The sequence below is a fragment of the Corvus moneduloides genome, chromosome 2, assembly GCF_009650955.1.
Source record: "Corvus moneduloides isolate bCorMon1 chromosome 2, bCorMon1.pri, whole genome shotgun sequence".
Classification (NCBI taxonomy): domain Eukaryota; kingdom Metazoa; phylum Chordata; class Aves; order Passeriformes; family Corvidae; genus Corvus; species Corvus moneduloides.
Genome location: NC_045477.1, coordinates 119,639,205 through 120,204,655, shown reverse-complemented (window position 1 = coordinate 120,204,655; position 565,451 = coordinate 119,639,205). Strand labels below are relative to the sequence as shown.

General features: G+C 41.9%; 3 protein-coding genes across 4 annotated transcripts; 1 reads left to right on the top strand and 2 right to left on the bottom strand.

Moving 5' to 3' along the window:
- The first annotated feature begins 9,310 nt into the window (after positions 1 to 9,310).
- PCP4 (Purkinje cell protein 4) lies at positions 9,311 to 58,203 on the top strand. The gene is made up of 3 exons (XM_032101090.1): positions 9,311 to 9,415; positions 27,476 to 27,527; positions 56,170 to 58,203. The coding sequence occupies exons 1-3, from the start codon at positions 9,407 to 9,409 to the stop codon at positions 56,295 to 56,297; spliced, it is 189 nt and encodes a 62-aa protein (XP_031956981.1). The 5' UTR covers positions 9,311 to 9,406; the 3' UTR covers positions 56,298 to 58,203.
- A 32,489-nt stretch (positions 58,204 to 90,692) lies between these two features.
- Positions 90,693 to 529,781, bottom strand: DSCAM (DS cell adhesion molecule). Of its 2 annotated transcripts, XM_032101087.1 has the most exons (33): positions 529,685 to 529,781; positions 467,534 to 467,851; positions 462,771 to 462,917; positions 268,616 to 268,762; positions 263,356 to 263,634; positions 259,665 to 259,940; positions 257,067 to 257,363; positions 255,977 to 256,252; positions 243,558 to 243,836; positions 233,959 to 234,078; positions 231,090 to 231,263; positions 198,991 to 199,187; positions 196,342 to 196,438; positions 194,862 to 194,990; positions 184,590 to 184,757; positions 181,015 to 181,085; positions 174,767 to 175,007; positions 172,984 to 173,130; positions 171,224 to 171,379; positions 163,286 to 163,419; positions 150,071 to 150,224; positions 142,477 to 142,594; positions 141,498 to 141,661; positions 138,552 to 138,650; positions 137,786 to 137,974; positions 136,759 to 137,049; positions 131,631 to 131,807; positions 124,662 to 124,692; positions 118,818 to 118,933; positions 116,312 to 116,461; positions 112,449 to 112,646; positions 108,760 to 109,062; positions 90,693 to 91,687 (listed from the first exon to the last, which is right to left on the bottom strand). In XM_032101087.1, the coding sequence occupies exons 1-33, from the start codon at positions 529,725 to 529,727 to the stop codon at positions 91,344 to 91,346; spliced, it is 6,030 nt and encodes a 2,009-aa protein (XP_031956978.1). In that variant the 5' UTR covers positions 529,728 to 529,781; the 3' UTR covers positions 90,693 to 91,343. The 2 variants fall into 2 exon arrangements, with proteins under 2 accessions (XP_031956978.1, XP_031956979.1); XM_032101088.1 differs by lacking the exons at positions 90,693 to 91,687; positions 108,760 to 109,062; positions 112,449 to 112,646; ... (5 more) ...; positions 137,786 to 137,974; positions 138,552 to 138,650 and having other exon boundaries at positions 141,579 to 141,665.
- On the bottom strand, positions 188,152 to 189,875 carry LOC116440379 (skin secretory protein xP2-like). The gene is made up of 2 exons (XM_032101089.1): positions 188,284 to 189,875; positions 188,152 to 188,180 (listed from the first exon to the last, which is right to left on the bottom strand). The coding sequence occupies exon 1, from the start codon at positions 189,837 to 189,839 to the stop codon at positions 188,319 to 188,321; it is 1,521 nt and encodes a 506-aa protein (XP_031956980.1). The 5' UTR covers positions 189,840 to 189,875; the 3' UTR covers positions 188,152 to 188,180; positions 188,284 to 188,318.
- Positions 529,782 to 565,451: the final 35,670 nt, after the last annotated feature.

The following is a 565,451-nucleotide window of genomic DNA, read 5'->3' as shown; positions in this document are numbered from 1 at the left end:
GGGTGTTTCTGTACTTGCACATTTCTTTGCTTGACATTAATAGAAAGTAGCAAGAAACATTCTGGCAATACTCCTGGTCACAGTCCAGAACTCAGCAGCAGTGAGGGAGGAAGGAGAACACGGGCAGGGAGGGAAGGACACATTTCAGCAGCAGCAAGAAGCTGCCTCTCGTGTCAGCTCTGCTGTTGTAGACCAAACCTCAGTCATTTGAAACTGTTTTCTTGAAAGACACTACACTGAAGAAGACTGAGACCAGATACTGGCCTGTTCTGCCAACAGCTCTCCTGAGAGCCAAGTCACCCAGTTCTACACTAATCACAAGCCTTTTCCCACCAAGCACCACCCATTGCACAGGTTAGTGACAGTACTTGTCACTGCTTTTTCATCCTGCGTTTAAATGTGGCCTAAGGAGATAAGAAACAAACTGTTTACAGATGTGGCACTGAGAGTGTAATTAACCATCCTGCTTAATGAGGTATTAGTGAGGATGTGTATACAGTGGGCATTCACCTCCTTCTCAGTCTTTGCCCTGATCAGTGCTCATCAAATTGAGCTCTCCAGAACAAACAACAACAGAAAATCCCATTAGGAAGTAAAGCTTCAGATACCACTAAATATCCCGAGTCACTTGTACCGGCTACAGCAGGACTGGCAGAGTTTTCCTCCTGCACCAGGGTAAGACAGGTCCAGCACTGGGCAGCCCTTGTCCTGGCCCTGGATTCAAAGATTTTCTGCCTCCCAAAATGTTGGCCATACTTCAAAGGAACTCCATAGTCTGGTTCTCTAACCGAGGAACAACTCCTGACCAGATGGCAGCAGGAACCTTGTGAGTGTGTGTTAGGGCTGCTGAAATCTCCTGCTGGAGTTTGGAACTACACTGAGTTCTCAAAGAAGCCCTCTTTACTCATCTGAAATTTGTATAAAAATACAGTCCCATACTGAATGCTACCTGGCAGCATAACAATGTGTTACTGACAAAATCAATACACACACAAACAAAAAAAAATCCAGGCTGTAGGTCAGGGTCACCCTTTTATGTCAGCCTTGCACATGGTGTCCAGAAATTTGTGTTAAACAATTGAACTATGTTTTCTTACTTGTATTCAGCATTTAATTGTTGTTCCACTGAGCTGGGGAACCTGATGACCTCCAGAAATCCCTTTTTGACCTAAATTTTTCTTTGATTCTATGAATTGTTTTGAATTCCATTGAATTGATTTGAAACATGAAACAAGGCAGATAAACGCTCAGAAAAATGGCAACGCACTCTGTAAAATAAGCCAGCAGGTTTTTGGTCTTTCCTTGGGTAAGAGCTATGTTATTTAACACCTTTCCCTTCCTCAATATCAGGTGAACTCATCTGTTTACAGTTGCATAACATCAGTAACGTTTCAGCTTCTGAAACTTTAAATACAAAGAGATGATAAACTAAATATTTAAGAGAACCTGGGATTAGATTCCTCTGACCTTCACAAACTCCTTCGAGTAATTCATATAAATGAACCTACTTATTATTCACACATATAAAATGCATGTAAAGAATGTAAATGCAAGACTGCTCCTGGTTTTTACAGCTGAGACCAGAGCTAGTTTGTCCAATAGGCTCATAGCCAGTGCTCCATCACACCGCCAAGGCCACTGTAGGGCCTGAACTGCTTCTAATTGAGTCAAAATTATTTTATTTCAGATCATTTGAGGGAGCATTGACTAGACTTTTGTTCTGGCCAGATCCTGGTGTAAATGTTGGACTCCTTTGTGCTTCAGGACACTTGAGGTGCACAGGGACAAACCAACTACCCAAGAATGCATTAAACCCAGCTGTGCTTTTTTCCTAGTCCCAGACAACACGGTGCAGCTATTTTTAATTTCTGTGCAGCAGCAAGTGTTAAACAAGCTCCACGTGACCTCACTTGCATTTTAAAGAGGTAACATCAGTAGAAAAAAGCTGTAGAAGCAGCACAGTGGCAGACATGCAGCCTGGGAGGTTGGAGTTGGGGGATCCCATAGCTTGGCCTTGTTCTCACCTTCTTCCAGTGCCATCCAGAGAAGGCTTGCATCTGTTAGGAGAAAGGTTTCTGTGTCAGCCCTTAGGGGTGTATCCACGATGGCCAAAAAATAGCTTTGGGTTCTTTTGTTTCCCTCACCTGAGTGGAAAGTTGAGGGAGAGGGAGGGAGTGGGAGATGCTCTTGGCAGGGCATAAATCAGGATGGTCAGTTACGTCCTGAAATAACCTTAGGGGAAGCTTTCCTTTCATGGTCTACAGAGAGATCCCCGAGAGCCCAGACCTTCCAAGCTCACCTTCTGATGGTGCTTTGGAAACACCACCATGGAAAACTCTGAATAAAATGGCACCACGGTGAACCAGGACAGAGAACCACTTCTCTTTTGTGAACATGAATCTATTTTAGAGTTATGCTGACCTTTGCAAGAACCTTCACTTAATAATACCTCAGATAAAGAGACTGGCTCAGAGAGAGCACTTTCTAGCAAGGAGAGGTGGGCAAGTGCCTCAGAAAAGTCATCAACCATTGAACTGAAATGTCACCATAAGCCCATAGGAAATAGCTAAATGAGGTGTTATTATTGGTAACACAGACATTGTAGAAGAAAGATGAAGGAAAGGGAACTAAGCATTTGTTTCTGTCAAAAGTGAGGGGTCATCCTTTTCCATCACTCAGCAGGGAGTTGCTGTTATTTCCACCTCCATTTTATCATTTTTAACATAAAAAATTACAAAGACTATCATTAAAAAAGATTCAGCCAAATTAGCTGCACCTATTAATCATCTTAGGTCTTTGGATGCTGAACAGGATCATTTTTTTTGGTAGCATACTTTATGTCTCCTTTCCTTTCCATGCCTCACACTCCTCTCAGCAAACCAACCATTGCTAAAAGGAGAGATTTAACTCAGTGGGACAGAACAGGCTGTGCTAAAGTGCCTGGTTTTGGGTCTCTGACTATGCCCATTGCTAAATGGGTATTTCTACAAGGCAGCCCAATCTGTTTCAGTCTGTTGTTGCACTTCACAGCTCAGAAATTAAAAAGTGCTGAGCTCACCTTTCCCTTGACTGGCTCAATTTCTGAATGTTGAGTAAATATCTTTACCTTGCTAAGTGGAAGAGATTCCACTTTGTGAATAAACTGAATGTAGAAAATAAGCCTAGATATGGCCTCTTGAAGCATCAAGCCCATTTCATGCTTCCTACCTCCGGCCAACATCGTATGTAACGATTCTAACTGGCTCCTTTCAAAAACCAGGTATGCAAGGGAAAAAAGGCTCCAGCAGCTGAGGCTGAGAACTGCAAAACTTCACTTATCAGTCCATAAATATATTTTAAAGAAGGTATTTAGCAAGAGAGGCTTTTCCTATGTGTGACCTTCCTATGCGTGTGTCCTTACATTGATAAGGGTTTTCCCTCTCCAGCAAACTGCTCTGTCGTGATCAATGCCCTGTCCCAGCCCATCCTGCACAGCAGAGACATTTTTTGTGCCCTCTGAGAATGTGAGGACCTCCAATGTGCATTTGCATGAGGGGAGAGCAGAGATGAAGTGAGCTCACACTTGTTTCCTCCTTTGGCAGCCACTAACTCTACATCACTTGACCTGGTGACTTTAGCTTCCTTTTACTGGAATATGTTATGGGTCATTACTGTCAACACAGCAATAAAAAGGTTTCTGGGGTAAGTGGAAAGAAGGGGTTTGGATGTCTCGACTCAGTATTTTTTTCCTGTAAAATGTCTGGCAAAATTTGGGACTGCTATGACACAAAGATCAGAGGCGGTTTGGGGGGCTCTGCTCTGTCTAAAAGATGAAAAGGCAAATAGGAGAGAAGCTCTTCTGAACCTCAGCTTTTTGCTGTTACAGAGACCAAGAAAAATAATAATCCAGCGGCTCCCCCAGCCGCAGCAGCCCTGCTCGGTGCTGCTTGGTGGAAGGGGTCTCATTTTTGGCCAAACCAGCTCTCTGCAGCTGGGGTAGGAGAAAATGCCGGGATCCCTGAGGCTCTCCCAGAGGCTGATACTGGCAGGAATGCTACCTCAGCCCTTTTGAAGCTGGGAGCCTTCTAAATCCATTATCTGAACAAGGATTTAGGGAAGAGACTCCCTGTGAATTTGCCCTTAACCTCCCCAAACTCACTGAAGTAAGGGAACCAATATACTTTAAACTTCCTTATCTCTCCATGTCACAAGTTATAATTGTGGATCTCCTAAATCACATCAATTCCTTTGCCTGTACAGAGATTGAAAATTGTTAACTGGTAATTATTATGTCTTTTTACCTTCTAATTAAGAGGGGAACTGCCACGGGTAAGCGCCAGGTAACATCTGAATGCTCCACATCTTCACATCCTCTGGCTTCTGCAGAGCTGAGCCAGTCAAAGAGTCAAACCCCAGAACATTCTTGAAAGTTTAGGGAGTTTGGCTTAAACTGAGGATGGCTTTCTTTATACCCAAGTTAAGGACACATCTCTGAATTAATCCATCAAAACTCTTTGGCCAGACAGGAGAACTGACACATATATTTGGGTGATTGGTTTTCAGGCTATATTTTTTTAGGATGGAAGATGACTCACACTGTACAGTAAGTCATGTCTTGTAACTCTCCTGAGAAAAGACTCAAATTTTCGAATTATATTTGATATCTCTGTGACACCGACAGTGATCAGATTTTGTTGGAACCATTGACTCATTCCTCTTGCATGGGAAAAAAAGATTAGGTTGTAACAAAGGAGCTCAGGCCCAGACCTTTAAAGGTATTTTGTTGATTAACTACCCACAGCCATTAGCTTCTTAATTTAAAGGTAAGAAGGCATACTAATGGGAGTTCAGCTGTGGAAACTGTCTCTTTAGATTTTTTTCTTGGGCAAATTAGCTGATATGTCTGAGATGACCAGTCATCCATCATCCAACATCTGAGGCTGTGCTTGTTAAATCTATTGCTGCCAAGGAACAAACCAAAGCCTATGATCACAGCACATTCTCTGTGATTAAGGTTGTATTCCAGACCTTCTCCTATTTTCTACGATTCAAAGGCACACATCTTTCTGAAACAAAAGCTTTCCATTTGAAATCAACATCCTTGATTTCAGCTTCAACATGAACTTTTTTCTCTTGTAGAAAGTTTGTGTGAAATCATTCCTTCTCTTTAAAAATTCATGGAGTGTAAAACCAGCAAGAGGCAGAGGTTTCACTTCACTGTACCAATTTCAAGCACTGGGAGACTTCAGTTTTTGCAGTCACAGTCAAAATTCAAATATATTCTACCAAACAGAGCAGTTCTGCTCTGATGGAATGTGGAACGCCGTTCAAGGCACAGCCGGATTTTCATTTTGATCTTTTTGGATTTGATTTGAATCAAATTTTGACTGAAAAATACAACAGCCTAAGGAATTATCCTCCCCTGCACTCTGTGGTACCTCCTGAAAGGAGTTTGGAGCCAGGTGGGGGTCAGGCTCTGCTCCCAGGTGACAAGTGACAGGATGAGAGGACATGGCCTCAGGCTGGGCCAGGAGAGGCTCAGGTTGGACATCAGGAAGAATTTCTCCATGGAAAGGGTGGTCAGGCCTTGGAAAGGGCTGCCCAGAGAGGTTTGGAGTGCCCATCCCTGGAGGTGTCCCAGGAAGGGCTGGAGGTGGCACTCAGTGCTCTGGGCTGGGGACAAGGTGGGCATCGGGCACAGCTGGGACTCAATGGGCTGGGAGGGCTTTTCCAACCGAAAGGATTCTGCGATTCTGTCTCTTCTGGAGCAATTCTGCAGCTCATTGTGCTTCTGATCAAACCACTTCACTTTGCAGACACCTTCAGAGGTGGGGTCTAAAGCAAAGCAAGACTGTGCAGTTGTGTGTCAGTGTCACTGACAAAGATTGAGCACACCATCAGCTCTCTCCTTTCACAAACACAACACCAGAGGAGCACCTCTCCTGTGAGGAAAGGTTGAGAAATTTGGGGTTGTTCATCCTGGAGAAGAGACTTTAGAGCCCCTTCCAGTGCCTAAAGGGGCTCCAAGAGAGCTGGAGAGGGATTTTTCATATGTAGTGCCTGGAGGAGGGGGAATGGCCTCAAGCTGGAGGAGGGCAGGTTTAGATTAGATATTCTGAAGAAATTCTTCCCTGTGAAGGTGATGAGACCCTGGCACAGGTTGCCCAAGAGGTTGTGGACTCCCCGCCCCTGGAACTGAAAGCTCTATGGGTCTCTGAGTAACCTGATCTAGTGGAAGATTCCCTGCCCATGGCAGGGGTTTGGAACAAGATGATCTTTAAGGTCCCTTCCAACCCAAATCATTGCAGGACTTTAACACACGGTTCTCCAATTATGGATTGCTCAGTCTGGCAGAGAAGAGCCATCTTCAGTTGCCTTAAACAGGTGAAGCTCCTTGGAAGCCTGAGAGCCTTTCTGTTCCAACATCCAGCTCAGATTCTCTTCTCTCTGCTGAATCTTGCAGGTAAGTGGGAGTAAAAGGCAGTAAAATTGCAGTCATATGCCAGCAGACAAGATTGAACACACACTGAGTGCAGACTTGATGAATAAGAAGGTGGTATTTTAATAGTCAATTTTCAGAATATAATGGCTCTTGAAAATAGATTGCTTAGAATATTTTCTCTACTTAGAAGTGCCACTGCTTAGCTGTGCACTTAAGTAAAAGCAGAACTTTGGGACCCCTTTAAATTGAGGGATTGCCATGGGTTAGAAAAGCTGACAGAGAAAGGGGGTACCTCAAAACTAAAATGTGATGCCATCAGACAGCATAAATGGCAGGGTATAAATAAAACAACTACTAGAGTTAACTTTATTGCAAGATCCTTTTGAAAAGCACAAGTTGCTGCTGCATTTCCAGAACTCAGGATTTGTCCATTTAAGATGGCTTAGACCCAGGATTTGGAGGTGTCTGTGTGTGTGCATTCAGGAGCTGTTGAGCAGGTCCACACTGAGAGGCAGGAGAGGCACAGAGCATTTCAGCCCACAGCTCATATTTGGCTTGCTTTGGTTGGCTATGGAAATTTGCTGCAATGCTCCCTGGGAGGCAGGGAACAAGATTCAGAAGGAGAGAGAGAGAGAGAACAGATGCATCTCTGCAGGTCAAAGGCTCTCCCTGGGGAGAGGGGAGTTCTGCGCTCACTCAGGAACCTGTCTGAGGGCAGATAATGCATTTTATACTGTGACTGCATGTTACCAAATGCGCAAGCTGTCCTCAGAGCAGTCACAGCGTGGAGGGCACTGTCACCACCATCAGCATCGCTCCTCTAGAAGAGACACCAGCCTGGGAACTGTGTTTCCAAAGAGTGCCACCTCCCAGACACAGCTCAGCGTGCCCTCCAGGGTGCCTCTCTTGGAAACTGTGAACTCCTCCAAGCAGGTCAGGAAGCAAGAATTTTGTATGTTCTCCTGCAGCATTTAGTGCAAAGAGCCTTCTTTGCTAACCTGCTTCTCAGGGCACACAGCCTGAATTATCACCAGGAGATTTTCTGCTTGGATTTGACACATTTATTTTGATGCTCAAGAGCGAGACCGATATGAGTCCTCTCAGAGTGAAAGGGACCTGAAAAGATTTCCTCTCAGAGGTCTGTGTCTCTTCACATGTGATTGGGAGCCCTTTGATCAGGAACACTCTGTTAATAATTCATGTTAGCATTGTGCCTTGTATCCATAAGCTGACAGACCAATGGCACTCCTGTCAGAATAGGAATAGTAATGCAATGCACCCGCAATTGCTCTTCACTGGAAAATGGTGTCACATGAAACACACCTTCTTCAGGGGCTTAACTGCATCATCTTTATTTTGGGTCCTTGCAGGGGAGCTCCTGAAGCTGCTCATGCAATGAGCTCTTACCATGTTTGTTACCTGCTTGGGCCACTCACAACAAAAACAGGGACAAATTATGTCGATTTTTAAAAATGCCAGATGCTGGTGGAGGTCCTGGGAATAATGGTACAGTGAAAGAGGCAAAAATTCTCTTCAGTACCCAAAATTTCCTGGGTTTTTTTCCTAGGAGGGTAAATTTTCTTTTCTCCTCCTTTTCTGGCTGGCACACCTGTGGAAACCCTTATTATTTTTCACATCCCTTGCCAAACTCAGCTCCAATTCTGCCTCAGCTTTCCTGATCCCATCCCTACATATTTGGCCAGCATCCCCAAAATACTCCCAGGACACACATCCCTGGTTCCACTGCCTGTGGAGCCTCCTCAGGTGAAGGAGCCCAGCCCCTCCTGCCTCTGCAGCTCAAAGAGAAAATGTGGTTTCTCATGAAATTTATTTCCCTGCCTCTATTAATACTGGCCCTGAAGACAGATGTTGGCGTAGAAAAGAGGCTGCTGCAAGGTAGTCCCTGGAAGTGGGAGGGCTTGTCAAGCTTCTTGGGCTCTCCAATATAATATTTTAACTTTTTTATTGATTTGAGAAAAATTTGAGGTAGTTAAGTGCATTCCCAAAGCTAATTGAACCTATATTTCTTCACAGATACGTGAGTCAGAGCATCTGAGTGCATATTGCCAAATATAGCAATTGTGCTCCATCAAAAGACGGATGCTGGAGCACAACAGCACACATCCCAAAGTTTTGCTTTAATTAACCATTCAGAGAAATGATCGAAAGGGCTGTTTTCCATGTATCTGTGGAAGAAATGCCATGTATTTTAACAGGAATGGCAGCAAGACTGATGAGACAGAGAGAAGAGCCAGGGGTGAGCAGAGCAGTGATTCTCTGCCTGGTTTATAGGATTGCAGAATGTTAAGGAGTTAGAAGGGATCTTAAAGACCATCCTGTCCCGTCCCTGCCATGGGACCCCTTCCACCAGACCGGGCTGCTCAGGGCTCTGACCTGGCTTTGAACACTGCCAAGGTTGAGGCACTCACAGCCTCCCCGGCCAACCTGTTCCAGTACCTCACCACCCTCACAGTAAAAAAAAAAAAAACAACGTTCTCCATGTCATTTATTCATCCGATCTGCCGCAATAATTCCCCATTCCCAGGCCGTCTCCAGCACACCTGGAGTTCGTGTCTCCACCCGTGCAAGGATGCCCGAAGCCGCCTCAAAGGGAAGCGCATGGTGCCGGGCATTCGGGGAAGTGCGGGGGGGTGGAGGAGGAGGAGGAAGAAGATTAAAAAGAGGAAGAAAAGGAGGAGGAGGATGATGAGGAGGAGGAAGAGGAGGATGAGGAGGACGCGAGAAGCGCTCCCGGCCGTGAGGGCCGTGAGGGCCGTGAGGGCCGTGAGGGCCGAGGGCCGCCAGGGGGCGCCGCGCGCTCTCGGGATGCGGGGAGCGCGGGGATTGGGTGGGGCCCGCGCGCGCGCGGCGCTGATTGGCTGGCGCGGGCCGGGCCGGGCGCGCGGCGCCGCTTCTTAACGCGCGTCGCGGGGCAGCGGGAGCGCTGAGCGCCGGCGGGGCCGCTGCCACTGTCACTGTCGCGACATGAGCGAGGTGAGCTGGGGCTGAGCGGGGCGGGGGGCACCGGACACGGGCAGCAGCAGCAGCAGCAGCGCCCTCGGAGGGTGAACGTCACCTTCGCCTCTCCGCGGGCGGCTGAGGAGGGAGCGGCGCATCCCGGGCTGGGGACGCGCGGAGGCTCCGGAGGTCCCGGGAGTGGGGGGGGGGGGGGGGGGGGGGGGGGGGGGGGGGGGGGGTCGGGTCTCAGCATCTCCTCTTAAGCTCTGATAAACACATCCCCACAGGTGTGTGTGTGCCTGCAGAGCATAAAGCAAGGTGGTATTTTTGCCCTTTGAAGGACCAGGCACGCCGCTGGAGAGTCCTAATTAAAAAACCCCAATAATTTCTTGTTCTACCCAACGCTTTCCTATGCAGAAAGGAGGATTTAGTAAGTTGTGGGAAAGTTGCCTGCTAGAGCTCATGGAAAAAACCGCCCTGTTTGTGTTTGGGTGTTGATGTAAACTTTTTAAGTAGTGTCCTGAGAAGGATTACAGTCGAGGGGAAAAAATGTAAATAGTGCCAAACATGTAAGGATCACTTGTACCCTTGTAAATAAATAAGCTGAAATTTTGCACTTGCGGGGTGTTTTGCTTGCCTTTTTTTTTTTTCTTTTCTCTCTGCAGTGGAAAAGTTCAAACTAGAATTTTTTTTAGTTAAAAGTACTGTTAGACAGAACGACTCCTTGTTGGTGTAGACCGTCAAATGCTGGGAGGTTCAGCTGAGAGATCCCACGTTCTCTAGTGCAGCTCATTCTGTGGGAATCAGCTGAGGTACCTGTAACTATGCCTTACCCAGCACCTATTTTTGGAGGCTGTTTGTTATAAAACACCTGCTACTCCATTGACAAATGGGATTTTCCTTTTTTAGAAGCAAAATTGAGTGACACCGGATAAGTTGTGACTACTTGCTGTGCAGGTGTTACACTCAGCTGTGGTTTTCCACGAGGTGTAAATCGGAGATGAAGAGCAGGAGCAGCCTGGTCTGTGGTGTGGGGATTTTTGAGGAGCAGCTCACATTTTGGCTTTCAGGTCATGCCAAGTGGGGAGAGGAAATCCTCATCACTGCTGCCTGCAGGGATCAGGCAGCCCAGGTGTGATGCACCAGGCTCTCCCTGACCTCTCCTCTGCTGCTGCCTGTGTTTCTGTCACCTGACTGGAGTTCGTGCAGTGTGGGTTTGGTTTTTTGTTGCTTTTATTCCCAGCCACTGTGACTTTCCACCCAGGCTGGCTGAAGTGTGCTGTGAGATGGCAGCAGCACTATTCCACCTTGTAAATTTATCATTTGGGGGAAAATCTTATGGAGAGGAATAATGTTTGGGTGCTGCTGCTGTACCTGCTATAACTACACGAGGCATTCTTGTCACAGCTTTGTGCTGGGTTGTATTTGCTCAGTAATTACCGTTCATAATTTGAATTAGACTGATTGCCTTTTGGATTTAAAGAGACCCAGTGAACATAAAGACCATCCCTGCTACCAGCACAGCGGTTCATTATTCAAAGTGCATTTATTTGTGCCTGACAGAGCTGTATTCCTGGCAAGCTCCTGGAGCTGGGAGATGTTCCTCTGGCGCAGAGCTGTGTCCTGTGCCACTGAGCACTGCACTCAGTGTCTTCAGTGCTACTGCCATTCCCCTGACAAAACTGGGGAGTTTATCGCTTACAGCTCCAGTGAAGTAAAGCCTCCCTGCTGTTCCCTGCTGTTCCCTGCTGTCAGCTCTTCCCCCAAAAGGCAGATGAAAGCAACTACACCACCCCAAACCACCTCACTGCAAAAGATTGTTGTTTAAAATGAGGCAAAAAACCCTGAGCAGAAGGGAAGCTCTTAAATAACTGTTTGCTGTTGGGGGGGTCTTGGTGGTTTTCACTTCCAATGCTGTAATTGAAAGATATTTGTATTTTTGGCTTAATCTGCTAAAAAATCTGTGGACAGGGTGATTGAAAAGAGGCTCAATTTGAGCCATCAAAAGATTATCCCACATACAACAGTGTTGGGAGGGTGGGAAGGGTTTTTTTTTTGTTCTGTTACCAATTGCCTGGATTTGAGCAGCACTGGAAATGTGGTCGCAGAAATCTCTGAAAAGTGCTTTCATCTCCCTGAGTTATTTACTGAGACTTTGCATGAATTCTCATTTTACTGCTTCAAGCAGAATTAACTTCTTCCCTGTTCATGGACAGTGATAAGGGTGATTTATGAGTGTGAGAGTGGTGAGGCACTTCAACAGGTTGCCCAGAGAACCTGTGGCTGCCCCATCCCTGGAAGTGTTCAAGGAGAGGTTGGATGTGGCTCTGAGCAACCTGGAATGGTGAGAGGTGTCCCTGCCCATGGCAGGGGGTGGAACAAGATGATCTTCAAGGTCTCTTCTAACCCAAACCATTCTGTGATTCTGTGATCACCAGTCTCTGGTAGGAAAAGCTGAAAAGGAAGCAGTCATTCATCGGACTGTAGTACTTTTCTATTTTCTAGCAGCTAGCTTATATTTTTTCAGGAAGGATAAGGACCTTTTCTACAGAAGAACACTACACTCCTTTCTCTGCAATATTTGTCTGAAAATGTGTTTAATGAGTTCTGTCTGCTGGGCAGAAACCTGGCCCCATAAGTAGTCAGTGGGAATGTGAGCTGTAAGAGTTCACCTGGTGACTTTGCAAATTGTGATTTGTGCTTCCTGCTGCCTGGTTTAGTGGCAGACAGGTCCCTTAGCTGTATGGGAACTCCTTGAGAATGTCAATGTACATTGAAATACATTTTTAGCTCTGAAAGTCTGTCCTCAGATAACTGAGGAGCCTTTTCTTTAGGTCTGTAGGTGTTCTCTGTTGTTTTTAATGAGCCTGGAGAGGAGAGCAGTGCTGAAAAATATCAGCTACTGTCAATGAGCAGCCATGAGATGCAGCCTGTCTTCCATTAAAGATCTCCAGTCACACAGGATGAACTGGGGGAAGAGATCTTGGGTAATGAGCCCACAGACCAATGCCAAATCTCTATTCAGAATCAGTAGTTGTACCAGTGAGCCTCTAGACTCACATCTGGCATAAACACGATTCACCACAGGGAATCCTGTCATCTGATCAGTCATTTAACTATCCTGACATGTTGCAGATGATGATAGGTCGTGGCATTCCCCTGCCATGAGGGTTCACAAGAAGCATTCAATCACACAGACATTTTTATGACGTTCACTCTTGCCTTCTGTGTGGAATGTTCCTGGATGTCATCAGGAGTCACGTCTGTGCTTGGGAAGGAGAACACTGAAACAATATGGTCCTGCAGCCCTGGGTGCTGTTCCAATGGCTCAGGGATGAGGAGTCTCTAGCAGAGATTGCCTTGGATGCATTTATTTCCTTTTGATTTTATAGGATCAGGGTGGTCTTGCTGGTGTAGGGGACAAGCTCAGCTTTAATAGGTGTTATTTAGGTGTCTGACTTTGGGGGAGCCATTTGGGAAATCTCTTTTTGATTGCCTGAGGCACCTGTGATTGACGAACTTGCATTGCAAGAGCCTCGTGCAATGTGAGTGAAGTGCAGCACTGATTGCCAGGGTGCTGATGTGCCCCCCCTTAAGTGGTGTGTGCTTTGAGCCAGCAGCTTTTTATGTTTGAGAATCAGCCTAATTACCAGACAGCAGCAAGAATATTCTGGCTTTCCTTTGGAAACAGGTGTCAAGCGATCAGGCACATGAAATTCAAAGAGCTGTTAGGGATCTGACTTGCTTAGTTGGGAAGGTGAAAAGCTGGGGACTTATCTCTGCATAAATGCAGAGTTTTTGGTCAGGCTTTGAAAGCAAAGAACACCGAATCTTGCTTCTGTGAGCTACAACAAGCTCTTTCCCTTTGCCTTAGGTTGGCTTTGGAATCCTGCAGCCACTGCTGTGCTGTGTCCACCTTCAAAGGGATCATGGAGAGTGTGTGTGTGTCCCGTAACTGGGAGGTGCAGGGCATTCCTGGGGGAATGAGCTGTCCTCATGGGTGTGCTCATGCAGACAGCTCTGCTCTGCAGCCTGGAGAGCTGAATCTTTGCTTTGGAACTCAGACCACCCTCGCTGGGAGGTGTCCAAGCAGCCAACTCAGCAAAGGTGGATGCTGACATGGGATAACTCTGGGGTCAAAGGTGCTCTCCTGAAAATGGAGCTTCCCCTGTGCTTGAGGTGTGTCTGTGAGACACCCATCACCAAGGCAGCCTCTGCTTTCCCAACAGGTGATACACATGGTGGTTTGGGCATGTCCCACAGCAGGCAGACTTCCAGAGGGTGCCCTTTTCCCTCAGGGTTGAGGGAGAACCTGGAACATGTCCTCATCCCTCTGGACAGGTGTGTTCAGCAGGAGGCTGTTGGAGGAGGACAGAGAATGTGTGAAATGTTAGGTGTAAGTGGAGGCTTTTGGCTGAAACTGTGGCTGCTTCAGGTGGCTAAATGATAAAACTGGGGTTCTTTCCTGGGTTGTTCTCCTGAATTCCCTTGAAACCATTCCATTGAAATGATATTTAGCATCTTGGAACCACATAAACACAAGTGAGGATTATACAACCATAATCCTGATGGCACTAAATCAAAGAACTGGTGTTTTTAAGGGAAGAACACACCATATTTGTTTAGAGCAGCTCCTGTTCTCTGCTCTGGTGTTTCCAGGCCTGGGGGGTGTCTGAACCAGCCCCTCACGGTAGGGGGGCCCTTCTGGTTGCATTTTTCAGATATTGCCATGACCCCAAGTGTTAATTATTTCCCTCGATGAGGTTCTACCCACAGTAGGCACAAAAACTGTGCAGCTCTAAAAACCCCAGCAAGAACATGGCAGAGTGGAGGAGGAAATTCTGCAGCTGTTACAGGATGGGGGTGGGATCAATAAGCACATGAACATCAGTTTTTAATTTTAACTCACATCTATTTATTAGCTGAGTGGTAAATTGCAGCTCAAAAGAGGAGGAAGAAGGGAGAACAATAAGTTTTACATCTGTCACTTTGCCTACTCTTTCCATCAGTGTGGTTTCAGTGGGATCAAGCATCTTCTAAAATAGCACTTAGAAGTGATGTTGGAAATTGATCTTAATTTGATGACACTGGCAGAAGCTCATGGGTTTTCTTCCCATGTATAGAATGCCAACATATTCAGGCAACACACTAAAAAAGGACATTTAGCTTTAATAGTATGCTTCAGATATCATGTTTCCTTGTGAAAGACAAACTTGCTCCAACCTTTGTGCTGCAGGACTTGACAATACAATATAATTTCAGGTTGCAAAGGAATATTAGTTTCTAGTCCAATATCTCTAAATTTGTAATGAATTGGCAGGCTTATAGGAGTTGTCATCCAGCAGTTATTACATTATCTAGATCATACTAATGATGAAATGTGGTGTAAAGTAGCAGTTAACTTCAGCAGGAACAGCAGTGGCATTTCTATCAAAGGTTTCTTTTTTTTTTTTTTTTAATTTGAATAAAATATTTGATTTCCAAACTTCCATTTGCTCTTGTCTGTCTCAGTTTTTTTGTAGGGAGAGCTTGAAAAATGTGTTTGCATGTTTTGCCTCTTTAACTCTGCTATGGAAGAGCTTGTAACAGAGTGGGCTTAACATGTGGTATGTAAATCCTGAGACAACCCCTTGGCTGAAGAGGATGGGAGAAGGCAGCAGGGGAAAGGAATACCTTCCTTCAGCCTCTTAGTTGCAACAGAGCCCTAAATTCCCTGAGCCATGTACCACGTTCTCTGCAAGGCACAGGATCTTCTCATGAAGACGAAAAACATACATTCCCTCTCTTTCTAAAGAAAGATATCCTGTTTCTTTAGTTGTTTGGATATTGGGTTTCTAAATAAATAAAAAAGTATGGTAGATACCTGTAAACTAGGTCAAATCATAAATAATCCTTTTTAAACTTTGGTTTACTGAATTAAAACTGGAGGACAATCTCTCTTACAGAAAGAGGTAGAAGACAGACTCTATGCATTTGTCTTACTAGGAAAATAAATGGCAAGCAACTGCAAAGGCTATCAATTGTGAAACATTATAAATGACAGGATTTGGGTCACAGTTTATCCCCACTCTCCATGTCCGCCTCCTCAGAGACCACACTAAGGCTACTTAGAGGTAAATTGGGCAAGTGTCACACAGACCAGGTCTTGGGCTGGTGCTGTCTCATCTCATCAATTCATACCAAGAGGGATAAAGCCTTATAGATGCACTAGCATGAAATTTGGGGGGAGAAGCACAAGTTTACTCAGAGACAAAATGAAAATTGTCTGCCTACATGACTTGTATATTAGTTTCAGCTGAACTGTCTTTCCTCTTAAAGAGAAAAGTATTGCTTTACAGACACTGAATGTTCTTGCATTACCACCTTAGCCTAGAGTGCATGAAATACGACCTTAACCAGTGCCGTAGCTGACACTGTGAGTGCTGTAACAGTAGACAGAATGATGTTAGGGAGCTCTTTTGTGAAAGATGAAAGTAAGGAACAAAAGGAGAAAGAAGAAAGGAAAAAAGCCTGCAAAATCTGGTGTCCTTCTGTCTGACCTTGGAGACCTCAGAGATCCGTGGACTGAGACAAAGAGCTGGTGAGAAGGGTGGCACCAGGTAGGAGGGCATCATATCTTGGAAACACAGACTAACACTGCCAGGAAGTCTGCAGGTGTGTATTTAATGTCTTTAACATTGAATTTTAGTGTCCAAATGCCTGACAGAAAGGACTGAGCTGCTTTGTCACCAGCCTTAAGTGGTGTTCCTTGGCTAGCAGTTGTATTCTTCGTGGGTTGTGGCACCACAGCTGCTGGATGGTGCCAGCAGACCTGGAAAGCTGCAGCAGCAGAACCAGAGAAACCTGAAGTGTGGTCAGGTTATGATGGTTTAAACTTGGAAAGGGCGTGCAGGGCTGTGGGAGGTCGTGTTGGATTGCTGCACAGCAGGAGTCTCCTGAAAGTGAAGGAGAGAGATCCATGTGGGGATCCTGGCTGGCTGCACACGCTGGTGGGGATGTAGCTGTAGGGATTTGGGGTACATCTGTTCTGGGAACGATGGAGCACTGGTCAGCAATGCCCAAGCTGTCACCTATTAGGGCTATCCTTGGAAATGGGACAAATCCCTGTCATGCTGAATCAGCTTGACAAGAGTTCGCAGGCTCTTCTGGAGTGAATCGGGGGTGGAAGAGATCTTAAAAGAAAACTTGGGATGTGCACAGCTTCAAAATCCCTGGGCACAGTGTTGGGAAGCAGACAGCACCCATTGCTAATATCTGGGCATGATTTGCATCTCCATGCGTCCACTGTGGCCAACAAAATAAGCCTTGTTACCCAGCAGGTGCCATGATCTCAACAGCCTTTTCCTCAAAATGCAAGTGTGTAACTAAGCAGATGAAGCAAAAATTAATACATCTGAGGACATACTTGATTTCTTAGGATTTTGATGATATTAGACATTTTCCTAGTGACACTCAGGACATGAAGGAAGACCAGTGATTTGTGAGAATGGTTTTCACAGACATCATAGCATTTCCCCATGAAATGGTTGCCTCACCAGGCAGTAGGGTGAGGTTGGGTTGATCAGGTGAGTATCAGGCTGTAATGCCTAGAGAAATAGGAAAACACGTTTTAAAAGGCTAAAGTCCAAGTTTAGGTGAGAGGTAAAGAGGCAGAAAAATAATCCTCATAAAAATCACAAGTGTGTTCTTCATCTGAATTTTAGTGATTTTCATTGTCTAGCCTTAATGTGTCAAGAAATTGGGTTCTTTTTTTCTCTTGGGGATTTTTCTTTCTCTTTTTCCCTTGGAGGAAATAGGCTTCTCTTTGCAATAACCAGCACTAAATTATTCTTGTATTAAAATACTGAGCACTCTGCACGTTGACTCTTAAGCACGTAATTTTAACTCTAATGGAAATGCTCTGAAGAATGACTTTTATTTGAACTTTTTCTTGTGGTGTTCCATGAGGAAATCTGAATGACATGGAAATCTGTTTCTTGGAATTCCAAAAGAGTACTTATAAAATGTGAGGTCGAGGAAGGCAGAAGATAAACTGCCAAAAATTAGAAGCATTAAGTTGATGGGAAGGAAGGAGGAGGAAGGATGGCTGGGCGGGCAGATGACATGGGGGGGAAAATGAGCCATGTGGCTTCATGGCTGCTTCACACATATCACTGCTCCAGTCAGAGCTGTCAGATCCACACCCCTGGAAGAGAGCAAACATATTGTGGGCTTGGCACGCTTCAGAGTGCATGTGCCAGCACACATGTGCTGCAGTTTAAGCAGGGCAGCCAAATGCCTAAGGCAGGCCAGCTTGATGCCAATTTTAATTTGCCAGTCAGACTTGGCTAGTTATCACTTCTTTCCTTCAGCATATTTTGCAAGCTACTGGAGAGCACTAACACCCAAACCAAGCTGAATGAACCTCTCAGGATAGATGACAGGAGATCCTCTCTTTCTCACAGGGCTTTTGTTCTGAGCACCACTTCATATTCCTTGTGTGGATCAAAAGCTTCATGCGCTTCCATCCTGGAATTGGACTTAAGGGATGGATCTGCAGGTGTGGGAACATTGGTGCCAAAGGATTGTCCTTAATATTATGAATTGGAGAGAACCCAAGCTGCAAATACCTGAATTCTAGTAACAGCTTTTGCAGTCATGCCATGTCAGTCTTTAATAGATGTTTTTGTCTGACTGCAGTGTGTCAGGTAGCACAGCTGGATCTAAATCTGTTTTCTGCATGAAACTTCTAAGGAAACTATTTTCTCTGTAATCACGGGATAAATAAGTGAGACTATTACCAAATGCATGACTTTTCTTGTAGGAGCACCTAAGGTCCATTTTTAATGGCATTGCAGGATGTTTTGCCATGTTCATTGTGAATAAGCTGGAAATGTTTAGATGGGTAGTGTTTTTTCTTTGTCTCCATCTGCAAGGCACAAAGTGCAGAATGGAGCCTGGTTCATAATGTGAGACTGAAGACAGAGGGAATGGAAGAGGACTACTGGGAGAAACTTGAAAGTTTTCATTGAACTTGAATTGGGAAACACAGTTCATAGAACCACCAAATGGTTTGGGGTGGAAAGGTCATTAAAGATCTTGTTCCACTCCCTGCCATGGGCAGGGACACCTTCCACTGTCCCAGGTTGCTCCAAGCCCCAGTGTCCAACCTGGCCTTGGACACTGCCAGGGATCCAGGGGCAGCCCCAGCTGCTCTGGGCGCCCTGTGCCAGGGCCTGCCCACCCTCCCAGGGAAGGATTTAGTCTTGGGACAGGTAACCTGGTGTGTCTCTGCTGGGGCCAGGGAGCCTGGGAACTCTTACAGCTTTCCTGTGAAAATTGCTTTATCTTCCCTTCGGCTGTTAGCAATGAAATGGATCGCAGCAACAATTTCCCCGAGCAGCTGCAGGGTCCTGGGAGTTTCTGATTTGTGGAAATCCCGATTTTCTGTCCATCTCTTGGACAGAGGTAGTGACCCGACTTGTCTTCTTCTTGCTACGTGTGAGCTTATTTGATTGCTGTCCCGATTCCTGGCGGTCAAGGTGACCTTGTGCCTCACCCTGCCCATTTTCCTTTCACTGTGGCAGGGTTGTTTCTAATCCCTTGGCTGTGGTTTTTCCTCCCAGTGCCAAGAGCTCTGCTCTGAACCACATCCCCCCCCTAACAAAGCAGCTCCCCTAAAGCCCTCAGCAGGTCATTCCTGATCCAGATTGGCACAATGCAGGACAAATCCTCTGCTGAGCGATGCCCCATGTCGAGGGCCGATTCTGGGTCCCCCTGGCAGGGATGTGCCCGTGGCACGGAGCCAGGGATGCCAGGTTTGCATCGCCTGGCTGTGCAGCCCCTGGGCAAGGCTGCGCTGCCAAGGCTGTGGCACACTCGCAGTCCAGTGATTCCCTGCCGCTGGAATGACCCTGGAGAAGTTCATGTCATCCCTGCAGATAGATGGCTGTGGGGCTGCTCCGAGTCACTCCCTGCGACCAGACGGGCTGCCTGGGGTGGGTGGAGCAGCGGAGTAAGTGATGCAGAAACATCCCTGCCACTTGGTCTTGCTCTTGTCTTGAAAATCAAAGGCTTTGCCCGAGGCTGAAGGCAGAAAGTTCCTTTGCATGGTGGCTTGAAACTGCCATAATTAATATTTTTGGAAAATCCTGGCTGGCCCAGTTACTAGAGCAGCCTAACTGACTATGATAATACCTGTTTACCTCTGAAATATGTAGGGAAACAGCAGGGAAATAAGAACAGATTATTTTTAATTGCATAACTGGAAATAAAAACATGCCAACGCAAAAAAAAAACAGCCACCAGAATTTTTGCAGTCTGGGAAGAAGCAGCCTGTTTTAATAATGATAGCCAATATGATCAGAGATGAAGCAATTTGTCAGCGCAGATTTTTGCTGTGAATAATCCAAGCTGTCCCTTGAAGACAACCTCTAACTCAATTACAGCTGGGTTTAGAGCTCAGCAAATTGCGTTACCCAAAACTTCACAAGGGCTTGGAAGAATGAAATATAAAGTAAATTTTTTGCTACAACACCACCATCCATAATCTGTTATATTATGCATAGGCAGGGACCCTGTAACTGGCTTAGGACACTCTTCCTATTGGAGATGCGGATATTAAAGGATACCCAGGATATTGCCTGAATCCAAATGATGTTTCCAGATCCCTAAGGTTCTCTTGCTCCTAATCAGGTGCCCTGCCTGTATTTCCCACACAGGGGACCAAGGTTTAGAATTTAGGTTGCCCTGGTACAACTGTTTGTGGATCAGAGACATCAACTACACGACTGAAATGATCAACAGAAACAGCTGAAATATGTATTTTTTTTTTTTTTTTAGCTGGATCATTTCAATGATTGTTTTCAACACAGCTCTGCTGAAGGGTTATTTTTAACTTGAATAATTTTAGTGCTCCTGTTTTCTGTGTGACCTTGCAAACAATTGTTTCCAAAGAAACGAGGCCTTGGGGATGGGAAGGTGTGGCTGGATTGGGCTCTAATGGGAAGTAGGAGTTCTTAAGGCAGGTTTCCTGCCCAAAAATGCCCTTTCTGAATCTGTAATGCCAGGTCTGGTGCTACCAATAGATAAGAAATAATAGGAGAAAAAAAAGGCTGAGTCCACCATAAGAACCACAGTTACTTTTTGTTTATGCCATCTAGCTTAATCAATTTTTATGTAATCGAATATTCTTCTTAGGTCACCTTGGAAATGGATAAAGAGGAAACCTCAGCGTCACTGGGATATGGGCTGGATCACCCATGTCCAAATGAGAATTGAGGTCATTTTTTGGCAAGTGGTGTGAGAAGGTTTTTTCTGTAGCTGATTTTACTCTCTTTGCCCTTTGCTAAACAAATCCCAACACGCAGTTTAGGGAAATTCCACAGTGCCACACTGAGGTTCCAGTTCCACTCTTAAAAGTACTTCTGCTGAGTTGAAGACAATTACTTGTCCATGTCTGAGTTAGCCCTGTAAATAAACCATGCTGGATCAAATCTTCCATTTCCTACAGGAAAAAAAAAGGGATTACTTCTTATGGCTGGCATGGTAATTAACAGGATTTGGGAAACACATTTTTGCAGCTGCTTTCAAAATTAACTTCAAAGATTCCATTAATCCCTGCCTCTGAAAAAAAAAAAAAGTGATTACAATGTCTTTGGAGAAATAATGTTTTAATTCAAAATATGCTAATAACCTAAATATTAAGCAAGCTACTGTTTGTGCTAATTACGTTGATTACATTTGGTGTTGGTGTAAATATTCCGTTTAGAACATTATATGGAATCTGAATACAAAATCAGCAGGTTCTCACTGTGCTGATTTATAAATTACAGCCCAGCATCAGCAAAAGTGGGGCACAGCTAAAGTTCTTTTCTATGCTATTAGAATATTTAAAATCAGCACTGTAAGTAGGTTCCATCCCAGACAGTGATTCCCTCAGTCCATTTTCATCAGATGCCTCCTAATTTATCCTCGGAGCTGCCTCCAGCCCTGGGGTCCCGGCACAGGAAGGACATGGAGCTGCTGGAGAGAGGCCAGAGGAGGCACCAGGATGAGCAGAGGGATGGAGCAGCTCTGCTGGGAGGAAAGGCTGCGAGAGCTGGGATTGTTCAGCCTGGAGAGGAGAAGCTTTGGGCTGAGCTCAGTGTGGCCTTGCAGGGCCTGAAGGAGCTGCAGGAAAGCTGGAGAGAGACAATTCCCAAGGCATGGAGGGCCAGGAGCCAGGGAATGGCTTCCCAGTGCCAGAGGGCAGGGCTGGATGGGAGATTGGGCAGGAATTGTTCCCTGGGAGGGTGGGCAGGCCCTGGCACAGGGTGCCCAGAGCAGCTGGGGCTGCCCCTGGATCCCTGGCAGTGCCCAAGGCCAGGCTGGACATTGGGGCTTGGAGCAGCCTGGGACAGTGGAAGGTATCCCTGCCCGTGGCAGGGGTGGAGCTGGCTTTAAGCTCCCTTCCAACCCAAGCCATTCCATGCTTCTAAGTGTGCTCAGTGCTGAAGGGCCTCCTGCTGTCTGTGTGCGCTCAGAAATTCCTGTTCTGAGGATTTACCTCAAGCCAGAAGTTCTGTCTGGACAAAAGTGAACAAATCACGTGTCTTAAACTGAAGCAAATGCCCTAAGCCTGTGAGCAACCCTTTGATTAAGGCACTCTGTGTGCATTTTGTGTAGACAGGTAAATAAAAATGTGTGTTTCACATGGGCAGTGACCACACTGCAAACCACACCGTTTGTAGTTATCAGAAACTTGTCAATTTTGGACAGATAATTCTGTGGTTTCCAGGATGACAATGGGCATTCATGTGCATGACCATGTGCCTTCAGTGACTAAAAAAGTCACAAAAACCCGTTGTCCCTCTGTCAGCTTTTAGCCACTGCAGTTTGAGTCCCATTGGCTCATCTCAGCCCACCTGTGTAGTTCTAATTTATTAAAATAGCTATAGGAAAGCCTTAATAAAATTAGGGACAATCCGGAGCCAGTCAAGTAGAAAACTGTCTGACCCACAAGGATAATTACAGGAATTGTCGAAGTGCCAGGGATCATTTAGCTTTGACAGCCAGAATGGAAAGATGGATTCTGGTGCTCTTCCTCTGGCAACATTGTGCTGCCCTGGCAGTACAGAACAGACAGAAAACTGGCTGTGGAGAACTCCCTCGGAGTAGAGGAGCATGCAGGGAGGAGGGGATACGTCGGTGAAGAAGTGCAAGTTGATAAATAATTTTTGTTTCTGTCAGGTTGCTCAAGAAATGCAGTCTGCGATTTCTCACAAAGTAAGACAGCAGTAACAGACATGTTACCAGATTTATCCGTCATTCCAACAAACTCCTGGCTAGATCTTCTGTACCTGGTGCAGTTCCCTTAAATGAGGCCTTTGAAGGACACTTTCATCTCATAAATATTCAGTACCACGTCTATAAAGATGTGGTGGAGGAGTGGAGGAGCTTGTAGAGGAGGCACAAGTAGACGAGTGAGGAAGGTTTATTTGTGTCGTTTCTTGCGCAATTTTCATTCCTTTATCCAAGCTTCTGTCTGGGGTTCTTCAGCTCTGTCTGCAGATGTTCTTTAGGTGACTGATGTGAGTGAACCTGTACGTCACAAAGTTGGTTTGGGATTTGCCATCTGTGCTGCAGACCAGTTTGGAGAAGAAATAATTAGAAGGAAATGAGTGAAATGATAGAAGTTGTGGCTGGCTCTCCAGCAGTGCACTTTATCTCTCCCAGCTGTTCATTTCCATGCTTTCTGATATATAATTCCGAAAAATACAGTGGTGCTAAAATTCCAGTCCCATTACTTAGAGGCCCTTGCAGCTTCAGCAAACAAAAAGCTTTTTTTATCACAGCAACATCGCTTTTCCTGCTCTTTTTATTTTAAGCATTGTCATTTATTTTGTCCATTTTTTAAACCAAATTATTACTGTGTTGTGGCTAAGAGAAATGTTTTTCACACATCAGCATGTGAAATGCTGAGTGCCATAGTTTCAAGTTGGTACATGACGTCAGAAAGAGGTAGTGACACAGAAATCTCCAGTAAAGGAGAACTTAACCTAAATAATCCTATTGAAATCCCAAGTTCTGCAGAGTGGACCCACTCATCCCAGGTCATAGCTGCTTGGTTCTTGCCCCTGCTTAAATTTTGGATCTTCATTTAGATTCTGATGTATCTCCTGATCATTCTGCTGTGATTAGGAAGCTTTCTTTGCTCGGAAAACATCACGAGTCCCTAAGCAGATATTTTCAGCGACATTTTTATTTGCAGAAAGATCATAAACTTCATAAATCTTTGAAATGTATTTTTTCAGTACTTTTTTTTCACGTTAAGGCTGAAACAGCTGAGGTTTTTTTTTAATTAAAGCAGAAGACTATAAAAAAATAAGGTCCTTATGAAATAGTTCTGTTTGATTCAATTTCTTAGAGGGAAATCTTTGTATGGAGAATGGGTGGTGGTGCAGAGGGAAGGCTTGCTTGGCACCGTGCTGGCAGAGCCACAGCTTTTTTTGTGTTGCTTAGTACCAATGTGTGTTTCCTCCTGTCACATCTTAGCATAGCAAAACAAAGCAAAAATTCCCTGCTGTCCTTCTTGCCAATACAGAACATCCTAATAACATTTCATATGTGTCGCCCCTGTCAGTCTACGCTGACTTCTGCTGCTGCTCACTTTACAGAAACTTTCCACCTGTTTCTATTCTTTTAATTCTGCTCTTGGATCTTTTTTTTCCCCATTCTTTTATGTAGAAACACGTCCTGTTGAAAATCTGCAGCCACTGCTTTCCTGGGATACAGCTCTGTGTACCTTGTTGACCCTGCACTGAGGCAAAGCATCAGGATGATGTTATTATCTGTAAGAGCCCATTTTTCAGAACATTCTGGCAGTTTCATGTCCCTGATCTTGGACTTTCTGTGGCTCACTATAAAACAAGCAACCCTTCTGCCCCCAAAAATTCTGTAATCAACACTGGCTGCAATCCCTAACACTGAGGTGCTAATTAAAAACGTAGCTGAAAAGGTCAGGCTATTTCAAGACAAGAACAGAATGTAAGATTAAAGGCAAAAATTAGGCTTGGGGGTGCAACAGGGCCTAGAAGAATGAGTAGAAAAGCTGCTGCAGTAATTTAACATTCTTCTTGAAATGTCCTCCTGGCTGCAAGTTCACTTTTAACCTTAGTTTGCTCGCCTTGGGGACTAATTTAGTACAGATTTTCATACCATGTTAACTGGCCTCTGCGTATAGCTCTGAGAATTTAACAGGAAAGCAAACCTGTTCTGTTCTTACTGGGATTTTGAGCATATGGCAGAAGTCTTTTTTACTTCCTCTGCTGACAAATTGGGAGTCACTTTGATTTTTGGAGACATTTTTAATTATATGCCTTGGTGTTTGTAAAACCACTGATGGTTAAAAATTAATATAGCCCGAAGCAGTCATAAACCTCTGTTTCCTCCTACGCAACATAGCAACAAAACTGTTTATCATGTTTTACTGTATAATCGTTATGGGTCTGCACTCGTTCATTTTAGCTCTGATGTTTCTTTGATGCCTGGTGGAAAGTTTATTCAATGCTTCTGTCCTGGTGCTTGCCTTAAAAAATGCTGTGGAATTTCAGAAGCAATCTCTGAATGAAGGGAGCTGGCTGCAAGTTATAGGGAATGGGAATCTTCTCATGAGGAAAGGCTGAGGGAGCTGGGGCTCTTCAGCCTATCCCAGAAATTAATACTACTTTTCCTGTATTTCAGTGATTTTAATTTCATCTGTTTTATCTATGGACAATATCTGCTATACCAGCATTTCATCCATTGCTTCTTGAAAATCCCCCCAGCAACTCCTCCTCGTGTTTAGTCCCCTTTTTCTCTGAACCACGTTAAAAAAACTCAGCTTTGTTCTGCAACCTGCAGTAGCATCATGAAAGGTGATGAAAGAAGAAAGAAATTCCAGCTGCTAATAATACCAACACCTTGAAAATGTTTTGAAAAGTAGGTCCACTGAATGTATTGAAATAAAAGACTAAAGGCTTTGCAGGAGGATGATCCCATTGTACCTGGCTTTTTCCTGAGTTTCAGTACCTTGTTGATGAGAAGCTGATTCTCACTTTCAAATCCATTGCAGTCACTTGGAAGACAGCACAGGACTTGTAGATCAAAATACATCTATAACTAAAGGAAAAGCTCTTAGAAGCTGGTTTGGCAGACTTTCAGGTTTCGTCTGTTTAAGTCCAGTGGTCACCAATCAAAAAAATGGCTGCAGAATATTGCAACTGATTTCAGACTTAAAGAAAAATACCATGACCTCATGAATAGAAAAACCTTCATTTACCAAACCCAAGTTTTTATTCTTTTTCTTTGACAACATTCTGCTCTCCCCGAGGGGAAATCTCGAGACACGAAATAAATGTGTGAATCCATATTCCAGCACTCCATCATAAGCAGACTGAACCTGACAGGTATAGCCTAGGGAGGAAAGAGAAGCTTTCATAAAGCCTAAGTAGCACAGCCTGAAATGCTCAGGAAATAAGACAACTTGAAAAAGCATTTAAAAATATGCAGGGGAGGAAAAAAGGAATATAGGTACCTTTTTATTGATAGAAAAAATAAGGTATTTTGTAAATGAACACAATAAAATCTTCTTTAAAGTGCTGTTTAGAATTGAAACATGGAAGTATTAACCAAACTTTAAATAAAGGCACAAGGCAAAACTGCTTGTTGGGTGGTTTTTTGATTTCTGGCTGTTGGTAACTTATGCTTTTATCAAAGGTGTTTATCCCTTTAGAATCCCATTCTCTGTTATTGGCCAAGTTTCTGTCTTGGCTCTGAGGCTCCAGGGAGAAAAAAAAAGTATTTTCATTGTCCATATCAGAGCTAAGAGCACACATGAAGATTTTGTACTTACCTCATTATTAGCTCTATATACAAAATACACCTTGGAAATACCACTGCTTGGGAAGGCAAAAGACAGAAGCCAAAGCAGAGAAGGTTTTAACCAGAAATTTTAAAGAAAATGCCTTCAGACAAGTGTATGGCTGTATGCATTTTCATAGGAGAATCCACATGACTGTCCAGATGCTGGTAAAAACCATTTGGTTTGCAGTGCTCCTGTACCTGTTCACTTCCCTGGTGCTTGAGGATGTGCTGCCTCTGATGGCTGAGTGCAGCTGGATTTATTCTCTGAGTTTTATACTCCCAGATTTTTACGTGGACAACCCTAGAGGACGATTTCTTCAGTTCTATTTCAGTAACACACACAAGTATGAATAATTTTGCATAAGGAATGTAAATTTGCCATAGGCTGAAGTACCTTAATCCACCTTGAGATGCTTTCTCTGGGGGATGCAGAATAATTTTCATAGAGTGACCATTCCTAAGCCAGAAAGTCCCCTACTATTGAGACCACTCCAGTACTCTGCCACTGTGACTATTTCGACTGCCCTGGTGTTTTGCCTCCTGTTAGTTGGCAGAGTGATTTAAATCAGTTCTTTTTCATGGAAATCAGGAGGCTATTCCTTGGACAGTGAGTTAAAGTGGAAGTTCCATCTTCTCTCGTGGCCAAAGCAGAAAATGGATCTTCTAGCCAAAGTCAAGTCAGGATGGAGATTCTCCCTAGCCCTCCTTTTGTTGCTAATGTATTTCTAGGGAACATTGTTATTGTGTCTTTTTTGTGGCATTGGCCACATTTACTTCAGGCTGGGCTTTGACCCTTATAATTTTGTCCCTGCAAAACCTCATGACTTCCCTGTAGTCCTCCTGCGTCATGGAAGGGGAGGCACAGCAGGGAGCTGAAGAAATGAAATGCTGCATTGTAGCTCTCATTCCCTTGCGCTGCTGGGAACCTGATTACACACATATATATCACTCATTGCTATAATTACATCCAGGGGCACACGTAGTGGTGCAGCTGGACCTAAATCAGAGCCTTTTATATTGGAAAAGAGCTCCAGGATCACAGAGTCCAACCTTTAAATGGAACTAAACATTCCTGTGTCACTGGCAGCGTCTCAAAACAACATTGCATGAGGGTGAATGGATAATCCAACATACTGAGGAGGAATCAGGCTGTAATTACCAGGAATTCCAAGGGGAAAATGCATGTTCAAGTGTGTCCTAACCTCTTGTTTTGTGTTTTTTTCCCCCTAACAGAGACAAGGAACCGGAGCTACAAATGGGAAAGACAAGACGTCTGGTGAGAATGGTAAGGGTTGACTTTATTTCTGGATGGAGAATACTGAGTAAAATGGAGCCAAAATACTTTTTACTCTAGTGACAGGTGTCCGTAGCGAAGGCTTTGGTGTCATAAATTACCTTCTGATTGTGTTTGAGAAACTGGAAGGACTTCAGAGGGTTTGTTTTCTTTTTACTTGTATGTTTAAACCCTTTGCTAAAGTAGAGTCTCTCTTCTGAGTGTGTAAGTGGTAAACTTAAGGACTTCAAAGAAGTCAGAGCAGAGACAAATGAGACTAAAACAAGATGAGATATGTGTGAAAAGGACACCAAAAAACAAGGTGAGGTATTATGAGCTGCTCCATGAATGAGGAAGGTGAAGAGAAATGGATTTGCTGATAGAGTTTCTGCAGTGTGATTAATCCCACCTAATTTTAGGCCCAGAACTAAGATACCAAAGTTAGAATCCACTTGTTTAGAGCTTATTTGAGTGTTGCTAGAGAGAAGCTATGGATGGAGCAGCTCCCATGGAAGGACCAGATGGCAAAGAGGCTCTGAATTTCGTCATTGGAGTGAGGCTGGACTCATCTCCACTCCTCCAAGGGGTGACTCATGGGGCTTTTTCAGACCTTAATAAAGGGGCTGGCAGAAACCAATTTCAGACCTTCAAGGGGCACAAACAATTCTAATTAAAAAACGTTGATTTTTTTTTTTTCCCCCAGAAGAATGCAAAACTGAATTTTCAGGAAAACAGTAATTGTTTGGGGTTTTTTTTAAGCTGAAATCTCATTTTATTTCCTACAGGAGCAGAAATGCTTTTCACACAAATGATAATTGATTAAAATCTGATTACCATCAGAAACATTTTTCAAGGGAAAAGATTAAACAATTTTGATTTTCTTTTTAATATACCCAGCTAAAATAGAGGGAGCATCAGAAGGAGGCTTGAACTATAAATATGCTCTCTGCTTTCTGTTTGCTCATCCAGTTCTAATTAAAAGAATGTGTTCTGTGTCCATCCCATCCCCTGAACAGCAGGAAGAATCCGAGTCCCTTCTCTGAAAAGCCAAGGCTTTTCCAAATGGGTCATTTGAGCAGTTATTTTGGATGTGTGTTTTGGCCTTTCACGTTGGTCAGAGTTAGAATTTTTGGGCCCTTTGAGGCAACACATCCTAGAGCATTAAGAGTCTTTCTTTATGAATAGTTTTTCCTATTACAGGGAGGTGACTTTCCCGTAAGGGCTGTTTGCATAATGTTTCAGTAAATGAAATCCGTAGATGATGCTCCCACTATGAGAAAACACAAATTGGAGTGGAAAAAAAAAAAACCCAAATAAATATTTTGGCTTGTTATAGTGTCTTGAATTAGTGGGAACAAATGTACCCTGACAGCAAAGCAATTTGCATTTTCAAGTTAACAGGGAAGGAAAGCAAGCAAAATTATGTCAGCCATTCGGGCAGCATGGGGAGCATGTTTTTCTCTTTTCTGTTTGAGCACATTATGAACTCAGCTCATTTGCCTTGAATTTCTTTCCCAAATAAAAATTTCTTCCCAAATAAAATAGTCCTGTTGTCAAGTTTAGCTTAGATTTACTGACCCCGCAGCCTTTTTAAAAGCAATTTTTTTTTTCTTAGTGGGGATTTTGAGTGAGCAAGGGCTGCATCATTAATTCAAAAATATATATGGTTCTAGTTGTGGCATAATTTTATGTGTAACATAAAGAGGCAGATGCACAGTTAATCTTGGCAAAGAGATACCAATTATTTTTTGTAATGAAATTATAGCAGAAAAGCTGTCACCTACATAAAACACAGGAGCAGCAGGGGAGAGGAATAGAGTCCTCTTGATCTCCCCAGCCCACATGCTTGCATAAAAATAAAGCAGAATCAGAACTTTGAACCTGAAATTGAATGCTAAATCAAAGAGGCAGAAATGTGTAACTCTTTGTCCTTATTAGCTCTGTGTGGTTAGAACCCAAGCAGTGATTTATTGCTCTGAAAATTGGGGTGTGCTGTAAACCTACATACACAATATAAATCCTCTGTTCCATGTTTTTTTGGCCAGAAGTCAGCAATATGTCCATGTCTTAAATGTTATTAGCCTCTTCTTCAAGTGTTTGTTTCCCTGTCAAAAGGAAACTTTCCCTCTTGTTTCCCTCTTGTTGAAAAGGAGGGAGGGTGGAGAAGCAAACAAACTCTTTCATCTTATAAAAAGAAAGCAAAAGAAAGAGAAGTCATGCTCTGACAATGTTTGCAAAGGCAAACTGGTCTGGTTGCCGTCTTTGCTCTGTTTACAGATTAGGAAAAGCTGCTGAAAACTGGCCCAAACAACAAATAAAGATGCTTGGCTTTTCTCAGGGTTTGATTCACACAGAGACACTGTGGGGTTGAGCTTTGTTCGTGCACTGCAGTAGAAATGAATTTTGGGCCCGCCTCTAGGTTAGGTTGAAACTGAAGAAAATAAAATAATGACCATGGCAATCAGCAGTCTCCCTCTTTGAAGACATCTATGGCCTTGCTGTCACCATGCAGCACTCAGGGAAATTCAGTCTCCGAGGATTCCTTTTTATAGCAGGGATAGTTTGGGTAGACACAAATGCATTTTCTTGTTTGACCCTCCTTAGACAGGAACAGTCTATCCTTAATTTTATTTAGCTCCTACCCCAGAGCAGCAGTGGCAGCTCTTAGCAAACCTCCCATCAGCAGCAGGGGCTGTGCTGCTGCACACACAGGATGGATGAGGATGGAAGGGACCACAGGGGGACATCTGGTGCCACCTCCCTGCTCCCAGAGCACAGGGTTGTGTCCAGATGGCTCTGGAATATCCCCAGGGGGGAGACCCCAGAGCCTCTGTGGCCAATCTGCTCAGGGCTGGCCCTGCCCAGGGCAGCAGTTCTGCCTCCTGTGCAGGGCAATTGCCGGGCTCAGGCCCTGCCCGTGGCTCTGGTGCCGCTGCCGGGCCCCGGAGCAGAGCCCGGGCCCTGCCCTGAGCCCTCCCTGCAGCCAGGGACAGCCAGGGCTGAGGGCCCCTCTCAGCTGGGGCTCCTCTCGAGGCTGAGCAGCCCCGGCTCCCTCAGCCTGTGCTGGGCACGGAGCTGCTCCAGGCCCTTCCTCAGCTGCGCAGCCTCCGCCGGCCCCGCTCCAGGAGCTCCCTGGCCCTGCTGGGCTGAGGAGCCAGAGCTGGGCACGGCACCCCAGAGGTGCCTCCAGGGCTGGGCACAGGGGCAGGATAACCCTGACCTGCTGGGAATGCTCTTCCCAGTGCACCCCAGGATCCCATTGGCCTTCCTGTCCCCCAGGACACTCTGCTGGCTCAGGGACAGCTCATTGTCCCTCAGGACTCCCAGATCCTTCTCCAGCAGGTCACCCCCAGCCTGTGCTGTGTTATTTATTCCCAGGTGCAGGAGCCTGTATTTGCCCTTGCTGAATTTCTGACAGTTCTCTGCCCATCCCTCCAACCTACTGAGATCCCTCTGAAGGGCTGCACAGCCCTCACGGGGATCAGCTGCTCCTCCAAGCTCTGTGTCATCATCAGACTTGCTGAGGAGGTTCTGCCCCTTCATCCAAGTCACTGATGAACAACTTAAACAATCTGGGCCCAGTATTGAACCCATAACCTCACTGGGACCTTGAAGGACCTCAGTCTACCTGAAACCCAAGAGATACTTATTTGTGAAACTGCAAACTTAGCTTGTAAACCTGTTACATAAACGCTGTTCTCTGTGGAAGAAAATCCAAAGGGAAGACAGCACTACTATTCCCACACAGCTCAGTGTGGGATAAGAAGCTGTAATTTCCTTTATGCCCACCTGGTTTGATTAGTCGGGACAATCATATTTGCAGATGCAAATATGCAAACAGAATGTTCCCCCCTGGCTATTAGTGAATAAATGATTCTTCTCTGTGACCTTGGCAATGTCACAAAGTTCCTTTGTAGGTTAACACTTGTCACTTCTTGTGTTTCACATTGCCCTGTGTTGTTTTTTTCTTGTGGTGCAATTTGCAAGCTGCTCTCATGCAATCTACTCCTTAATAGCCCAGCACAACTGCCAGGGAAACAATTGCATCAGAACCAATTATTTCTGTCTTCAAATTTAGAATCACTGTTTTTCCTATTAATAGATCTCGCCCTTTCTTCTCAAAATACATAAAGCATGTGATTATTAATTGGTATTATTAATTTTTCTTGGAAGATGAGATTTATCATTCAGTAACATGAATATTTATAATAACAAAATAAGTGTTTTCATGGGATGAATTCTATGCCTTCCTGGCTCTGAGTGAAATGAAAATGAGTAGGTTTTGCATGAACTGAGATGTCATGGTGGATTAATCCGATCACAGCAAGATGGTCAGTTGTATTTTCAGTTTCTTTTCATTCCCAAACACTTGTCAGTGTATGAGCTCTGCTTTGGGGCGTTCAGAAAATTATACATGAATAAATATTCTGTGTTTCATCCTGTCCATGGGATGCCTGTACATAAAGATGAAGAAACAGTAGAGTTAATAAAGTAAATTCTTATATTTTGCATCTAAAATGGAGTCACTTCAGTCTGAATGCTTCTAGAAAACATTTAGGGTAATGGTAAATAATTGTAAAGCAATCCTGTGTGGGAGAATAGAGATCTCTCTCTAGTAAGCTTTCCTGGTAGAGGGGTAGGCATCTTGCAGTATTATCAACAGTCCATTCACCCACTTCCTCTGCTCAAGAAATTTGGGAAATTCTGCTCACTGCACTCAGGAATAAAAAAAGAAATCTTGCCAGATCCGACAGAGTGAATAATAATCTTCATCGTTATTTATGTAGAGTGCTTAGCTTAATAGAGCTTCAGTTCCTGGCTAGAGGCCAGGATCTTTATTGTACTATGGGCTAATATAAATATCTCTTTAAGAACTCAAAATTAATTTTCCACTAATATTCTCCAATGACTGCGTAAAAAATGTGCTGTTTTTGGGAACAGCCCTGCAAATAAACTTACTGGTGGAAAAAAACGATTTTGAGGAAGGGAGGGGAACACATGAGGGTAATTTGTATAAATATTCAAAGAGCCTCATGGAACATGGTTTGCTGTATCTTCCTGGGCCTGGAGGTCACATTTTTTTTCCAAGGAAGGGACAGAGCCTGAACTGCTGCATTGCAATGCTCATACATTTTCTTTCCCACAAAACATTGCTTGTGCAGCAAAAGATGAATCTTAAGTATTGCAAGCAACTGCTGAATCAATGTGAAAAAAACCACCCTAACCCTTTCAAACTGCTGCTCTCTGATATTTCACCCCCACAGCACTAATCAGAAGTTAGGATGGGGAGTACTGGATGAAGGTATAATATTGAGTTTTCCTGGGTGATAGGTTGAGAGTGGGCGCAGAAATTAGCTTGCCTTGTTGTCTCTTTTCACTATGGTGAAAGTTCTCTCATCCCTTTTAAGTGGTGCTTCAAGGGATATGATCTCCCAGTAATGCAGTCTCTCTCATTCTACTTTCAGCCTATATCCAAAGCCAAATTCTGTCCTATCTCATCCAGTCTAGCCAGTACTAGTGGGGATTTGGGAAGTGAAATGAGAATGATTTGTTGTACCTCATCCTACATCTCTTAAAATAAAAAGTCTGTGCCTCAGCAACATTCCCAGACAAGTCTGCAACCACCAAATACCATAACACCTTCACAGAGCCTAAATACAAAAGTGTCTGAACCCTCAGCATGGTTACATAAGTTGTGTTCGGTCATGTACAGATCACTCAGGCTCAGAGGAAGGTGTAAAAATCCTGTGAGAACTCAACACTCTGATCTGTAGCTGAGGGTGGATCAGATGAGAGGAGAAAAAGTCCCAAGTGAACAGTTCTAGATGAATCCCATCTCAAGACATGGCAAAGACACTGCAGGAAACTGCTGAGTTTCAGTTTAGGAACTTGCCTGGGGACAGCTGCACAGAAAGTTTGCCCAGAACCAAACCAAAGATGTCTCAGGTCCCCTCCTCTTCCTTTGCCCAGCCTGGTGTGTGGAATCAAGGAATGTGCCCGTCCCTGCAGGCAGCCAGCAGGGCTCAGCTAAAGGCAGATTGAGCCTTTAATAACAAGGCTCTGGGATTGTTCACAGATCTTCCCTGGAGAGGATGCTGAAAGGAAGAGAAGGGAATTATACATGGACTTTATTTCCTCTCCTAGGTGAATTTCCATTTCTGGAGGCCAGGGATGGGCATGAGTCCTCTCCAGAGGGATACTGTGTGCTTCTTTATTTGGGGCAGTGATGGCAATGAAGGACTGTTCACAAACATTCTCTGACACACAATTTTTGGTGTTGATTCAGAAACAAAAACTTCTAAAGTGATGTTTTTTATGTGTGTTTGAGATAATGTGGGCACCTTCTGCACTGAAACTTCACCTATACCCATGTGTGCCTGTCCATGTGCAGTGATCATCTGGTTTCATGGAGAGGAGCCTCTGGAGGAGTTTAATCAATGTATCTGAACTAAACTGAAGAAATACTTCTAAAAGAGTAGATATTGTTCTTATTTTTCTGTTATCTGACAAGTTGGCTTTGACACTGTGCATTACAGCTTCACCTCATCTGCTAATGAGGAGCTTTCGTTTTTTACATGTTTAGGCAGAAGCATCTTAAAAAAAAAAGGATTTTATTAAACGTTTCATCAATTAACAGCTGTGCTCTTGTAGTCTGGCCTGTGTCTTGGCTCTGGAATTCCCCACAAGTTTTCATTTTGTGTATCATTTATAACCACTCTCGTGACTCCCAAATAAGTCCATCTTCCCACACAAAAAATATAGCACTATTCACATGAAGGGTGTCTGTCTGTATGTTGCTATATAATGTTAATTATGCAGCTTTTTCTTGCACATTTTGGGTTTCTTTTTTCTTTTTTTAGTGCAGAAGTCCCACAAGGAAAAAAAAAATACAGAGCAGAACAGCACAAGCATAGAATAACAATTTCAGCTTTTTAAACCTGCTCATTAAAGACTTAAAAAATGGGAAATGGGAAATTATTTCAAAAGAGATCTATCTTTTTTTTTTTTTTCCCCATAGAGGGAAAAGCTCCTATTAACTGGTACCTTTGACATGGAGAATCTTCACACTTAATACTCCTGCCACCAATGAATCTGTCTAGGTACTTATATGGTCCTCACCACCATAGTAACTGAGTGTCTTCCAAGTATTTAAAAATAGAGATAACAATAACAATTCTTGCCCTGGTCCACCTCTTACTTTCCAGCTTGCTAGGAGAGCAACTTGATTAATTTGTGGGACCTTTGTTTTGCACACAGTGCCTGCACACAGCTCGGGAAGCTTGTGTGCCTGCGTGGATGCGATGTTCTCAAACCGAGTGCATCCAAAAATCCGGCTGCATTTCTAAAAATGTGAGAGATGAACACATGTATAGGAGTTATATATATTTCTGTATGGTCCCTCACAGTCTGCTCCTTTGCAGGAGGTAGAAGTCAGTAGAACTGCAGCATTCCTGCAGTGCTGAGATCAGGAGCAGCCCAAGGAAATCATCATGAGGTGTCTCAGTAAGTGGGTATTTGAGCACCTGGAAGGTAGTGGTAGCCCATCTCCTTCCTGAGAAACTGGCTGGAAAATCAGCCAAGATCATTAGGGGGAAAAAAAAAAAAAGTGATTAGAAATGAAGAAAAAATCAAATTAAATGAAAGAAAATAAAGCTGTGGTGATGCTGGTGGATTTTGCCTTTTGGATGAGTCATAAATACACTGGAGTTCCCATCAAGTGTTAATGAGGAAAGACAGAATTGAAATGATGCCTTTGACAAGTGCCGTATTTCTTCTGGAAATCAGTCTGTAATTATCAGTGAGCTGCCTGACTGTGCACCAGGGAGAAGGAGCCTTCTTTCCATGACTGGCACATAACTGGCTGGCTGCCACAAATGTGCACTGCCTGGAAAATGGGCTCTCCTGGGAGAAGGAGCCTTTAGTTCTGCTTTGGTGCTGGTGGTGACCCAAAGGGAGGACACAGCTCAAGCCAGCCCCTCAATAACCCTATAAAATTTCCTCTGAAATGAATTTGCCCCTGCATCATCAGGGATGGTTTGGGGTGTGTCAGGATCAGAGTCAATGGGATGTGGGAGATGGAATATTTACATTGGGAATCCATGGAGCTGGGCAGACTGGCACAACTTGGAGATTCCTCTCTCCACGTTCCCCGACACTAACAACAGATGATTAAAAGGCTACAAGAGGTGCATATAGCTGAGCAGCATGTTTTTTTAATTTAGTGGAAGTGAAAAATGAAAGAGGAACACAATCAATGCCCAACAGTGGTTACCAGGATTTACTGTTGTGGAAACATCACTTTTCTTTTTGACTGTACACACACGACTGTACACAGACCTGCTTTACTTCACACCACAGGCTTTTGTTTCCTTCTGACTTGCGTTTGTAAATGGAATGAAAATACTTTTCTACTTACGAGTTCCTCCGTTAGAAATTCGGTAAATGATTAATCATTCGTTTTTTTTCTGAAGGTTTTTAAGATTTTAATTTGTAGCACACAGCTGTCTTGCGGCACTTAGCTCGATGCTCCAAAATTAGCTTGTAATTTGGTGTTATCAGGCTCCCTTGTGTAAGCAGGCACCAGAATTTAGAACAGCAGGAGTGTTACAGACATGATGAAAATGTGCTCCTTTGCTGAACTGGTGGCCAGAACAAAAAGCAGTCAGGGCTGCAGGAAGGAATTAGATGCTGCATCAGGAACCAGCACAACACTTCACCTTCAGTCCCCGTGCTCAGAGATTATTTCAGGACCTTATGTAAAATGCTTAGGTCGCCTGTCCGAGGGAAGAGAGGGGTGTCTCAAAGTCAGCCCCACACGTGTCTTGGGTTCTCTGCCTCTCTCTCTAAGTTTGGGGTGAAATTCTTCATGTCTGGCTCTCTGGGTGCACATCTCTGTGAGAGACCTAAAGCTCTGTTTGTTCTCAACAGAGAAAAATGTATTTTTTTGTGACGTGGTGCTTATCAGAATGAGCTCCTCTGGAGAGCCTGGTGTTCATAGATCTTAATCTGATTTAGGCTTCTAATTTGCTTAGCTCTCTCAAGGCTGAGGAATTTGTGGGTAATACTAACATTAAAAATAATAAAAATTACATAATAAATAATAAATAAAATAATTCTTTGTCTATCTCTGGAGTTAAGTGGATGCTCAGCAGGGTATTTCAGAATGTCTGGTTTGGACCTGGACATTTAATTTCTCCTTAAATCCATCTCAAGCAGCTCTATCCTTATTCAGGTTTGACTTATCCTGACCACCTCATGCCAGCTCTCACAGCCATTTTCTCAGTGGAAATACGGATGTGAAAACATCCAAATATTTTCTGGCTTGAGGATTTTGTTAGCCAGGATACTGGATTTGATGGAAGCATTTGCTTTAGCCAAGCACTCTTAGTATTGGTTCCTTTTTCCCCCAGCCCACAGTGGGTTATGAGTAGGAAAGACTGAGAAAAATACATATTTTCCAAGGAGGAATTTCCAAGAACAGAAGAAAGTTGGATAGCACCGGGTATGGAAAAGGCATTTTGAAAGTCACAGTGGAAAAAAAGTAGGGCAGGGTGCTCTGGCAGCTCCTGGGAGATGATGTGGGTATTCCAGAGCTGGAAATCAGCTCTCAGCACTTCTCCAAGGTCTCACAGTGACATTATTTAATCACCATTGATGAATGAGTTCTCTAACTGTATTTTGAGTATCTCATCTTTCATTCTAATTTATACCTAAAACCCCCTGAGACTGCTGGTTGACTCTAGGTGGAGAAAGCATTAATTATTCCTTAGGTTTTAGTGAAACACTGGCACTCCACAGTGACCAATTTGCTACTCCTGTAAAAGCTGCCAATAAAAAAGGACATGTACAAATATATTCATTAGCTCAAACTAATTAAAACCCAGGCTAATAGCCAGGAACACAACACGTTATTGCAGGATTTTGGAATTCATTATGTGCCTGTGCTGATCCAACAGTAACTATCCCTGCAGCTCCTAATCTAAGTTAAAGATCTGTGTACTGACAGACACCTAAAATGTATTTTACAGGGCCTACAGACACTGCAGAGTTTCTGACCCAGGTGTCTGACAGGAAACAGGGATTGGCCATGGAGATAATTCTGGGCAACAGGGATTAGCTGCGGAGAAAATTCTGGGCTACATCCTTTGTTGTGTAACAGAACCAAACAGAAGGATGGGAGAGGTGAGATTAATTAAGCTTGAAGAATTGTTTATTCTTGTGGCCTTTGATTTCAGAGTTGAGTGTAGGTTATCAGGTGTGGTACCTTTGAGGGAAGATGTGGATACACCTGTGTATATTCCAAATCTCCAGTTGCATTTGGGGCCCATCCTGGGGAATGTTGGGAGCACATAAACCCCCATCCTGGCTTATCCAGGGTCATACAGCACAGGTGAGGATCAGATAACCTCCTTCTTTTCACCTCAAATAACCAGGGGACAGAACCCACTGAGGGAAGGATGTTGAGACAGAGCTGGATCCAAGGCTGTTTGGTGTCCTGAAGCAGCCACCTCTGGGTCTAGCAGCCAGCAGAATAATTCCTAGCAGAAAACGTGCATTGTGGTCTCACCTAATGATTGTATTCATCAAGCAGGCAGCTGTATTTGTCACTGGCAGAAATTTCTTGGTGACCTTTCCAGTGAATCTGTTCCCAACAAAACTCTATGTCTCTGGTGAGAGCTCTGTGTCTCTCGTGTGAGGTCTGCCTCCGGCAGGCAAAGATGTGGAGAAAATGGGGGAAAAAGAATCCCTGGCTTATTTTAGCCAAGAAGGTAAGAAGACAAATGGAAGAAGTGTAGGTTTGGATCTTTTCTGTCAAAGGATGATGGATGCTGTCAGCAGAGGGCAAGACGTGGGCTTTGCCAGTCAATCATTCCCTCCATCAGCACCACTTGGTCTCGTCTCAGACAAACTTCTTTGGCTTAAATTCCTTCCTCTGTCAAATTAGAGAGAAAGAAATGGCTTTTCTAGACCCCAGTGGGAAGAAGTTTGGAGATTAATGATCCATAAACAATAGCATATATTCCTGTGTCATTTTCCCAGCGAGACCAGGTGTGGGAGGTTTGGTGGACGTTGTCTGCTCTGACTGCTGGACCTCTTTGAAGCTTTTCCCTGTGCCAGAGAAAAGGGTCACAATTCTTGTTTAAATATTTATGGTTTTCACAGGAGGGACCACAGAAATAAAGAGCAAAAGACTTAAGTCATGGGATGGCATCCTCTGGAGGTCGCTCAGCTCAGAACCATTCCAGTATGGAAGAACATCAAAAAGAAAATGTAATTTTTGGCAATTCCCCCCATTCCTGCCTGTGCCACAGGCAAACCTTGGGAACAACAGAGTCTAGAAGCTGTTCTCAGATGCAGCAGAATTAGTGTAGCTATTTGGTCTCTATTCATCATCTTAAGAAGATTACTGCAGCTAACATTAGCATTTTTGCTATTACATGGTGGACTGGCTGAAGTCCAGACTGGGTTAGTATTAGAATACTTATTTCTTTCCTTTTACTGTTCTTTTTCTTCTTGCAGTAGAAGATGATGGACACAAAAAAAGCCAGTGAAGAAAGCTGCATCAAGGGATACCAGTGCTTCTTTGTAGTTTCTCCCCACATATCTGTTTGTGTGAGCTTGTAATTCCAGCTCAGTTCGGTTCTAAGTTTCAAGTTTAAATGAAATTAAATATAAGCACATCCACAACTGCCATTATTTTTGAGTGGGTACTATGTGAGACCACTAAGAAGTTACTGTTTTCTATAAATTTCTATAACTATAAATAGATCCAAATGTACTTGAAACTTGGCATGGAAATGTTTTATAACTACCATGAATTTGACCCTTCGAGCTTCCCACAACTCTTTGGACATCACAGTGATTTTCTGTGGCTGTAAGTAGTTTTCTGCAGGACTCTGTAGTACTGTGATGCGTGTTTGAGGCTGAATTTCTTGACTGAACTTGCAGAGTAGAAAAACCAACAATTAACCTGAGCTGAGTTAGAGAGCAGCTGCTTCTCTTCTGCTGTGTGTTTGTGGGGTTTCTGGCCTGCCAGCAAAAGGCTGAGTTTACTTTTGTTTAGTTCAGTGTAATTGCTGAGATAGGGAGTGATGCAGCCCAGAGCTGCCAGCCTCCTTTGCTGGTGTCAGAGATACCTTTTGTTGTTGTAAGTGATGCTGTCTGAATGTGACAAAACACTTGATAAGCTTGGCCAAGCATGCCAGAAAACAAAACAAAACAAAAAGCAATGTGGACTTTTCAGTCCAGGCAGTTCAAAAAACTCCAGGGTGTTCTGCCCCCACCGTTGAGATGTTTCAGGAGAAAAACTGATCGATTTGGTTAAAAAAAAGGAAGTTTTGCTTTTTGCTAGTCAGGAGAGGCTGCACAGATTAAGGTAAGCACTAGAAAACACTCAGATCCTCGGTGCCCATTGGCAGAGCTCTTCTGGAAGTGGTTACTGCTGGTTTTTTCAAGGCCCAAGACACATTCACTCATGATATTGAAGGTCTTAACCAGTCACTGGCTTGTATAAGTTGATATTTTACTGCCACTGTGACTCCTTGTCACAAGCAACAAGGAGTGGTGCAGTGGGATGCTCCGGGGTGAATCCAAACTCCTGGTCCTTCCTACCAGGCAGGCCAGGCTTCCAGGATGGATCAAGTTAGTTATTTCTTACTTTCTTCATAAAACCTGTGGTTTTCCTTTCATCTTTTCCACAAGTAGGGTCTTCTCTGCCTCTCTTCCTGTCTCCCTCATTTCTTGTGTCTCACCTCTCATTCTTTCTCCTCCCCCCCCGAGAATTTTGTGTCTCCTCAGCACAGCTGGGTCAAGTGCTGCTTCTCCCTCTAACTACCTAATTTTCCCTCCTATTTTCCCAGGCAAATTTGCAGTCTGGGTCATTAGTAAAAAATATTCATTTGCCAAAAAGAAGGTTCCTGACTAATGCTCTAACTCGGGGTCATGGTGACCCTCAGCTGAACTTTTTCATTTTTCTCCAGTCTCACAAAACATTACCAAGACTAGGTTTATACAAGGGCCAGGTGAGGAGTCACCTGAAAGAAGAGAAACAGAAGTAAGAGACAGAACAGTTTTTAAAGGAGCAGACAGAAACAAGAAGGCTTTTAGTTGTTCTCTTTCTGGGAAGGAAGGGAAGAAGGGAGGGAGGAAGGAAGGGAGGGAGGAAGGAAGGAAAGGAAGGAAGGAATTTGGAAGGAATTCGGAAGGAAGAAAGGAATTCGGAAGGAATTCGGAAGGAATTTGGAAGGAAGGAATTTGGAAGGAATTTGGAAGGAAGGAAGGAAGGAAGGAAGGAAGGAAGGAAGGAAGGAAGGAAATAAATAATTGGGTTTCCTGACAAAAGAGGAGAAAAAAAAATAATTGGTTCTGTTTACGTGCAGATCTAAAATTTGAGCAGTAAAGATAATTAGGTGGGTTTTAGTGGAACAGGGAGTGGGCTGTGCTGTGTCCTGTGCATTCTGCACATGCCAGCACTTTGGAGGCGGTGAGGGATGTGAATCCCAACTTAGGTCCTTCCTTGCACCGACCCAGCTTGTGTTTCCTGAAGCAGAGGAAATGCATGAAAGGTTTAGTCCTTCTAGATGCTTGTAAGCTCGTGTCCTTGTAATCCTCAGAAACAGGGTGAGGAAGAATGGGTCTCTCTAGACCAGAAAATACAGGCTGGAGAGATGATCTGAGGTTGGCCAGCTGCGTGTGTCAGCCCAGATGCTGTTTCTGATCAGCTTTATTGACAATCTGACATGTCTGTAAATCCAGACAGACCTTAAAAGGTGCCTGTCAGGGTTTAAATTCACACAAGGGAAAATGTTTTCTAGAGAATTTTTAAATGAGTAGCAGAGATAAATGTGAGAGAAATCCTCACCATAGAATGTGTAAAGGACTACTCAGATTAATTTTTGTCTTCCATGTAATCATTTTAAGTGACTCGACTGTTTTCAATTTTTTTCCTGTGCTTAAATCTTCAAGAAATCATTGGCAACTCTCAAAACACCAGCAGAGTAACATTCACCCTCTGGTTTTGATCCCTTTTAACGATTTTCCAGCTATCCATAACTTTTATTTCATTTAGTTTACATTCCTTCACTGGTATTATATGCACTTACTTTGTTTATTGCAATCTGGACTGGTGGCAAGGCCGATTAACAGCTGCTGAACTCTGCTGGCTAAAAGCTCCCTTTTCAGTTGTACACAACCTTGCCAAAATCCAATGGCTTGGGCTGAAATTTGTTATTTTGATTGCTTGCCTCAAGCAGAATTATTTCGGAAGGGTTCAGCAAAGTCATTCTAGTAGTTTCCAAAAATGAGGCTTGAGCAAAATGTTAGCACATCAAGAAATTAAAAACAATTTCTGATGGCCTTTTGTCTGACTGCTTCGAGCCTTTGTCATTTTGAACAGAAATGTAAGATTTGTCATCTGGGATGTGACTTTTCTGTTTGTTATAGAGGCCAAGTTATAAATGTTTCGAAGGACAAGCCTTACGTTTGTGTGAGTTCAGTGAAGCAGTTAATTATTTTTTTTTTCCATGAAAACGCAACATCACTGGGCCAAATAGTAAACACGAAAGCAATTAAACCAACACTGTCTTTGAAAGGCTTAAGGAAATGATCATTTTCCTTAATTGCTGCTACATTCAGCGATGCTTTGGCCAGGAGCTGAAGGGTCGTGCCTTTTCTGTGCTCCTAAAACATCACAATTGCTTAGGGAAAAATGTGCCTCCTTCCTTGGAAGCAGAGGGTCCCAGAAGCTGGAGCGGGGAGGTCAAAGGATGGAATGACAAAGGAGTTCAGTAGGTCTCATCAGGAAGCTGGAACCACAGAGGATTAGGCAGGATTTGAAACTTATGGGATGGAAGCTGGGATGGGGAGGGAGGAATATGAGCAGGCATGTGAGAACTGGAGGAGAGCAGGAGTCAGCTGGTGTGGGAAGGGGCTGGGCTGGAATTTTGAGGTTAGGGAATGTCCTGGTGCAGTTTTGGGGAGCAGGAGTAGCAAAATAAAGACACAGCATTGTTGAGGTCTGCTGGCAGCCGTGGTGACCGTCTTGGCTGGGGGAGAGCTGGGGCTGGCCCTGAGCTGGGACAGAGGAGATGGAACAGGAGTAGCCACCACATCTGAAGGCATCAGAGTTTTCTGATTGTTCCCTTCCCATCAGCTTTATGAATCCCACCCAAAAAATCTGCAAGTCATTCCCTTTCCTGCTGATTCAGGAACAGGACAGCAGCCTCCCGCCTCTGCCTGTTACTCCATTAAAACTGGTGTTGGATTTAACAGTTCCAGGCAGCCGTGCTGAGGAGCCATGTGGGTGTCCATATGTTGTATCAAAATACCTTTTTTTTTTGCTTTAAATCTGGGAAACACTGCACTCCTAAGACCATGAAAGTTTCAATGTCAAAAATTAAAGTTGTCCACTCAGTGATTCAGTTAATTTTGCCTAATGGTATCGGTTCATTTTGTCATTTATTAACTTTCTCATGTTCAGCTTTGCAGCCTGAATGTTCTTTTAAGATAGCTTTATGCATGCAATAAACTTAGAGCTGAAGCAGGAGGGAAACCTTTATCCCCCAGCCTTGGTTAGATTTTCATGTCAATTAGTCTATCTGGCACTGGGTTTAATAACTTTCTAATTGCAATTGCAGCACTTACCTAAATCAATGGCCACCCCTCTGGATAAAACTGATTTTAAATAGCCGTTGTTAAAAGGCACCAGGTGAAAACTTAGTGAGGTGAAAAGCAAGATAACATGAATAGGAACCCTCCTTTTCTTCTAGACAGCTCATATTAATAAAGCTTGCTTTTTGTTTTGTTTTGCCTTAACATGTTTTTACATTAAAAAAAAAAAAAAAAATTGAATTTACAGAGGACACTTTCTGAGCTTCCTTTAAGATGTTGCAGGATAGGAGTCAGGGAATGCTCCAGGTAATAAAACGGATTTGTTCCAGCTCTGAGGACTGGAAGGCAGCAAGGCTGGAGGGCCAGTGTGGTACCTCACAAGCACCACTTGGCTGGCAGCTCGGAAATGCACCCGCTTCCAGCACGTACAACCTTCTTTGTGTCCTCAGCGTTCTGTGTGGGTTTGTTAAGTGCACCATCTGTCAGGATAATGAGAGCATTTTCACTTCCCTGCTCCATAACCTCCTGATGGTAGTGAAAGAGCTCAGAATATGGACCTGCTTTCTCCCTTCGCAGGGGCTTTATTGGAAAAGCATGCTTGCTTTTACCCACATTAAAAAAAATGAAAAGGTGTGTGGGTGTGAATAATCAATACACAGGCTATAAAAAGGTGGATACTCCTCCTTGCTACACACCTGAGAATAAGCCCACTGCAAGCCAGCCTTAATGATCTGCACATTAGTCAGCTGCTTGTCAGATGCTTGTCAGGGCTGCACTCTTAGGGGAGAACAACCCCTCCACCCTTTATCTGAAATGGCATCCAGTTCAAAAGAGGATGTTGCTGAGTCAGTGCCTAGGACCTAGAAGGTTTGGAATTTTATTTTCTTATGAGATGGGGGAAAGAGGAAAAAAAAATGCAGAAGCAGGATTTGAAGTACTGTGTAGTGGCTTTGGAGCTCGACCTTGCTCATTATCTTTGCTGCTTTGGAAAGGCTTGGAAAATTATATTACCCTACAACCATCAGTCGTCACTCAATAAATACAGAGGCTACAGGCAGGGACAAGAAATCCCACTGAGCTTTGGTATTGACTTGTTAGAATTCCAGGCTTTAGCCTCCCAGTACAGTAACTGCCTCTAAGTAATGAACAAGCTGCTCAGAAGGCCGCCTTGCCCTTCTGGATTAATTCCCCCCTCTTTTATAGGATCTATTCACTGCCATGTTTTACTCCCTTATGCTAAACAGTAAATTGTCCTATGTGACAGTAAGGTCTTTTCTATTACTCTGGGAGAGGAAATCAGTGGGAGAGCAGAGCTGTGCTCCAGTTGTGCCTCAGAGCCAATAGTCATGTCCACCTCAGCATCAGTTTCCACAGTAGGGGAGGGGAGAGAAAAAAAACATGTCAAGGATGTGTGGTGGGGTTGTATTTCTTCCATTAAGGAATGATGAAGCAGTAACTTTTGTGTGTAATGGTGCTGTAAAATCTGAATTCTCTGTTGAGTGCACCACATTGGGGAACTGCACTAGGAGGTGGTCACTTTGTTTTTCTGAGCTCTGCGTGCAGATTCCAGTCTCATGTCAGTGTTCCTTGGCTTGGACCAGCCACAAGAATCATGGAAATACCTTTTAAAGGGTTCTTATCTTCTACACATGGACGCCCAGCACATCTGACTCACACATTTTATTCTTCCTGCATTCTCAGCCCTGTTTTGGCTGCCTTTGTCACATGCTGGGTGCAGCAAGGTTCCTCGGAGCACCTCCACTCTTCAGGATGGCAGCAGCCATCACCTGGCTTGTTCTTAGCTAAATAGCAGAGCAGAGGTTTGGTGTTTGCAGTAGCTGGTGAATTCAATTACAGTTCTCACAGAAACTGTCATTTGGCTGCTTGTTCACATGAAGCATTTGATATTGCTTGTCTTGGTGTTAACTGTAATCCCTTATTAGAGGTGTATAAGGAATCTTATTGATGTGCACTTAAAGGCACACAGTGCACACAAAAATTCACTATCTTTGAATTAAATTGAAAGGAGAGCGAGAGGTGCTGATACAGTTTTTTTTGTCTGTTCAGCTATATTTCTATAAAAAGAAAAATGTATGCACACTGTTCAGTCAGCTCCTGAGGGAACGTGAGAGGATCCAGATCAGCTGCACAACTGGCAGCTTCCCTGGCCATCTCAGCAGAGGGAACAAATGTTCATTTTGACCCTCTACTGAAGGTGAGCCGTTCTCTCCCTCTCCATCCCATGGGATCAGAGCACACAGATGGAGTTGTGTGAGAAGGTGTGCCTACCTTTATTTTATTTTCTTCCTTCTTGGAGCAAACAAGATTTCTTAGCTGCTGCAGTTTCAGTGTAGTACCTTTCAGAAGGGCTAAATAATTCATTTGATGAGAAAGAATTTCTCATGAACTAGCAGATAAGTGTGTTCATCTGAAATTCTACAATGTGTAGTTCAGGCACCGCTCAGACTCAGGCAATGTAACTCACTTAAAGAACAATATCTACATCTGAACCAGTCCCTCTGAGCTGCCTTTATAACTAATAGAGAACTAAGCAGTATAGGAAGGGGATTCAAGGGTGAGATTTGTGCTGTCCACTAATGTTGGAATTGCACCCTTGGAGTCCTTGCTTTGCTCCATTGGTGTCTTTCTAAACACCTGCAAGTTTGGCTTCCTTTACAGCTGGACTTGATGATCTTAAAGATCTTTTCCAAACTAAATGATTTTATGATTCTAAGTTAGATTAAGAAATTTTTTTTTTTGCCTTAGGAATTGGCCAGAGCTTTTTACCTAGAATCTGGTTTTGAAATATTTGGCTTAATGAGCTTCTGCAGAACACGTAACATGGCTGAGTGGCTCTTGGGCAAGACAGCCTGGAGCACACTGACAATACCCTCCAGCATATAATTCCTTCTCATCCTCTTTCAGAGTCACATTGCCACTGGATCTTAATTTATCTTCCCAGTGCTGCTGTTTCAGTGTTATCCTACATTCTCCTGAGGAGCCCCTCCTCTCTTCCTAAGAAAGTTAAGCAAGCCAGCCTGCAGGGGAAATAAACACAGAATGTGGCTTTTTGCGTTCCGTGGAGACACGGTAAACTCAAATTAATGATTCTGTTCGGGTAACAGCCCAAGCAAAAAAAAGCAGTGGAAATTTCCTAGAACCAACCCTCCTGCAACAGGTTTTCTTTGCTTTACGGTGGAAAACTACAGCTGGGTGACTGCTTTCAGGAGTCAGAGATGTTAAAATTCCGTACCTTGTGTGAGAAAATTTCATTCTGTGGAACATTCAGTAAGACTTCTGGTCAGACCAAATCTATCCAGCACTCTGGCTGAACTTGTGGATGCTGGAGCAGAAGTTACAAAGCCAAGTGATGCAGGAGCATGTGAGACCCACTGGCAGGCCAAGTTTCATGGTAAATTGATTTCCTTTAGAGTATCCTGGTCTTTGCTCAGGGCGAACTACCTTGGAGCTGCTCCAGAAGCCTGCGTTTTATATCCATCACATCTCTAGGGCTCTCCTGAAGGGATGAATTTGGTGTTGTGGAGGGGTGACAAACTTTCTTTTGCCAAACAAAAGAATGTCTTAGAGCAGGTTTGTTCATCCTAGCCTGATTTTACCCTGTGACAATTCTGTTCTGTCACTAAAGGACTCCAAATACTTCCTTGGGCATTCTTAACCTCACAAGCTCCACTTCTACACAATAATTGCCCGGCTGCCTCCACAAACATTCCCAAACTGGCAGGTAGTGCAAGATGTCAAAAAAACATGGTGCATATATTAAAGCAGTGGCTTTTTTTGGGGATGTAATTGTGCTAAATTAACTATCCTATCACAGCACAGAGCAATGCCCATGGTTGTGCAAATAAAAGCTGCACTGTTTGGCCATTATTAATGTTGTTTGTTTCTTGCTCTTAATCTGTGCAGTAAAGTGAGTGCTTCATACTGATAATATTTACAAGGCTTAGGAGATACTGAAATAGAATCATAGAGTGGCTTGGATTGGAAGGGTTCTTCAAGCTCATCTCGTTCCAACCACCTCTTCCATAGGAAGGAAACATCCACTGTCCCAGGTTGCTCCAAGCCCTGTCCAACCCGGCCTTGGACACTTCCAGGGATGGTGCAGCCACAGCTTCTCTGGGCACCCTGTGCCAGGGCCTCACCACCCTCCCAAGGAACAATTTCTTCTATAATAACTCCTTTGCTTAAGAATGTGATATTGAATGGTAAAGCTCAGTTCCTGTACCTTATGCTCTGCACCTGTGAGTGTGGGATTTAGTCGTTTGTAATTAAAACCTGTGATGGATTTTACAAGAGGAGAGTGTTTTCTCACTGTGACTTTCCAAGTGCTCGTATAACAGTTTTTATTAAAATTACCCTGTAAACTTAAAATAGGCTCTCAGTAGTTGCTAACAGATCTGCTGGTATCCAGTGACTCCAAGAAAATGCCCTTATTTTCCACTTTGAAGATGAGCAGGGCAAAGTCTTGCTCTTTTTTGTGTGTGGAAAAAAACATCTTATGACTCCATATCATGGTGCTTTTGATTGACTCCTCTCCTTTTTGTGACTGACAGGCTTTGCTCTGTAACCCGTGCCACCTTCCCCAGCTCTTTTCACTTTGTCAGGCACGGATTTGATCCCCCTTTCCTGCCACTCCTGTGAGGCATGTTGTGATCGCTGCCACTTCTGCGAGCTTCTTCCCCAGCTGCTCTTTAGGGGGGTGGTGGGGTGAGGGAGCATCCCTGGAAAGCAAAGCCAAGGGAGACAGTGCCGCACTGGAAGGTAAAATCCTCTGTTTCGTGTTTTCCTGGTGAGTGCTCTCAGGTACCGTCCGTCATCCCACAATTAACAGCGAGTGCCAACTCATTTTGAGGCAGTTCCCTTGCAGTCTGGAGCAGCAAAATGTTTGGAAGTGATGGGGGCAGCATGTCTGTTGGAAAACAAAATGGGTTTAGAGCCTTTTATATGGTTTTGATGCAAAGTGGTGCAGCATGGCTTGAATCAAAAGGGCTAAACTCTCTTTCCCTCAACGCCCCAGGGGTCCCACACTCTGCCATCACAGTCCCTCGGCAGAGTCTGTCTGGAACAATCCCAGCCATGCCTGTGGCTGCACCGACTCTCACATATTTAGGGAAGCTGTGGATGATGCCTGAGCTGTGCTGGGGCCTCGGATAATGTGCTGGTGTCGAGGTAGCCCTGAGGAAGTTCTCCCGTTGTTATTTTAAACGTTATTGCTGAAGACACTTTTGCAAAGGTCAGAGCACTGAGGGGTGGTGGAAGGGAAAGAATTTATTGTTCTGCATTTGTAACCACATTAGGGCTCCCAGCTCGGGCTGGGAGTGCCTGGATGCTACCATAATAGGGAAATAACTGATCATATATTAATCAAGCAGTCAAGAAGCGAGTCAGGAGGGCAGCTTGCTTCATGCATTGCTGAAATGCAGCTCCTTCCACAGCAAAGCTGGTTAAAGGCACAGTGTTTAACTGGGGAAATGAGAACTGGAAATGGCAGAGGAAATTAAAACTGCGTCGTAACAGTTCCCATTTAAAACTTGGCTGGGGCGTTGGGGATCATGGGCAGCTGCAGAATGAGACTCCCATAACTCTGGGCTGAATTTGTGAGGAGGAGCTTGGCATCCTGACCTGGGGGAGAGGCTGGGCTAGGGCTGGGTGTGTTATCCCTGCTGGTGGGGCATCGTTCTGCAGGGACAGAGGGACCTGGCAGGAGCTGGACTCGATGGTCCTTGTGGGTCCTTTCCAACTCAGGACACTGAGATTCTGTGACAGTGCCAGCACTTGATCCCCAGCACCATTTCCTTTCAGCTCCCAGAGGCTCCCACTGAATTTGCCAGTTTAGCACTTCTCAGACGCAGCTTTAGCTGGTAAGAGATGAGATGATAGAGCTGAAATGGCCATTTTTATTTGCTAGGTTCCCAGTTAAACTCCAGAAAGTTTGATCTCCAAGTGGCAGTGTGAATTAGTTTCATTCCCAGAATACTTCCCATGAGTTATGTACCTACCTATGCATCAGTTACATGTTTGTAAACCATTTTAAAAGGCTGGCAGTGATCCATTAATTATTTTGAAGATGAGGAATGATTGCTTAAATAATATTAGCATTTAAGGAAAAACAATATTTGTCTCTATATTAATTGTTGAACAAAATCTATTCATCTGTAGTTGGCTACAGTCTACTGGAGAATGCAATTTCTGTAAACTGAATTTTATTGCTATTCCTTTCTGTTCCATTATGTTACCCCAATGTACATATTTTTTGTGCTACTTCGTTTATCTTGTGTCAGAAATAATATTCCTGTTCTCAAACATTATTACAACTAGGGAAAAAAAAAGATTAATCAGACATTTCAAAAGCCTCATGCTGAAATAACATTTCTAAAATTATAGAAGAACAACCATTATTTTCTACAGCAAAACTAATTTTTTGAGTTCGAGATAGCAACACCATATTCCAAAAGTAAAGGTCAATTTGAAAAATAAAAGATTCTGGTTGCCTAATAAGGTTATGTTCTTTATACCAAATTGTAATTTACAGTTGAATCAAATGATATTAATTATTCCTGGCTTGCTTTGAGTGATATTCTGGGGCCAGTTGGTGTAGTTCAGATAAAAACAGCTGTTACATTTAGTCTTACCATTAATGATAACCTTTATTTTTTTCCACATGGAGCTTTTGAAGTCTCAGGAGACTGCTGAGCTCCAGGGGTTGCTTTTCTGTTTCAGAGATGGTTCCCGTTTGGACTTTCCATTTCCCCAGCATCTTCTACCTTCAAATAACCGAAACCAAAAACCCCTTGTGGAAAGCTGTAATTCCCCACCATCGAGTGCATCTCTCCTGACAGAACAGGGAGCCTTGGACTCTGGAAGGTGGCCCTGGAATGTCTGGGTTTATTTTGGAGTGACAAAACGAGAACAGCTGTAGGGATGGAGTCCTTGTCACAAAACGAGCATCTCACCCTGCAGCACTTCTAATGAGCAGGAAGAAAAATTATTGTTGTTCCTAATCTAATTAGAGAAAAATTTTGTGCTTATTAATGAAGAAGCTGAGTGTTGGTGGCTAAGAAGGCTGATGGCCCCTGGGCTGGATCAGGAATTGTGTGTCCAGCAGGAGCAGGGCAGGGATTGTCCCTCTGTGCTGGGCACTGAGAGGCCCCTCGAGGGCTGTGCCCAGTTGTGGCTCCTGCAGGAGAGCCCTGGAGGGGCTGGAGCGTGTCCAGGGCAGGGAAGGGAGCTGGGAAGGGGCTGGAGCCCCAGGGGCGGCTGAGGGAGCTGGGAAAGGGGCTCAGCCTGGAGCAGAGGAGGCTCAGGGGGGACTTTGTGGCTCTGCACAAGTCCCTGCCAGGAGGGTGGTGGGGTTCTGCTGCCTCCAGCACAGGGAGGACGTGGAGCTGCTGGAGAGAGGCCAGAGGAGGCACCAGGATGAGCAGAGGGATGGAGCAGCTCTGCTGGGAGGAAAGGCTGCGAGAGCTGGGATTGTTCAGCCTGGAGAGGAGAAGCTTTGGGCTGAGCTCAGTGTGGCCTTGCAGGGCCTGAAGGAGCTGGGAAGAGAGAGATTATTTACAAGTACAAGGGGTAATGGCTTCAAACTGATAGAGAGTAGGTTTAGGTTAGATATTAGAAGAAATTCTTTACTGTGAGCACAGTGAGACCCCGGCACAGGGTGCCCAGAGCAGCTGTGGCTGCCCCTGGATCGCTGGCAGTGTCCAAGGCCGGGCTGGATGTGGCTTGGAGAAACCTGCTGTAGTGGAAGGTATCCCTGCCTGTGGCAGGGTGGAACTGGATGTCCTCTTAAGGCCTCTTCCAACCCAGGCCATTCTGTGATTCTATAACTCCCCTAGAAAACAAGTCTTTTACTTCCTCACCCTCAATTAGATACAGAGGGGAGGAATGGCCAACATCAACACAGAGGTTTTAAAACTATTGCTTGTGAGGAGTTAAGTGTGGCCTCCACACCTCTGAGCATCCACATTTTCTCGAGCTGGCTGGTTGCTCTGTGGACTCTGGTCAGATAAAATGACTCTTCCCATCACATAAAGATAATGCTCCACATGGATGTCAACATCCATGTGATTCCTGCCCAGTTTGGTCCTCTTTATTTCGGGGCTGTTCTGCCTCACTGGACAGGCTGTTGTAATAGCTTGGGATCCGAGCAGCAGCGTAAAGATTGTCACAGCTTGAAAAATCTTGGGAGCAGTGGGAGGTAATGATCCTGCCTGAGGCAAAATACCGCTTCTGGCCTGTTACAGGGCACTGTGATTCTGTCCCACACTCCATTTAATCTCCCCAAACGTTGCAGTTTAGCCCCTGAAAAATGCAGTATTTTTATAAGTGTATTCCATCTTCAGTCTGGTCCCATAATTCCTGTTCGATGTGAGCCAGGTGAGCAGGGGCAGAGGATGGCACCTGAGACAGGAAATGCCAGTTAGAGCCTTCAGCTCGTGCCATTTTTCATGCTGAATGGTTTTCCAGAATGTGATGAGCAATTTCTGTTTCATCTGGAAGATGGGGAATTTCTGAGAATAAAGACTGAGTCCCCTTTTCCACCCTGCTAACCTTTTTCCTTCCCTGAGCAGTTTTGGGAAAGACTAGTCTGTTTAGGCTGTGTTCAAATGTCACAAAAGACTGCTTTAGACTTTTGGCCCATATGGAATAAGCAGTGTTTCCTTTTCCCAGCATTGTCACAATTCATTTTACTTTATAGTTGAAAAGTAAATGAAAGAAATAGCTGGAGGCACATTTGTGAATAATTATATTTGCACCACATTTCTTCAGAGTTTGATGGGTAGATTGGTGTGTAAGTTTTTATTGTTTTCCTTCAGCTTCATTATCCATCCAGTGTTTGCCATGGGTCACGAGGTGCTGTAGCAGATCATGGAGACAGCATTCTGATGCTGAGTGTTTCATCTGGAAAGGGAATACACAGATCTTTTTTCAGTTGCAACAGTGCATAATGATGGTAGACTTGGAAAGCAGCTCATTAGTTGCTGTTTCAGGCTCTCCTGCTGGGATGAGTGCTGCCTGTGGTGAGGGAAAACCCGTACCCTGCAAATTGTCTCCGACTTCAGCCCTGCAGTGTAATGGTGCTGGGGTCTGGGGTGTCCCTTGTCAGCAAGCAGTTGATATTGTGCTCCAAGATTTGTCCCATCACTGATCAGATTTGCCTCAGTTGGCGCCAGAGCCCGTCCATGTTAGGTGATTTTGGAAAACTCATGGGATAATGTAGCCTTTTGTTATGGCCTACAGCTGTTGGTATGGGATTGTTCACCTCCGCTGTTGGCAGTGACCAGAACTCAGCAGGGACATGCACTCACTCCCCTTGTTTGTCAGGGTGTGTTCAGAAGAGTGGGAGTCCAGCAAAGTGTGAAGAAATCTTTCAAGAAAAGCCTTGAAATAGCTGAGTTTAGTGGGAAAGGTTAGGGGGGTTATTTATTATGGTGCTAATGAAACCAGATCCCTTCAGAAAGCAGAAAGTGCAGGCCAGGGCTTATCAACCATCTCTGAATCCTGTAAAATCACGAGAAGCTTGTGAGTTTAAGTCTACTGACACCAGTTTTGTTTTCCCTAGTTTCCTCATGTGGGTGGGTGTAGTGCAGGGATCCTCAGATATCCATGTGGAAGGAATCTTCATGTATTTTAAAAAGTGAAAATATCAACAAAAGGTTGTGTGTGACTGAGGATGGGGAGGGAATCCTGATCCACCTTTATTAGTACATAAAGGTAGCTTGGAAAAAGGTTATTTATTATCAGAATGGTTGGCCCCTGCCAGCAGGAATGAAAACAGCAAGTCCAGGAGTATAACCTGTGCTCTGGCCTGCTGAGAGCCAGAATTTCCTGGGTTTTCAGACCATTTCTGAGCTAAAGGAAAACCAGGAGTGGGAGACAGGGCATGAAAGAGGGACATTTCTACGGGCTTGCTTTCAGCTCTCTGCAGAAATTGAATGATTTGAGGATTCAAATCCAAGAGCCTGCACACTAGAGATACTTGAACAACTACTGACAGGTAAAAGGTACTGTGGCATGGGTGGATATGGAGCAGGAAAGGTGCAAAAAGGCTCTTAGTCCTTTTATCAGTGCAGTGAGGTGAGTTCTGGTCTGTGCAGGTCCTGAGCCCAGGCTGGCTTTTCATAGTAATTAATTGGTTAATTCTTAATTCATGGAATTGTAGAATGGTGTGGGTTGGAAGGGACCTTAAAGATCACCTGGTTTTGTCTCCCCTGTCACGAGGGAGTTGGAGCTCCTGCTCCTAACCAGTAAAATCATGTAGTTTGCAGGGTGTGATACTTTTTAAATCACTGGGCTGTTTTTAGGAGAGCTAAAATCAGGTAAAAACTAAAATCTTTCTCCCTTAGACAAAGCCCGAGCTGACACCCCACTGAATTTTCTCTCCAGATTGAAAATCCATCTGTTAAAGTATCTGTGTTGTGACAGGTATCAATAGAAAATGGTTTGGGGAGAACTCCAAGAAAATCCATTCCCGAAATTGGGGAAATACCCAATCCAGCTCTTTTCAGTTTAACATAGGACTTCAACTCTTTAAGCAAATACGTCTATGCAATTATATATATATATAAATATATATTCTCTATGTATTCAAATGTGGATGAACCATACATGTATAAAAAAAGTGAAATATGGACATAGGGAGAAAGAAAATGATACAGGTATGTCTATTACATTATATATAGATTCCACATGTTTTGTTTTATAATTTATATTATGCATATACGTGTAATCATTATATTTATATTTCCATACCATCTGCTAATGCTGAATTTCTTCATTATTCATGTAAATGTCTTGGACCTTTTGAACACTTCTAATTTCTTAATTACAAGTCTGTCATGGCTGAAAACTTCTCATCCTACCATTTCTCTGTGGTGATAGGAAAATAGGAATATAGAAAGAGTTCACATGGAATTTTGGTTTTGATCTCTCAACAAGAATGGGTCAAAAAAAGTAAAAGTCAAACCTTAAGATAATTGTAAATTATTGTATTACAGTTGATTTTAAGGCAGTGATGATGCCATCAAGCAAAAATTAAGGTGACCTGGAAATTCTAGAGACAAATTACTCTAAATGCTGCATTTTCTTAAGTCTTAATTTAACGTGAGATTGCTGAGTCACTGTTGCAAGTTAAGATAGTGCTAAAACTTGGCTGTAATAGGAAATGAGCTGTACAAGCCAGATTTCATCAAGAGGTACAAACCCAATTGTGTCTATTCATCCACCCATCTGGTTTTCCCAACTGGCATTTCCAAAGGACAGTAATTAATACACTGAAATCAATGGATAGACTCCACTTTTGCTGTTAGGTTGCCTTTAACCCATAAATACCAAATCAAAATCCATTCAGATTTCTCCTTGGCTGTGTCACTTCCAACCTTCACGTCCCTTTCCCCACGGAAAATCAACTACAATTGTATTTCTGTACTTAGGGTGGTTGTATTGCTTGAATAGTTACACAAACCGTGCAGATTCTTGGATTTAATGACATGATTCTGTGATTTAATGACATAAAGTTAATGGATTGATTGCCTCCACAAAAATCTTTGTTTTGATAGCTTAGCTTTTCATTAGCTTGTATAATCAAACTTTTGGTGAGCTCTCAAGCTGTTCTTCTCATCAAGATTTTCTCTTTCTTCTTCCATTCATCTTTCTTCTTCAATGTTCTTCTAAGTAAAACAAAATATTAAGTGAACATTTCCGTTACGTTAGCATAGCTGCATTTATTTGGTTGTAGTTAAATCAATATGGAATATTGCAAAACCTTCCCTTTAAATATTTGCTCAGTTTAGAGTGGTCCATGGGAAATGAACACAAAAGTTAAGTTCTGAGTAAGAGCAAGAAGCACAAGCAAGAACTACTGCAAGACTCATGCTGAAGTCATGGGATGGCATCCCTGTTCTCTGCTGTGAAGGACAGAGACAATGGGGGTTAAGTTTCTTTTCATTTTAATAATACATGGAAAGTGTTGCCTTTATTTGCATGAACAGTACTTGGGGATGAGCATCCTGGTGGTATTAATGTCAAGAATTAAAAGCAAAGTGGTTCAAAATGGGTGGATTCCCCCAACTGCTGTTAAGTAGAGCTCCCTGCAGACTCCTGGAGTGACGCTCACTGCAGGCTGGGACACAACAGTTACAGAAGTGAGTTTAACAAACAAGGTTATGGTGAAAAACTCCGTGCTGTGATGAGGTTAGTGGGGTAAATGTGTGTCCCCACTAACTCAGTCCAGGCAGTTTAGGGTTATCTTTGCAACAAGGGCAGGAATTTTCCCAGGCCTGCACTTTTAACTTGTAGGTGGGTGAAGGAAAATTCAGCAGTCAGCTAGGTTGTCCACGTGGAGGCTGAATGCAGCTGAAGGGAAAGCTGAGGCCTGGGAATAAAGGAAGGCAGAGAGCCAAGGATTGAGGATGAAAGACAACAGCAGGGCCTGGAGAGAAGTGAGGGAAGCAGTGCAGTGCTGGGGAGATTGGACATAAATGATTCAAAGAGGAAGAGCAGTGTGTGTTGGAAGGGATGAGGCAGGAAGCGAGTGAGAAGGATGGAAATTAGCCTTAGGAAGTATCTTAGGAAGTATTCTTCCTCTCATGTTGGAGGTGTGGTAAGAACAGGGTCTTAATCCCTCTACTTTAAAATATTTTAAGCTGCCTTTTTTTTTAGAGGAAACACAGAATCGTCGAATCATTTAAGTTGGAAAAGTCCTTTAAGTTCTCCCTGCAGGGTGGCACAGAAGAGTCCTTCCATCCCTCACCGTTGGCTCCCTGGGCTGGGGGGCACTTGCCCAGGTGCTGGATGAGTGCTGAGCAGCCTTGGGATGCCACTCCTTAGTGCCCAGCTCCCCACAGTCTGACACAAACTCCGTCACTGGGAGGGGTTTGATGAAACTTGTCCCAGGTTTTTTCCCTGAATCTGCTCCCTGTTGACATGGCTGTGTCTATGAAGAAACAGAATTTTCCACCTGTGCTGTCCAGTGATTATCCCTGTCTGAAAAACCTGCTGATGTTTTTGTTCTGTTTCTTTTGAGCAGATGGGCAAAAGAAGGTTCAAGAGGAGTTTGACATAGACATGGACGCGCCAGAGACAGAGCGGGCGGCCGTGGCGATACAGTCCCAGTTCAGAAAATTCCAGAAGAAAAAAGCGGGGTCCCAGTCCTAGTAGCTACCTCACAGCATAAAACAAAGTAATCCTGAGATGATTTATCAAGAATATCAGAAATAACACAAAGATGCATGTACAGAAATTATCAATATTTAAAACCCCATTGGCAGATAACAACCCATGAGCTTGTGTGCGACTTCATCCCAGATGTTTCACGCCCATTATCCTCTGTAACTCACCATTTTACTTGATGTTGTAATAAAAAGTTAGGGTGAAGTAATTAAAGTGTCTGCCTTCATCTGTCTTTCCATATTAATCCAGCAAGTGCAGCATTACAAATGATGAACCCAGCCCAGATGCCTGTTTCCCTCTCCATGTAAAGCTCGGAGTCATAACAGCACCGTATGTTGCAGGGATTTTTTGATGAGGGATGAGATAGATGCATCTCAGCCCTGCTTCCCTCATTTGGAGAATTCCAGCTGCCAGCAAAATGTGAAAATCAAACTACTTTCTCGTAATGAGCTGAAAGTTAAAAAAAAAAAGAAAAAGTTGCAGACAGAAGCTGGCATGAGGGGTGTAGGAAGCAGGGAGTGGTTTATTTCTGTCTTGCAAGAGTGTCAATAAAGTGGTTTGAGTGGGGAAATTGTCCTTCTTTGCATGATAACATTCAGAGATCTTGGACCACATTGACTGTTATGGAAAGAAAATAATAAACCAGACACAAAACACCTTTGGAAGTTTGGGATTGATTTTTGTCTGTAAAAATAGAAACTGACCATCTAAACTCTGTTTATGGATGCATTTTTTCAGTCCTCTGCATAATCAGCAACTATTTCTGTGCCATCTGTCTATTTCCATATTATTTTCCATATTTGAGGAGTAAATCCTAACAGGCTTCCTGTGCCCATTTGCCCTGTTCTGTATTCAACTGTGAGCCCCTTTATCACTGTGTTAGCCCAGCTTTGGATCAACAAAAAGCAGCTACAGCGATGTGTCCTAAATTGGGAAGTGAGTGGTGACAGCCTGCCTGCCTTTCCCTCCTTCAGGGGGAAGAGATCCAGGTGTCGTTCCCAGTTCTGCCCAGGGGGATTCTTTCCTTCCTCTCCCACCTTCCTCAGGAGTGTTTGATCACCAGGGCAAGGGACAAGTGCATCATTAGTCACCTTTAAGCAGAAAGCCATGAGCAGGGGGCAGGAATGGAGGGAAAGGAGGGATCTCCTGCCCTTCCCACGGGAGCCCACCAGAGCAGCAATGCTGGAGAGGTGCAGAGCTGTGGGATTACAAGGGAAAAGCCCTCATCCTTCTGCAGGTTAAGGCACTTGTGGTGCTGGGCATCATTTCCGTGGTGTTGTCAGGAGCTCTGGCCCTGTGCTGGTTATGGGCAGCCCTCAGGGATGCTGAGCAGGGGAAATCCTGTGGGCAGTGAAGAAAGCTGGTGCAAACATGACTTGTGAGGTGCTTGAGGCTGGGTGGGAAGGGACAGGGCATTTTAGAACCTACTTTGGGGGTAAACATCTACATGCTGCCCAGACCCTGCCTGTGGCACCTCTCTCTGTGTCAGGTCCTGGCCCTAGGCATTACTTTCCCACTCGTCACCTGCAAAGTCAGCATCATCCTCCAAGCTGCAGCTCAGTGCTTTCATTATTTTTTTTAAGCAGCACTGTTCCTTTGCATTTAAGAATTTCACAAATAAACCTCAAATAACAGCGCTGCTGTGCTCCAAGTGTGGTTTGTGGAGGCCCCAGTTCCCCCAATTGTGTTTCACAGCGACTGCTCACCATATAATAATAGCCTAAGCATAATAATCTAAAAATTGTCATGGCTTTGGGTTGTGTTGGTGCCATTTTGTTTAGATGAACATACATTTGTAATAAAAGACTGCATTTGTGTTCTGCATTATGTCATTTGAAACAGCATGAGCTCTGTAATGGCTACTTAATTGAATAAAAACTATGGGTAAGCACTAGGCTTTTATATTTGATCTGACATTCCTTGGACTTAAATTTCCTACACAACAGGAATAATCATATGGTTGGGATACAGAAAATGATTACATTATTGAAGCACAGCAGCAGGGGCTGTTAGTAAATGAATTGTGGCTCTTTCAGCAGCAGGGCTTCTCTTCAATGTGGAGTTCAGAGTGCATCTTACAGGCACAGCCCTAATGTACACTGAAACATAATGAGGAAACAGTGATCTGGCATGAAATTTGGAATAATCGTGACTGCCTCTGTCAGACAATTTCCTTTTTATGTAAATGTGTTTGCACACAGATTCACTTCGTGTTGCCAGGAGAGCTTTCTTGCTCCTGAGTCTTGCTCTTCACTCATCCTTTGCCCATATCCAAAGTGACAGCTGTTAATTTCTTGTCTTACCACTAACTCATGCTATCCCAAAGACCTTTCTGGGTTTCGTTGAGGTGAGGACAAAGAGTTTGATTTAACCTGGATGGATGCAAGAGAACAGTTAAATATTCCAGGTACAAGTGTGGTTTTTTTAAGTTCCAGACACTCATTGAGCTCGGCCTAACTGTGATTAACCAAGTCATGGAAAGGAAGATTTAAATTAGGGGGGTATCTGTGCTGGTAACCCCAAAATTCCCATAGGTAACACGGAAGAATATTCAGAGCAGTAGATTTTGCAGGAAACAGGGTTATTGCTCCCACCACCAACACCCACACCCTCCCCAGACATATTCACACTGCTTCTGCTCCAAACTGTTGCCAGATTATCCCAAAAGAGAGTAACCTTGAGTGATCAGAACAATTGCCTGAGCCTTTGAAATCCTTAGTTCACATCGATGCCTGGACCGTGAAATCACCTGTGGAAGTCAGCACAAGGGAGACCAATAGAAGGAACCAAAAGCCATCACAAAGCACAGGAATGCCCACATGAGGAAAACAGCAAAGAATGGGGAGTCTGTCAAGTTAAACAGAAAAACAAGCCAAAGCCAAATCTGTGGGGAAAGCGGGGAAGTGGAGGTTTTACGGAAAGTAGAAATGAGCCTTGGATTAATGCCCAGAGCAGAGGCTCCCACAACTCAGGCAGAGTTTGGAGCAACCTGGCAAAATCACAGAATCATAGAATAAAGCCATGGAATGGGTTGGGTTGGAAGGGTTCTTAAAGCTCATCTCCTTCCAACCTCCTCTTCCATAGGAAGGGAACATCCACTATCCCAGGCTGCTCCAAGCCCCAGTGTCCAGCCTGGCCTTGGACACTACCAGGGATCCAGGGGCAGCCCCAGCTGCTCTGGGCACCCTGTGCCAGGGCCTGCCCACCCTCCCTCCCAGGGAACAATTCCTGCCCAATATTCCATCTGAACTGACCCTCTTAGTAACAACAAATTAACAACAACAAATCACCAGGACTGCACGAGGGTCACCCAGAGCTGGTGGAGGAGCTCAGATACACATCTGCCTTCTTCAAACCATTGCTCCCACTGGCCTCAATGCCAGAGGAAATAATTAACATATTTTAGAAATGTTACTTAAAAGCGCTCTAGTAGTATTCAGAGATTTCCAAAGAGCAACTTCATTAAGGGTCTTGAGAGAGAAATGATGATATGATGTAACACAACCACAATACATCACTGCCAGCCACGTGGCAGCTGTGATTCACAAACCTGCTGCTGGTGAAGTAAGCAGGTGGGTGATGGTAACCCAGGGGCACCTGGATTTTCCAGAAGTTTAAACAGGACTGCCTTGAGTGCCTCTTGAAGAGCCTAAGAGGTGTGGGAACAAAGGGTCCCACAGAAAAACAAGTGAGGTGACAATTTATTATACAGGCTCCCCAGGGAATGGGCACGGCCCCGAGGCTGCCAGAGCTCCAGGAGTGTTTGGACAACACTCTCGGGCACAGGGTGTGATTTTGGGATGTCTGTGCAGGGCCAGGAGCTGGACTTTGATGATCCCTGTGGGTCTCTTCCCACTCAGGATATTCCATGATTCTGTAATTCTTTTTTCCAATATTCGCTCCACACAAGTGTTCAAAGCCTGATGGGAAAAAAGCAGAGTGTACTATCAATATGATTAAATTAATATTTAGACATCTATCTCCTGGAAGCATTTAAATGCAAATATCCTTCTCAGTCTGAAAACAGCAGAAATCCCTTGTATTGGTTTCTATGATCAAGACAATCTTCAGAGTGGAAAGATGCAGGAACTTCCCCTCAAAAGAGAAGCTATGCCACTTCTAATCCATTAAAGTCTAGTCACGAATGGGTTATTTAGCTCAACTCTTAAATTGTGGCAGTGCTTTTTTTCTGCCTCTTTTTTTTTAATCCCTAAACTCTCCCTGACAGATGGTCTCCTGCCTTTTAGTATATCTAGTGATGGTGAGGCTAAAACCTTCCTTGGCAGCTTGTTCCATGGCTGAACTTTTCTTAAAGCTATAAAGGTTGGTTTGTACTTAAAACCTAAATCCTCCCTCCTGCCCTTTAGATTAATTTGTTCCAGTCCAGCTATACCCAGTTTCCCTAATCTTATCTTGGAGGTCTCCTTTTCAACCCTTTTCATTATTTTTTGTTACTCTCCTTTGAACTCTGCCAATTTATCTGTGTGCCTGGAATGAAATGCAGCCAATCCAGATGAAATGTACCCAGTGCCAGGCACAGCAGCATAATTATCTCCACTATTTTACAAGTGACGAGCCCCTCACCACAAATTTACATGGCTTTTGGCATTTTTTGTGGCAGCATTATTTTGCTGGCTTGTAGTCAGAACATCATTTCTCATGAATATGGAGCCTCTCTGTGATCTCTCTGGCTGGTCAGGATTTCACCTTTTTTTTCTGCAAGGGACTACTCTGGCTGTAAAACACCTTTTTTAGTTTTACAGTCCCCTTGCACCTCTGCAGTATTGGGATGACACAGAAATCTGGGTAAATGTCTTTATCTGCAGCACTTTGTCCTTCAACTAACGCAGGAATTGTGATAGTTTCAATTATTTTTTTTGTGCTTTCCCATTTTGTTACTAAATAATTACAGTCAGGTGCAGAGGCTTCAATGATCTCTAAATCAACCTTTTTTGGAAACTCAGAAAAGGTTTCAATGACTTCCTATTTTATTCTGAAAAGTTAACTTGCCTTTACTGGTGATGACTAATTATTTGATAAGAAAAGTCTTCATATCCACGGCTAAAAATAGCTCTCGAAATAAGCCTGAGGACTCTTGTCCCTTCTCAGTGCGTTGTGATTTAATGATCTTTTCACAAAGGCCAAACTGATACTATTACTCACATTCAGTGGTAGTTTCCAGCATGAATATTCCTGTAGAAGTCTTCAGGACTAATGTGACAAAGGGAGGGGGTGTGAGCACATGATCTGTTGGCCTCATCAAGTACACAAAGTACAGTGACTTTCTGTGCTTGGTTTGCAGATCTTGGCAAAATTAAATCCCTGTATCCCTTGAACCATTGTAATTTCTTGTTGGGAGCCAAGCCTGCATTTAATAGAGTGAATTATTGGAAAAAAAAATATAACCAGCAGATGATGGTGATGATTAATAACAGAAACAATAATTACTACAGCAAGGGGAAAATTGTCAGGTTTCCAGAAGCCTGGCATCACGAGAGCAGCTGGTGACAGGACAAGGGGGAATGGCTTCAAACTGAAAGACAGCAGGTTTAGATTGGATAGTAGGAAAAAATTCTTCCCTATGAGAGTGGGGAGGCCCTGGCACAGGGTGCCCAGAGCAGCTGGGGCTGCCCCTGAATCCCTGGCAGTGTCCAAAGCTGGGATGGACGGGGCTGGGAGCAGCCTGGGACAGCAGAAGGTGTCCCTGCCCATGGCAGGAGTGGCACTGGATGAGCTTTAATGTCCCTTTCAACCCAAACCAGTCCATGACTCTGTGATCTCTCCAAAACACGTTAAGATGGTTCAGATCATACACACAAGCCACAGTGACACTTTCCTTTGTGTGCCATGGGCTGTCACCCTCCTCCTGCTGTGGCCAAACCCAGTTGTAGTGGCAGCAAATTGTCTCCCCTTGGCACCAGGGACATTTCTGGACATGTCCCTGCTGTGCCGTGCCCCTGCCCAGGGCTGGTGCCATCCCACTTTCCCACCTCTGCCCAGGGGATGGATGCAGTGTCTGGTCCCCACTTTAGGGTCACATGGGGATATACCAGTGCCCTTTGTAGGACTGTTCTGTTTGTGTCAAATCTCTCATTACCACCTATTTTGACAAAATTCAGACCAATCCTGCAAACCTTGAGGTGGAGCTATCTTTCAGAGGCTGATGGGGGCACACACCTGCCTGCCTGGCTGAGCTACCAGAACAGGCAAATCTCATTGCCGAAACACCAGCAAAAAAGGCCAAAAATAGGCATCAGCATTAGAGCTTTGAGCTGAGCAGGCACTGGGCTGTGGAGTCAACATCCTGCCCTAAAGCGCAGAGCCAGCCCCAGCATCGGGTACCACTTGTCAGGGAAGAGGATGGAGTGAATGGTGGGAGATGTCAGCAGAGCCTGGGAGCAGGGAAGGGGATTTCTGTAGTGGAAAGGGAAGGGTTTTAGAAAAGGTGAAGGGGACAGATGTAATAAGAGCGCTTTAAGGAGGAGGCAAAGGGTGTGGGCAGAGAACGCTGGCAGGAAGGGTGGGCGGAGCGGGAGGGGTGGCAGGGAAGGGCGGTGATTGCCTGATGCCGAGGAGCTGGAGCTCTTCATTTCCCACTCACTCTCGTGGTGATGGCATGAATTGCTTAGAGATTTCCCCTTCAGTTATGTAAAACCAGGCAGCGTGGTGCTGTCTTCAGGGATTCCTGGGCAGCAGTGCCAGCGCTGGGGCGCTGCAGCGAGCCCGAGTTATGCAAGGCTGGAGGCAGGCAGCTGAGGATCACAGCTGGGCCGTGTAAATTCTGGCAGAGTTAAAAATAAAAGTCTCACTGTTCGATCAGTCAGCCTACAGTTTGCCCTCTAGACTTCCCCCTGACATATGGTGCCTACTGGAGAGCACCCAAAACACCTCTTGCACCGAGGGCTTAAAAAGTGACTTGGGAGACATCATCTGTGGAGGAATTAAACGCGTTTTGTTCGCAGGGGAAGCAATTTTATTCCCCTGGAATTCCTGGGCCATCGATGTTGCTCTGTTCACAAAGGCCTTTTCTTTACAAAGGATAAGTCAAAGCAATCAATTGTTTTTATCTGGTAAATGAAAATGAATAAAATGCAATTTGGATGTAGGTAAACAGAGAAGTCATTTTCCACTCTGCATTAGCTCACATCTCAGTGGACATTAGCCCTGGGTTTATTGAAAGACAGGTTATTGCCTGGGACATTGGGATTTTAGTGGAATGGAACACAAACTCCAGTTTATTGACATCTACTGCATAGCAAAAAGATGGATGATTAGCTCCTCTATTTCTGCTCTTTTTCAGAACTGCTGTGTGGATGCCCACAAGGGGAAAGCATGGATTATGCATCATATTCTTCATACTTTTATACAGAAGAAGTTAATGGTCCTTTCATAGAAGCATTTTCCATTAATATAAGTTTCCTTGGCATCAGAGAGCTACCTGCTTTTGCTCTGCTCTCACAGATGTACACGAGTTCGTGCCTGTCATCTGAATTAAAAGTCCATTATCTTGATTCTATGCTGCACATTGAAACTGTAATCCTGCAAGCTTTGTAGGCAATAGTACTAATTTTTCATAGCATTTTTAGTTTAGAGCTGCCAAAGCTTCAAGGACTAGCAACAAAGCAAAAAGTAAAAGAATAAAGGAAATCCTGAAAGTATCCAGCGAGGAGGGAAATTCTCTCGATGACATTTTTTTTTTTTTGCCTGCACAGAAACAGTTAATTCTCCTTTGAGGAAACAAACCCCAAAATGGTAAACATCCCTTTTTTATCTGCACAGCATTTCCTTCGGTGCCAGTGCACAGTCAGAGCTCGGACTCACATGCACAGCACCCTGGGTGTACCAGCACCAAACACTTTGTTCCTGCCCAGGAATTTGATTTTCCTCAGGTGCCACCTCACTGCAGGGCTGCAGGGCTGCAGGGCTGCAGCACGAGGGAGGGTGTGCTCCATAAAGGTGAGATACAAGTCCTGGAGCTGCTTCCCCACTCCTGGTGCTCAGAGTTATCACCACAAAATTTATCACCCCGTGGCTGAGAGTTCACTGGAGCTCAGCTTCCCTTGCTGGGGAGTTCAGGGTGCTTCAAGCTGTGCCAGGGGAGGTTCAGGCTGGGCATCAGGAGGAATTTCCTCTGAAATTCAGGTCTTCCAACGGAAAGGATTGTTAAATATTGGAACAGGCTGTTCAGGGTGGCAGTGGAGTCCCCATCCCTGGAAGTGTCCAAGGATGTGGCACTCCGTGCTCTGGGCTGGTGACAAGGTGGGGATGGGTCACAAGGTGGACTCATTCTTGGAGGTTTTTCCAACCTAGATGATTCTGGGATTCTGTGACTCTGCAGGCACAGGGGGGAAGCCCTTGGGCTGCTTTGGTGAGTTGTGCAGTGTTCCCACCCAGCCAGACCTGAGAGAAATTGTGATATATGAACAAAGCAGGCCACGCTCTGTGGGTCTGGAAGGCACTGCTTCATCCAAAAGGATAATTCATCAGAAAACCTTGAAGACATCCCCTGCTTGCCACTTCTGGAGTGTCCTTCTACCTCTCTGCCCTGGAAATAGCTGACAATATGCAGGTGATGGATCTGGGACTTGCAAAACGCCACTGAAAAATGTTTTGCAGCTCAGGAATATAAAACCACATGGCCAGGGGAGGCTCATGTACACTGAAAGTTTGGTTTCTCAGCTCTTCCAGTCTTTCAGGGCATGCCTTAGTTATCGTGGCATGAGCAGGCACACACTTGGATTGCTTGTTCTTTGTCCTAGCAACCGAATTTCACTCTCAATTTTCCTGCTGCTTCTCGCTAAGGCATTCCCAGCTGAATGGCTTTTCTCCTGATACACTGCATAAGGCTCGATTGGGTTGCTGGAGTCAACATCAGTATTTTTAGACAATGGTCCACAGCCTCTGATGCAAATCAGCTTTAAAAGGTTACTTTTGTTTGTGTGCTTTAGGCTGTTCTGTTCCCTCTTGTAACTCCCTTTTCCTGTGCTCTGTCAGCAGCGATATTCTTTAGGTGAGATGATTAGTCAAGGCCACTTAATTCCTTTTGCCTGTCTGTTCTCTGACATAAAACCTGTTGATTCCCACCGAAAAAATACATCTGATCTGTTGGCTGTTAGGAACCTTTGTACCTGTGAGCCTAGGAGTTAAGTAAGCATTGTTATAAAACCTACTTTCCAGTCGATAGTTTCTTAAAAAAAAAAAAAAAAAAAAGCACTCATTTTTGTTTTCCCCTTAAAATAGTCAAATTAAAACAAAAACAAGACTTGCCAAGCTTATGTAAAGCTGGCTTTCACTTCAGACTGTATTTTTGTGCATTATTAGGTTTACTGAAGTCTCAGGGGATGAAATTTGCAAAAGCAAGTACCATTTAAAGTCATTGGCACTCGTGCACTTTAATCCCCTGGGTGCTTTTGCAAATCTTTCACAGACTGTGTAAATGTGCCATATTCAACTGCAGCAATTCCGTGATGGATGAGGCTTCTGCCAAGCAGGGAGATTTAGCAGAGCCTCTGTTCCTCGTGCATTTTGCTGTTATTAACAAGCTCTCACCTAAAGCAAAATAAATCTGACTTAATTTGCACCAGCTTCCAGTTATTAGCCATCCATTTGTAAATATAGCTGCAGTGACATCTGATTGTTTTTTGATCTGTCTGTTGCATCAGAAACACAGCCAAACAAATTCTGTCTGGTTACAGATCAGCATCTATTATCTGCTGGGCAGGAATTGCCTGCAAAGAGAGTTTGGAGGAACTCGGGAGGAACAGGACCTTTTCCTGGTGCTGAAATTCCCTTTTTTGGACAGCAGACCAAGCTGACCCACGCTTATTTAGGCCCTTCCTCAGGCTTTAATCTGGCTTCCAACCCTTGAAAGTGTCCAGCCTCCTTCTGCAGCAAAATCACCTCAGTTTGGTCCTGAGATAGAGAGGAGTTTATCCCATTCCCAGATGGAGCTGATCCAATCCACTGCTCCTTCTTTATTTATATAGAGCATCCACATTCACTGCAGCAGGGTTTATGTTAGAAATGCTCATGGGGTACCAGAGGCAAATAGTTAATAGACTGGAAAGTCACAGTTAATGGAGATTTGGAAGCACATCCAAGAAATCCCTCAAGGACAGGGGCCGGGTGCTGGAGGTGGGCTCCTTGCAAGGCAGTTTTCACCAGAGTTGGGAGAAAATGAGGAATTAGTAAATGACACTGAAGACATCACTTTTAATGAGGATATGAGGCTGTATTATATAACCCAGGGTATTTATGACTTCATGGCAATTTAGGGATTTTCATTCTGCAGTCAAAAATTAGTTGGGAATCATAATTGAGAAACTGACAATTTTTACAGGATCTTTCTTCCTCTAACCTGAAAAGAAGGAAAAGGAGCTCATTGCTACAGCCTGGCACTGCCACAGCCTGATCACTGATTTTCTGATTAAGGCCAAATATTTCAGAAAAATCTGTTTCTCGCCTACATACAGTCAACCAAATTAATTGATCTGAGAGAGATTTCTTTCTAAACACCCTATTCAGCAGAATAACCGTGCTATTTTCCCACTTAGTGCAACATGAGAGCCTCTGCATTCAGCTGAAGTTTTAGAAAAGTGCACTGCACCTCTGCTACCTACCTTGGTAAGAGCTGCATTGCTAAAATAAGAAGCAAGGTGCAATCTCTGGGGTTAAAAGCTCTTTTCCTCTCTTTTTTTTCCTGTTTGTGTGTTGTTGGGTTTGGGTTTTTTTTTAGTTTGTTTATTAGTTTCAAGAGTCATGTAGAAAGCACTGTTTCTCCTAGAAAAAAATGAGAAGCCACCTTTTAAAACTTTGTTGAGATGTGGATGGAAGTTGGCTTTGTTCTTCATTAACAAAACAATTGAAGTAGTTGGGATCTTTTTCTGGGTGCTGGGCAATGCCCCTTGTCTTTTGTCTTGGAACTGTGCACTTGGTAAAGTCAGAGTGAGGAGAAAACCAGGGGTAATACCTTTCCTTGGCTGTGGTATTTGACGTCAGACCTTGCAGGATTATCTAGTTAAGCTCATTAACTGAACTGTCAGTCAAAGCACAGGTTATTTTCAGCTCTTTTTTTCCGGACAATCAATCAATTAAAGATGATCCCAGCTCTGAGATATGAGGTGAGTTTATGGCCAGGGCATCCAATTGTTGTGTTCAGCTCCACATATTGCCCACGTGGGCACAAACACATGGACATTTTAAAAATTTTGGGAGATAAAAGCGTTTTGATTTGGTATTTTGATTCAGCTGACGTTTTAGGGAAACTAAGAGAGCTTCTGCCTTTCTTGGATGAAAAATAGGGGATCTTTGGTGGAGTATGTTTCCCTTAGCATCCCAGGATGAGCTTTTATGCTGAATTTTCCTATGGCAGTGACATCTAAAAGTCAGTTACTAAAACTTAACTTTCTTGTCTAAGATATTATGTAAGTTCAGTGTAGCTGTGATGTGTATTTGTATTTCATAATCATTTCTTGAAACTTCTTTGCATGTGTGAGCGAAGCCTAAGCCTTAAGGGATTTAATATTTAGCATATTTCTGCAATCTGGCAAGGTCATCTTTCTGCTGATATATTTGAGTTAGGAATTTACACAGCAAATGCCATAACTATTAAGTGTGAGAGAAAGCCAGAGTCCTGAAAAATTAGGATGTTTGAAAATAGAACCTGACCTTCTCTAATGCAGGATTCCTGACGCCCTCCCCACACCCTTTACTTAATATTTCAGTTCCCATCACACATGGTACGAACAAACATAAATCAATCAGGAGTTTTCCCCCATTTGCAGATGTCAACAGTTTTCAAAGTGACCTTTTTCTTTCCTTCAGAAACTACTCGGAACAGGGAATAAAAATCTCCCTGCCAGAAATCAAAATGTGAATTCAGCTACTGGAGAACAAATGTGCAGCAGTGAGTTAAATAATTTTACAAATTTTTTTAGAGAAGTTTTACTCTTCTGAACTTTTCAGGTGAACTTTGTTGTAATTTAACCTTCAGTAATGTGCTGTGTCAAACTTCAGCACGTACAAGATGAGGTTGTTCTAATTATAAGATTGTCATCATTTTTACTATTAAAAAAGCTGCATTCGCCCATCTGCATCTTCACCATCTTTACGAGGCTTAAGAGTTACAACTTAGCAAATACAAATTAATATTAAAGAGTCGCTTTATCTGCAGAATTTTCAGTTTCTTTGTGCTCTCCTGTGCAGAGCTGAGCACTCTGTGCCTCAAAGTTTCCCCTTCATCAAGGCTGACAGGAGCAATCTGCTGGCAGGAGGGAAGCGTGACAGAAACCTCCTGTCCTGTCTTCTTTAAAGTTGAACTGCTGTCTTAGAGAGAGCGTGGTTGCTGTTCCTGCAGTGCCTGAGCTAAACAAGCACTCAGTAATTCCCTTTTCCATTTGAAGGCTTTCCATTTGTTCCATCTCTCCAAAAGTTGACTTCAGTGCTCCCAGCTGCGCATCAGCACACGAGGCCCAACCAGGACAGCTCTCTGGTGCCACGGTGTTTGTGTTTGCAAGCACTGCTGACCATCCACTTCAGCCTTGGAAATATTTCTGCAAACCTATCCCCCCTTTGAAATAACTGTACACCAAACTTTGGAAACATTTGGATATGCTTTAACTTGAGTCATTGGGGACCACACCAAACCAAGCTCCACTCTCTTCAGCAAGCCTTTGCTACCTTCCTCTGCTGATACATTGCTGGTAATGCAAGAAATGCACTTCTTATCAAGGTTTTTGTTTTTTAAGGTGTGTAAAGTCTTGGGAAACAACCTTTTGTTATTGTCTAATTAGAAGATGAGCTCAAGCCTGGACAACACCAGGCTGTGTTTTTGATGGTACAGCAATCATGTTGCCTGCTGTATTCCCACATTTCTAGGCAACAAAAGTGGGTTTTAAATTGTTCTTCTCCCAAGCTCTGCTGGATTCCTGCTACTGGACTGCTCTGCAGGCTGCCTGGCAATCAGCCCCTCTGGTTCAGCAGCATGCCAAGGAGCTGTCAATGGCTTCAGCTGGAGCTGTGCTAAATCTCAGGGCAGTTCTCTGCTCTGCCGTGCAAACCTGGCCACTGCAGGAGCTGCAATGCCCTTTCTCCTTTCTGTTTGCCTCATTGATGGGCCATTACTGCTTTTAAAAGTTGTGCACCATAACTATAAAAGTTACTTTTGCAGTGCATGAAAGGATGTAGCTTGACCAGCTGACAGAAAATAAATAAATTCTAGCTTCAAAATTAGACCGTGGGTGTGCTGGCTGCTCTGCCATCCCTTGTGTGCTGGACTAACAAGTGGCTCCAGATGCTTTGCCACATACAGCGAGTATTTATTGCCTGAAAAAAAAATTATGGGATAAATTGATCATCAAACAGCAAGGCACAGTAAAATGCCAGAGCAATCCTAGCCTGGCCTGCCAGGATAAAGCTGGCAGGTGCTTGAGCAAACTGCAATCTTCTGGAACAGGATTAAAATGTTTGCTCTTTGGAGTTGCAGTCCTCGTGGTGGCTGAAGGCGTATTTATATAAATTAATGAAATACTGATGGCTCTTTGGTGGTAATATGTAAAATTTTTGTGATAACATCCTGGAATTTGTTCTCAAGCAATGACCTCATTTGGGGGAAACAGAGCAGCATGTGGCCACCTCAGACACTCAGTAGGTGGAGAGAAACCTTTTACAAGGACATTTAGTGGCAGAACAAGGGGAAATGGCTTTAGACTGAAAGAGGACAGGTTTAGATTGGATATTAGGAAGAAATTCTTCCCTGGGAGGGTGGGCAGGCCCTGGCACAGAGCAGCTGGGGCTGCCCCTGGATCCCTGGCAGTGCCCAAGGCCAGGCTGGACATTGGGGCTTGGAGCAGCCTGGGACAGTGGGAGGTGTCCCTGCCCATGGCAGGGGTGGCACTGGATGAGCTTTAAGGTCCCTTCCACCCCAAACCATTCCATGATTTTAGGGGAGGTGGGGGAAGCTCTCACCATCACTCTCTGGCTCATCCCAGGTCCCTGCCCCTCTCTGGCTGTTGTTCCCGTGCTCCATCAGCCCCAGGCTCATCAGCAGGGTATGGCAGAGGCCCCAGGAGCCATAAACTCACCACCCTTGTCCCCTGCTCCCTTCTGCCCAAGGATTTCTTGTCAGACAAGAAAATGGTTTCTTGTCAGAACCCATTTATCTAAAGTTAAATCTGGGGCAGGAAATCTGCTTCAACCATGGCAGAAAGCAGCTCTCCTTCTTTACCCCAGTCTGGGGCTCCAGTACATGATTCCTGGGGAAGCATAGGGTTCACCTATTTAAATAACTCCATTTCGAGCTTTTCCTTTGCTGCAGTACTTCTTTAGTCCCAATACTTGAAGCAATCCATGTTCCTCAGGGAGGAAGAAGAAAAAGAGGCAATTTGATATAAAATGACAGCAATTCCATACAGTTTGGACTTTCATAAAGGTGAGATTTTTCCTTTTCTCCTTCTCTCCTCATCTAACCCCCAACTCAGCTCAGCTTTTGGCACTGTTTTGTCCTGCCAGAAGAGCTCCTCCATCCCTTTTGTGCCTGCTTTTCACTGCGCCATTATCTGATACAGTCACGACATTAATTCCTGGGCAAAATCACGTTTCTCTCTATGGTGGGTAATTTCCAGAAAAACCTCTTTCTCTTGGTAGCAGGTATTTTTCTGCCACATATGTCCCTGCCTGTTTGAGACTCCAGGAAACCAGCCTGAGGCAGTGTTTAAAACCCTAATTCAGCTGTAATTTATATCTGCAGCTCCAGGTACTTAAAAGCAATTTTTGCTTCCATCAGCTGTGGAAGGAGTAGGATGATACGAGAAAACAGAGGTTTGTTCTGAATTTCACCAGAAATCCTGACAGAGGTTGTCTCGCTGTCCCTGCAGCCAGTGTTTCACACGAGCTCTCTGCTGAAGGACAACCAGAGGGAAAACCCTTAATTGCAATCCACGCTGGCTGGTTTCTGTCAGCAAACCTCCATCACTGCAGGCAGCAGCCAGGAGGGGGACCTGCTGCATCCCCAGCTGCTCCTTCCATCAGCTTATTAGCAAGGTTGCTTTGACATCCGTCCCCCATTTTGCCTTCCTTTGTTCTGTTTTGTGGAATCAGGGAATCATAGAATGGTTTGGGTTGGAAGGGAACTTAAAGATCATCTCATCCTAACATCCCTCCCACGGGCAGGGACATCTTCCACTAGACCAGAGCGCTGTCCAACCTGGCCTTGGACACTTCCAGTGTAGGGGCATCCACAAAATCTCTGGGCAACCTATTCCAGTGTTTCACCACGATCATAGGGAAGAATTTCTTCCCAATATCCTATCTAGCCCTGCACTCTGGCAGTGTGAATCCATTCCCCCTTGTCCTGTCCCTCCATCCCTTGGAAATTGTCTCTCTCCATGTTTCTTGTCAACTCCTTCAGGCACTAAAAAGCCATAATTAGGCAGCCCCAAAGCTTCTCCTCTCCAGGCTGAACAATGCCAGCTCTCGCAGCCTTTCCTCCCAGCAGAGCTGCTCCATCCCTCTGCTCATCCTGGTGCCTCCTCTGGCCTCTCTCCAGCAGCTCCACGTCCTCCCTGTGCTGGTCCCAGGGCTGGGGCAGCTCTGCAGGTGGGCTCTCACCTGAGCACAGGGGCACAGGGGCACCACCCCCTCCCCTCACCTCTGCCTACACTATGGGATCAGCCCAGGCCATGGGGTTTCTGGGCTTCCAGGCTGGGCCATGTCCACCCTCTCATCCACCAGCACCTCCAAGTCCTTCCTGGCCGGGCTGCTCTTGATTTTTCCATCCCCAGCCTGTGCCAATACTGAGTGTTGCCCCAATCCGTGTGCAGCACCTTGCACCTGGCCTTGTTAAACCACATGGAATTCCCATGAACCCACTGATTTCCCACCTTTAACCCTCTCTGGGAGGGTAAAACACTCTCTGAGCATCCTGAAGGCTCTCAGGAGCCCTGTCAGGAGAGGCGAGTGACGGCAGGGCCTGATGAGAGGCGGCAATCAGCCCTCAGCCATCAGACACCCTTCTGTCCACATCAGCAGGAAACTTCTCACAATTCGGGTTTGTTTATTGCCTGAGCTCGCTAAAGGCCACAAAATGCTAATGTTAACGCTACGAGCACACTACTGCCTCTTTAATTTATTTCAGCTAACTTCCATGGATGGCATTTGGATAAGCTAAACTGCCAGTTGAACTGAATTTGTTGTGCAGTTCGACGTAAAAACCGTGCTGGAAATAGATCTGTATTCAGAGGCATCTAATTAGGAAAGCATCATGATAGTCAATGCAAATGTTTTCCAAGGCACTGCATCTGTGCACCGTGCATCAGTTGTGCACTGAGGCTGCAATATCCCTTTTCCAAGCAGTAAAAGCCAGCTAACGAGGAAAACACGCGCTTCCAGCCTGCCTCGGTGAAGGAAAGAGCAAACCTCGTGTTTTAGTGCCTCAGCAGCCCTGTGTAAATTTCCTCAGCAAAATCAGGAGGAAAAGAAGGAGGAAATAGGAAGGAAAATTTGCAGGGTGCACCAGGAGTCTGTGCAATGTTTATTAGCTGAGAGCTGTGGTTTACAAATGCCCATAGCCTTTGGCTGCACGCAAACACTGTTGGATATGCAAGGGTACAACCCAAATGTATCATTTTTGCAGGCCAAAGCACTTTGAAGTGGTCTGAGGATGCTGACCTGGGCTCCCCTCTTCTTTTTTCTTGTTTTAACAACAGTTTTTGTATTACAGTACACATGGACATGTGAATATAAATACTCGTATATGTATATACAGATTTATAAAATCATGGAATGTCTTGGGTTGGAAAAGACCTTAAAGATCATCTAGTTCTACATTCCACTATCCCAGGTTGCTCCAAGCCCCATCCAACCTGGCCTAAGACACTTCCAGGGATCCAGGGGCAGCCACAACTTTTTCGTGCCTTTGTTCTTCCCACCCTCACCAGGAAGAATTTCTTCCCAATATCCCAATTAACCCCCCTCTCTGTCAGTTTGAAGCCATTCCCCCTTGTCCTGTCACTCCATCCCTTGTAAATAATCTCTCTCCATCTTTCTTGCATATTTCTTGTTTCTTGGTGAGATTTTGTCAAGTTTTTCATTAAAGCATTTTAAAATACTTTGAAAGCATCATAAGTGCAGTAAAATGCTTTTCCCTGTGCTTCTGAAGTGTTATAAAAATCCTTAAGGATCTGTGCAAACTCTCTAAAAAAACCTTAATTTGCTTCTAGCATCTAAACCTGACTAAAAATAACCAGTCCATCAAACTCAAAAGAACACAGAATTTTATTCAAGTTCACCTAGGGACTTGATTATTCTGTTGAAAATGGCAAAAAACAGCAATTCTGAAAATCCAGGCAGAAAACCAGATTGATCTCCTAGGTGTGTTTAGTCTCACTCTTTCAAAACAACAGATACCTCTCCTTTTCTGCGAGTGAGTAAATAATTTCTGGCCCCTCACATCTATAGAAAACTGCTTTTCTCAAGGAATTTATTCAAAAAGTCACTGCAGCTCTATTTGTAGAACAAATGGGTCTTTAATGGTTTGCAATCTCATTTGAATATTCATGTTAATGTGCATTTTTTTTTTCCCATTTAGGAAGTAATCATGTGGTAGCCAAGGACTCCCCATTAGCTGCAAAATGCAGTTCTTTAGGAAACTAATTTACCCTGATTCTTGACGAGGATCATTAGGGAAATTTAAAGCACCATATGTCTTCTACCTGTCCAAGGTTTAGTGTGCACAGCATCCCATGTACAGCTGTGGGGCTTCCCAAGGGCCTTCCTGCCCCTAGATGTTAAAAATCCTCACTGGCCATCATGGTTTGGAAAGGAACAGATGAGAATGGAATCATGGAATGGTTTGGGTTGGAAGGGAACTTAAAGATGGTCTTGTTCAAACTCCCTGCTCTGGGCAGGGACACCTTCCACTGTCCCAGGCTGCTCCAAGCCCCAATGTCCAGCCTGGCCTTGGGCACTGCCAGGGATCCAGGGGCAGCCCCAGCTGCTCTGGGCACCCTGTGCCAGGGCCTGCCCACCCTCCCAGGGAACAATTCCTGCCCAAGATCCCATCCAGCCCTGCCCTCTGGCACTGGGAAGCCATTCCCTGGCTCCTGGCCCTCCATGCCTTGGGAATTGTCTCTCTCCAGCTTTCCTGCAGCTCCTTCAGGCCCTGCAAGGCCACACTGAACTCAGCCCAAAGCTTCTCCTCTCCAGGCTGAACAATGCCAGCTCTCGCAGCCTTTCCTCCCAGCAGAGCTGCTCCATCCCTCTGCTCATCCTGGTGCCTCCTCTGGCCTCTCTCCAGCAGCTCCACGTCCTCCCTGTGCTGGTCCCAGGGCTGGGGCAGCTCTGCAGGTGGGCTCTCACCTGAGCACAGGGACACAGGAGCAGACCCCTCACCACAGATCCCATCACTTAGTGCTGTACAAAATGCTAATAAAATATGAGGAAAAACGAAGAAGAAAAGAGATGAAAATGGAGAATTTCAGCAGCTGTTCTCACTCAGCTGGTACAGAGCACCAGGATTTCTACAAATCCAGAGCCTTTTCCATGATTAGACTTACAGAGGTCAACAATTCACGTTAAAGATGCAACAGTTTTCCACAGACATTTTTTGGACTGTCCTGCTGGTGATGCCTTTTCCTGATCTTAAAATCAAGAGTCAGACATGGTTAGAAGGGGGAAAGGGATTTTACCTTGGTATTTATTTTAAGGATCCTTAGGTGCACTACATCCAGGTCATGTGCATCGAGATGCACCCCGCCGAGTGTGTGTGTGTCTCCCCCAACATCGGGTATAACATTATAGGTTTTACTAATTAGCAGATCTATCAAAGATTCCCCAAGGAGAGGCTCGAGTGAGCCCCCCTCCCCAAGGAACCTTCCCCTGGATGGTTCTCTCTTGGTTTACAGAATGTGTTCTGGAGAGGACCTTGGGGTCTGGGGCACACTGATCCCTGGCTACGAAGCTTCTAAAATGTTGAGTCTCTCAGCTTGACAAACAAGTCCAAGAATGTAGGCAAAAAGCACTAGGAGTACAGAAGTTGTAAAAAGGTATAACAGGGGTATAAAAGAAAAGGCATAAATCTTCATGGCATCACTGGGAATTAGAAGGAAACAAAAATTTGACAAATGTTTGTGGTAATAGTTTTTGACAGAGCCCTTTAAATCTTTAGTCAGATATGAACTTGGTATGGTTCTTTGCATATTTTACTTGTTTCCTGGTAGTAGCAGCAATGCAAAGTGTATTGGATCTGTCTTCAGGGATTGTGTATTTAAATTTTCTTTATTAAACAGTTCAGTTGGTAAAGTGTATTTACAGGGGTTTCTTTTTCTCTCTAACCAATTGTTTCAGAGATAGTTATTATTTTCTGTCATGTATTAAAGCACAGAAAAAGGCAAGGAGAGAAAAGAGGAGCCCTAAAGCCTTTCTGCATCATTATCCATTTATTAAAGCACTTAGGAGCGTGAGTTACCTGCACATTTTTATGTGAGATCCATTCCAAGATGTTCTGACCATCCTGAATTATCGGGAGCTTTGCCTTGGAGACTGAACTTCACAGCCTGGGTTTTAGGCACACCCTGGGTTTGTGCAGTGATCTGGGACTCGTGGCTGCAAAACCCAGAAGTGAAGAGCCCTGCTGACAAAGCTAATAAGGCTGTGAGAAATTGAACTACACAGAGGAACAACTGGAGAAAGTAAAAATTCTGCTGGAAGAACTCAGAAGAATCAGAGCAGCATTTTAGCAGATCCTGTTGCAATAGGACAAGGGGCAATGGTTTCAAACTCAGGGAAGATTTAGATTAGATAAAAGGAAGAAATTTTTTATGATGAGCGGGGTGAAACACTGGAACAGAGAGGTGGTGAATGCCTCATCCCTGGAAACATTGAAGGTCAGGTTGGATGGGACTCAAAGCAACCTGGTCTAGTGGGAGGTGTCCCTGCCCATGGCAGGGGGTGGAACTGGATGATATTTATGGTCACTCCCAACCAGAACCATTCTGTGATTCCCTGAATTCTGCCATGCATGTTACTGCCCAGTCAGCTGTTAAGTCAGATGGTGAAATAGGACTCATTAAAATACTGACCAGGGCAGAAGAGGGCAAAGGAGAGGGAGAATCTGATGTATGACACAAATATCGGAGAACACTTTTATCTACTGAGCCACTCAAAAATAAAATATTGCAGTTTTTAAATTTTTGTTTGTTTGTTTGTTTGCCAGGAGCTCCAATTTAACTCTCTTCTTCCTCCAAAGAGCATTTTCCTCTGTGTTCTTTTGTCCAGCAGACCTTTTTGCTGACAAACTCACATTTTTGTCCTCTAATAGGACACTTAGGGAAGTCAATAAGATTCAGGAAACCACTTTGCCCTGTCTGTACCCCAGCCAAATCACAGTGATGTTAAATGAACTGCTTTTAATAATTCATTGCAGCAGAATCTGGTTTACTTTTAGCCAGCTCTTAGAGAAGGAAAAAGGCTTCAGTTTCTGAGCTTCATCTTGCAGAGCTGATGAATTTCTCCCAGGCTGTTCCCAGATGCTTTTCCAAACTGGACAAATCCCCCAAATTTCCTCCCCTTTTCTCTCTGACTCCCAGAGGACAATTCCTCCTTGCCCTGTGCCTGCCAGCAGCCCTGATACAGGAGGTGACACATGGAAAGGCAATTACTTGTGTATCTTCCCATTATAAAAAACAGGGAAGGTTTTCACCTACTGATGGACAGATTTAATTAACCCTTCTCTCCTCAGTCACCACAGAAATTAGCAGATCTCAGGCCCCAGACAGTCCCCAGGCAGAGGAGCTCTGCTGTGCCTTGCAGCTTCTGGGATTGTGGGAGGACAAACAACCCAAACACAACCCCAGAAAGGTAAAAAAGAGAGGAAATGGGGGCTGTGTCAGGTCTGTGATGTGTCCAGGAGAAAGCAACAATTCGTGCTTAGCCCTGGGTAACCAGGATGGGTTCAGGCTATGAGATGAAACAAGGGTTGGGGGGTACAAATACAATTATTTTTAGCTTACCTAACATAAAAAAGGGAAGAAAGACAAGTGTGGGGGTACATGAGCCCTGAAAATGACCTGAAAAAAACTCCTCTGCCTTGAAACCTCTCTGTTTTTCCAGCCTTTGGTCTAACAAAAGTTATTCCCCGTGCCCTTCACCTCAATTATGTTTATGTATAAAGTAATATATTACCTAATAGCTGTGTTTGACCCGAAGCCTTGCTGTCTATATTGCAAGCACACATACATTTGAATGTGTGTGCATACACAGGTGCCTGTAACTTAAAAGAGTGTGTGTTGTACAGAGAAACAAAAATATTTCTGTTTCCCTAAAAAAAAAAGTAAAAGGAGAGGACTGGATTTATTCATAGTGTAAATCAATGAATTGTCCTCAGCTGGAAAAGAAGTGGTGTTCAGTTTTACCAGCTGGGGACTGGGCCTGTAGCCCAAGCTCCCATTTTATGGGTCACAGGGAAGGGAGGCAGGGATCTCTCTCTGCAGGAGCTGTTCAGGGGAAGCTTTCTTGCAGGAATTACAGCTTCTTTGGAAGCTAAATTTGGGACAGAACAGCTGTGAGCAGCCCCCTCCAAAGTGTAATGACAATTATTAAAGGTTTCATAAAACGTGGAATAGCCTCATGGGATGTTCTCTCATGATCACAGGGGTTTAAAAGCTGTACCTAAAACTCTGATTTTTGTTTGCTCTTCTCTTTGTTGGGAGCTGGTTTTTGCCATTTGACAGATGCTCTCTGGGTTGTGAGGGGTCCAATTCAGCATCCCATAGAGTTCAGCATCCTGTAGCACTTCTGAGCAGCCCCAGGAGCACTGCCCAGCTCTCAGAGGAAGCCAAGAAAACATGAGGACTTCAGAGAACAGTTATTGGAATCACACTTTGGCTCCAATTTCTCAGCTGCACCACCACCAGCAAGAACATAGACATGGAAATGTCACAGAGATGGTAACCTTTAAAATGTTTTTTGCATTTAAAAAAGAATAAAAGCCCCAAAGCACATGGCTGTAGCAGCCTGCAGCAGCATTTCCATGACTTCAGTGAGTTCCCCACCACAGCCATCAGCCCCTCTGCTCCTCTGTGTGCAGGGTGGCATCAGCCACTGCTCCTGGAGCATCCCCAGCAGGGACCAGCCAGTGCCACCAGCAGCAGGTTGGCACCACTGTCCCATCCACCATCCCTGGAGCTGAGTGCCCAGGAAAACCCAGCACAGCCCAGCCCATCTCTGCCAGCCAGGGACATTTTAATGCTGGAAATCCATCATAAATACAGATTTGTCTCTGCAACCGGAAGGCATTTGGCTGCATGTGTCAAAGAAATTTCTGTGTTTGTCCTTTAAATTTTCTTCTAAGGGGATTGCTCAGCCGTTTGAAGAATTAAGTTATACCTGAAATCTTCTGATGTGACCAATTGTTGAAAATGCTGGGATGTTTTCTGTATATGTGAAAATGTTATTTTGATAATGAAAAGTACTGGGATAAAAGTGTCCTGCAGTAAAAGCCTACTGAATGTATCCTGAATATGTTCACAATATATTCTGGTTATGTTCATATACTGAATGTTCTGAATATATTCAGACAGCATAAAAAATTACCTCCATAAGGCAAATAATGTCTGTAGAAATCATGTAGTAAATACTATAGCAAAAAAAGAGGGATAAATATCAACCTTTTCCTAGAACTACAGAAAATATTTCAATTTTTATAAATAAGTCAGGCTTGCAAGTTGTTCCCCAGAGTAACATACTTTGTTGATGTTTTGTTGAGATTTTTTTTTTTTTTTAACAAATGTATATATATGTATTGATATTTTCCAGCACTCTGGGGAATGTTGAGATGTAATTGGCATCCTTCACTGCTTTTTTAAAATGACACTTCTTCAGACAGAATATATTTAGGTGTGGACCCAAGACTACCCTGCTGGTTGGAAACCTCAGCTATAAAAAAGTTATCTGAAAGTCATTAAAATGCCATCAATGATCTTTTCAGGCAAGGTCATTGCTTAGGAACCCATCAGAAACTTTCTGCACACTATAAAGCACATCAAAAATAACTGGGTTGCAAAGGCAGCCATCTGAAGTGGAGAAAGGCCAGAATTAGATACCCCTGCAGTATTAATGGTTCTTGCTCTTCCATGATGGAATGTGTTATGACACAGGTTTTGACTCCACCACCCTCTGTCCCCCCTCCCCCAGCCCACTCCTATCATAGGAAAAGGGACATTTTTCTTCTCTACTACCTGTATTTTATTTCGAATTCACTGTTCAGAGGCTGAAATGAACATGAAATTATTCATTGTCTCCCTGGAGATTTCCTGATTCTAATTTCATTTCACAGATGCTGTCAGACAGTGCCCAAGTGTTCCACAAAGATCCCTGAGCTTCTCTGCACGGGGTCATGGTGAGATGAAGCAGCAAATGTCTGCACATGAAGGACAAAACCCCACCTGGCTTTTGGGACCTCACATTATGGTCATATCTGGAAAATACTTGGAGCATTCTGTATGTGAAAAGCCAAGGTGAATGGCTGTAATGTGTCAGCCAGGGCTGGCCAAGATCATGTCACTGTCAGACAGCAAAAAGAGTCCTGAGAACTGGCACGGGGAACTTCAGGAATCCCCAGCTGTGCTCTGGAAAACTGACATGGCAGAGGGGACATCCACCCTCCCTGACAGAACAGGCTTCCCCAGGTCTGCAAAGGGAGCCCCTTGCAGTCCTCTCCTCTCCTCCTCCTCTCCTCCTCCTCTCCTCCTCCTCTCCTCTCCTCTCCTCTCCTCTCCTCTCCTCCTCCTCTCCTCCTCCTCTCCTCCTCTCCTCTCCTCTCCTCTCCTCTCCTCTCCTCTCCTCTCCTCTCCTCTCCTCTCCTCTCCTCTCCTCTCCTCTCCTCTCCTCTCCTCTCCTCTCCTCTCCTCTCCTCTCCTCTCCTCTCCTCTCCTCTCCTCTCCTCTCCTCTCCTCTCCTCTCCTCTCCTCTCCTCTCCTCTCCCCCATTTCAATTCTCCTAGAAATGGAATCATAAAACCATTAAAGTTGGAAGAGACCTTTAGGATGATGAAGTCCAGCTGTTAACCCAGCACTGACACTGTAACCCCTAAACCACTAAATCACATCACCCAACACCTGATCCTGATGCCTCTTAAACACCTCCAGGGATGGTAACTCCACCGCCTTCCTGGGCAACTTATTTCCATGCCTGGCCACCCTAATGGTGAGTTTTTTGATTCTGATATGTGATCTGAATTTCCCCTGTCTCAGCTTAAGGCTCTTTCCTCTGGTCTTCTCCTCATTTATTAAGCAACTACTGGCACAGACGTGCCAGAGAAGCCGTGGCTGCCTCATCCCTGGAAGTGTCCAAGGCCAGGCTGATCTTTAAGAGATGATCTTTATGGTCCCTTCCAACTCAAACCATTCCAAGATCCTGATATTCTTTGAGCTACAACTTTTTTGGGCAACCTGCCACTGGATTCAGGCTGAGCCAAATCAAGCCCTTTGTGCAAAGCAATGAAGGTTGAAATCTCGTGTCTCCAGAACGACTTTGGAGAAATCATCTAATCCCTGCAGCTCTCCCTTCCACAATGGTGTTGGGGGGGGCCTATAAAGCACTCAGGCTCCTGAGTTATTTGGTTATGCTCCTGACAATGTCTTGTAGAAGTGCCAACAAAAACTTTACCAGCAGCTTCTCCCCTCTGAGGTCTGCAGCTCCGGAGCCTTTAGTACAGGAATTGTTGCTGTGCCTATACAGCAGGGAGTACCATCCTTTTCAGTGCAAATAAGACTAAATTAAAAGCTCAGAGACATCTGACTGTAGTGTTCTGCCATCTTTGAGGCTGCGTTGTGTCACTCTCGGAGTCACAATAATATTTAGCACTACCCCTGTTTCTAAATGCTGAATTTTTCAATTTTGCTTAAAACTGCAAAAGATAGAAGCTGTATTGTCAAGCCTGACCTGACACAGACATCAGCTGTGCACACCTTGGTGAATTTAAAGTTGTGGTGGATTTTGCCAGTGTCTTAACTCCTGGTCTCTGCCGGTTTTCTTCCCCAAGTGGGTCACTTTCTGTCTTTATTAACCACTTACCTGCCTGCTTCTCTCATCGTAAACCCCTACTAAAGACTTTGGGACTTCAGTGACTGTAAAAATAAGATGGATTTTGTCCTGTCAGAACTAGATGTGTGTTTTACTGGGAAGTAAAACTGGAAGTATGGAGGCTTTGGAGATGAGTTTCTGTCATGGAACCATGTAAGAAACAAGTCAATATATTGCTAGGTAATGGGCAAGAGTTGCTCTTTTCTTACATGATCCGGGCTAACGCTCTTTATTGAGCTGCAAACGCTGCTCCAGATCTCATGTGTTGGAAATGGTTTCATCCTCTTGCACATAATGTGCTGTTTTCCTCCAGGAACTCTGCTTTTTGTTTGTGTTTGGAGGTTGCCCCGGGGAGTGGGATGTACCCTGAGCTCTGTGGATCTCAATCTCCCTGCTGAGTTCAACCATGTCAGCACCAGCTCCAGCTCTGCTGGTTCAGCTGCCTGGTCACTTGGGCACTGTTTAAATTTGCATGGCAAAATTTCAAGCTTCTGTCAGGCCCAGCATGCACAGCTAAAAAAGTGCTGCTTGGGAACCCTCACTGAACTCCAGGAAAGTTGTTGGTACCCTGGGCTCAGAAAGGGCTGGTTTCACCAAGCCTGCTGAGCCCCAGTCCTTGTCCAGCCTTGTCCTGGCTGCTCTGGTTTCCAGACAAAGCAGCACAGAGAAAATCTGTCCATGTGATCATCACTGGATGTGGCCAAAACCACTTTCAGTTCTTAATGTGAGTGTTGGAAATCCTTTGTTTGCCTCTCAGGGAAAAGAGGTGTGCAGCTTCCCAGGAGAATGGAAATTCTGAAATTTGCCTTACTTCATTTTATAAGGAAAAAGCCTGCACAACCATAAACGCAAATGTTTATTTTCCGATCCTGGCCTGCTGTGGCTATAGATGGTGGCTTGGGCTGCTTTCTGGAAACTGAGGGAAGTTGCCAAGGTCACCCAAAGGGTGGAGATTTGCCCTGGCGTTGGGAAGGTACTCTCAAAGGCCCCCACCTAGCAACTGAATCCCCACAAGCCTCTGCTAGACCCCAAATCCAGGAGAAAGAGGCTACCGACAGGGAGATGCCCTGGAATGCCAGGAGATGGTTTGTTGGCCTCAGAGCCTCAGATGCAGATAACTCTCATTTATCTTGGGCCTGCTAATTGAACTGGCAGGAGACCAGGTTGTTTTTAAGCTGAAAATGAGAGACTGGCACGAAAATTTTGGGTCCACTGAGTGATCTTTTCCAGCAAAATCCCTAAACATCAGGCTATGCTGGAACAAACCTACTGAGAATAATCATAACTAGTAGCAGTAATTTTTGTGCCAAACACATTCTTCATGACATTGTCTTCTCTGGCATAAAGTTTTCTGCATGTTCCTGAGGAGGCAAGCACTGACCATCTCCATTTGCCACCTATGGGAATGGCTGTGGGGCTCCTGTTTGCTCTGGGAGGGATGGGACAGCTCTGAATGCAGCTCCCAGAGACCTGCTGGGTGCATGTGGGCTTGAGCAGTGGTTCACAGTTGTGAAGGGAAATCATGGGCTTGCTATACCTTTAAGATTTGATGCAGAGACTTTCTAGCACTCAGACTTCATCCAATTCTTTTCCTTCTCTTCTAGTTCTACTCAGTGTAAATTACTGCCTTCACCTTGCCCTGAGCTTTTGTCTCTAAAAGTCTTTGACTTGTGATCTTCCACCGAATGGATTAAGGAGCTCAACTTTTTGCTGTGAGGGGGAAAGAATAGAATAAAAATTTATAAAGATAACCAGAGGACATTGTCTCCTGGATAGGGCAATATTGGCTAAAGGGTGGGCCAGAAAAATTCCGATTTGCCTGTGCGCCCACACAGGGCTGAGACAAACCCTGGAGAGTGACATGGATGGAAGGAGCTGATGCTGTGGTCTCAGCATCTTTCCCTGCTCCCTGCCCCTACATGCCAGGCAGTGAAAGGGCTGTGATGGTCACTCTCACATGATCCTGGCCAAGGGCACGAGTGGGGGTGTGCGCACACCGGAATCACAGATGAGCCACTCACAGCAGCAGGGGACACCTGGCTCTGTAGTGCCACATTGACCACAAATAACCCACAGTCCCACCCCTTTCCAGAGAAGAAACTCCCCCTGTTTGCTCTGAAAACCACATCCAGCTGTGCCAGACTCCAGCCCTGGGCCAGGGGAGAGCAGCCCAAATCCCAAACCCACCCCGCGTGTTGCAAGCTGCTCAATCCCAAATCCTCCTCAAATAAAATCTGAAACGAGCTTCACCCTCTCTCTGGAGTGTTGTCTTGGCTCTCTTTGAAGTGACAAGGTAGCTGCAGAGTTATTTTTAGCAGCACCTCATCAATTCTGTGTTCCTGAGCGTGTTGGCTCCTCCACCTGAGGTGATTCTGCTTACAAATACTGGAGAGGGTTCACCTTCAGAGATGATATTTTAATTAGAGGTGCAAAGAGCTATGGCCCAATGTGTCAGAGACTAATGAACGAGCTTTTGTGGTTGGTAGAGAGCAGATTGCCAAGGTATCCATTCCTCCTGTACTGTGTAAGATGAAATGCAACTGAAGCTGTTGCCATTTTAAAAAGAAAATCTTATTAGAGCCCAGGCAAGGATATCAGAATAAAATAAATGGCTCCTGGTGCTTCTTCATCTATTTGTATGTAGGTTCAGCTGTGATTATATAGTCTGCTATCAACTTTAATTAAGCTTTCCCTTTGCTGCTGACCCTGGAGCTTAAATATAATTTGTTCTATAGGAAGAACAAGTGGTATGAGCTCAGTGTTTTAAAGTTCAAATTGATTTAGGTTACATTTGATTTAAATTTTCTTATGGAAGCATATAATTTTACTATTACTAATGTTGGAGCAATTACACAGAGGTGAAGAATCTGGTACAGAGCAGAGCCTTGCAGCTCTCTAATGCTTCTCTTCACGAGCAGAAATGTTCCTGCCTTGTCTTTTTGGTATAATTTTATTTAAATCCAACAGAGTCCCAGTGAGCTCCCACTTTTCCTGCACATCTCTGTGGCTCACCAGGCAGGCCAGAGGTGGCAGTGGGACACACTGGTGCACAGAGGCTCCAGCAGACCTGTCCCCACCTGGGGATAGAGGTGAAGCCTTTAATACTGCCAAGCTATTTATCCTCTCCAATAAAACAGGGGTGCTTTCCTTAGGAGGGCTGGGAGCTGCAGCTCTGGGCAAGGCAGGCGAGCCAGGCACTTCAGGCAGGGTGGCTGCTTGATTTCTAGCCTCTGGACTGACCCTTATCCATCAGAGCTGAGCTGTTTGTCCTTCTGTCTCCAGGATGTTTGGGAATGGTCTGAGACTTGTCCTGGACACAGGGGAGCCCCTGGCCCCACTTCTCTGCTTCTACAGAAGCAGGGTGGTGGGCACCAGGGCTGCAAGAGCTCAGCCTGGGGTGTGAGAAGGACTGGGAGATGCTGGAGATGCCAGCTGAGATGAAGGAAGATGTTCCCTAGGATCCAGAGGCAGCTGCACTGAGTTTCTTTAACACTCTGAAAGTTGAGGGCAGGATGGGATGGGGAGAAAGGATGACACCTGGAAGGGTGTGGGAGGAGAGATGATTGCCAAGCTGTTTGTGAACCCAGTGTGTTTTCCTCAGGGAAAATCTGCAGGATCAGCCACAGGCAAGGAAAATTTATGGCAATACATGTTTCAATATGTGCTCGTTACTTCCAAGCCCCTGCTGCAATGCTCCCTTCCCTCCCCACACCATCCAAAACAGCCATTGCACTACAGATAGCCCTGAAACATCTGCTTTCCCTGCCTAACTCTTGAATCAGTTAATTTTGCTACCCCACTGAGACTGAAGCCCCTAAAGAAAGGAGAAACTTCAGGTGCAAAGAAAAGGTGCAAAGATGTAGCTTGACTGAGCTTGGGCAATGTTCCAAAATCATATTACTGCTGTGATGACAAGGTGCCTTAATGACAGCATTTCTTCAGGTTTTCCACCTTTTCTTGCCATTGTGTTGTGGATTTCTCTCACCACTATGTGCTATCCTTTTATGAAACACCTATCTTTCTCACTTCCAATTAAGTAAAGAGTCCAAAGGTTTGAACTGTGGAGGGGGAGGGCTGTGCTTTCTGACAGGCTCAGAGGATGAAAACTTGATGGTTCCAATGTAAAACAAGTGACTTTGCCAATGTAACTCAAAGCAAGTTTTTCAGTTTAGGTGCTGTCAGAAATTGGTGTTGGCATTACTGTCCCATGGGCAAGGGCAGGGATCAGTTTCTCTCACACTCAGTCCCAGAGATTTCAAAATCTTTTATGTGCATATATTTCCCATTAATAAAAAACTCATTTAAAAAAACACTGGCTAGAAATTCTCTGTGTGTGCCCAGCAGCACCAGAACAAATACCTGCAGCAGCTTTCCCCCTGACAAGCACTTTGCAGAGGCAGGCCTGCATTTTATGCTCAGATGGCTGCTCCAACAGGAGGGAAATCTGTCCCCTCTCACCGTGGCTGTGCTGTGTTTGGTCAGCTGTCTCAGGGTCATCCCTGTCCCTTGTCCCCTTGCCCATCATCTGGCCTGAAAATCAGGTGCCTGTGAAGGGGAAAATCCTTCACCTGGGACAGCAGAGCCAAGAGGGAGGGTGCTGCAGGGTGTGGAGGTCCTGTGCCAAACTTTCCCATGCTGAATTCCTCCTGGGAAGTTTGCAGGGCCCTTGTCAACCCTAAAAATAGTTATAGAGCTTTTTTTTGTGTCCATTCTAGCACCTTCTGTCCTGAAACCCTGAAACAAATGAGCACAACACTCGCTGCGGAAAAAGGAGGAATAGTTTGGAAAGCACAACCCCATCCCCAGGGAGGAGCTCTGCATGACCCCCCAGCAGAGTGAGCAGCGTGTGCTGGGCTCCTGCAAAGGCATTTTCATTCTGGGGAGGGAGGGGAGCTTTCCCTTGGGAGGCTCAGGCAAGCTCAGAGAAAATTAATGGTGAAAAGCACTCTCTTTTTCCCTGCTGGAATGCTTCATAGTCAACCAAGAGAGCCCATTAAGCAACTGCTGTGACCTAAAATAACCTGTCTAGCACTAAAATTATGAACAGGCTGTATGGGTTTTTTTCCTTCTTTCTACCTTTCCTTCCTTTCAAAATAAAGCTTCCTTCTCTGGGAGAGTTTCTCAGCCTGCTCAGGAAGATGTGCTGGCAGAGTTTGCCCATCCAGCTGCCCCTTTATCCCACCTTTTTGCCATTCATATTTTCAGAATAAAAAAAACACCCCCCAAAATGAAAACTCAAGCTAAACCTCATCTTCATACACACCTGACTGTGCTGGCAAAGTGTGTTGGATGTCAAAGTCTGGAGGCTTTTACCCCTAATTACTGAATGAAAGGATTCAGGAAGAGACCTATTGCCCACCTGCAAGCCAGGGATGGGTATCATCCCTTCAGCTACCTGGGAAAATGGGAAATCAGGTTGCACAAAGCTCCTCTGGACTCTTTTTTATCCCAAATGGCAGCTCAGGGTTCTTTTGTTTGTTTTTCAACTACATTATTTGGTGTAATAAAACCTCACCTTGCTCATAACTCCTAACTCTTCATAGCTTTGGTACCACTGCTGTGGAACTCACCTGGGTAAAAAAATAAATGACCAAAAGATAAACATTTAAACTGTCAAAATTTCTTCGGTTCTGGTTAGGAAAAACAAGTTTCAACCTGAAAACAAGGAGAGGGGAAAAACTCTTCTGAGTTAAACTGCAGTTGTGTTAATCAGACAATTTAAATGAAACAGTAATGGAATAAAGGATAAAAGGGTTCTTAGAAAAGGCAGGAGTGAGGGAGTTGCTAACTCATTTGAGACAAAAAGGGAGACTTAATTGCTATCTGTGAGTCATTAAAGGGTTAGCTGAGGTTGGGGTATGAGGAAAAGTGTAACGTGAAATAGAGTGAGTCTCTCTCAGGAGGTATGATTTCTAGGAGATAGAAGACAGGGAAGAATTTTAGCTCTTAATTTCATCTTTTGAAGTGAAGTCTCCTATCGCCCTCGGGACCAAGATGGAGTCACAGTTTTGTGCAAGATGTGCTCGCACTGATACCTTGATGTTCTGATACCTTCAGGGCTTTTCTTTGGAAATCTCATGCTGATGCCAACTGCTGTTTTCACTTCTATGAATATTTTCCAAGTGGGCATTTGGTGCAATGGGGGAAGTGGCGAGCCCAGCAGTGTGCCCAGGTGGGCAAGAGGCTGATGGCCCCTGGGCTGGATCAGGAATTGTGTGTCCAGCAGGAGCAGGGCAGGGATTGTCCCTCTGTGCTGGGCACTGAGAGGCCCCTCGAGGGCTGTGCCCAGTTCTGGCTCCTGCAGGAGAGCCCTGGAGGGGCTGGAGCGTGTCCAGGGCAGGGAAGGGAGCTGGGAAGGGGCTGGAGCCCCAGGAGCGGCTGAGGGAGCTGGGAAAGGGGCTCAGGCTGGAGCAAAGGAGGCTCAGGGGGGACCTTGTGGCTCTGCACAAGTCCCTGACAGGAGGGGGCAGCCGGGGGGGTCGGGCTCTGCTGCCAGGGAACAGGGACAGGAGGAGAGGGAACGGCCTCAGGCTGGGCCAGGGCAGGCTCAGGGTGGACAGCAGCAGGAATTTCCCCATGGAAAGGGAGCTCAGGCCTTGGCAGGGGCTGCCCAGGGAGGTTTGGAGTGCCCATCCCTGGAGGTGTCCCAGGAAGGGCTGGAGGTGGCACTCAGAGCTCTGGGCTGGGGACAAGGTGGGCATCGGGCACAGCTGGGACTCCATGATCTTGAAGCTCTTTTCCCACCTTAATGACTCCATGATTCTAAGCATATCACGTGCCAGGATACAGGCATACAGGATCCATGGATATTGATGGTTCTCTTCCGGCATTTAAAATGATGCTGGCAGAGACACATCAGCACTCTTCCTGTCCCCTTGGTCCTGCGGATCAGTGCATCCAGCATGGGCTCGGCTGCTCCCGGCTGCACTGATCCAAGAAAAGATTCCTTCTACCTGGACTAGATGGGAGTAGGACAGGCAGTCCCTCAGAGCCCCTGTTCCATGTTTATCCAGTGCTGCTGGGAAGATGAAAAGCCAATAAAGCCCCAAGCCAAGGGGACCGTGCACATGTTTACAGTTGCACACACTGGAGATCCGTCGGGATGCAGGGCACAGAGCCAGGCTCCCCGCAGCTCCGAGCCTCCTGAGGGAAGCAGCAGCCTGGTTCCACTCTGATTTCAACCAGCAGGAGACTTGCAGCGAATTTATTTGAATATGGCCCAAAGGCATCCTCAGTTCATAAGGAGGATGGATATTACCAGGCACATTGAATACAGATGAGGAGGAAGTCTCATTAAGTCAAGGACGGTTGACACTTTACCAGATCATCAGCCAAATGTAGATGTAGGGAGATGTTGGAACATTTCCACTATCAGCAGGCACCAGGAGTTTAAAACGTGGCTCTTTCCTCCCTTCATCACTGGCTCATTCTTGCCTGTCACTGAAGTTTTGATGGGCAGCCACAGGACCCACCACCCCTGTGCTTGAGGGAAGCCAAGAGCCGCAGGAACAAATGCATCAAACCTCAGTTTTGTCCAAAAGCTTTTCACCTTTTTACAGAGGACAAGGAGGAAGCTTTGAATATAGAATATGAAAGTGTTTGGAGACTCAAAAGTCCTGAATGCTACTGCGTGAATCAATTTTTATTTCTGCATGCAGTGCTAATGCCCCATCCACCTCAAGCTGAGCACAGCAGAAAGACTTTTGAGGGAATAAAAAAGGACTGAATTGCCCCAAAATCTTCTATAAAAGTTTCATTTTCTGTGTTTTTTCAATGGGAAATAGTAGAAGACATTTCTATCTGCATGTTTTAATTAGGTTCTTATTAACATCATTTTTCTCTACAGTAAAAAGAAATAACACATCAAACCAAAGCAAATGAATAGCTTAATCTTTTTTTCATGGAGTCATTAAGCTTGGAAAAGACCTCCAGGATCATTGAGCCCAACCTTTGACTGAACACCCCCATATCAACTAAACCATAGTACTGACAGATAGTTACTTCATTCTGTTTGGAAATATTTCATGGGTAATTCTTAATGGTTTAGTTTTAATTTTTGGTTTGGAGGCGAAAGGTTGGGTGTTGATATTTTTTGGGGGGTGCTTTTTGGGCTTGTTTTGGTTTGGTTATTTGGTGGTGTCCTTTTTTAAAATTTTTAATGTTTTACGACCATATTGGTCAAACATGCAGACTAGATGGGAAATGATTCCTTAACTGAGTGACATCTCAGCAATCTGCAGGTCTAGAAGAAGTACATACCTTGAGGATGTCTTCATTTGGTCTCTTCTGTTGGGTTCTGTAGAACTTTAGCCCTTGAGCATTGCAAAGCTAAGGATGCAAGTGCAACCTGATTCGTTTCAAAACACTTAAAGCACTGTGCTCACTTAGTGCCCTTTTAACAGCATAATCCCATTAAAATCAGTGATGAAACAACCATGCATTGCTGCACTTTTCTATTTTGGAACAATTTGAGTTGAGCACGTGCAGAAATGTTTGCATCAGCAGTGCCCACAGCCGGGGAAATCGCAGGGAGCTCCCATCCTGCCCAAGCACTCCGAGCTCTGCTGCTGTCAGACCGCGGCTGGGACCTCCAGCCAGTGCTGAACAGCGTGTTGGCACTAATTTGGGATGCTCTGCTCCGTGTTCCCTTGGCTAGATGTGGCCAGGACACACACAAGGAGGCACTTAGCAAGGCGGCTGCAGGGCTGTTGTGTTAAAAACACCGACTGTAGTATTCAATCATTTATGCTTTGCATGAAACAAGCAATATTACTTCTCCCGGAATCAGAAGATGCAACAAAGTAATACGAGCTGACAGCTCCCACGTAACAAGCTTTTTTTTCCTCTAGAGAAAGACCTGGAATAACTTTTTCCCCCCATTTTTCCTACTATGGGAAAAGTTGGGTTTTTCCCTCCCCCGCCCCAGTCCTTACGTAAGCAATGGGATTTCCATAAGAGCTGCTCCCAAGTGGGCTAAAGATCCATTCCTAAGGAGGAAGTAAAGCAACGTCAGTGCATTTCTTCTGATCCAAAAAATATTGAAGCTGAACCAAAGCCTCCTGGCAGGAGATAGACCAAATGCTGAGAGTCCTGGGTGGGTTTGGTTCAGAGCACTCAGGGCTCTTTGCCCCACAGCAGCAAAAAAAGGTGAGTGAACCCCAATTTTTTTCCAAAAATGTGACCCCTGAGCTCCTTTTCTTTTTTCCCAAGGCACAAGAAGACATTGCTCAGAGGACAGCACAGACATGATTATCACTCTCAGGGAAAGCCACAGCAAAAGGTGATGGAAGCAGACATCACAAATAAAGGCAGAAGACCCTTTTATTTCGCATAGACAAAATGCAAAGAGTGTCTCATTAAATTAATATTAAAAAAAAAACCCAAATCAATCTCCTCACTCCACTGACACCACTCATCCTAATTAACAACAAAAAAAGAACAATCAAGGACCCATTGTCTAATTAAAAAAAAAAAGTGCAAACATGACAAAAGACTTTTTGTTTTTCCAAATCAATGTTCCTGTTGAATTCACAAACAGGGTGATTTTATTTTTTTTTTCTTTATTTCTTTTTTTTTTTTTTTTTTTTTGTGATTTTTTTCCCTTTTAAATCTTGTCTGATGGAACTTCTGGTTAAAATGTTTTTGTTAAGTCTCCATGCACTTCGTAGAAAATCAGTAAAAACACAAACGCTTGTGAAGATCAGAAAACTGGACTCTTTTACCCAAAAATTCAGATGTCCAGTCAGATGAAGCTCACACTCAGACAGAAAAAAAGCAAGAGAGTCTTTGCACTGTCTGTCGTTCATATTATTATTTTTTTTTTGTCAAATATTTTGGCAATCTTCTTCTTTAATTATAAATATTGGAATTCAATAAAAAAAAGGTAGCTTTCATTGGATTTTTTTGTTTTTCAGTGTAAATATTTACAGCCACTGTCCAGCCATGCTCTTTTCGTTATACCAGGGTGTAAGATTTTGCGTAGGGGTTGTTGCCTTTCAAGTGGCCCCGGGAGTCCAGCAGGGATTCTTGGGAGCTGCTCATTTTTGCTTGAGCCTGTCCTAGCTCAGCTCCTTCTCGCTGAGGTAACGTTGCCACAGCACCAGGTTGCCATGACTGGACATCTCTCGTGGAGGATGTCTCCATGGGGATCGGCTCCAGCACGGTGGGACGCTTCAAGGTTCGGCTTTTCTGTGGCTCCAAGCAGGCTTGCCCCAAACTCAGGTCTCTGCTCGTGCCCTGCACGCCACGGTTCAATAAAAAGTCCATCCTAAGGTAGGGTGGCAAATGCATGAGATCACCTGGGGAGGCAAAAGGGAGAAATGAGTCTTCATTTCGGGCCGTGTGTTGTGTGGCGCTCACCCGGGGGGAGCGACTCGAGATGGTTTGGCCATCAAAGGGGAGGATCTGTGATCAGAACTTATAATTGATAGATTATTTGTCAGCCATTTACCATGCTATGATCTTACAGAATCATGAAACAAACTCCTTTTGGGCAGATCCACAAGAATTCACTGTTAATGTTTAGTTTTCATGATGCCTTAAGAGGCCTCCTAGACACAGAGACTGGACAGGAGTAAAAGAATAAAATAGGTATTTATTTGAAAGGCCTTCAAAGGTACACCCTGGGAGCCAGAGGCTATTGCCAAAATGGACCCCAAGATGGACAACAGGTCACGAGTTCTTCACACTTTTATAGGTTTGGTTCATTTGCATATCAGGGTTAATTCTCCAATTAAAGCTTCAGTTCAATGATGTAATTCCCCTCCACTTGCCCCCCTTGAAGCTCTTTGGATTTTACTTTTTGGGCCTAGGATGGTCTGGGTGACCTTGGAGTGCAGGCCCAGAGAGGCTTGGTTATGTCTACCCAGCCTGAGAGAGCAGAAACCAACAGGCCACAAGAAACTTCAGAGTTACACTCTAAGCAGTACAGGATTTGAAAAACACAAAGGTCAAGATCTAAGGCATCATTTACAATAGAATGAGGAGTGCAATGTGCTTTACATGCACTCAAGGCATGGAGGAGATAAAATGAAAAAACCAACAACATTTTCTCAAAATCCTAAAAGAAAAGTCTTGGCTTTAATTTGTCAAAAAACTTGGAAAATGTGGAGGCTAAGTAAATTTCCAATTTTTATTTTACATTTTAAATGGAGACCTTCACAACTCCACTTAATGAGCCTCAATCTTGAGTAGAATGACAAAACTCTTTAAAATGGATGCAACTGTGTTAAGGTTGTAGTCTTAAAGAGATTTCTGAATAAAACAGAAACATTCTTGTCCTCATACAACAAAATTTAACTGTCAACCGTCATCACTGTGTTTAATTCACTACTAATTTTTTACCACTACCAAGATGCTGCTGGCTTTGTGGTAACAAAATGCACTGGGACTGGCACCCGGGCTCTTGCATCAACCCTTCCTTCTGCTCTGTATTGTCAAGAAAACCTCTTATTCATTATTTCCCCTGATTCCTGGGCCTGTTAGTCATTCATGACGTTCCTTCAAGGAAATGAGAAGCAATCAGGCACATAATGACATTCCCTTCTAAAAATATTTGATGGTGTAACCTCACCTATGTGTGAAAAAAAAGCACAGTTACAGGAGCACTCAGAACAGTAATTTCCTTTCTTTAGAGATCCCTGCAGGTATGGAGCTTCTTTTTTTATAGTTGATATCAAACCCAGAGTCTCATCTACAGATGGGATGCATCCTGAATGTTTAAAGTAGGAAACTTGGCACCACACCACCTGTGTAGCTCTCCATGAGCTATTTACAGCAGGAGAAATTAAAGCTGACCTGTGCCAGTGGCATAAACAACAGACCAGGAAAGCAGTTCTTTGTAATAAAACAATGTCTAACAATTTTGGTTTTTTCTAGCCCAGCTAAAAGCTGTCCCATGACCTAAAACAAAACAGGTCCTCTGCTTTCTCACGTCAGTCAAGGCACTGCAAGTCTTACCTAAAGGACCAACAGCATCTGCTCTATCCGTAATTCCAGGTCACAGACAGAGAATTGCTGAGGAGTTGCATTAGGCCAGAAACTGTGTTTATTCCTACAGAAATCCCTCAGGCACAGTCTGACACCATATGTTTTATTCTGGATGCATCTCCAGCACAGGCTCACGTCACGTGGTGTTTTACCCCCGTGGAGTAAGATGGGAGTATCTCAAGATGAGGCTGACACACACCGTGGAGTTGGAGGGAGAGGGGGAGGTTTGTGATGATAATCACGCTGATTGCCTCTTGAAAAAGGAGTCGTGTTAACTTCAATTGGTTTTACTCGTTGGTTTGCCTGATTCTCCTCCAGTACCTTTCATGCCAAGCACATTCTGCATGTCAGACCTGTTTCAGCTGAGACAGCAACGTTGCTGCTGCTGGGGTGAAGGACATCAGGACACGGACACAGGAGCAGGGAGGCACCAACTCACTGCACTTATCCGTTCAGCCAAGCTGCCCGTGCGTACACCTGTGCTGTCCAACACCTTCCCTGCCCCCTTGGCACCCAGGCCCCAACCCCCTGCTCACCTCAGTTCTGCTTTTGCATCCCCTTGTAGCCCAAGTCCTTCCAAAATGCAGTGGTGGGGTTGGTTTGCTCCAAAGAGCATTCCCCGTGTGGGGAGGAGACAGCCAGGATGGGAAGTGCTTGTGTCACTGCTCCCTGCGGCTGTGCTTTTGTGCAGCATTGCCGTATCCTGGAGAAGGAGCCCTGCTCCTACCCCTCTCCTCCCCAGTGGGAGAGAGACAGGAGTGTGGGAGTGAGTGTAAGGCCCCCCCAAACCTGTTCCTGCCCACTAATGAAGGTTTTGAGGAGCTTGGTTTGGCTGCCTGGGGTGTGGGGTTTCACTGCCAGGGCCCCAGCGAAGATGGGCAGCAAAATGCACCTCAGAGATCGCAACAGCAGAGAACTCTGTGAGTAATTACAATGCCAAAGTGATGACTTCCCTCTTGCCAGGCATGTTTAGAGACTGCTGGGGTCAGAAAGGGGTTTTTTTCCCCTACTCCTATGCTCCAGAGGGGTCCCTCAGCCCCAGCAGAAGAGGAAAAATTTTCTATGTTGAACCCAGTCCTGGAGCTTCTCTGCTGTGGAGATAGGATGGGAGAGCTGGGGTTGTTCAGCCTGGAGAAGGATCCAGGGAGACCTCAGAGCCACTTCCAGTGCCTAAAGGGGCTCTAAGAGAGCTGGAGAGGGACTTTTCACAAGGGTATGGGGTGATAGGATAAGGAATAATGGCTTTCAACTAAGAGTAGGGTTAGATCAGATATTAGGAAGGAATTGTTCCCTGGGAGGGTGGGCAGGCCCTGGCAGTGCCCAGAGCAGCTGTGGCTGCCCCTGGATCCCTGGCAGTGTCCAAGGCCAGGTCAGATGGGGCTTGGAGCAACCTGGGATAGTGGAAGATGTCCCTACCCATGGCAGGAGGGTTGGAACTGGATGATCTTTGCCATTCCTTCCAACCCAAACCACTCCATGAATCTATTTCCCTCAACAACCAGCCTTTTCCCAAAGGTGCTGTCACCCCAACGCTGCCTGTGAGGGGCTGCCATTGCTTTGTTAACACCAGCCAGGCCATTTTGCACTCACTCCCTCTTTCTGCTGCATTTTCTGCTTTTTTGGTTGACTTTCCAGGAAGGAGCTGGTGCAGAGCAGCAGCTGGAGCGTGGCTTATCAGCAGCTCCCCGTGGATACCTCACGGAGCTGCTTCTGTGCCTTGCCACATTTGCTGCTTCTTGAGAGCCACAGGTATGAGTGGACTATAAAAAAGACGAGCATTGAACCTTACAGAGATGGAGGCTGGTTTTCAAGCTGCTGTCTAGACATTTCTCAAGTGTATTGGAGAGCTTCGGGCTATGTAAAAAAGACCTTTTTTCCCTCTTCTTAAATCTACGTAAGAAGGCATAGTCAATAATCTGTGTAAACAATATGCAGTCACTTTACTGCAATTTTCTAAATGTCTAGGGGCAAAGTTCCAGTAGGATTTCAGTAATGAGAAACCACAGAGTGTAACTTGTTCTCCAAAGCTGGGTACTCAGAGCACAATCTCTGACATGGCTTCTGCAGAGCCCTCATTATTTGATGTGATGTACACATTTTCCCAGCATAAAAACTGCCAGTGCTCCTTCTTATCTGCGAGGAGCATCTCTCCCTGCAAATGCTTATACAACACAGCACATTATTAAAATCACTAGCAAAGAAAAATTTTGAGAATGCAACTCTTTCCTCTGTGCTAGGGTTGAAAGGGTCTTACAGGATGAAAAAAAAAGTCTTTGATTTAGAAGAACTAATGGGTTTCTGACTTCAAAACACAATCTTTGAATTATAACCACAGGGGTTCACCTTTGCCATTCCTACATCAATTCTTAAGGTACTTTTGAGTAGAAAAAATGCCTCTTGCTGTATCTCTGGAGTTACTTGGGAAGACTTTGGTTCTTATCCTCTGGACACAACAGTGTAGGCATTTTTTTGGGTTCTTGCTATTCAGCTGAATGATGTTTTTTTCGGGCAAAGCATTATGAAGTTTCAGGATGGTTCATTGCCTTTGATGCTCTAATTACCTCTTTTCAGCTATGTTTGTGCCTTATTAGTAATGAAAGCAAACCTTTCAAGTGCATGAGCACTGCAAATGAGCATGTTTAATAATTCATGCATTTTGGCTTAATTAGTACAAAAGACATTCTAAAACTATGGTTTTCTGATGCATTTTTAAAAATGGGGTTTGGACTGGACGATCTTCAGAGGTCCTTTCCCACCCTGGCCTTTCAGTGATTCTGCAATTTTTAAGAAAGGAGAATTTGCTGTTTAAGAACCTTGAGTTTGTACAGAAATAATAAAGATGCAGTCAAATCTGAATGCTGCAATTTAAGCCAGAGCTACCTCAGTCTTTCCTTTTACTTAATGGCCAAGCCTCTAATGAATTATTTAGTATAGTACATTTAAGAAAATGTTAGTTCAAATAAATATTTGTAAACAAATGCTAAAAATCATTTACTATGACATTTACCATAAGCAACACGTTCTACCAAAAAGGGTGTATTTTCTGAGGTAATGCAGCACCAAATAAAAATAATTTACTGTTATTTCAGTACAACTAAGCTGATATAAAGCGCTTTGCAAGAAAACAACAGACATTTTTAGCCGTATTCCAGAGGTCAGCTTCAGGTGTGGGAAGGGTTGGGATGAATTTGACAGGCTATATGCAGGGAAAAACATCACTGCTGAATTTTTCTTGGATTTTATTCAAGATTTTATTCTGCTGTCTCGTCTGCAGAACTAAACCAAGCTGAGAAGCACTCCTTTCTCCCAAAAGATTTACCTCATTCCTCTTTCAAATGCCAGAGAGCTTGCATGGGTTTTTGTTTTGCTTTCATCTACTCCAGAAAAAAAAATTCTAAGGATTTGTGCTATTTTCAATACAAGGATCATCACAGACTGCAAAAAAGATGCTCTTACCAAGTTTTTACATGAGAGCTCTGTGCATTTTCTCATGAATCAGAACCTCCACTAAAGCAAAAGCAATTTGTCTTCTCAACACTCCAACAGAGATAGCGTTAGTGACGGCGACAGCCTGAGGGTTTTCAAGTTCTGGTTGCCATGTGGAGGAAATTCCGTGCTATTTGAGAGATTATCTCAGGAAGTTTTGAGAAGTAGTGCTGGTGACTATGACAGGGTGTTTTATTTAACAAAGGTAAGGATAAGACAGTGTAGTGGTTTGGTCCAAGATACTCGTTACCTATGACAGACTGCTTCAATAGGCCATTCACACATCTTGCTTCAAGATCCAGTGGGCAAAAGAAAAGTTCTCAGAGATCTCTCTGGGATTATTCCATGGGATCAGAAACCATGCCAGGGTTGAATCCATAGAGCCCTGTTAGCTCAGGGAAGGTGCTGATGTAATTATGTTAATTTGGGAGCAGAGTACGACCTTGTGCAGTGCTGAGGGTAGGCAAGTGCTGTGCAGATGGACTCCCACTCTGTTGGGCATCCTTTGGCTTGTGCTGACTTTGGAAGGGGAAGCACTGATGTGATATTGTGTTTTCCTTTGAAAGGAAGCAAAGGAGACAGAGCTGCTGACATAGGTCTAAGCTCAGGTTTATGCTGATTAAAAAATTTAGTGGGGTTTTTCCAGCTCACTACTACAGTAAATAAATCAGTGAAGCCTTTGCTGCTACTCACAGGCTGTTTTTCAGGACTGCCTATAAGGGAAAAACAAGGAAAGAGTGCAGGGTTTGCAAGGACAGGGTGAGAGGTTTGCTAAAAAAAAAAAAAGAGTGTAAGTGATGCTTAGAGGTCTTTGTCACATTCAGAACTGACACACCATTAAAAACTTAGCAGGCAAAGCTTTCTTGGACAGCAGCAGCTTGGTCTGAAGCCAGGCTGATAGCAGCAGTAGCATTTCTCACAATTGCTGCTGTCAGTGTTGGAAACCTGCTGGTGCTCCCTCCCTGTCCATCTCGTGTCCGTGTACCGAGCCCGCAGAGCGTTCCGCACTGCGCCGAAATCACCCCCTCACCTGCAGGGCTCCCAGCACTCTGCAGCACCAGGGATAAACACACCTAATGAGCAATAAAACCAATTATTTGGTCACCTTGGTGCTGTGTCCTGCTCAGCCAAGCAGGGGTGTGGGGAGGTGGGTAAAGAGGATCAGTCCTGCACCTCCTTGCTCGGCTGATAAAGGTCCCAGGATCTGCTCAGTGTGGAACTGCCTTTCCAATTCGTTGGATAGTTGTTATTTTCTTGCAGTAACATGCCACAAGTGGAGAGTAAAAATTTCTGAAGGGTGCTTTGAATGCCAGGGCTCCACTCTCTAGAGCCAGTATTGAAATGCAGAGGGAATCTCCACATGCAAATTTCTGACTGGCCGAATGAATGAGAACCTCAGCTCACTCTCCGTCGACGGGAGCACACCATTATCAGCACATTCAGGAGCTTGAACATTCCTTCTGAGGCCACTTTTTCAAGACAAACACTGGATTTAATAATTCTCCAAGGTGGTCTAGAATAAATGGCAGAAGGTCTGAGAACTTAGATTACATTCTCAGGAGCAGGCAAGCAGCAGAAGTGGAAAGGAAGGAGGGAAGAGACAGGGCACAGCTTCCTCAATAATGAAAAAGCTGCTGTGAGAGCAGGCACATGTCCTTCCCTTCTCCACAACAGCTTCATCCTCTGCTCAGATGCCCTGGAAAAAAGATTGAAGTGCTCAGCATTTGGGGGGTACTTTACACTAACTGAATGCAGGGTGTTGGACAAGGCCAAGGACTCTGGATGCATTTCAGCTGCCAACCTGCCCTTCCTGGCTCTCTGACCCACAGCAACACATCCTCTGGGCCGCTCACTGTGTTTCAGCAGGCAGCAAAACACCCCACCCTTATGCTGTTTATATTTTTCACCTAAATAGGTGAAAAATGTTAGAGAAATAGCCAAGTTTCCCATTTCTCGATGGAGAAATCAGAATTCCCTGTCACCTCTTCAGGGTTGTACTTTAGAACTGGCATCTTTCTTCACAAAAACTGCGCCCTCATAGATGGTTTGGAGATCTATAACACCTAGTTAAATGTTTCACATTGCAGTCTACTAAAACTGGCATTTTTGTAAAAATACTCAAAATACCAGCTGTGATTCACAGAGCAAAATAAAAACAACAGTTGCTGTTGACTACAGTAGTTGGAGTTATCTCTTAAGGAACACCAGGGTATCAGTAAATCTGTAGTTCAGGAGCCAAATTTGCTACTGCTATAAATCAGTGACTCTATGGATTTCAGCAAGACTACAAATTGATTTCTACTTACTGGAGATTAGGTTTAAGTGACTGAAAATGAGGATTCCAAATAATGTGGATTTTTTTTCTTTTTTTTTTTTTTAAAGGTGATTCATTTTGTTATTTAGATTTAAGCCTTCTGATTCCAAGAAAAAGCCTTCGATCAAGATGTCTTAAAGTAAAAGCATGACTGCTGTAGCTGAACTGAAATCATCCATCTGAACTACATTGACATAACAGACTGTGCAGCTGCCTGAGAGGATGGCAGGAGCCTTGATTATCACATTGTTACCTCTTCCTGGAAGATCTAATGGAACAGGAATTGAAGCACGTTTTTGGTTTGCATTTCTCTAAGTAGAACTTGGATCTTTAATGCAGTGCTGCACATTCAAAAGACCTGTCAGATGCTTTGTCCCTTCCAGAAGTAACTTTAAGGAGAACTGACATATTTTTAAGGGCTTCTCTGAGCTGAGGAAGGAAGGAAAAATTGATTAACTCCAGGGGTCAGATAGATTTAGACCCTATGGATATGCCATGTGGATGTCCAGCCTCACAGGGCTGGTGCACCTGCACAACTGATGCCCTCCTGCTTGGATTTAATGGGGTGTCTAAGTTATAAAAACATGGAAAAAGGGCCTCACTGTGTAAATCAATACCCACTGCAGGACTAAAGTCAGCAAATTTGTCAATAAATACTGAAATGGTGATAGGAAAGGTAAGCCCAGGAGCGCTCCCTTTCCATCTGCGCCTTGTCACGCAAGAGACTTCATGCATTTTTAAGGATGTTCTGAGACAGCACTCTCTGGCCAGTGGCTGGGAAAACTTGGAAAACCATGCTGAAAACCTCGGTGAGGTGCCCCTGGTTAGCAAGGCTGGAGTTTTAAAACTCATTTGCTGGTCCTGAGTGCAGTGAACAGAAACTGTTCAATTATACATCACTTCAGCTGGGGGTTAAATCGATTGTGACTCCATGGAAACAGGTTTATTCCTGAGATATGTTGGGAGCCTGGATTCAGCACAGAGGCTGGAGAGGTGAGGAGTATCCAGGGTTCACTGGAACCAGCGGGAGCTGCTTTGTTGACCTCTCCAGGCTCTGAGCCATTCCTGTGAATTCAGGGATAAACCTGACCATGCCACGGCAACGGGAAAGTAAAACCAGAGCTGGGCAGGTCAGGCTGCAGCAGGGAAATCAGTACCAGCACTGCCCTGCTGCTCTGCTGAGTTAGGGGTGAATTAGTGTAACTTAGTGTCCCCATGTCCATGGTGAATCCCCTGAGTGGTGCATCATTGCATTTTTGTTAATGAATCCTCTGGGACCAGGGGTTCTCACAGCTGTCACATTTAAATTAGGGGTGCTGACACAATACTGAAATACATCTGCAGAGCTGTGCTTTAAAGGCCAGCACACAAAGCTCTTCCCTGGATGGCATGCACCATCACCACAGTCAGATTAGGACTGTTAAAACAGAAGTTTTTTCTCTAGTGATATGATTTCCTGCTTTAATTTCCAAGAAGAAAAAGAGCACAAGCATGACCTTTCTTGCAGGTGAGATTTGGTTTCCATTTTCAGGTGTCATAGTGCCAACTCTCCTGTAGAGCTCAGATTGCACTCAGGTCCTCTTGGCACAGGGGAAATAACAGAGCCTGAAGTCAGTTAAATCAGGAATGGCTATAAATGTCTGCAAGGACCTTACAGCAAGGCTGGATCAGTTCTTGTCTGTATGGAAAGCACTGCTGCAGGTTACCTTGGGCTGGCTGACAGCAAAAATCACATACACTGTGTCTCAACACTGTGAAGGTGAAATTATTTGGCATTTTCAAAATTAAGTATCTAGTTTTTGTAGGAGTGAGGTTCAAGTTAGGCACACAACAGAACTACTCTAAAATATCTGTTGTGTTAATTGAAGTGGACGCAGCATCTTGGGTTTGATTTGGAACTTTTGCTGGTAGTTTTAACAATTTAATATTGAAGTTATGACTGTAAGAACATGAAAGTAGCTGAAAATCTGCTGATAAATGTAATCCTTGCTTTAGGCATAAAACTCTTCAGTCACTACAGCTCAATCAAATGTCTCTAAAGCTACAGAAAACATGGGTAGCCTACTTTAATAGCTGCAGCCTATATATATATATATATATATATATATATATGTCTATGTATATGGACCACTAGGCAAATAATCTGCTTTAGAAAACCAAAATTAAATTAAAATTTTAAAACCCCACACTTCTAATAAGAAAGATTTTATTGCTAATCAAAAGATAGGAAATGGGCTTTCTTGGGGGGGAGGGGGAAGGAAGAGGGTTTTCTTAACATGCAACTTGTAGTCTAGAAGAAATAGAAAAAAAAACCCCGAGAGCATCCTGAATCAGAGCAGTTTGGGACACTGCATTTTTCTGAAGTCAGTGTTAATTTTCAAATCAAAATAAAGAATAAATTAGGAAGCAACAGGAAAAGGTAATTGTGCTGCTACACACTCCTCACAGGGTCTTTGAGGAATTGGTACCACCTGTTTCTCTGCTCTAATTAAAAAAATCTTCCTAACACCAGTATCACTAGTTAATGGATGACAATTGTAAAAATAATTTAGATTACTTTAATCATAGTCTCACAGAAGGCTTTGAGTTACATGTTAAAGATCACTTAGTTTCAAATCCTTCCACTATCCCAGGTTATTCCAAGCTGCGTCCAACCTGGCCCTGAACACTTTCAGGGATGAAGCAGCCACTACTTCTCTGGAAAACCTATTCCAGTGCCACCAATGACTTGAATTTAGCTTGCAGATGCCTTCTATAGCATCTAAAATGGAATTTTCACATCACAATTGCACAGAAACCTCGTAACTGAACAGCTGCCCTGTTTAAACTCAAGATTCACACCCATATAGTTTTCCTTTCTGATCTCAGAATATTTCAGCTTCTGATTTGAACCTGTTTAAGTTCATTTTTATTGTACTGGCAAGGTTAAAAAACTTGCAGTGGGAGCCTTCCTGTCTGTAAATCCACCAGAATAAAAATGAAAGCCAGTGATATCAAGTATGTAGTCACGTCAAATTAAATGCAGAATTAAATGGTTTTCATCCCTGCAGAACATTCTGCTTTTCTCAGCTGAAGGAGAAAAAGCTCCTGATACTCCACAGAAATAAAATCTGAGACAAGATAAAGGCAATTTCCTCTCATCACTGATGTGCCTTTTCCAGGATAAGCAGCAAATGGCACAGTCTGTCTCTTTGTGACATGCTCCTGCTCTTCCAACTGTGCAGTAGAAAATAAAAGGAAGGTGTTCCAGGCAAAGAAGGATTTAATATGGAAACATTAGAGATGCTCATCTAGGGGAGTAATTTCAGGATACATCACATAAGTGTAAGTTTATATACAAGTTAACAGTCACATTAAGAGTATTTACTACTGCTAAAAATGTAGTCTTAAAAATGGCAAGAAGGTTTTTTCCCCACTCTGTGGCTGTCCTTCTGTTTTTCCACCTGCTTATTTTGATTTGTCTCCTTATGTACTTCTCTCAAAACTGCATCTTGGTCTCCCACTGTGGAGTCAGGATGGTGATTTCTTTGCTCTGTACACACATTATATACAATGTATGCATACATATTCATATTTTTTAGTATATATTCTATTGTATTTGAAACCAGACAGTGCAAATATAAAACTAAGACAGAAAACAACACACATCTCAGCCTTTGTGTACTTTGCTGGTGGATTTCTGAACAACAACAACAACAACAACAGATACATAGATTACTCTGTATCTTCAAGAAATTCAGTTTTGGGTCTGGAAACTGTGGAATTACAGAATTAATGGAATAATTCTCCATTTTTGGTCAATACAGGATAATATAATAGGCATGGGAAAAGGAGGCTAAAGGTGAGCTGTCAAAAGTCCCAGCCTTTGCTGAATCCCCAGTGGCCGAATTTGTATCGGATTCAGTCACGGCCACTGTTGGTGGAGCTCTGTCAGCAGCTTTCCAACAGAAATCCTGTCCCTAAACAGACTCCAGTCACTGTGTCAGAGGCAAATAACTCCTTCACCCTTGAATTCACAGGGCAGTGGAAAAGAGTTCACATCTCGGGCTACAGGGCTGACACTGGAATAATACTGTGCCTTCTCTTGCTGTGTGGTTCTTATTTTTCTCATTATGCTAAGCGCCTTATTTTTAGCTGCAATAACTGAATTCTGGAAAAGAAGATTTGTTTCTTGTCTTGGGTGTTTAAAACAACATTTAGGCACTGCAGGTAATATCCAGACTGCATTTAAGGGACCCTTGTAAATCATTTCATAAAGGCTTGTCTATGTGTTAAGGCTTTGCTGTTCAATCATCAGGATTAGTCAAAGCTGTGAGAAACTTCTAAATTGGGTCAAGAATGCTAATTAAGGCATCTGAAATACTGAGAGAACCTGATCATTCAGCAAAGCTGGAGAGGTTAAATCAGTATTTTTTCCTAGTTAATATCCAGTAGCCTGAAGGGCTAGACTTGGGCTGCTTGACTCAGGTGCCCAGCTGTAAAAAACCAAGAAGTGTCCAAATTTGGATGGTGAGGGCTTGCTGAGAACAGGCCTGGCCTTGGGCTGCTGGCCAAATCTCCTCTGGGACATAGGGCCCAAGAGAAGGGCTGGAAGATGGAGAGGATGGAGCTCTGCCCTTGCCCTCCAACCAAGAACACAAGGACAGCAGGAGGAAAGTTCTTCCAGGGGAGCAGGGGCTTGGAGAAGGAGGGCTCCTGCTTTATACAGGTGTAAGGAACCAGGAAAGCATTCAGGTGCTCTTGACACCTTCATGGCTGTGAAATCAGCCCCTGGAAAATCTTTTTTTCAGAGTCTGCCTCTCCAAAAATGCCATTTCTCCCCACTCACGAGCAGGTTTCTTTCCAACCTGGTTCCTTTCACCAGGTGAAAGTTTGTGGAGGAAGTTCTGAGATATAAAATCTTGTGATGCTTTAAATGCATTTCCAAACCCTCTAGTCTGATACACCCCCTGAGTGATATTTCTTCTCTGGGATCATATTTGGGATGCTTTTGTCCTTCAGGGGTTTTATATTCATGTGATCTCTCCCCACATTCGAGGAGTTGGGAGGGTCAAAAATGACCTTGAACTTGTTTTGTGACATCAGGTAGAGAAATTCCTGATCCAAGTCAAACTAACTCTTAAGGACAATGTCATATATTAGCAAAGGTTCTTTTTACTGCTGATTAGCAGAAGAGAAAAATATAATTGGGAGTCTGAGTTTTGCAGTACCCCTGTGGAAAGAAGGTTTCTGAAAATTGCAAGAAGTTAAAATTTTCTAGATATTTCCCTTTCAAGCCCTTGTCAGATGTTATTTCTTCCAAGCACGAGCTCCATTGCCAGGGGATGCAAGTACGTGGTCTGTCCACAAAAAGCCCCCAGACATAAATAGCACTTGGGATGCAAAGAATATCAAAATATTTCCCAGTTAATAGCTGTTCTTTTCTCCAGCACAATAATTTAGGGGTAAAGAGAAGAAAAAACCCAACGGGCTTCTTGGCTGAGGCTATTACTGAGATTTAAAATTATAATAACAGGAATCTATTTTTAATAAACTGCTGCAGCAATGTTTATTGCAGTTAAGAATAATTGTTATGATAACTCAATTTGTGATTATTGTTCTTAAAACAGAAAAAAGGAACATTATTATAAAACTCTTTGAACCTCTACAATTATCTTCCATTTTTCTGCATTACAGACTCTTTGATGGCACAGTGGGAGGTAGGAAGAGAGTACATTTCTTTCCAATTTCTCTCCCTTTTTTTGGAGGATGAGGGGCTGACTCATTTGTCAACCTCACAGGTAAACTTGGGGTTACAACTGTTGAAATTTATGAATATTTATATGAAAAAATTGCCTCAGTTTTGCTCTACTTAAATGATTCCTTGAGGACCTGATCTTACTAACCAAACCTGTAGTTAATGACAGCTGTGGGGAGGAGAACAATAATCCCAATCCTAAACTTCTGGGAGTTTTGATGCTGAGAAAGATGCAACAAAAACAATGTGTTGCCATCATTTTTACAGCATGAAGAACTTTAACAGTGCACAGGAGTTAAGAAGACCTACTTTTGTAAAGGATGTGATTTATCCCACAGCTTTAAAATCCTGCTGTGCTGTTTTCACTGCTTCAATTTTCTCTTTTAAGGTGCCTTCTGGGACACACGACTATTCTGATGGCATCCTGAAAAATGTCACCATCTACAGTGGGTCACTTTCAAGGCCTGGGCAGATTAGGCCTGACAGCTCTGTGCAGTCCCCAAAACCTCATGTGCAGGTGTGCATCCATCCCTTCACTTTTTGGAAGCTGTACAGAGGCTGTTGTTAAGCAGCAATTCCAGTTTGCTGGGTGGTTTGTAATGTGATGCTACAAAAGGGAGAATAACGATGTGGTTGTTAGTGATGAAGCAGGAACTACAAATAGTCACAGAATCACAGGATGGTTTGGGTTGGAAGGGACCTTAAAGATCACCCAGTGCCACCCCAGGGACACCTTCCACTATCCCAGGTTTCTCCAAGCCCCATCCATCCTGGCTTTGGCCACTTCTAGGGATCCAGGGGAAGCAACAGTTTCTCTGGACAACCTGCTCTAATCTTATCTTTTTCCAAAAATCTGCTTGGGGAGTTGTAAAGCCAAAGCCCAGATGAAGTTGAATCTGGCCAGGGACGTCAAAGACAACAGGAAAGTCTTCTGTAAATTTATAGGAGACAACAGGAAGACCAGGGAAAATGTGGCCCCACTGCTGAATGGAACCTGGTGACACAGGACATGGAAAAGGTTGAGACCCTAAATGCCTTATCTGCCTCAGTCTTCATTAGCCAGACCAGCCTTCAGGAAGCCCAGGTCCAAGAGATCAGTGGAACAGTCTGGAGCAAGACACTTACCCCTGGTGGACAAGGATCAGGCCAGGGAATGCTTTAGCAAAGTGGATATGTGTAAATCCATGGGCTTTGCTGGAATGTGCCTACCAGTGCTGAGGGAACTGGCAGATGGCACCGAGGCCACTGTCAATGGTCTTTGATTGATCATGGCGATTGGGAGAAATGCCTGAGGACTGGAAAAGAGCTCCTGTCTTCAAGAAGGACAAAAACAAGGGTGCAGAAACCAAGAAGCCTCTTGGCCTCATCTCCATCCCTGGGAATTCAGCAGCAAACTCCACCATTTCCTTTTGTGAGTTAAGTTGCAGCTTTGCCATTGGGTGGATTCACTTCCAAGTGTCCCATTTATCAAAATACCTTTTTCTGAAAGTCTTTCTTCAGACTTTCTTATAATTGTTGGGGATTATTTTGAAAAACAGAGTATTCATTGCAAACTCTTGAACTTTACTGCAACTGTAATTTGCAACAGGCAGCAGTTTGAAAAGGGAGGTCAGAAATTAAGAAGGAGGAGAGAGAAGTGATTGAAAGTGATGTTTTCCCAGAAAGATTGAATTGGCTGAGAAGAAAACCAAAGCACCATGAAAACAGGTGAAAACTCTCTTGGAAGAAAAGATTTACTTCAAGGAAGAATAAAGCAGAACAGTGATTTATCTCAAACGTCCTCATCTACTGAAACCAAATACCTTAAGTTTTTTTATTTCTTCTCCATGTTCTGAAATGGAGAATGACTTTGATTAATTGTATTTGAATTACTAATTGCCTCTGGCAAATTTCTGAAGTGGTGGGTAAAAAAAGAAAGATGCCCAGTAAGTGTTTCCTCAACATCTTGAAAATTAAATATTGGTCTGTCTGCTACTGCTGAAAGTTCTTTTTATCCATATGTTTTGTTTAAAACCCTTCATAAAGTGACCTTTAAAAATGCATTATTCAATATTTATGGGCCAGCATTCAAATTGCCCCACTGGAACACTCAATTATGTTTTCAAGGTAATGAAGCTAATTATTAATTTTATAATATATTTGATTTCCTTGCTGCAAAGGAAAGCTAAAGCTAATCAAGAAAAGTAGGGGAAAAAAATAAAGCCATTAAAACTAACAGAGCTAAACATGACTACAAGTCTGTAAATCACTGGAGGGGCTCTAAGGTTGTTCCAACCCTGGAAGATTTTACTCAAGCACAGGGACCAAATTTTGGTTCTATATGCCCTAGAGAAAATCAGCTTTATATAGAATATATTAGAATATTTCCGAACACTAAATATGCATAAGTAATGTATTTGGAACATGAAAGGAAAGAGAGCAAGATGTTTGTTAAAGAAATGATAAAAAATATCTGTTGACTGCTTGGAAGGAAAGAGTTCAGTTTTGACTTAGCTGTGAATGGAGATGCTTCCCTTTAGCAGAACAGGGACAAATATTTATCTTCTTTGGAGTTAGAAATGAAAAGTAGTTCTATCTTGATCTATTTCTACAGCTCCTGGGTTTGTGGTTCTACCCTGTGACTACACAGAAATCAGCAATTTCTCCCACTATTTTATTTCCTACTTATTTTCCTCCTTATCTATCTGTGTGACACACTAATTTCCTGCCTTGAGTATTATAACTCTCTACCTTCTGCTTGGGCTTTTTCTTCCCACATTTTTCTTTTAGCTTTCTCTAGCCAAATCCTTGATGCTTTCTTTCCAGTGTTCCTGCTTTTGAATGACCCTTCCTCACCCCACTGCCTACCTTCTATTCCTCTGTCCTCACAACCACTGCTTGTTATGGTGAATATTAAGCAAAAGACCCTAAATAGATTATTAATTAATCTTTTTCACACAGATGAGCACCACTGATTACTTTCTGTGTGTCTGAGCGGCAGCACTCACACTGGCAAATGTATGTAACAAAATAAAATAAAATAAATCATGTTTTCAGAAAGCACACAAATATAATTATGCCTTTTTCCCATTTCAATCCTCCTCTGCAGTGCCATATCCTGTATCCTGTAACAAAGACTGACAAATCTTCTGAGATTTTATAACCTGCTTGATCTCAGAGTGCCACAATTAACTTGCCTGTGCTGTTAGGCAGAAAGGTATCAGTAGAAACAGCATCTTTGTGATCTAGAAATTTGATTGAGCCCTGGAGTTGGATGCCCCTCAAGTACCTTCAGTCAGCAAGGAGTTGGAGCCTTAAATTCTGCCTTTTTTTTATTCTCCCCCTGATTTAGATATCCCAAGTTTGATATTTAGGTGGTGTCAAAGAGAGAGTGTAACAGCTCCAGGATGTCACCAAAGGGTTGTTCCGTGTCTAACAAGCCACAAGGCAGAAGGGACAAGCACATCTCCTGCAATCTGTCTTTATGAGCAGTTACTGAGAGCGAACTTTCGCTCCCAAGCACGAAGCACAGCAGTGAGACATTTTATTAGAGACTGGTTTGAGCTGGAGATGGGCAGATGCACCCACATATGATCTTATTTATCCCAGAAGGGTCAATTGCCTGATGGCTGCAAGTGTGAGGAGTGGATTTAATGGCTCAGCCAGCCTCTTTTCTGCTCCTAAATTCCCATGTTTTCTATACATGGGAGAATATGCTCACACATTCTATTAACTGGAACAAACCCCAGTTATCTCCGTGAGTAGCTCCAGGAGATATTGTGATCTACCCTCTCCTGCTTCCCAGCCTCGGTGTGTGGGGTGAAACCCTCCCCAGAGTGACCACCACCTTCCTTCTGCTGCCTCACCTGGCCGATGTGCCTTGGGAACTGCCATGTTCATCACCCTCCCTCCGTCCTGAGGCTTGGGGGGGGACGCGGTGAACCTGCAGATGCCCGACTCGGACGGCGTGCTCGAGGTGAGGCTGTCCGTGTAGTCGTTGGTCCCTGCCGTGAGCTGCTCCGAGGAGGTGTCTGATATGAAGCATTCTGTGATGGTGAACTTGGCGTGCCTCAGCTGCTCTTCCATCTTGGCGTGCTCGTAGGCCCTCGCCAGCTCTTCGTACGTAGAGGAGGCACTTTCTGTGGAGACCATGCTGCTCCTCGCTCGATCTAAGCCATGGGAATGGGAACGAGGGGAGAGAGAAAACATCTGCACAGTCGTTTTTGGGAGGAAAGCCACGAGCATAGTATTTCAGAGTAAAGCAGAGAGCCCTTGAAATTATCAAGGTGATTTAAGTGAATCTGCTTCGCTGTAAATGCCTGCACAAGTGTTAGTTTAGTCAGGAACTCAACAATTACTGATAATCTAAAGTGAAGTCTTAGCCTGTGAGCAGCATTAGGTGCCTTAGCATTAAATTCATGTTTCTTTTATAAAAAATAACCTTTACTACATGAAAAATGCCACTTTAAAAAAACCCCAAACATTTCTCTAAATCTTAAATGCCTTCAAAAGGTTTCAAACCCACAAACCAGATTTAGCGAAGTAAGAAACATCTTCTTTACATTGTCTTTTTAATGCATCTCAGAAATATTTCACTGGGGTTATGTACAGGTGAGAAAGGACAGTCTTTTTGTCCTGTTTCCATCATACTTTTTTTTTTTTTTTTTTGGAAAGTCCTGAGAACAAAGGTCAAATAGAAAGGCAGTAGCTCTCAGATATTGTCTCTCTAGACACCAGGTAAAACACTAACTCATTTCATTTGGAACAAAGGTCTTAAGAAAGCAATATTTGGCAACTACAGCCTGCAGTCATTCAGGTGCCTTTTTTCAGTGCTGCTGAGGCTAATGGAATTCATACTTGACACACAGGTTATTACGACCTACAAGCTGTTCTTTTCTGCTGATGAGCTTCTGAGAATATCAATATTTCTTAAACAACACTATTATTGAAGATGTAAATGGCTACTGATACATTAAAAAGCACTCTGGAAATGCAGGACTCATTTCTGCAGGGATGGAACTGCTGGGCTCTTGCACCCACAATGTTTCTACTCCAGTGGCCTGGAAGAGCAGAGGACTTTTAAAAGTTCCGTGGGCAAAAGTCGTGTTTTATCACAAGATCTGTGCAATTTCAGACATTGTTGGTGATGTTCAATAAACAGGCACAGTGTAATAGCTAATTCATAAAAATGGACCTCATTTTAGCAGCCAGAGGCAAGTGGGTGTCGTTATTGCAAATCTTTATCTTTTTTATTGCGTGCCTGCACCCCTGCATCAGTTTTCATTGTGCACGAAGAACAGTACTCCTGCCACTTGTAAATATGGCCATCCATTATTTAAAATGACAAGTACTTCTGCAATATGCTGTAACTTGCTTAAGATTTTGAGCTGACCAGAACTTAACAGGGTTTCTTTTGATTTTTCTTTTTTTTTTCTTTTCTTTCCACCCACAGGAAATATCAATCTCCTTTTCACATTTGATTTGTAAATCAGACCACTGTGATGTCTTTCCAAATTTCTGATCAGCTGGAAGCTGCCAGGAGGCAGCAGTTGACCAGTGCCATAGAGCAGTGCATGTGAATATCATGGTCATGCAAAGGTCACAGCTTGGTCCATGAAGATCAGGACCTGCAGCTTCCCATATCCCATGCCAAGAGGGAGAATATTCCCGGACCAGTCTGCTTGGACATGTCCTTTAGATTTGATAAAAGTTTATCCAAGCCCAGAGTGAACTTTCTGAAACTTCTTGAACTTCACGAATATAGATTGATCAGGAAATTTCTAATGGCCTCGAGTTAGAACATTTGAACTTGGTCACAGCTATGAACTGCTGCCAGGCATTTCTCCTAAGCTCAAAAGCTGCTGCTCTGTAAGCCTGGAATGGTTTTGATAAGTGCTAAATTCTGCCAAATATCAACTGCATCAACCAGTTCCAGAAATCTGAACTCCAGATTGGAGAAGTGATCAAATGTGCACATTAGCTCAATTGATTCTTGAACACATAATTTGGCTACGTATGTTTATTTGAAAGTTTTAAACTTCTGAAGCACTTAAATTAAATGGACTCTACTCTTTTCCCAGAAACCAAGTGGTGTAATAGAGCTGCTTTTTTGGCACAAGAAAACCTTTCCTGAGCATGATCTAAAGCTTGCTATCCCTTACATAAATCACCATGAGCTCAAAGGTAGACACAGAGTAGAAAAGTAGGCTTGTTAAAATATAAATTATGAAGTGTGTTTACATAATTTTACATAGTTTGTCTACTAAACCACACAGCAAATTTAATTTCTATTGCCACACTCACTGGAAAATATCCTTGGGTGACAACAGGTTGGAGCACATCCAAATGCACCTGAAATCTGGAGTGTCTACAAAAAGGGTTTCTGAGAGGAGATTTGTAATTTATATTTTGATCTGTATATCTATTAGAGTTAATCTTAAAAATTTATGATAATTCTACCTGAAGGTTGTCAGCTGGCTGGGGGTATCTATTGACTGCCATTACCTTATGGAGAGAACATCGGGGTCTATGAGTTTAAGAGGGTGAATTATGAAACAATGAGAACTCCAGGCTGTAAATTCTTAAATCTAAGTGAAGTCAGATACTTGTTCCTATCCAGAGAACAAAACCAGTCATACTGGTTTTCATGGTGGAAGGCCAGTCACACCCACTGCTTTGTAGCTCTAACATGAACACCTTTCTCCTAAAATCAGGACAGACAGCAGGCAATTCCTTCTGAGGAAGCCAGAGCAAGCCTGAATTCACTTTGGTCAGACTTCCCTTTGGGAAATATTTTACCTTTCTTCTCATTTAATCTTTATTAGATTTCCTTCATGACTGTTCTTCTACTTAATCATTTACTCATTTATTTGCCTTTTTTGTTGCTTTTTCAGTGTAGGACAGTGGAGAAAGCAAGTTACAATTGCATTTATGATGTGAAGGCATCGAGAAGAGATGAGGACTGCAGGCAGAATATGTATTCAGTGTCTCCCCACTTGTCCTCTAGAGGAATAAACCCCAAGCTGTTTCTCAGGAAAATCCTGGCCAGCTGCTGCAGGATTCAGTGCTATGAATGGATTTTTACTTGGACTCTAATTCCAGAGTTTTCCCTCTTTTTTGTTTTTTTCCCTCCACTTAAAATGAACATATTAAATGAATGGGAAAATAAAAATACTTACCTGAATGTTGTTCAAATCCTAAAATCATTCCATATATGACTCAGGGATATTCTGGTTACTAATACTGTCCATTACTAGTCAAATTCTCCTACTTTTGCTTTTTGGTTGGGGAAGCTACAGGAAAATTTACCACCTTGTCTTTTAAAGGAAGGACATCTTTCAAAGGATGTGTGTGGAATGAGGAACCAGAAGCACAATATTTGTTATCATTATCTCTACAAGCATTTGTGGCACCCCTCATAAATCACCTACAGAAAAAACCCCCCTGGCAAGAGAAGAATAATGACACCCGAGCTCCAAACAAGGCACACCCAGGACCAGGAAGGTTCCTGCAGCTGCTGCTGTCCCGTTTTCCCTGCGGGGAGCCCTGTCCATACCTGTGTCCTGCGAGGGGCTGACGCTGTAGCTGTCACTTTCCTTGTCCACTGAGCCTGCTGGCCTGGGGGTGGGGAGCCTCCAGTCTGTGGTGAGGGTGTGAGCTGATATGGTGGGGTGGGGTCTGTTGAGGGTCCACTGGCTCGCGTAGCGGTTGCGCGCGGTGGGTCCGGTTTTGGCACTCCTCCTCGTGGTGGGATCTGTGAGGGATTGCAGGGAGGGATTGGGAAGGAAACCAGCCCTGTCAGAATCACAGAGTCCTAGAATGTCCTGAGCTTGAAGGGACCTACAGGGATCATTCAGTCCAACCCCTGGCCCTGCACAGACACCCCAACAACCCCACCCTGTGCATCCCTGAGAGTGTTGTCCAAACATTCAAGGAGTTCTGGCAGCCTTGGGGCCGCGACCATTTATCCAGCCACCTCTGGGTGAAGAACCTTTTCTTGATATCCAACCTAACCCTTCCCTGACACAGATCCAGCCATTTCCTCGGGTCACCAGAGACATCAGTGCCTGGCCCTTCACTTCCCCCTTCCAGAAGGGGATGGCCACTGAAATCATCTTGGTTAAAAAGACCCAAACTCAAGACATTCTTTTTGGGGGAAAAAAATGAACAGTGTTAATGCTGATCATTACCAAACCGCTGATGCTTCTCTAGAACTACTCTCTTTCTAATGAAACTCGACATTTTATCAAGGGTGGAACTGAAGAGCTGAAGGCCCCATCACTCTTCCATTGACACATTCATTATCCCTTTACTCCAAGACAACCAGTTCTCCGGTACCAAAACCACCCTGAGAACTGAAAGAGCACACGGCAACTAGATTTGGTCAGGGATTTCACACCACACCTCAAGTGAAGTGCAAGGTAAATTATCAGCATAGATGTGCCCTCAGAAACACCCTGCAGCAGGCATCTGCTCTCAGTTTTTAAATAGATGTGCTCAGAAATGTGGGGCTATAATTCCCTATTCTGGACATACTGTTACTATATTACAATATTGATCAGCTACATATTCCCAATTTTAACACATGGCCAAGACATAAAACATAAGCTAATAAGACATAAGTAGCAGTGCCATCGGAGTTTCAGTAGGAACAAGTTCATAAAGATTTGACTGCTTTGAAACAATTAGTAAATTAATACAATTTCTTAAACGTCAAAAATCATCTGCTACTGGTTTAAGGTCAGCAATGTTCTACTTGTTAAATTAACGTAGGGATAATGTAGTGACCAAGTTTGTAAAAGCAAACTGTGTGCCAAATTTGGCCTCCTTGAACTTATTAATAAAGCATTCTACCCTAAAAGTGAGTCTAACAAAGCAAGTGCAAGAGAAGAAATCATTATGTGGCAAACTGTGACTACATCAGTACTGAAGGATTTCTCTTCGAAGCTTCTGAAAGGATATCACTAACAATAGAAAGGGCATTAGAAATGAAAAATTCAAATCTATTCAAAATGTTCTTTGACATTCAAATGGTGAAGTTGTCAGTCTTTGAGGTAAGAGACTTCAGCAGAAGAAATTGAAAGAAAAAGCAATACCCAGATAATGACTCTGAGCACTGCTTCTGCCTAAGCATTCCCAGTGAGAATTTGTATTCTGCTCCTTCAAAGAAACAAGGCATTTATTTATAAATAATGATCTGATCCTTCTCCATTTTTTTCCCTACAACAGTGGAAAAATTAGAGCCCGGTGCCATTGATAATTGATCCTCCTGGTAGTGCAGCACAGAGCTGCCTCACACGGACAACATCCAAATCCGTGCTTGGTGTGGTGCAAACCACCCCTTGGGAATGTGGCACGTGGCTGTGGTGTGGCCAGGAGTAAGCCTCCTTCAAGGGGAAACATGGAGAACAGAAGGAAAGTGCTGGTGGGAACAGCTCTTGGCACAGTGCTGGGGCTGCCTGGTCTGGAGAAGAGAAGGTTTGGGGGGATGCCCTCAATGTACAGAAATACCTGAAGGGCAAGAGGGCAAGAGCCAAGTTTTTCTCCGTGGTGCACAAGGAGAAACTTGAGAGCTTTCCCCTGAACATCAGGAAACTCTGATGTGAGGGAGGCTGAGCAGGGGCACAGGCTGCCCACAGAGGTGGTGGAGTCCTCCATCCTTAGGGACATTCAGAAGTCATCTGGGGGTGTTCCTGAGCAACCAGCCCTTTAAGCAGAGGGGCAGGACTAACCCGTGCCCAGACATCCCTCTGGACCTCAAACTCTGATCCTGTGACCCCGAAGGATCTTGCCAGCAATAGGAACGAGTCAGGAGAGCCTCTGTCAGCACACAGAGCTCAGTCCTTGTCCTGATGAGCAGGAGCTCTGCTCCAGCTGTGCCTCTGTAAGGGGCTGTGCAGCACAGGCACAGCAACTCCAGAGCTGGCAGTGGGATGGAAACACAGCTGGTGCTCTGGTTATGCCAGCTCTGCTGTCAAACGTAACTGGAGAGAGCTGAGGTCAGCAAGGCAAAGGTTCACAGAGGATCTCATTCATAAACAGATAAATAAGGACAAGAGAACAATTCAAAAAATGCTGTAAAGGAGTATTTGTCACTCAGTGAATGTGAGTGGGCTTAGACAGGAGGGTCCATAACCTTCAAGCCACCCAGCTGGGCTCTACTCTCCTCTTCACAGCAGAAGTGGTGGCTCTAGACAAAATCCCATCACCCAGCCTGCAGCAGAGCTGGATTAGTGTCTTAAATCCAGAGAACATTACCTGGAAGTTTTTGACCCAGCCCTGTACACTGCTGCTATCAGATCTGTACTGCTTAATAAAAGCGATGGTGGATTTTTATTTCCAAAGCAGGGCTGGACACAGATCATATTCTTACACATGAGTTAAATCCACATTTGATTTGAAGGAATTCTCTCCCTGGCTGCAGAGGAATGAAGCACAGAACTGCACACAAAAAGCCATTAGTAAGCAAGGTGCCATAAACTTCTGTGGTATGACACAGGCAAGAGGGTTTGGCATGATGCCTCTCTCCTTAGAAAATCTAGTCCTCGAGGAATGACCTGAAAAAGCTGAAAGAACAAAAAAAGCACCAGGGCCAGGGCTACAACACCTATTATTTGTAAAGACTGGACTGAAAATGGGTTTTTCAAATAATCTGTGTCCTAGCAACTGAGCTTTCAGCATTTATGTTCACCAAAATCAACAATTAAATTCTGAAATGGTCAGGGCATAGAAGTAATCCAAGAGTTTTCAAAAATTGCACACTGCAATGAACTACACTTTGGTAACATTTCTAACTCATAAGTAATCATTCAAGCTAGTATTTTTTTTAATTTTTCCCCATTTACATAGATATGGAACATATTCATGAGAGGAATGAGAAGAATGGCTTGCATCAGTATATTAATTTATGATAGTATTTTAATCACTTGAAGAATAATTTGGCATGAATATATCCGGGAAAAGTAATTTACCATAATAACTAAAGCCAGAAATATAACTTCTTCAGAAAAAGTAATAATGAGAATTGCTTTTTTTTTGCCTGATGGAGAGGTAGGGAGGAATGTTGTTTTTGAAATACAATAAATATTGATCACAGAGGAAAAAAGAGTATATTAGACACTTAAAGCCATTAAGGTAATTTACCCAATAAATTCTGGAAATTAAAATCTAGCATGCAGTGTGTTTAATGAAGGCCAGGTATGAATTATTTCAAATTACACCTCCATTTCAGATGCATATGCAATTTCCCCCATATTGAATCACTTAAGTGCAATAGTTTAAGAAATGTCCTCTGCTGACCTAAATAGATTTCTCTCCACTCTCAGACAGAAGGATGAGGATGCAAATGCAGGAGCAGAGTATTTATTTTGTTATAGCTTTCTCCTCTCCAGATAAAAACTTATTTTCTGACGTGCTTACTTGTTCCTGGCCGGGCATCAGAGACATCCACTAGTGGCCCTGTGGCTTGTGACACTGACTGGTAATGGACCGTGTGGGTGACAGTCAGGGACTTCTGCTTGGATGTCTCTCCAAAGTCAGCATCAGTGAGCAGAACCGTTGATCTGTCATCTGTAAGTGGAAAAATAATCAGATAATGAGTACAGAGTGTTGGCTTTGCCTTCATTAGAGCTTTGGAGCGAGTCCCCAGGCACTCACAGCCCAGTGCCACCACGGGCAGAGGCAGCTGCCTGCTCTCTGCAGGGCTGAGGTGGCTTTGAAGGGAAGGAGCCTCTGGGTTTAAACTCAAAGCCCATATAAAACTAAAGAATAACTTTCATTTTTCCTGGTGATTTCACCTTAGAGATGTGCAACTGAGGCAGACTGTTAAACATCCTCCTGAAAAGCTGATTTGTGTATAATCATTTTTGGTCCTAGTTCCTTCATCCCCATCCTTTGAACACTGCCCTCTTCCTCTTCACTTTCAGAGAGCTCAGATGAGCTCTTCAACAACATATTCCATTTATTTCTTTTTATTAACGTGATTAGCAGTGTCCTCAGTGAAACCACCCCTATCTTCCCCAAAGGAGGTCGTTAGGGGGTGTTGCTAACTAACCCTCTCTCCCTTTTTTCTGCAGAGACAGAATATTGCAGAGGCAATGACCCTGACCTAGGACTGGCTTTTTTTGCAGCTTCAAATAAAGGTGTGAGATTAAGCCTGACCTTGGGAAGGAAGAAGGTGAGCACTGATATTTACTGCTGTGTGTTTCTGCTTCTATTTCTTCCCTGTGGGGTAGGATATACTCATCAAATTTCTACACAGACCTTGATCATTACAGGATACCAGTACAATAGAGCACTTGCTTACCTTTTTTTAAATTTTTTTTTTTCAGTTGTGATCTCTGTATCATACCTTTTTTTTTTGCTCCAAGGAGGAATCTTGTCCCATTGATCACAGATGGTTTCATAGTGATAAATCTTTCACTACCTTTGTGCTTGTAGAACAACTATTTGGTGTGCTATCAGACTTTCTTTTGCATTCTTTACAGTCTTTTATCCATTCAGAATTGCAATAAAAGCCTCAAGGATTTCCTGCTGTGCTGTGCTATATAGTTTGGTACATGTTCTAAGGGGACTGGCAGCAGTAGGACCTCTGGGCATTTACTAGTCAGCAGAGGTTGATCCACTTCTTTTAAGCATTCCTGGTTTTTGTTTTGGATTTTTTTTTTTTTTTAACTTGACAAGACACCATTAGGGAGGACAGTTCCGCACAATAACATAACGCGCATTTTTTACCCAAAGAAGGCTATAAATAGAATAACATTAGGAATCAAATCACTCTGGCAAAAGATGAGCTCTTATTCAGGTTGGGAATAAAGCCTCTTGGCAGCAAGCTCCATCAAACACTGCCAAAATCCCTGCTTATTCTGGGTGGAAAGCTGCCTCTTACCAAGGCCCTGATCTCATTGCTGCCATGCAGCCTCGAGGAGTATTTTCACTGTAACCCTCCCACTGCTCAGCAGCTGCCACTCAAAAGTTAAAGTAGTCTTTAGGATGAAGCCTGGCACAAAGGGCAGACTTTGGGAAGCTCAAATAATGATTTTAAAAAGTCCAAATTTAGGTAAAGAGTAGGTCTCTTTTTCAAACCTGGAACAGGCATGGACAGGAGGTGTAGAGATGCTGCTCTCAGCTTGCTGACTTTCCTCTGTGGCCACACCATCCCTGAAGGCTGTTACATTATCACCTTCTTTTACACAGATTTTTATCCAAAAAAAGTAAAGTTAGAAGTCTAACAAGGTCAGTCAGGAGTGTCTTGCCAGTGTGTGCCCATTCAGCCATGACATCAGGCTGCATTTCTATTTTGGGTTTCCAGACATCTTTAAATTATTTGGGGAAAAAACTCAACAACAAATATTTATATTTCTCGTGACAGCTCAGCTAAGTGCCAGCCCCATGAGAAATCGTGTTTTCTGTTGCATCAAACAGTTTAGATTTGAATTTTGCATGGATACACAGAAGTTGAAAACTGATCAAAATGTTGAAATACCATGTGCTATGAACAGGTGGATACAATATGCAACATGTAAGTTTTAAAAGTTGGCTGTAGCAAACCTTCATATACTGAGAGTGCAGTTTCAGAATTTCATTTTCCTTTCAAGTAATGTCAGTGATCCAACTGCCTCGTCAGAGCCAAATGGGAAATCAGAATGAAAATCATAAAACTGCCAGTCCTCAATTATATTTTCTTCAAGAAACTCTTTCCAACAGTTTCATTTTCCTAATGTCCTGCATTATTTTAGATTCTATACTGAGATTACTTTTAGTGGGAAATTACTCAAAGGGGAGAAAAAAAAAAAAACAGTTCAGTTTTCAAATTACTTTGTAGCTCTTTTTTCTTGATGTGTGCAGGGGGGAAAAGGTGTGGAGTAAAGGGATTCCATCTAGAAGAGCCTGTTACGTTAACCAGGGAAAAAAAGCTCAGCTTTACCAATGGTCTCCATCGTGTCCCTCTCCTCAATCAGCAGCTGTGCTCTGGGAATGTCTATGTGCATCCTCAGTGTTTGCTGCTGCTTATTAAGTGTGTCTGACGTCCTGGTGTTCTTGCTGAAAACAAAAGAGAAGTGAACACGTTAACAGTCAGCCTAAAGGAACAGATATTTGCAAACATCTTCGTTTTCAATCTGTCCAGCTCAAAAAAAAACCCAGTTCAACCATAATCAGCAAAAACCACTCCTACATCTGATTTTGCCCTCTTCAGAACAATGGTATTAATTTATTTTTTCATTATTAGATGAATGCACAGTGTAGAGGGATGGGGTCTGTCCTCTATCAGTAGGAATCTGAAAATTTCCCGCTGCTTTCTTCAAGTGTTGTCATAATGAAGTTAATAAAAACACTTTGGAAGGTGGACCTTTTCTTTTATTATTCATGAAGCTGAGTAAAGCAACACACAGCTGATCAAACAGGTTGGTAGGAAAATGATGCCTTGAGTAATTTCTAATTGTATTCTTATTTTTTCACTATTTTTAATTAGCTAGGTTGCAAATATCACTTCGACGGATAAATGAAAAAGCAAATTAATCACTAGGCAGACTATTAATAGATTGCATAAAATATATTAAGGCTTTAGTCCCACTGATGTTCCGAGACAAAAATTGCAAATCTTGTTTACATTCATGGATTATGTCTAATTGATTGATGCAATAATCTAAAAAAGAATATAAACCAATTATTCTATCATCATGCAAATTGAAACAACTTCATTTTTAAGTTTGTGTACCAGAAAATGACTTCTTAAATGAGCTGTCTACCAAAAGCAAATGAAAATGGATGGTAAAACCGAGTGCCACAGTCATTTCCAGCACAGAGCTTGCACCAAAAAACCTTCAGATTGTGCGAAAAACCCAGGAACGTTTTGCCCTTTTAGATGTAATTACTCTTTGGATGAAATGAAATATTTGCAAATACTTCATGCAGGGAGGCTGAGGAGAGTTGAGACAAATCAGCCAGTAGTGTGATCCAAGTGCTCAGGCTTCAAAGAGCTGTAAGATTCAAGTGGAGGCTCATTTTCTAGTGTGAAATAGCTGCAGATCACTCAGTTTAATTCTGCTTTGGCAGTGAATTACTGCTGTTAATGGAATCAGCAGAGAACTGTTAAAGTGATAAGCTCAGCTCCTCCACAAGTGGGGCCTCGATGCAGGAGATTAATCCACGTGTGATGAGCCCACATCACTAGGAAATTTGTGTTAACTTCCTGCTGTGTCTCCATGTCAGCAAGACCTGATTGCCTCAGGTTTGGAGATTCTCCTGGAGTCCTTTTTTGGAGGAATTTTCTATCCATGTGGTCAGGGATTCTGCTCCAAATCCAAGGGTGAGATCCACAAGGCACATGGGAGCACCTCTCTGATTTTCAGCTCCTGGCTTTCCCTGCTCTCGTGGTCCCCAGCATTAATACCATCCATACCTCCCAAATTTAATGTCTCTGTCTTCTCCTGGATGATTAGATGGTGCTGTTCCCACCACATACACATGGATATTTGAAATGCATTCAAACAGGCCACAACTGGTGCCTCATCATCATTCAATCATCATGGAATCAAAGTATCAGGAGAGCCTCCCAAGGCTTCCAGACTTTTCTCCATATATAATCAGTGGAGAATAGTCATCACAGGGTCTTACCAAGCACAGAAATTTTCAAAGACATTTAGTATTATCAAATGCAGATAAATTCTACACTGGTGTTCTCCAAGTCTCTGCACGGAGTGGATGCCACTCAAGTTGCTGAAATGTTAAGAGAATCAGAGAGTCATATTTTATCTGCATGCCAAATATGCTTGAATATGGGCCCTTGGAAAGTTGGACTGCTCTGGGCTTGCCCAAGGTCATAGAGCAAACAAAGATCACCTGTTCCAATGCCTTACTGCCCTCTGAGTAAAGAATTATTTCCTAATATTTAATCTAAACCTTCCCTCTTTCAGTTTCAAGTAGGAAAATGATTTTTTTAATGTCCAATTTCAATAATCCAATAGTTAAAGGATACACAGAGTCAGATACATATAGAATCTGTGCAGTGCATAACTGAGTCTGGCAAATGCATCACTGCACCCCTCTGCACTCATTAGGGATGCAGGAGACAAAGGGATGGAATCAGACTCCTGCTCAGAGAATGCAGATCCCAGAATCCCAGTCTGAGATAGGGCCTCTTCAGCAGGATGAATGCTCTGTATTTCCATTGTTAGAAAGTACTCAACCAACACAGGAAGCACTGTTTGCACCACAGGGAGCAGGAGGAGAGTTTCTCCCAGTTTGCAATTTTACTGCTCACCTGACAAGAGAGAATTCCTAATCCCAATCTTGACTCCATGTATAGCTTCTTGCAAAATACAGTTCCTTCAAGCCAGAACTGTAACACAGGCCTCTCTGTATTCAGGAATATTCCCTGCTGTGCTTGAGAGTCATTCCTTGGTTTGTGGGATGTCTCTCCTCCTCCTTGCTGATCTAATTAATTCCCCTGCATGCAGCACTACAGTGACATGGGGTGTCCAAACACAGCACAGGCAACTGGCAGAAGCAGGAGGCTTGTAGCTGATTAGGATGCTGTCTCGTTCTGGCTCAGGGTATTTTGAATTCTTTTTTGCAGACCACAACAGCTCCGCTTTCAAGTTATAAAAACCTAAAATGCCAACAGCAATGAAGCGCCTCTAGGGCTTGGAAACAGGGCAAAGTGTTTTAAGGTTTCAATTTTAAAGTTTGGTGTCCAAGTATTCTCTAACCTAAATTCAGGCAAAAAGATATTTTAATGGTCTGGTGGATGAGGGGTCCAATGATTCATTCTTTAAAGGGATGAAAGGTATCTGTCTTTATTTTTCTATATTTACAGACATAAAATTCCCAAACATAAGCATGTGCTTTTCTTTACTTGTCAGACCTTGTAAGGTTCTGTGTATAATAGAATTAATTCCCTCTGGTTCAAAGAATCTCTGAGCTCCAAATTGTCAGGAGACTGAGTCACAGAATCATAGAATCATGTCTTGGGTTGGAAAAGACCTTAAAGATCATCTCATTCCAACCCCCTGCCATGTGCAGGGACACCTCCCACTATCCCAGGTTGCTTCAAGCCCTGTCCAGCCTGGCCTTAGACACTTCCAGAGATGAGGAGTCCACAACTTCTCTGGGCAACCTGTTCCAGGGCCTCACTGCTCTCTGAGTAAAGAATTTCTTCCTGATATTTAATCTAAACCTGCCCTCTTTCAGTTTAAAACCCTTGCCCCTTGTCCTGTCACTGTCTGCCCATATTGAAAGTCCCTCTCCTTTTTCTAAGCCCTTTAAGGTACTGGAATTCCTTGATGAGACCTCCCCAAAGATTTCTCCATCCTGGAGCATCCCAGCTCTCTCAGTATTTTGCTATATTCTTTTACTCTACTAAAGTTTCTGCTTTGCCACTATTTAAAACAAGTATTTGGGCAGGTGGTCTTTTGGTCTGAGTACAACTTTTATGTTGAGTCTGTGGATAAAAGGGCCTTTTCCAGAGCAAGTACATTGTACAAGGCATTCTGAAAGAGTCCACAGTTTGTTGTAAAAACATATGGGAAACTAAATCAGAATATTTGGGCATAAAATATTCTTTACCTTGTGTTCAAAATTTAAAAATCCAGTGAACTGCTAGACTGATTCACAGTGAACTGTTACAAAGAGCACGGCTGGACTGATGCTTCACCCAAAAGAAACATTAAAAAGCTGTGCTTATACAGCAGCAGGGATTTTTATTTGTGAGTTTAAGGTATCAACACTGTGTTGTGCAGCTCCCATTAAACTGCTGACTTATCCTGCTCCACAGACATTCGACTTACACAGCCAAAGCCAGCAACTCTCAAAGCAAAGGCCAAAGCTCCATTTTTAATCCGCTTTACACATACTCATGAAAATCTCCTCAAAGGGAAAGATACACAAAGCCCTCTCCAGGCCTCACACCTTCCTACCAAGCAGGGAATCATCTTTTCTGCCCTCTCCCCAAATACCCCCTTTCTTGATATTTTTATCTTAGCAGATTTTGGTGGAATCTAAAAGATAAAAAATATCAGGGGCTTTATAATATGTGACTGTTGCTTTGGAGAGGGCTTATTATCCTTTGGTTATTCACATACTACATCTTCAGGGATATCTGGTGATTGTGGATAGCTCAGGTTTGGGTTGAAGTTATTTCACAGATTTGTCACAAATGAGATTTCCAAGCTCTGGCATGTCTGCAAATGTAATCCCCTACTTCCTCTGAAGTTCTGATTTAACAGTCATTTGCCTTTGTTCAAACTTTTAGAAAAGGAATATAAAATATGCCTATGTAATAAAACCAAGATTATTTGTTAATAAATGAGATGAATATGAGAGGACCTGGCTTGATGATCATAGTTCAATGCTGGTGAAAGGAAAAGCCAAATGAAATGATGGCAGATGAGTTACCTTGAAAAACAGCTCTGAACTAAAGACTGAGAGGAGACCTGGCTGTTCTCTGAGTACAAAACTTAGGGAGGACAAAAGTTTCTTAACTTGAAGGCCACCATCAGCAAAGCAAAAGGTGGGTAAAACCTGGGCACTTCTGCTGGAAGATTGGTGAGGTTCTCCAAGTGTCAGAGGAGTGGGACTCTGAAATGGCCTTGCAGAAGTGGCGACAAGGCTCTTGTGAAGCCAACCAGGGTTAGGGCAGAGCGTTACCAGTTTTGCAGAGGGGTTCTGAGTGGTTGTCACTGGGACTGAATGTCTCCATCCAGGGGTTTCAGCCAGTCCCTGCTGGGTTTCTTAAGGGAACAGAATTGCTGCGTGTGCTAATCCGTGCTGTCTTCTGTGGCACCAGAAACCACCAGGGCAAACGTTCCTGAAGCGGATTTAACAAATCCCACAATTTGCTGCCACGGGCAGACAGGGAGGGGATGACCTGGCCTGCATGACCAGTCCTGTTAACATCACTGGACTTATTCAGATATGATGGCATAGAGCTGAATTTACACCAAACCCATCTGTCACCATGCCTTTGCTGAGTATATTCTTACAACAGAAGCGAAGCTTATCAGGGGTGAGGAAGTTTGGAGTGTGGTTCAGGTGGTGAAATATCTGTGACATTCTCAAATTTGTTGCTTGAATATAAAAAATATTTTCTAGCAACCCAAAATTCATTTGAACTCAAAAATAATCCCTTGGCGATCCCAGTTTCAAATATATGCAGCGGTTCTAAAGTTCAATATTTTCCCTAGACAAAACAATAAACATCGAGGATATGAAATTTCCATCTTTGAAAAAATTGTGGTGCCAGAATAGTCATTATGATGCAATTCAACAACTGAATTAGATTTCTGAATGCTGAGCTGATGGAACAGAAGTGAAAAATAATAAATGGATTTACCTGCTCTTTTATACTTTTGGGTATAAGCAGCTAACAATAATGAATTACATAAACAGAGCTGCAAAGTTTAGAGACATTCACAGCCAGAAATGTATTGCCTTTAATCAGACAGTCTCTGAAGAGCAATTACTTTGATACATATTATGAAAATGTTTTTCAGAGTAGGAAAAATGTCCAGATGGACCTACATAGCTTCTATGATTTAATCTACTAACACAAGTTCTCAGTTTTTTTATCACTGTAGCCCCTCACACTGTCCACAAAGTGTCTTCTTTCTCCCATGTCTCACCATCATAGTTCTTAAATGGTGTGTTTTGGAAAAGGGTTTAGGAATAAAAAGTTTACTCCATTTGTCCCTCCAACAATTCTTAAATAGGATGCTATAGTTGACAGACATTTTTCAATCTCAAAAAATGATAAAATGAAATCTGTTCTTACCTCATAAGCATTTCGGCCAAACTCTTTGCATCTAGAAGAAAACAGAAGAAATGTCATCACAAATGAAAACCTATTTGATAGATGCATTATTAGCAAGTGATTTGAATCAGCCATGTGCAAGACCACTGTTGTTTCTCAGATCAGTGGAAAGAATCAAAGAGTGTCTAAAAGTCCCTACTTTTGCTAAAATTGCATTTTTGCCCCATACAGTCCTGTTTAGTTCCTCAGTAGCACCAAAGATGATTAGAGAAATGAAAGTTACCATTGGCTTAACTAGGAAAGACTACATAAATATATTAGAAGTAGGAACAATTTAACAAATAACGGGAATCTCAGTTCCTTCATGCCGTGGGTAGCAAATGAACAGGTAAAGGAAGAAGAAAATGCAAAAAAATAGGAATTTTGATATCCATCTCTAGGCAGGAGCCAAAGCCAGGCTGGGTGAGCAGTTGTCAACCTGTCATTTCCAAACCAAATGTAGTTGCATGGAGATCTGAGCAAGGGAGGTCTCCAAGGAGTCAATTTAGAATCCCAGAATCCCTGAGGTTGGAAAAGACCTCCAAGAGGCCCAGCTGTGCCCGATGCCCACCTTGTCCCCAGCCCGGAGCTCTGAGTGCCACATCCAGGCCTTCCTTGGACACCTCCAGGGATGGGCACTCCAAACCTCCCTGGGCAGCCCCTTCCAGTGTTTGACAACCTTTTCAGTGAAGAAATTCTTCCTCATGTCTAACCTGAGTCTTCCCTGGCACAAACTTGTTTAGTTGCACTCAAATATGAATATTTTCCCAGTAACAATAAAACAAAACTACTGCTGGGCCTTCAGAGTATGGTCTACACAACGAAACAGAGGATGGTTTATTCCCACATGGATCAGCCCTGCAAAGTGAGACATTCATGAAGGAAAAATACTCCTCCTGTTCTTGTCATTGCTGCTATTATTAGCAGAAAATCCTTTGGGGCTATAATTATTTCAATACTTATCAGTTCAAAAGACAGCTGAAGTTTGGTTTTTCAGGTAGGCTTCTGTAAAACTTTATCAACATAATGCACTAATTTCTGTGGTATCATCCGGCAAAACCAGGCAGCTCTGCTTTGTTCTCCTGCAGTCTGCTGCTAAACAAACTCACTTAAAATGCTGATTCCCAACTCCTTCAGTTTATCACACAGCAACAAAGCAGCCTTTTGTGCAACCAAGTGAAGCAAATCTGAGAAGAAAACAATTCCAAGTTCTAAGTCTTCAAATGACTCTCTTCTATGAAACTTTACATTTCTTCTTTTATCTGCTTCTTGTAAATCTACCAGCACCTGCCAAGACATTTACTGAATTTGTCTTTGTTTTCTCAATCCCACCTTTTTTATTCCTCAATCACCTCCAAGACCTACAACAATTTCCTTACTTGTGATCCTATTAAATGTCCTGCCTTTACAATTCCAAGGACACAGGCAGAAAAAAGCCACCATCTTAACACATCTCTATAGCTTGTGTTGTACTGATTTTTAAAAGGAATGGACAGAGAGCTCTTTTTATTCATTAAAAAAACACAACAAAACCCTTTTTATCCACTTTCTGCGTTGTATTTATCTGACACAGTGCCAGCTTGCCTTTCTTAAGCTTTATTCCTCACCTACCACTGGAGAAGCTGGAATTCTGTGCTCCCTCTAAGTCTGCTTGCTCCACTCCTCCATTTTTAACCTCCCTCCATCCCTTTCCAGAGCAAAGCATGGCAGATTCCTGGTGGAGGGAAGGATGGTTCATCTGAGGTGTCTCATCTGAACCAAACAGTGCTCCACTTGGGCACTCAGAATTCCTATTTTTCACTTGGAATGAGATTGTCTTTGCCATTAACCCTTGTAAGTGGCAGTACCTAGTAGATGACAATATCTTTGCCATCATTCATAAACCAAAAGACCAACACTGCTGCTCCCAAATGAGTTTTGTTACCGGCATCTAAAAACCCAGGAAGGGGACACAGTTCTGTTGAAGAATACAAAAAAGCCAAACAAACCCAAAAAATAATAATAATGACACTGGTTGCAAGTAATGCTTTTTTTTTTTTTTTTTTTCCCCAGCAAATTTTATGATGCTTTTGCTATTCTAGCAGCACCAGGATCATGAAGACACTGTGCACATGTTCTCCCTCTGGCACACATAATCAGGGTGGTTTAATATGCAGACATTGTTTTCATTCAGCCAGCAGGTTTTGAAGCAATTGCTGCCTCCTTAAGTCAAGTCTGTGGATATTTGTGCAAGGAATTCACAACTCAAGGAAAGCAGAAGGGCCAAAGTTGAAGATTATTACAATGTACTTCAGTTTGCTTTTCATAATTCTTTATCAGGTTTAAATGGAAGACAACCTCCCTCACATATTCTCAGGTGCTGCTGAGCACACAGATCATTTCCATGCTGCAGCTGGAAAAAAATTCACACCAATTCATGTATGTGGCACATAAATGCTCCTAAACACATGTTGATCCTTGGTTAAAGGGGTGCACAGGAGATTGTGCACCTACAGGCAAAAATAACATGAGGCATCAGCAACACCATGTTACGTATTGAAAGCTGAATGAAAAAGTACTGAAGGGAAAAAACTCCATCAGCTGAGATTAAATTTGCTAATTACCCAAGCAGATTGTTCAAAAGGTGAGCAGCACTGCTGGAGTTAATGATGGGCACACAGGTTGCTGTGGGATGGGACAAAGGTGGCAGGAATATAAAGGGCTCTTATGTGTCTGTCAGAGCAAAACCCAGAAGCCTAAAAGTAACTGAACATCACAGAATCATTGAATAGTTCCGGATGGAGGGCACCTTAAAGATCATCCAGTTCCAACCCTCCTGCCATGGCAGGGACACCTCCCACTGTCCCAGGCTGCTCCAAGCCCCAATGTCCAGCCTGGCCTTGGGCACTGCCAGGGATCCAGGGGCAGCCCCAGCTGCTCTGGGCACCCTGTGCCAGGGCCTGCCCACCCTCCCAGGGAACAATTCCTGCCCAATATCCTGTCTAACCCTACTCTGTCAGTCTGAAGCCATTCCCTCTTGTCCTGTCCCTCCAGCCCTTGGGAATTGTCTCTCTCCATCTTTCTTCTTGGCTCCTTCAGGCCCTGCAAGGCCACACTGAGCTCAGCCCAAAGCTTCTCCTCTCCAGGCTGAACAATCCCAGCTCTCGCAGCCTTTCCTCCCAGCAGAGCTGCTCCATCCCTCTGCTCATCCTGGTGCCTCCTCTGGCCTCTCTCCAGCAGCTCCACGTCCTCCCTATGCTGGGGACCTCACTATGACAACATCATGTGCCCAAAACTTCAGCTCCAGGAGAAATGTTATTGTCACAAACCAATGAACAGGGATTTTGATGTGCATTTCCTGCAGTACCATTTTGATCAGCAAATTGAGAACGCTTCCTAAAATGAGCCAGCGTCCCTGGCTGTGTCCTATCATCTCCCAGTTTTCAGGTGGTGAAAGCAGGGCTTGGGAAGGAGGCAGAGAGGACAGAGGGAAGGGGATGATCTCTGCTCCAGCCAAGCATCACTTCAGTGAAAAAGCCACAGCCATCACTTTCCTATGCTGGGGCAGCCACCTTTAAAATTCTTAACACACTTGGGTTTGCCCCCTGGGAAATCAGGGACAGTGACAGAGTTTTAAATTGCATCCTGCCACTCCTGAACTATCATGCTGCGCTGACCCTTTGTGCTTGCGTTAAGGTGAATTGGATTTAAAAACAAAGGGAAAACTATTACAGGAGTAGCAGAGCTGGGTTAATAGCCAGGAGAAGGAGCATTAAGCTATCAGGCTTCTCTTTGAGAATATCTGCTGACCTACTGAATGGCTGCATGAACCCCAGCAGCCAAGTGACCTTTTTTTGTGACCTGGCTGGTGGAACTACTAAACTGGGCAAAAATCAGGAGTTTGCTGAAGACTGCTATCTTTATAAAGGAGGAAGAAAAATGTTTAACTGTCCCTACATCCAGACAAGTGGTAAAAAGATCAAAACTGGAGACTTCTGTTCTTATGCTGCATTTGCCAACAGAGATGGAAGCTCAAACCCATTGTCCATAAGCAAAGATACAAACATTTGCATGCAGAGCACACTGCAAATAAACCTGCAATTCCCATTCCTCTTTGTTAAGCAGGTTCACAGAAACCACATCTGCAGCCACAAAAGCAAGATTTACATCTGCAACTTGCACAAATTATTTTAGAAGGTCCCACAGTGGAGATTATTCTTTCCGATGTAGACTAGAGGGAAGTTGGTAGGGGAATCCTGATTTAGGAAAAATGCATATTGTGCCTCAAAGAAGCCCCAGCAGATCATGGCCACCAAGTGAAAATGTGATATTTCACTTTCAAAAATTATATGAAAGTTAATTACAACAATTACTAGAGCAAACCATTTATGTTTTAGTTAGGAGATCAGAAAAACTTGCACACATTTGTTTTAGAGAACTTAGTGAGGAGTTCTCTGGAACAGAAATAATTGTCAGGAAAACTTTTAGAACACGAAGTAACTTCCAGAAGAGCAGAAAATGTCTAACATGGGATCAGTCTTCAAAAACAATGTGCAAAAAAATTCTGAATTACTGAAGTCCTATCAATCTGATCTTGGCAATGCAAAAAATAATTTAAAAAAATTGAATGAAGCTTAATGAAATGAATTAAAAGGATAATTGAGGCCAATCAATACAGACTTGTGGTCAAGCAGCCATGTCAAACAAAGTGGATTTTTTAAATGAGATTAAAATTTGCTGAGAATTAATGACATTGAAAAAAACTCTCACTGTGATATGATTAAATAACAGTAAAAGATCACATTTATATTTTTCTAAAATAAAGCTTTGGTAACTCAAAGCATTTTAACAGAAAGTAGCATGATGCAAGAATTACCACAGCAGCCATTTTACATGGAATTCAACATATTCAGACCCCAGTTTTAAGCAGGGAATCATTATACAGTATTTTTTGTCTGGAACATTTATCAGTGGTCTGGAGTAAATAAAATAACATCTGATAAAAGTTTGAAAATGACACAAGAATTTGGTGGCTAAAATATAAAGAAAGTGCCAGATCACTAAGAAAATAATCTGGATCATAAGGTCATATATCAAGAACACGAACCAGGGCTGTACAGCAGGGAATGTTTTGCTGCTGCAGAGCAATCAGAGAACTGGCAAATGATCTCAGTGGAGAAAATGTTAAGGATGTAAATGATGGGAAAACTACAGAGGAAAATTAAAATATATTAATCTGTTTCATTTACCAATTAAAACATTAAGAAATGACTTGGTTACCACCATGTGGAAAGAATATCCTCGGAGACTGAAAATGATGCAAAAAAGAACCTCTGTACTGTAGAGAAGTAAAACAGGACCAGATGGGGTGTCGAGCTGCAGCTTGACAAATTCAGATAAGTGAGACACAACTTTTACAAAAATGGTGGTTAAATACTGATTATTTTTATCAAAAGTACTGATGAAATCTTTACCACTGCCTATATTTAAGTGAAGCTCTGGTATTTTTCTAAATTCCTCATTTTTGAGAGGAAATAGTTCAGAGAAATTTTATGTTATGCAAAAGCCATCCTGGTCAGTGATCATCAGCCCTCCTTTAGGGACTGTAACTCAAGACAATGACTACTTGTAAATGAACCATGAAAAAATAATGTGCACAGACATCATTTTCTAGAGCCAAAGGGCTCGAGATGTCCTGCTCTTTACTGGATGGAATTCCACAGTATTTCCAAGAAGATAACACTTTCTTTTTCTTTGCCACACTTCTTTAATGAAAAAAAAAACCAAACCAACAATACTGGGGAGGTAAAGGGCTTACAAGGTTTTGAAGAAAAAGTGATTATACAAGCTAAAGCATCCAGATGTCCTGATTTCCAGGGCTGTGCATGAACCATAAGGTTTGTTTTCCTCTTTAATATATGAATTTGCCCATGCCCTCTGTCTTTTTTTTTTTTTTTTTAGAAACTCCAAAATACTGTTACAAAGGAAAAAATTAGACTCAAAAAAGAGATGAGTAGGAAGGTCAGGAGGAAAACATAGGCTTGGCCCTGATTCTAATAAATACCATGATCATATTTTGGTTAAAATACAAATAGCTAAACAATTTGGTGGCTCCTGGAAAAAAAATAGGCTTATTTTTGCAGATGGTAAATTGTTTCACTATTAATTCAGGTTTAGATTTGAAAGGTTTTTTCCCAAACACCTTCAGGGAAGGTTCTGCTGTAGTGTGCCATTGCAAAAGCTACAGGGCCACAGTGGCAGACTGCGAGGGTCAAAAACTTGGCTGTGGCTCAGCCAGGGGTATTTACTAGAAAAATGATAAATGAATATAATAATAATGAATGATATAATATAATGAATATAACAATAATGAAAAATATAATAATAATGAATTCACAGATCTAAATCTTATTCACATAACAAACAACTGAATTTGAATAAAGTTTAGAGGAAAATAGGGATCAGTGACAATGAAAGGTCAGTGAACAATGAAGTGTTGTATAAGTTCCATTTTAAAAACCATGGGAAAAAACGTGGTAACAAAGCTGAGAATATCTGGTTGTGTTTTCTAGCCTACCAACATCTGGCTACTTTCATTTTATAACTTGGAAATCATGGTTAACATCTGCTGGAAAACTGAGATTCCCTCCTCTTCAGAACATCTGATTTCACCCTTCAAACCAAATCCACTTTTAGATTTTTGAGGGAAACAAACAAACAACAAAAAAAGGAAAGCAAACCAATGAGAAGCACTTTCCTTTCCCCCACGCAAAATAATAATGGATATATTAATAATTTTTCTTTAGAAACTTATGACCAAGTGAAAGAGAAGGAATTTCTGTAGAAAACACACACACTTTGTTCTGTATTGCAGGAAATGATCCCAACTGGGGATTGAACAGTTTGGTCACATGCAGCCCCACTCCTATTTTCTTGTTCAGGTAGACAGAAGTTCCACAGACATCATCCTACCTCGCAGCCTCTTCAGCCTCTGCTCCCTCCTCCTCCTCCTCACGATCAGCAGCATCACAAACAGCACCAAGACCCCAACCAAGATACAGGAGATGGTCACCAGCATCTTCAGCCCTTCGTTGGTTCCCAGGCCTTCCTCACTTTGCACAACCGACTTAATGAGAGGAGGGATTGTACCTGCAAACAGGGTCATGGTATTAGAGGCCTATTAACGAGGACAAAAGATTGAGTTCTCAGGGAATGAGGCACCTTGTCGCTTCAGCTGCAGGCAGAACATTCCCAAGGATTTTTCTGTTTGGGGTGGATGCTACATTTGTGTCTCTAACGGCCATGAACACGTAACCAGGCTCACAGTAATGAGGGACTGACTGCAGAGACTCAGAGGTTATCAGAAATCCAGAAGAGTTGCATTCATTGATTGAGGAAAACCATGTCTGTTACACAGTTAAATACTATGATTAATTTTGAGCCCTATTAAATTATTAAAAAGCTGTAAGAGACCTCAGAATTCCTCCCTGTGTTTATTATTCCTTATTATGGGGAAATAGCACTGCTGTGACATTTTTGCAGGGCTTTCCTGTGCAAGGAATGCATTTGACAAAGCTCATTTTGTGCCACATACATCAGAATAATCCTCTGCACAGAAACATTCTGCTATCAATTCTAAGGGTGCAGCAGTGATAGTGATCTGAAATTCAGACAGCCAACCTGATACTAATCTGCTAAAGACTGTCTGACATTATACTCATCAGTAAAACAAGAGAGTAATGCTGGATAGAAACAATCAAATTTTGAGAGGGAAATGAGGGAAATGAATCTACCAACTACTGGCAGGCAGCTCACTTTTTCATTCTGGGACATATTTGCATTTTGAATATACCTGGCTTCCTGGTGATATATAATACTTGAACTTTTCAATTCTTTTCTTCTTTACCTCTAAGGGACGTGAGAAGAATGCTGCACCTTCTGTGGAAGGCTGTTTAGTCATGGAAGACTTCTCACGCATTTCCTGATTACTATCAAACTGCTGAATGCAACCACAAATGAGGCTAGAAAATGCAGATTTGCTTGAAATGTGTAGAAACACATAAGTATTGTGAACTGTGATGACTTTGGATGGAAGCTATTAAATTTTAACCAGCTACTGAAACATAAAAGTGGCTACTTACTTGCTAAAAGGAAAGGAGGGTGAGAGAGAAAAACAGGTACATCCTTTTTTACATTTTAATTGCTGCATTAAGTGATGTATCTCATTATGTGCCATACAGTATCAGAATAAAAAACTGAGGTCTGGTGCAGTACAGTGTGAGTGCCATAACCACAGTGAAAATGTAGAATCCTAAGTCCTGTTTTTTTCAGAACTGTTTCAGCTGCATATAAAGAGAAGAGCAGCTCCCTAAAGGGACAAAGATTAAAGGAAAAGCTACAACCATCCAAACCGATATTAGGCACTTTGGAAAATTTGTTTTCTTACAATTGCATTTGGAATATTTTTCTAATGTTCCACTGCAGTTCTTCCCCATAATTTTCTCCTTTTTTTTTTCTAATTTTCCATTTCTTGAACACACAGCAGGATATTTTCTTCTTGCCCTGAGACACAAACTTTGCACTAGTTTAAAGGCAAATAAAATTATTAGATGAAGAAATGGAAAGAACTTCAAGCTCCTGAAGGTAATACGAATAACTGTCCCTAAATCCTCCTAAACCCTTCTGGATACTAAAGGGCCAAAATTTTCTCTGAATTAGTCACAGAGACCATCAGGTTAAAGAGTGCCTACAACTATGTCTTGCTTTCCTTAATACTTTGATGAAAATCAAATGATGAGTGGCCTTTATTTCACTTAAACCTGAAGATACGTGATTAGATATGTGATTATCACTATCCATACCTCTTCCTAGGCAAATCTAAACCTCATGACATTATATACAGGCAGTTAGAGCTCAATTAAAAAATTGTACTGCACGTTTTCACATCATCCATTCGTTGCTTTTCAGCAATTGCATTAGAAATTGCCAAAAATTAATCCTACTATCTATTGAGAAAACACCGTTTCAACATTTGTTGTCATTCTAGGTGCTGGCTGGGAGTGGAATAGTCAAAGGTTTTTTCAGGACTAAGAGCCAGACAAACGGGGAGGGTTTGTTTGGTTTTCCAGGTCGGTTCACCATCACCCTTTGTTAGCCTGATTGGTGCCTCGCAGAAGTTGTAATTTGAATGTCTCTGACCCCCTTTTCCCCTTTGTTGCAGCATCTCCCACTGCACCCTGTGAATTCAGGAGTGTTCTCCTGTGTCCTTCACGGCAGGGAGCGCCTGAGTGGGTCAGAATCAATTAGCAGAGTTTAGAGCTGATCTGAATTAATGCCAGGGCTACTGAGTAGTTGAGCCGGCAAGCTCCTTTGCAGCGCTCCACAACTGCAGCTGCACAGGGCTAAAAATATCTCCTTATGGATTGCGTGCTTCTGAAAAACAAGGGGCAGGGAGGTCAGCAAACCTGTAAGCTGGAAATCGTTACTGAAATGCCCACGAATAGGGAGCAAAAAGCTGCACGTAGGTTGGTCATTAACCTTCTGACCTAATTCAGCACGGAGAGATTTGAGGGGAAGGATGCTTAGCCATGATATTCCTCAGGAGCTTTCCCACACACAGCAATTGGCTGCTGCAGCCCAAAGTGACCCAAACCCATGCAACTCCGGGATTTCTGCAAACTTTACAAAGGCTTTATCTTAAGGCTGCTAAAGCTTCTAAGCTTGTTCTTAGCATTCGGCATCCCACAACTTTCATACTCGGTATTATCTAATCGTCAAAGTGCTACCCTTGTATCTGCTTTATCCGAAGGGCAGCTGTGACTCCTGGAAGCTGGAAGGGGCTAATCTCATCTCATCTCACATCACAGGGTGAATCAAAGGTAGACGCACGGCACTGAAAAGGGGACCTGGCCAAGAAGTTTCCACTGCCGTGTTTTCTGCAAACAAACTATTCCCTGTCTGTGGAAGCAAAAATTCCTGCATCAAATACTGATATGAATGATAATAACGAAAATTATCATCATCATCATCAGTTTATAATTTCAGTTCGGAGCCAAACCTAACAAATCTAGAAAATCTGAAAACTGAAATTTGCTTTTCCATCCATGTTCTCCTCTCATAAGCTCGGGGTCAGTATTTGAGCTCGCTCTGCCTCTCAAAGGCACAATACAGTCCTGGCAAAGCACGCTTCACAAACAAAACCAGCAATATCACAAATGGGAATTTTTCTAGCTGACCAGAAGCAGTGGCCCAGGAAATGTAATGCTGCAAATATTTTTTACTGTTTCATTTTCTCCCTTTCAAAGATGCCATACAGCAAAATACAAAAATCAAAGGGTGTGCAGGTCACAATGTGTGCAACCAGGGTAAGTATCATCACCCAATCATGGAGCAGAGCCTGACAACATTTCCAATCAGATCACTGTAAGAATAGTTTAGATTTCAGTGTTACCAGTGGAAATTTAAGGCTCTGGATCTACACTTTGATATAATCTCATTTAAAGGTATGGCTTAAGACTGTTTGCCCCCATCAGTCTTAATGTAATGACAACTGAACAACTGAAAGTTGGGTGCTGCTTGTACAGAGATACTGGAAAACAAAACCAAAACAGGTTTGGTTAAGTAAAATGACAAGAAATTAACTCCTAATACTTGAAAGAGTTATTATTGACAACAGCTACACTTCTCAGTAGAACAAGTCCCTCATCTGCCTGGAAAGACCTGGAGCATTTGTGTAGTAACTGCTTAGATCCTGGTTTCCTGTGGGCCTCTGCAGTGCTGAGGAAAGATCTTTTTCCTAATTTTCCAGACTGTCAGAAATAACACGAGGACTGTGTGGCAGGTTACCAAAAATGATATTTTTCCAAATGATGAGGGCACACGTGATTAATTATCTGCAAGAACTGCTGAGTACCCAGCACAAAGGTTGGCATAGCAGTAGAGGATGTGTCAGGTGCTGAGGTTTAAACCCTGCTTAAGTCATATCCCACATTTCTGCCTGGGAATGGACCCTGCTCTGCCCTGAGCTGTACATGAGTGGTGATGTTCATGTGGAGGCGTGTTACCAACACAGAGTTATGAACAATTACCAATTTGGTGCTGTCACAACCATTAGCTCTTGACTGAACTTGCTCACCAGGGCTGTAGTTTAATTTAACAGTACAGATGTTGCCAAGTGGTTGCACAATACAGCACAACATCCCTGGCAACACAGCAAGATTTTACATGGATGTCTCCAGAAGAGCTCTGGCAATTCGCACTAGAGCAATTCAAGAGGCTGCCATCTGGAGCCATCTGTGCTGCCTTTTTGCCAGGAACGCAGCCGTTTCCCACTACGGAGCCACCAGGACCGCACATGTGCCACCATCCCTTCCAATCAGCCTGGCAGGACCTGAGCTGGGGTGAGTGACAAACTGGCACATTTGCTCTTGCCCTTGTGCCCTGGGTTCTGCAGGGTGGGCAGTAACCCCTGGCAGAAGGGTGGGATGTAACAACTCCCTCATCGTCCATGCCCTGCTGCTGGGCACAACAGAGCCATCTGTCATGGCCATTAGTTTCACTGTCCCCTGTCTGCAAGCAGGGACAATTGCACTGCCATTGCTCTGCCCTTGGAGGATGTTATCCAGAGGCTTTCCCAGAGGACAACCTGCTTGGCTGCTCTGATGTGTCCCATAATGGGTTTTGGGCTGTGTTATAGGGAATGGCAATGAGGCCAGACATCGCCGTGAATGGCTGCAGGAACCAATTCCATGGGAGACAAAAATTTCATGGAAAAGGTGCATGAAACACTAGGAAAGGCCCCTGTAACCACTGGAACTAATGACTCTTAATGTGCTGTGGTTATGTGTCTTATGGCTGATTGACTTTGGTGCTGGAGTTTTTCCGATGTGAGGACAAATAAACAATTCCTCTTTTCTGCCTGGCAGCCTATTGTCAGGAGCTATTTTACAACTTTGAGACTTTTACCTCTCTGACAGCATGGTTGGCAGATTCAAAATGGGGTTTACGAGGGGGAAAAATGGAAGGTGAGCAAAAAGAAAAAAAATCACATAAGAGACTCAATGAGTGAGTATCTGAGGTGTAAATTAAAGGAAATACTTACTGCCATCATAATTGAGCGTGGCGAATTTGGCTTGTTTCTCTGCACAGCCAGCACTGTTGCACACTCTCATTTGCAGCTCGTACCAGGTGGCCTCCTGGAGGTCATACAGGATGTAGGACTTGGACAGGGATGTCCTCTGGGCCGTTGTCCAGACTGTGGTCCCAAAGGGCCGGTACTCCAGAGTGAAGGAGGTGATGGGGCAGCCACCATCGTTCCAGCCGATCAGGTTCAGCCTCACTCGCGTGGTGTTGATGCTGGCAAAGAGCTCCTGCTCCTTGGAAAACTGTGGCTCTAGAGGGAATGGGATATTCCAGATAAAATGCTTAAATATTGCAGGTAAAAGGCTCCCAAAATATAAAATTAAGAGAATAATTTTTAGGGCAATCTTTAGTTTTAACTCAGTATCTATATATTCAACTTCTCCCCCTCCTCCTTCTTGAATGTTTTTTCCCGCTTTGTGCCAGAGTCACAAACCCAGATTTTCAAATCAATATGAGGAACAAAAAATCCGTACATCCACTCAAAAAATGTTTTTTGTTTTGCCTTGCAGAACTTTGCGCAGACTTTTCCTTTATTTTTCACACTTCTCCTGTTCAGAGGATGCTGCTTGCACAGCTCCTGCAATGCTGCCTTGGAGCAGAAATAAGACACTGGCTCCATTTCTGTTCTACATAAATCTATTCCTTGTCTTCATTGAACATCCAGACAAATAAACCCCTGAATTTTTACAAGAAGAGAAGAGACAATTTCCTCATGGCAATGAAGTAGTTGGAATTGCTATAGTCTGTGATAGTGGAGACACCCAACCCATCTTAGAAAAAAATTATTAGAGAAATAAGGACAGCACATCAGCTCGTGTGGGCTTCATGTCTCACAGCGACAGCCTTTTTTGTCACAGCATGGACAGAGCTGGAAATGTTTCCAAAGCCAGTAATATTAAAATATCCAAGCCTGTTTTCTCATCAAACCAAGACCTACAGCAGAATGCAGGAGCTTTAGGAGGGTGAAGGGGATGGAACCAACATACCTTTGCCGAGCGTCTTGGCCTCGATGATCTCGCTGATGCGTCCTGGCCCCACCCCGTTCTGAGCAGTCAGAGTGAACTTGTACCAGGTGCCACATTTCAGTGTTTCCAGCCTGTAGGACCTCTCACTGGGGCTGATGGGGAAACTGCCCCACTGCTCACTGTTGTCCTCTGAGTACTGCAAAATATAACCTGGAGGGAAAGCGCGGATGGCAACGGTAAGCCAGGCACAAAGCACAAACCCTTCAGGTAATCCAAGGAGGCATTTTAAAGACCTAATAAAACTGAAAAAAAATCCCACATGCAGGGAAATATACAGCTCTCCCCTGACTAAAATATACCCGGCAATGCATTTTGCCTACTCTGACAACAGCTTAAATACAATTTTTTATGATCGCTTCAAGGGGAAAAGAAAAGGATGGATATTTCTAAGGACCCTTCAATCAGCAACAACCAGATGATGAACCTGGACCCTCCAAAATGAGTGGTTAGAGATTACACTTCTGGAAAATCAGATAGAGCAACTGTCATAACAGCTGAGGCTATGCTGGGAGAAAGTGATTAAATGTATGAATAAACCACCACAAAGACAAACTGCAATTCACTGAAAGCTGTTATCACCATGATAGTGCACATTAAGGGTTGACAGCAATACAGATTGGGTTGTTTTCTTTTTTTTTTTTTTTTTGGAGCCATTCATAATTGTATACTAATTCTATCAACATATGATAATTTACTAGGAAGTAGCAATTAACCTGAATTACATTACCTCGGATAGAACTGCCACCATTGTCTCCAGGTATCCAGGAAAGAGTGATAGAGGAAGATGTAGTTTTGGATACAGTGAGTCTTGGCTGGTCTGGTGGAACTAGATGGGAAATAGTTAAAAATAGAAAATGCAATCAAATGGTTTGACACGATCTTAATCACTTCTAACAGGCATTTATCAAATAGCTGTTTTGAGTTGCAAAAAATGCAAATTATTTCTGTCAAAGTGTCTGTTTAGCTGACATCCTTGCTTAAGACAAGAACAGACAAGCTCACACTTTTTTATTTAATTTTATGCACAATTTTGTCTTTCAATTCTTAACCTTTGCTTTTCTCTGAATTTTTTTGTGTCTGTCCTGATAGACCTCAATGGCACATGAGCTACCCAGCCATTAATTTTCATTGTTTTTGATATCTGTTTTAGGAAGAAGATGAAATTTTAGTGGCAGGAAGCAGATGTGTGGTTGCAAATGATGCTGCACTCATTCCTGTGTTTGCAGCCTATTATGGTAAAAATGAAAAATGTGCATATCAAGAGCTTCTTCCAGTGCAACTCTGAGTGTTAATTAGGTAGCACAGGTAGATCTGTGACTGGAGGCACATCCATGACCTCTTCCAGACCACTGAGGCTTTTGGTATAAGGAATTCCCAACTCTGTCAGCAAAGACTGGAAACACTTCAGCTCTGCTGCTCCCCATAAACATTATGGTTGTGTCTAATCTGTGGGGTAAAAAAACAAGGTTCCAGGGACCAGCTGCTGACTGAGTGCAGGAATAAAACAGAGGTTTCAACTCTCATCCACTTCACAGTTCCTGGTTTTCTTTGGAAGAAAACCATAGAATGGTTTGAGTTGGAAAAGACCTTAAAGATCGTCTTGTTCCAATCCACTGTCCTGGGCAGGGACACCTTCCACTAGACCAGATTGCTCTGAGTCCCATCCAGCCTGGCCTTGGACACTTCCAGGGATGGGGCAGCCACAGCTTCTCTGGGCAACCTGTGCCAGAGCCTCACCACCCTCCCTGGAGGAATTTCTTCCAGCATGAAAGGGCAGAGAAGGAGCCATGCCACATCCCAACAAATTGCATGGGGTAGGGCAAACTGGGACTGGGAATTGACACAGGGAACTGGGACTGGAAATGGACTGGGAACTGTCATAAACATAGACAAAACTGAGCTTTGCTGCCTCAAGAACAAGCAGTGAGGTATGGACAGTCCGTGCTGGGGAAGGATCGAGAAACAGTGGCAAAGATAGGATGGAAAGCTGGGGAGGAGAGACAACAGGATGGCCACAGCTCCTCTGGCATGGGAGAGAAGAGGGTGGTGGTGTCAGTGACTGGTGCTGGCAGGAGCTGCCCTTGTCCTGACACTCACTGCTCAACAAAGACCAGCCCATGAGCCAGACAGGACAGAAGTCCCAAATGCTCTGCTGTGTCCAGCACTCTGCTGTCAGAGGACATTGCTTGCTTTGTTTATGTTTAAGGGCCAGCTCTTCCTGCAGAGTGAAACTCCAGGAAAAGCTCCCCACTGCAGTTCATGTTCAAGTCATCAGATTGCAGAATAATGTGTGCTGATATAAGGCAGAGTCTGCTGGTTTGCAGCTATGGATTAGTTCAAAGAGAAGTTGATTTTTCTGCCCTCACAGGGCCAAAGAGTGCTGAAGAAAACAAAAGAGACAGTTTATACTCTAAAGGAAAATTCTCTGTGTGAGATGGATTTGTTCTGTTATTCTGAGGGACTTGGCTAATTCCATGGAGAGAGACTGCACACACTGTGTTGGGAAAGATTTATCGTAAAAGCTTTCATCACAGCTTCACCCTATCTACAAAAAATGGTGGTCCCACATATTAAAAGCCACTCTTTGTCTGTCCCTCAGGGAAGTAATATTGATTTGCTTTTAGTTGCTGCAGTTCAATAACAGCGAAGATATGCAATTACAAAAGTACTTAGTGAAATATAAACATAAGGTTTCCATTTGCTGGTGTCTTCTCTCCCTACTTCCTGTTGTGGTCATGCTTCAGACATTGCTGCAGAGCACCTTTAGTTTCTGTTGGGTTGTAGGTAAGCCGATATATGCCAATATCTGCCATGATTGTTCCAAGGCTTAGTGGAAAGGTTTATGCAGGGAGAAGGGGACTGCACTGGAAACAACCTCTCGCTGTGCTCTCATATGTTTGTACTGGAAGTGTAGATGCCACATCCAGTACCACTCTGGTACAAAAATTTGCAGTCAGTTGAAGCATTTGTAGGATCTGCTTTAGTGCAAGTGAGCAAAGAATTCTGCACAGTGAATTCTTGGTATGTGAATACACAGGCTTCACATTACTCTTACTTTATATTCTTATATTGTCCCTGCTTTTGTACATATCAACACCATCCTGGATGCACTTTGTGCTTTTCAACATGAATATAAAATATAAAATGTAGCTGGAGAAATGCATTAGCTGAAGGGGTACTGAGGTTTCATTTCCAATGCTTCCTCATATTCACCTCATAATAAATTTCTGCGCCTACATAATGAAGTTTTTGTGCAAGGTCTCAGTACGGAGGCAAATTTCTGCTGATAGCTTTTCTGGAGCTAAATTAAAGGGCTTCAGGTCTTTCTGAATTTTGTAATATTGAAATGATACATGTGATATTTGTAAGGAGAAGGCAGAAGCTGATACTTTCTCTGTGAAGAGCTAGAAGATAACCAAACGTAAACACATGGTTGTCAATCTTATAAAAACTCACATAGAGACTTAACTGAGAGTGTGTGAATTGTTTCACCAAAAGCACCATTTCCTAGATCACAAAATGCCCACATCTGAGTCAGAATGACTTATTTATTAATTTGGAAGGATTAGATTTGCATTAATACACATAAATTTGCATTTCAGACACATCTCTGCATTACCAGTAGCACTTTAAAGCTTTGGTAACAATTCCAAGGTAGATCCAACAGCCTTACCTTGTACCTGCAAATTCAAAATTATTTCATCTGATCCCCAGTTGTTGCTGGCCACACAGCTATAGTACCCAGAGTCTTCTGCTTTCACAGTCCTGATGACAAAGCTGCCGTTGCTGAAGATGCTCCTTCGCCCATCAATCATCACTAGACTGGGTGTCCCGTTACTACCTCACAGGAAACAAAGTGCATACATTAAAGAAGTTACAATCAAAATTACTCAGAAGTGGATTTTTTTTAAGCAACTAAGAATGGAAAGAGAGGGAAAGGTGCGGGGTGAGGTGCGTCCCTATAATAAGGCAGCAAAGGAGCATTTTCTGTTGGGAAACACCTATTATTTGCTTAAAAATGCACTTTTCCTGGGCCCAGCATGAGTGAAAACAGAAATTCACTCCTTCCTTAACTTGTTATTTCAAAAAAATGCTGAAATAAGGGTATAGGCAGTTCCTGGCTATGAAGTTCATTCCTGTAAAATCATAGGTATTTATATCAATTCACAAGATGGTTCCATAGCACTGTAGTTTCCCTGCTTACACAGTGCTTGGATGAAAATTATTGTCCATGTGGGTTTCCAAGTGGCTCTGTCAGACTGTGAAACTAAAACAGAATAATGGAAAATTAAATATGTGCAAGGCATTTACTGCCCACCTCAGCACAAATCACTGTATCAGGCACTTTGCTCTCTCAGAATAAAACCTTTCTGTCGGCCTCAGGATAAAACAAAAAAGACTCCTCTAAGTTTTGCATTTTGAATGTTTACCTTTACCTCTTCTTCATTATTTTTTCTCCCTTTGATGCCTTGTAATCACCCCAGCCAATTAGTTGAAGGAATTTCTAAACTCCTCATCTACTGTGACCATGTGCAAATAACCATGAATAGTCCTTCTCCTTCCTGTCAGTGACCCAGGATCACCCTCTCCACAACCCTCAGGATTTTAAGCAAATGGGCTTTATCTGAGCTATACATTTAGTTGCTGGTTACCTATCCTTCATCCATTTGACTGTTGGAGCTGGGTCCCCCACGGCTTTGCAAGGGAGGACAATGTCCTTCATCCAGGGGGTTGTCACCGTCCCGCTGAACGTCAGAATCCTGGCAGGAGCTGGGTGGGAGAGAGCAAGAGAGACTGAAGTGAGGTGTCTGTTCATACAGCCCTGGAAGGGAAATAGAGACACCCACAATTAAAGGGGGAAAAGCAACCCAATCCAAAAACTGTGGTTTTAGGATAGTAATTCCTTTTAACTCACAGTATTAGCTATTTATTCAAGCACAACTATCAGTTTCAGTACCTGGATGACAAGTAACTAAAAGAGACATGAGGTATGGGATTGGAAAATTCTTTGTAGAGAAAAAGAGAAAACCCAGTTATTTATCATCTTTACTCAATTTTATATATTTTGTAGCAGAAATTGGGGATGAAAATTGTGTCCAAGGGATGCTTTTCTCCAAAATTCCAGCAAGAGGTGTCCACAGTAGATGGGTGTCTTATAACAGCTAAATTATTGCTACATCTCTTCTACAATAATTTTGGTATTAAGCAAAATAAACCTTCATGTATGTATCTATTAGTACATTGCAGTGTCTATCTGAAGTCCACAAACGTGAACAAACTAAAATCAGTTTGTATCAGCTCTCAGGTCACCTAAATACATGACAAAAAATATCACTCCTGTACTTTCCATTTATAGGTTGTGTTAGAACTTCATTTGTTATTCCTCAAGAATGACCCTTGATAGAAATAGACTTGCTGTTGGCCTCCAAATATACATTTTAAAGGCACATACTGAATACAGATAGAAAAAATACTGTCTTCTTAGTCCTGATCTACTTTAGTCGTGCACACTGATCGGAATTTGTACTTAATAATCCATTTTGCACCAATTAGGAAAACATGAAAATGAGACCCAGCATCAAATATAACTGGGACAGTTAATCTCAAAAAAAGAATCATGCATAAAAGAACAGGCCTTGAAAAATTAAGCAAAATTACTTGAGTAGGCTGCAATGGGACTTGAGATATTCACAAAAAGAAAAGATTTCACAGATTATACAATCAGTTTGGACTGTGTTGCCTATGTTATCTTCAAGCACTGTTGAAGCCCAAGCTTCTAAAGAGATTTTTTTCCTCTGGTCAAAATTTTAACTAAAACACAAGTAGCTGTTTAAAGATTTATGCAACAGACAAAGTGAAGGTTGGGTAATGGGACAGCATTACTTTCCTAACAGCCAAGCATCAACATGTCCTGTCCTGGCTAAACAGCAGCTGGAGATCCCTGGCTCCATCCTTCCAGAGCTCTGAGGTTTAACCCTGTCAGGAGAGAGCCAGGGTTTGTGCTGCCCTGGGGAGGTCAGACACCAGAGTGATGCAAAGACACTGAGCAGCCAGAAGCTCTCATGGATCAGGCTGGTTTTCCACCTGGGCACTCCTAATGCTAGAAAAGATTTACACAGGGCTGCACTGCCACAAGCCATCTGTGTTGGGTTTGCATGGCCAGGTTTTGGTAGTGGGGAGGTTACAGGTTGCCAGAAGCTTCCCCCATGTCCAGCAGATGTGATGAACTGATTGCAACCCCGCTTCCCATCTTCCTGTGTTGCTGGGGAGGAGGAGGTCTAGCTGAGAAGGAGGGAGGGGTGTGGGGAAGGTATTTTTAAGATTTATTTTTCTTCTCATTATCATGCTCTGATTTTGTTGGTAATAAATGCAATTAATATCTCTAATTTGAGTCTGTTTTGCTTGGGATGGCATTTGGTGAGTGATCTCTCTCTGTTCTCATCTCAACCCATGAACCTTTGTTATATTTTCCCTCGGCTGTCCAGCTGCAGAGGGGAGTGATAGAGAGGCTCTGGTGGGTGTCTGGCATCCAGCCTGGGTCAACCCACCACACCACGGGCTAATTAACCAAAGTAACTCAAACAGAAAAACGTTCAGTGCACCCTGAGACACAGAGAGAAAAGCTGACTCTGCTGAAGTTGGTGCTAGAAATCACATTTGTCTTCAGTGGTGCCAGGTTTTTGCTGCAGGAGGTGCTTCATGGCTCTCATGCCATCTTTGAAAAGCAGCAGGAGGTGCTGTCAGCTCTATCTACAAAACACACCTGTAAGCATCTGGTCTGCTCAAATTCCTGTCCCGTGCAAAAATTGCCTCTGCAACATGAAGTCTGAAAATGCATTTAAAATTAAATATAAATAATTTTCTGCCTGGACTTCCCACATTTTCAATGTTTCCTGAAATACCCAGGTACTTCCAACTGTTGCCAGTTCCTGTAGGAGAAAGGACGTGGAAGACAGGAATCCTGCTGAAGCCTTCAGCGTGGTGTGGCAGCACTGTTAGCAAACTTTCTGTGTTATCCCTTTGTTTTTAATAGTTATTTCAACATGAATTCTCCCTTAAGAAGCCATAAGCTGGACATCAGATGTTGAAAGCGCAACATTTATGTTGTAGCTGCTGGTTTTCAATATCCTGTATCCCTCATTTTACCAAGATGTGTGGAAGCAACATAAACCTCACAGGAGCCTTAGACAGTGGTAAGATGATAGAACATAACTCAGAAAATTATCAGAAAAGCACAAGGTAACTGTCCACAGCTTTCTATGGATTTTCTTATTCCTTCCAAGTACTGAGTGCTTTTAAAAGAAATGGTAAAACAACAGGAAATTTTTCAAGCCCGATTTTCTTTATAGCTGAACTTCTAATGATGTCCTGAGACTGCTAAAAGGTGCACAAACAAAACTAGAAACAAAATAAATGTCAAGTGAAATCCACCTCAGAGCAATGGGTTTGAAAATCTAACAGGCATTCATGAGGTAAAAAAGCCTGGAATCTCACAGACCTCTTCTTTTTGAGCCAAGGGAGTTTCTGGAACCACATGGGTTATAAGCATGGGTTTACTTCTTTGTTATCAAAGCTACCCACATGGCTACTCACTTCCCTCTAGCCTTACATTTGATGGCATGGCACTGGATTAGGGTTCTGTCTGTTCCTATTTTTTTTACAAATTACCCAGTTATTAATTGAAGATAAAGAGGTTCCTTCACAGAACAGTGCACCCTCTTATGCTAATGCAATTTTCTGCATGTTTGTTTGTTTAAATTACAAATCCTCTAACCTACATTTACTGTCACAGAAATAGAAATGGGCAGAAATTCTTTGCAAGAGGCTGTAAAAACACGTGGTTTTTCTTCCTCCTAGAGGACACAACTGTGTTTTAAAGGTGAACTGTAGAGGGAAGCTGAACAAGAGCTATGACAGTTCACTGCCATTCACCTTAAAACAAATAAAAGATCCAACAGTGAATACCCTGGGTCAGGAGATTCTTTCATTTGCTTTCTCACAGAAGAGGGTGATGAGGCCCTGGCACAGATTGCCCAGAGAAGCTGTGGCTGCCCCTGGATCCCTGGCAGTGTCCAAGGACAGGTCAGATGGGGCTTGGAGCAGCCTGGGATAGTGGAAGGTGTCCCTGCCCATGGCAAGGGTGGAACTGGATGAGTTTTAAGGTCCCTTCCAACCCAAACCGTTCCATGATTCTCTGTTTCTAATACCCCCTGTATTCCAGTCTGATGAACCATCAAAGAAACAAACCAGTGTGTACTGCCATGCGAGCCCCACATGTTAGTTATAAACATTTAACACACAAAGCAACATAGACTAGGGGGAAAAATCTGTTCAAAATTAATGCTCAGGTAGTTTAAAAAACCAGGGGAATCTCAAAAGTCAGAGAGTTGTCCCCAGAGGATCAGATTGCCAGGGGTCTGGACCTGTTATTGTCATACAGCAAATGCCATTCCCCATCAGTCAGGGGCAGTAAATCAGAGGAACAAGTGCATGCAAGGTTTTTTCTCTTCTAAATATAATTGATAGGCTAAATGCACATCCTTCAAGTCAGCAATGAAGAATAATTCGAGGGACAGGAGCACAGCTTGCTTATGTGGAGGCTGAACTTTCATTGCCACGATTATTTTCTGTTTGTTGGGGATTTTTTTTATTATTTCTGTCAGTTAATTACAGAGAATAACAATCTGTTCTGAGAAATGAAGACACTAAAGAAAGAAAGAAATGTTAACTTGAATTAAGCTTTCATTTAAATTGGACTATCCATTTCACATCAAACCCCTATCTAGACATTCTCATTGTTCTCAAAGGAGTTCTTAAAGGGGTTATAATTAAGTTGACATAATTCAATTCAAAGTTAACTCTCATTAGCTGTCATGATGGTATTATTACTTGGACAGTTACTGTGCAGTAAGAGGAGCAAAAAAAAGAAGCAAACAACTACAAAATAATGGCCCACGGGATGTTTTTGCATTGGGAACTTATGGCAAAATCAGGCTATAACTGCTTCTAACCCCAGGATGTGCTGTTTGCTACAGATATTTTGGGGAGTGAAAAAGGTCTTTGAGGTTTTGAGCTCTGCCCATCCCTCTTCATTGTTCAGCCACTGCCCTCAGCACTGATCACCACTTTCTCCCACCTCCCTAAAAAGCCCTGTGATGCATCCATAAAGGAAATTTTGTATGTGATACAATAATTTCTAACCTAGCTACCTCCAAAGTTCATAAAATTGCTATCTATTGGTATTCCTAGTGCCCATCAAACCCTCCACAAATGGATTATTCATTACTTTTACAATCCTAAGTGCATGTAAGAGGCTTTTCCTGAGCATCGTCTAATGCAGACTTTATATTGGAGTATCACTACAAACTCTAGGGTTGGCTGGATGCATTCTACTGTCCTTCGAAATAAAGTCTTCTTCAGACTGACCTGTCTATATTGAAGTAATTAATTATTGTTTCTTTTAAGTCATCTTGCCTTTTCATAAAAGTTATTTTTAAGTTCACTTATTTGTCATCGTGGATTATGTTACATAAGCTTCAGAGGAGCAGATTTAATTCTGGTAAGCTGGATCAGTTTGAGTACATGTGGGTCAAGTCACAACTTCTTGATTTTTGGCAAACAGAGCAATTACACACTGCAATTCCTCATAATGTGAGGTTCTGAATATTGGTGCCCGCAAAGCCTGAACTGATCTGTGTTCATCTTCGAACATTTCCCTCTTTTTAAAATGCATAGGGCATGGAAAAAGAGAACTTCTAGTGCATTTTATGCAGGGTTTGCCTGCAGCTTCAATCTATTAGCATAGCACCATGTCTAATTATTTTTGCTCTTATTTGAGCATCTATTTTTATGCCTATTTTTGCTTCCCTTTTTCTTTCCATCACCACACATCCATTACAACCAGGTGACAGCAAAGGAGGAGCACACTGAAACCTTTGCCCTGTTTCCCTGAGTTCTTTCACGATCTTCCTTCACTGGTATCCTTTACACTCCTCATCCCCCTTTTAAGATCTCAGCTTTGGTCTCACTGATGTTCATAGTGCAGTGTGCAGTTATCCTACAATGGAAGAACTCCAGATTTTTCAGATCCTTCAGACTTTTCATTCAGGGCCCTTCAGACATCCCTCAGGTCTTTCCACTAATGCTATGTAGCTACTAAGAGAAAGGATCTTCTGAAAGACTGAAAAAAAAAAATGGCAGAAAGAAGCAGAATGTAAAGGTAACTCACTTGGAAGAAAAAACCCTGTGAGCACTGGTATGGGGAGCAAGAATTTCCCAGCTTATTCCAAGGCCTCCTTCCCTTGTTAGGCCCTCCCTGTATTGACACTGGTAAATCTTCCATTGTCATGTAGAGTAGTGATTCCATAGTTACTACAGGCTTCTCACAGCAGAACTGAAAATATTCATTTCACATAATAGAATCATTAGCCTGGAGAAGCCTGACAGAGGAAAAACATGAAAGTTCCCATCACAAGCCTGAGGAACCCTGTTTGCAGCTTCTCTGCATTGGGAAGCTGCCATGTGTCCAAACAGTACCCTCCAAAACCAGCACGACCATCCATGACAATCACAGAACTCCAGAAGGGTTTAGGTTGGAAGGGAACTTAGAGAACACCCAGTGTCACCCCTGCTCTGGGCAGGGACACCTTCCACTGTGCCAGGCTGCTCCAAGCCCCAATGTCCAGCCTGGCCTTGGGCACTGCCAGGGATCCAGGGGCAGCCCCAGCTGCTCTGGGCACCCTGTGCCAGGGCCTGCCCACCCTCCCAGGGAACAATTCCTGCCCAATCTCCCATCCAGCCCTGCCCTCTGGCACTGGGAAGCCATTCCCTGGCTCCTGGCCCTCCAGCCCTTGGGAATTGTCTCTCTCCAGCTTTCCTGCAGCTCCTTCAGGCCCTGCAAGGCCACACTGAGCTCAGCCCAAAGCTTCTCCTCTCCAGGCTGAACAATCCCAGCTCTCGCAGCCTTTCCTCCCAGCAGAGCTGCTCCATCCCTCTGCTCATCCTGGTGCCTCCTCTGGCCTCTCTCCAGCAGCTCCACGTCCTCCCTGTGCTGGGCCCAGGGCTGGGGCAGCTCTGCAGGTGGGCTCTCACCTGAGCACAGGGACACAGGGGCACAATCCCCTCCCTCAGCCCTCTGCCTAAACTGCTTTTGATGCAGCCCAGGATAACAGCTCTGATGTTAATCTACCATCACCAAACTGGTGATCTACCAGCTAGACAGGCAGGAACAGGAAGATTTCCCACAGTGACGGAGTTTGCTCTCCCATGCAGAAAGTGCTTTCATGTTGGTGGCACTAGGCTGAATTTCAGCAAAACCTTTTCAGAAAGAACCTGTCATCATAATGCACTAGACACTTTATTTTACATCTTTACATCATTAAACACCCAAGTGAAGCATTAGCAGGCTTGTAAATCTGTAAAGTCAATTAAATGTATCTAATTTTGCAGCTCTAGGGATCTGTGCATTACTCTGCCCATCCTGGCACAGGCTGTGATGGTACCAAGTTTAGTGTTAAAAAAAAATACAATCTGAAGACCCCATGTAGAGATTGAGTGGGATGGGACTCTTCTCACTTTTCTGTTCAAAATGTTAGGCCTCCATTTCCAAGCCAAGGTGCTCTAATGTTGCAAGCATCACATCTCACAAGGCAGAATTCATAGGCCCCAGCACTATCTTTTAATAGAACAACTAATACAGCTGGAAATAAATATTCAGGATTTGAGGCACATTATCCTTTCATCATATCTGAAATAGAAGCAGCAAACTTCAAAGCTAATGCAAGTAGAGAACAATTGTTCAGAGTTTAGATATGTTAATCAGACCATTTTATACAGAAGATGGTACTTGTGGAGTACACAAGAGATATTACTAAGGAATGGAATGATAAAGAAGTTACCTTGTACAGCAAGGAAAAGAAACATATTCAGAGGGGGAGAGGCACCATCTGCAAACCCCCTGTACCCAACAACTGAAGATAAAAATTGCTCCAAAAAGCAATCTATTCCCTTCTAAGGTAGGTTGGATGAGTTACCCCCTGGAGGAGCACGTCATCCCCTCTCTGCTGACTCCAGCAAAAGCTTGAGCAATTAGCTGCGAGTTGTCACCTGGCTTTTTGCAGGGAACTGAAGTTGCTCCTGACAAAGCCCACCCTCAGTGAGCAGTGAGGCACAGAGAGGCCATGTGCCAATTCTGGCACTAATTGGCATTGCAGAGGCCTGGCTGGCTCTGAGCAGCTGTCACTGTACCTTTGGCCAGCGGCTCCACGGTGATGATCTCGCTGCTGTTGCCTCTTCCCGCAGCCGTCACGGCCACCACCCACACGCTGTACTGGCGATTCCGGCTCAGGTTGGGGATTCTGTAGGAAAATGAGTCGGGAGAGGCTTCAAACTCGCTGATCACCTGTGGTGGGAGAGACAAATGTTTCCAGGCTAAAATAAGCCGTATTTGAAGAAAATGTGAGTGCTACAAAGCCTGTTACTTCAGGGCTCTTCGGATGAGTATCAATCGCTCCAAACAGATGGCAGATGGCAATAAACAGAGCAGACACAGTAACTTGTTGCAGTCCATTCATATTCAGTGAATTTGTGTCTGTGCCTCGTTTACAGATTGGTTTTATTCAGATTAGGACTTTTATGTGCCATTTATTTTTACAGGGTTGGATAAACCATGGAAGTGAACAAATATGGCTAAATTTTACCATCAATAGTTCTGACAAACTGATTTAGCTGCACGCAAAACTTTCCCAACGGAGGATCCAGTCCTGCATTTGCTGTGAAATAAGGAGTTCACTATTTTTATCACCTAGAACCTTTGGTGTTCCTTATTCCTGGGTTTTGGTGGCTTTTTCCTTCAGCAGTGGAGCAAACCAAGTAATAAAACTGTGTTCTGTAGTAGACTGTTCAAGCTTCCCCCAAGTCTAGTTTTGTTTAATAACGAAATTACTTCCATTCAAAGACTCCCAGCTGAAGGTCATCTCAGCCAGTTGGCTGCATTAGCAGGGAAGGACAAGTGCTGGAAGAAATGCCTGTTCAGTCTCTCCTCTGTCACTCAAGTGCCTCAGCCCAAGGGCTGCAGCAGAGCCAACCAGCTGCTCTGCAGTCCCTGCTCATCCATGAGAGGTTCTGCATCCTGCTCGCAGCAACCTGCGCAGGGAAAGGTGAGGAGGAATGTATAGATCTCTCCAGAGGGCTTTGTGAGCCTCAGCACATCCTCCACAGGAAGTCTGAGAAGGGAAACCTCAGCTCTGAACAGTGTTAGAGTGCTCAGTATTGCCACTTTTATTTCTGACACGGGCTTTGTGATGCCTGCACGTAAAAATAGAGGGGTAATGAACCATTGGAATGAATAATACTCACTTCCCTGTGCAGTGCTGAGCCTGGTAATGGCTAACTAACACTAGGCTAAAAATAATTAGAAGGTTAATGATGTAGAAAAGAAGATTTTAGCAGGAATCAGCATTAAAAATAATACATCAATGTAATATAAACTTGGTTCAGACCGACAAAGTGTGCAAAGAATCTCTTTGATATACAAATATCAGCTTGTGGTAAAGGCCAATTCCACCTGATTAGCATTTCAAAAGGCACATTGACCTGAAAATATTGGAATATGTAGTCCTTCAAAGTGAATTCCAAATAAATAAGAGATATTTCTGAGATACCATTAAACACCTCTCCATGTGAACTGGCAGACAGTTTCAGCTGCTGAATGGGTCACTGCACTTCTCCGTTCTTGAGCTGGCCTCTCCTACAGCCAGGGGAAGAGGGCAGTTCATCTCCTCTCACATTTGGATTCCAGAGTGAAGACATCTGTCTCTAAGCCAGGCACCTCGACTCGCTTTGGAGACCACACAAAGGCTTCTACAAGAACACATTTTGTTCCTTCCATGGAGAGTGACTTTTCTGGGAAGACTGGCCTGCTCCAGCTAAGTGACCCCAGGCTCAGAACAAGTCCAAAGGGGAACCTTGCCATATTTTCTAGCCAAACTCCTTGCCCCTTTGCTTGTCAAAATGCCAAATTAGTTTGTCCCATTTAGCCAGCATTTGCTTGGGTTCCACTTCTGAGGTGAAGAGGTCAGTGCAGCCAAACACCTTTATTATTATGTGAAATATTGCAGCAGGTTTTGAGAACCATCTGCCTTGACATTTACACAAGAATATTGGACAAATGCCCGTAGCTTGACAGGCTGGATCTTTGTGAGGTCATACATAAAAATTAATGTATTGATCATGGCAGAGGGAGGCTGAAATTTAATATTCATGAGGCAGCATTTCCTATGGTTAATTTGAAAGTCAAACAGGCCAGGCTGTCTCTGGCACCTGGGCTCCACTCATTAATGCAGTTACCTAGCACAGTTCTTTCTAAACCACCTATTGACATGGGACATGGATACAGCATTTAGGAACAGCTAAACATCACAGAATTCCTTATTGCTAACTTTCATTCCAGCAACCGTCAGCTCTTTCTCACTGGAACTCCAAAGATGGACATACAGCAGAATTTTCTGCTCCAAAGCTTTTAAAATGCTGTGTTTTCAATTCCTTTCTTTCTCCCAGCATCATTCACCTATTTGCATCTGTGGCTATTTCAAATGTAAAATCAATTATTCTCAGAATTAATTTATTAATTGAATCTGGTAAATGCATCTTTACTAAATTAACAACTCTTATTTTCTTTAAACAAACTGCTGTAGTAAAAATTTTGGTTTCTAACTGGTTAACACACATCTTGTGTTTCCTCAGCTCACGTTCCCTTTTAAACACTTGGGGATGCTTCAGTGACAAATAATCGATTTTACTTTAAACTTTTGCCTGTCATTTCAATTAGCCTAACATGCCAGAGACTTTGATTACACAAGAAGAAGAAAAAGTCAGCTTTGTCAGCAAAGAGAAGATTAAACAATTGAAATAAGAAATATTTAAAGGAATGTCACCTTGTCACATATTGGCCTGTGCATGTGCCAGTATAAAACATAAACTGCTGTTCAATCTCAGAAGCAGTAACATGCTGGCTCAAGGGATTTTTTTTCCTAACTGCTATTTTTCTTCAGCTTATAGATGATGGGTTAATTTTTCTTCTGTCTTTAGCTCATTATCTAAGGACAGACAGAGATCATTCCCTGAAAAGCCTGTCTGAAAAGGGCTGTGAAGAATAAAATTAATCAAAGTCCTTTATCAGGATGCAGTCAATCTACTTCCCAAACCAGGCAGTGGCAAGAGATGCTGATGAACAGCTGATGCAGGGAACATAATTTTCCTCTGCAACTTCAGCCGTATTGGTGTGCATTCCTTCGCACACTTTGAAGCAGCATGCCATCTCCTGGCATTGCTGACTCCTTTAAATCACAATTTCAATAGGTAATGTGCATCAACTCTGATCCCTCTGGCTTCTATTTTTGATTGTTTCTTCTATTTGTTGGTTTGTTTGTTGTGTTTTTTAACACAACCTGGGAAAAATTCAAAATAGTGCTATAGAAAAAAAATAAATTTCTAACAGTTTTCCAAGCAGCCAGGGAGTTTCTCAAGCAGGGAGTTAAGACAACAGATGGCATTTACTGTGGGCTGGAAGGCTATTTAGTGAAAGGCAGCCTGCACCTTGCTTACAACTGGCTCTACACAACTTCTGATTAGATAAGTGAACTACAGATCTCTATCTCTATTCTCTGCAAGTTGTAGGAAACCTGGAAGTGAACTGGGAAAGCCATACAGAGACTTTAAGGGCATGAGTGAAAAGGAAGAAACAGCCCAGGCTTGTGGTGTGTGTTGTGAAGTAAGAGCATATACAAGTTGGTTACCTGTGGATTGGCTGCCTTATGCTGAAAATTAAATAAATATAAATGCAAATGTAAATGCAAATGTAAATGCAAATGTAAATATAAATATAAATATAAATATAAATATAAATATAAATATAAATATAAATATAAATATAAATATGCCTAGAGTGGGATGTATATTTTCACTCCAATTTTAGGTAGAAAATATGGCATAATCTAAAAACAGAGCTGTAAAGACTATGAGAGATCACCTGGGTCTATCTTTCTTCTTCAAACCAGGTTCACCTGTGTCTGCACAATTTCGAAGAGATGTTTCCCTCCACCTGATTTAGAAGACTTACAGTAAAAGGAGATTTTGTAACTCCCTAGGCTGCGCAACCTATTCCCTTGCTTAACTAATCTCATGATTAGAAATCGTTTTTTTTAATCTAGCTTGAGTTTCCTGCTGCAGTTTCAACCCATAGCTTCTTTTCCAGTCTATTAGGAGCATGAAGAATAGATTATTACCTTGATCTTTGCACCGGTCTTTAATCTACATGAAGTTTTATCATTCCTTTCCCCACCAGTACCCTTATCTTTTTACAACTAAATAACACTAGTGCTTTCGACATTGTCCAGAAATCCCATTTTCTCTATCAGTTTCTCTAATAATATCTGCTGTTATCCTTCAGACTGTCTAAAGATGGTCCATAGCTTTCTCACAGTTTCCAAACTTGTATTCAACAATTCCAGGGATTCTCATTTGGCTTTTCAGATAGGATTACAAAGACTGTTAATGTTCGTCTTGGGAGGTACAATAACCTCAAAATCCTCTTCTGAAGAATCAAGACAATTGCTCTCTACACAGTACTTCTGCAGCTGGTTATTCAGCGTACCCATTTTCTTGCTAAATTTTATCCAACTTTTTCCAGACCAATTTCCCAGTTCATCAAGACCTGCCTGAATTCTATCTGTGTCTGCTGTGTACGTGCAATCCCTCCCAGCCTTATATCTCCTGCTAATTTAATAGGCAGCCTCTCTATTTCATTATCCAGGTCAGTAATGGAACCACTGAACAGAAGTGGGCTCAGGAGAGACACTTAGGCCGCTCCCTCCTGCCCACAACAATGAGCCACTGGTTTTGCAGCCTCCCACAGAACAGCACTGAGTTTGTTAAATCTGGCCTGAGCTCAATCAGTGAAATGGTGTTTGCATAGCTGGGTTTCTCTCAACAAACATCCATCCTCTGGGCTTAGTTTCCCTGCAAGATGGGAGAGAGCCAGGCGGTGAGTTGAGCACTCCATCCCAGTGATCCACACTGAGTTCGAGCTTGGTTTCTAGCCCAGTTTTGTGCTGCTCCAAATAGCTCTTTTCAAAATAATTCTGCTTCAGAGGGGCTCATGATAAGCGGTGTAGACTGACATCAGTCACCATCACATCCTCCTGGGGCTGGGTGCTGCTCCTTGGGCCCTCTTTAATCACCAGTACAGATGAGGCCTAGAACAAGCACTGAACCTCATTAGTGATTAAAGTCTTCAATTATCCATGGTAAAAACACAAAGACCTTCATCTCTTTGCACAACTCCATCCCAGAATTGTCTACCCTGCCTTACCTCAGGCATTTGCTGCTCCTGGAAACCACAGAATCATCAAGGCTGGAAGAGAACTTCAAGACCATCCAGCCCCACCATCACCCCAAACCCCGTCCCCAAAGCCTACATCCAGACTCCTCCTGAACACTTCCAGAGACAGTAACTCCACCACCTCCCTAAGCAACTCATTCTAATGCCTGACCACTCTTTCAGTGAAACTTCCATTTCTAATATCTAATCTGAACCTCCTCAGGTGCAACTTCAGGCCATTTCTGCTCATCTTTTCGCTTGAGACACGGCAGAAGAGACTGACCCCCACCTCACTGAAACCTCCTTTCAGGGAGTTGTAGAGAAAATGAGATCCCTCCTGAACCTTCTTTTCTCCAGACTGAAGAACCCCAGTTCCCTCAGCTATTGCTCCTAAGACTTGTTTTCCAGACCCTTCCCCAGCTCTATTCCCTTCTCAGGATGTGCTCCACCACTTCAAGGTCCTTTTGTGAAGTGAGAGGCCCAAAACTCAACACAGAACTCGAGGGACAGAGTACTGAGATGTTTTATTCTAAACCTCACATTTTAGAGTCTCCTGGACTCACAAGTTATCCAGTACTGGGGGCTACATGAAGTTGTTTCTACCTGGAAGCAAACTGGGGTAACAAAAAATCAATACATCTCTGTATTTATAGTGAATGAACTCCAAGTTCTGCATCCCTGAGCAGAGCAGACAGACCACTGATGTGCCCTCAGTGAACTCCCTAAGGATGTGAAAATCTGCCTGAGGTCACAAATTGTACTTTTCCTGAGGACTGCTGGCTTTTGCCTTCCTTTCACAGATGGACGGATTCTCAGAGCTCCAAATAATCACCAATCCTGGACCATGGTCTCCAGTAGGGCTCTTGGCTGCCACTCTGGTCTAACAATGCTTTCTGCTCAGGTGTTGGCTCATGTTTTGAAATGTGGCCTCTGTTCTTCACTCAGTGTTATTGAAGGTAACTCTTGGAAACAGAAGCTGTGCACAAAAGTGAATGCAGCTGCCATACAACATTGTAACTTTTCTTTTTCCCCCTTAATTGTGGAACTAAAGTGTTAGAAAGTTTCAGATGGAAATTTTGGAAAGAACAGAGGCAGCTCCCTGCCTTCCCAATGACAGAAAAATCCTGCCAATCCAAAGAATCAAAGAACCACAGAATCCCTGAGGTTGGAAGTGACCTCCCAGACCATTGAGTCCAAGCTGTGACCCATCCCCACCTTGTCACCAGCCCAGAGCAGTGAGTGCCACATCCAGGCCTTCCTGGGACACCTCCAGGGATGGGCACTCCAAACCTCCCTGGGCAGCCCCTTCTAATGTCTGACCACCCTTTCCAGGGAGAAATTCTTCCTGATGTCCAGCCTGAACCTCCCCTGGTGAAGTTTGAGGCCATTTCCTCTTGTCCTAGGAGCAGAGCCCGACCCCCACCTGGCTGCCCCATCCTGTTAGGGTGTTGTGGAGAGCCAGAAAGTCCCCCCTGACCCTCCTTTTCTCCAGGATAAACACCCCCAGATCCCTCAGCTATTCCTGAATTCTCATTTCCAGGAATTATACTTGGAAGAAAACCCACTGTCTGGACTTTGAGGTAGCCCACTCAGGGTCCAGCACCTGCCTGTCCCTTTGGAGCACCTCCTGGAGAGTCCATCAGCCTCCTGATGAGGGAAGCAGCATGTGGTGTCATGGGCTGGTGACCACAGGAAGGTCAGGACACCAAGGACTTATTGTCAGACTGTATTGATATCCCTGGTGTGAGACAAGGTTTATGAAAAATCAATATCAAATTTGTTTTGGTAGGGCTTTACAAGGAGACCTTTTAAAAATCATATAAAACCAGCACATCATCAGAATCAATTTATACTCTGTCACATCTCTCCTGAGGTCTGCTCTGTGACAAAAATAAGATAGGCAAAATAATGTAAAGTTGACAAAGCAATTAAAATAATGAATGTACTATGTTCGGGAGCTGGCATCAAAGATGTGAAACAACTACCAAAAGGCTAAAAATAGAACATGTGGTATATTAAAAAAGACACATTTTAAATACCATCCAATATAAGGTTTTAAAATAACCCCCAAATTATGCACTATTTCTATGCTAAATAAAGCACGCAGGAATTAATAAGCATAAATATCTTCATGCTGTAAAAAGTGCTATATAGATACAGTGATAAATACTGCTTGTAATACACAAATCAATGAACATATATTTAAAATTCATCCTTACAGAATCTGCTGACTCTAAATAAAATTCTGTTCAACAGTAATTTTATCTACTTAGCCAACTTCTGCCAGCTACTTCTCCCTTTTTTCCCTGAGATTTTCAGCATGCTTTTTATCACTGAAAGTTCTACAGTATGCAACAACAAATCATTTGTGCCTTATAATTGCTTCAACTCTATTTTCCAAAGTTTCCTTTTATTCAAGTCTTTAATCTGGAGAGGAAATGAGGATCAGAAAGTGTGACGCAAACCCAAAGTTAGAATTTGGACAGATCCTATGCAAAATCAAGACAAAACTTGTTTCTGCCTGAAAGAATTGAGTGGAAAACACCTGGATGATGAGAATTTATGACAGCTAATAGTTTAAGGATCTAGGTTAAGAGCTGTATATACTTCCAGATCTAGGTTATGTTGCAGATCATCTGGTTTAAGATAAGCATGTCTACTTTCTCTAGAGTAAACAAAGAGATTTCAGAATATCTATCCAGCTTTTCCCAGACATTTAGCTTCTTTCCTTTAATCAAAGGAAATCCTTGGTGACTCTAGAATAAGCACTTGTGTCTCTATTCCAGGTGTCTGAAGTCAGACGAATTAAATCCCACTTAGAGTCTATGGATTACAGACAGAGAACAGCAATCACTCTCTTCTTCCACAGAGTAACCCCAGAGTCTCCTGTGTATGCTGGTTAAATCACATATTTTATTTTCCCCTTAGTGGTTTAAATAAAAGCAAAAAAATGAAACAAATATAGAGCTCTAACAGGCTTAAGAGTATGTTTCTCACAGTAAAATAAGAAAATCAAAAGATCAGTAACTGTCTGCCTCAGATGTTGGTCAGTTTCCAGTATTGATTATATTTCCAAGTAAATTGACTTGGGCTTTGGCCAAATACGAGATTATTTCCCTCTTCTCCGTCACTACTTTGCACCTCTTCATCTACCACCTATCCCAAACCCAGCTGTTTCACAGAAACATTTCCAGGCCAACCTGAATCTTAGCTGGGCTTTCAGCTTCTGGGTTTTTCTACATCCTTTGGAGAAGTCCAGAAATGTAGATGACAGTTTTCAGAGATACTTTCCAACAAAGGTACTCGGGGCTGGTTGTAGGGTTTGCACTATGAGATGATTCCTAATCATCACCCCTATTTCAGCATTGGGGTTGGCTTTGTGTTCTGGTTCCTCATCCAGCTCATCCAGTTTATCATGACAGCATCGTCTGGGATCTTTGCAGGAATATTCTCACTGCATTCATCTGGTTTGACAGTTCTGGAATTTCTTCTTCCAGACCTCAGACTCCTGGTCTTTTGGGACCTCAGTCAAGGTGGGTTTAAGGGACAAATCATCTCTTAGCAGAATCCTACAGCTAAGCAACAGTTTCATCAACCAATATTTCAAAACTGCTTGCAGGATTAAAGACCAGAGAATAAACTGGTTCTCCTTATCTGAAATCTAGGAGTTTAAATATGTACCTGTATGTTTTGCAAGCTTCTCATCATATTTGCCAATCTTTGGGTACTTGTGCTATAAAGTGAGGTGAAGAGCTGAGAAAATACAGACCAATAAAATCATTTGGGTGTCAATGAACAGTATGACATCACCCAGTCAGAAATAACACATATTAAAGTCTATTCTGACTTGTTGATTAGAAAAGTGTAGTCATTGTGGTTGTTGTTGCTGTTTGGGTTTTGCTGATCTGCTGGTGGGTCACTCACTAATAGGAGCAAATATATTAAACAGGATTTTCCTGCTGTTTCCAGCGAAGTGGGTCATTAATTTGTGCGTCACTCTATGCTTTCTCCACAGAAAGCCTGGAGATTAATGGAAAGGAGTCATGTGAGTAGAACTGCACTATATAAGGATAATAAATGGAGACCACTCTCCTTTCTTGGTGATTTTCCTTTTCAGAACACAGTCAGTTGGTTCTCGTCTTTCCTCCACTCGTGTGGAACTCACTTAAGATGTGAAATAAGATGACCTCATTCCCACTCTCTGATTTCCTGATAGTGAGAGCTAAAAGCAGGACTTGTTTGGGAGACTGGCATAGAACATGTTCAGATGGGAAAGACAAGCAGTCCTGCCAGCAGCCTAAGATGTCATATGAGTTTTATTGGAGAATTTTAACTAATGAGATATCTTGGTGTCAATTTAATGTGTCTCTTTTCCTCCATGAGGTGCATATTAACTCTACCACTGTCTGCTTTCACGTGTTGTATACATATTTTGACCAAATTTCCAGTTTTAGACTTCAATATAATTAAAGAACTGAGGTTGGAAGGTTCCTCTGGAGGTCAGCCAGTCCAACCCCCTTCTCAAAGCAAGTTTAATTGCATCAAGTTGCTCAGGGAGTGAAGTCTTGAAGATTTCCATGTGTGGAGATCCCACAGTCTGGGCCTCAGCTTCAGTATTTGACCAGGATGTCATGGTGATTTTTTCCCCCAGCTGAGCAGAATTTCCCATGTCAAAAATTCCCTGTCCTTGTGCATAGGCACTTTCTCATCCCTTCCTGCACCAGGAAATCCTGATCCTTACCCTTCTTTCTCCTGCCCTCAGCTCTCCTGCTTCTTTAGGAGATGTTTTTTACCTGCTCTGAGATCAAAGTTTCCCAGGCTGGCTGACCTGTGTGTCACAGTGACCTTTTCCAGACACTTTCTGCCATCTAAATTTTATTTAATCTAATCCCACTGATTCTTCCTTAAGCATTGTACTGACCTGAATGCAACAAGAGGTTGTTGGCGGTTTTCTTTTGGGAGGGTTTTTTTCTTTGTTGTTTTTTTTTTTTGTTATTTTTTCTTCAGAAAACCCCCAAATCTCTTTTTCTGTTGCACTTTCAAAAGCCCTGGCAATGCACATCTTACAGCCCAAGGCAGCAGGTGCTGGAGAAGCCAAATCCTACAAATCCAAAAAGTTGGACATAAATGTGGTAGGAAGTGGGGAGAAGCAAGAGTGGAGGCTATGAGTTAGCACAAAGGATAATTTTTCCAACTTAAATTCTGGCATGTTCTGTTTCCTTTATTTGAAGAATGAAAGACCCATGAAGTCTTATATTTCTGTATTTTCCCCTACCTTTTCAGAATAAAAAAGAGAAAGTTTTGTCTAATTATGCCTGCAGAATACTCCAGACACAACAATTAAATGGTGTGAAATTGGATCCTTGCTTGCCCTTTATCTTGGCCAGAGAATAGACTGCAATGGAGAATCTTTTCCATTTTTCACACATTAATCATATTTGTGGTTTGAAACATCCCAGGCAAATACTGTCCTTAGGCCTCAAAATACTTAAAGAGGAATTTCCCTTTGTTCTACACATGAGCAGCAGAAGTTTTAAAAGCTTCTGCCTTTGCAAAGCAAACTGAACAGTGCAAGAGGCAGCAAATCTTCATTTTATAGTGTCAGGGTTGTGTTTGTAATAAAAATATGCACAATACAACCAACAGAGTTAATTTTTTTTCCCTGTTGGTGACTTAAACACCAAAGCAGTGTTCTTGTGTAAAGGACTGTTCTTAACCTGTCTGAAGTATATTGTATTGGCTTGTTCTCAGCAATAAAATACAATCTGCAAAGAATGCAGCCTCCCCATCAGTTTAACTTTATCCCTGTCCTTTTCTCTTTCTTCTCACTGATGCCTGAAAACTGAGTTTGCCTTTCTGCTTGAATAGCAGACTTTTAACAAAGTTATTTTGCAGCCAGGGCTGTGACTGATGGATGAAGTTTTTAGGGCTCCATACCTGCAGCTACAGCGCTTGCTACTAATGGTGGCAGAAGGGACGATAAAGACACAGGTCTTTTATTTATTCTCCTCCTCACCCTAATTTAAGACCTATTCCTCTGTCAGCTACTTGTCTCTGCCAGCAGTGAATCAAACAAGAACTTCCCTGGATATATTAAGTGTATCTGCACAGCAGTGTTGGCATTTGAGCAGCTCTGCAGCAGGCTGGTTTCACTGCAAAGCAGCTCTGAATAAAACAGCTTTTTAGCTCACAATGCATTTCAGAATAAAAGATAACAAAGCATATTGTTAGAAATAAAGCTGAGGGAGTGTGTCCTATATTAAATATGTCCTGATGGCTTGCATTTGTTTAAAAATGTCCAACTTGGCTCCTGGAAACTGAGCCCCCGGTGTGATCTCTGCCTCCCTCAGCACATAGGGCTGATACAGAAGCTCTCTGCAAGCCACAGCTCCTGCTGATCTGCAGAACATTGGTACAAGAACTCATAGATCCATGTACATATTTACACACACACACACGTGTGGATATACCTATTTATACAAACACACACCTGCATGAAGGTAACAGCAGGATCATGGAATCACAGAAGCGTTTGGGCTGGAAGGGACATTAAAGGTCATCTGTCCTGGGGGCAGGGACACCTTTCAGAACTCTACATGTACACATCAGCAATTAATAAAAAGCACAAACACCTCCAAGTGACTCAGCCTGGAGCTAAGGTATAGTTCCATGATGGTTCATACATAACCCTGCATAATGAACACGGCAACAATACAGCAGTAAAACTCAGTTCAGGCCAAGAGCAGCAAAAAAAGCAACTGTTCTTGTCATTGTCCATCTCTGAGGTGCTCCAAAAGGTAACCACAAAATAGGAAGATTTGTATGTGAGAGATTCTCATGGTAAAGAAAAATATTTTTAGCTGAGGATGTTTATTTTCTTGGGGATGTGAATACAGGAAAAAAACGTCGCTAGCAAAGCCCCAGGAAGAAGCACTGCAGCTTTGTGCATGGAAAGTAGCTGGAGAAGGCAGCAGCACCATCTGGTGTTCTCTCCAAGCCCCCAGAGAAGTGCCTGGTCCCCACTCACAGCTGTCCTTTAAACTCTGACCTCTTTAACTCACTGAGTGCCATAGAAATGTTTGAATTGTGATGGGAAAGCTCCAGCTAGTTTACACTTAGAGGTGTGCTGAAGATAGGGTTTTTTTGCTACAATTATGAAATTAATGGACTTAGGAGACAGTAATCCCGAAACATAAATCATAGAATCATACAATGGTTTGGGTTGGAAGGGACCTAAAAGATCACCTCGTTCCAACCCTCTCCCATAGGGGGGGGAAATTTCCACAAGCCTGATGCACTTTTGGAAATTTCTGGAACAATATTTTCCTTGCCTATTAAACCAAGATTGCATTTTGTACCCTTGGTGGGAAGTCCTGCTTAAAACCAAAATGCAAACCTTGGATAAAACCTAAATCCAAACCTCAGATCTAGAACAAGTAAGTATTTTTTTCAATCCAAATGAAAATAAATATGCCTCGGTATTTCGAGAGAGCAATTGGCCCTTGTGTTTAAAGATTCCTGAATTTCTTTGTGATTTAGAAAGGAAGAAAGATAACCTGACAGTCAATTCAAATTTCCTCCTGTCATTTTCTCAGCAAGTAATAGCATGTAGAGCTAGAGTGGACAAATACTCCAGGCATAAATAAGCCTATTCACAAGCAAATATGCTTGTTTATAAGTTGTTATGCTCCTTCACACATGAATACTGAAGCCAAAAAGGCAGGAACTTAGATGAAAACAGGGTATATAAATACATGCCTCCAGCTGCAACAGGGCTCGTGCAGCTGGTCCTGGAAAATGTAACTTGGTACATTCTAAACTAACCAAACCTTGAAAAATACTCCACTTCAGCTGCATATTTTGAAATTATTTGTGAGTTAGTGCCCTGCAATAGGTTTTAAACAAAAAATTTGATGGGTGGAATAAACCAAACTCAACCCTCACTTCTCTCTGTAGCTCCAGGACCTCCCTTTGGCCTTGCTCAGGGTAAGCAAAGGGCAGGAGAGGAAGTGGCAGGGAGAGCATCAAGGATGGGTGTCTGCAAATCCTCTGTGTCAGCCCTACACAGAGGCTGTGGGACTTACTGTGGGGTAGGGCTGTGAGCAGAACACGGTGTATTTCCGGATAATGCCGTTCAGCTTCAGGGGAGGCAGCCAGGAGACAAAAACCGTGGAGGCTGAAGCAGCAGCTGCTTTAACTCCAGCGGGAGGACCTGGAACTGGAAAAGCAAAGTGTGTTAGAGTGGCCCAAGGCAGATATGCAATCACCCCAGTGTAATAGAGCAGCTAAGAGGAAAAGAGGAGCGTGCTGCTTTGGTGGCTGTGTCCCCATGGCCTGAGATGGACGCTATGTGTCAGGGAGCAGCCTCCACACTGCCCATGCCAGGGAGAAGGTTTGCGGAGTGTGACCCCATCCTTAAGAGGGAAGAGGATCCTCTTCAGAGGGTCTCAAAGCAGAACCTGCCACTGATGGTTAAACTACTGTGAAGTATCCCCTCCAGCCTGCATAAAATCATAGAATGAACCTGAGAACGGTTTGGGTTGGAAGGGAACTTAAATACCGTCCAATCCCCACCCCCAGCATGTGCAGGGACACCTTCCACAAGACCAGGTTGCTCAGAGCTCCATCCAACCTGGTCTTGGACACTTCCAGGGATGGGGCATCCACTGAGAAACTTGTGCCAGGGCCTCATGACCCTCACAGTAAAAAATTTCTTCCCTAGATCTAACCTAAATTTCCCCTTTCAGTTGGAATCCAAATGCACACGTGAAAATATTTAGTCTGTGGTCACTGAAATTGCCAAACAACACATTATTATAAATTACCAGCTTTGAACAGACAACCCATGCCAAACTGTTATAAATAATACATGCGTGGACACTTTAATGGACATCCAGAGCAGAGCTGTGAATTTAATGAAGTGGAGTGTAAACGAGCACTGCCTGATGTGACCCACGGCCAGCAAGCGCCACGATGTGTGAGCAGACATCTGCCCACACAGAAGCTCTGTCCCTCACCCTGCCCTTCACAGCTCAGACCTCTCTCTGGCCCTGCAATATGAACACATAGCTATTTCTCTAATTACAGCAGCTATCTATATAAGCCATCAAAAATTATCACAGAGAAAGAGCTAAAACCCCCCCAAACCTCCTATCAAAAGCCACGTGGAAAAAGCTTCAGCTCAGAAATACCAAAATCTTGCTGTGTAATCTCAACTACATCCCTTTGCAGCCTTGCATTTTGGGAAAGGTTTTAATTTCATGAGCATATGTTGTTTTTCAAACACACATTACACTGTACAGTGTTCTCCAACTTTGGAAACACTCTTTCACTAATGTGCAAAATTGCTAGATTTTTTTTTTTCCCTGCATGCTGGAATATCACATTACACACAAGCTTGTACTTAAACAAAACAAGGGCTTCATTTAACATCAGAATAAATGGGTTTAAAATTTCCTGAAAAACACAACTTTTGTCAAAATATTTAAAAATATTTTAAAACCCAGGAAAATAAATGATTTGAAAGATATTTTAGCACTGCATGTGGTCAATATTCAAGTCAAATTATTAAAATAGATATGTTGTATTGATAATTGCTGCATAGGTTATGAAAGACAAAATGAAACTGTTCTCTGGACTCTTCTCTACAGAACTACTGCTTCATGAGAAATCTGATATTTTTGTCTGATTTCAAGTAAAACTACCAAAATGTTAAAATTTCCAGTGAAATTACCATTGCAATGCCTGATCAGCTTTATTTTCACAGAAAACAGTTACTGTGCAGTTCAGATGCAAAGTCCCTTGTCCAGCAAGCTGATATTCATATATAAATTCTGAATCTTTGTTGTGCCTCAATTAAGCAAGCAGAAATTTTGGTGCTACAGAACTTTGCCCATAAAGAGAAGCCAGCCAGCCAGCCTGGGATCTAAATTTGCTCAGCTTTGTGTAAAAAAAATGTGAGGTGACCCTCAATTTTATATCTGCATAGGTGCTTCTGGAAGACGTGAGAAAACTGACAGGCACCACTCAGTGCAACGTCTCTGGATGTGCATTTTCTATTTATAGTGTGCTGAGAGAGCTAATTAGGCAGCAAGTGAGAACGTCATGATGATAATGGCATGCAAACCCGGCCCCTCGCTGCAAAGGGGCTAATTCAGTTAGCAGCTCTATCCAATGCAGAGTAAATATTGATGCTTGACAGCATCCAACTTGTTATTTATACCCAGCTCATTAGAAATGCTATTTGCTCCTGCTGCTGAAGAGTGAAAGCTGGCTCTCCAGGGTAATTACCTAACCCACAGGAGGATTCCTTTATGGATAGCAATGTTTTCTGGAAATCACTGCAAATAGATGGATGAGGTTAATGCAATTTATTGTTAAATTAGGGTGTGATCTATAGGGACAGGTTCTGATGGTAATTGGTCGTGGCTGTCGACTGTTGAGGGATTAACTCAGAATCCATCTGGCATTTTCCAGTCATTGGGCCTATGTGGGAAACATTCCTTGTCATTGCTGTGTCGCTGTCTGGTGTGAGACCAGCAGAAAGAGGGGCCAGAGAGAAAGTCAGGAAGAGATATAAAAATGAAATTTCCAACCGAAGGACCCCTCCATCTCCTTGGGTTGGAACCAGGCAGCAGTTTTACAGTGGTGCAAAAATTATTCTGAAAATTCATTTATTGGTCCTCTTTTTGCTGCACTGCTTGGTTGTGCACATGAAAGCTGTGTGTCCTTCCACTGTGGGTGTGGAAGTGTTTATATTTCCTCAGCCAGAATCCTGCAGAATCTCATCTGTTGCCTTACAGACCACCACTGTCCTCTATCCAGAGGGTAAAGTCACTGGTTAAACCCATCCCCTGGACCTCATATGAGTTATCTCAGCATTAATTGAAACATTTCTTACTAGACTGGGTTCCTTGAGCATCTGAAGGAGTTGTGGTTGGGGAATGTGGTGCCTGTCTTATCCTGGAGAGGAAAACCCTGAGTCTTGCCAAGCAAACTTAAGGTATTTCCCTCACTGCCATTGCATCCCCAGACTTACAGGCTTCAGTCATTATAAACCAGCAGTATCAGGAGACCTGAGCTGTCTTACTGAATTCTCCATGGACCTTTATTTTCAGGACACTGATTCCCACAGAAAGACAAACTAAATGTGCACAATGCCATTGATCCTTTTTTTTTTTTTTCCCATGGTCACCAGGGGTAAAATTACGGTGAGAAGCCAGAGGACAGCCTGGGCTGAGCACAGAGAAGCTGAGGACTGCTTCTAAACAACTTTGCAGCCTTCCAGGGAGCAGATGTGGAAAATTTAAGATCAAAGATGGCCTCATTCTCCAGCTAGCAAGGCTTTGAAAAACATGGAAATAGCATCCTGCTTTCATGTGGAGGAGAACACTTTGTATTCCTGACAGTGCAAGTGAAATGCTAAAGCAGAGCAGGCAATTATCCTGATACGACAGGGCTGGGAAACAGCATTTAGATGTGCCAGATAATGGGGAGGAGCTCCAGGAATTTTCTCATTCTCCTCTTCATAAACAGAGAGATTATCACCATTTTTCTTCACAGTACTGAGCATCAAGGAGGCAAATGCACAGATTGTGGTGCATTTAAGAGTGATATCACCCATAAATCAGAAATCTGAGCCCTGTTCTGTAAGAGGCATTTAATTCTGCCCACCACAGGACCACTCCATTGCTGGTTGCACTTAGAAAAATCAAAATAAAATCAACTCCTGACTGCTGCTTGTTTGTTCATGTAGATATCCCACCTCCAATGTACATCTATGCCAGCCAAAACACATCCACATGTGAATTTACTCTGAACTGGCCTCATACTAAGCACATGATTTCTATCAAATCCTGCCAGTTTCCCAAGGGGAACATTTATTATTCTGCGCCTTTTGCTTCATAGTCAAGAAGATAAAATTGGAGATCTTTGACTCTAGGAAAAAAAAAAAGCATTAAGGGGTCATCAAGGACAATTTTCCATCACAGAGCCCAGTCACCATCATCAGCTGAACAAGTCCAAGCAGAGCTCTGCTCCAAGGAGTACTGAACATGAACCTGATTGGATTTATGCTTAATCATTTTGGAATAAATGCAAAGCTTGTCAGATGCTGTCTGTGCCTCTCATGCCAATGGCCAGGAAGCCTGGTGTCCAGGGAGAGAAAGGAGAGGAGGAAAATCTCTCTGGATTCAGGCAGAATGGGGCTGGCAGAGGGATTTGCTGCTATTTTTCCTTCCTCCTTGCTGCAGCTTTTCCCTGGCTCTGAATGCCAGAAAGCTGGAAGCACAGCACTGCTGCAAAGCCTGTGGCACACAAACAGCTTGCTGTGCACAGGAATGCATTTTCTCCCAAAAAAAAAAGAAAAAAGATACAAGAGAGAAATGTGCATCTAAATGTGTCACAGAGAGCCCAGATGCCACCTCTGACAGACCCAGACCAAATTCCCAACTACAGGAAGCTTTCCTGGGATGGGGGCTCTGGGCTCTGTGTCATCCCATGGTCTGCTCAAGGTCAGGGCACTGCTGCCAGCCAAGGTGCTGTGTCATGTTTCAGGCTTGTTCAGGCAGCAAATTCCTTGTTTCAGCTGTGGTTTTCTCATATTGCATTTGCAGCACAGGAGCAGAGAGGAAATTTGTCACGCACACTCCCTCTTGCTACAAAATGGAGAAGCTTTTCAAACTGCATTTTGATCTCAGTGGGGAAAAGAACTGGAAGAGCTACTTTAATTTATAATGGTTTATTAAATCAAGTCTCTGGGTGAAGAGGATGAGCAGCTTATTAGAAACTGTAAAGTGGAAAAGGAAAGGGACAAAACCACAATGAGTTTTTAAAAATTGGACTTTTCTGCTTGGCTTGTTTTTCTACCAGGAGGAACTCCTAAAGGAGCAGCATCTTTTTCTGAAGTCAGCTTTCAGAAAGGGGGGGGGGGAGGTAGATAAAACCCACAAACATGATCACATTGAAAGGAAAGCTCATTTCTTGAAAGCTCATTTCCTATTACTTGCTCGAGTTGCTCCCATTTCCTTCGCTGATCAGCAGCAGTGTCTGACCTCTGGTGTCTAAAATCAGTATCAAACATTACAAGAAATCAAAGCATCAACTCATTCCATCCATGATGAGTGCTTCCCTCCCTGGGTTACCCTTATTTTGCCCCACTGGAGATTTCAAGCCTGCTAAAGAAGTTTTGGGCTGATGTCTTTAGCTGAACACCAACAGAGAAGTCACAGGAGGCCACAGCTGGCTTTTCCAGCAGCAGTGGAAAATGCTGCACCATTGATTTTACAAAGAAAAGTTTCCTCTCATGTAAAAAATAATGAAAAAAAGGGAATGGAATTAATGATGTGATTTGGCCTCATAGCAATAATGATGTGGAGGGTTTGGCAGCCACTGAAAAATATCCCAGATTTACAGATTTTATTAGAGGAGGGTGGAATATCTTGTGTCATAATTTTAGCCAGATAAGGTCTGGGAGCAGAGAAAGAAGGTTTCCAGTTCTAGGCTCTGTTAAGATTCCCATTAATTTACTTCACATGCCAAGAGAGTGCTTAAACTCACTTCAGGGCAGGATCTTTTAGGTGCACTGGAACTGGTCCAACTGAATAATCCTCTACAGGACACTTTTCCTTAGAAAATTACAGTAGAAATATCCCTTCTTCTGAGGAACGAGACACCTGTTTGGTGCATGGAGTTTGGCAATGTGAATGCTCTTTCCCTCTTTAACTTCCACACCCTTCAGGAGGTTTAGATCCAGGATTTTGGGTTTGGCTTATGCTTAACTGCAGGTCTCTGTATATTCCACTCAAGACTGTTCCTGCCCTTAATAAAAAGTTGTGAAGCTGAAGATGAACATGAAATCACTGTATTTTCTGGAACACCTTTCCATTTAGTTTTCTGGACAAAAGATTTAATGAATGGAACCAGTGTGAGGCATGAGGAAATCTCTGAAAAGGTTAGTCAGGCTGCCTCAGGGCAAGTTATTGCCGAGCTGCCAGGAGGATTAAAGATGAGAGATGAGCCTTTGCACAGCTGCCAAACACAGTCTGAGGCAATGTACTCCCCTCATCAGGGCCTGTCTGATTCCAGAGATGGAGAGAGCAAAAGAGCCACCACCAAGAATTAAGGATGAGCAAATGAGGAAGAGATAGGCTAAGGGAAAAAAAACAAAAAAACAAAAAAAGAAAAGAAGAAATATTTGAGGCTTCTGACATGAACCAGATGTCCCCAAGACCAGCCTGTCCCCAAGCTCCTGGAGCAATGTGGGACATTACCCCTGGCTCCTGGTGGTGTAAATCCCACTTCAAAGGCTCAGGGCTGAGAGCCTTTGTGTTCAGAGAGAGTTCAGGGAAGGTTTGCTATGCTGGGATCTACTTGACAAAAAGTAACTTGAAAATGCAGCATGTGTTTGACAGTTCTCTTACATTTTAGATTTTTTCATGGAAATAAAACCCTCTACTTCCAAGCACTGGGTGTCCCAAGAGCATCTGACTCAGGACTTGGGTGCTTCAAAGTAGTTACTAAAGGACTTTAGGCTGGGATCAGAACATTCAGTGTTTGAGACACTCAAGTCTAGAGCTCAGCAATTTTCATTTACTGCATCCCCTGCATACAACCACAGCTGGGGGCACATGACCTTAGAATGCATGTAAATTTTAGAATGAGCCCCTTAATACTTTATTGGAAAAAAACTGGTAACTTTCATCAAGTAATCTTTTATTGGCAAAAAACTACCAAAAGTTCATCAAGCCAGTTAATCTACTGAACATGATCCCTTGTCACTTTTGTAAATCTCATTACAAATAAAAAAGTTGGCAAATATATTCATTCATTCACAAGTGACGAATAAAGTGGATAAATAAGAATAAAAAATCCATTGACTAATTTCCTTGAAAACATATTGCATAACTCATAGGAGAATTTACCAATCAAACATTATTCAAGTAACCTCAATTGATAGGACTGTGGGCACTTTCATCTGTGCCACGAAAATTCTTGATCCAGATTTCCAAAAGCATTTAGGGGATCCAAAAATATGTATGTACATCTCATAGTGTTTTCAAGGCATTAAAAAGGTTAGGGACAAAACCTCCCCTGAATTTGAAATTCTAGTCCTTCAGAAATAGATCAGTGCATGGCATCCTACGGAGCGACCTGAATTGATTATAATAGTTACAATTACAAGAAAGCGATTATGGAATCTCACGTGTCTGTACCTGTGTATGATTAAAAGTTTCTTTAACTTTCAGCATTAGGAATTGAATTTTCCATGCTTTGGTCTAGGAACAAAGGTAAGACATTTTTGCTCTTTATTTTGCTTTTGAGAGAAGGTGTATTTGGAGGACTTTTATATATATATACTGAGAAAATATTCTTAGTGGGATATAAGTTATATAAATAGTCCCAGAATTGTCTCTCCTCACTTCTTCATTTTCACAGAATCACCAAGTGGCCTGGATAGGAAGGGACCTTAAAGATTATCTGTTCCATCCTCCTGCCATGGGCAGGGACACCTCCCACTGTCCCAGGCTGCTCCAAGCCCCAATGTCCAGCCTGGCCTTGGGCACTGCCAGGGATCCAGGGGCAGCCCCAGCTGCTCTGGGCACCCTGTGCCAGGGCCTGCCCACCCTGCCAGGGAACAATTCCTGCCCAATCTCCCATCCAGCCCTGCTCTCTGGCACTGGGAAGCCATTCCCTGGCTCCTGGCCCTCCATGCCTTGGGAATTGTCTCTCTCCAGGTTTCCTGCAGCTCCTTCAGGCCCTGCAAGGCCACACTGAGCTCAGCCCAAAGCTTCTCCTCTCCAGGCTGAACAATCCCAGCTCTCGCAGCCTTTCCTCCCAGCAGAGCTGCTCCATCCCTCTGCTCATCCTGGTGCCTCCTCTGGCCTCTCTCCAGCAGCTCCACGTCCTCCCTGTGCTGGGCCCCAGGGCTGGGTTCTCAATCTCTGCGTGTCTGTGTACAGTATCTGCCTGAGACATATGAACATCTCCTGGAAGTGAGAATGGAAAATGCTTTTACTCCTTACCATCCTCTTTAGTGCGGGTGAAGATCTGCTCGCTCCTCACTCCATCCCCAGCTCGGGTAAAAGCCAGCACCTGGATGCTGTAGTTGGTATATTTTTCCAGGCCATCCAGCTCCAGGGATGGCTGGGTAGTAGTGACATTCTTTATCTCTCCCAGCTCTATAAAATAAAATAAAAAGGAAGTGGAGTTATTGCCAAGTGCACTCTTCTCCCAGGTGTTGATACCTGCAGTGGAAATATTGGGTGTATCAGACAAGTAACACTTCATTATTACAGAACAGCAATGAATTATAATGAATTAAAATGGATTCATTTATGTCCTGACTTCTTACCACTTGAAGAAGACCCACTTTTCATTTTCAAACTCTTTTTTTTTGTTGCAATTTTTTAAAAAATATGATGAAGAGAATTGAAGAAATTCTACAAGCAATGAGATTTTTCATAAAGAGCAGATAACAAGAGGAGATTATTGCGAAACATCCCCTAGAGAAAAAAAATGAGAACGTCGGTTATCTTCATAAAGATTTTCTGGTTATGAGAAAGACCATTTCTCATAAGGAAAATGAAGAAAAAGTCCCCTTTATTTTAAAATATGCAGCAAGTGCTGCTGCAAAACACTTGACAACAGCAATACTGGCTAACAATAGATCTGAACAGTAAAATCAGATTTACTTGCAGGAAGATGATGCATTTCATAGGATTCTTTTTTTTGCAGCAAGCTAAGAAGTACAACCCATATGGCAAAAAACCTTTAAACATATTTAGGGCAGCAAATAAAGCTGAATAAATGAAGAAAATCCAGTTTTAAGCATGGCGTCACTGTAAACATTTAATTTTATACCCTACATGTCTACATTTTTCTGTTTGCTTCTCATGCATTTTTCATCTGTATTTTTAAAGAAATTGGTGGTGATTTCCAAATATTTTTGAGTCTACCACTACCAGCAGTGACAATGGGCCTCTGGGTTACATTTCCACTCTGAATTCCCCTGTCCACACTAACAGAGGCCAGGATTTGCACAATTGCAGGTTAGACTGAACTGTGGTTCTGGTGGATGAAAGAAAAAGAAGGGAGAGAGCTGTGAAAAATCCACAGGGCAAGTAGGAATAAAGTCACATGCATCTCAAACCTACTAATTTGTTTAATTTACAAGAAAGGGCCATACGTGCAATTATCATCACACAATAAATTAAGATTAGTAAGGCATCACATTTCTCCTTTGATCCTTTCACTCAGTCTCTGCTCTGGAGCCTATTTCCCCAGGAATTATGCTAAGAGTACAAAACAACAGAAGAGACTGGCATAGAAATAATGAGATTTTCCTGAAAACATTTCCTTCTTTTGCCCTCAGCTATGGAGATGAAAAGTGTCCTATCAAAAAATAAGCAATAGTGTATCGAGTAGGCAAAGAGATAACCAACCAAATAAGAGTGAAAACCAGGTTTGGGTTGGTTTTTTCTAGATCCATGTCACCATTCTTATAAAAAAACCCCAATTTTGGACTCTGCAACTGAGGTGAAATTTGCTCAGGTGATGTTGGGTACCACGGGAGTGTTGCAAACCCATGGTGGGAGCCTTCCCTGAGGTTCCTCCAGGCAGTTTTGCTGCTCTGTTAAATTACGAAAAATTATTGCTTCCTCACAGGTAGACAAAGTTTTCTCTAAACCAAAGAGAAAGGGAGTAAAATGCCTTCACAGCAGAGAGAAAATTATATAAAGGCCACATACAGCTTTTTACTTGGTAATGGATTGGTTCCTCTCACCTCCATCCAAGAGGTTGGCCCAGTAGATAACCCTGAATCCCTGCAGGATCCCATTCAGGGTTTCCTTTGCCAGCGTTGACCAGGAAATGGAGATGGTTTCTGGGGACGTGGCAGTGGCTTGCACATTCCCTGGAGGGCAACTGGGCACTGGAATAAGAGATTCACCATTTTAATACACTGGATACAACTCAATATTCATCTTTTAGCTACCCTTTATTTTCACTGCTATCCCACCACTCAATATTTAATAGCCATTACACACTTCTAACAATGCAAAACCTTTATTCTTGCTATAATCCACGTTTCTGCAAGTGCAGCTGTTTTCCCTGGAATGACTTTTGATGTACTATTTCCCCACTTGATGACTTGTCTTTTAAAAGGCTTTTTGTTGCTTCTTTTGAAAGATAAACGTGGAACTGAAATGTGCAGAACATTCTGTAAGTAATTTACACATATTTTTTAAAGTTTACAGCCAAATTTGTATCTTTGTGGACAATTCTAACGTCCTTCTAAATTTGGTGGAGGGAGAAAGAAAGTGAGCACTTCTTTAAAAAACATAGCAAAAATGGTCATAAAATATTTTAATGGACATTTGGAAAAACTGGAAAAAGTCAACCAAATCTAAGGCATTTTCTGTTGGCCATTTATTGTCAAAGCAATACAGCAGAATTAGTAACTGGCATTGCTTTTAAAGCTTGTGGCATCTTTAACTCTAAGAGGGACCCAAAACTGAGTGACAACCAAAAAAAATTCCAGGAACATCAAGGAAGCTGGATTCTGAGGAAAAAAAAAAATCCCATTTTTATAATATAAAATATATGCCTGTGTGAGCATACTTCCTTGTGAGGTCTGGCAGTGAGCTATGCCTAGAAATGTTTAGAGTAAATAACACCCATCAGCCTTTCACGAAAAGCCTGCCTCAAAATCTGTGCCTCTTGAGGATTTTAGATGTCTGATATTCCATTTTGTCCATTGAAAAGTCACATTCCAAGCTGGCACTGGTTTCAGGATATTGGTGTTGCTTTACAGTAGCTGAAAATCTTGCACTGCCTTTAGGATTATTATCTGCTGTTATACTCCTCTAAAATACAGAACCCTTTTTTTTTGGTCTGGGATCATTCTCTTTTTCCACTAGAGGACTCCCTCTCATTGTTTGAGAAGTACTTTTTATGCAGTTTGAAAAAAAAAGATCTATATTGTTCCTTGGATTAGACAGGGTGAATTTTGCCTGAAATAGGAATGATTTTTCTGTCAGTGGTCTGGATAGCCTTAGTTAAACACACATCTCTTTTAATACTGACAAGACTGTGCAGTGCAAGAGCTCTGCTTACACAGCAGATTCATCAGAAAACAAAAGAAATCCAACAAAAATAACAATATTGCTTCACCTTTCAGAGGTTCACTTCTCAAAACTATGATGAGATGACTCTGGAGCAATGATGAGATCACAAAATTTGCAAATATGTGAACACCAAAGCATTTGGCTTCTTAATGAAAGTTTTGGTCTCAGTCAACGTCATTCACAGCAGGATATATCACATTAGTACAGTTTTTATTTACCTGGCAAAATAAATTCACTCTTGCAATGAAAATCAGACAAGCTCCAGGACCAGACTCTTCTCTTGCACCTTTCTATCTAATGTTTGGTCTTTTATCATCCCTACTTTGATCATCACCAATCAAACAACAAATGCAACAAGGTAAAAAGACAGAAAATAGTAATAATAATAATAATAATAATAATAATGATGTGTCCCATGAGAGTTGTTTGCCAAGGACCTACCGTCCTCAAGAGTTGTGGTGATGATTTCCTGAGAAGAAGGTCCGATGCCAGCCCGGTTACAGGCCTGCACCACCATGCCATACTGGGTGAACTTTTTCAGGTTATTCAGTGTATAAACCTCACTGTCCCCGGTGGTGTCGATGCTGATGATGTTGAACTGGAAGTTCCCCCCCGCGCTGTACTCCCGATAACCTATCTGGTACCCACGGATAATTCCATTCTGCAAATGCTTCTTTGGAGCCTAAACAGAAAATGGAAAGTTACACATTGAGTGCACACATCCAAAGTTATGCTGTTCCCCCTAAAATTTTTGAAAAATGGACAAGTTTAACCTTTTTTTTTCTTACTGAATGCAAATCTATTTCTAGGTAAAAATTCAAAAATACTCCCTGCACATGAAGAAGCTGCTTTTATCAATGATATAAATTTCAGGTGTGATTCTTTCAAATCTGTGCTAAAAGACCTTTAAATGGTTCATGCACAAAAAATCCGATTAAGAGACACTCTTGAGTTTGAATTTATGATGTTTTGTTCTCTTATCAGGTGAATCAATCCAAGCTGAGTTGATAAGGGTATATTTGCATTCCAGGCCACCATTCACTACTAATTGTGTTTTTGTCAGGAGCCCCCACCATTCACTGAACCTTTAGGAGGGCATTTATTGATCTGTGCAAGGCAGTCACGGGAGTTTATTCAGTCCCACGTATTAGGAAAATTTTATGCTGTGCTTTGAAATGTGCTTCTGTTCATTCAGTGTGTAGTGGAGAAAGATGATTAGATAACGAGTGCTGGAGGCAACAATGATTTGGAAAGCAGGGATTTGCATACTGAATAGCTGCAATATAGCTGGCATTCAGGGATATGGACAGCACAAAATGGTTGGGCCATAATTATGTGCCACATTTCTCAGTCACAGTGGAGGATTCCCTGGTCCTGACTAGTGGAAATCATTTGTGTGCTCTGCAATATAAAAGGTGATCTAGTGCAAAGCAGGGGTTTTCAGCTCAGGGAAAAAGCTTGTTATTGACAACAATACCTATTAAAATTCTATTTAAATAATATTGGACTAATTTCAATATATGATAATGTTCCTGATTTTCTATGTATACGAGGCATAATTAGTATAAGCATTTTAAGGTACAGTTTGTAATACAGGAGCAAAAAACTCTTTCCAATCCTCCAAACCTCTTTCATATTCCCAACAGATGCCCACAAGCTCATCTATCCCACTGCCCCATAAAAAGGTCTTTGTGACACAGTTTATCTGCAAAGGGTTGGACTGGCAGAGGCAGCAACTTAGTCTACTCCCATTAAATCTCCTGAGGAACAGATTCTCAAGAAAAACTCATTTCTGCCACAGGACCTGCCTGTTTTGGGGAGTTTATAGTCCACTGGCCAAAAGTCTCACTGGAGATAATAAAACCAGGGCGGGATTTGCCTTCATCCACTATCCTTGAATCATTTCTCTGCAAAAGCCAGCACCCTTTCAAATTTAAAATGTGTGTCACTGTATGGAACTGACTGATTGAATGATCTCTTCAGATGGTTTTTTTTCTCCGTCCTGCCTTGAGAAACAGACATAGAACTCAAAGTGAGGATACAATGCCTGTAGGAACCCAGAGTGCAGAGAATGTTTCTCTGCCTGTTTTGAAGGGTTCTACCCCCTGGACAACACTGTTTTTGACCTTCATCCTTGGAGAAAATGCCTACCCTCTGGGAAGAATTAGAATCTACACTGGTGTGAACTAGGTGATAGAATACTAGGTAAGATTGTCACAGGGTAAAAAATTTACAAGATTTGAGTTTGTTAATATAGTAAATAGATAAAAGCAAAAAACTTCAAAATGGAGGATTGTTGTTGTTCTCCAGACCTTCTTCTTCATCTATTACTCCATATTCTGCAGTAGAAGCAGTTTGGAATGACTGGATAAAGAATTCCGCAGTTCCTGTCTATGTGACTAGATGATTTCTTATACATTGGTGGAAATGTAAAAATAATGTACACTTTTAGTGCCCATTGGTTAATTTACCTTTAAAAGACTGTGTAAATCTTGATAATTGGGCATTGTCCTGCATTCTCTGCTCTGTGCTATGTCTGGGTCACGTTAACTGGCTCTATTTCTCTGATAAGATTTCATAAACAACTATCTGAAAGCACAGAAGGCTGATAGCACCGTTCATGTATTGAACTCCTGGGAAAGACTCTCAAATTCTCCCCCAGCAGGGGAGGCGTAGTCAGGGCACGGTCAGTGTCAAATGCCCATTGTATTACTTGGATCAGATGTAGCTGACCAAATCACCAGATTCAGTTCTTGAGATCCTTGTAAGTCACACTGCAGGGATAAGGATGGGGTTTTGGGAATCTAAGAGTATAATTGTTTCCTGTTTGAATATTTCTCTGGTTCTTTTTGTCAAACCCTCCCTAACTTCTTTAGAAACACAGAGGTTGTTTTAATATCAGAGCTCTTTGTGTGTAACTTATTCTGGACAATTCCATGGCTTTGTGATCTTTAAATGTTTGGAGAAGGAGGTATTTTTAGGTGGGTCTGTGGGGTGGAAACTAAGGTCAGATTTTTGTCTTTGACTTCAGATATCTTCATAGAATCACTGAATGGCTTGGGTGGGAAGGGACCTTAAAGCCCACCCAGTGCCACCCCTGCCATGGCAGGGACACCTTCCACTGTCCCAGGCTGCTCCAAGCCCCAATGTCCAACCTGGCCTTGGGCACTGCCAGGGATCCAGGGGCAGCCCCAGCTGCTCTGGGCACCCTGTGCCAGGGCCTGCCCACCCTCCCAGGGAACAATTCCTGCCCAATCTCCCATCCAGCCCTGCCCTCTGGCACTGGGAAGCCATTCCCTGGCTCCTGGCCCTTCAGCCCTTGGGAATTGTCTCTCCCCAGCTTTCCTGCAGCTCCTTCAGGCCCTGCAAGGCCACACTGAGCTCAGCCCAAAGCTTCTCCTCTCCAGGCTGAACAATGCCAGCTCTCGCAGCCTTTCCTCCCAGCAGAGCTGCTCCATCCCTCTGCTCATCTTGATTGACAACAAATTGACTTCCAGACAAACAGTTTGAACAAAGCAGCCACAACAGCCTCTTCACTGAGAATTCTGCAATTATACTTTTTCACTTTGAATGGGGATAAAATGAAAAACTGAATTTTTCACAAACTTCTTCATAATTGTTTTAAGTCAAGGAATTGTTTTTCTTTAAATTAAATATTAACATTTTACCTTTTTTTTTTTCCTTTTTTTTTTCTTTTTTTCCACTTTGAAACATTACACAGTATAAAACAAACTTCTAGTCACTTCAGGGCAAAGCACTGGAATGTTCTGCTTCACAACAAATCCAATGTTCCTTACTATTATGACCTGAATACTTCATTTTCAGTTGACTTTTTGCACACATAACTCATTTGATAAATAATCCTTCTGATGTATAGACATATTTTTGGTAGAAAATTGAGTGAAGCAACTTAGTGTTCTTGGGGAAAAATATTGTAAACCTTGTCAGTAGCCATAGAACATTAGGAAAAAATAAGTTTCAGTCCATGACCTTACTTTTTTTCTCACAAAATTCAATATTTTGTAAAACAGGATATCAATAACTTTTGTAAAGTATGACACTCCATAGTTTTGTGTGTGTGTAAATAGGAATAAAGAGGAGAAGGAATTAGGCCATGTCTAAATTTAATGGGTTCATTTACCTAATGTAAAATACTACATGAAAAAGATAATGAATATTATCATGCTCTTTTCTAAATGAGAATTCCTGTTTAATTCCCATTATCTCTCCACCAGTTTAAACTACCAAAAAGTGGTGAGTTTTATTTAACAGCTCAGTCTGAAACCCAATGTTCTGTGTGGACACACAGAAATTGGATCAAATAAATCACAGACCAATACAACTTTGCTTAACTAGGATTTTCTAAGAGTGGGCTAAGACAAAACTTTAAATGAAGATTTACAGCTGAAGCAAGCTGCAGAACTGGCATTTCATACAAGATGAAAGATAATCAATGTGTTACTCCCTGCCCCTTTTGCCATTATTGACACTGTATTTTAATAAAGTTTGCCAGCTTTAAATATAACCACGGTTTTCAGCACAATCCCTTTTGTACAATTGCATCATAGCCTTTCGTGGCTGAAGCTCCACATGCCTCCAAAATAAAAATTACCAAGGTCAGGTTTTTTTCTTGTTTTTTGGCTTCCAAGACAACATAGGATTGATCTCATGGGGTATTTCTTTATTCTTAATTACAATGTATTGCTCACTCAATGAGTGCCTTCTGCACAGCATCGTAGGGACCTACCCCCAAAGTTAGGATTCAGCATGGAGCCAAACTGGATTATGTCTGTGGGACCATCTTAAAATAACCTTTTTGAGTAATGGACTAAAGCTGCTCTGACCTGGAGAAAACTGCAAAAAATCAATGGAAATAAACAGCTCACTCCTGGTTTGGGACTTCCTAATAGGGAAGAGAAGATTTTTTCATCAGCTTACAAATTGTCATTCAGGAAATCACTCTTCCAATAAATCAGGACTACACAAGCTCTTACCCAGCCCAGTGACTTCACCTTAAGCTTATTTCAAAATGTGAAAATCCATCTCTCCCTTCAGCTCACGAGACCAGGCTAATGAAGTGTATATTCAATATATAACTCATTTCTGTGAATATCTTGTTGTATTAGATACTGATCTTTGCTTGACAAGAATTCACAAACCAAATTCCCAACATGATCTTGAGAACACAACCCCAGCTGCTCATTTGATATCCTTCAATCTCAGACAACACCCAGAGACCAGGACGTGCTCAGTTGTACTTGAAGTGTCCTTGAAGTACAAATTGAACCATATTTTAGGCAGTTATTGAAATGTAGGTGTGGGAATTCTGCTTGTCCTGTAGCTGCCTGTTCACATCTGTGTCTATAAAATTTAATGGCAAACCTTCAGAACCACAGACAGCAGCTATAAACTCCAGCAGTGAGCCAGTGGTGCCCATCTTCTCTTGCTGCTTTTAAAAACATCCCCCAAAGTGAACTTTCTAAAAAAAAAAAAAATCAAGCAAAGCCTTTCAATCTGCCTGCCCATAAACCCACAAAAACAAGTTCAGGCATAGAAACTTGAAGGTTATAGTTGACCTGAGCAGATACTCACAGTTCTTAAGTGGTTTACAAAAGAAAAAACCTATTAAGCATTTGTTTCAGTTGTTGAGAATCACTGTACACCCTTACATGGCTTCAAAAGCTGCTCCTTCTTTTGCTCCACAAGTCTGTGACTAGTGACAAATATCTTCTGGTTTTGGAAACCATTTGATGAAAAGCAATGCTGATATAAATTTAAGATGTGGACAAGATCCAAGAACCAGCATTGCACTTTTTGTGACCTGTGCAGAACCTGCCTTTTAAGGAACTGGCTTAAAACTAGAATATATTCATTACTGTGCAGTAAATAACCAATCACTCAGAGATATTTGGTTAATAAGCAGAACCTCACTGCTCCTGACCTTCTGAATGATCCATATAGACAAAAGTCACATCATCTACATTTGCAGGAGTAATTAACATCAAGATAGAAATTAATCATTATTATTATGCCACCATACCACTCCAGCACTTTATACTACATATTTCTGAATTGTAAATATATGGAATTACCAATGCAATATACAAGCAGTAGATATCACAAAGCCATTTAAAACATGGTTTAAGTACCTCTGGTATCATACCAAAGCATTTAAAACATTCTGTCATTGTCAAAATACTGTGAAAAACCTAGAAAAATTGAGTCACATGACATGCCAGATTTTTAAATGATACTAGTTGATTATATTTTTATATTAATTGCTCTTCATCCGTTCTCATGGACCATATTGAGACACTCATACTGCTCTCCCTGTGCAGTAAGGATCTGTCCCAAAATCCAGTGGAAAAAAAAAAAAAATCACACTGGTTCCAATGGTCTGGGGAAGTTTTGCCCAGAACCACAGTGAAATTTTGTGAGTGTTCATTTTCTAAACATGTGACCTTATCTCTGAAATCAGAAAAAAGAAGGAAATGCGAGCAGCTGCTACTTTTCTCTCCAGTGGAAGGCTGATGCTCCCCTCAGTGGCAAATATTTTAAGATTTGTTGGCAAAGGCATCTGCAATGTCTCTCCTAAATAAAATAACTAAGGCACAGTTGTTATAATACTCCCCTGAATGCACCCAAATACTGACAGAGCCTATCTTGTCCATAGATGTATGAGTATTTACCTTCCAGGTGACTCTGATGCTTTGTGAGGATATAGGCTCAAGCTGGACATCCTGAGGTGGACCGTCAGGGGCTGGAAAGAGAAGGGAAATGCATCAAACTGGCCCTCATGGCCCAAGGAATTCAGCATTTCACATAAAATGTCACCACCTTAACACCCCAGTGTCACAGAGGTTGGAGGCAGTGTCACATGGAAAACTTCACCAAACAAAAGCAGGGCCAGGAATCTTCTGCATTCAGGTGTCATCTCTGGCCAACAGCAAAATACGATGTGTGCCAAAACGTAGCAAGCTGGCACATAAAATGAATAGAATAGAATGAATAATAGTGATTTTCTTGGCTGGAGATACTCTCACAGTGCTGTTTCAGCATACCTGGAGATAGGCAAGACAAATTCTCAGCAGTCACAATCCTGTGGGTGATAGAAAAGCAGCAGAATTCATTTAAAGCAGGTGAGCCAGAAGCTCCTAATCCAGCCTTCAACCTGTTGCAAACTTTCCAGTAGGATCCCCTTTGCTCACCACATTCAGTCCAATATCAGATATTTTACACAAAACCCTGCACACTTTACACTCTCCCCAGTAAGAATTCCAGCTTGGAAATCAGACCAAAAACATTTGGTAGATGGGAAAAGCTTCTTGCAGCTCCTGCCTGAGCCAGGAGAAGTTTCATGGACCATCAACACGGTGCCAAAGCTGTGCAGGAGGCTTTAAAGATGGGTGAAAAAAGAAGGAACCTCCTTGTCAGCTGGGCAGCTACAAAGCAGATCAGGATCAGCTGGGATTGAACAGAGAGAAGTGAAGTAAATTGCTTGCTCAGCGAGGTAAATCACTGTAAAGGAAAGATCTGAGGAGAGGGCTGGAGCCATCTCGAGCTGCTGCAGAGGGTTCCCTCGATGCAGAATATGGCCCCAGTAAAAGGTATTAAATTAAGTTTAATAGCATGACAAAGGAAGGAAAGCAATAAAAAGGGTGAGATGGGGTTGTTAGAGGTGGAGCAGCAATAAATGACAGCTGTGGTGAAAGGAACCAGAACATTTTGCTTTACTGATGAAAGCAGAGACACAGAATACAGTCTATAATATGTTTAAGTTATTAAATGTGCCCTATTCTCTGCCATTCTTGACTGTCCTTCAAATTTCCAAAGCTTGAAAGAACTTTATTTCCATTCTTCTTGCACTAATACAAAGGAAGGAGAAGAGGAAAAAGTCCACTAGCAAAAATGAGATATCTGAGTTTTTTGAAGCCTGACCTTGATTCTGTCCCCCTGTTGACAAAAATGAATGCCACTTCTCCAGGGTACATTATAATGTAGTGGAATTTGAGAGAAGCATTTGATGCTAAAAATGGGTTTTAAAATGTGCCCCTTAACATGCTGACTTTTCCAAGAAAGACCCCAAATTTTTTTCACAGGCCTGAATAGTTAAGTGCTCCAAGCACACCATGGTGAAATGCTAAATAAGAAGTTATTTGTTTTACATACTTAATGTCATACAGAGTTTGTGGCAAGGGCATAAAGAAAACCCAGATATCCCCGTTTCCTCTATCGATTTCAGTATTAGGCAACGGCCATAATGCTGCTTTTTTTCTGACAGGCATTAGTGCAAGTGTGTACTGGCATCTATTTTCCAACACATGAGCTAATTGGGGTTGTATGGAAAGAAAGATATGGTCTGCAAGCTTGGAAATCATTCCATCCTTAACTATCCTTTTGCCACAGAGACCTTTTACAGTTTTCTTTTTAACAGAGAGATTTCTTTGCAATACGTGATACAGAATCTGCGCCCCCTTTCCAATAGCATGGTTGGAGTTGCTTGGTTTTTATCTCGTATTTCTAGGACCTTTATTTTGCTCCCTGCTCATTACCTTCTCTCTGATCCCCTGCACCCATGCTGTTCTCCATTGCCTGCTGTAAAAGCAGAGAGCAGAAGTAAACAGTGATCAAAAAAATTGTGTTCCCACACTATGTGCATCCCCTGAAATAAAAACCCAGGAGAAAAACATCACAAACTCTGCCTAAGCCTGACCTCCTCTCTCCCAAATCTTCCCTAGGTAGATCAGTGACTTTTGAATACAGTTCCACTCTGCTGGTCTTTTTCTCCCAACAAACGGCTCCTCAAAAGACAGTGACAAAAGGATCATTTATTCTGAAATGTGATTACAAAGAGCCAAATAAAATGTGATGTTAAGGTTCCACCCTGCTCATGGGGAAGCTGGTTTTTTATTCCAAGGCCAGCTGCTGATCCTGACAACTTAATTACCAGTCAGGAAAAACTTGGCAAGTAAAAAACATTCTGAGCATGGGTGAATAAGAGAGCACGAGAGAGCTGATCCAAGACCCACCCCTCTATTTTCCACAAGGAAAGATGGGCATTTTGGGGTTACAGATGACTCTGGCTAGAAGAATGAATAGTCTGTTTTCTCTAGTGATTTCACATTTTCTTTGCACAAAGGAAGGGAAAATCTCTGATCAAAAAGTAAATATTTTTCAAATAAACTATTCACTGTTAAATCCATTCACTGCATGCTTTTCTTCCACTAGAATGATAAAAGAAATGCAACTTATGTTGTTTCCAGCTTATTCTGCTTTCCACTGTGAGCCCTTGTGTCCTGTTCCTACTCAGAAAGTCCCTCAGAACCAAAACCATGTTCTCCTGACAAGGGCTGTGTTTTCACTGTAGGAAAATCACAGAGAAATTAAGTGGGAATTCCACAGTTGTGTTCATAGGAGCTGAACTGAAAATCAGTCTCTGGGTGTTCAAATCCAAGACCAACATAAATCTTGAAAGAGAAAGGGAATTTTCACTGCCAGGACACTGTCACCTGGTTGTCCTCTCTATACCCCCAAAGAAGGAAGCAGGGCTGACTGAGCATAAGGTAAAGGAAGGCAGAAATTCCATGACACGAGTGGCTCCAGCCACTCTTTTCCACAAAAGGGAAAAATTCCCACACAGCCCTCCTGGTGCTGATGGAGGAGAATAAAAGGTTAAAGGTAAAAATAAAGGTCAGATTTAATGATCTTGGAGGTCTTGTCCAACCTAAACGATTCTGTCATTCTGCAATACAATGCAACAAAGAAGAGGGGGATAACATTAACAAGTGACAGCCAAGAGACTTAAACAGAGACCAGAAATATAAATGGTGGGTGGGTTGAGTGAGGGAATATTCAAATGAAGAGTTGATTTATGTGGACTAACATTCTCAAAAGGGAGTAACTTAAATTAGTTACCTGCATTAATATCTAATAAGGAAAGCCACAATACCCACAGGGGAGGCACCACCACTAAAAATCGGATGTTGCTGATTGAGTTGCCTCACTGTAGATACAGGTGTGTTATTCCCACCAGCACAAGCTGAAAATTTGGAGCACAATGTCTTCTTTGACCACTAGATGCCACTGAACAGCTTTAATTACAGCCCTGCACGATGAAGTTGCAAAAGTCACAACATTTCATTGGAATAACTCAGTACTCCTTTTGATGCAGCTGCAGCCACATAAGCAGCATTTCATGCAACGATTCCTGACATCAAAGAGAGATAATTCCCACAGAATTTAGAGGCTGCAAAGCCGGGCATACCTGCTTCATCAGTGGTGATGGTGAGCTCATTGCTGGCCTCGCTCTTGCCGATGCGGTTCTTGGCGTACATGCGGATGTTGTAGGTGGAGGATGGGTGCAGGTCAATGATGGTGGCTTGGTTTAGCTGAGGGGAAACGTCTCTGGTTCTCTGGACAGAATCCCAAGAGTCTGTTTGATAAGAAACATCAATAGAAACAGACAAAGAAATGGTGGCGTTAATGTGGGTAATGCAAGCATGAAGTTAAACCATCGCTGTGTTAATCCAGAAAACACACTTTGCTACAGGCAAATCCAGTGATCCCCTTCCTTGACAGCACTCCTGACTGCTCCAGGAGTGCTGCTGAGAACAGTGGGATTTTAGCTCTGGGGTCATCAGCAAATCCACGGAAATGGCTACTCTTTGAGGAGGTGGTGAGCACAGCAAAGACCCCCAGTTTCGTGAGGGTGGTTTCTTACCATTGGGACGTTGGAACTACTGCACAAAAATGGGACCTGCTGCCTCAAAGGGATCCTCACTCAGTGAGAAAGTTGGTTGTGCTCAAAAAAAAGGGAGGGAAGGGAGTTAACAGGAATGGCCCAGGGGAGACCTCACTGCTCTCCACAACTCCCTGACAGGAGGGTGAAGCCAGGTGGGGATTGGCCTGTTTTCCTTGGCAACAAGTGACAGGATGAGAGGACACAGGCTCAGCCTGTGCCAGGAGAGGGTCAGGTTGGACATCAGCAGGAATTTTTTAATGAAAAGGGTGCTTAAGCACTGGAAGGGGCTGCCCAAGGAGGTGGTGGAGTCCCCATCCCCGGAGGTGTCCAAGAAGGTCTGGATGTGGCACTCAGTGCTCTGGGCTAGTGACAAAGTGGGCATTGGGCACAGCTTGGACTTGATGGGCTGGGAGGGCTTTTCCAACCTCAGTGATCCTGGGATTCTATGAAAGTTATCCCAGAGGAAGGAAAAATTAATCCCAGAGGAAGCCCTTGCCCTGGAGAAGCACAGGAGCAGCCCCGAGGCTGGACGTGCCAACACCGGGCTCCAGCCACAGCTGCTCGGCACTGAGCCCTGCGGGGCTGCCCAGGAAGAGCAGAACAGCCCCAGTGCTCCGCTGCTGCTCCATTGCTGGGTGGGCGGCGATTTGGGGTCTTTGGCTGCACAGCCCTGTCCAGCTGCTCCCACAGGGATGTGTCAGGAACAACACAGAGCTGCTGCTGCCTCAGCTGCGGCTGCACCGGGGGAACCCCTCCCGCCCGGCACAAGGCTGCTCAGGGCAGGCAGGACTGGTGAGGAACACACCCAGCCTGGCTCCAGGGACTGAACTCTGAGGGGGTTTTCGGAAGGAATTCTTCCCTCTGAGGGAGGAGAGGCCCTCACCCAGCTTGCCTCGAGAAGTTGTGGCTGCCCCTGGATCCCTGGAAGTGTCCCAGGCCAGCTTGGACAGTGGGGCTTGGAGCCACCTGGGACAGTGGAAGGTGTCCCTGCCCACATGTCACAATCCTATGAGGGAGAGATGCCTCTGCCCCAGTTAAGGAGCAAATAGGACGGCAACAATGGGATTTTATTCAACAACATGGATTTGATTTCACAAGAAGTGTGAGGTAGGGAGAGAGAAAGAAAGAGGAAACACCTGTCATAGAGAGGGACACAGAGCAGGAGATAATCAGCTGGAACTACATGAGCTTCAAGGTCCCTGCCAACCCCACCCATTCTGTTGGTGTAGAAGTTACTCCAAAAGTGACCCCACAGCTGCTTTCTGCTGAGCAGGCCCTGGGCCAGGACAGGGGAGCAGAGGGGCGAGGCTTTAGGCACAGGGGCACCTGCAAGTTCTTTCCGGCGGATCCTTTGTGTGCAGAAGAGAAGTGCGAATGGTGAGAAGAGCCTTCCCAGCACTTTCCAGGCGCAGCGAGCCTGGGCAGCAGCAGCAGCCGTTCCTCCCTGCCCACGCCACACTCGCGCTCCTTCCTAAGGCAGCTCGGCTCCCTGGCCGTGCTCAGCGCCGGAGCGCGGCTGCGGCGGCTCCGCTGTCCCGGCTGCGCAGCCCCGCTGCAAAGGCGTTCCCAGCACAGCTCTCTGCCAGCCGGGCTCCGCGGGCGGCTTTCGTTCGCCTTGGGCGAGCAGGGACAGCCCTGCCCTGCCGGCCCGGCCGGGAGCTCTCCCGCTGCCGCTGGGGCTGAGCAGCCGCTGCTCGCAGGGACTCCCTGGGGCTGAGTGTGAGAATGCATCGGTACCTCTGAGAGACGAGAAATGAAATCCATAGACTCTTTTCTTTCGTCTTACAAACTTTATTAGAAAAGACACAAATTCTTCAGTAATCGGAGCCTTGTTCTCTTTTTCTTTGGTTATTTTCGGGGAAATTGAAATGTTTCATAAGTACAACATATTGTATATTCACGATTTTATATAATAGACTGTAATATAAATATATAATATGTAATTAAAATAAATTATTTGCTAGTTTTACTTATTCACTGAATTTTATCTTCATTTTTCTATTCTTAAATTCTTCTTCTTAGTCTTATTCTCCTTGTTCTAACTACACTTCTTCTTTGCTATTCTAACTACTCTTCTTCTCTGCTTCTTCTATGTACTTCTAAATTCTCCTTATTCCTATCACTCTTCTACTTCTATGTATTTTAAAATTCTTATTCTTATTACTCTTCTTCTTATATATATATATTTTTTTAAATTCTTATTACTATTCTTCTATGTATTTTTAAATTCTTCTTCTTTGTATTCTCCACCTTCTTAGTCTTCATCGTCGTCTTCATCATCTTCGTCATCTTCGTCTGCTTTTTCGTCATCATCGTCTCCATCTTCATCTTCATCGTCTTCGTCTGCTTTGTCATTGTCATCATCGTCTTCATCTTCATCTTTGTCTTCGTCGTCTTCTTCATCATCTTCGTCATCTTCTTCTTCTTTGTCTTGTCTTCGTCTTCTTTGCCGTTGTCTTGGAGTGATTTATGCCGACAGTCTATTCCGGATCCTCTGCTCTATGCCCAAGAAATGGTTGCTGTATCTTCCAGGCCCAGGGCCGGGTGTGTGCCGGGCTGTCCTGTTCCAGCCCCAAGCCTCAGGGAGCCGAGGCAGGCAGAGAAAGCACACCAAGAGATTCCGTCTGAGCTGCTTCGTCTGCCCCACAGAGAAGGTCGATGCCAGACAGACGCCAGGGCTTTGCCTCCTGCTGGAGCTCCTCTGTGGAAGCTCCACTTCCCTCAGTGCAAAAGCCGGCGACATCTTGCATCCCTTGTCAGGACGGGGGATTTCTTCAACGTTGGCCCCGTTCTCGAGGAACTGTTGGGTCTTTGTTCAGGTGTCAGTGTGGTGCAGGCGGGTGAATTCTTTGAGCATTCCGTTGTTAATTAACTGTTGGTTTTGGTTTTTTTCATTTTCCTCTACTGGCATTCATTTTCTATTGGTGGAGAGGGATTGCTGAAACACTTTAGAGGAGACTATTCATTGTGGAGTGTCCTCTCTTAAATTGGTCTCAAAACTGAGACAGTCATCTTCATCTTCTTCATCTTCTTCATCTTCTTCATCTTCTTCATCTTCTTCATCTTCATCCTCTTCATCTTCTTCATCTTCTTTATCTTCTTCATCTTCTTCATCTTCTTCATCTTCATCCTCTTCCTCATCTTCATCTTCTTCATCTTCTTTGTCTTCATCTTCATTGTCTGTCTTCATCATCATCTTCATCTTCTTTGTCTTCACCTTCATCATCTTCCTCATCTTCTTCCTCGTCTGTTTCAGTCCTCGGGCTGTGGCGCCAGGCAGGGGCACCGGAACAGCCCCCGCAGCGCCGGCCTGAAATGCGAGGGACGTTTCCTGGGGGCAGGCACCGGGCTCTCTGTCCCTGCCTCAAGCACCGGCTCCTCGAAGGCAGGAGAAGCCGCGTGTCCCACAGGGGCTCGGCCTTGCAGGGCCGTGGGCGAGGCACAGAGCGGCCCTGGGCTGCACGGCTCCGGTGCCGGGCCCTCAACCCAGGCCTCACGGGGGACAGGCACTGGGAGCCCGTCTGCCGCAAAAGCTCTGCGTTTTTGCTCTTTGTCTTCTGCGGGCAGCTCCAGGACACTGACCTCGTCCCATTCATCCTCTGAGTGCAAGGGCTTGTTCCAGATGCCATGGTCGGTCTCATCTTCCCAGCTCTCCTGCACGAGCTCTGGGATCCCCTCTCCCAAAGGAATGCTCTGGCCTGGCAGTGACTCCTGGGACTGCTCTGGGTCTCTCACCAGGAAAGGCTCCAGATCATCTAAGAGTTGCCAAAATTTCATTTCTTCATCAGAGTCCTCCATCCTCCCCTGCACTGGCACCACTGACCCTGCTGCTGCCTCCTCCTGCTGCTCCCTGAGGGCCTGGGCTCCTAGCTGGGCAGGCGAGGGGCTGGGAGGGCTGTGTGGGGCAGGCACCGAGCTCTCTTCCCTTTGGGCTGTAGCTGCTGCTACTACAGCCATCCACTGCTGGATTGCATACTCTTTCTCATACTGCTGCCTCAGTTCCAGCATCTCCAGCAGCGCCTGGCTCAGCATCTCCCCGGTGATGTTTGGCTCCTGGTACCCTGAAGCCTGGCTGCTGGCTGGGGTGTTGAAAGGGACACAGGGTGGGCTCCGTGTCCCTATTGATGGCAGCTCCTCACTGGTGACAGGCGGAGCTGCTGCAGTTTCTTCTTCTGGAACAAGAGGCTTGGGGGGCTTCTCCTTCTCATCATCTCCGGATGGGGCAGCAGCTGCCGGCTCAGTCTCCATGGCAGTGCCCGGGGCAGGAGAGGCGCTGCGCAGGGCAGGCGCTGCCTCTGCTTCCACCTCTGTGCCCACGGGGCTGGGAGAACGCGGCTGTGCTGTTTCTAAAGCCATCCATTGCTGTAGCGCATATTCTTCCTCCCGCTGCTGCCTCAGTTGCAGCATCTCCAGCAGCGCCTGGCTCAGCATTTCCCCGGTGATGTTCTGCTCCAGGTAGAGTGAAGCCTGGCTGCTGGCTGGGGTGTTGAAGGGGACACTGGGTGGGCTCCGTGTCCCTATTGATGGCAGCTCCTCACTGGTGACAGACGGAGCTGCTGCCTTTTCTTCATCCGGAACAAGAGGCTTGGGGGGCTCCTCCTCCTCAGCATCTCCGGATGGGGCAGCAGCTGCCGGCTCAGCCTCCATGGCAGTGCCCGGGGCAGGAGAGGCGCTGCGCAGGGCAGGCGCTGCCTCTGCTTCCACCTCTGTGCCCACGGGGCTGGGAGAGCTGGGCCCCACGGGGGGACAAGTCTGGGGCCCCTCATTGCTCATGGGGTGCAAGGGTCTGTCCCAGATCTCGGAGCTGATTTCATGGCCTCATTGGAACACCTCTTGGGTTGTCACACGTTCTTCCCATTCACGCACCTCTTCGTATGTCTTACCATCTTCCTCCCACTGATACAGCTCCTGGACTCTGACAGTTTCTTCCCGTTCATAAAACTCTTGGTGTGTCTCAGCTCTGTACCGGGAAACCTCTCGAACACTCACACACACCCGGCATTGGTACAGGCTCCTCCTGGCTCCCCATTGGGAAATTTCTTGGACACACAGTACCTCTTGCTCTTGGTATGTCTCTTGTACTGTGATGTCTCCGTGGGAAAGCCCCTGGTCACAAGCACCTTCCCTCTGGGAAAACTCTCGGTCCGTGTCGGCAAAGGGCCTCTCCTCCTCCTCAGTCTCTGACAGTGGCAGGGCTGACCTGCACACTGCCCCTGTCCACTGCCCGCTGGGGGCCTGGGCTTCCAGCCAGCTGGGCTGGGGGACCGGGAGTTGGAGTTGGCTCTGTCCTTGTCACTATATTCATCTACTGCTAATGTCGTCTAGCGCTATTGTCGTCTAGCGCTATTGACATATAGAGCAGACGAGCGCAGGGAGCTGCTTCCTACTCAGAGAGCGGCTCTCCTGTGATGGGCACCGCAGGGCTCTGCGTCCCTTAGATACCCTCAGCCAGGGCCGGGCTCCCTGATGTCACAAGGGTCTCTGGCCACCACCATGTCCCACATCACAAAGGACTCTGACACCACGTGCCTGGGTCACAAAGGGCCACCCCTGGCACCCCAACAACAGTGGAGCAGACGGGAACGGGCATGGAGAAGCCCTGCCTCAAGCTGTGCTAGGGGAGGGTCAAGTTGGACACCAGGAGGAATTTCTCCATGGAAAGGGAGCTCAGGCCTTGGAAAGAGCTGCCCAGGGAGGTTTGGAGTCCCCATCCCTGGAGGTGTCCCAGGAAGGCCTGGATGTGGCACTCAGTGCCCTGGGCTGATGACAAGCTAGGCACTGGGCACAGCTGGGACTCGATGGGCTGGGAGGGCTTTTCCAACCTCAGTGATCCTGGGATTCTGATGGAGGGTTCTTAGACTAGCAGGGATCACTCAGAAAGTTTTGTCCCAAATTCACACTGAGCACAAGCTTGGAGCACTCAGAGCTGGGGGCTCAGCACTCTCCAGGACTGGTGCCGTTTCCCTGACTCCTGTTAGAATAAAGGAGCTGTTTGATGCCAGGGGAATGTAGAACCCTCTTCGCTGTCTGTCTGTAAAAGGAGTAGCTCCCTGTTTTTATTCATGCTTACTTTTCATCTGCCTGTTGTGTTTTTAATAAATTATCCAGACATATAATAGGAAAAGGGATGGAAATCAGCTAAACACAGTAGCCCCTCTTTTTCAACCAAGCATTGAATTGCTGCAAATAAAATAAAGGAATTTATCAATTTAAAGCATTTTGATGTCTTTTGTGAGTTGGCATCCTTCATTTCCGCCTTACTGCTGGCCCTTTTAACCTCTGCAGCATCCTGGGGGGATGTCCCTGGAGGCTCTCAGGGTGTTTTACAGATGGGTCACTGTGGGCAGGGCTGCAGAAATCTCAACAGATAACAAAGATGAGCTTGAAAATAGAAAGCTCACCCAGATACAAAATATTTGCCCAAACTGTGAATTCTTTTTTAAGGGCTTTCTGGAGGAGGCACAAGTTGTCACAGTGACACCTGCACTTGGCTGGTTGCAGCGCCTGTTTGCTTACCCAGGAGGTTTTATTTGAACAGAAAATATTTAGGAATCAGACATTTTAGTGCTAACCAAATTCACTTGAATGTGTTTTACCGTGGCAACTGAGTTTGTCACAGCTTCCTCTGTGGGGTACTTTCTGGAAAGGAATTTCAAAAAAGACCTGCTTGGTATGGAGATTGTGTTAAATTTCCCATGAGGATGATGAGAAATTTTTTTTAATATAGTCTGCTTACCAAATTGCTTTAGTTTTCACTTGGTTGTTTCAAATACTGACCTCTGAGTGGCAGGACTCTGTAGTCCATATTAGCTACTGAAATTAAAGAAATATATTTGAAAAATTCTGGTGATTTCAGAGCACCATAAAGAAGGAAAGAGGTGAAAACTGACAGTCTCTGGTACTTCTAAACATAGATTTTCAGTTTTTATTTATTACATATGTGGACTTCAGGATCTTCTTTTGATACCTGTACCCCTTTTTTTGAAGGGTAAAATAAACCAAGTGCAGTCCTTTTAAAATGAAGTCAGATCAGAGAGAAAATTATTTCTCTCCACTTTTTAAAAAAAATATGTGTTAATAAGAAATAAGAAAAGTTAATTTTATTTTCTTGTGGCAAACCCTAAAAATGTTGTGTCCACATGGTAAGTAACAGAGCTGTTAAGACTGACTATTGACTCGTCTGGTTTTTATTCTCAGTTCAGGAAAGACTGAAAAAGCATAGAAAACAAACAGCAATGGGCTACAAGAAAGAAAGAAAAAGAAAAGAGAAGGAAGGGAAGGGAAGGGAAGGGAAGGGAAGGGAAGGGAAGGGAAGGGAAGGGAAGGGAAGGGAAGGGAAGGGAAGGGAAGGGAAGGGAAGGGAAGGGAAGGGAAGGGAAGGGAAGGGAAGGGAAGGGAAGGGAAGGGAAGGGAAGGGAAGGGAAGGGAAGGGAAGGAAGAAGAGAAAGAAGAACTTTTAGACTCTATTCTTTATTCCACTCATAAAATATTACGCCCTGGCATCGCTCAGTGGTATACAAAACACGTGCTTACAGAATGATGTATTTAAAAAATCACATGTTAATGAAAACTAGCCGCTTCCCGCCCGTTCCCAGAAGAAAGGACGAAGCTTTGGGCTCTTCCAGGAGGATTTGAGGAATGTGGGGATTTGGGGAAGCGGCGGCCGCTCGCAGGCCCGGTCTGGCGCTGCCACCCAGTGGCCATTGCTGGTACTGCACCGGCCCCGCGCCCGGCCGGACCCCCGCGGCTCCCGGGGAAGATTTTGGGAAACCCCAGCCCTGAGAAAGCCTCGGCGACCCGGGGGATGCCCAGCTCCCACCAGAGCACAAGAACGCGAAATTAAGCAGAACTGATTCAAAGTTTGTCCCTAAGATTGCCCTAATGACGCAAAAAATTAAAAAGGGTGCGGAGAGAGGCGCAAAGGAGGACCCACCCCCCTGTTCTTGTCTCCAGACCTCTTTGCGCACCTCCCATGGAAAGGTCTGGAGCCTGCACAGGACTGGCCTCTATGGAGGACCAGGTCTGAGAGCCACAGGTACATTTCTGTACAGACAGGTGATGTGTTTATGTACCAAAACATCCTGAAACACCAAGCTCCTGCTATTCGTAGTGCTCTGGGATGGCAACTGGACCCTACAGGACAGGCAACCTCACGGTCCTTCCGTGGAGTAACTAATTCCATTAGGGTAGTTAATGCACCTTTTGTGTCTGATGGAGTAGGTATCAGCAGTGCTGAGCTAACTTTGGACTTGACGATCTTAATAGTCTTTTCCAACCTAAATTCTATGACTTTGTGATGGGATATGTGAGGGCTGCATATACAGTGAAGTCCATGCTTGCTTTGTGGTCACCTGCACATTCTGTGAAACTGAAGCTTTCCTTCTTGAGAAGCCTCCATGATGCATCTGATCGAAAACAGTTTCTGAGTCCTCAGAAAAAGGCAACAGAGGTGGAAAATTCTCACTAAACACAACTGTGCAGTTTACAGGTTTACTTTGGTCTTGGCAGGATGTTCCTGGAACATGTAATCTAAATTTTGTTCCAAACCTTTAATACCTGGAAACTGAGAAGTTTTCTTAATTCTTCCTCTTTGTTCTAAATTCCTCCAACTACCCCCATGCAAGTTCTTAATTTTTGCTATTTCGTCTTCTTGATGGTTTAATTAATGACAAAATTCATGTGCAAGAATTCAAAAACCTGATCTGAGTTTCTTCAAACAGTCACCCTCATACTTTAAAAAATGACATTTCTGTTGTTTGCAGTGAGAAGATAATCTGCTCTTGTTAGGACATGACCTCCAGGACTTGTCTTCAGATACAGACAAATATTTCTTTGACACCAATTCTGCCACCCTCTTCTTTTCCTTTAATTTTTTAACCTTTATCAATATATTGTATCTTGATGTTTCCATCCAATCTGATGATGCTTCATTTTCTGTCTGGCTCTTGATTTATCATTCCACTGGTTAATTTCTAATCCAATGGTTAGAGAGACATCATTTTTCAATGCAGGTTCATGGTGACCCCCACTTAATCTCTGCCTACATTCTGCATTATCACTTGAAAACATCAAACTAAATCTAACAAAGACATTTTAGAGCTCTGGAATCCCTTTCTGTCCCTGCTTCAATCAAAGGGAAGCACCTCAGTTGTCCTAAATGGGGTTGTGCTGAGTTACATCATTCTTAAATATTTATTCTTGTATTTGAGAAATACAAGAGATGTTTTAGGGTGAGAAAGGAGAGTGACTTTCAAAAACTTTTCTGGAGCGGGTGGGTGGTTGGAAAGAAATTAAAACAATCAAAAAGAAAACAGAGCCCAGAAACTTTTAGGTGTGCATATCCCTTGAAGGCATCTTTTCCCAATTTACATCTCCAAACCTGCCATTCCTGACTTCAGCCTCAGTGAAGAATTTCCACTCCTCATCTTTCAGGTACATTATCAATCTCTCCTGTACATTATTGATTTCATTTACAAAGCAGGGCTAAAATGATGACTAATGATTCAACATACTTGAAAATATTTTATCTACTAATGAAAACATCACAAAAATTTCTGCCTCAGTAAATATAGCATGAAGTGGTAAAAGGGAAAAGCAGCAATTGCTAAATTTAACATCTTTACCACAAAACAAATTAAAAAAAGGACAGAAAATGAAGATAAATCTTCCTGTGGAAGATTAAACAAACCATGATAAAGAATTCCATCAGGCACTTTCAATTTATGAATTACCTTTTACAACACAAACTCACTGCTGGAATGACCAGCAATGGGGATTACTGAGATTGTTCCTTACCTGACTTGTTCTTGCACTCGATGTCGTAGCCAGTAATGGGGCTGTTGCCGTCGAAGCCCATGGTCCACCGGAGGGCGATGCTCCGGGCTCTCACCTCGCGGATCTCTATCTCGGGGGGGTCGGGGGGTTCTGGGCAAACACACACACACAGCTCTGCTCAGAACAGACCCCATCCTCTTAACAGTGTCACACCAACCAGCGTGGCACTGGCTCAGCCTTCCTGGCATTTCTCTGGGCACTCACTGGGACCCTGATCCTATTAATTACCTGCTGGAAGCACTCAACACTTTTCAGTTCAGAGTCACTGGTGTCATCTTGAATACTGGCTCCTCTTTAACATTCTTGGTTGCATTTCCTTAAAATCCCTCCAGCTCGCACTTTCATTCCAGGAAAGATGTTTTACCCCAAACACCACCTTTCACTGATACTGCTATCAGTGATTTTACACAAAACATGATCGTAGAAATATGAGTACTAAACTCAAAAGTGCTAAATTTGGTGGGGAGAGGGAGTAAAATTTCTATCTCTTTGAGTGTGTTTAAAAGTCTTAGTTCAATAACAGAATAATTTGATAAAATCACTCTAAAAGCCTCTTTCTGCCTCTAAAGATAATGTTATAAATAACCAGCACTTAGACCCATTCTAATGTCCCTTTAAATTGTCATGGCAGCTTCGATGAGCAGTGGTGGAGCTGCGAACATGTCCCCAAACTCCACCTGAATTTTTCAACAGGGCTGCCCTAGGCATCCACTGGAATCTGCTGCTACTTAGAATCAAGGGCACTGAGAGCCAAATCTGCAAGTTGTAGGAATTTGCTGTGTGCAGGCTCGGAGAGGCACAGGAGGAAGCAGCACCACACGGGAACGAGCAGTGGCCAGTGGCTGAGTCCTGCCCGTGCCCTGCATCTCAAATATTGTCACCTTTCCAAGACTTGCTGTTTCTGCCCTGTGGAAGGGGAACCCCAGCTCCAGGCAACATAAATTCCTAGAATTTGGATCATGCAAACTGCTCACAATTTATTTTGACTGATTAAACATGAAATATTTTGCTTGAAGTTCCACAGTAGGTTTAATGTTTCTCTAGAGATTAAGTAAGATCACTTTTGCTTTATTTCAGACCTGGGTTTGAAGCACATTTGTTCTTTAAAATCAAATGCAACCTGCTCCCCCTCAATCCTCCATATCCACAGTCCTCACTGAAGATACTGGTTTTAAGTATCCTTACCAATTGTCAACTATTGTAATTAAGAAAAAAAATCTAATTAATTCTTGCACATCTAGAAAGACTCAAGCTTATCTTTTATTTTGATTTAATTTGTGATGCTGGAAAAGGAAAGACTGAAAATTTTAATGCAGCTGCTCATTTCTTTGACAATGAGGAACACAATTAGGAATCTGAACCTCCCTCCCCCCAACAGATTTCTACACTTCCTGTCCTACAATAGCTGTGGGTTTTTTTCCTTGTGTTGTCCTCTCCCTACCTTGCACAGTGAGCTGAATTATTCCACGATCCTCCCCGTAAGAATTGATGGCATGGCAGGAAAAGAAGCCAGAATCTTCACGCACAGTTGGCAGAATCTATAGGAGGTCGGAAAAGAAGTGATGGATTGAACAGCACGCAGAGAAAATAAACCAACAGCTTGTCTGTGTGGCTCAAGAAAAATCGTGCAGACTGTTCTCCTCGACAGCAATAAATAGATATTGCAGGTTACACACATCCATTTGCATAGGAAAACTTCCAAAATACTGAGATTATCAAAGCCAGCAGCACCTGGGCTGAGGACACAGGCTACCAGCTCTACATGTGTAGTCAGGAGCTGGAGCTCCACCTATTCCTGCTGCTTCTCCTTAGGAGCCTTGTTTCCAGTTCCTCACAAGTTTGCCAAGTGTTTAACTGTTGGCTGAAATTTGCCATACAAAATGGTGCTTCCTGCTGCCTCCAAATTTTTCCAGCTATTTCTGAAAATAACTCAAGTGGCTGAAGTCTGTGTGGAGGAAATAAAGGTTCAAACACTGGTGGTGAGCCCTGTAGTGTTCAGCATGGTGCCTCGTAATAAAGTTTCGTGTGGTCTTTCTTTTCAATTTGTTGTTTAATAGAGAGGAAATTTATATATAATATTTACAAACGTGGTCATAATAGTATTTTTCTACAGGGCCACTGCTTCATTCCAGGTACAATAAAGAAGGAATTTTTTTTAAACGAGCAGATATTTGAAATAGCATTTCTTTCTCATTGTTCAGTGTGCTGCTCCGCAATTTATTTACTGCACATGGTTCAAACTGTGCCCTGAAAACAGACGTTCATTTTCTCACACCATTTTCTGTGAATTCACCCATTGCAGAAACACGAGTGAATTTATTTTCATCAGCCCTGACACCATGAAGAGCATTGCCACCATTTCATGTTAGGAATTAAGGAAGCAGATGTATGACAACGTTTGTGGCTGCTTGACAAGTTGCCACATATTAGCTGAGCCATGGAAACTCCACGTGCTCTTTATTCCTCAGCAAGACCCAGGTGATGTGAGTACAACTCCCAGTCACCACTGGTTAAGATAAATGGATTAATTTCCCACTTGCTGTAAGGAAATTGGAGAATTGTCTGAGATGCAGCAACTTGTCAAGCTGTGTTCACTTGCACGTGTGGCTGAGCTTGGAGACAGGGAAACAAAAATTTCCAGAGCCCAATTTGAGACATGTAGGGCCTTTCTCCTTCCCCCTCAGAGTCCTGAGCAATAAATAGCCTTTCACGTGTTCATAACAGCTTCCACTGAGTTAAACTGCAGCTGGGAGGGCTTCGTACTTCTGCAAATCAGACTCCAAGGGCTCAAGTCAAGTGGCCAGAAAACAAAGAACACACAATTATTGGCCACCTGTGAAAAGTTTGGTCTCAAAGATCAGCTTTGCATCACACAGTGCCATTCATTACTCAACCCTAATTCAGCCCCAGAGAAAATCCAAGTCCAGCCTCACTGAGGCAGGGGCCCTGCCGAAAGAATAAAAGCTGAGTACACAACTAAAGATCACATCATCATGCAAAAGCACTGAACTCAGAGCTTCAGAGACAGCCTTAATCTGGCATTTTCTACTTTTTGGCTCATTTTGTCTCTCAGAAGTGAAAGGATTTGTATGTAACACATGCATGGGTGTAGAACGCCCCTGCTGTACCCAACTGCCTCAGAAGAGAACTCTCCAAGCAGGTCTCCAGCCCTCCAAATAGAAATATGGTTGTGTATTCAGGGGTTATCTTATTAAAGTCAACAAGAAGAATGATGGCAGAGAGGCCTAGGGGTCTATCCTATAACTAAATATTATCAGTATCACAAAAATACTAATAGGAACAAAGTCACACATAGAATTTATTCTTCCTCATGGAAATCAATGACAAAGGTCTCTCACAGAAAGCAAACCCAGAATTTTATTGGATACGATCCAACACAGTTTTTGGCTGGAAAAGAAAGAAATTTTTCATAGGAGTTACACTAGAATTTAGACAATAATCAGACAGATAATTAGTTCCTTAGGCCTGATAAATAATTTTTAAAAATGTGACTGAAAATTGATAATCAAGATTTTTAAGTGAGAATATAAATGATTTTTTTCTTGAAAGATTCTTTTAGATTTCACAGTGGCACATGTAAAATAACACCCTGAATCCAGTGACTCACCTGACTTTATAAAGTGGTCTCACAAGCCCCAGCAAGTGAAAAGGAGGGAGAAGAACACTTTAAAAAGGCAGCAGTTTTATCTCAAAGCGGTTTAGTGATTTTGGTGAGGGTAAGTGTGACACACATCAGAAGTTGGGGTCAGATATTTGCCAGAGCTCATCAGCAGTTTACTGAAAATGATCTGGGGAATGACAGGCTAAGGCATGAGGCATGCTGCTCCTGAGACAGAAAGGATGCAGGGCTGAGCCTGTCTCACTCTCCTGCTGCCTCTGGAGTTTTGGAAGAGGGAATCTTTCATTTGGGATGGATTGCAGAAGTTTCCTATCCCTCGTCTTGCTGCCAGCTCTCCAAGCCACAGGCTGGGGCTCTGGTGTTGTCAGGCTGGCCCTGCACCTGAATCAAAACCAAACCCAGCACGCCTTGACATATCTGGATGATTTGGGGGCCAATTTGTTTTCTTACCTGCAGGGTAGAGATCACTTCATCCCCAACTTCCTTGGTGGAAACAAGGTAACGGGACATTTCAGGGTTAATGATCCGGTCTTCCTTCTCCCAGCGGACTATGATGGGTTTCTCTCCATGAGCTGTGCAGCTCATCTCCTTCTTTTGGCCTTGAGTTGCCAGGGTGGTGTTTGGGTAGGAAGTTATCATAGCTGGAACTAGAAACAGACAAAACAAAACAAGGTTGTTCCTCAGTGAGCTGGAAGGTCTGATGATTCAAGGTTGGCTCTTCAATCTGTGTCTCACTCAGCTTGTCTGTATTGACATAAATGTGAAAAAGTATTTTACTTTCATTCCTGTGTAAGAGAACTGATGGACCTCAAAGGGAACTGAGCAGAAAGGAGTTGGAAATGGACAATGGAAGATGTGAATTCAAAGGAAGCCTGTCTTCATTTGTTTTGCTGCTCACAGGGTGACTTGCAACATAATTCAATATTCAATATTCACAGCACATAAAGGGACTTCAACTAATAAGCATTCAGATATGTGGACAATAAAGAACTGATGAAAATGTCTGCTTCCTTCTGATGAGCTGCTGTTCTACTTGCTGACTGTTATATGTTTTACCAGTGTGTGTGACAGTAATGATCTATCAAAATGAGGGCTCAATTAAACCAGGAGCTGCACAAAATTAAAAGAAAGGCTCTGCACCAAGGAGCTTACAGACCATGGATGTGCTGAGTGCGTAGCTGAACTGTACTGAACTGAAAGTATAATTAAACTGACAATAAACCTAGCTAGATTCGAGTTTTTATTGTACTCAGAAGGTATTTGCAGAACAGTTTGGACATATCTGTCAACTTCATTAACCATTCTTTAAAAAAGGGCTTAAATTTTAATGTTGAAAAAAGTGCTCTCTTTCTAGCAAGAATAGTCTTAAACCCTAAGTATTTTCATGTTTTGGAATTCAAATTTCCTGCAAATAGGAATAAAAAAACTCCTTGGAGTGTTTTACTGCAAACCCCAAACATGGCATCTTTGAAACAGGAGGGTCTCTTTGGTGGCCTTTGCTGTCCTTTCTTCCCCACATGGTTTGTCCACCAATGAATGGCATCTGGATTTCTGTCTCTAGAAAGAATCAAAGCCCATGAGTCTTCTAGTTCAGGCCCAGAAGAAGCTGGAAGGCTGGACAGGACACAGAGCTGTTCTTTCTGAATGAATCTGTCCACTCCTCTAAAGCATATGAGGCATTAGCAATGAATCCCTTCCCTAAGCTCCTGCCCTCCAGGGCTGCCTCCTGCAGTAGCCCCAGTCCCTTGTTCTTATGCATGAACAGTTGCCTCTTCTTATCAGAACAACTCACTCCTTCCATCTGAGCTTCTCTGGGCCGTGTTTTAATCAGATGACACTGGCAGAAGATCTGATTTGATCAGTCTTTCCCCCTGCTTAGATTGTGTTTGTTGCCGCCCAGCAGAATAAAAGTCCTTATTTAAATGAATTACTTTAATTGCCATCCCATAATGTTAATACTTGGTGGCATGACCTTTTAACATGCCAGAGCTGTTAATGCTTGCACATGACAATATGTCAGGATGCAGCCCTTTCTGTTCAAAGGCTTCCTGAACCAAACCAAACCGATCTGGAGATTAAAAGCGCCTGTGGAGCCGTGGGTTTGAGTTTCCAATGGGATCTAATTCCAGGAGCAACTCTGAGAAAGGTCTTGTGTGAGGCAGGAGGCTCCACATGCACTAGTGATGAGGTACATCTCATTTAACTGTTTGGGTATTAGGTACTCATCAATTTTGTTCAAGAGGAGCATTTGAAGAGAAAGAATCATCAATAATCAAAATAGAAAATTAGGATGAGTCTGATTCCATATTCCAGAGGATGAAAATAGCCTCAGTTTCACCTGGTGTGTGCCCATGTACCCACAAGGAAGTTACTTTCAGAAAGCTGGGTTTTTGTGCCCATCTGCTTGTTCCTCCAAACCCAGAACAACCAGGGCTATGCAGGATCACAGAATCATTTAGACTGAAAAAGACCTCCAAGACCATCGAGTCCAGCCTGTGCCTGATGTCCACCTTGTCCCCAGCCCAGAGCACTGAGTGCCACCTCCAGGCCTTCCTTGGACGCCTCCAGGAATGGGGGGCTCCACCACCTCCCAATGCTTGACAAGCCTTTCCATGAAGAAATTCTTCCTGAATTTCTTCCTGAAGTAGTCCCATACAACCTTTTATGCATTTTATTCAATAAGAGACCCAGTTCAAAAGAGTGCCAGGCTATTAAGGAGTCCACACTACCATCATTAGCTTGTGCCACCACCTTTCTTCCTTCCACAATGTCCCCAGCCTCCCACATGTCCCTTCCTCTGCACATCTCTCTCCCCTCAACACAACATGCTCCAGTCCCCTTCACCTGTCCCTCTTTCTTCCTGCTGCAACCTCCTTGGGTTCTCACAGGTCACCTAATCCCTAATTTTCCTCCTCCAGCCTCATTTCCCATCCCTAATTAAATCAGCCAACCTCCCACGCCACCTAAGGGGTTTTCCCTACAGATGTAGTCCTCCTTCCCATCAGTATCTCCTGCTTGGAGTTTCCCTGGTGATGGTGAAAATGTTCTGAGCCCACGCAGGAGATGAGGGGTGAGGGGTTTGTGCCTCCCCACGAGGTACCAGAGCTCCTGTGCAGGTGAGCCTTGCCCTGGCAGGTCCACCCTCCTTGTGCTTCATGACCAGGAGCACACAGCAAATGGGACATCTGGGCTTGGATTGAAATCCCACAGACATCCAGGAGCCTGTCCCAGAGACTCCTGCCTCACTTTCAGGTCCTGTGCTGGGTGACAGGGTCAAACCAAACACCACGAATCCCTATTTTGCTTTTAAAAACCAGAGGCTACCTTGTAAATCTCATTTTCCCCCCCACCCCCAACAAACTTTCTTAATACAAGCAGCAAAAAACATGTAAAGAAAGATGACTTTATTCCTGATACAGCTTTATCCCTGCTTATCCTTTGCTTCTTCTCACATAATCTTCCACACAGATTCCTTATTGCCATAGCAATGCCTCACAGCTAAGTATTTCCCCTTCCTCCAAAGCTGATTTTTTACTCTTCACAATTTATCTCCAATGATCCTAAACTATAAGCTCTTCCTTTTATCTTCCTCTATGTCAAAAGAGTTCTGGTAACAAAGCCACGTTCCCAAGGATATTTTAGGCAACATATTTCTTCATCCTCCAACTATCTTTAATCAAATTACTGATGCAAATAACTGAGATAAGTATGCTGGTTCTTTACTGACAAAATAATCTAGAAAACTGTAAATAAGCAAGCTAAATCTGCACTACATATGCATGAGATATTCTCTTAGGATGTCTTAAAAATAAATAAGGGCATTTAGAAATGTATCAAGATGATTCAGATGCCATATTAAGTGTGTCTATGCCTTATATCTCTTCAAATGTGCATTATATACAGACACATAATTATATTTTTATATATATATTTATATAAGAGAATTTTGGCAGGGAAAGGCATGATGCTCTGCAGGTTCAAGGAAGGGATCTTGTCATGTTCCACAATTTTGGAGTAGTTTCACCATGGGACCAATAAATCAAATTCTGTTTTCTCTGGGGTTCTCCATTTCTTTGAGGCCATGTGGTGCTGGGCACAGTTAGAGATCTATTGGTCAAAACTGGACAAAGTAGATGCCACAATTTATAAATAGTGACAATTTCCATTTTCAAGGTATGCATATCTCTGCCAGCAGCATTAATCCAGGAGTTTTCTCTGTTTAGAGTTGGGCTTTCTTTTGGAAAGCTGATTTATTAGCTGCTTTTCACAGGTCAGCTCATCATTTTCCCCTTTCTCCATGGCAACCCAGCAAGAAATAATTTAAGAAATATTTAATTTTATTATTATTATATTAAACCATTATTTATTAAAGTATTAAATATTATTTCTATACTAATGCATATCAAAATATTAGATTATATAATCACATTAATTAGAAATTATATTGCTTGTTAATATAATGATTGCTTTATAGTATTAACAACTTTATCATTAAAATTGAAGTGCAAAATTCAGTAGTCAGGGTTATACTTAAGAATTGTGGGAGTGGCTCAGAAAAAACAAGAACTTTTTGTCCTACTCTTGAAGAAAACTGAATTGGGGCCTTTCCTAATATTCAGTAAAAATTCCTTGATCTGACTTATTTTTCTCTGCCACTGCTGTGGGTTTCATCAGGAACTGAGTGCAAATAAAAGTGAAAACATTTAATTACCTTGATAAAGACCAATCTTATTATCCAGAGTAATGAGGCTATAGGAAGTTGGGTAAAGCTTGTGAAAGGTATCAGAAACTTTTGAATCCTTTTAGAATAAATCTTTATGAATTAATAGAAAACAAAAATCCACATCCATTTAAGAAAATTATGTAGAGAGCTGGGAGGGAAGGAGGGAGGGAGGTATTTTTTCTCTCTTTCAGCTCATAGATGGAAATAGCCACATTGGAAAAAGCAAATTAAAAATCTCCCTGTCTTTCAATTTGTAATTAAACACTAAATATCCATGTATCATTCAAAAATGATTGTAAGACTGACTAAAATTCTCAGTATTTTTAAGAATTATGGTCCTTTCCAACCTCAAACCATTCTGGGATTCTGTGATTCCCCTGGTCTGAAGATCTCTGCCCTGGCAGGGTGTTCTCATGATTTGGCTCCATCACTGGATCATGCTCGAACTGGCTGGTTTGGGGAAATGTCTGTGACCATGAGGGATTCATCTTGCAAACATTGAAAAAATATTGAAAAAATGAATTGAAATTCCAGTTTAACATTTAAGCCAAATTCAGCTGTCCTTTCATTTTGGTCAGCCACAGTGAGAACACTCTTCTCTCCATGACAAATGGGATTTTCCTACCTCAAAAATTCCCTCTTCCTCCATCCACTTTTGCTCAGGCAAAAAAAGCCATGCAAATACATTACTTACATTTAAGGGAGCCCAGCTATCACAATTTGATTTGTTGATATATATAGTTGTTAATTTACTTTCAAATTTAGTAGACTTCCAGGAGTCAGTGAGAGCTTTGCTAAAATTCATAACTTCATTTTTCCCTTTCTGATAAAAAACATTTGGGTTTACTTAAATAACATCTCTCTGGAATTCAAATGGTGAAGAAAAGAGAATTTTAAATCAATAGAATTTCCCAAACACTTCAATTTAAACCCATAGTTCCTTGGTAAAATTCTAGCCTGTTCAGCAGATGAAAATCATGCTCAGTTCTCTTCTTCAAGAGATGCCCAAGATTAGGGAAAAAATTCTGTGTCTCAGAGGGTCAAAAACATTTTAACACAAAAATAAACATCCCATTTTTATGTATACAAGTTATGTGTTATTATAGTGGGCATATAGTTAATGACAGCTTCTTTCTACCAATATTCACTGATTTTGAAAATAACTTCACATTTGGGACCTACTTGTGTTTGTTGTGAAAACCTCCTCAGAGACATGTTCTCTTAGGATAAATATTTTAAAAATTCAATTTGGATTGTTTAATCATTTCATGAAGGTGATTTTAGAATAGAATATTTTACTCTATTGCTTGGAATTAGTAAAGAATTTGCTGTGCATGCAATACAACTCTTAGGTAGAAACAATACAGGCTGAATTGTGCCAGTAATCAATATGGCATGAATTTCAAATTTTAAAAGCTAGTGTTTTGAAATTAATAGCCATTGATGTTTCAGATTAGAAAAAAATAATTTCAAACATGTAAACCTGAGAAATTCGAGGAGAAAAGTAAAGATTTGATGAATTCATGTGACGGACTGAATTATTTATTCAGCTTTAGTTTCAGGAGTCTGTAGTGTATAGGAAATAAATTTAGAAAATTTGTTGATAAATATATTCCTGAAAATATTTTCGAAATACAAATGGAGAAATCAAATTACCTTCTACCCCTAACCTGCCCTAAAAGGAAGACTAGGAGCTTTTTATATGTTTTTGTATGAATGGATTTCTGCACAATAGGCAAGAGATTCAATAGGCAAGCAGTTCTATAAGCAAAATAATTTTCTGACAGAAAAATATAAACACCAGCACTGCTGTGTAAAAATAGAGAAATTAAACACAGACATGACAGGTCCTGTCCCAGCTTCATAAGTTTGCATCATAAATCCCACATCAAAACAGGAGACTCAGTGGTTTGTAAAAACTGCATTATTAGAACACCCACAAAGGCAATCCTTGGGGAGAAAAAATCTAAAAATAAATAAATACTGTGTGGGGATGAATATGGATTCTGTCCTTCCTAAAATACCATTTCAGCCAGCTATTCCCCTGGTCTAAATGAAGTTACTTTGATTATAAGTATTATTCCAACGTGTTTCCAAGCTTGAACAGGTCTTGTTTGATGCTGAGCTTTAATAAAATGACAATGATGTCTTGAGTCCTTGGCAGCTCCACCAGCACCTCCTGATCTGATTGAATGTGTCAGGGCAAAGGCTGTGAACATTTAGGGTTCATATCTTATTCACTCAGAAGTGGTTTCAGGTCACATTAGAGGAAGAGAGGTTGATTTATTTTGCATGACAACTATGAATTTTAACCAAAAGACACATTAATAAAATAAAAAAGGGCTTTTCTCTCCAATCACAAAGGCAATTCTTTCCTCTTCCTGAGGTCTTTTCTTGCATTAGTTCTGTGTTTGTACAGTGCAAACTGATGGCTTCAGATGATACACAGGAGACCTGCAGCTGCTGCTATTTCTTGGTCTTTCCTTTGACTTTGACATGGTTCTAAAATGAATGTGACTTTCTCTTGCTTTGCCACACAGCTTCAATTCCCATTTTGTCTAACAGTGCTTCCCAGTAACCAAGGGAAGAGAATGGGGGATGATAAGCTGACAGCTTTGTCCCCTGCAGTCAGCTGTAGTAAGAGCCTGTGGAAATTTGTGACAAACTATGGGAACTCACACGAGGCTCTGGGAAATCAGTCTCATCAAAGCTTGGCTAATTGTCAAAACAAAAATTAGTGATCAAAAATATTACCACATATGTAATTGTGATTAGACAAAGACCATCTTTCCACACAAGAAATTAATGGACAATATTAGTTTTACCATCACTGACATTGTTGGGAAGTGTGGATGTCTAAAAATTAGCACCAGAGACATGTTTCTATTAATTACAAATTCCTTGGACCACTTTCTATTCCAAATCAATTATGATCTTTCATCAGCCTGTTATAAAAGCCAGGCTGGAAAGAGCAGGAATGTTAAATAGTTAAAACTAGCCATACATAATTTTAGATAACTTCTCCAATGCTTTGATCTTAAATTGAATTCAGTCTGCCATCAAGATGGCATCAAGTTTTAATGCAAAGTGAGAGGGTTACTGCTATCATAATTGTAAAGCACAGCGCTCTAATTTTTGGTGACTTACTGAATGCAAATCAGTTAAAAACAGAGACTGTGGAATCACATGGGAGAGTACTTTTTATTTATTTATTTTTTAACAGGTTTTTATGCTTTAAACTCTCTATTTGTGTCTTTTCATTAAAATCACCTGAACAGCTTACAAGTTTAAATGAAAAAAAAAAAAAAAAAAGGCAGAAAGTCACTGGAAAGCACAAGCTTTAATCAGAATGTATTTTATGACCCAGCAGCTCCCATAAGTCTTTTAGATTTTGGAGGCTGTGAAGTGACATGTGTAAATGTCCCTCCCAGGGGAAGAGAAGCAAACACTAATTGGGGTATTGACAGGTTTAAATGAAGCAGAAACACAAGAAGAAACTCTGGCTCCAACAAAAATGAGTATTGGGGAGCAGGGCATGCCGGGACATTAATGGTTTTCATTCACTGCTCACTCATGCAAGTAAATATACTTTTAAGCACGATGACCTGGGTCTATAACAGCTCAGTTCTGAGCTAAAAAGCCATGAAATACTATCTGCTGATGCATAGGAAAGAGAGCTCTGGTAGAACCAGTCTCCTCTAGCTGTTCAGAGGGAATTATACTTTTATTTTCTACATAGATGCAGATAGAGCAATATCACCTGATACTGTGATGGCAGGAACAGAACTCAAATATGTTTAAATCAGCAAGAATAAACTCTAAATGTATTTAGTAGCCAACTCTATACAAGTACATGAACACAAGCAATGTAAATATATATATTTTATGCCTATTAATGCTGACAGAGAGGTGTTATTGCACTGCATGAATATTCAAAAGCATTCACCTGGGCACGGGGGTCAAGCATGGTCATAAAACCCATCAGTGCTTCACCACAACCTGTCTTCAGGTGGCTAAAAATTAGCCACTGAGGTTAGTCAAATAAGGAGTTTTTCTGTTGTGGACATTGAGGGGGGGCAAAAAAAAGACCTTCCAGAGGGTCATTGGTCTTGTCCTGAAGATGACAAACACCTTCTTATTGATGATAAAATGACCACAGGGGGAGCTGCTCAGACTCCTGCAACAAACCTTCAGAAGTCCAGCTTAAAGTCAGGGAAATCAGGTGCTAAAGGTCTGATGTCAAACTCTACATTGTCTTAACTGATGCCTTTTCCTGGTCTTAAAATCAAGAGTCATACACGGTTAGAAGGGGAAAAGGGATTTTACCTTGGTGTTTATTTTAAGGATCCTTAGGTCCAGGTCATGTGCATCGAGATGCACCCCGCCGAGTCTGTCTCCCCAACATCGGGTATAACATTATGGGTTTTACTAATTAGCAGATCTATCAAAGATTCCCCAATGAGAGGCTCGAGTGAGCCCCCCTCCCCAAGGAACCTTCCCCTGGATGGTTCTATCTTGGTTTACAGAATATGTTCTGGAGAGGACCTTGAGCTCTGGGGCACACTGATCCCTGGCTACGAAGCTTCTAAGATGTTGAGTCTCTTAGCTTGACAAACAAGTCCAAGAATGTAGGGAAAAAGCACTAGGAGTACAGAAGTTGTAAAAAGGTACAACAGGGGTATAAAAGAAAAGGCAAAAATCTTCATGGCATCATAACTAAGGAGATTCAGGATGTTAATAACTGCTACAATCCCAGGAAATACAGGAAATGAGAGGGAGAATAAGATCCTAATAAAAAGCTCTGAAGATACTTATTTTAATTTTATCTGGTTTATCCAGTAAAAATTCTGCCTCTCTTTAGAGAGACCATCTGGGAATAGTTTGGGAATGGTCTGACCACCTTGGTCTGCTTGTTTCTGCAAAACCAAAACCTTAATTCTCCATCTATTTTATCTTTTATTTTCCTCTCTAAGGTCTAGTTTCTACTTTTACTGCTCAGCACGCCAGGAGTTTCTAGAGGGAAAGTAAATCTCAATAAAAGCAGAGCATTTCCAGAAGAGTGGGGAAGCATCTTAAAGGCTGCACAGCCTAGGAAAAGCTGATGGGTAACTGGTGTGTTTAACAATTTTTTATTACCTATCTCATGGAAAGAGGGAATTACTAGCTAAGAGAAACAAAGAGGGCTTAGAGAAGCACAATATTTATAAAGATATTCAGTATAATACTTATGTGAGATACAATCACCCATAAATTAGAAGCAGCTCCTACAGCAAAAAAAAAAAAAAAATCAGAAAGGAAAACACTCACTTTTATTAAAATCTAAAATTAGGACCCTTCCTTGGGAATTTGTTGTGATTTTTACATTCATTGTTATCATGTCTGTGCAGTGTTTTATCAAATCTGAAGGCTAGGCCTTTGTACTGAGTATTTTGGGACTGTTTCACTGAGCAGTTAATACACTTCCAGACAAAAGCAGTGGCTGACAATTTGGCTCCAGTGCCCAAACGTCTGAGGCCAGAGGAAGAGGACCCTAATTTGAACCTGGATTATAGTTATTTTGGCTCATTCAGAGCTGCCAATGTGCTCATCCAGCTGTGAGCCAGAGAACAGCTGAAAAGAAGTTTTAAAGCTAAATTTTACAGTGTTGATGTTGACAGTACTTTGCAGTACAGGGGCCCTAGAGATTTATCACCTCTATAACTTAGGTCAAGGTGTTTTTGTGCCTGCATGTGCACAAGCATGTGTGTGTGAGTGAGTAAAAAAAGGGGGAAAAACCCCAGTAAATATTTTCCACAAAGGCAAACAAGGAGAATTATTTCATTACCTGGAAAAAAAAAAAAAGGGTGAAGCAACCCTCATCACCTTCTTCCCTTGACTTTCAGCTGCCCTGTGAGCATCCCTTTTTTCAATATGCTCTAAAAAGAAATGTTTCTGTTTCTCTGGAGACTGTTTTTACCCCTCAGCCAAGGGAAGGGACCATAAATACTCGTGTTTGAGGCAGGAGTAAATTATAGCCATCCATCTCGTGGACAAAGCGTGTGGCACAGGGCTGAGGGTCACTTTCCTCCACGGTCCCTTCCCACAGCGGCAAGCGTACAAGGAGTTCAAAGGACTTGGTTGATATATTTTTTTTCCACTTTAAATTGTGTTCCAAGGGAATAGAAACTCCCATTACCTCTTCCACGTGCCCAAAAGCAGAGGCCAAAATGGCACTGCTGATAATCTAACCACCAGGAAAGCAAGAAGGAAGTCGTGTTTCTAAGCAAGGTTTGACATATTGTAGATGACAAATGCTGAATGTGATAAATGAAGCAGCTGGTTACAAGGGCAATATGAAAATGCTTCTTTGATTTTTTTTTTTTAATCAGATTGTCAACTGTTTCTTTTTTAATCAGATCCTTGAAACACACAAACACAAAAGCTGTGCTTAGATCTAAGCTTTCTCCCTAAATTATTAAATTATCTTCATTTGGCTTTAGGAAATCCAGGATGTTGTTTAAGGGCTGATTTGGTCATTTTGGGTTTTGATGGTTTTAAATTAGATTTCATTATAAAAAGAATAATCACAAAGATATAGTGTGAGTTTATAGACTGTATACCAACCTTATTAGTCACATACCCAGGGGGATTTTATGTTCAAGTTTTATTGCTTTTTCTATGATACATTTTAGAGTTTCTTGTAAGTTGGTAGGATGGCTTTTAGAACCACTCCTGTTGGGGCTTTGGACTCTAATTTATTTTTTTTTAAAGAACAGCTAATTTCTTTGACCCAAAACTTTTTATGAGAACGTGGTCTCTTTGACGAAAGGTGTTTCTGAGAAGTGTTTATTAGCTCAGCATTCAAAAACCAGGCCAACATGCTCACATCACCTTCAAAATGCAAATTCTGGCAGAAAAGGAAAAAAAAAAGCTACAGAAATTCATAAGAATTCTCAAAACTGAGTCTTTTTTTCAGCCAAATAATACTGGCAAAATCACCCAAATTCATGAAGCTAAAATCACTGTAAGGGACATGGATTTCCTGGTGGTCACCTGGGAATACATTCCCACCTTTTTAATTCTATGAGCAACTGAAAGAATAGTTTTGAAAAATGAAATATAAAACACAAGGTTATGGTGTTACTGAATGAGAGGTAGAAACTTTCTTATTCATCATGAAACAAAGTTATCATTAATTTCTAGTTATCTTTTAGTCAGCTTCTTATTTAATGGATGAATTTTCCTGTTTCTTGCCAAAAAGAGACTGCAGGAGTGCTGGGCAGGACAGTCTCCTGTTGTAGATCCACGCTCCTTCTCCTCTGCAAATAACTGCTCTAACCAAGCCCTTTTTGGTAGCTGTAACTAAAAATGTATCATATTACCTAAGATCCTGGAAAAAACATCCTGAGATTTCATTTTGAGAAATTCTTGCATTTCTGCTCTCTGTTAACTGATGGAAAATCTGTCTGTTCTTTGGAATCTAACATGAAAAATCCCTCACTGTTGAAGTGCTACACCTTTATCCCACAGTGTTTCACTGGGAATTCACAATGGAAAGATGCTGGAAAATGATGTGACTTTTTAGCTTTCCTTACCAGTAAGATAAATTGCAGTAATAACAGTATCAGCAGGATGCCAAACTAATAACTGGATATGAATGTTCTAAAAAGGAAGATGCTGCCACTGTCAAAGCAGCTGCAACTACAACTCCAAAGTGGGACAAACCCAGTGGATTCCCAGCATTTCAACCACTTATGCAAAGAAAAGGGTGATAAAAGAAGATTGTTTCTCCAGCCCAATTTATTTTCTTTTCCTTCTTTTCCCTCCAATAAATGGGTCATTGATAACACTGAGCAACTTCAGGATATCTTGTGGACATCAGGTTTTGCCCCCTCAGTTCCTAGGAAAGAAAATGGGGCAGTGTTCAACCAGGCTGCTTTGTCCGAGTTTCCAGATGCAGCAAGTCTCTAAAAAAGTTTGTTCCATCTTCCTTTAGTATGGAATTCTGCAACTTGAATTACAGAAGTCTATTTTGAGGAGTAACTATTGAGACTCTACTGCATCACTTAATCATTGGAAAAAAATTCCAATCAAATCTCTAATCTACAGGTTGCAGACTTAAAAAATATGTAAAACTATATATATATATATATATATATATATATATATATATATAAAAGATATCTCCTCTGGATTAACTTTGTATGGATTAAAATTTAAATGGCAAGTTCAAGCATCCAAAGCATCAATAAAGAAAATAGCTGAGACATCCAGGCAGTCTCCAGTGAGACTGTTGTGATCATGTTTGATGATACATTAATTACACAAACAGTGTTTCCCCACAAGATAAGTTCTTTAGTAGAGAGAGGACATGGTGCTCAGGGTTATGAAGTTGGTGAATGATACTACTTCTATCTTTGCCTTATTTTTGATCATGCACTTGATTAGAAAATAGTAAATGAAATGAAAATAAGTCCTTTGGCTAGTCCTTGCTGAATGCCACGTTGGATACTCTCATTTTACACTTTTTCTGAGGCAAAATAAAGGATTTCTACTCTGTTAACTCCCACCTTCTTTGACAGATGTTGTTGTGATCCTTCACTTATTTCTAGGTGTTCAAGTGGCTTTGCAGAATTGCTGAACATCGCTGAGTGCAATTGAGATCTTCCTAAAAGTGTGCCCTGATTGTCTAGGCAGCAAATTACTCCTCAGATATGGGGTACGTTTGCTGTCTCTTGAGTCAGCTGTATATCCAGAAAAGATTTAAACTAATACTTCACAAAGGTTTTCCAAGGATAACTTGGAAGCTTCTTAACGTTGTGTGGTTCCCGAAATACTCCTATATTTATGCTGTGTACTTGACTCAGTTGCTCTGTATGAGCAGCATCAACAAAGTGCCCAGAACTGGTCTTAAAATGAACAGCTCATTAAGAAGCTGAACTCCAGTGAACGTTAAAAAAAAAAAAACAACTATATCTATCTAGATCTAGATCTGTATCTATCTCTCTCTCTCTCTCTATATATATATAAAAATGCAACAAAATCTGCAGCACTGAAGAAAGGAAAAGCCTTCCAGCCTTCTGTCAGTTAAATGCATTTTTAATACTGCTGCTAACAAATAATAATCCATTGATTTTCCATCCCAAAGCTTGCAAAGTTGCTGGCAGCTCCAGTAACTCTTCCAATTTCTACTGCCAGCTCTGCAAGTCTCTCATAAATCTCACTGGTCTCTTTCACCTCTCTCTCCAGGCTGTTCCTTGCCTCAGATTTTGGCAGAATAAATTCTGGTAATGTCACAAAGCATCCCCTGCTCCTGCCTGAGAAGGCCCCTGTTGTGGTGTTTAATTAGATGATGTTCTTTGCAGGAGTGGGACTTCGAGGCAAAGAGGTGAAGAAAGGGTCACAGGTAATTTATTGTGTGTACCAGGGCTGAGCAAGCTGGTAACTGCAACACTGTAAGCCTGAATAATGAGTTTTGTAGGGAGCATTGGAAGGTTTGGTACTCCAGGTGAAAAAGAGGAATCTGAATCCTTATCTTGATCTTATTGAACCCTCTCAAGAAGTGTAAAACCAGGTCATCTGTCAAGAATTCCCATGTCATTATTTTACTGCTAAGGAAAGTTATAATTCAAAATCAGTCTCTGAGACAGTTTTCTCTTTCTCCTTTGGGATCACTTAGAACCACAGAGTCCAAACATATAAACTCAGATGTTACTCTAGGAACTTTCAGCTTTAAATTTTCTAAAATATTTGCATGTCAGCTCTCTTGGACTGGCTTCAGGGAAGCTGATTGGCTCATATGTATCTTTCATAGAAAGGAACATCAGCATCAGGAGCACATGGTTTCGAAATTATCATTGAATTATAGAATGGTTTAGGTTGGAAGGGACCTTAAAGATTACTTAGTTCCACGCCCCTGCCATGGGTAGGGACACCTTCCACTATCCCACATGGGTCCAAGCCCCATCCAACCTGGCCTTGGACACTGTCAGGGATCCAGGGGCAGCCACAGCTGCTCTGGGCACTCTGTGCCAGGGCCTGCCCACCCTGCCAGGGAACAATTCCTGCCCAATCTCCCATCCAGCCCTGCCCTCTGGCACTGGGAAGCCATTCCCTGGGTCCTGGCCCTCCAGCCCTTGGGAATTGTCTCTCTCCAGCTTTCCTGCAGCTCCTTCAGGCCCTGCAAGGCCACACTGAGCTCAGCCCAAAGCTTCTCCTCTCCAGGCTGAACAATGCCAGCTCTCGCAGCCTTTCCTCCCAGCAGAGCTGCTCCATCCCTCTGCTCATCCTGGTGCCTCCTCTGGCCTCTCTCCAGCAGCTCCACGTCCTCCCTGTGCTGGTCCCAGGGCTGGGTTTTCAATCTTTGCAGATGGGGTCTCACCTGAGCAGGGCACAGGGGCAGAATCTTGATGGGGGAGCAAAGTTCGGGTATCACCCTTTGTCTGCCTTGTTACCGATGGCTAATTACTAAATTACTAATTACTGCATGACTAAAGCAGTGTTACTGTTACCATCAGAGCATCTGAAAACAGATTCTTGTGGATTACAAAAAGCACAGCTCTGGAGATGAGGGTATTGATGGGTCTTTGAGGAGGCTGTGTGCCAGCAGGTCCCACATAACCCTACAGAGGAGGCAGCATAGGAGGAAGAAAACTTCTGGCATCTCTGTAACAAGCAGCCTTTGCAGTCCTGGGGAACTGTTCCACCTTTCTGTGCCTGCAGAACCCCATGGCTCTGGGCAAGGATTTTGCACAGCTTCCTCCCAGCAGGAGAATAATCATGTTTTGCAGTTCGGTGGTGAAAGAAAAACAGGAAAACCAAAAATATATAGCCCAATAAATCGCCACTTGCAGAGCTCAGGAGGAAAACTGCAGAAGATGGTAACACTGCCAGAATCCATGGATGGCAAAAAAGGGGGAGTTCAGTCCTTGTTAGTGAATACTCTGCCCTCAGGAATGTCAGCAGCAAAACCCACAGGTTGGCCATGGGCTTGAAATTTTTTGCTGCATCGTGGCAAGGATGAAACTGAGATTGCTCAAGTGAAGCCTCATGGTTGAAATTCTGGTCCCACAGAAATCTTGAGGAACTTTGGCACTGACTTTCGCTTGAGCAGGATTTAATTTGCTAAAATAAGAGTTATACTGGCAAGTTTCTTACCATCTTAATACCCAGCCCTCATAGAAGCTAAGAGGGAGTTGCTAAAAGAGAACTAAACTGTAGAATGTTAAAAGGACTAATTCCTTTCTGTTTATGTTTAATAAACAGAAGAAAATAAAAATCTCCCAAGGTGCTTAATATTGCCTATTACTGTGCATATCCTGAATTCATGACTAATGCACTTTAATTCAGTCACAGGATATGCTTTAAACAGTTCAGTGCTGCATTATGTGCTGCACTTGAGATGTTCAAGATCTTAATTATTTGTTCTCTTCAGCATCCCTCACCCAAGAGCTAATGAAAAATTCTGTCGTGATGGTATTTTTTATGACACACATTGCTGTGACACGTGATAATTTCACAATCATTTTCAGACACCATGTGGTTTCTTTTGACATTTTGTGACAGGCTGTGTTATCAAGCACAATTGTTTGCACAGGAAACAACTGTAACACGTGGTCCCCGGGACATTATGCTATCTCCTGATAATGATGTCATTAACATGTGTATACTATAATTAAGGACTACAAGAGCGATTCATTTGAGTAAGGCTTATGAATCCATTTCATCTAAAAAGGGAAAGAAAACCTATAATCATTTGGGCTCAGATCCTGAAAGCTACTTACTTGCAACCTGCTGCAGCTACGCTGGGTGACCCATTAATTGAGGCATATTAACCAAGAAGCATTTATTTCTCAGTTATATTACAGAAGCTTGGATTAGAATCATTATCATAATGATTGTTCTAATAGAGATCAGTGGGAGAAACAGGAACCTAGCAGTGCTCCAAACCCCTTTGTCACCCGATCTCCTACCAAGGGGAGCCAGGAAACAATTACAGTTCATCAGTGTGCACAGTAAAATAATGAAGCTGGAGACATGGAGAGCAAACCCACTGCAGCTCAGGCTGTCCCATTCTGCTCCTGCAGCCCCAAGACAGAAAACACTCTGCTTACATCCTTGTCTGCATGGAAAGCAGACTCTCATAAAGGCAGCTCAGACATCTGGAGCATTTTTATGTAAGAATCACAGAATCACAGAGTGGTTTTGTTGGAAGGGAACTGAAAGATCATCCACTACCACCCCTGCCATGGGCAGGGACACCTTCCACTATCCCAGGTTGCTCCAAGCCCTGTCCAACCCGGCCTTGGACACTTCCAGGGCCTCCCCACCCTCACAGTAAAAAATTTCTTCCAAAAATCTAACGTAATTTTTCCCTTTTCCAGTTTGAAGCTGTTCCCCCTTGTCCTGTCATTCCAGTTCCTGATGAATTGTTCCTCTCTGGCTTCCTCACAGATTTTTGCCATCATATTTTTGCCAATATATTTGGTGGTTCAATGTCTTGATATAAGTCCTGCCATGTCATGACGTAATGTCACCACAAACTCAATCCTGCTTTTCACTGCTTAGAGCTTCCTAAGAAAAAAGGATATTTTCGGACTTCCAAAATTTGCTTTCAAGCCTGATAATCCACTCTTCTCCCTCGAGGCTACACAAATTGCACAGAGATGTTTTTGTGTTATTTGGATTTTCAGAAGGTTCTGTTTGGGCATGCAAAATATTTTCACGGGGATGTTTTCATGCAAGAGCATCCACACAAAAATAGTTGTGGGTGAATGAAATTTCGAACCTGCCACAGATACAGTCCTCAGGAAAGCTGCCTACAGTGTGTCTAAAGAAATTAGGATGAGACTGGATCCCTGGGAAGATGTTTGAAAATTGTCTCTGTGCAGAAAAGCTACAACTGATGAAAGCTGGATCATGCTGGATCCTCCAGAAACATTAAAAAAAGGACAGGAGGGAGCCAGGGAACCGAGAGCTGATCTGCTCTTCTCTAAGCCTAAATTCTGAATGGGGTTCAAAGATGCACAAAGCACCAGCTGGGCTTTTCCAGAATAGAGGTGGTGGGATATTTTCTTGCAAAACAAAATCAACAAACTCTTTTTTCTTTAAGAGATGCTGCTGCATTCTGTTGGTTCCTTCTCTCTTTTGTGGACAGCACTCCAGAGGACCCAAGCACACCCCTCCTGTCCAGGTGTTTGGGAACTATGCAAAGTCAATCTCTTTTACTTTAATTACCTCTTACATATTGTTTCCATAGAGGGATCCATGGATTAGGAGTATATTGCACAAATAATTATTTATATGCACCATTTACTTTGCTCTGAGGCTTGAAATACTAAACACATGTGTACTTAGTAGCCCTTTTCACATTGTACCTCCAGAATAATCATCACTGGATCAGCTTCTAGACTTTTTTTAGTTAAAGTGAATAAAATAACAACATTTATTCTCATGATGTAAGCTAAAAATATTTTAAAAGTCAAGAAGTGCAAAATCAGAATTTCAGGAGTAGTAAACTAGAGCAATAATTTCAGGAGTAGTAAATTAGAGCAATATTAACACCAGCTGATGTAAGAGACATAACAAAGGAGTTAACACACAGAAATCATTCTCTCTACCTTACAAAGATGTTTTATCTGTATTTGTATATGCATATTCCATACCTGTACTGTTGGATCTAAAAACATACTGTGATTATATTAAAGGTAAGCAAAGTATGATTATTCCTCCAAAACAAAGCTCCTGCTTCAGAACCAAATATGCTTTTTCTTCCATGCGAAACATAAGAATTGGAAAACCTAATCTTGGTCTACAGGAACCCTACATGAGTCAAAGTCTACAATTCAGATATTATTTAATTCAGATATTATTTAATTATTTAATTTTTAATTGCATTATTTTTATCATTGTTGATTATAACATCCTTTATAACAACACCTGAAAAGAAAGTGCTTTCTAAAGGAGAAATAAAACCTCTATACCCCTAAAAAATGTGTGGGGTTGTAGACCCAATCAAGGAATATGTATTAAGTGCTTCTATTGCAAGTATGTCACAGGCTTCATTTTGGAAAAGCAAACAACTGAAAAACTTGCACATATTCAAACCAGGGATATCAGAGCTTTCTGTAAATTTAGAACCTTATCTTGATTCAACAGTTGGAGGCAAAAATGCTGATAAAAGATTATTCCCAGCAGAGATAAGGTCTTTACCTTTTAAATGCTAAGCAGATTGGCCTAACATGGAATGGTGGTCAAAATTTAGCTGGAAAACATATTTTTCCTAAATATATTCAATGGAAACAATATGTCCAGTGGTGCTATGAAGTTATTTCCTATGGGAAAGGGAAGGGAAGGGAAGGGAAGGGAAGGGAAGGGAAGGGAAGGGAAGGGAAGGGAAGGGAAGGGAAGGGAAGGGAAGGGAAGGGAAGGGAAGGGAAGGGAAGGGAAGGGAAGGGAAGGGAAGGGAAGGGAAGGGAAGGGAAGGGAAGGAAAGGAAAGGAAAGGAAAGGAAAGGAAAGGAAAGGAAAGGAAAGGAAAGGAAAGGAAAGGAAAGGAAAGGAAAGGAAAGGAAAGGAAAGGAAAGGAAAGGAAAGGAAAGGAAAGGAAAGGAAAGGAAAGGAAAGGAAAGGAAAGGAAAGGAAAGGAAAGGAAAGGAAAGGAAAGGAAAGGAAAGGAAAGGAAAGGAAAGGAAAGGAAAGGAAAGGAAAGGAAAGGAAAGGAAAGGAAAGGAAAGGAAAGGAAAGGAAAGGAAAGGAAAGGAAAGGAAAGGAAAGGAAAGGAAAGGAAAGGAAAGGAAAGGAAAGGAAAGGAAAGGAAAGGAAAGGAAAGGAAAGGAAGGGAAAGGAAAGGAAAGGAAGGGAAAGGAAAGGAAAGGAAAGGAAAGGAAAGGAAAGGAAAGGAAAGGAAAGGAAAGGAAAGGAAAGGAAAGGAAAGGAAAGGAAAGGAAAGGAAAGGAAAGGAAAGGAAAGGAAAGGAAAGGAAAGGAAAGGAAAGGAAAGGAAAGGAAAGGAAAGGAAAGGAAAGGAAAGGAAAGGAAAGGAAAGGAAAGGAAAGGAAAGGAAAGGAAAGGAAAGGAAAGGAAAGGAAAGGAAAGGAAAGGAAAGGAAAGGAAAGGAAAGGAAAGGAAAGGAAAGGAAAGGAAAGGAAAGGAAAGGAAAGGAAAGGAAAGGAAAGGAAAGGAAAGGAAAGGAGTTGAACAACTAAATAGGATTTAAATCAAACAGGCAATTTTTTCCTCCAGATCATCATTTCCATAGTAATAACTGTGTCTTTTTAGGTATCCAGTGGTACTTGGGGGAAAAAAATCCACTTGTTTTATGGGGAGAGACAAAAAAGAGCACAGATTCCCCTGACTTAAACCAGCTGGATGGTTTATAACACTTGATACAGTCTGACTTCCCCTTTTCTGGGTATGAAAGCAATTTATGTTCGTGTGAGAGTGCAACTCCTCAAGGTCACTCACATTTCTGCATCTTTGAAACGCTCCCCTGGGTTAGTTTACATCACTCTGCATGAGAAATAGGCTAATGCACTGTTAAGCTGAGCTGCTTTGGTATAAGCAAGCTGGAAGTATGTGACAGATCCCTTAAAAGTACTCAAACTGCTGTGCATTCCAAGCTAAAATATCCCTGGATGGCCCCAAGTTGAATCCCTGGTGCTTCCAAGCTCCTACATTTCACAGGTTCAGCTCGCTCAAACGCAAGAGGTGAAGCAAAATTTGCTTCAGGTTTATGTTTTGGGCTTCATCTGTCCTGTTGTCCCCTGCTTTTGAAAGTAATTGTAACTAAGCTGCAAAAGCCAACTCTTGCTCCAGAAAGTGTCCATGTGAGAGGTTTATAATTGTACAGCTAAGCCATGATGCCATTGGAATATGCTGGAATAATCAGCAAAGGAAGAAATAATCTTGAATATGGACAAGATCTAAGGAACTTCCTGGGAAATGCAGAAGACCAAATGTGCATATTCATATACAAATTCACATTTGCAACATCTGAAGGACTTGCTGGGTGTCAGCAAGGCCATGGTAACTGCCCAGGTCGAGGGCCTTCCCCACAGCGAATGGGAGGAAATTCAACCTCTTTAATTGTCAGGTACTCTCCACATTCCCCGTGCTCGGCAGACACTGGGACACCCAGCACAGCCCAGCAGCTGCCAAGCCACTGGATTGCACATCCCTCATTCAGAAGAGAGGCTGACTTATTCTGCTCCTGGGCCTTGACAGGTGAAATAAGCAGATAACAGGCAGTCGAAGCAGAAAAAGTCATCCTAGCCAAGCAAAATAGTGCTTGTGCCAGCCTCCTCCTTCTGGCCACGTTGTTCTCTCCTTTCTCAGTTTTTGAATACCTCTTTAAGCATTTTTGGGAGGTCTTCCACACTGGAAGGTTTAAGAGCCCAAAGGGAGAGAGTTAGCACCTCTGTGCAATGCATTATTTTCATTATATATATGAATAAAACTGAGGAGTCCTCATTCACAGCTGTCTCTCCACTGGTGGGTTCCTGAAATACTACTGGGAACAGCCATGGATGCTACAGGGAATCAGCAAAACTCCTGAGGGCACCCAGGGATTACTGTGCTCTCCTGTAATGGTCCTCCTCACTGTTTAGGTGCATTCCCATTTTCCTTAAAAGCCAGGCACTTCATTTAGCTCTTATTTAAATCTCAGACCTGGGCATTTAGCAAGTGGTAATTGGATTTTCCACAACAATATGCAACCACTTATGGAAGGTCTGTTCTCCCTTATTTCAGCTCGGCAAGTGACCACTTAAAAATCTGATAGCAGGAGATTTGCCTTGCTTGAGTGTGGGTTTACGGCTGTAAGTGCATGGCAAGGAGCCAGCTCGTACCAGTTATAAATGCAACATCTAGGTTGCATTGCAAAGTAAGACAAAAATCCAGCAGAGTGCTGCTTTCTTGCACAGCACTTACAGTAATAGGCACTTATTTTAAAAGCCAGTTTTGAGATAAGATGGCAGAAGTGAGATCCTGCTGCACTGTTGTGTAGGTACATGTGGGCAATTACCCAAATCAACGGCTAGTAATTAAAGGCCAGGAAAAATAATCATCTAACAGATGCTCTTTCTACTGCTCTGATGATTTGCAGCAAAATGGACTTATGCAACAGCTCTATTTTCTGTCTCTGTCTGATTTTGTGATCACAAGTTTATACCATCTCACTTTCAGAAGTGACATTTGATCCTGCGAATCCTTTGCCCTTTGCAAGGAAAGAAATGGAAGCAAGAGAACAGGATTGTTTCTCAGGTACTTATCTATCAATATGGCAAGTCTATTAGTAGAGAAAATGTTCTTATTAGGCCACTGATGATGTGATTTTGGAGTTTATTTTAACTGATATGAGAAAAGTTCAGGATGAGGGAACAGAACTGAGAACTTGCAGTGCTGACTGAAAGCCAGGTCACTGACATCAGCTGCTGCTTTACCATTCACTCCCAAAGGATAAAAACATTTGCTGGAGGACTTTTTCTTAAAGTTTAAGACAAATGTTAAGGCAACAACAACAAAACCCCCAAACCCAACCCAAATCTAAGCAACATATGTTAAATTTCCTAAATAGCCATCCCCTTTGCTAAACATCCTTCAGCACATCCCTGATTACATGAAAGACAACTGTGCACACACTACTTCTACAAATTCAATCTTCTGATGAAGAAATGGCTGTGGGAACAGAACATTGAAGATGCAATTTTTTTTTTGGTTGATGTAACTTTAGGAATTAAATTTCACAGAATCACCCACAGAACCCAAACCATTTGATGACTTTGTGTTTCTATGATGTGAGTAGCCACATGTTCATGCACATGGACACAGGAATATTGGTAATTGAGGCCTTTAAGTTCCATAGATCAAACAGAGCAAGAGATCTTTTACAGCCTAATAGCATTTTTTGCAAAATGAAGTATAGGAAATTTCACCTGAAGTTTCATTTGTAAAAGCAGAGAAGCAGAGAGTTTAAATGTCATTGCCACTGGGCTGCTCCCACCATTGCCTGAGAACACATCACCTTGTACAAGGGAATTTTAAAGGAAAAAACTCTTTCACAAGTCAAGAAAGGTGGTTAGAGCTACAAGATGTACTCCCTCCCTGAAGGATCATTTCCCCTTTCTGAATTTGGTGCTGTGCTCACCTACATCCATACAATTACACCACATTGCTTTCCCAGGGGCATTTGGAAATTGTCCAAAGGAATTTGTCTGGGTGGAACCTCACACCAAATAACTGATGATAGAGAATCTAAAATTATTGTCACAAAGACACATAACTGCCTGCACAACACAGTTCCTGTGTGATCAAATATTCCAACTCAGAATTGGAAAAGAAAACAAAAATTGGATGTAAGACTAATTATTCAGTGGCCTGATGGAGACAGTTTAAAAAAAAATGGATGGGGTTAGATTAATCATAAGTAATTACGCCAACAGTAAGAGCTCATTCTTTCATTATCTCCTGGTTTGACAGACCAAATCGATTCATTCCTCAGCCCTGCAGGATTCTAATAAGATTTATCTAAAAATGGAGCCATGCTTCTTTAGTTATCTGTACTGTGAAGACACTCAGAAATCAATTGTTGTGGCCATAAGTGGACATTTCCTTTTTTTTTTTTTTTTCTCAAGAAAGATAAAAGCAACATATTCAGATTTGTTCAGCATCCCATTCCAGACAAATATTTGAATGTACAGTGTGGATGGGAGCTCACACGCTGATGCAGTGGGCGAATCCTAATGCTTAGGGAGGGTTATGGGGTGAAGGAAACCTGTTTCCCACAAAGCAAACAGATTGCTGAAAGAAAATCTGCATTTGCAAATCCTTTCTTCTGATTGTACCTGACATGCACAGCAGGAAGAGGTGTAGGAAGCAGTGCCTTAAATTGCCCTGCGTGCAGGCAGCTCTTCTTCCTACCTTGCATTTTCTGCTCCTTTTGTGAGCCCTCTGGATAGAAATTTAATTTTTGCTTATGTCGATTACCACGGACTCTATCCACTGTGCTCACACTGAGCACCACCGTACGATTTTCAGAGGGATGTGAACAAAACCACCAGGCAATTTTTGAAAAACTATTTTGAAGATGAAAAGAAGGTACTACGAAAATAATAAAAAGCCAACTCTTTATGTTTGAAGGCAAAATTGCTTTCCTTAAAAAAAAGCTCCAAATTGCAGTGATGGAAGCAGTTGTAAAAGATCATCTATGGCTAATAGTGACATGTGATATTTTATTTTTAAAGAAATAAACTCTTATCCAAGGCATAAAATATTTGCATATAAACTACCAGTTTTTTACAGTTTTCTTTTGCTGCAGGAGAATTATACAGAAAAATGTAACTGATTTGGCACCTGTGTCACTTGATACTCAAATGTAGTTTATATCCTACATATTTCTTCACATATTGTGAAATAATTTTTGTTATTTTTGTCATTACAATACAGTTTTGGTTTTCTTACTTAAAAGTAAAGATAGTGATAAAGGATATTAATAAATTAACAAGCAAAATGAAAAATTATAAAGAATCATGATGCAGTTCCTATTACAGCATTCAATAATTTAGAAAAAGAGTGAATAACCTTTTGAAATGCAGGCTTTTTACTGAGAAAGACAGTGATTAAGTCATTCAAAGTGCAGAAGAAGCTGATATATAAGAAATATAATTTAAGACTCTGCCCTCTATTTTGGCTGTTCAGAGAGAATTCTGCAAGTCCTAAACTCATATAAAATAATAATGGGGAGCTCTGAGGCTTTGTCCTGCTGGAACAGGGTTACTTTCTAAATGAGATGTACGTTAAAGCTGTCAAGACTGACATAGACAAAAAAAGATGAGGGGAAAGGGAAAGGGAAAACGAAAGGGAAAAGCACAGTACTGCAAGAGCTGCCTTTTCTGAAGTGGAAATAGGCACGTGTACTGCATACACACACTAAATTAATTTACATCCCACTACTGCTTTACAATTCTCTCTTGATATAAGTTTATTTAATCTTTGTTAGCAAGACATAGACCCAACTTTTGATGACATTGCAGATATAAAAATAAGCTGCAATAGATCCTGCATTCACTTCCTCCCCCAGAAGCCAATATTAAACCCATCAAACACACTGCAAACAACTCCCACCTCACAAATGAAACTAATGTATTCACAGCAGCATTTGTATTTTAAAATGTTACTCAGAAAAATTAGTAACTTTAATAGCATGAAAATCCATGTAAATGTAGAGATCTAAGCATTAAATGCCCCTGAAGGTAAATATTCCAGAAAAATCAAGTCTGTGTATCTATATCCATGCTGCATTTGAAAATAGTTTGATTCAGATAAACCAGTAAACATCACTACTGGATTTGGGCATGGTTAGTGGTCAGTCATTACTCCTGTACCACAAGGACTGATGGAAAAAAAGAAATAACTTATGAGGACACTATTTGTATTCGGACACATCTTGTGCGGCTGACTTGGAGATTTTGAACCATTTTGTAATTTCAAGAAAACATCAGAAATGAATATATTCAAAGAATTTTTATTCTATAAGAGAGATGTGTTCTGACAAGAACTTCTGGGATAAATGTCCAAGTGTAATTCCTGTGTTTTCCTCAGCCCAGCAGGGCCAGGGAGCTCCTGGAGCGGGGCCGGCGGAGGCTGCGCAGCTGAGGAAGGGCCTGGAGCAGCTCCGTGCCCAGCACAGGCTGAGGGAGCCGGGGCTGCTCAGCCTCGAGAGGAGCCCCAGCTGAGAGGGGCCCTCAGCCCTGGCTGTCCCTGGCTGCAGGGAGGGCTCAGGGCAGGGCCCGGGCTCTGCTCCGGGGCCCGGCAGCGGCACCAGAGCCACGGGCAGGGCCTGAGCCCGGCAATTGCCCTGCACAGGAGGCAGAACTGCTGCCCTGGGCAGTGAGGATGCTGTGAAGAGGGACAAGACTCAAGGAAAATGCCTGAAGCTGAGCCAGGGGAGGTTTAGACTGGAGATCAGGGAAAGGTTCTTCCCCCAGCGGGTGCTGGGGCACTGGAACAGGCTCCTCAGGGCAGTGGTCATGGCCCCAAGCCTGCCAAGAAGCTCAAGAAGCATTTGGACAACGCTCTCAGGCACATGGTGTGACTCTTGGGGTGTCCTGTGCAGGGCCAGGGGTTGGACTGGATGATCCTTGTGGGTCCCTTCCAGCTCAGGATATTCTGTGATTCTATGATTCTAAACCGCCAGTAAGAATAATTTCCGGAATATTTCCTCCCAGCTAAAACATTTCGGGATTACTGTTTATTCCATTTGAGCAGAGTAGGGTTTGATGAATCATGCCAAATACAAGATACTGAAATTTGTACTTTCTCAGTGATGGTTATTAGGAATGGATTATCTGTCTAGCTGGTATCAATCCCTGCCACATCACCATCTCAGCAGAAGGAATAGATCAGATGTTATTTTCTAGTCTTGTTTCAGCAGTGTTCAGAGACAGAGGAGCCGCAGCCCTGGATCTGAAATGATCTCTGTGGCACAGTTTTCCAACCACAGTTGGCCAAACCTGGACACAGAGTTCATTGCCATCTGAGAGCCGCATAACACCTCTGAATAAAGTGATAATTTGACAGGACACAAGAAATATTAATATTGAGGAAGGAGAACATGTTGAAATACCTGTGGTATATATATTACTAATCTGTTCAGTAAAGAGAGAAAATAAAACAGCAGCTAGAGTACATATATTTGTGAATCCCATCCTTTATGAGGCTTTCTAAAAAACATGATGGTGTGAAGGCATTTGAAAGACTAAATTGTCACAACTTTCTTAAACTGATTATTTTTCAGGAAAGCCTCAATAGTGTGTATCCACTATGAAAATTTCCACAGAAAGGAAACTTCTGAAAATAAACCTCACCCATGCTTCCTTTTCAATGTTGCCATTTGGGCATCAAAAAACTGAGAGAGACAGGCTTTAAAAAAATAAAAAAAGCAATAAATATGATACTGTTGATACAGCAAAGTCTGTATGCACTTCTGGGAGAAAAATCTGCTTCCCCTTTCTGCTGGAAACATTGCTGTGCACCCAACCTTGAAGAAGAGAAAAAGGGCTGCTATATTCTTGTTCGAAAAATATTTCTTTAAAAAAAAAAAAAAAGAAAAAGAAAGAGAGAGTGGGTCTTACCTCTCCTCCTTAAATGAGAGCATTGCAAAGATTTGCATACAAACCCACCTGAGTATTTGTGCTGCAGCACATCTGGCAATTATCTTACAAGAGAATTGCCACAGGCTTGGCGCTGCCGAGAGGAGCGGGAGCATTTGAAGGCATGGAAGAAAAGGGATATTCCAGCCTTCTACCAGCTACCTTGAACATACTTCATGTTTAATTTCCCTCTGTTGCCAGAGGCGCTGTGTTGTTATGACAGCTGATCTGCCATGGAATAGCTGTAAAGGAAAATCAACAAAGGATCGCTCCAGCGATTCTCGGCGCAATTTATCGGTGCTCGTGTCTGGCGGCTGCTGCCGCCTGTCGGGGTAATGACACATGATGGGTGATTAAAGTGCAAGTCCCTAAATCAAAGCTGCGCCAGCAGTTTGAAGAGGCAGAAAACAGCATTTAGACCCTTGTTCCTTTCTCATTGTGGGAGGACCTCATTAGGAAAAAAATGGGCTGCTTTGCTAACTAGAGGGAGCGCTTGGATCCACAGGGATCCCTTGTGTTTCCAAGATTCACTCACGGCATCTTTTAGACTCTGCATTTCATGAAAATAAACAATCAGAGTCATAGAATCATGGGACAGCTTGGGTTGGAATGGACCTTAAAGATCATCTAGTTCTAAACCCCCTGCCAGGGGCAAGGACACAAAATTAAAACATAGCATTACAGTTCCTCACCACTGTCTTGGAGTTGGACAGTTTATTCAAAACCTCATATTTAACACAGTTTTTGCCTTTTTTTTTTTTTTTTTGCCAAGAAATAGGGGGTAAAAGAGAGAGGGAGCTGCCTGTCATGAGGGCAAGGGCAAAGGTGGGCAAGGGCAGCTCACCAGCTCAGCAGAAAGGACTGTTTGGGACATGGAAGTAGTTTCAATTCAAGGAAATCACTTTTTTTTTCTTTGTCTGTGCCACACTCTTTCATTCTCAGGACACATGCAAGCCATCCAGCTAGAGATTTTTACCAATTTTGGCCAAATCTGTCCATTTCACAAAAGTGAAATACCTGAGATAACCGCAAAATAAGGATGAAGAATCAAATAAATGAAAAAGCCTTTTTTTAAAAAAAAAAAGATGGTAGAAATGTCAGAAGAAGAAAACAGTAAATCAGGGCAAAAGAGAAGGGAACTTTCGTCTTGTTTTGTTTTTCCATGGAAAGTAGTATTTACAGACCATGAGACTGTGAGAAAAATGGAGCAAAGAAAGATTAAGAAATATCAAAATAACGGGGCTCAGGTGAATTTGCCATAGCATTATTGCTGTCCTTCTTATACATGTTTTTTGGAGGTATTAGAGACAGTGATTTTAAGCTTCCTTTACCACATATCATGGATAATCTATCTTTGCAAATGTAGAACAGGCAATGCCACCCTTACTGACACCTTGTGGGATACATGCATTTTAATGAGAAATTGGCTTTTCATACACAAGGAAAAGTAGCAATCGGGCAGATCTCAACGTTCCTGTGCTCTCAGCAAGGAATTCTTTTCCTAAAGACTAAAATGAGCATTTAGAGGCACCCTGGTGAGCAGAGCACAGTGAGTTCTCCATCACAGCTTGCTGGCTTTGCTGCTGGTGTCGCAGCAGAGCAAACTCATTTGCCTGGTCACATGGAAATTGTCCCTTTATCCTGCCTGGATAAAGCTTCACAGGCAGAGCTTTCCATCCATCTCAATAAACAAATGCTGCAGTGCTTCAGCCATATGGTGGAACTACTGCTAGCTTGCAGTGGAGAAAAGAGCTCCACGCCATTCAGGCTCCATCCACAAGCATCTTCTGGGTTTATTTGTGTTTGTAACTACTGGTATATTTTATTTCTTCTGCAGTAGCAGTTAGTTATGTGATTGAGGTCTCTTTGCTCCATGAGTTGTCTGAAGATGGTGAGAAACAAATCTGGCCTGGAAGAAGTCATGGTCAACATGGACAAGCAGCACTGTAAGAGAGGCAGGGGCAGCAGAAACATGACATGGTGCAGGAACAGGGCATCAGTTTTACCAGGCTCCCTTTCCCAACCAGCTCCTTCTCCTGTTATTCCACCAACTCTTGTCGTAGGCAACAATTTATTTTTTTTTTTTTCTTTAAAAAAATGTCTGAGTGGTGAAACTTGGCATTAAGAATTAGCTGGGATTAGCATGTTCCTGCTGGAAGGAGCTGTGGATCTGACTGACAGCTTTAGGTTTATGCATTAAACACATATAATGCCAATAGCTCAGAAGCATATTTGAGGGGAAAGTGAATGAAGCAATTCTGTTTTCTTGGCAGACAGGATTTGTTGGAAATGTTTTGATGATCAGATTAAAACTTGTCAGGCTCCACACTGACATGAAAAGAAGTGATAGATTTAAGAAGGGGCAGGGCTAATGTGGTTGCCTCCAACAGACTATTTACACATGAAGATGCATGCCTTAATGCAAGCTTGCTTTTCAGGAGGTAATTTTTTCAGGATACCATTCTATCATGTTATATATAGCCTCTAAAGTGGAATTAGGAAGTGTGACATTTATTCAGATGAAGGCAGGCAGGCAGTCTGTTTTAAGTACTCGTCTCCTCCTCTGTGACTCCCAGGCAACCTTTAAATAATTTTAGTTCTTCCCTTCATGTTAAAGGCTCATTATCCTTTATAGAAATTCTTCAGAAGTCTTCTCATCCCAAGCACCAAGAGTCATTTCTCAAGACAGCACCAGATTCCTTGTTCCAGATCTCTCATAACTTTCTAATATTGTGTGTCTTAGTGAACACGGAATTTGGGAACTACTTATCCTTGAATCACAAGAAGAGAAAAATTCACTGATCATGATTTTTATGTCCATTCCTTGAAAAGAAAGGGAGAAGGATAATAGCTGCTAAATGAAAATTTTCTGCCCCGTGGTTCCCGATTCAGCATTGATGCTGGCAGCTTGCTCTTTTCACATTTTCTGATGGTATTCCTGATTCCTCTTTCTTTTCCTCTTCTTCTTTTCTGTTTTCTTTTCCTTTTTTCTTTTCTTTTCCTCTTTCTTTTCATTCCCTTCTCATGCAATTTCCCTTCAACCAGGAAGCTGGATCAGCTCCTCTGACATGAAGGTGTCACTCAACAAACACTGAGGCACTAAATAAATGTATATTTGGAATTATTACAACTTCCCCCTTAGCACTAAGAGTTTGTTAAGCAAGCCAAGCTGGTTTATAGCTTGACATGGGTTTTCACTAAGAAAAAATCCATCAGTTTTAGAGGAAGTCATGGAAATACATTAAATCAATTTTCATCCAGTCCACTCATGAACTACCAAAACAAAGATTTTCCTACTCTTTTCTGACAGCAAAGGTCAACATCTTTTTTGTTTAGATACAAGTGACAATGACAATTCAGGAGGAGTAAAGCATCAGCTCATTTACGAGGTTTTTTAATAAGATCTATGAAAGGTAAAACTTTATCCAGCAGTGTTACTGGCAGAGCAGGTAAAAACTTCTATCAAACATGGAGAAGAATCTCCTGTGCACAAGAGGGTTTATTTTGAAATTGTGATGCTATCAGTGGTTAGCACCTGCATGCATGAGGTATCTGTGGCACAAGGAACAAGAAGTGAAGGAATTAGGTGTAAAGGGACTGCTGCCATGTTTTTCTTTCTGAGGACCAGTCTAGTTTCATGATCAGTGACCAAATCCATCTAAGCCACTCTGCTTTCTTCTATCAGGTGATTTGAGCTACTGCTCATGGATAGACTGAAGGAAGGTGGGAAGGCAATTTGCCACAAGAAAATGCATCAATGCTAATCCTTGTTTATGTTTTGGAGTCTGTTTCTTACCAACTCTGTCACCCAGAAACAACTGCATGGGCCAGGTCTCACCTGCTGCCTCTGCCTAGGGAAGGCATTTAGGGCGACCTCATGGAGAAGGACCAACTAATGGAGAACACTGTGAGTTTCATGAAGGAAGGCCAAGGTTTTTACCTAGAGGAGGACTTAACTTGAGAACCAGGGTCCAGGAATGGGCTTGTGAGGAGAATAAAGTATCCAGAATAACCACACAGAAAAAGGAAACAGTGAATGACAAGAGAGGCTAAAGGCAAATCCAGGCCCTCACTTTGGAGTCAGTCCACCTGACCAGGTGCAAATATTATGAGCCACAACCACACCACAAGAACAGGGGATCCAGCCATACCTGAAGACCATTTCCCCAGAGCATCTTGTCCTTAATGAGTGTTTGATGGAAGCTAAAGCTCTGCCTCTTCCATGCTCACACCAACACCCTCCCAGTGCTCTCTCCAGCAGCCGCGCTGGAGCTGGACTGGTGTCAGTGTGGGTGTTGAGGGGCACAGGCTTCTATCTCAGAGCCAGAGGGGTTTTCATTAGATTCAAGCAGCAACTGGCTCCCCAGGGAAGCTCCTGCTCTTATTTGATAAGGGATGCTCTTTTATCACACATGAAACTGCATGCAGTGATCAGACAGGCAGCGTGCACGGCTGCCAAGCAGAGGGAAGCTGACTCTTGGTAGAGTATTACAGCAGTGCCTTACTCCTGCAATTGAAGATTGGCCCAAAAATGGCCAGTTCTGCAAACCACAGAAGCTGGAACTTCTACCAACCCACAGAAAAAGTGTTCAATTAATAAATTTGCTGGAGAGGCCGTCATGCTGGTTTTTAGGAGATGAAGTCACTATGGTAAATTAGAGTGGAGAGAACGTCTAAGGTATTTGGGCTTGCAGATTTTTGACACTCTTAAAAGAACTTAGTTATTAATTCTCAGCAACAAACAACACCCCGAAACCTAAACATTAATGGTCTAAAGTGCACTCTCCAACAGAAAAGAAATTGGATTTTTCTTCCTTTCTGGAAAAAAAAAATTCTCTTTACTTTCAAGGGCAAAACTTTTTCAAGCTAATTGGCATCCCAGAACATCAAAGCATTCTGTAAATCTTCAAAAATCCTACAAATGCAAAAATACATAGTGTGGTGACCTCTTTCAGTACTGGTCTGACAGGTCATCCAGGAACATTTGGCATGCTGATGTGTCAATAGTCTCTTTTTTTCTCTATCTCTAAACCTCTCTTTCTCTATCTCTAAACCTTTTTATCCCATACTATTTCCTCTATTTTCTAAACTGTGTTGATGTTTCAAGGAATTACAGCTGACATGCACTTGAAAACTGGATTGCTTTTGTCTCGTGTGCCTGGAAAGTACAGACAGGTTGAGCTTTTGCAATTAGATGGATTTTCTGAAAATTATCGGGCTAAGTGAAAATAACTACTGTGGCTGTATCTATAAAATCTTAGAGCATGTTGTAATATCTTGTGGTATCTACCTGTAGTAATTGTACCTAGAGTTTCCATCCATGATATATTGAGAATTGATTAAGTGTCTTTTGAATCCCTATTTCCTTCAGCTTCTGACATTTATGACAATTGCTGTAGGTATTTCTCCTTTGTTATTATTTTTTGCTCCTGACCAACAAATTTTCTTACTTTTCCTTCATGACTCAGGGATAGCTTCCAGACTTGGTACAACTTTTCTTTTTTTCCTCTGCCAAACAAGGGTTTTCACTACCCATCCTAACTTCCAGATGCTACCACACGCAGCTGAAAGCCAAAATTAAATCAAAGCCAACAAATCCAACCTCTCCCCTCCCAACCCACTTCCCTTCCCTCCAAACTAAGGATGCAGTAAAGACTTTTTTCACTCAATCTGGATCACAGAGAAGCGTTTCAGTTCTTACTTTTAACAGTGAGGTACATGGACTTGCTGACGTCTGCTCCCACATCATTGCTGACCTTGCAGAGGTAGTATCCACTGTCTTCTTCCAGCACATGTTTAATCAGCAAGGAGCCGTTTGTGAGCAGCTGGATCCGACCGTTCAACGCGATCGGCTGGAACTGGGGAACCCCGGCACCTGAAGCAAGAAACCATGGAAAAATGTCAGCAACCATCTCATGTTTTTATTTTTAATAAGGCACAAACGATAGATTCCTGTTCTTAGAGGCTCAATGCAGCTGAAGTGGCTTCTGACGTGATCACAACAAACAGAATTTATCCAAACTGAATTCACTACACCAAAAGGAAGAAGACTTTTGGAAGGCACCAGCAGCAATAATTTGCCCATATTAAAGGAGCACAAAGCCAAAGAACCAGGAAGAGGGAGAGAGGAAATGAAGATTTCCAGCCCGTTCATGGGTGAAAAGGCACATTTGTTGTACATTTAGGGGCTGATGAATTATTGACAATTACAGCTGAACAGTCATAGCAGTATGCATCCCTAATGCATACAGCAAATGAATTTCTTATGACTGAGAGGGATGTCTGTTGTAGTAAACATGGCACACTCAGGGGACCTCTAGGACCTTGTTTATGAAACCCTGGATAACATGGAAAACCACATCAGTGACTGTTTCTCTTGTTTCCTGCTACAGCTGATGGACTGGTGACACACAAAATCTCTGTTCTGCCATGTTTGCAGCCAGTATTTACTGAGACTGTTGAAAAAACCTACAAAAAACCCACCCAAAAAAAATCAAAATAAAATAAAGAAAACAACAAAAAGCTCAGATGACTGATCAGACATTTTTGGCAGCACTGTAAAAATGGAAGGCCCATAAAAACAGGAAGCCAAAGATTTTTGTATCAAGTTTGGTTTTAAGAAAGAACCTACTTTTCATTGGAAATAAGATACTGGGTGATTTAGGGAACAGGAAACAGGATCCTGCTGTACTGTCACCACAAGTTTGGGTTCCTCCAGCATTAGGGACTCTCTAAATGTATATTAAGACAAGTTTCTTGCAACAAAGGGGTTAAAAACCTACTTCAGCAGCAGGACATGGGATTTTTCGGGGAAGTCAAAAGGTTCTTTTCTTCAATGGAATTCTCTTACACCACTTTCTGTACACAAAGTTAATATCTGTCAGCATTAATTACTATAAACTGTTGGCTGAGTCAACCCAGGAGGAAATATGATGAATAAATATTATGGGGAATTATTTAGTACAACACAGCAAGCTAGAACAACCTATGAATACAACATCTAGAATATTAAAAAAGATCAGACATGCATATCAAAAATATTTCTAGTCCTACAAGAGTTTGCTTTGGGAATTTACACCTACACTGAAGGCCTGGTGAGCAATACTACGAACTTAAAAATGTTAAAATTATAATTTTTTTAGAAAAATTCAGTTGCCATTGATGATTTTTCACCTATTTTAGTCATATGCATGTCCCACTTTTCCTTGTGTCAATTTTTTTTCTTTACCAAGCCATTTTTCCTGTCATTTAGTTGGAATGCTCATTTATGCTTTACTAACTGTAGATGTCTGCCATTGATTGCCCACTCACTTCCTGTGTTTGTTCACACGAAAAATTGTGGGAAGAATTTAGTGTTCACAGAAAGGAAAGGGCTGATACTCCTGAGGACAGCTACTGGAAAAAACCTGGAAAAACTGTAGCAGTTTGTAAAGTTTTCTGAATCTTCACACATGTTTTTAATGCTGTTACAGCCCAAGTCCTTCCTGAGCAGGAGAGAATCTTATCCCACACATCTGTGTGGATGAGTCTGAAACAGGACTTTTCCAACTATTCTGTCATTCCAAGGTGGGTTATTTATCTCCTCACAGTTAATTACAACTCATCTAGCTCGGCTTGGCACCCTCCTTCAGCACACAAACACTGCAAACCAGAATTACTTCTTTGTTTCCTACACTCAGAATGAAAATCCCATATACCACTGAGATAAATGGAATTTGAAACTCTGCACCCTTCTTGCAACAAACCATAATTTATCAATAAGAGCACAAATAGTCTTTAACGTGAACTTTTCTCTCACCTGTTTTTTTTTTCAATATAATTTGAACTTAGATCCTAAGGAAACCAAAAATGACATGAAGCATTACATAAAGATTTCTTCTCAACAGCACCTCATTTTGATTTTAAAAGGGTAAATTCGTTTAGATTGGGTACAGAGTTTGGAGAATGTGGTTTTTTTGCTAAAACTTATCAGAAGACAACTGGCCAGGAGGTGCAATCTACCAGGTAGCACATTTTAATTAAAAAGCTGTCGATTTCCTATGGTTACTGAGGGTCAAGTGGGCCACTTTTAATGCTCTGTTACTCGAGAAGAAAATGTTAAAGCATTATGTAAAGTGCATACTGAATTGCTGCTGATGGTAATGCTACCTGACCTTCCTTCTTTGCTGAAAAGACGTGATTGGCCATGTTATCACGAATTTTGAAGGAGGGAAAAAAAAATCAGCCAAATGCTGCCAGTGAGCCTTGTGCTGAGGTTGTTTCAATTAAAGCTGTGTCTCTTTTCTCCCAGCCATTCCTTTCATCCCTCACCTGCTGAGGCCACAGCTGAAACCACCTCATAGGCACAGCCAGGACATCTCCAGGGCAGAGCAAAAGTCCATCCAGCTCAGCCTTGTGTGGGACAGTGGCCAGCTCTTTGCTTGGGGAGATGATTTATGAGCTATAAAATGTGACTGGTACGCACCCTGCCACTACCTGGCAATTTGAAGATTAAAACAGCAACTTACAAGTGAGTGGGATGTTATTAAGCCAGAATTAGCCTGTCCCCAGTGGTCACCACTCAATCCTACCTTTTGAGTACTTCCAGACAATGGTTGGAACAGGATAACCCTCGGCAGAGCAGTTGAGGATGACAGCTTTTCCGTAGATCCCGTCCTGGTCGCTGGGCTGGACCACAAACCTGGGGGGCACTGTGGGAAGGGAGCAGAGGGAGCCATGAGAATTTGGGCAATTTACTGGGTATCTCAAAATGGCACAGCAGTCACACACACAGTTGTAACATTTCATGCAAAAAGCAAAAATTAAAACCAGTTTTTTGCTGATCCAGTAACACACTAAGCTCAGTCGTAGCAGACAATTCACTTTCTGTGCACAATCTCGATGTGTTTCTTGCCAGGCATGACAAAAACACTGGCCTTTACAGGATACCAAAATAAGTTTATAAGATGTCTCCATGGGAGAGGTTAAAAATGGAGTAATAGATAAATCATGTTATTGTGGACAGAAAAGAAATGCTTTCTACCAAAGGTGGATTTGTCAGAGGTCTAAGAACAACTTTTGTCTGTGTTTGCTTTTTATACCATTGAACTAGCAAGCTTTAGAAAAAAAAAATTAAATTATTTAGTACAAATAACCTTAGCAAATAATGCTTTTAATACCATCAAATCACTTAATATTAAAATGAAGCTGTCTGAACCATAACTTCTGATGGGACTTTGCTTTCCAAACAGCCAGAGAGAGGTTCAACCCAATTTGCTTGAATTAAGTTGACAAGGAGAAGTCTTGTTTCAGTGCATCAATGTACACATATTATTAAACTTATCCCAAAGCAGCATAAAACCACTGCAGTGAGCCTTCCACACATACTTATTTATACATAAATAAAATAAGAGCTGCTTGTCTCAAGGAAAAGCTGTACATATTCCAAATACAGGTACCCAGTGAAGAAAACCCCTTGTGACAATGTTAAGTCCAGCAATTTGCCATGAAAGCCTAATTCTAAATGTCAAAGTCTCACTAAAACCTACACATTTGACAAAAACATGAAAAAGAGACTGAAAGCTGTGAAGATTGTGGAAAATCCCACAAAAAATTGAATATTAGAAGTGTTTAATGGTTGTATTAAGGTCAGTTAAGGTCATAGAATTTTGTTGACCTCCTGTTCTTTGGTTCAGAACATGAAGGTGTAAATATCCAAGAAAAAAACAGAAGTAAACTAATTGTGTCTTTATCCTACATGTTTTTCATTTTGTCATTTCTCACAGGACCACAGAGAGTGACTGAACATGTGACAGATTTTTTTCATCTCAAATAAATTTGGTTTTTTTAACTTGAGTTCAGCAACACACTGAGATCTAAGGCAGCACAGGAGAAATCCTAATAGTTCCTTGCTCTCCTCATCCCACTGCAAAATTTGAAGCCTCATGGATTCTCCAGGCAGTGCTGACTTTGTCTGAAAATTGAGGGAGACAGAACAAAAGACCCAACCATCCACCCTTGCTCTGATCCACCCCATGAGCTGCCTCTCCAGAAGTGCCAGAAATGAAGGAAGGAAGTCTGGCAGAAGGTTGTAGCACAAGAAAATGCAAGGGAGCACAGAGGGGGACCTCAGTACTGTAAATATTTTCCCTGGGGCCTGAAATAGTTATTAATGTCCATGAATATGGGACTAATTATCCATTGAGAAAATCTGTGCAGCAGAAACACAGCAGAAGCACCAATGTTCTAATATATGACCCTCAAGGTTTTTTTCCTTATAAACACTATTGTAATTCATGCAAACAGCTCTCGTGGTGCCAGAGCATCCTAAGTTTTCCTAAAGGACAAACTGGAGCTGCCAGTGTTGGAGTTGAAGGTCTGTGGACATTCTCTCTGCAGGTTCAAAGACCCTTCCTCACAGCAGCTTGAGCCTTTCTCCCTGGGCCTCCACAATCCAGACTCCCCTCTGATTTTCTCTTTCCACATTCATAGATAGAACTGTTTTTTAAAAAAAGACAACAATGCTCTGGAGGGCAAATAATCCCCTTAACTGGACTTTTTCCTCACTGAATCCTATAGCCAAAATGCAAAGCTGTTTATTGCCTAACTACTGAAAAGCTGTTTGGAACGTGGCTACAAGAAACAGAAGGAACCAACAGTGTCAGAGGCAAGAGATACCTCTGTGCTAGAAAATATATTTACTGCTGACAAATGCTTTGGCTTTCCAAATGGCCACCACGCTGACAAACATTCATTGTAGGTTACATTAATTCACTATAGGTAAACATCAAACATGAAATCCCAGCAGCAACAGCTCTGGGCAATCACCCACCCTGTTCTAATTATCTACTTATAGAAGACATTTGCTTCAGTAGCTCCTTTCTCACTGTTCTGTGCTCATTGTATCCCCAAACACACAATGAGGTGTTTTCCAAGGCAGGTGAAAAGCACAGTTAGCTGCACAAATAGATTTGATTTCCTACGACTTGGCACGGTGGCATCAGCTTGTTTCACCTCGGTAGCTGTGAGTAAATTTGTGTTCGCAGCTTCTGAAAAATCAATTACAAGCTGCTTATCCATAAAGAGAGAGAAAAAACCAACGCAAAACATGAACCTACCATTCCTACAGGTGAATGATTACAAAAGATGCAATGGAGTGACTGATTATTACTGTCCTTCTCTACCACTGAAGAGTGTGAAGACTAGAACGTCTTTTAAAATCTGTCTTCCAAGACAAAACTTCTGTAATTTGTTTTATTTCCCTTCTCTTTGAAAAACAGTGTTTTATATTCTTCATTTGCTACGGATGACACCGGCAAGAAGTGCTAATTTTTTCAGGAAATAATTTCTTATATTAAATGAGCAGACATATGCAGAAAGTTCTGGAAAAAGTTAAGCAAGATTTCTTAGTACAGAAAAAATGCAATCACTCCTTAAAATCCTATTTGCATTAAAGTTACCTGCTAAAATACACTTTTTGTGTAACCCCACTGGGCATATATATATAGAAAAAAAAAGAATGGATGCCAAGTGGAAATATTCTTTCAGCATTTCAATGGAAATTCTGCCACATTCTTCCATATCTTTTAAGAACTCACAGAGATATCCTTGATGTGTGGTGCCTTTAATGCTGACAAGCTCTGAACAGGGCTTTTCATCGCCTTGATATCATGGTATTTTGGGTATATATGGAAACATAAGTTTTTGCTCAGACATCCTTGATATTCTCAATTTTAATTATTATTTTCAACAGAGAACAATACTAGAATAGTAACTGCAGAAATTAAATTTTTCTCTGTAGCTCCAGGACCAGGTGTATGGTTAGAAATCAGAAAATTTCCTTGTTTGGATCCATAAACCAAACTTGAAAAAACTCAGCCCACACTCAGCAATAGAAACAGTTTCCATGTTCAGTAAAGCTTTGGCCTTCCTTTAGGACTGCTTATGAAAATGCCAACTGCTGCTCTGGTTTTGAAGATGCAAACCCTTGACACTCAGTTTTAAGACTGACAATAGAAATCAGAGGAGATGCTACAGCAAAATAAAATTACTCATTCAATGACCTTTCAATTGTTTCTGTATTGCTGTCTAGGTAAAGCCACGGGATTTTTCTTCTTATATAAATGATTAAAAAGCAAACAGAGCAGACCTTTACATTTTTCTTCCTCCTTGCTCATTTGCTTCTCAATTTCATTTCAATTCAATAACTTGTTCTGTGCTATGTGCTGCCATAGTTCAGAACACAGTGGTGTTAAACACTTGATCTAGATTTTGATACTTAGCTTTAGATGATAAACCTACATTCACTTTTTCATTATCTCTCAGGTCATTAGTCCTTAAAGAAAATATGCTTATCAAGAATTTAACCGAGGTTAATTTGTCTGATATATTTGAGTTAATAGAAGAAAGTAAACAATCAGTTCTCCTCTCTCTTTAGTTGTAAAGGTGTGAGACTCCTCTGCTCCTTTAGAAGTGAAACGCTCTGAAATAGCTCATGAATGTGACTGAACAGTTCTACTTTTATCAACCACCTTGTCTCAGCAGCACAGTTCCTTGAGCCTGGAAAGGAGGGCATTTAAAATTGCTTTAACAGTGAGTTTCTGGTAGGCTCTCGTTTAATGCAGCCCACAGGTGTGTGATGAGAAAGGAGCTGTTGAATTGTTCAGGGTAAGAGCCATAAGTTGACAGATGCAAACTCTTCAATGGCTGAACTCAAAGGGCTGAACTTTTTTTACTAAAAAAAGTATTTTCAGTCAATATTATGATTAGCAGTCTCAGGCTCTCACTGAGGGAAAACAAAGGATGAGAGCAATCAGAACAGGATCCACCAGCACCCCCAAATCCTTCTCCCAGGATTGTTCCATCTGCTCATCCCCGGCCTGGATCGATCCCGGGGATTGCCCTGACCCAGGTGCAGCACCAGCCCTTGGCCTTGTTAACCCTGAGATCCCCATGGTCCCACATCAGCTCCCTGATTTGAGTTTGCTCTGTGTAAATCCAAGAATCCCTTCTGACTGTGCCAGGGATCAGATGCCAAACTCACTCATTCCTTTCCAGACTTCAAATCCATGCAAGCACTCCTGGCTCCCAAGCACAGTGATCAGTGAGTCACTCTGGAGAGCAATTCTGAAGGCTCCTAACCCGAGCTCCTCTGGTGGGCTACTGCAGTGAGTTAAGAAATAATCTACGACATTGGCCTGGAATGCAATGTTTCATTTTCACATGGAATATTTGTACTTCACATTTAGATCACACTGTCAAAATGATGGAAGAAATTTAATCAGCCAAAGCAACCATTGATGTATTAATGAATGAGATCATTAAACACTGTACTTTAGCAAAGATGAACAGTTATTAAATTTGGTCATTGGACCTAAGGGGTCGATTTAGCTGGTTAGTGAAACCATTTGCTCTGCAGTTCAAGAAAAAAGATGTACTTTTGCAAAATGAGACCGTGTCTAGTGGTTTGTGTTGACCAGGTTTGTCTAATGAGAACATTAAATAAGTGAACCTTTTAGGAGTCATCTTCAAAGCCACAATGTACATAGCAGCAAAGAAAGTCAATGGGTTTTGACACCAGCTCTGACCTTAAACCTTCCCTCCCTGCTTTTCTGTCCCAAACTCCTTTTGCTGCATCACCCTAGCACCAAACATGACAAAGAAGGTGAAACTCTCTTACTATTTGGAAAAATCAGGGGCTCCTCATTGGGTGCCTAACTATCTAATGATATTCATTTGCTGGAAAGTGCAAAATGAAAACATATTTAATGCTCTAAATGCATTATGGGGGGTTATTAGGTCTCTAAAGACCTTATCTCAATTTTAACTTACGATGTGTTCACTAACAGCAGATATGAAATCATGATTTATGCATCCATTACTATCTTTGAATTCCCTTTTCTGGTAGTATCAGAAAAATTTTGAACTCATAATACATTTATCAGCTTTTTCTTTTTGCTTACCCATTAGAATTCCTTTCACTGCTTTTTATTTCATAAGTACTTCATTTTAGAAAACTCTACAGAAATGAATAACACATGATAAAGTGATTATAGATTTTTAATCACTCTTTAGAAGACAGCCTTAATGAGTAAAGTCTTGATTAATTCGTCGTGATGATTTAAGTAGTTGACAGAGAAGATATTTTCCTAATTTCTATCTATGGCTCTCATGACAGGATCCTATCCTTTCCTTTTTCTTAATAGCATGACTAGCAAACCAAGAGTGTGCCAAGAAATAAAATCATCAAAATAGTAATAGTAATAATAATAATAATAATAATAATAATAATAGATGAGGTTTTGAGAAACCCTTTTAGCTGCCAAGTTTTTAGTGCATTTCCAGAGGATCTGCAGTCCAGGATCTGGAAGAGCACACGATTTAGAGAAGGAAAGCCCTGTTTTCACTCACCTTCACTTCCTACCTGAAGCCCCTAAATGCAGTGAACAGGGCAGGCTTCTCCCAGTGGCTAACTAATGAGCTTTTAACAGATATTCCATAAACATTGGGACTAATCAAGCCTGCTTCTCTGTGGATTTGTATCTCATGTTTGAGAAGAGATCCCATTGGAACATTTCTTGTGTTGGCAGAAGGTTTTGCCTATTTAGATTCTCTGGTGTTACACCCAGTGTTTCTTACCAATCACCTCTTAATATGAAGTTTGGAGGCTTTCAGCTCCACTAGAGGTGTTTTCCCCTCTTCCAGTTAGTCTAAAATTGGCCAATAATTTGTGGAGGCAAGCACTGACAGCCCCATGTCCAGAGCATTTGGCTCTGCCTCATTTCTAGGTTCTGACCAAGGAACTCGTGGCAGAGAGAAATGAGATTGCCCTGAGATCTTCTTACCCGGATGCTCCAGAGCTTTATTGTCTCACTTTCTCTCAGCTGGTGCCTTCCATCTCCTGTGTGATGCTGTGGAAGCTGGCCATCATCTTCCTCTGATATTTAAGACAGGGAAAATCCAGCCTTGCTGGCCATGTGTTTTTAGGGCTCCTCATCACCACTTGGTTGCTTTTATAAAGCACAAAATAATTGGAATTGTGAAGATTTGCTATGAAGTGCCCACAGAGTTTAAGAAACCAGTGCTCTTTTTCCTTTTGCCATTTAACACCCCTGGCAAAATGGCAGTGCAGCTTAGATATGAAAAATAATATTTGTAGGAAGAATATAGGAAATCTATTTAACAGACTTAAAACTTCACAGGAATATAGAATGATAAAAAATGTCAGATCTATGTGATCTGATAGAAAATGTTGAGGAAAAAAATACCTGAAGCTGAAAGGTGATGAATTTATGTTTGTGTATGGAATCTGCAGAAGTTTGTGTATTCACTAGTAATTCAAATGAAGCCATGAGCAGTTGGCCTTCTTCATTCACCTTAGGAATGTATTGTCTTTAGATTCTACTTCTAGTTCTACCCATGTATTGTAAAACGATGTGGATTACCAATTCTTTTGGAAACATGATGGCCTGCACTGTTTTAATGTCTACTTTTGAAATGAATACAAGGACAGTCTAGATAAGGAAAAAGGAATTGTGTGGGTTAACAGTCATATTTCACTTAATTTTCCTTTCCCACTCACTGTCTGCTCTCATATCAAAATGCACCTTGTGCACATAAATAAGGTATTCCCAGAACACATCTTCCAGCATTTAGGATAGCCAACTTTTAAGTTTAAAGCACACTTCTGAGAAACCCTCAAACAATGGGGATTAGAAACAAGAGGAGTTAAAGCACCACTTCTCCCAGTATTTGGAGATAAACCACTTAATTTAGAAAAATATATGTTTCAGTTTTACAGCACCTATGAATAAAAAAGATGAGGAGGGATCAGAAAGCCTGAAGAATAAAAAGGCAGCAGGAAAACAAATCTTAATTTAAATGTGTACAGGTCAGGTTGGATGCAGAGGAGAAGTGATCACAGTGACCCTCTGGTGCCTGTTTGAATTCTGACCTTTGTGCAATGAGGCAGCTGAAGAAGTTCAGTGTGAGGGAAAGAGGCCAGGGTAGGGTTTTTGGCAGAGATTTCAGGTCAAACATGATATTGTACTTTCCCCTTTTCCTCTGAGAGCTATTATCTCAGATGCATATCAAAAACTGATTCAAACATTATCATTTAAAGTGACAGCGAGAGAGAGGAGAGAGGAGAGGATTTAAGGAAGCTCTGCAGAGCATCAGCTGGGCAGAAAGATAAGCAAGGGGGAAAAATGATGTAGCCTTCATAACCTCCTAAAAAATTGCAGGATCCAGAATTCTTCTCCAAGTCCTTGGGCAAAAGAGCGAAAAGCTCTCCTCTATCATGCCCATGGATTTATGAAGACAGAACCCTCCCCAGGAGGTGTAATTAGAGCAGAAAGCACACGAGGGGGAACTGAAGGTGAAAATGGAGCTGTTTGGGATCAGGGACATGTGAAGGGCTCCCCAAAACTCTTCTGCTGGGCAGGAAGGGAAAACTGATTAATACCTGAAAAGGCAGCAGTAGGCAGACGTGTCCAGGGAACAGAGTTCAGGGGAGGAATTACCCACAGACAGCAGGAGGCAGGGAAAGTGCAGCTCAGGAAAAACCAGGAGAAGTGAGGGCAAGGCAGGGCATGTCCCCATCAGTGGGGGACAGAACAGAAATCCCTACAAAGAGCAGAAATCCCTACACTCGTGGGTCTCAGTGCTGGCAGGGACAGACAGTGGTTGCAGAGAACCTGTTCTCAGATGGTAAAACCATCCTGGGTGTGAGAAATGCCTGTAGGAACCCACACAGAGAAGCTGCAGATTCATTCCCATCACTTCCAGAGCTGAATAACAGCTGAAAATCGGGAAAAATCCCAGCTGGCTTTAGATGCAGCATTTCTGAGCAGGGCACACACAGGCAGTGATGTGAGGTTTTCAATCTTCCTTTCTCCAGCAAAAGAGAAGGTGAGGAAAAACTCTCATTATTAGAATGAGGAATAGGATTAAAATCTAGCAGAATTTAAGAAAGGAATAATTAAAGGCATGTATTTAATTAGATTACTTCTTTTAAGAATAACTAAATAAATGAGGAAAGTAATAAACACCTGTACTGAATAATTTTAAGTAAGATTAAAATCAGTGAAATTAAAAGAAAATAATGAAATATTTATATCAAAACTAGTGGAAAAGTAATGGATCTGTTTGTCACTGAGTTTTGGGAATACTAGCATAAAAAAAGTAAGCATATTAGAAAACTAGGGAATAATTCCTTAAGCATAGCATTAGGACACTGGGAACATTTGACTTAAAAGCGTTCTTCAGAATTTGGGGTGGGAAAAACCCCTGGGAAAGACTGCAAAAGCCCCCTTAAGATTTTAAGGTTTATCTTGGCAAACTTACAGGGGGGAATATAAAATGTAGTGACCTGCAGTAGGCAGAAATTACTGAGGTTCCTTGTCGGATTACTCTGTGTGCCCTCCTTCTCTGAGGAGCCCAGTGGCTTGGTAGCAAGAATGGGATGGTGGAGAGGGAAGAGTCTGACACTGATTTTTTAAAAATGAAAATTTGAAACACTTTGAAAAACTGCAAGAAAGAAAAGGAAGTCATGTGCTTTTGTTGAAGTTGTGTACGTTAAGTTTGAAAATACATCATAAGGTATAATTTCTAGGTACCTTGGCTAAGGTGTCACTAGAAAGGTCTTTTCCACATAAAATGTTTGCTTACTGAATGTAAATTCATTTCAAATATCTATTTCAAGGCAAAATGTTGTGAAGTCATCATGAGTGCATGAATCCTGCTAATTGCATAATAAACACAGATCAGGAAAAGAGCAAGGTAACATCAGAGAGTCTTTTCCCCATGAACTCAACATCAATGTTCTGCTTTTTTACATACATAATGTTGTAGGAGAGAGCGGTCTAAATAAAAAATGTGTCTAATCAGACTAAAACAATAGCAGAGAATAATTTGCTACTGTTTCAAAGGCTTTATCCCAATCACAAAATTTTCCAGGAAGTCACTCCTGAGGCTCCCCCACCCACCCCATACACTCCAGGGTTTTTGATTAGTTTCAAGACTTTTAGATAGGAAAACCATATCACTTTCTGTGCCTCACTGCTCTGTGTGCTCTCTGTCATGAAGACAGGGATTACCATATTTTTTACACTTCCCATCAAAGAGCTGTCATTGCAAAATACTGATGAATCCCGCTTAATTAGCGCCCTTCAAAGTAATTACACCTCCTCACCTCTCACGATTAATTGGCTTTGGTGCTCCACAGCTGCTGCATCGTTCCTGGCTATGCAGGTATAGTTCCCGTTGTGCAGCAGTGAGAGGTTGGAGATCCTCAAGGAGCTGGTGAAGTCGATGTTGTCGATGGTGACCCCGAGGCTGGCGGGGATGGGCCGGCCGTCCTTCTGCCAGGTGATGGTGATGGGCAGGTCCCCCGAGACCACCACGCAGGGGATGAAGACCCTCTGCCCGATGGAGAAGCGTGGGAACTCGAAAGGCTGGATGAAAGGTGGGACTGCAAAAAGAGAGGGAAAGAGGGAGCTGTTGAAGGCCTTGCTTTGGAAAAGAACGTAACGGGGCAGATGTGCAGTGTGGAATGTGCAGGATTTACACCTCCAACAGCTGTAAAGCATTGCTCAGCAGGAAAAACCACATTTTTGAAAATACCTTTTCATTTCTTGGCTACCCAGTGCATAAGCAGAGATGACAAGCAGGGCTTCTAGAGACACCTGACTTCACTGGCAGACCCTTGCAAGAGGATCAAGCCCCTCTTCCAGAAATCTCCCCACCACCAGCTCGAGCCTCTCCAGGGCTGCCAGCAGTGACATTGCCAGGAAGAACTCAGCAGCTTTCAAGGTCTGGTGCAAGGGCCTTGCTTAGGGTCATGACATAGACCTAGAAGAGGCTCCAGCTCTGGTTCTAGGATGTGATGAAAGGGAATGTGAGCTTCCTTGACTGCTTCTAGCACTCTTTTCTTAGTGTTTCAAGTCACAATTCTCATTAAGATTGCAGGAAGGGAGAGACATGTACAGTACTTGTAGGACAGCAAATTAAGGTAAAACTTATTTCTGATCAGAGGGATGGTACAAGGCACAAATGTTCAAGCTGGCATTTAATTCCTGCTAAGCATATTTGGCCTGGAAGATCTTTTTTTTCTTTTCTTTTCTTTTTTCCCCATATTACTCTCTGGATGAACCAAAAAAACCATGAACGAATTTGCCTTCTTTTCTGCCAAAGTAAAGAATTCTACTTCTTAAAATCATTTTGTTTTCAGGTATTTTTAATTAAAAAAAAGAAACAGCCAGTTAGATTAAATAAACATAGAACAATAATGGGGATGCCTTGTTTTCTTTGGGTTGTGGTTGGAATGTTTACTAAAAGATTGGTAAATTGAGACTCAACTACTTGTCCAGATGAAGGAATCAAAATCTTCTGTCCTTCTCAGGGGAGCATTCAAACAGCCAGGGCATTGATCTCAGGCAGGTTTTTATCAATCATTCCTGAAAGGGCTGCACAACCAACTTTGCAAGCAGTACTCAAATACTCATTTATCAAAAGAGAAGGTTCCTAGAGGTTATGCACCTCAGATAGGAGTGCTTGGGAGATCAATTACACATCATCTGTACTACATTTGAACAGGAAAGATGGAAGGATACCCAGAGCAGAACATTTATAGTGATCTATATGTTTGAGCTCCAGAAGAAAATGAAGTTGGTGTCTTTATCTAATTGTATTTCTCTTGTCCTTTTTCCCTTCAGAAATTATAAGGTTGTGGTTTCCCCAGAATTGAAGCAGAAAAAAAATCTCTCAAGTGGTTGCAGTGTATGCCCATGGACTTCCCCAACGGCACTTTTCCTCCTCTGCCACTGTCCTGTTTCTGGGATGCAGGGACAAGTATTGGTGACCACTGTGCCAGCTCCAAGCATTTCCTTTGATCCATATGTTGGGTCCTCCATCAGGAGTAAGAAAGTTTATCAAGCATGGCCAGCAGGTCAAGGGAGGGGATGGTGCCCCTGTGCCCCTGTGCTCAGGTGAGAGCCCACCTGCAGAGCTGCCCCAGCCCTGGGACCAGCACAGGGAGGACGTGGAGCTGCTGGAGAGAGGCCAGAGGAGGCACCAGGATGAGCAGAGGGATGGAGCAGCTCTGCTGGGAGGAAAGGCTGCGAGAGCTGGGATTGTTCAGCCTGGAGAGGAGAAGCTTTGGGCTGAGCTCAGTGTGGCCTTGCAGGGCCTGAAGGAGCTGCAGGAAAGCTGGAGAGAGACAATTCCCAAGGCATGGAGGGCCAGGAGCCAGGGAATGGCTTCCCAGTGCCAGAGGGCAGGGCTGGATGGGAGATTGGGCAGGAATTGTTCCCTGGCAGGGTGGGCAGGCCCTGGCACAGGGTGCCCAGAGCAGCTGGGGCTGCCCCTGGATCCCTGGCAGTGTCCAAGGCCAGGCTGGACATTGGGGCTTGGAGCAGCCTGGGACAGTGGGAGGTGTCCCTGCCCATGGCAGGGGTGGAGCTGGATGGGCTTTAAGGTTCCTTCCAACCCAAGCCATTCTGTGATCTATAATTCCATGATTACAAAGTCCCAAAGGACTAAGGCCTTGCTCAAAGCCATGTTCAAATGCTTGTGCACATGCACCTCATGGTGCAAGAGGCTGACACAAATCTGGTATTAACTCCACAGTTGCCAGCACAGCCATGGTGCCATTTCATGAGGAGAGGTTATGACCATGCTCAGCTGCCACAGAGAGGTGACATCAGGGACAGGATAACACCATTCATCCTTCCAGGCCTTCACTGGCTTTCCCAGGAGTGTCTCACTGTCTGTGTTTGGGAAAAGTGCCGCTGCCATCCATTTTGCTCATAGGCTGTAAGACTTTTTCCTGGCTACCATCTCTCTAGCTGCTAAAACCTGTCCTGTGGCATTCTGAAAATCTGGTAGATCAGGCACAGAGAAAAAAGGAAGTTGGTATAAATTACTGTGTTTATTTGAACTTTGAGCACTGGAAATTACCTGCTTGTTCACTTGGGGATTTTTGCTGTCACAAAGTGAGCCTGTCTCTTCAAATTTCTTTAGTCCAGCTAATTCATTCACATGAGACTGCTCAGATTCTTTGTACATCAGCAGAAAAAGGTTGAATTTCTCTTACCATTTATTGACAAGCAGTTCATAGTATAAAAGGGAATGAGGAATTAACTGAATGTGTCTTTCAAAAGGTTTTGCCATAAACTTTCCCCTTGATGAGTGCAAATACCAGCCAAGTGCCAAGTCCCTCCCTCACCATGCTGCCCAGCACATTTCTGCCCAAAGACTGCTCTTATTCTCAGACATCATTACTGAAAAATATGCTAAAATTCACAACAGGGTGGAAAATTGCTTCTGTATTTTCTGCTGAGTGTGTAACAAATTTGAGCCAATCTTTCACAGACAAAATGATATCAAAAGTCAGACAAAATGTTGCCCAAGGATTATAATGTGCATCTTCACTCTCCATCTCCCTGATGAAGAAAACAGGGAGCAAGATCATTAGGTGACATTGAAGTGTTTTTCAGAAAACATTGATTTGCAAGGCTGCATTTACCAGCTCTAAAATATAAGTAGCAGCCTGCAGAGTATTTCAGAAATTGGCTAAAATATTTATAGGCAGCACATTTTCCTTCTACTCAGGTTTTTAAGATACAGAGGAAACCAACATTTCTGCTTCATAAAATATAATGTATATTCAACCTGCACCAGCTTGCAGTCCTGACAAGGAGCTTATTTTAAAAGCCAGTGTGTAATTTAAAATCAGTACTTAGAAGAAAGTGAATAGTCTTGCAAAAACTTTGAAGTATTGAAGAATGTTTTTCAACTACAGTATTCACCAGTTTGGGTTGATAAAGGAAGTTTCTGGTGAGCTATCATAGGAGATAAACTTTCTTTCTGCTCATTTGAAGAAAGAAATGACCACAAAAAATAGCATTTATTAAAAATATATTATGAAATCTGGCAAATAATTTCTGAAATGTAAAAGTTTCCATTTGTATTGATACCTGCAGTAAAAAGTTGAGACATATGCTTGACAGAAGAAAATATCAATCTTGATTAACCAACACGTGGAGGGTTTTTCTCAAACTAAAGCTGTACCATTGCCAAGCAGCACTAAAAAGATAAGAAGTGTATATAGTACTTTGAGAGAGAAAGTTTACAGTAGTACAGATGTATTTAAAATCTGTTTAAAATACTTCAAGGTGTGTTTATGTGTTTTCCTTCCCTATACGCAGCTTTAGTTTCACCACATTTCAGAGCTTGTATTGGATTTTTGGTGAAATTATGCTAGTGTATGTATAAATTGTTCATCTTAACTACAGAGAGAATAGTCTGTGTGCTTGTGTACATGGAAGGGATGTTTTTTTCTCTACACACAATGGGCAGAAGAGGGAAAATCTCTGCTTCATGCCACCAAGTGCTGTGTCCTGGGAATGCTTTATTGATGAGACCTTGAATTAAGTGTCTATTTAAAAAGAGGAGCATGGGCCAGCCTCATTAGTGCTAATACAGGAAGATTTAAATTATGTTTTTGTGCCCTAGCAAGGTCTTCTGTACCTCTGGGGGACTGCTGGAAAAGAGGGCAAGGAGGGCTTCCACGCTGCTCTCCATTAGCAGAGGAACATCCTTAATTTCTTGCCCTCCCTTCCATGGCACTTGCGCTGGGAGGAGCTGCTGAGATGATTCACTCAGAGAGAGTATCCTGCAGATCTCCTGTTTCCTGCAGCAGCCTGCTGAACATTGTGTTCTGCACAGCAAAATGGAAGTCATCCCCTGCTTTATCATCATAAACAGTTCCCTGATGGATTTTCTTGCAACAGCACTGTTGCAGGGGCTGTGTCTACAATATAAAATACTTTTGGCAATGAATATTTAGGGCTGATGCAAAATAATAACTACCAAGCTATGCAGTCTCTTAGGGCAGCCATGTGACCCCAGATTTCATGCACTGGGAGTGAAAAAGCCAAAATTATTTTGTCTCTGCACAAACCCTAGACATGGTCTAGCAACTTTTAAGTTTTCGCAGTCATCACAGTCCCCACTTCGCTTTCCTGCCACCCAACGCTCACAGGCTGCCTGATGCTGTAGTGGGAGCTTCTCCACAAGGAAAGAGGGCTCAAAATGTTGTGTAGAAACCAAAAGTGGTTTTATGTCACGTCTCATCCATCTCTGGAACCACCTCCTTTCAGCCTCCTTTGTGAGGGGAAAAGTGCAAGCCCTTATCATAACGAGACACCCTGCAAACCTGGGGTGGTGGGGAGCTCAGTTCCCTGCCCAAGGGGATGCATTTGCTATCTATTTTTCTCTGTCACAAATAAGATAAGAAGAAGCAGCTGCAGGAGTGTATTCATGCAACAAGCTGTTACCTTCATTGGTAAAGTGCCTCCTGATTAAAGGCCTCACTTTTGGAACCTGCTCCAGAGCTATTGCCCTTTCTCAGCCCCTACCTGATCTAAAGTGATCTTTGTCCTCAGGTATCACTGTGCAAAGTCGAGACCAACTAAATCACTGGAGCCAAAAGTTCTGGATTGAGATGAGAGAGGGCTTTAACAGAATGATCTTTGTCTCTGAAAATCATTACCTTGAGTTGTTTGGTTCCACACTAGTCTTCTTTTCACCTTCATCCCAGGACTGTGCATAAGCAGCGGATTTTATAGCACCCTTCTCTTTCCACTGGGTTGATACTGTAGGGTTTTTTGCAAGCTATGTATTATATACATTGATTTAAAATTAGGCCAGCAGGATCCAGACCTGCACTATCACAGTCTTGCTTTCTGTATTTACTACATGTCCTAACACACACACTGCTAATAGCTCACGCTAAATTGGTGCAATAAAGTGCTTAAAATGTTAACAGCAATTTTAATGAATATGTAAGGAAGCAATTAAAATATAATTGACAAAATAAACGCAAAAAAGAGTGAGAACATGCCTTCTTCCAAATCTTTAGTAAATAAATCTGCATGGTAAGAGAGAGAAGAGGGACAGCTTCTGATAAACCAATATATAATATACAGATTCTCTTGACCTCTTTAACTGAGACACTTACTGAAGTATTAAGGCTCATTTCACATTGTTTGCATAAATCATAAATAAAAACATCCATACACAGACATAAATTGGGTTTGAAAGCTGTAAGGCTGTGCACAAACCCAGGGAGGTTAAATTTAGATTTAAGTGAAAAGCTTTAGATTTGTACATATTAATTCCTCACCATGAAGACTGGCATAGGGTGAAACAACTTTAACAGACATTTTTGGGTGACCATTTTCTGCACTGTCAGAAGTGAAGTAATTACAGAAGTTGTATTAGGAGTGTACTGGTGCAAAGTAAGACATGACAGCATTGTCCACATGACACTTGTAGGATTTTAAAGAATGTAAGTCAGGTATTTTAATGCAAGGCTAACCTTGAGCTGCTGTATGTTGAATGGCAAAAAAAAATTTACACAGAGCTGTCAAGAATATCAGCCTATTTCAGTCTTATCTTCAGGAACTTCTACAGGTTAGACACACTGGAGACATTCCTATCAAAGTGCACATTCCTTTAAATCAGGCTCTGCCACCACTTGCTCCCCAAAACTACTCCCCATGCCCATTATGTGACCTGAGAGGAATTTCCAAGTGCATTTTCCAGGATATTTTGCACAATGGCACATTCTCATTCACTCTGACCACACGGCCCTGGTGTGATTCCTGTACGTGACAACTTCAGTCACTTCCAGAGATCTGAGCATTTCTTCCCAAGGAAGTTGTGACAAGTTTGAAGGGATCCAAACCCATATAGCATGGAGGAGTGGGAAAAAGGTCAAAGTGATATAATGAAAGAAATATCTGAAAGATGTCAAGGCCAGAAGTTTTTTCTGACTCAATCTATTGGCAAAGTCAGTCAGTAGGACAGATAAGATCTGAGATATGTACACGAAGGTGAACTCCCATTTGCCATAATCCAGGCTTCCAGGCTGGAGCACGCACAGATTAGCAGATTGGTTGATGACAGAATGCACCACAGTCCCAAGAACCCTGCAAAGATTTCTCCTGATGTTTTTTCCCTTTTGTGTCTGCGTATTTTTCACTACCTAAACCATCCCTCCCTGAACTGATCTGCAATGCAAATTCACCAATACTATTTCAGATATTAGAAAAAGCTAAACACTTCCCAGGAAAGATGAGAGAACCTATTCAAACAGTTGCAACATGAAGTTATTTAGAAGTAGCCCCTGTTTGGTTTGCTTGTATTCTAACATGAAGCAAGGCTGGTACAACTCCTTCTCGTGGTTCACAACAGGTGAGGTACTCACTTTATATAAGGCAACAAGAACTCTTCTAAATCAATGAAATACATAAGCTCTACAAGATCAGAAACAGCCCTTTTGAACACCACACATTTTATTTTAATGATGCTGAACCCTTCCCTCTCAGGGGCTTCTTTTTCAATTAATTCCTGTTGGAGAAGTGTGAATAGCAGCAGACTGTTTACATGAGAATGTGTCCCATGAGCCTGATGACAAGAAAATAATCACTTACTACTGATGGCTTTTACTGTAGCTGGGAAAACTATTACTATAAATTGCATAATAAAAAAATGGAGATAATAACTCACTCTTGTTCTTAAAATGCTCTGAGATCGACTCAAACACTGTAGAAGAGATGCTGCTATTATTTTAATATTTTTCCACTTTAATGTGGGGTTTTTTCCAATGGAAATACGAAAATTAGAGATAGCATGGTAATATAACTCCTTTCTTTGTTTGCCAACACTTCCCATGATAAGACTATTTTCATTTGCTTGCAGCTTGACTTTTATTTGGGTACCAGTTTTCCAGGCCAGGTGTCTGCCTCAGTCTGAGTCATTTCAGCTGGAAGGTTTCAGCTAGAATTCTTGGCCATTTCCAAGAATAAGGTGGGAGAGGGGGAAAACTGAGACATGGTAAACCTCAAACAAACAAAAAAAAAAGGTATTGTGAGAACCTGAGAAGTCCTACCTGCCCCATGGATTTAGAAGCATGGATTTCAAGGTCAGGTGATGGCACCAGCCTCAGATGTTCTTGCTATCCCTATAAAAAGTCATCACAACAGTGCCCAAATTTGCAGTCTGAGCAAAACCAAGTCAGTAAATAAACAAAACCCCCTCATGATCATATCCTGAGAGGACATTTTCCAGTGACAAACAGGGTCCAAGCAGAACTGAACACATCCTAGCTCTACCTTCAGTGGCTGAGTCAGTTCCAGCCACTGGGGCAGGTGCAGTCTGGTGGGATTCCAGAAATCAGGGCAGATTTGTCACTCTGGTGCTTGAACTTGAAGGCTGGCAGAGAAGACTGAAACTGGAGGCTGGGAAAAATGTTGGGGTATCCAAAGGGAAAGGGCAGTTTCGAGTCTTGAGAACAAGGCAGTGTGGAAATGAGAACTGAGATGACAAAGACTTTGAGTTCAGATTGGTTTTGGGACTCAGAGGAGAAGAGCCAGGACTTGGGCAAGGATGAGCTGGAGAAAACTGAGGCGGATGGGTCATTCTGAGAAGGAATGAACAGAAAACCTGCATCTTCTACAGAATCTTATTCTCCTTAAGATCTCTGACTTCAACAGTGCTCTGCCATTGGCAAATGTATCCAAACCCCTCTGGCAAACCACGAGAGCTGGGCTGAACACAGAGCAAAAACTGGTGCTGCTAAGAATAATTCTGTTCTTGGCAAGGACCTGTGCAGTATCCTTAGCAAGGCTTATCTCAATTACTTCTGATGACGTCAGTAACTTCTGTTCCCACTTTGCAGGAGGGAGGGGAAAGGGGGTCAGTTTATTTTACAAAAACAAAGCGAAAAACATAGCCAAACATAGCCAACTTTAGCCTTAGCATAGGCCAAAGCAAAATGTGCTGAAAAGGTGTTATTGAAGTTGCAAAGGTGAGTGGTCAGCAGGTATGGAATACAGAAATTAAGTGTGTAAGTACAGTTGTAATCTCCCTCTGTTACTTGAGCATTGCAGGGTGGGGAGTTTTCCTGGCTTTTTGTCAGAACTCAGAACTGGCCAAATCATTTGTCTAAATACAAAAAAAATAATGCCAAGATGGCTCGATTTCCAAAAAAGCTCTGTTAGGCCTCAGGCACGGTTCCATGGGAGTTATATCTGCCAAGCAGAAACCTGCATGTTTTCCTGCCAGCTCATCCACTCAGCTCCCAGCAGCCAGCTCAGGGGACTGCTGCCTTCCAAATCCAGACTTTGGGACAGAGACAAGGGGCAGGCGAGGTCTGGGGGGAAAGGGCAGGGAAGGAATGACAAGCCACATTTCTGTGGGACAGAGTTAGCTGGAGTCTGCAGACAAGGGCAGCAGTTTTTTCTAAAAAATGGGACAACGGATTTCATGTGGTGTGTCATTGATTCTTCTGTTCAGCAGGGAAAAAAAGTAGAGGATCTAAGGTCAAATAGCACAGAAGTGCCCAGATCCCAAGCTTTTGGTGTTCCCAGAGCCTGCCAGGTGGGAGGATGCACAGCAAGGCTCTGAAAGCCCCACTCAGGTTCTCTGGCAGCCAGGAGTTCATTTAAAATTATTGCCAAGAAAAGTTCTGTTCTCCTATCTGTGACCTTATCATGATTTCTGAAGTATGATTTCACTTTCATTTGGATGTTTGTAAACCTCAAATTTAAGAGTGGACAGCACTCTTGTATTTGATGACATGCTCATGGTGTTGAGGGTTTTTATTTAAATGCTGGTTTAAGAAAGTCTTCATCCAAGACAGAATCAGGATGCTTCCCATACTGGAGGATCTAGAAAGTGAAAAGTAAATGTGGCCGAGAGCTGCCAACTTTGAAAACCAGTTGTTTGCCTAATGCAGATAAATGCTGCCCCATAGAGCCAAATTCTGAATTTACTTTTGCCACAGATCTGCCAGATAAAGCTAATTAAATTACTTAAGTCTGTCCTTCCCATGGGGTTGCTAAGCTGGGTGACGTGACTGCTCTGAAGGAGGAAACAGAACTCTCAGGAGCAACTTCATTTCAATGGGAGCAGAGCTTTGAACATATAAATGCTACATAATGGCAGGTGAACTGGAAAAATTAAGCTGTAAGTTTCTGAAATTGAACATACAAAAAAATTGTGGATATTTTTGAGTTCAGTCTGTGCCTTATTGACATTTTTTCCTGGTGACTCACGTGGCTTTTGAAAATGAACACATTGTTTCTGAAACATTTTGATACAATGGAGATGATAAACTCATGAGGAAATTAATAATTTAAGTCCTCCAAACAGAACATGGAGGGGAAAAAACCCCAATAAGTAACAGTTCATCAAGTGTCTTCTATTCTGAATCACCCTTCAGGTGACTGGTTTGAGGTCACCCAGGAAGCTTGTAGCAGAATTGAGAGCAAAGCAAAGGGCTTGTGATGTTGAAGATGGACAATAATTCTCCCTCTGTTTCTCTCTAGAAAAAATAGTTGTTCTGATGGTAGGAGAAGCTGAACTGTAAATAAGGATATTTAAGCACCGATATTAACTGCCCTTACAGTGTCATATTTCAGAGTGCTTTTAATCTCTACGCAAGCTGGGCCATATTTTGTATTTTTTTGGTAGCAAATAAAAGTGCTTAAAAACTCAAGCCATTAACTCTGGAATCTATAAAATGAAAAGGTAGCACACACAATAATATTTTAAAGCACCAGGCCACTTTTGACTCCCCACTAATATGTTAAATAAAATCCACTGTGGCACTTCTGACCTCAAGCTACAACAGCAAAACATTGAGAACTGTTCAGGTCTGACCTAAAAACCTCACCTGTGACATTTTGGGCTTAGCAGATGAGGTCAGGCTATTAACCTTGTTTTCAAATTACAGTGTCTCGTCAAGGCTTGGAGCAAACTGGTCTAGTGGGAGGTGTCCCTGCCCATGGCAGGGGCTGGAGTGAGGTGATTTTTAAGGTCTCTTCCAACCCAAGCCATTCTGTGATTCTGTGATCACAGAGACAGCTCAGCCCTCTGTCACTCCTCAAATGTGCTGCATGTCTGTCAAAGTTATGCAGGGTGTCTTTAGTCACAGTTTGAGATTTCTGACCAGCAGCTGAATATCCAGAGGTGCAGCAGAACACCATCAAGAAAGTAAAATCATTGACAAAAGTTACAGCTCAATCCAAATTGATAGAGCTGGCAATCTGCTTTCTGGGGGAGGAATTGTCAACTTGGAAACTGTAACCTAGGAAGAAAAAGCAGTATTACACCTGAGATAATGGCTATAGTGACTAGTAGTGTTTTGATCTCAATGCCTGAGCTGCAAGGATAGACAGCTGGATATGTTTTGTCTGGCTATTTTCATTTTGACAGTCATTCGAAAAATGGTATCATTTAAGAGGCAGCTCTCTCCACCAGAATTTCCATGGTGGCCTGTTAGTGTAGCAGAAGCATAGTGACTGATTTGTCATTCAGTTCCTAAACTCTATCAACAGATCTGTAATATCATTATAATGTTAAGCAAGGCACAACACACATGAAAACCAAAGGTGACAGTAGCTTTTTATGCCACAGCTTGTGACCAGTGCCCCTGATGGTCTCAGGTGTGTGAAATGTCTTGCCTTTCAAAGTCCAAATTGCTCATGGCTTAAAGCTAATCCCCTAAACTCTTGAAAAAAAAAAAAAAATAGAAATTGCATCCCTCCAGACTGCTAAGGGCAAAACTAACTGAGCAGAAGGAAGTTAAGAGATCAGATGTCTATAACAAAGTCATTTTACCTTACTGCTCTCTGCATCTTATCTGAGAATGGATACAAGATTCAACCTCCCTTCCTTCTTCTCCTCTCCCTCCAAAAAAAAAGCCCAGGAAAAGTTTCCAATAACTTCAGGAACAGTGAAATTATACCCCAATTCTTCCTACAGGCTCACATGAAGTGCAGTATTCAGTGGCCCCATTGCTCAAAACTAGGTGCTACTGCAATCACGTCTTCTGTCCTTTGTATCCTCATGAATAGGTCTGAACATTGCCAATGTCAGAACAGTGGGGACACAATGCTAAAAAATTCCTATTCTCAATCTGTTGCTGAAGTCTTTCAGGGCCATCTGAACATCCTTATTTTGGACTATTTGAATAGATTTGAAGCATCCTATTAGAATTTCAAGTCACATTTATTTAAAGTGTTACCTTCCTAAGCATGAAGAGCACTCAGATAGATAATCACTTAATAAGAGGAAAGCAAGGTTAATGCTTTTAGTTCCTGTCTCTGCTTAGTGGCAAAAATACAGACATTAAAATTCTCATCTCATGTTTTAAAAGCTGGGAAGTCACTGACTAAATGAAAATTTGAACTTTGTTATCCAGTAGAGAAACAGTCACCAGTGGAACATAGGCGACAAACCATTAATTTTCTGATTTAGTTGTAGAGAAAAGTGCTCAAAGAGAACTTGAGCTGCCACTCCCCCACTTAGAGGCAACAACAACAACAAGGTAATATTTTGCCAGTTGAGCCGAGGAGGGTAAAAGTCAGGCGAGAACAAGACACAATGACTGATTAGCTCTGCGTCATCATTAAAAATAAACACAAATCTGGATTAACCTCCTCAAGCACTCATTATCCAACTGCCAGGACAATCCTACGTGTGCAACCCCACAGATGACCCAGGAATTAACCGGGCTCTGCTTTTCCCAGCTGTCCTCACCTTTCACTGTCACATGCACACTCTGGCTGGTGGACAGCTGGGGCTGGACCAGGACGTTGCAGGTGTACTCGCCCTCGTCCACCTCCTTCTGCACGTCCGAGAGCTTCAGCGTTCCATTGTTCTCGAACGCCACTTGGCGATGGTTGAAGGGGAGCAGGTTGGAGTTCTTGTACCACTTGATGGAGTAGTAGGGGTACCCAATGACGCGGCAGTGGATGTAGGTGTCCCGCCCAGCGATGGCTGTGATGTTCTTCATCGGCCGAATGCTCGCTGGCCCTGAGAAGGCAAAAGAAAGAAACTCTTCAAGACAATTTAAAGGCATGTTTGCTCGAGGGAATGTCTGAATTATTTCTGGATATACAAATGTTAACGGATGCGGCTCACACCACACTTCTTTAGCATTTGACAGATTTTTCCTTTTAAGAGCTACTTAAGCAGTTTCCCTAATCTTTGTATGCTCTAGTTTTTCCTTACCCTGCAGCATCCATACTAATTATGTGGGAATATATATCTGTTATCCAACACTTGCCTGATAAAATCTTTGCTGCGTTACAAATTAAAAGGCTGAGTGTGATTTAATTAATGTGAAATACTAACACTGATACGAAGCTAGAATCCTGTTACACATGAGAACACTGACACAGTTAGCTTTTTTGTTTGCTATGTATATAAAGTATAATACCATGAGGATGGGTATTATGCCATGTAGAGCTGGAAATTCAAGCTAAAGTTCTGTATACATGAATAATTACAATGGATGTTGGACAAGTAAAGGAGGAAAGGAAAAGAAAAACAGAACATGCACAGCAGGATTAAAGCAAAGAGACTGTGAACTATTAAAGATGAGTATAGGAAAAATAGACTAAAGGACACAAGCCAAAGGGTTCTTCCAACATTTAACCATACCATACACTTTCTAGATGGGGCTGGAGAGGCAGGGTGGGGAAAGAGAGCGGGGGAGAAAAGGAGAGGAAAAAACAGTAAGTTGGTTTTTTGGCATTCCAAGAATCATCTCATCACATGCAACAATCTTCTTCTCCACTACAATGAGTAATGTGTGTTTTTTTTGAGGAGCTGATTTGACAAGCACCTCTTACGTTTATTCGAGCCTGGTACAGGATGACTCCCGCAGAGTTGTTGGCAGTGCAGCGATAAACGCCCCCGTCCCGGACCTGAGTGTTGGAGATGTTCAGGTAACTGACCACGTTGCCCTCAGATGTGATGATCTGGCTGATCCGGTGGCTGCCGTCCTTCACGATGGGATCCTCGTCCAGTGTCCAGGTGATCGTGGGCAGGGGAGTCCCCTTCACGTTGCACATGAGGGACACTGGCTCTCCTGGGCTCACCACCTTCTCGCTGAAGGCAGAGATGATTTTGGGAGTTCCGTCTACCGAGGGAAAGAAAAGCAGGAACACAGTGCTTACATGGTATAAAGCTTGTCCCCTCTATCCTGGACTATATCCCATGAGCCAAGATCTTTTTTAGAAGCAACACAAACAATTTTTTTCCAGGATGTCACCCTAATTATTGAGAATGAAAAAAGAAAAATTATGCCAGTAGAGGACTTAAATGACCCTTTGCTTATGGCAAGTTTCTTTTTCATCTTCTGAGAAACCTGGTAGTGGCTCTGCTGTAGGAAAAACACTTGAATAGATGGATCAGGCATCTCTATGAACTGCCGGGTTCCTGCAGTAAAGTTTTAAAACCATATGCAGTTCATTATAAAAGACACACAGCAAAACTTCAACACATTTGGACATTCTCTTCTCCTGGTAGATTTTAGCTCTTTGGGAAGTTAAGGCTGAATCCTGTTGCCAAGATCCAGGCACAACTTGCATAGGCTGATTTCACACAGCAGTTTAGTCCTGACACACAATGTCCCATTTAGGAAAGTATTAAATTAAGCTTTTCTGAATACACATTGCCAGCAATAGCAGTGATGCCACTTTCTTTCTGTGGTCATTTTGTGCTACAGAGAAATATTTCTCTGATTGAGAGCATTCAGATGCTTTATCTTGTGAGCTGTCTCCCAAAATACTCAGCCTCTACCAGACAAATAAATAAAGAAAATGGGTGGGCACAGAAACTTTGTAAGCAGGGAGCAGGATTAAGTACCCACCTCTCCAGAGTGTTCAGTGGGGTAACATTTAAGAGTGCTGACACCCTGGTATTAGTTAGGAGGTTCCTTCTGCGATCATGCAATGCAGGTTTGTTTTCCTTTGAAAATGTTACTTTAAAATTCCCTTGTTTTCCACATGGTAAAAAGGTAAGCACTGGCATTCTCAGAATGCTGAAAGGCCTCAGCATCCCTGGAAGAGCGGTTTTTTTTTTTTTATTATTTCTTTTTTTTTCCCTTTGCCCTCTCTCTCTTTCATTTCTGTCCCATTGGTTAGGAGACAGAGTTTCTAATTTATTTCTTTATTTTGATTCCTGACTCTCTTCCTTTCCTTTGTGGTGTACTGGATACTGTCACCCCTCAGAAGACAGAACAGCAGCAACAAAAAAAAGGCTTTTTATCCTGAAAGGGAGCTGACACAGGACCAATAAATCTGTGAGTGTGCACACTATGTACCTCTGCCACCCCTCCTCCTCTTTTTTCCCCCCTTTTTTTAATTCAAGTGACAGGCTTTTTTTGAGATGAAAGCAGACATTATTTTCCCAGTGAGACCTGAGTGTCTTTGAAATCTTCCCTGCTGTTGCTCTCTGATAACCTGCACTCTCCCGACACCATGATAGATTATCAATATGCTCTTTAGGCTTTCCTAGTCACGGGAGATGGTTGCCGAGGTAACTTGGTCCAGGCAGGTAATCTCTTCTTCTTCTATAGAGACTCTAAAAATAATGTCCATGCCATGCCTGCACCACGGCCTCATTAGTGAGCTGCCTCTGTGCAAATTGATGACTTTCCTCACTTGATTAGCACGTAGAACATTGTATCAGTTATTTAAGATGATCTCCAAGCCTCCAGCCAACACGACCAAACAGAAGAGCAATGTTTGGATTTTTAATAGAGACCTGCTTGGGAAGGATTTTTGTTTTTAAATCAATTTTTCCATTCTGTTATGAGTGGGACACAATAAATCCCATGGACATTTCATAAGTACCCTCTCTTTTTTAAGCTCCACTAATGTCAAAATGATTTTTGCTTTTATATATTCTTCATATATATTCATAACTGTAGACTATTACTGTATACGTACATAGTTCCTAGATAACCTCAGTAATTTTCCTACCCTGATAGAGAGACAGAACACATTCCAAAAGCCCCAATCCCATCTTGCTTTTTCCTGGGAACCAAGGATGAGCTACCCCTCCAAGACACTTTCCCATAAACGAAGTTCAGCTAGTACAGCTGGCAGCAAAAAAGAAGGGCTCCAGAAGAGGTGGAACCAAGGGGGAGAATTACCTCATTACTTGTGGTTCTAATTGGGAATTCTTGTCAATTATGCTAATTTGCTAAATTTATGAAATGCATTCGCCCTATGTGGGGTGGGAATTTTTCCTTATCTGCCCCTGGAGCCCTCCAACTGAAGACCAGCTTTGATATTACCTCCTATACTAATATTGTCTCAAAAGTGTTTTGTTTCATTTCCAGATCTTTAAGGCATCGCCACTCTAAAATGATAGCACCGAAGATGACTTGTGCGATATTTTGGAAACCGAAATTGCTAGACAGGTAGAGACTGACCTTCCAGTACCACCTGGACATAGTCTTGAGCTGACATCTTGTCCTTGCGCACAAAGCACTGGTAGGCCCCGCCATCACTCTTGGCCATGCCATCCATGATCAGGTTCTCCCGGTTGACGCCGGTGATGCGGACGTTGTTGCCAGGGTTGATGATTTCCCCGTTGCGGTACCAGGACAGCTCCTGGTCCTCAGTTCCCGTCACACTGCAGGACAAGGACACTTGGCTACCAACACTGCTTTTGACTTTGCGCGGGCTGATGGTGGCTTTTAGTGGTTCTGGAGGTTTGAGTCAAAGTAAGGGAGAGAGAAAGGGAAATAGAGCATATTGAGTATAAATGTGCATTTATGTGCAAGTGGCAAATCAACACTCAATTAAGGAGAAAAATAAAAATCACAGCCATATCCTTCTTAAAAGACAAAACAAAACCAAGTAACAGATGACAGCATTACTTAAAAAAAAAATTTTTGCCACTGAGATCCATGACAGAAAAAAATAGGTCTATAGGCATAACCCATTCCTCACGTAGTCCCATGCTCAGGTAAGCAGTAGGATCAGACCTACACGTAACACCATTAGTGCCGAGGGCTTTAACGTGGCACTACACATGTTTTGGGAGGGCAGGATGTTATTTCACCTTAGTTCAGAATGGATCTTTGAAACTGGTGCATTAAGTGTGTTCCTGAAACTCATTGTCTGGTTTAATTTCCTGCAAAAGGAACCAAATTTACAATTTCCCAAACCACTCCCTGATGTGAACAAGTGCAGCAAATGCCAGTGACAAGATTAGCTTTGGAGGGTGGAAGATGTTAACACAGGTACACCCATGGATATCCATCTGATCTTTCCACACGGAAATGTTCTAGTGTGTGGGCTCACCAGATTTTCTGCTTTGATATGGGAGGACTACAGTATTTTCAAGTCAGCCTTAAGAAACAGTAGGACAGGAAAATGCGAGTTTTACATTGCAAGAAAAAGAGGATGAACAGCACTGAAGAAAAGTCATAAATGTAAATGCAAGGGAAACAATCTTTATCCTGCCACCTAGGAGTTATCAGCACTGCAGAACACAGATTTCACCTCATGCTTTGTATATATTGGTTTGACTTCCTTATAAAGATAAGGGACTACTATCACCACAGATACTATCTCTGACACTAAATACAGACCCGCCTATTTTCTCTTTTGGCAGCTTGCATACAAACATACACACACATGCACACAGACACACTTAAAAAAGAAAAGCAACTTGTTCACTTTATTAAATATTTTATAACATAAAAGTTGGAATAAATCTATAGTGGCTAATTAGTGACAGAGGCCTGGAAAAAAACACACAGTGGCATCAGACATTCTGGATTACAGACATGTACATAACAAAACTTTTCTCTACAATGGTACTGGCAATAGTTAATCTTCACATTCATATTAATGTTAAAAGTCACTGAATATCTCTCTGTTTCCTAAAAAAAGACCACAAAGGCTCAAACCTGGCAATGACCCACTAAACAAAATAGTTGCACAAAATAGTCACACTCAAGTGCATCACCGATATCCCAGAGCCATGATGATGCAAGTAAGCCACATCCTCCATTGCAGAGGAGGGTAAAATTTCTTTGCACAGCTTTTGTTTCCTGCCAACCTGATCCAGGGAATTTCTACGGGCTGGCTGAGTGCAGAGTCATTACGAAAAGCACATCACCAGGCACTGGGGATGCTTTGGGTATCACCAGCAATACAATTACATCATGTCTCTGCAAGTTTTGACTTTTCATCATAAAAGACAGATGGCATGAAATGCATTTTTATGAGTATTTTTATGTATTTTGATGAACACATTTAGAACCAAAGTTCCTCAGTTATAACTCATGAATGGCAGATTTTTCACCTTGGTTTTATTTTGCCCAAAAACATTATGTGCAATTATTTGTGAGGATGCTTTTATGGCCTGAACTACTCACAAACTTCTCCCTTTTCAGCTTGCTAGTCATGCTGTCTAGGTGGAAACATTAGTTCACAGAGCATTATTTCTATCCCAGGAAATAATTTTGGGTTTTTTTCAAAAGTAGTAGAATAACACTTTTCCAGTGTGGTGCTCCTGAAGTAATAATTATCTTTGTAGAATTTGTGAAACATTCAGAATATTCACACATGAATACTCGACTTGAGGGGAGGTATGAGTATTCAATATTACTGAGCACCGTGAGTCATGGCAATGAGAGTTTGGCAGCTTTATTTATGAGAACATTTGCAATTTCTTTTTCAGCACCCAATTCATGCTTCTAAATTACATATCCTCCATGTGATAAATTATAGAGCTACACTGGAAATTGCATCCATTTGCACTTCTGATCGCTCAATTGCCCAACTAACTCATCTCCACAGAGCCTGCCTTGTGTCCTTCCACGACTTTGAAGACTTTAATCATCGCTAAGATAAATTAAGGAAACAGAAGGTACAGCAAGGTAAGGCAACAACTTCATGCTGATGCCTAAAAAGTTTTGGTTTTTTGTATTTTTCACATATTCGTGGCTCCGTAGAATACTATTACATATTTATATAGCTCCTAGTGTTTTTCCTACCCTTTCTCTTAGATTCTAGAACAATATGCTAACCTTCTAACACATTCCTGAAATACTGTTTTGTCTTATTTTCAAGTAGAGGACCCATGAGAAGAAAATTCTGTTTTCCGACCAGAATCTGAGAAGACATAACAAGAAGTGGGGCAAAGAAGCTGTGGACCAACTCCAAAAATAACCTTACCAACAGCTCTTCACATTGGACGATATTTGTAAAGAATGCTAATTTGTTAAATTTATAAAATTGTAGAGATCCAGTACCCAGTGAGCCCATGACTGTTGGGACACCTGGAAGCTTCCAACAAAGGTTTGCTTTTTATTTTACTATTTCAACACTGGTGCAAGGGCTCTTCTCTTTCGATATCAGGCAACAACACCAACAGTCAACTGTGACAGGACTTTCCATCCCCTGACACAACAAAAGACTTAGCTACTTCCCCCATGGCTAAACTAGGCTGGAATGGTTTGTCCTGTGATGAATTATCTCGGTTGAAAACACCCTTAGCCAGCAATAAACATCCTGCCTTGAATGCATGGGAAAAGGATAAGCAGAAGTAAGTGACTGACAGACAAGCACTTCTGAACTATAAAAGACCACTTGATTTTCATAAAATCAGAAATGTCTTATACACTCTCTGAGTGTGTGGAGAGTTCTCCTCGATCCTGAGACGTTGGCATTGACATACTTCCCTGAGATTGAGAGAAATTAGGAGAACATGATTCTCCTAATCTCAATCTGCACACCACTATCTGCACACCACTATCATGCACTGGTAAGTGACATTGGCTCCTAATCTATACGATTTCTTCGCCAGCTGTAACATAGGTACCTTAATTATCATGCACTGTATTTTTATCTCCTAGTAGTTCTTTCTGTGTTATCCTGTGTGGTAAGTCTGTTTAAAGTCTTATGTCTGTTTTCCTTGTGTTTATTTAATAAATAATTCATGTTGTAATAGACCTGATCGGTCGTTATTAAGGACCTGCGAGTGAGAGTGGGTTTTGGGGTGCTGGCCTCCTCAATAAAAGCTGCTGTCCACTGCCAGAAACCTGCCAAAGGCAGGGACTTGTCTAAGCTCTCCCCTCTCATTCATAGCATCAACCCACGACCTACGTTTGACGTAGAGGCGCCCGATCATCTCGGCGGTGCCGTAGTTGTTCCACACCTCGCAGACGTAGCTGCCCGAGTCCGAGGGCCGTGTGTTCTCGATGAGCAGCCCCGTGACCGTTTGCCGGAAGCGGCTGTCAGGCTCCCAGGGGACGTTGTCCTTCAGCCAGCGGTACTTTGGTGCCGGGTGCCCTGATGCTTTGCAAGGCAGCTCCACTCGCTGTCCTGCCATGGCTTTGCGGTGGTCAAACCCATCTAGGATAGATGGAGCTGAATTCGCTGGGTCTGAAACAGAAAACAAAGAGGAACTCTTTTCAGTGAGAGCCTTAAAATTAATCCACTAACCAATATGTCAATATATTTTCTCCTGCATTTCCTGACTCGCCAGCCCGGTGTTTTGGGCACTACGGTTTGCTTCTCTGACCCAGCCACCAGTCTGAGTCATGGTGGCTGGGATCCAGCAGCACATGCTGCTGAAGCAACTCATCACTGCTTGGAAATCCTCTCACTGGATTTTTTCCAGATGGCAAATGTTTCACTGGTCATCTTTCATGTTCCCTGTGAGAGGCATGGAGAGCCAGAAATGTGTTGCCTTAACAATTATCGCTACTTTTAGACTAGATTGAAGCCAGCACATTGTCCCTTCTTCTCGGTGGTCTAAAGGCTTTGAATTAAAGGAGCAATTTATTCCCTTGTCAGGAGAGAAATGGGCAAAGGCACAGGGATTTCTATCTGCAGTCTAACTGACAGACAAGTCTTTTCTTCTTCTCTGGAAAAAGAACTTAACGTGACAAGACCAACTTACAGCTTAATAGTGCATCTTTCTGTGCTCAATTTGCTGACAATGGCAGCTCTCATTTGTGCAGCACCTGGCATGGATTTATGTATCTCACACAAGTCTGGCAGGATTGCCTTCACCAGAGGTGCATGTACCCATCAGAAATAGTGCTTTGTTTGTGATCTCAAGTTTGAAAACTTTTGGAGACAGAGGTTGACACAATTTAAAATTTTGTGCAGCCCATCCTAGAGCTATTGCAACAAAAACACTAAGCAAATATTCATCAAAGTATTTTCTCATCACACTCACCCACTTGCTAAGATTTTGGTCTCACAAAGAAACTCCACTTGCTGACCAGCTCCTACCTGACACACTGACCTCTTTTTGGGTATATCTAATCATAGCTGACTGAATGTAGGTGTGATTGCCACAATTCTGGCATTTTCAAGTGGCATTTTAACTTAGCAAACTCAGGTGTTGCTCACAGGGCAGCTGCAGCAGGTCCCTGTAAGGAACTGGAGAGATTAGAGGAGCAGTTCATGCGGAATTCAAGCTATTCCAAAAGTAATCAGTACCTGAGCCAGCTGGTTTAAAACTAGCTTAGATATATCTCCATGAACTGCAGCCACACCTGGGACGGTACCCATGACAGCAAACAGCTTAAGGCTACTCAAGTTAAACTATCAATCCAGAAACCAAAACTGTGATATTAAAAAAATGGACTAAATAATATTTTTTTTTGGTGACTATATCTAGATAAAGCCCCCAAAATGCCAAGTCCAGTGAAAGGTGACAACAGAGGTTTTTCTGCTTTCCAGGTGCCAGGAAAACACTGAGCCACTGAGGGCAAAGCCACCTTCAGCTTGCTGAGTGTCTCATTAAGAAGGAGGCGGCAGTGGTTAAATGAGTGATTTTGGATGAATCAGTGGCCTCGAGGTCTGTATTTGGCACCAAGATGGGACATATTTTGAGCTTGCCATGCTGTTTATGTCCGGCTCAGTGAAAGCACAATCTGCCAGCATGCTGCTGGGAAAGCCAATGTCAATTTGACTAATTGATCAGCCAGCTCCTCTCTCGCCGTTTGGGTCATCAGGTGTCCCTGTTTCCAGGGCACAGATTCTTTTGTGGGGAATTAACTGACAGTAAAACCACAAGCAGGCAAGAAATTAAAGCTTCGGGCTCTTAAGAAGGTTACATTTACAGGAAATCAGTTTCTTCAGTTGCAAATAATGATTAAATATTTAAGTAATAAAAAAGTAGAACTGTCTTTTAGAGGCATTGTCTGTGCATTCCTACTCAAGCAGCACAGCAGCCCCTGGATTCTCTATCCCAGGGTCACTTCACTTTTTTCCTTCTCAACTTGAGCCTTTGTCAGGAGCAGCACAGCCTGGAGTCCCAGCTGCAGGACAGCTAAACTAGGATTTGCCTACATACTGAAGAAGATTTCACCCTGCTGGTATAGAGGAGGTTTTTAAAATATATTCAGGGATACACAAGATGTGATTCCAGTGACCTGCTTTCTTCAACTCTGTGCTTATATATTTAAATGGACAGTAAAAACATTTCTTTGGGCTGTCCCTGGAACAGACTCCTATTTAGAGCTCCTACAGTGCATATATTCCAGTTAGGGGAAAAAAAAACCCCAAATAAAAAACCAAACAAAGCACAAAACAGAATCCCAGCATTCATTCGCAATCACCTGCAATGAGGCAAAAAATAGCAAAGTAACAAAACCCAGTTCCAATATGTGTTTAGGGTCTTTTGAATTATTACTTTGCTGTGCTTTAAGTCAGCTGCAAATGACTTCCAGCAAGGACAATGGTGAAAAACTGAGGCAAAATACCGTTCTAAAATATTCTACTTCGGACCTTCTTTGAAGGACAGAAGAAGGAAATTGTTATGCTTTAAAAATCATAAGGATTTTTCGGAGTGTTGGGGTTAAGAAGCAGTAATGATTTTGGGAGCTGGGATTCACGGCAGGACAAATTTGCTATTGGAAAAGCACATTATAATGGTTCTTAGAAGGTTCTGTTGCATGTTAATGGCTTTGATTTTAATTTTATTTAAAAAGGCCATGTGATTTCAAGGAGGTGTTCTTACTCCAAATGAAATTTGGAACTTCATTTTGGTCATAAGCATATTAACTATTCACTATTTTTGCTATTTTTTTTAAATTTGCTATTATCGGCACATTACCATTCTCACTCTTTCAAAACAATAATGAAGCTTAACTTGTATTAAATGTGGCCAGGAAACATGAGAAATTTCCACCACAAACTATTTCATGCCCAAAAGAGTGAAGAACATATATAGATGGAAAAGGCAGGCAAAATTGTACGTCTCATGCAAGTAGACCTTTCAGAACTGTGTACATGGATTCCCTGATCCCAGTTCTTAAAGGACTCACTCTCTTAAAATATAAATTCCAGTTAAAACAAAGAAAAACCCTTTGGAGAAATAAAAAAGGACAAACTCTGCCTTTGATTGCTGCATTTGTTCAGTAGAGTAACAGGACTGGAAATCAGAGCCCACTCTAGCCCTGATCAAGAATAATTAACCCTGTTGGATTAAAAAAGTCACTTATAGCATATAGGTAAAATTTGCTCTTTCAGTTTGGTCTGTGGAGGAGAACTCAAAAGGCAACTCCAGACAGAGCACAGCTTTTAGGGTGTTTGTCCTAAATTTCAAACAAGACAGAGCTTTCATTTTCCCCCTTTTGTTCGGTGAGATAACCAGAATTTTTCCTGTGGTAACCAAGATACAACCCTGATTTTATTTGTTCCCACTGGCTCAGCCTTAGCATGATTTCACATGGAAGCAGACCATATTATGGAGCCAGTTGGAAGGGTAGAACCCTTCCTGTTCCTAGAAGACCACAGCAGGCAGATTATTGTGCAGGAGAATTTCTTCATGTGGCAGGGGAAAGCAAAGGCAAGAATTCTACCCGCAGGGGACACCTATCAAAGGGAGAAACTCCGGGATCTGACTGGTAAGTTATTCTAACCTGAACAATCCCACTATTTCTTTTTAATCATTACTATATTTAAGAACTGGCCTGTGTGTTCAGAGGGCTCCAAAATACTTCAACATCCATTTTGGAGGAGAGAAGGAAGTATGTCAATAATGGAAAACTTTGTGCTCACCTCTGTGTCCCTTAGGGCTCTCAAACAGAGGACTGGAGAGCTGAGAAGTCACCACTGACAAAAGGACCAAATGAGGAGAGGACAGGGTCAAAAGGGGAACGATCGCACTGACTGTTAGATTGGGAAAGTCACCAAATCCTGACTGACCTTTAGGGCAGCTTAGCAGCAGGGAAAAGGAGAAAAAGGAATGTGGGGCTTTCAGTGGGATGGTGGGCATGATTTATGTAGGGTAAGGATATGGGGAGACAGTCTGGGATACAGCCCCAGTGAGCTCTGTGGATGTAGGAAAACCCCTCTGGATTTGCTCACGTGCAAACACAGGGTGCAGTTACAGACAAGCAGCAAATGAGGGACAGGAAGGGGAGGTGGAGAAGCGCTAATCCTACACAGACATATTTGAGAGCAAGTTCCAGACCCAGTCTTGGGATCAGCTCCTCCTTCACTTCAACCTCAACTGGCACTGCCTCCCACAGAGGAAAAATGGGGGAAAAGCTGGATTGGAGCAGCACCGTATTGAGAGCCCTGAGTGTGTGATGACTGTGTGTGGGGAACCCAAGCATCCATCATACACACAGCAATCAGGAGACAATTTAAAACTACAAGGAAAAGTTAAAATAGCCCATCCACCTTCCCATTTTCCCATCTGCTGCACAAATTACCCTGGGACTCAGCCCTGAGCATGGAGAGCCTCCAGCCAGCCCCTCTGGTGCCTGCAGCACCCCTGGATGCATTGGCACAGGTCATGTGCTCCTTACGGCTGGAAATCCCTCCTGGAATCAGGGGAACATGCTGTTTTCCCCAGGGTAGGAGTGAGATGAATGAAAAGGAAGGCTGAAAGGCACCTCAGTTAACCTGAGACTCCTGAAGCGGAAATATCTACAGCTGAGTGAAATGTCCTGAGCTCCTGCTGTGGTCAACAGAGAGAAATAGGCACCATGGGGCAGTTCAGATCACCCCAAAGTAGGACAGGTACACTACCCCTAAAAGTGTCCCTCTTCTTTGGTTACACAGGGAAGTTAAGGCAATTAAATCCTTTCCCTGCATAAGTCTACTTTTGAAGGGATGAATCCCATCTGCAGTCCTTTTATAAAGTACTCTAAACCTGCTAAAAATCACCGTGCTGAATGCAGGTGAACCCTACAGGCCTTCAGGAAATAGCGACTAAGAGGCGAAAAACAAATGAAAAATAAAGGATTTTAAAATGGCCCATTTGATTTTGCAGCAGCTCCCCACTTCCATTTGATAGAAAGGTGGCTGTTGCACACAAGAACGTGTCTTGCCAGCTGAGCACACTAGAGAGAGACATGTGCAGCATTTCATTTAGCAGGATACAGAAAAGGAGCACCTGATACAAAAAGTCTTGCGCTGTTGCTTTGTCGCGTTTCTCCAGTGTATCTGTGCCTTGTGATACATCGGTAGTTGTACAGTCCATCTTCATTCTGTACGTCTAAAATATACAAGGCTCCCGTGGATGTGATGAGAAATCTAGGTCCTGAAAGACACAAGAATTTGCAGGGCTTAAAATATATGCAGGTTGTTACTCTCACACTGAAGGATGGATGACAAAGGTCCTGAAGATTTTTTTTTTTTGCCAGGTTTGAAGCTGCCAGTTCCAAGCTTACCAAGTGCTTGCTGTAAATGCATAAAAGGTATCAATTCATGTATATTTTATATGCACTTCATGTGCAAAAAGAAGGGATCTTTAAGGAAAATGTGAGGAAAGAAGGAAAGAAATGTGCCATGGTCTGTATCAAAATTAATAACCATACAAGAGGGATCTGAAGTAAAATATGGGGAAAAGAACCAATGCATTAATCCAGTTTAATTCACTATTGCAGGATGATACGATGCAATTCAGCAGCAGAACTGTGGGTGTTAGAAAGGCAGTGAAGCTGCTCACACCTGCAGTGCTTGCAAGTTAAACAGGGTTAGGAGCAGTCCCAACCCACCCCACCCAGCAAAGCAACAAACAAAAACCAAACAAGACGGACATGTTCAAGGTCAGAGTTTCTCCCATTATTCTCTCAAAATAAAAGTATTACAGGTTAAATTTTCTTCAAATATGAATTTTTTATGCTTAGCTCTAGAATATGCGGAAAATACCGTGGTGGATATGGTCATGTGCAGTTTTGATCATTTGACACCTGCAGAAGTGCCTCTGTTCTTTTTTATGCCCACTTTAAAAGCAAGGACACAAAACCACCTAAAATCTACACTGTACATGTTTACTCTATAGTGCTTCTCACAATGCAATAAATTAAAATAGCATGTTTAGAACACATTTCAAACTTAAGCCTCACCCAGTTAATATTTCCACTTAAAAAATACTGTAGTCTAAGCTGTGTGCGCTTTTCCAAAACTTTTACACTGAGGTAAACAATATCTTTTCTTTTTCATGTCTGCTAAATTTCTCTAGTAGATGGTAGCTCTTACAATATATGTACCTGTATCTATGTATTATAAAATATATCAGGCTCCAGAATTAGGGTAGAAATACACAGGGTTGAAACCCATTATGAACTAGTATTCAGTAATATGCAGCAAGAAATAACTCCTTTTCTTCCGAGTCCTATTTGAACAATGACTTTTTAATAATTAAGTGTAGTCAGGATGCTTGCTCCCACATGCATCAGTGGGAAAGCAATCCAACAGAGAGAAGACAGAAAGGAAATAGTTTCATTACAGAGGGCAATATCCTTCAAATCATAATATAAAAGAAATGGAGAAAAAAATTAACAACCACTTAATGCCACAGGACAGGTCTGACGCTTAGAGCAGATAACATTAAATAAAAAATCAGCCCACCTCTCCCATCCATGCAAGTATCAAGAATTATTAAATAACCACACCAGGGTTAAATAAGTGGTGGGGTTGCTTAGCCTGAAGAAAATTTTGGAGGGTCAGGGGTGATATTATTGCTCTCTAAATATCCATGACAGGAAGGTGCACCCGGGGGGGTCAGCCCGTGCTCCCAGGGAACAAAGCACAGGAGGAGAGGGAATGGCCTCAAGCTGTGCCAGGGAAGGGTCGAGTTGGACAGCAGCAGGAATTTCTCCATGGAAAGGGTGGTCAGGCCTTGGAAAGAGCTGCCCAGGGAGGTTTGGAGTCCCCATCCCTGGAGGTGCCCACGGAAGGCCTGGATGTGGCACTCAGTGCTCTGGGCTGGGGACAAGGTGGGCATCGGGCAGAGCTTGGACTCAATGGGCTGGGAGGGCTTTTCCAACCTCAGGAATTGTGAAAATAAATCACCATAATGGAGGCATAGAAGGTATTGAGCTCCTTTGCTAACAAAGAAGAAGCGCTGAGCAAGGGAAAGTGTAAAGGGGAGGGAGACCTGGATGGGAAGTTCTCTCTCCTCAACCATGAGCAACACTGTTCCAGCTTAGGTGGATTTACAGATTTATGGGCTAGAGAGGTTCTTTCTTACACAGAACCCATACTGACTTCATATGCCTCTGAAAACTTAATTGTTTGCACAGAGAAGACTTAGGAACAAAGGTACTGTAGAGTGTAGTCGGAAATCACCTAAATGGGCAATATTTCAGTTTCACACCCAGGTGTCTGAAACATGGCATTGAAAAGCTTACATGAAAAAAGCAAAGCTGTTTTACATCTTACATGGGGAGTAGAGGGTGCAAGGTTTTAGGCATAGGGGCACCTGCAAGTTCCTTCTGGTGGATGTTTTGTGTGCAGAAGAGAAGTGCAAAGGGTGAGAAGAGCCTTCCCAGCACTTTCCAGGCGCAGCGAGCCTGGGCAGCAGCAGCAGCCGTTCCTCCCTGCCCACGCCACACTCGCGCTCCTTCCTAAGGCAGCTCGGCTCCCTGGCCGTGCTCAGCGCCGGAGCGCGGCTGCGGCGGCTCCGCTGTCCCGGCTGCGCAGCCCCGCTGCAAAGGCGTTCCCAGCACAGCTCTCTGCCAGCCGGGCTCCGCGGGCGGCTTTCGTTCGCCTTGGGCGAGCAGGGACAGCCCTGCCCTGCCGGCCCGGCCGGGAGCTCTCCCGCTGCCGCTGGGGCTGAGCAGCCGCTGCTCGCAGGGACTCCCTGGGGCTGAGTGTGAGAATGCATCGGTACCTCTGAGAGACGAGAAATGAAATCCATAGACTCTTTTCTTTCGTCTTACAAACTTTATTAGAAAAGACACAAATTCTTCAGTAATCGGAGCCTTGTTCTCTTTTTCTTTGGTTATTTTCGGGGAAATTGAAATGTTTCATAAGTACAACATATTGTATATTCACGATTTTATATAATAGACTGTAATATAAATATATAATATGTAATTAAAATAAATTATTTGCTAGTTTTACTTATTCACTGAATTTTATCTTCATTTTTCTATTCTTAAATTCTTCTTCTTAGACTTATTCTCCTTGTTCTAACTACTCTTCTTCTTTGCTATTCTAACTACTCTTCTTCTCTGCTTCTTCTATGTATTTCTAAATTCTCCTTATTCCTATTACTCTTCTTCTTCTATGTATTTTAAAATTCTTATTCTTATTACTCTTCTTCTTATATATATATATTTAAATTCTTATTACTATTCTTCTTCTTCTATGTATTTTTAAATTCTTCTTCTTTGTCTTCTCCACCTTCTTAGTCTTCATCTCCTTCATCTGCTTTGTTGTCATCATTGTCTTCATCTTCATCTTTGTCTTCTTCGTCTGCTTTGTTGTCGTCATTGTCATCGTCGTTGTTGTTGTCATCATCTTCATCTTTGTCTTTGTCTTCTTCTTCCTTGTCTTCGTCTTCTTCATCTTCTTCGTCTTGTCTTCGTCTTCTTTGCCGTTGTCTTGGAGTGATTTATGCCGACAGTCTATTCCGGATCCTCTGCTCTGTGCCCAAGAAATGGTTGCTGTATCTTCCAGGCCCAGGGCCGGGTGTGTGCCGGGCTGTCCTGTTCCAGCCCCAAGCCTCAGGGAGCCGAGGCAGGCAGAGAAAGCACACCAAGAGATTCCGTCTGAGCTGCTTCGTCTGCCCCACAGAGAAGGTCGATGCCAGACAGACGCCAGGGCTTTGCCTCCTGCTGGAGCTCCTCTGTGGAAGCTCCACTTCCCTCAGTGCAACAGCCGGCGACATCTTGCATCCCTTGTCAGGACGGGGGATTTCTTCAACGTTGGCCCCGTTCTCGAGGAACTGTTGGGTCTTTGTTCAGGTGTCAGTGTGGTGCAGGCGGGTGAATTCTTTGAGCATTCCATTGTTAATTAACTGTTGGTTTTGGTTTTTTTCATTTTCCTCTACTGGCATTCATTTTCTATTGGTGGAGAGGGATTGCTGAAACACTTTAGAGGAGACTATTCATTGTGGAGTGTCCTCTCTTAAATTGGTCTCAAAACTGAGACAGTCATCTTCATCTTCTTCATCTTCTTCATCTTCTTCATCTTCTTCATCTTCATCCTCTTCATCTTCTTCATCTTCTTCATCTTCTTTGTCTTCGTCTTCATTGTCTTCTCTGTCTTCATCATCATCTTCATCTTCTTTGTCTTCACCTTCATCATCTTCCTCATCTTCTTCCTCGTCTGTTTCAGTCCTCGGGCTGTGGCGCCAGGCAGGGGCACCGGAACAGCCCCCGCAGCGCCGGCCTGAAATGCGAGGGACGTTTCCTGGGGGCAGGCACCGGGCTCTCTGTCCCTGCCTCAAGCACCGGCTCCTCGAAGGCAGGAGAAGCCGCGTGTCCCACAGGGGCTCGGCCTTGCAGGGCCGTGGGCGAGGCACAGAGCGGCCCTGGGCTGCACGGCTCCGGTGCCGGGCCCTCAACCCAGGCCTCACGGGGGACAGGCACTGGGAGCCCGTCTGCCGCAAAAGCTCTGCGTTTTTGCTCTTTGTCTTCTGCGGGCAGCTCCAGGACACTGACCTCGTCCCATTCATCCTCTGAGTGCAAGGGCTTGTTCCAGATGCCATGGTCGGTCTCATCTTCCCAGTTCTCCTGCACGAGCTCTGGGATCCCCTCTCCCAAAGGAATGCTCTGGCCTGGCAGTGACTCCTGGGACTGCTCTGGGTCTCTCACCAGGAAAGGCTCCAGATCATCTAAGAGTTGCCAAAATTTCATTTCTTCATCAGAGTCCTCCATCCTCCCCTGCACTGGCACCACTGACCCTGCTGCTGCCTCCTCCTGCTGCTCCCTGAGGGCCTGGGCTCCTAGCTGGGCAGGCGAGGGGCTGGGAGGGCTGTGTGGGGCAGGCACCGAGCTCTCTTCCCTTTGGGCTGTAGCTGCTGCTACTACAGCCATCCACTGCTGGATTGCATACTCTTTCTCATACTGCTGCCTCAGTTCCAGCATCTCCAGCAGTGCCTGGCTCAGCATCTCCCCGGTGATGTTCAGCTCCTGGTACCCTGACGCCTGGCTGCTGGCTGGGGTGTTGAAAGGGACACAGGGTGGGCTCCGTGTCCCTATTGATGGCAGCTCCTCACTGGTGACAGACGGAGCTGCTGCAGTTTCTTCTTCTGGAACAAGAGGCTTGGGGGGCTTCTCCTTCTCATCATCTCCGGATGGGGCAGCAGCTGCCGGCTCAGTCTCCATGGCAGTGCCCGGGGCAGGAGAGGCGCTGCGCAGGGCAGGCGCTGCCTCTGCTTCCACCTCTGTGCCCACGGGGCTGGGAGAACGCGGCTGTGCTGTTTCTAAAGCCATCCATTGCTGTAGCGCATATTCTTCCTCCCGCTGCTGCCTCAGTTGCAGCATCTCCAGCAGCGCCTGGCTCAGCATTTCCCCGGTGATGTTCTGCTCCAGGTAGAGTGAAGCCTGGCTGCTGGCTGGGGTGTTGAAGGGGACACTGGGTGGGCTCCGTGTCACTATTGATGGCAGCTCCTCACTGGTGACAGACGGAGCTGCTGCCTTTTCTTCATCCGGAACAAGAGGCTTGGGGGGCTCCTCCTCCTCAGCATCTCCGGATGGGGCAGCAGCTGCCGGCTCAGCCTCCATGGCAGTGCCCGGGGCAGGAGAGGCGCTGCGCAGGGCAGGCGCTGCCTCTGCTTCCACCTCTGTGCCCACGGGGCTGGGAGAGCTGGGCCCCACGGGGGGACAAGTCTGGGGCCCCTCATTGCTCATGGGGTGCAAGGGTCTGTCCCAGATCTCGGAGCTGATTTCATGGCCCCATTGGAACACCTCTTGGGTTGTCACACGTTCTTCCCATTCACGCACCTCTTCGTATGTCTCACCATCTTCCTCCCACTGATACAGCTCCTGGACTCTGACAGTTTCTTCCCGTTCATAAAACTCTTGGTGTGTCTCAGCTCTGTACCGGGAAACCTCTCGAACACTCACACACACCCGGCATTGGTACAGGCTCCTCCTGGCTCCCCATTGGGAAATTTCTTGGACACACAGTACCTCTTGCTCTTGGTATGTCTCTTGTACTGTGATGTCTCCGTGGGAAAGCCCCTGGTCACAAGCACCTTCCCTCTGGGAAAACTCTCGGTCCATGTCGGCAAAGGGCCTCTCCTCCTCCTCAGTCTCTGACAGTGGCAGGGCTGACCTGCACACTGCCCCTGTCCACTGCCCGCTGGGGGCCTGGGCTTCCAGCCAGCTGGGCTGGGGGACCGGGAGTTGGAGTTGGCTCTGTCCTTGTCACTATATTCGTCTACTGCTAATGTCGTCTAGCGCTATTGTCATCTAGCGCTATTGACATATAGAGCAGACGAGCGCAGGGAGCTGCTTCCTACTCAGAGAGCGGCTCTCCTGTGATGGGCACCGCAGGGCTCTGCGTCCCTTAGATACCCTCAGCCAGGGCCGGGCTCCCTGATGTCACAAGGATCTCTGGCCACCACCATGTCCCACATCACAAAGGACTCTGACACCACGTGCCTGGGTCACAAAGGGCCACCCCTGGCACCCCAACAACAGTGGAGCCGACAGGAACTGGCATGGAGAAGCCCCTGGACTTGTGGCCTTGCGGCCCCTGCTGTGCCCAGAGCCCTGAGGGCCTTTGGCCACGCTCCCACACGACAGCCCCAGCCCCACGCTGCAGAGCCCTGCGTTTGCAGGCTGCGCTGTGCAGGGCACGAGGAATTGGCCGCACGGACGTGCCAGGGACTCGTGGGCAGCGGCTCCGCGTCCCGCGGGAGGCCGGGGACCAGGGCTGTCCCTCAGGGCTCTGCCTGGGCACCGGGGCTCGCCAGCGCCTTTAGCAATGGCACCCGGCGGCTCCGAGCGCACCCTCGGCGCCTTTGCAGGGGACGGGAAGCTGAGCGGGGCAGGGGCACCGCGCAAGGACGGGGCCATCCACAGGCACCTGGACAAGCTTGAGAAGTGGGAGCACGAGAAGCTCGCACAGTCCCACAAGGCCAGGGGCCAGGTGCCGCCCCAGGGCCGGGGCAATGCCTCAGGCACCGACTCTTGCAGGTCTCCCCTTGCCTGTGCGGCGCCTCGGGGACAGAGCCTGAGGTGAAACACAGAATTTTAAAAGAAACATAAAGATTTAGTTAGAAGGTTTGCTGTGCTGAATTTAGTTAAAATAGAATGAGTGTAATCAATTAATAGTTAGTTAAGAAGAGCTCAACCTTAAATGAGATTTCAAGATGCAAGTAACTGATTACTAAATAACTGATTACCTGTCATTTCTATGTTTTTTTAGCTGTGCTTAGAATGAGAAACAGAAATATTGATAAGTAGATCTAGGGTACAGTAAACAACTATCAATTTCCTCCTCATCTGAGAATCTAGCCAAAGTAACACAAGAAGGAACTGGAAGGTCACCAAAAGTAATTTGTATTGTCAAAACCCAGGAAGGCAGAAAGGTCAAAGCGAGGAAGACAACTTTTACTTCATCTTCGTGACCACCGACCCAATTTAGGGAGCATACCACGCATAATGAAATTTAAGCTAATTTCCAGACGAAGCGGAGAATGGGAGGTGTTAATGTTATACATTTGCTTTGGTATTTTGGATATTCATAACTTTTGTAGATAAATAGACTTTGTATTGGCTTGTATCTTGCACCACGTATCAGGGAATTATCCCATCCAGCTGCCCAGCACTGGAATAAACATACACTTTCTAACTCTAAACAGGTAGAGAGTCTTTGCCTGTCTCATTTGGATATAGATATCAGATCAATACCCATATTTTGGTAATTCAGGGCCTCAGTCCCAGCTGCCACCAGGGCGCTGCCGAGCGCTCCCCGCCCGCCGGGGCAGGGCCCGGGCGCTGAGGGAGCGGCGCCGCCATTGCTGCCGCCCTCAGGGGCTCTGAGGGGAGCGCGGCTCCCGCCGGCCCCGCTCCGCCCGCACAGGCAACAGGAACATGAAGCACAAAGCCGGACGGGGCTGGGAATTGTGTCCGTGCGCTTCCAAATGCACACGGACAGCGGCCCCAAGGGCTGGGCTCGGCTGCGCCAGCATCGCCACACGGCTGCCCCAGGCCCTAAAGGCCCTGTGCAGATACCGGCGCCGGGCTGTGCGATGGCACACGAAACACACGGGGTTCCGCCTCTTCGGCAGAAAGAAACGAGTGTTTGAGTCTCCTTTGGGGGAGAACACTACTTTCGATGGCACCCGTCTGTTGTACCTGGGGTTCAAAAAGCAGAATAAATAATAAAAATAAATAATTATGAACGTCTGGTTCAAAAGTCATAAGGAGGTTGTTAGGAGCAACATCTCTATGACAAAAGATTGAATAAAAGAAAAACTGTGCTATAAAAAACTTACACAGTTTTGTCTCTTGTTGTTCTTGTCCTTTTAAACTTTTGTTTCCTGTGATCGACTTTATTTTGGAAATACGAAAGCAAAACTGAGCAAGATCAGGGAAAAATGAACAGCTGGATACAAAGATTCAGAATCAATGTGGAACTCATGGACGATTCAGACCTGTGTGTGCACACGTGCACAAAAGCATCTCTCCTTTCCGAGGCTGCATTGCAGCACACAAGGAGTAAAATCAGAGTTGCTCCTGATTTCACAGGCCTGCCGTGCATCATTTATCCAGCACCTCCTGCAGGTCTGGTGAGTGAGAGGAGACAGATCAAGTGTGGTTCTGGATAATCAATTTTCAAATTTCCCCACTCCTGGCACTGCTTTGAAGTGCCAACCTGCAGGTGGGACCACACCTGACATCCCCCAAGCCTCTCGTGTAGGCTGGAGCCCAGCAGGGCAGCTCCACCAAGAGCAACTGCTCGTCCAATGGCAGGGGTCTCCTTTGGTGTGGAAAAGAAAGAAAGAAAGGAGAATTCCTGCCTTCCCTCCCTCAGGGCTGCATAAGTCCTCAAACTTCCCTCCTGGTGGTCCCACAGAGAGGAACGCTGGCCCAGGGACTGTCTGCTGTTGGATATTGGGCAAGGGAGGAGGGAGACACTTGGTTGTCCCTGTGGACAGAAGAAATGGGTGAACAAGCAGTCCCAAATACTCATGTGGGATTTCTTTGCCATCCTTCAGTGATTCTTATTTGCTTTTGGAAAGCACAGAGGAGGAGGAGAGGGCCTAAGAAGGGAACAATCCTTAGTACCTGCTGACAGGAGGGTGAAGCCGGGGGGGTCGGGCTCTGCTCCCAGGGAATAGGGACAAGAGGAGAGGAGAGGATATGGCCTCAAGCTGTGCTAGGGGAGGGTCGAGTTGGACAGGAGGAGCAATTTCTCCATGGAAAGGGTGGTCAGGCCTTGGAAAGAGCTGCCCAGGGAGGTTTGGAGTCCCCATCCCTGGAGGTGCCCACGGAAGGCCTGGACATGGCACTCAGTGCTCTGGGCTGGGGACAAGGTGGGCATTGGGCACAGCTTGGACTCAATGGGCTGGGAGGGCTTTTCCAACCTCAGGGATTCTGGGATTCTGTGAAAATAAATCACCATAATGGAGGCATAGAAGGTATTGAGCTCCTTTGCTAACAAAGAAGAAGCGCTGAGCAAGGGAAAGTGTAAAGGGGAGGGAGACCTGGATGGGAAGTACTCTCTCCTCAACCATGAGCAACACTGTTCCAGCCTAGGTAGATTTACAGATTTATGGGCTAGAGAGGTTCTTTCTTACACAGAACCCACACTGACTTCATATGCCTCTGAAAACTTAATTGTTTGCACAGAGAAGACTTAGGAACAAAGGTACTGTAGAGTGTAGTCGGAAATCACCTAAATGGGCAATATTTCAGTTTCACACCCAGGTGTCTGAAACATGGCATTGAAAAGCTTACATGAAAAAAGCAAAGCTGTCTTACAACTTACATTTTAATATGTTAGTTGTAATTTTTGGATGAACATAGTAGCTATAAGTTAAATCAATAAAATATACTGTAACTCCCTGATATAATATATTTTCCTGTGCTGTTTCTTCCTTTGCCTTTCACATTCCCAATTACTCAGAACACTGTCTGAGTGTTTACATTACTCAAAAACACTTGTGCCCGTAAAATTCTTTATAGAGAATCTCTCTGAGATAGCTTCTCATCACGCAGTGGTTCTCAGCCTCTGTACCCTTTAACAAGGTTTGCCTTTACCCCTAAATTGAGGTTAAGATATTTAGAATTTTGGTGTGAAAACCACGGGCTTCTTGATTTCGGTTCACAAGCAGTTTCCACGATCCTGAAATATTTGTAAAGCAAATCTACCTTTGCCAGGGAATATGTTATAAGAACTACAGGTAATCGGGGCACAGTTGTGTCCCTTATGCTCCGTCGGCAGCACAAAATGACACCTTCAGGAGATGGGAATCACATTCATGGGCTTGGCTTGGGGGATGCAGCGAAGACAACCCCGCCTTGCTTTTGTTTCCACTATGTGAGCATCAACCAGCTCTGCATTCAGACAGCACAGCAGGTTTAGCTGTGTGCCTGCCCGTAACAATGCCCCTCAGCCCTGCCTGCTCCATGCAGGCACATCCTCTGCAGCCCAGTCAAGGCTTACATTGGATTTTTCCAGCTGGGATGTGACTCTGGTACCAAACTGTACTGGGGTGGATGTCAGTGGAGAGGCTGCAGTCACATCACAGGCCCAGGAACACATAAAAAGGTGCTAATGGGATGGTTGGGACTGTTTTGGTCCCTCCAGTAAATCTGCACATACTGTGCATTTGTATCAAGTGAGTGGAGCCTAAACAGCTGAGAGGCAGAAATGTGCCCCTTGTGCCAGGGCTTCCTGTAGCTTTCTCTTTCTGGGGTCCATTTTCACCTTTGCTAAATACACATAATTCCATTTCTCTTCATAGTTCCATTTCTCCATAATTCCACTTCCCACCTTTGGACACGACTAGTATGCACAAGTTTAAGATCACACATATGTGGCCAAAGTCTAAAAATAAATTCCTTCCTCTGTGCTCTTCTAAAGCTCTCACTATTTTCAGACGTTCTGCACAGTTTTGAGAGATGGTCTACAGAGAGCATCATTAATAATCAAATTTGTCTCTCAAGATAAGCATGAAAAAAACTGCCACAGAAATTAAAGTGAGAAGATCAAACTCAGAGCTTCCCTTAAAACTCTAGAGAGCAGTTCTGGAATCACAGCTGGGGTGTGGATTGTGGATGTGGAGTGGCTGGCTGATGAATATAATAATTTGTGGGCTATTTCCAGATCTCGTAGTACTGACTGATACTTGCAGGTGAAGCCTTCCCTGCTTAGCCCTGGCAGTGAGTTTCCTCAGATGCAGTTACACTTTTGGCTCTGTGAGAGCAGACACACTTATTAAAAGCCTGCCACTTAATAAAAGAGGAATGTGAAAGCTGTGCAGAGCCAAGAGATTGTTCAGTGTTATCTTGCTGTATTTTCTGGAGAAGTTATGAACACGCTCAAGCTATCTAACACTGCTTAGATCATCTTCCTGTTGGAAATTACTCAGGCAATCGTATAATAAAACCTTCACTTAAAGCATTAGCTAGAGATTTTTGCCTCACCCTCTTCAAAGATAACTAAAAGTAAATAGTTATTGCCACACATCAGATGTTATCCCACATTTCCCACCAACAGACATTGTGTATAATTGCAGGGCTAAAAATTTTCCTTTTCCTCTTTTCTTTTTAACATATTTTGCATACTTATGTAATGCTTTTAATAACCAACCCCTCCTTCTCCTGTAGAAATGCGAGACAGAAAAGATGACAGAGAAATAAAAGGGGAAATGCATGTAATTTCTGTCATCTTCTAAACGGAGAGCATTTTCATTAAACCCGACAGCCTGTCAGCTGTGACAAAGCTGAAGTGTTGAGTGTTCTGCCTTCTGTACTTCAAAAAGTGTTTAGAAAGGCACCAGGATGGGACAGACAAGCTCCCACTGCCCTGTTGATCCAGGGGAGGGCTTTCTTCTTGAGGCACATTTAATTTAATCGCCCCTGCTTTGCTTAATGAAGTCTAATTTTTTTGATTCACCTACTTAACAAGCCAAATAAAGATTTTTCTAAAGTGAAAAATCCTTTCAGATCAACTGAAGCTTTTTGTTTGTTTGGCTGTTAGCAGGCTTCAAGAGAGGAAGACAGAGAAGCTTCCTTCACAACAATTAAAAAAACCACTGTCAAAATATAGCTCATAATTCCCATTTATTATTCCTCCTCAGTAGTGTTTGCATTAATGCCTTGAATACTTGATTATAATAATTCCGGCATCCGATTTTCAGAGATGTTGAAATCTCTTTTGGCTTTCAATGCTGGATGCCTTTGAAAACCTGGTTCAATATCTGGAATATGTGTCTCATTCAAAGACTTCAAAGACTTTCAGGAACCCTCACTATCTCTTGCCTTGGTAATGTGGGCAAGCATAGTAATATATTATCATTCAACATAGTATTTAAACTTATTTAAAAGTAGAATTTAAACCCAAGGCCAAGTTGGATGGGGCTCTGAGCAACCTGGTCTCAGGTGTCCCTGCCCATGGCAGGGGGTTTGAATTAGTTGTTCTTTAATGCCCTTTCCATGCCAAAGCATTCTATGATTTTATGAAAATTTAAATTCTTTAATGAGAAGCTCTCTGAGATACATGGATTCACACAATTCGTACAAGTCAGTGGAAAAACAGGGAATGGAACCCATAACTCTTTCCCCGACATCCAACATAATACATAACTTTGCCTCACTGGGAGACTGAAAACAAAATATATAGATCCAAGAACTAGAAAGACCATTAGAGTAATTTATTTTCACCTTCCCTCCTTTTGCCATTAACTCCTGCCCAAGACCATATCCAGAAGTTACACTAAAGGTTTTTTTAAAAAGACATTAGTTATGATTAAAGATTTCTTGTAAGTGGAGAGCATGTGGTAGCCCTGGGTAAATTATTCCAATTATTCTTACTTTTGAAAATTAGTGTATTGTTTGGGTCCACCTGTCTTTGCCCCAGTTATTGGATCTTACTGTGCCTTCATTAAAGATTTCCTCCGCAGTCAGAAATCTTCTGCCTATTTAAGTACTTACAGAACACAAGGAAATTACCTCTTATACCATCTCTCTCCTTAATTAGTTATACAGATTGAACTTCCTAAATCATTTACTGTGAATTATTCATATCTTGAAATATTCCTGTAGTTTTTTTGTTCAACACCTTAACAACTTTTTGAAGCTCCTTTTCAAGCTTGGATCATGCACATAAATTCAGTGACAGTTCTGGTTGTAGTGAATGCAAAATGTCACCATTTTCCTCTGTACAGATTTTTTTCCACAAACCCATCCAGTAATTTAACCCATCATGGAAAATTGTGATCTCCTTTCCAGAGTCATGAATTCAGGAAAGAGATTTCCCTTCTTCTCTAGATGTGATCTCTCACCTGTCTGTCCTAAAACTGTAAATAATGGTATGAAAACCTCAATGTTCAAATCAAACCTCTTTAACACAACTCACCAAGCCGTGTCATCCTTCACCATTACACCAATATTTTAACAGTTGGCATATTTTGCCAACAGCTTTCCTTAACAAAATTTTCTTCCATAATTGAAACTCTAAACTCGTATCTTCATCTGAGATATTAGCAACCACTTGGTTTGGAGACAAAGAGATGGACCCCAAAGAGATGGGTCCTACTCTCCTAGAGAAAACAAACAAGGAAGAGGTGGAGGAAACTGGGTCATATCTAGGCTTGACCAAGGGTCCCAAATCCCACGACATTTTTGAAACACACCCCTCATTTCACTATCTGCTGACCAGTCCCCTAAATAACCTTCTGACTTCATTAAAATTGAATGGCGTTAGCAAATCATGTGTTTGTTTCTCTAAGTGAGGTCACATTAACAATTATGAAATTCCTCTTATGTAAGGTTTTAATGCTTTTCTTTAGACTGTATAATATTAGACATTAAAATAAAATTCTGTTTAGGTTTCCTGTGTGAGATTGTTCTCATGTATAATTCATATGAAAATCTGAACACTTTCCCGTCGAATTAGCGCATCATATTCTTGTATGAAAATGAGAATATTTTAAAATCACAATGTTAATTATTCTTTTATCATGCCCTTTTCCCCCAGCATGCTGGTAGTCTTTAAATAGGGGTAATGTTACCCTCAAGATGATTTAAAAAATCATATTTGATTTTTCTTTCGTTGGAAACACATCTAACAGCGTTGTGTTACTGCAGCCTAAATTGGGTTGATCGAAATTAAGAGAACAGATGGCTGTTCTAATCATGTGCCAAATGATAATATAGAACAAATAAACTCTTGTCAGTGGTACTTGTCACCTCCACTGGATAGAATCACTTCTGCTAAGCAAGTTTCCAGTATGACCCGTGCATGAAAGGGAGAGAACTCCCCACAAAGCCAAAGGGGACAGAAACCTATAACTCAGTTTTATGGCACTGCTACAACATCATCCTCAAACAAACCAATCTGCTGCTCAGGGCATGGGAAGTGTGCTAGAACCTGCTTAAACTGTGCCCTGCAGTCACAGTCCTGAAAATGCTTTTGATACCCAACCCAAAGATTAGGTAAGGAAAGAAGATGTGGAGGGAAAGGTAAGGATTTCACTTTTCCAAGCATCCCTCATTCAATATACCCAGCCTTCATGAGATAACTTGAGAGGCCACCATGACTCATTTCCTGGCAGAAAAATTCAGTGGCAAAGCTTCTGAAGTGCCACCATAGTACGATGTTACTCATGAGGAATTGAGGCATTTGATATTCCCATTTTTTCCTGACACGAGGAAAGAAAAAGTCATAAAATCCATAGGAAATGTTGTCCAAGGTGAGGGAGGCTGCTGTCATATTCGATCTGTTACCCAAGGCTCCTCAAAGCTCACAGACATGTGTCTTATCATAAGACCAAGCTTACAGATCTGAAGTTTCCTTCAGTCCCAAAGCACTGGGTTTTCCTTTTCCCTCAGAATTAAATCTGAGAATTTATAAAATTAGACAGCAGCCTTACATGAGATGTTTTCCATTTTATTTAGACACATAATCTGTTTAGACTTCAGTAAAGAATAACTGAGATTATCTCTCTTCAAAACTCTCTGCAGAGAGCTAAGGACATTCATAAATATTTCCAGTCCTATGACCTGATATGGTTCCTGCTGTAACAGAGATGGATTCACAAGTAGGCAAAATTTGTGCAGAATGGACAGCTCAAAACCAAGACATTATTTCTTATATCATCATTCTTTACCTGCCCTCACCTCATCTACCTCAGTTAGGGATAGAAGCACCTGTTTTGGTGGCAGCTCAGACTGAATCAGGGTAAATTATAATTAAACCTGTTACTAATCAATCACTCTGCCCTTCAGTCAGTGGAATTCAGAGCTGCTCAAAGTGCAGGAGGCCCAACCCAGCCACCATAATTATGATTCTAAAACACCAAGCAAAGTCATGGAATATTTTCCACTCGATTCTTCAAAGTAGGAAATATTAAAGAGGAAAACAGTCAACAAAATATGGCTGTTATTTTGGCATCTCTGTCTCCAAGGAATATCAAGGACCAGCAATGTCCTTCTGCATCTTTCCAAAGAAAATGGATCTAGAGAAATTTAGATGCTGTTGTGTTTGCTCCATCCCAAAATGTCTCTCTGTTTCATAAATAGGGATTTTGCCATAGCTATAGTTTTCCAGATTTCTCTTGATGTTTGGCATGAATTTTTACTACCTAAGACAATAAACCTGCCTGTTTCTTGCCTATAGAACCATAAGGTGAATACAAATGGAAGACAAGAGGAGACAGGAAGAAAGAGAAATAAAGAAAGAAAAAAGGGAAGAAAACAATGAAAAAAGTAAAAAAGGAAAAAAGTAAAAAAGAAAAAAAAAGAAAATAAAGGAAAGAAGAAAAAAAGAAAGTGGAAGAGGAGACTGATCAAAATAAAGTTCCAGTTTTGGCTTTGTAAATTGAGCTGAGAGAGATTATCTGCTGAGTCAGTTACAGCTTTAAATAGGAACAAGAGTTGTGGTTCCCTGTTGGTTTTTCATTGAGACAGGATGAGTGAGGTCTGAGCCCAGTGCTCCAAAATCAGGAAGGTTCTGAATGCTGGTGGTCACTGCAGTCATGGTTTCAGCTGCTTTAAATTTAACAGTACCATGAGTTTATTTGTGCTTCTGTAATCTCAGAATAAGGAAAGACATTATGCTCTCATATGTGCAGTGCTATAATTTTCTGAATGAGTTTGGCCATTTTGAAAATGAGACTGTAAATTACCCAAATCAGAACATATTTTATTGCCCCCTCTGTGTTTCTTAGACTGCAAACATGTATTTCCAATTACTAATGCCAATTGTCCACACCAATTCCACTTATGTTACATATGCAATCCTCAAGTTTTATAAAGGAGGAATAAACATGTTTGTTTGTTTTGGTTGTGTGGGGTTTTTTTCAGATAAGGCATAACTAGATGCAGGAGTTGTGTTTGTGTGTACACAGACTAGGTTATGTTCATGGTTACTGTTCTATGATTGAATAGTACAGACCTGGCTGATCACACAATATTTTCATTTAATTGTTCCCTCTCTTAATCCTTGATGAATTTATTAGGCGTGAGCAGCTACACTTCTCTACCTGCTGCTGTTAACTCTCCTCCTCGAGGATATTAAATAAAACTGCCATAATCTTTAATACCTCAGTTTTAGATTATTTGAGTGCTTGCATATGTTGCTGTAGAAGCTGCTTTCCTCATTTCAGCTAGGGAAGCAAGCAGATAATTTTAAATCACCAGCTAGTTTTAGGGGCTCTGATTAAAGAGGATTCAGCTTTGCCCATGATATATGGAGCTGTCTGGAGGATTACAATCTTTTTCCTCAGGCTTTTACTGGTGCCTCCCACATAAATAAATAGCCTGGAGCTGACCAGTGGCTTAGCACAAATATATGCTCTGCTCTTTATATCATCAAGGAACATAACCCATCCCCTCTTCTATCTACATGCAAATTCAACCACAAGTACATTAGTTAAAGAGAAAACCTCCATCTCCTCTGGCCTGAACAGCAGCTGCTTTATGTCACCAACATCAAATGTGCACCTTAATAGTCTTGGAGCTTTGAAGTCATTGTGTTTCCAGAATATAAACTGTTATGGACAATATGATCAGAATAAATCATAGCCCTGCAGACACAGAATTCCAACAACAGCAGAATTATTTTGACTAAGTGCAAACAGCCAATATTATCCCACAGTAATTACAGCAGCTGCAAGTCTCTGGCCCCACATGTTTAACCACGTTTATTCTGCAGGCAACTGGGAAGGTAATGGAGCATCTCAATCTGAAGGAACAGTTTTATGAGAAATTTATCATGGTACCCACTCCCTTCCATGAGAAGATCTATTCAAAGCTTCCCAAGACACCTGAGCAGTCGGAATTTTTATTTAAAGCATGTGCAGTAGCAGAGACAAAGCTTCACATGGTACATTCTAGTGTAGTATTTTTATTTGGAGAGTGCAAAATGAGGGAAAGTGAAACAGGTTAATTGGGTTTTAGAGTAATGACATAAGAAGGAATTAATATCTTCCTCGCTCAATTTGAAAAAGCAAACCTATGTTTGGATAAAAAATTATTCAGAATATTCACTGCGGGAGGAAGTACTTCCACTAGGAATTAGAGGTAAAATGAATAATTTCCCCTGGAGACTCTTGGCCAGTCTACTGGGAAAAGAATTCAATGTTCAGTGAATAATTTTAAAAATGAAGAAGAAAACCTGCTAACGATGTACATTTCCATCTTTTTGAACAATACAATAGTGTTAAGTCTACGGTGTTGCTTTTCAACAGCTCTATAAAAATTAAAATATTTTTTACAATTTCCCCTCACTATACCCATTTTTCCTCTACTTTTCCCTCTCTCATGCACACTAATTTCTACTCGCAACATAACCAGCTGTTATATGATGGGACCCTACTTCTGTCTCTGCTTTACCCTTCCACACAGGCACAGAACTCCATGTCGTGAATTTTATGTGTTTAGCTTCTTTCAGCTCTCACTACCACTCACACACCTACCATTTTTTTTAAAAAATTGTCTCCTGATGAGCAATTCCCATACTTTGGGACTCAGTACAAGTTTTCCTCAGTATGGAAGCATACAAAACCATTTGTACTCAGTGCTGCTTCAGAACAACTGATGAAGCTGAAAAAATAACAATAGTAAGAGCAGATGTAAAGACTGTTCTATACCATAAAATAAAACAAAAGAAATCCTGCAGCCCCTGATCCAATGAAATTATTCTATAAAGGAATATTAGAAAAACAGCATTTAAATATTACACAAGTCACATGTATTATCAACATTGCTGGAAGAAAAAAAATAACCTACACTGATTTTAAATTGAAATAACTGCAAGCAATTCCTGGGAATCTGTTTGCAGACTGAATTCCATCAGCATGTGAAGATTTAGCAGACCTCATTTTTTTATAGGTTACAAAGTTTTGTAATTCTTGCAACTTCTCAATAAACAGAAACACTTTGAACAAGAGTTATATTCCAACAGTGTGAATAGATGTGGCTATCACACTATTAATTTTCTGTTTGCTGACATCTTTGTCAAACTTTATAACAATGAAAAGGGTTCAGTAAATATGACTTTTCAGCAAGGGGTAAATTCACAGTGTGATTTATGCTCAGCATCAACTCAAGATTATGGGATATTTCAATCCAACTTCATTTTGAAGATCTATGTGAGATAAAACTAGGAAGGATGTGTAATTCCATACCATCTCATAGATTGCTGTGATTCTGTACTATTACTTTCCTTGGACTGGAAGCACAAAGAAAATATCATTATAGACACAACAAGCATCAATCTGTTAGAATAAATGTGGGTATTTTAAGGGTTTTTTATTTCCTTCTCTGAACTGCTCAAAGAATCATGACTTGGAAGCCTGTCCAAATATCAGGATGATTATGCAAATATGCCTAAATACATTCCTAAGATAATTTTTATCATTTGCCAATTTCTGTTTGATTGGGAAATTGAGGCACAGTGAAGCAAATCAATTTGCCTAACTTTATCTTGCGAGTTTGTGGCAGACTTGGGAATCTCAGTTCTGGGTTTTGAGCACCCACACACCCTTTCTTACGCCTCGTTTTACATGCTGTGCCTGAAGACCTGCAGACTGGATTCATTCCTTTATGGAGGTGCACAACAAGGGCACAGTTTGGATGTGCAAATCTCTGTGTATGAGTTAAATAATGTTATTGTTGTTCTCTTTCCGCTGTCAGAGTGTTCACCAGTGGGCTGGACAGGTTTTGTTTGCACCAGTGCTCACTTTCTGTGATGACCTCAGAATAAATTATTTTTAAAATTCAGCCTTTGGCCAGATTAATGTTTCAGGCAAGCTGTGTTAATTTCTGCTTTTCCTGAGCTTCCCATGTACTTACAGATGCAATTAGCTCTACAAATGATTTAAAGCATCTATTTTGTTAATGCTTAGGTTTGTTTTAGGGTTACATTGCAGCATTTGTTAAGCAACTAGAGTCTATAATGTGTTCTGTTGTCTTTCAAATTATGAATGTTAAGGAAACAGAGGTGCTTTAGGAAAAAAAGGGTCAAACTCATATTCTACATATGGCACTTTAGGCTGAAAGTCGCACAAAGCATTTTTTCCACTTCCAAAACTTATTTTTTTCAGGAAGCATAGCACTAGATTACAAAAACCAACAAAATAAATATGTCCAAGCAGACACAGACCTGCACTGCCTGGACCCTAAGCACTTTCCCTGAGCAGTCAAACTCTCTTTTTTTCTCTCCACAGGCCATCAAAGAACGTGTTGAGTCCATTAAAGAATGTGTTGAGTCACAGAGTGACCTTGCCATCACCATATGACATTAACACATTTGGCCTTGACCATGCTAATGACATTTCCATATGAAGATCCGTATCATTGACATTTCTTGCAATCCCAGAAATTGCAAGCAGCATGAAATTGTCTAAACAGGACTGACCTGACAGAAAAGCCTCCACATGAACAGCACGTTCTGGCCACCCAAGACATTCAGAGTAGCATTCCCAGCTTAAGTTAGACACATCCACATCCTCTGGCACCACTGGAGATGGAGAACGATGGCCAAATGTGTGCATGGAGTCACCACCAGGATCATCCAAAGCACTGTGGGAAGCAGGTCCAGGGAGGTGGACCTCTCTACTCTGTTCTCATAGGATCCCACCCGGAGCACTACATTTAGTTCTGTTATCCCAGGATAAGAAGGACGTGGAACTGTTGGAGCAAGTCCAGAGGAAGCCACGAGGTTGATAAAGGGACTGGGGCACCTCCCCAGTGAAGACAGGCTGAGAAAGTTGTGACTCTTCAGCCTTGAGAAGGTTGTGTGGAGACCTCAGAGCAACTTCCAGTGTCTGAGGGGGGTACAAGGAAGCTGGAGAGGGACAATTCATCAGGAACTGGAGTGACAGGACAAGGGGGAATGGGTTCAAACTGAAAGGGGGAAATTTAGGACAGGTATTAGGAAGAAATGTTTTGCTGTGAGGGTGGTGAGGCCCTGGCACAGGTTGCCCAGAGAAGCTGTGGCTGCCACATCCCTGGAAGTGTCCAAGGCCAGGCTGGACAGGTCTTGGAGCAACCTGGGATGGTGGAAGGTGTCCCTGCCCAAGTAGTAGGTGGATTGAGATGATCTTTCAGATCCCTTACAACCCGAACCATTCCATGAGTACCACAAGGGCATAAAATACACCTTAAAGCAGAGGATCACTATGAAACCGGTAAACCACGTATGTGTGTCTTGTTTAAGCCATCAGACCGTGGCCTCAAAGGGATTGAAAACCATATTCCAGTGGTCTGTTCTTCTTATCTGTGTTTGTCAGATCCCTAGAAAGAGATGTGACTCTCTGCAAGTGGTGCTTCCAATGCATAAGGTCTGTAAGTACTCTTTTGGACAAATTAATCTAAAGTAAGGATATTCACCCAATTCGCTTCGATGTACTTCTTTCTCCTGAGAAAACACAGCAGAGTTTTGACATTTTACATGAGCGTTCAAAAAATGCTGGTGTCACTTAGATAAGAACATTTAAAAATAATAATCCCTATTTTTCAAAACTAGGCAGCGGAAAAGTAATGAAGAAAAAGCTCTGAACTAAAACTACTTTTCTTCTCTTTCCCTGATACTCAGCCTTAATCTGGGTATACTCTTTTATGCAGTCAATGGCTTAGGGATGTGAACAGCCATAAATGAATCTTAAAAAAGAAAATTAACGTGGCAGAATCTGACAGCTGTATGGCATTTATTGTAAGCAAATTCTGCATTGGTTCAATCTCTTGAGCAACTGTTATTTGGGTCAACATTATTGCTTTCATAGTTCACAGTCTTTATCTCCTGGGAGAAAGCCAATTTTTTTCTTCACTCCAATCCTCTTAGGCAGACCCCAAGAGTCTGTATCACTGACCTGAGGATTTGCATTCTACACCATGTCCATGATCGGGACACACTATCTCCCTCCCTGGAGCATTTCCATTAAGAAGGTGGAACACACATCCAATCCCTGTAAATTGAGCCTCGTGGACTTTTTTAGTTCTTTGTGGAGCAAAGGGAGCATTGTACAAAGCGCAGCACACTCCAGAGCAAAGACCACAGAAGAGAGGAAGAAATAAATAAATAAATAATGTCCCAAAGATCCAAAAGTCAATACAACGTGTTTCATTTCTTTTTCTTTCTGACAGGAGCTCTGGCCCCAGAGCCTGGTCAGAGGCAGCTCAATAATAACGATCTAAGGCTGGTCTTCAATAGAGACTCAACAGCTGACAGCTCTTCTGTTCAAATTGACAAGGGCACAAAGAAAGGCTTGAATAATTAATTGTGAATGGTTGGATGTGATTTGATTGTGTGGCCAACCTGTTACATCTACTTGCTTTCACCTAATCTTTCAAAATGAGATATTAAAGCTGAAACTTTACTCTGCTTTTTTCTTATTATCTGGTTGTCTCTTCGTCTGTGGCAGAGCCTGTAGAATGTGCCCTCCATGAGATGGAAGGTGGTGAAGGAGAGCCCTGAACTCGTTTGGGTGTCTAGGACTGCACTACAAGCCTGACTGGTCTCTATAAAAAGTACTTCTAATTTCTATTATGCAGATGCATCCACCAAAAAAAAAAATAAAAAGCAGGGATGGGAAAAGAAAGTGGCATCAGGAAAGGTGAGAGGTATTCACTAATTAACTTATTCCTCCTGTAAAAACACCCACAACCAAGCAAAAAAAACCAAAAACCAAGAAGACCCAAACCAAACCAAAACTAAAAACACCCTACAAAACCAACCAATCAAAAAAACCATGACCTAAAAACCAAATCTAACCCCAACACCTTTCTCACTTAACTTCTGAGACACTTTTTAGCTAACTTTTCCAAGAGCAGTTTCCCACTTAAATAGAAACTGCAGACACTTGAACATTCAAAACCAAGTTATACAGTGAATACCATCTCAAACATGATCTGCACTTTTTTTTAAATAGGGACATAATCTGTTAACATGCATGGCTTCAGCATTGTCTTCTAGCCCAGATGCTGCTTTCTCAGCAGCCCTCAAGTATAGGTGGCACAATAATCTTTGTGTAACTCATTCAGCACGCTTGGGTGACAGAAAAAGTGGGGGACCAATAATTGCTGGTTGCTAAAGTTCTTTGAATGAGAGAAGGAAAGATCACCATTTTAAGCTGCCCAAGGTCTGCAAATGTGCAGTTAAGTGCTGATTCTGTTTTAAAGGAGTATTTACAGCAGTGAACTGTGGTTACAGTGATAAACTGCACCTTGGGACACTGAGAATCTCCCAGTGATTAATAAAAAGTATTTTCTGTGAGACCCAAGCTTTTCTCTCCCCTTATTCAGAAAAAAATTTTCACAGAGTTTCACTCTGTATGGAAAGACTGACCGACTAAGGAGTGCCTATTTCAAAGGTTGTTTGATTGCTCATCTTCTCAACAACAGACATCACTTGAAAGAATCTGATTGTTCAGGGCAGTCCTGATCATCTCACTGTGCTCTAATCCCAGCTCATGGTCTATAGAACTGGAAGAGTCTCCAGTGCTTAATTATAAGAAAAAACCTGTCTCTGTAATATATGACATAAGGTCAGCACTAGCTCTTAAAACACAGTAAGTTTTGAAGACGAAACTGGGATGCATAGAAGTAGAACATTAATAAGATGATAAAATTTTAAATTATCTTTATTCTTCCTTTCAAACAAATAAGACTCTGAGGAGAGGCATCACCTGTGTCCTATCAGACTGTACCCTCTGGTACATATTAGGGTTGCTGAAAAAAGTGTTTTCCAACACTTTTAGGAGCAATATTTCCTTAGACTATAAGCTCTGTTAAATATTTATACATTAATCTCTATTTTTATGTAGGAAAATATCCCATATATGCATGTGTGCACATGCATGTCCTCATCCTGCAGGTGATAAATAATAGAAGGTCCCTCTTTATGGTAAATTATGGATGAGATGTATAATATATGAATTAAAGTTAACAGTGGGAAAAATCATTTGCACACAAGAAGTTGGGGGAGGAACTAAATGCTGCAAGAGAGAGGTGGAAAACAAGTAATGTTTTAGTTCAGAAAAATAGATCTGAGGAGTCCATAACTGTGCAGCTTTCTCTGCTCTGTTTATGGAAACACTTTCCACCGAAGAAACTGGGAAAAAATAAATATGAAAAAATTAAATATCACTTGACTGAAATTCTATTGAGAATTTGGCAGGTTCAAGGAAGAGCTGCAGAAAGGATTCAAGAGATGGAAGCCCACTTTTATAGTGGTGGTCTAAGGAGACAAAGACCTTCAGTTATGAAAAAGGAGCTGATAAAGAGAAATAAAAACTGCCTGAAAGATGAGGTAGAAGACTTTTAAATTATCGGGTCAGTTAATAACTTCATACCCTATCAGGAAGTGAAAACAGGATTGATTGAGCATAGGCAGAAGATGGAAAATTCAAGCAACAGGGTATTCACAAAAAAATATCACAGTTCATGCAGAAATTACAAATAAAGGAACTCTCTGGTAGATTCCAAGCAGAAATGTGGAAGGTCAAAACAGATTAAAAGGTTCTATAAAAAGTAAAAAAAGCAGGACATTTGTCTTTCCTATGGGAATTTCCACACAGTGACAAACTTGCACAGAACAAGAATTGTTCTCAACAGGTGCTGGTAGCCTGGTTCAAGCATCCTATGAACAAACCTCCAAAAAATTTGAGATTTAGAGGAATCAGGATAGGAAATGTATGGAAATTTTAGATCTAGATCAGTCTTCCTCCTAATTCCTGAAATTCCTGGTTTCAGTCTGGATTAGGACCTAATCTATGTCAGAAAACTAGTAGAGGTACTTATGATTTCCTACAATTTCATCTTTCAGAATTACAAAAGCATAAATTTTCTTCAACTTAAAAGTCATTTGCACGTTAATATAAAGTTATATTGTGCTCATTTTTTCCCACTGGTTCACTTCACTTTTTTTTTTGTGAAGTGGTCACAGATGTCTCTTCGAGAATGTATGCAAAACCTCAATAAAAAAAAGAAGTGCTTTGTGCTTAATTCCTTTTCTCGAAAGCATCCTTGATGTTTTCTGTGAATATTAATTCCTAGCATTGACCCAGAATGTGGGAAATTTTAATTTTGAAACCATGAAATCACTCCTTTAATTTTGGTCCTTGTTCTGGTGTCAAAATCTGGTGTCATAAATCTGAGAAGGAAAACATTTTGTAATACTGTTTCTATCTCAGAGGTTAAAATTAGTCTAAAATTCAGCTTACTATCTATCTCAAGTAACTGACTGTTCAGTGACCATTTTTAAAAATGATATAAAAGTCCATCAATTTGAAGGAATACAGAAAGAGAGGACTATGGATATTTTGATGAATGGTGGGATAACTCTGAGCTACCAGTGAGACACAGCCATGAAAGCACCTAATAGGATTCTAAGATAAAACATAAAGCAGTAGCACCATTGAATAAGGTAAGAGCTCATCTAGGATATCATCTGTAATCCAAGATGATTTTGTTCACACAAGAGATATCAAATAGGAATTAAAAATCAGATATATAAGTGCTTACAGAAAGAAAAAAAAGAGCCTATTTCTTAGGGAGACCTTTAAAAATTTGGTTTATTGCTGCTGCCAAAATAAATGTAGCAATAAATGTGTCAATAATAATATTACAGTGAATAACAAAATACATATGTTTGGGCGCATATGCCAGGGAGAGAGAAAATTCTTCCATTTAAAGAGCATTACTGGAATGAGGTTTAATGGCTTTGAGTTATCCATTAATAAAACTTAGTCTAGACAATTGGAGGAGATTAGAAGATTGGAAGATGGAGAATATCCCAAACAGAGCACAGGGAAATCTGCTTGTTCCAAGACGGAGCCTGGGACAGAATTTGCCATGACTATGTAACACAATCTGTGAGTTTGGGAAGTTTTGGGCATTGAATTCAAGTGAAATAAAATTGTATTTGTTAAGATGTCTTGGAATTTATCATATTTTGTTGATTCAATGATTAAGATCATTAATTGTAGAGTTTAGGAAATTTTTTGGCCACCAGGCTCTTCTTTGGTGTGACTATTTTCTTCTGAGCATAGAGCAGGCTGCTTCCCTTTGCTGCCAGGTGATGGGCAGAAAACAGCAACATTCTAAGTGCAAAGGCTTAGAAAGACCTAAAGTGCTTAATTGGCATCTGTTGTTTGCATGGTCAGGATTATGAACCATGTCCTAATTTGGGAATAATAAAGAATTATGGTACCAACCAGGCTGGCAAGGTCCAGGGGCTATTTTACTTTCCCCTGGGTCACTTGGGAGTTTATTTATGAGAGCCGTCCTGCCATGGAATTTATAGGATATCAGCTTTTCATCCCTCCTCTTCACTGTGCCATATTTTTTTCAGCAGGTTGTTTTGGTTTGCTGTTTCTTGGGTGTTGGTTTGGGTTTTTTTTTTTTTCCCTAAATTTAGATTCGGTACAGCAAAAGTTTCAAGATTAGTTGAGGGAGAGCTTAGGGAGGGCTTTCAGTTTTGTGGATTTTTTTGGAGATTAAGAATAGATGTTCTGTGAACTCTACAGAGTATATATTTATGTTCATGGAACTGAACTTGATGACCTAGGTCACCCTTTTCCTAAATTCTAATGGAAGCTGCAGTTATTTGTTGCTTTTATGTCCCCATTTCAACTGAGTTTCTGAAAGTTTCACAGCTGGGAATAAAGCAAAAGATCAATTTATTTTTTTCTTGTGAGGTTTTTCTTTTTTTTTTTTTTTTCCTCCCCAGTTCTGTGCAAGGAATCACAAGGACAAAACCCTTTTGGAACCTGGTTGGGGAGCTTCACTTCCTCACAGAAAAACTGAATGTCTAATTTGGCATAGTTCTTGCATTTATTTGCAGTAGGTTAACAGTGGTGCACTCTGAAGATACAAAATTAAACCATTTGGTACTTCTTGAAAATAAGATCTTCACATGAAGATTGTACTGTGAAGTCTATGCACAAGGAGGATTATAAAAATCTCTGTTCCTGCCTTCCATCATGCTTTGCTAAACTACAGGATTTGTCAATGCACCAAAAAAAAAGCCTGTGCACAGTGAAAACCGCTGGGGTTTTTTTCGAATTTACACCTTGGATACTGTGGTTATTTTTGTCACAGTGTCACTGAACAAAATAGCCACCACAATATTTCTGCTGGTCATTGTTCTTGGCACAGGTGTCTTGATTTTCTTTAGTGATGACTGATGCCACTGCATTGCTGGAAGTGCAGGCAAACACCAGATGAAGCAGAAATTAATGAATCTCATCACCAAAATGTAAGTGTGAACCTCAGGAAAATACAAATGCAACAAAACAAAGGTTTGTTATTCAAGTTTTGTTGGAGCTGCAGAGACATAGAGCATGTGTAAAATAATATCATATTTAACCAATGACATCAAGAGTTGGCATGGGTAATTCTGAAGTTTCATAAAGGATTCCTGGACAATATTTGTTAGTTTGGTCTCACACCCAAAAAAATATTCACAATCAATTCCCCGAGAACTGAAATCTACAGTGGACCCAGGGAATCTACAGGAGGCCTTTCCTCTGGAAGAAGACAGCCCTGCATTCCCAGAATCATCAGAACAAAGTTGCAAAATACACAAAATGAATGATGATAAAAGGATTTGAATCCTGTAAGGTGCTGGACAGAATTAATATGTGATGTCCATCACATATTAATGTGATAGTCCATCCTCTAAATAAATTGGGGACAATAATGACTCAGAGAGCTCAGTCATCTCCTGCTGATTTTAAAGACAGAAAATGGGCACAACTGTTCACAGGTGAGAGAATAATAGACCTCACTCAAAGACAATGCTCTGATTTGCTGACCACTTAGAAAATCCTGAATATTAGAAATGAAAATGTTATTACCTGTTGTATAGAATCCCAAAGCTCCTTTGTGCTGGGAGCCTGAGCACTGTTCCCCAAACTATTCCCTACGTGTCACAAAGTACCTGCAAATCTCTAATGTTGCTCCTGGCAACAGGGAACATAAAAAGTTAAAGCTAAGACTGTGAGAGCAAAGCAAGCTATGAAATAGTCATAATGCATACAATTAATTGTTATCCTGTTGAGCATTATGACTTCTAAAAATCTTGTTTTGAGTATTACAAGGCATCCTGAAGCAGAGGCATTCAGAAGTCATTAATATTTTAAATACTCTTGACCTTGGATTTCTGGAGAAGCCACTGACCTAGTTCAGTCTGGTTTTTCAGCTACTCCAAGAAGTTTTGTAACTGAATAGAAAAAGAGAAAAAGCTCTTTCCAGATCTCAGGAGAGAGAAGAGAGAGGGTGTGGATCCTTTTAAGGGGTGATGGACGCACACAAGCTGTACCACCTGTCTCTGGCGGAGAAGGACATGAAAAATCTTACAAATTTTGTATCCACAGACAAGAAGCAGAAACTGGAGTCTATTCCTCAACACCCTTCTGTGGGTAACACTACTTTGATTGTACATTCTTGAATATTAGTCATGAATTAGGATTTAGCATGTAATTATAAACAGAATTGGATCCTAGAAGAATCCATAGTAAAAACAATAACAAGTAAAAAATAACAATTATTCCTTGTCTAGATCAAGTCTATTCCTTAAATCTGACCTTTTGTTTCTCTTTCTTCTGGGCACTGGGATTATCTTCACTAAGTCTGCGATCCTGTGATTGCTTTTGAGTTTGGGTTTTTTTCCTATGCTTTGCACTTACTGGGAAGGGGAGAAAGAATATTGGCATCTGCAAAGCGATTGACTGTGCAGCCTGATCATTTGCTAAGCATTATTAAAAGCTCCCTGAAATCACTCCAGTGCTTTGCCCTTTACAAGCCATCAGCCATCAATTCAGACCGTCAAATGCGATTACCAGCACTGCTCCTGAAGCTACTTCCAAGCCATTAGTCTGATCGAAAAGCTGTGTCTTTCTTTTCCTCCCAAGTGCATGTAAATCCACCAGACCAGTGCTCCTGTGTTTGTGTGGTGATTCATTACACCTCTGAAGAGCATTTGTGGTGTTAAAAATCCAAGACGAGCCAGAATTCATTAAATTTTCAAAAATCGTCCTTATTTAAGGGAACTTTTTCAGAGATAGGCTCACATGTTCCTCTCTCTTCTCTGTGCCTCCATCCATTATGTATCTAAAATGTTCTGCTGGTCTCTGCAAATGAGATTTGTTTGGAAAAGTACAATTAGACTGAAATCAAACTGTGCTATGAGTATCTACCAAACATCCTTTTTTAAGGAGTATATTGTGGCTATTTGGCACTTCTGTCTGAGCAGGAGTGGATGAGATGACTCCTAGGTAAGATTCATCCATGGCCTTTTGAAATATTTTGTAGGAAAGTGGTAAATGCTTTATGTTTGCCGCAGATTGATTCTGGGAACTCAAGCTCAGCACACGGATGATTTTCTGCACAGAGTTATAATTGAACTGAGGTGTTGCCTCCTCCTTCCACCCCAGCCTTCACTCCAAGAAAATTACACACAAAATTACAAACATGACCATCTCACAGAGAAATATCAACAACTATTGAGCTGAAATAGTCAGGACTAGGCACCAAACATAAATGTGAAAAGCTCAACAGCCTGTGTCTCCTTAATTTCATCCTGACTAAAAATGGAGGAAACTGAACATGACATGAATATTCCAGTAGAAATTCAGCTCTCAGGCATGTTACCATCTCCTCCTATTGTAAACTGAGCAAATGACCAACTTCTCATTCATTTGTGTGGGCCATGTCTTTCACGTGGTTTCTCATTCTATAATTGGAACACAGCGTGTCCAGATTATTTATCTTCACCTGATTGAGAAAACACAACAAATCCTCACAAAAGGAACAGGTCCTGCATCAACAAAAGCAGAAAAAAAGTCATTATAAATGCAAGACAGCAAGATAAGACAGGTAACTAGAAGATGCACCATTCCCTGCAAATAATTTATAACAAATCATTTATTTATCCAATTTCACTGTTTTTTCTGCTCACAATGCATTAGCAAGATCCCAGAGTCCTAGAACTGACTTTTTACTTGAAATTATTCATGATTTTTCCCCTTTAAAGATAAAAAGGTTTGTCTTCTCCTTTCTTTTCAAAAAGATTTTACAAGGTTTGAAAATTATGTAGAGTTAAACTAGACAACTTTATTTGAGTTTTAGAGTGCTGAAAACTAACTAGATCTTAATTTTGTGGCACAATTATGCTTAGCCACTTTTTTTTTTTTAAGGATACTTTTCAAGCAGAATGCTTCAGTAATGCTAAGGAAGTAATTAAGATTTATTGCCCTTTGATTTTAAGCAAATCAGGTGTTTAAGTACCACGTATGTCTAAGTCAGTCCCATTACTCCTTGTCCTATGACTGCACTTCCTGGTGAAAAGTGCCTCTCCACTGAAAGTTGAAATCCAGTGATTTTTTCCCCCTGTTACCAACAACTTTTGCATCTGGTTTGACCAGAAGCTTGTCATTTTTACTGAATTCCTTTCCTAATGAGAATGATAATCTCTTCTGCATGTGAATTTTCCCTTGCACAGTGGAATGGCTCTGAGAAACCAAACAGCAAGGTGTCTTCACTTTTGTTCTACAGCACAGATGTTTTCCTGAAAGGCATATTTCAAATAAGTAGGAATGGTTTTGGGAATCGTTTGGAAGGACTTTGGACATTTGGAATATCCCCAGGGAGGAGACCCCAGAGCCTCTGTGGCCAATCTGCTCAGGGCTGGCCCTGCCCAGGGCAGCAGTTCTGCCTCCTGTGCAGGGCAATTGCCGGGCTCAGGCCCTGCCCGTGGCTCTGGTGCCGCTGCCGGGCCCCGGAGCAGAGCCCGGGCCCTGCCCTGAGCCCTCCCTGCAGCCAGGGACAGCCAGGGCTGAGGGCCCCTCTCAGCCGGGGCTCCTCTCGAGGCTGAGCAGCCCCGGCTCCCTCAGCCTGTGCTGGGCACGGAGATGCTCCAGGCCCTTCCTCAGCTGCGCAGCCTCCGCCGGCCCCGCTCCAGGAGCTCCCTGGCCCTGCTGGGCTGAGGAGCCAGAGCTGGGCACGGCACCCCAGAGGTGCCCCCAGGGCTGGGCACAGGGGCAGGATAACCCTGACCTGCTGGGAATGCTCTTCCCACTGCACCCAATCCATATTTTTAACTTTCTTCAGCTGCATAGTGTCAGACCCAAGTGACAGTCCAGTAAACACCTGGTTAGGTGATGACTTAAAGCAGTATATGGATACGAATCCCTAAATTTATTATTTGAGAACTCATTTAAACACCACCTTTCATGGGAGCAGCTATCATAGCTGGACCATGGAGCACAGAACAGGCATCACAGAGCCTGAAACAAAAGGTTCCCCTGTTCTGAAGATTCTCCTGAGAGCTGTGTAATAAAAATGACAAGGGCCGAGGACCTTTAGCAAAAGCTTAATCAGCTGTTTCTTTTATGAAGTAGTGTTAAAATCTGTTGCAAAATTAATGATTTTAGTTCCTCAACAATAGGATACCTTTAATCCTGCCTGTGGCATAAAATACTGCTTTTAACATTTTGACTTTCTGTCAGTATTAGAATACATATCAAATGACAGATAATTCGTTATGTGTTGCAATATAAATTAAGGGCAAAACCCCATACAGATCAGCCACCTTGTTCACTCAGAAAGCAGACAGCATATTCAGAAGTATTTCTGATATGATTTTCCATTTTTTTCATCTACCCTTGATGCTTTCCTTTTTCTACTACATATACTAAGCTACGTACATTTTACAAAGTACATATTTGCCAAACTTAATGCCTTTTCCTCAGAAATGCTGCTCATAAAGAGAAGGTGTATAAAACACATATTAAATTGACATATGCCACCAAAGGGAAAGAGAAGAGGAAAGCCAGAAGGTCTTCTGAATTTTTACAGTCCTCCATAATTTTTCATTTATTAGTTACCAAGACAATATAGGTTTTAAAGAAGCTAACCATTTCTACAACATTTAAGACACCCAAGGATCACATTTTTACAGAACTGGTACCCCAAAATTACTTATTTTTCTGTCATAAAAAGACTGTCAGGTCTGGTTTAGAGATTGTATCCTGAAAAGCAGCAGTAAAGGTATGCAGCATGAATTGCTTTTATCTCCTACCAAAAATACTATCATATTCCAAGTAAACAACAATTCAAAATCTCAGAAAAAAAAAATTCACAGTCTTAGCACTGCACATAGTTAAGCAGAAATACATAAGAAATGGGATGCTGTGGGAATTTCAGAAGCTTAATATTTTAATTAGAGAAGGTTTAGTTTTTGGTACAAATATTTCTGAAGCCATTGCACTGGTGGGAAGACTGAAGCATTAACATGGCACAACTAGACAATCCATTTTGTTGTTGGAACTGAAAATAAATTATTGATTTATTGATTATTATCTTTTGCAAAAGGATCAAGCTAGTTTTTATACTGTTTTATCCACTGCTATGCCATATTTCCATCCATAAAAGAATTTATGAGCAATTGGAAGAATTTGCTATTTCAGTGCCTAACAGCTGGAACGGCCCTCCTGTTTTAAAATCAAAGTTTTAAAACCAAAGGCTGTAGTATTTCACTTACAATAGTCCTAAACTTGAAATACACACTTATATGTTGCATGTTTCATACTTGAGGGACTTCAAAGGTGATGTCAGAGCTGTTTTCAGAGCTGGATTGAAACACAAACCAACTAAATGACTTCAGGACTAGCAGTGCACCTGCACATTAAAGTATTACCTATAGTTTAAGACATCTGGACTTCCACTGCCTTTGAACTTGTAGCTGTGCAATTTTGCTGAGCCTGGAGATGAAGTTTTGCTGAGTGGTGAAGGATTTTAAATTAGACTCAGCACATATGAACACAGTAGGTTGTTGGCTTGTGCACAAGTACTCAACTGCACAATGCCCAAAGCGCAGGAAAAGCAAAGCCTGGACTACTTAGAATGATGCAGTGGTTTGGGTGGAAAGGGACATTAAAGATCATCCAGTGCCACCCCCTGCCATGGGCAGGGACACCTTCCACTGTCCCAGGGGGGTTCCAAGCCCCATCCAGCCTGGCCTTGGACACTTCCAGCGATCCAGGGGCAGCCACAGCATCTCTGAGCAATCTGTGCCAGCGCCTCCCAAACCTCACAGAAAATAATTTCTTCCTAATATTTAATCTAAAACTACTTTCTGTCTGTTCAGAGCCATCCCCCCTTTGTCCTGTCCCTCCATCCCTTGGAAATTGTCTCTCTCCAGCTTTCTTGTCAGCTCCTTCAGGCCCTGCAAGGCCACACTGAGCTCAGCCCAAAGCTTCTCCTCTCCAGGCTGAACAATCCCAGCTCTCGCAGCCTTTCCTCCCAGCAGAGCTGCTCCATCCCTCTGCTCATCCTGGTGCCTCCTCTGGCCTCTCTCCAGCAGCTCCACGTCCTCCCTGTGCTGGGCCCCAGGGCTGGGGCAGCTCTGCAGGTGGGCTCTCACCTGGGCACAGGGGCACAGGGGCAGAATCACCTCCCTATACTCCAGTTTAGGCAAATGTATATATTTTGGTTTATGTGTGTGTGTACATATTTTCTGCACTAGTTGAGCTCCCCTTTTCTCTAGGGACAAGGAGAACTTTGTGATTCCCTTATTTAAAACTGAACCTTTCATTGTGCTCTAAGATATACCCCAAAGAGTGTTGCTCTGTTTACACTGAGTGTGTAAAGCTGCAGAGCTTCTTTCTCACTCAAGACATTTTTGCAAAATTCTAGGTTCATTTCCATGATGAAAATGAGTCCTCTAAGCACGTACAAGCCTGCAAAACACTGCATCTACCTAAATGCAGCACTGCACTTGGCAATCCCTGCAACCTCATTCATAATTCCAGGTGACATAACCAGTGTTCCTAGGTTGATGTATTTCTGATTAATGAGGCATTAGTTCTGTATCAGGTAGCAATTTTGGAATAGTCTATTTCCAATGAGTTATGAATATGACTTGATTATTACCATTTGACCTACTCTTGTGTTGAGATGATTTGTGGCTGCGTTTTCCCAGAGGACCCACCAAATGTCACTGCCTTGAAAAACCACCATTATGTTCCAGTAATTAAATGGAGATTAAAAAAATTGCATGGTAACCCTGGAATCTGTGCTTGGTATTCAGCAATCTGGCATATTTGTACACTTCCTTATAAGAGAATTTCCTTAACTTGAATGAAAATGAGCCACATAAAAATTCCACATTTGTTGACCCAATACAAAATACAGCTGCTTCTGTCTCCAGATGTTTGGAAAAATCAAGTTCTGCGCCTTTCCCAATTTACACATGGCAGTTAAAAAATAAAGCAATCATCAGGCATAGTCACCATGGGCTCACAAAGTCTATTCTATTCTCAGTCTAGGAAGACACCTAACCCCAATATAATTTTAAAAAAACCCCAAAACCCAACCAACAACAAAACAAGCAAGCAGCTTAATCCTTTAACCTTTACATGGGAATCAGACACAGGTAATTTATTATCCTGAGGCCAACTAAACAATTTCCAACTGTCCCAAACTATAACTTGGCTAAAAGGTCTCTGATAAAAGTTGAAATAAGCAACAACAGACTTATCTACACCCTGGGAAGGAATTCTTCTGTCATCTCCCACTTCTTGCTAGCTGGGACATAAACTAGTTACCACAATTTTAATGACTTGCTCTGCTTTTTGTGATGATGAGGGGAATGGATTTGTTATCCTTTATTTATTATATAATAACAAAATTAACATTGTTATCCCTTAAGGAGATATTCAGAGGCTGGAAAAACACAGAAGTCTTGAATTATGTGGTCAATTAATGGGAAGACCAAGAAGTAACACCAGTAGCAGTCTTGAATTTTTTGTAGAATGCCAAGGTGCCAAATCATAGTTGACCATAAATTGTCATGTGCCATCTGTTAAAGAGAAGTCATTCTCCTTTTTAAAATGGTGACAGAAATGAAGGATACCTCGATTTAAAATTCTCTCTGCTCTGTAACTTGCTGTGCCACTTGTCACACTATTTTTCAGAGTAATCTTTTTTCAAAAGAGTGTGAGAGCTTGAGTGCTAACTTGGGTGCTACTGAACTTCCCTTTCCTGCCAGTTTGATTATTCCACAACAGAAGACCATCCTTCAATTCACTGCTCAGTTTATTCTCAAGCAGACAGGCATCAAATGAAAACCTGGCACCCCAACTTCAGGAAAAATCAAGTGAACCTGCAAGCTAGAAAGAGACAATTTCCTCAGACAGCACCAGGCAGAGTAGGAAAACTGTAAAGCCAATTTAAATTCAAACATCTTCAGGGGCAAAGCACATTTTATTGAATTTGTTTGTGACAAGGGGGTCCTGATCACAGAATCACAGAATAGAATCACAGAATCACTGAGGTTGGAAAAGACTTCCAAGATCACCAAGTCCCAGCTGTGCCCGATGCCCACCTTGTCACCAGAGCACTGAGTGCCATGTCCAGCCCTTCCTGGGACACCTCCAGGGATGGGCACTCCAAACCTCCCTGGGCAGCTCTTTCCAAGGCCTGAGCTCCCTTTCCATGGGGAAATTCCTGCTGCTGTCCACCCTGAGCCTCCCCTGGCCCAGCCTGAGGCCGTTCCCTCTCCTCCTGTCCCTGTTCCCTGGCAGCAGAGCCCGACCCCCCCGGCTGCCCCCTCCTGTCAGGGACTTGTGCAGAGCCACAAGGGCCCCCCTGAGCCTCCTCTGCTCCAGCCTGAGCCCCTTTCCCAGCTCCCTCAGGGCTCTCTAGTAGGAGAGTGGAGCTTCTCAATCAGCTCTGAGAATCACTACCTTCACTGCACAGGACTTCCCAGACTGGGAGAGCTCTTGTGTGTTGTCCTGAGCTGTAGAGGAAAGTAATACACCCAACACCAGCCTGCAGGTCGGTGGCAGAGAATGGTTTGCATCCTCTGCATTTCCAGTCTAATTTCCTCCTCCCTAGATGATTTTTCTGTAATTATTTCTCTGCACTCGTGTAAAGTCTTTCATTAAACCTGAAATATCAAGTAGTGCAATAAGAGGATAACTGCAGCCATGTGCTCTCCAAAGGATGCAGTTAGCCTAACGTAGAGTTAGGCTACTTTCCACAAACAAACAGGCAAGTGATTTTACTCTTTTTTTTGGTTTATTTTTTATGTTTTTTTTAGCAAGGGCTGTGCAGTTCCAAACACATTTAACAGCTTTGCTTCACGTGCTCTGAAGGTCTCAAGTTTTCACATATATTAAAATACAGAAACCAGAAGCATCTTCCTCCCCATCACATGCACTGTCCCTGAACGAAGCAAAATACCACTGCCTTGGGATAGGGAGTGTGCCCCCGGGGGCAGCCAGGAGCATCACCAAAAATAGGGAAAGAGGGAAAGTGATAAGCTTGGGCATGAGACAAGGCAATGAGTAAGGAGCACTGTCATTTAATAAGGTCTGTTCTCAGTAATTACAGCGACACAATTTGATCAGCAAGGACTAAGTATCTTCATCTGAAAAGGATCAGATGAAATTAGTGCTGATGTAATAAGTACCATTTGTCACTATTAGGGAGAGAGGTGTTGACAGGGCCCTGCCGTTGCCGTGGCAACGCGGCAGCGCCGTTTCTCCCGGCGTGGGCTCCGACTCCAGAGAGTGGCACAAGTCTGGGAGGCAGAGGATGCTCCGCTGTGATAACCCAGTTACCCTCTTCCCCAGCTGGGTCAGGCAGGATCCCCTAATGCTAATGATGCAGGGATTCCTGGGGCTCGATTTGGGGCTCTGGTCTGGACCACGATGCTCTGCTCAGATGTGCCATTCCCCAGACTCAAGCCTGCCTCAGTTTCCCTGCTACCAGCGACCTCAAAGCCTCCTCAGGGATGTTCTCCCTGGATCATTCCACCTTTCTGCCAGTCTCTTGCAGCCAGCTCTCACACAGGCCCCGTGGCAGGTGGGAAATACCTGCATTTTCTGGTTATTTTGACAGCATCCCTACACACTTGCTGGGTGATTTTCTCCCACACAGCCTTAATGTGAGATTTAGAAACGCTGAGGGCTTTGTGTTGGCCAAACTCGAGCTGAAAGGTGTCCTTTCCAGGCAACCATTTTCCACCAGGCAGCCCCATAAAGGAAATTTTCATTGCAGGCAGAAGCTGAGCTTTCTCTGACACTGGAAGTCCAGCAGTGAGGTTATTCACAGGTAGATTACATATTGTTACAATATTTTCCACTGACGGGTTCCATGATGCAAAATAAAAAAGGAAGATTTGCTGCCAGCAAGGTAAAATGCTAAGTGTGAAATACCACATGAAAGGAAAAAAAAGGGATTCTCTTGATCAGATACTCATAATCAATGCACATAGCCAAAACACAATCTTAATTACTATCAGTGGGTGGAAGTTTCCTGAATGTTAAATTACCTGCAGTAATTATGAACTACTGAGTAACCTGTTTACAGCTTCCTGAAATTATCATCACATAATTTGGCAATCTGCCATATTTTATTTCATTAAAAACTTAATGTACCATAACATAATAGCCATAATAAAGCTGTCAAGATCCACTCATTGCTATTTACTTCGATATTCTCTGTTTATTATCTCAAAACCAAAAGCCAAACAGAAAGGAAACCTGGAAACTCACAGATCACACAAGAAAAGGAAAATATGAAGAGCTCCCTCTTTCTGCTGTACAGCCCCAGCATCCACCTCTATCCCATTTCTCTCACAGTCAAAACCATGTACAGAAAATACCTAATAACCTGGTTTTGAAGACCTGAACTGCTTGCTAAAGTATGATGCACGTAGATGGGACAAAACCTAATTTGCCAGAACCCAGCAATAATAATCAGTATTTTACACTATAGCTAGCATTAGCAACGCCAATAAAATCATCATGATTTTCAAGTTATCATCTGGAAGAAGTGCTTCCTCTGCCAGGATATCTTTAAAATTAAACACTGAAGCATTTGAGAAAACTGCATGTAAAATTAAGAAGTCAGTGACTGTCACAAAATGCAAATCTGTTGGATGAGGAGTTAATCCCTTCAATTAGGGCCCAACAGCTTCAGCCAAAATGAGGAGAGCTTGTGGCTGTGCTCTGGCCAGGCTCTGCTTCCACTGAGTTTTCATGGTTCAGATGGAGTGTAGGTCTGGAAACTCGAGTATTTATGAGCCATTGAGAAACCCAACTGCTCTACTTGCAGCACAAGTGTTGATTTGCTTCCCCCGCTCCCTCCTCACCACACCTGCTGAGGGTTTGAAGCAGATGAAGCGCTAAGAGATGCAGGCTTTGGGAAGAAATAAAAGTGCATTGCTACCTTCAGGTGGGATAACAGTGACAACAACAGGAGTTGTGCAGGTGAGTAGCAAGAGACCAGCACTAACAGAGCTGAGGTATTCCAAAAAAACCCCACACTTAGTGAATCTTTTGCACTAATTTCTACTTTGTTAATAACAAATACTATAATAGTTTAACCTGCTTACATGTATGATAAAAATAGACTTACTGAGTAGCGCATTGGTTGGTTTATTTTGCCCACTTGGTTTTTGGTTTTTTGGGTTTTTTTCCTGGCTTACAAATCAAGAAAATAGATAAAATTCCATTAAGTTTCTGTGCATCACTAAGATACTGAAATCACAATGACAGAGCATTTTATTTGCAAAACATTCGAAGACAATTTCACAAATGGGGCAAATAAACCAAGACAATGCATTAAGTTTTCAAGTAGTGAGGGATAAATTAACACTGTGTTTCAGGGCCCATAGACAGCTAAAAGAAGCATTAGTTGATATTATTTAGGTAATTCACAGTTTTAATCTTCGAGTTTTCAAGCAAGGGAAGAACTGCTCGATATATTCAATTTACAGGCAGTATTTCTCTGAGTTTTAGATTAATGCATCAAATAGAAAACAGTCAACACATACATATGTACTGAAGAAATCTGAAGGGAACCTGTAATAAAATAAAACCCTTGCAGAGAAAAAAAAAAGAACTTTTCATTAAAACAATTCTGCTGACATCATTTTACCCCTGGGTTGGGCATTAACTGTAAGCATGAATTACAGTGAGCATTTCTTCTGCTTACAAATGCTGCATTTCCAAGGGTGAGCTGAAAAATGAGTACATTTTCCTCCGTTTCATGCTCAGAACAACTGCCTATGCTGTGGCATCTTTATCACAGGATATTAGCAAAAAATGAAAAGCAAATAGTTATTTGACTTTCAAATTTGTATCCAGATGTATCCTCTCAGAAAAAAAACCCTGTCACAACACTTATACTAAAACCTCCTCGCTGCTTCAGTTGCACTATGAGATCATGGAACCATTAGGGTTGGAAAGACCTTCAAGATCATCAAGTCCAAACACAATCCTCACCAGTGGTATCTCAGATTTTTCTGCAGGTTTTCCCCTCTTTACCTCTGGGTGCACCTGGAAAGTGCAAGGGAAGGGGGAAGAGCAGAGGCTCTGCTCTTATCCTCAATTTGAGCACCCCACAGACAGAATAAACAACTAGGAATAGCAAAAATCAAGAGTACTACACTCGAATTAGGGAACAAAATCTGAAAAGTAAAATTTGAGGTTTATGCTACACCAAGTTATAAGCTAAAATAAGTATAGAAGGGACCTTAAATGCTAGTTCTCAAGAGTCACTGGTATTGCTGGAATGACTCAAATTCAGTCAAATGGATTTGAAATAAGAAAAATTGTCTGGTTACCCAAGTGGGAATTAGGCAATGACAACACTTTGCCACAGCTGAATCCAATTACTTGGTTATAGTTTTCAACTAAAATAAAGCATTAAACCTGAAATTTACCTGACTCATATTAGAGGCTTGAATTCTCTCTTTTTTTTAAAATATATTTCCTCTTCTGCCTAAATGGACCCATTGTGATCCATGTTACTGCATTTATAAAATGTAAATAGTCTCTGTCCATCTTTCTTGTAGCTCCCTTCAGGTCCTGGAAGGCGACCATGAGGTCACCCCAAAGCCTTCTCTTCTCCAGGCTGGACAATCCCAATTCTCTCAGCTTTTCCTCCCAGCAGCACTGTTCCATTCACCATCATCCATCAGAGATCTTCATGACAGATGATTTCTTCGGTGTGGGCAAGGCCAGGAGGCCTCAAATGCACCAATGCCACCAGAACTGTATGACAATTGCTGTGCCAACCTTAATTTCTCTGCTTTTGCTGTTATTTGTTATGTTGGTGATGCCACAAGTAACAGGACTCCTTGAGAGGTTTTCAAAACACTTCTTCAAGATTTGCTTTATTATTTTCAGTTATTAATTGTGGAGTTTTTTCAACAAAAGGTTTGTAACCAATTTATTGAAATTCATCCTCAGAGTGAGTTCAGGAATGGTTACATCCTTCTGCCCTTCATGCTGTTATCGTTAGAAGGGCTGTGCTATCATTACTGCCTGAAATTTTTAAAAAGGCTTTAAAAAAACCCCAAAACCACCACAAAAGCACATCAACACTGCTGAACATGGTCTGGCAATAATTTGAGCTTTTACAAAGGCTTTATTTAATCTGAAACTTGTACTTAAAGGGAAAAGGCCCAAAATAGTAGCTGCTCACAGCACAGCAGATGGTCCAGACAATAATAAAGGCAGAACTATTTGAGGAACGTGAGTTGTTCACTGATATAGATAGAGCCAGTTAGCAAGTGTGCAGTGAAAATGGCATTTCACTGGAATAAAGTGATTTGTAAAAAAAAAAAAGGCAAAAAAGAAAAAAAATGTTTTGAACCTGCCCAAATAATCAATTTTTAACAGAAATCTATGTTTCAAAATGCTAGATCATTTAGAAACCTCGGATAACTGCAGTAACTCCTTCAAATATTGTGTGAGGAAAACTTGGGATGGTAGACACATTTCAAGCCAGGGTAGTTTCAGATCTATCCTACAGGCACCTTACTGCAGGATGAGAGAAGAAATTTTAAATTGTAGTTTTCCTAGGACATGAAAGTTATTTCCTATTTCAAATGAGGGTTTCAAGTGACCAAGGAAAGGGGAGGGTAACAACCATGACAAAGAGCAAAATACCTAACTGGGAAATCATAGTTAAATATTGAAATTACTTGATTAACAACTTGGGGGTTTATTAGCACACAAAGCTATAATCCATGTCAGTGAGTCCTTTAAAAAGCCACCTCAAGGTGGAAACATTAAAGTCATTTCCTAAATTTGCAGTAGCTGTAGAGTTCACTCATTAATTAATGATATAATTTACATGTACCAAGTTTCCAACTATTTCATTACTTTCAGTAGTAAATTAACTCTTGAACTTTACCATGTTCCTCCTTGCAGTTAAAATGAAGAAAATGTGCTATTTAACCTGAAATGCCTTTGGTCACCTTACTGTGCACTTCCATTCAGGTCACGCAGGAGTTCTTCAAGGATTATTTGGAAGAAAGTGGAAGTTGAAGGGATTTTCTTGCATGGACCACCACTGATTTCTGCTTTAGCAGGAAAACAAGATGTAGACTTTTTAATAGACCCGGGAAGCACCACACAGGTCTCTTCTGCATCCACACCGCTCTCTCTTGAAAGGCAGTCTTAGAACTTAGTTTCTGCTGATGCCTGGGAGCTTTCTTCCATTTTCCAGGTTAAATGTGTTTGGGATCAATTGATATTGATCTTTCCCTTTAATAGCTTTTCACTCTCTCTGACATTTTATATTATTTTCTTTAGAGAAGGCAATGGTATTTCCCCAATATATTTATTCTAATTAATTGAACCAACCACAATATTTTAGCACTGCTTCCTAGGAAATATTCTTTATCCCTGATTCCTGTCAGCCAGCCTTCTCTACACTTGCTCCAGTGTGAATTTATCTCTCTGAATGACCATCCAGGAGGAAAACACTCCAAATGAAGGGTTAAATTTGTTTGCTTAACAATCCTAATCCTTCCACCTCTTTTGTAGAAATACAGCCCCTACCAACTATTCCATTTGGGTGGTACTTTATTGACTTTATGGATGTCCAGCAACTTAGGCTATCCAATGCTTGGAATTCACAGGATTTCTGAAGAAAAAAAGATTTATTTTTACTGGAATATTATTCCCTATGGAGTTGAAGAGCCTTGTGCCATCAGAAGCCTGGAAATTGTTTTCACTTCTCCTTTCTAGTGACTGCCTGTTTGTCACTGGAAAATACTTTTATTCCTTCTACAAATCTAAATCCTGTGACAGAAGTCACCCATTTCCACAATTTTAAAGGAAACTTCAGTGTCCCATGGCTCCCGAGCTTTGGCTAGCAGCTAAAACACCCCATAATTCACGCTGCTAATGAGAAAGCAATCACTGGGACAACGAATTTCAATGCTTCCACATTAGCAGTTACCATTATATGCTAATCACATTTTAATTGCTAACCAGCCGACACCAAAAAAGAACAGGCTACAAAAGCAGAAAATAAAATTCATGAAACAGAAGCTTCAGTTTGTCTCTGCTTTCATGTTTAATTTCCATTAGTTACTATCTGACCTGCATCTCTGGGAACTACATTAGTTTACAGGAAGCTCAGAGCCCTTGGATCAGGTAATTCCATGAAAAATTAATCTGACAAGTATTTCTTTTTCAGTGAGTCTAAGCCAAAATTTTGGATTTTCACACTTCCAATCAGGTTTGAGGTGGATTAAAAAAAAATTTGTTGCTTACTGCTCTCAGCTTAAGGCCTCCAAAGTTCGCTATGTCCAACCTGGGCTTGTTTTCACAGCTAAACCACCAAATCAGTGCCACTGCATGACTTCCAGATCTGGTGAAGGAGAGGCTTTTGAGCCCTGGCACAGCACTAAGCCCTAAGCACCAGGAATTAACCCCTCTGTGCTTTGGAAAGCTGGGGAACCCCCTGCTCTCAGTAATCCTACAGAGGGAAGAAGTTTTCAGGAGAATAAAGTAGAACTATCAATAAAACAGCAACCCTGTCCTTTTTAGCTAGTTGCAAGTTATTTCTACCCAAATACATGTTATATGTGTTATGTCTGAACCCTTGAGAGTTCCTCCCTTGGAAAGGAGTTTCACTTCATCCTGTTAGCAAGCTCAGAAATCTTTCTATTTAAGTGCTGAGCAAAAAGCAGGGTGCAGAGCAGCCACAACGTGGGGGCCCGGCCGCGACATCGGAGTTGGCGAGGCAGCAGCCACATGGGACCAGCAGCCACGACAAACACACAAACGTGATAGGAGAAGCTGTAGCAACGAAAGTCACAGGAACTGTGAAATGGTACAATGTAAAAAACAACTATGGATTTATAACACGAGATGATACAGGGGAAGATTTATTCATCCATAGAACTGCCATTAAAAGGAATAACCCTAAAAATTACCTGCAAAGTGTAGGAGATAGGGAAGTTGTACAATTTGATATAGTGCAAGGAAAGAAGGGTTTACAAGCAGCAAATGTTACTGGGCCTGGAGGTATTCCCGTCAAAGGCAGCCGTTGTGCACAAAATTATAAACAATATCCATCCCAGCAACTTCCCTACCCACAGCCTACTTCCCCCTTTTACCCTATACCCAATATGAACCCTTTCCTGAGTTTACCCCATCCTCAGTTTATTCCTAATCCGTTTTTCACCCCATGGCTTCCCCATACAATTCCCTTTCCCTACAATTCCTCTCTGATGCCGAGGGAGGAATTAAAAGGGGGAGGGAAGAAATTAAACTCTCTCCTGCCTCAGTTTCCCCACAAAGCATGCTCAGGGAGTCCTGTCTCCCTTCTGTCAGCCTTAAGATGTTCCACAGAATCTGTTTGGACATTTAAAGACTCAGGAGGGTGGCTTGTATTGTTTTAAAACTGTTCTTGTTATGTTTATCCAGTTGTTTTCAATGTTAAATTTTAAATCTCTTTTTGTTAAAAATAAAACCGGTGAAATATTGGGGCCCTCCCCCTGCCGTGGGGTCCTGGGAGAGGGGCCCTGAGGGGACAGACACGGGCTTTCCCTGTCCCTGGTCAGCCTCGTTCCCCGTTGGTTGGTTTGTGTTCCCCTGTGCGGGCAAGGACCCTCGGGTCCCGTGACTGCCTCAGCTCCTCGGCAGAGCCCGGCCATGCGGCTGGAGAAATAAACATCTCTGAAACATCTATCAAGAATCTGTCCATATAGATTTCTTTTCCACGGGCCTCGTTGTCTGATACACGTGTTGCAGTATCCACACTGTAAAGCAGGGAACAACAATTACTCAAGAGGCACATGGGGAGAAAATTCCTCTGGTCCCTCAGGAGATGGAGAAAACCCTTCAGGACAAAGGACCCTACTAGGGGAGGCTTGAGGTAGGTGGTGGAGGACAGAGGTTGACCTCACTGCAGGTGCTGCACCAGAGGACCTTCAGGTTGGACACCAGGAGGAATTTCTTCCTAGAAAATGTTGTGAAACATTGGAAGGGGCTGCCGGGGGAGGTTGGGAGTCCCCATCCCTGGAGGTGCCCAGGGAAGGCCTGGATGTGGCACTCAGTGCTCTGGGCTGGGTGATGGGGTGGGGGATGGGTCACAGCTTGGACTGGATGGTCTTGGAGATTTTCCAACCTTAATTTTTCTGTGTTCCTATGATTTCACTGAGGGCATAGGGCCTTTGGGTTTCTTATTGCCACTACCCTGAAGGAAAGAGAAATAAAAGACTCAGACATTCTACAGGAAACAGACTGGCAAAAGACAGTCCCAATCAACACATTTACTTGCCTTTGACCCATAACTTTTCAATTTTTTATATTCATCTAGTATTTTTCCATCAGGAGGGATTTTTCCAAGCCTCGTTGCTTTTGCCAATAAAGATCTCACTTACAGTAAGAGTCTGACGTCTTTATTTTAGATTTAAAAAATTTCCAAATCTAATTGCTGCAAAAGTTAGTAATGCTAAAAATCACTTACAGCTACACTGGTCTGGGGAGGAGACACAGCAGTTGAGCTATGAACTTTTTGCTGTGGTTCTTAATGTTCTATGATTTTTTGAAATACAACTTCATAGAAAAACTGAAACAAAGTCAAGAGGAAAAACACCAAAACCTGAAGTTATTTGAGTTATTTTGATATGAAAGCACATCCTATAAAATTACTGATTTCTTGCTACTAGTTACAGCCTAATTAGCATTGGTAATTGTTCTTAAATAGTATCCCTGTGAAGCAGAGATACAACAACACTCTCAGGCACAGGGCGGGATTTTGGGGTGTCCTGTGCACGGCCAGGAGTTGGACTCTGATGATCCTTGTAGGTCCCTTCCAGCTCAGGATATTCCATGACTCTCTGAACACCTCTGCCTTGTCATCTTCCCCTGGCAATTGCCACCAAATGTCCATTCCACTCATCTATTAGGTGGGATTTGAGCGCATTTTTTAACTTCTACAAAACAAAAAGGAATTTTGCCCACATCAACAATGGGCACATTGTGACCAAGCAACAAAAAACCTGAAAACAGCTTTTCACCCACTTGGCCAGGAGAGAATCTCCTACTAACAGATATCAGGAGTCAAACTACATGCTCCCTTCGTCTTTCACTGGCTGCAAAACCAGCCTCACACTTGTATTTATTGGCAACATTTCTGTGGCATTTTCAGGTTCAGTTGTGCTGGAAGAGGACAGAAACAATTATCTCAGGACCATATTCAAGAAGTTTTTAAAATTTCACTTGTAAGATGTCCATCTCCCTCTCTCTCTGATTCTTACTGGCATCTAGTGGTGCAGTAGGATTTTTGTAGAAAAAAAGCAAATTCTTTGCTGGTCAAAAGAGGAATTGCCCGGAAACCAGATCCAGCAGATCCTGGCCTCTAGAGGGTTAAGAGAACTGGGGTTTATAGGTCTGACGGTGTCACTAGGCAACAAGTAACTTGCTGCAGCCAGCTCTCTTCAACCTCCTTGCTCCCTAATGAAGTCTGGTCTGCAGGCTGGTTTAGAGACAATAATAACAAAAACCAGGTTTATTCCTTCTTCTTCTCCCTTCCCACCAATCAGTTAAACAAATCAACCCCCCTCGAATTCAAGACTAATGCTGGAATTGCAGGTGCACCATGGTGGAAGCAGTTAAAAACACTGATTTTTCTTTTTTTTTTTTTTTTTTAAGGTAAGGATGGTTGTGGAGCTCCTGTGTTTTAGGCATGTTTCAAGGAAGGGCTGTAGCTGTAAGTCCAACAAAAAAAAAAGGGTGAAAAAATGAAAGAAAATGCCATTTAACTATTTTGAACAGTTTTGAGCTTGTAATTACAAAACAGTGCTTTTTCAAAGACCCATTAAAATACAAATCAAAACATTTTTTGTCTTTTTAAATTGGAAATTTAGCTACAGTATTTTTTTCCGTGGCTTGCCTCATTGTGTCAGGCATTCTTACCTGTTCTAAGGGATTAAAACATGAGCCAAATTTAAACAGATAATTCTGTACTGTTGTCTTGTAGACGTTACATTATTTTCAATAAAACAGAAGTATTCAAGACACTGTGATAAACTGAAGGAAATCTCATGATAGGTTGTTTTGCAAACCAGTTGTTTAACTAAACAAAACTTCCTACAAGCAAGGAAAGAACAAATGATGCTCAAATCCCACAGGAATTTTACACAATTTGAATATAAAGCAAGGAAAATAAATCAGTTCTATGCAATAATGAGGGCATATTTTGGTTTCTGCATTTAAACAAAATAATATCACATATGTGTTTTATTTATGTGGTCCAAGAGATGACACGTTCTTGCATTCAACACTTTCAGTTTTTATCATAAATCTGAATTCAGCACCTCTACAACAGGAACATTTTTGACAAGCTGAGCTACTTGTTTTATTTGAAGATGGATCCTTGTACATTTGGCAAACTTAGCATGTCCTGGCAAATACAAAAATAGAAGCATATTGCATTATACTGCCAGAACAGCAGCCCTGTGTAGTTTGGAATCCACACACGATGACCTGTGCCCTACTAACTTGCAATTGCAGCACATTTCCCCCAGAGGTAAAATTCAGACACACTAAACCTAATTTCACACTTCATGTAAAAACTAGTCACTCTGTTGGCCTGGCTGAGATACAACATGATTCTTTTTGGTTTTTACAAAGCATATGATGGATTTAATTAATATGACTGCTCTCAGAATAGAGATTGAAAGCTTTTTCCACCGAGGTCCTAATTCTGCTCCCTGTTCAGTGTTTCCTGCAGGCTTTGCATTGCAGAGCGAGCTCAGAACTGCAGGGGTTTTACTGCAAGTGGGTTTTAATTTTTGCAGATTATAAGCCTTATTTCCTCCTTTGAAATAACTTTTCAGATAGTCCCCTTCATGCACACTGTCTTTCAGGTTTATTGCCCTCCCTTCTTGTTCTGCACATGCAGCAAGTTCTGAGTCTTCATCTGCTCCCTACAATAAGTGCCCACACACTCAGTTAAAATTAATTTCAGACACAGACCTGTCCCCAGACTGGTGATCCCTGTTGACAGCTAGAAAACAAGTAATCATGCAATCATGGAATCAAAGAATCATGGAATGGTTTGGGTTGGAAGGAATCTGAAAGATCATCTCATTCCACTCCCCACCATGGGCAGGGACACCTTCCACTATCCCAGGCTTCTCCAAGCCCCAGTGTCCAGCCTGGCCTTGGATATTTCCAGGGATCCAGGGCCAGCCACAGCTGCTGTGGGCACCCTGTGCCAGGGCCTCTCCACCCTCCCAAGGAAAAATTTCTTCTTAATATCCAATCTAAACCTACTCTAACCTAGTCAGGTTCAGAGAGAATGAATAATTAAACTGATTTATTAAGGAAGGGGTTACACACAGCTCTCCAATCTCCTTTTAAGATCAAGGGAGGACATGAAGTCAAATTCCTAGGTTCTAGATCAGGCATCCACCTAAAAATCTTGGGTAACTCCTTGAGAGAAATCTAGAAAAGAAATCAAACCTTTTCTCAGAGGTACAGTTTCTAATCAGGGCAGCTCATCCCCTGCAGGAGTCAGGCCACCTATTTTCAGAGCAGCAGAAAGCCTTTCAGTGGCCATCCATAAATCTGAGCCCAAGGAGAGCATATCATAAGAATACAACACTCAGATGTCATAAACTGGAGGTGCTAGGGCTGTGCTTTGCCAAGGAATGGCAACAACATCCCACATGTGCCATGCTGGAAGAAAAGGAACCTGCTCTGGCAAGGAGAACATCCGAGACCATGGAGCTCTCTGTGTTTCAGTCTCAGCTGGCTCATCCTCACCTGGAGCTCCAGTTCAAAGAGCCATCAGGAAACCAGGGGAAGTGATTTACAGTCGGAACATCACAGTGTGGCCAGCCCAGCTCTCAGTTTTCCTCATAACATTCACTTATCCCAAGAGAAGGGGAGATGCAATGCCTCCCACCTCACGTACCAGCTACAGGGCCTGCAAAAACTGGGTCGAGGATGGAACTAAGCTTCTCAGACAGAGGGGCCCAGCATGTGAGTAAATCTCTTCCTGGGCACTGGTGCTTGCATAGCCACTGTTGTAAAGGATGACAGTGGTTTTTAATGCCCTGCAACATCAGGCAGCTGTGGTTGTTCTTCCGAGTTATCCCTGGGCTGACAATTTAGCAGGTACAGCCCCACCCCACCGTGCGAAGGAAGGGGGGATCAGAGGGAGAGTGCTACAGGCCACTCCATTTCCTCCCCAGCTCAATTAGGAAACAACTGTCTGCTCTTCTCAGCATGTTCCTTTTATCTTGTCTTGCTTCTGAGTGATTTACCCCCCACAGCCCCTTCCCTTTCCCACTCCAACTCTGGCTCTGAATGCTGATGAGACACCGTGTGTCACCCCAGGTGGGGGCTTTGGGACCTCAGGGTGCCCCACAAACACCCAGGGAACAGTCAATCCTATAACCTGAGAGAGCCTCAGGGCCCACGCTGGGGCTGCCCACAGCACAACAAAAAATCTACACGTTGCACACAAACACAACCCCTGTGCAGCTGGAGGGGAGCAACAACACCAAACTCACAGGTTTTTTAATGAAACAAAGGCTAAGGAAAGATATTTGCTTTTGAAATGCAACATCTCTTGCTTCTCAGAGACCTGCAGTAATTAAGGATAAACAGCAACTTAGATGTGTCTTATTTTATTTGCTACATTGAAAGCTTCAATTTTCTTTCACTGAGGGGGAACAATGTGTTTCTTTCCAGTAGGAAGAAAATTGTTCTGTGATTATAATGACATCATGCTGCCTCTCACGGATTGCTGCAAGTCTAAAAGCTTGAAAAAAGGAAGGGCACATGAAGTACAGTACAGCCTTTCAGCTGTTTAAGTACAAATTCCTATACATATGCATGCACAAAAAGTAAGGAGTAAGGGAACTTTTCTTTTCCTTGACTCTGAACTCTCTTTGCTTTAGCTAAAACACTTATAAAAATTGAGTTTGGAAGAAATGCATGTGATTTTCAGTTTTATTTTCCTCTGTAAAGAGCAATAAGCAAAAATGAGGATCCAAATACCTTTGACAGCAAATGAGAATTGCAGTTATGTTCAAATTTTACGGCGCAATTTCATTGCCATATTTTTTTCCACATTTTATACTAAAACATATTTGATCAGCCCAAGCTATGTTATAATGAGTGAAAACTGCCTTCGTGTCACTTGTAGAATTAAAATACTGAAGTGACAAAGCATGAATTTGTTTCCAACAACTTAAGTCTGCTCCATGGAAAACTAGAATTGTGAAATGCAACTCTGCTTCATGCTTGAGCACTAATATCAGTAAAGTCTATTTACATCTTCGGATTTTAGAACCAAGACCATAATATTCACATATATTAAGTCCTGTTTAATGTAAAACAGTGGCTGTTCATAACTTTTGCTGCCAATCCTCATGTTGGGGAGTGCAGGGAGACCACTCACAGGGAAACCTCAGTGGTGCACAGACCAACCTTGTTCTGCCTCCTCCCCTGATGCAGCCAGATCTGTTTTATGACCTTCTAAGGTCACCTGTCCCTTTCTTCTACCTCTTATCACTTCTTGTGATTCAGGCCCCTCATCTTTAAGCAGCAGAATTCAGTTCTGCTTGCTTTACTGCCGTGCCTAAAGCTTCCTCCAAGCTATGGCAATACACAAAGGAGTGGCTGCTTTGAGTTCTTTCTTCCTGTGCGTCTGGCAGCCTTGTTGTCATTCTCAAACTTGGAGCATAAAACTCCCTTACAAAAGACTGAAGCAAAGCCTCAGCCACTGAGGAATTGCTGGATATCATTACTCAAAACAACACTGCAGAAAGCAGCACATTGCTTCTTTGCACATCACTGTTATTTGGGAAATGCTTTTATTACAGGGAAATGGAACAGTACATATGTATTTTGTGAAGCTCTGCTTATGCAGGACCAAAGAGATTACTTTCATGACTGAAATTTTAACATTTGTGAGGAAAAAAAAAAAAAAAGAGTTTTGTCTGGTAGTAGCTGCCTAGCACTTGTGGATAAAGGAAAATAGATCCACACAGACCCCTGAGAGCATTGGAAGGTTATTATTGGCCAGGAAGTGCTTTTGCAGAATTCATGATGCAATGGCAGTTCTTTATTCCAATTTCTATCATGAGTTTTACAACTGCACACACTGTCCTGGTAGGAATCCCAGACATGCCATAGGACACTGAGCTCACCTTCATTTTATAGCTCCCCCTTGCCCAAACTCAGAAATCTGCCAGGGAAAATCTCTGCTTTATGAACTTCAATGCAAATGTAGCATTTTATTCTTAAGGCTGAGAGAATTGGGATTGTTCTGCCTGGAAAGGAGAACTCTTTGATGTCACCTGATTGTGGCCTTCCAGAACCTGGAGGGAGCCTATAGGAAAGATGGAGAGAGAGATTTCACATCAGCCTCGAGTGACAGAACAAGGGGATTGGCTTCACACTGAAAGGGAGCAGGTTTAGATGGGATATTAGGAAGTTTTTGCCTGTGAGGGTGGGGAGGCCCTGGCACAGGGTGTTCAGGGAAGCTGTGGCTGCCCCTGGATCCCTGGAAATGTCCAAGGCCAGGTTGGACATTGGGGCTTGGAGAAGCCTGGGACAGTGGAAGGTGTCCCTGCCCATGGCAGGGGTGGAACTGGATGATTTTTTAGGTCTCTTCCAACCCAAACCATTCCATGACTCCATGATTGTTCAAACAAAGCTGAGGGAGTAGTGACTGACAACACCTTACAGGCACTTTCAAGACCCTTGCCCATGTCAGTGAATTCCAACTGAGCTGGTATCACTGGAAGAGGGCAGTAACCCCTCAAATCACCAAGAAATGAATGATTTGGCTGCGGAAACAATCTAGGAACAGACTGGAACTGACACAAAAACTGGAAAAACTGGCATTGCCTTTTCTAACCAAGCAAGCAGGAAGCTACAACTCCATCAGCCATTTGAGATCCCAAATCCTGCTCAAGCAAAATTCCTATCCAAGCCCTGAGGCAGCTGAGGCTTAGATGAACACAGAGAGGCTGAATTAGGAGGGAAAGTCAGACCCCTCTCACCAGGCAGAGGTTTGAGGACATGGGTCTGGCTGCAACTGGTTCTTATGAATCATCCCAGGCTCTAATCAAACCCTGAACTTGCAAATCTAACATTCAGAGTGCTGCTGGGCTTGTGCACCGGGGGTTACAAACACCTTTTCAGTCCTGCTTTGGGCTACCAGGGCTGTTGGGGTTGTGTGATTTAGGGCTTGGTTTGCTCATCTTCCAAGGGCAAGTGTGCACTGAATTAATGGTGCTGGAAAACACAGGATTTATTCAGCCCTGCTCTGAGGGCCTGATGAAAATGATCAGGGAGAGGCGTTGTTTGAACATGTGAGCTCCTTGCAGGCACCAATGTAAATACATATTTTTAAATGGTATTTCTGCAACCTGTCCTACAAATACCCTTATCCAGAGCATGACCATCTGCAAAGGGTGTGATAAAAAATTCCTGGAATGGTTTCTTGATGGTCCTGACAGGCATGAAATTTCTTAACAAACTGGAGAGAACATACCTATGGATACCCAAGCTATTAAATTATATTAGCTTTTCTGCACACTGTTGCAAGCACAGAAAGAAAGAAAAAAATAATAAATCACCTCAAGAAGCTCTTCCTGGCAATGATTCCTACCAGTCTTTTCTCATCTGCAGCTCAGGCTGTGGCATCCAATGGACTGAGATCAGTCAGCCCACTGAGATCTGCCTTCAGGATCCCAGAACATCTATTCCCGAAATCAAATTTTTGAAAGCAGATCCAGCCTTCTGTGACTTCCTGCTGAGCCACTGCTGAATAATTTCAGTTCAGTGCAATTTTTTATGAACATGGTGGCTTTTCTGTTTCTCTGGAGCGTACCATTGATTTCAAAATAAAGCAGAATCTCTACTGAAATGCAGATGCTGAAGGTAAAATACAGAAAAACAAAGGACGTATTTTAAAAACTGGATCTAGCCAAGCCTACTTCAAATAAGGCAAATTATTCAACTTGTAAACCTACTCAAATTCTCTATATTTCTGAGGTTTTTATTGTAAACTACCATTCCACAATTCAAATTCCAATCAAGATCATTAAACCTACTCCCTTTAAGGCCTGCGAATTATTTGCTACACTTGTAAAGGGTTCTTTTTGGTGTTTTTAAAAGCTCCTCTAGTCAGTCTGCTCTAATTACAGGATGAATAAGGATGAACATGTAGGAAGGCACCCCTCCTTGCAAAGCAGCTGGAAGCCAGTTGTTATGATTTAAAAACATTTCCATGCTTCTGCTCTGGCAATGTTTAAGCATTTGCAAATATCCCAAAATGCTGTGTAGGAAAGGAAGTGATAGCAGGTACATGGAACAGGGAATGAAAATTTCAGTCAAAAACGGGTGAAAAGAAGTTGGGGGTTGGACTAGAGGATCTTCAAAGGTCTCTTCCAACCCAAACCATTCAATGGTTCCATGAAAATGGAATTACTGTACACTTCAGAGAGATTCTTGGAATTTTCTTACTGCTGTCACTCCCTGCTGTGGCTATAACTTGATCATAGAATGCCTTGCTCCTCTCTTCTCAAAATAAAGGTGTGCTGGGATTTTTTAAAATAAAAAATATTAATAAAATAAATATCCTGATAATATTTTGAACATAAACCAGTGCTATACAGAATTAATATATTGAGTTAATACTGAACATGATAATTCTAGGTTTTTTCCTAATTCTATACTCTATTAGTCTTCACAATTGCTGGGCTCTAATTTCCTCCTATAGCATCAAGACCACGTAAGCCCAACTTCCAGAAGCTTTAATCAAGACACATCTCACCAAAGGGCTTTCCAAACAAGCAGAACACAAACCAGATAGAATCAGGGGAAAGATAAATTCCCTGCTAGCTTGACTTCGTTTGTTTTGTTGTTCTTTCATCTTTTATTATTCTTTATTATTTCATTATTATTTATTGTATTTTATTAGTATATATTTTTAAAAAATATTTTATCTTTTTATTATTGGGTCAGTCAGGACCATTGAGGTACTGAGGTCACACCCAGCCCCTCTGACATTCTGGTTAACTAGCAGCTGCCACCCAGGTGATTTCCTGCTCTCTGGATTCCTTCTCTACTTCTCCTGAGGGTTCCATGCCTCCAGGTAGCGATGAGCCCATGGCACAGAAGTTGGAACAAGATGATCTTTGATGTCCCTTCCAACCCAAACCATTCTATGATTCTACGAAATGGGCACTGATGAAAACACCAGCAACAAGATCAGACAGTTCTTGTTTTCTTTGGAAGCTAATCTTTAAATATTTATCTTTGGTTTTTTGTTTTGGTTTTTTTTTGTGTGGACTAGGATGAGTTTTCTTCTTGGTGAGAAAAATTAATTTAATAGTCTGGGCTAAGTTTGGAAAAAGTAGCAAACAGTATCAAGCTATCTCTGCTTTATCTGTTTGTGTCCAGACATTTGACAACACACATTTAAGAGGCATCTGTGCATGAATTATGAACTACCTTTGTATTAACTAAAGAAATGGCCATATTGATAATAGCAATCATGGATAAAAATGACTGTGTGCCCGTTTCATTTAGAGCATGAATAATTTATTATAACTTTTTTAATTTAACCCTGTTCTGCTGGGCATTAGTTTGAGATGAACAACATGAAAAATGAAGTACCAAATCAAGGGTCCTCTTCATGTCATGGTTTCAGTACTACTGTTTTAAAAAGAAGAACAAAAAGATTTGAAAAATCATCAACTGAATTTCTTGTAATCTGTTATCTGTGATTCTATTCAGTGCCAATGGTGGCACGTATGAAAGCTGATTTCATGGAATAATAGAAACATGGAATGGGTTGGGTTGGAAGGGACCTTAAAGTCTAATTCCAACGTCCCTGCCATGGAGGGGGACACCTCCACTAGACCAAGCTTGCCCATTTTATGATCATTTTAGCCATCCTGGGTGCCTCTGAAAAGGAATCTGTTATTTGCACAGTCCATGTCCTGTGTTCCCACAGTCACCAGCTGCAAACTGGAGCTGGAATGGGGCGCTTGCATTTAGTTTGCATTTATCAGAGGCACAGTGATAACTGCATAAAGCATCTGAGTGGCATCCCAAACCAGCTCTGACATTTCAAGTTTGTGCTTGTCACCTAATGTTAAAGCACCACTACTTGTTTTGCCACTTAATTTTATAGTTGTGGGGTTTTTTTTTTTTTTAAAAAAAAAAATTATAACGCACAAGCTGCTTTGCTGTGTGACCTTTCTCTTTAGAGTGGTCACTGAATCATCAAGCAATGAATATCCCATACCCCCATTTTCTTCCTTAGGATGCCAGCACTTTTGAGAAGGTGAAATGGAAGCATTAGAAAAGCTTGGCTCTGTCCTGTCATGTTGTCTTAGTGTGACATGAAATTCTGTGACATGTGACATTAAAAAAGGTCACTTTGACAACCTGACTAATGGAATGCCAGCATATTGTTCACTACTTCTGGTAAATGAATGGAAAATCATGCAATATCTGCCATTGAAAATAAAAAGATTCCCTTTTTCCCTTTAATTTTATCCAGTTTTATGACCTTGTGGAGTTTTAAAACTGTGGACCTCCTCCAGCTTCCGTCCAGTTTTCTCATTTCTTCCTTATGAAATTTCCTTAGATGCAATGAGGTTTGTTTTGTTTATTTTTAGAGGATTTATTCAATCTTTGGATGATTTACATATTCCTTCTTACTACCTTGCCCAGACAAAGAAGTAAAATTGCATTTTTAGTACCATGTTTCAAATTTAAAAGAGGGAGAAAGCCAAGAATAGATGTGAGAAAGGCCCAGATCTTGCCTTTGAAGAATTATCAGTATTTTCATATATCAGCTGGAAGCCATTCTGATCTGACAGAGGCTCTAATCAATACCACAGAAGCCAAATAGATATATTAAATATATATACATATATATATACAGTGAGAGAGAGAGGGAATATAACTGGCATTGTAACTTTGTCATGAACATTAATAGAAGATCATAAAACCCAAAAGATGTAGGTTCTGGCTGGCAATAACAGTCCAGTTTTCCTATCCCAAACATCTTAGGGGTGTGCACAAGCTGATTATCAGACACAAAGACAAATGAAGGGTTAGTTAAATTTTGACATGCTCAAAAATCAAAGTATCATAATTTAATTTTTTTTTTACATGTTGTTATTAAATATCTTAACTGGATTCTCAGAGATGTAAAACAGGAAAACACTGATGCTCAGCCACCATTCTAGGGAATGAAAGTAACAATTTCCCTGCACGCCCTGTTCAGCAACCAATCTGAGAGAAAAGTTTGTACTAAGATGTGTCCAAGAAGGGATGTTTCTGAAAGAATTGAGCCAAATGGAAATGCAAGCCCCAAAAGGAAAAACTTAGTGATTTCCAGAATCTGTTCCTCACATTTATATTCAGCTCACTCCTCCAGCACATTTTTTAATCTGTTCCTTAGACTTTCACCAAGACAATTCATAATTGTTAACATAACTGCCTAAAGCCTTTTAGGTGTAAATCAGTAAGCAGTGAAGTGAGGTGGAAAAGCAGCTTCCCTGCAACAGATGCGTGCTTGAAAATGAGGTGATAATAGGTAAAAAGGTATTAGGAAGACTAATGACATACAATAACAAGCCTGTCTAATTGTGAAGATTTAATTAAAGCAGAGCTGCTGTGATGCTGATGCAGTTGTTAAGAGACTGGATTTCTGTGTCAGACCGAGATGCTGTCTCCCAATATAATCTAGACCTTTAGAAAATCTTTAAAAAGGTCTAGATCCCAGCACGTCATAAAAATGTTTTAATCTATGTGTTTACCTCAGCTTGGAGTTGAGAAAAAAAAAGGTATTTCTGAGGTGCTTCAGCAGCACATTATTTGTTAAATCCTTGCTATTCTGCAACACATTTATTGTCTGAGATTTTTGTAAACAAGATCGCATGAACGATGAAAAAGCTGGATGAGTGACAAGCTGCAAAACACACAACAGCATCTTATTATAAGGTTAGGTGCCTTGTGACAACTCCAAAGGTGCTCTCAGCTCTTTCTCACTGAATTATATTTGCAACTGTAGCTAGTACCATATGCTATTCGGCATTAGCCAAGGTGTGTTAGACACCAGAACCAGACTTCTGAGAGCGGAATGGAGAGAGGAGATTTCTCCTGAGGCTCCTTGAACCATCAGTGAAAACCTAAAAACTCCTTCCAATAAATCCTAATAATTTAGAGCGGGTTCCATGGTAAAGGGTCTGGAGAGTCAGTCCTACGAGGGGCAGCTGAGAGAGCTGGGAAAGGGGCTCAGGCTGGAGCAAAGGAGGCTCAGGGGGGACCTTGTGGCTCTGCACAAGTCCCTGACAGGAGGGGGCAGCCGGGGGGGTCGGGCTCTGCTGCCAGGGAACAGGGACAGGAGGAGAGGGAACGGCCTCAGGCTGGGCCAGGGCAGGCTCAGGGTGGACACCAGGAAGGACTTTTCATTATAAAGGTTGTCAGGCCTTGGTAGGGGCTGCCCAGGGAGGTTTGGAGTGCCCATCCCTGGAGGTGTCCCAGGAAGGGCTGGATGTGGCACTCAGTGCTCTGGGCTGGGTGACAAGGTGGGGATTAGTCCCAGGATGGACTCAATGGTCTGGGAGGTCTTTTCCAACCCAAATGATTCTGTGATTCTATTCTGTGATATTATCCTAGGAAACCGTGATCTAGAACCTGAGGTAGATGGTCAGAATTCCTCATTGTTCCTCCTTCAATCTAGTCCCAATGTCCAATTTTCCCCGGGGGGTTCACATGGGATTGGAAGAAGAGATAAATGGCTGACCTCAATCCCCAGAAATTTTTGTTTGAAATCTGTTAGCCAAGTCACACAGAGCATTTTTCTTGTATCTGCTGTCACCTTGTCATGTCTACTCCAGCACTTGTGCTTTCTCCTTTTCATCCCCTTTTCAATATCCATTTACTGCCTTGGTTTCGTCTTCATGCTGAACTTAGTAACTGCTGTGGTCAAGGAACTCAGTCAGCATCTCTCTTTGGGAAGTGTTAAAACATGCAAGATCCACTTCCTGGGACTCAGAAGTCCTAACCTTTCCTTTCCCTCCGCCAATTTCCCTATTCACAGCGAGTAAATTTTTGCACCCTGTCCAAGCCCATCAATACCATTCTGCCATGGGGGGGTTTTGACTGCAAATCAAATCCTTGCTCATGATTCTGAAAAATGGGGTAATGCAGGAATAACTGAGACAGGCAGCTCTGCACTCCTCCACAACAGGACAGCCCAATACTTGGTCCAAAAATCTTCCATCATCTGCACAGATTGCCGGTGGAAGAGCAAACACAGCACAGCCAACCATGTCATATCCTCTTTTTAATAATCTTATAAATTATATCTTCATCTTGAGATTTTTTCTACAGGTGGACTATCAGCAAAAAATATGGAAAGGAGGCAGAATCATGGGGAACAACAGGTCTGTGCCCACACTCAATCCTGCTAGTCGCTTTCTAAGGCAGGGGCACCTTCTCTGCCTTGCTTTGCAGTATTTCATTGAATGGCTCAGAAACTTGAAGGACAAAATAGGGATTTATGGAAAACATCTCAGAGGGACTGATTAATGTATCCCTTTAGAGGTAATATAAATTCTATCGCTGTCTAATTCAAATTAGGCAAAATTCAAGTTGAAGGAAATCTTTTCCCTTGTCCCTCCACAAAGCAACAACAAAAATTAACAGCAGATGGTTTGCAAACTATTAGTCATTTCAATAGTCATTCAAAGTCTATTTTAATCCTTTCACATATGATTTTCATCCTTTTTCCTTCCAGTCACAGTTACATCTTTCCTAGTTATTTCAGCATTTCCCATTCCAGCCAATAGCCAGAAGTGAACGTACAGCTGTGGTCCTGACTTGTACAGAAGGTTTGGCTCAGATTGGTTGCTATGAAAACAATATTCATAGCCAAGGAGGGAAACAGAAAAACACAACATTTTACTTAGGCCAGAGAAGTAATTTAAAACTGGTTTTCTATATTTAGAGTTACAGGCTTAAGATAGCAGCCTACAGGTATTCATGCCGCCTAACCAGTGATTTTTCCAGGGATTCCACCCCAACAAATGGGTTTGATATTTTCTGTTTACTTTATGTTTTGTATTAATTGATTCCCCACATTAGAAAGAACATCCCCCTAAGGTTTCCTCCATTTTCAGCTTGTCAAACGTTGTTCTGCCTTCACGCACACTCTCCTCACCCCTTCAACACTTCGCACCAGGCCTGTACATCCCAATTTATTCTAGCACTGTGTAATGTTAAAACATCTTGTTTTCAGCATCAGTAATGATATCTCCAAGGAGAACAAGATTTAAAGGCTGTTTTGTGCATGAAAAGATTGCGCAAATTAAGTTTCATGAGTCTCAGAAAAGCGGAATTAGTTTTCAACAGCTGAATTAAACAGAACTTACAAAAAAGGAGTCCTTAATTGCTCATGTTTTACAAAAATTTTCATCTTGCACTGCTTAGTGTCTTTTAAACATGTACACTCCAAAGCTGAATGAAATCTCAATGTGTTCACCCTCAAACTTTCTTTCTTCATCTCGCTTTCCTCCTTTCCAGCTCACTAGCTCTTCTGGAAACAGGTCTGAGATCTTTCCAAATGAAAAATATTATTGAAAATATTGGAAGTTATCAAAACTCCCAGAAGACATCACTGGCAAACCATGAATCCAGAAAGGGCTGGTGGATTCACAAAGACTTTACAACTTACTTGATGTCAGAGGGCATCGAAATCCAGAACATCTCTAATGGGAAGCAATTTTTTTTACTCCCCTAAGAGCTGAGGAGGGAAGTTGGTCATGATTTGATTAAGCCAAAGGAAAACAGGGAACTCTTAGAAAACTTTTGGGTTTACCTCTGTTGTATTTGCAGAAAGAAGATGTCTTTTAAAAAACCCATTTCTCCTTACAGGTGAAATCACAATGGAATTTAAAATTTCAAAGAGAATTCAGAATGAAAATAAAAACTTTCCTGTTTCAGAAGACTGAAAAAAATTCCTGTCACTTTACTCCCCTCTTCCAAGTGCAAGTGGCTGTGTTTCCAGGTAAAGAAAGGAAAGAATCACCTCTGTACAGTCTGCCACACCCTCACCCCAGGAACTATTTAAAAAAAGCAGAACAGCTATAGGGGATAGATACAACCATGAAATGAAATGATGAAACAAATAGTCTTCTATGTAAATATGGACATCCTGTCTATCTCAGACAACACTTCCACATGGAAAACAGAAAAACAGAATTAGGTAGATGGAAATAAATCTGGACATGGAAAAAATTAGGGATGCAAAATAAGTTAATAGAGAAATCACAGAATTGCAGTTGTATCTTCTTCTTGTTGTTTGTTTGGTTTTTTGGGGGTTTTGGGGGGCTTTGGGGGTTTTTTGGGGTTTGGGGGTTTTTTTTTGTTGGTTGGTTGGTTTGGTCTTTTTGTGTGGGTGCGAAACAAACTGCTTGGTTTTATCAAAGGATAATTTGCCCAAACACAACTTTTACCAAATTTGCTCCACTGCATTCTTTATCTGTAAGACAAGTGATGCACACAGGATGTGCTTGTACTGTCAATGGCTTCTATTTGCAAGGTAGAATTAGGGCCTCATTGATATAAATGACTAAACTCCCAATAAATTTAGAAGGATGAGTCTTCATCCAAAATTTTACTGCTTCTTCCAGTATTCAGCTGGAGTTAAGCTAATTCAGGAAGAAATTCTTTACGGAAAGGCTTGTCAGGCAGGTGGAGTCACCACCCCTGGAGGTCAGTCAAAGATGATCTTTGAGGTCTTTTCCAACCTAAATGATTCTGTGATTCTGTAATGGCTTGATCTTGTGAATTTTTGTGTGGATGAGTGGCTGTACTCACTGCGAGATCTCTCACTGAAAAATAATGATCCCATTTGTAGGATGTGAAACCAGGAGGCAAAATGCAGCTTGGGGCAACATTACCATGGTAGGAAACCATCCTACAACTTGTATTACTTGTGAGCTCTGCAGTCTTAGAGCCCTGTCTGACATTTGACCCTGGAGAGGGCTCTGTTCCAAAGGGCAGCCCTGGAGGCCTCTGGTGTAAAAACAAAATTACGGAAAATGCAGCAGAGGAGAGAAATCTTTGCATGCGTTCACAGCTTCCAATTACAGCTCTGGGACATAGTCAGCTGGGATCTTTGCCAAGTGACCAACCAAAGGCAAAATTCAAATTTAGATCTCTGTGAAACTCATGGATGGCCCACACCACAGGAAAGTCTGGGTACGTTTTAATTTGGCCACATTAGACATAAGTCATTAAAGCATTGCTGCCTACAGAACAATGGCCTTTTATTTCTGTGCCATGTCAGTACTTTGGGTTTGTTTTCTTTCTTCCAGCCTGATGGTGAATCATCTCTTTTTATTCAAAAGACATTTCTAAAGTAACATTTATTGCTGTCATACTTTATCAATAAATGAAAATTTAGACCAGTCTTGATCTGTTATTAATTTCTGCACATTCTTAAATGACTGGAATCAGAATAGAGACTCCAACATAAAAACCACCCAACCTATAAAGACATCAGATGCATTAAAGTTTTGTACAAAGTCTAATTTTCTTTCACAGTTGCATTATGTACTGGTGATTACTCTGTAGTTGCTGAATAAAATCCAGTGATGGAAAGAAAATAATTTATTGCCAAGTATAAAACCCTCTTAGAATTCAAGAAGTTCAAGCTCTAGCTTTAAGAGGAGAAATTATTTCTTTGCCTTGCCTTCTGCTGGAGTATCTCCTGCTTCTCCACATCTATCCCAACAGCTGTGTTCCAGCTGTGACCTCACCAGCACCAGCTAGAGGAGTAAAATAACTTCCCTCCCTCAGCTGACCATGATCTTCCTACCACAACTCACAATTTGCTTTTCTTTATTCCCAGTGGAAGTTCAATTTGGAGTTCAAGGTTTTTTTGTTAGGAAAGAACACATTTCACTGTGTCCACTTCAGTAAATGCTGTCTGGTTAAAAGTCATACAATGTAAAAGCTTTTTCATACTTCCTTTTCATTAAATTATGATGATTATTTTTAGTTTTTCATCATTGGAGTTGATTTAGAAACATGATTATTGGGAATGGTGGTTTCCCTGGCACAGAGACGCTGCTGGGCACCATAACTCAGCTTTAACAGACCCTGTGCAAGCACCAAACAAAAAATTGTGTCCATAATAGAATTCAATTGAACTTCAGGAAGCAATTCTGCTTTACAGTACCATGCTGGCCATTCTCAATCACCTTCTTCTGGCTTTTCATGCCCAGATTCACTGATTCTCTGTAATATGATGGCCTGTAACATCAGCTTTAACACAAGGTCTTTCCTTTTAGACTCAGAGTTTATGGTTTCAGTTCATTGGTCATTTGTACCACTTAGGAGTCTGTTTGCTTCAGTAAAATTACTCCTCATTTAAGAAAAAAAATTAATAGCAGAGTAGTGCATCACTGGACCAGGTTTTCCAAGCAGGTTATGAAATCTCAACATTCAATTATCAGCCATTTGTAATTTATTCCTTTGGAAAAATGTCCTTAGGGTTCTTTGCAGTAAGCACAATAAAAATAATTCTCGTTTTCTTATAAGTCTGTACAATTCCCTTTTATGGCATATAAAATTTCAGTGTTCAAGAACCATTTTGCAGAAAACTAGTTTGCAATTATAATTTATCCCCATATTGCCATCCAAGATTGCACTTAGGAAGACAAATAGAACAGAATGAACTATAAATTTCCCTCCTCGTTATGAATGATCAGGATCCTGCAAAGACATTATGCTCGATATGAATATGTGAAATATGGTCTTTCACTAGTGAATTTATGTAAGTTTGGTTTTATAAAAAGTGAGTTGAAAATATTTTTGTGATCATGGAAGATCTCAAATTTTCCTGTGAGGGAGAAAATGGCCAAGACGGAAAAAAATTATAGGAGTAACAGCACTTCTTGAGAGGTATTGTTGAGTTCCTGTAATCCTGAATGGATGAGAAACAAGCTATAAAAAAGTCAACATATTTCACACTTGTTTCTGTTTGGGCCTTTCTTCTTCTTTTAATTTCCCCAAATGAAGGGAAATGGAACATGCTACAAGAACATTTAAACTACCAAAAAATAATTATGGCCTCTGAAAAATTGAGGTAATTGCTTTGTATGACCTGCTGATGACTGTGATTCTACTCAGGCTTTTTCCTCAAAATATTTTGTTACTCTATTGCGGGGTTTTGGTTCAACACATGTCAAAATCTTTAAGCATTTTATTTTATAAGTACTGAGCTTATCTCACCATTGTTACTGAATCAAGAACAGTGACATGTTGTTTAATCACATTTTTACATGAAAGTTGAAGGTGAGTGATTCCCACCCCCTTCCTTTACAGAAGGATATTCTGGCTATGTTCTTTCCAAGGAGGACTCTCTGAGGTTCGTGTATATGAATTTAACAAGCATTTCCCTTTGGACAGATACCCTACAAATATTTTCAAAAACAGAGTTTAAAAGCTTTTCTTTATAAGTGTTTTAAAGATAAGTTAGAGTGAGTTATCCAGAGAGGGACTGGCCAAGGGGTGACAGGCCAAGGGGGAATGGCTTCACACTGCCAGAAAGTAGGGCTAGATTGGATATTGGGAAGAATTTCTTTACTGGGAGGGTGGGCAGGCCCTGGCACAGGGTGCCCAGAGCAGCTGGGGCTGCCCCTGGATCCCTGGCAGTGCCCAAGGCCAGGCTGGACATTGGGGCTTGGAGCAGCCTGGGACAGTGGGAGGTGTCCCTGCCCATGGCAGGGGGTGGAACGAGATGAAGTTCCAACCCAGAATATTCTACCTAAACCAACTGGGATTTCTTTCGCTTGTCGTAAGCCAAAGGATGAACAATCCCTTCTATACAAAAACCCCTTCTACACATTCACAGCACAGTTTTGTCCCTGCCAAAATAATTTGACTTTCTAATCTCTTCCCAATATTCCACCTGAAGACAGAGCTGTTGCACCAGTACAGTTCTAGTTTGACTGAAATTTATGCATGAGAAATTTGCTCTCTACATCAAGGCAGCTGGGTTTTCATCATTAGGAATACATTTATGAAATGAAAAAAATTAAAATAATCCAGGCTGCAGATAAATAAAAGGCTGCAGAAACTTATGCTACACAGGGTGCTAGAAGGTTTTAGGACCCCCATGATTTCATATACCTGTAGATACATCAAGTGGCACAGGAGAGTGTGCCATGACCATTAAGTTTGCCACTTGCCTTTTTTTCTCTTCCTGTGCCTTAGACATTATTACTTTGGGCCTCAAAAAAACTATTTATTCTCTCCTTAGTTTTTACTACATCCAGAACAGTTGCATTGTAGCAGCTTTTTGAGGGGGGAAAAAAAATATCAGCTCACACTTATTTTTGTAAATTCTAAAAACATAGGAAAGCAAAACATTGGCATTTATAACAGGATGGCTCCCAGGCATTGCAGGAGCCGTGCAGGGCACTGTTACCATCCACATTGTATAAATATACACTCAGCCTGTCACAGAACCTTATCCAGAGCCTCTAAATGGACAATATAAATGGACAGGACAGAGGGAAATAGAGAGAAAACCGAATTACCCAGAAGAAGACCTGTCCAAGGTCACACCGCAGCTGCCTGAAGTCACTGTGTTGACACAACAGAGCCACAGTGGCAGCACTACTCAAAGTTCTCATCTTTTTTAACCTTGAACTACAACTCTATCCATGGCACCACACTGCTTGTCAACTTTTAAATTCACTGAAAGTAGCAACAGAGAGTAGGTTTAGTCACTGGAAGAGAAGATAGGAGGATTCTTGCAATTTAAGTATTATTATTGCAGTCTGAGAAGTTACTGAAAAAACAGGAGGTGTTAAAATGCTACAGAACAGCAGTAACTTTCTCAGAACTCATATTCAAAAACTGACTTATTTCAAGCAATAAGAGACTCCTAGAGTTGTTGTCAACATTAAAACAGTCTCATGAATGGCCTTCTTTTATTCCTTATTACACCTTCATTCACAACTCTGAGGAAGACTCAAAAGATTGGAAAGGGTAGGAATAAAGGAAAAGCAGTAGAAATCTTTCTGTCTCCAATACCTAATGGTCAAAGGAGTGAAACAGCCAAAACATCTAAATATGCTGCAAGAAAGCTGATAGCAACTGCAACATGAGAGCAAGCTGCAGGGGTGTGTAAAAGTGATCATTTTTATATTATTATAATCATCACATGAGATAGTCAGAGCCCTGAACTAACACATTTTAGATGGAATATGATTTCTAGCCAAATACTTTTACAAAAATGTGTTGAAATAACCACAATGCTACGATATCAAACTGAGGTCAATTAAACAGAACTAGAAATTCTTTATTATGACAATAAAAAAAGTTACTTCAGAATAATTGCTTCTGACATATTCTGCTAGTTATCTAAAGAAGATGGAAGTGTGGATTATGAAACACGATTTGTCCCCTCAAGTCTATAAAAGCAAGAGGAAACAACATTGTCAGCCTTGTGATTTGAGATAACACCATACAATAAACCCATGGGAAGCATTAATAGATTGAGAAAGGGAAAAGAATTGTATCTGTTGTCTAGAAAAGTTACTGCAAACGTAAAAATTCACATATAAAACAGCAACAACAGCATTTAGAAAAGGTTTTTCTGTTACAGATCAACAGCATGAGCAGAGAAGGAAAGCCCTTGTTTTATGGAAGGTTGTAGATAAGGTTCATGTATCTGTTCTGGTTTAAGATGAAAAAGCCAACCTCTTAATTAGAGGAATGTCCTGCCTGTTACAATTAATTTCTAATAAATGTGGCCCATGCTTTGGAATACCCAGGTCATAGATATTATCACTTCAGTTTCTGAAAAAGCTTCAAACATGCCATCATTCTCTCTGACTTCAAATATATCAGGTTTCTTCTCTGAATACTACAATGGGAAATGCAACTTCACATGAGAACCAAAAGGAATATTTATCTAGAGGGAATTTATGGTCACTATTATTTCCCCAGGTTACAGAAACTGCAGTTTAAGACAGCTCCTGTACAGAATGCATGAGAATTCAAACATGTCCTTTCCAATGAAAAGGAATTAATTTTCTCTTCCCCACCAACCTTCCCCACCTTCCTCTTTCTGAGGAAAAACGACTTTTCAGATTGGTGTGGGCGATCTAAGCTTGCATGTCCGTGTTTTCATCCAGCTGGAGATGAACTGGGTACAGTTTGGGGGATGTCTACCCATGTTAAGTGTAAAATAGTGAACAAGAGGTTTTGACAGGGACTTGGGATGCAGATCTCTTTAGTGTCTTATCCAGGAAAGCAGACTTTAAAGATGAAGCTTAAAAGGAATGTTTTGGAAAAAAAACCTCTCTCTGCATCTGTTAAAAGGCATAGTGCCCAAGCCTGGGCTAAAGCAAAGTACAGAGCTTCTCAACAGCTTAAGAACTTACAACATCAGATAATTTAGTCCATCTGGAGGTACATAAATACTAGAAATTGCCAAACTATTGCTCCTAATTTGTATTTCTTTAAATGTGGAGGTTTGTCACCTGTCAATGTCAAAACCGAGGTACTGTCTACCACAAACACGATTCTGAATATCTCAAACTCTTTAATTAGAGCCACACTGAAAAAATTTAACTTCTGTGCATGGCATAATATCCTCTGCTATTTGTGCTACTCTGTTCCGTGAAATGGTCATTCCAAGGTCATGATATTGTTCCTGCCATCCATAGAGCAATGCCACATAAAAGTACTAGATGGTGTCCAAAAATTTGCTGTGCTGGTACTTCCATCTTCTCACTAGTAAATACTTAGTGCAGTACATCTCTATTAAGGCAAGGCCTTAAGCATCATTTATAAAGAAACACTGATTTTGCTTCTTAATCCTATGACCAGATGTAAAAGTCAGATCTTGCAAACAGAAATTAGATCACCTGTTAACTCTTTATCCTTTTTCTACCACAGCCTAATGACTTGTTTGCATTGTTCCCTACTGCTGGGCACTGTCTTGATTATTTCAGTGATTTCTCCACAATAATCAACACTTATTTCCTCATCAGTGTGCTGGATGATTGGTTTCCTTTTCCCAGACTAATTATTTTACATATTTCTATACCACACTCTTTACCATCTGTTGACCCAATTACCTAAATGATCCAAATCCTTCTCAGTCTGGTTGCAGTTTCTCATTATTCCTTTTAAATTCCATTTCAGTAACATCCATAAGCCGTGAGGGCTTTTTTTCCATTCTTTCTCTGTGTCAGTAGATCTTAAGATTGTAATCTAGGGGGTTAGATCCCACTGGAGAATATTCCAAATCTGATGCACAGGACACTTATTTCTTCAAATGATATAAAAGGTGATTCTAACCAAGATGGAGAGGGTCTATTCACAAGAGGATGTAGTGACAGGACAAGGGGGAATGGTTTCAAACTGATAGAAGGTAGGGTTAGATTAAATATTAGAAAAAAATTCTTCCCTGTGAGGGTAGGGAGGCCCTAGCACAAATTTCCCAGAGAAGCTGTAGATGTCTCATCCCTGGAAGTGTTCAAAACTAGGCTGGATGGGCTTTGGAGCAACCTGGGATAGTGGAAGGTCTCCCTGCCCATGGCATAGGGTGGAATGGGATGATCTTTAAGGTCCCTTCCAACCCAAACCATTCTGTGATTCTATATATGAAACTCCTGGCTTACTGTCAAGTTTAGGTCCAAATGTTCATTAGTCTGCTCAGCCTATTCCGAATTTCTGAGGATTTTAGAGATACTTCAGAAGTATGGAGCTATCACTGCACACATAAATCATTTGCTTCTCAGCTTTGCTGGGTTTGTCTAACACTAACTAACCACTAACCAACAGAAAGGAGGCCAACACACCACCGGCTGCTCACGTCCTCAGATGCTCCTGACAACTTGAGTTGTTTTTCTGATATTCTGCAAGGATTAAACCTTGCACTTTCCACACATGAAAGTGCATTTCTGAATTATATCTCACATTTCATATGAGCGTGGCTGTGATACCAGCTCAAGATGCTACAGGAAGCTTCAGTAAGCAGCAGTGGCTTTGAATTTTGCAAGAGAAGATACCAATACTGTTTGTTTCTGAGAAGGAGAAGGATGGAGGAGGGTTTCTCAGAGATGGTTAAAAGCCTTTTCTCACAGTGATTTTTAAGTAAATGGGAGAAATCAGAAGGGAATGGCAGATGCACAGAGAGAGTTAAAATGCTGGAGGGTTTTTAGGGCAAGGGATTTGCAGTTTGCTCTAATTGCCTGCTTATTCCTTCATTATGGTTGAAGGGTTCTGGTAATTCACCATTATTAAATATTCAAGGTCTGGTCTGGAGGAAGCATTCTTCAGGGATTGCTCTCATCACTCCAGTGCCAGTTAAAAATCCTGCTTTGTGCCTGCCCATGTGTGCAAATAAAGCTCTGCTTTTTCTGTTCTATTGACTCCCTTTACTAAAAAGACTCCAAGCATTGTGGTAATGTGAGATTATTTAGGAAATTAGTGCTTGTGCATCTTTCATGGAACTTTCCTCATATTAGCAAGAACAGTGTGCTGGCTTTTTGGGAGAAAAGAGTAAAAGTGTTCCTTTCCCTGAGTAGAACTTTCCTATGTCCACACTCCCTCCACTCCCACCACGCTTTTACACTCTCCTGCCTTCATCTTCCTCACCTACAGACCTCATGGCATGAAGAGTCCTTTCTCTTACTTCCTTGTCAAGGTGAACCAGTATGAAAACACAATTATAAGTTACACAGTAGTTTCAAGTCCCTTGAAGAACAAAATGTCAGTCGTGCTGTGGAAATGTTGCATTACTGGACGGGCTCCATCAGTACCAGGATCCTGCCATAACAGGGAGCATTTACATGTGCAGGGATCAAGTGTCCTTTTTTCGAAGTCTTCAAAACAAAGAGGCACAAAATACCTTCTTCTACTGGGCAGGGACAAATACAACTATAAAAAGCCTGGGAAGAGTGTTTGGCTGCTGCAGAGTTTTGGTAATGTTCTCACTGAGGTCTGAGTGCTGTGGTGGGAGTGAAAGAGAAAGTCATAGAGTCATGGAATGGCTGGGTTTGGAAGAGATCTGAAAGTTCATCCAGTTCCAACCCTCCTGCCATGGGCAGGGACACCTTCCACTGTCCCAGGTTGCTCCAAACCCCATCCAGCCTCACCTTGGACACTTCCAGGGATCCCAGCTTCTCTGGGCAGCCTGTGCCAGGTCCTCACCACCCTCACAGGGAAGAATTTCTTCCTAATAGGCCATCTAAACTCTCTTTCACTTTGAATCCATTCCCCCTTGTCCTGTCACTCCAGTTCCTGATTAATTGTCCCTCTGCAGCTTCCTTGTAGCCCCTCCAGACACCGGAAGGTGCTGTGAGGTCTCCACACAACCTTCTCTTCTCCAGGCTGAACAATCACAACTTTCTCACCCTCTCTCCAAAGGGGAGGTGCTCCAATCCTTTTATCAACTTCGTGGCCTCCTCTGGACTTGCTCCAACAGCTCCATGTCCTTCCTATGTTTGGGACCCCAGGGCTGGAGGCAGCTCTGCAGGTAGGGTCTCACCTGAGCGGAGCAGAGGGGCAGAATTCCCCCCTTGACCTGCTTTCCACTCTGCTTTGGATGCAGAAGTTCTTCAAATAGTACAGGAATTTTATCAACAGCAAGCACCTTCTAAGAAGTCTGAAAGCTCCCCCTGGAATTGCCATGACATGATTTGACACTTCAATGTCCAGCTCTGTAAATGAGTTTTCAGTTTAGCAGTTTCTAGTGAGCACATAACATAATTCCAAATTCAAACATTATCCTTTGCTACCAAAAAAAAAAAAAAAAAAAAAAAAAAATAGAGAGGAATGGAATATCCTTTCTCAGATCCCTGTGTATGATTCCATACCCAACTTGGCATGGATTGTCCTGGATTTTATTTCAGTTAATCTTGGAGAGTCAAAGCAGCTATGGATGGACAATGTTCAATGTCCTGGATTATGATGAGATATTTTCATTAAAAATCACATGTAATTTATCCTCTGCCTGAAGACAAATTCTGCTTTCATTTAAATTTCAATAACCTAAGACAAAATCTGAAGAAAACAAAGGAGGAAAACCTTGCATTGATCATACAGAAATGAACAAAAAGCACTCAACAAGCTGATGGCAAATTTCAAACTGTGAAATCAGTATTAAAGCAGTAATTTACAATTCTGAGGATTGCTCACTCCCCGTTTATATCTTTGAAAATTTTAGATGCAAATTTTCTGTGTCATTATTGTGTCAAACTCCAGTTGACACAACTTTGTTTTGGAATTCCTGACAGAAATGGGAAAACTTAGATTTGCACTCTAATCCTAATAAATTGAGATTTTTTTTCTTCCTGGAACCACCAAATAAGAAAATTCTGAATAGATCTAAGCAAGGATTTTCTGAAAATGCTAATTTTGCCAAAGACAAGACAACCTGGTCAGACTCAACCTAGTTGCAAATTTGCTTGCAATTCACCAAAGATTTTCACCTAAATGAAAAAAAGAGTGTTAAAAGCTGATTTTTACAAAACTGTGGTTTAGTGGTTTGAGCACTTCAATACACAGATGATCAATTTCTATTCTGCCTAAATAAGCTCAAAACACAAACCTTCCCCTCCTTGGAGAATACCCTGACTAGCAGCCTGTAAGCATATTTGGGGTTTTTTCTCTGCTTTGCATAACTGATTGAATGAAGTTGATAATTCTTTCACATCTGCAATAAGCATCCTGTCCACTGCTGTTGGCTTTTTTTGTGGTGGTATTTTTTTTTTTAAGGTGGCTCTGACTTCACACTCACCTTAAAATATTAAAGTAGCAACTGAAGCAGAGAAGTGGAGAGGGAAGGTGTTACAGTGGTTTCAAAAATCATTTAAGAGGATTCCATGATTCCAGAATGTGCCTTACTGAACATTTCCTTATTTGCATAAAATGAGAGTGTCAACAGGAGAGATAAAAAGTGTACTTTGCATTCCTATGAACTTAAATAACCTATACCTGTGACTGTGGGTTTCCTCCTGAACAGGTAAACAATATGGGATTGATTCTCTTCTGACAGGAAACTGGACCTTGTTTTATATTTGATCTACTGCACAAAAGGGCACCTTTTCTCAGCAATTTTGAAAAAAAAATTAAAAATCATAATAAAAATCAGACTTTTCATTAAAATATATTTATATATCTATTAAAAAGAGGCAGCCAGACTGCATCAGACCATCCACTCCCTGATGGTGAACAGTGGTGGATGGCCAAATAAAGACTAAGAACAGGTCAAGCACATACTGATTATTTCAGAATCCTTTCCCATTTTCTAGCAGTCTGTAGCTTAGAGCCCTCCTCTGATGGCATATCTGCATTCAACAGTCCCCAATGGGATGCTTCCTGCCATGAATTTGTCCAAGCACTTTCTAAATCCATGTAAATTTGTAGTGTCCGTGACAATCTGTGCAATAAGGTTCTCAGCTTCATTATGCGAGGTGTGAGGACGTGCATCCCATTGCTCATTCCAGTCTTCCACCAGATAATGCAGTCTGATAGCTCATTCTTTTGGGGGAGAAAAGGAAGGAGGAGAGAGAAAGAGAATATTAATTTGTTACCACATCTTCTCTGGCACCTGGGATTTTGTCGTCTCCTGTCTACACTACATAATAATTAAGTTTTACACTATAGGATAATTCTGCACAAGCAGATCCATAAGAACAAATTGTGTCACCTTTCTCTGAATCTATCATGAGCCTCTGTCACCTCACCTTTCACACCTTTCACACTCTGGCTGGTGACTTCCCAAAGAACTCTCTTAAAACTGTGACCTGCTTCTTAGACAGGTTTTTATACAGGTGCAGAACTCTTCTTCCTCAACAGTTCTGGGTTTCTCCTGGTGCCTTTTGGCACTTCTTATGTCATCTTGGTTGGGTTTTTTTCTGATATTTGAGTGCTTTTGACTGTCTGGTGCTAGCAATTTGCAAACATTCATTTTGCGTCTTTGTTCCATAGACCTCTTTTTTTGCAACTGATCCTTTTTGGTTTTTTTGGTATACCCTTATCTTCTCTTAGCAGCCCTTTCACACATTCCTCACCTACTGGCCCTCTGTACACTCTGGCAGAAGTTTTATTTTTATTGTGCCCATAAATAAATGTATTCTTTCCTCAATACCTTTTCAAGTTGTTCCTAAAAATCTTTGTGCCCTGACATGTTTCCACACAATAAAAACTACCAGAGGTTGAGTTATTCCCTGTTTTCTGGTTTTGGACATAACATTACGTTTCTGAAGGATGATTTCTTTGTTTTGTTATCCTTCTTTATCCTCTTGTTTGACCATAGCAGCATTTGATAGATGATAGCTTTTTAACAGATGACATTGCCTCCAATACCTGATCTTTCAGCTGTAGCCATGACACCTGCAAAGATTTTGTGCTCTCAGATAACCCTTTTGGTTTCCTTTTTAAAAATGCTTCTTCATTTTTCTTAGGAGTTCCCTTTTTGCCATCAAGTGTATGCAAAGTGATCGCTGGCATCTCTCACTCCTGTCCTGCTCTTCTTGACCCTAGCAAGGCCACAGCTCAAGCCCGGTTTTAGGCCCCTCATTTCTAAAAGGGTGTTGAGGTCTTCAAGTGTATCCAGAGAAGGAAATAGAGCTGGGGAAGGGTTGGAAAACACATCCTGTGAGGAGCAGCTGAGGGAGCTGGGAAAGGGGCTCAGGCTGGAGCAGAGGAGGCTCAGGGGGGACCTCACTGCTCCCCACAAGTCCCTGCCAGGAGGGGCAGTGAGGGGGGGTCGGGCTCTGCTGCCGTGTGCCAAGGGAAAGGAGGAGAGGAAATGGCCTCAAATGGCACCAGGGGAGGCTCAGGTTGGAGACTGGAAAAAAAATATCACTGCAGGAGTGCCAGGAATAAGTTTGCCCAGGGAGGTGGTGGAGTCACTGTCTCTGGAAGTGCTCAGGAGGAGTCTGGATGTGGCCCTTGGGTGCTGGGGTGATGATGGAACCGGATAATGCTGAAGGTGCCTCCCGACTTTGATGATTCTGGGACTCTGTAACACGTGGAAGGGCCACATGGCCACTCCAAGGGAGCCCCTCAGTGCCCACAGCATTTTGTGCAGGGCCTGTGCACCCCTCGGGACCAAGGCAAGGCTGGCACTTCCCCTCCCTGGTTTTCCTCCATGAATTTGTTGTCTCTCTGCAGTAGGGAAGCCTCTTCATTCCTGTCCAGGATGAGATTCCCATCTGCCCGTTGTTTCACATATTTTAGTGATGTCAATTAACACTAAAGTTTCCCTAACGCTCATACCAACCTGACCTATATTATAACATCATGATTCAAAGGGTTTGAATACTCTGCTACTCCAGTATAAGTCCAGCAGATCATTTTCTGAGTTGCATTTCAATTGGGGATTTTTTTCCTCTCCCATTTTGCAGCCAAGCTAAGAGACAGCTATTCCCCAGCCCAAATTTCAGCCGTTTTCATGGAAGAAACTAAAATTTTTCCTCCTTTCAGTGTTTTTCCACTTGATCATTATTTATCACTGTAAGATAGATTTGGGTATATTTGCATATATATGCATTGAACAGAAAATGTAAATTCAAACTTAATTACACTGAAATATGAGGTGAAATATAGTTATTATCTCAACTTTTATAGTGTCAAGGAAACAAACATATTTTAATACTTGAGTTAAACTGCAGTTATCAAGATCTGCATTAAATTATATGGTTTATGCTAACCAGAAGGGCAAATTGGGTAATAATTTATTCCTTCCACCTTTACTATTTCTGCAAGTCCTCTCACATCTCATAATATCTAATTGCTTTTTCTCATTCTTTTTTTTTTACTTTCTCTGTCTTTTTTGGCCCTGAAGGCTTACATCAGAACATCAATAAATTGCTACATGAATTATTTTGACTTGATCTACCTCTGTGTTACTGCAGACACAGCAGCCTTGGCTGGAGCTACAACTTTGACAGGCAAATTCCAGTTACTTTAGTCATCAACCATTCTGAATTATCAAAGGAAAACTATTAACAAATTTCTGACATGAAAGTGCTGCCTCTTATCACTGTCATGCAATAATTAGAATAAGCAAGCAAGCAAGTGCTCATTTTCTCATTGAGCTGACACATCTTTAGTCTTACCCAGCAGAGCTTTGATACTTAGCATGTCACAAACCTACAAAAACCATGAAATTTAAAGTGGAAAACTTTTCCAAAGAAGGTTCCAGTTCAGTTTAAAACCCTGTGATGTTCTACACTTGCAGAAATGGCATTTTGGAGGTTGCAGACACCTAATAGGTGTAGAAGAAGGAACTTTTTTTGGTAGAACCACTTGTCCTTTAATTACAGCTCCAAAACTGAAAGCTAATCAAAGCTTGAGACATTGCAAGGCTTGAGACATCACAATTCAAATAAAAACGATGTCAACAGAAGAACTTCCCCAGAGAATTTTATCCAGACACAGTGAAGTGCTCCTGGTTTTGCCTAAGTTTACTTATGTAATGTCAAGGATGTCCCTTTAAAGCAATGAGCTTTTCTTCAGCCTGATTCAAGGACTTTGTTTCATTTTGGGTGAATCTGTAAATCAGTGAAGGGAAAGGAAGGCAGGTGCTCATTTTTCATAATATGAGGATGGCCTGCTTGTCTTTCACTGTGTTTTTCTAATCTCCTCATCCCTAATTTCCAAAAGTTGTCTCATTCATCCAGCTACAAACTAAACGTATTTTCTTATTACAGAACTTTTTCTCTGTCCTGCCCATGATGAACATAATAGCAACAATTTATGTCTGCATGCACAGGAGTTCCCCAAATAATGTCAATAGTGGCAGAGCTGATTTGGTGATAAACCTGGCTGCATATTTTTACATTATCTGTCAACTCTAGTAAAGAGACCAGAGTTTTCCTGCTCTTGTTGTTTTGAAAACACTCTTTTGGAGTGATATTCATTGGTGATAAGTGAAGGTTTGAGTATATAACAGCAGTGATTGGATCAGCATTCTTTCTGAAATGACCTTCTTTTCAAAAGAAGAAAAATCACATCTTTGAGCAACAAAAAAATCCTGTTGAACTGGCATTATATATATATATATATATTATCTTTAAAGCTAGGTAGAGAGTTTGGGTAGAATCAGCAAGTCAAATCCCTTAGAAACCATGGAAAATATTGAACTTCAATTAAAGTTGTGGAGAATTCACCTCTCTAATGTTTAAAAGTTGCTTACTGCTACGATACTTTGCAGAAATCCTTTGGGCCAAAAAAGTGGTGTAGCTGTTTCCCCCAGCTGTTAATGAATTTCACACTAAATACTTTGTAATCTTTAGAAACAAGGGACATAACCTAAATTGCTTTTCCATCATTTTGAAAAGATGGCAGTCTTCCCAACTATAACATCTGCTTTTTTCTTTTTACTGGCACTCTAATTCACAGCACTAAAATCTGACTCTGATGGTGTTGTCCTGGTTGAGCTTCCCTCATTTCAAACCTCCTCGCAGCACTCACAGTGGCCTATGCTGGTGATCAACCAGCCCAAAGCACAGATGGTGGGCAGAGAGTAACTTTCAGTTTCCAGGACTCCAATTAAACTCTTTCCCTGGGACTTCCACCCACCAAACAAGGTCACTTGGGGCCTGCCCAGTGACAGTGACAAACAGTGCTTCCAATCACAGAAACCCAAACTCTCTTAGTGCCATTTGCTGCTTCTCAGGGACCAATGAGAAAAATATGTTAACACCACACTTGGATGATTATTAAGAGATAAACATATATTTGCAATTAATGAGACTAAGCAATAATAAACATTTGGCCTTAATTTCATTCAAGAGCATGGTAACACACGGTGATATAAATTAGGAGCACTGGTGGCAGGTTTTCAGGGTGGATGGAAACAACCACACTCAGAGGACTTGTGCTGCAGCAAAGCATCTTTTCAGGCTGCTGGAGGAACATTCATTACCATGTACCACACTCGTGTTTCATTAATACATAACCAACGTGCAGAATTGCTCCGTTAATCTTGAAGACGAATTACTCCTGTCAGGGCTTTGTTACAGACTTATCTCTACCACCAACACTTGTGCACTGAGACAATAACAGCAACACTCCACTTGCTCTCGAGTAAGGGGAGAACAAATATTCCAAGTAATTAAGAATACTCAATTTAGACAGTTGATCTTATGTTCCAGGAGCTGGTCCTGTAGGTTTCACTAATGAGACACTGCGAGTGCCAAACGCCAGTGCTAACCTGCACATTCTTAACCTGAAGGAAAAGCAATTAATGAAACTGTGTGATTGTGGGACTTTAACCAGCTTCTTTAGATTCTTGCTTTCAGCCAGAAAAAAATGTACAAAAATGTCAAGAGATAAAAAGTTCAAAGGTCAAGGAAGATTCAGCTGTAATTAACTTCTGAGTGCAGTGCTCTGCAGAGAACTTGGTTTAATGGCCATGTTCTTATGCTTGGGCTTTTTTTGTTTTCAGTTCGACTCCTTGTCAGATCAGATTAATGTGCTCCTAAAATGATGCTTCTGCAAAACAGGGAAAAAAGAAAAGGAGTCTTGCAGACTGCATTTGAATTCTTGTGATTGTCCTGTCACAAACTTGCACTCCTCTGTTTCAGTCTCCACCAGGGATGTGTCAAAGTCCAGGATGGGCTGGGCCAACACCAAAATGCGCTCTGTTCACCCTCACAGGAAAGAAGCTCCCTTAGATCCATCCCCAGGCTCTCTCTGCTGGGAATGCAGGGAAGTGAAACCTTCAGGGAATATATTTCATAGTCTACAGGTCCAGCCTTGCTTCACAGTGAGGAAAAGTTATCAACCTCTCATAGACTGACCTCTACCAACACAAATTTTAATGTGGGATGTGTCCACATCAGGTGAGCACTTGGGTGAGATGGGTGGAATTGGGTCCAAGAAACACTAAGTGACAAATTACCAGGATATTTATTTTATAAAAGAAAGTCACCTTTTCACTTCTTCTGCAGTCAAAAAGGGAAGGAAAAGTACATTCCAAAGAAAAATATATTTCATTCTGTTAAGGAAAAGGATGGCTATATTGGAAAGTGTATTGAATAGAAACAACATTAAATCAGTTACACAGCCAGTGTTTTTCCTATAAATCCAATACATTACTGCAATTACATTTTCAGTTGATTTTTTTTTTAAAGTCTACTTTTTGTTAATAGACAATGCTGTAGTTCACTACATTTTACTTCATCTTCCCTATGATCACTCTTCCTATGTTCAAATTAAACTGTGCTCTTGTTTTGCAGAACGTGGATCATTATCATGATTTTGCTATGATCATTTTATTATATCCCATGGGAAAAATGTGACATGTTAGTTTGGCAACAATTAGGCTGTCCCTGAAAAAAAAATTCAACTTTAAACACCAGCCAAAATTTAATGTTTTCTGAAAGGAAATGAGAGGCTTGGTAGAGAATAGACTATAGAACACTAAGCATTTGGGGTTTCTAAGACTTTTGCACTTAAAATTGCTGTTAAAGCTTATTAAGGCAAACATATTTACGTTTGCTGCTTGGGTTTATTTCTCAAGCAAATGGCACATTTGCTGGGACAGTTCTTTATGGAGCAAGTTCCTGTCTCTATGTATGTCCATTCTATCTTATGACTAGTATCTTACTACCTGAGACAAAATTTTATTTTTATGTATTGCTAAATTTTACCCCTTTACCCATCAGTTAAGCCTTGTCTCTAATCCATTAATTCCATGAAAACAATTTACAAGTTTCAAAGTACATCGACCTGGGATGTTTATTTTCTTGCCTGTATTTGGAGGAGACAGAACTACACAGAAACAAGGAGATAAAAATGGCTTTGAGAAGTTGTGGGTTGGAGATTAGAGAAATTCAGACCGACTTTCTGCCTCAGAGAGGATGGGATCTGTGGCCTGGGGAGGGAGGATGAGGTTACAGCCTTTAAGCCACGCCATGCAGGAAGATCCACAAGAGAATCTGGGTCAGTCACTCACTGAAGATTGCCAACTGCTCAGCAGTAGTGGCAATCTATATTTGGCCTTTGTGTGAGAGAGAGGCAGGAGAGGATCCTCACTCGACCCCAGCACAGCACCAGCCAAGGGGTGAATGTGTTAGAGGGCTAAATCTCCATCAGGTGCCCCACTTCCAAGTATTCCAGATGTGAACTCCTTCCTACAGGGTTTCTGCTGATTTAATTCCTATTCCTGGTAGCTGGTAACAGAGAGCTCTTTTCCTTTCTTTTATTTGTTTTTAAATGCATTTTAATATCTGCAGTTGATGACCATTTTGAATTGCTTGAACATTTATGAAGAAAATTTCCAGCAGAGTTCACGGCTCACCTCTACTTCTCAGAACACTGGGAGGATAAATCAAGTACCTAATACACAACATATAGTAAGGTCCCTCAAATAGTACTGGTAGGATATAAAAATTTCTACAGAAAAATTTCTACAGAAAACAGGAATGAAACGGGTCAGAACAATAAGCAGATTTTGGGGTTGCAGAAACCAGAAAGAGAGGCTGCAACTTTCTGAGCACTGTGCAGAATTAAATTTGCTTCTGCTTGATGAGGGAGGCACCAACATTTTCCTTGACAAGGTTGTTTTTCCTCAGAATGACCAGAGATGCAGCACATTGTGTTTCCTAACGAAAATGAGGTGAATGAATGGCCCTGCTGTTTTCCCTATTATTCTTCTTTCTGCCTTTTAATGGCACATTACCAAAATGTGAGCTGCCTTCTCTGAATTGCTCCTGTATTTACAGATCCCATTAAAACCATCCAGGTTGCACTGATGTGTGTTCTAATGGTTGATGGCAGCATCTAATGGTGTGAACAAGATGGGAACTGCCTGATGTTCCTTTAAATGACAGAAGAGTGTCGAGTTACAGGTCATGGAAACAAGGACTGCCAGCAGTCAGGATTCCCTGGAAATGTTTATGCCTTCTCTGCATACCATTCTCACATGCTGTGTTTGTGGGTTTGGTAAAAGCTAATCACCCTTTCCTAACGGGAAGAGCATTCCAGGACCATCCGTGTGGATTGCCCGCGGGAAGGGCTGTGTTGAAGGCACACCTGTGGGTCCCCTCGGCATAAAAGATCCATGACACACTCCCTGGAACGCAGGCCACAAGTAAACCACATAATAATCATTTTTAAACACACAGTCATTGTGTATATTAGCTCTAAAAACAAATTAAGCCACACTAATACTGCTGGATGCAGGTGTGAGGAGTTTTGAAGGCAGTATTCCCAAAGGAATACACTCACTGAAAGATAATGCCAGGGCAGAAGACTCCCCAGGGAATCTGGTGGCATTTGGGTGGCAATATTTGCATCTTCAAAGCATCAAAGTAGGCATCCTACCATTTTCTGTGTTATAGGCAAAAGTCCAAATAAACACAAATTGACCAAAAGTGAAAGGCATTAGATTAATCATTATTACAAATGAAAACTTCCCTTATCAAAAACATCAAACATTATCAGAAAATTAGTGAGAAATCAAGAGACTAAGGTGAAAAACACATTACTAGAAGTCATTCCTGGTCGTTTAAATACATTACACAGTATTGTAATATCATCCAACAGTGGTGATGAACCCCTAATAAAAGAAAAATAACATGGGGCTAGTTTTTTATGCCTATGCATAAACAATCTTTTCTTCTGAGGCTTTGGAACATTTCAGTCAGTGAATGTGGCCTTTTAACTACCTGAGCATACTCGTGGTGCTTAGAAAGGCAAGGAAGGATGATGCATAAATCTGTTAAAATCAGCAGAGAGGTTTTAAAACCCTAATTCCAACATAACCCTAAATTAGCTTGTTTTTTGGGCCTAAATCTAACTTATACCCAAATCTAACTCACCTGGCAGGTCAGCTACTTCATTAAGCAACAACCCACCAGTAAAGTCAACTGGACCACTGGTTTGCAGAGGTTTGATGATAAACAAAGGCAGAATCTCTCTGAGAAAAAAATTACTATCATTAATTTAAATTAGTTCATTTCTTAATTTAAATTATACTGATTGTAACCACTGGCCTTCAGGAATCCCTTCATTTCTACCCAGGTTTAAGTGGTAAAATGCACATTTTTTTCCTCCAGCTTGAGTTGATTTTAACTTTCCCAAGACAACCATTAAAAAAACCATCACACCTACTCCTTCCTGACGGCCTATTTGCACAGGTTTCTAAAAAATCAGCTCAGGATTGTCTGTCTCAGTTTTTAATTAAGTTAATCAGTTGTAATTACAGGTCTAAACACTTCCTCTGCACTTGCCAAAAAAAGCCTTACTTTTTTTCCCCACTGCCTCCTATCAAATACTCCCATGAAGAGCTCGAGCAACACCTGCTCCACATTAAGATCTAAAGACAGGTAACAGTGATACCAATTTTAGTATCGGGTGGTAATATCTAATTACTGACAGAACATCATCATAAAATGGTTATGAAAGTAATAATTTTGTTCTTCCTCAGCAAACACTGCCACAAAATCTAAGAGAAACTGATTTACTTCCATTAGAATTAATTTCAAGGAGCTGCCTAGATTTGTCACCATAACTTCAAAAAAATGCTAATTAATTCTAAATCAGAAAGTGTGTAATTATAACGGTTTTCTGCTGAAAAACAAATTACCTGGTGCCCTTGTGGTGAACGAAACAGAAGATATTTCATATTCCTTTCAACAGCATAAATATTTTACATTTTAGGCCATGAAAATAATGTGCCAACCATAAACATCCCATCTTTTCCCTCTCAAATGTTTAGAGACTGTTTTCTTCCTCCTAGCATGAAGACACTAAACGAGTTGACAGTCTGCTTGCCAGTCAGTTTAATCTCACTCTCTCTCTGGGTTTGTGGGAAAACTGTGGCATGCCAAGTTATTTTTGGCCAAATGTTACAGTATAAAGAGCCTTCAGGAGCTGCCGTTCAGTGAGTGGACTAACTGGCAGCTGTTTTACCTGCAGAATGGGAATTGATGTTGCCATGGAAATAGAATAACTTTTTTTTTTTTTTTTCCTCCTGTCTTTGCATATTTGGGTTTGCCCAAGCACAGAAATCAGTTCAAGAACAATCTCCAAAAGTGGAATTGAAGACAAAGATAATGCTTAGAGGGAGCTCAAGAGCTGTTTGCATCTATTTCAGACAGTGGTCATTTATGGACAAACCACTTGAGTTTCTCTTCCTAAATGGGAAGTAGGTGAAAAATAAAATTCCACATTTCATCCTTGTCTCTTGTTGACAGCCATATTTTTTCTGTTAATGTTTCACACCAATCAAACTTCCCAAAAATGGGCCTCTTTCAAAAGGCAGCAGGGACAGTTCTGTTTGCCTTCATCAACATTTTCATTGACACAATCTATAGCACAAAAGAACACCATAAATGCAGATAAGCCTTACAAATATGCAATAAAGGAATTTATGCTTTTGCACATGCTGCAGGACATACGGTAGGGCTCTCCAGCTGCATGACAACAGGAGCCCAAGCCATGAAATTTGTGTGCCCTGAGATGATGCAGTTCCCAGAGAGACCTCCCCACCCCAGCCTGTCTCCATCTTTAAAAAAATCAAGGAGACGTTTCCATCCAGTCATGTAATCATTGTCCTTTCATGAGACAGTGCCTGAACCCTGGACTTTCAAATTGTCCAAGTATGAAGTCACTGGAAGTGCTGCAAATCATGTTTTCACAGAGGGAGGATTTCACAAAAGGGTGGCATCACTGACACAGTCAGTCATGCTGATTTGCTGTGCTCCTTTAAAGACTTCACCCAAAAGCAAAGGAGCTGAAAACCTCAGAATTTACCTCAGTTTGGGAAAAAAGCCAAGAACTTGCAATGTCTGTGAAGTAGGACCCTGCTCCTTGCAGACAGACAAACCACAGTAAGAAGTTAAAAACACACGGGTTAAGTACAAGTGATTTCTGCACTAAGAGGGATGTTGGTGAGAGACAAATCCACAGCAGGTTGGGATTTTCATCAGCACAGATTAGAAGCACGAGCCTTACCAGAAGCCAGTAGGGTTTGTGTCCTTTGTATAAGAACTTAAAAACTGATAAGCGCTTTGTGGCACAGCATGTAGGATTTTTGGGGGCTTGTTGGTCTGGATTTTTTATTATGGCAGTTAAATAGACTGGTTTTTATATTGGGGTAATTTCATCTCCTACTCAAAACCTCAGGGGAGAGGCAAGATCTTCCAATTTACTGTAACAGTTACACTTAAACAGCTACACACCAATCAAGGAAGAAAAAAATGAGGCTTTTTCTTCTTGCTGAAGTTCTTCAGATTTAGATAAATGTAAACACCATTGCCCCTCTAGGTCTTCACATTTCCTTTACCTTTCCTCATTTAGTTCCACATCTACTTTAATAAATATTTAACCACATGCACCAGCACTTCCCATTTACTCTCTCCTTAGCTTAAAGATTAATGGAGATATCTGAGGAAACATCTTAGCTTAAAACCATGGAAAAAGCATTTTGTTCATACATGCATTTAGGCAGACCCATGTTTACCTGATTTGCTTAATGGGATAGAAGATTTCACAACTGCATATCATCCTGAGAGTCAGGAAATATTGAAAGAAAGATGAGGAAAGGCTATTTCCCTGTGAAAACTTTTTATGGACTCATTTGTGATTCTGATTGAAATTTTTTCACACTGGAATCAACAGGAAAACAGCCACAGTCTGCAGCAGAACAAGAATTTCATTCCTGTTCTAATTATTGCTTTTATTTTTTCCTCATAAATGAGCATTCCTGCTGGGTTCTATAATTTTCTTTTATATTCCCAGTGCAAAGTATGAAACCCCAGTCTGACATGCGAATGAGGCCTAAATTTCTATCAGACACATCAAGGACAAAGAAATTGCATTGTACCTGCATTTACCCTGCACAAACTCACAGTTTAAGGGTTTTTTCTACTCTAATACTGCAGATAAAAGGTTTTGCTTTCTACAAAGGCTGACGAGGGGTCATATCTGTATGATATGACCACTGCTGATCTGACCTTGCAGGATCCTGGGCCACTTCAGCACATTATGTACAATAAGAAATTGCATTTATCACATCTATAGAATATTCAGATTATTTCAGGCCTTGACAGTAATCATACTACCTCCAATTAATTTATCCAGAAGGTCACTTTTTTCCCCAGATCAGCCTAAATGTTTTGCTTTGGTTCTAGACTTGTGGCCTGTAAACTCGAGCTGCCATTTACCACACCCCTTGTTGCTTTTGAATGATTCAGGGCCAAAATAATCTTATGGTAAATTCACCAGTTTTTGTGGGCTCTGTGGTGATGAACTTCAATCCAGCTTCCTGTTTTTAATACAATATGAACATGAATTAATAATAAACAGCAAGAAGCCCCTCAGAGCAAACTGTATTTCAAACATCCTGCTTGTATTTAATGACTTCTAGCCCTGTATTTTTAAATGGCACTGTATTTAGGCTGTGGAATTGCATCCACAAATGCAATGGAGTGCCAATAAATATTTCTCTGTTGACACTCAGTGCAGAACTCTCACCACAGCCATACATCACACTTTGTCAATCCAGCAGCCTGTCTGACTACAAGTTAATACTTAATACATCTGTTCCTGCTTGCATTTATAACCCTAGAAGAGTCCAACTTGGGCTTTGCTTATTCTGAATTAATCCCTTGGATTTTGTGAAAATTGTCATGTATTTTCATCTAGGGTATCTATCAGCTCTAGATATTTAACACATGCAATTAAAATGAAGAGTAACTCCAATAATGGCTATTTTTCTTCTTTCTTCTCATTTTAACAACTTCATATTTCCTTATCCCACTTCATTCTGTTGTGAGTTCTCCTGCTGCCATCAGCCAGATACATCAACCAGTTGAAGCTACATCGAACACTTCAATTTGAGTTGAGAAAAGATCTTGGATTAGAGCAAACTTGAGTTTCAAATCCTCCTCATCCACTGCAGAGGACACAAGGGAAGGAGAAAAACAGGACATAAATGCCCACTTTTTTAGCTCCTTAAGATATGTTTAGAAATTTTGGGCCAGTAACAAACGAAGGCAGGACTGCAGAAGCTGGCTGTGACCATGAGGGAGGACAGTCACTCCCACAGCTGTGGGCACTGTCAGCACCTGCATATTCACCGTGCACAGAACAGCACAAAGTCACAGCCAACAGCAAATGCTCTTTCTGAAATGTCATTTCAGAACCCTTCCTCAAATTTCACTGATTTTTGTACCCTCCATCTAATGATCAGTATGAAATAACTCTTATTTTAATCCTTATTTATAAATATCTAAGGATAATTCTCCAATCCCACACAGCATCACTAATGCTGGATGCAGGCTGCTTGAGGAGCCTAGCAAAATAAACAAGTTGTGAATCACAGATCCTTGAAGATTATTCATTTTTACTTTAAAAAGAAAAGATGAACGAAATAAAAAATGAGGAAATACCAATAATTTGTAAATGTCAATATTTCATTAATTTACTGCCTGCTGTTCTTCCAACAGCATCTCTTCCTCTGGGAAAGACATGCCATAAAATGCTTAAAGGATATTCTTTTTTAACCCAGAAAGGCTGCTTCCCAAACCTCCTTGAATGCCACTTCCCAACAAGCTTTCCAACACCATTCCCCAGGCCTGACTCAAAGCCAGTGAAGCCAGTACACAGCCACTGCTTCTAATGACCAGAGATGCCTCTGCCAGAGGACTTTACTGCACAAGCAGATATCCAGATAGGGAAAATTAAAAAGCAATCATCTCCTGCTGAGACTAGCACAGGTTCCAAACTTCAGCCAAGGTTTTTTTTGGGATTTTTTCAGTGGATGTGTGCAGGCTTTGTAGATGAAGTGCCAAAAGCAGAGAATCTGATTGCAGTGACCTTATTATTGCTCTAAAGATCCTTCAGTGGACAGCAAATGTGATGAGCTGCTAAATAATTGATTATTTCAAGAACTTAATGCTGAGTGCTTTCATGCATCAGTACAACATATTATTTTATAGGTGTTGGTGTGTCAGCAAAACTCTGAACCACTCACCTACACCTCTTGCTGAGTAGAAAAAAAGGAGAGAAGTGGGAGTCCCTTGAAAGCTGGAAAGCATGGATTGCCATCAGCCTCAAAGCTGAGCTGCAGTGAAGTTTTGCTTCACCTCTTTGCACCTAAATGCAAAGTCCTGATACCAGTATTGCTGTGCAGGAGATGTTATTTGTTTATGGCAATAAAGCAGCAAATTCTCATATGCTTGGAGGATTTAATGGAAATTTTCCCAGCAGGTAGAAAGCTTTACTCCACCGACACATAGTACGTTGCTGTGTGGCAATAGATTTTACTCCTGGACATGGAGCAAATATAATGCAGCTTATCTTAATTTTTCCTTCTCAGATGACCTTGTAACTTGGCAGGTCAGTGAAAGTGCAGCGAGGTCCCCAAAGTGTTAGGAAAGAGGGCAGGAACAGATGTCTACGATCAGAGAATACATAGACACTGGAGCTCTGTGTTTTTGGAGGTGTGCTGTGGTAAGACCATTTTTTTGTTGTTGTTGGTTTTTTTCATGATGATGGTAAAATACTGGAAGAGAGGCCCAGAGAAGTTGTGGGACCTCTGCCCTCAGAAGCGTTCCAGATTTGACCAGTCATGGCCTTGAGAAACCTGATCTAAATTAGATCTTTTCTGAACAGGGTGTTGAATTGGATTGGCTTCTGGATGAGCCTTTAAATGTAATTTATGGTACTGTGAGACATGAGTAGGAGGGAAACACTTGGCATCTCTAACCTAATTTCCAAACTAATAGAGAGATAGAGAGATCTCTATCTAAAATATTACCCATTTAAAAATAAATGCACTTTGTCAGGACGATAAAACCTCTGGTTCAAAGTTCGAAGCTGTTATGAACATTAGCATTTCTAACAGGTACTTGCACATAAAACCATCTTGAATACTTAAACTAAATGAACAGAAATTCAAACAAAATCTGAACAGGAAAAGAGGGAATAAATAGGTAGTTGACCTGGTTTCTTCCCCCTAATCTTAGCCGTCTTTACTGGCACCAGTTCTAAGGGAAATCTTCCCCTCCTCTGCAACAAGCTTCATTTTTCCCAAAATGCCATCATATCTGGGAGGCATTTAGGAGCAAGCCTGACATTCTGAAACCATATGCATTCACAAGTGAAAGAGAAACAAATAATAGTGACAACCAAGCTGTGAATAGCTATTAACATCTCTGGATATTGTGAACTCTCTTCAGACAAGCCTGAACGAGAATACGTTTGGTGTTTCAGTTATTTAGTTGCTCTCAGTTTTCCACAATTCTGGCACTGATACACCCCAGTGATATCACTTGACTCTGAATAAAGCAAATTTGCTGTAATTCGCACCTATAGCAAAAATGACTGGTTTTGGCTCCCATTAAAACATGTAATTTAAAAGAAAAATCGGAGCTAAACAGGATGCCTGAAGATATCCATGTATAGTCTAATAAAGGCATCTTAGAGATCCAGGTGCAAAACACAGCCTTGGTGCAAATTAATTATCAATGTTTTACACAACAGATTTGCTGATAGGAACCATTTCCTTTTTTAATCTCCCTCCTGCCTAGTTTCTTTGACTCTCCTTTTCTTGACATCCTTCTTTGTTTAATATGACTGGATGGCCTAAAATGAGAGTTACTCTGAGAACCAAAGGCAATTAGGACAGCAAGACATCAGCAACAAGACCAGAATGCAGGAACAAAGAAATTAGAATGGAAGAACGTAAGGTTTGGTTCAACTCATCGTTCTCTCCCTCTCTGATTTGTGTCTCTCTTATTTCTACAAGATAATACATACCTCTCACATACTCTCTTGATAAGCTTTGAAGCAGCAGGTAACTCCATGACTGAATATTTTTGTATATGCAACAACAAAGCAAGAAAATATCCTGAAATGGTTTTTTGCTTTGTTTTTTTTTTTACGTCTTTCTGTGTGCTGTGCACATGTCTTTACCAATGTGCCAACAAATATGGAGCAGCAGCACCACAAGGAAACAAAAAGATGTTTTTAGGTTGTTGAAACACAGCAATAACTTCTCTGCAAATATAAAAACTCCCTGAAAACAAAGAGTAATTTTCAATACAATTACTGCTGGATTACTATTTACAGTTATGCTTCTGTCACCAAAAATAAATTTTTGCTATTCTGTACTCAAATCAAAGTAGAGATATCTGTGGTCAACAGAAGTTAGTGACAAACTAACTCCAGCACTCAAAATATCCTGGGAGTTCTGTAATCCTGGGGCAAACAGAGAATTCCTGTGGCTGCTCCTCCATGGGTGTCAGCAGAGTTTGTGTCCCTGATATTCCTCCGTGCTCCCATTCCGGAGATGTGGAAGCAAAGGGAAGAACACCCGACCTGGATAAAGAAGTCTGGGGAACAGAAGGTCTCATAGCAGGTGGATCATGTAAAAGGCACCAGCAAAAAGACAAAAAAAAGACAAAATGCAGCAAAAATTAGAAAATAAAAAGGGATGGAAAATGTCTAAAACTGGTTAAGAAAGGTCTTTCTCTAAACTTGAATATACCTTTGGATTCTTCTCTGAAATGATAGATACACAGAATTTTCCTAAAATCCAGATATTGCTGAAGCCCAAAAAAGAAAAATATCCTTTTCCTGCCACCCTTTCCTCCAAGGACAATGCTGTTGTCCAAAACCCAACTGAGAATTCATAGGGGACCTAAAGACATGCATATGAAAAAGATATTATTTAAGCATTCTTTCTATGTAGGAAAATTGCCATAAAATTTTATATTGACAATTTATTTGTATTACAAAAGTAAGCAGGCAACCAGAGGTTGGACAATGCCAGACAAAATAGGTGGTGAGAAATTGTTCTTTCTCTTTTAACCATGTCCAAGTTCTAAAAAGCAAGGATCTAATAGTAATATCTGTGTATTTTCCTCCACCACATCCTATTTTCTGTGGCTGTTAGTGGCTGGAAGAAGCCAGTCTCTGTCTCCTTGGAATGTGTGCCTCATTTAAATGCAGAATAAAGGAGATGTTTCGTGTTTTCTTTCTTGCATGTTAATTGCACTGATTGATATGACACTGGTCTTCATGCTTTGTACTTTCTTTTATTACCTCCTATAATCAGTGGAACTCCTTTTAAAAAGCCCTGAGATGAGGCCATGGTGAGATCATAGAGAACAAAAAACCTGCAAATAATACCCTGTCTCTGGGCAAAAGGTGGTGGGAGTTTTTTATTTCAGTGTGACTACTTGTTCAGTCTAGTCCAGACATTCCTGATAATAATAAGTATTCTGCTGTATTTCATCTTTAGTCAATGTGAAATAGAAAATATGTTGATGTATCTTCATGCAGAAATCTTGGTTATTAGATAAAGCCAATATCCTCATTACTATTAAGAATAGTATTAGGTATTATCAGTAGGATGAAATAATCAACAACATTTGAAAAGTAAGATTTTTTTTTTCCTGTGAATATATTCCATTTCCCTTTTATTTTATATATAACCTTATGTACATGCATAATGCATATGTCTAGAACTTTTTTATTTGATGGTTTGTCTAAAAATTCAAGAGATTCTTGAATTTTTAGATTCTGGCAAAGATTCAGCAAATCAGGAATTTGTATTCATATTTATCTGAGATTACATACAACATTTTGCTGTGCAGAAGGCTCCCTAATGCCTTTAAGACTTTTGTATTCCTCTCCTCCTGTACCCTTAATTTTCATTTAAAGGCAGGCACGAAAACTGGGGATGTAAACTGTTTCTGCCCCCTGATTTCATAGGAAAACTTTAAGCACCTGTTGGAAAATATGATCCCAACTAAAAGCTGGATGAAAAGCTGGCTCTACAATCTGACAGTAGACAATTTTTTAGCTCCCACACTCTTGAGAAGCTCCATTGCAGTGATGCCTTTTCCTGGTCTTAAAATCAAGAGTCAGACACAGTTAGAAGGGGAAAAGGGATTTTACCTTGGTATTTATTTTAAGGATCCTTAGGTGCACACATCCAGGTCAAATGCACTGAAATGCACACAACAATGCACAGCCCCAAAAGATCAGGTATAACATTATAGACTTTACTAATTAGCAGATCTATCAAAGATTCCCCAACGAGAGGCTCGAGTGAGCCCCCCTCCCCAAGGAACCTTCCCCTGGATGGTTCTCTCTTGGTTTACAGAATGTGCTCTGGAGAGGACCTTGGGGTCTGGGGCACACTGATCCCTGGCTACGAAGCTTCTAAAATGTTGAGTCTCTTAGCTTGACAAACAAGTCCAAGAATGTAGGCAAAAAGCACTAGGAGTACAGAAGTTGTAAAAAGGTGTAACGGGTATAAAAGAAAAGGCAAAAAATCTTCATGGCATCAGCAGGACTGTGCCTCTGAAAGCCAATGGCCCAAAGCTTATTCACCCTAATTGGAGACTATTCAGAGATTCCACTGCATTATTGGATTGGGCTCAGAAAGCTTAATTTAAAGGTCTTTCATGACAGAATGTCACTCTAGTGACAGCATTATCCCAAATTCTGCTGTTCCCCAAAGCATTAAGGCAATACACATTTAAACACCTGAGCTGATGTTAACTGCTTCAAATTTCAATTCCAGAGTATGGGGATTGTCCCACCTGGCAAATGCTGATTATTATTCTCATCTCTAAAGAAAAATTCTATCAGTAGAAAGGGAAAACAGTTATTTTCACACTGACTATTGAGTCATGGTAAATACATTTCACATGGGAAATACTTCATGTCTAATTCAGGTTGTGAACAATTATGTGCACCATGCCAATTATTAGTTAGGATGTGCATCATTTGGGATGGGCTCCTGATGCATCACACACTTCGTATAGACATATTTAAACCAAAAAAAAAAAAAAAAAAAGAAATCTATTAAGAAATATCCCACTTTGGATGATAAGCAAAATACTGAATTTTCAGATCATGAGAAATTATTACATTTCAGCATCTGTTAATTTTGTATGCTGGATAAAAGCTGATGTGTCAACGTTCTTCAAAGAAAGTAAGTTCCACATTCTGAAATATATAATTTTAATGTTCCAATCAAAATGAAACATTTTAACATTCCCAAAGCATTTTTTGAGGAGAATGATGCTAAACTCCTGTTTTCTGTCTGTTCAAAAAATATGGGTGCTGAGGTTTGGATCATCTTTTTCACCAACAGACCAAACCTTGAAGGTTTGCTCTTCCCAGGGGTACTGTAACTATTGTCCTAGCAGGGCCCACATATTGCCTTGTGGGAACTGAAATTTTAGAGCTGGATGGCTGCACTATTATTATTATTATTATTATCATTATTGTTATTTTTATTGTTATTGTTATTATTTCCTGTGCACAGCTTTCTATTCCAGCTGTACCTGCTCCAATGCAAAAAGCTGACCAAAATAAATCTTTTCTGTCTTCTGAGAAATGTGGGTGTCAAACAAACCTGACCTGTGGGGAAACACCGAGGCTGTGATTCCAATAAGGCTGTGCTGAGCTGGGGAACTGTGTCTTACTTAACTGCTTTGCAAAACAAAAAATATTTCAGGGAAAAAGTAATAGAATGTAACTGAAAGTTATTTCAGGGGAACCAGCCTCAAAAGTCAAACCTGCACACAGAGAGTTGGAGGGAAGGGGAATCCTGGGATTTGCTGACATGCCATATCCATGATTTAGTCCAACAGTTAGGGCCATAATCACTCCTCGAGGCTGTGGCAGGGCATGCTGGGCAGCTGAGAAATGCAAAAAATGAGAAGAAGCTCATCTTTAGATTGCCTTCCCTTGGGCCAGTTTGCCAGGCTAGGTTAGATCACTCGCTGGTGACAGATGGCTGCAACCCCTGGAGGGCCAAGAACCCGAGCCAGAAGTTCACAGAAGTCCAGGGGAGGGCTTGCGCCGCATCGCGTGCCGCGGGTTCGGGCAGCTGCACTCTGGAGGGACACCGAGAGCAAGGAGCCTGAAAACAGCTTCCAAGAGTTCCAGGATGAGGAACTGCCTTCCCTGCATCCCAAAATCCAGCCCTAACGGGAGCTCTAAGAGTTTAGAAGAATTACCGCCGTGAAAGAGGAAAATGACCGTTTATTTCTGCAGACTATTGATTGCCACCCTGTGACCAAGTCTAGACCTACACACCAGCTGAATCCAAAATATGCCTGGTGTCTTACAGGAGATGCTCTTTCCATCCTGTGTTCCACATCCTGTTCAGCTGGGTTTTGGCAGTTTTCAATATAAATGATTATAAGTGTGACAAATTAATGGTTTAGGGAAGCAGAAGATTGCCTCCATTTGGGACACACCCATCAAGAAAGAGAAAAGGAAAGACGTCTCCTTGTGGGATTCTTGTTAAATTCCCAGTCACTCCACAGTTTCTGAAAGCTGCAGTAATTTTTCTGCTGCTGCTTCTAGAAATCTATGCCACTCCAGTGGCAGTTCGTATCGTCTGACATTGGCACAGATACATCTGGTAATGCTGCCTGGCCAAAATCAACACCCACACGGAAACACCCCTCCAAAGACAGCAGTGACAGGCATGTATGGCCAAAATACCACCACAGAGAGGCAAGGAGGAAATACCTACAACAATCATTTGGATCAACTGTTTCCCAAGAGTGTCTTGCAAATGTGTATCAACAATTCTGTGCTTGCCAATAAGTGCTGAGAGGAATTGCCTGAAAACCTTTCAGAAAAGAAAGGACATAATTTCATTATTTGAAAAGATATGTGGTAGCTCAACAGAATATGCAGGGAAAAACTAATAAAAGGAACACTCAGCACAACATTGACATAATTATCATTTGCTTTTTAATACTGTAAACCCACATAAACACAGCATGTTCTCAGCTAAGTACAGAAGTTTGCTGAGAATAAAAGTACAACTGATTTCCTAATAAATTAGAAGAATAAGGAACTCCTTTAGAAAAAAAAAACAACCAACATAAAAAAGACCTTGCAGTCACTCTTAGATGTCAAATACCATTAAATACAACTTTGTCTGTTGCTTGAGAAGATAAAAGCTGTATTTAAAAGCCTTGCCAAAAATGTCCTTTTCAGTACTAATTAGCATCAACGGTCAAAGCCGCTAGAGCAAAAGAAGAACAGAGAAAGGGAGGACAAGAGAAAAAAGTACCATCACTGACACTAACAGGATTTTTTTAAGCTTTGTCTCATGATACATTAAAGGATATTTTTCTTTTAATATACTGTCCGAAGCTTACAAGTGCTACGAGCAGATGCCCTTCTCAATCTGCATTAAAATCAAGTCTAAAGGCACACAAAGAAGAGCCACAGCAGAAAGTGCCTCTTCCCACTGTTTACCCAGTGAGAAATTAGCAGTTCTAGAGCGTAAAATGAAGCTGAGACCTCCTTGTCACATTTGAGAGCACTTTTGCTTCCTACTTCAGGATTTTTCAGCCCATTCTCTGGATCAACAGGAAAAGACTGGAGCACAGTTAAAGAGAGCAGGTCCACCTGACTCTGTGGATTTTGTCTTAATGATTTTTACAGTCACATGAGTTTTACAGAGTCTCAAAATGGGCAATTTTACTGTTGCAGCAATGAAATTCATTGGGAATTGCAATGGGTTTGCCTTTTCCAGCTTTGGCTGTGCAAAACAGCCCATTGTTGACAACGAAAGCATCAGAGGTCAAGAGATGCAGGAGTTTCTCATGTATCAAAGTGGAAAGTAGGTCATCAGGTCTGTTCTGCCACGGTGCCAAAAACAGCTTTCAAAGTGCTAGGGGCCAAGCTGTGCATTTGTCTTCCCTGCTACCTTCAATGCATCTGGCACAGCTGAAAAAATAAACATAACAAACCCAAAAAAAACCCCAAAACACCCCAACCAAACAAAACAAAAAAATCTCCAAACCCCTGAGTCTTTTCACTTCCATGATCACCTGAATTTCATTCATTTCCACAGCATCATTTCTTTCAAACATACTGTCCCTGCTCACTTCTCATCCACACAGAGTTAAGTCTGGAGCAACTGTGGGAGTGCTGCAGCTCCATGGGTATAATCAGACATGAGAAGTCCTATATTTCATAATTACTGCTAACTCAAAATATGGGTCAGAGCCTAAAAACTGATGAGCCCCTTGAGCTTTTCATGTCTCTTCTTGTCATGAGTGGCATGACAGGGGAAGGAGAATAAATAACCCTCCCCCTCACACGCCAGCCTGGGGCACTGAACCCTTGATGCACAGGCTGGGAGCAGCATTGCCATAATAGATACACTGGCTTCCCAAATCTAACCTGTCATTCTGCTTCAGTCCTTCTCATGAGGGGATCTTCTTTCACATTCCTTTCAGACTGACCGTGCCCCAAATTCTCTGAATCGGTGCTAAATGCTTGAACCAAACTTCCCTATGTCAAAAGCCTGGTTTGCCCTCAGCATCCTGCCAATATCTGATTTATCACTGGAAAAATCATCTCAAGTACAAGCCTACAAGTGGTAGATCTTAGACTTGGGAGTCTTTTCATTATGGACAGGATCATTTTACACTGATCACCTCATGCTGAACAGATGGAAATGCTTTTTCTCCCTATCAGTCTTGCATGAGAATCAATGAGTTAATGATGAGTTGTTCAACTATTGAGTCACTCTGTTGTTTGGGTTTCCAGCTGCAGGGATGTTCATGCAAAGAAAAGAGGGGTTTTCTTTGTATTCTGAAAAAAGGTGTTCCAAAGGCCTGAGGAACTGGTTTTTTTAGGAAATTATTGTCAGTGTATGAAGAGCAACAAAGCCAATCTCTTTCCACGTAATGAAAACTAGAAGTGAACAACATCAGCATTTCCACAGCAAACAGGCACCGTGAAATAGCAAACAGGCACAACAAAAATTTTTAGAATGCATTATATTTCTGAAGAGAAAGTGTACTTAGTACATATACTAATGAAATCTTCCACTCAACACCAGACATGAAAATCTAAATGCTGAGAAAAAAAAAAAAAGTAGGGTTTTGGTAAGACAGAAAAAGGGACTTTTACCTCAAAACAGAAAACTGCCACTTGAACGAAAGTTTATGGTATTCCTTTTTTGCATTTATTTTAATTATTGACCTCTGCAACTGCCATGACAGGAAATGATATTACTGCTTGGCATTCTTTTCTTTCTAATTATTAATGCCATTCCATTGGACACCCCCTCCTTGTCCCTGGAGGCACAGATACAAGGAACCCAAATTGCTGCTTAGCAAAGTGAATGCCCCATCCAGATCTCCATGGAAATCAAGCTTCTCTATTGGAAGTAGAGCCTCAAATTGCTTCAGGTTAGTTTGTATAAGCAATTCCAACCCACATGGGGTGAAGAGAAGATGAAAGTCAGCAAAGAATCCCCAGTTCTTCCTGTGTAAACGCGTTTTGCTTCACATCTGAAGTTCACTAGGAAGGGCTTGACGCAACACAAGAGGAGGAATCAGGAAGGCAACACGAGATTTTCCTTTCCAGCGTGTCTCATGCAGCCTCAGAAATGCTTTCTGACAGCTCCTCATGTGTTGAAGAGGAATTCTTCGATGTGCAATCAGCAAGGGGGTCTCTGTAGATGCAGGTTGGCATATGGTATCTCAAATTTCTCAGTGACAAGTGGCATGTTAGCAGAGCAACAGAGTAGCAGGGAAAAAGACGTTTTGCTAATCACTCCCTGTTGCCCACACCCTCAGGCAGAATCATATTGCTTTATGCAGATGAGCTCATAACAGTTTCTTCAATTTAGCTTTTATATAAAAAAGTGCCAGCTCCTAACGCTGTGTCAACAGGCACCCGAGGGCCTTCCACTTTACATTGCAAGTGTATTACTATTTAAAGATGAGCTTTTAGGTTAACATCATTGCTTGCCTTCGGAGTTTAATTACCGCCCTCCCCATGAGGCCCAGTGAACCATCCACTCCTCCCACGGGAGTTCTGTCTGGCAATGATCTTTAACTAAATAAGTAAATGCCAAATAAGCACTTCTTAAAGATGCAGTGGCTTGTTCCCTGCCCAGCTCTGATGCTGCAGAAGCCAGGCTCTGTTTTGGATCTCCCTGGCAGCAAGCCATGTAGAATTCAGAGCTCTCAGTTATAAATCTCATCTCGCTGATAAGAACTAGAAAGGGGGATTTTGAAAAAATGGAAAACTGTTTTTCCTTTTGCTGTGTCTTGTGCTCAATTATCCCACCCCATTACCTATCAGCAGACATAAATCACTGAAACAAGAGACTCTGGTACCCAGTTACACCAACTGTGCATCACAAGGCTCTATACAACCTGCATTTCTTCTTTTATTATTCCTATATTCCCCAAATTATTTTCCCACATTTCTTTCCACCACCTCTATCCTGCAGGATTAGAATACTAGTATTGCAGAACAACTCATTCCAAGACTTAAAATAGGTCAACACAGATGCAGTTAATTCTGTAACAATTCAAGCTACTGGGCAAGAGAGAGGCTAAAAACTCAACAGTGTCCATAGAAAGAGGAATTTAAACAGATTTTTTTTTTTTTTTTTTTTTTTTTTTTTTTTTTTTTTTAATTTTAGGAAAAGGAAATAACAAAAATTGTCACAACCAGGTGTGGTTTCAGAGATGTGGGAGTGTTACAAAGCAGCTACAGTAAAGATGATTCCAGATCTTAGAAACCCTATAGAAACCCAAATAGTACCAGTCTGTACTTCAGGACAGCACACACAGCTCTGACTGAGCTGGAAAGGAGCAGAGCAGGGGATCTGTCTTGCCTGACTTCTCTGCTAACAGGAAAATAAACCCACTTTGGGCATATCCCACCAGAGCAGTCATCACACCATCAGACACTGGCTGTGCTTTCTGGGGCACTGTTCAGCACACATTGCAAATGATCATAAAATCACATTGTGAATGTCCCTCTTGGACCTGTCCCTGGCTTGAGAAACAAAATTCAGGCCAGAGTGGCTTTAAAGAACTTTGGGTCTGAAATGAAAATGAAGCTTTCCATCATATAATTACATCAACATAATGGGGGTTTTTTTGTAGAGTTGCAAGAAATCACTTTCTTCCTCTGTGTTTCAGAACATAAAATCTCTAATCATAATGTTCTGGACCAAATAAAAGTACTTCCATTTAACCTAGAGAGGGCAAAATACTGTTTTGTTTGTGCATCAGGTTGGAAAAACATCAAGTAAACGGAGTGCACAACATCACCATCTTCAGAAGAGAGCAAAAAGCTGCAGTTTCTTGCAGGCTCTCTATGAATTATGGATGTGGCAGCAGGCCTCTGGCAACATTTTGCTATAATGTTAATTTTTCTCTTTTTTGATTTTCTGTTATTTGTATTTATAAGGAAAGCTGTCAAACATCAAAACCCAGGAAAGTTCTTAAAATATTTACTTGGTCTCTAAAGGTGTGAACTGCAGTTGAATAAAACTGGTGCTTCCTCATCTTTAAGCTTTTATTTTGATATTGTTTTCCTCACCAGGGCATTTGAGTGTTTTACAAACATGACCACTCCTTCCTTTGAAAACACTAACTAAAATGAAAACGAATCACAGCTTTCTCCACCGGTCAACTCCTGTGCACGTTGCAGGGTTTGTTTAGCTGCTGTGGAAAAGCCAAGCCAGGTAAGTGATTTCTCTTTTTTTCTTTCTTTTTCTGTAGACAAAATAATTCAGAATAATTGAAATGGACATGGCTACCACTCTCTGTATGCATTTTAAGCTCTGACTGTGCTTATTTACAAGAATTATGTCTAAACACTGACTTTGCCCATTTCTTTGAGAAGATCCTTCCCTGGCAGATTTGGAGAAGGGTATCACGACAGGGGCTATGCTGCCAGCACCTTTCTTTGAACAAGGCTGCAAATACTGACAAAGATATCCAGGTACAGGGATCCTGGACTCAGATCAGCCATTGCTCCTCTCCTCCCTGATATTCAGCTTTTGAATACTAAATAAAAAATAAGATAAAAACAATTCTTCCTCAGCACATTGTCACTTAGGGCTTCTCTTTGATTCTGTTCCCAAGGCATTTATTTCTGTGGGTTTTGTCTCTGATGGTTTACCCATGGCTGGAATAAAAGGCTCTTAAAGCCTGCACTCAGTACTTCAAGACCAGAGTGAAAGGCTCAAAAACCTGCTGGAAGGGAGGAGTAAGTAGATGCTTGTGGAGACAGAAGTGACAGACATCACTACCTGGCTGATTCTGAAGGGAAAGGTGACTTCCCTCACTTTGCACGTGTTCACAGCTGGAGCTGAGGAACAGGCAGGAACACTGCAGCCAGCAGGAATGCCCAAAGCAGAAGGGAAGCCAGGAACAGACCTCAAACCTGCAAACCTAAAGAGTGCCACGATGGATGGCTGCTGCTGCAGAGCAGCACTGAAAGCTTCTGTATTTTCTGGCCTTTTAAGCACCTGCCAGTGCAGAGAGATGCCAGGAGAGGGCAGGGAGCAGGGGTCCCCAGCACTGCTTGTTCACAGTGGTCTTGGCTGTTTATCTATGGACTATCCTCTGCTGACTCCTTTCCTAAGCAACTCCCTGCTCCTCTCATGCAGGAGCACTCAAAGGGCTAATTGGGTTTTACATGTTATTGAATCACTGATGTCAGAGAACCTGGAAAAGCACCACAAAATTCCCCTTGGATCAAGGCTGCAAGTTAACAAAGAAAAGTAAATTCACATCAAATAGCCCCTTAAATTTTGATGTGCAAGCATTAAATAGGATCTTCAATTATTAATAAACAGCATTGCTCTCTTTAACTGAAAAAGGCTTTTGCTTCATCAAAAAAAACAGCTTTCCACACCTGTACCAAAGGGCACCAAAAGAACTTTTTGAAGAGGAGAATTAGTTCAGCAGCAGCTTTTACTATCTTAGGTAGTTTATATCTTCTCACATGGTACCCATCAGGCCCAAGCAAAACACCAGCTCAGCTACAAATAAAGACCAAGAGTACTTGTTGAAAGAGGTGAAGGAGGACAGGATTATCTACAGGTAGAGGAGCAAATAAGTGCTATAGAAGTACTGTAGTTAATAAAAATGAACTTCTTTTACCAGCTTAAAATGTCTAATTTATAGACTCATGGCAAAGGGGATTTTTGAACCCCACCAGGACTTCCCATCCTGCTTTGACAGAGCTAAAAGCATTTCACAGCCTTGTGACTTCTACATTTGCTCATGTCTGTGTTTTCAGAACAGGAAGACAGAACTTCCTAAAAAGATGTTGGCAAGTGAATCATTCTGGGATTCTTCAGCTATTTTCTCCACATTAAATAATCATACTGAAGAGTTTCCCACATGTTACCCAATTCCTTGACAGTGCTGTTCCATCTGTAAAATCAAACCTCCCCTGTGTCACAAGACCCTTCTTGCATGGTTAAATGAAAGCAGCAAGTTATGCCATAAGTAGCACAGATTGAAGAGCTGGATGCTGCTAGGGAGCCTTCCCACAGATTTATCCCTGCTTTAAATATGATAATAGCATTATTTCATGCACATACTGTAATCACTGAAATATGTCAGCGATCTGTAAACGAGCATTAAAGATCAGATAAAACCAGATTTCTTATGTTTCAGACATGGATTACTATTAAAATCCAACCCGGAAATTGAAGCAATCCTAAGCTTTTTTTTCCTTTCTTTCTTTCTTTTTTTTTTTATCAGCATTACAGCTCCAAACCATCTGTACTTAATTGTAAGACAACAAATTGTCTAAAAACCAGCGAGGATTAAGAGGACAAAGCTTCTTATGGACTGTTTATATTAGAGAAATTTAAAGACTTCTGAGATCACAGCTCTTCTTCTGCACTTGTTTTATTTCGGTCGAGCCCCTGTGTTTATCTTCCAAAATGGAAATACATAGAGCACGTTGATCACTGCCACAGCAGCAGTAAGAGGTTTATCAGGGTCTTAAACTTTGATGAGAAATCCACTGATAGCTTAAGAGCTGGCTGACATTTACCCCTAAAGGTCATGCAGGGCAAGAAGACCAACTGCTGAGCTCCAGTGCTCCACTGACTCCCAGAACTGGAGAAACTGGGCCAGTGGAGTAGGGTGGGAGACATTTTGCATGTCACACTTCACGTGTAGCAGAGAAAATCATTTCATGTTTGTGGAATGAGGGACAGAGATTTGGCTGCAGCTGTGTGAAAGGGAGAAATGGAAGTGTCAGTCACCAAAAGGGTCACCCAAGAGTCTTTGGTGTGGATGGCATTATGTCCATCTCCTCCTGATGAACAACTTCAGTGTCCTGAGCACCTCCAAAGTGTTTTGGAGTGCGGTGCTCATTCAGCTGTGCTTGCATTCTTTTTAATTTATTCCCTTTGCCAGCTGTGATTTGCTTCAATCACTGGCTAGAAAGTAATATTGTGCAATTAAATAACAATTCATGAGATGAAGAACCAACATCGACCTGTCAAAGTCAGCACTTTGCCCACCTGCCAACTACAGCTCTCTTCATTAAAGCAGCACTTGGTGTATCTCCCAAAAAAATCTCCCAAAAATATCTGAAGAAGGGGAAAAACTTGCACATCTGCCAACAGAAACTTACTTTTAGGGCTCTTTCTTCTTGTCTTTAAGCTCCGCTTTAAATTCTTTTATTGTCTTAGATCTCTTAGAAAAGAAATTCTTAAAGAAAAAAAAGGAATTCAAGCTTGCTCTAAAACACATCAAAAACTCCAAAAAAGCTCTTAGTGCCGTTTCTCCTGGGACTTCTTATGCACTAAATTAAATGCAAATGATTTAAAAATAACTGGTAAAATATTTAAAGTTGAGTGAGATGTTACAACTAATAATCTACTCTTTAGAACAAACATGGACATTTTTAAATACAGTAATAAAGAATTGTCTGCCTGGCACACAGACTGCTCTAAATGGTTTCTTCATCTTTGAAAAGCTGGATGATATTGGCTGAGTCCAGATTGCAAGTTTGTCTTCAACACTTTTTTGGTTTTTAGGGGTGAATTTTTTATTTCTAATACAAAAATGTCAAATCTCATCTAGGACAGTCAGTAAACACCACCATCTCTATATTTTCTCAGTTAAAAAATATATTTAAGGTCACTTTCTTAGAGGTTCATGCAAATGAAGATTACATTCTTTTTTCCCTCCTCAAATTCTTTCATTACCAGTTATTGTTAACATCTCCATTTTCATTTTAGTCACCTGCTTTTCAATAAATTAGCAAAGAATAGAGAAGAACCATTTCTTTTTTTTTTTTAAGCAGAAGTAGCTCTACAACCTTACACTTTAATGTTATTTTACTTATAATTTGAAAAGATGACGAAATGAAAAGTTCCAGGCGTCCAGTCTCATGTATCCCTCTGTCTCGAGATGAAGATTATTTCAGAATTAGTGCTGTCTTTAAGTCCACTGCCTTACTGGCTTTGCCAGCTCATAAATCCAATTAAGATTCCAGGCTGCATTTTAAAATCTAAAGAGTCAATGTGTAAACCTACAAACAGCACATCCTCCAGGGCAAACGACTGTGGCCTCATAACCTCCTTGTCTCTTTTTTATCCTCTTTTATGTCTATACACATGCCCAGCTGTTGTTAGAAGTAATCTTTTTAAAGCAAATTCATATAGATGTGCTAAAAAAGTGCATTATGTCCATACCTCTTGGGCAAGATGGGACTTTCTGAATGGGACATCTCAGGAGAATCATTCAAATATTTAAAATCTTAATTTTATACTTCCAGACATTTAAACAAGATCCTATTCCATCATGAATAGAGAAGGTGAAAATTTTGTACCTAGGAGTGTTTTCAAGAAAAAAAAATTAAAATTGTGTTTGTTTAGGAAACAAAACAAACCAAAAAGAAGCTCTAATGGTGTGTAGGGTGTTTATTCTAATAATTAATTTCGTTTTTCACACCTGCTAGACATTGTAACAAAATGAAACAGTTACAAATACAAAGTAGGTTTTTTTCAGGTATTTTTTCAGTGCTGATAATTAGTTCCAGTCTGTACTTCTAACTGAACTTCACTGACTAATTTTAATTAGGCAAGATCTGGTCAAATGAACAGCTTTTTTATCTATTTCTTGGAACAATTTTTTTCATTTTATTACCTTTCTTTATCATTTTAAATCACAAGACAGACTGTTTGTATGAGTTAGTGGTAAAAACCAATTTAAATATCTGCCTAATAAAACCCAGCTCACAAATTTATTCTGCTCACATAAATCCACACAGCAACTTCTCTCTTGTCCATATTTGAAGGCTTGTTCTACACAGACCATCCCAAATAATGTTATAATTCCCTTATGTGCACACCACACTTCTGTCAGTGAAGTTATTGCAACCCACAGGGGGAAAGAGAAAATAAAAAATTAAAGAAAAAAATATGAGGGTCACAACACCAAACTGAGTTTGGCTTCCAACCTCTAATTGTTGAGATTCCTCTCAAGCCCTCTTGGAAAAGCAAATAGAAATACCAGTGAATGCAGTCTTGCACATCCGCTCATTATGTTCAAAATCAAGGATATCCCAGATTTTCTAGATTGCCTAAAGTGGGTCAGGAAGTCCAGGAATAACTGGTAAATCCCATCTTCTCTAGGATTCAGTGCAGATGCACAGTGACCACTGGGAAAAATCCTCTTTTATTCCAAAGGAGTTACTCCAGGACTGTTGGACATCCCCAAAATTCAGATACACATTGACTTCTGATCAAAGACTGCAGAATAACAGACTGTAAACCAGAAAACTCTCCAAGGGAAAAAACCAACACCTAAACCCCCCAAAATTTCTGTTCATTAAAGATCCTCGAAATGAAAGATTTGCTCGAATTTTCAATAGAAAAAAAACCCAAGCCAAAGCTAAGTCCACTGAACCATCCTTGTCAAAGCAAAGTGCTTTGTTCAGGGCATGTTTGAGCTGCTCTGAGGTTGTTCAAGGTTTTTCCTGACCTTTTCTTCCCCTTCCAAGCCAGCAGCTGCAGTCCTGGATGTCTCCCAGGATGAGCCAGGCTCACTCATGGCCACGTGCTTCCCTCCTGCCTTATCCAAGGGAGGAAAGTTGGTCCTCCAAAGACGGGTGTGGCACTTTGAAAGGGTTAAACTATTGCAGTTAAATTTTGTAATAACTAAGTATTGTCATAATCTTATAATCTTTATAATTACTAGCTCTGCCAGCCAGATCCTGTTCTGTTTTCTGCTATGCAAAGACACAGACATTTGAGGTCATGAAATGACTGATCTTGTAGACCCAAGGGAATAAAGCCACTATTTATGTGTGGAAGGATAACAGCACAGAATTCCTAAAAATATACAAATCTGTGAAGTTTGAGACAGATAGGGAAGTATTTATTAGTATGGTTAAAATATGACGTTGCAATGAAAGCTTTGCAGGTATTGCTTAAGAGCACCATAATAACACTAATATTAATTTAATTATTAGAATATTTATATAGTATTCTTTCTAACTCTATCCTTTAGATTCTTAAATTCAATGCAACAGAGCAATTAAGTTGATCTTAATAAAAATTAAGAGATGAGATCTCTTTCTGACTAGAAACTCATGAAATAACACCAGAAAAAAGCTCAGAAAGCAGCACAAATGGCACAACGAACATACAGCTCATCTTTTTAACAATTATGAAGAAAATTACCTGATTGTACTACAACTCCAATGTAAATACCACCCCCAGAAACTGGGATTACTTCCTAATCTGAATTTACAATCCCGAAACAACAGCTGGGATATTTTTCATGAGTCACAGCTCATATCTTCAAATCGCCTCTGCCCTCACAAATTAAAAAAAAAAAAAGAAAAAATAAACAAACCAAAAAGAGGCTCCAGATTTATAAAAGTCATCATCTCCTGGTTGGCCTTAAACAATCAACCTAAGCATAAAACTATCAGCCTGGAGGAAGCTAAAGCCTGGATATAATGCACCTGTCCCCTAAATTGGCTCCCTGCTGGATATTATGTCAAGTGTAGGAGCTCAGTCTGGACTTCGTGCTGGGAATGTTGCACAACTGGGATCCCTAAAAGGCTTCCAAAAGCTTGAGGGCTGCCTTTGCTTCTCTGCCACTGAGGATTAGCAGAGTGCTCTTGTCTCGGAAACTTTTAACGGCATTTTGTCAAGACACTGAAATGTGTTAATACAGATTTCAAGGTATTACAAATTGTTGGCATTAACTGCTCCAGCAAATTAGAAAGTCACCTTTTAATTTCATTCCTTTCTCCTTTCCACTTAGGATGTGTTTTGGTGAGCCTTCCCTCCTTTTTATAGGAGATACCTTACACTTAGGTTAGTTTCTCCTCAGTTTAGGAACTTGTAGCGCTATCCTGCAACTCTTATTTCCTCCAAGGTGTTTCTCCTCCTTGAAACTCTTCCTTTCCCTACCAGCTCCTTCTGGCCTTACTTACCTCAGATTTTGTCTCCCACTTCTCTGTTTTTCCCAAATAATATTTTCCTATTTTTTTTCCACTCATTCACCACCACTCCTTTCTCCCCTGTACTCCTGCATTTTCTTCCAATGCCCTGAATTCCCTCCCCCACATATATTTACTCACAGTTCTGCTCCCAATAACTCTCCCTGTCTCTCCCTGGCCCTGCCACATCTGTCAAACAAATATCATATTCCCTAAATGGGATATGGATCTCTGATGATATAAATCTCTGAGCAGTGTTGTTCAGTTGCCCTCAGGAGCTGCTCATTACTGAGGTGGAGAAAAGAAGAATGGCTGTTCTTCCCCATTCCTTTCCATCCATCCACGGAGGAATTCGCGGAACCAAAGGGGTTGTTAATGTTACTTGCCAAAATGGAAGGACAGCCAGCCTAAATAACAGGACTAAGGGACACCAGGGCACAGACCTCTGTTTGTTTACTCTGACAGCAGACCAAAGGCAACCAAAAAATGACATCAGGAGCTGGGCCAGCTGAATATCCCGAAGGAAGGCCAAAATCCCTGTGGAACAGTTGCCCCATTAACACCAGTCAAGGACCGCACTGCAGACACAGAAAACACCAGCAAAGTGGTTCAGACCAAAGTCTTCCAAATGGAGTTACATCAGAGATGCACCTCAAACACATGGAAATCTAGAATGAGATCCACCTTGTCCAGATTTCTGAGCTGATCAGGTGGGCACCGTCTTATCAATGGAGGGAGTAGGACCTTTCCAGAAGGGAGTGTACGATTTTCTAAGGAAGGTGCCTCAGATCGGGGAGGTGAAATTAGTCACATATTTCTATAGTTCATGTGAGAGAGGAGACCAAGACAGCTCTTTTTGGAGGAGATGGAGCCTTTCCATGACAGACAGGGTGTCACTTCCTTCCCTGACCCACTACCCCAGTACAGCAAGCACCCCTCCCTTCCAATATTTCCAAGGGAAGCAGAAATCAGTTGTCTAAGGTGGAAAAACACTGTAGAAAGCATTAAAAGAAATTTATATGTTGTTTTTACTCAATAAACCTTCAGGCAATGACAGTGAGGACCCTCTGAGCTCAGTTTACACTGCTGAGAACCCTACAAGAACTTTGAGGGAGAGGCAGCCCTGCTTGGCCACGTTTTAACTGCGTCCTTAAAAAACACCGTGTTCGGAGTCGGAGCAATATGGTTTTATGGAATCTGAATTGACACATTACTTAGAAATCTGATTTAGCAGCAGTCATAACTGCTCCAGGAAAGTGGTTTCTCTGCTGCAATAAACCAGGTTTATTGAATAGTTGTCTGGTAATCAGCCTGCAGTATGATTATTATTATTTACTATCACCTGATTTCACCCTTCGTTTAGTAATGGCTGAGGTTATTCGTCATTCCCCGACGAATTAAATTGCCAAAAGACTTTCATCTGTCTTGCACAGGGAAATTATTTCCTAAAATATTTTGAGAAGGATTGCTCTTTCATGTGCACACACATTTATTTATATATGTATGCACACACACACGGGGCTTTATGTTTCATTTCAGAAGACATCATGGCAAGATAAAGGCTTGGCTGCTAAGTCTGCTGTGGTTTTACCTGTTCTAGTCAGTTCTTCTCTGTTAATTCTGGTGCCTACAGTTGTTTGTTTCATAATTCACCACGTGAGTACCTGCTGGAAGGAATTTTAATACCTGATTGCTCTTGGCTTCCAGTGAAGGAATGTCCTTCATCAGGGACAAGATGGGGCTGGTGAGAATTTATGAAGCAATGGCTGGATATGACTACTGGGTAGAAATCACTTTTATTATGTGCATAAAATGGTGTTTGGATTAAAGGACAACTGCATTTCTCAAGATGACAGCCAATCCAACACCTCAGACAAGAGAAGAAAGCCTGCAGTTTGGAGTTTGATTTTAGTGACTTTTATGGAGGTTTTCACTTTGACTGACCTGAGAATTTAAGGGATAACTTAAACACAATGGGTATTCAGTTTTCATGTTTCATAAAAAGGCAGAGCTGACAAAAGTATTTTCTGCAAAATAAACATTGAAACCTGTTTAGGTGCTGAAGGTAAGACTCAAAAATAACCCAGAGTCACAGGAGTTTTCTTGATGACTTTCCTTCCATGTTTCTAATCAAGGTAGTCCCAAAGGTGTCATTATTACAGCTGTTAATAAAGATAGCTGATATTTTCTTCCAAAATGTATGCTTGTGACAATTAATATGCCTTGCTGCTGCCCTAAAGGTATGGTTTGATTCATCAGCTGGTGGATGCATCCCAAAATAATTCCTTTAACTATTACAGTTCTTGTGCGTGTTGCTGTGTGAACAAACCACACGGGTTTTCCTGTGATTATTTTATAATAATATTGCGAAGAATAGAGAGGAATATAAGGGGAATAGAGAGGAAAATAAAAATGTAAACTCTCCACAAAAAACTTTCACAGAGAGAAGGAATTTGGGGAAATTTTAACAAAAAACACAATCACGTCAGCAATGAGGGAGAAAAAAGAGATGACCTGGAAGCTTAAAATGTTCTTACCACCCCACTCCCACACTTATCAAATGCCATTTCTACCTTACAGTTCCTCTGCTGGTAGATCCAGTTTACTAAACCCTCCCATCTAAAAACCATCAGACCTCCCAACTAAAACCATCAGACGGTTTTATGCTCTCCCTGCCATGTCCATGAGGAATTCTACTGACTGTCACATCCCAAAGAAAACTAGTGCCAAATCAACCCTTTTTTATTACTGCTTAAAAGGAAACATTCCATATTCAGAGTCTCATCATTCAAAGCTGATCACACAACAGAGTGACCATATCCTCCTGTGAAGTGAGAGGTGTGATCAGGTGAGAGAATAAACCTAACCTGGATATACAGCTCTAGATATTTCAGGGAGTGATTTCATTACTCTCATCTTATCAATCATACAAGAGAAACAGTTAATCTCCAAAATTGTTCAGCTGGCATGATGGCAGGATTGGCATTTGATCATCTCTGGGACCTGGACCTTCTCAATTCTTGCTTTATTGCCAGTTTTGGTTGAGCAGCCTTTCACCAGGTAATGAATAATTTCCTTTTGCTAAAGTAACCAGCTGTTCACAAGAAATTGTGTCAGATGAAGTCTGACTCAGGACAAATTTGAAGTGTAAGATGAACCTAAACATTTACTGAAGACAAGAACAACAAACTGGAGATGTATTCTGAGAACATTACTGCTGTTTCATAGTCCTACCACTGAGTGCTTCTCTTTCCCACATAGATGTTTCTCAACCTTCTCTGAACAGCTGAAGGACATCACAAAAGAACACAAAAATTTAAGAAGAAAAATTTTGTCTGCCTGCTCAGAATGTCCACCTGAAAACTCAAAGGCTGTTCTTAGGAAACCACTGGGAACACAGGGAAGCAGAACAAAGTTATCATATTCATTGTTGAGGTGTCAAAGATGCAGTTAAAGAAGAGTTAAGTGTTTCTGGAAATACCACTGTGTTCAAGGCACCTACTCCCCCCCCCCCCAGATCTCTCCTACAGTCTCAGCAGTGCTAAGATTTCACTTGAGAGCACTGTCTGTATCAGAATTGCACAATCCTCCCTCCACAATTGTACATGAAATGTGCTGTGGGACAGGCAGAGAGGCTGTGATCTGACTAAAAGGCATCTGATGGTATTTTCTGGTTTATGGGCTTCCCTGTCTTCTCATTGTTGCTGTTTGCCAATAGCTCCAAATAAATAAATAAATGAAATTAGTCCAATGTGAAAAGAAACGTGCCAGGGAGAACAAAATTATGCCAGCTGGTCTTTGCCTTATGTTCTTTTGCTATTAGACCTGAAGTTTTTGAACCCAAAAATTCATACCATAATTATTCAGTTAAGGTCTTGGAACAGATTTTGTGCTGGTTTTATTTAGACACAGTCAAGAAAACATTTCTTGACTGCTTTTTTCCAGCTCTCACAAAAAAAAAAAAAAGCTATGTCACAATTTATTTTCCCCAGATTTTTTAATAACAAATCCAATTTAGTATAATAAAATTCCTCATCATGGATAATCAGCCACCTTCTGCTCCAGTAGGAGGTATTATACTTTCTTCCTGTGCTACTGCTCTTTCCCTCCTAGACTATTTCCCAGGAATTTAGATATCATTTAACTGTTGTTTCCATAACTAAATACTGTTATTTCTGTTTGTTTAAATGAGACTATAGTTTAATATTAATATTATTTTACATTTTCCTCCTTTCTCCAGTAAATAACCCCTCACGGCTGAGTGCTTTAGACTCGCTGATTTCTGAGGAAACTTCAAAATTCCCAGGAGCCCATTTAAAAGGATTTCTAGTCCTCCTATACAACTTGACTTTTCTCCCCTCAGCAGATATTTTGCTGTGGAAGTCCAAATAAGAACGTGGAAAAGTGGAATATGGTGGGGACATGTATAAAATTGGATTCCTTGCTGATTCTCAACAGGCAACACAAAGGAAACTGATTTAATCCAACCAGGAAGCTGGAACTGAGGTTCCAGCAGAGGTGCAAACTTCACATGAACTTCTAATGGATTTGCTATTCAAGATGGTAAAAAACCCCCAGTCAGTAACTGCAAGGATCTATTGATTTAAAGTTAAAATGGACTAGATTGAAGAGGATATTGAAGTGCAATTTTTGTTTTGTTTTCTGCCTAGTGGGAAAGGTATAAAACTAAATCAGTCAGACTGAGATATGTCAGACAAAATGTCTATTTATATATAAAATGGCTGAGGTACCTGTCTGTTCACCAGCATTCATTTAAATAAATAAAAAATTGCATGACAGCAACTAAATTAATTTTCTCGTTCTTTTACCAACTTCAAATCATACCAAACCATATCTCATTAGTATTTTTATCATGAGCAATATCAAAAGAAAACATACTGTTTAAAAACCAAAGAACTCCAGGGAAGCCTCTGTACATTGCTCCTGTGAGAATACTGGCTGTTAAATTCTGATTTAATTCCCCTAAGATTAATTTATTCAATAAGTGTACCGCAGGTTTTAATAAAGCAGGAGTTCTGTGAAGCAAATATCTTTTAATTCTACTTTTACAGCTCTATTTGTTGAGTGCCTCTCAGCATTTCTACAATTTTATAACCTATGTCCAGTCTATCTCTCCTCAATCTGAGGAATTTGCAGGAATCTTGCCTCTTTTTTTTCTCGAATTTATGATGGTGAAGCTTTTTTGAGCATATAACACAAGGAAAAGATATCTGCATCTTAAAATTACAGTACACCTGGCAGCAAACATGAATTTTACCCCCTGCTTATTTGACCAGTGTGGCCAGTTTTAATGCTCTGGCTTTGTGGTGAAGTGGTAACGCTGTAGGTTTTGTCAAAATAACAGGGAATTTGGGAACACATCCTGCAGAGAAATTGGGTTACCTCACCTTATCTGGCAAGAGGAAAAGAGAATAAAAATATGACAATATAGCAAAATAAAGACACTTTTTCAGGTTTGCATCAACTTAGGCTGAAACACTGGGTACACTTAATTCATTCTTGCATGTATTCCCTATCACTCCACATGCTTCTTGAAGTGCTTAATTAGCTAAAACATCTAAAACCAACAGTATTTTACCTTTTTCTTTTATTAATGAAACTATTTCCAGTTTAATCTTTATTTTTCCTCTGGCATGCTTGCTCATGTGAAGTGATTGATTCTTATTCTGTAGGATATACTTCTGTATTTGTAGGTTTTGAGAATATGGTGATCTTTCTTTGATCTTTCTTCTTTTTCCCTTTGATCTTTTTCCCCACCAGTAAAAGCTGTTCCTCTATACTCTTTTTTTTCCACCATATGACTTCAAAAAAAAAAAACCCTTTCTGTTTTGTTTTCACCAGATATCTTTATTTCTTGCCTGCTTTGTCTTTTGTTTTCACAACATCACTTCATAAAGTTACTTTGTTAATGTTTTTTATTTTTTTACTATTGTAGTAACATGAGTGACCAAACTGTGCAGTACTTGAGGTTAATCTAATGTTTGCTTTCTTTACAGTACATCAGACGTGCTCCCAAAACTCATTCACTTAATCAGAGAGTGATTTGGATTGGAAAGAACCATAAAGATCATTCAGTCCCACCCCCTGCCATGGGCAGGGACACCTTCCACTGTCCCATCTTGTTCCAAGCCCCATCCAACCTGATCTTGGACACTTCCAGGGATGAGGCAGCCACAACTTCTTTATAAATAATCTGAGCACTTGAAACTCTCTTTTAAGTTGGAAGAAATAATAATTTTTTCCCACATTTTGGCTCACAACTTTGCCAGGTTTTTTTTTTTAGTGTTTTTTTTGTTTTGCTTCTAAGAGCAGTTAGGCCCAAGGTGATAGTTCTCAAAACTATTTTCATAGTATTTACATAATATTTAGTTGTAGTATTTAGTAATATTTAGTGTTGGTATTTAATTTATATTTAAATACTATTCTCATAGCGTTTAAAGATTTAAAATAGATTTAAAAATCCTATTTTCAAATACTATTTTCACAACATTTAAAGGAAAAAGATATGAGGAACACAGGTCTCCAGTCCAAACTTATGCTTAAAGCAAGACCGACTCTGAGACATTTTTCCAGCTGGGTCTTGAAAACCACCAAGGATGGAGACAGAACAAACTTTCTGCATAATCCACACCAGCATCCAGCTGTTCTCATGGGGAAGAAGTGTTCCCTCACACTCAGACTCATTTCTTGTTTGTTGCTCATCCTCCTGCCCAAGGGGGACCTGTTGTAGGACCTGCAGTGCCAGGGCATGCTGTGGCCTCATGCCCAGCTCGTTGTCCCAACCCCCAGGGCTTTTCCCACCTTTCCCACTCCCCACTCAGGCCCTGCCAAGGGCTTGGTCCATCCCAGGAGCAGGGAGAGGGAGGTGGGTTCGTGTGGATGGAAATCGGGATGCTCCTACTTGTCAGAGATAGCAGAACTGTGCACGTGCTGCACCTGCAGATGAGGCAGCAAATCTGAAATCTGCCCCTCAATCTGTTATTTATTACAGGTTTCAATCTTATTTACCATTGGTTTCAATAAAAATAATTTTTAAAAATACTAAAATACAATCAGCAGTGTTCCGATTCCTGAGTTTGCCACCTCCATCCCGAAAGAAAAAGGTGAGGCAGAAGAGATCCCAGAATGTGGCATCTTTAGGATTTGCCAGTGGACTCCAGCCCCACGCTGGGGCAGAGGGAAGCTGGCTAATCATGGTGTTTTCCAGCCTGGAACAGCTCCCTTATCAGCCACATGCAGGCTCTGACCCCCAAAGGCTGCCTATTGTGCAGCAGCCCAGCAGTATCTGGGGCTGCCAGCAAGGACAATGGATTGACCTGCTCAGCCTCTGCAAATTGAGGCTGCCTGGGAAAATTAAAAAAAAAAAAAAAAAAAAAAAAAAGGAGAAAAAAAGAGAGCGAGAAAAAAAGAGAAAATAAAGAAAAAAAGAAGAAAAAAAAAAAAAAGAGGCGGGGGGGGGGAACCCAACAAAACCACCAAACCCAGGTTTAATAGCATTAGCTTGTGGAGGAAAAAAATAAAAATATCAGGAATCTTCCCCTGTCAGTTGCAAAAGTCACATGCCTGCAATGAATCTGATCTAAAGAGCAAAGAATAATGTTTCAGGACAAAACAATGGATTGTGTTTAGCCAATTAAGGATGCTGCAGGTTTAAATCACTTGTTTTATTTTCAAATGATTAGAAGGTGAGACAATAAACTGCAGAAACATTGGCATGAAACAGAGTTACTGCAATGAATATGCAGCAAAATGCAAATATAAGGGAATATCTAAATCAGGATATAAACAATGGGAAATTAGTTATATTTTTTCAAGGCTACCAGTAATAAAATAGGGAAAAGCAGACAAAAAGCATTGATCACAAGCAGATTTACTTCACACAAGGACATTTTCCTTGCAGAGGTAGAGTGGCTCTCTGGAATGTTCTAACTGCTAAATACGTTAAAAGATTAGTGTCACTTGGAAAATTTCAGCAACACTGAAGTTAAATATTTTCCACTGGGCTGTAAAATCCATCCACACTGGGTTTGCAATGAGGTGTCTGTTTATACTTTTCTAACACGAAGAAACCCCACATTAATGGCAATTAGATACATACAGAAGCAGATTATACAAAAAGCATAATGTATGAGCACTAATTTAATTTCTTCCCAGAAAGAGTTTCAAAGGCACATATCCCTCCCATTTTTCATATTTAATGATACATTGCATTATAGTGACAAACTGGTATTTGAGCCTTATTAAATTAATCAGTAAATAAATACAAATATACCATTCCAACATAGAGGTGAATTCATCCTTGCACAAGGAAAACCCCAGCAAACTTCAGTGCTCACTGATCCAGTGAATCTTAAACAGAAATTTTTGGGCTTTTAAGACCGGAGAATTCAGCTGAAAGGTTTTAGCAAAAAATATATATTTAGAAGACCATTCCCACCCCTGGCAGTGTCCAAGGCCAGGTTGGACAGGGCTTGCAGCAAGCTGGGACAGTGGAAGGTGTCCTTGCCCCTGGCAGGGGGTGGCACTGGATGATCTTTAAGGTCCCTTCCAGTGCAAACCATTCTGTGATTTGCAAACATAGGGACATTATTGATAACAATGCTCAGTAAATGGCAGTAAATACCATTTATCTTTAAATTATTCATGTCTTTGTATTTAGAATAGCCTGACATGGAACTGCAGTTGGAGAGGAACCTTTCTGGCCTGTGACATATGTATAAATTCTTTACCACCTTTTCTTACAATAACCACAGCAAAATATCTTGACTAATGAGAGCAAAATTCACCCCCAAAAGCAAATATTTAATTTCTCTAATTAGTACAGCACATGCAACAGATTTCAAAGCAATTGAAGGAAATATGCCCCATACCACAGCCCAAATCACTCCTTCAGGTAAGAGTTGCTGCTGGCCAAAATTTACAACCATTCCCAGTCTCTTCGGCACCATGGAGTTGTTGATTTTGGAAAAACTGAGAGTCATGTCCTGCATAAAGTACAACCAGAGCAGTGACTTGGCATTCGAATCATCCTTTCTAAACGTCATGTGGAGTAGCTGCAGTTAGCAGACAAAAAATATCTCTATGTAATCACTGTATTGCAAAATCAGCTTTCAAAAGGCCTCACATTTTCATTAGAGCAACAGCATACATTGATGATTTCAAAGATATTCAGGGTCTCATTGCTCATTCAAACAGAAAGATGGTCTTGGCTGCAGAACTTAAAATACAGTTCACCATTCCATCAAAAACACAGGCAAAAACAAAAGGAAGAAAAGCATAGTTCAGGTTTTTATGCTTCATACTGATAATTACTCGATTCTGCATGCTAGAATTTATAATCAGGCATTTATCTTCCTTTCTGGGGCTCACCTGGGTAATTACATTAGAAAGTAGTGACTGTGGTTTCAGAATAAGATGAGGATCAATTTTTGACAGGTCACCATTGGAGACAATTAAAAGCAGCTGCTTGCAGCAGTTGGGATTACATCAGCGTGCTGGTTTAATGCAAACTATACAATCAATTTGGAGCACAAGGATCTTTTGAGGACTGAATTAATGTTTGATTGAATGAACTCAGGCATTTTACAAGCCAGAGTAAGCAAAGTGCTCAGCTATCAGACAAATACTAATTTGAATAACAGCAAGGATGTGAGTACAAAGGCTGAAATAAGGTGCCTCGTTGGAAGCAAAGGGTGCCATGGTTTGCTTCAGCTCACATCGAACTCCCCTCTTTTAAACAAAAAGTTACACATGGTTAATGGTGGCAGAGCCAAGATGTGGTAGTGCCTCACTGCTCAGAGTGCTCACACCTTTTCTAGACTGAGAAACATTCAGATATCCAGGGAGGTTTGGAGTGCCCATCCCTGGAGGTGTCCCAGGAAGGGCTGGAGGTGGCACTCAGTGCTCTGGGCTGGGGACAAGGTGGGCATCGGGCACAGCTGGGCCTCGCTGGGCTGGGAGGGCTTTTCCAGCCTCAGAGATTCTGTGATTTGATTTTCATCCAAGCCAAATCACCTAACATTAATAAAGGATTTATGCTTTAAGGAAGGAGACTGAAATGATTTAGGCAGAGTTGGATGTGTATTGATGTGTTAATCTGTTGTCTTCACCAGGTACCTTTGGATTCACTGTAATCTGTGGCCTCCGCTCTAGCAGAGAAAGACACAAGACAGGAGGCCATTCAGACTCCAAATATCTTGTATATTCTCTAAACAAAATTAGCTGGCTCTGGCATTTTATGCAAAGGCATCCATTCTATTTGCCCAAAATGATGCAAAATCAAGAATCCATTTTAATTCTTGTTCTGAGCACCTGATGCTTGAAGCATCCAGCAAGAGGCATAAGAGATCCTGCAAAAATGTGTCAAAAATGCCCTTTTTCATAGCTCTCACTTATCAAAACCTCAATCCTTATATTCCTGAAGCAAAGTATTGCATTTCTCCATCAGTAGTTCACCAACAATCAGCCTGACTGGAAATCCTGGAGGATGGACTTCTCTGAATGAGGGGATAAATAAATCTTTCTTTCTTATACCTACCGGTGTTTGCTTAAGCTTAAGGTTGATTTCATGAAATCCAGGGAGATTTAAGTCCACTGATTCATGCATCACCCTTGCCCTGAGAATAACAGCAAGTGTTTGCAGCCAGTGCCACTCAGCAAGAAGGGAACGCAATCAGAAAATGTGTGTGAGGGAGAAGCAAGAAAATCCAGCCTCAGTAATATGAAAAGCATGTACGAGGTGCATTATGCACTTGTTAGCAACTGTTAAAACTTAAGCAAGGTGATGAGGAACACAACTGGAATGGAAGATTAAAACAGGGTTTGTATCTACTGTGGCTCCAAAGGATTTGTCAGCACAGGTGTTAAATATTCAGTATCACTGAAATTAAAACTCCTGCAGAATTTCTTGTATTCATTCTTACATATTTGTGTTTAAAAAGAAAAAAAAAAAAAAAACAGGGAGAAAAGGGTTATTTAGTGGCTTGCATTGCAGAGGGAAACAATGAAAATTGTGTGTGATTTACTATATTAAAATGCTCCTGCATCCTACAGGGTTAATGGCAACAACCTTCACGGGAAAAGAAGCAAAAATTTCATCCAGAAAAGCCTTTTTGAGCAATTTTTGTGGGGGATGCATTATTTTTCATATGCAGTATATGACCACCTGTGCTGAGCACCAGCAGTTTGCCAGAGCTGTATTTATTTTTAGGCTGTTTTTTGCAAAACCTGGCTGTCCAGCCCCAAAAGGAAAAGCATCCCTTTAGCCAGATTCCCTTCCACAGGTACATTATGGAAATCTCCAAGTCACAGCATGTCTTAAAATCCTCCATTCATGCCCCTGAGCCAGTGCTTAAGGGGTCTCTTCCTGCAGAGCCTTCTCTGTGTTTTGTTTGAATTCCGGTGCCGTCATCTAGGCCAGGAATCTCAGCTTTGGGATTCTTTGCCCGTCACCGTCAATCTGCGTTACTATGGGTACTGGAAAGCCTATTACTGTACAAGGGGAAGAGCCACGAGAAAGGAAAGGCACAGAGATTTTCAGCAGCAACAAAAAAACCCTCAAAAAATAAAGGCAAACGGCAAAGAAAATTCACAGTCACCCGTAGGACGTAATTTTGTACAATATCTTTCTCTTAGGAATGCCAAAACCATTAATGTTATTAGAGGCAAATAAAAAAGGAAGGTGAGATCGCTGTTCCCTGCCCCACAGTGTCACACAGAACATCTCTTGCACGCTGTCTTTGCTGTGTTTCTCACCTCTGCAGGAGTACTGTGGGAAGTAAATATCATTCACATAAGAGCAGCACTCTGTCAACAAGTCTTTCTTGCCACTGAAATAATCAATGAAGAAACAGCAATCTGCCCTGCAGCCTTCTGCACTCTCCAACGTCTACAATAAGATTTCTACATGTTGGCAGTCAATACAGTTCAATTAATGTTTAATTCATGCTTTCTTCCTGAAGCAAGATGAAAAGACAGAACATTTATCAACAGCAGAACCACAGCAAAAACAAACACTTCTTGTTCCAATACTACCATCTTTTTGAGATGCAAGGCACTGTATCTGAGAACAACCAAAATGTCATCTGCCATTTGTTTTCCAGGACTGCATTGAGTTTTGCAGATGATCAAATAAAATATTAGCCTAAAAAAATATGGGGAAGGGAATTCTTCAGTGAGTGCGGCAGCCACACTAAAGCATTTTTATTATTTTCAGTGAAGATGTTCTGGAAACTCTACACAATCCCATTGTATCGAAGTGTGTGTCAGCTGAAAACTCAGTCCCACTGAAAATCTTTTATTTTCTGAGCCCTGTATTTGCGGTTATCAGGTAGATTGCTGGTCATCCAAGTGAATGCTGGCTGCTCCTAAGAGGCTGGAAAAGCACTCCCTGCTGAACTGCCATGATCCCTCTCGACAGCAAGCATCTGTCTTGCTGAAGACGCAGTGTTTTATCTCCATGACTCAAATGTCCAGAGCTCTAAAAATAAGAGTTTAAAATCTAATTAATGTCTATAGCCCACCTAATCACCCAGCAGGCTTCAGTAAACGCTTTTTCATTGTTTCCTTTCTCCTTGTTTCCTTTTTCAGCTTTCTCTCCTTAACCAGCAGATAAAGCTATTCACAGTTATAAATTAACCTCTTAGACCCAAACATGGATCCAAGTCCATCACCAGGAAAGGCTGGTGAAGAGAGAGGCTGAGCCCAACCAAGGCTATCTGATGTAAAGGACATCCTCAGCATTTTGATCTGTTGTGACAGTTTAGTACAAAATATGCTCTGCCCCTTATCTTGAAACTCCTCATATCTAAATGTCTGAGATTTCAAAGAAGCAGAACAAAAAATTCTTTTTATTAAGTGCTGGAGCAGTGGGAATGACAGAACAAAGGCAGGTGGCATTTTTACATACTTTTCAGGGTGACAAAGTATTCTACACAAAGGTCATCATTCTGTACTGAAGACATGGTCCACAGCACATGCCAAGAGACTAAAATGCCACTGACTATGAGAAGTTTTGCTTGGTTACCACCACCCCCAGACAAAAATGGTTTTATATCAGCAACAGTTCTGTGCTAAGATACACAACAAGCACAAGCAACAACACGCAGTATCTTTCATGCCAGGGTTTGAAAACCACACCAGAAACAACTACAGACATCAACAAGCACGTGGGTCTCTTTCTTTTTAGAAATGTCCTGAAGACATTTCTAAATTTGGCCATATATCATGAGAATTTAGTAGTTAAATGCTGAGAGTGTTGACCTGGATCAACAAGTAACTAAACTATCAAAAGCTGGATGTGATAACATCAGAAGGTTTAGAGAACAGGGCATGGAAAGAAAGGCTGAAAGAGTGGATGTTGTTTAGTCTAAACAAGAAAATATTTTGGAAGCTAAACCAGCAGCCTTCAAAGTGGAGAGCAGAAGAGAGAAAGTATTGGCTTCATCCAACAGAGGTTTGACTGGGTGGGTTCAGTTTCAGTTCAGGAGAACTGTTCCATCAGAACCAAGAAGCACAGGGAAAGCTCAACATTCCTCAGAAGTGGCCCACATGTCAGGTGGTCCTGCCCTCAGGCAGGGGATGGCACAGGTGAGCTCTCAAGATCCTTTCCCATCTAATTGTGGGATTGCACGGCCCATTAGCAGGAATGGATTACAGGGAGTGCAGACATCCATCCACAGGTGACATCCATAGTGTACATCCCATCCAGGGGATGTGTAGCACCTGCTGTGGGCTGAAGAGCACAGGATTCAGTTCAGTCTGGATAATTACAATGAATCTACCAATAGAAGGGAAAACGCTGAGGAAAATAACTGTGTATGGAGCATGATTCCATATGACTCATACAGGCACATTCCCAACAGAGCTGTTCCCTATGGAATCAGGTGGATGATCCAGCATCAATCCTTCACATGCAAAAGGATGAACCTGGAGTGTCAGGCCACGTGTTAAGGGACACAGCCATAACACCAGTCTGGTCCTCATGGTCCTCAGCCCACCAGACATTTGGGAGACAGGATGGATGGGCCCAGAGCCAAATGTGTCTTAAAAACTATCCAATTCCAAGGAAAATACTTGAAAGGAAATACACTTTTTTTTTTTTTAGACAGCCCACATGCTGTGGGAAATTTAGTGTAGGTATATGGAGGAAATTCTTTACTGTGAGGATGGTGAGGCACTGGAACAGGTTGCCCAGAGCAGCTGTGGCTGCCCCATCCCTGGAAGCATTCAAGGCCAGTTGGATGACGCTCTGAGCAACCTGGGGTAGTGGAAGGTGTCCCTGCCCATAGCAGAGGGCTGGAACTGGATGATCTTTAAGGTCCCTTCCAACCCCAACCATTCCATGATTCTGTGCATAAAGGAAGAAATGCCTAGAAGAGAACTACCTATGCTCCAAACACCACGGGACATCTCTCATCTGGAGGGGAAAGACCAACCAGCCTCAGGTTAAACCCTCCTAAGGAAAAACCTGTCTAGGCAGCTGCAAACTGAGAGCTCAATAAGGCAGTAAATGATACTTCTCTACATCAGGTGATGGATTTTGATTCTTTCACTTTTATCAGATTATGCTGAGTACATGAGAAAATAAAAGCAGAAAGGATGCTTCTTGTCTCATAAGCACAGTTCAGATAAGGATAAGAAGGGAAGTTGTGCTTCCCTTTCAAAAGGCAGTGGACTGAGGAGGTATTGTTATTCAGCTGCCAAGAGCTCTCTCCCTTATGTATAGACATCAGTGTTTGCTCTGAAATATTGTCTGATATCTTAATTGGAGGCTACTTTTCACACATGCCCATGGAGAAGTAAGGCACTGGTTCACTTCCTTGCAGGGAGAAATCCTCTCCTAGGCCCTGGCAGAGGGAAATTGCCTGGAAGGGGGTGCCACAGCTTTAGCTCACACAGCCTCATACTCTGGTGGGCTCTGCTTCAAAGGGTTCCCTTTATATTATCCAGGATTGCTATGGAGTGAAAATTATCCCCTGTTCCAAAGTATAACTTCCATCTCTTGGGATTTCCTGGATCAGAAGGGCTGGCACAAGCTGGAGAAGTCAAACCTGCCAAAGTGAGGAGAGAACAAAACAAACCAGAAAGAGCCCCACTGAACTGTGAGCAGGAAAGTACGGTGAGGAACTCCCCAGTAAAGCATCCCACGGATAAAAAGAGGAGCTCTGAACTCATTACTGTGAAAGTGGTCACTGCGGTTGTATTCTTTTTTTTAATGCTGTATCTATGATCCTAAAATTATCCAGCTGTGCTTATAGGAAAAGTAAAGGATTTTGTGTTAACTGAGATCTTGGCATCTTCAGCTTACTCTTACTAACCTCACCATTTCAATTTTGTCTTTCAGCACACTTCTCCATAAAGATATGGAAAAAAAATGAATAACAGAATTTTTACAGCAGTAAAAATATACCCCATATTTACAGGAAATTTTCAATGAAAACCAGTTTGGCTTGGGGAGGGTAAAGCCATATATGCTTTAGAGTATTTCATCTACCTCAGTCCACATCCATACTTATCTAACTTGGGAAATGGGCACCTTATAGCATCAATCAGCTGAAATTACTCAAATTTTTGATATTTAGAAGCAATGAGATGCCACTCAAGAGGCAAATCCCCACCACAAACCTCACTTCCACCCTGGGAGGCAGCTATATAAGCAGGTGTGCAGTTAAAACAGTAGTGTTACCATGGGATTCACTTGATAAAATAAAATTCTGTCAAACACTCCAGAATTTTATCAACAGCTCTGTGGCAGTGGTTGGGTTAAGCTACCAGTATGCAATGGTTTGCCATACCACTTCTCTTTAAATTGATTAATTACTTTGACTACTTTTTCTTGTGTCTCTGCCTGCCTGCTTTTCCCCCTGAAGAGCATAAAATGACATTTGTGATTGCTGCAGTTGCAGAATGAGATTTTTATTAGGAAAGCAATCGCTACAGAAAAGATGATCAAGAAAAATTTTGCTGGTTTCTTCCATTTTTAATAAAACAAAATTATCCCATTTTCCTTCAATCTTGACCTACCAAATGGCTGTTAAACACCTGCCAGGTGAAATGCTTTTTCCTTTCACGAGGAAAGGATTTCAACACTTAATTCACCAATTCAGCTAATGTTTAATTCATTTCCTTGTCAGCTAGCTAGATTAAAAGAAAGAACATTTGTCAACAGGAGGGAGGTAACAAGAATCCAGCTTTGTACTCCAATCCTAATTTACAAGAGCACCGAATTCCCATTTCTGGATAAAACTTGTCTTGGGAGGAGGGAGGCCGAAGTTGAGATTGCAAATCATAAAGAATCTACTGGAACACAGACATCACTGATGATGGATCCTTTAGGCAAAGTCAAATTTATGATCTAGTTAAAATGGAATATCCTGGCATCTAATGTCATCACAGCACTAATGAGATAGATCTGTTGCAGCAAACTGCCTTCTCCTGTGAAATATGTGATTTTCTTTATTTCTTCTGCCTCAGCTTGCCTCTAGTTTTATGCCAGGCAGGGAGCAGGAGCTGAGCATGCTGCAGGTGAGGATTTTTCCCCAGGTGCTGTGCAGCATGTGTGTATTCACTACCACTGTAAAACAGCACAAGGAATGGAAAACACAGCTCTGGGAAAAAAAACAAATGCAGACGAATGTGTTCTGCAAAGACCTACAGAGAAAGGAGGAGGGTGTAGAAAAACATCTTTTATTTCCCAGACATTTGTATTTCTTTCTGAGTCATGAGAAAAGCGGTGATTAATCACAGGCAGATGCCATGGAACAAGACACATAGCACAAGTTGGATGTGAAATGTAGACATTACCAGTGGAATCACAAATCCCAGCTTTCCTAATTGGAGATTCCTTCCACCAAAATGGAGACTATACTGAAAACGCTCATTTTAAGATCCGTGACTTCTGTCGCAATAATTCAGAGTTTTGACAGCACTATAAAATGCTGAGAGTATCTGGATTCTGGTTTATTCCTCATATGTCTACCCTTTCCAAAAATACATTGATTTTTATAGGTATGACAAGCTGGTTCAATTCATCTCTATGGGAAGCAATCTTTCATATCTGTACATGAATGCTGGGAGATATTTTGAGCACACCAGAAAGGGTAACAAATGCAAACTGCTGTAGGCTCACATATCTGGCAGAATGACATCCAGGAAGCTGCAGAAGCACTGCAATCTCTACAGTGTAATGACACTGCATCAGATAATGTACCACCTGATGGAAACTGCTAAAAAACATATAAAGGAAGCATAAGGGGAGAAAAAATAAGCAAATATGTCCAGGAATAAATACAACTGACCTTCTGTTTGGATCCCCAGCTGCTTGGATTTTAGTGTAGTCAAGTCTTTGTTGATATTGCAGCATGAAAATGAAAGTGGAAGGGGGGGGGAGACTAACCCTAAGAGGAAGGAGGAACCTTTGCAGATCTCATTTATTCCGAGTTCTTCAAACTAATCCATTTGCAAGTCAATCTTATCAAAAAGGAGAGAGGCTCCTTATTGCAATATTCCAGAGAAAAGGGAAAAAACCTAAACCAGCTCACACTGAGCAGTGTCTCAGCCAGAGGAATTCAAATACAGATTTTCCTCTCTGCATCCCCCTCAGCACTGTGGCCTCTTGCAGCTTGCACTGCATGCATTTCCAAAAGAACCTTTGGATTCAACTGAGCACTAAACATTTGAGCTCTAAATAAGAAAGAAGCCCGAGCACCCACCTAGATTCAACCCCTAATAGAAGTTTGGGAGACAAATTAAGGAGTTCTTTTCAGTCTCTGGATTGAAAATATCTTCCTACACCTCTATGCTTCCCCAAAATCATGCATAGGCTCAAAAACCTTGTCTGTTCTGACCCCACGCTTGCAGAATTTGCTGCTAATCTTTCCCCTACAGCAGTACTGCCTCTAAATCTAAAGCTTCATTATTTAATTATTTTCTAGCCCCTGAGCACAGCCCTGAAAATGAAATGTGAATATAAACTCAGGCAGTGGCATTTCCGAGACTGCAGCAGAATTGGGAAACGAGGCTGCATTGTTGTAGATAATACAAAAACCAGTAATGATGAAATTGTGAAATGATAACCTGAATCTCAGTTTATATTTCAAGAAGAGGAATTGAGCCATATGACTGTTTATGGGCTTCTTGGAGGTGCTAAATCTAAACAGGAAGGATGGTAGTGAAATGTGAGCTTTGCCAGAGCATCATGGATAACCTGCTCCCACAAAAGAGCACCAGTAAATTGCTGATCCAGGGCTTCTGCATTAGGGACAGCCCTAAGCTCCTTCTCTCCAGATTTCTCTCACGGTTTTACAGGAGCCAGCAATGCATCATCAACAAACAAAAATCCTTAGAGTGTTGACACTTGAAATTATGAAATCACAACACCAAGAGTGGAACTGAACACACAGGTACCTCACGGGACAAAACGTTGCTACTCCCTCTCCTATTCAATTCCCCTCCATCCTCCCTTTTATTTAAGGTAAAAAAACCTGCTGACAATATTCCAGAGCTGAAAACCACACAATAAAGACACCTTTATGCAGGTCTTGGGTCCAGGGAGCTGCTTCATCTCCTTTCCTATCAGCATGCAACAGGATTAAAAACAATAGCTAATGGGGCCGATATTCCACTGTCACCCAATTGCTGCAAGGTCTTAATTGCTGCAAGGGCAATTTCTGCCAGCTTTTCACAGCCAGGGCTGCTTCTGGCAGCTTCACTATGCTTATTTTTACAATACCTCATTCACCTGTCTACCATCAGCTCCTCCTGTAATGAGATGCCCACCCAAACATTGGCTCATCAAAGAACATTAGGGGTATCCATACACTGAATCTCATGGTCTTCACCATAGTCCTGAAAAATTATAAACATCAGGAGGTGTCCGTGATCACTCAAAGAGGCTGTTAGGTTTAATTTCAGCTCTTCTTTTTTTCTCTTTCAGGAGGGGGCAATTGATTTTTTTTTAAGTGTATGAATAAACAAACTTGAGAAGAAAAGGCTGAGCATCTGATTTACTACTGCTCACCCATAATAGCAAACCTGAAGCAGTAGTAAACCAGGAGTAACATTTTCTGCCTAAGCTCAGGATTTTTATTCCCTTTTGTAAGCACCAACCTCGTGTCATTTTGAATGATAGTTCTTTTTGTCTATTTTTCCCTCCAATCTAATACCTGTCACAACCATCACACCACCGAGAGCCTTCTCATAGGCTTTAGTTAACCCACTGATCCATGGAAAAGCAGAACCTGGAGCCTGCAGAAGCCTTTGCTTCCTGAAATCTATATTTGCTGATAGCTTGCCCTTAAAAACTTAGGTTTGTGCATATTTTGGATCCTCCACTTGCTTTACCTTTTAACGAAAGGAAAAAAAGATGAAGCACAAACTCAGATGAGGTAGTGGGATAACAACATCTAAATTTTAACAGTGTTGAGTGATAAAATACCCCTGGAGATTGGAGATGGTGGGGGGAGGACTCAAAAGCATATCAAATTAAATATTTTCGCGTCCTCAGGGGCACAGTCAGAGGGGGGAGGGAGAAGCTGTCATCTCATTTCTCCAGTCAGTGCTGCCTGCAGATGCAGGTTAGGAAGCAGACCTTCTGAGGAGAGCAGGAATCCATTTGTTGAAATGTTCTTCCCCCAGATTCCTCTGCCCTCTCCTTCTTAGCATTTCTTAGCATTCATCAGCATTTCTTCAATTTTCATAATTTTTATGAGACTGATGTTTTGTGGGTTTCCTTTTATTTTTTTTAATGAAGTCCTCTGAAATATTCATTCCGATATTTCCCCAAAAAACACCCCAAATTACAGGCTTAATTAAGGAGAGCTCTTTTATCCCTCTCTAGTTTTTTTCAAATAAACCATTGCATTCCTCCAACCATTAATTAAAATTAAATTTTAAAAATAAAAGCAATGGAGGCCTCAGAACCTATCAATAATTAATTAGGGAATTAAATTGATCAGCTAGGGGTGGCACACGTGACAGCACAGGTGTCCTACACTGGTGATCTGTCACACACTCTGATACCTCGTGTCATTTGTGGGGAGCTCTGAGGGTTGGAACAAACGGGCTCAGCTCCCAATTATGGGGCTGCAGGACAGCTAGAGGCCATAGATTGGCTGCTTGTTAATTAAGTGGCAGAATGCAATTTCAGCCTCTGCCCAGCTTTGCACTGCATGACCTTCCTTTTTCCTCCCTCTCTGGAAAATAAAATTAGTTCCCCTGGCAAGTGACACCGTTCACCTCCTCGAGGTTCTTCCCATCAACTTGATGTAGTGTTTTCCTCTGCTCTACGACCACCATCCATAACTTCCAGCAAAGAAATAACTGCTCAACTGATTTATTTATTTTTTTAAGGCATTGAATGCCACAAAGCTTTCAGATTTTTCCAGCTGCTCCAAGCTGTACCAGCACCAGCAATGTCCCTGTCTGTAACCCTTCCCATGGATGTACAAAATTCACCGCTCCTCCAGCGCTCTCCAAGTGCCCAACTGGCACTGGGAACAATGGTACACCTGGAGAACACAGCTTTGTGGAGAGAGAGATTAAATACAACTGGGGAAAAAGAAAAAGGCAGAAAAACTTAACATCCAGTAATGGCTGCTCTGGTGCGTGGGCCCCAAGAAGCCCTCGGCATCTTCTGACAGCGCCGGAGCGTGGCACCCGCTGCAGCCCAAGGAACGTGGCTCAGTCACGTTGGGAGCAGTGGCTGTGGGAGCAGGGGTGAGTGGAAGAGACAGACACAGGCGAGGGAAAGAGCTGAAGGAGTTTCGGGTACTCCTCAGAGGTCGCATTTGTGATTATTCCCAGTGGTGGCTCTGGACCGGCGCCGGGCGATGAGTCAGTGTTTGTCACTAGCGGGGCTCTGCAGTGGGGAGATCTGCAGCGCTGTGACAGCCTGTCAGCACCAGCCAAGCAAGATGGCACTGCGGAGTTAATAAGTCTGGGAGACCATAAACACAAAGAAACCAGAAATAAAAAGGCCGATGAGAAATGTGAAGTGATAAACAACAAATTACACAGCACAAAAAGAGCATTTCTTCACCTGCAACTAGATTTGTTCTATGGGTTGGTTTTTTGTTGTTCTTTTTTTTCAAACTTTACAAGCCTGTATTCTAGGGAAAATCCTTTAAATTGCTCTCAGACACCTAAAAAACTAAATATAACTACACACATAGCCCAGTGGCATGATGCACTCGCTCCTGCCTGTGCCAACACCGAGATTTACAAAACAGCTCATTCAGCCTGATAACAGCATGGGACATCCCCCACGCTGGGTTTTCCACTCCAGAGATGGAAAGTCTCTTTCACAGACAGTGACACCCTTGCAGGATGCCTGCAGCCCATCTGGAAAGGGCACAGCTGCTGTTTGGCTCACAGAATGCCAGAATCACTGAGGTTGGAAAAGATCTCCAAAATCATCAAGACCAAGCTGTGCCCGATGCCCACCTTGTCACCCAGCCCAGAGCACTGAGGGCCACATCCACGCCTTCCTTGGACACCTCCAGGGATGGGGACTCCAAACCTCCCTGGGCAGCTCTTTCTGATGCTTGAGAACACTTCCCATGAAGAAATTCCTCCTGGTTTCCAACCTGAACCTCCCCTGGTACAGCTTGAGGCCATTTCCCCTTATCCTGTTCCTTGTTACCTCGGAGAAGAGGCCAGGAGAAGGACACCCTTGGCTGGCTGCAAGGTGATCTGGCCAAAGTGTGCACAGGTAAACAAAACCAGCTCTGGAGCAGAAAGTCCCAGAAGAAAGTTGGATCTCTCCTTTTCTTAAGTAAACTGGTACAGTTCTGAATTGGATGAGAGAAGACAGATCCTGTGAATGTCAGTGGGTCGGGACCTTGCTAGAAGGTCATTGCTAGGAGGAGGAAGTTGAAGAAGCAGACATTGGTAGGAAGTGGAAACTGGAACCTGTCCTGACAACCTGAATTTTCTTTGACCAGCTGTTCTGTTGAGCTGGGCATCCCTAATGTACATCACAGGCACAGAGTGACATTAACTCCATTGCTCAGTGCTGGTCCCAGCTCAGAGGTCAGGCTGCAAATATCCTCTGCTCCCTTAGGCAGTGTGGCCATTCCAAGCCTTCCTCAGGACTCCCAGAAAGAAACACAGTGGCTATCCCATGCCATGTTCCTGTTATTTCTAACAGCAGAGTTCTTGGCAGGGCATCACCATTTCATGATTTCATTGTTTGTTTGGTAAAAGATGGTGGAACATGGCAAACATTGAAAAGAGAATTGTCTGAAATTTCAAACTTTTTTTCCCTCTGGCATTATTTGTCTATTTAAGGGTTCACAAGCAAGTGAAATCCTCCACTTCATGAGTAAATCAGAGTGCATCATTTGGCCCCTGGCAAAATGAGGCAGTTTGAATGCTCGGTCTATGTGGGTTTAGTTTCCTCTGCAACTCAAAGCTCACAGATGCAGCATCTCTTCCCTCCCTTCTTTCCCCAAACTGCTTTTAACCCAGTAACCTCTTTTCTTCTTCCTTTGACTGCCTCCACAGCTGGATTCTTTTTAGCTTTGGACACACCCACTTTCTAGGGATGTCCAGAAAAAATTGACCAATTAAGTCATCCAAAGCCCCGAGCATAGTTAACATTCATTTAGAGCATGAAAAGAGCAACACACCTTCGTGGGGCTTTGCCAATTACACGGTGTTTCAGCCAAATGCAAATCATGCCAGAATGAAAATTCCAAACTGTGCATTATGTTCATTTCTAAACCCTGTTAACTCAATTAACTCTTGGTTAAATGTGTGCTGATCTCAGATGCAAAGTATGTTTGATGAGGCTTTTTTCATTAGGCAAAAGAAAGAATTTGGAATGTGCAAACCTTCTGCAACAAGAGAGAAGGCTCCTTCCTCAGACTGTATACAACTCACACCCAATTTGTGGTCAGTGAAGGTCTATTTTCTATTTGTAGTTTGTTATGCTCTTGTCAGATTTACTTGGATCACAAAGCATCATTTGAGTAACTCTATCCATCAAATGTGGAAGATAATATTCTGCATTGTCAGTGCCATTTAAAATGCACAGCCAGGTAACCTGAAAAATGATTAAACCCTCCAACACCGGTTGTATTTAACCTGTGTTGCCACTGCTAAATCCACACACCGAGTGCCTGCTTGGTGCAATTATTGGAGGCACAAGTCCAGATCTTCAGATCCTGCACCCAGCGGGCAGACAGCCATTTCTAAAAATAAATAAATAGCAGGGAAAAGGCTTATCATTCTTAGCAGAGCTGTAGCATTTTTAGTGAATGCAGATCCACACCAGAAATAACTAGAAGAAGGTGCGCTTCACTAGCTGCTAATAACTTTGTTGCTTGAAAATTTAATATTATCTCGGGATATGTTGCTGTTTGTTGGGGCGTTTTTAGAAAGAAAGAGAGAAAGAGAAAGAAAGAAAGAAAAAGAAAGAAAGAAAGAAAGAGAGAGAGAGAGAGAAAGAAAGAAAGAAAGAAAGAAAGAAAGAAAGAAAGAAAGAAAGAAAGAAAGAAAGAAAGAAAGAAAGAAAGAAAGAAAGAAAAAGAAAAAGAAAGCAAGCAAAAACCAAATCTGATACCTGAATGTGATGCACACTGAGGCAGAGATTACAGTTGGCAATTGGAAGGCAATCTGGCTGCCTCCCAAAACAGGTGCCATAAAAACAAATCATTATTGCCAGAGAAGACAGGCACTCCTGGCTCTAAAAAAAAAAAGGAATTAAATGGGATAACAACTCTGCTCTGTCCTAGAACTGAAGCAGCAGAAAGTTCCTTCCCCACAGCATCCTGTACACTGTAAGAGGCAGCTTCTAAAAATCACAGCTGGAGGCATCTGTCCTCCTTTCTTTACACAAAATGAATTCTGAAGCACATTCTAGGCCAGGTGAAGGAGCAATATTAAACTGATGTCACCCACATTTTGCACCCCTCACCTATGGCTGCAAAATAAACCAGAGGTAACATCCTCTTAGAGGCACAGAGAGGCTTCTAGAGCACGGAGAACACTGCACTGACACACTGAAAAACAAGCAAACAGAGAACCCTGCAGCCATTCTCCTGTCATTAGGTATGGCAAAGAACAAGAAGAGACAGATACCATGACAGGTCCAAAAATAACTTCCCTGAGTTAAACAGAGTTACGGTGTCTGGCTGTGGGCTATATTTCCTGTGGCCACTCAGTTGCCAGCACAGTAATGTTTCCCAGCTTTCCTCACTGTTAAGCTGAGAGGAAATGCTCCCCTGCCACCCTCAGAATAGAAACATTCAGACTCTGGAAGGCTACACCATCTCTGTCTTTTGGCATCAGCAAGTCCAGAAAAGTTCCAAAGGGCTTTTTGGTTTCTGTTTCTTCTTTGTGATTGCAGATGTGGGCAAAGCAGCGCAGAAGCTCTAGTGCTCATTCCTGCAGTGATTTCCTTTGATGTGCCACTTACTCTATCCCATCCCTGATTCCATCTCCGCATTCCCAGCTCAGGAAGCCCCTGTACACAGAATTTCCCACGTGCCTGAATGACCACAGCCAGTTTATGCAGCACTTTGTGAACACAGAGCTACTTTTGTCACGCGAGCTGAAGTGCTACCTCTGCTGCTCGTCCCAAGCCTGCTCCTCCTCCCAACACCTCCTAGTGACCTTCCTCTGTAGATACATTGCTATGTTTTTAAACAGCATCTGGTTATCGTGCCAAAACATGCTCTTAATTTGCTTCTTAATACAACAGCATCTCCCACCTTTCCTTCAACTCAGTACCAGCAGATGTTTGCTCAATATTCACCCATGACAATTTCTGCTGATACAACACACGTTACTTCAAAGTAACCCTCTGAACCTGAATTGGACTACAAGCCTCGTACACACACTTTAATTTTGCATACCAGAAGATGCTTGGTTTAGCATGAAGTCAATTTGCATACTGATAGATCTCTTCCCCTTCCAGTCACAATATAAAAAGTTAACACACTGCTGTCGTAATTCAGTGTACGTCAAATCTGATTCCTTTTGATGCATTCAGCCGCCTACTGTCACTCTAATGCCTTTTCCCTGCACGTGCACGCACGCTGTTTCATGTGAAAACATTTACATTGGCACTCAATTCAGTTAATTTTTCCCTCAAAGCTGAAATATTCAAATAGGGGTGGATTCATCCCTTCAAAAGAGTCAACATTTTCAAGTTAGGGAAATGGAGAAAGAGGAACAGTTCAATTTTCACAACAATTGAATCAGAAATGGTTTTACAGTGAAACTGAAAAGTTAATCAGTTGTTTCCTTATTATCTTGTGTTAATATCTATTCAATGTAGGGGAAACTACACAGCTCCTCAAAAATTTACCATAGGAAAATAAGACCAGGGAAAGAAATTAAAAGGATGTGAGATGTACATAGGTCATCTACCAGAGAAGGGCAACTTCTCATTCAGTCCTGGCAGCAAAAAATGAGAGTAAAGAGACAGAAAGAAAGGAAAATGACAATGAGATATAAAAAGTTCATGATGTTTATATGCTGTATATGCCCGTCTCACACACAACACACCAATAGCATGTTTCTCAGGAAGTTAGGGAGGTCATTCATCTGCATCAAAACACTCATCTGACTTTTTAGAAAGGTATGTTTTCCTATTTCTGGCATTTAATGGATTCATTTGGCAACACAATTTAACTACTCAGCTTCCCTGGTACAAATGATGACTTGTTGGCACCAGCCATGCTTTGCTGTACAGGTGCATGAAATTGCATTGCTGAAGCTAATTCTAACAGGAACCTTCTGAATAAACAGAGAAAAACAGCACAGGGAGGACGTGGAGCTGCTGGAGAGAGGCCAGAGGAGGCACCAGGATGAGCAGAGGGATGGAGCAGCTCTGCTGGGAGGAAAGGCTGCGAGAGCTGGCATTGTTTAGAATGGAAAAGGCTTTGGGGTGACCTTATTTTGGCCTTCTAAGACCTGAAGGGAACCAAGAAGAAAGATGGAGAGAGACTATTTACAAGGGCCTGGAGAGATAGAACAAGGGGGAATGTTCTCTCAAACTGAGAGAAATTAGGGTTAGATTAGATATTACGAAAAAATTCTTTCCTGTGAAGGTGGTGAGGCACTGGAACAACTTTCCCAGAGAAGATGGCACTGGCCCATCCCTGGCAGTGTCCAAGGCCAGGTTGGACACTGGGGCTTGGAGCAACCTGGGATAGTGGAAGGTGACCCTGCCCATGGCAGGGAGGTGTAACAAGATGATTTTAAAGGTCCCTTCCAAGCCAAGTCCTTCTATGATTCTGTGATAAGGACTATATAAATACATGTAAATACACTCTTCTGAATCACTTGCATGGCAAAAAAAAATCCCAGCAAAAGAGAAAACAAAACATATCCCCCTCCATAAAATTAAGAAAAAAGGAAAGGATTAAGATGTTGAGGATGCTACCACTTAGTTTCACTGATGCTTCAAGGTATTAAGCACAAGGGCTGTTGTCCTCGTTTAGCAAAGCTTTCAGGATTGCACAGCCACTTAAACGAGCACTGAAAATTTTGTTTACCCAGATCTGTTTCCAGTGATTGCAGAACATGGAGAAAGAGTCAGGAAAGATACAACATTCTCATTCCAATTTTCTCTCCCCACTGGTGTCATCATTAAGGCTGAACTTGCAAGCAGAGAACATCACCCGTGCCAGGAGAACACTGGGATCTGTCAGATCTGCTGCCACTGACTCGCTGATTGATTTTGTTTCTCCCATTTCTGGGTCAGTGAGTTCTTACATGTGGCCGTTTTCCAGGCAAGTACGAACTGCAGCAGACACTGCCTGTGAATCCAGTGTGCTTTAGCTGGAGGTGGGGGGAAAGAACAGGATTTGGTGCTGAACCTTTGTCATTAGCATTTATGTGTGCACATGAACGTGTACGCACCCTCCAAAATTTCACCTTGGAGGAGAGAACATTCCCTTAGAGACAGAAAGGGTTAGGAAGCACAGAACATTTCCTCATTATAATACTGACAGATTTCTGGCCTTGAGCTCTATTATTTCTTTTCAGTAAGCATTTCTTATGGGTTTGAAAGGCAGAGGTAAAACTAAGTTTATGACATATTTGTGTGTGAAAAGAACATGTGAAAATGATGCCTGAAAAACAAGAACGGTCCCACGATTTCACATATTCATTAATAAACCATCTTCTCCAACTAAGAAGTCTCTATGGAATAGTGAAAATGTTTCAGATTCCCTGAGTCACTTCTAGTTTATTTCATCTGGGATTTTTTTAGCATTTTAAATGAGGTATTTCAGCTTCAGCCCTTGTCATATCCCATGAATTTAGACAATACCTCATAAGCCTTTAAAGAGTAATCAGAGATGTAATTGCAGTGTTTTGTTAAGTTACTTTTGTGACTGAAAAAGGGACAGCAACCCAGCTGCTCAGTGCTCCATAAAATGAAAGTTAGAAGAGACCTTCAGGATCATCCAGTTCCACTGCCACCCCAGCACCACCATCATCACCCCAAAACCATGTTCCCAAGGGACACATCCAGACACCTCTGGAACACTGAATATGGTGACTCCAAATCTCTGGGCAAATTATTCCAATGCCTGATCCCTCTTTCAGTGAAAATTTTTTTCTAGTACCTAAACTGAACCTCCCTTGGTGCGACTTAAGGCCATTTCCTCTCATCACTTCACTTGGGACACAGCAGAAGAGGCCAAGCCCCACCACATTCCCCTCTCCCATCAGGGAGTTGTGGAGAACAATGAAGTCCCCTCAGAGCGTCCTCTTCTCCAGATAAACACCCCCAGCTCCCTCAGCTGCTCCTCATAGGATGTTTTCCAGACCCCTTCCCAGCTCTGTTGTCTTTCTTTGGCCATAGGCTGCTCAATTCTTCTGTTTACAAAAGTGGTCTGGTTTGCCTTTTGTCATTTAATGTTGATTTCTATAAGAGTGACTTCAGATGGATAAAAGGCCCAAACAGAGGGAAAAATATTCCATTAGACAGATATTAATAGCAGTTCTCAACTCAAGAACATGCTAAACTGGCTGTAGCAACTCCTTTGAGTCATCAGGTTGTTCTCCAAAAGACATATTTGTTTAGACTTCCATCGTTTCTCTAGTTCTTATCCAGCAAGAAATGACTCCACGAGGAAACAAAGTGAGAACATCTCTCGACAAACACTGAGTGTTTATACTCAGTCAGCAGGACATGGGCTGGTAAGGCTCTTGAGGCAAACTGCTGCTCTGCTGCCCACCAGCAGAAATATGATTTCTATCAAAATAACACAGGAATTTATTTATTTTTAAGTCACCCTTTTCAATTTTACCCTTTAAGTCATAAACGATAACCATGGAATCATAGAATGGTTTGGGTTGGAAGGGACATTAAGGACCATCCGGTTCCAAACCCCTGCCATGGACAAGGACACCCTTCCACTAGACCAGATTACTCGGAGCCACATCCAGCCTGGCCTTGGAGACCTCCAGGGACTGGGAGTCCACAAATGGGCTTCAGAGAAACAAATGAAAAATGGGATTTCTCGTGTTCTTTGAGCAGTATCAACGGTGATGACAGAGTACGATGGCAGGAGCCATCCCTGGGGCAGTCTTGTCCCTGCTCTGTGCTTGAGAAGTACCAAAATCATGCCCGAGAGCCCAGTGAGAACCAGGCAGTGTTTGCACAGTCAGCACAGGACAGCCTGGCACTCCACCTCACTCCCTGCTCCTGTTTTATTTACCAGTGGAGATGTGGCCACTGAGCCCCATCTAACAACCATTTAAGCTGGCTGCAATCATTCTGCTCACTCTGATGCAACTTTGATTACATTAGGCAAATTGGAAAAGGGCCAGGTGGAATAGAAAACACTCTTACCCTTGTTTTGAGAAAGCAATTAACCTACATAAGAACATTTCTCATGAACATTATCAGCATCTAACCTCACCTCTCCTATCACAGGGTGAAGGAATTTTGCCTCAGGGATTTTGGCATTGTCTTTACTACCTTTAGCTGTCCTAAACTTACCTTTTAGAAGGTTAACCTGAGGAGTGGACTGAGAGACAACAGAGTAGGGAGAGGACCACAACCCTTCCCAATGTTTTCCAATACTTATATCAGCCAAGGCTACCTTTGGCCTAGGAGAAACTCTAAAAATTAAACAATTTTAAGCACTCTAACATTCAAGTCCACAGTTTCCAGATTTCATTGGACTTTCCTGAAATCAGCGAAGTTTTTCCTTAAGTGTATACTTATTTCATGGTAAAATCATTCTTGAAAGCTAAACATCGTCTTTGATAAGCAAAATAGATCCTGCTCCTTAATTTATTTACAGTGAGGTACATTTTTTAAACATTTTTATCTGAGCTCGAATTTGCCACAATCTTTTTGGCACAGAGATTGACTGAGATGATCTCAGCCATGATCTCACCAGCACTGATTGTAGACTACTGATTTCGATACATCCAGGAGCAGTTCAAGAACAAAAGCAGTGCCTTCTCTCCCAGGTTTGAAGTGGGAATACAAACTTAGAGTAGATCAAGAAAACCTTTTTATTGCAGAAGAAATCAGTAGAGACACTTAAAGAGTCTCCTGAGGGAGGTGATTCTGCACCTCTGTTCTACTCTGGTGAGATGCCACCTGGAGTACTGCACCCAACTCTGGAGTCCTCAGTCCAAGAAAAAACATGGACCTGTTGGAGCAAGTCCAGAGAAGAGCTTGTAGTGATAGACATGAGATAATGGTTTCAAACTAAAAGATTCAAACTAGATATAAGGAAAAGAGTTTTAACAAGGGTGGTGAAACACTGGAGCATGGTGCCCAGAGAGATGGTGGATGCCACATCCCTGCAACATTCAAGGTCAGACTGGATGTGACTTTGAGATCACCTTGAAAGGTCTCTTCCACTCCAAACCATTCTATGATGCCATGATTTAATTTCTCATCTCTTCTTGAGCACTGAGAGCTTTGCAACCTTTGAGGTCCAGACCCTTTTGGGGCTGCAGGTGCTTTGCTGAACGTGCCACTTTCCAGCTTCTCCAGCAGTCATTACACATCACTCGGAGCAGGTGACTTCTCCTCCCTCCCTCCCCCTCTCTGTCAGTTAGCACACACATTCGAAACTCTACTTAGCATTCCCTCTGTTTTTTTCCGAGCCACAGCACACGTTTGTAAACAGTCCTTGGTGTTTGTAACCTGATCAGATACATCACAATTTTCAGTTGTCAGAACAAAAACGACAGTGGTTTTAACAAACACGGGGTAACACAACCTTACACCATCCCTATTTCCAGAGGGAAATGCACAGCATTCCCCACATCGTTCAAAGAGCGAAGAGACCAAACAAGGGGATGAAGTAGCAGTAGCACAAAATCTAAAAATAAAATCCGAACCCAACAAAAAACCACCACAAACAAAAAGTAGAACTAGATCATGAGTTTTGTTTGGCCTCAGAATAAATATACATTGAATGAGTTGATTTCCAAAGCTCATGGAGCCCTCTGCTTTGAAGGACTGGTTGAAAAACTTCTTCCCAGTTTGGGGATTATCCAGGGCGTGTGAGAGAGAGAGATGGAGCATTAATCCCACCTTAGGGTCATATACTACACTTACACTCCTGACACACCTGTCACAAGAAAGAAACTTTTTATATGGAAAAGCAACAGTGAGAATATATTGTTATATTTTTTATATGCTTAATGAGGCTTAGTAAAAGAGAGAAACATGAGGCAGAAACTGTATGCAGACCATTAAATATCTGAAGGACTCAATGGTCTGAAAAGGAATATAAGGATATGAGAGTCCCAGCTGATCGAAGGGTAAAAAAAATAATTATAGAAATGATGCTTTGGTCTCTGAAAGGTGAAACTGTACAAACAGATCAACTGATCTAAATATCAGAGGTTTACCATGCCTTTTAAAATGTACACCCATCAGGTGAATAACTTTTTATAAACTATAATGGTTTAATATAAATATCCAGGAAAGCAGTTATTAAAATGCAACATTAGTTTGTTTGGTTGTTGTTTTTTTTCCTGGGGGAGGGGGGGCGTTGCTTTTTTGTTTGTTTTTGTTTTTACAGAATCAGAGAATCATCAAGGTTAGAAGAGACATTCACAATTTTCCTGTCCCACCGTCACCCCAGCACAACCATGGTCACCCCTAAACCATGTCCCCAAGTGCCACTTGAGGGAGACTTCACCTAGAAACGACCTTGACCATTAGCAAGAGGATGAACTTTAAAGACTGACTGGCTTCAGTCATCCCCTAACCTAAAAGATTAATCTGAAATTTTTGTGAATGTTTTAACATACAGCTCCTGGGATTAAGGGGAAATTACAAGAAGAAATTCAACTGCTTAAAAAGCTGCCACAAGTCCAGAAATAAAACCCCTTCCTCATAAACAACAGTGGTTTTCTTCATTCTATCCATACCTCTAAATCCAGGTAACCAAAGGATCATCCTAGAAGAAACAGATCTCAATTATTTTTAAAAGGAAAAGAATAAACAAGACAGAAACTGGCAGTATTTTTCTGTGAAATATATTCATCTTCTTGTGACAAATACTGATTTTTTGACATCAAAATGCAGCGGGATTGCAATCACCAGGCTAGATTTTCCTCAAACTGAAGAATAAATAAACAAGGGATTTTACATTGAGCAAATTTAACAAGTCATTAATCTAATAACTTTATTATTGAAGACTTTACTAATGAAAGAAACAAAGCATCAAACTCTGTCCTGTATTGCTTCCTGTACCTTTTCAAGGATTGAAAAGCATGTTCTATTTTCTACCTGGCTTTGTTTGAACTTTGCCAATGAAATAAAATTTAAAAAAGCACTTGTTTAATGACCCTCAATCTTTTTCAAGGTCAGATACCTACTATTCATACATTTAGGTAGAGAAAGGGAAGATTTGCCAGCCCTGTGCCTTGTGGGGAGCTGGACAAGGAGAATTCTGAAGGTCCTTTACTCCATTAGTGATTCTAGGAATCTGTGAAAAAAACTCCTGCCTCTTCAGAAATTGTTCCCAGCTATCTTAGTTGGGCATATGGTATCAATTACCATAATACTCCAGTTCTTTGCAATCTTTAATATATTTATTTTCACAATCCTTTTGAGAGGCAAGAAAGTCTATTATCCCTATTTTATAGATAGCGGACTCAGGTATCAAAATTTAAATGGTTTCTGTTAAATATTTCCATTCTATTCCTCATGCTCAGGGATCCTTGGATGCTGAACATATGTGAACATTTATGCACAAAATACCAAAAATATGCTTCAGTCCTCTGGGGTAATCTCATTTCCATAATTTCATACCTGATAACTGCAATAATTTCACAGGACTGGAAAGCTTCATTTTGGGCATTTTAATGTAAACACCTGAAAAAAACTTAAAACTCATGTCAGGGCAGCATCTGGTGATTTGATAACCCGGACTCAGCCAAAGCCAAGCACTTAATTAAGCGGCACGATCAGTTGAATGGCCTGGTAAATACATTGGAAAGTTGTAGATTTTATTTCATAGACGTCACAGAGGGTACAAGTTTTCTGCTAACACTGGCATCACCTTGATATGAAATACAGTCTAGTAACTCTACTCAGAGCGAGGAAATGAAGTATGAGTGTCCTCAGCCACAGAATCAATGACAAATTATAACACAGAAGTTAAAACAGTTCCTCAAGATTTCCAGTCACAAGGCTCATCTACATAATTCAAGAAAAATTCCCTGGGTTTGAGATCCCAAAAAAAAAAAATCAGCAGGCTAGCAAACCAACCCAAAGCAATAATGAAAGAAAAAAAAAAGATAAAATATCTTAACACACTTAAAATATCTTAAGAACACACTTAAATGCAATCACCTACTTCTGAAACTGTGAGAGATTCAAGGCCAACAAAGCCCGTGACATTTCTCCCTGGAAAGGGAGGTCAGGCCTTGGAAAGAGCTGCCCAGGGAGGTTTGGAGTTCCCATCCCTGGAGGTGTCCAAGGAAGGCCTGGACGTGGCACTCAGTGCTCTGGGCTGGGGACAAGGTGGGGATGGGTCACACTTTGGACTTGATGGTCTTGAGCTTTTCCAGCCTCAAGGCTTCTCTGATTCTGATTCTGTGATTTAACTGCAGATATTTTGCAGTAGAAGCACATATCACTTTAACACTCAGACTGTCTAAACTTTTACTGCAAATACCTCATAAAAACAATGAAGTGGGAAATGTAAATGCGCACAGGTTAGCAAGGAAGAAGATCTACACTGAGCCTCTACAAGCTCGGCAATATTTTCTCCTCTGGACTTACTCAAACCTGAATCACAACACCTCACTATGTTTATATCCCTGGGAGCAATATTCCTTTGCTTTAGCATACTCTGCTCTCTTTGTGGCAGATTGTTTCAAAAATATTTTAAAGGAGACACTCAGTGTGCTGCTAAGACTCCTTCCATCAATGTTGGAACAACAGAGTTCTCACAGAAAGGGTTCACTCCATTTCGTGTTCAATCTCCTGAGTAGTGTGAATTTATTAATAGCTTTGAAGTGGTAAAAAATGTGATGGGGGGGGTGTGTGTGTACAGATGATCCAAACAGCACAAAAACCAGCCGGGAAATCAATAAAGTAGCTTTTTAACAAATGCATTTCCAGCCGATCAAAAGAATCGCCTAACGGCTACATACGGCTGATCTAACACTCATTACATTATCATTTCAAGGCAACATCCTCTGCAGCTGAAAGGTGAAGTCTTTCTGTAATGAGCTCCTTCTGAGTCAGCAACAAGATGCTTTTTTTACAGCGCTGAGACAAAATAAATATGTGACAAACACTGGGGAGGAATTGTTCTCTGCAAACAAATGTTTTTCTTCATGCAAGAGCTCTGGCTTGGATTGGGTTTGCTGCTTGGAAGCAAGGAAATGTAAAGAGAAGGGGGTTTTTCATGTAGGACCTTTTCATTAAAAGAGATTTAATTAATCAGTGGTTGCCCGTGAGGGATGGTGTAGTGGGTGGACCCAGGCTGGATGCCACACACCACCAAAGCCTTTCTATCACTCCCCTCCACAGCTGGACAGGCGAGAGAAAATACAACAAATGTTCATGAGTTGAGATGAGGACAGAGAGAGGTCACTCACCACATAGCATTGCTGACAAAACAGACTCAACCTGGGGATATTAATTGTATTTTTTACCAACAAAATCAGAGCTGGATAATGAGAAGTGAAATAAATCCTGAAAAACACCTTCCCCCCACTCTTCCCTCCTTCCCAGGCTCTTTCTCCTCCCTCACAGCAGCGCAGGGAAATGGGGAATGGGGGTTATGGGCAGTTCATCACAGTTTGTTCCTGCCACTGCTCATTGCTCTCCACTATATAACTTGAAAGATTCTCTTAAAGTAAAACCGCTTCCTAAAAGTTCCTGCTAAGGAAACAAGCACCTGTTACAAATAACCACAACACATTCAAAATTTTCTGGGAATTGGACTTTATTTTTTTTTTCAAGCAATGACAGTGGCTTGAGGCCACCACATTGCCTCATAGTTCATTCTAAAGTAGCATGGAAATTCAATATCCTCCAGCTGTCTTTGGATTACACAATCAAATTACGCTTTCAAAGGAAAGTGCTGGTTTCACAAAGTATCACTGCCTCTAAACTTGTCAGTTCAAATCACCTGCAGCCATTACCAAAATCTGTGCAATTGGGGTAACCATGGAGCATGATACAGGAGATAAAATATATTTCCTTGGCATTCATTAGGGGATTACTGGTAAAGTTATTGATGTAAACTCTGGCAGGCTGAGGCTGAGTACTCTGTTTTCCATAGTGCCTTTTTCTCAGGAGTAATATGGTTTTCCATAAAAATATTATTGGCACAAGAGCACTCCCACAGGTACCAGAAGGATAATCAGGAAACCTTGTCCCTCACAATGCTTCAAGGAGATCCCTTCTTCATGAAGGGAATCATGACCCATCACAATTAAGCACAAAAATAGGATTCATCTCTTCTGATATTCCATGTCTTCACTGTTAATGTCTATGTCTGAAGCTCTTCAGTCCAGCCTTGCTTGACACCAGGTGGATAAACACACATGATTTTAGGGAATGATTTTGCTGACCAAACTGTAATGTCTTACTCTTGAAAAGAAAAATCCCATTTTAGAAATGTCTGTTTCTCTTGTCTTGTAATGAGAAGATAAAATGGCTCAGGGACAGGCATTTACCACATAGATATTTGTGTGTGATGGGCTAAATCCCACACTGACAGTCCTGAGAGGGATCCTGCTTTGAACACTGCTGCGTTTTGGTGACATGACATCTGCACACCAACTCCTGCCACTCTCTGTGCAATTTAACAGCTTCAAAAGGGAAAGAAAATAGCAGCCTTCCCAGAGAATTCACAAATCAGCAGGAAAAAGGCAATCTCTTTAAATCTGGGTCTTTTCCCCCCTCCCTTGTCTCTCTGAAAACTGGCTTTTTGCATCATGTGTCTGGGTTTATGCACAATCACAGTTCTGCATTCCAAACTTCCCATCAGCTTCCAGTAGGAACTGGATACCATTTTCTGCTGTAGGACTAACAGCCTTCAGATTTCTGTTGAAATGTTGACATAAGAGACCAGCCTATTTCTTATTCCCATCACCCCTTTTAAACCTCCCTTACACACTCCTTTTTCTTTTTTTCTATTTCTTCCTCTCTACCATCAGCCTTCAGCTGCCTCAAAGAATTTCAGAGGATGTTGGAGGAAGAAGGTACTACAATAAAATGTGGAAAGAAGCAGTGGAAGGAGAAAAAAAAAAAAACCCCAACGTGTAGTTGGAAATTTCCTTACACTCATAACAGGAAATTAACGTTGGGCCTCAAATTGTGCGCGGAGTTTGTTGTGGATCACAGGAAACTGAGGCAGATCCTTTGCCCACCAGGTGTTTTGTTAGAAAACAGACTCCAAAAAAAAAGAAAAGAGAAAAGCTTTCACTTTCAAAACTTACGAACAGAGGGGCAACCACTAAGATGATGCAGGCCCTGCACTTTCCTTCCACATTTTATTTCTTTTTTGAAGTTTTTGAGTGAGGAATTTATTCACCTCCCAAACCCCCAGTTCAGGTTATTCTAAGCGAGGTACTGAAAATTGTAATTTAGGTGCTACAATCTGCAAGGCTGGTAACTTTTCCAGAAAATTGAAGACACTTTACATAAAAGTTTATGTCCTTGCCTTCAGTACGAGATACTAAAGTAGACTTTGTTGCCTTCATTTTAGTCTTGCCTTGCCACAAAGATGATTGTGCCTTTTAATATTTCATAATTTATAGCATGGCCCTGCAATGGCTAAATATCTCCTCGATTTTTATTTCCTGACCTGTCCCTGAGGCATTTGAATATGCAGGAACTTTTACACTCTCATTTTCTTCTACAGATGGCAGTTCATATTAAAATATTAACAACTGAGTGAAATAACCAAAACCTTTACCATTTGACTCTCCAACTCCACCCTTCCCAAAAGCATAGCTAATTTATATGATAATGAAAAGGAAATTGCAAAATTTTGAGTTTCCCTGAAAGAGTCTCTGAGGTGAAAATATCAGCTAATACAATTTTTTGCAAGGATGGGAACATTAACTGTCAGTTTTAACAGACTTTGGTAAGATTGCAAGAGAGCTTTCTGTGGTTTTAGTAACTTAAAATATATGAATGTGTTAAAGTATTCAATGTATAGCATAGTAAAGAAATTCTAAATATACAGATTAAACTGTGCAGTTTGAATAGTGAGATAAGTCTGTGACAAACACTGACTTCTAAGTAAAAATGCAAGTGCAGTATGAAATAAATAGCTCACTAATGAAGGACACATTGTTCTCTGCCTGACTCTTCTCCTTTCATGCTGTTTTTTTGGGGGATGGACATTTTTATTATTATTATTCAAAGTAATAAACCAATTGTCACACACCGAGCCACACTTCTTCCCTTCCAGGCAAGTTTCTGAGCTTCCTGAACACATCTGCTGTTGCCAAACACTGGGAAAGGTAAAGCAAACACGACTGAAAGGTCCTCTCTGCTGCTCCTGCTGCAAAGCATGTTTGCTCTTCCCCCACTGACCAGCTGCCACCCTACTGCATGCAGATGGCATCCCAGCTGCTGTGTGACCACAATAAAAGGGTCAGTTACACCCATCCCAACAGGTAACACATTATCAGCATCACAGAAAATGCACCTTCTCCTCCAGCTCTAAAATAAGGATCCTTGAACTGGCTCAGTGTGAATTGCACAATGACCTCTTCCTAAAAAAACCCTCGTAGCAAGTCCATATAAATTTGCCAGGCCAACAAGTTCTCTGTTATCCTGAATTTCCTGAATTTTCATCCTATACTGACTTTCTTTTTTTTTTTTTTTTTTTACTAAAGTATTTAAACTGGATGTTAAAAGTACCTCTTCCTACATGACTTGTATGCACCCACCATGTGATTTATTATTTTTATTATTCTTTACTATTAGAAATCTGGCCTTCAAGGCCAGATGAGCAATCTCATCCAGTGGAAGTTTCCCTGCCCATGGCAGGGGGGTTGGAACTGGGTGATCTTTACAGTCCCTTCCAACCCAAACCCTTTTATATGGTTTTATGATTCTCTCACATAATGTTGAATGGCACCTGGGTGGCAAAAACATTGTATGTGGTGCTTAAAGGTGCAACATCGTGATCAGTGTGGGATCAAAATCAGCCTGAGGGAACAGAGGAAATCAGAGAAGGAGCTGAACACTCATTTTCCTTCTGTATTTTTTCAGGGATGTTCTGAAGCCCATTTCAGTCTTCTCAATGCATGGATAACAGAGACAGCACTGACACGAGCCCTCCTCAAAGCACTTTTGTCTTCATAAAATTGCATCTTAATTTTAATTTCTGCCATTAAACTAAGCAAAATTCAGGTCCCATTGAGAACTGGTGCTTCAAAATAGCATTTTGTCGCAACATATGAAATTTGCCCTTTACCAGAATAATTTTCTGTTTTACCTTGCAACAATAAGAAAAGTCCTGAAGGTGTTTGTAGATAGAAATCACTTACAGTTTATTGGAATAAATAAGGAATATGAAAGTGTAGTTTCCAAAATAAGAGATGTCCAGAGATTTACAGAATCATAAACAAGAGAAGTTGCAAGGCAGAGATTTTTTTAAATAGTTTGCTAAAAGACAGCATTTCCTTCTGCATTTACGTACCAGTTAAAGCAATTAATAAAGGTCAATATTTATCTACTGTATATATTTTGTAATACTTTACTTGGAAATAAAATGAATGCTCCATGTTCCACAAATCTGATTTGAACAAAGAAAAATTTAATAGAGGCTTCATCTACAACAAATAAATAATTTCTTCAAAGGAAATTTTAGAGTTTAGAAAGGTGATAGGAGCCAAGCTACAAAAATTACATTGTCAAAATCAAAGCTATTTAATCTTGCCTTCGTAGAGACGCATAAAAAGTAAATACCACCAAAATTTGAACTTCAGGAAACGTTGTTTTGACCCTCCAGGTTGTTCCTTTGTTGCATGAGTGGTGTTGCTCCCACCACCACCTGCTCATCCCCTTTTCCAGTATGACCCCCCAAGCACACAGATTAGCAAAGTTAAATATGCAGCCTGCACTATTTCTGGAAGGGTTTTGTGCAAGCAGACTATCTCCAGTGCACACAGGTATAAGTGCTCGATAAACAGACCCACAGCTGCCACCAGCTCGGAGTGTACAAACAGAGCAGTTTTTGAGTACTTAACAGTCACCTAAGCAGCCAGTGAGGCTCATTTAGCAGAGCACTTTCTCCTCAGACTTGCAGCTGCCACAGCAAGGCAGGTGTGATGTGGTGAGTACAACATCTGAAGTGTCACCTTCTGCCATCAGCTGGGGCCCTTCAGTTTTGACTCAGTTACTGCAGGTTCGTGGCACTGAGCTGGGGGGAATTTGGCCACTGAGAATTGTGTTCTATCATTTCCTGGTTGCCATGTCACCATCAGCCAGTATTTCGTCTGCATCCCCAAACCTCAGGTTCAGAGGTGGGAGTTTCAGAGATGTTTCCAACAGGGAATTGGAGAAATTCAGGAGAAATTTGGGGCAGAGTGATTTATTGTCCCACTGTGTGTGGCAAGACAAGGAATATTTATCTCTGCTCTTCCAGTGAGGATGACAATGGGGAGGAGGAAGGTGGCAATGTCTTCTGCCAAGACAGAATAACAACTACACAAAGTACACAAATCAGGCAAGGTTATAGTTTCAGGTGATTCTCACCCCTAGTTAGGCTCAAATGACAGAAACGAAGAATGTTTTATTACCAGCAGAATGGTTCACTTCTGGCATACAGAGATTGCTACTGCTGTCTCAGCTACGCTGCAATGACCTATGTATGGCCTCTTAATTTGAATGCAATCAAATACATTTGATGGTGGATGAAAGAGCAAAAAAGAAATAATCTACTTTATGGTCACAATATTTATTTAAAACAAAGAATTTCCTTAAATTAAAAGCATCTGGGGTGCCGTGCCCAGCCCTGGCTCCTCAGCCCAGCAGGGCCAGGGAGCTCCTGGAGCGGGGCCGGCGGAGGCTGCGCAGCTGAGGAAGGGCCTGGAGCAGCTCCGTGCCCAGCACAGGCTGAGGGAGCCGGGGCTGCTCAGCCTCGAGAGGAGCCCCAGCTGAGAGGGGCCCTCAGCCCTGGCTGTCCCTGGCTGCAGGGAGGGCTCAGGGCAGGGCCCGGGCTCTGCTCCGGGGCCCGGCAGCGGCACCAGAGCCACGGGCAGGGCCTGAGCCCGGCAATTGCCCTGCACAGGAGGCAGAACTGCTGCCCTGGGCAGGGCCAGCCCTGAGCAGATTGGCCACAGAGGCTCTGGGGTCTCCTCCCTGGGGATATTCCAGAGCCATCTGGACACAGCCCTGTGCCCTGTGCTCTGGGATGACCCTGCTGGAGCAGGGAGGTGGCACTAGAAGATCCACCATGGTCCCTTCCAGCCTGACCCATTCTTTGATGATGTGAAAGAAAGCAAAACTAAACCTCTTTCCTCTCCCCAGCTTGCTTATCAAACCATGGCCAGGTAGGAATTACTGATTTTGTCACACCGCATCTGATCAGGATGCAAAAAAATTCCCAACAGGCAGATTTCCAGAGCAATTAGCTCTGCGTATACAATCCATTCAGTTCTGCAACAGAAGATTGATTTAAAACAGTAGGCGTGGAAGGCTGTCCAAAGATTCTTGTTACACAGCTGCTTTCAAACCTCTGACACAACAATGCACCATAATGGCCCGGCACTATTTGTTTAATTCTTTTGCTCTGGTTGCCTGCTGGGCCTACATTCATTTTTGCCTTAGTTCCTGTGTCCTACATAGCATCCTCAGCAGCCACTTACCTGCAGCAGTCCAGCTCGGAGTTTTTCTGGATTTTATGACAGCACTGCTTCAGATTAACTGCTCCCTATTCTTCTATGAGCCAGTTAATCACTGTACTGCTTGTTCTATTACTGGGTAATCAAAAAATTAACAGCAATCATCCTATAATGGCAATTCTGTGGCATTACATTAGTCAACTTCCTCTGTCCTGAGCTGTTCTTACACAAATTACTCCTTTTTTAATAATTTAATCTATTTTTTTATACTGTGAAGTATCTCTCACATTTTGATCTTGACCTATAATGATTAGCTCAGGTAAATTATTTTCATAGCTGTTCACATAAAAAAATATTTGAAGTGGTTTCTTCTACCTAGACAATTTCATTCCCATTAAAACTTTGTGTTGGGCACCCAGGTGCTTCCTTTGGTAATTGATTTTTTGGTAATTAAGCATATTTGCTTTCCTTAAGATTGTCTCAAGCATTCTTCAAGCAGGTTACCTCAGTAAAGCTTCTCCTGCCCACAGTTAATTCAGCAGTGACAAATTTCCCGTAGCAAACAAGAGACTTGACATCAGTATTTCTAAACAGTTGCAGCTAATTATATGACAGGCCCTAATTAGAACAACAGCATGACCTTCTGTGTGTAGATGCTCACAGAACCACAAATGAATTCAAACAGAATTTCAAGAAGCCTGATGACACAAAAACTTTCTTCCCATATCATACAGGCACACTCCACATCCCTTGGGATGCCTCAAATTTGATGCTGCAGTAAAGTCATTTGTTATGCTAATAAGAGGGTTACAGATATTTATTTTTTTCTACACACCACTCAAGAGGAATTGGTGACTCCAGACTCTTTCACAGCACTCATGAACAAAAAATCATGGCTGACTTTCCCACTATCAGGCAAACAACCAAAATCCACTAGTACAAGTGGTGATTTGAGGATGCTAAATCACAGAACCAGAGAATGTTTTGGGTTGGAAGGGACCTTAAAGATCATCCAGTCCCACCTCCTGCCATGGGCAGGGACACCTTCCACTGTCCCAGGCTGCTCCAAGCCCCAACCAAGCTGGCCTTGGGCACTGCCAGGGATCCAGGGGCAGCCCCAGCTGCTCTGGGCACCCTGTGCCAGGGCCTGCCCACCCTCCCAGGGAACAATTTCTTCCTAATCCCTGGTGTAAATTTCCCCCTTTTCAGTTTGAAACCATTCCCACTTTGTCTTGTCACTCCAGTTCCTGATGTAGACCCTCCTCTCTGGCTTCCTTGTAGCCCCTTCAGACACTGGAAGGTGCTCTGAGGTATCCACACAACCTTCTCTTCTCCAGGCTGGGCCAGCAAGAAGGTTCACAAGGTTCGGGAAATAGGGAATTTCAGGTCCTCTATCAAACACTAGGAAACAACCTAATACCTCAAAGTAAACACACATCTCTGACCCCCTTGTTCTTGATGCTGTTCCAGTTTTAAAAGGAAGGAATGAGGATGGCAGGCAACTCAAATGCACCTATGACATTAAGATGTACCCCAAAATGAGAGGAAGAGCTTCAGCTGAGTGCAGAGTACACTGAAATCACTCATCAAGTGTGCAACTAAAAAGTTAAAATCTCTCCTAGTTATCCCCTTAAAAATACAAATCACTAACAACCCCAGAGAAGTTACTGAAGGTAGCACTGGTTATTGGTTATTCTCCTCTACTGTTTCATCTCATTTAGAAGGTCTCATGTGCTATTTGTTAAAAAAATTCATTGCATCTGGGAACATGATATACTTTTTCACATTTTCACTATGTTTTTCCATATTTTTTGTGAATTAAGTAATTGAAGCATCCAGTCAACGTTAATCTGAATTGTTTTATCTCGCTTAAATATGTTCATGTCTCTATTAGCAGAAATAAAGAACAGTTGCTTGACATGACATAGCGTATGACTGAGTTTTCAAGACAGACATGTCTTGGAAACTTGAAGAAAAGAAGGGACTTCAAGAAAAACCTTTCTATGCTGCTTATTTTCATTGTGGGTAAACTCAAACCACCCTAAACTGAAGTAAATGTGCTTTAATTCTTGTCAAATGTGATTGCTTTACTACTCAGAGTCTCTTATTAAAGATGCAGAGCAGATGAAAGAATTTGCAAATGTTATTAAAGAAGAAGTTGAATTAAAGAATGAAGGCTCCAGAGCAGGGAGGCACTTAATCATGTACTGAGGGTCTGCAGTGGTTGTGGCTGCTTCCCTAAGTCTGATTCTATGTCCTGAACAGCAGGACTTCTATTTTTTCTATTTAAATTGTATGAGAATTCCGTGCAGAGAGAGAACACAGACCCTGCTGTATACCTGACAGCCATTTTCAAATTGCATTTAATGATATGACAAATGGTGTGTAATATCTGTGGGAATGATTTTAAAGGGTTTGCTCAGTAATCCCATTATCTTGATTAGGCTGCTATGATAAGCATCTTTTAAAAATCTTATTTGCTCCTGGATTTTCCTTTATAGTTTCATTGCACTTTGAATTGAATTGCATGCATCATCTTTCTGCTACAGCCTCCTATTTTATTCTGTCAATTTTGGACATTATTTCCCCCTTGCCATCCCCAGATGTGCACTTGCAGATTTCACTGCCTTGTTGGATGTGCTTTCCCCTAGGTCATTGCTGCATTAGGACAGATTCACTGCAGGAAAGAAATGGATGCATTCGAGCTCTTCAAGCCTTAAAAAAATGTGTTCTGTCTATGGCTGTGCAAAAATAAAATTAAGAGGTATACTGGTGGTGTTGCTCTCTAAGGATAGAGATTCTTACATCCCCAGGAAAAGGAGCAGTCTCCATTTCTGTTGTAAGCAGGTAATGCACAGCCACATATCATTGTGTACCACACCCCTGAGGAATCACAGAATCACACAGGACCTGGAGACCTTACAAGCCTTCCTCTGCAGGATCCTGACAGGAGCAGGTACGTGCTGACTGCAGAATTCATAGTGATAGAAAAAACCAGAGTTTCAGCACACAAGTTATTTCAGCAGCATGGTCAGCAGCGCCTCCATAAGATCACTGTGACCTGGAAAAAGGATATGATTCCTTCTGTGGCCACCAGGGATGGGAAAACCTTCTTAAAAATAGACAGGCACACATCTGTGAGCACAGCTGCTCCAGAAGGCAGGACCCATAGGAAAGATTGGCACTCATGAATTGCTGTTGTGACCAGAGTGGGGAGCAGGAAGAGGACAAAAATATCAACTTGCATCAGCTGGTGGAAGTGCACCATGAGACTTCATAATATCCTAGAATATCCTGATTTACAAGGGACCCATAAGGATAATCACAGGCCAGCTCCTGGCCCTGCACAGGACACCCCAAGAATCCCACCCTGTGCCTAAAACTGTTGCCCAGGCATTTTTGAAAGCCAGTAAATAACTCCCCCAAAATAGCATCATGAATGAGGACCCTGAGCAGGCATTCAGAGCTCTGTTGAGGACACGTGCACAGGACTGTGAGGTATGACTGCTATAGAAGAAACTATAAGGAAAATTTTCAGGGAGGCAGAGGAGAGAAATCTCAGGCTGCCACACCAGCCTATGGTTATTTAGGATGCCACAGGCAAGGTAAATCTGCATCATACAGAAAGCAAACCTTTGGCATCTTCTTCACTACCTAGAAGGCCAGTTGTGTGATTTAATGGTAGATTTTGAGACATTAAAATGTGGAGGAAATACATGGAGATGCCAGCATAACTCTGGGAATAATCAGTCCCAGCAGAGATTCAATCAGGGAGAAGTTTTTCAGCTGTTCTGCTGAGAGCAGTGAACACCAACCCTTTGCAAACTTGGGATCCATGTGGCTGCTCTTCAGTGCCAAGCTCTTCTGGGAAGTCTGGTTCACAGGACTGAGTTTTCATGGGAGGACCACTACATACCTTGCAATGTTCGTTTCTAATTCAAAACGAGTTTACCGAAAGTGGAAACATTAAAAAAAAAAAAAAGAAAAATTAGAAATCACCTACAGAGGTACTGGTGACAGAGCAGTCTGCCCTGAAAACCCCTCTTGTTCTGGTGCATAACTATCCCCACATAGCCTCAGAGAGCTCAGAAAGATGATATTTCTGAGTTACACACAACTTCCCATGAGTGGTTTGCATTAAAACCAAGTCAGAAGCTGAGACGGGGATGACCTTTCGACAATAACCACTGCTCCTCTCACAAGTAATTTCTCTAGAGCTACATTTCCCTGCTTTATCTTAGCAGATGATACTATTGCTACTGCCAATGCTACTCTAAAATTCCTTTTATCTATTTTTGAGCTGTTATGTGCCTAATAATTATAATGTAAATGTGCTTTCATAGCTACTGGGCAATTCTTGTTTTTTCTCTCTTCATAATAAATTACTCATATTAAATTACAAACAGCAGCCTGAGGCTGTAGAGCTGATACCCAGAGGCTATTAAAAACTTTCAACCTCATGTCTGACAACTGGGGAGTTAAACAAACATCCTCACATATGTTACAGTTACAATAAAAGTGATACTTATCTTTGTATTATAAAGGATGTTAACTACCCCACAAATTTATTTTTCTTAAAATTTTATGGGGATGCAAAGCTACATTTTACAGCTTTTACTTTTTGTTTTCATTACTGTATGGTTTGTAACACCATCTCACGAGCCTGAAACAAAAAAAAAAAAAAAATTTTGGTTTTTTACATTGGCAAAGGAATATCCACTGCCTCATTCTTCCTCAGTTTCCAATAGTGCTAAAGGACTGCAAAAGTTATTTTCAAGGCTTTCTTCTTAGAGGAGGATATCAAAGACTTCTACTATCATTTTTATTTTTACTATTTAATGCTGTTTTATTTAAGCAGTGCGAGGAACCTGAGGTTGCATACAAATTAAAATCAGATTTATTTTCATCTCATTCCCAAGTGATGAAGAATCTCTTCAAGTTGGAACAAAAATAAACACATTTCAAATGGTCTTAAACATCGGGCAAGCTAATGGGTGTAAAAATGCTTGTTATTAAAATAAATGCAACTTTCTTGGGCAAACAAAACTGTAGCCTATAAGTAGATTAACCCTGACAAATTAAGCAGGTGCAGGAAAGTTGTAGAGCCTGTGATGTAGCTCCTGAAAGCAAGAAAGGACTCATCTGATGGAGAAAAGACAATTGTTTCATGCTTCCAAGGGCTCTTAAAGTGCTGTTTGATTTGAAACCTACTGAGATGATTAAAAAGCACCTACCAGCCCTTTTTATCCTTATTTTCATGGGAATACAGAAATGTAATGCCACAAGATAATGTTCAATAGAAACGCAGATTAAAGTGCTGGTGTTTCTGTGCAAAATATTTTGTCTTTATTTATCCACAGTACCCCATCTTATCAATTCACCAAAGTGTTAGAACACCTTTTTATTAAAAAATAACATCTGTGAGGAACATCTATTTTGATTTGGTGTTGGATATTTACACTGCTCTACAGGACATTTAGACTGTAAATATTGGCTATTTACATTGCAAGCACAAAAATAGACCCTGAATATTAGAAAATGTGGATTTTTTGTTCCTTCTCTGGGAGAACAGCTGTTCTCTGAGCCAAAACTACACAGTCACCTGAAAATCTGAGAGAAAAAATATCTCTCCTCTGTGACTTAATTTTCATCTCAATTGCTGGGAGGAAGGGGAGGGGGGGAAAGATGAACAACACAGGAGAGAATGATGGTTTAGACAGACAATAAAAATAAAGACTTTTACACAAATAGTCCTTTTTGTAAGAAATTAAATTAGCTAAATATGGTAGACATTACATATGTACATAATGTTCACATTCTTCCTGACATTCTGCAGAGATGTGGGCATTCTCTTCTAGGTAAAACAGCACAAAGAACAAAAGGTCATAAACACCAAGTGGAAAAGAAACAATATTTGAAAGAAAAATATGTGTGGTAAAAATAAGTTGCTGTGAGCTCATTGGGCAGAAAAACTTAATCTTTCCCCATTTTTCTGTAGGAAGTGAATGAACCTACAGTATTTAAAATATGAGCTATTATTAAATAAAGCATTCTTAAAATGAGAATAAAACAATTTCAATCCATTAGACCAAGAGAGAAAAATAAAAATGCATGTGCTCAGAAGAAGAGGGGAGTATTTTTTGCCTTAATATTTCCCTAATAGATTATTCCAAACATGCTAAGCTGCTTTCAAGAAATCTAGGTGACTCTAGAAAGATTATGCAAATAATTATTCCATTTCTGTTCTTTTTCTGGTGGAGTATCTCCACCATTTTTAATGTAGCAAAGTCCCAGCAGCCCATATCTCTACCACACAGCTGGCAAGCATATCTAAAGGATTATGCATAATATGCATGTGAGCCCATGAAGCAAATGCATTTATTCAAGACTGAAAAGAAGTAGGAAAGCTTCAGTTCCCGAGCCACAGAGAAAAATGGCTTAAATAAATTTCTATTTCTCATCCATCCTTTTCCTCAAATCCCAACCTCTTGCTGCCTGCACCTCCATTTTCATGGCAAGGTTAAAAGCATCACCAAACCCACCCTGCTTCTTGTCAAGCCAGTGCAGACTTGAAAAAGCTTTTTTCTTTTTCCTTAAAACTAGATGGATGTACAGAATCTTTTCTTCCCTCCTCCTCTTTAGGTAAGCATTTGTCACTGACATTTGTGAGAGTTACAGGCTCCCATCAAGACAAGGCTGCTGTGGATACTGGCAGGTGTGAATGCAAGAGAATAATTCATTCTCCTGAGTCTTATTCCTGGGCAAGAAAATGTGCAAATGCTACTCTAAACCCAGGAGCTACACCTAAAGAAAAAAATAAGAAACCAAAACCAAAAAGGTGCTGCTTTTTTGATGATAGGTTATCCCAAACAATTAATTCTTTGCATCACTCATCACTATTTTAAAAATACTATTCCCACGATTAGGACAATCCCTTAAATACAGTGCCCAGACTTCCACTTTTATGACGTTTAGTTTTGTTTAAGTGTTTCTCTCCATTGCCAGAAGTCCTCAAGGAATGTGAATGTGGGCAGGAACATCCCCCCTTGAATCCCACTTTGGTAACAGCTGGTTTTAAACGTTCAGGTTTGAAAGTTCTCCAAGGGATCCTGTATTAAGGGATGTCAGCTGGTTGGATTTTTTGTCAACTTTTTTACTGTTTGGGTCCCCTGCAGAGTTTAGCCCACACCTTGTGCAGTAACACCAGCTAGAGAAAAATGAGGTTTTGTTTTAGGGGCAAACGGAAAGTGAAGGTTTTGAACTGAGTTGTTCATGTGCTGATAGCAATCAAGTCAAGACAACGTGAAGCCTACACACCTCCTCAGCTTCCAGAGGGCGTTGTGCCATCTGCAGTGAAATCCGTGCTGCCACAACTGGAACTCTGGTGTCCAAGAGAGCAAGGGACATCCTAACTGCTCTGACTTAAAGCTGAGCTGCTAAAGCAGGAGATTTCCCCCCCTAAATCAGTGCCCAGCTCACTCAGAGAAATGAATGTTAATGTGGCACTTCTGCATCAGATTTTTCTAGTGTCTTATTTCATAATTTACACCTGTGGCTTCAACCTGCTTCCCAATACCAATGTCCTAAAAAGACAGCAAGTGATTAAAAGGCTGCCTACAAGAGCCTAGCACCCCCAATTTGTGCCCATTTGTGAGCCCTTCACTGTCACCCAGTAGAAGTGTGGATCCCATGCTGTGAATATCACTGTCCTGGCCAGTAAATCTGCCTTGCTGTCCTGCTCAGATCCCTCTGAGGGGTAATCCCAGAAACGGTTTAGCTGACAGCTCTGTTGTTCAGCTTTTTGAAACTCCCTCAGAGTTCTTGCTCTTTTCATCTATTTTAAGAAAAAATCATGGCCAATAACAGTATCACCAGGCTTTTGAAAAAGACCAAACTGGGTCTGTTCTCAGTTGTTCACCTCTCACATTGAACTGCCCACAAAGGAAATCAACCCACCTGGGATCATCTGGTGGATGAGAGGCTGGGTATGCCCTGTCCATGGGTGCTGGGATACAGAAACCCCCCCTGTGCTGGGCACATCCCACAGCCTGGGCAGAGGTGAGGGGCAATTCTGCCCCTGTGCCCCTGTGCTCAGGTGAGAGCCCACCTGCAGAGCTGCCCCAGCCCTGGGGCCCAGCACAGGGAGGACGTGGAGCTGCTGGAGAGAGGCCAGAGGAGGCACCAGGATGAGCAGAGGGATGGAGCAGCTCTGCTGGGAGGAAAGGCTGCGACAGCTGGGATTGTTCAGCCTGAAGACAAGCTCTGGGGTGACCTCACTGTGGCCTTCCAGGATCTGAAGGAACTGACAGGAAAGATGGAGAGAGACTATTTGCAAGGGCCTGGAATGACAGACAAGGGGGATGGCTTCAAATGAACAGACAGTAGGGTTAAATTAGATATTAGAAATAAATTCTTCCCTGTGATGGTGGTGAGGCCCTGGCACAGGGTGCCCAGAGCAGCTGTGGCTGCCCCTGGATCCCTGGCAGTGCCCAAGGCCAGGTTGGACATTGGGGCTTGGAGCAGCCTGGGCTAGTGGAAGGTGTCCCTGCCCATGGCAGGGGGTTTGTAATCAGATGATCTTTAAGGACCCTTCCAACTCAAACCATTCTCTGATTCTCAAAGCCCCTGTGAAGGGATGGATTCTGACACCAACAGAGATGGCACACAGGATGTGCAACCACCTCTCTGTTGCCTCAGACAGAGTCTGGCTCTGAGAGAGCCTGAGGAGGACAGGGAAAGGTGGCTCAGCTCACTCTGTGCTAAAGAGCAGGCTGAAGCACAGATGAGCCCTCATCTGACCCACTTGGAGATAACCAGATAAAGAAAAAGGAGCACAAAGTGAAGCAAGCTTTACTAACTCGTGGCTGTCATAACCTTTGCTTCCTCACAGGAATTACTTCCCTTGACCTACCATCCACTTCAGAGGATTCATTAACCTTCTTCAAATTAGAAATTATAATGTAGGCTGGGAAAAAATAAGGGGGAAAAAAGAAGAGAGAGATGATAATCCCACTGAGATACGAATCTCCAGCTGATAGAAGCAGACACTGATTCTGTCAGCCAAGGGTCTGACCTGTGACACCAAAACCTAAAGGATGCTCGTACTTGAGGGGTTAATTCAGACAACTCTTTTAAAATGCAAATTTTCTGCTTTTTGCTTTTCTTGATTTCAAGCACAGCAAAGCAGGGGCTGTAATTAGAGAATGGGTAGTCGGCACTGTTCACCAGTTGTGCGTAAGCTTTAAACTAATAACTCAGCAATTAGAAGAAAAATGAGCAGTAATTACACACATTTTACTCACTGCTAGACAGATGGAACATTTTCTGCTCATTATTGGCAAACTGTCACTGCGTTTATTTCATTTTTAGTGTTTACTGTTTGTTGTAGTTTGATTAGGAATAATTACAGGCTAGGAAAAATACGAAAGAAATGAACAGCCTTTTCATTTTTACATCCTTAAAGTGATACAGCCATTTCTTCCCCCATTTTCTCCAAGATGAACATGCTCTCTGTTTAAAACTTCATTGAAATCAGGCTGCACCTTTTGGGGCTTGGTGAGAAAAAGGAGTTAGGCAGTGCAGGAAAGACCATCCTCTCCAAAATGCCTGATCAAACACTGCTAGGGTCACAGGCAGCTTCCCTGGTGGGCACTGTTCCATATTGCCAAGCTATTGCATAAATTTGTTTATATTTATTGCAGCTACAAGGCTTTAGTCAAAAGAGGCATCTGAGCCAGATCCTAGCCCACAGGGCAGGAGCTGCAGGGAACTATCAGTGCCCTTACCTCAGGTAAGCAGGAAAACACAAGAGGCTGGAGGCAGGACCTTCTGTTTTCTACCTTACCGGAGCTTGCTCCCCCATCCCCTCCTACCTAATTCTGGATTTCTGAGCCTTTCTGTTGCACAAACTGTGCCTTACTCCCAAACTTTGGGGACAATTTGAGGGGAGGGAATAGGTAGCTGTCACCTGGGGTTAGACTGAGCTGCAGAGCAAAGTATCCTAAGTGGAAGCCAGGCACTTGGAGAGATCCCTAAATACTGAAGCTTTGAATCAGGGAAAAAGACTTCCTGTTTTAATTCTATTCATGACGAGGTTTCTCTAAGCTCCAACCTGAAACATGCAGAGAAAAACACACCAAAGCGTGCAGGTCAGAGCTCGTTCCTCCCCCAGTTCCAGCATCACCGAGGTCCTTGCACAACCCCTGCCTGCCCTGCACCAGGCTCCTGGATATCCCTAATCCTGATGGCTTTTATAGAGTGTTGGATAGGGAGAAAAGCAATGCACGTGTTCCTATCAATACATCCTTCTGACATTCCTGACTAAACAGATCGGGTGACAAGGTGGGAGGGAGTGGGAGGTGGATCAAGCCTGCTTTGCCTCAGGAATCCATTCAGTGATTGTGTAAGTACTGAAGGCCAAGGCCCAAACAATCACTTATGTGAAGATTTCTTCTGCTTTGCTTCAGATATTTCCAGCACAATTTTATTCATCAGCCTTCTAACCACATCTGCCTTCTTTGACATTTAGGTTTTTTAAAAATAAAGGGTCAAAGCAACAAATCCGAGAAAAAAAAGGATGATTAATTTCCCTGAAAATATCGTGGGACTTGAATGTTGGGGATGGGGCACATCACTGATAAATTGATTTAAATTCACTGACATGCATAACCCGACACCACCTGAAAGAATAACGATGCTGATGAAGATCTAAGAAAATCCAAACCAGTCTTGTTATGAAATCTGTCTGCAAACTTCACATGAAGCAGCAGTGGATAATCTCCCATTTATGTAATGCCTTGGAAAAGTTTCCTGGCTTTATGGTAGGACCTTTAGGGCAACAAAATTTTGGCATGACTCATAAATTCTGTATTAGTCAGGTTGGAATGGACAACCTTACCATTGGGAAAGTTTTCCCACTGCCAGCCTTTCTGCCTGGTACAAAGCTGCCAGGCACTGTATCCACCTCTCCCTTCACAATTCATAGCCAATGGTTTTCTCAGCAACAGTAAATAAATGTTCTCTGTGATGCCACAACTGAACACGAATGAACTCTACAGCCCATGGCATCACATGAAGCAGCTTTTTCAAGGCCTGAAACATACAGTAGCTCTGAAATAGGTTTCCTTGCCAAAAAGAAAAAAAAAATATCTTTACATGCATATTATTTTTAAGACTTTTCTGAGGGCCCTTTAGTTATAGCTTCAAGTTTTTCTCCAGAATGATGAGCAGTGGATGCTTCTTCTTCACTGCCAGCTGAAAGAACCAATAGAAGCTCTACAAATTCTAGAGGTAGAGATAATGGGGGGGGGGGGGGGGGGAGCAAACACCATCACCACAGGAGCAAGGCAGAGATTTCGATTGTTGCAGCAGGACAAAGCAACACAAAGTGGCAAAGAAATGGAAAGCATGAAAAATGGCTGAAAAAGCAAAGACACTGCAATAACAGAGGGCTCCAAATGATGAAGCAAAAGATTAACTGCAAGGCACTGGTTTTTTCATGCATTTGGCCATTCCTACTTATGAGGCTGTTGTGGTGTGTCAACAATCATAGAAAGAAAAGAAATATGGAATGGCCTGGATTGGAAGGGAGCTTAGAAAGAAAAGAAATATGGAATGGCCTGGATTGGAAGGGAGCTTAGAGATCACCTGATTCCAAATGTTCTGCCATGGACAGGGACACCTTCCACTATCCAGGTAGCTCAAACCAGGTCTTGGACACTTCCAGGGTTGGGGCAGCACAGCTTCTCCAGGCAACCTATGCCAGGGTCTCACCACCCTCACAGGGAAAAATTTTTTATAATATCCTGTCTAATCCCACTCTCTGCCAGTTTGAAGCCATTCCCTGGGTCCTGGCCCTCCAGCCCTTAGGAATTGTCTCTCTCCAGGTTTCCTGCAGCTCCTTCAGGCCCTGCAAGGCCACACTGAGCTCAGCCCAAAGCTTCTCCTCTCCAGGCTGAACAATCCCAGCTCTCGCAGCCTTTCCTCCCAGCAGAGCTGCTCCATCCCTCTGCTCATCCTGGTGCCTCCTCTGGCCTCTCTCCAGCAGCTCCACGTCCTCCCTGTGCTGGTCCCAGGGCTGGGGCAGCTCTGCAGGTGGGCTCTCACCTGAGCACAGGGGCACAGGGGCAGAATTGCCCCCTCATATTTTTCCCCCACTGGGGGATGTGCCCAGGACTCAATTGGCTTTCTGGGCTGCAAACACACATTGCCAGCTCATGACCAGACTTTGTCTAGGTTATATTTATCCAGCCTTATGATGGAAGGCAATTTCAAGTAGGTGGGGAACTGGAAATCAGCTGGTTTTTATTATTTCTGAATTTGGAACCAACATGATCCAACAGAGCTGAGACACTACACCAAGTCAAGCTTCTGCCCAGGAAACAGCAACTGGAAATTGTCCTTGCAATATTACTGTCTCCCTGAACACTTGGGAGCACACTCCTGCCAACCATGAGGTATAGCACCAAGGTCAGGGCACTCTATTTTTTTATCTTAAATTCATAATAACTCATAATTCATAATAAATCATAATTTCCCTTTAGCTGTGCTCTAAAAGAAATAAAATAAAACCACCTTTTCCACAACTAGCAGTTTCACATTTCTCATTTTCAATAAAATTTGGAAAACAGCACTTTCCTCGTGGTGACAGAAGAAAGAGAATTTCTGTCTTGTTGTAAAGCTGTGCCGTTAATGATATTTAATTACCCACGCTTAATTACACCTGGCAATCTCCATCTTTGGCTCCTAAGGATTTTCCTAGTTACATGATTAATGTGCATATAGGTGTGGAAAATTTCAAAGCTGGGGCTTAACCTTGGCACTAAAGAGTGGCAAACTCAAGCATCTGCACGCCTCTACGTGGGCTCCATTTCTTTGTTGCACTTTCTCAGTCCAAAGGTACTTTGATAACAAAGATACATTCCACAGAAGGGTAAAAAGAACTGTCCTGTGACATTTGCTTCAATCTTTTTTTTTTTCCCCTTAATTAAGGTTTTGCACCAGGACACCAAGCAGAAGCAGAGATTTTGGACACTTAATTTGATCTCCACAAGGAAAGTTAAAGAAAAATAACAATTTTTATAAATGTGCCGCAATAATTGAGTGTTGTAAATAGCATTCAATAAACCTGAAATAAGTATGACAAACTTCTTCTTACCTGGCAGAACCCAAAGGCACCTCTCTTCTTTTATTTTTTTACAGATCTCTAACTCTCTAAGTTCTATTCTGCTTCAATATGTAGCAGTTTTGTAAATAGAGGTTCTCAGAGCATCAGAAGTGTGCTTCATCAGGGTCTCCATAGGAGCCTGAGTTATTAATTACATGTTATATAACATTTGAATAGTATTCCTGAATGGCTTTCAGAGCAATTTTTACAATACCCCACTTATGTGCTGGAAGACAAACGTGAATATTAGAAGTCCATAAGGACTGACCTGTTTTGACTAGAGGTTTTTGGTTTTAAAGATGGTACATGCAGAATGGAAATCTTTATATATATGTATACATATATATATATATATATATATGGGTTAAAGCCAATAATAAGACAGTCTTAGTAAAAGATTTTGCAACAATAGCCCTGAGTCACATAACACAGTTGAAAATTTATTCTAGAGTAGAGATTTTGTTGTGAGTTGCATGAGATTTGGGATGCTCAAATCTTGCATCTGGATTGCATAGGAATAAATGAAATTTACGTTCTAGTGTTGCAATCCACCAAGTGACACGAAATAGTTTTATGGAGATCATTTTATATATGTTTTGAAAGAAAAGGGGCCTAAAACTACTGTTCTACTTCCATTCCATCTACACCTGTAGCAGCAGTCACAGAATCCCACTGGCTAGAAAATAAATAAATAAATAAATAAATAAGCAAGCAGATCAAACCCAGCTGATGAATAAACTCTTGAGTAATAATCAGCCTCTGTCTCTTGCCCTTGCAAGAATTTCAAAAAATGTTCAATGTATTTCAGCTTAAAAAAAATGAAAAAAACCCTCACTTTCACTCTCATTACAGAAATTACAGCCACAGTTTGAAGCTGCACCATCACAAAGAGTGCCGAAAGTTAAACAACCTCTGAGAAGCCAAAATTGTTTCCTGGCAAATAGAATCAAAGAATCAAAAAAGTTGGAAAAGACCTCTCAAACCATGGAGTCCCAGCTGTGCCCAATGCCCACCTTGTCCCCAGCCCAGAGCACTGAGTGCCACATCCAGGCCTTCCTTGGACACCTCCAGGGATGGGCACTCCAAACCTCCCTGGGCAGCCCCTGCCAAGGCCTGACCTCCCTTTCCATTCAGAAAGTCTTCCTAACACAAACTTACAAAATGTGATTGCTTACCTTAACCCAAACATGTGGAAAAGTGCTTTAAATAGCATGAAAACCTCAATGAAGAGTAGTTTGTTAGGCAAAAAAGCAGGACCAGAGAAAACAGGGGGTCATTGATGAAGTAACATTTACAAAGCAGGTTTACTTCAGCAGAAGCATAGCACAATTAAATTTCCCTTTACTCTTCTAAGCAAAACCCACACGGGCTCAGAGCAGGTATTTATGAACTGGTTATTGCTGACTGTGCTAGAACACCAACTTTTTGCTGAGCAAACTAAACAAATTGTTGCTCCAATATTGAAGCATATATTCCCTTTCCCACTTCTGACTCAGCTTTGAGTGAAATAATTTCTCCAGTTATTAAAGAGGCAGACGACCAATGTAATTTCACTGCCAACTTCTTTCAAACATCGATCCAAGGCAACTCCATTAATGGTTTGTTTTATTAATGTGCTTTGTCAACTTTATTAACCTACTATTCATGAGGACTCTGTCCGAAGGGGTTTCCTCTCAAATTTAAAATGAAGTGGATGAGAGGAAAAGCATCCCACAGTTACTGGTGCATTTTATAAACCGAGGTGATTACTAAAAATCTTTTGGTAGACACCGTAGTTCAACTTTTCCTCAGTATTTTTCTGGGTGCCAAGATACATCTGGTTGCTGAGGTTTGCATAGTTTCATCCTCTTTACATGAGTCGGGGATGAAAAATCAGACATGAGTCAGCAGTGTGCTTTTCCAGCCGAGAAAGCCAATTGTATCCTGGGCTACATCAAAAGCAGGGTGGCCTGCAGGTCAAGGGAGATGATTTTCCTCCTCTACTTCAGTCTGTATCCAGGTCTGGGGTCCCCAGCACAAGAAAGGAGGCTTATAGAAAACATGGAGACTTTCTACCAGGACCAGTAATGAGCAAGGAGCAATGATTTAAAACTGAAAGAGGGTAGACCTAGAGCTGACATGAGGAAGATTTTTTTTTTTACTATAAGAGTGGTGAGACACTGAAAGAGATTATCCAGAGAAGCTGTGGCTGCCCCATCCCTGGAAGTGTTCAAGACCAGGTTGCATGGGGCTTGGAAAAACCTGGTCTTGTAAAAGATGTCCCTGCCCATGGCTGGTAGGTTGCACTTTCATGGCCTCTTGCAACCCAAACCAACATGTAATTATCATCAATATAAAGGAGTAGAAATCCTTGTTGAAGAAATTCATAAACTCCTTGGAAATCGGGATAAGACTTTGGAATGCCTTGCTGGTTGAGGAAAATATCATTCTGTCATATTTGTTTATCCCACTTTATGCAGAGGGGTTAAAAAAGCTCTTTCCTCTCAGAACCAGTAAATAATTGCTAGTGCTACAACAAGCCCTTCAGTTTTGTTTTACAGAAAAAAGAGGGTCTGTAAAGATAATCTCAACTTCTAAAAATTTTGTTGATCATCCCAAATAACAGTCTTAATCCTGAATATTTCAACACACAGTTTAGAAGCTGGTTTGTAAAGGGCTTCAACAGCTTTAGATTCAGACTGTGTTCCACGTGTCTGCAGCAGTTCTTGCACTAATACATCTAAATACCTCTGCTGTATTTAAAAAGAGTAGTTAATGTCAGGAATGCTGCTGGAAGCGGAATTGGAAAGACAGTTGAGCTGAGTCCTATTTGCCACTCCAGGTGGATAAATCATAGAATCATAAAATGGTTTGGATTAGAAGGGACCTTAAAGATCATCCAGTTCCACCCCCCTGCCATGGGCAGGGACACCTTCCACTATCCCAGGTTGCTCCAAGCTCCATCCATCCTGGCCTTGAACATTTCCAGGGATCCAGGGGCAGCCACAGCTTCTCTGAATAAATATGTCTTCTATCTTTTGGGGTTTTTCCCCTGAAGGAAGCCAACTCATTTCAGCTGAAGTGTGTATTTGAGTGAAGGGCAACTATTAGCACAGAGTTCAATTAGCCCAGGGTTCAAGTACAAATGACCTCCTTGTGAATCAGTAGCAGTGTTAAACTAACAAAAATGGGATGAAATTATGGCCCCGCTGAAGCCAGAGGACATTTACAACTTGCTTCCATCTCCAGACTTAGAAAGAAAAGGCACACACCTGCCCTACCAAGCTAATGTAACTTCTTTTCCCTCATGCCTTCACAGATGATTTCTCTCTCTCACAATACACACAGAAATTCTGGGGTTTGCCTGTTCCCATTGTCCCTTCCCTTGAGCACTGACCACTGCAGACCTTCCCTGCAGCTCAAGAGTGAGTGTGAGGGGACCCTTCTACGTCCTCAGAGCCACTTGCTGCCTGACCAGTCCTACTGAGCCCAGGCCAATCATTCAGCAGAGCCCCATCAGTGAGTTCCCATTTTTATTAACAAGAGGAACAAAATGAAAATCTTTGCCAGCTCATTCTACAGCTTCTCTAGGAAATTCACATTTAGAAATGCACAGTGTGAAGCCAAGGAGAAAAACAAAACCCCCCAAAAAAATTTTACAGGGGCTAAGTCACTGCTGAGGGAGAGGGAAGGTTAGCAAAGGAAAGCTGCCTTTTAACTTCAGTTTTTTTCAGTATGAGAAAAGTCTCTGATAGAGTTGGCAAATGGAAAACAAATTTTCACCAAGTATAACCACTTACTAGGCTTTCCTTCATAAAGTATTAATCTACTTACTTCTCTTGGCCTTTTTATGATGTTTTTCCCCCGTTTTTGTCTTCCACCTAGAGCCTTGGTAATGGTGAGGAACAAACAGTGGTGAGGTGCTAAACAGTGATGAAGACAGCAGTGAATGTGTTTGCTGTATGGCCTGCAAAAATTCTCCATGGGTAAATTTTGAAAAAGGCACAGGTTATACTAACAGGTGTCACAAAAAAGAAAAGGGAGCAGGAAAAATTACTAAAGAAAAGATATAATTTTACCAGCAAGATGACTGGATGAAGGTGAACGTTAAACTGAACAGATGCTGCCTTGCTAAGTGACTCTTGTAACAGCTGCTCTAAACCAGACACCACGAGAACAGCGAATATAAAGTTATTGATGTTACTAATTGTACTGTGTCACATTTTGCACCATTGTTCTGTCAGGCTCCTGCAGAAATTTCTGACAAATACACTACTTACACTTTTCAGCTAGTAGCATTTTAACATGCCATCCTCTGGAGGGGGGGGGAAATGTCAAAATCTAAGGTATTTTGAAAAACTTGCTTCATTATGAACTAGTCCACTGTCACACACGAGAGCATTTCATTCCCCTGGCTGCTGTGAGAAAAGTAAAAGAAATAATTAGACACAGGGAAAAAATGTAGAACAGAGGCATTTTTCATTCCACTTATTAGGAGCTAGAACATTCCTGACAGGAGCAGGCAGAAATCCCAAGGAGAAATCAGCCACAGGGTGGTGGCCAACACTTTCAGGAACATCCTCCTACCTTGCACCTGAAAGACAGAGGCTGGCACCCAGCAAGGTTTTCAAAACAGCTGGAGGTCACAAATGTCACTTGTGTCCCCTTTATTTAACTCCTTTCCTAAAGGTCAGAGAGAAGACCAGTGGAAAAGTCAGGAGCTGAACTCAGATCTTTTGAGTTGATCTGAACCCGGGGATGACTCCTGGTACATTCTCCCTGCGATCATCATTACACTACTAAGAAATATAGCTGAGCATTAAAGGTCATAGTTTTGGTGGCATTATAAGCAGAAGTGTTCTTAGATAAAGAAAAACAACTCCTCACTTCTGCCTTGGAGCTCAAAAAGCAACCTGAGGAGTGAACTTTCCAGCCCGATGAAATAAACTGAGGCTCTTTGTCACATAGGCAGCATCTATTCCAGGAAGAGCCAAAGAAGGTTTCTGCTGATTCATTTGCTGCCTATCAAGACTGAATTATGAGCCCTGTCTCAGAAAAGAAAAAGAAATAATCATCAGATGTTTTTTCATGGAGATTTCCCATGAGGATATATATATATAATATATATATATATTTATATATATTTAGCTCATTTGCTCTTCAAGGTTAAAACAGAATAATTGTGGGTGAACGAATACTTCCCCTGGCAAGCACAAACAGAATTTCAGTCACACTTTCTGTGCAGAAGAGTTGGAAGGCAAGGTCAGAGTCATGCTCAAACTGAGATTTGAAATCTCTGATTTCATAGCATCCTCCTTTAAAAAGGGATGCTTTAGAAATGTTCATAACCACAGCTTTTAGTTGGTGGCTTCACAGCTTTGTTGCCAAAACTCATCAACTGTCACAGGAGCTAATTTGGGGGGCAAGGGGCAAAAGACCAAAGATGATCCTACATGGGTTATGTTACTCACAATTGATTGGGTAAAGTTAAAATTAAAAAAAAATATTGTAACTCAATTTGAAAACACTGACCGGATCTAAAACAGATCAAGTCAGTGAGGTATCACACCATTTTCAGGTCTTAACAGAAGAATGAAAGCAAGGTGATATCCTTGATTCAGCAAAGCCCCACAGAGGCTAAGTACCTGGCTTTTCTAAATGACTCCCAGTGTTCTCTGTCCATCACTTGGAAATGATGGTGTGATAATGCTTACCTGGTAAATACGACATGTCTGGGTAAATACAAATATGTGGCTAAAGAAACATAGAGACAGCCAAGCTAAACAAAGGCCATTTGAAAGGGCAAACTGTATTCCATATTTTACACAGGGCTGTGGATAAGTAAAAAAGGTTGACATCAGATAAAGATGCAAAGTTGGGAAAGGATTCTGAGCTTCAAAGGCAATGAGTGCCTGGGAAATTGAACACAGAGACTGGAATATATAGTTGAGGACTCAGCTGAGCAGTCCACAGAATTGGAAAATTGTCTTTCTTTTGATTATTGGTGTATGTGGCTGATTTAATAAAAAGAATCTGGATGATGCATAGAATAGGAGCCTCCTTGTACTCCCTATCCAGTACAGAATAAATCAGCTTTCAAACATATTTCATATGGAAAGAGTTGAGCAAGACAGACAAGGTTAAGTGAAGGGAAAAAAAGGGCTATCAGGTAAATAGCACACACAGACTGAACTGATGGCAGAAAATAGGAGTGTTGTGGATTTACGGGTGAATTTATGTCAGTATTTGTCAGCAAGAGTGAATCTGGTTGACTTCCCAGAAATACCAAGGTACAAATAGGAGATCTGTTAAACTGCTCACGGGAAAGCTGCACACATTAAAATCCCATCAGGCACAATTATTTGTGATCCCATTATCCCAGGCACAAGAAAAGGCGAAATAGAAAGGACTTAGTACTACGCATGTAAATACAAGCTGTGTTCCCTACAAGAACTTCCAAAATTTTATCTGAGTCTGCTCTGTCTGCACCATCCTGATATTGCTTCCCAAGAGTTTCAAACCCCATTCTTCACTTCATGCACTTCATCCCCTTCCCACTGCAACCTCAAAAGAAGTTGCAGGATCCTCCCTCCCACCTGCCTGTTACACCTCCCTGTTCTTCCTTAATCTCTTCTTTCACGCTTTGCCACCTTAAAATCTCCTCTGTGCCCCTCCCCTGACAGTGGCAGATGAGAGCCACAGGCCACTACCCCACAATTCAGTGGCCCATGAGCTGTTGTCACCACCCTCAGACCATCAGACCTTATCAAGTTTGTATCTTATCAAGAATGTCATAAGACATCAGGTGGAGCTATGATTCCAGTGGTGGCTGTTTGAAGAACAGCAGAGCTGTCATCTAAACCTATCAATTCAATGCTACTGAATCCCCATCAGCACACATGAACTTCCATCTTAGACTTTATACTTACATTCAAACTGTTACATGAGAATATCTGCAAGCAGTTCAAGGACAAGAGTTTAAATTCAGGTCTACATGCAAATCCAAAGCTCATATCACAGTGACCTCATGTTTTTGATTGGTAATGCAATGACAGAAAGGTTTGGCACAGTGAATATAAACTGAATGAGGATCCATTTTGTTTGGAGGCTGTGCAGCCCTTTTAGGTTTTTGAGAGTTAATTATGCATTCCTAACACCGAGCAGTACGAACTGTTCTTTAGTGCACTGCAGAGATTTGTTGGGGTTGTAACCAGATCGTAGGAGCTGTTCCGTTTCGAACTCCATGGCAATGTGTTGGGGACGTGTCACACCAGAGGTGTGGTTGGGAAGGAACTGAAAGGAAAACTGCTTTTTGCTGTCTGATCACAGGTGCTGCAAAACATCTGTAAAAGCTCTCTAGTCCCATTCCAAATAGATTTCAAATACACTGGAAAATTCCACAAGAATAAGATCTGCTTTTGGTTTGTGATATATTCCCCCCAGCCTAAATTTTATTTTTAGAAGAGCTAAGCTGTCTCCATGCTGTATCAAGCCTGCTTATCCAACTCTTCCATTTTGATGGATGGATTTAGGTCTATGTAACTAAACTTTGCCCCTTTCTGTCCAAGAAAGAAGGAAAATAACATAATTTGCGTACATGAGGTGACGCAAAGTGTCACTTTCACATATCAAGCCTTGTAATAGAGCTCAGTACACTTTTGCATGCTGAGTTCAATAAATATCAGGAAAACTGGAAAGTTCTGGACCTGAATTACGTCACTGGACTAAACGGTTAGCTGGAAAAACAAAATCCCTCAAAGTAATTCCATCAAAATTATAGCGCTGCAATTTGCAGTCATCGTGTTTCATTTATTTCCTTATTCTTTCAGGCAAAATTTCTGCTTTCTTTAAATCATTACCCAAAAAAACCACCCCAAAAATCCCAACCAAAACAGCAACAAACAAAACAAAAATCACAAAAATAAACCAGTAACTATCTGTGACACATGGGAAATATCTCCATTAAGCTGTAAGTTCAAAAGTTCAGCGGCTATGAAGTCAATCTATTTATTTATTTTACTGCTCTTCTGAATCATATCCACAACTACTGACTGTCCATGCCAGTTAGATCAAACTCAGGCCACTGCATGGTGTTCTCATGCTGTTGATCAACAAAACTGCTGCTGCCTGTTCCAAGCTTCCCTTCCCCCTCCCCAAGACAAGCCAGGACTTGCCTCTGCCATGTGCTCCTTTGTTCCAAGCGCGGACAAAACCAAATGTAACTCAAACTCTTTAGCAGTGTCTGATTGGCTGGTCACCCAGTTCTCCCCTTTCCCCTTCTCCAAACAAAAGAAGGAACCGAGAGGGGGCCCGCCCTCTTTGGCTTTGCAATCCTTCTGCGAACATCTGTACGTCTCTGTCTCTGTTTGAAAGCTTCTAACTGCAAGAATTAGGCAAACCAAAGGCTGTATTTCTCCCTCTTTGCTTCTGTTGGTGGTACTAGATTTTCAGCTACCATTTGCAGCTTTCAGAGCTACTGAAATGCTGGATTGCCCGTGCTACCTCTCTAGGCTGCCCGAGGCTTTCTAAGGCATTGAACTACGAGCCTAGCCGGTAAAAAGCTGTGAGTATTTCCACACAAAACCCCATTGTTTTAGCATTATTTTTAATCATTTTTACATTCATTTTTTCATAGGCTTGTTTCTACTTTATGTCCCAGTGATGCCACCAGTGCCTTCAGCTCCAGAACCCACCAATACCTCTGCATTTCTATTTTCCAAAGTTTATGGGCACTTCCCGATGTGCACTGAGAAAAAAGTGATTGTCACTTGTTCTATCAGCCCCTGGCTGTCAAACAATGCATGATTTTTTTTTAATACCACCTCAAGATGACAAGATTGAACTAAATTGCCTTGTTATGTACTTCAGTGCAAAAAGATGGCCTGAACAATTCCTGCAGTTTCCTCCACACACTTTTCAGAGAGCAGGACAGTTTATTTTTGCAATATTGCCACCATCAATGGCCTGCATATATATATATATATATATATATATATATATAATTTTTTTTTTTTTTTTTCAGCATGATTGCTTTCGGAGAGTTAATTGTGATATAAAAAATGGTCTTTCTGCATGCCTGTCCTCAGGGTAAAGAAAAGTCAAGAATGAAGCATGGAATTACAGTCAAGCCTGACACGTGTACGGAGCATGACCTTCTCTGGGCTCTCAGATATTGTGACTTCCTAAGTCAAAAACAGAGAGCAAAGTGAAAAGGCAAATATAAGCAGTGTGGAACATGTTTGATCACAACCCAGCAAAAGAACGTTTTTTTACAAATATCTCTGGAAAGAACAACATTATTACAGGGCAAATTAGCTGCAAGATGGGACAACACACGAATGCTGTAACATTCTGCAGAGTTAATCCTGAATTCCTTCTTGCATGCAGGAATCTCTGTCTGACAAGGATGTTTCAGAAGCAGGCAGCACTTCTGAAATCCAGTTTAGAATTTCCCATCAGAGAAGCAGAATGAAGTCTCAGCTCCAGCCCTCCAGAGCACTGGTGCTTGTCGCAAAAAGAACTATTTTTAAATGTAGAGTGACACATTGGAAACTTTCTTTCCAGCTGGCATGGATAATATACCAAAAGTAGCCCTCGAGAAGCTGTTCACTCTAGGACAGAGTTATTATTTTGAAATTAAATTTTTTGCACAATTTATACAACATTTTTCCATGCTTGGCCAATGAATAGACAAATGGTTACGCAGAATTAAACACTTCAATCCATGGAGAAAGGTGGAAAGTCAGAGGGATTGGGAAGGGTGGGGGTATCCCACGATAAACAAAACATTCCCAGAAGCAAATAGGTTAATCTGTGGGAGGGGGACACAGCTATCATTAATTCATTTCTCAATGTAGTTTTCCTATATTAAGCTGACATATTTAAAGTCTTTGAACAGCATTTTCTTATTTAGTGACAGAAGCTTCTCATGTCAGTACCATGGACAGCGCACACACAACTCCAGGATTCTTTTTAATTTGCTTTCTGAAGAACAGAAATAATCATCTGTGTCAGCACAGCTCATAACCTTCCCCAGCAATCGAAGCTGACCATTTTTGGCTGTGCTGCAGCACATCTTTCTGCAAGTCACTGCACCTTGAGGTAAACACTAATTGTTAAAGGATTGTTTTCACTGTGAAAACCTTGCATTTAGTCCTCCTGTCATTGTAATGAGCTGCAATTGTATCACCACAGTCCTTCCAGCCATGTCAGCTGGGAATTAATAATTTCTGCCTAGATGTTCAGTAAGAAGCAGGAGAGTAAACTCCTACAGTCTTCACTTTGGGATAGTTTTTCCAGAACCCAGACCATTTTCTAGACTCCCTCAGGCACTTCCTCATCCGGAATACAGAATTCAGTTGCAGGCCTCACTAAAGCTAAAAGCAAAAATCTTATCATATCCTCAATTCTGCTTAATATTCACTTAATCCCATGGCAGTTCTATAGTCTCAGCACACCAATGCAGGGCAGGCTGCACCCACACGATCCCAGAGTACCTTCCAAGTGAGAGCCCATTCCATCCATGGTTCCTAACAGGATTGTTGATGAGAACGCACTGTGGGAAAGAACAGGATGTGGCTGGAGAAGAGGCCATACAGAGGTAGGAAACCACTTTTCTGGGACAAACATCCCTGTTTTGGCTCCTGGAGATCAGCACAACATGGGACAGTGCACGAGCAGGTTGAGAAGTTGGCATGGACTGCAGGGGAGGACAAGACCACCAAAGACCCCCGAAGGGTTTGGACCCATTTCTAGAAAGGTCTGGAAGAATGGGCTGTGCATGATAACTAATTTGCATAGAAAGCAAGAAATTTATCTCCGGGGTGGGGAAAACTTATCTGTTAAATGCCACAAAACCTGGGAGTATGTGCATCCCAAGACCCTGGACACTGGATTAATGCTGGTGAGCCTTTTCTTTCTCTCTCTACCCCTCTGTAATTCATATTTTTCTCTCTCTTTTCCCTTTACTCAAACCCGTGTTCTTATACCAAGAGATCAGGGACTAACACACCAATTTCCATGCCAAGTGTGTAATTTAGCCATTGTCCTGGGCTGCAGTGTATTCTATTACCATCCTCATGAGCTGTTGAAACCAGGTGGGGCAGTGTTTCCTTGCCTTCTCCCCCCAGACTATCTTTCTGTTAATGGCCCATCAATTCCTGGCCTCACGACTCACAGATAACTCCCTCCGGACCATCTTCTGTAAATGGCCCATCAACACTTGGCCTCATGACTCATTACCCCATTGTGAGATGCTCCACCCAGAGGGAAGAACCAAGCATTCCATCCTGGATATAATCTGAGATTCCGAACACCACAGACAACCTTTCCACTGGATTCCCAGAGGACAGGAGCTACACAGCCACCACTGGACCTTCTGAGGTAGAGCAGACCCTTTCTACAGGATCACCGCTTCAGGAGGACTGCAGCCACCATTCTACCAGACTAACCACTAACACGGTGTCAGGTTGTATCCTGACTGTCAGTTTGAACCAGTGTTTTATTTTTTTCTTTTCCTTTAATTTCCCTATTAAATTGTTATGCTGACTTGGTACCTCCCACTGGTTTGTTTTCAAACTAGTACAGTCATAAAACTCTGTTTCTTTTGCAGACCCTCTGACTTTTGCTGTTCCTTTCAACCATGAGCATCTACAACCCCTGGGTGCTCCCTTCCCCTTCAAGGTAGGACATCCAGTTGGCAAATCCTCACTCCCTTCTGGTCACTGGGTTATCCTAGGATGTGGAACAGGAAATGGACACCTGAGTTCTGCCCTCTCTGCTTAACCCTTAAGGTTCTTTCCAAAGGGGAGGGCATATTGTGATACAAACCTAGTTTGGAGCTAATATTTCTGTTTAGGAGCTAATAATATCTCCTTTTTTTTCGGGTAATTCTTGTGCCCAGCCTATCCTGTGTGATCAAGTGGCACCCTGTCAGGGCAAGACTTCTTTGCAGACTGACATTCAGGGCCTTGAGCAATTTGACAAGGACCATTTCATGTTTTCTTCTGGATGGTAGAAAAAAAATATTGACTAAGCCAAGAACAGCCCCACAGAACACATAATTTTTGAGGTATCCCATGTGACCTGAGGGTTGTTTTTGCAATCTGTTTAATAAAGTTCCGTGTAGTTTTTGTATGCTGATAAATGTTTTTAATTACTTTCATGACAGTAAGTCAATTACTTAATGTTACAGTTCATTATCACAGTACTCCTTTTCTAACATATCATTTGAGTCTTCAAAAAATAAAGGGAAAGAAATCAAGATCAAATTTTCCAATAAGGCCTATTTTCCATAAAAATGAAAATTATGTGGGCATCTTTCAACGTTTTTAGGGTTTTTTTGAGGGGATGGGTTTCTTTTATTGTGGAGGTTTTTTTCTTATTCTTTTTTATTCCCAGATCAGCCCTTCTGTGATTCAGAATGGGGTTGCCACTTGGCTAATACATTTTGAAATAGCATGAAATTAATGTTCTATACTATATTTTGAGGGAATGAGTAAATCTGATTAGCACGAGACCTCCCTATCATACACTGCAATTGCACTTTGCTGAAAGCTAGAATTATATCCTGAATATAAACGAAATGAAACTTATGAAAGTGATCAGCAAGTTATGCAGAACTATATATAATTATCTATTAACTAATTATAACAGGCTTTGAGTCAGAAATATTATTGAAGGGGGGAAAAAAAGATTGCCTATTTTTAATCTAGTTATCTTTGGATGGTTAAAACCACTTGCTGAAGGTAAAATTTTGAAGTCACTATGTCTGGAAAAGCAGAATGTCCCAGGACTTGAATGAAGGAATTCCATTCTCAGTAAAACAACTACAACCAGCCTTTGGTCACAGAGGTAATTTGTTTTGTAAAAGATTGAATATAAAATCTCAATACATGGTCGAGGTTTCAGCCACTTATAGAGTGAGGATCATTTTCCAAAGAACCAAAGCTCTAACTTTCAAGTCAGAGTTTCTCATAATCACTAATACATAACAAGGAGAGTAAATCGCAAAGCAAACAGTTATAGAGGCAAATTGACAGAGCAAAATTGAAGACTTTCATTATTATTTATCACCAACAAGGGTTCAGCAAGACTTCTGTTGGGACTCAGATGTCTTCCTTCCACCTTAAGCACTGGGTCCAGTCCACTTAGATTTATTTCTATTCACTCTTCTGCCACAATCAATAAACTAAAAACCATATAGAAAACATTGAAGCAATTCTACTTTCGAACTTCTGTTGTTTTCAGGATATGTATGGCACCTAAAAGCAAGCTGTGATTGGTACTTTGTACTGCACACTGTGAATTCATGAAATGAAAGGTGGCACCTGCCCAGAAGATCTCTTACTCTTTAAAAAATAAATTACATTAAAAACAAAAGCAAAACAAAACAAAAGAAAACCAAAAAAAAAACCCAAAAAACAAAAACAAACAAAAACCCCACAAAACAAATAGGTGAAAAATAGAGAAAGATAAAAAGGTGGGAACAAGTCCAAAGGCAGGGACCTATACAGCTTCTTCCCAAAACAAAGACACAGAAAACCAAGGATAGTCCTAAAAGTACAATCACATCTCGAAACTTTGATTCATGGCTTTGTTCAGTAAACTACACTATTCAATATTAGACGTTTTATTAAATGTCAATATTATGATAAATTTTCAAATAAAATTATTTTAAGGTTTTCAGTGACCTTATTTTCCCCTTTCTCACCCCAGCAAAGTTTTATCTCAGTTCTCCGGAGAAGAATTTTTTCTGTCCGTTTACTTAGGCTTAAAAATAAAAACAAAAATTGGCAAGTACATCCTCTGTATTTCCTAAGAACCAACGTGGTGTTTCAGTTTAGCAAAAGTGACATGATGATGGGTTACAGAGAGATGAAATGAAATCATATTGCTAAACCTAACTTCCTAGGACACCATGGGAATACTACATGAATCTTCATATTCATGAGGCTTAATTATAGCAAAATAACCAATCTGTAAAATACAGCTACGTTCAAGTACTGATTTCAAGACTAAAACATGAACAAAGGGAAGATGTTTCCCAGGAGATGCCTCTACAAGATGTGCAGAGGCACAAATGTAAGCAAAAATCAAAAAAGACAGATCAACAGATCCTATAACATGGAGGAACTAGAGCAGCAGCCAAGGAAAGAATTAACATTCCTTTGGGAATTAAGGGAGTTTGAAATATTGTTTAAAAGGTCTACAGCAGCTGCACTTCCTGTTACATGGCTATCACAAAAAAAACCCCCACCAAATAAATCACAGAACAGAGAGATTCCAAAATATTAGGTGACAAAGAACATGCATTTCCCTGCCAGGAGCAATAGCAAATAGGGACAGGTTTTTTGTAAGCCAAAAATTTTGAAACAGTGGTCAAACAGGGTGTTTTATGTCATTCCTGGTGCTTTATTAGTTTTTGTCATTGCTTGAGATACTGTCAGTTCCATTCTTTCAGATGGAACATGAAAATATTGTCACTATACAAGTGATTTCAAGGAAATCCACTTCGCAAGTGGCCATAGTCCAAAAAGTTTAGGCTCAATTTCTCCAGAGTAACCAGTATAAATGTTACATCCTATCCTAACTCCATAATCCAGCCATCGCTGGACAGAAAATTATTTCAAGTAGAAAATATCTGTATAATCTCTTTGAGGCACCTCTGGTCCTAGAAAAAGAGAGGTACTAGGAGATTTAAATCTGCATTTCATTAGCCTGTGGTTAACAAGCTGAATTTGCTGTTCCCCTAAGGGAGTGTTTCCACCTTGCTTGTTTTGAAAGGTGCTGTTCTTTATCTTCTCAAGAAAATCCCCCAGGCAGATTAATATAGAAAGTGCTCATCTGTACAAAAACTGAGAAGTATTTAGAGCTATTTTTCCTGTGAATATTGCTCAAACCTGCTCATTTAGAATGCAACTAACAAATTATTCCCTACGTTATTATAGATAAGGCAGTTTCAGAAAAGAATTGCACACCAGACCACACATTTGAATCAACAAAAAAATCCCAACTAATGCCTACACATCAGAGGGATGGCTTGCAAGAACCAACCATAAATCCTGTTATTTCAGAAGAAACTGGCAGTAACTCCAGCAAAATTTGGCTGCTGGCAAAGTGTCCATGAGGTGCATCCTCAGAAGAGTCTGCCAGATTTAAATCTGTGAGCACACTTATGTCCATACCTGCACACTTCCTTTTGTCACTGCCTCCATCAAAACAAACACAGGTGATATGCCATGGCTTCAGCATTTTGTTTTAAAAGGAGGCCCCCTGCATTTTTAACCTTTGCACCTCTCTTTCACCATGATACCCTACCATATTTACCCCACAATGATACAACTCTCAACACAGAAGCAAGAATTTCTTAAGTCAGAAATGAGGGATTGATTACTTGGGGCTAAATTTTAAGATTATATGACCTCTCCAGTGGCATATCTTCATGTTTTCTACCTTTTTTTTTTCTTTTTCCAGCTGGAGGAGTTTTATCTTCACACATATAAATGCTTTATCTTTTTTAAAAAGTCCTCCAAAACACCTACCAACAACTCCACACACTCTTACATTCTATTTAATTCAGTGTCAAGTTTTAACACTTTACTAGCACCCTGAGAAATGCCAAAGCTGTACTTCCAGCAGCTTAAACCTGAACGGGAAAAAAATGTGAACGACATGTATTTTAAAAACCATCATTTTATGAAAATCATTCTTCTTCCACAAGATATGAGTCACAAAACCTATGACTTCATTACCTACACAGAGCAGTAATGGTTTTGGATGCTTCCAACATTTGTTTTCTACAAATAAGAGTAGTAAAAATAGTAGTAAATATACAGTAAATATACAGTAATAGTAGTAAAAATACAGTTTTCTTCTGTAACTTTAGACACTGGGGGAACAAAAAAAGAAAACCCCAGCTTCCTGAGCAGTACCTATCACTGAAATGCTAATTTTCATTTAAATATAGAAGAAATAATAACATTTCCATTTAAACTGCAGTGATTAAGCTTCGAAAGGCCAGAAATTGAGTTACTTATCTTTTGGAGGGATTTTATAAATCCTTGTCTCAGCAGCAAGCGGTGAATAGAAACAAAACAAACCAGCTCTGGTCTTTGCTTATTTTAATTTTTACATCTGCAAAGTAGGATACCACAATATTTACAGTTATGAAACTGCTCCCACAGCAGACAGGAGAAGGTGCTCACTACAATACAAATGGAAATTATGAACGGTTCCATGAGTTTTATAAAAAAAAAAAGGGAAAAAAAATAAAAAGACTGACAGACATCTGCCTAAGGAGCCAGAGAAACCTGGTTAGATGTAGGGCTCAAAAGAGCATTAGGTTTCAAAATGGGTCTGAGGCAAAAGAAGCACAACTCTGAAGAGCATAATATCCAGGAAGACATACAGTGTTAGATACCAAAATCAATCAGTTGTGTTCAAATCTAATCCTTGGTAGTTTATTGCTTTAGCTGAATATATGCTGATAGTGCAAACAAAGGTTTTCCTTCAGTGTGATAAATGTGTTGTGAGACTCACAGGAATAATTCCAGCTTTTCTATACTCCAACCAGGGGGAAACTGAATAAAGCAAGTTTTGATTCATATTGTTAAAAAAATAAGAAATACATGTTTATTTGGCTTTGTAACCAAACTGAACAGAAATTTGATTATTCATGCAGCTGCTATAAAAGCCCAGTCAGAGACTTGCTTTACCTATTACTAAACAACCAAATCAGTCATTGCCAGAGCCAGTTCTATTAAATTCTATTAAATGCTCAGTAAAAAATTTATATTTGCCCTTTACTACCAAGACACAGACAGAAAACAAATTTTAGCTGTAAAAAAGTGAGTTATCTTTAAACAACAAGATTTTCAAAACTGCATCTGTCTTGAACTAGACGTGTCTTGGCACTGAAGGTTTTAATTCAGAGGAAAGTTTTCACTTCGATTCAGAAATGCTTTTACGGCTAAAATTCAATACTAATAATTTTATCATGAAATCCCTCTTAAAACAAATGACATCCATTTTTGACCAAACCTTCCATGAAAATGAACACAGCAGATTTTCAGTGGTGGCAGCCCCTGGCCCTGCTATGAATCATGGAATGGTTTGGGTTGGAAGGGAACTTAAAGCTCACCCAGTACCACCCCCTGCCATGGGCAGGGACACCTTCCACTGTCCCAGGTTGCTCCAAGCCCCATCCAACCTGGCCTAAGTTTTCTCAAAGTTTGCTTTCAAAGAGGATACACAAAGCAGGCTGCAACTCCATAAAATAAATCAAGCACATTCAAGGAGATTTGGAACATTCAAAGCAGTTTAGATGTGAAAATAAGAAGATTATTCCAAAAGAATTCTTCATTTAAAGAGAAAACAAAACCCAGGCAAGAAGCAACTTTCTTTGTGTCAAAAGATTACTTTCAAAGGGATGTAAGGGCAAAATCTGAAAGAAATATCACAATGTAGCACATTCCTGAATATTCTGTGAAGGAAAATAAAAATGAAAACAGAAAATTAAAGAAAGAAGAGACTGTTCAGTACGCTTTTACTGTTTTAAAAGAATTAGAAATCTGTATGAATTGATTACATGAAAAATATCAGAAAAATAAAAACAAAATTTAGAAATTTCCAATACTAAGAACTATGAACTATTTTTTTTAATTCCCAATGATTCTTATTTTCATTACGATTAGCAATACAATATGAATATTGTGAATTAATCAACAATATAGTAGCAACTTAACTTCATAAGAGAGCTTACTGACTTCAATGGATGACAATCTGACCCATGTTCAAATCTAGGAGAGCACTGTCAATATCTTTGAGTGTAAGTAAAGGGTTTTTACCTTGTAGGATAATTTTTTTAATATTGAGAAGGTACTTCTCAGTTTTACAACCCTCTGTAACTTACAACAAGAATAATTTTTAAAAATATCACTCAGACGTTCTTAATATTCAAATTATTTTAATTTAGTATTTTGAGTAAGTAACATTTTCATCTTTTGGGTAGTGTTAGGTGATCAGCTTTTTGGCACCCACCACGTGAGTACAGTAAATACAATTAAAAGTGATTTGGGGGGAGGGAAACAAAAACCAAACAAAAACCCAAAGCCTAACAAACAAAAACAAAGGAAACCAACAACTTCAGCTGCTGCATTTTAATAAAACAGTCTGTTATCTCTCTGCTCCTCCCTCCCCCTCCCAAAACAGACATGTCAAACTTGAATATCTCTTGCTCTAGGCGATAAACTGATGGATGGTATAACAAGATGTCCTCTGCTTATCATTAGACAAGACACATATTTCTCTGACCTCCACACTGAAATATGCTCCAAATTTTGCTTGCTTTGTTTAAAAGCAAAATCCAAAGATAACCACATTACATTAAGCCAGTGTCTACCTCTGTATGTGTTCTGTCTGCACAAAACCAGCCAACATCCTCCCTTTTCAAATCTGGGAGAGAGATTTTCCATTTTTAGACAATTGCTTGGAAGGCACAACCTTCTGCTTACGAGCAGAACACGCCAGTGACAGTAAACCAGAGCCAGAAGGCAATAATCCATTTACAAAGGGCAACATAAAGATTGTACTGCCCCCATTCATATTCTGGTGCAGTCACCTGCTGCTGAAGCCTCTCTCCAAGCAGAGGTTTTGCAGCAAGGAGGAGCAGGAGCAATTAATAGGAACACTCTGCCATACATCTTCCTCTCCTCTGCCTCCTCTTTAGCTCTATCTGTTCACACACACACAGAGGTCACAGTCCCACAGGTCACAGTCCCAGGGTGCTCAGTCTTTAGTGGGGTAATTTTTCTCGAGGTCTGCTCAGCAGAGAGTGATACGACAGCTCCCTCCCCAAAGGCAGGCAGTTGCTGAGCTGAGAGATGCAGCAGCACTCTGTGTTTGCTCCTTAGGGGCAGGACAAAGAAATTCAGGAGAAATCCCAAGGGAACTGCAGAGGACAACACAGTCGAGGCCTTGGTGGAGTCAGGAGAAATTTCTTGTATGATCCTGGTCCAGACCAACCCAGCAGCACCTGAGGTGATTGCTGCTGCCTGCCACAGTAAAAAGCAGCAGTTGGCTCTGCAGATCCCTGGTGCCAGATGTGATGGTGGAATGCAAACTGTCGCTGGATCCTCCCAAGGCTCCCCTGTGCCGTGGAAAAGCACGGAGTGCGGCCAAGGACATCCAGGCCCTTCTGGCAGTCTCTGCCTAAGGCAACTGCCTCATTTGCTGGAGCCTAGAGACAGGTTTGTCTCATCAGAATACTGCAGTGAATAATAAGACACCTCCCCACACTTACCACGGGAAGAAAATACCACTGGAATTATTTTCAATAAAACTATTGAGAAGCTTTGCAAGATGAGGCCACTCTCTTCATTTTCACTCTGTTTAATAACCATGGCTTTAATACCAATGTTAAGCACCCGAGGAGGTTTTGTGATACCTCTTTTTTGATGAAATTGAGCAAAACAAAAGTAAGTGTCATGACTTTTACACAGGAAGAAATGTCTGGCATTTCCAGTAAGAAGGGAGCTACACAGGGATTGTCATCAAGGTTATGTATTTTATATCAATGAAGTCTGGTCATGCACAAACAAAAATACAGCACACACTGAAAAAAAAGGGAGGAATCCACACATTTCTGAAAGAGGAAGTGGTACTAGTAGAACTAAATCTGGACGATTCAGTTTTTTCCGACACAAAACGATTACAGAGGTCAAGTGTATTCTTTCCTTTTGAAAGAGAAATTATCCATCTTTGAGGCAAAATAAAAGGGCTATGCCTTTGCATAAAATAGGAACTCTACAATAACTGCCTTGGTTCACAATGAGAAAATCAGATGGCATATTGGGTAACAGCTACATTTTCTCAAACTTTCATAATATCAATTTTTTTAACTATCATTCTATAGAACAAGTAATTTTTCATAAAGATACAGTAATTGAATACATAATAGAGCAGTCAGTGGTGACAGTCCAGTGAAAAGGGAATTCCATTAAAGGACAACTTGCTTTTAAAATTATCCGTAGATAACAGAATATCGAGCTGCATTGCATCAGCAGCCTTGAATATATTTTTCAGTGACCTCTGGCACATAATGGGGTACTTGCTTTCCTCTGTTTTTCAGTCTTAATCAGTCCTGTCAACAGGTGTTATATTATGCTACCTTTTTATTCCTGTCTAGTCACAATATTTTCAGCAATTAGGTGTGAAATCAAGACAAGTAAATCTGTTAGATTAAGAACACTATAGATAAAAAATGTCATGTTCTTTAATTGACATCTGCAGAGTTTCTCTACAAGCTTTGCCAAGCAATGGTAACAAAAACCTACAGAGGAACCAGCTGTGTCCTGGGCACATCCCACAGTGTGGGGAACAGGAAAGGGGCAATTCTGCCCCTGTGCTCAGGTGAGAGCCCACCTGCAGAGCTGCCCCAGCCCTGGGACCAGCACAGGGAGGACGTGGAGCTGCTGGAGAGAGGCCAGAGGAGGCACCAGGATGAGCAGAGGGATGGAGCAGCTCTGCTGGGAGGAAAGGCTGCGAGAGCTGGGATTGTTCAGCCTGGAGAGGAGAAGCTTTGGGCTGAGCTCAGTGTGGCCTTGCAGGGCCTGAAGGAGCTGCAGGAAACCTGGAGAGAGACAATTCCCAAGGCATGGAGGGCCAGGAGCCAGGGAATGGCTTCCCAGTGCCAGAGGGCAGGGCTGGATGGGATCTTGGGCAGGAATTGTTCCCTGGGAGGGTGGGCAGGCCCTGGCACAGGGTGCCCAGAGCAGCTGGGGCTGCCCCTGGATCCCTGGCAGTGCCCAAGGCCAGGTTGGGCGGCTCTTGGAACATCCTGGGACAGCGGGAGGTGTCCCTGCCCATGGCAAGGACTGGATGATCTTTAAGGTCCCTTCCAAAACCAAGTCATTTCTGTAATTACAGGAACAAACACAGTCCCAGCTGTGACTTTCCATGAGCAGGAAGCAGCAGTGCTACTTGGGGAATAAACTACCCACCACTAAGTTGAGGCCCACTCTTCAGAATGTATCTTTCTCACTTTCCTATTCCAGGTCTTTACTTTTTGAAGGAAACAATATTCTTTCCTCAGAGAACAGAACCCTTCTCTTGAGGAACATCATCCAGACAATCAGCTTAGAACAAGGCATGCAAAGAGTAAAACCCAACTCAACCAGGCAATTTCATGCAGCATCATTTTCTGATCTAAGTGTTTTCCTCTTGAGAGAAACAAGACAGGCTGCAGAATTTCACTTCACAGAAATGAGCTTCATCTCTTGTCATGGTAATTTCTGAGGAAGAGACTTGCACTTGTCTACAGGGACACACATATTTTGACCTCAGTCACCAAGTATCCCCCAAAGGCTCCTTATCCTACACATAAGGAACATGCTGCTTTTCCTCAGACAGGCAGGTAAACATAAAAAGTGCCCCAAACTGAGCAGCTCTGTCAGCCACTTAGAATTTGAGGGCCAATGCCAAACAGCTGTAGCAATAAAAAATGCCATTTTCTGATCTATGCACTGCTGGATCTTCAACCTGTAGCCAGGGTAGCTTTATATAGGTTGTTTTACAGGTGGAAGGCTGATTGAAAAATCTGATTTATTGTCTTTATTTACAGGCTAAGGCTCTTCCAAAAGCATATGCATCTATAGTCTAATAATTCAACTAAACTGCATGTCACTATTTATGTCACCCAGTGTCAAGAAATATATAACACCATTTATAAAAACAAAGAAAAGGCCATCAACATTGAATGTTTTTCAAATTGCAAAAAGTTTCAATCACAGCTTTCTGTTTCTGCTGCAGACCTTTCAATTAGTATTGTAAATTCTTTGGGTTTAGAAATGCAAGTCAGTTCAGTCCCTTCAGTGGTGGGTGTCTGGCCTTACATAGGTCCTCCTGTAAATCGCAATCAATTCAAAAGGTCAGTGCTGATTAAAAGAAATAAATCACATATAGGGACATTTGTTAGACTCCAAATTGCTCTTTTATGTCTTCTGGAACAATATCTCTCTTGCTTATTTCAGGTACTATGAGTAATTTAAAAAAAAGTTAAAAATAAATGGGTATAAAGAGGAGCTTCCTGCCAAGAGTCCAATTTTAAATATCTTACATGGCTTCAAGCTTGGCCCTGTCAGACTAATGTTCCCTAAGATAGGTTTTAAGCTGCAGCCAAACAGAGCTATCAGAAACAAGGGGCTATTCATCTTCAGAGAGTGCAGTGCTAACAAAACATTGGAGCTACCCTTGGTCTCAAAGAGCTGAGGAATTTTCTACAGTGCTCACGAAACCTTGAAATGTAGATTTAGATTTGATATTTTTCAAGTCAACTAAGAAGACAGCAAAAATTAATATAACTCTGTGTCTGCTTAATTTGCCCATTTCCTCCTCTTCCCTCAGGTAATCTTCTTTTTTTGTAATTCCTTGCTTTGCTTGTATTGCATTTTGCAGTGCTTAGGTAGATGAATAAGTATTATAAGAGTTCATAGATGGGTCCAAATTATTATGATGATAAAATAAGTGATTTTTTTACTTTTTTTGAGTCTTAAAACAAAGATCCCAAAACAATCACAATTAAGAAAGCTCTAAAGAATCAAACACAAACCACAAACTAAGTGCGAGAAACATTTTGAAAGCATGGACTAAAGTTTGCACAGTGGGGGCCTCAACAATACCCACATAACTCTAAATCTAGTAAAGCTTTGAAGTAGATTTGGTATTTTCCCTGTGCTCATGCAGTGCCTCAGCTTCTATATGTGCAAAACGGAGATACCACTCACTAAATTACTCCTGCAGAAAAGATTCATATAAGAAAAGGGTAAAGCCTTATGTGAGAGATAAATATCATTAATTGTTCACTGCTGTACAGCAATATTCTGGCTCTCCTAATTCCTAGAGAGAATTATCTGTTTTCTCCACAGTTTGCAAAGTGTGCCCTCAAAGACAGGCATAAAGAATGAGAATGCTGAGTTGCTTGGCTGTGACATTTTAATATCCTTTGAGCCACTGAAAGACGCTTGTGATTTATCAAAACAACATTTTCACACATCTGAAAATTCAATATTTTATACATCCGAGGAGTATCTGCACTGGTACCCAAGGGTGATGGGGAAATGGAAAAATTAAATCACAGGAGGGACAGGGCGTGGAGGCACCTGAGTGAGAGAAACACCAGAGTTTGTGGCTTGTTAGTGATTCTGGATCTTAGCACGGTAGAATAGAACCAAAGAGTAATTAAGGTTGGAAAAAAAATCCAGTGTCATCGAGGCCAAGCTGTGCTCAATGCCCACCTTGTCACCAACCCAGTCCAGGCCCTCCTGGGACACCTTCAGGGATGGGGACTGCAAACCTCCCTGGGCAGCCCCTGCCAAGGCTCCAGAAGAGACAGAATCCCAGAATCCCTGAGGCTGGAAAAGCCTCCCAGCCCATCCAGTCCCAGCTGTGCCCAATGCCCACCTTGTCCCCAGCCCAGAGCACTGAGTGCCACCTCCAGCCCTTCCTGGGACACCTCCAGGGATGGGCACTCCAAACCTCCCTGGGCAGCCCTTTCCAAGGCCTGACCACCCTTTCCATGGAGAACTTGCTCCTGATGTCCACCCTGAGCCTCCCCTGGCACAGCCTGAGGTCATTTCCTCTTATCCTGTTGCTTTTTCCCTGGGAGAAGTGGGAGATGAAATATGTTGATTTAACAGAGCAGCAAGTAACAAAGTTTTGAATCAGCTTTAAAAAGTACTTCAACACAACTTATGACTCCATTGCTTAAGTCTTTGCTTTTTAAGCAATGCAGTATTTTGAAGGGATGTACTAGTTTCAGAATTTTTAAACAAAATTTTAATATTTTAGGAATTTTAAATACATCCATATAGTCACTTGGGATGAAAAGTGGTCAAACAATGGAACAGAACCTTGTTTTCAGCTCCCCCTTTTCCATCCCATGCTGACTGAGGATAGCATCCTAATCCCTTTGCCTAGTAATTCCACCACAGGCATGGAAGTCTAAGATTTCCCAGATAATTAAACCTAGGAAGCACAAATTGACACCATCAAGCAAAAGCACAGGGCTACCAAAGTTCATTAAGGGAAAGAATTCATAGAAGGAATTAATAGAATCCCTCTCCCAGGCACAACACACAGCCAAGGGGAGAGATAATTTGGATAACATGGTGATTTTATCCCACCTTTCCCCTCCAGCTTGAATGCAACAGAACACCTGTGCAGTTTCCTCTTCCCACCCCTTGCCCTTCACAACTTCTCATTTCTCATTTGCAGACATTATGCAATTTGACAAATTTCCTTAGTTAGGGGCTGTGGGGGGGGGGTGATGTTACCACAAATTTTATTTAAATTCAGACTTTTATGCTGGCAAAAGAGGTGAATGACACTGGGAAATGAGAAAAAAAGGAAGTGGGGATTTATTTTTTTTTAAGTGTGAAATGTTAAATATTCAAGTTCTCAGTGAAAGGGTTTTAACTGGAAAACAACTCTATCTGAATCCCCTGCTCCTCTGAGCCTGCAGCACTCATGGCTTGACCTCTCCCCTGGCATTTCAGAAGTGGAGAGAAACATTCCCTCTTCTTTTGGGAACATATGGACACATTTGGACTGTGTCAGAGGCAGCTGGTTGTGCTGAGACCTGGCCTAATTGCTTCTCCTCAGTGTCTCTCCAATGCTTCCAGGGTGACAGTGCAGAAAACTAATGGGATTTCGAGTACATTATGAGAAACACAAAGTCACTTCATTTCTGCCCACACATTTTGCCACTGTTCCACTCTGAGCCCAATTTCTCTATTCCTTCTTGTAAAAAGCCGCTTCCCAAATCATAATAAATCTAAACTACTTCTCCTTTCCCTGCTCTTTTAGCTTCCTGCTCCATTCTATTCACATGGAATTCACTCATACAGCCAGCCCAGACTGCTTTGAAATTCCCATCCAAATTGACTTGAAAGCCAGTCGGTCTTCAACGGCCTAATAGGTTGTTTGCTGTTCAAATAAAAATAACTTGGGGCCAAGTTTCAACCCAGATTATTATTTTATGGGCATCTATGAACTCCAGAAGGGAAGAATTCAGAGCAAAAGCATTAAATGATGCTCCATAATAACTGTAAAAGAGATACTAGGTGAAGTATTAGAGGGGGAAGTGTTTGAACCTTCCCAATCCAGTAATCAAGTCATCCAGACACAGGATTTCCATGTTCCTCATTAATACACCAGATTGAATCCAGTGCTGGCTTGCCCCTGCAATGTGTCAGAGGTTAAAAATGCCTGTGTACTCAGCTTAATAGGCTCCCATTAGGGAAATGCGAAATTAGCATTGATTTTATTTAAGAAGGGCATCCTAGATAAATGGTGTGGTTAAATGGCTATGCACAAAATTTTTCTGAGCTCTGGCAATTTCTTTCCACAGAAAATGTCCTATTTGGATGTGACAGAGTTTGCTAATGTCCATACGTTAATTAGCTCGAAATACTCCTTTTCCCAAAACAGGAATTCATGGAGGAAACAAACAAATAAAACCCCCAAAAACCAAAGCAGCAAAAATCATCTGCTAAGATTGGTAATGGAACCAAGCAATCAATAAAAAATCATGCAACTTCTTTATCCTAAGAAATATTTTTTTCCTAGGGAATTACATGGGTAGTTTTCAAACAGCTTTCACTTTGAAATGAAAAGAGGAAAATATGCAATTTTGAAAATATTGAAAGGAAAAGTTCTGGCTTTTTCTGCATACCTTGTGGTTTTTATTTATTTGTTTTGGCTGAAACATGATTTTTGCAATAGGAATACATTGTTTTTAGCCAAAATACATACACGGTTTTCCTCATAAAGTAGTTGACAGCAAAGGATGTCAATCCTGAGAGAGAGAAAACAATTATGTACTTCAAGACAGTAAGGAGGAAGAAATTTTTGATTCTGAATGCAATTAACTTTCATTAATTAAAACAACATGAAGGTTTGGGGATGGTGGAGATGGAAAATTTAGGGCATTCTTAATTATGGTTCTCTGTTCCTGTGGTTTCCTTCCAACAATTTATTATCAGGTATCAGATGTAGTAAGAAAATAAATATAAATGAAAGCAACAAAACAAAGGCAACACATTTCATCTTCTTTTAGCTAACTATTTTTAGCTATTTCTTAATTACAAGCAATGTATAACTAAACCACCTCTCCCACTGAACTTCATCCTCTCCCTCCTCACATGGGGAGCTCCAGACCAAGGCAACAAGAGCTCCACAAAAAGAAATCTGAAGCAGTGATTTGTGGCTTTATTACTGATTATGTAAAGTATTCCCACCAATTTATCAAGGTTCCTAAACTTCCTTCACACTTAATCTCTTTTATTTCATACTGTAGTACTTGGGAAGAAACAGGAACCACGGATCCAAGGAAAGGATAAGGTTTTAGGAGATCCTGCCTGAGGATTTGCAATTAAAAAACCGAGGAACTCTCGTTTCTTTGCTTTCCAATTTCTCTCTATACAAAATGAGAGTGATAATTCCAATTAACCAAAAAGAGGTTTGGGGCTTTTCATAAAGAAAGAGAGATGCCAAAAGAGGCAGAAATAAAGGTTCCCTTGATTTTCGACCAAGTTCGCGACACAGAATTTCTTTAGCACTTAAAAAACAAGTCAACTCTAAAATGTGCTATGAATAACCATTGATAAGGATGCAAAGAATTCCTAATAATAAACAGAGCTCATGCAAGAAAGGAGAAGATGCATGAAAGAAAAGGAAGGCAAAAATCCAGTGAATAGCTTCTTTTTCTGAAATCCCTTTTGAAAACACACAGAGCATCTCACAAGATCTTGTTGGGCCGCTGACATTGAGAGGGGTTTTCTTTTCCTCACCCCTTCTGTAAAAGTGCTGAATGGCTGCTGTGACACAGCACACATTATCCCATCACTTCTTATTTATGGATGCACTTTTGCTTCCCAGCCCTGGATCTGCCTTTCAGCGGGTCATAAATGTGCATTTTGAAAAGCAGATCAACTTTGCTTCTGTTGCTCTAATGGAATTTTTCCAAGAAAATTAATGTCTTATTTGTTTTCAGCACAAGGATTTCATGACACCCAGCACACTTGGGAATTCAAGAAACATTTAAGCAGAACAAAAAGCCTTATGTAGATGATCAATCCCCTTTTTCCTCTGGATTCTTCCCTAAGACTTCTCCATTTAAATACAAGACAAAATTACCATTTTTTATTTTCCAGTTTTCTTTTACCCACTCTGCTTTTTTTCTAACCTCTCTACTACATCAGCAGCTGCTTCCACATTTTATTATTTTACAATACATTCCTAATTATATTTCAGATAAATACACTCTAAAGCAAAAGGTTTTAAATTAATATTTAAATAATATTTAAATAATTATAAATTAAATAATACATGTAAAAATATCAATGCTTTTTGAGACTTTTGTGAAATTTTAGACTAAAAATTTATTTTACAGAAATGTTTTGGTTTTAGAAGACACTGAATAGAATAAGCATTTAATTGAATCTATCTATATATTTTTACTATTTTTTCAAATCTGCATAATATTTTGTACATTTAAGAGATGAGCTTTAATACTGTCTAGTTGTGTATACCCACATAGCAATTTTTAGCATGTCAGTTGGTGCCATTTTTCCTTTTTCATATCAGAAATACTTTTTAGTTTTTAAACAATCACATTTAAGTCAGTGTTCTTTGAAAAAACAGTTTTAAATTGGATGTGGAAATGGAGTGCATGGAAGGATTCTCAGCGCTCAGTAGAGAATAAGCACTCTTGGAGGCACAAAACAAATGTGAGTCTGAAAGAACAGAAGGAAATATTTCTTCCATCATTATCACTCAGGTATTGCCTGGAGGATCACTTGCAAGACAAATATCAGAAGAGAAAAGGAGATGTTACTTTCCTATGGTTTATGTCTCTCTAAAGAATAAAATGTGGGTTTACTAAACAATGGTATTTAACCAGCGGGATGTTTTACAAAAGCAGAGCAGGAAAAAAATCTCTGCCTCCTCTAGAAAATTATAACCTATTTGTCTCTTTGTTAGTTCAAAAATTAAAAAATCATTTCCACAGCTGGACCCCAGTGTACTTCCTTAGTGTGTCAGGAATTTGGTTTTAATGGAGAAGTGGAAAAAACCTTTAGAAAAAAAATCCCTAGGCATGCAATTGAAAAACAAGAGTGCTGTATGTCAGCTGGAATATGTAATCCCTGAGCAGAGCCTGCCCTGACCTTCCACAAGTAGCAGGGCAATTGTTCCTGGGGATTTTATGAATATCAGTGTCTATTTGCAAAGAAAGCCATGGATGGAAGAGGAAAATGAATTTGAATTTGCAGTGAAAGTGAGCATCCAGTGCTGGGCTGTTCCCCAGCTGGAAGAGAGCCAGTCTTGATCCCTGGGCAGGGAGCCAAGGAGACATCCTTGGCATGGTGCAGGACCAAGTTCTGCAGCTGGTGAGTTGAGCTGGGCACAGAGGAGGGACCTCTGCATCATCTGCAGCAGAAACAAAGATTTAAAGATGCTGACGTATTCATTTCCCCATCCCCTCTTGCTGCCAGCCCAGAAGCTGCAGCAGCAAAACACTCAAGTTTTGCATGGGGATGATGTAGAGAACAATCCCTCCAGGGCACTGCAATGAAAGATAAATCCTTTGGAGGAGAAGGAGAGAATGAAACCAAAGCACAGAGCTGAAACCACAAAGATACACACGGGATGCACCTCTGACTGCACAATCCCTCACATCCCTCCCAAGCATGTCCCCAGCATCACATTACTCCCTCGAGCTGCCCTGTTAGCTCCCCATGGCTGCATCCCGCGGCTGCCCAGCTTCAGGCAGCAGGGTGAGGAACGTTCCCCCTTGGCAGTGGTGTTCACTGGCCACATCTGCCTGCGAGGCAGAGTTGGGCATTCCGTGGGGAGGAAGAGCTGGCCCAGGGCTCCTTCCCCAGCCCTGCTGCTGCAGAAGGGCGCACAAGGGGGTCCCCTCACCTGCAGCACTGGCATGAATTTTTAACTCCTCTGTTCACCCAGGCAGCAGTGGCTTTCAGTCCAATTCACTGCACAAGATGTGCAATCCTGGCTCTACGCAGAGGTGAAATCCCGGGATTAATTCACACTGAGCACGCACAACGCTGAGGAAAGTGACAGTGCAGACAGAGAGAGAGAAAAGGGGAAGTTTTGTAATCAAAACAGGATTGGTTACTTTAAAATGAGTGGTGAGTAATCCACAAAGGTACCCAAATAAACACAGAGCCATTCAGATGGCAGCAGGAGAAGGAAAACCTGCAGGCACAGAAAGGACGCAATGAGGTAGGAGAGAATAAATTGCCATAGACATATACCTACAGCCTTCATTTCATGCACCCATAATTCTCCGTGGCAGCTGCATGATTAATTCAAAGATTTATTGATTTTTTTTGCCTTGCTCAATCCTGTTGACCTGCTTTTGTTGACAGGTCTCTGTGGATCACACTCCTCTGGCAGCTGAAAGCGTTGGCATCACGTCGGTCTCCAATGGCCCACAGGAAACATTTCAACTCATTCGACACCACCAGAGTTTGAGTGCATGGCAAGAACGTGAGGGACTTATTTTAAACAAAAAAAAAACCAACCAAACAAAAAAAACCTGGTAGGCTACTTTTGCTGTGAAAAACATCTGTAATTGCAATTACGACACAATTTTGGTGGTGGTAGAGAACATCTAACCAGTTCAATACTTTCCTGTACTCTTACTTTTATAAAAAATTCACTGGCTGTAAGTTTTCTAGATATTTTTGGCACAGCAACTGCTCACAACGTAAAATGTTTAGCCTTTGCATCTACCACCTTTCTGCAGCAGGACAGAGCATCTGCCCCAGCACAGCTTGAGCTCACACACCAGATCACAGGCTTTAAAAATTCGCTTGATTCTGACTAAAAGGTCACCTGGCCTCCATCGTAACCTTCCTCCAGAGGGAAAAAATACATGCAATTAAAATGTGGCTTTACAGATCAGGAGCCCAGGTACCACACTGATGTCACAACAAATGAAACAAAGCTCTACCAGATAGGCACCTCCAATTCTTTCTAATGAGCCATTCCTCTAATGAGCCTCTCAATTAAAACTGGACTCCTGACAGCGAGGGCAAACCAAATGAGCATCTGTATGACCATCTACATCTACCTAAAAAATCATGGATTTATCAACTTAGTAACACTGTGCTCCACAGTGATGTTAAACAAAACCATTTACCTGGTACAACACACAATAATAGAATATTCTGTTTCTGGGGCTTTTTCCAGATGTCACCTGTAGCTATCTCTTTGGATGTATTAAAAATAACCTAAAAATCACGGCTGGTGGCAGTTTTGCCATTCTGCTCCCCTCAGAGTGCAGCTAAGCCACGTCCACAGTCATAAAGGATTCCCAGTAGCGAGGCACACACTCATTAAAATGAATCTCATGCATCAATATTGTCCCCTCACATCAAAGCTGTCAGAGCTCGTTGGTGTTTGCTCAGGTTAGGCTGGGTTCTGATGGGAAACCTCAAGCACACAGTGCTTAATGTGGTCACCTACTTATCCACAGCTGCTCAGGAAGGTGACAAGATCACAAGCTACTGGCAGGGGAGATTTATAAGGAAGAAAACAATGCTACAATAGCTGTTTCAAAAAGCAAAAATGAAAATAAATCATAAAACCAGACCTAAAACCAGCACACTGATTCATCAAAGCATGTCCCTGCTCATAGAATTTTGATACCAAATCTGATAGCACTGAGCTTTGCTGTCTATAAAATGAGACACCACCCCCCTCCAAATCCCACAATCAAACCAAAGGGATGAAAATATTGCTTTAAGTATGCAAGAAAATATCTATGAACCAAAAACTGCCTGAAGAGTGGTAAACAAAGAGCAAAGACAAAATGGAAAAATGTTGAGTGAGCACCTGGGAAGGTTAGCAGTCAGCCTGCTCTTATTTCTCCTTTAACAAAGAGCTGGTAAACATCCAGTTCATTTAAATGCAGGCCATATTTATTTGAAGGCTTTGCAAGCCCCAGAGAGAATTAATATTACAGGAAGCGTGGGGGCTAGAAAAAGCTGGCCAGATGATAAAATGGGATTCACCTAGGTAAATGAAAGAAATTTCAAGCACATCTGGAGAGTGAATAATGTGACACAGATATTTCCAGTGAAAGACTAACTGTGTCGCTGGATTCAACCATGCTGAAAGAAACCTCTTCATGACTGGCAACATCAATAACAAGGTGGTAAAACAGAACAGTTTGGGCATCAGATTGGATAATGTTATGCATGGTCCAACAGAGCCTCAGGCCCATAGAGAGATGTGATAAGTGCCCATATATGTGTGCGTATATCTATATATCTATATATCTATATATCTATATCTGTATACACAGACTGATGGAGAGGGAAAGAGAGGGAAATGCATAAACCATAAAAAAAAATAAATATTTGAAGCCTTTACCCAGAAGCAGACTTACAATCCCCTCTCTCTGTCTCTGTTTAATTCTCAAGAAGGCAAAAGCAATTCTAAAGGGGGCCCAAATCCAATCAAGTTTTTCACATGCTTTAGTTTAAGTAGAGAGAAAATAAATTAAAGAGTTGAGCAAAAAAATTGAGAAAGAGGATTTGGGGGCTGTTGGGTTTGGGTTTTTTATTTTGGTTTGTTTCAAAGCGGGAATGATGGAAATGAAGGGCTATCCACAACTGAGCAGCAACAGAGGGAAAAGAAAAATTTTGATACACTTTTCTCCTAGGCACGCTTCATTACTGAAATGTCAAAGCCACTGCTACTATTTGTGAATCCCATTAGTATTAAAATTGCAGGATATGGTGAGACAGAGCAAAGTTTGACTTTCTGAAATTTAACCACCACGACACCCCACTGGAAGTTATTTTTCTCCTCCATGTCTTACAAACAGCCACCAATGTTCTCTGCCCTCAGACCAGCCAAAATGTCCAGTCATGCTGAGGAAAATCCACAAGTTCCCTCTACAGGAAAATACCAGTCTCTGTGATATTAAAGCTCCATTTCACTTTTCTGAATGATCAGAAACAACTCCTATGCTACAACCACATTGCTCATTTTCCTCTGTGCTATCAAAAAGTGATTCTGTGACATGTGGCTCGGATGCTTTCCATCTTCATCCCTTCAAGTGACTCCCACAAGGCTGTTGAAATCCTTGCATCCAGTGCTACCAATACCATAATTTTAAAATTATCCACCTGATCAAAATACTCCAATGTAATGGAATAGGAAGCAAACATGGAGCACAGAGTAGCCAGAGGAATAGTTTAGGTTGGAAATGACCTCTAAGATCATTGAGTCCAACCATTAACCCGTGTCCCTAAGTGCCACAACCACACAATACACACACGTATTTTTAGCACTTCCAGGGATGGCAATTCCACCACTTCCCTGAGCAGCCTGTTCTGACCACCCTTTCACTGAAGAAATTTTTCCCAATATCCAACCTAAACCTCCCCTGGCTCATCTTGAGGCCATTTCCTCTTGTCCTATTGCTTGTTACTTATAACTTCCTTCAGTGAACCACTTTAAATACGTGGCCTTGCTCAGGTAAAATTTTAGTTCTCAGTGAGACAGAGGAAAGTGTGAAAAATGTTTGCACAAGCAGGAAGTGCTAAGTTTTAACATCTCCACTTTCTGCTCTTATAAGACACTGTCCTCTTAAAAGAGCAGAGCTCTCAGGAAAAATGTGGAAAACTCGACATTTCTTAAATAATGCAGTAAATATTTTTTTCCTAGGTCCCTCAGGAAAATAACCTTGCTGACAGAGAAAGTGAGGAAGCAATATATTGTCTTTAGAGATGGGCAAGTGCACTTTACGTGTCTTTAGGAAGCCTGGAAAACACATTACTGTAACAGCAAACCTACAGCCTGACCTGAGCATGGCTGAAAGCTCCTCCCATCAGATTTCCAGGGAGCCATCTTCATCTCCCTCCACCTGGAACCAGAAGAAATCTTGCATGTAGAGCATTCAGTGGCATAGGTTAAATGCAAGGTGAATGCTTGGGTTTTGGCAACTATGGTTAAGCATTGACATCAAAGCAGAGCAAGAAATATTGCTCATCTCTGCTAGACACGGCCTCAGTCAAATGGCTGGACTTAATCCCTGTGGTCACCAGCAATAATCTGATTCTGATCACAGGACCACTCTCCATAAAGAGAGTTTGGGGTTTTTTTGTGCTATGTACAAATCTCATGGCTGAAAAAACAGCTCTTTGCAAGCGGAGCCACTGCTATAATCTCCAAACCCCCCAGAGCCCAAAACTGCAGTGCTGTGTTTTAGATGTCGCCACGTGATAACTCCTGGCAAACACTGACTGCTTACTGTCAACTACAGCAGTTCAGAAAAGCCCTTTGTGCAGAAAGAGATCCAAGAGCCCCTGAGCCTTTTAAAGACGAGACTTGAGGAACTGTGTGTAAATAAATAATGCAATTCATTACGCCAAATGTAGGTCAGTGTACAGCAGTGACACTTCTCAAGCTGTGGTCCAGTGTGACTAATTTCTGGTTGATGGGTACTAGGCTGGCTGGAAGGTTCACCAGTTGTCACCAGCACGTCAGTCACAGCCCCTCAGGGAACCGTGTTCCATCCACGCTCACCCACCTTTCCTCAGAGCTGCTGTTCTTCCAGTGCACACTCAAATATGCCCTTGTGCACAGTTGGTACCGTCTGTCTCGCTGCTTTTCTACTTTTCTTTTTTTAAGCAGTCACGGTCCATGTATAAATCAGAGAGATTCTTGCATGTTGTGTCATTAGACAGAAAAATGGGAATTCAGAAAGGTCAGGGCACGAACCTCCTCATGATCCTGCTCTTGGCACTGTTCAGAAACACAGAAAAACTGAAAATCCCTTGCAGTTATCAGGATCAGGATCGGAGGCATTCATAACAGAAATACAGCGTGCACTGACAGACACAAGTTAATTCTTCAGTCTTTGCTTATATCCATTCTTCATTCTACTCTTCTCTCTTTGCTGCTCCCTTACCCTGACCTTCACTTCCAGTAATCCCTTTCTGCCCTCCTTCCCCTATAACCACACCCATCCTTTGCTCTCACTGGGACTAATTAAGGCATGAGCAGACTCTGCTCTGCGTTTTCACCTGGGCACAGCACAATCCGTGGTTATTTCCTCTTCCCTTCTAGCCCAGCTTCACCGCTCTGCGTGTGAAGAAGAAACAAGCCAAGCACTGGACTCCCCTCCACCTCACAGTTGCTCAACAGGAGCAGGAGCACAATCTGGGCCGTGGCTCTTTCCTATTATCCCTTGGGTTTATTATTTTGATTTTTTTATTGTTATTTTTATTCTTTTTTTGGCTGTTATTTCAGAAAACATACTTTGCTGAGCTCTTTGGTCCTGCGGGGCTTAGGCTGCCCTCCATGGCTATAAGGTCAACACAAAGCCGACTCCAAAAGTCTCATTCTTTGGGAATGGTTTGTGGAGGAAGGCAGGAAGAGGGAAAGGAAGTTTTATCTTTGAGCAAGCCATGTGCAGCTATCCATCAGATATTCTAGGATGATTCTAGGATTAACCCAGTATTCTAGGCTGATTTAAGCTTTTATGTTTAGTGCCATCTAATGAAAACTCGTAGGATTTGGTTATGGGTACAAGAGAAAACTGCACAGCCTTGCTCCCCCTGTAATAATTCAAATTAATTTCAGACTCGGTTTCAAGTCAACTGACAATGCAAAATTCTTCAGAAAATAAGGATTTTAGGAAAAGGACCCTGTGGATGCAGCTGTAGAGCTTGGTACAGCAGTTACCTGCACTTTGTGAGCTCCTTGAGACTTTTCAGGGTTACCATCAGTCCTTCATTTTGCTGACACCTCAGAGCTTGTCAGACACCCCTGCAAAATTTGTTTGTTAAACAGCTGTACCCACTGGACAGGCTGAATATTCCAGCTCACAATTATTACTCAAAATGGAGCTTTCCAGTATGAAAAAATTTCTGTCTTTGTGTTTGAGGTCAGTGTTTTCTGTTCTTCCTCAAGATAGATTCATCCAAATAATTGGGTTTGCCTTGCAATAAAAACCTTTTTTCTTGCTACCTTGGCTCCTAGAGGACACCCAGTAAAAGCTTTTTGACCCTAGATTTTCTGTCACATCAAAAGAGAAAATGTCGGAACAAAAACCCCAATTCTGGAGCTGTCCCCTGACAGACAGACAAGCCCCTGCATACCTTTCCAGGCTGCAGCTGTCCTTGCATGTGGAAACTTCACAGAAATTGGTATTTCTGGCTCCAAACATGGGCACTTTCCCCTTTATTGAACATGGAGGCTGCTCTACTGGGATACTCCTTGGAAATGCTTTGGTAATAGGTCTTAATATGTTTCAACTCCCAATTACTTTACAATAACCTGGAGGCACAACATAAAACTGCAGCCAGGAAACAGAAGATGCTCTTGCCCAGCTATATTTATTACACTCTTCGATTACTGTGGACATCACTGAGCTCCCTGAAAACCAAATATACAGATATGCCCAGGATAGCACATTGTGTCAAGAGCAAAAACCTTGTAGAGTTTTAATCAAGGAACACTCTTCTTAAACACTCTTTCTAAAAAGGCAGGATATTTTTACCCTATAAAAGCTTTCCTTTGTTTTGGTTTTTTTTTTTTAATATTGCATTGCCATTAAAAAAAAAAGAAAAGAAAAAGAAAACTGACATCTACAACAGTAATTGCTGAAATAAAGGATTCTGGTTCATCTCCCCATCTCTCTATCCTTGTAGTCAGAATGGGACTACAGATAGAAAAGTATATTAAATATTTACTCAAGGTTGTTGTTGGAAGAATTGCAGTGGGGTTTAAGTCCTTCAAAAAAAGAGAAAAAAAGGCTTCTCTGGCTTCTGTTTGGAATTGTATCATCTCAGTAGAAATCAAAGAATCATGAAATGGTTTGGGTTGGAGGGGATCTTAAAGCCCTTCCAGTGCCACCCCTGCCATGGGCAGGGACACCTTCCACTGTGCCAGGCTGCTCCAAGCCCCATCCAACCTGGCCTCGGACACTGCCAGGGATCCAGGAACAGCCACAGCTTCTCTGGGAAATCTGTTTCAAGTCCTCACCAGCCTCACAGTAAAGAATTTCTCCCTAATACCCATCTGACCCTTCTCCACTTCAGTTTGGAGCCATTCCCCTCGTCCTGTCACTCCATCCCTTGGAAATTTTCTCTCCCCATCTTTCTTGTCAGCTTCCTTCAGAAAATATTCTCATCTCTATCCTCTCCCCCACACACACTTTCTTTTTCTCTTTGCTTTTCTTACTTTTCAAATAAGTACGACCTTTTTTTCCCCACTAAAACCTTGTCCTCCTCAAACCACAATAATCCAAGTTTCTCTCTTTATATTCTTTCCTTTCAAAATAGAGGTTTCCCCTCAAGATGACTCTCATTTTTGTTGATGATAATGAATAACCAATAAATCAGTTACTCAGGAAAAAAAAAGAAGAAAATAAATCAGAACTTGATATTTTTCAATGCATAATGGTTTCCAACACTTTCCTATGTGCAAGACCAAAGAGTCTGGTCTTGCACACTAAAAACAATACAATAAATGGGGTTTTTTATAGCATCCGTTCTAATGAACAATGTTTTGTTTTCATTTAAATTCCCAACTGCAGAATTGAGTGATTATGAGATAATAAGAATTTTTTTTAAGTTTGTAATAGATTTTTAATGTTTGTAGCCTTGTCAACCACTGTCAGAGGGTACATTAAGGAAAAAAAAAATTATTAGATTTAGATCCATACAGTTAAATGTTATTACACACTTGTATCCCCCCAAAGTTTGGAGTTAAAACCAATATAGGCTTATAAAAAATAGATTATCTGTAAGTGGCAGCTATGATGTTTTGAAGAATTGCCATATTTTTTCCCCTAAAGAAGAGATTACAGAGACCTGGGTGTCCCCCACTCCTGATTCCAGGGTGAAGGGCAGGATTGAGCCACTCTCAGATATCACAGGGGTACAAGGAACTAATGCTGAAGTAATTAAAAAACCAAATTGTGTCCTCTCAATCTACGTTTTCAGAGAAAATATGCACGTTTCCTTATAATACAGAATGAATAAACTCAAAAAATAAATCAAGATAGTTACCCATGAAGACATTCATTTTCTTTATTCCAGCCAATACTCACACATACAGATGTACATACACCGTGTAGCAGATTATTTTAAGACGAAGCAAAATAAACAGATCCATCCACTGTTGTGCTAAATACTTCCAATCATAGTTTAGATAATCTTAAGCATAATTCTGTATCATTTTATACATAATAATGGAAAGCTTGTTTGTGCATTTAAATACAACTCTGACCTGTGTTGGCTGAAGTGCTGGTGAGTCCAACAACTCAGATATCACAGACCTCATCTGGGTGCAAATGCACCCAGTTGCAGTTGCTCAATAACAAAAAATTAGGATATTATCAAAATCCAAGAGCCCAATAAGGAAGTGAATTTACCAAGCTTAAACAGTGCACTAGCAACAGAGAACAACTGATCATCAATCACATGGCTGTTAAATATTTACCAAATCCCTTGAAAATTCTTTGAATTATAATTTTTGAAAAAAAATATTGCATGGTGATGTCAGGTATCAATAAAACATGGAGAGAAATTAAATCTATCATACAAGTCATATGGAGACATAGGTATTTCCATCAATGCCACAATTTGTCAGAAAATAAAGATTATTAATATACTGAGGAGGTGTACAAAAACATTTCCACACACCTGAGCATCATAAACAGAAACATATTCCTAAGCAGACTCTGCAGCAACATTTAACTCAAACTACTTTTTTCCATTCTGCACAGCCCTGGAACAATACATTTCCAATTTCTGCATGCATAAATCATTTGTATGTGTAACAACAGCTGCACCCTGCATTATATAGAATTCAGATATGTACTATACTGAAAATATTTCTACTACCTATTTGTTCTGCCATGAATTTCTTACAATGTTTATGCTTTAAAATGTTAGATTTTCTTTGCCCAAATTCCCAAACAATGCCTCACATTTTCTCCCTCTGTCAGTAAATGGATTAATGCACATAACTGCTTTAGTACAGATTGTTTCACTTCAATATGTTCAGTTTATGGCAGTGCTTAAGCCTCCACTGTTATCTCTGAAGATATTTGGGATTAAAATGCTATGAAAGTATATATATTGATTACATACCTCATTTAAACATAACCAAACAAATTTAGACTCAGGATTTCTTCTAATCTGTGAGTAACATCACCACTAAAAATAATCACAACCCAGCACATGTTTATGACACTCAAATTTCTTTGGCATGCACGAGCTCTTTATCAAAGTTAAAATGCAAACCCACTGCCACAGCACCCGAAAGCTGGTTTTATGTCTGGTATAAAACAAAAAACATGTTATTTTCCCCTCAAGCAGGCTAGAAAAGCAGGGCTGTCTGAAGCCTTCATGTCACACACAGAGAGTCACAGGGATGCAGCAATGCTGAAGTGAGATACATTACTGGGAAGATGACATCTCACTCAGCTAGAATTGAACCAAAGTAAACATCAGGCATTTTGGGGGGAGGAGGGAGAAACCAGGAAACATCTCTGCCATTGCCAGCTGGAAAAAAAAAGCCATAAGAGCCTACCTGAGACAAGCGAGACTGTGTCTTTCTCCCATGAGACAACAGTGATGTATGCCTCCACAGAGGAGGGGATAATGCACTTGAACACTGCTACATTGCCTCTCATGGCTTTCTGGTCCTCCACACGGACTGTATAGGGTTCCCGTAAAACTGCAGGGACAAGAGGAGGGTTTGGTAAATAAACTGCAGCCCCACATCTCACCCACTTCCTCGGTCAGCCTCACAAAGTGCCCCCCAGAATCAGGCTGTGAGCTCTTATCTCAGTGAATGACACTCATTTACAAGGCTGATTGTGAGTTGATGTGAAAGCATTCTCAGACCTTTTTGTTTCCTCAAAATCTGCATCTCTTACTCTGTGTTCTTTCCTCACCTAATTCTGGGAGGCTCAGATAAGGACTGCAGAGTTATGTGGGTAAATGGTGTTACGTTTTATGTTCCTTGTCCGCTTTCCCCAGCCACATTTCCCTTCACAAAGGGCTTTCTGCTCATCAAAGGGCAGAGGGGTAAATGCAGGTGCTGTGTGTGAATTAGACATCCAGAGCGGAGAAGAGAAGGTCAGTGTCATTTAGGATTTTGAAGAAGTGAGAACTGAAGGAGAAAATCGATAGAGGTGACAGAGAGAGAAAAAGAAATGTGTGTCAGGAACACAGAGGAATGGGAGTAAGTAAGAGGAGAGACACATTTGATTGACCAGCCCTGAAAGAAATCAGTTAATGGTAAAAAAACCCAGAAACAAAGCCACAATTGTATTAAACAAAAACACGTTATAATAAAACCCAACATGATTCAAAAAATGTTTAGAATCGGAAAATTATTTGTCTTGAGTCTGAAAGAATTAATTTAATGGACAAAGAGAAAAACGAACAACTGGATGGACAAGGAGGATAAAAGCACAACTGGAGAAATCCTTCTAACCAAATTAATATTGCTGGGGTGAGATGAAGTTGCACTGGGTAGGAGAATGGAAAGAAGGGAAATCTTGAAATAATCCCATGGAGAGCGAGGGATGAGCATTTCTGGAGCAAGAGTTCATGGAGAAGGTGGCAGAGCAGAGAAGAAAGAGATGTTGTCTTCTACAGCAAATGAATGGCTGAGACAGGACAGACAAGCACAACAAAGACTCTCCACGGGACCACAAGGTCAAGGTGCAAAAAAAAGGAATCACCACAGCCAAAAGAAACCATTCCAATGAGAACAGGGATGAATACACTGGAAATTTCTGTGTGTCTGAGACATGCACCTGCCTGAGGGTAAAAGTTACTGGGAAGAATGACCCCAGTGGAGCAGCAATGCTGAGCTGCCACATAACAGGGACATTTCTTGCCCACATTTCCTGTCCACAAACACAGAGCAAGCTCATTTACACATACATTTAACCCCACTGATTCCAGTTGAAAATTCAGTAACTTCTTTTCCCAGTTTACAAAAGTGTTTCTACACATCAGGAGCACTTCAATTTCTAAGTATCTGCCCCACTTACGGTGTATTTCAAGAAATAAAAGGCAGAATAATGAAATGTAACCAGTCTTCAAAATGCAAACAGCATCAGCTTTTCAGGTCCTTTGTTACCGCTGCAAAAAGGAAGACTGAAGTTCTCTATCCCAAACATTGCTATAACAATATAACTTTTAGAACCCCTAACCAAAAATATATAATTAAATATATAGTAATATAATTAATATATATTATTAATTAATATGTAATTAATATATATTTTTATATATAAATATATAATTAAAAATTAAATATCTTTTTTAAAAGGAAAGAAAAAAAATCCATATTCTGTTACAAGATAGACACTAATAGTTTTTAAAAAGTCAATAATTTATTTCTAATCAAGGGCTAGACTTCTTAACCCTGTCATGAGTCTTAAAGTGATCTATAAGCACCTTTAATGCAGTGACTTTACAGCATTGGCTGCCCTGTGGTGAAGCAGCTCCCTAACCTTGTTCTACACCCAGGGAATGGCACATAGATCATCTTAATGAGGCTGACTTGTGTCCAAAGCTCCTGCTCCAGCTCTCATTCCCAGGAAAGGCCTGTTTAGCAGCAATATCCCAACATACTGCCAGAGGTATTTGTACTTTTTAGATCACTTGGCCACTCTGAAAATCTGCCCAGCTGATGATGTCAATAAAATCCAACACGGAAACCACGCAGGGCACAAAAACCTGGAAAGAGGTTTATTCATTTCCTTGTTTAAAAGAATTTACATTATTGTGATTTACGAGGTCCCTCAGCTATATCCAGGTCATAGTTTTGACAGTTTCTATGAATAAATTGCTGATTTTTACTTTTCCTATATATTTTTTTTTTTAAATCCCAAGTCCCCAGGTCATTAATTTATATGAGAATGTCAGCCTTTGCTACAAAAAACCCCCCATATTCTTCATTGCCATGACAGCACAGGAGAGCTTGAAGATAAAATGGAGACCTTTACTTCCATGTGGGACTGGCATGGAAGAGGATTAGGTTTGGATATCCAGGTGTGAGGGTTATGATTTCTGGGGGGAGTTTGGGAATCTTTGTTGCACTATAGGTAAAATTACATGCAAAAGCACAATTACAATTATCTGTGAGCGGGAATTTTTGTATCTGCTGCCCATATTCCTGGGAAGAGAGGCAAATGAGCTCCAGACTTTCTCAAGCTGACTTTGAGAATGGGCAGAGTCATTTGTGCTATGACTAGATGATCCACTGATTTCTTCTGCATTCTTAGGAAACCAATTGCTGTTGGAATGTGCTGGAAAGAGGAAATTAGAAAAGACCCCCCAAAATCATGTTAATTGGTGCCAGTCTGAAATATTGTTCAGATTTCACATGAACAGAACTAATTTGTAAGCACCATGTAAAGAAATGAAGTTCCTAATTTCAAATTTGAGCAACACATTTACCATCAGGGTTTATCATCTGAGCATAAAATACACTTCACTGCCATGCACAGAGGACTCTCCAAGTTGTGTTTTCCTGTGATTGAGGGTTTACACAAACCCTTGGAAAAGATGCTCACTAGTAGCTGTGGTCTGCCATCACACACAGTGACAGCTCTGACACCATCAGCTCATGGCAAGGAAGGGGACTCGTGTAGCTCATTATCCAAACCTCAGATTAACTGAGAAATTGAGTCAAATGGAGAAATGAGTGGAAACTCTTGAGGGTAAAAAGTTAAAAAAAGAAAAGAAAAGAGGTAAAGAGGGCATTTCTGACTTGGCAAAAAAAGTTGTTAACTTATGAGCCAAGTAGCTACACTACCAACTGCAAAGCCCTTTTTTAAGGCCTTTTTTCTATTTGGAGCGTTTATTTCTCAAGCAGAGGGAGAAGTCTTGTTTTGGAGTTCCATGGATGAATGTTTTACACCTAAAGGAACACCAGTTCAGAGACTTAGCCAGAAACACTGCAAGTTTTAGCCTCCTTTGTATCACCACAGTAGTTTATCTAAGAAATGTAAAAATTGGAAAGTAATACTGGGAAAGAATACTACCCAAAAGGTGCTCAAAATGGAAACACATTAACAAATCCAGAAAAAGCAAAAATAAATACTATGTTCTCTCTAAATATAATTCTACCAGACAACTTGCCCACAAATCCATGAAAGTAAAGCCAAAATCTCAAAAAACAGCACCGAGTTTCAAACAAAGTTGGTTACGATGTGTTCATATGAATCTTTGATTTTCAAGCTTTTTTTTTTATGGACGACTAAATATTTTCATAAGAATCATAGACCATCATAGAACTCCCCTTATATGTAACATGGTAACTTCTGCTAGATGCTTCTTGTGCAAGAAAACCCACTTTTCTAGACTAAAATTTTAATGAGACATGAATTTTGTGGAAACCTGGTTTTTATTCTTGCCTCCCAGCTGCCTACAAACTACAAACCTCTGAATGTTAACTAATTGTTAAGAAGAAGAGAATACATTTTATCATTTAAAAAGAAAGTCACAGGCAAATCTACTTGTTAACTGTTCACAGTTTTCCCTGTGAAACTCCTGTGAAGACAAATCTCCAGAGGAAGGGTTGTTCTCTCCTGAGAAAAGCCAAGCATAGCTCCACTAACAATAAAGAGCTTCCAAGGATTTGCATTTGCCAAAGGTCAGCTTCCAAACTACTTTTTGTTTGTTTGTTTGAATATCTTAATTAACTGAAGCGGGTAGACCAAAATCTTCAAAAACTGTGCAATCATGTGTTTGTGTGTTGTAACAAAAGGCCTGATTTTGATCCCTCTGTAATTCCTCACTGGCTGGCCCAGCCAGTACAGAAAACAGATGCAAAACGATTCTGCTCATTTGCATACTTTAGCTTAAAGAGAAAGCACTACCCGTGGACGCACATGAGCTGCTGAATCATTGCAGGGGACACAAATTTCTCTCACAACAAACCACAAGTGACCACAAAAAAAGGAGGAGAGGTGTGATTTTAGGCCAGACATTCCTCTTCTCTTCCAGCCCATGTACAAAAGCTGTCTTTTTATCACACAGCTCTTTAATGGGCAAGCTTGGTCTGATTATTGATTTCATTATCAGTTCGTTTCTCCTTACATTTGTGCTCAATTGATCTTTGGAAAACTAGCTTTTCACCACCAAAAATAATTCAAACTGAGGAGGAGAGAAGGGAAAAGAATTCATCATATTACTTAATACTGTTAAGAGTTCAGAGGTTACACTTCTGGCTAATCTCCCTTGATTTATATCTGCTGCTACTCTTTGAAACACCCACATTCCCTCCCTCCTCAATCCCATCTGGACCCAACAAAAGCCTCTACTCACCAGCCTTAATGTGAACATCCTGACTCCTGATTTTCCCTGAAGGATTTTCAGCTGTGCAATAGTAAGTGTTATCATGGATTAAGTTATTAAAGCTTGAAGGAGGGAAGGGGAAAATTTGGAGAGTGCCATTGGGGTGGACGTGGCGGATCCCTGGGACATCGTAGATCTCCTCGCCCGTCGCTAGGTACCATCTGAGCGTCACCGGGGGGATCCCTGCTGCTGGACAGGGTACCAGTGTCCCTGTGGTGCTAGCAAACACTACCTCTTGCAGAGATGCATTGACAAAATAGAGACTGGCGTGTAGCTCTTCACTGAAAACTGCAAGACAAAAAGAAAAAAGAACAGACCTTGAAAACCTGAGAAATTTCAGCCGCGCGCAAAACAGTTCGACACCGCCACCAAATCAAACGCGACGCCCAGGGAAGGTAATCAAAGCATCTGGATGCTAATGTCAGCTCTAATAAAATGCTTCTTGTTTTCAAGGAAAATATCACCAGGTTAAACACAGTAAGTGGTTTACACCCAAAAGTAAAATGAGAAACCCCTTTCGGTGTAAACGGATACAGATGCGCTCACTTATGCACTTGCTGAGGCAGCACTCTTCATACAGCCTGCAAAAATCTATCAGTAATCTGCCTTTATGAAATTTCCAGTGACTAAATTTCTGCCTGGAACACAGGCAGTTTCTGTTAGCATCCCTAAATTTATTTTTACAGTCTTTCCATGGCAAAAATAATTTATAAAGTAATAAAAAGAACTGAGCAAACACTGAAAAAATTCCCCGTAACTCCTTAATAGTAATACATATCTATACTTAATACAGATACAGCTTAATAACTGCTTTATATCATTGGTCAGGTCTTTCTAGCAAAGACCTATAAACCTAGGTGCCTATGAAAATCTTGGTTTTGTCATCCATGTGACTACAGGTCCACTCGCAACCTTAAACTGAAGATTCTGTATCACTGGAAAGAGTCAGTATTAGTCAGACTTCTGCCATGGGCTGTTGAGCTCACACTGGAGGGATTGAAGACTCCAGGTGGTTTAAAGGTTCCCCAACATTTCCTCTAAAGTACCTTCCTGACCTGTTCTGTTGGAGAGCTGATAAGCATAACACATGATTTTTGTTTTCCAATAAATGGTAGGATATCTTCCAACACTGCCAATCCGCTTTGTATTTGCATATAGTGCTCACTTGTAAAAAAAAAAAACTTCCCAGTTGTGCTTGACACAAACACAGAGACTTGGATGTCTCATTATGTCTTGAAAGCAGTAGATTCTGACAGGATTTTCTAAAGCAAGGCATGTAAGGGGTCAGTTTTTGAAAAGGTGACCATAGTGGAGGAGATCCCAGTGAGCAGTGATGAGACAGATTTCAGGGTAGCCTTCATTTGCACAAGATGGATTCTATCAACCTGCAGAAAGAACTTGCAATCCCAATGTTAAGCCATGAAGTGCCTCATCTACCTCTGCCACTGCATCTTATGGTAGTTTGGAGCACAAAATAGATTCTTTTTTCCTTCTCTCTTTTGGTATCTTGCAAAGATACAGGGTGGGAAGATGTTCATTCTAAATATCATTAGGAGTGAAAAAGAAGAGAGCAAAACTGGCTCTGGAAATCCCTGGAAATTGAAAAAGAGAGGCCCTCCCCAATTGAGAAAGATGTCTGGCATGCAGGAGACAGAGATAAATGGGCGACACAGAGAAGGTTGAAAGGCACTTGGAGATTTTGAAAGGAGAAATTTCAACACTGGAGCTGAGCTCCTGCATTTAGATGAGGCAGGTGCCAGCACAGAATAAAGTCCCTTGCAAAAAAAGTTCTACCTAGTTGGTGCAATCCCAAGAGGAACTCGGGCATCTGGAAAGCAAAAATAGGCACAATAAGACTAAGCACAGGAAGAAGCTGAATCCTCATTCAGAAGGACTGAATAAGATGGTGCCACTTTTACATAATCACATTTCTAATTATAGTTGTACTTTGAAGCAGAGAACAGTATTGTTGGTAACATAATAGAGAACTGGAAAAAAACCCCCAACAATTTGGCATTGTTCATCTGCTGTACAAGCTTTTCTCTACAATACAAATGAAACAATCAACAGGGCATTTAAATTTCCATTGGCCAACAAGACATTCACGTAGAAGTAATAAACACAGTTCACATTTGCCAGCTTTTATTATGCTGTGATGCTTCTTAGCAGATATTCAAGCAAAACCAGTAGATTTCCTGGCCAAGAACAAAGAGGTAAATACCAAATTACAAATGCCATAAAAATAGAGAATATCAGGATCTCTGTTTGACACTTCCATAGAATCTAACTTCCCAATCAAATGCAGTACAGCTGAACTGGAGACTCATCCTAGCAGCACATAACAATGAATTTTTCCAGCTGCTTTGTATCCCCTGTAGAAGCTTTCACTACTTTTGACAAACTTTCCATCCATCAGCCTGTACAATAGTGCTTCATTTTAAACCAGCATCTGCTACGCATTCATCTTAATGGCAGCCACAAACACACCAAGATCCCTGGAAAATAATCATAGTGCTGTAATGCACACACTTATACACAATGCTGACAGCCCAGATGCTTTTTGTGGTGGAATTCACAGCGTAAGCTACTTGGAGACATCCAATGACAAAAATGGGATTTCAGAAGCTCTTATTAAAAACGTATTTCTTTTCAACATTCCATAGGAAGAAAGGGATTAGCTGAATGACAGAACAAGCGATTTATTGAAACCTAATTGAAACTGAAACAAGTCAAAGAAGATGTGTAATTAATTATATGTTACTTAACGATAGAAAAGGATCCAACTAAACACTGTATTTTTGAGACAGCAGAAGCAACTCAGACTAAGAGTGGCAAGGGAGAGTGGTAGGGGAAACAGATGAAAGTCATGGAAATAAAACAGCAAAGATAAATACCTGAAGAATGGAAAAAAAAACAAAAAACAAGGCAATCATAGAAGAGAAACTAATATCCAAGGCAGAACTGAAAACTCTTGCAGCTGAGTGACTGCACTTGGCCTGGACAGAGATTACATCGGTTCACAGTGAAAGGGAAGAAAAGGAAAAGATTCTTCCTGAATAGGGGTTATTTATTACTAAACCAATAATTCTTGAGGGAAACAAGAGGAAGGCTGCACCTCAGCAGCACTCAGGTGCCCCAGCTGGAATGAAAAGATGACAAACAATCTACACCTGCAAGTACTTCGGGGCAAGAAGGCAGAGATTTGTGTCCTCGGCTGAGTAGTTAAAGGAGCACATCAACAGTTTATCAGATCAAAGGACAAGAAGCACTTCTGGATTCTCAGGCTCAATAGATACCAGGATCTCACTCATACAAGAAAGGGAAGAGAGGGAGCTGGGAGGGAAAAATAGAGGGGAGAGGGAGGGAGACAGGAGGTGGACAAATTTTTAGCATGTTCAATCAACATTCCTTACTCTCAACTGCTTGAAGTGATAAGGGGAACTGACAAAGCATTATAGCCGAGGAAATTTCTCCTGATTTTCAGAGGAGACAATGCTGCCAAGCTGTGCTTAGCAAAGTGCTGAATATGTCAGCCAGATCCAAAACTTCTGTTGGCACTTGAGACATCTCTTGTCAACTAAACTGATTCTTTACAACAAGCTGGTCAGTGGGGCTGTGAGCTGATCTCCCTCAGCGAGAGAGACTGAGCACTGTGAGCCAGGCTGGGCAGATGTAACCAGGATGGACACACAGGTATGAAGACCTAGGCTGGGTTTGGCATTTCCAACATCTGTAGCTATTGGCACAGCTAAGAATTGAGTCATTTTTTGTTTTTACAGAGGTGATGTTTTCTCCCTTCAGGCAGGTCACTCCTCCAGGTCTCCAGCTCCTACATGTGTGCATGCTGAGCACCTGAAGGTCTTCTTTAAGGACCTAGCCAATACCTCTTGTGATATTCCTGCTTGTGAGGGTGGGATTTGTCAAGGCTTCACAAGGCAAACCAGTCTGAAACTGCTGTTTCTCAGTGCTCCTTTTTATTGGGCAGAAGGGGGCGTCACTAAGGTGAGAGAGAAGATCCTACATTTAAATTACACTACTGGATCTAGATTGGGCCTGCCCCATGTGGGATCCTGTGACAAGGAGGGATCAGCACCAACAGAGATGAGAGAAGAAATGCAAAAGCAAACCATGAAACCATCTGTCCTCTTCCCTTCCTCCACCTTGTCCCCCCTTCAGATTGCTTCACCTGCAAGAACCTTTACCCTAAAGATGCCAAAAGTGAAAACTTTCATGGAGTTTGCATGGAATAAAAGAAAATTTTGTGTCTGTTCAACCTGGTGCCAGAATACAATGCAGACAGAGGCTTGGTGCTGTACATAATTCCTTTTCATCATGTGCTCTTTCATCTTTTAGTAAGTTTAAATAACACCTCTGTGATTTTGAAATTATCTTTTTGGGCCTCATGTTCTTTCAAAGCCCTCTTCCTATATTCTGCAATTAAAGCCCCAGTTTTCTCTTCAGTTCTTGAAAGAACTGAAATATTTTTGGGCAAGAGACCAGTCAGCACGCTCAAAAATATTAATAAAATGTCTCTGAACAATTAATTGATACTTATGTTTAATTCACCTTCCCTGCACTTTTCAAGGGCTAAATGCTGTTCCTGTAATGCCTTTGCAAGTGGAAAGTTTGGTCTTAAATGAATAACAATTTCAAACTAAGGGAAAAATTAGTTCTCATCCATTTGATTAATCAAATGGAAATGAAATATTCATATAGATAAATTAAAAGATATGAATCAAAGTGAAAATCTGGAGCCAAGAGAACACTGAGATTATTTAGATAAAATAAAAATCAAAGCAGAAAAGATAAATTATGTAATTAAGCAGTTGACTGCACTCCTGCACTACAGCAGGTTTATAGAAACAGCCTGAACTATGTTACAGTGGAACTTCAGGTGTACAACAGCCTTGGACATCAATGTTCCTTCTCCTTTTCTCCTCCATGATGTTGTGATTAATGAACTGGGCAACAATCAAGTATTTCCTTCAGATTTATTGGATTGTGTGAGGTACCACCTTAAAATGTAATAATTTCTCACTTTTAAATACAGCTGCCTGTACACAAGAAACATAGAAGCAAACCCAAGGAATATAATAAGAAGTGAAAAAGAAAAAAAAAATAAAAGGAAAAGAAAGGAAAGAAAGGACAGTATTTAATAAAGTCTAGGCTCCTAGTGCTGAACTTGGAATGGCAGACACCTGGGGCTGCTTTGTGCCATGATGGGACAACACATTCCAGAAAAAAACGACATTTGGAAAATTCTTTGCACACAGACACAAAACAGGATGAGCCACATTTCCTTAAGCAGTTTAAGGATGAAGAACCTGTGTATTCTTAGCAGCTCATCAAGCTCTAATCGAAGTTTAAGAAAAACAAGAAAATATTAATATCCTGTCTGCCTTCTGGAAGAAGCCTTTTCCTAGAAGACCTCAGCCATTATTTCTTGGGTAGTGTCATACATGAAATCCCTATATGTGCTTGGTCTTTGCATATTAAGTGCTTTATTAATTAATTTTGAGTTAAATATTTTTAGATTGAATCTTAAAATTAACCCATCAGCCCAGGTACAAAAATCCAGTTCCATTATCAGTGTTTTCAATTGTTCAAAGTAGTTTATTAAGAGAGTTGCACCCTTCCCCGTTAAAAATTACCAACTTGCTTTCAAACTTCAAACCACCGGTACCCCGTAAGAGTTACCTTTCCTGTGTTTACTGTATACTTTTACAAGTGTTTTGAGATGTGTTGGACGTATTTTAATACTTTTTTTAGGTGTTTTTACTTGCATTTGGTTCCAAGGCCAAAAAAACCCCAGTTCTAACAGCCAGCAGCTATTTTTAGCCCATAGCCGTTGCCCCGGGGGCAAGCTCCGTGGCAACCTGGGTTTTGGTGGGGGCATTTTAGCTCCCTTGTCTCAACTAGTACCACCCCTCTGGCAGCAATGAGCCATTGGTGGATGGAGATGATCCATCAAAGGGAAAGCACCAATCGCTTTGGACCGAAGGGGCGGGCTGTGGGCGGGCTGTGGGCGGAGCAAAGACACCATAAAAATAACGAGGCAGCGAGGCGGGGCCTCTTTCCTCTCTCGCTCTCTGCAGGTTAGGTGTGGGGGATGCCAGTGCTGGGTGTTAAAAGCCTACTCCTATTAAGGAGCCTTTAATATTTTTTTCCTGACTTTAGACCAGCTAAAAGTCAGCCCAGCACTGCAAGTTCTTTTTCTCTACTTGACGTCTAGTGCTGTCTCAGCCAAAAGATCTCAAATCCCTGCACTCCTGGGGCATACCATCTACTGAGCCATAGGATCCCAAATTTTTATATTTTTCTAATTTCTGTAATTTTTCAATTTTTCTGTTTTCAATAAATTAATCTTTTTAAGAGTTGTCTCATTTTTCACAGGTAAGAGAGTTTTTTGAGCCCTCTCCAAAGGTAATGTAGGAGAAACACAGCCTGAGCTCAGCTGAGACCCTGCTTTGATGGGGCAAATCTCTCACTTCACTCAGCCCATCATCTCCTGCAGGCAGAGAGAGATTAGGACAACTTTCCAACTCTCTTGGATATCTCAGTTACCTGGAGAAGTTTAGCACAGGTGCCTCAATATTTTTAGCTGCTGGGTGATGTTTGCTGTCTACATTTATAGACCCCTGTACTGTGAATTCAGCCTGTCTGGCTCATGCATGAGCCTAAAAGCATCACAGCCTTTGCCTGTCCTTACACCAGCAATTCCTAAATGCATCTCCATGCTACAGAAAATTCAAAAACAGGGCGGGGGTTTTTTGTTGATTTTCTTTTGTTTTGGTGCAGGAGGTGGTACGTAAAAAGCAATAGCAGAATCAGAGCCAAAAATGATAAAGATCATAGAATATCCTGAGTTGGAAGGGACCCACAAGGATCATCAAGTCCAACTCCTGGTCCTGCACAGGATCATTCCCAAGAGTCACACCAGATGTTCCCTTTCACCCCCAAAAGAGGGCAGGGAAGAGAGTTATTAAAGAGATTATTTGGCAAAATGGAAGAAAAAGGTAACAAGACAGGTGGAAGTCAGAAGGATGTTAAGACTCAAGGAACTCCCCAGGATCTCCTATCTCTTGAACAATCTGTTATCAGCCAGACAGCTGTGTTTTCACTGGCCTCAAATCAGAGTAAAAGCAAGCAAGAAAACACCGTTGTCACCACAGTCATTAAAAAGATATGGCTGTGAGGTAGAGACCTAAAGAGAACAAAAGACCCAATTATAGCAAAACAATTGAGAAAATTATAAAACAGAGAATGTAAGCCTCGTTTTTCATGTGGTCAGTGAAAAATACTGAAATCCTCCGTAACAGAGGAAAATAAAATATTGATTTTTCACTGCAAAGACAAATATCTTTTAAGGCAATTTGATGGAATTAATCTAAAAAGCAGTCAAGAAAAACCCCCAAACCAACTTTTGTAGGAAAATGGCTGAAACCATCTAAACAATAAATTGTATTTCAGGAAATGAATTACTAGGATCATGCTACAGGTTAATTACCCTGTTGACATCCAAACAATACCGTATGCTAAGATAATCATTTTTGCATAAATACACACATGCAGAGAACTGATAAAAGAAACCTTTCTGAATGCATTTCTGTGCCTTTCAAACCAGTAGCAGAAACATTACAAATGCAATCACAGATATGCTGATTACTCAAAGCCGAACAGGGAAAGAGAGTCTGGGTGGGTGGGAGGGTGCAACTCTTGTGAGCTGTGTCACTATTTAGGATTTTTTTTTTTTTTTTAAGATTCTATACTGCATCACAATGACTGAGATTTAAGAAGAGAGATTAAAAAAAAAAAAAAGGAGCCTAAATTGGCGTTTTTTCCTCCAATACATCTCCCCTTGAACTAAAAAAAAAAAAAAAGCCCTTATTTGAAAAGAATCAAAACCTGATTAGACACTTACAAACAAGAATGTTATTATCACTACTCAATTATCCAGTAACAGGCTATGCAAAGTGACCTAGAGAAATTACTGCAGCTATTGTGGAAAGATCAGAGTGATGAGGCATTACAATAATCCATCTGTGATCGTGTCTCCCTCTAGGGGTTTTATCTAATGACTAACACACAAGGTTGATAAATACTGTAAATTTTATTAGAGCAAGGGTAAAGCAAATGTACTTTTACGACTTTGGCTTTGATTCTGGCTCTGGACAGGAATTTCTTTTCCTCCTCTAAATTGATGGGGATTGAACATTCCTCACTGTTTGAGGAGAAGGAGGGTAAAACACAATTCTCATGAGGAATAAGTTTCAGGTGGAAGCAAAATAAGTAACTTCAAGAACAGGAAAACAGCAGTGGCTAAAGATGCTCTGACCAGACTCCAAAAGTCTTACTAAAAAGGAATTAATAAAATGAACAGAAGTGAAAGCAGCCCTAAAGAAGAATTATGAGAGAATGCTAAAATCTAAATAGCTTTAACGTGGAAAACAAAATTAAATCAACTGCCCAAAATTATTTGATATTGCAAATATAATTAACGAAGAGATGAAGATACTAAACTAACACAATTACAAAAACGCCAATTAAGCCCCACCACTCACAACAGTTTTAAGTCAAGTCAACAAAGGAGAGCAGAATTCTCCCCACAGTATAAAATCTCACAATGCAGAACATTTCCTATTTTGTGTGTTGTGTAAGGGTAGCCAGTATTTTAAAGCTAAACAGTATAAATTTGCTATGTGTCCACCAAAAAACCCAACAAAAAATGATGCTTTTTCAAATTGCTACTCTGATTCAACGTGCCAGTGCTCAACCTTTTATTCCAAAGGGTTACTCTCTTGAATCAGTTTCAAAATCAGAACCACTAATGAGGATAATTAAGTATGCAGTTGGTTTTGCCCACAAATAATAATCACTATGGAAAAAAAGCACTCAGCGTTACATTATCATTCTCAGAGGACAGAAACTTCCATTAAATCAAAGCAGGCTTCCACAATTAAAAGAAAAGGTCCTCAGGTGAAACCATAAAAAGAAGCAGAACTCACAAGGCAGGGAGAGAAGTGTGGATTTTGGTGGAGTGCACAAATGCAGAGTGGCAAATGCAACAAATGGGAGTGATGGGAGCCTTTTGTCAGCTAAAGGGAATAAGCTGTTTGTGGTTAAAAAAAACAAACAAAAAACCCCAGATAACTGTCAACCTGTGAACAAAAAATAAGCATCTGTGCTTCTGGTAGCCAAAAACCCAATTCCACTCATTCCTATCATAAGGAATACACTGCAAGAACACCAAAAGCAATGGGACAGAAGTGAGAGAAGAGCCTCAGGTTTGTTTTTCTCTCAAAAATATTTTATGAGCAAGAGAAAGGACTATAATTGGGTGCATCTCAGGGTTCTGAAAAATGGAATTAATCCATCTTTGTATAGCTTTTCTTTTAACTGGTTTATAAAATTGTCACTTTTTCCATAAAGAGAGCCATTATTTTCAGGGACTTATGGGCTGAGATCGTAGAGGTTTCAGTTTGGGGCTTATCTTCAAATGCTGCAGTTGGCCTAATGCTTCTGAGAGAGTCCTGATGGCCACCAACTTCACATCCTAATGCAACAACTGAGTTTTACAAATAAACAGCAAAGCCAAGCATACTTTTTATTGGACCTGCCCAGGAAGGAGACAAACTTTTAAAAAATCATCTCTTCCACACATAAACGAAAGCAAAATAAATCAAAATTTTCAGTGAAATAATAAAGTGTCAAGACACTTCACAAAATTCCATGAAGGAATGTTTCAGAGCTGAGCAGACAGCTGCATTCTGAGTCTCACAGTGTGGTGACTTCTCTGCCATCTTTCCCACATCCCAGATGAAGGCTCTGCCACTCGTGTAAGCCACAGCCTGAAAGATCTTCCATTTGGATGCAGGGAACAGCCAGGGCACCTTCTGGGACAGGATCTTATCCTTTGGGTTTTCATGTGGGTGAGCTCTGCTTGTGGTGAGTGAGTGAGTGAGTGAGTGAGTGAGTGAGTGCATCCTACTGCCAGAGTGAGCCTCTCTGAAGAGCAGACAATCCTGCCAACCACTCAGCTAGGAAACTAAACAAGATTAAAAAAAACCCAAAATGTCAAGAGATTTTTAAACCTCAGCCTCTCAGCTCCGATATTCCACACCACTGTTTTTCCTGAGTATCTACAAACGTGGCCCACAAAAGATAAATCAGCTAAATGCCTTCAAACTGAAAGAAAGTAGATTTAGATAGGATGTTAGGAAGGAATTCTCTCCTGTGAGGGTGCTGAGGCCCTGGCATAGGGTGCCCAGAGAAGCTGTGGCTGCCCCATCCCTGGAAGTTTCCAAGGCCAGGTTGGATGGGGCTCTGAGCAACCTGGGATAGTGGAAGGTGGGATAACCTCTAAGATCCCTTCCAATCCAAACCATTCCATGATTCTCTAATGCCACTTATGCCCTCAGGAAGCCTTCAGGAGCTCTCACTAGTAATGATGGCAAGTTCAGTAGGCTCCTGCATCTACAGCCTGGATGCAAATGTTGTTGTCACAGCTGAAAATTGACTCCCTTAAAAGTTTCTGTAAATCCAAAGCAGGGTTGGACATACAGCACAGAAAACTCTGCTCCAAAACTAAGAGAGGAGAGAAGGGGAAAGGAAAACAGAGGGGGAGATCTGGATGATGCCTGGTTGCATCCCACTGCTCCATGCTTGGAGGGAAAAGTGTTTTTCTTGGATGCACTGAGGGAAACAATATTGACCCAAGGGAAAGGTAAGAATGGAGGTCTGGGATTTGGCTGAGCCTGCACAGCTTCCACCCAGACACCATCAGTGAGCTCATCCAGGAAGGACAAGCATGAGGATCTGAAACATATGCTGGCAGCCATCGACATAACAAACATGAGATTTTACTGCAAGAAATCACACAAACATTACAAAATGCATTGGTGTTGAAAGAAAATGCAGGAAGAATTAGGTGAAAGCTTTGATGTCACAGTATTTCCAGCAGTGACAAAATTTTGTATGTTATGTAGCCCCTGCTAAAGGAAAATGCAAAACCTGCCCAATATGGGAATAATAATCAGAGCAACCCTCTGTATCACCTCCTGAAAAACAGAGTTCTTCCAGAAACTGCTAGAGAGATGAGTAGCACTGAACTCTACTGTATTTCCTAGTTAGGAAATGCTGAACAAAGCCTGTAGTATTAACAGTCCCAATTCAGCACCATCACCCCCAGCACATCAAGGACAAAAGTTAGTATTAGTGTAATGCATTTTTTGCATCAAACTTAATATAATATTGGGGTATAAGAGCATTTCCATTTTGGAAATGTAAGTTTGAAGTCCCCCTCTTCCCACCATGATTCTTCCCCTTTCATGTCAAAGTTAACAAGGACTGTGGAACAAGTCCTTGTTCCACAAATCCGCAGGAGAGGAAGAGATCAGGGTACCTGAAAATGCAGGAATGGAAAAAATTCCCGAGTCACAGGCAAGAAAATACACACCCCCTGAACATTAATCTGAGGGAGAGGACACGTGGGATCTAGAAATGGCTCTGTGGAACAGCCCCTTGTCTGGATTAGAAATCCCTCCCAGAGCACATCCACCCAGCATTTGGATTTCCTCGTCTGGTGAGGCTTTTCAAGCCTCTGCAGAACACACAGCATGTCTCAAAACATTTTGCTGCACTAAAGCTGCTTTGCAACCATGCTGGATTTTTCCATCCGTGGGGACAAGCTCTCAGTGTGACTGAATTCCTTGTGACAGCTTGCCTGTCATATCAGACGGGGCTGGCTGGGGCTGAGTCACAGCAGCAGCCCAACTGCAGAACAAGGGCAGCCCTTCCCCATGCTCCAAACTCAACACCAGCGCAGGAGGGAAGAGGGCACAGCTGCCTGTCTTGCTCAGGGGATGGCTCTCAATGTACATCCAAAAATAAAAAATGAGAAAAGAAAGAAAAGAAGGAGAAACTCACAAAACTCACAAATATAGCTATTACTCCTGTTCAGCACAAACATCCAGTACCAACAGATCTGAGCAGTCGCACTGCTGGAGAGCAAAGAGAAGTTGTTTATCCTACTATTTTAATAATGAAATTGCTGATAGGTTCTGAAAGTGATTTGCCTCTATTGATCATGAAAATAAACCCGGGACTGACAGAGGCAGAGAGCAGCTCAAACACGAGAACAAAACAAGACAGAATAGAATATTACAACATAATACAAGTGTACATGGAATATAAGGACATGCAGTGACACAACAAGAAGAAATGGCCTTAAGCTGAAAGAGGTCAGGGTTAGGTTAAATATTGGGAAGAAATTCCTCTCTGGGAGGGTGGGCAGGCCCTGGCACAGGGTGCCCAGAGCAGCTGGGGCTGCCCCTGGATCCCTGGCAGTGTCCAAGGCCAGGTTGGACATTGGGGCTTGGAGCAGCCTGGGACAGTGGAAGGTGTCCCTGGCCATGGCAGGGGGGTGGAATGAGACGATCTTTAAGGTCCCTTCCAGCCCAAACTATTCTGTGATTCCATTCTGTGATAATGAAGAAGAGAAGCAGCATCACCACTTCGTTATTGCTCACATTGTTTCCTAACCTGCTTCCAAGATCACCACGATGTACTGATTTTTGTTGACATCGCACTAAATTAAAAGAAAGGAAAATGCCCTGGCATTCATGGCTATTTTTATAGGAGATTAGAGCTATGACAAGCTACTGCAATCTTAATTAAAAAGAATACTGAAAAAGCAAGATTTTTCACTTTACCTATCTCTTGAAGGGGAAGGGAAAAGAGGATAAAAAAGAGAAAAAAGGTAGATGCAAAACAAGTCTTCATGATTTAATTTTGTTTCTTAACAAAACCAAACAAACAACTTAGTGAATTATCACTACTTGAACAACTGCAACCTGGTACTCTCTTTGTCATGGGTTTATTGTATAATTCACACAATATAGCATACAAAGAAAAAACATATTCATATTATTATAAAATAGACACATTCCATGTAGAATTTTTTTCTTCAATGGGAGGCAAGATCTCAGGAATCTGGGTTTTGCTGGAGGAGGAAAGGTTTTAAGAAGAAGAAATTAAACATATCTCAAATAAATTAAAACAACAATGTCACTCAATATTAATACCACGTCTAAAATGGAGGGGAGACACTACCAGTGTAAAAATAAGTTATCCAAGAGTATTTTAACATTCTGAATGATCCCAAGATAACATTCAGCTTGGAAATGGCAAGTTTAGCATGTTAATCAGTTGAGGAATAGAAATACATATGAAAATATGATGAGGATGGCTACAGAATGAGTATATAACACACATTTACATATTATAGACTCTTAACAAAATACAAGACTAACTTGCCTTGAGGGCCTCTTTGTTTACCTGAAAATTAAGCACACAACTTGCTGAGCTGTTACTTGGGAAATCCTGGTTTCCATTTTGCTCCCCCCATCAGGATTTCCGTGTCACATCAGGGCAATCATAAGCCTCAAAGATCAACAGCAAAACCCAGCATTCTCTGAACTTAATTAAAATCTGGACACTTAAATACCAGTGCTTGGGCCTTTCCTGTGTTTTGCATTAGTTTAAAAAAAAAAAATCTCCCTTTTTCACTGAAGTGCAATGAAAATAAAGTCCTTGCACCTTCTTGCAGCCAAGGAAGGTATCTCTGACCTCAGTGGTGTCAGCTCAGCCTGAAAAATCCTGTTCCTTTCCAGTTTGCCTTGTGAACACTTTACAGAGATCAAACCTCAAGAGTAACTGCACAAACTCGCTTATTCTGTTACCATTTTTGGGAGAAGGATGACAATGTCCTACATAAAACTTAGTGAAAGGAAAAAGAATTCTTCAGTGTTCAGTTTCTTTAAAAAAAAAAAAAAATCACAGCTTTTTTTTTGTATAAAGGTGGAAGAGGGTGTTATTCCAAATGTCCAAGTACCCATCACCTGTGCTCCAACAGTGGCTGATAAAGGATGTTTAGGGATTGTCTGTCACAATCCTTTCCTAGTGCTGACAGCTAATTTTAAGCCAAGTATCACACAAATAACTAGAATTACCTTTGCTGTTTGCCGTGCTCTGCACTCGGTTTCTTCCCCAGTTGCCATTTTATTCCCCATTATTGCATGATCTTTCTAACTCTTTGCAGCTCTACTTCTGTGCATTTTGGGCTCTCTTGAATAGTTTCATCAGACCATTTTAATATTTATGACCTTCTTCAGTTCATTTATGTCAACCAACCCATGAACCAGCACAGATCACTGACAGTGTTTTCTCTCCAGCAGGAAAATCAATTATATGTTTCCTATTTCTTTCCTAACCTATCATTAATCTACATGAGGACCTCTCTTACCCCATGGCATCTTTCTTCCGTACTGCTTGATATGACATTTTGATGAACTTGTTTTAAAGATCTGGTTCTGTTACACTGACTACATTCTCCTTGCCCACCTGCTTCGATTCCCTCAAAGAACTGTAATAATTTGCCAAGCACAGCTTTCCTTTTCTAAGTCTGTCAGATTTCTTTCCCCAGTGCATTGCATTTATTTATGTGCTCTAAAAACTTTGTTCTTTAAGGCCTGATAACTTAGAATTCTCTACCTCAGTCCTTTCAGACAACAAAAACCTGTGACATGAAGTACCCAAAATAAAATAGCAAGAAGGTACAACAATCACCAGCTCAGAAAATCAAGGAGGAGGTGAGTGCAGAGAATTCATGTGGCCTTTCTGCAGAGGCTTTACCTCCCTAAATATTTCCTTTGCTTCAAGTTCATCAGATGTTTTGTGCATAAGGGGACCTACTTCTCCAGATCTGGTGTAGTCTTCATTGTGAACAAGTATTTCACTTGCTAAGGTTTATGAACTTCATTTACTGTTGGGAAACACACAGAATGAAGGATGCTTCTAATAGCTTTGTGTGCTCTCCTGCTCACCATTCAGGTGGGCTATACAGGAAAGAACACTTCTGATGTCTGGCATTTTTAGAAGTTTAAAAAATTATTTTAAATTCATTTTCTAGTATCAGCTCCTTAGGGACTGAAATGCTTTGTCCCAGGTGCCCATTCTCAAACAGGGTGATAAAGTGATTTCACCTTCACTTTATCACCCTTTGTCCAAGACTGCAGGATTTAACACAGTTGTTCTTCAAGATTTCAGCCCTGGAAGACAAATTCTCACCAATTACATGAGAACATCTTGCCAATCACCCCCACAATTGTCAAATCCCCCAATCTTTAAGTTTGAAACCATCTGTTCGCTTGTCCTGTTTTGATTTATATCATGTCCCAACTTACCTTTAAATATTTCCTTTTCCTCCTGTAAGTCTTACTCCTTCTTCTCAACACTATTTTTTTTTTAAACTCAGTTTTTTTGGGGCTGGGCAGATGTTAAAGGAGCCTACAGAGAAGGCTGAGTAGAAAGGTCCTAAAATTCAACCTTTTATTGAAACAATCTGTTTCAAGCAAGTTTTTTTCTATTATTTCCTGTCTTGCTGCTACCTCTAAGAATGTTCCAGCTGCATCTCCTACCTCCTGTGCCAGAACAAGGCAAAAGCACCTTCCCTGGAAGCTCCAAACCACAGCATCCACCTTTCACCTCTCATCTTTGTGAGCCAACTCTACCGAGCTGAAAATACACCTTTTTCATTCATCAGTCACATTAAACCATAATATTTAAGGCTTAATACAATCATTGTATTTGGCAAAATAGTTTCTCCCACACACACTTCTGCTCCTAATCAGAGCTAATTAAGTATGTGCATCATACAAATTGACAGCCATGTAGATTCTGAAGCAGAGTTTAAAGTGTAAATAATGATGAGATAAAAGGGATCTTTTGAGCAAAATCAAAGTATCAAGTAGTCATTATGTGTAATCACTATTACAATTTAATGACATTTGTGCTAGAATAGGAATATGAACAGGAATTAAAATGTCTCATATATATTACTACTTTTTTTTTTTTTTTTTTTAACTCTATGTTAGTTCCAAATGGTTACCAAAACGTCAGCCTTTGCTTGAGTCTTTAGCAGGTGATTCTGCTGCAAACACAGAACCCAAGCCAGCTGCAGTGGGCTGGATGTGAGATGTGAGGAGGTCATGCTATGTGGGGCAAAGATTTTGATATCTATCCTTTTCAACTTGCTTCATGTGTTAAGTATCAATGTTAAGATTGGAAAGCCAGGGTTGAAGGCTGCTACCCCATCACTCACACAAATCTATGCCAAATATACACAGGTAACCTCAAATAGATGTGAGTGACACACAGACCTGACTGAAGGGGGAAAGGGGAGGCAGAGGAAGGAAGAGTAAGGTGCCTTTTATCCCATGAACCTGATAAGCAGCAAATCATGACAGGGCAGAAGCAAGAAAGGACAAATTCTATCTGCTTTTAAGTTTCCTGTGTATTTGTAAATACTTTTATTTTATGACCAGTTCAAAGGATAACTACAGGAGTCAGTTTTGTCCACCATGAGGACAGTAACTTTGCAAACAGCATAGTCTGGCACAGGTTTCTTGATAGAGGTGTTTCTATATCTACCACTTCTCAGGGCATCAAGTCCCAAACGTGGCTTTACTAATATTTCAATACATCACTGAAAATGCAGCATGAGGAGAACAAAGTATATAAAATAGAAGGCCAGGAGTACTCAGTGACAAAAATACTGACTCCCAAGCTGTTATTTCACCCAACAGTTTATATGAAGGGCATAGGACACATAAGACACACTAATCAAAGGAAGCACCTTATGTAATCTGTAGAAATATCAGATTGTGCAGCAGCACCAGTTGAGTTCAGAGCACAGACTGATACCAGGGTATCCCTAGGGCCTGCTTGCATTTCCTAATACAGAGCTCTTGATGTAGGAGAGCAATTCCATGGATCAAACCAGAAATTTTTTTTCTTTCAATTTCTCCCTTTCTTCACCCAGATTTTAAAGAAAGGTATCTGCCATTATTATGATCACCTTGAGCCATTTCCATTCATGAACTGAAAAAAAACCCAATAAGATGAGCTGATTGATAAATTCACTCTTGGGTTGTTCTAAGGTTACTGGTGTCAAAATAAAATAATTTTTAAAAATACGCCACTCAACCAAATCATCCCATCCCATCCCTTACGTAATTCACATCCAGATTTGTCCCATTAAAAATACTCTTTGAACATTTTGGGTTGCTTTACTATTCTATAGTGAAACCAAATACTTGCTTTAAGCCTGTGCCTATTTTTAATGGCCTGTTTTAACTCTCCCATTGATCTGTTGTCATGTTTAATCAAGACAACAAAAAAAGAGTAGCAAGTGGGTAAGCTTCAAGTACTGCACATTTAATTACATGAAAGATTCGTTGGGGAGGAAGGGCATAAATTGACCTTTGTCTCAGTTTTCATGAGCTTAGGTGTTCTTTTTAGACTCCTGGAATATCAACCCTGAAAATGGGGAAATAAAGTGGTTCTGTGTTTGAATTAACCAAAAGGCCACCCTAAGGAACAGTCTGCAGAAGAACCACAGTAGCAAGAAGGTATTTTTAGGTTTTTCTAGTCAATCCCTCACCAGCACAGCAGCTCCCCATCCTGAACAAGATGCACACAAATATTAGAGCTGGTTTTGATGTTATTTGTATCAGCAATGCCACAGCAGTGAGATGGATGCCACTGTGCAGACCCAGTGCATATACCTGGGCAAGCTGGGGAACTGGGGCCATGGGAAGCTCACAGGGTTCACAAAGCTGAGGGAAAAGTGCTGCACCTGGGCCAGGGCAAGCCCTGGTTTCAATCCAGGCTGGGGATGAACTGATGGAGAGCAGCCCTGCCAGGAAGGACTTGGGGGTGCTGGTGGGTGAAAAATTGGACTCCGGGCAAAGTGCACTTGCAGCCCCAAAACCAACCTGGGCTGCATCCAAAGCAGTGTGGGCAGCAGGAAAGGGAGAATTGTGCCCCTGTGCCCCTGTGCTCAGGTGAGAGCCCACCTGCAGAGCTGCCCCAGCCCTGGGACCAGCACAGGGAGGACGTGGAGCTGCTGGAGAGAGGCCAGAGGAGGCACCAGGATGAGCAGAGGGATGGAGCAGCTCTGCTGGGAGGAAAGGCTGCGAGAGCTGGGATTGTTCAGCCTGGAGAGGAGAAGGTTCCAGAGAGACCTTAGAGCCCCTTCCAGTGCCAGGAGCTGACAAGAGTGATGGAGAGACACTTTTCACAAGGGCCTGGAGTTACAGACAACGGGAAATGGCTTCAAACTCAGAGTATGTTTAGACTAGATATTAGGAAGAAATTGTTCCCCGGGAGGGTGGGCAGGCCCTGGCAGTGCCCAGAGCAGCTGGGGCTGCCCCTGGATCTGTGGAAGTGTCCAATGCCAGGTTGGACAGGGGCAACCTGGGATAGTGGAAGGTGTCCCTGCCCATGGCAGGGGGTGGCACTGGGTGATCTTTAAGTTCCCTTTCAACCCAAACCATTCTGTGATTCTATAATATGGAAACCTGATGCTTTCATCGTTCAGGTGATATAACAGGTTCAACAAGGATTTTAAACCAGTCTTAAAGTCTATGTTCCTTCTCCTTAAGAAGACTGGGAACAACTTCTTTCTTCCATATTCCTTGGGATCCTTATTCTGTGCATACCACTCACTAATAAACAAATGTGATTGATCTGGTGGGAAAAGAGGCAAGCAAATCATGCTACACAGAGTACAAGCACTACACCAAGATGAGTCTTTTAACTGTTAAAAGCATAATTGGTTTCTCTCTCCTAAAAATACCCAAAATACCAGATGAGTCCTAGAACTACTTTGGGGATGCTGAGTCCCATTTTGTATTTCCCAGCAGCCTGTACTCAGATGACGTCATGTGTCTCTTCTGAAATTTTAAATTTGGAGAACAAATCTTATTTGCAAGAAACTAAACATGATCAGAAAGAAAGCAGCCCAAATTTCCCAGGGAGACCTGTGCAAGCAGAAACAGCTCTCTACATTATCTGTATTTGGTTGACATCTGAGTAAAGTTTTAAAGTATACAATAATATTGGTACTATTTGTAGATTAAATTTGGGTTTAGCAAAACACAGGTAACACTCACGAAAAAAAAAAAGATCTCGTGGGGATTCCAGAATATTAATAAACCAGCAGATTCAGTAACTACATTCTGACTTTCTGAAAACCTTATTACATAAGTATACTTACATATATAAGTATGATAACTTTCATTAGAACAGTAAGATGATTCATTAACCGTGTCAAGTACAAGAACAAGGTGAGATAAACAAATATATGAAAAAGCCTTTATCTCAGTTGGTTTGCTGTAGACCTCATTTTTAAGGAAAACATATGTTTACAGAATTTTTTTAATAAAGTACAGTATTTATTGCAATTGCAAATGCATGTTTTAGTCCCATAAGGGGATAAAAACCTGCTTGTACATCAAAACTGTTTGCAGTAGAGACCAGAAAGTTCCCCCACAAGAAGTAGTCTGAGACAAACCATCTAAAAAGAAAAAGTACTCAGAAGCAACCTTATTGTCAGGTCTACATAAAGTATCTGGAGCTGTAAAGGAGGGGAATGGAAGCAGATGGGCAAAAACTGTATGAATGATATGATTTTTTACTGGAAGGACTAAGGAAGCTGCAAACTCCACTGAGGGCGCTGCCCCTTCTGACAGGGACATGCACCTCTGGTCATGCAAAAGGATCTGCAACCACTGAGCCATTCTGCTACCACGAGAATAGTTTTAAAGTCTGCTTTGCACTGCCTGCGCTGAATTACTGCCTAACTTCAGGGGCAGCAGCTATGCTGCAGGAAGATCAGTCACTGCTTGGCCATCACTCTCCATCCCACCTGTGCTGGCAGGAGCCAAATGACCAGGAGCACCAGGCACCACAGATGCCCCTGGCAGGTCAGGGAGGTCTCCCAGGCTGGGCATCCTCAGGTATTTAAAGATGTCTGAGAAATGATGTGACACACAACTGCATTTTCCTGCCTGAAGCAGGACTCGCCACACAGGGCTTGCCCACACTGCCAAAGCTCGAGGTTCCTTTGTGCACCCTGTGAGCAGTGGTAACACAAACACCAGTAGCTGAAAACCAGGCAAGAGCACTCCATGAGCGAGACTTGCCAGGATGCACACAAAGAGCTGGCAGGAAAAGAGGGAGAATTCAAGAGTCTTGAAGCACACTTTCAGTTCCTGGCTTTTGAAGGCGCAGTAAATCTCATCCTAATGCAAATGCAGCATTACCTGTTTGATGCATTCAAGACTCGAGCTCAGATTCCTTTGTGATTTTACAATGCAGAGTCAACCTAAACTAACAATTTTCACACAAAAGCATTGCTGCTTTGAAGAAACACCTAATGCTTTTAAGAAAGGCACAATTGTTTAAAAAAAAAAAAAAACAACCATTTTTTACAAATAGATCATTGTTATAGGATGTGCATTGTCTACATGGAACATGAACTTTAATTTATACACAGATGACACTAAAATGCCTTGTTATTGTTGAATTCCCTTCCTGAGTACACATAAACACCCACTTCTTCCTGGTCTTAATACTTCACTGAATAGAACTTCCTCACTCCTGTTTGGCATAATGAAGAGAAAGGGCTTTGAAACCAAACGAGGGGAAGAAAATAATAAGGCTCCACACATTAGGCTTTTACTAACTTTAACAGCAGTTAGGCAAAGAAATGCTCTGCTCAGGGAGGGAACTGAGGAACTGTCATTAGACCTGCTAAGAATATGATCAGTGCAATCCTCAAGGGAGCAACACAAGATGGAAGGTGGGGGGACAGAAAAATAAAAAGAAAAGGTAAAATTAAAATAAAAGGGTAAAATAAAAACCCAACACACACTTCTTGCTCTAATTAAAGGACCGACCAAATGATCCAGGAGGTGAACAGAATCTAGGCCCAGCACCTGAAATACAAAGCAGCAGCTATATCAGGCTGTAGGAAAGAAACAAAATAAAAAGCCAAAGCTACTGTTTTTTAAAACACTGAAGCTCATCTGCTGTTAAAGACAGAAAGCAGCAGCTATTTTTGTGTTTCTAAATGCCCTTAATGCATTTTCTAGTGGTTCATATTCTAGCAGTGTGCTTCTCGTGCACTGCACTTCAAGTGACTCCTCCACTCAAATAATAAGGTCTTTGAACTGACCTTGTAAAAGTCTTCCCTTGGAAAGGCACAGATAGAAATGAACTTTAAAGGTCAGCCTTAGAGGGGAGAGAAAAAAGATCTGGTTTCCAAGCTGCAGCTTATATGTGCAGGTAAGGGGTGCATTGCTTGCAAGTGAGAACTGTAAAATGGAAGCAGACTGATTTTCATTTTAGTTCAGGAAATCAAAACTAAAAATTCTAATAGACTGCTTGTCCCTTTGTCACAAACAGACTTTGCTGGATATAACCTACTGGCAGTGCACTTTGTAGCCAAATCAGTCATTTCAGAGCCTTTGCAGGTTTAGTGAGAGGACACAAAAGCACCTCCTCTCTCGAGACCTGCGTCCTGTCCTACACGGCATCACTCGAGGAGACACCCACAGCACTGAACCGTGCCCAGCTTTTCCAGAGTAAAAGGGATCATTCCCACAGACCAGTGCTCCCAGTGCACGACGCCAGGAAAGGTCTGTAGAGCAAATATACAGCTTTTCTCCTGCTGGCCACAAGCTGTGAGCAAGGCACGGCTACAGGTGCCTTTCCTTGCCTTTCACAGCTGGAAGTGGGGTCACCACCGGTACAGCGAGAGGGGAGAGGAGGGAATCTGTGGTCTCTCCACAACTTCCACATCCGTCCTCCTCTCAAATGTCATTGGCCCAATTGAGGAGAAAAATAATTAGTTTCACTCTACTTCCTGCTAATTACAGAGTGTATAATCTGCCAAACAATGTACACGCTCATGTTGGCTGTGGCCTGCTGCCTCCCCCTGCTATCACAGGCAGCGAATGGCTTACCAGTGACAGCTGGCAAGCCAGCCTCTGGGAATAAAACATTTTAGCACTTCATAAATTTCTAACAAGGTTTCAAATTGCTTCAGTTTCCCTCCTCTCAGCTCTGTCAGCCTAGCAAAGGAGTTGAAGGGGGGGGGGGGGGGAGGTGAACACTAATTAAATCCGCAGCAGAATAGTACAACTTGTAAGATAGTTCATTATTTTTAATAAGCAGCAATTAGACCTCAACTCCGAGGAAAGTTGGATGCTTCCTGCGATGCACTGGCAGCAAGGGAAGCCGAAATACATCCTTCTGCCTCAAATTTTCAACGTAGGAACAAGTAAAGCTCTTTAAAGTGCAGCTGCATGACATGCTAAAACTTAATGGAAGGTGACACACGATGCACTAAAAACTCGAAGGGAACATGCAGCATAGTTGGCATTAATGTTAAGGTTTCATATCACTATTCAGATAACAAATGGTTTCCAAATCCCTCCATGAAGCTGCCATCAGGATAAAAAGCTGTATTATCATTATTACTATTGATTAGACAACATGCCACATTGCACTGAATCTGACATCCTGACCACAGCAGTGTGCCTAGAATAAAAATAATAGGATGCAAACAGCTATTGATCATATTTATAGCAGGCTCCCTCACAGGTGTAAGTCAGCAACTCTCCATTCAGTATGAACAGACAAAACATAGGGACTGATTTAGAGGCCAAATGTCCCAGAAAAACCAAATATTTGTGCACTTGACATTACAGAAATGTTGTAAAACATAGAGATTTTACATAGGATTATAGGAGAGCGTTAAGTAGAAATAGGCCCTTGGTGAAAACAGAATAAATGTGTTTAATAGGAAATAAGCAGCACAGTAGAACAATAGTGTCACATTGTTAGAGCTACACTTCTTTTGCCAAAATTGACCCTTATTTTGCCTTCATTTTACTAATAGTGGAAACAAAAAGCCAGTAACTGAACAGATTGATTCTTTTTCAGTATGTTTAGTTCTGAAAGGGCAGAATGGTGCTAGTTTCAACTTGGGAAATAATAAAACAAACAAAAATCAGAAGAGTCAGAAATGTACCAAATCTGGGCTGTGTCACACCTGAGCATCCTTCAGTACAGGCCAAAATCCTTCAGGAGGGAATTAAGACAAAAAGTTACCCATACCCAAAACAAATGCACAGCAGAGCAGGTGCTTTTATATTACAAGAAGAAAGAATTTGCCATCAGGACCACCATTTGCTGTGTCCTCTCTCAAGGAGAATCTCTAACCAGAGATACCTTCCAGATAAAGATATTTGCCTGAAAACATGTTTACTTTTAAGTGAAAGCTGAATATCTACAGAAAAAGGCTGTCAAATACTTGGGCACCTTCATTTCAGAAGGCTGAGGCACTGAGTGCCTTATTTACCTCAGTATTTAATTGTGAGATCAGCCTTAGGAATCCCAAACTCTTTTCCCAGAGACCAAGGAGAAAGGCTGGAGCAAGGAAGACCTTGGTGAAAGAGGATGAGGTCAGGGAATACATCAGTGAACGAGACTTACATAAATCCATGGGCCCTGGTGAAGTGTTTAGTATTTCTTCTGTAAATTAAATTCACCTCCTGTTTCCTAACTCAGAAGTTCACCCACAAAAAGTAATCAAATTTTGCTTCCTCATCACCAACATTTAATTTACTGTGTTATAAAGAACTCAAAATTCACCTGTCTTCATTCTCTTGCTGCTTCATTCTCAGGAGGCACGAGGGATCTTAACAAGCTCAGAAGAGACAGGGGGGAAGAAGGTGAAAGAGGAAGAAAGGGAAAGAAAGAAGAGGGAAAATGGGGCAGAGGGAAGTGAAAATGAAACAGGGCAAGAGAAGAGCTGTGATGAAAATGCATACAGCGTTTCTATCAGAAATTAATTGTAAAAGAGACCAGAATTCCAGACTCAGGCCAACAGAACTAAATCCAAAACCTTTACTTCACTGTCTTTTCTCAAGCATGGACCTAAATGTCCTCAAAAAAACCCCAAAACCCCCAAAAAAATCCCCACCACCAAGCACGGCCTCAATGCTTTGCTGTGAAAATGAGTGGCAAACATATTTTAAACCAATTTTTGTACATCTTACCCAAGTGACTGCTCAAGCAATAATTTAGGAGACATTCAGTGCTGCTGTGATGGATACCTGGCTGCTGCTCCATATGTTTGTAGCCGAGGAATTTTGAGCAAAGAAGGTGCCACTCAATTCAGCCATAGCACCAAAAGTGCCAGTCAGCAACATTCAACAAGAAATAAAACATTTAAAACAAAAAAAAATGAATCTTGGGGGAAAAAGAAGCGCAAAAGTATGTTTAGGAGGCCTGAAGCTGCTCAGGAAATAAATCTGTGTTACTTAATAATGAAAGAGGCAATAACAATTTTTAAAATGACCTCTTCATCTCCCCAAATGAGGGTGTAAAGGAAAAATGTTATTTTTCTGTCAAGTGAAAAAAAAAAAAAAGAAATCATACAGAACAATTTTATTCTGACTAGAAAAAAAATAAAGTTTTGTATTTAAGATGGCACGATGGAGCCTGCTAGCTTTATTCTGAAAGCGCATGTAAGAGTTCACCTGCACTAATTTTCATTGCTCTTTTAAAATTGGTGATATAAAAAAATTTGCAACTTTACTGAATATGTTGCTGAATTAGAATTTCATCAAAATAGTTTTCCACACTAAAAACAAAAGTTTTGACTTGTTACACCCGGAGCAAGGCTCAGTGGAAAATACAATTAAGAGAAGAAAGTGTCAGTCTGTTGGCTAGGGAAGAAAAAAAATGAAGATTTTAGGCTTGCTTTTATAAGAACAGGAAACCCAGAAACTTCTCCCCATCTGGGATGCTCTTGGCCAGGGATGTGGATCTGGTTTTGCAGATGCCATGGGGAGGCTGAGGGATCTCTGTGGCCAGAGTCACACTCAGCTCCGCACACTGACAACACCCCAGACGCTCCTATTTGTGTGTTACAGAGTAAGGAATCCTCCCCCTACATCTCTGTGCACCCCATATGCCCCATTTTGGGGGCCTCTAACCTAATCTACAACTTGTGATGCCTCCTCTCCTTATTAAAATGAGCAGGTATGCAAATTTGTAGTATTTTTCTTTCAGCCTATACATTTTTCCCATGTAGAAACAAGACATTTCTCTCTAGAGAGTTTATTCTCTCACTCTTTAAAGCAACATCACTTTTTACAAGTAAGAAGTCGGCAGAGCCATCACCAGTGAAAGTTCACCTTTACCTAAATTCTCCTATGGTGGGATAAGGTCACAAAAAACCAATTTCTGGGTCAGTCCAAAGATTTTCTTTATCCTGGAGCACATGCTGCTCCTAATCCCTGCTCTCATTACAGCCAACAACACATACATAGGCTTAAGTAACCCGCATTACATAATTGGAGGATCACTGTCCTAATAACTTCCTGCAGCAGCACTGAGGAAACGTGGCCATTAAAAATGAGCAATACACATCACCTCACCATCAGAGCAAATTTAAAAGCAGCACAAATGTGTAATGGGCAATATTTTGTATAGCATGGCCGGAACAAAAATATAATTGTGTCACACTCTTGCCTCATCCTCCCAGGGCAAGCCACAATCTCCTGTAGAGGCAGCCCCATTGCACAGGGATGACCCGAGCCTGGCAGTGCTCCCACAGCAAGTTTGACTTTCATCTTTGACAGGCAGCAAGGCTGAGCAGATTAATGGGTCTGTCTAGGAGCTGCCTGGCTGCTGGTGCTGCCTGCATGTGAATGCTGGTCCCCACCCTGCACCCCCTCTTCACCCCGCTATCCTCCTCTCCCAAATGGAGAAGGACTGAGCTGGCACTGGCACAGTGCTCTGACCTGGCCAAAGGACGTGTGGCACCTGAGCTCACTTCCCTGGTGCTGTCCCACAGTGCTGCCTCAGCTCAGGCTCTATGTCTCTAAATTGAATTTCTCACCAGATGGGGAAATAGCAGTGCAGGGAAGTGGGGTGGCTGAGGCCAGCACATAACAGCAGCACCTGCTACAGGTGCCAGTCTGAGAGCAGCTATTGCACCTACACAAAGGAGACAAAGATTGAAGAATGTCTCATGTTGGTTTTATATGGAAACCAGTTGTTTTGCTGGTCCTGGCTTTGCTCTACTTGTCTTATGCCCCGCCCTGCCAGGAGTTCCTCTCCACTGCATTATGTTGTATTCCATCTGGTTTTTATTGCCCATAATAATCTTTTAATTCCTTGACCTTTCCTTAACCCAAATTTTCCAGATCCCAAATCTAATTTCTTACAAATCATTAGCTTAGAAAAATCTGAGCACATCCCCATCAAAAATACTGACAGATCTCACTGCCAGCTGTTAAAAACCCAGCAATCCCTCCTTCAGCATGCAGATTCAGGCAACAAATTAACATTTGTAGAGAATCTTTCCAAGTTTTGCCAACCTATTAAAGGAAAAAACCAAACACACACCCAAAATAATTCCTTTTTGTTGTATTGCTCTCCAAGTGACATGCAAAGTCTTTCATTTCATATCAGCATTGCCTAGAAGTGATCAAAATAAATATGGAATGGAGCATATTTTAATTGGATTAACTGACATAGGGAAAGCCCCTTTTAAGGGACATGCTTGCCTCATCATCCTGATTTTACACCTTCCAGGCTTTGGTTAAAGGATAAGAAGCAAGAACAGTTCAGCCCAGATGAGCCATTTGTGGCTCCCATAAATCTGCATACCTAGGGCTTTCACCACACCACCAAATATTAATAAGTGCTTTTAGGTTATTCCAAGTGCAGAGACAACAATTTAAAAGTATAAAGCTACCAAAAGGTCTTCATTTATAAAGCTTTCATTCCAAATCTTCTATTCTGCATGAATTCTTGTGGCTGGGAGGGGCTCGGGACTGAAATACTGCACACCTAAAGCAGAGAACTGGGCAATCTGAAAAATATTTGTTTTATTAGTGGCTTCAAAGTCCACAGGCAATCCCAATAAAGTCCAGCCTATGGATCAACACGGCAGAGGTGGAGTGACAGAAATGTGATTACCACGGAATAGGACACGGTATAGGTCAACCAGGATATCAGATACCACCAGAAGTACTCATAAAGACAAAAAACCCCATCTGCTCCCAATTCCATTTACATATAGATGTCAGAAGAGATGGTAGATACCTGACTGGGATTTACAGAATATTATTACATCATTATACTGCTGCATTATGAAGGTGAGATAAGCGTTACATTATGATATAATGAGCATATGTTATGCCTATTATCTTAATAGAGAGTTCCATTCACCTTTGAATGTCAAAATTAACAGCAGAATTCATCAAAAATTCTGCTTCCGTTCAATCAGAGGTGTGGACAAAATTGCTGGAGCCACAAAGCACCAGAAAAGAATATACAAGAGCGACTTGTCTTAAAAGAATATTACAACTTCTAATATTAATTTAAGTAGGATTTAGACATTGTTTTCCTGATATTAATGCTCAGGGCTGACAATGTTTTAGGGCACTGCATTTTACCCTGACGAACACATACATTAAGGAGTGATTTTAAAGGAGATATTAACATAACATTTACTGCTATTTTAAAAGTGAAGTTGTGACACAGGAGAACAGGAGAAGGACGAGGGCATGTTTCCAAGATGTAAAATGATCTTAGCAGGACATCTTTGGAGTGATAATTTTATGACATAATCTTAAGACATAATTTTTCATCTTCAGGAGTATTCCCTCAGACTCCTGCAGCATCTGTGCCCTTTAGAGGATGCAAGGAGAAGGCAGAGAGGCTGCTGGCCATTCTCTCAGTACACAAAAATGGTCATATCAGGGAGAGTGCAACTACAGAACAGTAGAGGGCTGATAAGGGAACTAAGGAAGATGTAAAACTGGGAATATTTTAGGGTAAAAAATCAACCACTCCCTTAACACGCACTGATGAACTGCTCATGTGATTAGAGTGTCAGATAATACAGAGATAGAGGCAAATTTTCCACCCTATTTCCTGAGGTTATATATTCATTCCTGCACCAAAAAGGTGAGCCCCAGTGCCAGGGAGAGCACTGGAATCGTCACAAGTGCACTGACACTTCCCTTTCCAAACCACAACAGTGTATCTACACCCTCCTGCTAAATGAAATGAGTGTTTTCCCTTGCATTTTGAAACAGCTGATTTAAAAGGGATTGTTATACACACAAAAGAGTTGATTCTTCCAAAAGGTGTGATTGAAAGAAAGCAGAGAAGAACAGTGTTTTATCAAAGAATGTTCATTTATATTTCAATATCAAATTTACCAAAATTAAATTAAGTGTCAAAAGGTGCCAGGCAAATCCCACACAGAACTCAAATAAAATGCTCAATGATTCATTTTTTACTCTATGAGATTCTTTGGAAGAAAATGCATCTAATTCTGTTCAATTATGTTTGTATCTGATTTCTAATGCACGGAAGTTAATGGAAAAATATAAATACTGTCCTCCTCCAAGCATAATTATATCAGAGAGGTGCAGGATCAGAGAGGGAGTAGGAGAGATGTTTAAGTTGAAACATAATCCTGGTAGAAGAACAAAGCTGGCTGTGAAAATATTTAGGGTGGGAAATTAGAAGGCTGGTTTAAAACCAAAACAAATCAAGTTCTCTCCATACAGCTGTCATCTTACATCTCCCTACACAGAACATGGTTTTGAGAAAAAAACAACCCCCAAAACCAGAATGGAAATGGAATTTATAGCAGTGATTCAAAGCTTGGGTATAGACTTTAACCAAATCTCCAATGGCACCAGGCAGTCAAGGTTTTCCCTATATAATGCATGAACTACACTTAACAGATAAGGTGAGAAAATAAAAAGGTGAAGCTTTCCTCTCAGTAATTTGTCTGAGCTCCTGAAATTTTGACATCAATCTATTTATTCCTGTACTTATCCCCAGTTCTCCAAGTGCCCAGATTTTCCCCCATTCTTATTTAGCCATCACATTTCATGCTTCTTATAGAAAAGATTTTGGCCCTGACTATTCAGTTTGGACACTCACCTCAGAATTTTTTTTGGCTGTTCTCTTTTTCCATCTTAACTTTGAAGTTGCTGGTTCAAGTTTAGTAGGAGGAAAAAGAATTCCCAAGAGAACTTTCTGATTTTTGTCAGTCTGCCCCAGTATAACCAGCACTGTCTTTTCTCTTTAGGGCTGCTGGAAGATTCCCCTGTGAAACTTAGCAAGATCACAGTGCTCCTTGTTAATAAAAAAATTTCAACACACAGATACAAATCACGGGTTTCCACTACATTTTGAGCATATTCCACTTGGACACTTGCCATATTAGGACTACTTGACTAGATTTGTAAGAATGATGAGCTTTAGTTTGTGTAAATCACCAGCTGAAGCTCATTTTCAAATAGAGCTAATCAGAAATTATTACTGCACCCAAAAGTGAAGAGGCCAGCTTTGTAACTGTGGTGCTCACTAGGGTTGCAAACAAATTCATAAAAGTTCAACCACCTGATTTTATATATTCTTGAATGAAGAATTCTTGTTCTTTATTTTACTTCATTAAAAGAAAAATTAAAGGAATTTTTAGAGGGAAAAATTATTCCCCAGTCACTTTATCACCTAATAAAACCATAATCACAGTGCTGCCTGTTGGCACAGGGACCCTTGAACAGAAGGCCTGGGGTGGTGCTACCTCTCAAGAGGTGCTTCTGCAGCTTTTTATGCACAAGCCAGTAACAGGGGCTAAGACAATTGTCAGAGAGCAGAAAAGCAGCTGTTGAACTACATAAATCCCAGAATCCCTGAGGTTGGAAAAGCCCTCCCAGCCCATCCAGTCCCAGCTGTGCCCGATGCCCACCTTGTCCCCAGCCCAGAGCACTGAGTGCCACCTCCAGCCCTTCCTGGGACACCTCCAGGGATGGGCACTCCAAACCTCCCTGGGCAGCCCCTGCCAAGGCCTGAGCTCCCTTTCCATGGGGAAATTCCTGCTGCTGTCCACCCTGAGCCTGCCCTGGCCCAGCCTGAGGCCGTTCCCTCTCCTCCTGTCCCTGTTCCCTGGCAGCAGAGCCCGACCCCCCCGGCTGCCCCCTCCTGTCAGGGACTTGTGCAGAGCCACAAGGTCCCCCCTGAGCCTCCTTTGCTCCAGCCTGAGCCCCTTTCCCAGCTCCCTCAGCCGCTCCTGGGGCTCCAGCCCCTTCCCAGCTCCCTTCCCTGCCCTGGACACGCTCCAGCCCCTCCAGGGCTCTCCTGCAGGAGCCACAACTGGGCACAGCCCTCGAGGGGCCTCTCAGTGCCCAGCACAGAGGGACAATCCCTGCCCTGCTCCTGCTGGACACACCGTTGTACTGGGTAGTTACCATAAGTGACATGTGCATTACTAACCACAAAACAGAATATCTGTGACACTAACACATGATCCATGAGTTTCTAATACAGCCTTGGGAAAATGCTAAAATCTCAAACATCCAAATAAACCTTTGGAATTCAAACCTCAACTGATCAGGCGCAAATGTAAAGAAGCCTAAGAGCAAAGAGCTTTTTCTTTAGCACTTCTCCTCTACTACACCTTTAGCCTCAATTGAATTCTAAAGCCTTGTTTCCCCCCACCATTCTCTCTATGATTCTTTTATTAGGCTAAAAATTGGGCTTTCCAGATCTGCACATTAAGTGTGCTTTGAATGAGGAAAGGGGAAAAAAAATCCCAATGCTTTTCCATCAAATGCTTCATCAGAAATGCATACTCACAAGCTCTTCTTGGGAAATTCAGAACAGAGACTGGTGAAAGAAGCTTATCAAATCATTAAATATAGATGTGCACAGTTGACCTGTTGGGCATCAGGACTTCCATGTATCATGCAGTGAAAATACAAAAATGGAACTCAAATGGTAACTGGAACATTAAAATATTTTGCATGAAGTCTTTGTTTTCTAAGAGTTATAGTAAAATAACTATCAAATTATTTTAATAATAATGAAACTCCTCAATACTCAGAAAGGTCTCTCTTTTCTAGGGTTATACAGGACAGAACCTGTGGCTAAGGAATTTGCTCTTGCTGATAAGAAACCCAGCAGCAGAAAAACTAACACCAATGACTCTGGTGTTAAAATTTTCCCTCAAGTACATGTGTGTATGCTAATCACTCACTGCCCTTAGGACAGCTGTATAGTTAATTTTATCTTGCTTTCCTAGGTATCAAAGTTATCGTAAAATCACAGATTCGGCTTGAAAGGGACCCTTAAGATCGTTAAGTTCCAATACCACAGGCAGGGACACCTTCCACTATGCCAGGCTGCTCAAAGCTCCAGGAAGCCTGACCTTGGACACTTCCATGGATGCGGTGGCCACCACTTCCTTGGGCAGCCTGTGCCAGGGCCTCATCAGCCTCACAGTCAATTTTCTCCCGATATCCCATCTAACCCTACTCTCTGTCAGTGTGAAGCCATTCCCCCTTGTCCTTGGGAATTGTCTCTCTCCAGGTTTCCTGCAGCTCCTTCAGGCCCTGCAACCCCACAATGAGGTCACCCCAAAGCTTTTCCTCTCCAGGCTGAACAACCCCAATCCCCCAGCCTGTGTTGATACCAGGGATTGCCCCAAACCTGGTGCAGCACCAGCTCTTGGCCTTACCAAATCCCATCATTTCCTTACACCTCCCTGTTCAATAACAGTCACCAGATGCTGCTGCTGCTCTGATTCCACCTCTGCTGATTTTGGTCTCCTCCTGACATTATCCCAATCAAGCTCTAATAAAAATCCCTGTTTCACACCACATCCAATATATTTCCCTTGCAGCCATCCACAGATGTAAGCATATATGTACTTTGCATATACAATTTTGAACAGGAAAATTGCATAGCGGAAACTGAAACAAAACAGGAGACTATTAACTGAAAGCAAAAGCAGTAATTTGAAGCAATTAGGACATATTTTGTGCTTCAGATGAGAGCCATCAGCATACAGCTACTATATATACACATCTTTAAACTTGAGGAAAACACAGAGACATAAAGACACAGAACTATGGAGAAATAAATGTAGCCCTAAATGTAGAACCCTTGAAATTATTAGAACCAAGACATGGGAGTAGAGAGGGTGAAAAATCAGCATCAGGGATATCAGGATCATGAATTATTTTTATGCTTGTAGACAGTAGACATAATTTTCAAGGTTGAAGATCCTCCAGCAGAGCAGAGTGAGCTTGGGAATGTTTGGGGCAATATTTGAGGTGGTGTCCTTGAGTAGAGGGGACAAGAACCTGCTAATTCCATGTGTTCCCTGTTCCCACTCCATTCATCACAGCTGAGTCCAACACAAATAGTTTCACAAGGTCAAAAATAAATGGGAAAACCCATTATCAGTAATACCAAGGAGCCAGTTAGGGCCAGAGGAGAGGAATGAATCATCTTTCGTTACTCTTGAGGAAATGGAATATTATAATTAATGGGAGAAAACTGCATCTATTTCATGCATATAACATGAATTCTAAGGGAACCAAGACATTTTTGACAAATTGGACATTGCACACAACATACTTATTAATTCATAAATTGAAAATACATTCTGTTACCCTATCAAAGGAAATTTTGCTTGTTTCTGTCTCTCTCAGCAATCTTTTTCCTTTTTCTTTTTTATCACCCGAGTTGCCAAAAGAAAAGAAAAAAGAAAGCTCACATTTTTGAAAGAAAATCATAAAGATCATAAAGGAGTTCACATCCATCTTGAACCATCATGCTTCTCTGCATTTCAGATTGAGTTGAAATTTCTAATTGAAATGATTTTTTCATGAGTTAAACTATAAAGGAGAAATAAGTGATACATTTAAATTATTTATCCATCTTATTTATAATTAATTAGGTTTTTCTCTGTGCACAGCCAGGCTATACCAGAGCATTTGATTTTTAAAAACTCCTCTATCATCAGGCAACAATGGATGACTGCTTTTCTCATGTCACTCTTGTTGTAGTTTGCTCCAGAGATTCAGACAACTCCCGTTCACTTCTTGGTCAGCTTTAATGTATTAACCCCCTCAAGACACAAAGGGTAGCAAGGACCTTTCCAGGGAGAGGGGCTGGGCAGAGCCATGCCCAGACCACACCTGTACAAGCTGCTGGAGGTGCAGAGGTGAGGAGGGAAAGGTTGGGCTCAATCCCAGTTAAACCCAGGTCTTTCTTCCTCATTTCTGCTGAAGGACAAGAGAAAAAGTTGTAGCTAAGTGAATGGACCCCAAGGGCACTTCTGGCTTTGAGCAAGGCAGGCAATTCCTTTTCTTCACCTAAAAAAAGAGGGGAAACTGCTTACAAGGAGCACGGGAGGCAGGAAATTCTGAAGGAAAACAGGAATAAGATGTTCTGTGTCGTTCTTCTCCCAGGACAGTGCTCCAGGAATGGCTCCATCCCACTCTGCACGCAATGGGAGACTCTGCAGAACTTCCCCACGTGGCACAGGTGGACCAGGGCAGGCAGCACTGGGAGCTGCTCCTCACACCTGCCTGCACCAAACCCCTCTCACCACAGCCTAAGGGACCACAATTTTTATCCTCCCATGTTTACCCTAGCTGTAAATAAACAGGGAGAAGGGTTGGGGGGTTTTTGCACACTGGTGTTGAGTGAATGAGTGGCAGGAGGGGGAGTTTAAGCCCTCTCAGAGTGGCATCGTAAAAAGTAAAAAATGTAAAAAAATCAAGATTTTAAAGTTTGCTTTTGTCTCTGGTTACAATTATCAGCTTTAAAATCCTAAGTAAAAGAGAAAAGATTTAAGATTTCTTCCCTGTTCTCAAGAGTCAGAAACATCCCCCTTTTTAAACAAAGGCTGACAGATGTGTGTTATCACAGGGTTCAACACACACAGGTGGGCCTTTTCAAGGAAAAGGAAAAGTATTTTGCTGTGCAATAAAATCCAAGGCAAGTTTAAAAGGTTTGGTTGTTCTTTTTTTCTAAGAGACAAAAGGTGCTGCACTTATAGAACAAGGAAAATGTTAAAAAAAACCCCTTAGGACTGGATAATTTTCAAAAATGTATTATTTTTAATGAAGGGTTAAGGAATTGGTAAAGTTCACTTTCTCCCAAGGCACCTGGTGACAGTGCAACAAAAGCTACATTTCTCCTGTAGAAATCACGAAACTCAGAATGTGAGGCCTCAAGAAAGCAGAAAACTCTGCAAAGGCAGTAAGATCTCACCATGCAGTGACACCCTAGCTCTAAAAGGTATTTTATATTTTCTAACACTTATACTACCTTGCCTCAATTTTACAGTTCACTTAAAAACAATGAGACTTTAAAATGAAGAATAGTGGAAAGGGGTACTGAAATGTGCACCACTGAATTGCCACAAGGAAGGGGAGAGGAGGACTGGGCTGCTTCATCCTAAATCTGAGCTGAGGGGTAAAGTGGCAGCATCCCTGTGCACTCACAGCCTGAGGGAGGCTGGGGGTATCCCAGAGTGGCTGGAAGGTGTCCTTCCCAGCCCCAGAGAGTACATTGGGCTCTGGAGGACAGAGCTTTATGTGGCAAATGTGAAAAACAGAGTTCAGTTTGGGGGGCCCAGCTGGCAGCAAGCCCAGAGGCACCCTGGCAGTGCCAATCCAGCAAAGAGCCACAATAACCTGAGTACTCCCCATGCCACCCCTCTGATCCCCTCCAAACTCTCTGTCCCATGAAATATTTGCTCCTTTGCACACACTATTTGTGCATTGGCTCTGTGAGACCACACATCCCCAGTCCTCACCCCTGCCACACCTGACATGGAATCATTTAGGGTGGAAAAATCCCCTAAGCTCCAAGCACTAACCTGGCACTGCCAAGTGCAGCACTAAACTGTGCCTGTAAGTGCCACTTCTGTGTGGGTTTTAAAATCGTGAGATAACAGAATGATTTGGGTTGGAAGGGACATTAAAGATCATCTCATTCCAGCCCCTGCCATGGGCAGGGACACCTCCCACTATCCCAGGTTGCTCAGAGGGATGGGGCAGCCACAGCTTCTCTGGGCACCCTGTGCCAGGGCCTCCCCTCCCTTCACAGGGAACAGTTTACTAAAAATACCTCCAGGGCTCTTTGTGCAAAACCTCCATGATCCCAGGAGCTGAACTAAGAGGAATTCCCAGCAAACCTCCTGCAGCTCCCTCCCTGCTCCCCACCACGGCCACAGCTCAGCAGCACATCAGGGCTCCCACAGGTGCTCTCCATGGGAGCTCTCAGCTCGACAGCATCAGGGATTGTCGGATCCTCATGAGGTTTGGAGCCCTGACTGCTGCTGCCCACAAAGGCTCACTGCACCATTGTCTCACACAGAAAACAAACAAATAAATGAAAAAAAAATTACAAATCTTACCCTTCCCCAAAATACAGATAGGTAGAAAACTCATTATACACCTACCATCATCACCTTAACATATCCTGTGAGTGAATCAGTCAGGATGCTAAAGGTCAGCAGCCAAAACAAATATAAATTGAAGGACAATTAAAACAGATCTCTTCAGTTTTGGGGGCCCATCTTTCCTCTACAGTGTGTGTTTTGCCGGCACGTCCAGCTCAGAAAACGTGAGGAACACAACTGTGTGGGACACAACTAAATGTGAACCCAAGGTGAGCAATACACCATCCTGGCATGGCTGAAATGCAGGAACAATTCAGTTCTTCCCAAAAATAAATATGGTTTTCAGCCCTTCTATACAAAGCTGCTATATTGAACTGTTTATTTCTAATATAAAAGTTATATAGGATTGCATGTGGTTCTTCCTCCCCTTAGGGAGGCTCTATTTCACCTTTTGATTTAATCTTGTTTGATGTTTCCCTCACCATTTTAGAAATGCTTTCAAAGCAGACAATCTCCTATTGAATCTCCCTCTTAAAATAAAGGCTTATTATGGTTGATGATTTATGTAGGTCAAGAATAGTTTTACAAATCCTCATGCAAATAAGACTTGAAGCAAAAAAACCCCACAGGGATTCCTGTGCCCTCAGGTACTACAATGTTTTAATTCGGTTGGTTACACAAACTCTACCTTTCCAAAAACCAGTTTTGTTTTTCTTTGTTAGAAGCACAAACTTTCTTGTTGCCTGGCCTAAGGGCTTCTTTTGTTTGTTTGTTTAGTTAAAAAGCTGTGGGTTTGGCAGTCTGCCTGGTGATGCTGCACAGCGCTGTGGGAATTTCAAGTGCTCTCCTATCACTTGCAGGTATTTTTGTTGTCACAGATTTAGGGTTTGACTCTCAACCCCACGTTCTACCAACAGCTACAGAAGCCTCCCTGAGACATTGAGCAGGACCCTGAGCTGGGGGAGAAGACTTTTGCTTCCCTCTCCCCAGAGCAAATCCCTGGCAAGTAGCCCTGTATAGAGGATTAATGTTTTATATAGACTTGTAGGTGATACAGGTGACCCCGTGGTTATAAAGGAACATCTCAAGGTGTTCATGATAGACATAAAAATAAAAAATGAAATTTAAAAAAAAGAAAACAAAGAAAAAGAAAAATTTTTTAAAAAAAGCGATGGAGGGCAAGTTTGAAGAAAGGAAAATAGTCAGTTGTCTTGTGATCTTGGCACCAGACTTCCACCTGTACCACATTACACCCCTCAGCTTTTAAAAGACACTTCCAAACACAGACTAAAATAACACTGTGCACCTGAGCAGTCACTTGGAGCCCCCCTGTAAAGCACCTTTCAAGGTCCATCTTTGAAACTCAACAAGCACCTGATCAAAAAGTGCAGTAAGTGCTGCAGCAAGGCCTTGTGGTGCCCAAAGCGAATGCTGGCCCAGTGAATTACTGTTGCAATCCTGATGAATGATGAAACAGATAATAGCAATGACTAATAGAACATTGTAAATCACATGAGAAAGAAGAATTTAATTTTTCACTCTGTTACGCAAGATTTATTTCACCTACAGAGCTGACTTTTTAAAAGACTTGAAGATGATGTTGTGGAATTGAATCACTGTGCCTGAATATTGGCCTCAGACCCTCATGGAGCAAATCTCCCAGTCAAAAAAAAAAAAAAAGAGAGAGAGAAAATATAAAGGGGTGCAGGGCAGGGGTTGAAGGCAACATCATTTTTGTCAGATAAGAAAGACTTAATGGCACCATTAACTTTTTTTTTAATGGAAAATAAACTTGCAGAACATGGCCCAGTTCTGCTAACAAAACACCTGCAAGAAGGAAGGGGCAGCTCCCTCTTGCCTGTCTGGACACTCCCACCAGAGAAGGTCAGAGGAAAACACCCCTTGCTGCTTATTGGATTGTTTGGGGGTTGGTCTGTTTGTTTTAATTAGATCATACAGTTGAGCTGCAGTCCACACAGATACAGATGGGACCACAACTGGCAGGTTTTAATTCTTCTTACTGATTCTGAAGTGCTGAAAGGAGAAAGAAGATCCTTCATACCAGCTCAAAATCTGTGCCTATAAGGAAGATGAGAGGAAAGAACTCCACTCCTCCAGAAAAGCCAGAATCTCTTCAGATTCTTGTCCCCAAGTATATCTAAAATACCACAGCACTCCAATCAGTCTTTTTTCCTTACTTTTACTTAAGAGACTCCATTGTTTTAAAGTGCAGCAATGCAGAATCACAGAATGGGTTGGATTGGAAGGCACCTTCCTGTCCCAACCCTTGCCATGGGCAGGGACACCTCCCACTATCCCAGGTTGCTCAGAGCTCCATCCAGACTGGTCTTGGACATGTTTTTGTCACCGGAGGTGAATTCCTACTTGTCCTCCTTTTCACCCACAAAGTCATACAAGCTACAGCCTGGGTGAAGACAACAAATAAAGATGCAGAGCAGTGACTTTCTGTCACACAGCAACAACTTCAGGTGGCTGAGAGTCACTCTCAGAAAGAATTAATTGGTAGCATTTTACAGGCTCCAAAAAAATATCACACGTCCCTCATCCACCTTGTCATTTGATGATGCTGCCTCTACAAATCAGGCAATCTGCATTAAAAACATTAAACAATTTAGATGTATAAAATGGAGCCTATTTTTCCACTGATAAATACATTTAGCTCATCAACGTTAATGGGAGCTCGAGGCAACATAATTACAGAACACATATAATTTGAATTAGCTACTGTGAGTCAAAAGTACAGTTTGGGTTTACCCTATCTTCCTCTCCTCTCTGCAGCCATCCACATACATCTTTTTGCCACATTTTGAGACTGAAAAGCTGCAAAAAATTTTTACTGGTGTAAAGTTCAACTTATTTTCCTTTGTTTTTTAAGTATAAAAACATCAGCTAATTAGACAGCATTTTTTTAAAGGATATAAACACTTCAAACCGTCTTTAACTCTCTCAACACCAAGTTGCATCCTCAAGTCCTATCCAAGTTCATGATGGAGCCTTTCTAATTCTAAAGACAACTTTTCTCCATTTCTACTGATACACAAACAAAATTGTCATCTTGCCTGCTTTTTATCTCACTCAATATCCTCAAATTCCACCTGAGTGTCCTCTAACTTCATCTTCAATGCCTTTTTTCTCCGGGGAAGAGGAAGGAGATCAAAAGAAAGGAAGTGCAAGGAAAGCAGAGAAGAAAAAGTCTTTTGATAAAAAATAGAACTCATGATAACTCTGTATTTTAAAGAATGACATCAAGTTTTGTTGGAAATGTGTATGTCCCCTAATTAAAACTTTAAGTATAGTAGCTGTCAGCTCAATTATAATTGTTTACAACTTCTGACAAGCAAGGAAAGTTTATCAGTAATAAATAATAGACAGATTGCCCCACCCTTGGATCCAGAGCAGAGAACCTCCAGACTTTCACATAAGTAAATAAAAAATGAGGATTAGACTTTTTTTTTCTGTGGAAAAAAAACATTCCATTGAGAAATAGATTAGGAAATCTCTTAGAAAATGTTAATTTCTCCTCTACTTTGTCACAGCATTTGTCTGCTCAAGTAGGACATGCAGCTATTTTACACTCTGAAAAACAGCTTTTCCCCCCACCTTTATCCACCCGCATTAAAAATATTTTGTTTAACTTGACAAACTGGACATGATCAGGTGTGTTTGGCCAGACACACGTCTTGCACCCAACCTTTTCAGCCGAATCAACCACAGAGCAGATTTGTTTCAGTGGCTACTCTGCTCACAAGATGTTGCTACTGAATTAATGTTATTAAACACCCAAACCCATTAACTGCACAGATGATGAGTGAGAAAAGGGGCTGAATTACTGTGCCAGACAGTGTTTCTGTGAAAAGGGATGCCCAGCTTCTGTAAAGAGTTTATAAACCTCAATAAATGCCACTGGCTTCAGCCTTGACAGACCACCAAGAGCAAGTCAACCATGAATTCTCTCATTGTCAAATTTAATAGAAACTCAGCAAAGGGAAAATCCTCATTCTGTGCTGCAAACATTCAAGGTCACAGCCCGCTGCTCGTTTCTTAATTATGTACAAACCTATTTAGCACTTCCATTCAGAATGCCATTTTCATCTGACTAAAACTTTTAGGAAGTATTTTTAAAATGGAGGGAGATAGTTCTCCGTTGGGAATTAATAGCAATTGGAGGCTTTATTTCACACAAGACAAAATTTCTAACTAAATAAAAAGTGCCAGAGATTTTCTATATTATTTCCTTATTTTTTTCCTTAAAGGTAAGCTCTGTGAATATTTTTGGTTAATTGCAAAGAACCAGATAGAATCTTTCTTCCCTCCCTGCTTCTAGTCACGCATTCCCATTTTGTGCTCAATAGAGGCAGATTCTGAAACAAAGACATTAATCATAATGTAATTAAGAATTCATTAGAACTTAATTTTTCTCTACCTGGTTAAAAATAAAAATAAAAACAAAAACAAACAAACAAAAAAAAAAAAAGCCCAAAAAATCCCCCAGAAACAAAGAGGAAAAAAAATATTTAAGCAGTCTACAGAATAACCAAAGTCTTACTCCATTTTTACAATGGAAAAGGCTAATTGACCACATTGAGAAAGTTTTAAGGGTTAAAAAAAGGAATGTGAGTCAAGGTTTGTCATTCAATCTTTGACCACTACCTGCAGCTCACTCTGTCGCCAGCCTGAATATCAAATACAAATAATAGCTTAACACTCCTTGTTAAAATTCAGCCTGAATACTGTATTTTCTAGTAAACATTTCTACTAAATCTTATAACAACAATCCAGGTTACCCAGCACTAGAAACATGCTGTGCCTCATTATGCATTTTAACTTTCTCTTCTTCTTTTCTCTTTTGATGCACAGAGGAAAAAAAAATACCTTGTGCGGGCTTATTCTTATTTAGGTTTACTACACAAAACCACTGCATTTTTACAGAGCCATGATGCCATAAAATATTTATAAGGACAAACAAAACCAGCAGAGATCTTTGCAAAACCATTTAATACCACCAGCTTTCTCCAATCCCTGCAGAAGGTGACTGAAGGAATCTTGTTAGTTCAATAGGAGGGAGACCAAACTAACAAGGCACGTATGCTGAACACGCTCAGATTGGAGTCAGCAGCACAACAACACAACCTTATCGTGCTTTCTTCTCCAGAGATGCCTAAAAGGTTTGTCTAAACAGCAGGGGCACAATGCAGAGGGAATGATCCAGCAAGAGTTTCTCCATAGTAGCAGAATTACCTTTGATTCAGCTGGCAGCGCCTGAGAACAATGAGGATTTAAGTCTTGTGTGGGACACATTTAGAAAGCTCAGGCTAAGCAAAGCATGTCAGGATGGAGCAATCCTGTGTAGGAATTGCTGGAAGGTAACAAACACCATTCCTATTAAAAGGGAGGGTGCAAGAGAATCCATCCTGGAGACACCAGGCATTTTAGACTGTGGTTACAAGAGAGCTGGAGAGGGACTTTTCACAAGGGCATGGAGCAATAGGACAAGGGGAATGGCCTTGAGCTGAAGCAGGGCAGGTTTGGATTGGATATTAGGAGGAAATCCTTCCCTGTGAGGGTGGTGAGGCCCTGGCACAGGGTGCCCAGAGAAGCTGTGGCTGCCCCTCAATTCCTGGAAGAGTCCAAGACCAGGTTGGACAGGACTTGGAGCAACCTGGGACAGTGGAAGGTGTCCCTGCCCATGGCAGGGGGTGGGACTGGATGATCTTTGAGGTCTCTTCCAGCCCAAACCATTCTTTGATTCTGAGCAGAGGCTTCCTCTCCATGCCCTGGCAGTAAAGAGAAGGGAACACATGAACAATTTTTTCTACATCTTTACAGAAGGTTGACCAGGCAAGGAGGCAAACTGGTAGGGTTTTATATCCCAAATCTACAGCAGAGCAACAACACCAAGGTGTAAAACCAAAGGTATTGTTATAGGTTCATTGAATTTGGGCCATATGGGGTGGGGGAAAGTAAGTAAATTTCATTCTGTAACCACTAAGTTGAAAAAAACATAATAGGGGAATGGTGAATACAGAAAAAAAAGAACAAATCAATTCCCTTTACAATCTCTTGGCAAAATCCCCAACCCACAACCACAGGTTTCAACTTGGAGGCAGAAACTGGAGCCATCCTGGAGGTGCAGAGTGTGTGTAGAGGTAGAAGAGATTGCGGTTGGTTTGTTGGGTTTTTTTCCTTTAAAAAAGCAAGGTGTAACTACCAGGCAATTAATTGTGGGTGTATGGATGGGGGGGGGACATGCAGATTTCAGACTTTCCAGATCTGCATCTCAGGAAACAAATGTAGTTGCCCATTGTCTGTGTGTCACCACCAGTATCATCTTTATGTCCACAATGACATTGCAATTTCATTTCCCCAACCCTGAAATATAAAATATTGGATTCAACTTGCCTCCTGGGGAAGCAGAGTATTTTTATTTTTCCATTGTCTCTTAAATCCATTGCCTGCTGTGACTCCTTAAAAATCTATTCAGATTTTCTCTCTCCCTTAATTTTTACAGGATGCAGCCTATGAAAGCTCTATGACTATTTTAAAAAATAGGTTTTATTAAAGAAGTGAATTCTCCCCTTTGTTCCTCTTGTACTTGTGCAGTACCTAAATATCAAACTGATTTCAAGGGAACAGGAAATATTTACTTGGTGGAGAGAGGGAAGATGAAAAAGCAGCTCTGGCACTGAACCTATTGTATCCCATCAGCTTTTCAATCAGCCTCACTACCAATTTATTTTTCAGTTAGATGCATGTCTGGGTGGGAAAAACAACGCAAAGAAAGCAAATTCTGAGCATCAGCAGTAACTCACAGGTGGCTTCAAAGGAGGCAGGGTCAAACACTCCCATGTTTAAGACAGCAACCCCCACATTCTTCCATTTTTAGTTTTTAAAACATGAGGGTTTTTATCCAGTTTAACAGGAGGACACCTTTGAAAAGAAGGTGACTTTCCCTTGATGACTACCTGTCAGCTAATTATTAGGGTGCTTCTTTAAGTGCCTCTTTAAGTTTGTCTATCCCCTTGTTTCCAAGTACTGCAATTCCTTGGAAACAGAATATGACATCACAGGAAGGTTTTGCAGAAGCTCTCCTTGGATGTCCATTTATATTAGTTTCATCATCCATAACAAGTGTTTAAAAAGCAGAAAAACAACCATGATGCATAATGCATTGTGTCGTGATGCATAATAATAATAATTAAAACCCCTCCCCCAGCTCCTGAGGTTTAAAAATCTTTCCAAGTAAGCATTTCAGCGGAAAGGCTTTGACAAAAATGCCATTTAGGGACTTTCAGATTTACAGCCCTGCAATTTGTCATCATTTATATTAGCAAGAAGGTTTAAAATAAAAACAACAACAATGAAAGGAAGATAATATAATGCAATTTTGTACTTGATGAATCTCCTGTTGACTAAAAACCCCTATGCCTGGCAGTCAGAAAAGTTATTAACCTGCCAAATTACAGATGGAATTGGTGTATTTTTTTCCCCCAGAATTCTTTAAGCAGAAGAATATAGAGTATCCCATGTTCGAGTATTAGCAAAGGTTACTTGCCTCTGGAATATTGATTAGCACAACCCTTGTGGGAATTATTTCACTTTTCCAAAGCAAATTAAAGATCTGAAAAGCAATTCTCAACTTAACTTCAAATGCAGTTATTTAAAAATGGATGATTAACACAATTACTGCCTGGCACAGAGAGCACAGCTTTCCAGAGGCAGACAGCAGAATTCACAGCGAACGCTGAAATCAGATTACCTTGAAAGAGCTCCCTTGATCCAGGCAAGAGAAAATAAAATTGATACCTGGGAGCTTATTTCTCACCTGAATAACACATTTTCCTTTCTAAGCCTCGGACTGCATTGCAGTTGGCTGTGTGTGCACTCCAGCTCAGGTTTTCTGTGTTTTCCACACTAAAACACACAGGAGGGATTGATTTATTTGCATCCCACGACTCGTTCTCCAATCAACCCCAAGGTTGCTGAAGTGCCTGCTGAACAGTGCAAACACTGCTTAAAATAAGCATTTCTGCAGGCTGCTTTCTTTAGCAATGATTCACTCAACAGTAAATTAATTTGGTTTTCCTTTTGGACTTCCGTATAGGAACCAGCAGCATGGAGTACACCTATCGTGTTCCTGAGCACGGGATATTCTCCTCTTTTGAGGAACCCATGGAAACCAAGTAGATTTTTCTACCACTGCACCCGAAAACAGGTAACAAAGCAGGGATTTTAGCTCAGGTCTCCCATGTCAATGCTAAACCACGTAACTCTGTTTTTCTGCCTCGTTTTGGAGCCATTAGGATCAAGCACGGTTTCAAAATCCTGGCAGAAATATTTCCACTGAAACTTTATGTCAATTGCTGCTGAGTTTTACAACACCAATACATCCTCTTGCTAAAATAAGGATCTGATAATGCCAGTAATACACATTTCAGAGGTAATTATTTTAGTCACTTTTTTTTTTTCCTATTTCAGGTTCTAAAAATGTAGCAGGTTTAAATCTTTACCAGAGAGCATAAGTGATAATGAGCTGTAAATCCACAGAACTAAAATGTTGCTGGGAGCACTACTTATGACTTGTCAATCAGCATGTCTAAAAGTATATCAGGAGTCTAGAAAGTGATGGGATTTTTCCTCCATCTCATACATTAAACCATAGACTATGAACACAAAATTGCAGAAGTCTAGAAGTCTATACACCTTTTTTTTTTTTTTGATAATACTAGGAAAGGGTCATAAAAAAACATTTTTATTTATTGGCCAATGTGATGACTCAGTGACGACTTTTTTTTCTTTTCCAAATAAAGAGAAGAGCAGGCTAGCAAATGTGAGCTACTATTTAATCCTTTATTACGTAGTGTTTCGTATTCTGATCAATTTACTAATGAATTGGGAAGCCAATTCAATTGGCAGCCAGACACAAAAGCTACCAGCTACAGTCAAGAACAAGCAAATCCTTGTTACATGTCCTAGAATATTTAGGAATTTCTGTAAATGCATAAAATCAAGGGTCTTAATTGATCTTTATTATGTAGGAAGGTCTCAAGAGGCTGGAATGCTGCCTCAGTTTTATTCCCTGGGTTCTGGAGCACCATAACTCTATGATGTGGAACAATCTGTGAATTGTCCATTCCAGACAGAAGGAATTTTGAGCTATGATAGGTCAGCAGTGAAAATTCACATTCAGAGAGGACTTAAATAGCATTTCCAACTGCAGTTACTGCTTAGTGGGGAAAAAAAATTAGAAAGATAGGCTTTTTTCCAGAAGCACAATTCCCTGTCCATCATGTGTTAATATTTACCACAGCCATGACCCAGAAAGGAGTCTCAGTTTTTGTCTTTAGAGTTCATTAGTTGTGGTTCTAACACTCTTATCCTGGAATAATCCCAAAAGACCATTGATACACATAAAAAAGTGCAGAGTAGATCACCACCAACTGCTCGTGCCCAACACAAAAGAACAGTTCTGTTATTCCTGAATGGCAAGGACAGAGAAAACAGAAATAACAGAATCTTTTAGGGGCCAGTTCCTCATGTGGTTTATGTCAAATTGTGTAGGGTTTGAGGGCTAATGCAGCCACTTTTAATGAGGTATAAGAAACTGGACAGGGTTGCATAAATGAGAGGATGAAGTGGTCTGGGTACTCTGACAAAGAAAAATAATTCAAGATACACCTTTTCCACTCTTCTGCTTATTCCTCATTGTTGATGTGACTTGTCCCTTGAGAACCTCAGTCCTGAAAGGAGAGGTTTTCTCCAATATTTGCACATTTATGCCAGAGCACAACTAATTAAACACCACTTCACCAGGACCTTCACATTTGTTAGAGCCTGGCACGATCAAAAGCCGTTCATGTTAATGGTTTTATAGAAGTACACATGCTCATTTTGAAATTGCATGCCAGGCTTTGGTTTTTGAGGTTTTATAAAATTATTTGCCTATGATATTTTCTCAAAGAAGTTTATTTGCTAGAGACACCAGTAGAACATAACTGGTTCCAGATGTAAGATTCCTGGCTGATAAAATTAAATCACTTCAATTCTCTTTTCTGTGGAAATCTCATTGATCTGATCTGTGATCTCTTCCTTTGCCAGAAAACATTTTTGTGAATATTCTTTCTAAACATTCTCCCACTTACACACCCCAAGCTGATGAAAGCACAGGCAGAACTTGAAAGGAATATTGACTTTGTAGAAGCACATTTATTTTCATTAAGTCAGTTTTTCCAAGAGGGAATATGAGTCACTCCAGGTGTGTGAATCCAAGCTTCTTCCTGGCAGAGCTAAAGAAAAATTTCTCACGCAATTTTAGTCATCTCTGAGGATGAATATTTACATTTCTGGTGTGACTGAGGAAGGACAGAAAAGGGAACAGTAGGAGAAAAATAATTTAAAACACAGGTAAATTACTCTCCTCACTTTCAAACCAATTTTTTGAGACTGGCAAGTGCTGTGAGATGGGACCAGAGACAGCCCTGGGCAGAAGGGAGGACAGCAGGAAGACACAGCCTTTCCTCCAGAGGTGAGAGCTAGTGCTGCACTAGCTGTTAATGCAAGAGGAAAAGGCAAAAGAGAGAAATTTAAATTTTCCTGCCCTCCAGCCAAGAAAAATCTTCCACACATGGGTGGCCCAGAGCTGAAGTGCATACAGTAGCTAAATAGTTTGGATTCACTAATTCCACTTTGAAAATAAAGCATATGTGTTATCCAGGGATTTTTGTTGTTTTTTTTTTTCCCCTCTCCCCAGACGATCTTATTTCTGCTCTGTTTAGTTGTTGTTTCTAGGCATTACTAATTGTCATTCATGGCAAACGTAGTCAGCTGCTCACGGACCCAATTCCAAGAGGAAGCTGCAGGCTCTCCTTTTTTTTTTTTTTTTTTAGAAAAAAATATCCAGGTTAGTGCCAGAGGATCATTTCCTCATTCTAATAACCTCCTGTACCTCCTTTTCTCTTGAGAAGTACAGAAAATAGACATTGCAAACAACAGAGGACTGAGACACCTGCAAGATACAGGGAGATTTCAGAGACTGGACAGGACTAACTGCATGTGCTTCTTCCAAACTATTTACAGGGTTTGGGGGTAGTCTGGAGCTGCACCTGATACAAGCCATATTTTCCAACAAAAAAAAAAAGACAAAGAGACAATCAGCAATATCTCTCACTGTCCAACATGTAAGTGCTGATTCTGGGGGTAAAAAGAACTCAATTAGCAGTCAGTGATACAAACTAGATGCAGGCAGGTTGGAGAGTGGGATAACCTTGGGGTGAGGGTGTCCCCAGAATGAAAGACTTAAAAAGGGAAGGGGCTGCCCCAGCTTGTGAAGCTGTTCTTTCTCTTTTCCCCACTATCAGATAAGAACCATGTGCAGCCCCAACCACAACTCCTGCAACCACGAAGAATAACCTGAGCTAATCCTCCCTTCAAAACAGCACTCCCAGCTGCAGTCAAACGAACCAGCCAGCCCCAAATACACTGAGAAAGTGTGAAGGTCGGGGAGAGAAGCAGAGAAAGGTTTACACCCATTAAAACCAGCCAAGGAAGCGTGACTGCTCCCAGAAAGGGCAGTAGGTGTGCCAGGCAGAACACCAGCACTCTGACAAGTCTGCTGGTCCTCAGGGAACAAAGAATATGAAAATATTCAATGCCAAGCTTAAAAAGGAAGAGGAAGTCCATCAAATTTCTGTGCAAGCCTCAGGAGACTCAAACTGAGGTCAGAACTGCGTGTCAGCCATGTGTTCCTCCTCTTTCCCTCAAAGAAAGACCCTCTTCAAAATCCCTCTGTATCTGTTTGTAGCTGCCCAAAGGTGGGAAGTCAGACTGCTTACAGATATAATGAGCTCTGATTCAGTAGCATTGAAGAAGATTTTTATGCTTCAAACAGCAACAGTTCATCCTGTGCACCTGGATGGTGATTTCCTATCAACAGCAACCGGTTTTTGTATGAAGAACTCACAGAAAAACACGACTGAGGCACATGACACTGGAGACAATGGACAGTGTGGTGGGGCTTTTTTTGTACACAGGAGATGTGGATAGGTTGTCCCTTCCTTCTGAGCTTAAGTTTGCCTCTCCAATGCAAATCAGCACTGACCTCTGCTGCTGGACTCTTGGAATGTGTACTTCCCAAGGAAAGAGCAAGGGCGACGCAGTGACACAGAGGTGGCATTTTCCAAAGGGTTTTCATGCTGCTCACTAGGAATTCTTCTACATCCAGAGGCTCAAACCTCTAAGGGTATTTATATCCATCCAAAAGAGCACTTGTCAGGTGGGCAGGGGATGTGTTCCCACTACACAAACAGGGAGGTGGGTTAGAGACTTCAAGGGAATAGCTTGGAGTGCCTCGTCCAGCACAGCCATTTTGCCAGTTCCCACTTGGATATCTCTCCCCTGCTCCAAGATCACCTTTGCAAAGCTGATCTCTGTCTGGAGGACCACACAGAGAACACTAAATAAAAAAAAGAAAGCAGGCATGCAATTATCTCCCATGGAATACTTAATGCACTTCCCACACATGTTTTAGTGTATTTTGCAGTAACGTCCTCAGGTCACAATCTTAAGTAGCTTACCCAAGGCCAGGCAGAGTCTGAGGACCTGTCCACATGGGGATACTCAGGAAATGAATCTGAAATTAAACTTTTAAAAAGAATGAGCTAAGCAGCATCCTAAGCTCGCACTTTCATTTAGAATTAGAGCCTTAATTCAGCTTAGCCTAATTCTTTCAGCTCTAAAATGAGGATGGTGACACAAGCCTACTTCCAGATCTATTTATCTGGATCGGTTGAAGGTATTACTGCCTGCAGCTACTCATCACTGCCTTCCAGATGGAGGATTGTGCCCCACAAAACTCTGACAGCAGAGGGGTTCACAGGAGTGGTCCAGCTGCAATACAAACCAGGGGTTTGCATTCATCCCGTGTGGGATCAGGGGCAATTCCCCCTCCCAAACACGTAGCAGGAGACAGCCATAGGTTTTAAAGTCTTCAATCTGCACAGATGTTGGCAGAACAAACATCTGCCCACGATCTGTTCGGAGGGAGTAGAACTGAGGCAAAAGTGCTGATTGGTGAGCCAAGGGTGAGGGAAGGCTCCCAGGGCGGGGTCTCTGGCAAAGGATGAGGCTGAATTCATTGGCAGGGCATAGATTTTCTTAAATCATGAGATCTCAACATTCCATCACTGCCACACAACTGCATTTTGATAGAAGGAAGGTGCTTTTGGCTTCTCTGGCTTTAATTACAGAGGACTCATTCACCCCTCATAGTTTTACAGCTGGCAATAGATTGTAGCATGCCAGTCACCTCACAGGTAAAATTTTTTTCCTAGACAGCCTGAAAGGAGTAAAATAAGATGTTAAAGGAGCTCTGTGAATCTCTGACAGCTTTCCAGGTAAACAAAGGGAAGGAGAGAGAAGAGAAAACATCCTTTACATCCCTATACCCTTCCCACACCTGGGGTACAAAAAAGCAAAATCCCCCTAGACAGGTCTTGGCAACCCTGTGTTCAATCTGTTTCACACTTCCCCTGAGATAAATTCAGGAGAGGGAGAGAGGGGAAGAGCGGGGGAGGCTGTTCCATGATAGTGTTTTCTGCACTGTAGGATGGAAACAAACCAAGGGATTTAAATTTAACATCCTCCCTCTAAACTCCAGCCACTCATTACTATCAGACTCTGACAGAGGAAGACACTGGTGTCTACCTCCATATAAACAGAGGAGCCAGTTAACATATCCAGCTATGTAACACCTGTAAATATTTAATACTGAAAGCCAAAGTACCTCTTGTTTAAAAAATTTTAATGTTGTTATTGGGTTTTTTTCTCCAGTACTTAGAACTGAGTCTCATGAAATTAGACGACCTAAAGATGCAGGACCCCAAAGACCAAGAAAGCAAAGGTGCAGCTGAGCATTAATCTCTCAGCAGCACCAAGGTTATAATTTCAGTGTGTTCTCCATTCTACACCTTTGCTGGAGATTATCTCCTAGAGATGACATGCAAAAATAAACCTGGGGGAAAAAGGAGGGCAAAGCAGGTAGTAGGAGTAGAAACAACCTGCTCTCTCTCTCTACCCCACTCTCATACACACAGAAAATTTGTTCTGCAAAGAAGAGAGTCTCTGGACCAAAATACATTTTGGCTTTGAAAAAGGAGAGAATTATTTGGGGAAAATACTACTCAGAATGAGAACAGATTGAGGATTTAGCTGTACCAGTTTTTTGCCTTGGTAAGTTATGAGTTATGAGTTATGAATGGGACATGGGCTGAGCATATATTAACAAAAAATAAAAAGCTTGGAACCTTTTTCCCCTCTGTTATTTTTTGTAATCTCTAGCAACTTTCAGATCTTCTAGGAGGAACCTACCTATTTCTGGTCCTGTGCAGCAGAGTAGGAAAACAAAAAGCCCTTTCCCCCACATCCCAACGTTAAAAGGAACCGTAGTGGGTTTAATACAGAAAATCCATTAGGCACGGGGAAAGGCAGGAGCCTCCTATCAAGCTGCAAACAGGAATGCTTAAGCACAAGGCATTCAGGCGATGGAAATGCATTCAGAGCGTTTAGCACGTAGGATTAATCGAATTATAATTTAATCATCTGATCAAACACTAATTAGCATAATCACTTGAGGGGAAAAGCTGCCAGAGGAACAGACGAAGGAACACCTTGGGCACCCAGCACATTTTAATGACGTGAGATCGTGCACAGATAATTTTTTTTTCCCCCCTAATAAAACACAGCAGAGATTGAGGATCATGGTGCTGAAGAAGCAGTTTGAAGCACTCCTGGATCACATACAGTTCTCCAGCCTGAATGATATTGGAGCAGGGTCTGCAGGCTTTAGTTTATTCAGATTTAGGAGCTGTAAAAGCGCAGGAACACTCCACCACCCTGGCTTGCCTTGTGAAGACTCGAGCATGAGCACACACTTCAGCCCACTGTGTTTCCATTATAATCATCCCTTACTGTTTCCCCCAGAGTCTCCCACATGAATGTTTAACTATGGATCGCTCAGATGACCTTCAGGGATACAGCAAAGTATTAGCATCCTTTTACAAACTGCATTTGAAATAATTAGTCTAAATCAGCTGGGTTTCTTTGGCTCGGGGCGGGCGAGAACGGAAAAGCAAGAGATATTAAGGGAGCTTTGCTGTGTAATACTGTCTGGCTTTCCTGGCAAAATCACACCACTTTTGTAAAGCAGAAATCTGGAGAGACCAGGAAAATCAGCCCTGGTGTTAGCCCATGCAATCAAAGGATGAGATATATGGACAGGAGGAAGCCTGGAAGAATTGATGGGAAGGAGGAAGGGGAGAAGCAGGACTTGGGCAGGGAAAAAGGATCTTCAGAGGTGTCTCTTGTTTGATTTTTTTACACAAAACAACACAGTTGAATTACTCCTAATAAGTGGGTTTTCAAATGGATAATTCTTCTGGACATTAAAAATGTAATGAACTGCAACATTTATAGAGAAGATCATAAAATCTCTGAGATTAGAAGAGACCTCAGAGATCATTGAATCCAAGCACTAACCCAGCACTGCCAAGTCCACAATTAACCCATGTGCCTACATGCCACAAGATTGGGCTTGGAAAAAGTTTCCTACAATGTTATGTAAGGCAGCAAAATGAAGAGCTGCTTACCTACATTTTAAAGACACCAGATCATACAGGCTCAAGCGTGAGCTAATTTAAATTGATTGTATCCCTCTTACAGAGCTATTACTAATAATCCTTTCAGCTCCTCAGAATGAGTGTACATTAATAAAGTAAGGCAACCAGATACAGCACAGGGCAAATTTACCTCAGGGTTTGCCCATGCTGGGGACCCTCCTGTATGCAATCAATATTCAGAGTCTGGAAACTCTCAAGAAAGCAGGAAGCTCTCCTTTGCAGGTGATGATGCCAGAAAACATCTCAGCAATGGAGCTGTGTATCCCTTTAAAGCATTGTCACACTTTTAATTAAATGACTGGTGGATGAACTAATAATAGAATCATGGAATGGTTTGGGTTGGAAGGGACCTTAAAGATCATCCAGTTCCAGTCCCCCCACTGTGGGCACCTTCCACCAGACCAGGCTGCTCAGGTTGCCCAATTTTAAGGCAATAAATCAGTTTCTCACTGACATGAAGGTAAAACCATCATATTGCACACACTCCTGCCTCAAAGAGAGAGATCATATACCAGCACACATGGAGGCCACTTAATTAAAAAGTGAAAGTAATTCCATTTAAATTTAAAAAGTTATGGGTCTAAAATATGTTACTTGTTTAAAACGTCTACCTTTAAATTCCTGTTTGTTTCTTTCCAAGCAACAACTTAAAAGAAAACTCAGGAGATTTTGCATCTCCTCCCAAAAGCTGCAACATGGCAAAGTGGGAGGGACACAGACCTGGTAACATTACCTGAGACTGCACCGTCATCAGAGACAGGCTGGAACACAACAAACATCTCCCCAAACTCACCCCTAAATCTCTCTTCTCCTCCTGCCCACTGGAAGGTCCTGAGCCAAGTGAGAGCTGCAATCTTGAGTGAGCTCCCCACATCTTCCACTTCCCAACCCGTAAGAGCACCAGCACTGTGCCATGTCATGATGCCTTCATTTTCCACTTGGAAGCTGTTTAATACGTGCTACTTATTTTGTATAAAATTTTCTGAGCACCAGGCCAGCTGCACATGCCTTAGGAAATGGCAGAGCTGAGATGCTCAGCCAACCTTAACCCCTACCCCAATTATTCCAATGTGTGTCCACACCAGGGATTGAAAGCAGCAGAAACAGTGTGGGGAAGGAGAGCAACTGCATTACATGGTGAGCAAACAAGGCTGTTATCCTTGAACACAGACAAGAGAGAAACTCAATTTACTGACACCAAAAGTTCTCAAAACCTCTTGAAATTAAGTAGCAGTCAGATTACTATTATTTAGGAAAATATTTTTTAAAAAAATCTCATTAACTCCTTTTGAAATTACTAAAGCCCAGCATTCTTCTCTTCTTTAGAAACACATTTTGAGACGTGGTAGAAACGCTGTAATTGCTTTTATCCACTAGGGACTAACTTTTAGACTTAATAAATACGCACTGAACTGCTGCAGCTAGAGTGTCTTCAGACAGGCATTCCTTTTCCCTTGCATTGCCTCCATGTGTGCCAGTGGCTGGATATTCCAAAAGGCCTCCAGCTCCATCACCAGTGGGACAGGCACAGTTTGAGCACATGCAGTCACATCTCTCTGAAGCCACACTGCTCCTCAAGCATGAACGCAATGGATAAGGGCAAAAACTGGTGAAGAACAGATTTTTTGACAAGATTTTCACTCTAGACTAGGATAGAAAAGCTAAATCCTGAACCTTTCTTTCTTCCCCTGAAAAGAATTAAAAATAAACATTCCCTACTCCAGGCTGTGTTCCCACCATAACCATTCAGCGTTCCTCAGGACTTGCTAAGCAAGCAGCTCTCCAATTTGTTGTAAGGACAAAAAGCTGCTCTCCAGTGGGGAATTGAGGACCTGCTCCTCCTGCAGCCAGCAGTGCTCCCAGCATTCACACCCAGGGAGGCTCCAGGAGTGGGGCTGGGTGTTCAAGCACAGGCACTGAGAGACCCCATTGCACCAAACCTGAGAGTTCCCAACAGCTGAACAGCAAATTACCACTGCCAGGCGTCTTCTGAAAGCCTGACAGCTCAGGCTCTTTTTCCAAGGATTAATTATCTCCCTCCTGCCCAATGAAGGAGCTCAGCTCCTTCCTCCTTGGTTCAGATAAGGAACTTGCACTTCCTACCCTACAGCCTCACTGGCATTCATAGGATTGTTTTCCATCCTTGATCTCCCACACTCCCCCAAATCCATTTGCCTGAGGGGAAGAGCTTTTAGGGATGGGAGAAATACTTACCCTACCAAAATAAATAACTAGGAAAAAATGTGAAGACAGGCACTAGGCCTCAAACTAAGCCTACAGCAGAGATGAAATAATGGGGTAGAAAAGAATGAAAGAAAGATCTGAATGCAGGGTAGTTGGGACTTTGAGCTCCCTGTCCCCAGGCACACAGCAGGGTCATGCTCTGGCGCAGAGCAGTAGCCAAGACAGAGCACTGGGTAGTCCCAAAGCCACATTCTGTCATGTTCTCCACCCACAGCTCACAGGGGAGCAGTCTCAGCTTCGTCTTCCCCACTGCAAGCCAAAGCCAAGACCTCAAGGCTCTTCACCATAATCTGTCCAGCTCAAATTTGGCCTTCAGAGACTGCCCTCCTGCTGTCCCACAGGGATTCATCACACCTTACATCACTGTCTGGATACCTGTGGAGTTCCAACTCACCCTTGTCACTTCCTTTACCCTCCCCACTAAAAATCATGTTCATACCCCTGTCCTTCCCTCTCCCCTAAGTATTCATTCTGCATTTTATAGATATATATCCACAAAACGCTGAGGACCAAAACGTTCAGCCACAGCTGCCACAACAAAAACTATGGTAATCATCACTTACCACTCAAGTCCCATAGTGGAATGAACCTCACTCTCTGTGCTTGAAATGATGAAAATCTGTTTTCCAGAACCCCTACACAACAGGGCTGGGGAAAAGGTTGTCATTGTGGAAGAGAAACCTTGAGGTCACACAACAAAACTAGAAAGAAAGATACAAAGGAAAGCTTCCTAAATAAATACAGCTAAAAGCGTGAACTAGAATAATGCAAGTATTACTGCAGACATTTGAAAGTCACTTAAGGCTGCAAAAAAACCTCTCTGCATTGGATGTCTGCAAACATAACTAGAGAACTTCTCCTTCAATGACAGCTTCCCAAATTACTTCCTTCATATCATGACACAGCAAACACTTTGCTTTGTACTTCACAACTGCAGTTGCAACACAAATTATGGTTGACCTGTCTAGAAATAATATGTGAAGTGGCTTTTAAACTGCCCCACAGAAAAGCCACCTAATGAGAGGGAAAATTTCAGGTGGACAATGCATAGTGTGGGTGGTGAACCACTTTGCTGTTTAAGCTGAGGTCCACCTAAAGCTTATTTGGCTTGAATGACATTTGTTCTAGCAAGATCCCATTCCAGGGACATCTGAATCTGCTTTTCATAACAAAAAAGGACTTTGTCAAGGACTTGTTCTGTCCTCAGCTCAAGCCAGGAGTGTTCTAATAGCTTGTCACATGCTCACCTCATAATTATCAAGAGACTGACTTTATGCACTCACAGTATTTTTCTGAGTTAGGGCCAAAATTCCTTTATAAAACTCACAGAGAAAAACCCAAATACTTCAGAAGGTAATATCATAAAACAATAACAAACAAACAAACTCCAAAACACAATTATTTCTGATAGAAACAATTACACAAGAGAATTTAACAGAAGCCAGAGCCTGCACTTTATGCATCACTTTTCCATGGCCTGGGAAAAAAAAGCAACCAAGTAGATTTGGGTGCACTCAAATCCTACCACAAGATTTGTGGGGTCCAGTGTAACAACACATGGATTCCTCCAAGCCTGCACATTTCAGCATCCCAGCAACTCTTCCCAGCTAAAACAGGAGCCAGTTTAAACAAAAACCACAGGTCAAAGACTGACATTTGTTATTTGGACTCCACACTATCTACTAAACCTCTAGAAAACTTTACTGAACAACAAATTGCTATCATGGAGACCCTCCTAAAGAACAGAGCACAGAACAAGCTCTCCCACAAATTCCTGAATTCTGTGGCACCTAAAAACTGGAGCCACTGGGGACTGCCACTCTGTAGTGCTGAGAGACAAACACCCTGAGTGTGCAGGCTCAGCATAAGCCACTCAATTTGCAAAACCACATGAGAGGATTTCACGCCAACAGATATTTATATAGACACAGCAACCCTACAATCTTATCTATAGAATCACTGTGAGTAGATTATGTAGATAGGCAACTATTTGCAGCTCCAGTGCTGCATAATTATATTCTAGCTGCATTGAAATAGCCCCGGTCACTTCAAGAATATGTTTCTGATATTCTTAAAAACACTGGAGGGGCCTCCCAAAATTACTCCAGAAATTTAGATGGCAGAAAGTTACTGAGAATAATTTTTAGCCTAGTGCAAACATAAATCTTAAGCCACAAATCTTCTGCATGGGATTACCGTGTAATTAATTGGAAGAAAATAGCACCAAGCGCACTTGGACAGCAAAGCAAGTGCCAAATTTTCCATACGCAGTAGGTTTTAAGCAACTACAAGCTATGCAGATTTACATATGTATGCATTTGTGTGCAGAAATATGTTTATTTTAAAATCTCAGAAGGAACTCTATCCCTGACAAACTACTCTGAGAGCCACACGAGCAGGATCTCCAAGAGAATACATGGAGAGGCAGCAGGCTAAAAATTCCTCAGGTGATCCCTGTGTGTGCCTTTGTCTCTGCCACGTGGATGTGTAGCAGAGAGCTATTTTCAGCTGTGCTCTTGGGCTGCCCCATGGCCCAAACTCCTGCATTTCCAAGGGCTCTGTCCTTCTGGAAGCTTCAGCAGGAGCACATCAGTGATGCAGCTCGGGTGGCCAGGCTGCTCCCTCCCTCCATGCTGAGGGAGCTCCAGGGATGCTGGTGTTTAGTATGGAGGTGACTCTCCTTCTCAGAGCCTTTGCATTTAAAAATGGCTTTCTATAAATAGGATTGCTGGCTCACTCTTAAGTCTTACTCCCTGCTTTCTGAGCAAAAATAGCTTAAATAGGGATGCTGGGAGGACTTGCTAATCTCTGTCAGCCTGTCTGTCCCTCCACTTGCCTTTCTTTCCTTTGTCAAAGCAGATCATAACATTTCTTGCCCATTCCACTACGAAAGGTATAGATTGGTGTACCCAACTTTTTCTGATGAGTAATCCAATGCCCTGATGGAAAAAAAAAAAAAAAGTACTCACGAGGCAAGAAGATTTTTTTTGTGAATGGCAGTATCCAAAGACAAGCAATGACAGGAAAAGCTCCCAGTGCTAACAAGTGCCTGAGGAATCAGTGGCTTGTTCTTGAAGATGATCTCTTCAGTGCTCTAAAATATTGAGCTGTGAAAGGCTTTTATTATGAAATACATTCCATTTTATGTTATTTTTATTTTTGAAAACACCAAATGTTTGATGAAATGTTTTCAAGGGGCAGGGAGGTGAAGACTGAGAAGATAAAGTTTCTTTTGAAGAATTACAATTTCAGATCTTAATTTCATTGATTTCATAACAGCTTAAATGAAAAGAAAGTGATGATTAAATAGAAATATGAAATAACTCAAAATATATTGTGAAACAAGTAATTTAACTGCAGACACCTACACATTCCCCTTGAAATAATTAAATATTCTGATGTATAGACCTATGTTGCTTAAATGGATTTTTGTAGTCTATCTAGAGTTTCGATGACTCAAAAGAAATAACACATTAAAAATGTCAAAAAAAATGTACCTTAGAATAATTAAGGTGAATATAATGTTTTACTCCCTTCTTCAGCTTTTAAAGTAGAAGATGGAATTAGTCTTTCCTACTGCAAATCTGAAAAACTCCTAGACCAAGAGATTGATAAATGGCATGTGCCAAATAAAATCAAAGGGTAAATGAGTGGTATGTTGAAACAGCCCTTTATCCTACACACATCTTAACTTTTTAATTAAACTTCGTGGAGAAAGCGAAAAAGTCCATATATTTTGCTTCTCAATCCATTGTCCCAACCTCCCACCCCCAGAAAGATGGTTCATTTTGTTGTTTTCTGCTTTTTTTTTTTTTTTCACTCCAATGTTTTATTAAATAGTAAAGGAGATTATTTCCCCACCCCAAACAACCCCGTCGCCTGAGAGGGCAGCATATTGTTAAAACTCTCATTCAGGCAAAGACACCAAAAGTGAGGCCCAACTTGAGCCCAGCTGCTCCCAAAAACAGAGGCTTGCACAACTCATGAGCTGGAGGAACTTTCTGAAAGAGCTACTCACCAAAACTCATGAGATTTTCCCAAATAATTCAAATTATCAGTATGTTATGCGACAAAAGTTTACTCAAGAACGAACAAAATTAAAACCCAGCTTCTAAGCTTTTCCAGATGTGGCAGCACTGAGGAAATTTCACTGAAATACATCCCAAATCCTGTTTTCATTTCAGGGCTCCTCACTTCAAGAGAGCCCTGGAGGGGCTGGAGCGTGTCCAGGGCAGGGAAGGGAGCTGGGAAGGGGCTGGAGCCCCAGGAGCGGCTGAGGGAGCTGGGAAAGGGGCTCAGGCTGGAGCAAAGGAGGCTCAGGGGGGACCTTCTCATTCTCTAAAACTCCATGAGAGGAAGGTGGAGCCAGGTAGGGGTTGGGGTCTTTCCACAATGGCAACAAGAGACAGAATGAGAGGAAATGGCCTCAAGTTGCACCAGGTAGGTTTAGATTAGGTTTTAGGAAAAATTTCTTCATGGAAAGGGTTGTCCAGCCTTAGAACAGGCTCTCCAAGGACATGGTGGAGTCACCATCCCTGGAGGTATTGAAAAGACCTGCAGATGTGGCACTTGGGGACAGGGCTTAGTGCTGGGCTTGGCAGTGCTGGGGGAACAGCTGGACTCAAAGGTCTTTTCCAACCTAAACAATTCTGTGGTTGTATAAAACCACAGTGAAGAGCTGTAAGCAGCAATAAAGCTCTATTTAAGATGGTTTAGGGGTTTGTTTTCACAATTTGCAGAAAACAACTTCTCTTTAAACCACTCCCAAAAACACCTTCACTGTCACACACATCTGCTGTCCAGCGCTACAGGAAGAAGACACAGCATCCACCAGTTTTTAGTGACTATTGATAGTAAAACACGGACAAAATGCCTCTTTGAGCTCTCTGTGTGCTCCCACAGCTTTGGAAGAGACACATTCTGAGGTTTGCTGCCCACTAGTGTCCTGTGGCTCCAACTCCAGCACAGCCACTGCCCACGCCACGGGAGGAAATCCGCCTCCGAGAGCCCCAGCACCTGGGGGAGCAGCACACCCCGAGCACAGGAGAAACACACCTTTTGAAACAGATATAGGTATCCCAATGTCCTCTGGCTGCCCAGCAATAACAGTTTTTCTCCCCTTGGCATTTGGTGATTAATTAATAGCTATTCATATCTCGGGTAGCACCGGATTAAAAACACGCTGAGCTGTGCTGTGCCATCCACACACAAACACCGAGCTGAATGCTTCCTGCACATCCACCCAACTTCCCAAGGTGAGGATCTGGTTGCACAATTCCACACAAGCTATGCAGGTATCTCAGTATGTTTCTACAAAGAGAGCAGTTTGCTCTTTTGATCGGATGTTGCATCCCCAGCACTGAGAATCAACATTTTCTTTGGAGAGTCTCAGCGCCACCATCGCTCTGGCTCCTCATCCTCCAGCCTAACCCCTGCTCTCAGTTCAGTGTGATCCTTCTCCATCTTCCAAAATGCTGCTAAAACCCATATTGATAGATACACGGCAGGGAGAGGATTCAAACAGGAAATCATTTTAATGGAAATTTATTTTTAGTGTCATCTGTGCTGTATTGGTGCCTCCCGATGCTCGATTGATTTCAGAAGAGCATCTGTGGACAACAGGCATGTAAGAAATGCAGCCAGAGAGAAGCCTGGAAATGGGTTCAGCATATCCACAGCAGAGACTGAGTGATACTGAAAGATCCTCATTTCTGAAAGCAGCATCTGAACGAGCTTGATCCCAGTCTTTACAAAAAAGAGGCAGGATTTTGAAGGAGGCCATTCTCCCCTCAGAGCCTCCCCTGCCTTTTCTCACTGTAATTAATGAAATGCCCCATTATTAATTATGACCAGGCTACAGCAGACTTTTGCTGCTCATTTGAAACGCTCACTTCTGGAATCCTGAGGTAAAGTAACAGGGAAGGTGGTGCAGGTAGAGTAACCCTGAAAGGCAACTCGAAAGCATTGCTCAGGGTTAGAACTGCATGACTCAGGCTTTCAAGGTAGTGAATTCAGCTGCAGAGCTCCCACTGATGTCTGTATCATCCCACACACCTTCCAGGGCTGCAACGCATTTATAGTTAACAGTTACCTGTATTCTTATGGAACTCACAGCAACGAGAGTTTAAAACCCTCACAAAATACATAAACTTTAACCAGGTATTTGGGGAGGTTTTGTTTCAGGCTTCAGAAATACTAATTGGATGAAGGAGCGTGTCAGTACTTTATTGTCCCCAGAAGGAAGCTATTTCACAAACATAAAACCTTCCCAGTGACACTGCTCTTACCTAATTTGACAAAATGTATTTGTGCTGAGTGACTGTAGGGAAATATGGGGGCCTACCTTGTTATTGCTATTCAGATGATTTCCAGAAATTAAGCCCAAGATTACAACTGCAGAGTTAAACCTTTGGGTTTATTTTTAACCTATTTCTCCCCTCAGGAAAAAAAAAAAAAAATCAAAACCAACACGAACATGAACAGTCTTACAGGTTTTAAAGTTAAAATCAGAATGGGATGTAGCACAATGGAAAACCACTTGTACCTGTGCTTGTGTTTTAAGCAAACATGGTGTGGTTCCATAAGGGGTTAGAAAAGGCAATGGCAGAAACCAAGCAGAAACCTGCCCCCCCCACCAGGTACAGTCATAAAAGAATCCTGCCTGTCACACAATGGAGTTCAGATGAAGTTATAGATAGAATAATGAAAATAAATGTGTAAGTGACATATCTATTTATATATGCAGTCATTTCCTACAAAGAGATACATATCTGATATGACACTGCATTAAAATCTGAAGTCCTTTAAAAATATTATTGTCTGACTCTTGACTCTGATAAAACGGCCCTAATAAGTCCTAATAAATGTTACCAGTGCATAAAACCATTTTTTTCAGTCTTAACATGAAGGTAGGTGCCATTTTTTCAAAGATTTCCCTTAAAAAGACCTTAAAAATATGCATTTTGACAATCAAGTATGATGTCAAAAACAAACAGACTCCTTAAGTTGCAAAGAATGGCTGAACCACCCACTACATGTTTTCAAAATGCTTTCATCTTAGAATATTACTGTACACAAAACCATTTAATTTTAGTCCCCCAGGAGTCACAAATGTACAGATGTTGCTGTGTGGCAGCACAGAATCCATGCAGATGCATCTGTCATGTACACATTACACTCTTCAGTCTTCGGGAGACAAATTCAGGTTTGACTGTGATCCAAAAACACATGGAAACTGAAAGTGAAATTACTACTGACTTCATAGATCAAGGAATAAATGAAAGTGATTTTCATGGTATTTCGACCTCATAAAGCAAAAATTATTCTGGTCTTCAAAAAACCCTTGCAAGGAGGACTAACTAGGTTAGAAGATAGAATTTATAGCATCAATACAGTAGGAAAAAAAAATCTGCTTTTTCTTTTTTTTTTTTTAAATAAGATTTCTGGACAGAAACAGCATTCAGTTCTATGCAAATTTAGTTTTAAATGAATAGCACCAGTCAGAGCACACTTCCAGGCTGATTCTTTCTGTCCTATTAACAGCAAATCTCTCCCTCCAAGGTATCTGGCTACAGAGGTTAGAGAGAAGGCACAGTGCTGCTGCCTGTCAAAAATAAATAAATAAATAGATAGATAATTTCTTAATGTTAAAACTTGTTGCAGTTTCCTTACTGCCAAAAAGAAATGCAAAAAATTTCCAAGTTTACACTTTGAGGGGTTTTCACTCCTTTTGTATTCTGTGGCATGCAGAAGACGAAAATGTTTTTAAGGTCACTCTAAATCCACATATTTAGGATTCACCTCCTAATTTCTGACCTCCCCAGCTCCTCACACTGGACCAGCCATGCCTGTCGATGCATTTTCTCGTCCAGTGTCTACTTAAGATGTGAAGGCACCCTCATCCAGCATTCATCCCTCACGCTCTGCCAGAGGTTCAATTATTTCCATCCTTCAGGAAAACCTCACACTTTGCCCTGTGCTCCTCTCTCATTCATTCCACACAAGAAACGTTTTCCCCGTTCCACCTGCTTTGCCTATTTCGAGCATTGTGTGTTTAATCTGATTTATCTGCCAGGATGGGAAGCATTACAGGCAATGTTTCGTCCTCGGATCTGAGAAAGAGAAGGCAATGCAATAGATAGCTGGCACCCCAGCATAATTTGTTTTCTGTCCTTAAAACTGCAATGCTAAACGTGCATTTTTAATAAAACTTAAGCAATTTCAGCATATTTTTACACATGCCATGGTTTTCAATCACATTTATCTAAATGTTCCAAAATACCCCAATCCACTATTAAAAACGCACAGAAACTGCAATAAATGTTTGTCAATCAAAGAGTTGGCAGAAGGAAAAAAAAAAAAAAAAAAAAAATAGCAGGTTTACCCTTATTCTATCCCGACTCTAATTTCCCCTTCCTAACTTTATAATCGACTAAAAGTCTTCAACATCTCCAGATGATGTAATGCTTATCCGTGCATATTTTTACATAAATGAGTGAGGGAAAAAAAAATGCAGAGCAGGTACCTTCCCGGAGAAATGATAAAAGTGAAATAAATTCAAAATTCTACTTCATAAATATGTGTAGAAGCATAAGGTAAAAGCAGAGGGCAATTTAAAAAAAAAAAAAAAAAAAAAGTGAAAGGAAGCAATATCTGAATGCGACCGCTTAGGATGCAAGCCCTTCGAATTATCCCCGTGTACTCTGACGGGTTTATACGGCACTTGGCAAAAATTCTATACTTTTCCAGACGAGAAAGAAAGAAAAAGCGCCTCTCTGCCTCCTTGCCTCTGCAAGCACCGTCTCATTCCGAAGGAGGCAGGCACGGAGGGACGTGGCTGGGTTCCGAGCTGTCACTTTGCGAGGTGAGCGACTTTAAGCGATCACGGCGCTCTCGCTCCTCGCCCTTCTCCCCGCGGCTCCCGCAGCCAGCGCGACGCTCTCGGCACAAAAGCCACCACCGAGACCCGCTCCCCTTCCCGGCCGGCAGGAGGGGAAGGATGGGGACAAGGGAAGGGATCCCCGCGGCGGGGCTCACCATGCGAGATGCTGTGGAGCAAGGCGACGGCCAACATCCACATGCCCCCGCCGCTCCCCCGCTCCCCGCTCCGGGCTCGCCCTCGCCCGCCGCGCCCACGGCCGGGCCGGAGCTGGCAGGCAGCGCGCACCGGGTCCGGCCGCCCTCGCCTGGCTCGGCTGGTGGCTGCTCGGAGCCTGCGGGGCCGCTCGTCCGCCCAGCGAGCGCTCAGCCCCGCCTGCAGCCCCGCGGCTCCGCCGACACTCGCCCGGCGCTCGGGCGGGGGAAGAGGCGGCCGGCGGCGGGGGCGGGGGGCGGGTGCGCGGCGGGGCCCAGGTGTGTCCTTGGCTCGGGGAGGCGCCCGCAGGGCGGCGGGGGCAGGGCCACAGGTGACAAAATCCTCCGGCGCGGCCACACCAGCATCCCCGGCAGCAGCGGCGGCCGGCCCCGAGCCGCGGCGAGCCGGCTCCTCGCACGCCTCCTCCTCCTCCTCCACCTCCTGCTCCCGCTGCTCCTCACACGGCTCCCCTCGGCCCGGCGGCAGGCGGGCGGGCAGGCGGGCACATCTTCCTCCCTTGCCTGCTTCTTGCCTCGCTCTGCTCGCCCTGCTCGCCTCGCTCTCCGGCAGCTCGGAGCGCACGGAGCCCGCTGCTCACCTCCCCTGCCTCCCGGCGCGGCGGAGGGACCAGCGCTAACCCCAGCCCTCCGCAGTCTTAAAGCACCACCAGGTCCGCACAGTGGAAAAACCCAAGACCAATAGAAGAAGGCAGCAGAATTTCCTGCCTCTCAATAGTTGGCTGAACTGCTGCCGTTTGGCATCGGCTGAGTTGTATATGACTAATGTGTTGACAAGTCGTGTGGGGGGACTGGAGGAGGGGGCCTTTCTAGAAGGTCACAGCCCAGACAGGCGAGTGCATCAAATAATTGACTGAGATTCTGTGCACCACCGAAGGAAAATACATACACACACACACACACACACACACATCTTGCAGTGCTTGCACAGGTCCAGATACTATTTGGCCTTTCATCTGCGTCTGTTTCTGTGGGGAGACATTTTTTTCCCCCTGTAGTGAAAGAGTAAATTACAGTCTTTCTAACTAAAAGCAATTTCTGCATCTATTCTTTCTTCACATCTGTGATGTGAAGGTTGGTCTAAAAAGGAAAAGGGAAAAAAAGAAAAAAGGGGGGAAAATATTAAATGAAGACAGCTGAAAAAAATCAATATTGTGAAATACATAACAGCATTAGGACAACTCTGGATTTAAGCTGTAAAATGAAAACCAAACACAACAAAGCAATAAGGAATCTCAACCTGCAGAATCCCCAGTGCTTTACCAACAGGATGACTTCACATTTGGGGGACAGCATTTTTTTAAGAAAATGCTTTATAGCACCAGACATTGCCCCGCTGCCAACACCCTACCTTGTGCACTGCAATGAAATCCAAGAAAGGACGTCCCCCAGAAAGACACTGGGATGGACATCTGCAGAAAGCTCAGCAGCCAGAACTGTGCAGGGAAGGAGATCTGTCTGTAGATGTATCTGAAGCCATAGAGCACAGATCAGAACATGTCCCTGAGGCATTGTAGAAGGCCGTTCTTTCTAATTCTTGTGAAAATCAAACTGAGGGATAGTGGAAGCCATCAGGAGAGAGCTCAGTTCCCTGCATCACATTTGGGCTGGGCTATCAGCCAGGAGAGACTGAAGTCTTGAAGGGAAAGCAGGAGAGATGAGACCAATATTGGGCAGGGAGTCATGGCTGCATTTAAGAAAAAAGATGTGGGCAACCAGGGAAGCTCTTCAGGGGAAAATAGAATCTGATGCTGTTAAACAAAAATTAAAGAGATAAGTGCAAATGTCTTGAGGGAGAATTAAGAAAAAAAAAGAAAGAAAAGAAAAAGAAATTTGGTTTTATTGGGAGTGAAGTTCTGTTAAAAATAACAATACTTTCATCTGTCTGTTTAGAAGAGAGCTGGTGACTAGAAGAAATGTTTAAGTATAGATTTGAGAGCATTTGGGAGAAGTTCATGACAGATTTGTTCAGGCAGCTCTTCCAGAATTGCTTTGTTTCCTCTTCTGAAGCCCAAAACATATTTGGGGCTTAGGAGATACAATGTTCTATGACACAGAATAAATAAACCTTCTTCTTATACCTTTCTACCTCCTTTACTCATCTACATAGCTCTGGTAGCCCTTGGCAAATTTCAGCTTCCTGTAGAGCTGTCTCAAACAAGTTTCTGTGCATTTCAGTTCATTTAAAACAACCACAGCAGCTGCAAATTAAAAGAGTAAATCTTTAATTTGTTCTTCAGTGGCCCCAAAAGGCAAAGGGACCAGCTTCCAGTGGATGCATAACATTTTTTAGCAGAATCCAGCAAACTAAGCAGCATAATCCTTGTCCTGAGCTGGGTTTAAGGAGGGGAGGAGGAAGGCAGGATGCAATTTTGCATGAAAGCAGGGTTCACTGGTCCTGCTGCTCAGGGAATGACTTGACTGAAACCTAAATTCAGCAATCTGTCAAAGGGGAGAAAGAAGGCTATATGATAACTTCCACACAAAGTACATTAAATCAGTCAGGATGCTACTTTTCAAGTCTGGAAAATCAAGCATGATCAGGCTTCAGCTGCAATCAAGAGTACTCAAGGTCATGAACCAAGGAGGATCCCCATTTATTTTGTTGTTGGTTGGTTTTTTGATTAAAATAGAATGTCCTAGATTAAGTGGCTGGAAATTATTTAGTTCTTCCTAAAACAAATTCAACAATTTTCCAGCAATGTGTATCAATTAGACTTTGCATATAACTATATATACACTCTGAAAAAAAAAAAAAAGCTTTTGAAGTTATTAATTTAGTTGTAAGGATCAAAAAATCTTAAAATATTCTTAACCTGAGTTTAGATCTTCTACTGGTTTACTGTATTAGGTTGACCATCCTTGCTTTCTGCAGCTACCACACAGGTTGGTGAGGAAGACCTCTTGAAGTTAACAGAGATATGGCAGCAGTTCCCATCAGCTCATGATCACCCTAAATGCATCTCAGGCAGCATTTCAGGTCACATTGTACTGCAGGAGGCAGTACAAAGGAGAAGATTTTATATTAGGACCTTGCTGCAACCCCAAAGCATTTGAGCCATCTGGTTCCAATGGGATATCCAGAACACCAACATTCTTTCTGACAGTTCTGGCCACACACACTCCAGTTCTCCCCTGAGCCACCAGCACAAAGAACATGCAGATGCATCATCAGCATGATCAGTCTGACAACATCCCACCCAGTCATCAGCTTGCAGTTGAAATATCTCAGCTGAAAACCACGGGAAGGTTTAAAAGGTGAGGTGTGCACACGAATTTTGCAATACACCTGCATTGTATTCTCATATTAAGTGAGCAAACACGCAAGGAACGACCACAGCAGACCAACACACCAAGTAAGAGCTGCCTCATGGAAAGATGCCTCTGTGAAAATGAAGTAGGTTACAAGGATCCAAGTGGCTGAATGTTTCCACATTCCCACATTGGAGGACGATGGATATCTGGTGGATAACTCCTACAACCAGTCTTGCAGGGAAATTCTTTCTTCAAAGAAAAAGATAAAATGGCCTGTCTACAATAAATCTGCATTGATTGGGACTTTAAAAAAAAAGAACCAAAAGAATCTTCCAAGGGGAGACTGGGCTGGGAGCAGCAGCAGTAATTGGTTCTATTCAGACCGTGGATGGTTTCATAGGCTTTGGGCTTTAGGGAACTCAGTCAAATATCTGCCATTGAAGCATTCAGCTATTCAAACAGAGCCCCTCATTGTCATTCAGAATGCAAAAAACTCATTTGCAATTTCAGCTTTGAAAGTGGTTTTAAAAGCACCTGAAGGAAGAAAGAATGGGAGGGAAGTAGAGAGGAAGTGAAGGGAAAGCGGGGTGAGAGAGGAAGTTCTCAACAGCCGGAAGACCTGGGGAAAAGAAACAATAAAAAATGAACATGCCTGAAATCAGAATCTAAATGACTCATCAGCCCTGTTTCTGGGAGAGGGGACACCTTGGCTCAGTCATTGCTCAGTTTCTAAATCATTCTGTCTCTCCTCATTATTGACCTCTTTCCCTGACTGGAGTTTTCTTGACTATTTTCTTGCAGCATAGTAATTTGAAAGGAAAATATGAGTTATTAGCTTATGGACTAGTTAAAGATAACTACAGAGGGCTATAACTAAGCAAACTCACTTACTTCTACATTTAGTCATGATTTTCATTTTAATAAGATTTAGAAATATTTTCAGTTCTACTAAAAAAGGAGTTGTGGTCCCAGTCAGTTTAAAAACAAAACCAAAGAAAGCAGCATAGCCCCTTGAGATAATAACAATAAAGAAACAAAACCTGGAATAGCTCAAAAAGCATTTTTTTCCTTTTTTAATGAAAATATGGAAAGAATTTGTGACTATTTGGCTGAAAAACAGTCCAAAGCATTCAAATCTCAGTCTTCTGAAACAAACTGTGAAATATTCTCCATCTTCTCCCTGATTCATATCTGTTTTAAAGATGACAGGTTTGAACCATTCTTCCCCAAATTTTCAGGGAAACTAAAGCTTTGTCACTGTACCCATAATAAAGGGAGATAAACTCAAAGAAGGATAAAGGGACCAGGGGTTAAGAAGGGAAGAGGAGTAGAAGTGGGAAAGCTTTTCAGTAGGTGCCATCAGTCTGGAAACAGGAGAATCAAAAGCCTTGTGAGAACAGGTTTTCCTCAGAAGACTTCATGCCCGATTTGATACTGGAAAGATTCAGATAAATGTTGAATGCTTGTCAAAACCAATCGCTAAACCTTCTGATATTCACTGGCTACCAAGCTTAATGCTCATAGCTATAAGCTCACAGTCAGCCATTTTTATCAGGGCAAGCTGCAAAAATTAAATATTTCCCATGAGGCACTCAAGAATTGAAAAGGAATTTCTAGTTCTGTAAGTACCATTAAGAAGATACCAGTTGAAAAGCTCTGTTTGTTACCGCACATCTGGGAATGCTCACGATGGAGAAACAAAATCCTGAACATCTGCACGCAACCACTTGTGAAAACATCCACGCTGCTGATACCTATCTATCCCACCCCAAAAATGCAAGGGAATAAGTACAATTTGCTTCATTTGAAGCCATTGACTGCTCCAAGCTGATAATGTGCACGAACATTGTTATCTGGCAAAAAAATGTGCTCTCTCGCATGACCTGTTCTTACAGTACACACACAATTAGCCATTCAGTCTTGATATGCTCATGAATTAAAGCAGCAACTTTCAAAACACTCTGGATGGCTTAACACACACTGAGCTTTAAAGCATAGAATGGGGATTGTATTTTTTTCCCTGCCTGAAGTTACTCTTTTCTCGTGCAGCTCATTCCTGGGGTTCCAGTAGCATCCAGAAGATGTGAACAAGCCAGCTTTCCCCATTAGGTGGTTCTGTGAGCACAGGATCAGTGGGAAAAGGAATTTCCTCTGGATATTTGGGCAGAAGACTGAAGACCTAAGTCAGATGTCTATGAGTTTTTCCAATTTTTTCCACAACTTGGAGTGGGATTAGTCTCCCCCTCTCCTCTGCCCAGGTGAGTGTTTATACTCATATAAGAATACGAAAGCAATGAATTAATTATATTCTACTAAACCCAGCAAGCAAATGGATTGAGACTGGACAGCAGGTTCAAAAGTTATTAGAGAGAAGGAGAGCAGCAGCTGACAAAGATGTTTCTTAGAAATCCATGCTAGAGTAAGGCATGGAAAAATCCATTCTGTGGGAAGGATTTTAAAGCCCCGTGTATGATTCATGTTTTCTTGAGAGAATACCAGATTTTTCTATTTCAAGCAACATCATCAAAACATAGGGTAGTGATTTTTTTTTTTTTTTGTGCTGCAGATTTCTCTTTGCATTGCACCTTGCAAACAGAGAAGGTAAAATTCTTGCTGCTTAAAGGACTGTCAGTTAAAGGAAAAATATTTCCTTTCAGAGGGGAGAAGCCAGGAGAAATTTTTTTTTTTTTTAATTCACATCTTCATACAGACAAGTTTGTTCCAAACACAGGAGATAGGGTAGGGGAGGAGGGGGCCATGTAAAATAGCTGAAGAGGAAGGCCACGGATGCAGCACGGAACACTTCAGCCGACTGTCTTGAGTGGAAACATGGGCTGGAAGAAGGGCAGAGAGGCTTCTCTCGGTGCTTATTGGTTGTCACAAGAGGAAGTAGCATAACATGACACCCCAGCACTATGGCACTGGAGATACCCACTGAAAGCCTCCAAATAAAGGTGAACTGAACCCCTTTGTGCATCTGATGTGTGTGCAAAGACAAGACATTAAAGACCATGGCATTAGATTGTAGTGCCAAGATAGGATGGAATGAATTACATACACTGAAATCATAGGAATGGCTGTGCCACACTGTACGTATCATAACCTTGCAGCATGAAAGGGATGAGTCAAGAGGGCTTTTTCATTTCTAAACCTGATTTTCCATTATTTGGGTTAGGAGTCAGAGCCTTTTAGTAAGAGATCTAGGACTCCTCTGGGTTTGGATGCAGGCATGTCTGTGTACACACAACTGCTTCTCATTAAAAAGAAGTGGTAGGAGAAAAGGAAATTTGAAGGAATATCACCGTTTCAACGAGGCCTTAAAAAAAAAAAATTAATGATGGTTTCAAAGCTCTGCAGACCTCTCTTTAATAATTGTTACAGTGCAATCCATTAAGGACTGTAATTATGTGGGAAGAAGGTTATCCCTGGTCCTGAGCCAAATACTGATTTCTATTACCTGCTCTGGATGCCAGTGGCTCTCAAGGAGTAGCAACCACATAAACAAAACAAGAATTGAACTACTGGGAGCCAATACCCCCCTGGCCAGAGTCGGTACAAGGAAGGCATCAGGAAGAGCAGAGCTCTCCACACCTCAGGCAATGCACGGTGTCCTCCACATTTTCATCTTCCTGACTCCCGCCTGCTTCCAGGCACCGATGAAGAGACGATATCTCTTCTTTCAGACTGCTGGGAGCACGTGTGAGCATGGCTCTTCCCAACCCTGGTGCAAAGGAGGGGCCACAGGGGAGCAGCAGGACCACAGAGCAGCGGTGGAGCAAGGATGCAGGGTTGCCAAGCAACAGCCTACCACGGGAGGGGGAGTTAAAATGGGATCTAGACTGTGTTTGCTCATGTGGGGCCACAGTAGCCCTCCCTTCTGCTTTTCCCCCTGCTTCCATTGAGTTGTGGGTCTGGATTTCGTGAGAAGATTTGGCCGCAAGTGTGTCCTGCACCACGAGCTCCAGTCGGCTCCTCCAGGAGGTTGCAGCAGGGAGAACCATAAGAAATATTTCCTTTGCCAACTTGTTGTCATGGATAATGCAGCAGGAGCAGGAGCAGGCTGCTGTAGGTTCTCCAGACAGCCTGCCCCAAGACTCGGGAACACAGAGGGAAACCAGACCTGCTCCATTCACACATCTGTGTCAGTGATGCTCCATCCTTTGTCTCAGAAACTCAACACAGGGGAGATGTTTTCCTTCGTACCATTCCATGCAACAAGTGGAGGCTCTGTGTTATTTCCATCTAAAGTTCTTGTCTTTATTCTGTGAGGACACAAATATTTGAGGGCATGACATCAGAGGAGACCTTCAAAAAAGTCTTAGGCAAGAGCCTAAAAGCTTTCAGCCTTCACTTATTCTGGTGAAGAGGGACCAGTTTGAGAGGGGATGGAATAAACATGAATAAAAACTCCTGACAGATCATGGGGCTGGAGCACAGATGCTGGAAAGACCTTTCTGAAGGCTGACCTCAAGCCTCTCTCTGCAAAGACAATCTACCACCAACCCAGGTCCTCCTGGCCATGCCCCACACCGCAGATTTCACCCAACCCAGCTGCTGGTTCCAGATGCAAAGCCCTGTGCTGCTCTGCCTCGTCCCTGGTGCAACTCAGGGTTTTCAGTTTATCACAAAAATTATTTGTGATTCCCCCCCCTTCTGTTAACTCTTTCTTGCCTGTCCACACTTTATAGCCATTAGCAGCAACAAACGGTTCTTGCAGACCACTGCACAAAGAATTTTGACTTCATATTGCGTTTTCTATAATTTATCATTATTTATAGGCAAAGGAAGCAAAAGACTATGAAGGAAACCACATTTTCATTTACTTTTAAGCACAGAAGGTAAGTTTTAACAATGGAAATTGTTCACAGATAAAATGGATATATTCTCTGTGCCTTTCAAGTCACTAAGTCATCCAGGGAAACACAAAAGGCTGTAAAGCAGACACTTATCTCTTTCTTTCATCTATCTAGTTTGGTCTCCTATAATAGTCAAAAGGGAGGAGAAAGCTCATTTGAGAGATGATTCCTCCCGCCTTAAAATGATTGGCCAAGGTAGAACAGAAATCACACCTTGGAAGTTCCCATTTTTCTCTCTCCAAGTATTACGTGGAGAAGCTCCAGTGAATTGCACCATAAACACTTTAAATTAAGCGAGATGAGCAATGTCCAGAGCAGCCAACTGTTGCTGAGGTTTTAAATAGCAGCAAGCCCACAGGCAGGATTTGAAGGCAGCTAATGGAGATCTTGTTTTTTGGGGAGGAAATTCTTATGTGAGAGCAGAAAAGCACTTGACTGTAAGTCTGGCAAACAAGTGGAATTTCATATGCTGGCTGGAGATGGCAAATAACACCAGGTCGTTCACGGGAGAAGTTTGGTAGGGCTGTGTTATGGAGAACTTCAGCAGCAGAGGAGAATAATGTGAGAGAAACAACGGGATATCCTTCCCTGTGAAGGATCTCACATTAAAATGAAAGCCTGGATAAACATGAGTGACAGCAATACACTGAACTGGTATTAAAGGAGAAAAATCCAAATTGTCATGTCATCAGCTGGTGACCACACATCTGGAGTACTGTGTACCACTTCTGGTCTCCTCAAACCAAGAAGAACTCAGACACACTGGAGTGAGTCTAGTGAAGAACCACAAAAATGGTTATGGACTTGGAGAATCTGATCCATGAGGAAAGACTGAGAGAGCTGTGACTATTTAGACTGGAGAAGGCTCAAGAGGATCTTGGTAATGAGTAAAAATAGTGGATGGGATGGTGTAAAGAAGCTGTAGCCTGACTCTTCTCAGTGGTGTTCGGTGAGCAGACAAAAGGCAAAAGAGACAAACAGAAACCAAGCAGCTCCATTTAAAGATGTGGCTTTATAGATATATAAATAATGCATTTACTTTTTCAGTGAGGGTAAAAAACACTGGCAGAGGTATTCTAAATAGTGTCCATCCTTGGAGCTATTCAAAATTTGACAGGACACAGTCCTGAGCAACTGCTGTAGTAGTTGACCCTGCTTTGGGCAGCAGGGCTGGTCTAGACCTGCCAAGGTCAACCTCATGGATCTGTATAAAAACCACTGATTTCATTCTCCACAGAGAAGCTGATCTGGTGCAACACAGACTGGTGCTGTAGGATTCCTTGTTCATTTCCTTGGGGACTGTTTTTTGGGTTTAGCTGGGTTTTTTCATTATTTTTTTAAGTATAGCCACCTGTCAAAAGTGGTCTCTTAACCACCAACGCCTATTTTTAGGTAATGGTAGCTCATTTAAAAAGCCTGCATTTACTAACAGTTACCACAGTCGGGTTTTCTCTGAGCTGAAGTGCTCATAAAGTTTACTGAGTAAACAGAGTCAATATCATCAGTGCAAGAGACAAAATGGACAAGTAAAAAGAGCTTTCCTGCCTTCCCTATAAAGGACTGCAGCTCAGTGGAGAGGGAAGTAGGCTGAAAATGCATTTCCTCCACTGTTCTGGAATAGTTCTCCCAAAACCACAGAGCAAGCAAACCCCCCTGTGGCTCCCCACACCTCAGCACACAGAGGTGGGTGGTGTGCAGGCCACAGTCGTGTGCAGGGAAGGACTTTGGCAGGTGGCACCTGGCACAGAGTGCCACTGTTTGTCTCCAGAGCAATCAGGGATGCACGTTCCACACATCCTGTTCTATCCACGCTTATCACATCCTTGCTGATTCATCTCTTCCCGAAGCAGACTGTTTCCTCTCTGCCCACCTGACATTCCTCGCACACAGAATCCCTCCCTGCTCCAATCACTCTCCTGCATATCTGGGTCCTGTCTGTTTCTGCTATCTCCTTCTTTGAAATGATGTGACCAGAACACAACGAGCTTAAAGCATTTTTTAGCTGAAGGTTAAGCCTGAAATCTTAAAAAGATACACCTGTCTTGCATAACATCTCCTGTCTTTCCTGCACAGCAATGTGGAGAGAAAAACTTCTTACCATTTTGGTCTCTCTGCTATTGTCCAAAACGTGGATACAAAAAATACAGCTATGTTTAATGAGTTACAGGTCAATAAATTAATCAAGAAGATACTCTATCAAAATAGGTTTATTTAAAGAAAAAAACCTCACAAAATATGCTAGATGCTGAAGTGTACTAACTTTCATAATTAGGTGGAAGTTTAAGGTTGAACAAAATGTTAATTGACATAATGCCTCCTTTTTGGAAAGAGCTGAATTCAGTACATTTGAAACGTTCTGCTGTATGAGTTCAAAATTTCAATACAGTTTCTTAACTAGCATGCTCAAATGACAATAACAATCGTTTCAGAACAGAAAACCATAGTAATTTCATTTTTTTTCCATGTGAAATTTGGGATTTCCTGCCACTTTACTGAAATTACAGCAGGTTGGCTTTTGTCGTTGGACATTAAATTAAACTTCTGTTTTTCAGTTAGTTTTAATACACATTCCAGGGACTTCACTGTAAGGAGCGGTTTTCTAACTGTTTTCCTGTATTTAGGAGTTCTTCCAGACACATAGGAAAAGAAGTCTGGTGATATCACTCGAAGCTAACAGATAATTATCATAGACCACGGCACAGACAGATCTCTGCCCTCGGAATTTGCAAAAGTGATCAGCAGCTATTTCAGGTCATGACTGATGGGAGCTGGCAAAGCTTTGTGGGAAAATGGCAAAATGCCTACATGTACACGTCCTGCTCGAGTGCCACAGACTTTTCACATAAGGAATTATCAGATCCACCTAAACAACATTTACAAGATGAGGGAGGGGTGATGGGGGCAGGGAGTGGTGAGAGCTCATTTGTCTTCAATAGTTAATATTAGCAAATGAGTTCTCAACAAGTCAATACCTCCTAATCATGAGACAGAATTTTTCTCTGTGCGTTGGAAGTCTGCCTCAATCATTTCTTGTACCCAATGCCCTTCCACGAGTGCAATACACATAACTTAAACATATTTCTAAATTCAGCTTCTTGGAAGAGATGTTTCTCTAAACATTAACAGGAAACTGTTAGAACCCAGCAGAAAAACCAGATACTGCTACCACATATAACCTTCTCAGCACATACAACGCGAACTAAGATCTTCCAAATACCATATAGATTAGTTTTCTTTCCTGTGCAGGGTGGCAAATGAAACAGGGGTAGCTATTTCTCCCGTTTCAGAACACGTCCTTTGGCCAAATGGGGGGGGGCCGGGAGGACGGCAGGGGAAGAAGATGTCCTTCGTGCCTCCCCCCGCGAAGGATGCTCTGACGTTCGCCGAAAAAGCCGCTCAGTTGCGGGCTGTCCCTTCGCCAGGTGAGCGACTTTGAGCGATCACAGAGCTCGCCCGCCCTTCTCCTCGCGGCTCCCGCAGCCAGCGCGACGCGTCCAACCCCGCCAGGCACCGCCGTGACCCGGGGAGCGCAGGAGGGGACAAGGGAAGGGATCCCCGCGGCGGGGCTCACCATGCGAGATGCTGTGGAGCAAGGCGACGGCCAACATCCACATGCCCCCGCCGCTCCCCCGCTCCCCGCTCCGGGTCCGGCCGCCCTCGCCTGGCTCGGCTGGTGGCTGCTCGGAGCCTGCGGGGCCGCTCGTCCGCCCAGCGAGCGCTCAGCCCCGCCTGCAGCCCCGCGGCTCCGCCGACACTCGCCCGGCGCTCGGGCGGGGGAAGAGGCGGCCGGCGGCGGGGGCGGGGGGCGGGTGCGCGGCGGGGCCCAGGTGTGTCCTTGGCTCGGGGAGGCGCCCGCAGGGCGGCGGGGGCAGGGCCACAGGTGACAAAATCCTCCGGCGCGGCCACACCAGCATCCCCGGCAGCAGCGGCGGCCGGCCCCGAGCCGCGGCGAGCCGGCTCCTCGCACGCCTCCTCCTCCTCCTCCTCCTCCACCTCCTGCTCCCGCTGCTCCTCACACGGCTCCCCTCGGCCCGGCGGCAGGCGGGCGGGCAGGCGGGCACATCTTCCTCCCTTGCCTGCTTCTTGCCTCGCTCTGCTCGCCCTGCTCGCCTCGCTCTCCGGCAGCTCGGAGCGCACGGAGCCCGCTGCTCACCTCCCCTGCCTCCCGGCGCGGCGGAGGGACCAGCGCTAACCCCAGCCCTCCGCAGTCTTAAAGCACCACCAGGTCCGCACAGCGCGGGGGAAAGCGAGACCTAAAGAAACACACACTGTAAGCTGTGATGTGACAATATCGGTCAGCATCCAGCAGCACATCCTAGGTGGCACTCCGGAGGGACCAGCGGGAAAGACTATTAGGCTGGATTATGTGTAAGGCAGTGTTTACTTGTTTCTTAGGACTTTTGATCTGTTACGTGAAATTGTATGTATTGTATGCAATTTATTCTGGCTGTTGACCTTTCTTGCTTGAAATATCCTTGCCGAGTTGCAAGTCTTTCGGTGAATGGAATAGTCTGATTTCCCACTCCAGTATAAGTCAGAGAGGGTGTTGGAGCTCTCTGGACTGAAGTATTTTCTCCTAGATTGGTCAGTGTTAATTTAGCTTGAGATTCAAGCTAGAGCTCCTAGACCTGGTTCCTGCAGACATTTAGCTCATCCTCTGCATGGGAAAGTGAAACATCTTTTCTTTAGGTGCTCACACAGATTAGCAGCAGAGCAAGGTGAAAAAATGTTAAAAATTATTTTCCCTCAAAGGGAAGTGTAGTCACACTGCCAGCAGAGTTGGAACTGGCCTTTAAAGTAGTCACAGATGTCTTGGGAACTTCATGATGTGCAAAACCAGAGAATCATCCAAGTTGGAAGAGCCTTTCAAGATCCTCCTGTCCCACCATCAACCCAGCAGCACCATAATGAGGCTGTATGAAAGAAAAGCTGAAGTGGTTTTACGGGGAGCTGAAGAAGGGTCTGTGATAAAGGCAGAAAACTCCTCAACAAAGCAGCAGCCACAAAAATAAATAATAAAGAAAGACGGATGATGTAGCACATGAGCACTTGAATTGATAAATAAGACAAAATAGTAGATGCAAAGTTACCAAAGTTCAAAATATGCAAATATTTATTGTTTTACTTTTTGTGCTGGAAAGGCAAATTATCTTCTGGGTGATATTTTGGGAGGAGACAGGTCTGTACACGTACACTTGGATGGCCAGAGAGTAAGCTCTTGCAGTGAGAGAATATCTGCAGTGGAGAACAGACACATGATGGAGTTACGGGGGGGGGGAAATGTCAGACCACGCTCATGGTGAGTAAAAGGCAGCAAGTTCTGGGTAGAAGAGGTGGGAGAAGGAGGGAGATGTTAGAAGCAAAGTCCAAGGTATGGCTTGGAGCAGCTGTAAGGATGCAAACATTGGCAGTGACAAGTGAAGGGCAGACCAGGAAGGGGGAGGAGAGGAATGTGGGCTGAACTTGGGTCTTGGGAATGGGAGCAAAGATGTTTCTCTGAGTGTTTGTTTAGTTGAATGTCTTCTTTCTTCTCAATACCCAAATCAGTAATTAAAAGTTTATTTCCATTGGCAGTAAATTAATTAAATGTAATTCCCTGAGCTGAGTCATCTTCTGAGAACTTATTACTAGTTCTACAAGTAAATGCAACACTTCGTAATACCTGCTAAAGAACTGTTAGAAAAAAAAGAAGAAGAAAAGGAAAAAAAGCCATCAATTTTCAAATTAAGGCAAACCGCAGAAACGCTGAATTAATTATTTCTAAGATTCTAAACACGGGCTTGGCTTCCTCTCACTTGTTACATAAATTATATAAACTAAAATATCAGCAAGAATTCTGTAGAACTGTGCCATTTTCTTTATCATAGGATGGATAGCAGGAGTTTTGTTCCCAGAAACATTTTCCTTGGTCTATTACACACACCCTCCTCAAACAGAAATAATGATCAGTTGTGAAACATATTCTCTTGTTGATTTGAAATTATCAAAATGGTTTCTTAAACCAGCAAAGGGGGGGGGAAAGATGGTTTTATTGTTGGTTGTTGTATTAAATAATTTTGCTGTTGCCTTCCTGATTCACAGAACCACAGAATGAGCTGAGTTGGAAGGGACCCATTGGGATCATCAAGTCCAGCTCCTGGCCCTGCACAGGACACCCCAAGAATCCCATCCTGTGCCTGAGAGCGTTGTCTAACTGGGAAATTGTACTGCAAAAGCTTTCATGCAGACCAGTAGTGAATGTCTGGGAATGTATCAATGCTAAAACAGGATAATCATGCATGGGATCTTTTTTTTTTAATGATATGAACCGTGTGATCCAGAATCCTCCTCAGGGCTCACCTTAGAGCTACTTCTACTCCCTCCTCAGAACTCTTTGTGTGTTCATCTTCCACAGCATCCCTGTAAGTTTGGAGTGTGTGGTTATTCCTGTATCAAAGAAGAACTGAAGCCCAAGGAAGCCAAGGGCTAATCCACCAAGAGATCCAGGCACTGAAATTGTCCATATTGCAAAAGCCAAGTTTTAAGTGGTCTCATAAGTTTGGAACACACAACATTATGGAGTACCCAGTGTCCTGGTGGCTCATATAGAAGTGTTAGGTACTGCAAAATGGGATTCAAGGGAAATAAGTGGAGAGCCACGTCGGGAAACACCTAAAGAAAAGTGCCCTGGCACCCACCCTGCAGCAGCTCAGGGGCACCAATGGGCTGGGTTCTCTCAGGAGAGGCAGAGGAGGAGACAATTAACTCCTGCACTTGTTCTACCCCCAGCAGAGAGACAGCTGGATTCAAATTATCACCTGACAAATATTAAGTAAATGGTTGATGCCAGTTACCTGTCTTCTTGGGGTAGTTCACTTGCCTAGGAGACTTAGCACCCTGCTCCTGCTTTTTTCCAAGGTAGTCTTTTTCCATCCTTTCTTCACACAGACCAGCTGTGACTTAGAAGATGTCGTATGATGCCCATAGTAACCTCATCTTCTCTGAGGCAAAAAGAGTTGGAGTTCTTCTCCAAAGCAAGTAGAAAAACACTGGATTATGGATCTCACGCTTTCAAAGCCTGTGGTCTTGGGTTTTGAGAGTGGGGTGACAAATGGGGGCAACAGTAGGGACACTCCTACTCCATTTCCACGCTCCTGTTGGCAGAAGTGCAGCAGACCAGCATGTTCTGGGGAGCCAGACGAGGTTTTCATGCCTCCAGCACCCTCCAAATATCAGCATCTTCCTGCCAGGAGGCAGCTCTAGAGATAGTCCTACAGTGATACTCTGCTGCTGCAAGGTCTTTTGCACAAAAACCCAGGGCAATGTACATAATAACCTGAGAATTTATAGAGACTCTGATTTTCTAACCATAATTTTCGATTTCTAATTCATGAAAGCCTCCTTGCAGTTTGTTCTCAAGCCCTTCTGTCGTCTGCCTAGCACTTTCTTTTTTTCTACGAGTATCCAAGTCATTAAAAATGCAAGCACAACTATATATATCTCTGTAATATTATATATATTGTTATGGAGATCGTTCTAAGAGGTAATATTATGAAGGATCTTATGAAAGATCTTATCTTCACGTGAAAGCTTTATTAGCACCTTACCAGAGGTAACTGGGGATCAGTTTTGCCCTCTGTAATTAGCTGAAATTACCTCGCCCTTCTCTCCAAGCTGGATGAACAACATGAAGAACTGTTATCTCAGTTGCTCTTGGTTCTGAATCTGTGCATGTTAAAGAATAAAATGTGAGGAGTGCAGGGGAGGGAAAGAGAGACTAGAGAAGGAAGGACAAGTCTATACCCAGCCAACTCCCCTCAGCATCTGGTTTTGTTCTAATATATTTTACTCTGTCTAGTTGCAGTTATTCCAGAGGATCTATTCTCACAGAGATTTATTCCACAGGTCCTGGGTTAGTTCCTCTTCAGAAGCATCTGAAACCTGTAGCCAGATGGAACAAAATCTATTTCAGTAGGTGAGCAAGGCCCCTTCCCATTCCAAAGTGACCATATTTTCAGCAACTGTGTTCTCACTCATGCTCAAATCATTTTTTCCCCTCTTCCCAGAACATCTGGGTCTAGTTCATTGTGTCTGAGCATGTGGCAGGTCGTGCCAGGGTTTCTCTTCCCATCCAGACCAGCTGAAGTTCCAAACAGTCTCATGCTGAGCCCTGACATCCCACATTAGGGAAAAGAAATAGATGCACAGATAATAAAACACAGTCTTGTCAACAACTTTTAACTGAACATGAAAAAGGAGCAGGTGTAAATTTAGAAAGACCTGAGTTACAGGCTTGAACAGCAAGTGGCAGGTGCACACTCAATCAGAGATGCTGATATAATTTCTGCCAAATCTTCCAGTTGTTTTCCTCAGTCTTCATCAGGCAGAGGATCAGCAAGCTGGCATTGATCCAAGCCATAGCCTCACTGAAGTTCCACCCAAAGTGCTCATCCCAAGTATCAGAACCGGATTAGGTAAACTTCAAAGTTGGTGTTTTAAGTAAGCTTAAGGTGGCATGGCTGGGCTTTTATCTCACCCTCTCAGCTGCACATTAAACACACAGAGTGGGGAGTCACTTCAGACCTGTGAATTCTCTGCTCAGGACAGGTGAGGAACTGCACAGTATCACTTCCAGTATGTGATTTTTGATAGCACTCCCTAAATAAATTTTTAAAAAAATAGGTTGCATCAGCTATACAAAACTGGGCCAAGAAATCTAAAAAAAACCCAAGACCAAATAAAAATCTCCCCCTCTCATCTCTACCTGACCTCTGCTTTTACATTCAGCTCAGCTTCAGGCTTTACCCCAGCCAAAATCAAAATGACCAGTGTCTTTTAGTGTCTATCACTGACACGGGAAGGATTTCTCAGGGCAGGCAGCATTAGAATTTTTGTCACATGGAACTGCTGCTGAGGTGCTGTTGCTGCTATAAATTAAAAGGCAAAGTTGTCTTTCTGAGTATGGCTCAGTTCCACTTCCCTTTATCATCCCAGAGAACTCCTGAGGTTTTTAGAGCAGTGTCTTACCACAGTTCACCTGTGGAGAAGAGAAAGAAAGGCTCAGAAATAGGGCAAGACACTTTGGACAGGAGACAGCTTCTTGAGCAGATGTTTAAATAATGCTTCCTAAAATAAGCAGGCCTCATTCTCCCAAAATAAAACACTATCTGTATCAACTAAAAGCAGATCTAGAGGGTTTTTAGTGATTCCCAGCAACTGCAAACAGTAGGAGGTACCAATAAGGAAACAGCATGACCAAACTAATTTCCTTTGACATGGCAATAACCCCAAATAAATCTGCTTTCTCTTCAAAGAGGCAAAGCTCAAGACAGCACTGCATTTGGGGAACTTTTCATTGGGGTCAGTTGTTTCATGTTCCAGTATCATACTGAAAAAATCACCCTGTGAAAACTTCACTTAGCAATAAATCAGTGATAAACAGTTGGTGGATTTGTCACTGACTCATGAATCAGCTCTGCCCTTATTACCACTTTTTTACAGCAATGCTGTTAGTTTTTCAAGGGAATACAAAGGATTTTGGATTATACAAAAAATGTTTCTCTACTGGACAAATTTCTCCACACTTCTTCACGGACAAATTGCTTTTTGCCCTCTCTTTTAGCTCCATCTTCCTTCACCACTCTGGCAGTGCCTTGTACCTGCGAGGTCTCTGACAAGTCAGGCTCGTTTTCTCTTGGCACAGTGGCTACAGAAGTAAATTGTTCACAGACAGGCAACTCAAACTGATTGGCAAATAATCCAAGTGTTCAAAACCAGAAGTACACACACACAAACCAAACGGAAAACAAAGCCGTGGGTCAACATCAGATGAATGCTCTCTGTAGGTGACCGGCCAAAATATCTCTGGCAGGAGGCCAGTCAGAGGATAGCTGCCTTATAATGGTTGTTAAAAGACCTCTTCATCGTGTTTGATTGTGTCTGGACATGCCCAGGCAGGAAAGCACCTCCTGGCATGGCTTTGCCATCTGCCATCCCGTGATGGATGTGACACCTGGCCTCTTACTTGGTTCCTATGCTGTAACTGCAATTTCACCCCCCTAGAGAAGTGTTTGAGGACCTCAGCCCTACCCCAAAGCTATTTACTAACAAGAAAAAAGGATCTAACTACCAAATAAAACCACTTGAGTGTCACAGCACCAAAGCCCTCGAGGGGCTGGAACTGGTAGCCCTCAGCCACATTTTTTATATCTCTGTGCCTCAGTGACTCCACTTGCAGAGCTGAAGGAGGAAAACTTCATCCTTTGCAAAGCAGTGAAGCTCTTCTGAAAGGCCACAGGGATCCAGGACACAGCACAGGCTGACACACACTGGGGAGAGGAAAGAGGGAAGGAAGCCTGCTGAGACCAGGTGATTGCTCGGGCAGGCAAGGCTCACTAATGAACACATTAGAAATTTGCTTGATTTTCAGATTTGTATGAACCCAGGGAAAGGTTTCCCTGGGGAATTTGCAGCCTTTGCTTCTGAGAAGCAATGAAGATGAAATCCACGATCAATAATTCTGGAATTTCATAGAACAACAGAAAACTTAATGCACGAAGCACAGCAATTTCATGAAGTTTACCCCAGAACATGGAACCTGCTCCTCAAAAAGTACCAACACAGACTTTCCATTGAAGCACAGGGTGGATTTCTTTGGCTTTACCTTATCTGAGGTGAAAACAAAGCAAAAGCAGATATACAGGTGACACAAACCTGTAACACACATTAAAGGAGAATTATTACCACATCACAGATGCCAGCCTTGCCGAAACAGCGCTGATTCCAACAGCAGGCACGGCCACAAGGATGCAGCCTCTGAGCCTCCTGTTGTGCAGAACTGTGCAGCACTGCAGTACTGGAAGTTTGGGCCTGTGACACGTGCACAAAAAGAGCTAATAAGTAATTATGTGAAAGAAGTGGGTTTAGTTATCTCGACCATTGCAGTTTCTGGGTTGCAAGAGGCCTGTGGTTTTTTATGTTATTTCTTAGAATTGATGGAAGGTCCTTTCCCCCAACATAATTAGGCAAAACTAGGCCTCCGTCTCTGCTGCTTTTGGATGGCTCAGATTTGTGGGTGTCCAGTTAAGATCCACAGCAGGAACTTTATTTCAAAGCATCATCCAAGAAAGAAATTTACCTCAGCAATAACATTCTGGGGAGGGACAGCTATTTCTTTCTTCTTTTGCCCAATGGGAGGAAAAGAGATTATTAACCCTCATGGAATTACTGATTTACCAACACTCCCACTGCAGTGAGCATTCATTGCTCCAGGTAGAAAGTAATACCCTAAAAATGTATTGGGTAATAAATCAACATCAGATTTTAATATTAATTGTCCCTTTGAAACTGATTCTCAACAAATATCACAGTTAGTGTTGCTTTGCTAACATTTTAATGGGTCATTAACTAAAACCAGCCATTACCTTCTGCTGTTACAGTTTCCATAAGGATTTATTAAGGCAACTTCATGTATTATTAAAAAGAAAGTTCGTGGCTCTAATGTTCTAAAACTTTGTCTCCCTCAGGCTTCCACTGATTGCTTCAAAGGTAGAAACATTTGCCAAACATATAATTGTGTCATTCAGTTCAGTTCAATCCTTTAAAACAATATTTCTTGCTCTTAAAATTCCTTTTACCCCTGTTCTCCCTTCTCAAGGAGAAAGTGGTTGAATATAAAATAAATGTGAACATGTGGAAGTATATAGAGCTTTGTTGGGTTTGTAGCTGCTAAATCAAAAGGGGATGGACCTGAAATATCAAAAATGAAGAGCAAGCTTAGAAAGTTGGGTCTGTCAAAGTTATTAAAACTACTAAGGGGAAACTCTTCCTCACACAACACGTTATTAAACCATGAAAATCATTGCCCCTAGAAGTCATTAGGGCCAAGGCTTAGGTTCACCAGAGAGTTCAAACTTCATACAGAACTCAGGAATTCTAAGCCTCATTCTCCCATAATTGAAGATAGTCTTAAACTCTGGAGCATGAGGCTCAGAATTACCTTAATGACTTCCTGAGGTAATTAATTCCACAGTCTAAATAACATTTGTAATTATCAGCAGTCAGAGTGACATACTTAGGTTGAAAATTTTATATTTGCACCTTACACTGTCTTCCAATAGACCATGGATGAAATTAAGATCACTCCAGTCTGAGAAGGCTCCTTTACCCCTATATTTTCTTGACGTTGTCTCTCTTTTTTTTCTTTTTTTTTCCACTGGAGAGAGATCTGAAAACAGGAGTTTCACACTTACAGCTCATCACATTCCTAGTGTTCTACCAAGAATTTAAAATACTGACAGTTTCCATGTGGTGATATGAAAGAAAAAAACATTTTCCCTCCAGCCTGTAAAATCAGACTCAGATTCACAATCAGCTCTGTGCCTCTCTATTCCATGTTCTGGAGCACAATTGCTTTGAATTATTCTGCACCCTGGAAAAAAAGTGCCACGTTGCAGGAAAGATAGGGAAGGAACAAGAGACTTTGCCTCACCTCAGTGCAAGAGCTGAGCTTTTGAGGCTGAAATTCACTTTCCACAGAATTTCACTGGTTGCTCAATGTTGGACAGTGCATGGGGGCAGGCCATTGGCCTCAAGAAGTGTTGAACATTCAGATTCCTTCAATAATATATGCCTAAAAATCATGTTGTCACCAAACAAAAAGGGACAGATTTTATTCCTAAGAAGTCAGTCCATCAAACCACAGCCATTTATGTTGCTCAAAAAAACAAAAATCTGATTTGCAGGCTGCTAAGGATTTGTAACCTGGTAATAAATGGTTCAATCCTGTATTGTTATCCGTGGATAAGCTGATAATATTTATGAATGCTGAGTTTTCTCCAAATGGCCTGGATTTATTTCACCTCTGCAAGGCAATGCTGCAGAGATTCATCTGCAAGTACTGCAGAGATAATGTCTTAATTTATATCTCTTGGGAGAAAACAGAGAAACACCAGGTTTGTGAAAGAGATCTGATGATAAAACTTCATGGCTTCATGTTTTTTTTAAGAAATCATCTGTGAAATGTTCTTGTATATTAAAAAAAATTTCAGTGCTATCCCTAGAACACCTGTTCCCACTGGGTTCCTATGGCTGTGGAGAGATTAATGGAAAACCTCTTTTCGTGCCTGATTAATTACAACATCTATTGGAAGAACTGCACTGCTTTTTTGTAATTAGCAACTGCTAGTTAACAGAATAACTGCTTGCTCTCAAAATGTGCTGTACCTTTGGAAACCAAGAATTCATCTGCAAGGAAGTGAAAGTAGGATGTATGATGTATGTAACTGCTAAACTTACATGCACCTGCTTTTACAACAAGCCAGTGTGTTTCTAGTGATGAAAATCACAGTCTTTCAGATTCAAATGAATCGTTTAAATTAGCAAGACTCATGTTTCATCGTTAGAAATACCTTCCAGCCTCACAAGACACAGAGATTTCTTTCTCAACAGAGGTGTCTGAAAACACGAGCATCACACCACTTTTAAAAAAGATGAAATTTGCCATCCAATATATTGTGGAAATTTAAAAAAAAAATCCCTCTGGATGTATTTTCCTGTGTGAAATAATGTCTCATAAAAGTTGCAGGAAAAGGAGCCAAGATTCACAACATAAAATAGTCCTCAAGTGAACATTTCAGTACCAGGACCCACCAAAGGTAGGTCACAGAAACCAACAGCGTTACATCAGAACTCTCTAGCAAAAAAAAAAAAAAAAAAAAAAAAAAAAAACAAAAAACAAAAAAAACAAAACCAAAACCATACAAACAAAAAGTCCTCCTTTCCATTCCCAACAAGACCCCTGAATCTGGAGGTATCTCCTCATTCCCAGTCAGCAAACAGACACTGCTTTTCCTGCTCCCTAAGTCCTCTTCATCCCTGTGTGATACCACGTGGCTGTATTCTTACCCTCATGATTTCCTTTCTGTGGAAGGAAAAATATCCTCCAGGACTGATGAAAATCATCCTCAATCTGTTCTCAGGTCCTTACTCTGGCACTATCCCTGGATGATGTCATGGTAATGTCATTTATGAGTTACTAAAGGGATGGTCTGTAACTTCTGCTAAATTTTTTTCTAAGCATTCCCTTGCCTTTTCAAAACACTCTCATCAACTTTATTTCTTGTGCCTACCAACCCTTCTCTGCCTGAAGCATGTTGTGTGCTGTCTGCAACTGAGAATATATTTATTCATTGGTTTATTTATTTATTTACTTGTAGTTTTCCCTACTAAGCCAAGTACAACATGGGCCTGCTTCTTAATTAAGGCTCAAACAATACAATAAATGATCACAGGATCTCGCCTATACATATCTGGCTTTGAATTATGCTGGTAATGGCAAAAAAAAAAAAAGGGAATGAGTGATCAATAGGAAACCCAGCTCTTCTACGTTACTTTTGAGTACATATCTCTTTGAGTAACTTAAATCAAAGGAGTAGAAAGGAAGGTGGAGGATTAGGAAAAGTCATGAGGCTAAATCATAGGATACCAAACTATCATTCAGAGATTCACTGCTAGCTGGGTAAATGAGAACACTAAATCACATAGGTCTGTGTACCTAAGATAAAAAACAACGTTCAGTTAGCAAAATCACTGCCCCTTCTCAAATGGAGAGGATGTTAGCAGGGGTGTTGTGCTTTTATGCATTATCCAAAGTGTATTCACACATTAGAGACCTGATTATAAACAGTGGCCCAATATCACAGTAACTAATCATCTTCTCCCTGATTTATTTACAGCCTAAGGGTAAAGGCCCATCTCTGTGGCCTCATGCAGACAGTTGTGTGTTAATTCCATCCATCCTCTGATCTGGCCAGGTGTGAGTCAGCTCCAGCCCAAAAGCCATAAAACCTCATCAGTGAGGGGTAGGTCTTATCACCATGGGCTAATTAGTGCACTAACAAGGCCGGCTTTGGGTCTGGGTGAAGTTAGGGCTGTCTGTGTCAGAGCAGAGGTAGGAGAAACATTATCAATGCTGCCAGGACTTGTCAAGCTTGTTGCTGGAATTGCTTCTTTGCATAAAAAAAAAAAATGGCACCTTAAAAACAGAAGCTTCACAGAAAACATTAAATTACGACAAAATTCTAAAGAGGTTTGGGTGGTAGAGCAAAATCAGCCTGGGCTGCATTAGGGTAGTTTGATATTTTATTTTTGATTTTTGATTGCATTGCTGACAGTTTGATGGAGATGATCCTTCCCTTCTGCTCAGGGCAGATTCAGACACAGTCCAGTTTGAGGTCTCTGTTACAAGAGACATGGGCCCACAGGAAGACCCCAGCAAGGGCCCTCAAAGACAGTTAATGGACTGAAAAATATGAAGAAAGGCTGAGAGAGTTGAGACTCTTTAGCCTGGAGAAGATTCAAGGGGAACCTTTGCTAGTGTGTATAAGCAGCTGACAGGAGGAGTAAAGAAGATGCTGTGACCTCAGTGCTGCCCAGTGAAAGGGCAAGAGGAAATGGGCTGAAATACATGAAATTCCACTTAAACATAAGAATTGAATATTTTTATTGTAATTGTAATAAAATACTGGGAACAATTTTCCCAGAGAAGCTGTTGTATACTGCATCCTTGGAGATACTAGAAACTTGTCTGGACATGGTCTTAAGGAAATCTGCAGTAGTTGACCCTGCTTTGAGCAGAGGGAATGGACTCAACCTCAAGAGCACCTTTCTAGCCTCAGCTATTCCCCGATTCTGTAATTTCTTCCAAATCAAAATGATTAAAGAAAAATAAAAACAATTTTTAGAAAGAATTTAGTCATTAGAGAAAAATAGTCATCACCAGAAGAAAATCCATTCTCTGCCAAGACAGGAATGAGGCTGGTAACATTAGCTGCACCTCTTTTCCCCAGTGCAAACAAAGTTTATCCAGCTCTCACTTCAACATCCAAAATTAGGTGGGATGAATTCCAGTGTTCTCCACCCAATCATAATCAGCACCATGCTAATGATAACGTTGCCCTGGCACCCCAATTACCTCACTGCTGCCTTTGTGATGGAGGGGTTTGCCAAATGGCTTTGTTTTGAGGGGCTTGCTCTGGTTGAGCACAGCCAGGAGCTGATTTTCATTCTGCAGAAGCTGGGGCAGAAGAGGGCTGCTCCTGCCTGGGTGATATATCAGTGCGAGGTACGAAATGCTCAGTGGCAAAAAAACCCCCTGCTGCCAGATCTGCAGCTCAGCCTGGTGTTTGAGGACTCGATGTTCTGAAGAGAGAGAAACAGATCCTTGGAGAGATCTCACCTTGCAAGAGTCTTCACAACAAAATCCTGACTTGACTGTTAGGGGAAAATAAAGGATCACGTTATCCCCCAGCACGATGAATCACATGGAGCGAAATCTGTGGCAGCCAGAACAGCTCCTCGTGCTTGCATAATCGTATTAAACATTTTCATTCATTTCTGCTTGTTAAAGTAATATGATGACTTCCTCCAGTTTCAAACATGGCAATGAAAGGAAGCTTTACTTTCCTCAGCCTGCTGTGCTGCTTCACTGCCAAAGGCAACAGCTTTTTAATCCAAAGTAAGAGCTACAAGACGAAATACATTTACCAGCTCAGGAGGAATAGAAAAAAAAAGAAAGAAATGAAAAAGGGAAATGGGCCCTTCTCACCTGCCCATGTATAACTGTGTGAGGTAAATGAAAAACATATATTGTCAGCTGGAAACTCATTTGTGTGAAGGACGGTTGGCAGGTTTTTGAGCTTGTGTGGGGAGAGCAGGGCTGCAGAGAAGTGTCTCTGTCCCTGCCCCTGGCCTGAGCAGCAGTGCAGGAGTGAGAGCTGAGGAGAAGTTCCACTGCAAGGCTCAGACAGCTTTTATGAAGGCAAGTCCCAGGATTCAAAGCACAGTGTGTGAAGGAGAGAATCCGCTTTGGAGTCCATTTATAACGCAGAGCAGGACAGAACCAGACATGGAACAGAAGCCTGTGGCTCTCCCTCAAGGACTTGCTGCACAAAGAAGGAGATGCCGATTTTGAAACCCAAAGATTGAAACGTGGCAGTCATGAAAGTGCAGATACCTTATCCTCCAGTCCCTTCAGTCCTCTCTCATTTCAACACACAGAGAAATGTAGCAGCAGCTTGCTCCCCACTGCTGCCAGCTTTACCTGGAACACACAGCTCTGTTGGGAGTGTTGAGGAATTAAAAGTCGATTGACTTTTAATATGCCTGAGTTCAGTACCATCAAAATTAAAGAGATTTTTACCCAGTAGCTTCTGTGGAAGCAGAACTACTGCCTGGCTAACAGTGCTCCAGGACTTATTCCTTTACCATCACCTGTGAACAATATTTAAAAGACTTTAGTCATAATTACAGTTTTTAATTCACCTCTCCAGCTCAGTCTTGCTGGTGACAAAATTTCATCCTGTCCCTCCTCACCACTGTGGCAGCACCTGCAGCTGCCTCTTGTCTGAGTCTCTTGAGCAAACAGAATTTGCAGAACTGTTTTTCAGACACTAAAAGGCAGCTTGGTCATTCTCTCACAAGGCATTGTAGTTATTTCTATTTAATCAAACAGGCAGACTTCACCTTTCTGGATTTAACTATGGACATGAGCAAGGGCTGTTTGTCCCTTTGTAAAGACCATGTAAAGACTCTCACTACATTTTCTGATGCCTTCAGCAGCCTGCAGGAAGGGGGAGTTTTGCAGGATCTGGCAGTGATTATTCCTGTACCCTGCACATGCTTCCAGCCCATTGTCATACCTGCATTTCCTACAGCTCCTGTTTCTTACAGATGTCTGGCAAGGCTCTGCATCAGTTACTTATCCTCTCTCTGATAACTATCCTTCACTGGTTTTTTCTTTAGTAGTTTCCCTCTCCCCCTATTTTTTTTTGTTTTGTTTTATTCTCTCAGAATAAAGAAATCAGAACACATATTACATGTATTAGATGCTTGTTCTCCTGGAAGTGTTTGTAGACATAAACTGGGAGAAGATTATCTCCATTTTTCTGTATTTCACCTAATTACTCTCCCCTTGCACTGTTGGTTTGAATTGTGCCTTGCTGTCTATTTGCAAGTCATTATTAGGCCAATACAGCAAGCAGAGCAAACTCCTAGTTGTAGGGTGCATTTAGTGAAGAAGTAGTAATGCTCAGGTTGACTGAGGATCATTTAAGGAGGTGGGAGTTTTTCCCAGTGACTTTTTTTCTTTTTTCCTTTCCCTAAAAATGCCCGCCTTTGTCTCAAGCTATACCGAGCTTGTCTCCAGGATGTGTTCCTAACTCTTGTAATTCTCCTCAACTATTTTATTTTAGACTTAAGGGAGCATTTAATTAGAAGACAGGGTTGAAGTAGAGAAAAGAAGTGTGGTCACGCTGGTAGTGACTGATGGAAGCAGAACAATGGCCAATAAGAGACCTGAACTAATTTTTTTGGGTTGATTTTTAGCAATGGTTTCTTTAACGTTGTGCAGGAATAGATGTTGCAATTTAGGGAACAGAAATATATAATATCTCTGGTCTTTATACTCTCCCAGAGGCTTCAAATAAAATTTACCTCGTTAATTTTAGTATTATATATAAAAAAGGGTTTACTATTTCCACATACAGAAAAGATGTGCAACAACATTTTTCTCTCAAGACCAATATACAGCTCATATGTTCCTCAAGAAATTGAGAACTTCCATTTGATTTTCTGAAGTATTTTAGGAGAGCTGAACACGAAGGGTTGTGGAAGAGGCAAGTATTACATAGAACTATTGTTGGTAATACTGAGGTGATGTTCATATAATAGAGGCAGTGAATATATTAAGAATATAGTCCTGGTGGTCACCAAAAAGGAGCATTTTTTATCTTTATTTTTTTTTTTAGTAATTGGCACAATCACATATTTGTCTGCTAATTCACAGATAAACGTCTCTTTCCCTCCCTGCCATCACGTCATCACCTCTAGGCAGTAGTGGAGCACACCAGGATCAAAGCTGAAAGCTGAAAGCCGTTCTTTCCCTGACAACCTGCAGAACAACAGCAAAATAACTGCAGACTGCCTTGGAAAGAAGAATGGCAATGCTTCCCCTCTTCCACAATGTGCCTTCCCACACCATTTCTCTAAATTTCCTCATAACACAATAAGATGCTCACAGAAAATGCCAGGATTAATTTGTGGGGGGAATGGAAAACGTTATTCTCAGACGTGCAGAATGGTGGTGGCGTTCAGAACGGTTAAGTACAGCCCTGTTATTAGTGAGAAAAAGCTAAGTTGTGTCTTGCAGCTGCAACTGTTAGAGGATTGATTGTGCAATTAATTACTTTCCAGAAAATTCAAGTCAGTATTTGTGACAGGAATTTTTATTGGTAATCACTCAGGAAAAAAGCAGCCATCCACAACTGCCCAAAACAGAGAATGCCTGGATATTTGGACTTGACGTTTATTTTGTGCTGTGCCAGAAGGCAAAGCTGAACAGGTTAAAGCCAAAAACACTCCAGCAAACAGACAAAGGAAAGTTGTTCTTTTCTTTTCTTCACATTAAAATTGACACATCAATGACTGCTGAAGTACTTGGTCATTTTAACTCTGTATTTTCTCCCTTGCTGCTTAGGTTCTTTTGTTTATCTATTGCTTATCTCAGGTGAGTACGGTTACACAGGTGCACAAAGATTGAAAGGATCTGGGCCATCATATTTCATATGTTCATAGGTAGGAATAGGAGCTAGAGTTGCCACTCTATGGCACAGCTTTTGCTGCTTCAGTCTAGAACAATCAGACCCTGGCTTGACTTCAGCGGGGTTACAGCAGCAGTGGGTTTCTACAGGTCATTAAAACAAATTGATTAAAGCTCAAGTGGTTTGTGTGGACAGTAAAAAACAAAATCAAAGGTGTTTTGTTGCTTTGTAGTCTTTTGTAGCCACAAGTGACAACCTTACACAGAAGTATATAATAATAAGTGGACTGTGTGGCCTATCCAATGACCACCACCCATATCAGGTTCAAGATCCAATAGAGAGAACTCCAAAACCAAAAGCAGCAGCATTTCCAGCTTCAGCTGGTGAAGCAGGGCCTCAAAATGAAGTCTGTGACAGCCCTGTACTTCCTCTGACAGGACAATACATAGAATACAGAATCACAGGTTTGCAGAGTCAGAGAATTGCAGAGTCACAGAAGCACAGAAACAATCCCAGAATCACAGAAGGGCTGAGGTTGTAAGGAACATCTGAACATCACCCAGTCCAACTCCCCTGCTAAGCCAGGTTTACCTGGAGCTGACTGCACAGGCAGGAGACTCCACAATCTCTCTGGTTAAACTGTTCCACTGCTCTGTCACCCTCAAGGTAAAGTTTTTCCACACACTCGGATCAGTCAAACAGACAAAAAGCTTGCTCTGAGATAAACTGCCTTTCAAATCCCAAAAGATTCCCCATAGACATGACAGTTCCTATTTAGACTCACCCTTAGCTGCAAAATCGGTCACATCTCTCTGTCAGAGGAGACATTCCAGATACACCCTCACTGACATTTGGAGTTAATCTTGCAGCCACCTTCACCCAGACCCAGTAGAGTGAGCTCTCCATTCTCCATCAGATAAGAGGTGCAAGGCAGGATTTAGGTGTCAGATTAAGGTTGATCCTGCCTATCAAAGCAGGTATTGACAAACATGGTGCTTTTTATCATCTCCCTCCTGAGACTGCTGTGCATCTGAGGAGCCTGTGCATAGAAGGCAAAATGTGTCTGCCATGGGAAGATTTATATTCCTCCAAGGACCCCAAACAAGCCCAGTATTTCAAAGAGAGAATGAGGGCCATCATTGTGAATGATCTGAAAGTTATCATACTGAAAGTTAACTAAAAGCTCCAGCAGAATGTGTGGCTGGGCTCCCACACAGGTTCTGTGTTCAGGCACAAAGGAGGGGTTGTAGCACTCATTGATCTGTGAATTACCAAACCCCATTTCCAAGAGTGACAGTGGTGTTAGACAATGACACCACATAATCACTGGCTGCACTTGGGCCATCACTCCTTTTAGGTGGTCCAATGGAAGCACTGAAACCACATCTGAGTCTCCTATGGAGACTGAAAATCACACAAATGTTCCACTTGATGAAGAGGAAATAATAGATAAATGGTTCAACCTGTGCTGCATCCCTCACAGTGAAGGTGAGGAAGGTTGGATATTTTCTTTTTGGGCAGCCACGAGTGTCAGTGAGTGGCAGATGGGAAGGGCTTCATGGAAAGCAGCTTGGAAAGATTGTACCTGAGCACTGTAAATTGGCATCACTTTACTTACTGTGTGTATCTCAAAAACCATAACCTGCAACAGCACACAGACAAAAGTCATATCATTGCAGCAGAAGAAACAGCAGAAATAATCCCAAATCAAAAAGTCTTGCCCCAGTCCTCAGTCCTGTTCAGATTTGGGATTAAAACTGGGAGTGCCTCCCAGCTCTTAAAATGATGATTTAGCTGTGTGTTCTGAAGAAAAGATTTACAATTTTATCTTGCTTAATTAACAAATTCTCAAGAAACAGTAACTATTTGTACTGTAAAATAGAAGCTTCCAAAAGTTTTACTATCTTTTTTTATGGGAAGGTTAATTGATCTAGAAACCTGTTTAGTTGTTTATGCTTCCTTCTAAAATAGCATCATTTTATAGCCTCACTTTATCTGTATTTTTAAAAGTAGACTTTCATGAACTAAAATACTGATTCTTTAATTACACTGTCTGAAACCAGGCAGAGAGTTTTTCACTACAAATCTAAGAAAACAAAAACAACGCACAAAACATGAAGAGATTTGCAAACCAAAACTCCAAGAGAATTTGAAGATTATCTCACAGTTACATGATAATTCACACTTCTATTTTGATATCATCTAAAAATCTCAGTTTTCAAGGTATGGGGATGAGAAAAACTGAAGTTTATCTTATTTTGACTCCCACTGGAGTTCAAGAGTCTGTTTGTATTAGAATTCTGTAAAGTGATGGCAAGGAAAAAATACGTGTACTTCAGTAAAAAACAATATTGCTGAGTGGAATGTTCTGTTCTGCAGCTGCTTTGCAGTGTTTAGCATTTTATCTGGAGTTTGTTTTTTTTTTTTAATTTTATGGAAGACTACTATAAAATTTAAAGAAGAATACTGAAAAACGTTTTCATCAAAAGGACGTGGTTTCAGTGAGTACATGTAAAAGAAAGTACTTAGCCAAGGTCAGGGAAAATGTGCATTTTTACAAAATAAAGCAGAGCTGTGTTTTCCTGAAAGGAAAAAGTCCATTGAGTCTTCAAGGAAAAACATCAAGAAAAGCCATTGTATAGTTATTCTGAATACACCAAGAATATTTAGCAATAGGGATGGAAATAGTGATTTTATCAAGTCTCTCCTCTGTTGCCTGATACGTAAATCCATTCTTGGTACCTTGAATGCCAACACTCACACAAACACACACATGTACAAATAATTGCAAATACCAGGAAGAAAGGAAATAAAGACCAGCCAGAAGTGCATTCCATGACAGCAATTAAACGTGACGAAGGAGGGGAGAGATAAAAAAAAGCTCAGAACAAATATTAGGTTAATTAATTTTATTATCAGACTTTTTACAAGAGATTTTTCTACATTTAAAAAACCAAGCAAATGTTGAAACATGTGTTGAAATTCAGCAGCAACAAAATCCCCAAATCGTCGCAGGGTCAAACATCCTGCACTTTTCACCATGGCAAGATGCATTTCCACCAGAATTCCCCAGGCAGCCAACTGATTTTACTGTAAACTTTTGTAAATCCAGAGGACTCTGTGAGGAAGTAACTAAATGGAATCACTCTGGCATAAACCTCCAGTAATTCAGCGGAGCTCAGACCCAAGAGATGAAAAGGTTATGTGTGAAAAACTCTGAGTAATAGGCTGAGCATTCACATGGCAGTGCAACCTCCCCCCCCAAAGAAAAAAATATATAATACAAAAAATTTGTATGAAAGCTCACCAAGCTACCATTGAGTTCTTAAATATTTTTCTAGTTTTGTTGATAAGTATGTTTTTAACATTCAAATAATTAATTTGTATCCAGGTGTGACTTCTGAAATAACAGTACATTTATTATTTTCACTGTACTTAGTGAAGTCCAGTGATTTACCAAACAACACTCAAATAATCAAAACAACATAACTAAATGATGGAAAAGTTAAAAAAATATATTTGAGAGTAAAATAGTGCATTTTCTCAATAAATTCACAACTATACAATTGTGAAAAATCATTGATAGAATTAAAATAAATTGTTGATGTCTGATTTGGTTTTTTGTTGGTTTTTTTCCCTGAAAAATAGACATCTTTTTATCTGGCTGAGGCACAGTGTGAAAAACACCAACAATGTGTAAATGTGTTGGCAAGCCAATAGAGAAACAGATCTCATCTCTATCTTGAGACACCATGTGCCTGTTTAAGGATAATTTGTTTCTGTCCCAGGACCCTGAATGCTGTACTTATGATTTAAGAGCATTCATTTATGTTATTAATTCCCTTAAATCAAATTTCACAGTGGTAGCAAACCCTGAGCTACGTTGTGTGGAATGACCGTCCTTAAGGATTTAAATTCTCGGTAATATTTGTGCAGGTTCTAAAAAATAATCTTATATAGGACTAACAACATACATTGCAAGCAGGTCAGTTTACTTTCAATATATTATCATGGGATTTTGTCATCATTTTTTCACTTTGAACCACAAAAATTCTTCCTTGAGTAAAACGCTTTATGTTCCAATTAACTTATTTGTCATTGCCAAGACAACTCTAATTTAGCAACACCCAAACCATTGAATTTCCCATCTTGGTTGTTTTGTTAATCCTGAAACACTCTCAAAAAGCTGCTCAGGGTCACGTTCTGTCAAAACAACATCCGAGGAAGGAAGCTCTCCTGAGATCCCCGAAGGTCGGTCGCGAAGCTCCAGCAAACAAGAACCCTTGAGATGCCAGGGAAATGAGGAAGCTGCATGAGTCGCCTCAAAACTGTGCATTAATGTGTTTCTAGTGCTTTTGGAACGTTGCAGCCTCACATCTCAGGAGACAGAAGCTCTCCAGCCAGATATTAATATGGGGAGCACGAGCTACCCCACGTTTTTTCACCAGCATCCTGCAGAGAGCCATAAGCAAACCCTGTTCTGGCCAAGAAAATCAATATATGACAAGTACCACTTTTCCTGAGTTCCTTTTGGGACCATGGAAACAGAAATCTAGTTGATAACCCAGGGTTGCTAATAGAGGATTAAACCCTGCACTCAGTGAGGATACAGGGGAAAATCACATTTCCTTCAAGGGCAGCAAAGTTTGGCCAAAGCTGAGAGTGACTGAAAACCACATCCTGCAATCTGCACTGAGTTTCTCTGGCTTTCTATTAGAGCAAATGCATTTCATATCAAGGTTTGAAAAATCAGTGTATTTTACATTTTTCTGCCTTTATCTAATAGAAGAGGGTTTGATCTTTCTCCTTACAGGTGATAACATCACCACCTTCAAACTCAGCTGTTCAAGCAGCTGAGGAAACACTGTGAAAACCAGCAAGAGGTCTTCAGTTCAGGGAAGGCAAGAAGAGTTAACCTTGAAAATACAGTTTTTAAGCCAGCAACATTTTATTTGATTTTTTTAAATATCAAAATTTTTCAAATGTCTCTGGGAAATACACATTTTAAGAAAATGTTCATTCCAAAAGCTGCACACAAATCACACCAATTAAAAAAAAAAAATTAAAAAACACCAAGCAAACAAAACAAAAGAATAGCAAACATACCCAAACTTAGACCAATCCTGATTTCTTACAGCACCGTTTTTTAGCAATAACAAAGATGCAAGAAGAAAAAATTCTACTTCTGACTATAGAGCTGAGAGGGGGAGCGCCTTCAAGAATTGTTACAAGTCCTCCAAAAAAACCAAAAAACAACCCTCGATGACTGTTTGGTAGCCAAAAACTATCAAATTTTATCAGCTGGACACACACATTTTTGCATTTTCCTCATCACTCTTGCCATTTTTATGGGTGATCTCTCAGTCACCTTATACCATCCAAAGTCATAGGAGGACTGAGAGAATATTTGTCCATGGTTTTTTTTCATCTCTGTCCTTCTCTGAGATTTGGCTGCTCCTTGGTTCCATGGCATTCACACCAAAGGAAGAGAATTATTCCCCTGGTTGATGTCCACATAGTAATCAATCAAAATGCACTTGCAGTATCAAAATTCAAGCAGGATTGCTCACCTAGCCCAAAAGATTCCTTCTTTTTTTCTTCTTTTTTTCCCCAGGAAACGATGTTGCTGGGTCCAGCATGATGAGGAATTGCAAACTGCTCCACGAGCAGAGTTTTTATCATTAATATCTTGTGTGCAAGAATACACAGTGAGTCAGTGACCTTGGGTCTGCCTTCATTGGGGTTGTTAACCATGTCAGAACACATCCACTAAGGTGATAATTTCTTCTAAAGATTGTGACTGGGTGCAGATTTAAAATTTGCCTCCTTTAAAAGACAAAGGAATTAATTTATGAAGTGTAGAGTAAATTTGTGCTTCCTCCTAAGCATGCTGGGATTCAGAGCATCTTCTCCAATAGTTTCTTCCCTGTGGATTGGGTGAGAAACTTCAACCTCCAGATGCTCCAAAGAGACTTGCAAAGAAAGAGTGTCTTCAGAAATTCCCCTGCATCCCTGTGCTCTGTCCCCTGGTGATAGAGCAGCTCCAAAATAGTCCTTGGCTTGAGTTTCACTCCCACACCACCTTTGTTTGTTCTAAGGAGTTTTTAGGGAAAGTTCAGGCAGAATAAATTGGATTTTCCTCTCCTCTCATCATGGGCTACCTGGAAGGGAATTGAAATAACTTTATTAAGAGAATGAACGCTTTTGACACCGAGAATACTGTAACTTTGGCTTTTTTTCTCCCCATTCCAAAAAGAAATAGAAAAAGAAAAAAAATATAGAAGTTGTCCTGCAGAACAAGTTTAGAAAATGTTTTGTATGAGGTTGGTCCACATGTAATAAAAATAAGACATTAGAAAGAGAAGCAATATTTAAAATTAAAGTTGCTTCCATCCTGAGTTCTGGAAAAATCAATAAGATGGGCTTTGTTCATGGTGCTAGCAAAGGAACCTTCTTAATTTTTACTCCAGAAATGTGATTTATTGTAATGATTTCTGAAAAAGTTTTGGCTTTCAATGAACAAGAAAACCAATCCATTAGAACACCTTTCACCACCAGTAAATCTGAGCTTGCTCCCACTTCTAGGTTAGTTTGATTTCCTAGATTCTCAAGCTTTTACTTAAAAAACTGACTTTACTGACATCCAAACCCCACTGAATAATGTGCCTCTTCCACAGCAGAATATTCACTGATGAGGAATATTCACTTATGAGGAAAATAAAGTGATTTAGAGGCTGTTGTGGCACAGACCTTCCCATTAGTTCCATGTAAACCCTCTCTGCTCTTATCGTAACTTCTCGATGACTCTTCTTGACTGAGAAACAGCTCTAAGTCATTTCACTTGTAATTCCTTTTTATCAAAGAATTTCAGGAAAACTCCCCATTAAAGAATTCATTCCCAAAATTTGTGACCAGGTTTTCATTCTGCTCTAGCCTCAGATTTCCTCTTTGCTGGTTTAATGGGTCAGAACACCTCCATTTCTAAAGGATCAGGTTTCCTCTGGTCTCCTTCTCCCACAAGATTTAAAAAGGAAATACAGCCCTGCATTTGAAGCAGTCATACAGACACAGTCACAAAATTCCTTCACAGTGTTCAGAAGGTCAGGACAATATTGACTAACACAAAAGAGGTGTAAAACAACAAAATTACTAAAATTAGCATATAAGAACTATTTGTCTTCAGGAGAAAAAAAAGTTGCTGAATACTTCTTCTGCAATATAGCCAAAAAGACATAAAAATGTGGACTTGTAGGGTTCTTCAAGTCCACCTCAGTCTGTTTTCTCAAGAGCTGACAGCTTCACAAGTGAGTGTTAGAGGCAGTGACGCACCAGGTGCCATTTTTGGGGTCTGTTGCTTTACCTTTCTGATGCAACTTTTCCACCACCACCTCCTTCCTGAACAGAACTGAGGCTTGTCTTCTATTTGGATCATTTTCACACAACTAATTTTTCCTTTTGGTTCACAAGTTAAATGAATCAACATTCCAACAGATGAAAGGAGAAATTTTGCTTGCAGTGGGACACAGGTGATTTCTTGGGAGGGTTGCATCTACCTTGTAGGTCTAAATCTCACTGTATCCATGCTCATTTTGGAAAATATTATGTTATCTGTGGAGTCTGAAGGAGCTTGGACATTTAGAGGTGGCACAAGAATTATGTTGTGGGTTGTGCCAGAGTATGAAACAAAAGTTACATAAAAGGGGATTTTCTTTTGGGCTGGGGTAGCTTTGGTCAAACCAAACAAATGAACAAACTGAACACGTGAAGTAAGGCAGGGAAAAAGGTGGAAAAACTGCCAGGGCACTAAATAAATATATTCTGGAGGAATGTCTAGCTGGCAGCCTGGGAATTGTGGCAGCCCCGACTGTAGCTGGAAAGTGCAAAAAACTTTGCATTGCCAGAGAGGCAGCACCAGAGGGAAACTGCAATCAAGATACAAGTGATGACTTGGCCAGGCACTGAAGAGAACTATTACCCCAATAATGATGAATCAGCTGACCATGATTTTCATTTTCCAAATCATAA

What these genes read in the sequence shown, in the direction of transcription:
- PCP4 (XM_032101090.1), top strand. An exon ending in CAAGACGTCTGGTGAGAATG is followed by an intron (nt 27,528 to 56,169) that starts GTAAGGGTTGAC and finishes TCTTTTGAGCAG; the next exon opens with ATGGGCAAAAGAAGGTTCAA.
- LOC116440379 (XM_032101089.1), bottom strand. Translation starts at nt 189,839, where the DNA reads ATGAGCAATGAGGGGCCCCAGACTTGTCCCCCCGTGGGGCCCAGCTCT.
- DSCAM (XM_032101087.1), bottom strand. Translation starts at nt 529,727, where the DNA reads ATGTGGATGTTGGCCGTCGCCTTGCTCCACAGCATCTCGCATG. An exon ending in TGTCTGGAAGTACTCAAAAG is followed by an intron (nt 231,264 to 233,958) that starts GTAGGATTGAGT and finishes TTCTTGCTTCAG; the next exon opens with GTGCCGGGGTTCCCCAGTTC. An exon ending in GCTCACAGCCCTACCCCACA is followed by an intron (nt 150,225 to 163,285) that starts GTAAGTCCCACA and finishes CTCCCACCACAG; the next exon opens with GTGATCAGCGAGTTTGAAGC.